General features: G+C 34.0%; 1 protein-coding gene and 1 non-coding gene across 2 annotated transcripts; both read right to left on the minus strand.

Moving 5' to 3' along the window:
* Positions 1–38,001: 38,001 nt before the first annotated feature.
* LOC139874062 (small nucleolar RNA R71) lies at positions 38,002–38,108 on the minus strand. The gene has a single exon (XR_011767764.1). It is a non-coding gene; the product is annotated as a small nucleolar RNA R71 (small nucleolar RNA).
* Positions 38,109–418,755: 380,647 nt separating this feature from the next.
* On the minus strand, positions 418,756–420,428 carry LOC139873278 (dof zinc finger protein DOF2.5-like). The gene is made up of 2 exons (XM_071861209.1): positions 420,304–420,428; positions 418,756–419,873 (listed from the first exon to the last, which is right to left on the minus strand). Exons 1-2 carry the CDS (start codon positions 420,325–420,327, stop codon positions 419,163–419,165), a joined length of 735 nt encoding a protein of 244 aa, XP_071717310.1. The 5' UTR covers positions 420,328–420,428; the 3' UTR covers positions 418,756–419,162.
* Between the last annotated feature and the right edge of the window lie 156,288 nt (positions 420,429–576,716).

The following is a 576,716-nucleotide window of genomic DNA, read 5'->3' on the forward strand; positions in this document are numbered from 1 at the left end:
CCTCATATTCAGTTGTTTCTGATTAAATATGTGTTGAAGACTTTTGTGGTCGGTATATATAATACTTTTGACCCCATATAAGTAGTGCCTCCAAGTCTTTAATGCAAAAACAACCGCGCCTAATTCCAAATCATGCGTCGTATAATTTTGTTCGTGAATCTTCAATTGTCTAGACGCATAAGCAATCACCTTCGTTCGTTGCATTAATACACAACCGAGACCTTGCTTTGATGCGTCACAATAAATCACAAAATCATCATTCCCTTCAGGCAATGACAATATAGGTGCCGTAGTTAGCTTTTTCTTCAATAACTGAAACGCTTTCTCTTGTTCATCATTCCATTCAAATTTCTTCCCTTTATGCGTTAATGCAGTCAAGGGTTTTGCTATTCTGGAAAAGTCTTGGATGAACCTTCTGTAGTAACCAGCTAGTCCTAAAAACTGGCGTATGTGTTTCGGAGTTTTCGGGGTTTCCCACTTTTCAACAGTTTCTATCTTTGCCGGATCCACCTTAATACCTTCTTTGTTCACTATGTGACCGAGGAATTGAACTTCTTCCAACCAAAATGCACACTTTGAAAACTTAGCGTACAATTCTTCCTTCCTCAATACTTCTAACACCTTTCTCAAATGTTCACCATGTTCTTGGTCATTCTTTGAGTAAATAAGTATGTCATCAATGAAAACAATGACCAACTTGTCAAGGTATGGTCCACACACTCGGTTCATAAGGTCCATGAACATAGCTGGTGCATTAGTTAAACCAAACAGCATGACCATAAACTCGTAATGACCGTAACGTGTTCTGAAAGCAGTCTTTGGAATATCATCTTCTTTCACCCGCATTTGATGATACCCGGAACGTAAGTCAATCTTTGAATAAACAGACGAGCCTTGTAGTTGATCAAATAAGTCGTCGATTCTCGGTAGTGGGTAGCGGTTCTTGATGGTAAGTTTGTTCAACTCTCGGTAGTCGATACACAACCTGAATGTACCATCTTTCTTCTTGACAAACAAAACAGGAGCTCCCCACGGTGATGTGCTTGGTCGAATGAAACCACGCTCTAAAAGTTCTTGTAATTGGCTTTGCAGTTCTTTCATCTCGCTGGGTGCGAGTCTGTAAGGAGCACGAGCTATTGGTGCAGCTCCTGGTACAAGATCTATTTGAAATTCAACGGATCGATGTGGGGGTAATCCCGGTAATTCTTTCGGAAATACATCGGGAAATTCTTTTGCGACGGGAACATCATTGATGCTCTTTTCTTCAGTTTCTACTTTCTCGACGTGTGCTAGAACAGCATAACAACCTTTTCTTATTAGTTTTTGTGCCTTCAAATTACTAATAAGATGTAGCTTCGTGTTGCCTTTTTCTCCGTACACCATTAAGGGTTTTCCTTTTTCTCGTATAATGCGAATTGCATTTTTGTAACAAACTATCTCTGCTTTCACTTCTTTCAACCAGTCCATACCGATTATCACATCAAAACTCCCTAACTCTACTGGTATCAAGTCAATCTTAAATGTTTCGCTAACCAGTTTAATTTCTCGATTCCGACATATATTATCTGCTGAAATTAATTTACCATTTGCTAATTTGAGTAAAAATTTACTATCCAAAGGCGTCAATGGACAACTTAATTTAGCACAAAAATCTCTACTCATATAGCTTCTATCCGCACCCGAATCAAATAAAACGTAAGCAGATTTATTGTCAATAAGAAACGTACCCGTAACAAGCTCCGGGTCTTCCTGTGCCTCTGCCGCATTAATATTGAAAACTCTTCCGCGGCCTTGTCCATTCGTGTTCTCCTGGTTCGGGCAATTTCTAATAATGTGGCCCGATTTTCCACATTTATAACAAACTACATTGGCATAACTTGCTCCGACACTACTTGCTCCGCCATTACTCGTTCCGACACCATTTGTTCCTTTCGTTCTATTAACCCCTGGTCCGTAGACTTCACACTTCGCCGCGCTATGACCATTTCTTTTACACTTGTTGCAAAATTTGGTGCAGAACCCCGAGTGATACTTTTCACACCTTTGGCATAGCTGCTTCTGATTGTTGTTGTTGTTGCGGTTATTATTGTTGTTGGGATGATTGTTGTAGTTGCTGTTGTTGTTTTTGTTGTTGTTGTTGGGCCGTTTGTTGTAATTGCGATTGATGTTACGATTGTTGGGATAATTGTTGCGATTATTGTTGTAATTGCTGTTGTTGTTGTATTGGTGATTCTTATCACCGTTTTCCTCCCACTTTCTTTTGACTTGCTTCACATTGGCCTCTTCAGCAGTCTGTTCTTTAATTCTTTCTTCAATCTGGTTCACTAGTTTGTGAGCCATTCTACATGCCTGTTGTATGGAGGCGGGCTCGTGTGAACTTATATCTTCTTGGATTCTTTCCGGTAATCCTTTCACAAACGCGTCAATCTTCTCTTCCTCATCTTCGAATGCTCCCGGACAAAATAGGCACAATTCTGTGAATCGTCTTTCGTACGTGGTAATATCAAATCCTTGGGTTCGTAACCCTCTAAGTTCTGTCTTGAGCTTATTGACCTCGGTTCTGGGACGGTACTTCTCGTTCATCAAGTGCTTGAATGCTGACCACGATAGTGCGTACGCATCGTCTTGTCCCACTTGCTCTAGATAGGTATTCCACCATGTTAACGCAGAACCTGTGAAGGTATGCGTAGCGTACTTCACTTTGTCCTCTTCAGTACACTTACTTATGGCAAACACCGATTTGACCTTCTCGGTCCACCGTTTCAATCCGATCGGTCCTTCAGTTCCATCAAATTCCAAAGGTTTGCAGGCAGTGAATTCTTTGTAGGTGCATCCTACACGATTTCCTGTACTGCTAGATCCAAGGTTATTGTTGGTATGTAGCGCAGCCTGTACTGCGGCTATGTTTGAAGCTAGAAAAGTACGGAATTCCTCTTCATTCATATTCACGGTGTGTCGAGTAGTCGGTGCCATTTCCTTCAAAATAGTCAAATGGAACAAGTTAATCATACAGAATATTAAGAGTAGTTAATAGTATTTCGTAGCATACTATGAACTCATTTATAAAAGCTTTTTCTTCATATTAGCGTTTTATAAGTTTAAATTCGGGTAGTACCTACCCGTTAAGTTCATACTTAGTAGCTAATATACAATTCAACTACTACAATTGTATATGAAAAACTGATTGTAATAATATTTCGCGTTCAAACTTTTATACAATATTTTACAAACTTACAATACCGCTTATTTTACATAAAGCATGAAATATAGCACACAATAACTTTGATACAAGATAGTTGTGAAGATAATTCTAGCTAGTACACAAGTCGTTCAGCAAAGGCAATAAAGACACGTAATTCATACATCCAGAAACAAGTCATGCATTCTGGTTTTACTAGGACTACTTCCCATCCTTGGTCTTGTGGAACATAACCGTTATGGCCGTTGATAAGACAGCGTGTTGTAACATCATCAAAGGGACGAGGGTTACGTAATGTCTAATAGTCCCGTAACAATCTAAAAACCTCATTTCTTACCCCAATTACCGACTCCGTCACTTGTGGAAACGTTTTGTTTAATAGTTGTAGCCCGATGTTCTTGTTCTCACTTTGGTGAGAAGCTAACATTACTAATCCGTAAGCATAACATGCTTCTTTATGTTGCATGTTAGCCGCTTTTTCTAAATCACGAAGTCCAATATTCGGATATATTGAGTCAAAATAATTTCTTAACCCGTTGCGTAAAATAGCATTTGGGTTCCCTGCAATATATGCGTCAAAGTAAACACATCGTAACTTATGGGTTTCCCAATGTGATATCCCCCATCTTTCAAACGAAAGTCTCTTATAAACCAAGACATTCTTGGAACGTTCTTCGAATGTCTTACAAACTGATCTCGCCTTAAATAGTTGTGCCGAGGAATTCTGACCGACTCTAGACAAGATTTCATCAATCATGTCTCCGGGTAGGTCTCTTAAAATATTGGGTTGTCTATCCATTTTGTGTTTTTATACTGTAAAATAGACAAGAGTTAGATTCATAAAAAAAAATACTTATTAAAACAAGCAATTTTTACATATATCATAAAGCATAAGCACACTATATTACATATATTACACCACACGAATACAACTATCTTATTCCAACTCGCTTGTTTCTTCTTCTTCGGTTTTGGTTCGTTTTGCCAAGTTTCTAGGGATATATGATGTTCCCCTAATACGAGCCGTCGTTTTCCACATTGGTTTAGAAAAACCTGGTGGTTTAGAGGTTCCCGGGTCATTGTTACAACTTAAGGACTTCGGGGGTTGACGATACATATAAAGTTCATCGGGGTTGGAATTAGATTTCTCTATTTTTATGCCCTTTCCCTTATTATTTTCTTTTGACTCTTTAAATTCAGTTGGGGTAATTTCTATAACATCATCGGAATTCTCGTCGGAATCCGATTCATCGGAGAATTGGTAATCCTCCCAATATTTTGCTTCCTTGGCGGAAACACCATTGACCATAATTAACCTTGGTCGGTTGGTTGAGGATTTTCTTTTACTTAACCGTTTTATTATTTCCCCCCACCGGTTCTATTTCTTCATCCAGTTCCGATTCTTCTTCCGGTTCCGATTCTTCTTCCGGTTCCGACTCTTCTTCCGGTTCCTCTTCGGGAACTTGTGAATCAGTCCACGAATCATTCCAATTTACATTTGACTCTTCATTATTATTAGGTGAGTCAATGGGACTTGTTCTAGAGGTAGACATCTATCACATAATATCAAACGCGTTAAGAGATTAATATATCACATAATATTCACATGTTAAAAATATATAGTTTCCAACAAAATTTGTTAAGCAATCATTTTTCAAGTAAACACGGTCGAAGTCCAGACTCACTAATGCATCCTAACAAACTCTATAAGACACACTAATGCAAAATTCTAGTTCTCTAAGACCAACGCTTGGATACCAAATGAAATGTCCCGTTCTTATTGATTAAAAACGTTCCATATTAATTGATTTCGTTGCGAGGTTTTGACCTCTATATGAGACGTTTTTCAAAGACTGCATTCATTTTTAAAACAAACCATAACCTTTATTTCATAAATAAAGGTTTAAAAAGCTTTACGTAGATTATCAAATAATGATAATCTAAAATATCCTGTTTACACACGACCATTACATAATGGTTTACAATACAAATATGTTACATCGAAATCTTGAATGCAGTTTTTACACAATATCAATCAAACATGGACTCCAAATCTTGTCCTTATTTTAGTATGCAACAGCGGAAGCTCTTAGCATTCACCTGATAATAAACATGCTTTAAACGTCAACAAAAATGTTGGTGAGTTATAGGTTTAACCTATATGTATCAAATCGTAACAATAGACCACAAGATTTCATATTTCAATACACATCCCATACATAGAGATAAAAATTATTCATATGGTGAACACCTGGTAACCGACATTAACAAAATGCATATATAAGAATATCCCCATCATTCCGGGACACCCTTCGGATATGATATAAATTTTGAAGTACTAAAGCATCCGGTACTTTGGATGGGGTTTGTTAGGCCCAATAGATCTATCTTTAGGATTCGCGTCAATTAGGGTGTCTGTTCCCTAATTCTTAGATTACCAGACTTAATAAAAAGGGGCATATTCGATTTCGATAATTCAACCATAGAATGTAGTTTCACGTACTTGTGTCTATTTTGTAAATCATTTATAAAACCTGCATGTATTCTCATCCCAAAAATATTAGATTTTAAAAGTGGGACTATAACTCACTTTCACAGATTTTTACTTCGTCGGGAAGTAAGACTTGGCCACTGGTTGATTCACGAACCTATAACAATATATACATATATATCAAAGTATGTTCAAAATATATTTACAACACTTTTAATATATTTTGATGTTTTAAGTTTATTAAGTCAGCTGTCTTCGTTAGTAACCTACAACTAGTTGTCCACAGTTAGATGTACAGAAATAAATCGATAAATATTATCTTGAATCAATCCACGACCCAGTGTATACGTATCTCAGTATTGATCACAACTCAAACTATATATATTTTGGAATCAACCTCAACCCTGTATAGCTAACTCCAACATTCACATATAGAGTGTCTATGGTTGTTCCGAAATATATATAGATGTGTCGACATGATAGGTCGAAACATTGTATACGTGTCTATGGTATCTCAAGATTACATAATATACAATACAAGTTGATTAAGTTATGGTTGGAATAGATTTGTTACCAATTTTCACGTAACTAAAATGAGAAAAATTATCCAATCTTGTTTTACCCATAACTTCTTCATTTTAAATCCGTTTTGAGTGAATCAAATTGCTATGGTTTCATATTGAACTCTATTTTATGAATCTAAACAGAAAAAGTATAGGTTTATAGTCGGAAAAATAAGTTACAAGTCATTTTTGTAAAGGTAGTCATTTCAGTCGAAAGAACGACGTCTAGATGGCCATTTTAGAAAACATACTTCCACTTTGAGTTTAACCATAATTTTTGGATATAGTTTCATGTTCATAATAAAAATCATTTTCTCAGAATAACAACTTTTAAATCAAAGTTTATCATAGTTTTTAATTAACTAACCCAAAACAGCCCGCGGTGTTACTACGACGGCGTAAATCCGGTTTTACGGTGTTTTTCGTGTTTCCAGGTTTTAAATCATTAAGTTAGCATATCATATAGATATAGAACATGTGTTTAGTTGATTTTAAAAGTCAAGTTAGAAGGATTAACTTTTGTTTGCGAACAAGTTTAGAATTAACTAAACTATGTTCTAGTGATTACAAGTTTAAACCTTCGAATAAGATAGCTTTATATATATGAATCGAATGATTTTATGAACATCATTACTACCTTAAGTTCCTTGGATAAACCTACTGAAAAAGAGAAAAATGGATCTAGCTTCAACGGATCCTTGGATGGCTCGAAGTTCTTGAAGCAGAATCATGACACGAAAACAAGTTCAAGTAAGATCATCACTTGAAATAAGATTGTTATAGTTATAGAAATTGAACCAAAGTTTGAATATGATTATTACCTTGTATTAGAATGATAACCTACTGTAAGAAACAAAGATTTCTTAAGGTTGGATGATCACCTTACAAGATTGGAAGTGAGCTAGCAAACTTGAAAGTATTCTTGATTTTATGTAACTAGAACTTGTAGAATATATGAAGAACACTTAGAACTTGAAGATAGAACTTGAGAGAGATCAATTAGATGAAGAAAATTGAAGAATGAAAGTGTTTGTAGGTGTTTTTGGTCGTTGGTGTATGGATTAGATATAAAGGATATGTAATTTTGTTTTCATGTAAATAAGTCATGAATGATTACTCATATTTTTGTAATTTTATGAGATATTTCATGCTAGTTGCCAAATGATGGTTCCCACATGTGTTAGGTGACTCACAAGGGCTGCTAAGAGCTGATCATTGGAGTGTATATACCAATAGTACATACATCTAAAAGCTGTGTATTGTACGAGTACGAATACGGGTGCATACGAGTAGAATTGTTGATGAAACTGAACGAGGATGTAATTGTAAGCATTTTTGTTAAGTAGAAGTATTTTTATAAGTGTATTGAAGTCTTTCAAAAGTGTATAAATACATATTAAAACACTACATGTATATACATTTTAACTGAGTCGTTAAGTCATCGTTAGTCGTTACATGTAAGTGTTATTTTGAAACCTTTAGGTTAACGATCTTGTTAAATGTTGTTAACCCAATGTTTATAATATCAAATGAGATTTTAAATTGTTATATTATCATGATATTATCATGTATGAATATCTCTTAATATGATATATATACATTAAATGTCTTTACAACGATAATCGTTACATATATGTCTCGTTTAAAAATCATTAAGTTAGTAGTCTTGTTTTTACATATGTAGTTCATTGTTAATATACTTAATGATATGTTTACTTATCATAGTATCATGTTAACTATATATATATCCATATATATGTCATCATATATTTTTTTACATGTTTTAACGTTCGTGAATCACCGGTCAACTTGGGTGGTCAATTGTCTATATGAAACATATTTCAATTAATCAAGTCTTAACAAGTTTGATTGCTTAACATGTTGGAAACATTTAATCATGTAAATATCAATCTCAATTAATATATATAAACATGGAAAAGTTCGGGTCACTACATAAACCACCAGGTTTTTCTAAACCAATGTGAAAAACGACGGCTCGTATTAGGGAAACATCATATATCCCTAGAAACTTGGCAAAATGAACCAAAACCGAAGAAGAAGAAACGAGCGAGTCGGAATAAGATAGTTGTATTCGTGTGGTGTAATATATGTAATATAGTGTGCTTATGCTTTATGATATATGTAAAAATTGCTTGTATTAATAAGTATTTTTTTTTATGAATCTAACTCTTGTCTATTTTACAGTATAAAAACACAAAATGGATAGACAACCCAATATTTTAAGAGACCTACCCGGAGACATGATTGATCAAATCTTTTCTAGAGTCGGTCAGAATTCTTCGGCACAACTATTTACGGCAAAATCAGTTTGTAAGACATTCGAAGAACGTTCCAAGAATGTCTTGGTTTATAAGAGACTTTCGTTTGAAAGATGGGGGATATCACATTGGGAAACCCATAAGTTACGATGTGTTTACTTTGACGCATATATTGCGGGGAACCCAAATGCTATTTTACGCAACGGGTTAAGAAATTATTTTGACTCAATGTATCCGAATATAGGACTTCATGATTTAGAAAAAGCGGCTAACATGTAACATAAAGAAGCATGCTATGCTTACGGGTTAGTAATGTTCGCTTCTCACCAAAGTGAGAAAAAGAACATTGGGCTACAATTACTAAACAAAACGTTCCCACAAGTGACGGAGTCGGTAATTGGAGTAAGAAATGAGGTTTTTAGGTTATTACGAGACTGTTGGTCATTACGTAACCCTTGTCCCTTTGACGACGTTACAACACGCTGTCTTATCAACGGCTATAACGGTTATGTTCCACAAGACCAAGGATGGGAAGTAGTCCTAGTAAAACCAGAATGCACAACTTGTTTCTGGACGTATGAATTACGTGTCTTTATTGCCTTTGCTGAACGACTTGTGTACTAGCTAGAATTATCTTTACAACTATCTTGTATCAAAGTTATTGTGTGCTATATTTCATGCTTTATGTAAAATAAGCGGTATTGTAAGTTTGTAAAATATTGTATAAAAGTTTGAACGCGAAATATTATTATAATCAATTTTTCATATAGAATTGTAGTAGTTGAATTGTATATTAGCTACTAAGTATGAACTTAACGGGTAGGTACTACCCGAATTTAAACTTATAAAACGCTAATATGAAGAAAAAGCTTTTATAAATGAGTTCATATTATGCTACGAAATACTATTAACTACTCATAATATTCTGTATGATTAACTTGTTCCATTTGACTATTTTGAAGGAAATGGCACCGACTACTCGACACACCGTGAATATGAAAGAAGAGGAATTCCGTACTTTTCTAGCTTCAAACATTGCCGCAGTACAGGCTGTGCTACATACCAACAATAACCTTGGATCTAGCAGTATAGGAAATCCTGTAGGATGCACCTACAAAGAATTTACTGCCTGCAAACCTTTGGAATTTGATGGAACAGAAGGACCGATCGGATTGAAATGGTAGACCGAGAAGGTCGAATCGGTGTTTGCCATAAGTAAGTGTACTGAAGAGGACAAAGTGAAGTACGCTACGCATACCTTCACAGGTTCTGCTTTAACATGGTGGAATACCTATCTAGAGCAAGTGTGACAAGATGATGCGTACGCACTACCGTGGTCAGCATTCAAGCACTTGATGAACGAGAAGTACCATCCCAGATCCGAGGTCAATAAGCTCAAGAAAGAACTTAGAGGGTTACGAACTCAAGGATTTGATATTACCACGTACGAAAGACGATTCACAAAATTGTGCCTATTGTGTCCGGGAGCGTTCGAAGATGAGGAAGAGAAGATCGACGCGTTTGTGAAAGGATTACCGGAAAGAATCCAAGAAGATATAAGTTCACACGAGCCCGCCTCCATACAATAGGCATGTAGAATGGCTCACAAACTAGTGAACCAGATTGAGGAAAGAATTAAAGAACAGACTACTGAAGAGGCCAATGTGAAGCAAGTCAAAAGAAAGTGGGAGGAAAACGGTGATAAGAATCACCAATGCAACAATAACAGCAATTACAATAATAATCGCAACAATTATCCCAACAATCGCAACATCAATCGCAACTACAACAAACGGCCCAACAACAACAACAACAAAAACAACAACAACAACAACAACAACAACAGCAACTACAACAATCATCCCAACAACAATAACAACCGCAACAACAACAACAATCAGAAGCAGCTATGCCAAAGGTGTGAAAAGTATCACTTGGGGTTCTGCACCAAATTTTGCAACAAGTGTAAAAGAAATGGTCATAGCGCGGTGAAGTGTGAGTTCTACGGACCAGGGGTTAACATAACGAAAGGAACAAATGGTGTCAGAACGATTAATGGCGGAGCAAGTAGTGTCGGAGAAAGTTATGCCAATGTAGTTTGTTATAAATGTGGAAAATCGGGCCACATTATTAGAAATTGCCCGAACCAGGAGAACACGAATGGACAAGGCCGCGGAAGATTTTTCAATATTAATGCGGCAGAGGCACATGAAGACCCGGAGCTTGTTACGGGTACGTTTCTTATTGACAATAAATCTGCTTACGTTTTACTTGATTCGGGTGCAGATAGAAGCTATATGAGTAGAGATTTTTGGGCTAAATTAAGTTGTCCATTGAAGCCGTTGGATAGTAAATTTTTACTCGAATTAGCAAACGGTAAATTAATTTCAGCAGATAATATATGCCGGAATCGAGAAATTAAACTGGGTAGCGAAATATTTAAGATTGATTTGATACCAGTAGAGTTAGGGAGTTTTGATGTAATTGTTGGCATGGACTGGCTGAAGAAGGTGAAAGCAGAGATCGTATGTTATAAAAATACAATTCACATTGTACGAGAAAAAGGAGAACCCTTAATGGTGTACGGAGAAAAGGGCAACATGAAGCTACAACTTATTAGTAATTTGAAGGCACAAAAACTAATAAGAAAAGGTTGCTATGCTGTTCTGGCACACGTCGAGAAAGTACAAACTGAAGAAAAGAGCATCAATGATGTTCCCGTCGCAAAAGAATTTCCCGATGTATTTCCGAATGAATTACCGGGACTACCTCCACATCGATCTGTTGAATTTCAAATAGATCTTGTACCAGGAGCTGCACCAATAGCTCGTGCTCCTTATAGACTCGCACCCAGCGAGATGAAAGAACGACAAATCCAACTGCAAGAACTATTAGAACGTGGTTTCATTCGACCAAGCACATCACCATGGGGAGCTCCTGTTTTGTTTGTCAAGAAGAAGGATGGTACATTTAGGTTGTGTATTGACTACAGAGAGTTGAACAAACTTACCATCAAAAACCGTTATCCACTGTCGAGAATTGATGACTTATTTGATCAACTACAAGGCTCGTCGGTTTATTCGAAGATCGATTTACATTCTGGATATCATCAAATGCTAGTAAAGGAGGATGATATTCCAAAAACTTCTTTTAGGACGCGTTATGGTCATTACGAGTTTATGGTTATGCCGTTTGGATTGACTAACGCACCAGCTGTGTTCATGGACCTTATGAACCGAGTGTGTGGGCCATATCTTGACAAGTTTGTCATTGTTTTCATCAATGACATAATTATTTACTCAAAGAATGATCAAGAGCATGAAGAACATTTGAGAAAAGTGCTAGAAGTATTGAGGAAAGAAAAATTGTACGCTAAGTTTTCAAAGTGTGCATTTTGGTTGAAAGAAGTTCAATTCCTCGGTCACATAGTGAACAAAGAAGGTATCCAGGTAGACCCGGCAAAGATCGAAACCGTTGAAAAGTGGGAAACCCCAAAAACTCCGAAGCATATACGTCAATTTTTAGGATTGGCTGGTTACTACAGAAGATTCATCTAAGATTTCTCCAAAATAGCAAAACCCTTGACTGCATTAACGCATAAAGGGAAGAAATTTGAATGGAAGGATGAACAAGAGAAGGCATTTCAATTATTGAAGAAAAAGCTAACTACGGCACCTATATTGTCATTGCCTGAAGGGAATGATGATTTTGTGATTTATTGTGACGCATCAAAGCAAGGTCTCGGTTGTGTATTAATGCAACGGACGAAGGTGATTGCTTATGCGTCTAGACAATTGAAGATTCACGAGCAAAATTATACGACGCATGATTTGGAATTAGGCGCGGTTGTTTTTGCATTAAAGACTTGGAGGCACCACTTATATGGGGTCAAAAGTATTATATATACCGACCACAAAAGTCTTCAACACATATTTAATCAGAAACAACTGAATATGAGGTAGCGTAGGTGGATTGAATTGTTGAATGATTACGACTTTGAGATTCGTTACCACCCGGGGAAGGCAAATGTGGTAGCCGATGCCTTGAGCAGAAAGGACAGAGAACCCATTCGAGTAAAATCTATGAATATAATGATTCACACTAACCTTACTACTCAAATAAAGGAGGCGCAACAAGGAGTTTTAAAATAGGGAAATTTAAAGGATGAAATACCCAAAGGATCGGAGAAGCATCTTAATATCCGGGAAGACGGAACCCGGTATAGGGCTGAAAGAATTTGGGTACCAAAATTTGGAGATATGAGAGAAATGGTACTTAGAGAAGCTCATAAAACCAGATACTCAATACATCCTGGAACGGGGAAGATGTACGAGGATCTTAAGAAACATTTTTGGTGGCCAGGTATGAAAGCCGATATTGCTAAATATGTAGGAGAATGTTTGACGTGTTCTAAGGTCAAAGCTGAACATCAGAAACCATCAGGTCTACTACAACAACCTGAAATCTCGGAACGGAAATGGGAAAACATTACCATGGATTTCATTACTAAATTGCCAAGGACTGCAAGTGGTTATGATACTATTTGGGTAATAGTTGATCGTCTCACCAAGTCAGCACACTTCCTGCCAATAAGAGAAGATGACAAGATGGAGAAGCTAGCATGACTGTATTTGAAGGAAGTCATCTCCAGACATGGAATACCAATCTCTATTATCTCTGATAGGGATGGCAGATTTATTTCAAGATTCTGGCAGACATTACAGCAAGCATCGGGAACTCGTCTAGACATGAGTACTGCCTATCATCTACAAACTGATGGGCAGAGCGAAAGGACGATACAAACGCTTGAAGACATGCTACGAGCTTATGTTATTGATTTCGGAAACAGTTGGGATCGACATCTACCGTTAGCAGAATTTTCCTACAACAACAGCTACCATTCAAGCATTGAGATGGCACCGTTTGAAGCAATTTATGGTAGAAAGTGCAGGTCTCCGATTTATTGGAGTGAAGTGGGGGATAGACAAATTACAGGTCTGGAGATAATACAAGAAACTACCGAGAAAATCATCCAAATTCAACAAAGATTGAAAACCGCCCAGAGTCGACAAAAGAGCTACGTGGACAGTAAAAGAAAAGATATAGAGTTTGAAATTAGAGAAATGGTCATGCTTAAGGTTTCACTTTGGAAAGGCGTTGTTCGATTTGGTAAACGGGGGAAACTAAATCCAAGGTACATTGGACCATTCAAGATTATAGATCGTGTCGGACCAGTAGCTTACCAACTGGAGCTACCTCAACAACTCGCGGCTGTACATAACACTTTCCACGTCTCAAATTTGAAGAAATGTTTTGCTAAAGAAGATCTCACTATTCCGTTGGACGAAATCCAAATCAATGAAAAACTTCAATTCATTGAAGAACCCGTCGAAATAATGGATCGTGAGGTTAAGAGACTTAAACAAAAGAAGATACCGATTGTTAAGGTTCGATGGAATGCTCGTAGAGGACACGAGTTCACCTGGGAGCGTGAAGATCAGATGAAGAAGAAATACCCGCATTTATTTCCAGAAGATACGTCAACACCTCCAACTGCTTAAAATTTCGGGACGAAATTTATTTAACGGGTAGGTACTGTAGTGACCCAAACTTTTCCATGTTTATATATATATTAAATGAAATTTTTATTTACATGATTAAGTGTTTCCAACATGTTAAGCAATCAAACTTGTTAAGACTTGATTAATTGAAATATGTTTCATATAGACAATTGACCACCCATGTTGACCGGTGATTCACGAACGTTAAAACTTGTAAAAACTATACGATGACATATATATGGTTATATATATAGTTAACATGATTTTATTATAAGTATGTATCTCATTAGATATTTTAACAATGAGTTATATACATAAAAATGAGACTATTAATTTAAGAAACTCGAAAACGATATATATAACGATTATCGTTATAACAACGTCTTAATAGGTACATATGAATCATATTAAGATATTGATACACTTGGTTAATTATGTTAAATGATAAGTAAATATATTATTAAGTGTATTAACAATGAAATACATATGTAAAAATAAGACTACTAACTTAATGATTTCGAAACGAGACATATATGTAACGATTATCGTTGTAACGACATTTAACTGTATATATATCATACTAAGATATATTATATATCATAATATCATGATAATATAACAATTTAACATCTCATTTGTTATAATAAACAATGGGTTAACAACATTCAACAAGATCGTTAACCTAAAGGTTTCAAAACAACATTTACATGTAACGACTAACGATGACTTAACGACTCAGTTAAAATGTATATACATGTAGTGTTTTAATATATATTCATACACTTTTGAAAGACTTCAAGACACTTATCAAAATACTTCTACTTAACAAAAATTCTTACAATTACATCCTCGTTCAGTTTCATCAACAATTCTACTAGTATGCACCCGTATTCGTACTCATACAATACACAGCTTTTAGATGTATGTACTATTGGTATATACACTCCAATGATCAGCTCTTAGCAACCCATGTGATTCACCTAACACATGTGGGAACCAACATTTGGCAACTAGCATGAAATATCTCATAAAATTACAAAAATATGAGTAATCATTCATGACTTATTTACATGAAAACAAAATTACATATCCTTTATATCTAATCCATACACCAACAACCAAAAACACCTATAAACACTTTCATTCTTCAATTTTCTTCATCTAATTGATCTCTCTCAAGTTCTATCTTCAAGTTCTAAGTGTTCTTCATAAATTCCAAAAGTTCTAGTTTCATAAAATCAAGAATACTTCCAAGATTGCAAGTTTACTTCCAAGTTTTCTAAATCCATTCCAAGTAATCATCCAAGATCAAGAAACCTTTGTTACTTACAGTAGGTTATCTTTCTAATGCAAGGTAATAATCATATTCAAACTTTAATTCAATTTCTATAACTATAACAATCTTATTTCGAGTGGAAATCTTACTTGAAATTGTTTTCGTGTCATGATTCTGCTTCAAGAACTTTCAAGCCATCCAAGGATCCTTTGAAGCTAGATCTATTTTTCTCATTTCCAGTAGGTTTATCCAAGGAACTTGAGGTAGTAATGATGTTCATAACTGTAAGACCCAAATATTTATTGTACATAATGTATTTATGGTGTACGATGCGTGTATGAAGTGTACGTGTTGCTTGCTCGAACGTCGAAGGAAACTGGATGTTGTCCGAAGTGACAAGGTGTGTATGTATCTTTTCAACCCCAAATAAAATTTGAGTTGATGTTTCAAAGCCTTACTATTGGATAGAAAATCTTATTACGTTTCCAACGATATTTGATTCATCAAAAATGGAGCTACGGTCAAAAAGTTATGGCCAAAACAAGTTTCTGAAATCTGACCTGCATGTTGGAGCGGCGCCCCACCATTTGGCGCGGCGCGCCGAAAGTGTCTGATGCGTTTTTTTAGCATTTTTAAGTGCTTAAATGAGGGGTACTTTGGTCTTTTCACTTGGGGTCGGTTTGGGGTCATCAAAACTGATCCAAAACCTTATCCTAACTCATTTCTCCTTCACCCACACACTTCAAACCCTTGAGAGAGAAAAAGTTCTAGTGGGATAAAGCTCCAATTGAAGAGGAAGAAGAAGAATTCGGGTCAAGGCATAGGAAGCAAAGTTGTTCACCTCGTTCACGGCTACGAGTAGATACTAGTGGTAAGTCTTAACTCCAAAATTCGTTTTCAAGTTTATGTTCATAATTAGGGCTTTTGATTGTATGTTCTTGAACAAAACCCACTAGTTGTTAAATGGAAGATTTAAACTAGTAATTGATAAGGAAGACCATTTTGGTTGGTTTAGGGTTAGATGATGAAATTGGTTAGTTCATGAGCATGTTCAAGTGTTTAAATCACTAGCTAACTTAGGTTATAAGTGATTAGAAGTGTAAGTTCACAAATTTGGTGTTTTGACTAGTTTTTAGGTCAAAATGGGTTTTGTGTAAATGTTAATCTAAAATGCGTTTAAAGCCTAAAAGAGGTGTATTTAGGTATTTCGGGAACGTGGGAAGTGGTCTCGTTAGTTTTGGATTTTCGAGTATCGTTTTATGCATAAAATGGTGTAAAACACACTTAGGGACCAAATGGGCGGGTCGTGTGTTTAAACGAGTGATCGATTGACCAAGCCATGTTTAAATGATGTTGTTGAGGCATAATCACAAGTCATATGTGATTATGAAGGTTTTCGAGCGAAAAATGGTCATTGGTCAAAGTTGGTCAAAGTTGGTCAAGTTGGATGTCCTTGAAGAACATAAGTGTTGTTTAGGTCAAATAAGCATAGCGAGTAGCTTATTTGCATTTATACTTTGCGTAGGTGATTTGCGTGAAGTCGGCGGAGGAAGTTAAGATCGCGGAATACGTTCTTCAAGTATTCGAGGTGAGTGGAATAATTATATGTGTATGTATATAATGTATCTATTTGTTGTAGAGTGAAAGGTGTAGTATCGAGGTGTTAAGACACCACGTTTCACGTGAAGAGTGTAGCATCGAGGTGTTAAGATGCCACTCGGGTGTAGCATCGAGGTGTTAAGATGCCGCCTAGGAGTGTAGTGTCGAGGTATTAAGACACCACTCCTTAAAATAATGAGTGATGCATCGAGGTGTTAAGATGCCACTCGGGGTGATGTGCCGAGGTGTTAAGGTGCCACCCTAGGGGTTAGTGGTGCGAGGTGTTAAGTGCCCTAACGGATGTTGTGAACACCGATGGCGTTTTCGTGAGCGCCGTTCCCTTGTACTATTGGTTAACCATGGTTATTTGTGTTGTAAGCGTATTGTATTATTCGAGTTATATTCATATGCGGTTGTTATGCTAGCTTATGGTATTGGAGATTTATAGCTTGTTATTGTGACGATAAGCTAAATGTGTATGCTAGCGTGTTTGCGGTTTGGTGTGTAAGTGTATGCAAGTAGGTATAATTATATATGTATTCGTATAATTATTGCATTCACTAAGCTTTGCTTACCCTCTCGTTGTTTACTATTTTTATAGGGTCGGTTTTGGACAAGGGTAAGGGCATCGTTTTGGACTAGAGATCTCGCTTGATGCTAGGGGACGCTTTTGGCTTTAGTAGCTCTTGGATTTTGACCAATAGTTGGGTAATTTAATCCCAAACGCCATGCTCATTGTGTAGTTTGGAACTTAAACTTTTTGGTGGTCGAAACTCGTAAATTGTATTAAACTCGTAAAACGGCCGATGTGGGCCCCGCTTGTAAAACATTGATTTTATATTTGAAACAGGTTAGTTTTACATATTTGGATGTATGGTAAAAAGCGTTTCGTCTAAAAGTGTCGGGAACTAGTCAATCTTTTTCGCATTTTGAGACTTTCCGGACAGACCCAAATGGCGCGCCGCGCTGCCATCCTGGCGCGCCGCGCCAGTTCACAGTGCAGCAAATTTTTTTTTTATTTTGTATTTTCACGTGGTTTGTTCGCGGGTTGGTTTGGGTTGTTACAAGTGGTATCAGAGCATGGTCTAAGGGATTTAGGTGACTTGAGATAGGCGCCTAGACTTAGACTTATTGTGTGCGCGTTATGCGGGACTTGTAGGACTTTGAGTCGGAACGGGATTGGTTAGTGCATAGGTTTATGTGAACTAATCATGTACTAATTGTTTGTGTTGTGTTTAGCAATCATCAAGCGAGATAGACGTTGTACTAGCGAGTTAACGCGACGTGCTCGCGTAACAACGACTAGCTACCGTTGTTACGGGTGCAAATCATGTCAAACAAGCAATGTACACCGATTGTTGAGCAAGATGGGGTAGTGTGGTATATGTATATATATATATATATATATATATATATATATATATATATATATATATATATATATATATATATATATACATACGTGTTATATCTTTTCGTTCCATTGGTTAATCTATTTCATTTCTTAAGAATGAAGACGGAAGATGAATACGGAACGGAAGGGCCTACTCATGAAAGGAAGGGCGAGTTAGCGGTAATGGTTGAAGCCGCGATTGAGCAATGCGTCTCGGGTTTCGCCAACGGAGTTGGTCAAGTAGTTAAAGAGTCAATCGAAGGACGAGTAACCGAAATGGTCCGAGACCAAGTGACTAAGGTTGTAAGGGAAGAGTTTGAGAAGAGGTTTTCTAAACCTCGAGGTAGTAGTAATGAGGATGTACTTGCAAGATTGGAGCTAAGTGCTCCTGGTAAGAGGACAAGAAGTGCGCCTGAAGGCGTCGGAAACGTGAAGAAGAGGAGTAAGGGAGGTCATGTACCTACGTGTTATAATTGTGCTGAAAAGGGTCACCTGTCGCGTGATTGCACGCTTGCGCCTCCTAAAGACGACATATGCTTCAAGTGTCGAAGAAAGGGACATCGGAGGTCGGAGTGTCCCGAGTTGTTTAATAATCAAAGTAGAGGTGTAATTGAGGCGGCTAGTAGCATGAAGAAGGGAGCGTCGGGCCCCGGTGGGTTGAAGTGTTACAAATGTGGGCAAAGGGGACATAAGGCTCGCGATTGCCCTTCGGGCAAGAAGTTATGTTTTTACTGTTGGAAGGAAGGGCACCAAAAGCCAAAGTGTCCTAAATTGATTGCTAAAAGAGATTGTAAGTTGGGGGATTTTGCGCCTACCGGTTATGATCATCTACAACGAGGTTATATGACACGCGATTGTGCAAATATGCCTTCAAGTACGATCATGTGCTTTAATTGCCGGAAGGAGGGACACAAAAGGTCAGAGTGTTCCGAATCGTTCGTCGATCTAGTTAAGAGGTTAGAGCGCGAGTATTCGATGGATAGTGAAGCACAGAAGTCCAACGATGATGTTTCAGGTATTTTCGTCTTTGGTACAAATATGCCTTATTATTGTTTATTGTGTGTCGATGGATTTGTGTATGTATTAGAGACTTAAACTTTGTTTCGAGATCCAATTAGTCTCAAGTGAACGTAATTTTTTTTTCAAAGGTACTCATAAGGGTGCGGGGTTAGTGAGCTCGGTGAAGATTCGGTTTGTTGGTGGTTTTGATGATAGTGCGCCGGGGTGGCGCTTGAGTCTTTGACTCGTTGAAACGCGCCCTGGGGACGAATGCATGGAGGTAACACGTAGTATTGACACGGGTGACGTTCCTAATGGAAGTACCCTATAGTGACGTTTGGTTGTCGGGCGAAGGGCGTAAGACTTGGTGCAACCAAGCATTCTTTAGTGTTAGGAAATGTTTCTACCAAGCCATAGGTATGTGCATTGGTGTTCGATTATTAGAGCATTTTGCTTTCGTGTTGAAGTTGTTGAACCCTGAGGTTCGACGGGTGGATAGAACCCTTGAGATCGAGTGTTTTGGGTCTCGATGTATGTTGGAAATGGAGTCTACGGGATGCAACGTTAGGTGCCTCTTTCATACCTACTAGCGTGGTATTCGACTCTGATGGTGTTACGGTTACATTGTACCTAGGGTACTGGATATAAACCCTTAGGTACATGAGTGACTAGGTGGAAATTTGACAAACTATAGCAATTGGATTATTGCAAGTGTAAGGTTTGTGTAAATTGTGGTAGACTCTTCGTTCAAGAGTTTAAGGATAGGTTAAATTCCTTCGTATGCTCAAGGTTGGAGCAAGATTATGGTAACGTGCGTATTAAGAGATGCAAGACGGGTGAACCTCGTCTCTCTCATAGGAGTTACGGTAATGCGATTTGGCGCATTAGTTGTTAGGTTAGTGGTCACTCTTTCTGCAAAAGTGAGCATGTGTTTATCGTCGGAATTTATTGTTAAGGACGAATTCGCGAGAATTCAAGGACTATGACCAATGAGGATATTGGTTGTGTATGTTGATAAGTGGTCATTCCACGGGATGCTATTATTCGATGATGTGGTTACGAAGCGGAGTCCTAAGTGGAGGAGTTTGTACTCTTGCACGAAGGTGTTCTATTGCAGTGATATTTGGACGATGCTCGTAGGGATTCGAAGCTAGTGTTGAGACCTGCATTGGTCGATTGTGGTAAAAGTACGATTTGGAATAAATTATACTTATGGTTTTTGGATTTAAATTATCACCGCGGTGGTAAGGTGGTAAATCTCATTGGGAGATAATTTACGTGTTCGACGAGCAAGGTAAGATCCCTCGGTAAAGGGATGTGTATGCCGGATTCTCTTCTAGGGAATTATTGTTGTGTCTACGAGTAATGTGGGTGGTTCTTGGCTCGATTGTGATAGCCGTGTGGTTACCTTTGGGAATAGAGTAATGGGACTTTGAGAAAGGTTACGATGCCTCATTATCGTATACTTTGGGTGGTAGTTACACAATAGCCATTTTGTGAACTACAAGGTGATTATGTGGTGTTTATTTGGGGTTATCTCTATGTTGACCGCGTTTGACTTAAGATAGGTGACGAGGGATATCCGGAAGGATTAGCTCTTCGTTAACCACTCGTGCTTGTGAGTGATAGTCGATTTTTACTCACACGTTGGTAAATAGTGATGCGATAGCCGTGTTTCGCTCACATATGGTTGGTAGTGTTGCAATAGCCGTTTTTGTACACCATGGGTTTCGTGTGAACTAACCTTCGCGTTGTTGGACTTGAGAACCACTGGTTGTTTTAAGCTCTGATGCTTCGGTCGTAAGGACCATGTTGTGTGATTAGTGATGTAATAGCTGTATTTTGCTCACGTAATTGGGTAGGTGCGTATTAGCTATGTTTGCGCACTACTAAGGGTGTTAGATGGTAAGTGTTATCCGTAAGGATTCGTCTTTACTTGGTCTTCATCGTTTGGGTTGTTGACCTTAGGTCGATATTTGGTTATTTTTAGCATTGTACTTGGAAAGGGTACACTATAGGGTTGATATCTCGGTACGAGATCGGTTGAGTTTTCCTGATGTATGGGGGATTGAGCAGCTTTTAGTGCTCGGATTTTAGTTTCGATAAAATCGCGGGTGACGATTTTAGTTGTTAAAGGCGATTCATTTGGAAGAATTGCTTAGAAAAGTCGGATTGGGACTTATAATTGAGGACCGTTGAGTAGTTCCGAATTGGTTAAGTGGAGAAGATCACGAGGACGTGATCGAGTTTAAGTGGGGGAGAGTTGTAAGACCCAAATATTTATTGTACATAATGTATTTATGGTGTACGATGCGTGTATGAAGTGTACGTGTTGCTTGCTCGAACGTCGAAGGAAACTGGACGTTGTCCGAAGTGACAAGGTGTGTACGTATCTTTTCAACCCCAAATAAAGTTTGAGTTGATGTTTCAAAGCCTTACCATTGGATATAATATCTTATTACGTTTCCAACGATATTTGATTCATCGAAAACGGAGCTACGATCAAAAAGTTATGGCCAAAACAAGTTTCTGAAATCTGACCTGCATGTTGGAGCGGCGCCCCACCATTTGGCGCGGCGCGCCGAAAGTGTCTGATGCGTTTTTTAGCATTTTTAAGTGCTTAAATTAGGGGTACTTTGGTCTTTTCACTTGGGGTCGGTTTGGGGTCATCAAAACTGATCCAAAACCTTATCCTAACTCATTTCTCCTTCACCCACACACTTCAAACCCTTGAGAGAGAAAAAGTTCTAGTGGGATAAAGCTCCAATTGAAGAGGAAGAAGAAGAATTCGGGTCAAGGCATAGGAAGCAAAGTTGTTCACCTCGTTCACGGCTACGAGTAGATAGTAGTGGTAAGTCTTAACTCCGAAATTCGTTTTCAAGTTTATGTTCATAATTAGGGCTTTTGATTGTATGTTCTTGAACAAAACCTACTAGTTGTTAAATGGAAGATTTAAACTAGTAATTGATAAGGAAGACCATTTTGGTGGGTTTAGGGTTGGATGATGAAATTGGTTAGTTCATGAGCATGTTCAAGTGTTTAAATCACTAGCTAACTTAGGTTATAAGTGATTAGAAGTGTAACTTCACAAATTTGGTGTTTTGACTAGTTTTTAGGTCAAAATGGGTTTTGTGTAAATGTTAATCTAAAATGCGTTTAAAGCCTAAAAGAGGTGTATTTAGGTATTTCGGGAACGTGGGAAGTGGTCTCGTTAGTTTTGGATTTTCGAGTATCGTTTTATGCATAAAATGGTGTAAAACACACTTAGGGACCAAATGGGCGGGTCATGTGTTTAAACGAGTGATCGATTGACCAAGCCATGTTTAAATGATGTTGTTGAGGCATAATCACAAGTCATATGTGATTATGAAGGTTTTCGAGCGAAAAATGGTCATTGGTCAAAGTTGGTCAAAGTTGGTCAAGTAGGATGTCCTTGAAGAACATAAGTGTTGTTTAGGTCAAATAAGCATAGCGAGTAGTTTATTTGCATTTATACTTTGCGTAGGTGATTTGAGTGAAGTCGGCGGAGGAAGTTAAGATCGCGGAATACGTTCTTCAAGTATTCGAGGTGAGTGGAATAATTATATGTGTATGTATATAATGTATCTATTTGTTGTAGCGTGAAAGGTGTAGTGTCGAGGTGTTAAGACACCACGTTTCATGTGAAGAGTGTAGCATCGAGGTGTTAAGATGCCACTTGGGTGTAGCATCGAGGTGTTAAGATGCCGCCTAGGAGTGTAGTGTCGAGGTGTTAAGACACCACTCCGTAAAATAATGAGTGATGCATCGAGGTGTTAAGATGCCACTCGGGGTGATGTGCCGAGGTGTTAAGGTGCCACCCTAGGGGTTAGTGGTGCGATGTGTTAAGTGCCCTAACGGATGTTGTGAACACCGATGGCGTTTTCGCTAGCGCCGTTCCCCTGTACTATTGGTTAACCATGGTTATTTGTGTTGTAAGCGTATTGTATTATTCGAGTTATATTCATATGCGGTTGTTATGCTAGCTTGTGGTATTGGAGATTTATAGCTTGTTATTGTGACGATAAGCTAAATGTGTATGCTAGCGTGTTTGCGGTTTGGTGTGTAAGTGTATGCAAGTAGGTATAATTATAAATGTATTCGTATAATTATTGCATTCACTAAGCTTTGCTTACCCTCTCGTTGTTTACTATTTTTATAGGTTCGGTTTAGGACAAGGGTAAGGGCATCCTTTTGGACTAGAGATCCCGCTTGATGCTAGGGGACGCTTTTGGCTTTAGTAGCTCTTGGAGTTTGACCGATAGTTGGGTAGTTTAATCCCAAACGCCATTCTCATTGTGTAGTTTGGAACTTAAACTTTTTGGTGGTCGAAACTCGTAAATTGTATTAAACTCGTAAAACGGCCGATGTGGGCCCTGCTTGTAAAACATTGATTTTATATTTGAAACAGGTTAGTTTTACATATTTGGATGTATGGTAAAAAGCGTTTCGTCTAAAAGTGTCGGGAACTAGTCAATCTTTTTCGCATTTTGAGACTTTCCGGACAGACCCGAATGGCGCGCCGCGCGGCCATCCTGGCGCGCCGCGCCAGTTCACTGTGCAGCAATTTTTTTTTTATTTTGTATTTTCACGTGGTTTGTTTGCGGGTTGGTTTGGGTTGTTACAATAACATCATTCGATTCATACATATAAAGCTATCTTATTCGAAGGTTTAAACTTGTAATCACTAGAACATAGTTTAGTTATTTCTAAACTTGTTCGCAAATAAAAGTTAATCCTTCTAACTTGACTTTTAAAATCAACTAAAAACATGTTCTATATCTATATGATATGCTAACTTAATGATTTAAAACCTGGAAACACGAAAAACACCGTAAAACCGGATTTACGCCGTCGTAGTAACACCACGGGCTGTTTTGGGTTAGTTAATTAAAAACTATGATAAACTTTGATTTAAAAGTTGTTATTCTAGGAAAATGATTTTTATTATGAACATGAAACTATATCCAAAAATTATGATTAAACTCAAAGTGGAAGTATGTTTTCTAAAATGGTCATCTAGACGTCGTTCTTTCGACTGAAATGACTACCTTTACAAAAATGACTTGTAACATATTTTTCCGACTATAAACCTATACTTTTTCTATTTAGATTCATAAAATAGAGTTCAATATGAAACCATAGCAATTTGATTCACTCAAAACGGATTTAAAATGAAGAAGTTATGGGTAAAACAAGATTGGATAATTTTTCTCATTTTAGCTACGTGAAAATTGGTAACAAATATATTCCAACCATAACTTAATCAACTTGTATTATATATTATGTAATCTTGAGATACCATAGACACGTATACAATGTTTCGACCTATCATGTCGACACATCTATATATATTTCGGAACAACCATAGACACTCTATATGTGAATGTTGGAGTTAGCTATACAGGGTTGAGGTTGATTCCAAAATATATATAGTTTGAGTTGTGATCAATACTTAGATACGTATACACTGGGTCGTGGATTGATTCAAGATAATATTTATCGATTTATTTCTGTACATCTAACTGTGGACAACTAGTTGTAGGTTACTAACGAGGACAGCTGACTTAATAAACTTAAAACATCAAAATATATTAAAAGTGTTGTAAATATATTTTGAACATACTTTGATATATATGTATATATTGTTATAGGTTCGTTAATCAACCAGTGGCCAAGTCTTACTTCCCGACGAAGTAAAAATCTGTGAAAGTGAGTTATAGTCCCACTTTTAAAATCTAATATTTTGGGATGAGAATACAAGCAGGTTTTATAAATGATTTACAAAATAGACACAAGTACGTAAGACTACATTCTATGGTTGAATTATCGAAATCGAATATGCCCCTTTTTATTAAGTCTGGTAATCTAAGAATTAGGGAACAGACACCCTAATTGACGCGAATCCTAAAGATAGATCTATTGGGCCTAACAAACCCCATCCAAAGTACCGGATGCTTTAGTACTTCGAAATTTATATCATATCCGAAGGGTGTCCCGGAATGATGGGGATATTCTTATATATGCATCTTGTTAATGTCGGTTACCAGGTGTTCACCATATGAATGATTTTTATCTCTATGTATGGGATGTGTATTGAAATATGAAATCTTGTGGTCTATTGTTACGATTTGATATATATAGGTTAAACCTATAACTCACCAACATTTTTGTTGACGTTTAAAGCATGTTTATTCTCAGGTGAATACTAAGAGCTTCCGCTGTTGCATACTAAAATAAGGACAAGATTTGGAGTCCATGTTTGTATGATATTGTGTAAAAACTGCATTCAAGAAACTAATTTCGATGTAACTTATTTGTATTGTAAACCATTATGTAATGGTCGTGTGTAAACAGGATATTTTAGATTATAATTATTTGATAATCTACGTAAAGCTTTTTAAACCTTTATTTATGAAATAAAGGTTATGGTTTGTTTTAAAAATGAATGCAGTCTTTGAAAAACGTCTCATATAGAGGTCAAAACCTCGCAACGAAATCAATTAATATGGAACGTTTTTAATCAATAAGAACGGGACATTTCAGTAATCAAGAAACGAGAAGTATAATCGCGTAGAGAACGAAACGAGGAACAAGTTGATGTATAACAATCCTTGATCCAAGCTATGAAAATTGATGAAGATGATGGTGTTATGGTGGTGGTAGGCGATGGCTAGGGGACAAGGGAAGAGGAGAAGAGAGCAAAATAGAATTTAGGTTTAGATAAATGAGGAAGTGATAAAATAAATTGCCAAAAAAAAAGAAATATGGGGAGTATTCTCCCTCCACCCCTTGGTTTCGGCCGAAATTGGGATGGTGTGGGCCCCATGGTGGGCCAAGTTGATAAATGGAAGAAACCTTGTGGCCCGAATGCCCGAACGAAACCCGAAACGCGAAAACGCACTTACGCGATTAAAAATTCGGAAAGATAACAAACGCGCGACGAAAAATAAATATAAATACACTATATAATTATATGACCTTAAAATATCATATTTAAAATAAATAGGATTTAAATATCCCAAAAACGCGACCGTTGGTTTATAAACCGAAAAGATTCGCCGGATAGAAATCCGCGATTCGTATAAACGTACGATTTAAAATATGAATACATATATTCACATAACACATAATAATTAATATATTATTACTAAAATAATAATATAGGTCATGAAATGACGTAACACAATTAACAGTTAACGGTCGTTAAATAATTAACGGTAAAAGATAACGGAAAAAGTAGGGTCGTGACGGTGCCTTCCCGTTACGGAAATTTCGTCCCGAAATTTAAGCAGGTGCAGGGGTTGACTCAGCATCTGGGAACAAATGCGAGTACTTCTGCTTCATCTAATCTTCACGCTCCCAAGCGAACTCGGGACTGCGTCTGGCGTTCCAACTAACCCGGACGATAGGAATTCGGCTCTGCTTAAGAGTCTTAACTTCTCGATCCATAATTTCAACAGGTTCCTCAATAAAATGAAGTTGCTTATCAACATGAAGTTCCTCCAGAGGAATAGTCTTATCGGCCTCGGCCAAACACTTCTTTAGATTCGATACATGAAAAACATCGTGAACAGCACTGAGTTCTTGTGGCAACTTCAAACGATAAGCCGCCGGTCCAACTCTCTCAACAATCTCAAACGGTCCAACAAAACGAGGACTTAGCTTTCCCCTTTTACCAAAACGGATCACACCCTTCCAAGGTGAAACCTTTAACATAACACGATCACCAACTTGAAATTCCACATCTTTCCTTCCCCTATCGGCGTAACTCTTTTGCCGACTTCTAGCAGTTCTCAATCTTTCCTTAATCTGTACAATCTTCTCGGTAGTCTCGTGAATAATTTCTGGACCTGTGAGTTGAGCATCCCCAACCTCATTCCAATAGACAGGAGACCTACACTTCCTACCGTACAGAGCTTCAAACGGTGCGGCTTGAATACTTGCGTGATAACTGTTGTTATAAGAAAATTCAGCTAGCGGCAAATATTTATCCCACCCATTACCAAAATCGATAACACACGCTCGCAACATATCTTCTAATGTCTGAATGGTCCTTTTACTCTGACCATCCGTTTGAGGATGATAAGCGGGGCTCATATCTAATCTAGTTCCCAAGGCTTCCTGTAAAGATCGCCAAAACCTCGATACAAACGACTGTCTCGGTCCGATATAATGGATACAGGAACACCATGCCTAGAAACAATCTCCTTCAAGTACAAACGAGTAAGCTTCTCCATTGAATCTGTTTCCCTAATCGGCAAAAAGTGAGCCGATTTAGTGAGTCGATCAACAATCACCCAAATAGTGTCATAGTCACCCGCAACTCTCGGTATCTTAGTAATAAAATCCATTGTAATTCCTTCCCACTTCCACTCGGAAATCTCGGGTTGTACCAACAGTCCAGACGGTTTTTGATGTTCAGCTTTTACCTTAGCACAGGTCAAACACTTAGCCACATACGTAGCCACATCACCTTTCAAATTTGGCCACCAATACAGCTCCTTAAGATCATGATACATCTTTCCTGAACCAGGATGAATAGAGTACCTAGACTTATGAGCCTCATCCAAAACAAGTTGTCGCAGTTCACCAAACTTCGGAACCCAAAGACGTCCTGCAAAGTACCTAGTACCATCTGCTCGAATCTCAAATTTCTTAGCCATACCTCTTATGTTCTCTTTCACAAAATTCTCTTCCTTTAAGGCTTCTTGTTGTGCCTCAAGAATCTGCCTTGCGAGGTTTGTTCTAATTGTCATATTCAAGGCCCTAAACCTGCGAGGTTCAGCCCTTTCTTTACGACTCAACACATCAGCCACAACATTGGCCTTACCTGGATGATACAAAAGTTCACAATCGTAATCATTCAACGTCTCAATCCACCTTCGTTGTCTCATGTTCAACTGTTTCTGATTGAGGATATGTTGAAGACTTTTGTGATCTGTGTACACAGTACTCTTGACCCCATACAAATAATGTCTCCAAATCTTAAGTGCAAAAACAACGGCCCCCAACTCTAAATCATGATTTGTATAGTTCTGCTCGTGAATCTTCAACTGACGTGATGTGTACACAATAACTTTCTTTCGTTGCATCAAAACACAACCAAAACCTTGACGCGAAGCATCACAATAAACAACAAAATCATCATTACCCTCAGGTAGTGACAATATCGGAGCGGTAGTCAACTTCTTCTTTAAAATCTGAAAAGCAGTCTCTTGTTCATCCTTCCACTCGTACTTCTTCCCTTTATGCGTTAAAGCAGTCAGAGGTTTCGCGATACGAGAGAAATCTTGAATGAACCTTCGATAGTAAACTGCCAATCCTAGGAACTGACGAATCTAGGTAGGAGTTTTTGAAGTTTCCCACTTTTCAATCACCTCAACCTTAGCAGGATCAACTTGTATCCCTTGTTTACTAACAATGTGTCCAAAGAATTGAACTTCTCGTAACCAGAATGCACACTTAGAGAACTTAGAGTATAACTCTTCTTTTCTCAACAGATCAAGCACTAACCTCAAATGTTCCTCGTGCTCTTCATCACTCTTCGAATAAATAAGGATGTCGTCTATAAACACAATAACGAACTTGTCCAGATAGGGTCTACACACACGGTTCATGAGGTCCATGAACACAGCAGGTGCATTTGTCAATCCGAACGGCATAACAAGAAACTCAAAGTGACCGTAACGGGTGCGAAAAGCAGTTTTCGAAACATCAGATTCTTTAACACGCAACTGATGATAGCCGGAACGAAAATCGATTTTTGAATAAACAGATGAACCCTAAAGTTGATCGAATAGATCATCAATTCTCGAAAGAGGATAACGGTTTTTAATAGTAAGCTTGTTCAACTCACGATAAGCAATGCACAAACGAAAATAACCATCCTTCTTCTTAACAAACAGAACAGGAGCTCCCCAAGGAGATGAACTAGGATGAATAAAACCTTTATCTAACAACTCACGGAGTTGACTTGACAATTCTTGAAGTTCAGAAGGCGCAAGACGATTAGGAGCACGTGCTACGGGAGCAGCACCGGGAACAAGATCAATTTGAAATTCTACCGCGCGCTGCGGCGGAAGGCCAGGTAAATCTTCGGGAAATACCTCGGGAAAATCTCTAACAACATGAACATCTCCAACACTCTTCGTTTCTCTTTCGGAATCAACAACATGGGCTAGAATAGCATGACAGCCTTTGCGAAGATGTTTAAGAACTTTCAAACAGCTAATAAGATTTAACTGTCGGCATTTCTTATCTCCAAAAACCATCAGCGGCTCTCCAACCACATTAGTAATACGAATAGCTTTATCATAACACACAATCTCAGCACGATTCGCAGATAACCAATCCATCCCAATAACAACATCAAAACTACCAAGTTCAATCGGTACCAAATCTATCTCAAAATCTCTACCAGCTAAACTTATGTTACACTTACGATGAACAGTATTAGCAGTGAGTACCTTACCATTAGCTATTTCAACAACATAAGTATTGTCTAAAGGAGTTAATGATGTTTTGATTTTTGGACTTAATTTACTCGACACAAAACTCAAATCAGCCCCTGAATCAAATAGTACATAAACTGATAAATCGTTAACTGAGAACGTACCCGTAACAAGTTTAGCATCTTCCTCAGCATCCCTGGTGTTAATGTTGAACGCTCTACCACGCGCAGTCTCTGCAGTCTTCTTGTTGGGACAGGCATCACGGAAATGCCCCGGCTTCCCACACTCGTAACAAACTCTCGGATTACCACCATTATTCGGCTTTCCATTACCATTACCATTACCACCTCTATCACCAGCATTATTACCACCTACGGTAGGAGTAGCAGATTCCGGCAGAAGCACTGTACAATCCTTAGCAATGTGTCCCTGTTTGGAACACCTCTTGCAAGTCACGGTACAGAAACCATCATGAGCCTTGTAACAACGTGGACACACACGCTGATTGCGGTTATTCGAACAAGAAGTATCCTACTTTTTCTGCTGATTCTGGTTTTGATTGCGGTTACTATCCCACTTTCTCTTCCCATTATCAGCTTTCTTAACAGCCTCTTCACTGGGTTCGGTTACAGCAGCCTTGCTTCTTCTCAAGATCTTATCATTCAACTTATGAGCCATTGACATCGCGGTCTCAATAGTCCGGGGCTCACTAGATTCAACTCCATGTTCAATTTTCTCAGATAACCCGTCAATGTAAGCTTAGATCTTAAGATTCTCATCGGCATAAACATTAGGGCACAACAAAGTCAACTCAATGAATCTCTGCTCGTAGGCATCTAATTCGGTGCCCTTTATTTTCAAGTTTTTAAGTTCAACCTCTAACTTCTTAAGCTCACCCCATGGTCGGTAGCGGGTGATCATTATTTCCTTGAAATTATTCCAAGTTAAACCATAAGCCACATCATTTCCCAAACTGTTAACCAAGTTGTTCCACCAGGTCAATGCACTATCCTTCAAAGTGCAGCTAGCAAAACTAACCTTGTCCTCCTCTCGGACTCGACTAACCCTGAAAATAGACTCGATTTTCTCGAACCAGCGGGTAAGTCCTATGGGTCCTTCTGTACCACTGAATTCCTATGGGCGACTAGCCATGAACGTTTTGTGGGAGCATCCCACCTGATTGTTGTTCGCATTAGCATTTGCATTAGCATTTCCTGCCATAGCAGCAGCTATCCCTTTGGTAACAAGACGTTGGATACGGGCTTCGTTGGACTCTCTAGGAGGCATGATCTTCAAAACAGAATAACACAATCGTTAGTACTAAGAATAATACCAGTGTTATAAAGGAATTGATCGAACACGAAAAGATTAACCATTAAAATAATAGTCAGTAACCACTATGAGTAATAACATGACAGTTATGATTGTTATAGAAATAACCACCACATGCATACATATTTTATGATAACATCATACAACATGCATAGCACCTAACATACATGATCTACATTACGCATAATATAACATGCCAAGAGTCACAACATCAGAAATAAAATGTGATAATGATAATAGATGTCATAAAAATAACCATCCATACATAATGAAAAACATCCCATAACAAAATCTTAATAAAATCCTCGGCAAAACGCCGTACATAACCCAAAAATGTATGTATGAAAGGACATTAAGTCTTATGAAATAAATTATCAATCATGAATCATCATATAACATATGCTTAGAGCGGGTGTGATAAGCTGGGCCAGCATGAGTCTCAGCAGGTGGCTCATACTTCCGCAACTTTCCTTTCACTTCTTCTAACTCTTCCTTCAAAACACGAACTGTGCTCTCGAGAGCCTCGAACCTAGCATCAACTTCACGGTTACGCTTACGACTCTCGATCCCGACATTGTTCTTGAACCTAACAAACGAATCCATACTAGCTCGAATCTGGTCCATCATCTCGTTGTGTGGCAAAGTACGCATACAATCACTGAGAGCATTAATACGCGTCACTTCATTGTAAGCCCTGTTCATATGAGTAAGGGTGGAAAAGTAGTAGTGAACGGGATCATCGATCTCCGGTTGATCAGCACGGCGTCTGGCAGCAGCCGAAGGAGCAGGAGCAGCAACTGAGTTATCGCTCGAAGTCGACATCTGCAAATAGTATAACCGAAAACCACATACCAAAAGATATAAATGCTAATGATATAACACATCCGAAATGAAATGCATAATAATGCTATAGCAAAAGGGTCGGGCTGTAGACTAGACTCTGATGCACCCTAAGAACCACGGGTTGACCACATTAAGACCGCCTAGTTCCCTACAACCAGCGCTCTGATACCAACTGTGATGGCCTCGTCAAAACACTTAACGGCTCCGTCACTTGGTCCCACAGCTTGATCGAACTTAAATGAATTTAACAAACGACATTGCATTCTTTTATTTCAAAAGTTTCCCAAAATGGAAAGCATACCAAAATATGTAGTTTAAAAGTAACCCAACATATTAATAATCCAAAGTTGACACAAAAACATTGTCAACAACCCACAAGTATTAATTATTCAAAAACCGAATGCAAGCCAAAGTTTCATAAATTGTTTCATAAAAATCTGCCCAAATACATGCAGACTCTTCTAAACATAGCGAAGCATCACATAAACTCAAGTACCTGTGAAAACATGCGAGTAAACTATCAACACAAAGGTTGAGTGAATTATAGGTTTAAATAATTAAATAAACTTTAGACCACAAGATTTAAAAATGTTAGAAAACATTAAACATTATTCCATTATCAATGAGCCACCTGGTAACCACTTAACCCTTTATTTACCCTTGCCAAACACAATAAAAAAAAATATACACTAGACAGTGTATCTACAATAAAATACGAAGTACTAAACATTCCGATTATAAATTGCTAGCGCGACTAGCTCGAAATGGGGTTGTCAAACCTGATAGATCTATCCGTAGGATTCGCGTTCACCGGTAGAAACCAATGATTACAGTTACCAGACTAGGGAATATTTTTGTCCAACTCAAAATGAATAATTTAAATTTAATTGTCACTTGTGTCTAAACGTGAAATAAAATGCATGTAATCACATCCCAAAAATATACTTTGAAAAGTATGTAAAAACGGGACTATAACTCACCTTAATAGTAATGAAGTAACCAACACAATTAAGCGAACAACAAATGTAGTACAGTGATCAGGAATGATCACAACGCCGACCTATAAATAAAGTAGGTCGATATAAATAACTAACTTAGGTCAAGTCTTAGTATGATAGCTATTGTACATGTTGCAAGTAGTCATAGAACAATACTCAATATGCATCAGTTTGATCAGAACAACTTACGGACACACACTTTCTATTTTTAGAAAGTTTCTATTTTTAGCAGGTTTTCATTTTTGAAAAGTTTCTATTTTTGGAAAGTTTCCATTTTTGGAAAGTTTCTATTTTTGGAAAGTTTCTATTTTAGGAAAGTTTATAAGTTAGGAAAGTTTCCTTAATTAAAAAGTCAACAATAGTCAACTAAAAGTCAAAGTCAACCGAAAGTCAACTCAAAAGTCAACCTTGGTCAAACATAGTCAACGTTAATTTTAAAAGTGTAAGTTATAATAATAATATAAGTTATAACGTTTATTAAAGTTAAATATGTCTAATTATGTCATAACATAAGTTTAATTAAATTAAAATGAATTGTTAAAGTTAATATAAGTTTAAATGATATAATTAATATAACATAAGTATTTAATTAATTAATTAAATATTAGTCATAATGTAAGTATTATTAATTAATAATAATTTTTAAATCATATCATAAGTATTATTAATTAATAATGAATTATTAATCATATCATAAGTTTCTAATTATAATTATTAAATCATAAGTATTTAATAATTAAATTATAATTAAATAATAACTAAGTCTTATAATAATTAAATAATTATTTAATCCTTATTATAAGTCTTATTATAATAATCTCATAATATAAGTTTAATACTTATCATAAGTATTTTTTCATTAATAATGAAGTATTATTAATCATATGTTTAATTAAAAAGTTAATTAAATCATAAATATTAATTAAATGATATAATAAATATATATATCATAAGTTGTAAATAATAATAATTACTTTTTTTATCATAAGTAATTAAATTATAATGAAATCCATTATTTATATCCTAAGTTTAATAATTAGTCAAAAGTTTTAAATCAAAAGTTCATCGGGTCGTATCCTGAGCCCCTGGTGTCAGTTTTCGGCGAGCCTTACATATATTTCCGCCTAAGCAAACCACCCGACACTTTGGTACACTCAAGAACACCCCAAGAACAGTCCACAAGTCATGATGTACAGCCAACACACTACTTGCAACTTCAATTCAATCAAAAACGTGTTTTGGACGTAACGGGTGATTCGTGGCTCGGATTGAGATGACCCGAACAAGAAAGTTCGTCCTACCATCAGTCCTAACACACTAACACACCCTAAAGTCACCAAATATGGTCACAAAGTCGGACCAAACCTGGTTCATACCAAAATCACATTCAATCTTAACAAAATACCACTTTGATCATAACTAGGGTTTCGGGAATCGAAACGACATGAATCCGGTGTCTAAAATTAATGTCTTGATGAGAGGAACTCATTTATATACTTTATTTTTAACTTTTCTATCAGTTACAAAGTCAGAAACACACGAAAAAGCTGCTGTCCAAATTATATCAAACCGAAAACATATGTAAACGAGCAATTCTACGCATACAATCAATATTACAACAACTAATAATCATCATACTATTAATAGATCATCAAAATACAGAAAAGTAAGGAAAAATTAAAAGTTCTAGGGTTTGGGTTTATACCCTAATCAAGAAACGAGAAGTATAATCGCGTAGAGAACGGAACGAGGAACGCGTTGATGTATAACAATCCTTGATCCAAGCTATGAAAATTGATGAAGATGATGGTGTTATGGTGGTGGTAGGCGACGGCTAGGGGACAAGGGAAGAGGATAAGAGAGCAAAATAGAATTTAGGTTTAGATAAATGAGGAAGTGATAAAATAAATTGCCATAAAAAAAAAAAGAAATATGGGGAGTATTCTCCCTCCCCCCTTGGTTTCGGCCGAAATTGGGATGGGGTGGGCCCCATGGTGGGCCAAGTTGATAAATGGAAGAAACATTGTGGCCCGAATGCCCGAACGAAACCCGAAACGCGAAAACGCACTTACGCGATTAAAAATTCGGAAAGATAACAAACGCGCGACGAAAAATAAATATAAATACACTATATAATTATATGACCTTAAAATATCATATTTAAAATAAATAGGATTTAAATATCCCAAAAACGCGACCGTTGGTTTAAAAACCGAAGAGATTCGCCGGATAGAAATCCGCGATTCGTATAAACGTACGATTTAAAATATGAATACATATATTCACATAACACCTAATAATTAATATATTATTACTAAAATAATAATATAGGTCATGAAATGACGTAACACAATTAATAGTTAACGGTCGTTAAATAATTAACGGTAAAAGATAACTGAAAAAGTAGGGTCGTGACAACCTGCCAGGAGTTTTTCAGAAAATATCACCCTGCCATACCACTTGCCAGGCGTTTTTCAGCCAAAAATTACAATTTTGCCCCCAAGCTTTGCTTATAAAAGGAGGTCTTCACTTCTCATTTCAACACACCAAAAACACACCAATTCCTCATTTCTCTCTCTAAATATCTCTCTATAGTCGCTCTCTAGTGATCTATAGGAGATTAGTTCTCTCTCTACTTTCTCTCTCTAGTTTTTAGAGAGAGAAAAGTACAGAGATTAGGAAATGTAATTATCTTTCTATTGTCGCTCTCTAGTGATCAATAGGAGATTAGTATGTAGTTAGTAGTAGAAGCTATTAAACATTGTAACGCTATGGATATTATGAAGTAATACAAGTGTTATTCTGCTGACATTATCCGGTACTATCTATCCTTTCTTTTATCAGTTTATTATAATATTCTTGTTCGATGTTTATGATTTACTGATGTTATAAATGCTTGTTGCCATGATGTGTGAGTAATTGCTTGATTGTTTGCCATGATTTAATAATGTTAGTTAGGGATAATTATCATCTCGTACTCGCTTTCTGTCTATGATATTAAACCTCGTTATTATCGTCCTTCCACCAATAAACGTGATTAAAACCTTTTGTAAAGTCGACATTATAAAGGTAGTTAGTTATCTATGTTTATACATTGGTCAAGGTATGAACCCATTGAAAATACTATAAAGTACATGGGGAATTACCATAGGACCAGATCAAGACATTGGTCAAGAGTATAAGACTCGAGGAAATACTGTTACAACAGTAGAGTACAGTGTTGATGTACTATAGGACCACTTGAGCATGGTCAAGGTTAGAAGCTATGGAACTACTATAAGTCTAGTACATGGTGGATAACTAAGGGATTTATTGGGTAGATTTAAGTAAGGGCTGGTTTAAGTCATAAATGGGAATTTAACGCACTACAATACAAACTAAGCTTATAAATCTTTAAGGATGACAGAGAACTATCTGATGTTCTAATTTGTCTACAAACCCTTAGATTTTACCAAACCATTGACAGAAAGGGATTCGAAACACAATCATAACCACTCACTTGGGTGATACACTAAGGTGTTAAGAAAGGTTGGATATCATCTACATAAGGCTATGCTACTTTATTCGTGCGCTCAAGGTATGCACTGCATCCAAGATGGGCCGCTTATATCCTTAAACCAGATAAAGCGTCGGGAGTTGAGCATAGTCCATCCGATCAAAATCTTCAAAGCCTAGTTCCTCGTGACATGCTAACCGGGAAACCGCTTAGTAGGGAATCTAGTGTTCACACCAAGGTATATCTATCCAAGGAGTTCCTCATAATCATCCCAACACTACGTTATCTTAAATCATGGTGAACCACGTCTTCTCTGTCCTTAGTTGTTGCATGCTAGCTAGCTTATTTTAATTATATTGCTTTAATATTTTAATTAAAATCATATAAACTATTCAACCCAACTATTGCCTTTACACAATTTGTTATTCCGGATAAAGTGGTGTCTAGAATAAACTGGTTGGACTTGGTTGTTGGATTTTCGGAACAGTCGCCAATTTATTGGGACCAAAAGGATCCTGCCTCTCTACACAAGGTGTACCTGGCCACTAATCTTGGATACTAAATTGTGTATAAACCCAATCTTAATTACTAAATTACCTAGATAAGCTCCGTTTCAAATTCGACCGCTCAAGGAACGATCCTAGGTCATATTTTCCCTTGCTAACCCATAGGAAGGAATAATAGATTTAGGCCCAACACATATAAATTAAACAATCAACTTCTCCCGTTGGTATCCTGAACTGACATTTTGCGACCGAACGACACCGCATAAATAAACCATCCGATTCGGGCATATCACGGGGAGAGTTAAATTTTTGGCGCCACTGCCGGGGAGCGGTTGTACGATTTGGAGACTGTTTAGGTTAGTTAGTTTTTAAGAGAACCTTTTGACTGAGACTAGCTTTGTCAGAAGTTACTAGTTTACCGTAGTTAGGTTAGATAATATTAGCTTAATTTAGATTAATTAGAAAATTTAAAATGGACTTCCTTATTAGTGAACCTTTAGGATGGTTTAACCTACTTAGACCGCTAAGAATTCTTCCGACACATCCTTTCTTCTATCCAATATCATACATTGTACCCATCCAACGAGATCCACACTTACATGAAGATAGTTCAATAATGGCCGCACGCATCACTCTCACTGACATCACCAAACCCTCGTTAGAAGGAAGAGGAGGACCAATACTCTATCCAGAGGTTAACAGAGCGTCTTTTGTGCTTAAGCATAGCATCATACAACTCATTCAGAATCACTGTCTATTCCATGGCTTACCAATTGACGATCCCAACTCTCACTTAGATAAATTCCTCTCATTATCCAACTCATATAAGCAAAACGGGGTTGAACAAGATGTAGTTCGTCTGTATCTATTCTCCTATTCCTTAACTCTTCATGCACAAACCTGGTTCGAGGGGTTAGAACCAAATTCTATCACCTCATGGGAGGAAATGGCAACAACTTTCTTAATCAAGTACTTTCCCCCATCAAAACAAATCAGACTTAGGAATGATATCGTAAACTTTCAACAAGCTTTCGATGAATCACTCTACACTGCATGGGAAAGATTCAAACATTTGCTTGGAAGATGCCCGAATCACCGTCTTGAGAGCTCTGATAAGATTTTGACCTTCTACAAAGGTCTGAATCAGAACAACAAGTCTACTCTTGATGCTGTTTCTCGAGGTAACTTCATGAACTTCACTGCTGACGAGGCCTGGAGATTGATCAAGGAGATGACTATGCACCATCACGATTGGAACACGAAAGAGCACATTTCATCCGCAACATCGCTTTCCGCCTCCGATCCTATCAAAACCATAAGATATCTCTCGGAACAAATAGAAAACCTCACCAAAGAAGTTGGAGAGCTAAAGAAACTCCCGCAACATGTGTCTCAAGTTCAATTATGCCGGAATTGTACTGAACCACATTTGACCAAAGTATACGAGGCCGAATGTGAGGACACTGTTGTCTACTCCAATAAGATCCTAGCTCATCCACACAACCCACCCACTAAACCCACTACCCCACCAGAGATAAGTCCAGACGATGTCCTACTGCGAATCATCAACATGATCACAGCAAGACAAGACGCAACTGACTTAGTCATGACTAATCACCTGAGTAGTCTTGAAAACCAAATAAGCCAGCTAAATCAACGTCTCAATTCTCTTGGTTGTCCTAAAAATGACTCAAAGGTGGCACATAGCCAACCTTCAGTTTCTTTTAAGGAGAAGAAACTAACTAATACCCATTCGGTAGTAGTCATTGAGTCATCACCTAAAACACCTATTCCATTCCCAAACCATCTCAAGCAAAGACATAACAAGATGAAATATTTCAAGCTTGACGGTAAATTTTTGGACACTGTGTCTAAAAATCCTCATAGTAAGAAGTATTTTAGGAAACTGCTATCAACAAAGGATAAGGTACCTGAAGTACCCAATGTCCTACTGAACGCGGATTGTTCAGCCATTCTCTTAAATACTCTTCCTGAAAAACTAGGGGATACCGAACGATTTACCCTTCCTTGTTCTATCTACCAATCTGGTACTATCTTTTCTTTCGCTGACCTTGGTGCCAGCATCAATCTCATGCCCTACTCACTATTCCAGAGACTCGAAATTGGAAACCTTAACCCTATCAAAATGAGCATCCAGCTAGTTGACCAATCTACTAGATATCCTAAGGGAATAGCTGAGAACGTCATGGTTAAGGTTGACAAATTCCTCTTTCCAACCGACTTTGTGGTTATGGACTATAAAGAAGACATGAAAACCCCTATCATCTTAGGAAGGACTTTCATGAATACAGCCAAAGCGATCATTGACGTTTATTCACGGACTATCACCTTGAGAGCCCGTGGAGAAGAAGTCACTTTCACGATTGACGAGTCTGTATGTCCTTCTGATGGGAACGTCGAAGTAAATACCATCTCGACTAGGAAAGTCACCATCTGTTCTGAGAATGAAGAGAAGAAGATAGAAGTAGAAGACAAGAAAAATAACCACTCTAAACCCACCCAATCTTCACTCCCACCTTATTTTGATCTTTTAATGACTGGAAAGGATTTCGTTCTAGAAGAACTCTCTGAACCAATTATTCTTGAAACTCCCGACCAGAGTGACGAGGAGGTAGATGAAGAAATTGAAATGGAGAGCCCGGAGAAGAAGAAAGAGATGGAGGATTCTAGCACCGAAGTAGTTATTAATGTTGTAACCATATTGGAGACGTCAATAGACATCGTCCCACCTCCATCCTTAGAGTACAACATTACCACTAACCTGAAGTCACAAAGAAGAAAGACGGGTTTTGCGTCAGGGCTACCCTATAAACCATCACTCAAATACATAATGACATACACATCATGGAGTGATGAGGACCCCTTTGACCAACCCGCACCAATCAAGGAGGTAAAAAAAAGTTGATAGCTCTGTTATACCTCATGTTAAACAAAGCAGTCACTTCAAACCACTTTCTCCTCTCATTGGACATACCTTATTCTATGTTCGCTTCAATCTCATCGGTATGTTCCAATATTACCTCTTGTGTCTACTGATGGATGCAAGGGAGCCGCTTAGATTTCCTGAGAAATAAGGCTAGAGTCAGGCTCGTGACTCGAACAAAAACAAGCGTTTCTCGGGAGGCAACCCGTGTGTTTATTTTTTCTATAGCTTTAGTAGTAGTTAGATTAGGATAATTAGCTTAATTGAATAAATGAGAAAGTGAAACTTAAAATGATATTTTCAAAGTTTCTTACTTGTCATGAACTTAATTGCAATATTTCAAAAGTCTTAAAATTAAAGGCAGTCAACACTTTAAGTGTGGGATTAAGCTTTTTTAAGTCATACACTGATTTGTTGAATTTTCAAAACCCCAAGTTTTCAAATAACTTTTTCATCAAAACGCAAATCAGTGAGTCTATGGGCTAAAGCTTAATCACCTGTCTAGGATTAATGTTTTCTATCTTTACAACTAATAGACAGTTATTCATGCCTGTGATGGAGACTCGTTGAATAATGATGAAACAACAAGGAAACGCGTTGATTATTTCATTGCAAGTTATTGGTGGATGTTGAATGGAGGATGAGAATACCCTAATGAGCTCGAATACACTTCAAGAAGACCGATTCGAATCCAGCCAAAGATGGTTCCGACTCAGTCTATCTTCAGATCCTCAGCTCACACCTAAGGGGAGTAATTCATTTCTTTCTCTTTGTTTGTTTATTTTGCTTCGTTATATCCTTAAACTATACCATATCCTAAGCTTATCACTAAGTGTGGGATTACAACCCAATATTGAGCTTAGATACATTTTCCGACATGTTCAAACTCTAAGTGTGGGATTTTAGTCCCTAAAATCTAAGAATGAACATTAGGGACAATGTTCCTCTAAGTGTGGGATAGCGGTGTAGTACATCGTAATTAGTTAGGGGATGCTCGAAAAATGTTCTTAACTTAAAAATTTTACTAAGCTTTTCGAGTATACCTACTATTTAGATTCTTTGTCTTCAACGTGAATTTTTCAAAATTTTTGACTAAATGACACTTTCTGAAAAAGTACTTTCGAAAATCAAGCGCGTTTGTTCTAAAATTAAGACAAATGAGGACATAAATCTTCTTAAGGATGAACCGATTCTCTAAAAGAGCATTGCATGACTAGGCATTATCAACCCAATATAATTGCTGTGGGGCACCCCAAAAATGGCCCAATAAGCATTCATTTTTAATGCTTCACTATCTTTTCCGTTGAGAATGCCGATGCTAGCATTTAGAGTTAGAACTTTACCTTGACATACATTTCGAGGCCAATGGCTAGTAAGCGCCATACGTGGTGTAGGTGTGATACTCCTTCCAAAATCATTCTGAATAGAGAAGACAAAAACCATCCATTTCCATTTCCACTCCACGCATTTAAACCGACTAACTCACACCAAAGAGTTGATGAATCAGAAAATTCTCACCCCCAAATTCACTATCAAATACGTTACCCTTTCCACCCTTTTTTCTTTCTCATTTCCAAAATCTAGAAATTCAAAAGAGATAGATCGACCAAGTTTACTTCAAACACTTGTCGAAAAATTCCGAAATTCCAGACTGTTTTTGATAGGTCAAAAAGACCTATTTCTGGTGAAATACCTTTCCCTCTAGTCACAAGAAGAAATAGACAAAGTTATGAAGATGGGATATGCCGAATATATATATATATATATATATATATATATATATATATATATATATATATATATATAGTTGAGCAAAGTCTCAAAAATAAAGAAGAGAAAAGTCTTCAAATAAAACCATATATCCCCAAGAAATGAAGATTGTGACCCAGGAGGGTTGCAGAAAAGAAGCAAAGTCTTCGCTGAAAATCAGCACCCTCTAAAGAAACTCTTCAACAAAAATAGAGTACCATCTTTCCTAGAAAAAGTATATCATCATGAAACCGAAATCTATTGAATCTCTCTAAATTTCAAAGATTCGAAAAATCACCCTTTTTCGCCATATCAAAACCTTCGCTTTTCTCCGCAAATGAGCCTTCAAACCCGCTCTTCCTCTTGAAAGAATGATTAGGGAGAAGATCAGTGCCGTCCTTATCTAACCGGTAGAGATTTGATTCTTGGTCAAGCCTATGATAATACTTGCAAAATGACTGGCGATGAGAGAATTCGTTTCATAGATTGATAGGGAACTCCAAATACTTGAGTGATTTGAGTGACTCATGTAAGGAAGCCAATGTCATGTAACCTCCTCTCATGCTTGCAGAGATAGTTTCTACCCCTTTTAGAAGACGGTTTGTGTGATCTTGATCTTATAAGAAATAACAAGCCACTTGAATAATAGAACGAAAACCTCATAAGCATTCTTGAACTCAAAATAAAAGAGAGGTTTGCTTGAGGACAAGCAAAGTCTAAGTGTGGGATATTTGATATCGGCAAAAAAGTCACGTTTTTACCCCCGATATTGAGCCCTAAAACCATAAAGTTCCAAACTTTATCGCCAAAATAATCACTTTATTGGTTAATTTAGTAGATTTAGTCATTACAAAGGCTATGTTTCAAGAATCACTAAAAACGAATGAGAAACGAGGAAAAACGAGCAAAACCGCCTAAGACGATTAACTCGCGTTTAAATAACTTATTTTATAATTTTTGTAAAAGTTTAATTACTTAACCTCATGTTGTGGGATATTCAATTACGAACACGTGGGCGCAAGAATCGGAAAAAACGGAGCTAAAACGAAGATTCTAGAGCGAAAACGGTGAATCAAGTTACGATCCAGTGAATCAAGGCTGACCAGCACAAAATCCGACTTGCCATACCCCTTGCCATATGCCCTGCCAGTACCCCTTGCCATACACCCTACCATACCACCTGCCAGGCATTTTTCAGAAAATATCACCCTGCCATACCACTTGCCATACCACCTGCCAGGCGTTTTTCAGCCAAAAATTACAATTTTGCCCCCAAGCTTTGCTTATAAAAGGAAGGCTTCACTTCTCATTTCAATACACCAAAAACACACCAATTCCTCACTTATCTCTCTAAATATCTCTCTATAGTCGCTCTCTAGTGATCTATAGGAGATTAGTTCTCTCTACTTTCTCTCTCTAGTTTTTAGAGAGAGAAAAGTACAGAGATTAGGAAATGTAATTATCTCTCTATTGTCCTATCTAGTGATCAATAGGAGATTAGTTGTAGTTAGTAGTAGAAGCTATCAAGCATTGTAACGCTATGGATATTATGAAGTAATACAAGTGTTATTCTGCCGACATTATCCGGTACTATCTATCCTTTCTTTTATCAGTTTATTATAATATTCTTGTTCGATGTTTATGATTTACTGATGTTAGAAATGCTTGTTGCCATGATGTGTGAGTAATTTCTTGATTGTTTGCCATGATTTAATAATGTTAGTTAAGGATAATTATCGTCTCGTACTCGCTTTCTGTCTATGATATTAAACCTCGTTATTATCGTCCTTCCACCAATAAACGTGATTAAAACCTTTTATAAAGTCAACATTATAAAGGTAGTTAGTTATCTATGTTTATACATTGGTCAAGGTATGAACCCATCGGAAATACTATAAAGTACATGGGAAATTACCATAGGACCAGATCAAGACATTGGTCAAGAGTATAAGACTCAAGGAAATACTGTTACAATAGTAGAGTACAGTGTTGATGTACTATAGGACCACTTGAGCATGGTCAAGGTCAGAAGCTATGGAACCACTATAAGTCTAGTACATGGTGGCTAACTAAGGGATTTATTGAGTAGATTTAAGTTAGGGCTGGTTTAAGTCATAAATGGGAATTTAACGCACTACAATACAAACTAAGCTTATAAATCTTTATGGATGACTGAAAACTATCTGATGTTCTAATTTGTCTACAAACCCTTAGATTTTACCAAACCATTGACAGAAAGGGATTCGAAACACAATCATAACCACTCACTTGGGTGATACACTAAGGTGTTAAGAAAGGTTGGATATCATCTACATAAGGCTATGCTACTTTATTCGTGCGCTCAAGGTATGTACTGCATCCAAGATGGGCCGCTTATATCCTTAAACCAGATAAAGCGTCAGGAGTTGAGCATAGTCCATCCGATCAAAATCTTCAAAGCCTAGTTCCTAGTGACATGCTAACCGGGAAATCGCTTAGTAGGGAATCTAGTGTTCACACCAAGGTATATCTATCCAAGGAGTGCCTCATAATCATCCCGACACTACGTTATCTTAAATCATGGTGAACCACGTCTTCTTTGTCCTTAGTTGTTGCATGCTAGCTAGCTTATTTTAATTATATTGCTTTAATATTTTAATTAAAATCATGTAAACTATTCAACCCAACTATTGCCTTTACACAATTTGTAATTCCGGATAAAGTGGTGTATAGAATAAACCGGTTGGACTTGGTTGTTGGATTTTCCGAACAGTCGCTAATTTATTGGGACCAAAAATATCCTGCCTCTCCATACAAGGTGTACCTGGCCACTAATCTTGGATACTAAATTGTGTATAAACCCAATCTTAATTACTAAATTACCTAGATAAGCTCCATTTCAAATTCGATCGCTCAAGGAATGACCCTAGGTCATATTTTCCCTTGCTAACCCATAGGAAGGAATAATAGATTTAGGCCCAGAACATATAAATTAAACAATCAACTTCTCCTGTTGGTATCCTGAACTGACGTTTTGCAACCTAACGACACCGCATAAATAAACCGTCAGATTCAGGCATATCAATTACTTGGAATAGATTTGAAAGCTTGGAAATAATCTTGCAAATTTAAAAGATTTCTTGAAGTGTTCTTGAATGGTTATTTTTTTGATGATTAAAGCTTGTAATTGAAGCTAAAAGATGGCGAAAATGCTTGGAGATGATCAAGTATGAAGTTAGGAGTATTTTGAGAGAGAATTTGGAGTGTAAGTATGAGAAAATGGTGTGCATGCATAAAAATGTTTTTACTTGTTATAAAGAAAGAAAAGATTCTTAAGTTTGTTTTTTTGCTAAATAATTCATGCTAGTTGACAAATGGTTGGTTCCACATGTTTATTAATCATTTAGGGCTGCTAAGGAGCATATTTTTATTGGTATATACCAATAGTATATACATCTAGAAGCTGGGTATTATACGGGTACAAATATCAAACGAATACGAATAGAATTCTTGATGAAAACGAATGAGAATACAATTATAACTATCTTTGTTAAGTAATAGTATTTTTATATATGTTCTTAAGTCTTTCAAATATGTATTAATACATCATTGTACGATACATATGTATTCATTTTGATTTAGGGTTTATTTCGTCGTTAATCGATACGTTTATGTATTGTTTCGAACCTTTAAGTTAGTAGTCTTGTTTTATGTATATAGTTTATTATTACTATACTACACTTAATGATATACTTAATTATCATTTTATCATGTTTAACATAGTGTATTGATATTTCTTAATACAATACATATGTATTTATTTTAATTAATGGGTTACTACGTCGATAATCGTTACATATATTTATCGTTTCGAAAAACATAATTTAGTAGTCTCATTTTATGTATCTAACCCATTGTTAATATACATAATGAGATACTTACATATCATTATAACATGTTAACATATATCTATATATATATATATATATATATATATATATATATATATATATATATATATATATATATATATATATATATATATATATATATATATATATATATATATTATCATGTCGTTTACAAGTTATAACGTTCGTGAATCGTTGGACAAACTGGGTGGTCAAACGTTTACATAAAATTTGTTTCAATTAATCAAGTCGTAACAAGTTTGATTGCTTAACATGTTGGAAACATTTAATCATGTAAATATTAATCTCATATAATATATAATCATGGAATCGTCCAGGTTATTACAGTACCTACCCGTTAAATAAATTTCGTCCCGAAATTTTAAGCTGTTGTAGGTGTTGTCGCATCTTCTGGAAATAAGTGCGGGTATTTCTGCTTAACCTGATCTTCACGCTCCCAGGTGAACTCGGGTCCTCTACGAGCATTCCATCGAACCTTAACGATTGGTATTTTGTGTGACGACCCGGGAATTTCCGACTAAATTTAAACTTGATCTTTATACGTTTTTCGACACGATAAGCAAAATCTGTAATGTTAAGTCTCGAAAGTTTTGAAATCTATATTCATGTAATCAATTACCCTTTGACCATGCCTGTCGATTCACGAACATTTGTTTATAAATAAATATGATATATGGGTATAATTATTATATGAATATTATATATATATATACATAATATTAAATATTCTATAGATGTAATTAGATATTATAAATATTATATAATTATTAAATATTACAAAATTGATAATATATAATATCAATATAATTAAATGAAATTACAAGCTAAAATAAAATTTATTGTATTAACACTAATATCATTACTACTTTCATTATTATTAATATTTATATTATTATTATTATTGATGTAGTATAAATACTATTATAAGAATAATTAAAAGTTATAATGTAGTTATAATGTAAATATTATTAATTGTTATTATTAGAATAGTATTCATCATTATTATTATTATCATTTATAATATTATTGTCATTATTAGTAGTTAAAAATTATCATTATTAGTATTAATAATATCATATGATTATTTGTCATTTATTATTAGTAGTATTATTAAGTAATATTATTATTAAAATATTACTATTAAAAATATTATTAGTATTATTAATATTAGTATTATTATTATTAATATATTAGTTAATTATCACAAGTAAGAATTAGATATATATATACATATATATAATTAATAAATATAAATACCTAAACATATATTGAATGTTGATAATCTATATAAATAAATACAAATACAGATACAAAGATATATAAAATACAGATATAAAGATAAAGATATAATGATAGAAAGATATATACAGATTTATACACGTACAGATATATACGTAAACATAAATACAGAAATTTTGGTATTCTGTTTTCCATCATTTTCCAAAAACTGTAGGAGATTGATCTTTGTTATTTGGTCGTACAAATCAAGTCTAATATCTGCAGAAGAAGCCAAAATCAGTTGCAGGTCTAAATCAAACTTTAACGTTTTCTTTTTTTGTTCATTCTTAAGGGAATAAATTATGTCGACATACTCTTGCTTTAAAACAAACGATGTACTCGGTGTTTTGAATAACAACATTCAAATTATTATTACCATTATCAACCACAATCCCTAACCTTCTATGTTATTTTACCAACACAAGAACACCCATTCGAATTCAATCACCACAACTCGCAATCCATCACAAACTTCACCATTACATCACCCCCGGTTACTTGGCCGCCACCATATCAACCACCCTCCTTCTTCGAAAAACCAAATCACCACTCCACTTTCAACAACCACCATCGAAGACCTGCTATTGCTGTTCTTCTGTTTCATTCAAACGTCACGAACAAACCACCATGAAACCATTTAAATCGAACCCATCGAAACATGTACACTATTACTGTTTCGATTACTTTTGTTATTCCTGAAATGACTACGATGATGATGATCATTGTATGATGATGACAAGGATTGTTATAGATGAAAAGTGAATTATGTAAAGATATTGAGAACTGAGTATTATACCTGTTAATGTTCCGTCTTGAGACTATCACAAACCACCATCAAAACCGATGCTATTACCTTCTGTTTTCTTTCTGTTTCTATTGGATTGCCGAGATCAAAAGCCAAAGCCAACCTTCATCAAATTAGTAACTATTATCGAGTGAGTAGTGAACTGAATAATTGAAATGTCCCGTTCATATTGATTATAAACGTTTCATATTAATTGATTTCGTCGCGAGGTTTTGACCTCTATATTAGACGTTTTTCAAAGACTGCATTCATTTTTAAAACAACCATAACCTTTATTTTATCTATAAAGGTTTAAAAAGCATTACGTAGATTATCAAATAATGATAATCTAAAATACACCGTTTACACACGACCATTACATAATGGTTTACAATAAGAATATATTACATCAAAAATAAGTTTCTTGAATGCAGTTTTTACATAATATCATACAAGCATGGACTCCAAATCTTGTCCTTATTTTAGTATGCAATAGCGGAAGCTCTTAATAATCACCTGAGAATAAACATGCTTAAAACGTCAACAAAAATGTTGGTGAGTTATAGGTTTAACCTATATATTATCAAATCATAATAATAGACCACAAGATTTCATATTTCAATATACATCCCATACATAGAGATAAAATTCATTCATATGGTGAACACCAGGTAACCGATATTAACAAGATGTATATATAAGAATATCCCAATCATTCCGGGACACCCTTCGGATATGATATAAATTTCGAAGTACTAAAGCATCCGGTACTTTGGATGGGGTTTGTTAGGCCCAATAGATCTATCTTTAGGATTCGCGTCAATTAAGGTGTCTGTTCCCTAATTCTTAGATTACCAGACTTAATAAAAAGGGGCATATTCGATTACGATAATTCAATCATAGAATGTAGTTTCACGTACTTGTGTCTATTTTGTAAATCATTTATAAAACCTGCATGTATTCTCATCCCAAAAATATTAGATTTTAAAAGTGGGACTATAACTCACTTTCACAGATTTTTTACTTCGTCGGGAAGTAAGACTTGGCCACTGGTCTATTCACGAACCTATAACAAATATGTACATATATATCAAAGTATGTTCAAAATATATTTACAACACTTTTAATACATTTTGATGTTTTAAGTTTATTAAGTCAGCTGTCCTCGTTAGTAACTTACAACTAGTTGTCCACAGTTATATGTACAGAAATAAATCGATATATATTATCTTGAATCAATCCACGACCCAGTGTATACCTATCTCAGTATTGATCACAACTCAAACTATATATATTTTGGAATCAACCTCAACCCTGTATAGCTAACTCCAACATTCACATATAGAGTGTCTATGGTTGTTCCGAAATATATATAGATGTGTCGACATGATAGGTCGAAACATTGTATACGTGTCTATGGTATATCAAGATTACATAATATACAATACAAGTTGATTAAGTTATGGTTGGAATAGATTTGTTACCAATTTTCACGTAGCTAAAATGAGTAGTTTTTACCAATTTTGTTTTGCTCGCCATTTCTTCATTTCTAATCCGTTTTGAGTGATTTAAGCGGCCACGGTTTCGTATTGAACTTGACTTTATGAAACTAAACAGAAAAGGTATAGGTTTATAGTGGGAAATACAAGTTACAAGTCGTTTTTGAAAGAGGTAATCATTTCTGTCGAAAGAACGACATCTTGATGACTGTTTTGAAAAACATACTTTCACTTTGAGTTTAACCATGATTTTTGGATATGGTTTCATGTTCATAAGAAAAATTATTTTCCCATAATTATAGCTTTTAAATCAAAGTTTTTCATAGTTTTTAATTATCCAAACCAAAACAGCCCCCGGTTGTAACTACAACGGCGTAAATCCGGTTTTATGGTGTTTATCGTGTTTCCGGGTTTTATATCATTAAGTTAGCATATCATATAGATATAGATCATGTGTATATTTGATTTTAAAAGTGTAGTTAGAAGGATTAACTTTATTTGCGAACAAGTTTAGAATTAACTAAACTATGTTCTAGTGATTACTAGTTTACCACTTCGAATATGATAGCTTTTTATGTATGAATCGAATGATGTTATGAACTTCATTACTACCTTAAGTTCCTTGGATAACCCTACTGGAAAATATAAAAATGGATCTAGCTTCAACGGATCCTTGGATGGCTCGAAGTTCTTGAAGCAGAATCATGACACGAAAACAAGTTCAAGTAAGATCATCACTTGAAATAAGATTGTTATAGTTATAGAAATTGAACCAAAGTTTGAATATGATTATTACCTTGTATTAGAATGATAACTTACTTTAAGAAACAAAGATTTCTTGAGGTTAGATGATCACCTTACAAGATTGGAAGTGAGCTAGCAAACTTGAAAGTATTCTTGATTTTATGAAACTAGAACTTGTAGAAGTTATGAAGAACACTTAGAACTTGAAGATAGAACTTGAGAGAGATCAATTAGATGAAGAAAATTGAAGAATAAAAGTGTTTGTAGGTATTTTTGGTCGTTGGTGTATGGATTAGATATAAAGGATATGTAATTTTGTTTTCATGTAAATAAGTCATGAATGATTACTCATATTTTTGTAATTTTATGAGATATTTCATGCTAGTTGCCAAATGATGGTTCTCACATGTGTTAGGTTACTTACATGGGCTGCTAAGAGCTGATCATTGGAGTGTATATACCAATAGTACATACATCTAAAAGCTGTGTATTGTACGAGTACGAATACGGGTGCATACTAGTAGAATTGTTGATGAAACTGAACGAGGATGTAATTGTAAGCATTTTTGTTAAGTAGAAGTATTTTGATAAGTGTCTTGAAGTCTTTCAAAAGTGTATGAATACATATTAAAACACTACATGTATATACATTTTAACTGAGTCGTTAAGTCTTCGTTAGTCGTTACATGTAAGTGTTGTTTTGAAACCTTTAGGTTAACGATCTTGTTAAATGTTGTTAACCCAATGTTTATAATATCAAATGATATTTTAAATTATTATATTATCATGATATTATGATATATTAATATATCTTAATATGATATATACATTTAAATGTCGTTACAACGATAATCGTTACATATATGTCTTGTTTCGAAATCCTTAAGTTAGTAGTCTTGTTTTTACTTATGTAGTTCATTGTTAATACAATTAATGATATATTTAATTATCATGTTATCATGTTATATATAATATAACAATGTATTATTATGCTTCATATATATTTAGTAAGACGTGGTTATAACGATAATCGTTATATGTATCGTTTCGAGTTTCATACGTCAATAGTATCCTTTTTAAGTATATAACTTATTGTTACTATTTTTAATGAGGTACTTGATGATCATTATATCATGTTAAACATATATATTTATTCATTTATGTATCATCATGTCATATACAACTTATAGCGTTCGTGAATCATTGGTCAAAATGGGTAATCAGACGTTTACAAAATTTCCGTTTCAATTAACCAAGTTTTAACAAGTTTGATTGCTTAACATGTTGGAAATATTTAATCATGTAAATATAGTTTTCATTAAACATATAATCATAGAAAGGTTCGGAAAAGTTCGGGTCACTACAGTACCTACCCGTTAAATAAATTTCGTCCCGAAATTTTAAGCGATTGGAGGTGTTGGCTCATCTTCTGGAAATAAGTGCGGGTACTTCTTCTTCATCTGATCTTCTCATTCCCAGGTGAACTCGGGTCCTCTACGAGCATTCCATCGAACCTTAACAATCGGTATCTTGTTTTGTTTAAGTCTCTTAACCTCACGATCCATTATTTCAACGGGTTCTTCAATGAATTGAAGTTTTTCATTGATTTGGATTTCGTCCAACGGAATAGTGAGATCTTCTTTAGCAAAACATTTCTTCAAATTTGAGACGTGGAAAGTGTTATGTACAGCCGCGAGTTGTTGAGGTAACTCAAGTCGGTAAGCTACTGGTCCGACACGATCAATAATCTTGAATGGTCCAATATACCTTGGATTTAATTTCCCTCGTTTACCAAATCGAACAACACCTTTCCAAGGTGCAACCTTAAGCATGACCATCTCTCCAATTTCAAATTCTATATCTTTTCTTTTAATGTCGGCGTAGCTCTTTTGTCGACTTTGGGCAGTTTTCAACCGTTGTTGAATTTGGATGATCTTCTCAGTAGTTTCTTGTATTATCTCCGGACCCGTAATCTGTCTATCCCCCACTTCACTCCAACAAATTGGATGAAATGTCCCGTTCTTATTGATTAAAAACGTTCCATATTAATTGATTTCGTTGCGAGGTTTTAACCTCTATATGAGACGTTTTTCAAAGACTGCATTCATTTTTAAAACAAACCATAACCTTTATTTCATAAATAAAGGTTTAAAAAGCTTTACGTAGATTATCAAATAATGATAATCTAAAATATCCTGTTTACACACGACCATTACATAATTGTTTACAATACAAATATGTTACATTGAAATCAGTTTCTTGAATGCAGTTTTTACACAATATCACACAAACATGGACTCCAAATCTTGTCCTTATTTTAGTATGCAACAGTGGAAGCTCTTAGTATTCACCTGAGAATAAACATGCTTTAAACATCAACAAAAATGTTGGTGAGTTATAGGTTTAACCTATATATATCAAATCGTAACAATAGACCACAAGATTTCATATTTCAATACACATCCCATACATAGAGATAAAAATCATTCATATGGTGAACACCTGGTAACCGACATTAACAAGATGCATATATAAGAATATCCCCATCATTCCGGGACACCCTTCGGATATGATATAAATTTCGAAGTACTAAAGCATCTGGTACTTTGGATGGGTTTTGTTAGGCCCAATAGATCTATCTTTAGGATTCGCGTCAATTAGGGTGTATGTTCCCTAATTCTTAGATTACCAGACTTAATAAAAAGGGGCATATTCAATTTTGATAATTCAACCATAGAATGTAGTTTCACGTACTTGTGTCTATTTTGTAAATCATTTATAAAACCTGCATGTATTCTCATCCCAAAAATATTAGATTTTAAAAGTGGGACTATAACTCACTTTCACAGATTTTTACTTCGTTGGGAAGTAAGACTTGGCCACTGGTTGATTCACGAACCTCAAGTTCCTTGGATAAACCTACTGGAAATGAGAAAAATAGATCTAGCTTCAAAGGATCCTTGGATGGCTTGAAAGTTCTTGTATTAGAAAGATAACCTACTATAAGTAACAAAGGTTTCTTGATCTTGGATGATTACTTGGAATGGATTTAGAAAACTTGGAAGTAAACTTGCAATCTTGGAAGTATTCTTGATTTTATGAAACTAGAACTTTTGGAATTTATGAAGAACACTTAGAACTTGAAGATAGAACTTGAGAGAGATCAATTAGATGAAGAAAATTGAAGAATGAAAGTGTTTGTAGGTGTTTTTGGTCGTTGGTGTATGGATTAGATATAAAGGATATGTAATTTTGTTTTCATGTAAATAAGTCATGAATGATTACTCATATTTTTGTAATTTTATGAGATATTTCATGCTAGTTGCCAAATGATGGATCCCACATGTGTTAGGTGACTCACATGGGCTGCTAAGAGCTGATCATTGGAGTGTATATACCAATAGTACATACATCTAAAAGCTGTGTACTGTACGAGTACGAATACGGGTGCATACGAGTAGAATTGTTGATGAAACTGAACGAGGATGTAATTGTAAGCATTTTTGTTAAGTAGAAGTATTTTGTTAAGTGTCTTGAAGTCTTTCAAAAGTGTATGAATACATATTAAAACACTACATGTATATACATTTTAACTGAGTCGTTAAGTCATCGTTAGTCGTTACATGTAAATGTTGTTTTGAAACCTTTAGGTTAACGATCTTGTTGAATGTTGTTAACCCATTGTTTATTATAACAAATGAGATGTTAAATTGTTATATTATCATGATATTATGATATATAATATATCTTAGTATGATATATATACAGTTAAATGCCGTTACAACGATAATCGTTACATATATGTCTCGTTTCGAAATCATTAAGTTAGTAGTCTTATTTTTACATATGTATTTCATTATTAATACACTTAATAATATATTTACTTATCATTTAACATAATTAACCAAGTGTATCAATATCTTAATATGATTCATATGTACCTAGTAAGGCGTTGTTATAACGATAATCGTTATATATATTGTTTTCGAGTTTCTTAAATTAATAGTCTCATTTTTATGTATATAACTCATTGTTAAAATATCTAATGAGATACATACTTATAATAAAATCATTTTAACTATATATATAACAATATATATGTCATCGTATAGTTTTTACAAGTTTTAACATTCGTGAATCACCGGTCAACTTGGGTGGTCAATTGTCTATATGAAACCTATTTCAATTAATCAAGTCTTAACAAGTTTGATTGCTTAACATGTTGGAAACACTTAATCATGTAAATAACAATTTCATTTAATATATATATAAACATAGAAAAGTTCGGGTCACTACAGTACCTACCCGTTAAATAAATTTCGTCCCGAAATTTTAAGCTGTTGGAGGTGTTGACGTATCTTCTGGAAATAAATGCGGGTATTTCTTCTTCATCTGATCTTCACGCTCCCAGGTGAACTCGGGTCCTCTACGAGCATTCCATCGAACCTTAACAATCGGTATCTTGTTTTGTTTAAGTCTCTTTACCTCACGATCCATTATTTCGACGGGTTCTTCAATGAATTGAAGTTTTTTGTTGATTTGGATTTCGTCCAATGGAATAGTGAGATCTTCTTTAGCAAAACATTTCTTCAAATTTGAGACGTGGAAAGTGTTATGTACAGCCGCGAGTTGTTGAGGTAGCTCCAGTTGGTAAGCTACTGGTCCAACACGATCTATAATCTTGAATGGTCCAATGTACCTTGGATTTAGTTTCCCCCGTTTACCAAATCGAACAACGCCTTTCCAAGGTGAAAACTTAAGCATGACCATTTCTCCAATTTCAATCTTTGTTGAATTTGGATGATTTTCTCGGTAGTTTCTTGTATTATCTCCGGACCCGTAATCTGTCTATCTCCCACTTCATTTCAACAAATTGGAGACCTGCACTTTCTACCATAAAGTGCTTCAAACGGCGCCATCTCAATGCTTGAATGGTAGCTGTTGTTGTAGGAAAATTCTGCTAACGGTAGATGTCGATCCCAACTGTTTCCGAAATCAATAACACATGCTCGTAGCATGTCTTCAAGCGTTTGTATCGTCCTTTCGCTCTGTCCATCAGTTTGTGGATGATAGGCAGTACTCATGTCTAGACGAGTTCCTAATGCTTGCTGTAATGTCTGCCAGAATCTTGAAATAAATCTGCCATCCCTATCAGAGATAATAGAGATTGGTATTCCATGTCTGGAGATGACTTCCTTCAAATACAGTCGTGCTAACTTCTCCATCTTGTCATCTTCTCTTATTGGCAGGAAGTGTGCTGATTTGGTGAGACGATCAACTATTACCCAAATAGTATCAAAACCACTTGCAGTCCTTGGCAATTTAGTGATGAAATCCATGGTAATATTTTCCCATTTCCATTCCGGGATTTCGGGTTGTTGAAGTAGACCTGATGGTTTCTGATGCTCAGCTTTGACCTTAGAACACGTCAAACATTCTCCTACGTATTTAGCAACATCGACTTTCATACCCGGCCACCAAAAATGTTTCTTGAGATCCTTGTACATCTTCCCCGTTCCAGGATGTATTGAGTATCTGGTTTTATGAGCTTCTCTAAGTATCATTTCTCTCATATCTCCAAATTTTGGTACCCAAATTCTTTCAGCCCTATACCGGGTTCCGTCTTCCCGAATATTAAGATGCTTCTCCGATCCTTTGGGTATTTCATCCTTTAAATTTCCCTCTTTTAAAACTCCTTGTTGCGCCTCCTTTATTTGAGTAGTAAGGTTAGTGTGAATCATTATAATCATAGATTTTACTCGAATGAATTCTCTGTCCTTTCTACTCAAGGCGTCGGCTACCACATTTGCCTTCCCCGGGTGGTAACGAATATCAAAGTCATAATCATTCAACAATTCAATCCACCTATGCTGCCTCATATTCAGTTGTTTCTGATTAAATATGTGTTGAAGACTTTTGTGGTCGGTATATATAATACTTTTGACCCCATATAAGTAGTGCCTCCAAGTCTTTAATGCAAAAACAACCGCGCCTAATTCCAAATCATGCGTCGTATAATTTTGCTCGTGAATCTTCAATTCTCTAGATGCATAAGCAATCACCTTCGTCCGTTGCATTAATACACAACCGAGACCTTGCTTTGATGTGTCACAATAAATCACAAAATCATCATTCCCTTCAGGCAATGACAATATAGGTGTCGTAGTTAGCTTTTTCTTCTATAATTGAAACGCCTTTTCTTGTTCATCCTTCCATTCAAATTTCTTCCCTTTATGCATTAATGCAGTCAAGGGTTTTGCTATTTTGGAGAAATCTTGGATGAATCTTCTGTAGTAACCAGCCAATCCTAAAAATTGACGTATATGCTTCGGAGTTTTTGGGGTTTCCCACTTTTCAACGGTTTCGATCTTTGCCGGGTCTACCTGGATACCTTCTTTGTTCACTATGTGACCGAGGAATTGAACTTCTTCCAACCAAAATGCACACTTTGAAAACTTAGCGTACAGTTTTTATTTCCTCAATACTTCTAGCACTTTTCTCAAATGTTCTTCGTGCTCTTGATCATTCTTTGAGTAAATAAGTATGTCATCGATTAAAACAATGACAAACTTGTCAAGATATGGCCCACACACTCGGTTCATAAGGTCCATGAACACAGCTGGTGCGTTAGTCAATCCAAACGGCATAACCAAAAACTCGTAATGACCATAATGCGTCCTAAAAGCAGTTTTTGGAATATCATCCTCCTTTACTCGCATTTGATGATATCCAGAACGTAAATCGATCTTTGAATAAACCGACGAGCCATGTAGTTGATCAAATAAGTCATCAATTCTCGACAGTGGATAACGGTTTTTGATGCTAAGTTTGTTCAACTCTCTGTAGTCAATACACAACCTAAATGTACCATCCTTTTTTTTTTGACAAACAAAACAGGAGCTCCCCATGGTGATGTGCTTGGTCGAATGAAACCACGTTCTAATAGTTCTTGCAGTTGGCTTTGCAGTTCTTTCATCTCGCTGGGTGCGAGTCTATAAGGAGCACGAGCTATTGGTGCAGCTCCTGGTACACGTTCTATTTGAAATTCAACAGATCGATGTGGAGGTAGTCTCGGTAATTCTTTCGGAAATACATCGGGAAATTCTTTTGCGACGGGAACATCATTGATGCTCTTTTCTTCAGTTTGTACTTTCTCGACGTGTGCTAGAACAGCATAGCAACCTTTTCTTATTAGTTTTTATGCCTTCAAATTACTAATAAGATGTAGCTTCATGTTGCCCTTTTCTCCGTACACCATTAAGGGTTCTCCTTCTTCTCGTACAATGCGAATTGCATTTTTATAACATACAATCTCTGCTTTCACCTTCTTCAGCCAGTCCATGCCAACTATTACATCAAAACTCCCTAACTCTACTGGTATCAAATCAATCTTAAATATTTCGCTACCCAGTTTAATTTCTCGATTCCGGCATATATTATCTGCTGAAATTAATTTACCGTTTGCTAATTCGAGTAAAAATTTACTATCCAACGACGTCAATGGACAACTTAATTTAGCACAAAAATCTCTACTCATATAGCTTATATCCGCACTCGAATCAAATAAAACGTAAGCAGATTTATTGTCAATAAGAAACGTACCAGTAACAAGCTCCGGGTCTTCCTGTGCCTCTGCTGCATTAATATTGAAAACTCTTCCGCGGCCTTGTCCATTCGTGCTCTCCTGGTTCGGGCAATTTCTAATAATGTGGCCCGATTTTCCACATTTATAACAGACTACATTGGCATAACATGCTCCGACACTACTTGCTCCGCCATTACTCGTTCTGACACCATTTGTTCCTTTCGTTCTGTTAACCCCTGGTTCGTAGACCTCACACTTCGCCGCGCTATGACCATTTCTTTTACACTTGTTGCAAAATTTGGTGCAGAACCCCGAGTGATACTTTTCACACCTTTGGCATAGCTGCTTCTGATTGTTGTTGTTGTTGCGGTTGTTATTGTTGTTGGGATGATTGTTGTAGTTGCTGTTGTTGTTGTTGTTGTTGTTGTTGTTGTTGTTGTTGTTGGGCCGTTTGTTGTAGTTGCGATTGATGTTGCGATTGTTGGGATAATTGTTGCGATTATTATTGTAATTGCTGTTGCTGTTGTATTGGTGATTCTTATCACCGTTTTCCTCCCATTTTCTTTTGACTTGCTTCACATTGGCCTCTTTAGCCATCTGTTCTTTAATTCTTTCCTCAATCTGGTTCACTAGTTTGTGAGCCATTCTACAAGCCTGTTGTATGGAGGCGGGCTCGTGTGAACTTATATCTTCTTGGATTCTTTCCGGTAATCCTTTCACAAATGCGTCGATCTTCTCTTCCTCATCTTCGAACGCTCCCGGACACAATAGGCACAATTCTGTGAATCGTCTTTCGTACGTGGTAATATCAAATCCTTGGGTTCGTAACCCTCTAAGTTCTGTCTTGAGCTTATTGACCTCGGTTCTGGGACGGTACTTCTCGTTCATTAAGTGCTTGAATGCTGACCACGGTAGTGCGTACGCATCATCTTGTCCCACTTGCTCTAGATAGGTATTCCACCATGTTAACGCAGAACCTATGAAGGTATGCGTAGCGTACTTCACTTTGTCCTCTTCAGTACACTTACTTATGGCAAACACCGATTCGACCTTCTCGGTCCACCGTTTCAATCCGATCGGTCCTTCGGTTCCATCAAATTCCAAAGGTTTGCAGGCAGTGAATTCTTTGTAGGTGCATCCTACACGATTTCCTGTACTGCTAGATCCAAGGTTATTGTTGGTATGTAGCGCAGCCTGTACTGCGGCTATGTTTGAAGCTAGAAAAGTACGGAATTCCTCTTCATTCATATTCACGGTGTGTGGAGTAGTCGGTGCCATTTCCTACAAAATATTCAAATGGAACAAGTTAATCATACAGAATATTAAGAGTAGTTAATAGTATTTCGTAGCATAATATGAACTCATTTATAAAAGCTTTTTATTCATATTAGCGTTTTATAAGTTTAAATTCGGGTAGTACCTACCCGTTAAGTTCATACTTAGTAGCTAATATACAATTCAACTACTACCATTCTATATGAAAAACTGATTATAATAATACTTCGCGTTCAAACTTTTACACAATATTTTACAAACTTACAATACCGCTTATTTTACATATAGCATGAAATATAGCACACAATAAATTTGATACAAGATGGTTGTGAAGATAATTCTAGCTAGTACACAAGTCGTTCAGCAAAGGCAATAAAGACACGTAATTCATACGTCCAGAAACAAGTCATGCATTCTGGTTTTACTAGGACTACTTCCCATCCTTGGTCTTGTGGAACATAACCGTTATGGCCGTTGATAAGACAGCGTGTTGTAACGTCGTCAAAGGGACGAGGGTTACGTAATGACCAACAGTCCCGTAACAATCTAAAAACCTTGTTTCTCACCCCAACTACTGAGTCCGTCACTTGTGGGAACGTTTTGTTTAATAGTTGTAGCCCGATGTTCTTTTTCTCACTTTGGTGAGAAGCGAACATTACTAACCCGTAAGCATAGCATGCTTCTTTATGTTGCATGTTAGTCGCTTTTTCTAAATCACGAAGTCCTATATTCGGATACATTGAGTCAAAATAATTTCTTAACCCGTTGCGTAAAATAGCATTTAGGTTCCCCGCAATATATGCGTCAAAGTAAACACATCGTAACTTATGGGTTTCCCAATGTGATATCCCGCATCTTTCAAATGAAAGTCTCTTATAAACCAAGACATTCTTGGAACGTTCTTCGAATGTCTTACAAACTGATTTTGCCGTAAATAGTTGTGCCGAAGAATTCTGACCGACTCTAGACAAGATTTCATCAATCATGTCTCCGGGTAGGTCTCTTAAAATATTGGGTTGTCTATCAATTTTGTGTTTTTATACTGTAAAATAGACAAGAGTTAGATTCATAAAAAAAATACTTATTAATACAAGCAATTTTTACATATATCATAAAGCATAAGCACACTATATTACATATATTACACCACACGAATACAACTATCTTATTCCGACTCGCTCGTTTCTTCTTCTTCGGTTTTGGTTCGTTTTGCCAAGTTTCTAGGGATATATGATGTTCCCCTAATACGAGCCGTCGTTTTCCACATTGGTTTAGAAAAACCTGGTGGTTTAGAGGTTCCCGGGTCATTGTTACAACTTAAGAAGTACGGGTGTTGACGATACATATAAAGTTCATCGGGTTTGGAATCAAATTTCTCTATTTTTATGCCCTTTCCCTTATTGTTCTCTTTTGCCTTATTAAATTGTATTGGGGTAATTTCTATAACATCATCGGAATCCTTGTCGGGATCCGATTCATCGGAGAATTGGTAATCCTCCCAATACTTTGCTTCCTTGGCGGAAACACCATTGACCATAAATAACTTTGGTCGGTTGGTTGAGGATTTTCTTCTACTTAACCATTTTATTATTTCCCCCACTGGTTCTATTTCTTCTTCCGGTTCCAATTCTTCTTCCTGTTCCGATTCTTCTTCCGGTTCCGACTCTTCTTCCGGTTCCTCTTCGGGAACTTGTGAATCAGTCCACGAATTATTCCAATTTATATTTGACTCTTCATTATTATTAGGTGAGTCAATGGGACTTGTTCTAGAGGTAGACATCTATCACAAAATATCAAACAGGTTAAGAGATTAATATATCACATAATATTCACATGTTAAAAATATATAGTTTCCAACAAAATTTGTTAAGCAATCATTTTTCAAGTAAACACGGTCGAAGTCCAGACTCACTAATGCATCCTAACAAACTCGATAAGACACACTAATGCAAAATTCTGGTTCTCTAAGACCAACGCTCTGATACCAACTGAAATGTCCCGTTCATATTGATTATAAACGTTCCATATTAATTGATTTCGTCGCGAGGTTTTGACCTCTATATGAGACGTTTTTCAAAGACTGCATTCATTTTTAAAACAACCATAACCTTTATTTTATCTATAAAGGTTTAAAAAGTATTACGTAGATTATCAAATAATGATAATCTAAAATATACCGTTTACACACGACCATTACATAATGGTTTACAATAAGAATATATTACATCAAAAATAAGTTTCTTGAATGCAGTTTTTACATAATATCATGCAAGCATGGACTCCAAATCTTGTCCTTATTTTAGTATGCAATAGCGGAAGCTCTTAATAATCACCTGAGAATAAACATGCTTAAAACGTCAACAAAAATGTTGGTGAGTTATAGGTTTAACCTATATATTATCAAATCATAATAATAGACCACAAGATTTCATATTTCAATATACATCCCATACATAGAGATAAAATTCATTCATATGGTGAACACCTGGTAACCGACATTAACAAGATGCATATATAAGAATATCCCCATCATTCCAGGACACCCTTCGGATATGATATAAATTTCGAAGTACTAAAGCATCCGACACTTTGGATGGGGTTTGTTAGGCCCAATAGATCTATCTTTAGGATTCGCGTCAATTAGGGTGTCTGTTCCCTAATTCTTAGATTACCAGACTTAATAAAAAGGGGCATATTCGATTTCGATAATTCAACCATAGAATGTAGTTTCACGTACTTGTGTCTATTTTGTAAATCATTTATAAAACCTGCATGTATTCTCATCCCAAAAATATTAGATTTTAAAAGTGGGACTATAACTCACTTTCACAGATTTTTTACTTCGTCAGGAAGTAAGACTTGGCCACTGGTCGATTCACGAACCTATAACAAATATGTATATATATATCAAAGTATGTTCAAAATATATTTACAACACTTTTAATACATTTTGATGTTTTAAGTTTATTAAGTCAGTTGTCCTCGTTAGTAACCTACAACTAGTTGTCCACAGTTAGATGTACAGAAATAAATCGATATATATTATCTTGAATCAATCCACGACCCAATGTATACATATCTCAGTATTGATCACAACTCAAACTATATATATTTTGGAATCAACCTCAACCCTGTATAGCTAACTCCAACATTCACATATAGAGTGTCTATGGTTGTTCCGAAATATATATAGATGTGTCGACATGATAGGTCGAAACATTGTATACTTGTCTATGGTATCTTAAGATTACATAATATACAATACAAGTTGATTAAGTTATGGTTGGAATAGATTTGTTACCAATTTTCACGTAGCTAAAATGAGTAGTTTTTACCAATTTTGTTTTGCTCTCCATTTCTTCGTTTCTAATCCGTTTTGAGTGATTTAAGCGGCCACGGTTTCGTATTGAACTTGACTTTATGAAAATAAACAGAAAAGGTATAGGTTTATAGTCGTAAATACAAGTTACAAGTCGTTTTTGAAAGAGGTAGTCATTTTCGTCGAAAGAACGACATCTTGATGACTGTTTTGAAAAACATACTTTCACTTTGAGTGTAACCATGATTTTTGGATATGGTTTCATATTCATAAGAAAAATCATTTTCCCAGAAGTTTAGCTTTTAAATCAAAGTTTTTCATAGTTTTTAATTATCCAAACCAAAACAGCCCCCGGTTGTAACTACAACGGCGTAAATCCGGTTTTATGGTGTTTATCATGTTTCCGGATTTTAAATCATTAAGTTAGCATATCATATAGATATAGATCATGTGTATAGTTGATTTTAAAAGAGTAGTTAGAAGGATCAACTTTATTTGTGAACAAGTTTAGAATTAACTAAACTATGTTCTAGTGATTACTAGTTTACCACTTCGAATATGATAGCTTTTTATGTATGAATCGAATGATGTTATGATCATCATTACTATCTTAAGTTCCTTGGATAAACCTACTGGAAAAGAGAAAAATGGATCTAGCTTCAATAGATCCTTGGATGGCTCGAAGTTCTTGAAGCAGAATCATGACACGAAAACAAGTTCAAGTAAGATCATCACTTGAAATAAGATTGTTATAGTTATAGAAATTGAACAAAAGTTTGAATATGATTATTACCTTGTATTAGAATGATAACTTACTGTAAGAAACAAAGATTTCTTGAGGTTGGATGATGAAATGTCCCGTTCTTATTGATTAAAAACGTTCCATATTAATTGATTTCGTTGCGAGGTTTTGACCTCTATATGAGACGTTTTTCAAAGACTGCATTCATTTTAAAACAAACCATAACCTTTATTTCATCAATAAAGGTTTAAAAAGCTTTACGTAGATTATCAAATAATGATAATCTAAAATATCCTGTTTACACACGACCATTACATAATGGTTTACAATACAAATATGTTACAACAAAATAAGTTTATTGAATACAGTTTTTACACAATATCATACAAGCATGGACTCCAAATCTCGTCCTTATTTAAGTATGCGACAGCGGAAGCTCTTAATAATCACCTGAGAATAAACATGCTTAAAACGTCAACAAAAATGTTGGTGAGTTATAGGTTTAACCTATATATATCAAATCATAATAATAGACCACAAGATTTCATATTTCAATACACATCCCATACATAGAGATAAAAATCATTCATATGATGAACACCTGGTAACCGACATTAACAAGATGCATATATTAGAATATCCCCATCATTCCGGGACACCCTTCGGATATGATATAAATTTCGAAGTACTAAAGCATCCGGTACTTTGGATGGGGTTTGTTAGGCACAATAGATCTATCTTTAGGATTCGCGTCAATTAGGGTGTCTGTTCCCTAATTCTTAGATTACCAGACTTAATAAAAAGGGGCATATTCGATTTCAATAATTCAACCATAGAATGTAGTTTCACGTACTTTTGTCTATTTTGTAAATCATTTATAAAACCTGCATGTATTCTCATCCCAAAAATATTAGATTTTAAAAGTGGGACTATAACTCACTTTCACAGATTTTTACTTCGTCGAGAAGTAAGACTTGGCCACTGGTTGATTCACGAACCTATAACAATATATACATATATATCAAAGTATGTTCAAAATATATTTACAACACTTTTAATATATTTTGATGTTTTAAGTTTATTAAGTCAGCTGTCCTCGTTAGTAACCTACAACTAGTTGTCCACAGTTAGATGTACAGAAATAAATCGATAAATATTATCTTGAATCAATCCACGACCCAGTGTATACGTATCTCAGTATTGATCACAACTCAAACTATATATATTTTGGAATCAACCTCAACCCTGTATAGCTAACTCCAACATTCACATATAGAGTGTCTATGGTTGTTCCGAAATATATATAGATGTGTCGACATGATAGGTCGAAACATTGTATACGTGTCTATGGTATCTCAAGATTACATAATATACAATACAAGTTGATTAAGTTATGGTTGGAATAGATTTGTTACCAATTTTCACGTAGCTAAAATGAGAAAAATTATCCAATCTTGTTTTACCCATAACTTCTTCATTTTAAATCCGTTTTGAGTGAATCAAATTGATATGGTTTCATATTGAACTCTATTTTATGAATCTAAACAGAAAAAGTATAGCTTTATAGTCGGAAAAATAAGTTACAAGTCATTTTTGTAAAGGTAGTCATTTCAGTCGAAAGAATGACGTCTAGATGACCATTTTAGAATACATACTTTCACTTTGAGTTTAACCATAATTTTTGGATATAGTTTCATGTTCATAATAAAAATCATTTTCTCAGAATAACAACTTTTAAATCATAGTTTATCATAGTTTTTAATTAACTAACCCAAAACAGCCCGCGGTGTTACTACGACGGCGTAAATCCGGTTTTACGGTGTTTTTCGTGTTTCCAGGTTTTAAATCATTAAGTTAGCATATCATATAGATATAGAACATGTTTTTAGTTGATTTTAAAAGTCAAGTTAGAAGGATTAACTTTTGTTTGCAAACAAGTTTAGAATTAACTAAACTATGTTCTAGTGATTACAAGTTTAAACCTTCGAATAAGATAGCTTTATATATATGAATCGAATGATGTTATGAACATCATTACTACCTTAAGTTCCTTGGATAAACCTACTGGAAAAGAGAAAAATGGATCTAGCTTCAACGGATCCTTGGATGGCTCAAAGTTCTTGAAGCAGAATCATGACACGAAAACAAGTTCAAGTAAGATCATCACTTGAAATAAGATTGTTATAGTTATAGAAATTGAACCAAAGTTTGAATATGATTATTACCTTGTATTAGAATGATAACCTACTGTAAGAAACAAAGATTTCTTAAGGTTGGATGATCACCTTACAAGATTGGAAGTGAGCTAGCAAACTTGAAAGTATTCTTGATTTTATGTAACTAGAACTTGTAGAATATATGAAGAACACTTAGAACTTGAAGATAGAACTTGAGAGAGATCAATTAGATGAAGAAAATTGAAGAATGAAAGTGTTTGTAGGTGTTTTTGGTCGTTGGTGTATGGATTAGATATAAAGGATATGTAATTTTGTTTTCATGTAAATAAGTCATGAATGATTACTCATATTTTTGTAATTTTATGAGATATTTCATGCTAGTTGCCAAATGATGGTTCCCACATGTGTTAGGTGACTCACATGGGCTGCTAAGAGCTGATCATTGGAGTGTATATACCAATAGTATATACATCTAAAAGCTGTGTATTGTACGAGTACGAATACGGGTGCATACGAGTAGAATTGTTGATGAAACTGAACGAGGATGTAATTGTAAGCATTTTTGTTAAGTAGAAGTATTTTGATAAGTGTATTAAAGTCTTTCAAAAGTGTATAAATACATATTAAAACACTACATGTATATTAATTTTAACTGAGTCGTTAAGTCATCGTTAGTCGTTACATGTAAGTGTTGTTTTGAAACCTTTAGGTTAACGATCTTGTTAAATTTTGTTAACCCAATGTTTATAATATCAAATGAGATTTTAAATTATTATATTATCATGATATTATCATGTATGAATATCTCTTAATATGATATATATATACATTAAATGTCTTTACAACGATAATCGTTACATATATGTCTCGTTTAAAAATCATTAAGTTAGTAGTCTTGTTTTTACATATGTAGTTCATTGTTAATATACTTAATGATATGTTTACTTATCATAGTATCATGTTAACTATATATATATATCCATATATATGTCATCATATAGTTTTTACAAGTTTTAAGGTTCGTGAATCACCGGTCAACTTGGGTGGTCAATTGTCTATATGAAACATATTTCAATTAATCAAGTCTTAACAAGTTTGATTGCTTAACATGTTGGAAACATTTAATCATGTAAATATCAAACTCAATTAATATATATAAATATGGAAAAGTTTGGGTCATTACAGATGATCACCTTACAAGATTGGAAGTGAGCTAGCAAACTTGAAAGTATTCTTGATTTTATGAAACTAGAACTTGTAGAATTTATGAAGAACACTTAGAACTTGAAGATAGAACTTGAGGGAGATCAATTAGATGAAGAAAATTGAAGAATAAAAGTGTTTGTAGGTATTTTTGGTCGTTGGTGTATGGATTAGATATAAAGGATATGTAATTTTGTTTTCATGTAAATAAGTCATGAATGATTACTCATATTTTTGTAATTTTATGAGATATTTCATGCTAGTTTCCAAATGATGGTTCCCACATGTGTTAGGTGACTCACATGGGCTGCTAAGAGCTGATCATTGGAGTGTATATACCAATAGTACATACATCTAAAAGCTGTGTATTGTACGAGTACAACTACGGGTGCATACGAGTAGAATTGTTGATGAAACTGAACGAGGATGTAATTGTAAGCATTTTTGTTAAGTAGAAGTATTTTGATAAGTGTATTGAAGTCTTTCAAAAGTGTATGAATACATATTAAAACACTACATGTATATACATTTTAACTAAGTCGTTAAGTCATCGTTAGTCGTTACATGTAAGTGTTGTTTTGAAACCTTTAGGTTAACGATCTTGTTAAATGTTGTTAACCCAATGTTTATAATATCAAATGAGATTTTAAATTATTATATTATCATGATATTATGATATATTAATATATCTTAATATGATATATACATTTAAATGTCGTTACAACGATAATCGTTACATATATGTCTCGTTTCGAAATCCTTAAGTTAGTAGTCTTGTTTTTACTTATGTAGTTCATTGTTAATACAATTAATGATATATTTAATTATCATATTATCATGTTATATATAATATAACAATGTATTAATATGCTTCATATATATTTAGTAAGACGTGGTTATAACGATAATCGTTATATGTATCGTTTCGAGTTTCATATGTCAATAGTCTCCTTTTTAAGTATATAACTTATTGTTACTATTTTTAATGAGATACTTGATGATCATTATATCATGTTAAACATATATATTTATTCATTTATGTATCATCATGTCATATACAACTTATAGCGTTCGTGAATCATTGGTCAAACTGGGTAATCAGACGTTTACAAAATTTCCGTTTCAATTAACCAAGTCTTAACAAGTTTGATTGCTTAACATGTTGGAAACATTTAATCATGTAAATATAGTTTTTATTAAACATATAATCATAGAAAGGTTCGAAAAAGTTCGGGTCACTACAATAATGAGATCCAGTTCGATACTTTTTATTTAATTTTCTTCTCGCTGGCCGACAGGCTTTAAATAAAATAATCCCACTTGTTTCATATGCGTGCTATACACTCTGATACAATTCCTGCATCGATTAACCCTACTGATTGAGAGGCTGTTGGATTTCTTTTATTTTGGGCTCCGGTTCTTAATGAATCGGATTACAACTTGTTTTAGGAATGTGCAGCCCATTAAACGTTGTTAGCAGGCTTGGATTTTTGGGTTGGGCCGTGTAAATTAATAAAGGAGAAACAAAGAAAAATAATAATACGGGTGATATATTTATGGGACGGGATTATAACAGAAAAATTCGAATGGATCAGATGGTTAGGAAATCTTTGTGAGAAACTGGAGGTCGTGGGTTCGAGCCCCTGGATGGGCAATCTTTTTGTTACTGAATTCTTAAAGGTAGCAAACTAATTATCTTTATTATTATTATTATTATTTATTATTATTATCATTTATTATTATTATTATTATTATTATTATTATTATTATTATTATTATTATTATTATTATTTTCACTAGTAATATTATTCAGTGTTATCATTTTTCTAATTATTATTAAGATTAAAGCTATGATAACTATAAATATAATAAGTATTATTATTAGGATTACCAATCGTAATAAGGTTGTTATAATTATTATTATTATCAGATATTAAGTATTAATATCAAAAATTATTATTTTTATCACCTTTATTATTAAATCCTTCATTATATTAAAAACTACTAATATTATCATTATTAGTATTGTTATTATTAAGAACTATTATTTTTGCAACTATATTATTATTTAAAGAATCATTATTAGAAAAACTATCATGTTTCATTGTTATATCTAAGTATTAGTATAATCATTTTTACTTTAACAGTATTATAATTATTAATCTTACAACCCAAAAGAGATTTATATATATAAAAGTATAATACATACTATATTTTATTATGAAGCATTATTAATTATAATAATAACTAAATTACATTTAGTACTTAAAATATTATAAGATGTTATAAATAATAATATTAACACATATAGAAATATAAATATTAATTTTAAAATATTATATATATAAAACAATAAGTTACAATTTAATAATATATTATAATAAGTAAAATATACAATTTTGTTCGATTACAATTATATGTGTTAATATACATACAAATGATATAGGTTCGTGAATCCGAGGCCAACCCTACATTGTTCAATATAGTCATATGTATTTTTACTACAAAATACATTAGGTGAGTTTCATTTTCCTTTTTACCCTTTATTTTTTGGACTAAGAATACATGCGCTGCTTTTATAACTTTTTTACGAAATAGACACGAGTAAATGAAACTACATTCTATGGTTGGATTATTAAACTGAATATGCCCGTTTTTAGTCTGGTAATCTAAGAATTAGGGAACAGACACCCTAATTGACGCGAATCCTAAAGATAGATCTATCGGGCCCAACAAGCCCCATCCAAAGTACCGGATGCTTTACTACTTCAAAATTTATATCATGTCCGAAGGAGGATCCCAGAATGATGGGGATATTCTTATATGCATATTGTGAATGTCGGTTACCAGATGTTCAATCCATATGAATGATATTTTTGTCTCTATGCATGGGACGTATGTTTATGAGAAATGGAAATATAAAATCTTGTGGTCTATTAAAAATATGAAATGATTATTTATGTTAAACTAATGAACTCACCAACCTTTTGGTTGACACTTTAAAGCATGTTTATTCTCAGGTATGAAAGAAATCTTCCGCTGTGCATTAGCTCATATTAGAGATATTACTTGGAGTCATTCATGGCATATTTCAAAAGACGTTGCATTCGAGTCGTTGAGTTCATCAAGATTATTATTAACTCAATAATAGTTAGATGTATTATGAAATGGTATGCATGCCGTCAACTTTCAATGTAATGAAAGATTGTCTTTTCAAAAACGAATGCAATGTTTGTAAATGTATCATATAGAGGTCAAGTACCTCGCGATGTAATCAACTGTTGTGAATCGTTTATAATCGATAAGGACTTCGTCCGGATGGATTAGGATGGGTCTTCACAGTTGGTATCAGAGCGGTGGTCTTAGAGAACCATGTCTGCATTAGTGTGTATAACTGATAAGTTGTTAGGATGCATTAGTGAGTCTGGACTTTGACCGTGTCTGCATGTCAAAAGTTTTTCTTATCATTTCGTGTCGAAAATTACTTTTTTATCATCTTTAAAGTCTAGACACGTCTTACTGCCGCTATTGCATAGACAGTGTAGAGATAAATTCATATCTTAGCATATCTGTTGTTGTTACTTTGCGTGACAGCTTTCGTAGATTCCTCCGTAACTTATGGGATTTTAGTATGATATATGCATATGTAAATTATGTATTGCAAGGTACTAAACTACATCCTATAATCTATTTCTTATCAAAAATTCTTCATCTGATTGTACGGGATGAATCCTTCAACCAGTTCGAGTCCCTCGAATTCCGATAGCTATTCCGATAGTTATTCCGACAGCTATTCCGACATGGACGTTCACCTAAGCTCCGAAAGCAGCGTCACCAGAATGAATCAACCAACCAACCATCCCCAATTCATATGATGAGTTCGTAGTCGACTTAATTAATGGAGACGAGAAGAAGGCAATCCTTTCCATCAACCAAATTCACCTCTTGGTGAAGAACCTGAAGCACTTACCGACGAACCACACCGAAACACCATTTTCACCCTCATTTCCCGAATATCTCACCACGATTATATTCTATCTAAAATTCTAAACCTTATTCATCCATTCGTTCTGACTGACAATCATCCCGGAGTAATACAAGAAGTCAGCGAACTTCGCGCCCGAGTTATAGTCTTGGAAAAATATGGTGCAAAATTTACCAGCTTCACCAACATCACTGGCACCAACAGTACCACCAACATCAATACCAGTACCACCAACAACCCAAGTTTCAACATCACACGCCTCAACATCTCATTATGTACCCCGAGCATAACCATCATTCTATGTATCATTTTACATCATTTATCTTCGTTCGACATGGCAATTATGAAATCTCTAATGTTTTAGAGATTATATATTCTAGTTCTAACGGTAAACCAAATGAGTTTAATATCATATTAACTCAATGAATCCATGATTACATCTGAAGAAAATATATATGTATATATGTTTTCATAAAGATTGTAATTAAAAAATCTTTCGTACAAAGTGTTAATCGTGAAAATATTTTAACTGGTAGGTAATACCCGAGGAATATTCAGATTTCACATTAATAAATTACACTGTACTTTATTCGAAGCTGATTCAACAGTCGTTTACTATCCTACTTACATCCACCAATATGTGTATCTGTTCACCGCAGAATAACCATTTTTATTCAAATTCATATTTGGATTTTGATTTATCATAATCCAACAAGTGGCATAATGAAGAAAATATGGGACAAAATAAAATTTGTTAGAAACAAACAAATTAACTATGAGAAATTTTGTTAAGAATCCACGCTAACTGTTTTCAGCTAACTGTTCCTAGCTAACTGATTACATTTTATTTATCGCAGTTTATTTATCGCAATTTAATTATCGCAATTTTATTTATCGTCATTTAATTTTGGTTATTTACTTTACGCACTTTATTTATCGTCATTTAAATTCTGTTATTTATTTTACGCACTTTAAATGTCGGGACACGTATACAAGATTTTGTTATTTATTTTACGCACTTTAAATGTCGGGACACGTATACAAGATTTTGACATATCATATCGACCCATCTATATATATTATTTGGAATAACCATAGACACTCTATATGCAGTAATGCGGGAGTTAGCTATACATGGTTGAGGTTGATTCTACAATAATATATATAGTTTGAGTTATGATCGAGTCTGAGACATGTACACGGGTCACGATACATATTAATTAATTCGAACATTATATAGTAAACTATATATGAATTATTATTTGTACACTGCTAAATGTGGACTATCAACTGAGGACTATCAACATTGGACAATTAAAATGAATTAAAATATTGATTATAACATATGAAACTAAACAATTCTTCAAGTTTGCCACTTGATTTCATTCTAAACTTCATTAGTATCTTGACGATTACAATCTGCGTTCAAACCTTTCATGATTCTTGAAAACACCTCAATCGATAGGATGAATCAACCGCACTTTATCTGCGGAAGAAAAGATTTATGCATATAGTTATGCACCTAAGAAACTCTCGGCAATTGAGTAAAAGTTTAACACGTAGCCGCGTCAGATCCTTTGGCATTTATTAGCAAAAATAACTTTGCGATCTCTTTTCAAAGTAGCCAATTTTGTCACAGCTCCAGCAGGTCAACTTTGACTTTTCATTCGAAGTAGCCTTACTATAAATCCTGATATATACGATTACCCTTTTGATACCGGAGAATTCTTTTATATTCCACCATATTACCAGCAGACGTACCAGCAACCTCGTTGCTTCGTGGCTTAAATCTCTCTGACAAATCATTATATTTATTCATTGAAACCCTATCATATACTCATCCGCATCTTGTAACGAGAACTGCCATACCAATTACCGGGAATCAGCAATCAGTACTTTGAAAACTCACAGCATATCTACATCAACAGTTATATGTATGACATTTATCTCTTAGAATTATGATCTCTCATTCTGAAATTCTAAAAAGCATTCAGTCTACAAATCAATACCACAAATTATGAAAAAGCTGAATACAGCAGCAAAAATTGTACACGACCTTAACCGTTGAAAGTTTGACGATAAAGAATGGAGTATTAGAAACACTCAATAGAAAATTTAGTACCGAAAATCGGATTATTCGAAACTATGAAGGAAGCCGTGACAAATCACAAAGAATAAGTTTGACTTCAAAGAATCCAAATAATTCAGTGCCTGCTGAAGTCTTTAGCGAATATCTTGCTCCTTACTCTAAACCCTTGTGGACGATATTCTTCACCATCCTTCGATATTAGAAATTCTAAGATATCATCATATCTTTCATTATAAATATCCTCCATATTTCTGAAGATATTTTTATAACTATTCTTATTTGAAATCATTAATCTCTTCGTGCTATCAGTGTTACATCTTATAGAAACTGTTAGTTTCTATATTCTGTAAACTTTCGAGCTTAAAATACGAATGTTGTTGAAGTAATGTTGGGAACTGATGCATGAGTTAGTATAATATAATGACACTTGATGATTATATTACAGTAAGTCATGCTGAGTTTCTAATGGGAGGTGATGATTCACAGATCCTAACGTCATCACGTGCCATGTTACATAACTCTTTCATTCTACTTAACTTCTAAACATATCAAGAAAATATATTCTGGATAGTTCTATTCTCAGTGATTCTGGAAATTTGACAAATCAAATCGTGCTAACACGTTCTTTCTTGTTTAGAACATGATGTTCATTCGAATCTCCATACTTATGAATTCTGGACCGTTACTTGCTTTACTAGAGGTCGAGAAAATAATAAAAAAAAAGGCAAAGAGCTCCAAAATATAAGAGAAAATATAAAGCCCAATAACAACACGGAGGTTTCAAACCGTGGATATTAATATGGATAGCAATATAAAGACATGGTAGAATTAAGAATAGTATCCCACCAAGGTAATAGTAGAAGTAAACAGATTTTCTGGTGGAAGATTGAAAAGAAGGATGATGGAAATGATAATTGGGAAAATATTAGGGATTAGAACTGGACTAAATATTTTCACAATCTTTTGGATGTATGAACTAAGAAAGAAGGTATAGGAATGGTGAGAATAATGGAACGAAGGAGTTTAATTTATAATGGAAATATCAGACAGAGTAATCGAGGCAGATCACCGTATTTAATTATAGAGATCTTAATCTCCTTATTCGCCGAAGAATCAAATCTCTCAGACTTTGAAGATTTATTTAAATCCCTTGAATTCCGGAATTCAACCCTCTACGTCAAAAGCTAAGACACACCTTATTTTCTAAATTCAACCCTGACTCTGTCAAAAGTTAAGATGCACCTTAAATTCTAAAATCAACCGTGACTACGTCACCGGTTAAGACGAATCTCATTTACTCATTTCATTCTTTTGTGATAGTTTCACTCGTACTCTTCGAATAATCGAATTATCTTATCCATATTATTCAACAGTAATAAAACTCTATTTATCAGCTCATATTTGTCATGAACACATTTTTATTGTTAGCCATGACCACCTCACTCAAATTTCGGGACGAAATTTCTTTAACGGGTAGGTACTGTGACGACCCGGGAATTTCCGACTAAATTTAAACTTGATCTTTATACGTTTTCCGACACGATAAGCAAAATCTGTAATGTTGAGTCTCGAAAGTTTTGAAATATATATTCATGTAATCAATTACCCTTTGACCATGCCTGTCGATTCACGAACATTTGTTTATAAATAAATATGATATATGGGTATAATTATTATATGAATATTTTATATATATACATAATATTAAATATTCTATAGATGTAATTAGATATTATAAATATTATATAATTATTAAATATTACAAAATTGATAATATATAATATCAATATAATTAAATGAAATTACAAGCTAAAATAAAATTTATTGTATTAACACTAATATCATTACTACTTTCATTATTATTAATATTTATATTATTATTATTATTGATGTAGTATAAATACTATTATAAGAATAATTAAAAGTTTTAATGTAGTTATAATGTAAATATTATTAATTGTTATTATTAGAATAGTATTCATCATTATTATTATTATCATTTATAATATTATTGTCATTATTAGTAATTAAAAATTATCATTATTAGTATTAATAATATCATATGATTATTTGTCATTTATTATTAGTAGTATTATTAAGTAATATTATTATTAAAATATTACTATTAAAAATATTATTAGTATTATTAATATTAGTATTATTATTATTAATATATTAGTTAATTATCACAAGTAAGAATTAGATATATATATACATATATATAATTAATAAATATAAATACCTAAACATATATTGAATGTTGATAATCTATATAAATAAATACAAATACAGATACAAAGATATATAAAATACAGATATAAAGATAAAGATATAATGATAGAAAGATATATACAGATTTATACACGTACAGATATATACGTAAACATAAATACAGAAATTTTGGTATTCTGTTTTCCATCGTTTTCCAAAAACTGTAGGAGATTGATCTTTGTTATTTGGTCGTACAAATCAAGTCTAATATCTGCAGAAGAAGCCAAAATCAGTTGCAGGTCTAAATCAAACTTTAACGTTTTCTTTTTTTGTTCATTCTTAAGGGAATAAATTATGTCGACATACTCTTGCTTTAAAACAAACGATGTACTCGGTGTTTTGAATAACAGCATTCAAATTATTATTACCATTATCAACCACAATCCCTAACCTTCTATGTTATTTTACCAACACAAGAACACCCATTCGAATTCAATCACCACAACTCGCAATCCATCACAAACTTCACCATTACATCACCCCCGGTCACTTGGCCGCCACCATATCAACCACCCTCCTTCTTCGAAAAACCAAATCACCACTCCACTTTCAACAACCACCATCCAAGACCTGCTATTGCTGTTCTTCTATTTCATTCAAACGTCACGAACAAACCACCATGAAACCATTTAAACTGAACCCATCGAAACATGTACACTATTACTGTTTCGATTACTTCTGTTATTCCTGAAACGACTACGATGATGATGATCATTGTATGATGACGACAAGGATTGTTATAGATGAAAAGTGAATTATGTAAAGATATTGAGAACTGAGTATTATACCTGTTTCTGTTCCGTCTTGAGACTATCACAAACCACCATCAAAACCGATGCTATTACCTTCTGTTTTCTTTCTGTTTCTGTTGGATTGTCGAGATCAAAAGCCAAATCCAACCTTCATCAAATCAATAACTATTATCGAGTGAGTAGTGAACTGAATAATGAGATCCAGTTCGATACTTTTTATTTAATTTTCTTCTCGCTGGCCGACAGGCTTTAAATAAAATAATCCCACTTATTTCATACGCGCGCTATACACTCTGATACAATTCCTGCATCGATTAACCCTACCGATTGAGAGGCTATTGGATTTCTTTTATTTTGGGCTCCGGTTCTTAATGAATTGGATTACAACTTGTTTGAGGAATGTGCAGCCCATTAAACGTTGTTAGCAGGCTTGGATTTTTGGGTTGGGCCTTGTAAATTAATAAATGAGAAACAAAGAAAAATAATAATACGGGTGATATATTTATGGGACGGGATTATAACAGAAAAATTCGAATGGATCAGATGGTTAGGAAGTCAATGTGAGATACGGGAGGTCGTGGGTTCGAGCCCCTGGATGGGCAATCTTTTTGTTACTGAATTCTTAAAGGTAGCAAACTAATTATCTTTATTATTATTATTATTTATTATTATTATTATTATTATTATTATTATTATTATTATTATTATTATTATTATTATTATTTCGCTAGTAATATTATTCAATGTTATCATTATTCTAATTATTATTAAGATTAAAGCTATGATAACTATAAATATAATAAGTATTATTATTAGGATTACCAATCGTAATAAGGTTGTTATAATTATTATTATTATCAGATATTAAGTATTAATATCAAAAATTATTATTTTTATCACCTTTATTATTAAATCCTTCATTATATTAAAAACTACTAATATTATCATTATTAGTATTGTTATTATTAAGAACTATTATTCTTGCAACTATATTAGTATTTAAAGAATCATTATTAGAAAAAGTATCATGTTTCATTGTTATATCTAAGTATTATTATAATCATTTTTACTTTAACAGTATTATAATTATTAATCTTACAACCCAAAAGAGATTAATATATATAAAAGTATAATACATACTATATTTTATTATGAAGCATTATTAATTATAATAATAACTAAATTACATTTAGTACATAAAATATTATAAGATGTTATAAATAATAATACTAACACATATTGAAATATAAATATTAATTTTAAAATATTATATATATAAAACAATAAGTTACAATTTAATAATATATTATAATACGTAAAATATACAATTTTGTTCGATTACAATTATATGTGTTAATATACATACAAATGATATAGGTTCGTGAAACCGAGGCCAACCCTACATTGTTCAATATAGTCATATGTATTTTTACTACAAAATACATTAGGTGAGTTTCATTTGCCTTTTTACCCTTTATATTTTTGGGCTGAGAATACATGCGCTGCTTTTATAACTGTTTTACGAAATAGACACGAGTAAATAAAACTACATTTTATGGTTGGATTATTAAACCGAATATGCCCCTTTTTAGTTTGGTAATCTAAGAATTAGGGAACAGACACCCTAATTGACGCGAATCCTAAAGATAGATCTATCGGGCCCAACAAGCCCCATCCAAAGTACCGGATGCTTTAGTACTTCGAAATTTATATCATGTCCGAAGGAGGATCCTGGAATGATGGGGATATTCTTATATGCATATTATGAATGTCGGTTACCAGGTGTTCAATCCATATGAATGATATTTTTGTCTCTATGCATGGGACGTATGTTTATGAGAAATGGAAATATGAAATCTTGTGGTCTATTAAAATTATGAAATGATTATTTATGTTAAACTAATGAACTCACCAACCTTTTGGTTGACACTTTAAAGCATGTTTATTCTCAGGTATGAAAGAAATCTTCCGCTGTGCATTAGCTCATATTAGAGACATTACTTGGAGTCATTCATGGCATATTTCAAAAGACGTTGCATTCGATTCGTTGAGTTCATCAAGATTAGTATTAAGTCAATTATAGTTAGATGTATTATGAAATGGTATGCATGCCGTCAAATTTCGATGTAATGAAAGATTGTCTTTTCAAAAACGAATGCAATGTTTGTGAATGTATCATATAGAGGTCAAGTACCTCGCGATGTAATCAACTGTTGTGAATCATTTATAATCGATATGGACTTCGTTCGGATGGATTAGGACGGGTCTTCACATTTTGTTTTGCTTGAGTCCTTTAACCTCACGATCCATTATTTCGACGGGTTCTTCAATGAATTGTAATTTTTCATTAATCTTAATTTCGTCTAAAGGGATAGTGAGATCTTCTTTAGCTAAGCATTTCTTTAAATTCGAGACGTAGAAGGTATTATGTACGCTGGCGAGTTGTTGAGGTAATTCAAGTCGATAAGCCACTGGTCCAACACGATCAATAATTTTGAATGGACCAATGTACCTCGGGTTCAGTTTCCCCCATTTACCAAAGCGAACGACGCCTTTCCAAGGTGATACCTTAAGCATGACCATGTCACCAATCTCAAATTTTAAATCTTTTCTTCTAACGTCTGCGTAGCTCTTATGTCGACTCTGGGCGGTTTTCGACCGTTGTTGAATTTGAATGATTTTCTCGGTAGTTTCTTGGATAATTTCCGAACCCGTAATCTATTTATCCCCCACTTCGCTCCAACAAATCGAAGACCTGCACTTTCTACCATAAAGTTCCTCAAACGGTGCAGCATCAATACTCGAGTGGTAACTGTTATTGTAAGAAAACTCTGCTAATGGTAGATGTCGATCCCAACCATTTCCAAAATCGATAACACATGCTCATAGCATGTCTTCAAGCGTCTGTATCATCCTTTCACTCTGCCCATCAGTTTGTGGATGATAGGCAGTACTCATGTCTAGACGAGTCCCCAATGCTTGGTGTAACGACTGCCAAAATCTTGAAACGAATCGGCCATGCCTATCAGAGATAATAGAGATTGGTATTCCATATCTGGAGACGACTTCCTTCAAGTATAGTCGTGCCAACTTCTCCATTTTATCATCTTCTTTCATTGGTAAAAAGTGTGCTGACTTGGTAAGACGATCAACTATTACCCAAATAGTATCATAACCACTTGCAGTCCCTTGGAAATTTAGTAATGGAATCTATGGTAATGTTTTCCCATTTCCATTCCAGGATTTCAGGTTGTTGAAGTAGACATGATGGTTTCTGATGTTCTGCTTTGACTTTAGAACAAGTCAAACATTCTCCTATGTATGTAGCAATATCGGCTTTCATACTTAGCCACCAAAAATGTTTCTTGAGATCTTGGTACATTTTCCCCGCTCCGGGATGTATTGAATATCTGGTTTTATGTGCTTCCCGAAGTATCATTTCTCTGGCATCTCCAAACTTTGGTACCCAAATTCTTTCAGCCAAATACCGGGTTTCGTATTCCTGAATATTAAGTTGTTTCTCCGATCCTTTGGGTATTTCATTCTTCAAATTTCCTTCTTTTAAAACCCCCTGTTGTGCCTCTCTTATTCGAGTAGTAAGGTTAGTATGAATAATTATATTCATAGCTTTTACTCGAATAGGTTCCCTGTCCTTTCTACTTAAGGCGTCGGCTACCACATTTGCCTTTCCCGGGTGGTAACGAATCTAAAAGTCGTAATCATTTAATAGCTCAATCCACCTACGCTGCCTCATGTTCAATTATTTTTGATCAAATATATGTTGAAGACTTTTGTGTTCGGTATATATGATACATTTGACCCCATATAAGTAGTGCCTCCACATTTTTAATGCAAAAACAACAGCGCCCAATTCCAAATCGTGAGTCATATAATTTTGCTCGTGAATCTTCAATTGTCTAGACGCATAAGCAATTACCTTTTTTCGTTGCATTAATACACAACCAAAACCTTGCTTTGAAGCGTCACAATAAATCACAAAATCATCATTCCCTTCAGGTAATGACAATATAGGTGTCGTAGTTAACTTTTTCTTCAACAATTGAAACGCTTTCTCTTGCTCATCCTTCCATTCAAATTTCTTCCCTTTATGCGTTAATGCAGTTAAGGGTTTTGCTATTTTGGACTTGGATGAATCTTCTGTAGTAACCAGCCAATCCTAAAAATTGACGTATGTGCATTGAAGTTTTCGGGGTTTCCCATTTTTTAACGGTTTCAATCTTTGCCGGATCAACCTGAATACCTTCTTTGTTCACTACGTGACCAAGGAATTGAACTTCTTTTAACCAAAAGGCACACTTAGAAAACTTAGCGTACAGTTATTACTTTCTCAACAATTCTAACACCCTTCTCAAATGTTCTCCGTGCTCTTGGTCATTCTTAGAGTAAATAAGTATGTCATCGATGAAAACAATGACAAACTTGTCAAGATATGGTCCACATACTCGGTTCATGAGGTCTATGAACACGGCTGGTGTGTTAGTCAAACCCAATGGCATAACCATAAATTCATAATGACTGTAGCGCATTCTAAAAGCAGTCTTTGGAATATCATCCTCCTTCACCCCCATTTGATTAAAACTGGAACGTAAATCAATCTTCGAATAAACCGACGAACCTTGCAGTTGGTCAAATAAATCGTCGATTCTAGGTAGTGGATAACGGTTCTTGATGGTAAGCTTGTTTAACTCTCGATAGTTAATACACAATCTGAACGTACCATCCTTCTTTTTGACAAACAAAACAGGAGCTCCCCACGGTGATGTGCTCAGTCGAATGAAATCACGCTCCAAAAGTTCTTGTAATTGGCTTTGTAATTGGCTTTGTAATGCCTTCATTTCGCTGGGTGTGAGTCTCTAAGGAGCACGAGCTATCGGTGCAGCTCTGGGTACAAGATCTATTTGAAATTCAACGGATCGATGTGGAGGTAGTCCCGGTAATTCTTTCGAAAATACATCGGGAAATTCTTTTGCGACCGGAACATCACTGATGTTCTTTTCTTCAGGTTTTACTTCGACGTGTGCTAGAACGGCATAACAACCTTTTCTTATTAGTTTTTGCACCTTCAAGCTACTAATAAGATTTAACTTCGCGTTGCTATTTTCTCCGTACACCATTAAAGGTTTTCCCTTTTCACGCAGAATGCAAATCGATTCTTGTAACAAACGACCTCTGCTCTCACCTTTTTCAACCACTCCATGCCAATTATCACATCAAAACTCCTAACTCTACAGGTATCAGGTTAATCTTAAACGTTTCGCCAACCAGTTTAATTTTTCGGTTTCAGCATATATTATTGGCTTTAATTAATTTACCGTTTGCTAATTCGAGTAAAAACTTATTATTCAAAGGCGTTGATATCGGCTAAAAAGTCATGTTTTTACCCCCGGTATTGAGTCCCAAAAAGCATAAAGTTCAAAACTTTGTCAGTAAAATAATCGTTTTTCCTGTTAGATTTGTAGGTAAAGCAATTACGAAGACGATGCAAGAAGAATTGAGAAAATCGGAGCTAAAACGAAGATTCTAGAGCGAAAACGGTAAAAGACAAGAAATCAAGTTACGATCCAAGGAATCAGCAAGCCAAACGGCTTGCCAAACGGGTTGCTAAACGGCCTGCCAATTAGGCAAACGGCCTGCCAAACACCCAGATCAAACGGCCCCTGCAAACGGGCTGGCTTGGCAAACGGCCTGTGCAAACGGCCTGCCAAACGGCCTGCCAGCCGTTTGTAGGAAAAATTCAATTCTATTTAAAGGCTTTTTGTCATCCAATTTTAACACACTTCTCTTCACTCTCTCACTACAATACACTTTCTCTCACTAGAGCTTTCAAGGCCTTCTCACCTCCGAGCGGGAAATTAAGTACCCCGAGGCGAATGCCGAAGATTGTAATAGGAGCGGTCTAGAGGATGTCAGCACTTGTAATGGTCTGGATCTCGTCTGTAAACGGTGAACGCTTTCCTTAATTTAATAAAGTTATATTGTTATCTTACGTTGCTTTCATCTTGCATGACTATCTATCTGTTACAAATGTTTATTATATGTTGAATACGTTATCTGAAACTTATGCTATTGTTATGCTGGAACCTTGATGGTTTAGAAGTTTAATTTATGGATCACCCTTTCCGCTTATTCACGTGGCTATAACCTAGTATTAGGACCTGATCAACCCTAGGATACGGGTAAGTAGTTATGTGTGCTTAACGTCACAATAGGAATATAGTACCTACATACGGATAATCATTTATTCGTTAAAGAAGAGCTGCCCATTTAGGTTGTGGTTAGAGTAGATAACATAGAGTTCAGTGAACACTGGTCTGGTTAGAAGCATGATTCGCGTCAGAAGCAACGTTCTTGAGATGTTGTAAGATGATCCGGGGTTGAATAAGTGATCGCAAAAGGAGAGACCTCTAATCCAATTAGCAGTACCTTAGAATATCTAAGATTGCACATCTGTTAATGTTAAGGCATAGCATAGTATTAAGTGATGGAATATTACTTTAGTTAAACCAACTAGGATTAAGAAAAGCTGAGACTTTCCTTTAGGGATATACCACTTTGTTCATGTACCTAGGATTCTATCCATAAGGACGTTTAAACCCTCCAGGTTAACGTTGGGAGTAGAGATATCCGTCTTAGCCAGAATCTTCAAAGCCTAAACTCTTAGTGACAAATTAGTTAGGTTCAGAGCCCAACTGATTGAGGTTTAGTGTTTATTCTAGGAAGTTAACGCTTGTGATAATTCCCCATCAGAACCTTATTCTTCATACCTATCTACCCTTACCTTTATAGTTATACTAATATATTCATAGTTAATCTTAATCTATCACCGCTTGTCACTAGGGTTAGCTATATAGGCACTTTGGTCCCACGTTACTGAGCAAACAAGCAAAAATACAAACCTGAGTTATATTTACCACTTACTCGTTAAAAGGAAGACAAGTAGGTGAGTTATAGCTAGGAAACCCCAGCTAAATATAAATGATAAAACCATTACTTCCTTGTGGTAGCTAATTCTGACGTGTTGTGACCTAATGACACCGCACAAATAAAATCGTCCGTTTTGGCCATATCATGAGGGTAGTAAGTTTTTGGAGCCGCTGCCGGGGACTTAATTTTATGTCTGTTAAGGTAATCGTTGATTCTGTCAAGATATTCGAAATTCTTGAGTGGTGTCTAAGAAAGACAATTATACACGGACTTGGTTGTTGGATTTTCGGAACAGTCTCCAATTATATTGAAACCAAAAGGATCCTGCCTCTCCGTTGTCAGCCTGGCTACTTGTTTCAAAGATAAATTGACTGGAACCACACATGCTTAACAAACAGGGAGTTTGTCAGTATAGGATTTAAAGTCGCCATTACAGTAAACCCTTTTCAAAACTATAAAAACAAAATATTAATTATGGTCTTAATTTCTATAGATTTCAACTTAACTGACTACGAAGAAAGTGCGAATGGCAGTTACTCTCCCACAACTTCAGAAACTGGAGAAGTTTTCCTTTATAAAACAAAAACAAATCTAAACCCTAATGAATCTCATCAAGAATTAGTTCTTGATCCTTGTAGTCCAAGAAGCCGGATAATTTCATCTGACTTTGAGATTTCATTACTTTTGGATAAGTTTTACTCAAATGAATCAGGATTGGACCCTCTTCACGATCCAAAAGGGAAACTCAGCCTTAATGAACTCCTGATTATGGAAGATGAAATACGAGAAGAATATCCAACTATTTTCAAATATCCAGACTTTTTTGAATATGTCCCAAAAGAGAAACGAAACACTGATAAAACAAAATCTTCGTTTACTGGAAATCTGTTAAACCCTAGTAGAAGGTTAGACGTCTATAGAGAATTCATTAGGCACCTCTATTCCTCAGACTTCCCGTTCTCAACATTTCAAATCAATCTGTTAAAAGAGATGTGTTCTCAAGTTCGTTCTCTTCACAAACTATTAAAAGAATGTGGGGATGATATTTTCGTCAAGTATCGGGTTGCAGAAATTGATTTCAAATTTGATTTAGAGTCATTCGTCAGTTTTCTCCCTCACTTCACCAATAAGGAAGTTTCTCCAATTCATATAAACCGTTACGTCGCCGCAATGATCTCTAAATTAGAATTTTGGGTTGAAAACAAGAAACCTAACCCTATTTCAAAATACGGAAATTGAGATTACTTTTACTTTGATCCAGCCTCATTTCTTATCAAAAGATTAATTGAAGTTTTTCCGGATTCCACCGAGGAAAGAATACATCAGAATTTCTTCGCTAAAAGAAAGGAAATATATTCTGAACTCGTACAAATCCTCACTATGTCAAAATTTCCATTTACAACTCCGCAAAGGAACATCATTCGGGAAATATCTACAAATTTTAAATTTACTATCGGTGATCCTGACTGCGCAGAAGATCTTTTATTTCAAGACACAGTGTCAAAACTTCTTTTTGAACTTAATTATCGAGATACTGGACCAAGGGACGGAATTTCAAATGTTAAAAAAGTTAGAAGGGCTTTAGTTATACTTATGGACGATATTGGGGATTTACAAAAGCGCGAGCGTAAAATGCTAAGTGATTTTGAAATATTTTCAGTACACTCCGCTGATCTACTCTGGATGGTCAAAGAAGCTTTAAACTTGTCTTTCTTTCCGCGTCATTTCTGGAACTTAGTTGTGGAACCTGTGTAATTTGAGTTATTAATAAAATAAAATATTTTAATTTTACTCCTTCTATTTGTCTTTTAAATTATAGTTTAATTAATATAAATAATCGGATTAAGATTCATATAAAACCTTTACCTTTTTATTAACCGAGTTAAAATTTTAAAATTTTAAAAATATAAAATTCGCGAGTCGGGTCGGGAAAATAAGCCCGTGAGCCGCACGAGCACAATTTTCTTCTTCTTTTCTTCTCCTCCTCTCCTTTTCCCCTTTCTTTTTTCTTTACTTTTTTCTCTTCTTCTTCTCCTTCTGTGTTCTTCGGCTGACGAGTACACACCACCACCCTACCATCAATTCTTGATCAATTTAAACAAATCGAAGCTCAAATCCGACTCTCTCATGACTCCTAAACACGTTTCCATCATCAATTTGGTGTAAAAGATGGCTAATCGCATACCAGCAGAATATGAGTTGCCCCATTACCTTCACGGTCAAGATGATCCAGCAGATAATGAGACATTTATGAGAACCTGGATTAATCGGCTGAAAGGGGCTAACAAATATATTAACTGAACGATTACGGAACAGTGTGGATGGGCCGAGGAGCTTAGGGAAATCCTGAACTTTAGAGTAATCGGGAGAACACACAGAGTCTGGAAAAACTTGTTTGAAATAAATGAGAAAACGTACAATGAGCCATGATTCAGACGTTGATCAAGAGGATTACGGTGATCAAGAGTGTATCCACTTTCGCCACCAAAATCAGATGTACCACCTATCTCTTGCACGGTTTGCAAGGTATTTGGAACTGTACAAACCATCACATCTCAACAGTTCTTTATTCAAGAGGGGTTACACCACCTTGAACAACATAGACTACCAAGCTTTCTAGCACGAATACACCTCCGATGATGAGCCGTGGAGATCAAGTAAAAAGGCCTCAAAATTCATCAACCCCGTACACCGCATCCTTCACCACCTTATCACTAAAACCCTTCACCCAAAAGCCCAACATGGTGGTGCTGTTACCATTAACGATATGCGCCTAATGCACACCATGATACACAACCAGAATATGCAAGTTGCGCACCTCCTGGCCCACTACTAATGAAAAGAATTCAACAAGGATAGTTATTCCAGTTTTGGGAGCAGTTGTTACTAAACTCCTTCGTCAGATGCATGTTTTGGGGAGTATCGAGAGGTTTGGGTATAGAATCGAGGCCGAGTCAGAAGAAATAGAGTATAAGATACTGAACACTTGGGAATACATTCGTATTGAGGTTGAACAGTTGATCATTGCAGCTAATCCGGCAATACCGAATTCTGAAGACCGGACAGTGCCAGGGGTGAGAGTAACAGGGTTTAGGCCTGATAAGGACAAGAGATGATAGGAGACAGCGAGGTTCTCAGGAACCAAGGGATGAGGATGATCCCACCACACAGGAACGACCCACTGACACCCGCCGATACTCATCAATAGGAGAAGGGGATAGGCCGCGCTTTCCGCCGTACCACTATTACATGGGAGACTTGCCTGGGCATGAGAGTTGGTTTGCCCAGCATGCTATCTTTCAGAACCTAGACCACTTCACACATTACGCAGGCAGACATCTCAATGTTCTGCCATACCCTCACGAATATCTAGTGATGTATGCCCACAGGGACCCCAGAGGTGCAGGCCCGAGCCGTCAGAACACAGGACCTCCATCTCCACCTCGGCATCACTACACACAACACACAGTCATCCCACCTTCGCCTCCTCTTAGAAATCAGAGCACAGGGGCTACAGGTTTTGTCGACAACTTGTTCGACACTTCCCATTTGAACATTAACAGAGATACATCCACCAATGCTCAGGAATCGGTATGGGATCAGGTTGCGCACCGGTATATGACTGAGGGGATTATGCAGGGTATAAATGGTATGGATGTTAACCCCCAGTGGGGAAGGGATTTTCAGGAAGGTATGGGTTGGCGTACAGGGGCTATGGTTTACACAAGCACCTCATCGCTTACAGGGATGATCGCACAATCGGACGAGATACAGTTCAGGATATCCTCAGGTGTGATCACGACAGAATTGGCACAACAATTAGCCACAGATGAGGAGATGACCGACGAGGGTCAATCCGCATTGAGAAACCCGGCGAGGCCGCGCACCAGTGTAATCTACTCCCCTTCGTACCCGCCACCTCAGCCATGACCGTATTTATTTTTTGGATAATTACTTATGATACTCTATTACTTTATGTTTGTACGCCTGACTTCGGGCATAACTATTTTATGTTTTTAGTATGTATGGTATTTAGAATAACAATTGCATGAATAAAACGTCACAAACAAACGACGATCGAGACCATACGAGATGGAAGCACGACTTGGAGCAAGGACAAATCGAATGAGGATGACGCCAGCACAAGGATTGAAGACCTCATAGTTGGCACGCCATCCGACTGCACGCCTTGCGACCATAGGGGAGTACTACGTCTTCACCACTTTTTCAATAGAATATATGCAAACTACTATACCACTTTAAAAAACTAAGTGTGGGATTAGCAACCCCACCAACGTAAACTTTTAATAACAAAAACGCCTCTTTCAAAACCTAAAGTGTGGGATACGCCGTATCCCTAACTTTGAGGACAATGTTATTTTAAAGTGTGAGATAGCAAATGTTGCACATAACGATTCTTGTAAAATCCTCAAGTGTTAGAAAAAACTAAATTTTTCCTAAAAATTTAAAACTTTTCGAACTATAAAAACACCAAGGATTATAAAATTCTATAAAAGATCAAAAGTTTTTGCTACAAAATAGACCAGAGAGTAAAACGAGGTTAAAACTTTTTGCGAAAATCAAACCAAGTATTCCAAAATAGCATTGCATAACAAAAGGCGCTATTCGACTCATTATAATTGTTGTGAGGCACCCCCAAATAAGGCTTTATAAGCACTCATTTTTAGTGCTTCACTATATTTCCGTTGAGCGCGCCGATGTTAACATCTCGGAATCAGAACTTGCTCTTGATCTACATTTTGGAATCACACATTTTGACGAGGATTAAGTTAAAACCTCAGCTACTCGTGAAGACAAAAACACCCCCGTTTCACACATCCATCTCCATCTCCACTCTACAATTCCATTCACCACTACCCATCCATTTGAGCCACCTCATAAATAAAGAAATAAATCCTGATAAAAATCATTTCTTTTCGAAAAACCTCTATAAAACCGCTTTAGAAAACGCGAGCACCCAAGCCAAACTATCAAAGAGACCGCCAAAAGGAGACCTCGAAGAAAGAAGCAAAAGATGCTTGCCAAAAAATATATATATATTTGAGTTCTAATAAAAGCAGAACCAAAGAAAGATTCGAGAAAAAGAACTCCTGACAGTCAAAAAGAGGGATGCTCGATCCTGAAATTCCTGATAAAAAGCTTAAAGGGATCATCGAAAATTCGATCTTTCAAAGAAACTCCTATCTACCAAAACCCTTCACATCCTAGAAAACCTCCAAACCACTATCTCTTCACGGTACAAGCTGAGTTCATAACCAAAAGTTCTCTCAAATAAGTGATGGAGATTTGAGTCTCGATCAAGCCTATGACAAAGAATGTTAGCATGACTGGCTATGAGCGATTTCATTTCTTAGAACTATAGGACACCCAAAACACTTTAGTGAGTTGAGTGACCCGAGTGAGATAGCCTCAGTTATATAACCTCTTCTCATGCTTGCGGGAAAAAGGTTTGGGAATAATAAAAGGAAATAAACCAAGTTTTCGCTCCTCCGTCTTGCGAAACAAAAATCACTTGATCTCTACAAATAAAATTCCTCGGTGTCTAAGGTTCGAAAGTTTGCTTGAGGACAAGCAAAGTCTAAGTGTAGGATATTTGATATCGGCTAAAAAGTCATGTTTTTACCCCCGGTATTGAGTCCCAAAAAGCATAAAGTTCAAAACTTTGTCGGCAAAATAATCGTTTTTTCGGTAATTTTTGTAGGTAAAGCAATTACCAAGATGATTCAAGAAGAATCGAGAAAATCGGAGCTAAAACAAAGATTCTAGAGCGAAAATGGTAAAAGACAAGAAATCAAGTTACGATCCAAGGAATCAGCAAGCCAAACGGGTTGCCAAACGGCCTGCCAGTTAGGCAAACAGCCTGCCAAACGCCCAGATCAAACGGCCCTGCAAATGGGCTGGCTTAGCAAACGGCCTGTGCAAACGGCCTGCCAAACGGCCAGCCAGCCGTTTGCAGGCAAAATTCAATTCTATTTAAAGGCTTTTTTTCATCCAATTTCAACACACTTCTCTTCACTCTCTCACTACAATACACTTTCTCTTACTAGTGCTTTCAAGGCCTTCTCACCTCTGAGCGGGAAATTAAGTACCCGGAGGCGAACGCCGAAGATTGTAATAGGAGCGGCCTAGAGGATGTCAGCACTTGTAATGGTCCGGATCTCGTCTGTAAATGGTGAACGCTTTCCTTAATTTAATAAAATTATCTTGTTATCTTAAGTTGCTTTCATCTTTCATGACTATCTATCTGTTGCAAATGTTTATTATATGTTGAATACGTTATCTGAAACTTATGCTATAGTTATGCTGGAACCTTGACGGTTTAGAAGTTTAATTTATGGATCAACCTTTCCGCTTATTCACGTGGCTATAACCTAATATTAGGACCTGATCAACCCTAGGATACGGGTAAGTAGTTATGTGTGCTTAAGTCACAATAAGGATATAGTACCTACGTACGGATAATCATTTATTCGTCAAAGAAGAGCTGCCCATTTAGGTTGTGGTTAGAGTAGACAACATAGAGTTCAGTGAACACTTGTAACACCCTGAATTTTTTTTTTTAATTCACAGTGGAAGACTTATGTTACATAAATACCCTTAGTTAATTACAAACATGATTATCACAAATGATTAGTTAGTTACTTACTTACAAACCACCGGTGTTACGTTAAACAACTAGTTATATATTTATAAAAGTTAAGACATCAGAGTTCGTCTTGTCAAACATATCTTCAACCCGACCCCCGACCCTACTAGCACTAAGATCCAAAACTTGCAAGGGAGGAGGTGAGGGGGGTTAGCACAAGGCTAAGTGAATGGAATCATCTAACAGATCTAGCATACAGTACCAACTTGTACAACTACAACAGCTACAACAATCAATAACAGGCAACCGACAACTAACAACTAATCATCTGGCAACAAACAACTAGCAACTAACAACTAACAACTAGCAACTATCAACTGGCAACTGGCATCTACAACTAGCAACTATGCTCCAACTAGAGACTCGGCGGCTTGTACGGGCACACGACCACTAGCTGATCAGTCTAGCGTCTACCGAAAGTCCTTACTAATGAACAACAATCAGTAGCCAACTGGACCCAACCTCAAATAGGTTGACCTCTCTGAGCTGAGCCTAACAACTATAGGTCCCAACTATCAACTACAACTTGTGCACACAACTGTTAAGCAACTACCACTACGGATAACTGTCACTACGACTAGCATGGCAACTCTACAGTGATCATTATTACAATATATCTACTAAGCATAACAACTATAACAGTATAACATAGTAGCACAGCTTGCTACTTTATACTACACCCGGAGATAATCCCACTCACCGATTACTAGTAACAGAAGGAACTCAGTATTCTAATCTTACTGAGCCTTCTTGAAACGACCCGTCCAGATTACTATAAATGCAGTACGTTCTCATTGGTCCCATAGCGAGGTATTTGACCTCTATATGATACATTTTAGAAAATATTGCATTCGTTTCATAAAAAACACATCATTATTATACATAGTGCATGTTTTAAACAAGTGGGCGATTATTTAAGAAATAATCCCCAAAATACACCAGTTTCTAAATACTACACACGTGACGTAACAGTCGAATATAATACATGACAAAGGTTTTATTGAATGCAACACTTTATTTAAATAAAAGTATGAGACTCCATGCACAGCTTGCTCAGATAATGCAACAGTGGAAGACTTTCTTAAGGACCTGAGAATAAACATGCGTAAATAGTCAACACAAAGGTTGGTGAGATATATAGGTTTATCATCGATATAAATATAGATCACAAGATTTCATAGTTATAAATATATGTACACTCGCAAGTGTATAAAAGTATTCTATAAGTTGTTGAGCGCTTCGGTAACCATACTTAACCATTAATGTAGCATATTCCCTTTATTATGAAATCTCCCTACTATGTACCAAGTGTAGTAAAAACGAAGTAATATGCAACCGTTTACGATACTAGAGTGACTAGCCCGGTTGGGGTTGTCAAACTCGATAGATCTATCAATAGGATTCGCGCTTACATGTTCTTACAACATGTAAATATTTGTTACCAAGCTATTAGGGAAGATATGCAAGGTGGTACAACTCAACGTAGAATATATTTTAAGTACTTGTGTCCATGGCGTAAAACATAAAATGCATGTATTCTCATCCCAAAATATTTTAGAGTTTAAAAATGGGACTATATACTCACGGTTATATTGATAATAAGTTTTCAGCTTATTAAAAATATGGTCGTCATCCTTGGATTCACGAACCTATAACAATAATAATGATTCAGATAATAATACGACATGTGAATAAAATGAAACAAGTTCATAGAATAATTATATATTAATTTTTAACATTTTTATGTTAGTAGTCCTTTGTTAGTAGTCCAAAATAGTCCAAAATGTCCAACAGTCCAATAATCGGTATATATATAATCTTAGAATTACCCCCACGACGTATTGTATACGTATTGTCTTTTCATCAACCCAGAGACGTATTGTATACGTATTGTCTTAGAATTAACTAAGATGTATTGTGTACGTATTGTCTTAGGATTTATCAAAATGTATTGTATACTTATAGTCATGGAATGTACCAAGATTATATATATATATATATATATATATATATATATATATATATATATATATATATATATATATATATATACAATCTTGAAATTAACTAAGATTATAATATTTTGTTATACTAATGAAAACATGTCCAAATATATATAGGATATAGGAAAATTTAGCAAAGAAAACACTGGTCTGCTTAGAAGCATGATTCACATCAGAAGCAACGTTCTTGAGATGTTGTAAGATGATCCGGGGTTGAATAAGTGATCGCAAAAGGAGAGACCTCTTATCCAATTAGCAGTACCTTGGAATATCTAAGATTGCACATCTGTTAATGTTAAGGCATAGCATAGTATTAAGTGGTGGAATATTACTTTAGTTAAACCAACTAGGATAAAGAAAAGCTGAGACTTTCCTTTAGGGATATACCACTTTGTTCATGTACCTAGGATTCTATCCATAAGGTCGTTTAAACCCTCCAGGTTAATGTTGGGAGTAGGGATATCCGTCTTAGCCAGAATCTTCAAAGCCTAAACTCTTAGTGAAAAATCAGTTAGGTTCATAGCCCAACTGATTGAGGTTTAGTGTTTATTTTAGGAAGTTAACTCTTGTGATAATTCCCCATCAGAACCCTATTCTTCATACCTATCTACCCTTACCTTTATAGTTATACTAATATATTCATAGTTAATCCTAATCTATCACCACTTGTCACTAAGGTTAGCTATATAGGCACTTTGGTCCCACGTTACTGAGCAAACATTCAAAAATACGAACCTGAGTTATATTTACCACTTACTTGTTAAAAGGAAGACAATTAGGTGAGTTATAGCTAGGAAACCCCAGCTAAATATAAATGATAAAACCATTACTTCCTTGTGGTAGCTAATTCTGACGTGTTGCGACCTGACGACACCGCACAAATAAAACCATCCGTTTTGGCCATATCAAGCGTTAAAGGACAACTTAACTTGGCACAAAAATCTCTACTCCTATAACTTCTATCCGCACCCGAATCAAATAAAACGTAAGCAAGTTTTTCATCAATAAGAAAAGTACCCGTAACAAGCTCCGGGTCTTCCTGCGCTTCTGTTGTGTTGATATTGAAGACTCTTCCATGGCCTTGTCCATTAGCATTCTCTTGGTTCGGGCACTGACTCCTAATATGGCCTGCTTTTCCACAACCATAACAGATAACGGCTACATTATTCGTTCCTACATTATTCGCTCCTGCATTCTTGTTAGCCGTTGATCCATAGATTTCACACTTCGCCGCACTATGACCATTTCTATTACACTTGGTACATATTGTCGTATAGAACCAATTCGGATGGTGCCCTCCACACCTTTGGCACGGAATTTTCTGCCTCTTGTTATCATTGTTGCTGTTGTTGCGGTTGTTATTGTTGTTGGAACGGTTGATGTAATTGTTGTTGGGGTTGCGATTATTGTTGTTGCGATTTTTGTTGCGATTAGTGTTGTGATTGTTATTGTGATTGTTGAAGCGATTGTTGTTGTTGTTGTATTGGTGACCCTTGTCACTATTTTCCTTCCACTTTCTTTTGACTTGCTTCATTTTGGCCTCTTTAATTCTTTAATTCTTCCCTCAATCTGGCCTATGAGTTTGTGAGCCATTTGACTTGCCTTTTTCATTGAGGTGGGTGCGTATGAACTCACATCCTCCTAATTAATCCTTTCTCGTAACCCTTTCACAAATGCGTCAATCTGTTCTTCATCATCTTCGAACACTCCTGGACACAATAGAGACAATTCTGTGAATCGTCGCTCGTATCTGGTGATATCGAATCCTTGCATTCGTAATTCTCTAAGCTCTGTCTTGAGCTTATTGACCTCATTCCTGGGACGGTACTACTCATTCATCATGTGTTTTAATTCTGACCACGGTAGTGCGTAAGCAGCATCTTATCCCCCTGCTCGAGATAGGTGTTCCACCATGTTAACGCGGTACCTATGAAAGTATGCGTGGCGTACTTCACCCTATCTTCTTCAGCACATTTACTTATAGCAAACACAGATTCGACCTTCTCGGTCCACCGTTTTAGTCCGACTGGTCCTTTGGTTCCATCGAACTCAAGAGGTTTACAGGCAGTGAAAGCCTTGTAGGAGCATCCTACACGGTTTCCTGTGGAGTTAGTTCTACTGCTAGACCCTGAGTGATTGTTGTTGTTTTGCATTGCAGCTTGCACTGCGGCTATGTTTGCAGCAAGGAAAGCACAGAAATCTTCCTCGCTCATATTCAAGTTCTGCCTGGTAGTCGGTGCCATTTCCTTCAAAAATAGCCAAAAGAGTTACGTTAATCATATAGAATATTAAGAGTAGTATTTTGTAGCATAATATGAACTTATTATAAAAGTCTTTTCTTCATATTAGCATTTTATAATTGTAATTCGGGTAGTACCTACCCGTTAAAGTTCTTACTTAATAGCTAGTACAAAAATTAACTACTGCTATATAGATAATATTCTACCATGAAAAACTTAATGCATTAATACTTCACGCTTCTTCTTTTGGTACAATATTTTACAATCATACAATACCACTATTTTACATAAAACATAGGTAAAATGAAATATAGCACACGACAGCTATTATACAAGGCGTGAAGTATGGTAGCTGCTGAGATAGATTAGAAGTGACGAGACTTCTTGTTGTTTGGGTACAAGTCTGGGTAATCTTCGGGATCTGGGAAACCAAAGAGTTTTCGCGTCTCAGATACTGACGTCGTTCGCATTCTAGCGGTACATTTGTATCTTGGTCGGGAGGATGCCTCACTAGTGTTAACAACAGGAGGAAGACTAGGGGTAGGAGTGTCAGGTTCACTTTTTAAAATAAATCTTTTATTATACTCCGGATCGGGGAATTCTATTGGGCGGACCACAAGTTCCTTTTCCTTATTGAACTGTTCCTCTGTGATTTCTAACACTTCCTCCTTCGGATCTTCTTCTTCCGGTTCTTCTTCAGGTTCTTCCGGAAATTGAGACTCATCCCAGAATATTTGTTCTTCCGTAGTGGCATCGTCAGTTAGGTCGACAATTGGTACCATAGTTGTAGATTTTGACTCAACATCTGAGTCGCTAGAAAGGATAATGTAATTGGGAGAAGCCATCTATCACATAATAGCAAGCACGTTAAGAGATAAATATATCATATAATATTTACATGTTAAAAATATATAGTTTCTAACAAAAATATTAAGCAATCGTTTTTAAACCAGACACGGTCGAAGTCCAGACTCACTAATGCATCCTAATAAAATCGATTAGACACACTAATGCAAATTTTCTAGTTCTCTAAGACTAACGCTCTGATACCAAATGAAATGCCTTTTTCATATCGATTATGAACGTTTCATATTAATTGGTTTTATTGCGAGGTTTTGACCTCTATATGAGACATTTTTCAAAGCTTGCATTTGTTTTTAAAAAAAACAACCATAAACTTTATTTTATCGACAAAGGTTTAAAAGACATAGCCTAGATTATCAATCAATGATAATCTAAAATATAACGTTTTCACACCAACCATTACATAATGGTTTACAAAATATATTACAAATCATGAATCCCGAATGCAAGTTTTAATATAATACAATCATGCTGACTTCAAAATGCTGACCAAGATAGCATGCAAACATCGGAAGTCTTTTAATAATCACCTGAGAATAAGACATGCTAAAAACTACAACAAAAATGTTGGTGAGTTATAGGTTTAATCTATATCATAAATCATATTAATAATAGGCCACAAGATTTCTTTCGTAAGCGTATAGGAATAACCATCTGTAAAAATCATTCATATGATAAGTTGTCTGGTAACCGACATTAACAAAAATGCATATAGAATATCCCCAAACGTATAGGAATTACCATCTGTATATACAAATATCATCTGTATAAAAATTGAAGTACTAAAGCATTCCATTTTCCAGAATGGGGGGTGTTGATGCCCATAGATCTATCTTTAGGATTCGCGTTAATTAGTGCGAACACTAATTATTAAGTTACCAAGCAAAAACAGGGATATTCGGCATAACAAATCCATCATAGAATGTAGTTTCATTACTTGTGCCTATTTTGTAAAACATTTATAAACTGCATGTATTCCCAGAAGAATAACTTTTAAATCAAGATTATGATAGTTTTTAATTATCCAACCTAAAAGAGTCTCCGGTTTTACTACGACGGCGTATGTCCAGTTTTACGGTGTTCTTCGTATTTTCAAGTTTTAAATCATTAAGTTAGCATATCATATAGATATAAAACATGTGTTAAGTTGTTTTTAAAAGTCAAGTTAGAAGGATTAACTTTGTTTGCAAACAATTTTAGAATTAACTAAACTATGTTCTAGTGATTATAAATTATATTTTTCGAATAAGATAGTTATATAAGTATGAATCGAATGATGTTATGAACATCATTACTACCTCAAGTATAGTAGGTAAACCTACTAGAAATGATGAGAAATAAACTTGAGCTTCAAAGGATTTTGATGGCTTGGAAGTTCTTGAAGTAGAATCATGACACGAAAACAAGTTCAAGTAAGATTACTACTTGAATTAAGATAGTTATGTTTATAAAAATCGAATCAAAGTTTGAATATGAAAATTACATTGAATTAGAAAGATAACCTACTATAAATAACAAAGGTTTCTTAATATTGGATGATTACTTGGAATAGATTTGAAAGCTTGGAAGTAATCTTGCAAATTTGAAAGATTTCTTGAAGTGTTCTTGAATGGTTGTTTTTATGATGATTAAAGCTTGTAATTGAAGCTAAAAGATGGAAAAAATGCTTGGAGATTATCAGGTATGAAGTTAGGAGTATTTTGAGAGAGAATTTGAAGTGTAAGTATGAGAAAATGGAATGAAGAAATGGTGTGCATGCATAAAAACGTTTTTACTTGTTATAAAGAAAGAAAAGATTCTTAAGTTTGTTTTCTTCTAAATAATTCATGCTAGTTGACAAATGGTTGGTTCCACATGTTTGTTAATCATTTAGGGCTGCTAAGGAGCAGATTTTTATTGGTATATACCAATAGTATATACATCTAGAAGCTGGGTATTATACGGGTACAAATACCGAACGAATACGAGTAGAATTCTTGATGAAAACGAATGGGAATACAATTATAACTATCTTTGTTAAGTAATAGTATTTTGATATATGTTCTTAAGTCTTTCAAATATGTATTAATACATCATTGTACGATACATATGTATTCATTATGATTTAGGGTTTATTTCGTCGTTAATCGATATGTTTATGTATTGTTTCGAACCTTTAAGTTAGTAGTCTTGTTTTATGTATATAGTTTATAGTTACTACACTTAATGATATACTTAATTATCATTTAATCATGTTAAACATAGTGTATTGATATATCTTAATACAATATGAAATGTCCCGTTCTTATTGATTAAAAACGTTCCATATTAATTGATTTCGTTGCGAGGTTTTGACCTCTATATGAGACGTTTTTCAAAGACTGCATTCATTTTAAAACAAACCATAACCTTTATTTCATCAATAAAGGTTTAAAAAGCTTTACGTAGATTATCAAATAATGATAATCTAAAATATCCTGTTTACACACGACTATTACATAATGATTTACAATACAAATATGTTACAATGAAATAAGTTTCTTGAATGCAGTTTTTACACAATATCATACAAGCATGGACTCCAAATCTTATCCTTATTTAAGTTTGCGACAGCGGAAGCTCTTAATAATCACCTGAGAATAAACATGCTTAAAACGTCAACAAAAATGTTGGTGAGTTATAAGTTTAACCTATATATATCAAATCATAAAAATAGACCACAAGATTTCATATTTCAATATACATCCCATACATAGAGATAAAAATCATTCATATGGTGAACACCTGGTAACCGACATTAACAAGATGCATATTTAAGAATATCCCCATCATTCCGGGACACCCTTCGGATATGATATAAATTTCGAAGTACAAAAGCATCCGGTACTTTGGATGGGGTTTGTTAGGCCCAATAGATCTATCTTTAGGATTCACGTCAATTAGGGTGTCTGTTCCCTAATTCTTAGATTACCAGACTTAATAAAAAGGGGCATATTCAATTTCGATAATTCAACCATAGAATGTAGTTTCACGTACTTGTGTCTATTTTGTAAATCATTTATAAAACCTGTATGTATTCTCATCCCAAAAATATTAGATTTTAAAAGTGGGACTATAACTCACTTTCACAGATTTTTACTTCGTCGGGAAGTAAGACTTGGCCACTGGTCAATTCACGAACCTATAACAAATATGTACATATATATCAAAGTATGTTCAAAATATATTTACAACACTTTTAATACATTTTGATGTTTTAAGTTCATTAAGTCAGCTGTCCTCGTTAGTAACCTACAACTAGTTGTCCAAAGTTAGATGTACAGAAAAAAAAATTGATATATATTATCTTGAATCAATCCACAACCCGGTGTATACACGTCTCAGGCTAGATCACAACTCAAAGTATATATATTTTTGGAATCAACCTCAACCGTGTATAGCTAACTCCCACATTACTGCATATAGAGTGTCTATGGTTGTTCCAAATAATATATACACATGGGTCGATATGATATGTCAAAACATTTGCATACGTGTCTATGGTATCCCAAGATTACATAATATATTAGAATACATGTATAATACAATATAAGTTAGCTAGGATATGATTAATATAGATTTGTTACCAATTTTCACGTTGCTACAACAAGAAAAATTATCCAATCTTGTTTTACCCATAATTTCTTCATTTTAAATCCGTTTTGAGTGAATCAAATTGCTATGGTTTCATATTGAACTCTATTTTATGAATCTAAACAGAAAAAGTATAGGTTTATAGTCAGAAATATAAGTTACAAGTTATTTTTGTAAAGGTAGTAATTTCAGTCGAAAGAACGACGTCTAGATGACCATTTTAGAAAACATACTTCCACTTTGAGTTTAACCATGATTTTTGGATATAGTTTCATGTTTAAAAGAAAAATCATTTTCTCAGAAGAACAACTTTTAAATCAAAGTTTATCATAGTTTTTAATTAACTAACCCAAAACAGCCCGCGGTGTTACTACGACGGCGTAAATCCGGTTTTACGGTGTTTTTCGTGTTTCCAGGTTTTAAATCATTAAGTTAGCATATCATATAGATATAGAACATGTATTTAGTTGATTTTAAAAGTCAATTTAGAAGGATTAACTTTTGTTTGCGAACAAGTTTAGAATTAACTAAACTATGTTCTAGTGATTACAGGTTTAAACCTTTGAATAAGATAGCTTTATATGTATGAATCGAATGATGTTATGAACATCATTACTAGCTCAAGTTTTCTGGATAAAGCTACTGAAAATGAGAAAAATGGATCTAGCTTCAAAGGATCCTTGGATGGCTTGAAAGTTCTTGAAGCAGAATCATGACACGAAAACAGTTCAAGTAAGATTTTCACTCAAAATAAGATTGTTATAGTTATAGAAATTGAATCAAAGTTTGAATATGAGTATTACCTTGTATTAGAAAGATATATTACTGTAAATAAGAAAGATTTCTCGAGGTTGGATGATCACTCTACAAGATTGGAAGTAAGATAGCAAACTTGGAAGTATTCTTGATTTTATGAAACTAGAACTTGTAGAATTTATGAAGAACACTTAGAACTTGAAGATAGAACTTGAGAGAGATCAATTAGATGAAGAAAATTGAAGAATGAAAGTGTTTGTAGGTGTTTTTGGTCGTTGGTGTATGGATTAGATGAAATGTCCCGTTCTTATTGATTAAAAACGTTCCATATTAATTGATTTCGTTGCGAGGTTTTGACCTCTATATGAGACGTTTTTCAAAGACTGCATTCATTTTTAAAACAAACCATGACCTTTATTTCATAAATAAAGGTTTAAAAAGCTTTACGTAGATTATCAAATAATGATAATCTAAAATATCCTGTTTACACACGACCATTACATAATGGTTTACAATACAAATATGTTACATCGAAATCAGTTTCTTGAATGCAGTTTTTACACAATATCATACAAACATGGACTCCAAATCTTGTCCTTATTTTAGTATGCAACAGCGGAAGCTCTTAATATTCACCTGAGAATAAACATGCTTTAAACGTCAACAAAAAAAGTTGGTGAGTTATAGGTTTAACCTATATATATCAAATCGTAACAATAGACCACAAGATTTCATATTTCAATACACATCCCATACATAGAGATAAAAATCATTCATATGGTGAACACCTGGTAACCGACATTAACAAGATGCATATATAAGAATATCCCCATCATTCCGGGACACCCTTCGGATATGATATAAATTTCGAAGTACTAAAGCATCCGGTACTTTGGATGGGGTTTGTTAAGCCCAATAGATCTATCTTTATGATTCGCGTCAATTAGGGTGTCTGTTCCCTAATTCTTAGATTACCAGACTTAATAAAAAGGGGCATATTCGATTTCGATAATTCAACCATAGAATGTAGTTTCACGTACTTGTGTCTATTTTGTAAATCATTTATAAAACCTGCATGTATTCTCATCCCAAAAATATTAGATTTTAAAAGTGGGACTATAACTCACTTTCACAGATTTTTACTTCGTCGAGAAGTAAGACTTGGCCACTGTTGATTCACGAACCTATAACAATATATACATGTATATTAAAGTATGTTCAAAATATATTTACAACACTTTTAATATATTTTGATGTTTTAAGTTTATTAAGTCAGCTGTCCTCGTTAGTAACCTACAACTAGTTGTCCACAGTTAGATGTACAGAAATAAATCGATAAATATTATCTTGAATCAATCCACGACCCAGTGTATACGTATCTCAGTATTGATCACAACTCAAACTATATATATTATTTTGGAATCAACCTCAACCCTGTATAGCTAACTCCCACATTACTGCATATAGAGTGTCTATGGTTGTTCCAAAATATATTATATAGATGGGTCGACATGATAGGTCGAAACATTGTATACGTGTCTATGGTATCTCAAGATTACATAATATACAATACAAGTTGATTAAGTTATGGTTGGAATAGATTTGTTATCAACTTTCACGTAGCTAAAATGAGAAAAATTATCCAATCTTGTTTTACCCATAACTTCTTCATTTTAAATCCGTTTTGAGTGAATCAAATTGCTATGATTTCATATTGAACTCTATTTTATGAATCTAAACAGAAAAAGTATAGGTTTATAGTCAGAAAAATAAGTTACAAGTCGTTTTTGTAAAGGTAGTCATTTCAGTCGAAAGAACGACGTCTAGATGACCATTTTAGAAAACATACTTCCACTTTGAGTTTAACCATAATTTTTGGATATAGTTTCATGTTCATAATAAAAATCATTTTCTCAGAATAACAACTTTTAAATCAAAGTTTATCATAGTTTTTAATTAACTAACCCAAAACAGCCCGCGGTGTTACTACGACGGCGTAAATCCGGTTTTACGGTGTTTTTCGTGTTTCTAGGTTTTAAATCATTAAGTTAGCATATCATATAGATATAGAACATGTGTTTAGTTAATTTTAAAAGTCAAGTTAGAAGGATTAACTTTTGTTTGCGAACAAGTTTAGAATTAACTAAACTATGTTCTAGTGATTATGAGTTTAAACCTTCGAATAAGATAGTTTTATATATATGAATCGAATGATGTTATGAACATCATTACTACCTCAAGTTTAGTAGGTAAACCTACTGGAAGTGACAAGAAATGATCTAGCTTCAAAGGATCTTGGATGGCTTGAAAGTTCTTGAAGTAGGATCATGACACAAAAACAAGTTCAAGTAAGATTTTTACTCGAATTAAGATAGTTTATAGTTATAGAAATTGAATCAAAGTTTGAATATGAATATTACCTTGAATAAGAAAGATAACCTACTGTATATAACAAAGGTTTCTTGATCTTAGATGATTACTTGGAATGGATTAGAAAGCTTGGAAGTAAATTAGTAAACTTGAAGGGATTTTTGAAGTATTCTTGAAGTGTTCTTCCTATGATGATTATAGCTTGATTCTTGAAGTGATTTTTGATGAAGATGATGATTAACTACTGGAAAAATACGTTCATAATAGTGTGGGTGTGTTGAGAGAGAATTAGAAAGAGATTTGGAAGTGAAATGGAGTGAATGATGAGTGTTAATTGGTGAGTGGTGAGTGGGGTTAAAAGGAGTTCTAGTTAGTTGACTAGCTCATGGTAGAAGTTAAAATTGATTAGTCATACATGACATAATCAAGAGTGGAATCCCATGCTAGTTCCTATTGGTATATACCCATAGTAAGTACGTTTTGAAGCTGTGTATAATACGGGTAAGAATACGACTAGAATTCTTGATGAAAGAAAAGAATGGGAAAGTAACTGTAACCATTTTCGTTAAGTATGAGTGTTTTGATATATGTCTTGAAGTCTTCCAAAAGTATTTTAATACATCTAAATACACTACATGTATATACATTTTAACGGAGTCGTTAAGTCATCGTTAGTCGTTACATGTAAGTGTTGTTTTGAAACCTTTAAGTTAACGATCTCAATTAATGTTGTTAACCCATTGTTTATTATATCTAATGAGATGTTAAATTATCATATTATCATGATATTATGATATATTAATATATCTTAATATGATATATATACATTTAAATGTCGTTACAACGATAATCGTTACATATATGTCTCGTTTCGAAATCCTTAAGTTAGTAGTCTTGTTTATATGTATATAACTCATTGTTATTATACTTATGGAGATACTTACTTATCATAATCTCATGTTAACCATATGTATATCCATATATATATCGTCAAGTCGTTTTTACAAGTTTTAACGTTCGTGAATCGCCGGTCAACTTGGGTGGTCAATTGTCTATATGAAACATATTTCAATTAATCAAGTCTTAACAAGTTTGATTGCTTAACATGTTGGAAACATTTAATCATGTAAATATCAATCTCAATTAATATATATAAACATGGAAAAGTTCGGGTCACTACAGTACCTACCCGTTAACTAAATTTCGTCCCGAAATTTTAAGCTGTTGAAGGTGTTGACGAATCTTCTGGAAATAGATGCGGGTATTTCTTCTTCATCTGATCTTCACGCTCCCAGGTGAACTCGGGTCCTCTACGAGCATTCCATCGAACCTTAACAATTGGTATCTTGTTTTGCTTAAGTCTTTTAACCTCACGATCCATTATTTCGACGGGTTCTTCGATGAATTGGAGTTTTTCATTGATTTGGATTTCATCTAACGGAATAGTGAGATCTTCTTTAGCAAAACATTTCTTCAAATTCGAGACGTGGAAAGTGTTATGTACAGCCGCGAGTTGTTGAGGTAACTCAAGTCGGTAAGCTACTGGTCCGACACGATCAATAATCTTGAATGGTCCAATATACCTTGGATTTAATTTCCCTCGTTTACCAAATCGAACAACGCCTTTCCAAGGTGCAACTTTAAGCATGACCATCTCTCCAATTTCAAATTCTATATCTTTTCTTTTAATGTCAGCGTAGCTCTTTTGTCGACTTTGGGCGGTTTTCAACCGTTGTTGAATTTGGATGATCTTCTCGGTAGTTTCTTGTATAATCTCCGGACCCGTAATCTGTCTATCCCCCACTTCACTCCAACAAATCGGAGACCTACACTTTCTACCATAAAGTGCTTCAAACGGCGCCATCTCAATGCTTGAATGGTAGCTGTTGTTGTAGGAAAATTCTGCTAACGGTAGATGTCGATCCCAACTGTTTCCGAAATCAATAACACATGCTCGTAGCATGTCTTCAAGCGTTTGTATCGTCCTTTCACTCTGCCCATCAGTTTGTGGATGATAGGCAGTACTCATGTCTAGACGAGTTCCTAATGCTTGCTGTAATGTCTGCCAGAATCTTGAAATAAATCTGCCATCCCTATCAGAGATAATAGAGATTGGTATTCCATGTCTGGAGATGACTTCCTTCAAATACAGTCGTGCTAACTTCTCCATCTTGTCATCTTCTCTTATTGGTAGGAAGTGTGCTGATTTGGTGAGACGATCAACTATTACCCAAATAGTATCAAAACCACTTGCAGTCCTTGGCAATTTAGTGATGAAATCCATGGTAATGTTTTCCCATTTCCATTCCGGGATTTCGGGTTGTTGAAGTAGACCTGATGGTTTCTGATGCTCAGCTTTGACCTTAGAACACGTCAAACATTCTCCTACATATTTAGCAACATCGGCTTTCATACCCGGCCACCAAAAATGTTTCTTGAGATCCTTGTACATCTTCCCCGTTCCAGGATGTATTGAGTATCTGGTTTTATGAGCTTCTCTAAGTACCATTTCTCTCATATCTCCAAATCTTGGTACCCAAATCCTTTCAGCCCTATACCGGGTTCCGTCTTCCCGAATATTAAGATGCTTCTCCGATCCTTTGGGTATTTCATCCTTTAAATTTCCTTCTTTTAAAACTCCTTGTTGCGCCTCCTTTATTTGAGTAGTAAGGTTATTATGAATCATTATATTCATAGATTTTACTCGAATGGGTTCTCTGTCCTTCCTGCTCAAGGCATCGGCTACCACATTTGCTTTTCCCGGGTGGTAACGAATCTCAAAGTCGTAATCATTCAATAATTCAATCCACCTACGCTGCCTCATATTCAGTTGTTTCTGATTAAATATGTGTTGAAGACTTTTGTGGTCGGTATATATAATACTTTTGACCCCATATAAGTAGTGCCTCCAAGTCTTTAATGCAAAAACAACCGCGCCTAATTCCAAATCATGCGTCGTATAATTTTGTTCGTGAATCTTCAATTGTCTAGACGCATAAGCAATCACCTTCGTTCGTTGCATTAATACACAACCGAGACCTTGCTTTGATGCGTCACAATAAATCACAAAATCATCATTCCCTTCAGGCAATGACAATATAGGTGCCGTAGTTAGCTTTTTCTTCAATAACTGAAACGCTTTCTCTTGTTCATCATTCCATTCAAATTTCTTCCCTTTATGCGTTAATGCAGTCAAGGGTTTTGCTATTCTGGAAAAGTCTTGGATGAACCTTCTGTAGTAACCAGCTAGTCCTAAAAACTGGCGTATGTGTTTCGGAGTTTTCGGGGTTTCCCACTTTTCAACAGTTTCTATCTTTGCCGGATCCACCTTAATACCTTCTTTGTTCACTATGTGACCGAGGAATTGAACTTCTTCCAACCAAAATGCACACTTTGAAAACTTAGCGTACAATTCTTCCTTCCTCAATACTTCTAACACCTTTCTCAAATGTTCACCGTGTTCTTGGTCATTCTTTGAGTAAATAAGTATGTCATCAATGAAAACAATGACAAACTTGTCAAGGTATGGTCCACACACTCGGTTCATAAGGTCCATGAACACAGCTGGTGCATTAGTTAAACCAAACGGCATGACCATAAACTCGTAATGACCGTAACGTGTTCTGAAAGCAGTCTTTGGAATATCATCTTCTTTCACCCGCATTTGATGATACCCGGAACGTAAGTCAATCTTTGAATAAACAGACGAGCCTTGTGGTTGATCAAATAAGTCGTCGATTCTCGGTAGTGGGTAGCGGTTCTTGATGGTAAGTTTGTTCAACTCTCGGTAGTCGATACACAACCTGAATGTACCATCTTTCTTCTTGACAAACAAAACAGGAGCTCCCCACGGTGATGTGCTTGGTCGAATGAAACCACGCTCTAAAAGTTCTTGTAATTGGCTTTGCAGTTCTTTCATCTCGCTGGGTGCGAGTCTGTAAGGAGCACGAGCTATTGGTGCAGCTCCTGGTACAAGATCTATTTGAAATTCCACGGATCGATGTGGGGGTAATCCCGGTAATTCTTTCGGAAATACATCGGGAAATTCTTTTGCAATGGGAACATCATTGATGCTCTTTTCTTCAGTTTGTACTTTCTCGACGTGTGCTAGAACAGCATAGCAACCTTTTCTTATTAGTTTTTGTGCCTTCAAATTACTAATAAGATGTAGCTTCGTGTTGCCCTTTTCTCCGTACACCATTAAGGGTTTTCCTTTTTCTCGTATAATGCGAATTGCATTTTTGTAACAAACGATCTCCGCTTTCACTTCTTTCAACCAGTCCATACCGATTATCACATCAAAACTCCCTAACTCTACTGGTATCAAATCAATCTTAAATGTTTCGCTAACCAGTTTAATTTCTCGATTCCGACATATATTATCTGCTGAAATTAATTTACCATTTGCTAATTCGAGTAAAAATTTACTATCCAAAGGCGTCAATGGACAACTTAATTTAGCACAAAAATCTCTACTCATATAGCTTCTATCCGCACCCGAATCAAATAAAACGTAAGCAGATTTATTGTCAATAAGAAACGTACCCGTAACAAGCTCCGGGTCTTCCTGTGCCTCTACCGCATTAATATTGAAAACTCTTCCACGGCCTTGTCCATTCGTGTTCTCCTGGTTCGGGCAATTTCTAATAATGTGGCCTGGTTTTCCACATTTATAACAAACTACATTGGCATAACTTGCTCCGACACTACTTGCTCCGCCATTACTCGTTCCGACACCATTTGTTCCTTTCGTTCTATTAACCCCTGGTCCGTAGACCTCACACTTCGCCGCGCTATGACCATTTCTTTTACACTTGTTGCAAAATTTGGTGCAGAACCCCGAGTGATTCTTTTCACACCTTTGGCATAGCTGCTTCTGATTGTTGTTGTTGTTGCGGTTATTATTGTTGTTGGGATGATTGTTGTAGTTGTTGTTGTTGTTGTTGTTGTTGTTGTTGTTGTTGTTGTTGGGCCGTTTGTTGTAGTTGCGATTGATGTTGCGATTGTTGGGATAATTGTTGCGATTATTGTTGTAATTGCTGTTGTTGTATTGGTGATTCTTATCACCGTTTTCCTCCCACTTTCTTTTGACTTGCTTCACATTGGCCTCTTCAGCAGTCTGTTCTTTAATTCTTTCTTCAATCTGGTTCACTAGTTTGTGAGCCATTCTACATGCCTGTTGTATGGAGGCGGGCTCGTGTGAACTTATATCTTCTTGGATTCTTTCCGGTAATCCTTTCACAAACGCGTCGATCTTCTCTTCCTCATCTTCGAATGCTCCCGGACACAATAGGCACAATTCTGTGAATCGTCTTTCGTACGTGGTAATATCAAATCCTTGGGTTCGTAACCCTCTAAGTTCTGTCTTGAGCTTATTGACCTCGGTTCTGGGACGGTATTTCTCGTTCATCAAGTGCTTGAATGCTGACCACGGTAGTGCGTACGCATCATCTTGTCCCACTTGCTCTAGATAGGTATTCCACCATGTTAACGCAGAACCTGTGAAGGTATGCGTAGCGTACTTCACTTTGTCCTCTTCAGTACACTTACTTATGGCAAACACCGATTCAACCTTCTCGGTCCACCGTTTCAATCCGATCGGTCCTTCGGTTCCATCAAATTCCAAAGGTTTGCAGGCAGTGAATTCTTTGTAGGTGCATCCTACACGATTTCCTGTACTGCCAGATCCAAGGTTATTGTTGGTATATAGCGCAGCCTGTACTGCGGCTATGTTTGAAGCTAGAAAAGTACGGAATTCCTCTTCATTCATATTCACGGTGTGTCGAGTAGTCGGTGCCATTTCCTTCAAAATAGTTAAATGGAACAAGTTAATCATACAGAATATTAAGAGTAGTTAATAGTATTTCGTAGCATAATATGAACTCATTTATAAAAGCTTTTTCTTCATATTAGCATTTTATAAGTTTAAATTCGGGTAGTACCTACCCGTTAAGTTCATACTTAGTAGCTAATATACAATTCAACTACTACAATTCTATATGAAAAACTGATTGTAATAATATTTCGCGTTCAAACTTTTATACAATATTTTACAAACTTACAATACCGTTTATTTTACATAAAGCATGAAATATAGCACACAATAACTTTGATACAACATAGTTGTGAAGACAATTCTAGCTAGTACACAAGTCGTTCAGCAAAGGCAATAAAGACACGTAATTCATACGTCCAGAAACAAGTCATGCATTCTGGTTTTACTAGGATTACTTCCCATCCTTGGTCTTGTGGAACATAACCGTTATGGCCGTTGATAAGACAGCGTGTTGTAACGTCGTCAAAGGGACGAGGGTTACGTAATGACCAACAGTCTCGTAATAACCTAAAAACCTCATTTCTTACCCCAATTACCGACTCCGTCACTTGAGGGAACGTTTTGTTTAATAGTTGTAGCCCGATGTTCTTGTTCTCACTTTGGTGAGAAGCGAACATTACTAACCCGTAAGCATAACATGCTTCTTTATGTTGCATGTTAGCCGCTTTTTCTAAATCACGAAGTCCTATATTTGGATATACTGAGTCAAAATAATTTCTTAACCCGTTGCGTAAAATAGCATTTGGGTTCCCCGCAATATATGCGTCAAAGTAAACACATCGTAACTTATGGATTTCCCAATGTGATATCCCCCATCTTCCGAACGAAAGCCTTTTATAAACCAAATCATTCTTGGAACGTTCTTCGAATGTCTTACAAACTGATCTCGCCTTAAATAGTTGTGCCGAGGAATTCTGACCGACTCTAGACAAGATTTCATCAATCATGTCTCCGGGTAGGTCTCTTAAAATATTGGGTTGTCTATCCATTTTGTGTTTTTATACTGTAAAATAGACAAGAGTTAGATTCATAAAAAAATACTTATTAATACAAACAATTTTTACATATATCATAAAGCATAAGCACACTATATTACATATATCACACCACACGAATACAACTATCTTATTCCGACTCGCTTGTTTCTTCTTCTTTGGTTTTGGTTCGTTTTCCCAAGTTTCTAGGGATATATGATGTTCCCCTAATACGAGCCGTTATTTTCCACATTGGTTTAGAAAAACCTGGTGGTTTAGAGGTTCCCGGGTCATTGTTACAACTTAAGGACTTCGGGGGTTGACGATACATATAAAGTTCATCGGGGTTGGAATTAGATTTCTCTATTTTTATGCCCTTTCCCTTATTATTTTCTTTTGCCTTTTTAAATTCAGTTGGGGTAATTTCTATAACATCATCGGAATTCTCGTCGGAATCCGATTCATCGGAGAATTGGTAGTCCTCCCAATATTTTGCTTCCTTAGCGGAAACACCATTGACCATAATTAACCTTGGTCGGTTGGTTGAGGATTTTCTTTTACTTAACCGTTTTATTATTTCCCCCACCGGTTCTATTTCTTCATCCGGTTCCGATTCTTCTTCCGGTTCCGATTCTTCTTCTGGTTCCGACTCTTCTTCCGGTTCCTCTTCGGGAACTTGTGAATCAGTCCACGAATCATTCCAATTTACATTTGACTCTTCATTATTATTAGGTGAGTCAATGGGACTTGTTCTAGAGGTAGACATCTATCACATAATATCAAACGCGTTAAGAGATTAATATATCACATAATATTCACATGTTAAAAATATATAGTTTCCAACAAAATTTGTTAAGCAATCATTTTTCAAATAAACACGGTCGAAGTCCAGACTCACTAATGCATCCTAACAAACTACATAAGACACACTAATGCAAAATTCTGGTTCTCTAAGACCAACGCTCTGATACCAACTGAAATGTCCCGTTCTTATTGATTAAAAACGTTCCATATTAATTGATTTCGTTGCGAGGTTTTGACCTCTATATGAGACGTTTTTCAAAGACTGCATTCATTTTTAAAACAAACCATGACCTTTATTTCATAAATAAAGGTTTAAAAAGCTTTACGTAGATTATCAAATAATGATAATCTAAAATATCCTGTTTACACACGACCATTACATAATGGTTTACAATACAAATATGTTACATCGAAATCAGTTTCTTGAATGCAGTTTTTACACAATATCATACAAACATGGACTCCAAATCTTGTCCTTATTTTAGTATGCAACAGCGGAAGCTCTTAATATTCACCTGAGAATAAACATGCTTTAAACGTCAACAAAAAAAGTTGGTGAGTTATAGGTTTAACCTATATATATCAAATCGTAACAATAGACCACAAGATTTCATATTTCAATACACATCCCATACATAGAGATAAAAATCATTCATATGGTGAACACCTGGTAACCGACATTAACAAGATGCATATATAAGAATATCCCCATCATTCCGGGACACCCTTCGGATATGATATAAATTTCGAAGTACTAAAGCATCCGGTACTTTGGATGGGGTTTGTTAAGCCCAATAGATCTATCTTTATGATTCGCGTCAATTAGGGTGTCTGTTCCCTAATTCTTAGATTACCAGACTTAATAAAAAGGGGCATATTCGATTTCGATAATTCAACCATAGAATGTAGTTTCACGTACTTGTGTCTATTTTGTAAATCATTTATAAAACCTGCATGTATTCTCATCCCAAAAATATTAGATTTTAAAAGTGGGACTATAACTCACTTTCACAGATTTTTACTTCGTCGAGAAGTAAGACTTGGCCACTGTTGATTCACGAACCTATAACAATATATACATGTATATTAAAGTATGTTCAAAATATATTTACAACACTTTTAATATATTTTGATGTTTTAAGTTTATTAAGTCAGCTGTCCTCGTTAGTAACCTACAACTAGTTGTCCACAGTTAGATGTACAGAAATAAATCGATAAATATTATCTTGAATCAATCCACGACCCAGTGTATACGTATCTCAGTATTGATCACAACTCAAACTATATATATTATTTTGGAATCAACCTCAACCCTGTATAGCTAACTCCCACATTACTGCATATAGAGTGTCTATGGTTGTTCCAAAATATATTATATAGATGGGTCGACATGATAGGTCGAAACATTGTATACGTGTCTATGGTATCTCAAGATTACATAATATACAATACAAGTTGATTAAGTTATGGTTGGAATAGATTTGTTATCAACTTTCACGTAGCTAAAATGAGAAAAATTATCCAATCTTGTTTTACCCATAACTTCTTCATTTTAAATCCGTTTTGAGTGAATCAAATTGCTATGATTTCATATTGAACTCTATTTTATGAATCTAAACAGAAAAAGTATAGGTTTATAGTCAGAAAAATAAGTTACAAGTCGTTTTTGTAAAGGTAGTCATTTCAGTCGAAAGAACGACGTCTAGATGACCATTTTAGAAAACATACTTCCACTTTGAGTTTAACCATAATTTTTGGATATAGTTTCATGTTCATAATAAAAATCATTTTCTCAGAATAACAACTTTTAAATCAAAGTTTATCATAGTTTTTAATTAACTAACCCAAAACAGCCCGCGGTGTTACTACGACGGCGTAAATCCGGTTTTACGGTGTTTTTCGTGTTTCTAGGTTTTAAATCATTAAGTTAGCATATCATATAGATATAGAACATGTGTTTAGTTAATTTTAAAAGTCAAGTTAGAAGGATTAACTTTTGTTTGCGAACAAGTTTAGAATTAACTAAACTATGTTCTAGTGATTATGAGTTTAAACCTTCGAATAAGATAGTTTTATATATATGAATCGAATGATGTTATGAACATCATTACTACCTCAAGTTTAGTAGGTAAACCTACTGGAAGTGACAAGAAATGATCTAGCTTCAAAGGATCTTGGATGGCTTGAAAGTTCTTGAAGTAGGATCATGACACAAAAACAAGTTCAAGTAAGATTTTTACTCGAATTAAGATAGTTTATAGTTATAGAAATTGAATCAAAGTTTGAATATGAATATTACCTTGAATAAGAAAGATAACCTACTGTATATAACAAAGGTTTCTTGATCTTAGATGATTACTTGGAATGGATTAGAAAGCTTGGAAGTAAATTAGTAAACTTGAAGGGATTTTTGAAGTATTCTTGAAGTGTTCTTCCTATGATGATTATAGCTTGATTCTTGAAGTGATTTTTGATGAAGATGATGATTAACTACTGGAAAAATACGTTCATAATAGTGTGGGTGTGTTGAGAGAGAATTAGAAAGAGATTTGGAAGTGAAATGGAGTGAATGATGAGTGTTAATTGGTGAGTGGTGAGTGGGGTTAAAAGGAGTTCTAGTTAGTTGACTAGCTCATGGTAGAAGTTAAAATTGATTAGTCATACATGACATAATCAAGAGTGGAATCCCATGCTAGTTCCTATTGGTATATACCCATAGTAAGTACGTTTTGAAGCTGTGTATAATACGGGTAAGAATACGACTAGAATTCTTGATGAAAGAAAAGAATGGGAAAGTAACTGTAACCATTTTCGTTAAGTATGAGTGTTTTGATATATGTCTTGAAGTCTTCCAAAAGTATTTTAATACATCTAAATACACTACATGTATATACATTTTAACGGAGTCGTTAAGTCATCGTTAGTCGTTACATGTAAGTGTTGTTTTGAAACCTTTAAGTTAACGATCTCAATTAATGTTGTTAACCCATTGTTTATTATATCTAATGAGATGTTAAATTATCATATTATCATGATATTATGATATATTAATATATCTTAATATGATATATATACATTTAAATGTCGTTACAACGATAATCGTTACATATATGTCTCGTTTCGAAATCCTTAAGTTAGTAGTCTTGTTTATATGTATATAACTCATTGTTATTATACTTATGGAGATACTTACTTATCATAATCTCATGTTAACCATATGTATATCCATATATATATCGTCAAGTCGTTTTTACAAGTTTTAACGTTCGTGAATCGCCGGTCAACTTGGGTGGTCAATTGTCTATATGAAACATATTTCAATTAATCAAGTCTTAACAAGTTTGATTGCTTAACATGTTGGAAACATTTAATCATGTAAATATCAATCTCAATTAATATATATAAACATGGAAAAGTTCGGGTCACTACATTAGATATAAAGGATATGTAATTTTGTTTTCATGTAAATAAGTCATGAATGATTACTCATATTTTTGTAATTTTATGAGATATTTCATGCTAGTTGCCAAATGATGGTTCCCACATGTGTTAGGTGACTCACATGGGCTGCTAAGAGCTGATCATTGGAGTGTATATACCAATAGTACATACATCTAAAAGCTGTGTATTGTACGAGTACGAATACTGGTGCATACGAGTAGAATTGTTGATGAAACTGAACGAGGATGTAATTGTAAGCATTTTTGTTAAGTAGAAGTATTTTGATAAGTGTCTTGAAGTCTTTCAAAAGTGTATGAATACATATTAAAACACTACATGTATATACATTTTAACTGAGTCGTTAAGTCATCGTTAGTCGTTACATGTAAGTGTTGTTTTGAAACCTTTAGGTTAACGATCTTGTTAAATGTTGTTAAACCAATGTTTATAATATCAAATGAGATTTTAAATTACTATATTATTATGATATTATGATGTACGAATATCTCTTAATTTGATATATATACATTAAATGTCGTTACAACGATAATCGTTACATATATGTCTCGTTTCAAAATCATTAAGTTAGTAGTCTTGTTTTTACATATGTAGTTCATTGCTAATATACTTAATGATATGTTTACTTATCATAATATCATGTTAACTATATATATATATATATCCATATATATGTCATCATATAGTTTTTACAAGTTTTAACGTTCGTGAATCGCCGGTCAACTTGGGTGGTCAATTGTCTATATGAAACCTATTTCAGTTAATCAAGTCTTAACAAGTTTGATTTCTTAACATGTTGGAAACACTTAATCATGTAAATAACAATTTCATTTAATATATATAAACATGGAAAAGTTCGGGTCACTACAGTACCTACCCGTTAAATAAATTTCGTCCCGAAATTTTAAGCAGTTGGAGGTGTTGGCGTATCGTCTGGAAATAAGTGCGGTTATTTCTTCTTCATCTGATCTTCTCGTTCTCAGGTGAACTCGGGTCCTCTACGAGCATTCCATCGAACCTTAAAAATTGGTATCTTGTTTTTTTTAAGTCTTTTAACCTCACGATCCATTATTTCGACGGGTTCTTCGATGAATTGAAGTTTTTTGTTGATTTGGATTTTATCTAACGGAATAGTGAGATCTTCTTTAGCAAAACATTTCTTCAAATTCGAGACGTGGAAAGTGTTATGTACAGCCGCGAGTTGTTGAGGTAACTCAAGTCGGTAAGCTACTGGTCCGACACGATCAATAATCTTGAATGGTCCAATATACCTTGGATTTAATTTCCCTCGTTTACCAAATCGAACCACACCTTTCCAAGGTGCAACCTTAAGCATGACCATGTCTCCAATTTCAAATTCTATATCTTTTCTTTTAATGTCGGCGTGGCTCTTTTGTCGACTTTGGGCGGTTTTCAACCGTTGTTGAATTTGGATGATCTTCTTGGTAGTTTCTTGTATTATCTCCGGACCCGTAATCTGTCTATCCCCCACTTCACTTCAAAAAATCGGAGACCTGCACTTTCTACCATAAAGTGCTTCAAACGGCGCCATCTCAATGCTTGAATGATAGCTGTTGTTGTAGGAAAATTCTGCTAACAGTAGATGTCGATCCCAACTGTTTCCGAAATCAATAACACATGCTCGTAGCATGTCTTCAAGCGTTTGTATCGTCCTTTCGCTCTGCCCATCAGTTTGTAGATGATAGGCAGTACTCATGTCTAGACGAGTTCCTAATGCTTGCTGTAATGTCTGCCAGAATCTTGAAATAAATCTGCCATCCCTATCAGAGATAATAGAGATTGGTATTCCATGTCTGGAGACGACTTCCTTCAAATACAGTCGTGCTAACTTCTCCATCTTGTCATCTTCTCTTATTGGCAGGAAGTGTGCTGATTTGGTGAGACGATCAACTATTACCCAAATAGTATCAAAACCACTTGCAGTCCTTGGCAATTTAGTGATGAAATCCATGGTAATGTTTTCCCATTTCCATTCCAGGATTTCGGGTTGTTGAAGTAGACCTGATGGTTTCTGATGCTCAGCTTTGACCTTAGAACACGTCAAACATTCTCCTACGTATTTAGCATCATCGGCTTTTATACCCGGCCACCAAAAATGTTTCTTGAGATCCTTGTACATCTTCCCCGTTCCAGGATGTATTGAGTATCTGGTTTTATGAGCTTCTCTAAGTACCATTTCTCTCATATCTCCAAATTTTGGTACCCAAATCCTTTCAGCCCTATACCGGGTTCTGTCTTCTCGAATATTAAGATGCTTCTCCGATCCTTTGGGTATTTCATCCTTTAAATTTCCCTCTTTTAAAACTCCTTGTTGTGCCTCCTTTATTTGAGTAGTTAGGTTATTTTGAATCATTATATTCATAGATTTTACTCGAATGAGTTCTCTATCCTTCCTGCTCAAGGCGTCGGCTACCACATTTGCCTTCCCCGGGTGGTAACGAATCTCAAAGTAGTAATCATTCAATAATTCAATCCACCTACGCTGCCTCATATTCAGTTGTTTCTGATTAAATATGTGTTGAAGACTTTTGTGGTCGGTATATATAATACTTTTGACCCCATATAAGTTGTGCCTCCAAGTCTTTAATGCAAAAACAACCGTGCCTAATTCCAAATCATGCGTCGTATAATTTTGTTCATGAATCTTCAATTGTCTAGACGCATAAGCAATCACCTTCGTTCGTTGCATTAATACAGAACCGAGACCTTGCTTTGATGCGTCACAATAAATCACAAAATCATCATTCCCTTCAGGCAATGATAATATAGGTGCCGTAGTTAGCTTTTTCTTCAATAACTGGAACGCTTTCTCTTGTTCATCCTTCCATTCAAATTTCTTCCCTTTATGCGTTAATGCAGTCAAGGGTTTTACAATTCTGGAAAAGTCTTGGATGAACCTTCTGTAGTAACCAGCTAGTCCAAAAAACTGGCGTATGTGTTTCGGAGTTTTCGGGGTTTCCCACTTTTCAACAGTTTCTATCTTTGCCGGATCCACCTTAATACCTTCTTTGTTCACTATGTGACCGAGGAATTGAACTTCTTCCAATCAAAATGCACACTTTGAAAACTTAGCGTACAATTCTTCCTTCCTCAATACTTCTAACACCTTTCTCAAATGTTCACCGTGTTCTTGGTCATTCTTTGAGTAAATAAGTATGTCATCAATGAAAACAATGACAAACTTGTCAAGGTATGGTCCACACACTCGGTTCATAAGGTCCATGAACACAGCTGGTGCATTAGTTAAACCAAACGGCATGACCATAAATTCGTAATGACCGTAACGTGTTCTGAAAGTAGTCTTTGGAATATCATCTTCTTTCACCCGCATTTGATGATACCCAGAACGTAAGTCAATCTTTGAATAAACAGACGAGCCTTGTAGTTGATCAAATAAGTCATCGATTCTCGGTAGTGGGTAGCGGTTCTTAATGGTAAGTTTGTTCAACTCTCGGTAGTCGATACACAACCTGAATGTACCATCTTTCTTCTTGACAAACAAAACAGGAGCTCCCCACGGTGATGTGCTTGGTCGAATGAAACCACGTTCTAAAAGTTCTTGTAATTGGCTTTGCAGTTCTTTCATCTCGCTGGGTGCGAGTCTGTAAGGAGCACAAGCTATTGGTGCAGCTCCTGGTACAAGATCTATTTGAAATTCAACGGATCGATGTAGGGGTAATCCCGGTAATTCTTTCAGAAATACATCGGGAAATTCTTTTGCGACGGGAACATCATTGATGCTCTTTTCTTCAGTTTGTACTTTCTCGATGTGTGCTAAAACAGCATAGCAACCTTTTCTTATTAGTTTGTGTGCCTTCAAATTACTAATAAGATGTAGCTTCGTGTTGCCCTTTTCTCCGTACACCATTAAGGGTTTTCCTTTTTCTCGTATAATGCGAATTGCATTTTTGTAACAAACGATCTCTGCTTTCACTTCTTTCAACCAGTCCATACCGATTATCACATCAAAATCCCTAACTCTACTGGTATCAAGTCAATCTTAAATGTTTCGCTAACCAGTTTAATTTCTCGATTCCGACATATATTATCTGCTGAAATTAATTTACCATTTGCTAATTCGAGTAAAAATTTACTATCCAAAGGCGTCAATGGACAACTTAATTTAGCACAAAAATCTCTACTCATATAGCTTCTATCCGCACCCGAATCAAATAAAACGTAAGCAGATTTATTGTCAATAAGAAACGTACCCGTAACAAGCTCCGGGTCTTCCTGTGCCTCTGCCGCATTAATATTGAAAACTCTTCCACGGCCTTGTCCATTTGTGTTCTCCTGGTTCGGGCAATTTCTAATAATGTGGCCCAGTTTTCCACATTTATAACAAACTACGTTGGCATAACTTGCTCTGACACTACTTGCTCCGTTATTACTCGTTCCGACACCATTTGTTCCTTTCGTTCTGTTAACCCCTGGTCTGTAGACCTCACACTTCACCGCGCTATGACCATTTCTTTTACACTTGTTGCAAAATTTGGTGCAGAACCCCGAGTGATACTTTTCACACCTTTGGCATAGCTGCTTCTGATTGTTGTTGTTGTTGCGGTTATTATTGTTGTTGGGATGATTGTTGTAGTTGCTGTTGTTGTTGTTGTTGTTGTTGTTGTTGTTGTTGTTGTTGTTGTTGTTGTTGGGCCGTTTGTTGTAGTTGCGATTGATGTTGCGATTGTTGGGATAATTGTTGCGATTATTGTTGTAATTGCTGTTGTTGTTGTATTGGTGATTCTTATCACCGTTTTCCTCCCACTTTCTTTTGACTTGCTTCACATTGGCCTCTTCAGCAGTCTGTTCTTTAATTCTTTCTTCAATCTGGTTCACTAGTTTGTGAGCCATTCTACATGCCTGTTGTATGGAGGCGGGCTCGTGTGAACTTATATCTTCTTGGATTCTTTCCGGTAATCCTTTCAAAAACGTGTCGATCTTCTCTTCCTCATCTTCGAACGCTCCCGGACACAATAGGCACAATTCTGCGAATCGTCTTTCGTACGTGGTAATATCAAATCCTTGGGTTCGTAACCCTCTAAGTTCTTTCTTGAGCTTATTGACCTCGGTTCTGGGACAGTACTTCTCGTTCATCAAGTGCTTGAATGCTGACCACGGTAGTGCGTAAGCATCATCTTGTCTCACTTGCTCTAGATAGGTATTCCACCATGTTAACGCAGAACCTGTGAAGGTATGCGTAGCGTACTTCACTTTGTCCTCTTCAGTACACTTACTTATGGCAAACACCGATTCGACCTTCTGGGTCCACCGTTTCAATCCGATCGGTCCTTCGGTTCCATCAAATTCCTAAGGTTTGCAGGTAGTGAATTCTTTGTAGGTGTCCTACACGATTTCCTGTACTGCTAGATCCAAGGTTATTGTTGGTATGTAGCGCAGCCTGTACTGCGGCTATGTTTGAAGCAAGAAAGGCACGAAATTCCTCTTCGCTCATATTCAAGGTTTGTCGAGTAGTCGGTGCCATTTCCTTCAAATAGTCAAATGAAACAAGTTAATCACATAGAATATTAAGAGTAGTCAATAGTATCTCGTAGCATAATATGAACTCATTTATAAAAGATTTTTCTTCATATTAGCGTTTTATAAGTTTAAATTCGGGTAGTACCTACCCGTTAAGTTCATACTTAGTAGCTGATATACAATTCAACTACTACCATTCTATATGAAAAACTGATTATAATAATATTTCGCCTTCAAACTTTTACACAATATTTTACAAACTTATAATACTGCTTATTTTACATATAGCATGAAATATAGCACACAATAACTTTGATACAAGATAGTTGTGAAGATAATTCTAGCTAGTACACAAGTCGTTCAGTAAAGGCAATAAAGACACGTAATTCATACGTCCAGAAACAAGTCATGCATTCTGGTTTTACTAGGACTACATCCCATCCTTGGTCTTGTGGAACATAACCGTTATGGTCGTTGATAAGACAGCGTGTTGTAACGTCGTCAAAGGGACGAGGGTTACGTAATATCCAACAGTCCCTTAACAATCTAAAAACCTCATTTCTTACCCCAATTACCGACTCCGTCACTTGTGGGAACGTTTTGTTTAATAGTTGTAGCCCGATGTTCTTGTTCTCACTTTGGTGAGAAGCGAACATTACTAAGCCGTAAGCATAACATGCTTCTTTATGTTGCATATTAGCCGCTTTTTCTAAATCACGAAGTCCTATATTCGGATATATTGAGTCAAAATAATTTCTTAACCCGTTGCGTAAAATAGCATTTGGGTTCCCCGCAATATATGCGTCAAAGTAAACACATCGTAACTTATGGATTTCCCAATGTGATATCCCCCATCTTTCGAACGAAAGCCTTTTATAAACCAAGGAATTCTTGGAACATTCTTCGAATGTCTTACAAACTGATCTCGCCTTAAATAGTTATGCCGAGGAATTCTGACCGACTCTAGACAAGATTTCATCAATCAAGTCTCCGGGTAGGTCTCTTAAAATATTGGGTTGTCTATCCATTTTGTCTTTTTTACTGTAAAATAGACAAGAGTTAGATTCATAAAAAAAATACTTATTAATACAAGCAATTTTTACATATATCATAAAGCATAAGCACACTATATTACATATATTACACCACACGAATACAACTATCTTATTCCGACTCGCTCGTTTCTTCTTCTTCAGTTTTGGTTTGTTTTGACAAGTTTCTAGGGATATATGATGTTCCCCTAATATGAGCCGTCGTTTTCCACATTGGTTTAGAAAAATCTGGTGGTTTAGAGGTTCCCGGGTTATTGTCACAACTTAAGAAATACGGGTGTTGACGATACATATAAAGTTCATCGGGTTTGGAATCAAATTTCTCTATTTTTATGTCCTTTCCCTTATTGTTCTCTTTTGCCTTATTAAATTGTGTTGGGGTAATTTCTATAACATCATCGGATTCCTTGTCGGGATCCGATTCATCGGAGAATTGGTAATCCTCCAAATACTTTGCTTCCTTGGCGGAAACACCATTGACTATAATTAACTTTGGTCGGTTGGTTGAGGATTTTCTTCTACTTAACCATTTTATTATTTCCCCCACTGGTTCTATTTCTTCTTCCGGTTCCGATTCTTCTTCCGGTTCCGACTCTTCTTCCGGTTCCTCTTCGGGAGCTTGTGAATCAGTCCACGAATTATTCCAATTTACATTTGACTCTTCATTATTATTAGGTGAGTCAATGGGACTTGTTCTAGAGGTAGACATCTATCACATAATATCAAACGCGTTAAGAGATTAATATATCACATAATATTCACATGTTAAAAATATATAGTTTCTAACAAAAATGTTAAGCAATCATTTTTAAAGAAAACACGGTCGAAGTCCAGACTCACTAATGCATCCTAACAAACTCGATAAGACACACTAATGCAAATTTTCTGGTTCTCTAAGACCAACGCTCGGATACCAACTGAAATGTCCCGTTCTTATTGATTAAAAACATTCCATATTAATTGATTTCGTTGCGAGGTTTTGACCTCTATATGAGACGTTTTTCAAAGACTGCATTCATTTTAAAACAAACCATAACCTTTATTTCATCAATAAAGGTTTAAAAAGCTTTACGTAGATTATCAAATAATGATAATCTAAAATATCCTGTTTACACACGACTATTACATAATGGTTTACAATACAAATATGTTACAACGAAATAAGTTTCTTGCATGCAGTTTTTACACAATATCATACAAGCATGGACTCCAAATCTTGTCCTTATTTAAGTATGCGACAGCGGAAGCTCTTAATAATCACCTGAGAATAAACATGCTTAAAACGTCAACAAAAATGTTGGTGAGTTATAGGTTTAACCTATATATATCAAATCGTAACAATAGACCACAAGATTTCATATTTCAATATACATCCCATACATAGAGATAAAAATCATTCATATGGTGAACACCTGGTAACCGACATTAACAAGATGCATATTTAAGAATATCCCCATCATTCCGGGACACCCTTCGGATATGATATAAATTTCAAACTACTAAAGCATCCGGTACTTTGGATGGGATTTGTTAGGCCCAATAGATCTATCTTTAGGATTCGCGTCAATTAGGGTGTCTGTTACCTAATTCTTAGATTACCAGACTTAATAAAAAGGGGCATATTCGATTTCGATAATTCAACCATAGAATGTAGTTTCACGTACTTGTGTCTATTTTGTAAATCATTTATAAAACCTGCATGTATTCTCATCCCAAAAATATCAGATTTTAAAAGTGGGACTATAACTCACTTTCACAGATTTTTACTTCGTCGGGAAGTAAGACTTGGCCACTGGTCGATTCACGAACCTATAACAAATATGTACATATATATCAAAGTATGTTCATATTTACAACACTTTTAATACATTTTGATGTTTTAAGTTCATTAAGTCAGCTGTCCTCGTTAGTAACCTACAACTAGTTGTCCAAAGTTAGATGTATAGAAAAAAAATGATATATATTATCTTGAATCAATCCACAACCCAGTGTATACACGTCTCAGGCTAGATCACAACTCAAAGTATATATATTTTTGGAATCAACCTCAACCCTGTATAGCTAACTCCCACATTACTGCATATAGAGTGTCTATGGTTGTTCCAAATAATATATACACATGGGTCGATATGATATGTCAAAACATTTGAATACGTATCTATGGTATTCCAAGATTACATAATATATTAGAATACATATATAATACAATATAATTTAGCTAGGATGTGATTAATATAGATTTGTTACCAATTTTCACGTTGCTACAACAAGAAAAATTATCCAATCTTGTTTTACCCATAACTTCTTCATTTTAAATCCGTTTTGAGTGAATCAAATTGCTATGGTTTCATATTGAACTCTATTTTATGAATATAAATATAAAAAGTATAGGTTTATAGTCGGAAATATAAGTTACAAGTCGTTTTTGTAAAGGTAGTCATTTCAGTCGAAAGAACGACGTCTAGATGACCATTTTAGAAAACATACTTCCACTTTGAGTTTAACCATGATTTTTGGATATAGTTTCATGTTCATAAGAAAAATCATTTTCCCAGAAGAAAAACTTTTAAATCAAAGTTTATCATAGTTTTTAATTAACTAACCCAAAACAGCCCGCGGTGTTACTACGACGGCGTAAATCCGGTCTTACAGTGTTTTTCGTGTTTCCAGGTTTTAAATCATTAAGTTAGCATATCATATAGATATAGAACATGTGTTTAGTTGATTTTAAAAGTCAAGTTAGAAGGATTAACTTTTTTTTGCGAACAAGTTTAGAATTAACTAAACTACGTTCTAGTGATTACAAGTTTAAACCTTCGAATAAGATAGCTTTATATGTATGAATCGAATGATGTTATAAACATCATTACTACCTCAAGTTTTCTAGATAAAGCTACAGGAAATGAGAAAAATGGATCTAGCTTCAAAGGATCCTTGGATGGCTTGAAAATTCTTGAAGCAGAATCATGACACGAAAACAGTTCAAGTAAGATTTTCATTCGAAATAAGATTGTTATAGTTATAGAAATTGAATCAAAGTTTGAATATGAGTATTACCTTGTATTAGAAAGATATCTTACTGTAAATAAGAAAGATTTCTTGAGGTTGGATGATCACTCTACAAGATTGGAAGTAAGATAGCAAACTTGGAAGTATTCTTGATTTTATGAAACTAGAACTTGTAGAATTTATGAAGAACACTTAGAACTTGAAGATAGAACTTGAGAGAGATCAATTAGATGAAGAAAATTGAAGAATGAAAGTGTTTGTAGGTGTTTTTGGTCGTTGGCGTATGGATTAGATATAAAGGATATGTAATTTTGTTTTCATGTAAATAAGTCATGAATGATTACTCATATTTTTGTAATTTTATGAGATATTTCATGCTAGTTGCCAAATGATGGTTCTCACATGTGTTAGGTGACTCACATGGGATGCTAAGAGCTGATCATTGGAGTGTATATACCAATAGTACATACATCTAAAAGCTGTGTATTGTACGAGTACGAATACGGGTGCATACGAGTAGAATTGTTGATGAAACTGAACGAGGATGTAATTGTAAGCATTTTTGTTAAGTAGAAGTATTTTGATAAGTGTCTTGAAGTCTTTCAAAATTGTATGAATATATATTAAAACACTACATGTATATACATTTTAACTGAGTCGTTAAGTCATCGTTAGTCGTTACATGTAAGTGTTGTTTTGAAACCTTTAGGTTAACGATCTTGTTAAATGTTGTTAACCCAATGTTTATAATATCAAATGAGATTTTAAATTATTATATTATCATGATATTATGATGTAATAATATCTCTTAATATGATATATATATATATATACATTAAATGTCGTTACAACGATAATCGTTACATATATGTCTCGTTTCAAAATCATTAAGTTAGTAGTCTTGTTTTTACATATGTAGTTCATTGCTAATATACTTAATGATATGTTTACTTACCATAATATCATGTTAACTATATATATATTCATATATATGTCATCATATAGTTTTTACAAGTTTTAACGTTCGTGAATCGCCGGTCAACTTGGGTGGTCAATTGTCTATATGAAACCTATTTCAATTAATCAAGTCTTAACAAGTTTGATTGCTTAACATGTTGGAAACACTTAATCATGTAAATAAAAATTTCATTTAATATATATATATAAACATGGAAAAGTTCGGGTCACTACACAATACATATGTATTTATTTTAATTAATACGTTACTACGTCGATAATCGTTACATATATTTATCGTTTCGAAAAACATAATTTAGTAGTCTCATTTTATGTATCTAACCCGTTGTTAATATACTTAATGAGATACTTACATATCATTATAACATGTTAACATATATATATATGTCCATATATATATTATCATGTCGTTTACAAGTTATAACGTTCGTGAATCGTCGGACAAACTGGGTGGTCAAACGTTTACATAAAATTTGTTTCAATTAATCAAGTCTTAACAAGTTTGATTGTTTAACATGTTGGAAACATTTAATCATGTAAATAGTAATCTCATATAATATATAATCATGGAAAAGTCCTGGTTATTACACTTGCGAGGTTCTTGGCTGAACCTTGCGAGGTTCTTGGCTGAACCTTGGGAGGTTCTTGGCTGAACCTTGCGAGGTTTTGGCTAAACCGTTCCCAAGTTGCTAAAGGGGAACATGATGCTCAAATTGTGAGCACGATTCAGGTTTGCAATCATTCGGATTCCTTATGCCGCAACTATGTCTTGTATTACATAGTCGATTCGTTCTATAACGTGTATTCGAACTATTTTCGGACCATTTTCTAGACTAATTTTGAACAGTTTTTTGGATTGTTCGCGGATAGCTTTGAAGACTGCTTCCGGACACTTTCCGAATTGTTTTTGGATCGTTTCCTGACAGTATTCGAGACTGATTTTGGACTATCTTCTGGACAGTATTCGAGACTGATTTTGACTTGTTTTAAACTGTTTGTTTAGCAATTGGCTTAAACATATTTTTTTGTTTAATCGTTTATGCCTAAACGGTTTAGTTTAACCATTTAATAGAAACCTTTTGGTTAACCCATTTTGTTTTAATATGTTTGGTATACCTGTTTGCAATTAAACCTACTTGGCTTAATCGTAGGGTTCAAACTGTTCGGTTCGGTTTACCTGTTTGAGTTAAAATTTAACTGTAGGGTTCAAACCTATTCGGTTTACATGTTTAAGTTGAAATGAGTTTAAGTTAAAACCTGTTTGGTTACCCGTTTGGGTTGAAACATGTTTGGTTTAACTCAGTTTGTTCATGATAAATTGGAAGCTTTATTTTGAGTTGTAAACTTAAATTAATTCAGTTAATGTGATACTTGTTGTTTTGTTAACAACAGCTGAGCCACTAAAACCTTGTGTTTGTTAAAACAATTGAGTTGAGTTCAAATTTAGAAGATCTCTAAAGTTAACTTGGTTTCTTCTAACACCAATGAATGTTAGATTTATACCATAGTTATCCGTCATGTATGTGTAATGGAAAAAAGCTCTTCATGAATAGCTCTGCTTTTGATGATATCAATGGCGAGGGGATTGTAATTCTGGAGGACTATTTGTAAGTGTATTGATTTGATTCACTCCAATAACCTCATTCTTTCTTCTTTACTTCATAAGCGGATCTCTTACTAGTTTTTGTCATGACCCTTAGGCTTAATGGGACCTCTCTTGCTTTTGGATTCCCTCGAATTTTAGACCTAGACGAGAACAAGTTTGCTATTGTAGCTTAGGGTTTTTCTGGTGGATCATGGTTATGGTTTTGGAGACATGAGCTTCGAGGTAGCATTGAATTATCCTCCAAAATCAACCTCTGTCATCTTTTGTCTTCGTTCTCAATCACAGATGATAACGATTCTTGGGTTTGGGATGGTTCTCCATCTCAAGTCTATTCGGTGGCTCAAGCTAGACAACTAATTAATTCTGAATTCCTTGCTACATCTAATCCATCCACTAATTGGTTCTTATCTAATCAAGGTCAGCGTTTTTATGTGGTGTCTTCGGTTGCACCGGCTAGCTACTAAAACTACCTGGATCGAAGGTGTATAGAGCCTCCTAACTCTCAATGTGTGTGGTGTGGTTTGCATGATGACATTGAAATCATGTCTACATATTTTGCGACAGTGATGAGATTTGGCCGAGTATTTGTACATGGCTCATCTTTGATCTCCTACCTCGAACTAGGTGGACGATTTATGGTCATGGTTGGATAGCTTTCATTACAAGGTCGGAAAATAATTCTTGTGGGAAACATTTTTACTTCGGCTCTTTGAAACATATGGCAGTTCTGGAATAGTTACATCTTCAGTGACTCTAACTTTCGAATTTCTCATGTTTTGAACAATATTATTGTTTCTTCTTCCTTCTGGTTGTTTTTTTAATATAAAAAACCTAAGATTAAGTTGTTCATATAGTTACAAAATTCATTGGAATTCTTTTAATTTTTGTCTATCTTCTTGTTAATCTTGTTTTAATATATTCTTCTGTTGTAAAAAAAAATTCTCGACTCGCTATGCTAACACCCCCATTGTTAATTACAATGAGTGCCCACAAATTATTTGTGCAACTTTATAATGTAAGTTTTTCTTTTACTTTTACATAAAGAATCTTCTTTTTGTTTTTACACTAGAATACAAAATGTTTAAATTGCCATTTTGTATATATTCCTATTCACTTTACCTTTTATTGCAAATATTTTCTTTGGCAAATACGAACAAATAAAGTAAACAGTTTACAACGTAGGAAGCAAAAGCAAAACTTCAAAAAAACAAAACAACACTAGAGGATAAAACATCTTTTTGTAAACATGAAGAGTATATATTTAAGAGTCGAATTTCAACGTGAAGTTTTCATTCTATTAAATTTATTCTATCCTCTCGCCTGCCTTGATGATTCCGCTGATATAATCCACGATCACCGTTCGATGTTGCCTTTGAACTCACCCCTCATTCGTCTTTAGAGAACAACCTTCTTTATCAACACCAGTAACATTTGTATTTTACGATCCAAATTTTGATGTGCTAATAACTCGTGACTCCAAGAATCTGATTCTTTCTTGTTTTTCATCTTTCTTTAGTTGTTTTTTAGGCTATATAAACACCATTTCAACCTCCCACAATTTGTGCATATTTTATGAAGTTTTTTAATATACACAACACTACAAATGGCTACCCAATAAGGAGGACCATCACACCCATGGTTACGCTTAGCCACCATGGCTCGCCCACCTCCACCCCCATCCGCACCAACCCCACCACCGTTTGATCAACCACCACGTCAACTTAGACCTTCATTTATTCAACCCAAATTTAGTACTCGAGTTGCACCACTAGCTCCGGCTCCGGCTCCGGCTCCAGCTCCAGCTCCAGTATCATCACCATCACCTCAACCATCCCCAAATAAGGAGCCACAGTCACGTGCCATGTCACCATCATTGACGTCAACTTTCTCTCCAAAAACAGAACAAAACTCACCTCCTCATACCATTTCTCGCCCTCCTTCTCCATTGGCTCTCCCTTCACCACAACTCAAGTCTAACCAGCCAGAATACGAGCAAAAGACCATGCTTGTACAAGAACCAAAAGAAAAAACTAAACCTTTCGACAATGGTGACCTTCATAGACACACAAAATCGTTTCTTAAAAAAACTTAAAGTGGTAACAGGCACTCGGATTCAGAGGACACTAGGATTAGGATTATAACAATTGCAGGTGAAAACAAAGGAGCCATCATGGATTTGAACCCTTTGAGAACAAATACTAATAAGCTGGGAAACACTGAGAAAAACAGCTATTATAGCGATTCAAGTGATGGTCACAAGTCAGCAAATGATTCAAATGGCAAGTCATCAAAGACGAAAAACAAGAATATGAAATCAAAGTCACAAATCATGAATGCAGTGATGAATAGTAATGTACAAGGTGTAAACAATTCGATCGTTTACAACTCGTCCACCACCCATCATGATCCTGGTGTCCATCTTTCTCTCGAGAGAAACCATAGTGGTGGGCGCCGTGGGTCTCAACTCAAGGAGCGCATAAGGTAACAAATCGGACACTAATATGAAGACTATCAACTATGATTTTCTTCATCAGAATCATCATGTGATTCATGTCGGTTGCTATCACTATGAAAGAGTGAATAATTTGACTCGTCAATATCAATTCAATATTCTACATTAAATATTTCGTAAAAGGCTATGGATCAATTCCGATTCTTTTTAGCTCGTCTCATGGAGATGACTTACAAATTCCATGTAATATTTGTATGCATATGTTTCTTATGAGCATATTTTGCAAGATGAATAATAAAGTAGCTATTGTAACGTTCTATATTTGAGACACAACAATCCTGAAACGCATGAAAGAAATTTTAACCATATAAAACGATATATTACAAATAAATGAAATATATGTTCAATGAATATTACTTCATTCGTCCCAAAAAAAAAAAAGTGTGTGATAGTTATTTGTTAAATTTAAGATATGTATGTTTAATGCCAGATTTCCCCTTATATTTAAAGTAAGTATGATTGAATTTATTAAAACTATGAATTATTGAGATTAATAAATAATGGTAAATTAGTGAATTTAATTGATATTTAATAGTAACTTTTTTTTTTTTTTTTGCAAGTAGACAGTTATTTTGAAATGAATATTAATTGTGTGCACTATAGTTTGTACATATAATACTCATTACAAACCGGAAAAGACGTTCGGAAGGCATGGAAATAGCATTAAAAAGAAAAGTTTGCAGTTATACGTCTAGCGTGCTCCGTTCTGGAAACCGTGATAAATAATAACTGAGCCACTCCGCATCTTGCGTAAGCCTTGCAGGCCGCATGAAATGCATACCTAAATATCAAAGTAATGAGCACACAAGCAGCACATATGCCACGTCAGCATAAAGATCAAAGTCGATTACGTACTTTTAGCATAAAGCAACCACTAATAAAGTGACACATGTATCTCCGAACATTTAGAGGCTCTTACACATATAAAAAGACCACTTGGGCCAACACTTTGGGGACACTTGGACTGATGACAGAGAGTACACTTTCTCTCCCAAACAGTACTTTATCACTCTATAATTTGAACACTCAGCCACAAAGCGTTAAACGAATCACTTCATAGTTTGGTTCCGGAAGATTGATTAAGCCACCCCACGGTACTCAATTTGTGACGACCCGGAAATTTCTGACCAAATTTAAACTTAATCTTATTATGATTCCGACACGATAAGGAAAGTCTGTAAAGTCGAGTCTCAAAATTTTTGAACTGTTTACATGGAATCATTTGACGTTGACTACTCCCGACGATTCACGAACAATTGTGCGTAAATACATATGTAAATATATATATATATATATATATATATATATATATATATATATATATATATACATATGTATGTATATATATATACATATGTATGTATATATATATACATATGTATGTATATATATATATATATATATATATATATATATATATATATATATATATATATATATATATATATATATATATATATATATATATATGAAATTAGATAAGTATAAATTGTTATATTATTAGTATTGTTAATATTATTATTACCAGTAAAATTAATGTTAATATAACCAATAATATTATTAGTACCATTAATAATAAAAATATTTATATTATTAAAGTCAATGTTAGATATATTAATAATATCAAGAGATAATTCATAAATATGAAAGTAGATATATATATATATATATATATATAAATTGATATATTATCATTATTATTATTATTATTATTATTATTATTATTATTATTATTATTATTATTATTATTAACATTAATATAATTACTATTATTATTATTATCATCATCATTAATAATATTATTATTATGAATTTCACTAAAATTATTATTATTGTGACATATTTTTATCACTCTTATTATTATTATTATTATTATTAATTATTAATACTATTATTATTAGTATTTATATTATTATTAATATAATCACAATTATTAATTATTATTATTATTTTTATATAAAATCATGAATACTGCTTTAGGATTCTTAATTCGTTTCACATAACTATCAACTGTATTGCAAATTGTCTGTGATCTGTACCAAACGAATCCAATTAGTCAAAAGCAAACAAAACTCGGTACAAATTAGTTAGATTTAAGAATCTGCTTTTAATTTTTTTTTATTCAATTTAATTCCTGATTGAGAATCTTGGTACTTTCTGTCTCAAGTTTGTTGCACATCCAAATCAATCCTCAATACAGACAACATCGATTACTGCTTCAATTACTGGTTTCCATCTATACATAATGTTATCCTTCATTACAATTCATAAATATTAAGATACATACACATAGACTTATATTACTTACATTCAAACAATCACAGAGAGATAATTAAGATTCATGATCAAACATGATCGCCACCATCCTTGGCTTATCACCACCATTCAAAACTAAGTAACATCACCTTTGGTTCTTTGTCATCTGTTAACCAAGACCAAACCAACAACAAACTTGCTCGATGATTGCTGTCCGAACTCACACAAACATATCCATATGTGTGTTGTTACTCGCTAGATTCTTCTTTGCTCGAACACCAACTAAGAACCCCACAATATAACCTACTATCATCTCTTCAGGTATGTTGTTCGACGCAAACCCAATAAAATTATCAATGTTTCAACTGTAATTCGTATACCTGTAAACCGTCGTTGCTTTTGTCTATGATCGATTATAACCCAAACCGAACACCATCAAATATCATCATCAAATCTTGAACACTTTGATCACCTCTTACTATTACTGATTGATCATCACCACAAAACTCTCACCTTCGGTTCACCACCTCCCTATATCTCTCCCTCTTTTCTCTCTCTCATATTCTCATCTCTCTCTTTTAAGCTTGATCATGAAAGAACCACCACTCTCACCATTATTGTTGCTGTACACGATTTCTGTTTGTAAACCTAAGATCACACGATACTTTTACAGCTTCTATTACTCCTTGTTCCAAACGAAATCATCACAAACCCGTCACCAATCTGCCGCAGAAGAAAAAAGCCAACACGATACTACTGCAGCCTTTTTTTTCTTCTCTTTTCTAATCTATTCGAACCAATCCCCACTGTACAACTATTGCTATTCAATTATTTGTTTCTTGTTTGAACTACGTATAAAAGAAAAACTATGGCTGCTTATTATTGCCATCCAAACCAAACAACCTTATGTAGTAAAAGGTGGATTAGGTGACCGACACCTTTAGTGGATGGAGCATATATATATATATATATATATATATATATATATATATATATATATATATATATATATATATATATATATATATATATATATATATAATTAACATACAGGTCATGTTTTGCTTTTAGAAAGTGAAATATCATGCTATTGTACGTTATGAAACTGCTCGATCAGACCTACCTACGGTTGTTAATGTCCTCGTTTATGTTACTAGGCCGCAAAAGGGAGTATTAGGGTAGTGATGGGCCTTAACATGAAATAAGAGAAGAGGTGAAGGAGAAGCCCATTTAATTTAAGATGTTGGGTTATGATAAGTGGGTTTTTAACAAAAATCCTTTTGTGTATTAAGGAGATTAAACGAAGGAAAGTAACGATAGTTGATGATGGAAAATGAAAATAAAAATGATAATAATAAGTAAGATAATACTTTAAAACAATAATCATGAGGTTATATTGGCGATTGATTAGATGATATATGAAATAGATTAACGATGATAAGGTTATAATCATGAAACATATGATGAAGAATGATGATGAAAACAGGATATCGTAATGTGATAATAATGAAATGATGATGCGAGTTGTTTATGATTATGATGAGACTTACGAAGAATGATGATGTTGGTGATATTATGATCATATTACAGATTCATTGTTAATAAATTAGGAGGTTTAAATGAGTTTTTGATTTGGGTTTTAATTTAAGAAGAAAAGAAAGAAGAACAGACAGATAGGAGGGTTATATAGTTTAAATCAAGGATTATTTCAGAAAATTATAAGCAGAAGAATGGTTAAGGGGGTTGTGTGTTAAACGAGTGGTCATGGGTTCGAACCCGGTCTGTGGCATTATTTTTGAGAAACGCTTTTAAGGTAGTATTTTATACTTATTATTATGATTATTATTATTATCATTATTATTATCATTATTATTATCATTATTATTATTAATATCATTATTAGTATTATCATTTTTAAAATTATTATTTTGTTTACAAAAATATTTTTATTTTAAAATTATCATTTTCATTATTATTATATGTGTTATTATCATTAAAACTATCATTATTATGATTATAAATATTACTACTAATATTATTATCATTATAAGTATTATTATTTTTAGAAGCATAATTATTAGTATTATCATTATTAGATATATTTACTAATATTATTATTATAAAATAATACAACTTATTATTTATTATTATTTTAATAAATGGATTTTAGTTATATAACACTATAGTTAATACATATAATATATCTATATTAACGTTTTATAATAAATACTAATTATTTAGTTAAAGTACATAAAATAGAAATATTTAAATTACTTATTGATGAAACATATAATCTACTAGGATAACAAATATATAACTAATTATATGTAACCTTAGTTGTTCGATTACAAGTATAAGTGTTAATATACATACTTGATATAGGTTAGTGAATCTGAGGCCAACCCTGCATTGTTCAGTTTCGTCATATGTATTTTTACTACAAAATACAGTATTGTGAGTTTCATTTGCTCCCTTTTTAAATGCTTATGCAATATATATTTTTGGGACAGAGAATACATGCGCTGCTTTTATAAATGTTTTACGAAATAGACACAAGTAATCGAAACTACATTCTATGGTTGAATTGTTATACCGGATATCGCCCTTGTTGAACTTGGTAGCCTAAGAATTGGTGTTTATTATAATTGCCACCAATTGACGCGAATCCTAAAGATAGATCTATGGGCTTTGACACGCCTCAGTCAGAGAATTTGAACTGCTTTAGTACTTCGATGTTTATATGTTTGGGGATATTCTAGATGCATTTTGTTAATGTCGGTTACCAGGTGTTCAATCCATATGAATGAATTTTAAACACTTGCGAGTGTATGATTATTGAATGAAATCTTGTGGTCTATTAAAATAATGAAAATGAATGATTATGATAAACTAATGAACTCACCAACCTTTTGGTTGACACTTGAAAGCATGTTTATTCTCAGGTATGAAAGAAATCTTCCGCTGTGCATTTGCTCAATTTAGAGATATTACTTGGAGTCATTCATGGCATATTCCAAAAGACATTGTATTTGAGTCGTTGAGTTCAACAAGATTATTAATAAATCAATTATAGATTGGATATATTATGAAATGGTATGCATGCCGTCAACTTTCGATGTAAAGAAAGTTTGTCTTTTAAAAATGAATGCAATGTTTGTAAAATGTATCATATAGAGGTCAAGTACCTCGTGATGAAATCAACTATTATGACTTCGTCCAGATGGATTAGGACGGGTCATGAATCAATTCGTGATCCAGGTCTGCAGGGATATTTGTCTCGAGGGTAAACATCAATCGGCAATCCACCTCATCACTCTAAGTTCTATAATCTGTACCGATACTTATTGACGTTAGCCGCTAGATGGAAATAGGTATCAACATATAGCGCCATCGGTGTCGAAGAACACTGGAAATAACAAAAATATGTTGGCAAGAGCAAGTAACATACCTTCAACAAGTACACCAATGAAAATAGTTGATGAACTCGTAGTTAATGGAGCACTCGTTAGTCGAATTGTTGAGGAAAACACCCTAGTAGAAGAAGACGACAACACGAGTGAAGAAGTGCCAAAAGAAATAATCATCGAAACAGTAACACGATTCAAAAAGTTAGTAGCAGGCACATCCAAACCAAATCTGCAGAACTTAGGACGGAGAGCATAGACTGAATCATTCAGAAAATCATCTTAATAAAAATCAAAGCAAGCATTTAAAAAGCAAACAATGACTACAAAACTGGCATCTAAATTGTTGAGCATTTGGAAATTTTAATAGAGGTTAAGGAACAAGAAGAGGAAGAATTATTTTTTCATAATGACAAACATATGGAAGATGAAGAATTTATTTCAGAGACAATGACAACCAAAATGCTAGAAGGAATGCTGACCAAAGTATAAACAGAAATTAGCACAACCCGCTATACGTGATGGGGTTGTTGATAATTTTTTCACACTCATAATTGGGAATAAGCAATCAAGCCTCCGACAATGACAGAATCTTCATTGTTTTGTCAGTTGCATTGCACATTATCAGTTACCACGAAATCTGGAAAATTCCATCTTCGATAGGAACATATTATGGGACAACTAATTCAAAAGATTTCTTAGCTGTATTTGAAGGAACTATACATTTACGGAATTGGGAAGATGAGGTAGCGTTTCATATCTTTCCCATGATATTACAAAAGATGGCAAGGGAGTGGTTCGCAAGCTTACCCGCAAGGAGTATTACGAGCTTTTTAGATCTCAGGGCAAAGTTTATTATGCAGTACCAGAGTTTGAGAAATTATACGTTAACACATTTGGGAGCTCATTAATCGAACTGTCTCCCTATGGTAAACACATATACAATATTTAAAAATGCGTATGATATCTAAATCTGTATATAAGACTTTGACACATCTTTCACCATTCATAACTATGTTCAAAGTTAGCACCCGAGTTAAGAATGTCATTGGGTTAGTGACGTTGACGCTTTTTGAAACCTAGGTCATCAAGTACATTACACAAACGGCTTACCAGCTACAGAAACAACAACAACAATACACAATACCGAACCTCCGAGGTATGGGGGATTCGAGATGTAGACAATCCTTCATCTACCCTTGAATAGAAGAAAATTCGTTTCTCTAACCATGAGTCGAGAAATTACGAGCTACGGAAACTTAATAACAATGGCCACAAACATATGATTGTTTCATTGTAACTTTCTTCATTTATTACGCTACAAATATTTTCAATACAATTGCTTTCAGTACAAATACTATCAATGATGAAGCATTTCCTCATCGTAATTGTATCAGTGCCAATACAAACATGTTCCATTACTATTATATTAAGCTTTCGTGCAACGCAAGAGCTCATAAGTCTAGTTCAATAAAAAAAAATTGGAATTTACTGTGTTCCGTAGGTTATTAGAACCAATCCTTTTCTAATGCTATAGTATATCATACTGTATTCTTTTATCTCCAACTATCGGTAATGTGGATTTACGTTTCCTCCGAATTTTTCCTTTTTTTGTTGCTCGTTGATGTGAGCAAATATATCACAAGCAAATCAGCTATTATATGCATTAATTGTTCTCTTATGTTTAATCAAATCCATTCGATTTACCTCAATCTTGCCTGTGATTACATGTTGTTATTTATTTTCTTTATCTTGCTCCACCAGTCTATATAAATAGAATATGGACTGGTCCAACCTAATTATATAGATGGGCTCGATCCGTTACAATTTCAGTAGGTGATTAGGGTTTTGTGTTGTACACTATACATTATTGATCAACTATATATAGAGTACAACACAAACCATAATCACATACTATATTAATTTACATAGATTAGTAGTTGTAATGTACTTATTACCATCATATCCACCAACAGTATATATGTAAATTTTTAAGTTTAAGTATGCAGTGAATGACTCTATGCATGGTCTACCCAATTTTTTTTGACTAAGATACCTATGATTTATCGATACAGATGGGTAGGACCTTCAAGGTGGCAATTTCAAATCAATTATTTTTAATTGGGTTAATCTATATCTCCACTGGATATAACCACTTATGTTTACAATCTTCTAAACTATGTTTGATGAATTGTCTATCATATCTGTCTTCTAGTAGAGCTTATAGTTTAGGTCAAAAGAAAGTAGTCTACACTTACGATTTGATGAAGCCGGAACCACCAAAGAGGATAAATATGACAGACAACTTTAGAAAAGGAGGGTACCTGAGTTGTTATCTTCGTCATCTATCGAGGCTGCTGGGGAACCAAGGAAAAAGTTGAATGCAGGATGATAACATCTTGCACCAACTAGTGGATTATCAAGAACTTAAAATATCTTCAAGAAGACCAGTTACCCTACAAACTAAAGTAGTTTATCTGTTGCCCTGAAAACTTAAGATTCAGTTGATGAGTTGTTTTAAGATCGTGAAACATTTTTTTCGCTTTAAGATCAAGAGCTTTTTTTTGTGTTTTTTGAGATTTTAAGATCAATAACGGTTTAAAAGTAAATGATTCAAAATTGGGTGATGATGGAGGCGGTGATGATGAGGGTGGTGGTGAATAGTGTGGTAATGTCGATGAACAGGGAAGTGGTGGTGGTGATCATTAGAGATTATAGGATTAATACTCATTGGGATCCTATACAATTTGAGTGGTACTTTGTTAAAAAAATTTCTTAAATAATGATAATTTACTTACATAAAAACTACCAATTTTAAAATATATGGGGTCCTATCTATATATTCAGTATTGTTCAGTATAATTTTAGTAGTATTTTACTATAAAAACTTTTTCTCAAGAGGTCCTTTGACCTCACTTGCATGTTCATGGAGTCACCACTGGTGGTGATGATGCCGTTGGTGGTGGTGACTGGTGTGGTAATGCGGATAAACAGGAACTGGTGGTGATTGGAGTGGTACATGGTGGTAGGGATGGTGATATCGAGCCAAAATCTGTATTGATGTTGTTGTTGGTGGTGGAGGGTGGTAGTAAACGTTGTGGTATTGGCAATGAACGGAAAAATGGTGGTGATTGGTGGTGGTGATGGTGGTATCGAGTCAAATCTGTATTCAGTGTCGGAACCATGAGTTTTTATCATTTGGGCGAATTTTTTTTAAAACATAGCAATTTTTGGGGCAACATATGGAGGCTATTGGACAAAATATGGAGAATTTTTTGGGCAAAATATGGAGATGTTTGGGCAAAGTGAGGAGATATTTGGGCAAAATTGGCAAAATATGAAGGTTCTGGACAAAATTAGGCAAAATATGAAGATTTTGGAAAAAATATGGAGGCTTTGGGGAAAAAAATAGAAACTTTTGTGCAAGAAAAAAATTCACTGGAGGCAAAATAAAAAAATCCAAAAAGTTTGCACTAAAAATTTCAAATTCACTGGGGCAGGTGCCACCCCTACCCCTTATTAGTTTCGCCCATGTCTGTATTGATGTTGTTGGTGGTGGTGATGTTCGTGACCTTTTAAGATCTTAAAAATCGAAAAAATCAGAAAAATGCCGGAAAATTCTATCATGAATATCCGATCTTATCATGTGCACATGCACCACGCACGAACCAACACACACTGTGCGTGGTGCACTGTGCGTGATGCATGTTGAGAGGTATGAGGGTAAAACCAACAACGATGTTCGGTGACACACATCACGCACGGGCTTGCACGCATGATGTGTGGTGCATGATATGTGGTGATAGAGCATTTTTACAATTACATTTTTCTGAGGGCATGTTATTAAATACTTTCTGAAGTAAGGGAATAAGGGTTAATTCTTTGCATCCGCAAATCATAAAAATGATAAAATGGAAAGTAAACATATTTTGACAATGGGCTTAGTAGATGAAACAAATATGAAGGTTTTGGGCTTTATATGTTACATGTAAAAATTATTTATATGTTCAAATACATAAGTAATTTAAGTGCAAGATGGTCAAGACAAGAAGCTACTAGAACTAAGATCATGGGCTAAACATATACACTTTATTACTTTATTATGGGCATTGGGGAGGCTGGCCGTCCCGTAGCCCCACTATTGACTCTGCTCCTGAAAAAAGAAAAAAAAAGGGAAATTGTACAAAATACACTTTTTTTAAGGCTTCAAACAAAATACACTTTTTTTAAAAAAATTGTCTTTTTACACCATTCGGTAGACGGGATTTCCGTCTACCACCTTTATCTGTCGTCTACTACCATTTTTACAAAGTAGTCGACGGTAAGATAAAGGTGGTAGACAGAATTTACAAAGTAGTCGACCGTCTACTGCCTTGTTGTTGCTGTCTACTGCCTTGTTGTTGCTGTCTACTGCCTTGTAGACACTAACAAGGCAGTAGACAACAACAACAAGGCAGTAGACAGTAACAACAAGGCAGTATACAGTCAACTACTTTGTAAATGTCTGTCTACTGCTTTGTTCTCGCTGTCTACTAACCCTGCCAGTAGACGGGAATTCGTCTACCACCTTTATCTCACCGTCGACTACTTTGTAAAAATGGTAGTAGACGACAGATAAAGGTGGTAGACGGAAATCCCGTCTACCGAATGGTGTAAAAAGACAATTTTTTTTAAAAAAGTGTATTTTGTTTGAAGTCTTAAAAAAAGTGTATTTTGATCAATTTTCCAAAAAAAAAGTTAATGCATGTGTAATAAAATTTGGATTCTTTAATGTTTTAATGTGGACAAGATTGAGAGAAAAATAAAGAGTCATTTATGTAAATTGTGTCAATTTTTCAGATAGTAAATTACTAAATTGTGCTCATACCTTCAGGGGCGGAGCCAGGATTTTCTAATGGGGGAGGCTCACGCGCAGTGACGGAACTATGATTTTTTTTACTGGGGCCAATTTTTTTTTTTAAAGTTTAGTAGATAAATAAAGCTCTGATTGTAACATAATAATTAACTCATTATTAAGAGTTTAGTAGATAAGAGCTCTTGGTTTTTAAATAAATTAACTAATACTAACAACTGTGTGTATATACATTATTATACCTTATTCGTTTTAGTATATTCTTAGCGTCCTAGACTAGATATATAAATTCAATATAAATGTAGAGTTAAACTAATAAAATTATATTGTACTCCGTAAATGTTTAAGGGCCTGTGTGAAAAGAATGGACTAACTATAGGAGCTTTTACTGTAAATAAAGTTATAAAAAGAGTTAAATTTAGTGTACGTTTTATCAGAAATGTGGACCCCACCCATCCTTTTTAGTCGTCTTCTTCTTTTCTCTTCTTCAACCCCATAATAAAACTCCATTAAAACAATGTAAATGAAACTTGATTTTTTCCTTATTTTAACTTGGATATGAGCTCAACCTTTACATAAAACATAATATATTCATCATGATAAGACGACTTGTAACGGGAGTGGAGCCACGCCGTGAGGGGTGATGTGGCAACCGGCCACGCGGGGAGGAAGGAGGTAGCGGGGCGTGGCAGGGGGGCGGCGGTGGTGGCGTGGGGGTGGTGCGTGGGATGGCGACGGGAGGAGGAGACGCGGGTGGGAGGATTCGATTGGGCAACATTTTTTTCTTTTCTTTTTTATTAATTTAAAATATTATTTTATACCCCTTTTTAATATTTAACCCAATTATATTTTAACACCTCATCACAATACTCACAACCCACACCAAAAACCCACACAACCACTACTCCACAAAAACAACTCACACGTCCTAGTCATCAAAAAGCAACTCACGCCCCCAACCCACGCCCCCTACCGTTACGAATGGTCTAAGGGTGGCTTATTGATTTTATGAGCTTGAATAAGGGAGGCTTGTTAATTTTATGGGCTTAAATAACAAATACTAAGTATATAGATATTGGGCTGATTAATCTTGTTGGGGGTGGCACAGCCTCCCTTGGCTACCCCACTCCCTCCGCCCACTCCCTCCGCCCCTGCATACCTTTGGTGTTTTCATCGATTTTGGAAGCTCCACATATATCCTCGTGGTTTTATTTCATTACCGTATTTCATTGGATGTGTGTTGAAATTAGTATGCACATTTATCCCAACAACTTATATTGGATATATAGGTTTGGTGAGGTCTCGGTTATTGAAGTTCAGAGTATTTTCTATGGTTGTAGTTAGTTTGAGCGTTCATATCGCAACGAGTTGTATTGATCGTATAGGATATTTTTGTTTTAGAGGTTCGATCATGCTATGTGTTACTGCTTTTATAGACTTACGCATCAGAAATGAAATTTTAGTTGGTTATTTAGTATACAGCTCACATCTTTTTTGTGGGATTCTTTTCCGTGCGTATTCTAACCGGCTAGTAGCATATTCTTCTAAGATACAATATTGTTTTTAAGATTCGTATACAAGGTCAAAGTTTAGTCAATGATGTTAAATGTAACATTTTTTTAATGAAATAATCGATTTTGATTTCTGACGAGCTTAAGTAAAAAATGTTTTACATTCGGTTCATGTTACACAAGAATTCAGTTCAAGTTGCTTATCGATGTCGTGTTAACTAATACAATTAATGTATAATACTAATTAAACAATTAAATATAATATATAATATATTATATATGTATAACAATAATACTTATATACATCCACCATTGCACCAAGCATTGTTAATACGCAAACAGCTATAATGAATAGATGCAATCACAGACCGAAAGCAAAGTATATTCAACCTCTAATGTAACCTTATTTAGTACAAAAATCGAAAAAGTAACTAGTTGAATTGAAGAAAAGAAGCCAAAAGTACCAACTTGTTTACATATAAGTCACAAGACTCTGAAAACTTCTCGATCTGAGACTTAAATATATCTCCAATCTATATGAATCAAATTAATACATTTATTTTCTATATTATTAAAGAAACAATAATCTTTGTTTGTAGAGGCGGCTCGTTGGTTTCTCTGGTGACACCGCCGCTTCATGAATCCACCGATTAACACCTCTGGTAATCTGTAATCTTCGTACTAGATCTAATTTATTTTAGTTTTCTGCACTACTCTTCTCTGTTTGTCCCACCGTCGTATCTGTTTTTCATCATGTTCAATATTCCTGTGTCCCCATTCACCCCCAAACACCAAAACCCTAAATCGCACCACATACCTGCAACTTCCAGTACTAGCCAACACATCACTTACAGACCGATCAATGAGGGTATATGGGTCGAGGTTAACCGTAACAAACAGCAATCATCCCCTAAAAACCCTAACCCTACACCTCCCAAAAACCCTAACCCTAATTCGCAAAATGTGAAGAACAACCTAAACCGAAACTCCCACAACACTAGACCTAATATCCCAAGATTCAATACCTCTTCCCATCAGATTTACAACAATTTCAAACACAAGGAATCATCCATTAACCTTATCAAACGTTTTGGAAACCCTAACCACGTTTCGGATAACCCTAGCAACCATCGCACCCCTAAAACGGATAACTCTAGCAACCATCGCACCCCTAAAACGATAAATAAGGAACGAATAACATCTTACCTTTTCCACAATTTTCCTGATGAGTGGCGTTCTATAGACTTTTGGGATATATTTAAAAAATATGGAAACATTCATGAGGTATACATCCCAAAGAAGACTCTAAAAAGCGGAAGGAAATTTGGTTTCGTTAGATTCATTGATGTGCCCGATTATCACAAAGACTCTCTTGCAAGAAGACTTAGTCTCATCGTGGTTGGCGATTATATGCTCAAGGTTTATAAGGCTCATGATCCAATCGACAAGAATCATGTTGTGAAACAAAAATCTACTAAAACAGCACCTTATACCAATTCGTCTGCAGCTTTCACTTCACAGGTTGATGACAGGAACTTTCTGGATGTGATTCTTAACAGGCAGGCCACGAAAAACAACATTCCGTCGATCAAGGTAAACTCTAACGCTGAACTTATCCAAATCCTTGGTCAAGCCGTCATCGCTAAGGTAAAAGATCTCGAATATTTAGAATACTTTAATGAAATCTGTGAAAGTGAAAACTTTGGTGGTTTTACAATTAAATATTTGGGGGGTCATGATATTATGCTCATATTTGACGAATCTGAACCGGCTCTCGACTTGATTAATAACTCGGAACACCCTCTTTGGAAATGGCTTGAGGATATTAACCCTTGGGACCCTGAAGTTTATAAATCTTCGGGGCGTTTAGCATATGTCAACATTTTCGGGGTTCCTATTACGTGTTGGTTGGAATCTACTTTTATTGATATTGCAAAGAATTGGGGTGACGTTATTGAAACGATTAATTGTTCCATCACCAACGAAAACAACCAAGATCTCTCACATGGTTCGGTTATCATCAAAACAAGTGATTTCTCCCCGATAAACGGTCAAGCTATTATCAACCCCGGGGACACCAATCAAACCACTGTTTATATCTATGAAGTACAAAATTTTTCTATGTTTAATCTTTACGGAGATTTAGACGACTCATCAAATTGGGATGATGATAGTTTATCGGATGACCAAATTTCGGACGAAGAATCTCATCTTGATTGTGATAACTTTGTTGAAGGTAAGAATAATTCGAATAATCATACATCCTATCACTTCCCCGGTCAATCACATAACGCAAATTCACCCGAAAAACACACGTCCACCAACTCCTCCAAACGAATGGATACCGTACCACTTCAACAAAAAATAGATACCCCACCAAAACAAACATCCAACCTCTCGACATCCATCAATAACGAATACATACAAGATCCCTCAACCCCCATCCATACTCCAAATTCTGGATACTTATCACATAATCACAAAACATCAAGTGAACCCGAAACACATGAACCACCCCCTATACCTATTTTTTCTGATCACGATGAATCGTGCAATCCCCATAATCTAACAGTCGACGCCGAGTCTGTTTATTCTAAAGCTGATACAGACTGTAGCGAAGCTGTTAATGTACCAGAACATGTAACCGATGCAGGTCAATCTCACCTTGGTCCATCAACCTCTAATCCTATCAATTATGGGCCATTTGATTCTCCACAGCCCAATGCTAATGAGCCCAACAACCCTGGTCAAACTTCTAACATCATCGAACATATGCAGTCTGATGTCTCGGCTGGTTTTGATCAAACTACTCCAAAAGGTTGCGAGATACAATCCTCTTCTTACCCTTTAATACATGAGAATACCGCACCAATGGATACTGTTCAAGGTTCAATCGCCCCCCTCTCAACCCTCCAACCTAACTCCCCGTTAAATTTTATGCCCGCACCAAATGACACACAACAAGCAAACTCCGATCCATTCGAGCTTGATGCATTACTTTTCTCCGACAACGTTAAAGCTAAAAAGAAAAAAAGCGTCAACATCGGAACCAATCGCACCAAAACTTCAACGCACGCGTCCACCACCTTTAAAAGGGTTAGCAGAGACGATACTTCCAAAATCCCACGAGACACCCCCCATGAAACCGAAAAAACTAGACCAAGATCCAATATGCTCTACATTAAACATCTTGCGAGAAGCGGACAAAAACTAAGAATCTCACACTTGGCTAAACGTTGTAAACCCTCATCTATGGTCGGGGGCATCTCATCACACTCTACTAGAGGGATCTCAAACGAACCATTACGCGCCAAAAACACCAGTAAAGCAGGACCCTCCAATAGTAACAGTTTGGATACGAACGAATTCGGAAAAAGTATCGGGATCCGACGCAACATCCAGTGATTTCACCATCCGCTTGCATCGTTTACTGTAAGTTTTTTCTATTTTTCTATTATGTGTACAATCTCTTTAAATATTCGGGGAATTGGACAAACGGGTAAAATAAGCTGGCTCAAACGAATCTGTAATAATGAAAGACCATCGATTTTAGGACTTCAAGAAACCAAATGCGGGCAATCTAGTGAAAACACTATTGAATCTTTCTGGGGAAATTCCGACTTTAAATTCGTCCAAAAGGATTCGGTTGGTGCATCCGGTGGTATCCTAACTATTTGGGATACCAACGTCTTTTCTTTTAAATATGCTATCGAGGGGGAATTTTTCCTTGCAATCTGTGGATCATGGGCGGGTTATGACTCAGATATTTCTCTCATTAACGTATATGGCCCTCACTCCAGTCCTAAAAAGCGAAGATTTTGGACCGAACTTACATCTCTCACCAACTCCCTCACCATCCCCCAAATTATTTTTGGTGATTTTAACGAAGTCCGAAATATATCTGAACGTATGAACACAGAATATAACCAACATTGGGCAGATAATTTCAATAATTTCATTAATAACGCGGGTTTAATTGATCTCCCTTTGGGGGGAAAAAGATTTACAAGAATATGTGAGAAAACAATGAAATTTAGTAAATTAGATCGTTTTCTTGTCTCCGATAGCATATTCACACTTTGGCCTAACACATCTTCCAAAACCCTCGATCGCGATCTCTCTGACCATTGTCCCATCGTCCTTAGAAACAACCCATTTGACTCTGGCCCTAAACCTATACGTGTATTCGACACATGGCTAAACCTTAATGATGCCGACACCGTCATAGAACGTGCTTGGTCGATTCCTCTTTCTGGTAATAGACCTGATTGCATCTTCCGTAATAAACTAAAAAATGTCAAATTTGAACTTAAAAAACATAGCATACAACTTGACAACATTGATTCACAAATTCGCGAACATCAAACCGAATGTAATAACTGGGAACACATTGCGGAAACCAGACCACTACTCGAATCGGAAAAACAAAAATGGATTGAAGAAAAAAAGCAATACCTTGATAAAGAAAAAAAGAAAACTAATATGCTTAAACAAAAATCACGAATTAAATGGACACTCGAGGGTGATGAAAACTCAAAATACTTCCACAACTGCATTAAGCGCCGAACATGTAAAAATAACATCCATGGTCTATCAATAAACGGTACATGGTCCGAAGATCCTACCATTATAAAACAGGAAACATTCTCATACTTTAACAACCTCTTTAAATCTAAACACCTTCGTGATGAATGCCCTTTCGATAACGATCCACACCTCGACTATATCACCTCTTTAGACAATCAAATATTAGAATCTAAATTCAGCGAAAAAGAAATATGGGAAGCTATTTCTAATTGTGATAGTTCAAAGGCACCTGGTCCTGACGGTTTTAATATGAAATTCTTTAAAAAACACTGGGAACTGATCAAAAACGACCTCATAAAATCTCTAGATTGGTTCTGGGATAATTCGGAAATATCCAAAGGATGCAACGCCTCTTTCTTCACCTTAATCCCGAAAAAACCTAATCCTATCGGTCTGCACGAATATCGTCCAATATGCCTAATAAGTAGCTACTATAAAATCCTCACGAAAATTCTCTCCAACCGTCTAGCCAAAGTCATTCATAAAGTCATAGGCTCCGAACAAACCGCCTTCCTCAAGGGCCGCAATATCTTAGATAGCGTACTAATTGCTAACGAAATAATCGATGAATTAAAACGTAAAAAACAAAAAGGCCTAATTTTCAAAGTTGATTTCGAAAAGGCATTTGATTGCATCGAATGGGATTTTCTCTTCAATACCATGCATTTCATGGGCTTTGGCCCTAAATGGACTAGCTTCATTCGTGCATGCCTCTCATCTTCATCCATCTCCATACTAATCAACGGCTCTCCCACAAGAGAATTCACCCCTGAACGGGGAATTCGACAAGGTGATCCCATATCGCCGTTTCTTTTTATCATCGTCGCCGAAGGTCTTAATATCCTCGTCAAAAGAGCACTTTCCAATGGTCATCTGCAAGGCTTAAAAATCGGCCATGACAACCTTGTCATCACACATCTCCAATATGCGGATGATACGATATTCTTTGGTGAGTGGAATAAAAGAAATGCCAAAAATATTTCTAAACTCTTAAAGTGCTTCGAAAACATTTCAGGACTCAAAGTCAATTTTCGCAAAAGTAAACTTTATGGTATTGGAACATCCATCACTGAAACCGAACTAATGGCTAGCTACATAAATTGCTCCGCGGGTTCTACCCCGTTCTCTTATCTCGGCCTCCCTATTGGTGTACCGACATCCCACGCATCTTCTTGGCAACCAATTGTCGAAAAATTCGACAAGAGACTCTCAGATTGGGCTGCCAAATCCATCTCCTTCGGGGGTCGCCTTACGATCATCAAATCCATCCTTAGTAGTATTCCACTATACTACTTCTCACTATTCTATGCACCTACCGATATCCTTAAGATACTTGAATCTAAAAGACGTAAATTTTTCTGGGGAGGTTCTTCAAATGATAACAAAATTAATTGGATTAAATGGGATCAGATTATCTTACCATACGAAAATGGGGGTTTGAATGTGGGGTCTCTTTTTGCTAAAAACATATCACTTCTTTGTAAATGGTGGTGGAGGTTCAAAAATGAACATAATGCTCTATGGGTAAAAATTATAAAAAGTATTTATGGGGCGGGAGGGGGGTTGGATACTAATGTTTTATGCAGGAATATTTCAGGTCGCACCATTTGGAAGGAGATTATTAAGGCCGGAAAAGCTGCGGACAAGTTAGGAACTCACTTCACAACATCAATTTCAAAGCGCATCGGTAATGGCACCTCGATTAGTTTCTGGCACGATATATGGATCGGATCCGATAACCTCAAATCTCTCTTCCATAGACTTTACATGTTGGAATCTCAAAAAGAAGCATCTGTTGCCGACAGAATATCGTATGATAATTCCAAGTCTATTGGAATCTGGGATTGGTCCCGTCCACCTAGCGGCCGGGCATTGGATGATCTGACGGAACTCAACAATTTAATATCATCCGTGTGTATCACAGATCGCCCCGATGCATGGAAATTCACCCTCGACGCCTCTGGCATATTCACTACATCATCATTATCAAATCTGATCAATGCACTCAAATACGGTATCCATTCTCGAAACATTGATATACCTCGCAACAAATTCGTCCCACAAAAAGTCTTCATTTTTACTTGGAGGGTCATACAGCTAAAGATACCTGCTAGAAGTGAACTAGATAAAAAAGGAATTGATCTACACACCATCCTATGTCCCTTATGCGAACATCATATCGAATCCATTGAACACGCGCTGATCACTTGCCCTAAGGTTTCCTCAATCTGGACACAAATACTTGACTGGTGGAATCAAAATAACTATTCAATTTCCGACATAAACGGGGCCATCATCTCCGATCAAGGTTTCCCACAAAACGCCTTTGGATCATCTTTATGGCTTGCCACCAAATGGATAGCATGCTATATTATATGGAAACATAGAAACTTAAAAGTCTTTTCAAATAAAATGTGGAACCCTGCTATGATCATCTCCGAAATTCAATCGCAAAGCTATAGCTGGATCTCAACCCGAACACGGAAGAAAAATCCTATTGAATGGCACCAATGGCTCTTAAACCCTTCGTTTTACTCGGTTCCATCTCCAAATCGCGTGGGAATTGGCTAATTCGAATCCCCAGAAATCGGGTAGTGCCGGAGTTTTTTCTTTAGCTTATGTGGGTAGATTAAATGGGTTGGTGTTTTGTCAACTTTGTCGCCGCTTGATCGGTACGGTTGCATCCTCCTTCCCCGCTTGTCTCTATCAAGTTCGTTCCCTCATTTTGCTAAGAAGGCTTCGATGCTCCCGATTCCTACTTCAATTGTTTATATTCCAATATGTCCATTCGCTCAGTTATTGTTCATACATTGTATAGGATGAATGTAGGGCCTTGTAACGATACATTCTATAAGTTATAATAATACTTTTTGCTTTTCAAAAAAAAAAAAAAAAAAAAAAAAAAAAAAATAATACTTATATACTAATTTAATATCATAAAAGAAAGTAGTTATGTATGTAATTAATAATTAAATTGTAATACATTAATGGATATAATAAAACTTATATAATAACATATATTATGACCTAAACATAAAGTGAAGGTTAATCAAAGATAAGGTATGACTTACGCGAACTTCACCGCTACTCACGGTCGTAAGTGAATGATGTCTAGGTTGTCATTTATGGGGATAGCTTGTAGATCTCGAATGCCATGACTTAGATTCTGGTCAAGAGTCCTGGGCCCCCGGTTACATCTGGTCATTCCTGACTTATTGATAGCAACGAAGTTTGGGTAAAGTTGTACAACGTCTTGTAAAAGATTAACCCGAACTTTCTATAAATGGGAAGTTACTATAAATGGAAACTTTCTATAAATAGTAACATTCCAAAAATGGAAATTCTTTTAGAAAACCATCATCATTAGTATAGTTATTATATACTTTTGTCTGTTAGGCAATATCTGATCATACGTTCTATATCTAGGTTGAGATCTCGATTATGTTCTTCCATTCAATTCTTTCATTTGTGGAATAACTCTCCACTGTGCTATTATTAAGGTGAACTTCATAGCCATGTTTTTACATATTATTGAATTTTTATAAATCTTGGGGTGAGACACATGCTTGCTTTTGAAATGATTTACAATTTAGACACAAGTGCCTAAACTTTTTGATATGCAACTTCATGAGACTATTGTTAACTTGTATTCTTACATGCAAATCTCCACCATAATATCGTTAATTGCTGGAATTAAAATGTTGCAAGTTTAATTATTGTGAGTAGGCCTATTGAGAGTGACGTCTATACCCATTGACCGATCGTCAAGGGGGTACATAATAATGATTACCGACACACGCGCAGTACCAGGGGTTTATGTTTAGCTCGATATTATAACTCATGGCATATTAATATTTTGATGTTTTGAACTAAATCTTGTGGTCTAAAACTTTGTTGATTATATAAACCTATGATGTTCACTCAACCATTGTGTTGACATTTTTAAGCATGTTTGTCTCAGGTGAAGATTAGCTTATGTGCTGCCCTATGTTTCTTTGCTAGCTGATGCATTGAAGTCCACATATCTATGTCTTAGCATTTGTTAGACAATTATTAATTACATTTGGGTTTATCATGTATAACATTATTTTGTTTTTGCTGCAATAAACTTATTATTTTTATAAAACGTCTCATTTAGAATCGTTCTCGCTTATATACTTGTGTTGTGATATTGTGAAGTCATATTTATCCCCGGCCCTATTTGGAGGTATGACAGAGTGGTATCAGAGCCAGGTTGTTATAGAGAACATGGATTGCATTTGATGTGTGCCTTATGTGCTAGTTAGGGTGCCTTAACAATCTTTAGGACTATAACCTTTCCTGACTTAGTTTAAGTGCCTTTCTTATTTGTTTATATTCTTTCTTTAGTTTTAAGTACTTTACTTAATCATATTCTTGCCTTAGTTTTAAGTACTATCCTCATTTCTATGTTTGCCTTACTATGCTCTCTTTCAATCTTGCCTTCACACCGTACTTTAGAATCTACCTAGTACTCTTTCTCCTTTTAGGATGTCATTCATGACTTCTGAATTTCGCGACATTTTCATGACATCTATTATGGTCATGATACGTACCGTGGTGCATTGGGTTGCGAACCAGAAAAGTCATTCTTAACTTGTGAAGATTTTCTCCGTGCTATCCTTAGTGCATTGAGAAAACATTTTCGGTTATGGATTTTGTAAAACGACAATTAAGTTTTAAGCCCTTAGGAAGTTTTCTAGTTTGAATCACGTGTCTTGACCTTTTAGGGTGATATTGAAGTGGAAAAATGAACTAGTGAAATATAATGACGCCTGGCAAACGTGATTATATAACAGTAATTCATATAGAAATTTCAATATCATGACATATGGAATAGAAAGTGAATCAAAGAAAGATTCCCAAGCCATTCATTCGAAAATCTCAATGATATTACATGAAGGGTAGTCATCATCTGATTTGTAGATATACAAAGAGCTCGTTTCAACCAAACTATCTATCTCATACCCATGAGTAGATTAACAATCCTCATATACCATAAAGGTTGTAAAACTTTGCATTTTTTCTTTTTTAAACAACCTATCTCTTTATCTTTGACGCTTAATATTCACGCTCCTTCACTGGAAGGAAGGATGCATATTCTTAAGTGATCTGAAGTGACACCCCCGAAATGTAGCGACCCGACCAAAACCGTTATTGACGGCGCCGTTAACTTAGGTCCCGTTGCGTGGTCGTAGTCCCTATATGAGACTCGTTTGACCAAAATTATGTCGCATTCATTTGAAAGGTACAAGACTTGCAAGTTTAGTTTACAAAACCGTTCGACAACAAGTCTAAGTTTACAAAAGTCATAAAGTATAAATGAAATAACTTGCGACATAATATAAGATGAAAAAAACACAGTTGCTATAAATAGCGTAAGTAAGTAGACAAAAGTTTGAATCCAAAAATGCTATCCCTAGCGTATGCATGCATGGTAGACTCCAATCAAGTAATCAAAGAGTGCGGAAGCGTGTAACAAATAGCCATGTGAAAACCTGAGAAAACATAGAAGAATCTGTCAACGCAAAAACGTTGGTGAAATCATAGGTTTGAGTAAGTGAGTAAAAGTAAAGTAAGTCGAACCACAAGATTTGCAAAGTTGAAATAATAGTAGTACATTCCAAAAGTTAATATTCACGAGCACCCAATTATCAAAGCTTAACGTTCCGTCCGTTGAATACCCCATCAATTAGTGCTAGAACAACACTGTTCCCGAAAATATATTTCATTCGTAAACGGTAGCGAACCGTTTGAATGAGGGTTTGTCAAACCCATATGGCCATATAACATAAGTTCTCGCTTACACCATCTGATGTAACTAATGATAATCGGATTGAGGATTTTTGTTCTAAACTCGTATGTAGAATGTTTGTTTTCCCGTTCTTGTGTTCACTTAGTTCAAAAGAATCGTTTATGTTTTCTCATCCCAAAAGTAAGTTCAAAAGAGTAAAAAGTGGGACTATGATCTCACCTCGAGTACACGAGTATAAAAGTACTTCACAAAGTAAACGTGTGCATGAAAGTTGCTTAGCCTTGACCTAAACAAGTAAGTTATATCAATTAACCGGTTACGACACAAGGTCGGGTGAAATGTGTTCAATTAGTCCTATGGCTCGTTACGACTCGAATAGTATAGCATGTGAATCACGTTGTCAAGTTTCATGCAAGAATCAAGTATAAAAGCATGTTAGAACGATTGCATAAAAGTTTGGTTAAGTTTGACTAAAAGTCAAACTTGGTCAAAGTCAACGAAAAAGTCAACACGTTCGGGTTCGGTCCCGAACTATTTTTCTGAGGTTTTTATTCATATATAAGCATATTAGAACAAGTTCCATGTGAATCGGAGGTCGATAGCTAGTCAAACATTTCGCGTGAAATGCGCCAAAGTGAGCAGAATCTGGCCAGGCGATTCTGCGCGCCGCGCGGGTATGTGGCGCGCCGCGCCACTACCTGGCCAGAGAATTCTGGTCAGTTTTCAAAGTATGCACGAACCAAAACACAAACAAACACATTTTATGATCCGCAACCAATTAGAACATGTATTTTATATCATCGGAAAGCTATTTCGACAAGGAATACAACTAACCACATATCATTAATCAAAAACATCATTTACAATAACCGAAAACTCGTCAATGATCATTTAAAAGTCCATTTTCAAAGTTTCAAGTTCATCAATTGCATTTTAAGTTTCGGGAATCCAATTCACACATATGATATGCCGTTTTGAAGGTAATGAAGCATACATTACTACTAAACACTAACAATTAACATTCCATGGCATTTAAGCATCCAAAAGTTCATGTCAAGAACTACCAAACCCTAGTCAAACATCACAAAATCATTAATCGGGTTTTTGAAGTTTTCTTAATCAACCTACGCATCAAAACGAAGCTAGTGATACTAGTAACACAATTAAAACATGCACTTTAACAATCTAACAACATTAACTCATCCAAAATCAAGGATTAAGCACACCCATTTCAAGTTCATGCTAGTTACTCCAAAAACAACAAATCGAGCAAACCAAACATATATTCATGTTAGACTTGAGCCATAGACACTAACTAACACCATTTCAAATCAAAAACACGAATTTAGAGAAATCTAGAGTTTTAGAAATGTTACCCAAACGAGATGAGGTTGGTATCAAATTGTAGAGGATGAAGAGAGGATTCCAAATATGTAATTTGTTTTGAAGTTTGCTTCCAATCCCGAATTTAGATGATGATTCTATGAAGTTGGGGTTTGTGTGTGTTCTTGCTAGAGAGAAAGAGAGAGAGATGGAGGGATTGAATGAATGAAAAATGGGTTGACTAGTTGACCTAGTCAACTAGTTTGCCCATTTGGCAACTCCGGTCCCTCGAGTTTCAAAGCGGGTGCGGGATTTAACCGATCGAATATTTTAAAAACGCTCGAGTAGACGAGTGATGTTATAATTAAATAACGAGAATATTATAAACGTTAGTCAACGGAAATTGGGAATTTAAATAGCGAAAGATATTATAAAAAAAAAGACGGTGTTAAAAATAAATTTAACGGAAAAACGCGGGATGTTACATTATCCACACCTCAAAAGAAATTTCGTCCCGAAATTTAGTTGGAAGTAGTAGTTGTTGAATCTTACTCGAGACCTTGCGTTGTAAATTCTACGAATAAGTGAAGGTACGTCCTTGAGTATTTCCACGAATTTTTGACGGTCGGGATCATATGTTGTTTTAAGGTTTGGCTTCCATGATTCATGGTTTCAATCGGTCCTCCTAGGAAGTGAGGTTTATCGTCGATAGTGAGTTCATCAAAGGAGATAACAAGTTCTCGTTTCGCAAAACACGTCTTTGAGTTGATACATCGAATGTAGGATAAACGAAGACTCAAAATGGGTCGGAAAATCTAAACGGTTAGCAACGGGTCCAAAACTCCCCAAGATTTCAAAAGGATTAAAATATCACGAATTTAGCTTCCTACGTTTTCCCGAAACGGATTTCACCTTCCCAAGGTGCGACTCTTAACGTGACGCGGTTTCCCACGTGGAATTTGAAATGTTTACGTCTAACATCGGCGTAGCTCTTGGTGATTACGAGTCGCGTAGGGTTTTACCTGAATATGAATAAATTTTCTCGGTTGTTCATGAATAACCTCGGCCCCGGTGAATTGATCATCGTTTACTTGGTTCGACAAAGGAGAATGACGTTTACGGTCACATGTGGTTTCAAAAGGAGTGACGTTAAAACTCGAATGAAAATCATTGTAGTACGAGGATTCGGTTAAAGGAAAATACTTTTTTTTTTTTTTTTTTTTTTTTTTTTTTTTTTTTTTAGTAAATTTGAAGTTGGTAATACAAACTTGTATTATGGTTTCCAAGGTTTAAATCGCATGTCTGTTTGGTCTGTCGGGTTGTGGATGGTACGCGGTACTCATGTCTAAACGCGGTCCCGAGGCTTTTTGTAAGGTACTCCAAAATCTAGAAGTGAAACGAGGATCTCGATCCGAAACGGGGTACATTTCCCTAAGGCATAGTGAACAAGTTTGCTAGGAATTGAAAACGTTAGCTAGGACAAGTTTCTCAAGAAAATTCGCGTCGCGAAAGATTTATTAGTTTCCAAAAACGTTCGTCGGGGCAAGTTCTTATCGGGTTTTGAAAACGATTGTTAGGACTATCCACCCTCGCGGCGAATACTTGTATGACGTGAAGAGTCGCTCTCCATTGAGAATTTAGAATAAGGACCTCCTGAACCGGAAGTACGAGGGTGATGCAAGAGAAGTTTCCGCCCCGATGTGAGCATAACGAGTAAATTGTACTTAGTCAATAAGACTGTGCGAGGACGAGCTAGTATACCCGTGTGACATACGGTTGAAGTCGAATGGAATCGGTAATTCATTCGGAAGCATAAATATAATTTGACAATAATTGAAGGTGTGTCCCCGGTATGGTTGTTATAAATTTCTCGGAGTTTTCGGATGTCCAACCATGAAAAGATGAAGTCATGTACATGGCACATGGTGGTGTTTAGGTTGATCGAGTCTAACCACCATCACGTGTCACTAGAACTTTGGTATGTCTTACCGTAATATAACCACTTGATCGAGTGTCGTTATATTACGCTAACTCATACCTCCATTCCCACATCACTCTATAGATTCAAGTTCGTGTCATCGCGAAAATCTAAAATGAACAAAATGTAACGACGTCTCAAACGTGACTTGTATTAAATCGAAATAGTTTCTACAACTCTAAAGAAGCGTTTCCCCGCGGGAAGGGTATAAACGATTCAAACAATAATGTATTTAGGTATGAAAAGAGTAACAAGTCATGATAACAAGTACTACGCAACTGTAGCGATAAATGGTGATGACGATACTCATCTAGAGTAGTGACAGTGACTTTACAATATTCATGGATAGTAAGATGAGACGGGGGAAATAACAACCAAGGAGTCAGAGTTCCCGAACTAAAGTGGCAGGATACGAGTTCGTATAATGAAGGTTGGGTACCATTAAAAAGTTTGCCTAAGAATGATTCAAGTATAATGCACAAGTAGTCAAGTAAGTGCTATCTATAGCAAATGTATGTCAGAATGCAATGGCTAACTATCCGGTGGTAGTCTAGACTCACTAATGCGTCCTAACGACTCTGTTAGACACACTAATGCATCCTAGTTCTCTACAACCAACGCTCTGATACCATCTGTAGCGACCCGACCAAAACCGTTATTGACGGCGCCGTTAACTTAGGTCCCGTTGCGTGGTCGTAGTCCCTATATGAGACTCGTTTGACCAAAATTATGTCGCATTCATTTGAAAGGTACAAGACTTGCAAGTTTAGTTTACAAAACCGTTCGACAACAAGTCTAAGTTTACAAAAGTCATAAAGTATAAATGAAATAACTTGCGACATAATATAAGATGAAAAAAACACAGTTGCTATAAATAGCGTAAGTAAGTAGACAAAAGTTTGAATCCAAAAATGCTATCCCTAGCGTATGCATGCATGGTAGACTCCAATCAAGTAATCAAAGAGTGCGGAAGCGTGTAACAAATAGCCATGTGAAAACCTGAGAAAACATAGAAGAATCTGTCAACGCAAAAACGTTGGTGAAATCATAGGTTTGAGTAAGTGAGTAAAAGTAAAGTAAGTCGAACCACAAGATTTGCAAAGTTGAAATAATAGTAGTACATTCTAAAAGTTAATATTCACGAGCACCCAATTATCAAAGCTTAACGTTCCGTCCGTTGAATACCCCATCAATTAGTGCTAGAACAACACTGTTCCCGAAAATATATTTCATTCGTAAACGGTAGCGAACCGTTTGAATGAGGGTTTGTCAAACCCATATGGCCATATAACATAAGTTCTCGCTTACACCATCTGATGTAACTAATGATAATCGGATTGAGGATTTTTGTTCTAAACTCGTATGTAGAATGTTTGTTTTCCCGTTCTTGTGTTCACTTAGTTCAAAAGAATCGTTTATGTTTTCTCATCCCAAAAGTAAGTTCAAAAGAGTAAAAAGTGGGACTATGATCTCACCTCGAGTGCACGAGTATAAAAGTACTTCACAAAGTAAACGTGTGCATGAAAGTTGCTTAGCCTTGACCTAAACAAGTAAGTTATATCAATTAACCGGTTACGACACAAGGTCGGGTGAAATGTGTTCAATTAGTCCTATGGCTCGTTACGACTCGAATAGTATAGCATGTGAATCACGTTGTCAAGTTTCATGCAAGAATCAAGTATAAAAGCATGTTAGAACGATTGCATAAAAGTTTGGTTAAGTTTGACTAAAAGTCAAACTTGGTCAAAGTCAACGAAAAAGTCAACACGTTCGGGTTCGGTCCCGAACTATTTTTCTGAGGTTTTTATTCATATATAAGCATATTAGAACAAGTTCCATGTGAATCGGAGGTCGATAGCTAGTCAAACATTTCGCGTGAAATGCGCCAAAGTGAGCAGAATCTGGCCAGGCGATTCTGCGCGCCGCGCGGGTATGTGGCGCGCCGCGCCACTACCTGGCCAGAGAATTCTGGTCAGTTTTCAAAGTATGCACGAACCAAAACACAAACAATCACATTTTATGATCCGCAACCAATTAGAACATGTATTTTATATCATCGGAAAGCTATTTCGACAAGGAATACAACTAACCACATATCATTAATCAAAAACATCATTTACAATAACCGAAAACTCGTCAATGATCATTTAAAAGTCCATTTTCAAAGTTTCAAGTTCATCAATTGCATTTTAAGTTTCGGGAATCCAATTCACACATATGATATGCCGTTTTGAAGGTAATGAAGCATACATTACTACTAAACACTAACAATTAACATTCCATGGCATTTAAGCATCCAAAAGTTCATGTCAAGAACTATCAAACCCTAGTCAAACATCACAAAATCATTAATCGGGTTTTTGAAGTTTTCTTAATCAACCTACGCATCAAAACGAAGCTAGTGATACTAGTAACACAATTAAAACATGCACTTTAACAATCTAACAACATTAACTCATCCAAAATCAAGGATTAAGCACACCCATTTCAAGTTCATGCTAGTTACTCCAAAAACAACAAATCGAGCAAACCAAACATATATTCATGTTAGACTTGAGCCATAGACACTAACTAACACCATTTCAAATCAAAAACACGAATTTAGAGAAATCTAGAGTTTTAGAAATGTTACCCAAACGAGATGAGGTTGGTATCAAATTGTAGAGGATGAAGAGAGGATTCCAAATATGTAATTTGTTTTGAAGTTTGCTTCCAATCCCGAATTTAGATGATGATTCTATGAAGTTGGGGTTTGTGTGTGTTCTTGCTAGAGAGAAAGAGAGAGAGATGGAGGGATTGAATGAATGAAAAATGGGTTGACTAGTTGACCTAGTCAACTAGTTTGCCCATTTGGCAACTCCGGTCCCTCGAGTTTCAAAGCGGGTGCGGGATTTAACCGATCGAATATTTTAAAAACGCTCGAGTAGACGAGTGATGTTATAATTAAATAACGAGAATATTATAAACGTTAGTCAACGGAAATTGGGAATTTAAATAGCGAAAGATATTATAAAAAAAAAGACGGTGTTAAAAATAAATTTAACGGAAAAACGCGGGATGTTACACGAAATTTCTTCGAAGCATGCCTCCTGTTATCTGTAATTAAGCTTCTGGTGTAGATCTTCATGAACCCATTAGAAAACCCGTCGAAGATAAGCGACAATCACTCGCAAGGATTTAATTTTAATTTTCAAGCGTCGATTCTTATAAACACCACATTCACCTAAGTATTCACCTACTACACCATTATATACTCCTGATACACCTCCACCATCACATGATCATGAATTTTTGACTAAAGACGCTGCTTACCATGGTAGAACTTTCCAACGGGTATCTTTTGATTACCACATAAATCAAAAGAATCCCATCATACTCTAGCGTATCCACATTTCGGGCCAGTAAAGGGCGTAGTATGTATATATTTCCCTCACAAAATTGAAAAACATGTGATCCCTCACATCCTCTATATGATCAAAGGTAGCATTGATATGATTATCATTACGTTACTTAAGGTCAAACATCGCATAATTTGTTGTACCTAAACAATAAGTCGTGACCTTTGAAGCGTTAACCGTTTACCTGAAAAATCTTACGATTTCGCCTCGGTGTTAAAAGCATGTTAGTTATATCATTAAATGATCATATAGTAATGGTTCTAACAATAAGCAAGTGACACCATGTCCTTACATCGCCCTTACTCATTGTGGGAATTCATACCATCCTGACAATAATCACAGATTTAGCGAGGACTTGATAAATTGATTTTCAATGATCATCACATAGTCGAAAGTCACTGCATTAGCGTGTCTTCATACCTGTCTATGTGAACATCGGATTTTCATGCTCAAGTTATTATGAAATCTCTGTGAATGACGGACTCAATCCATGAGTATATAATAAGGGCACTTACAGCCAGCCTTTCGACTCCAATATTAGTTATGGCCTGTTGGCATTTCAAAGTCAATGGGTGATTATTTCTCATCCTCATACTCTATCATTCATAACTCACTCGTCAGCAGCAGCTTCACACTTACACATTTTAGTCCAAAAACTTATGCCCTAATAATAGTCATCAATCACATTTGAATTCAATAGTTTTCATTACCTCGTAATATTGTTGCTTAAATATCACCCGAAATTTTCAAAAATCATTAACTTGATCGTCATCAATCTTTTTCCATCTTGTAACCTCCGAAATGTGAAAATTCTATTTACCGAAATTTTACACACACTATTTTACTGTGCGATCCTCTCGAAATTTTATAAAATAAATTTATTTACTGTCATTCGTGTAAATTTTATAATTCGTATATAATAAAGTAAATAAAATTTACCCTTACTTATTTTGACTAGTACATATCAAATTATACCTACACTTTTACAAATCGGTTCTTTTACATATGAATTCAAAAGTTATTTTTCTTAAAATAGTACACGTCGTACATAACTCCAGTTTTACTAAGAACTTCGTTTTATTATCAAAATGTCTCAAACTTTTTAAAAATTACTTTGACTTATTATATAAAAATTTTCGTATTACTCCACAATATGATTGGATCACAGTTCCTCTTATCCTCCGAGCAAGAACAAAACATACCTCTTGCGCTCATCAACTATTCATTTTAGGGATTGGATGTAGCATAAATACGGGCTGTGAAATCAGTGTCTAAGATATGCACATTGGTCACACCTATTCTTAAGGGAGGCACTGTGTGGGAATTCAACCCCAACCGTATTTCAGATTGGTATCAATCCTAACTGTTATTACACTGGTATCACAGATAGAGATTCACTAAGCTTGTCTGAGAAGTTTCTACCTCTGATATTTCACGGATAAAAACCACAACATCCTCGTAAACATCAATTCTATGATTTAATATATTTTTGGCACGAGAAAGCATCTTTCGAAGATTTCCTCACCTGTTGGAAACAATTCTTTATAGCCAATGATTTACATCTGCACTTAAACTCATAAGTGAATGATAGATCGACTCGCCATCTATGTGAGAACGTCTTTCTCATTAAGAGATCACACATTTTCGTGCAGTTTTCTATCAGAAATATAATTTAAAATCCTCGCTATCCTCTCTAAAGGAGTTACCTTAAACGTTTATGTCATTTATGTGGTTACTCTAAACATTTCTTCCTTCGTGGGTTGCAACTGGATGTTATCCTAGTCAAGTTTCGATCCCTGATTTGACATGTAACTGAAATCATGATCATAAAGTTACATTCTACAACGTGCTATCAAAAACTATTTCCAAGGATAAGTTCACATGTATTATAATACACTGAACGATATCTTTCATTAATCGCTCATACCATCCTGAGGGCATCTTAGCAATTATGGCATACTTGTATATAAGCCTGATTAGTGACTCCTCTGCTGAAATCTCCTTTCGTCGATTCACATTAGGAATTTCTTGAAAACCAAAGGTATAATGTCTATGGTTACCTTCCGGAATTTGAAGTTGGTATCATCTCTAACAAACACAAGCCATGCATCAAACTTCATGGTTGTGATCTCCACAAACTCCTATCTGTTTGTTTGCCCTAGTGTTGTGGCATAAAACGCTCAAAGTTTTAAATGAGCTTAGTAATGTTTCTGAAATTTCATGTTTCTTGAATTACTGAAATGCGTGAATAGCATTATCATCTTCTATTTTTGAGGAAATCTATTCGGATGAAACTCCTGTTATTCCTTCGGATTACTTTCGTGTTGATATTAAGATGCACTTCAAAGAAAAACCTGTATAAGTTATGGGTCATAAGATTCAAACGCTTAGAACAGGGAAATATTTCTATAGAACGGATCCGTTGGAATTCACGCGATGGCCCCGAGAGTACCAGAGAACGTGAAGACCAAATGAAACGAAAAATATCTCCATCTCTCTTTTCAAACATGATTCATCCAAGAAGTCTATCCAAAACTTCGAGACGAAGTTTCCATTTACGGGGGGATACTGTGACAACCGTCACTTTTTCCTTCCTGAAATGACTAAAATGCCCTTAGAGTTTTTCTGTGCAATAAATGATTAGGGTTTTATTTGATCATAATTAATAAATGATGACTAAATGTCTAACCCTAATAATTAATTTACGATATTAATACCATATGAATTTATATGAATATAAATATAACTTAGTATTAATAGAATAAATAAAAGTATATAACTGATAATGTACTTTTGATATATAAGTATTAAGTGTATTTAAAATATTGTGATATTTTTATAAAATACAAAAGTATAAGGGAATAATTATATAAGTAAATAAACCAAAAAATATATATATATATTTTATATATTTCGGTGTTTAAATAAATAAAAAGAGGTAAATACAAATAAATAAAATAACAAACAATATACTAGAATATTCTAATAATTGAATTAAGTAAAAAAAAATTAATATACCCATGGCTGGTAGAATTTAAAAAAAATAAATTAAAAATAGAATAAATGTATAAAAGGAAATAGAATTATATTTAAATTACAATTACTTCTTCTCCAAGATTTCCACCCTATAAATACCAAACCAATTCAAAAATTTTTTTCATAAATTCCTGGAGTCCTCTTAAACCTTAATAAATTTTGTAAGTCTTCATTCTTTTTCTTTTTAATTTTTTCGATTTATTTCTTTATTTTCTAGCCGATTTTGATTATTATTTTTAATAAATAATAAATGAATTAATTAAATTCTGAATTATACATGATAAATACTATTAAGTATTATGAGGTCTGAAAAAAAATAATTTTACAAATTTATAACTCATTTATATATATATATATATATATATATATATATATATATATATATATATATATATATATATATATATATATATATATATATATATATATATATATATATATATATATATGAATCGGTATATGTATATATGTACAAAAATTGAATTAAATAGCTATAATCTATATAAACAAATAAAAACAATTTTCCCAGAACCTACTAATGTTATAAAGATGATCTAAGTCTAAAAATATATTTTTATGATGTATTATATATTTATTTTAATTATATATATAGGCTAGGGTTTATATAAGCAAAAATCAATAAAAAAATAGCAAACGAATTCAAAAATTGAAACAAAAATTTTTGTAACTTCTTTTTGATGTGAAAAGAGTTTTAGAATCGAAAACTTAATTTATTTACTATTTTAAATAATTATCATGTATTTAGTGTGAAATCAATATACATATATATAAAATATAGTATTAATTCATATAAAATTATAAGAACAGTAGGTTATGCAAGAAAATTAGTTAGAACAGTAAAGGGATGTGTAAAAATAGTTTTTGTAAGTTTTGGTGTATTTTTAATAATTATATTCGAATTATATGGTTAAACAATGCAAAATTCGTAATAAATATTTTTAACAGAGAATAAAATATATATATAATTTTTCTGAGTTTATAAAATACATAGAAATCTGTAAAAAATATAAAACTTAATATTTGGGTCAAATTTGTATTTAATCCATGATTAAACTCTTATTACATACTTACCAAAAATAAATACAAGATAAATACTAAATAAATATAAGATGAAGATAATTAATTTTTATAAAATTTTTATAGTTATATTAACTGTAAAAGGTTTGTAAAATTTATTATCTTATTTATTTAATATTTATTTGATTAATTATGAATTTTGTGTAATATATAAGCATACACGATATATGTATAAATATTATATGTAATAAATAATTATTATATCAAAGGTATATAATTAATAATAAACATTAATATAATATATTAAATAATAATAACTTATATAATTTAGTATATAATAATTTATTAAAAAATATATATATATATATATATATATATATATATATATATATATATATATACATATATATAACTAATACAATTAATGTATAATACTGTAACAACCCTCACTTTTTGACTTCTAAATTTACTGAATTAACCCTAGGGTTATATGTCTGACTATATGTATTAAGGGTTGTTATATACAATTAAATATTGACCGAATAGTAATTTTTAGTCAACAATGTACGCTTAAATAAATAATATATTATTAATTTATATAATTTGACATAATTTAACTAAGTATATAAACTTTGTATCACTTTTATTATTTAGTTAATGTATTATATATTTAACTATATAATAAATCTAATTATATATAAATGTAATAATATTTACAAACTTACTAAAACTATAGTTTAATAATTAAAATCATAATTATTATTAAAAATACAAAATACCGAATTATTTATTATTTTTATGCAAAATTTGTATTTATTAATTAAATAAAAAAATAAAAAAATAATAAAATAAAATAAAATATTATTGACAAATATTCTTGGAAAAGCATTAAATCAATTTGTTTATTTATATAAAAAAAATCCTTAAAATAAATGAAAAAAATAAATAAATTACTTTTTAATTAAAAATTGTAATGGAAAAACTACTTTTATTATTTTATTTTGTGCATTATCTCATGAGCTAACATTTAATACTTTTTAATTTTAAAATCTCATTAAGAATTAAAATATTTCTTTTTCTTTTAATTATTTTGTTCTTTTTACCTAATTTTTTCAAGTATAACTACCCCTCATTTCTCATTCAAACTCACACCAAAATTTCTCTCATTCTCTCTTTGAAGAATTACTACTAGTAAGTACTCTTTTCTTACTTTTTATTTTTTTTACTTTTTACTTTTTACTTCGGTTATTATTTTTACCGAAACATGTAAATAATGTTATAAATTATATGCAATTAAAAATAAAATAAATAACATGTATACACTATTACTATTACTAGCACCTATAACCTACTACTTATATTGTAACATTAAATTATTTTGGGATATGTATTAGAGATGTATAGATCTTCGAACTTTCTTGACGAATGGTTTCTATGAGATTCTAGGCAGAGGGTTTGGATTTCTGATTTAAAGGGTCCTATGGCTCAAGCCCCTAGATCTAAATTAGCCATTCGAAGGGAAAGGGGTGATTGGAAGCTTATCTAATACGGCAAGTATCCTAAAATGGAAAACACTGATAAAAGTAGAAACTCTCTAGTCATAGAAACTTAGTAAAATAAGAAACTTTCTAAAAATGGAAACTTTATAAAAATAGTAACTTACTAGGAATAGAAACTTAGTAAAACAAACACATACTTAAACTTAAACATGGGCAAAACACTTAACTACTCTTAAATGTTAATAGGTTAACGTTCCTGCTCACTCGTTCAACTCTTTATTCCGAGGAATAACTCTCTCTCTACTTACTAAGGTGAATTCATAGCCCCTCTTTATTGATGGCAAACTTACTTACTTTTACTTGGGGTGAGACACATGCTGTTTTTACTTTTTACACTTTAGACACAAGTACCAAACTGTTAAACTATGCTATACCCGGCTATGTCCGACTAAGTCCCTACAGTGATATTTTTAATTGCTGCGGCATGCTTAATTATTGGGGGTAGGCCTATCTGGAGTAACGTCCCCGATACATTTGACCAAGTCATTGTATTACTTAATAATGAAATTAAACCAACAAGGACAGACACAACTTATCATGGGGAAAAACTTGAACGTTTAGTCTAAATATCACGCATTGACATAACTTTTTGATCCTGCGGGAGATCAACTTTACAAACTAAATCTTGTGGTCTAAAACAACAACAAACTTTTTGTTAAACCTATGAACTTCACTCAACCTTTTTGGTTGACACTTTAGCATGTTTTGTCTCAGGTGCTGTTTGATTCAAACTCTTATACTTACCGCTTATGTGATGCTACTTGGACATAGGATCAAGAGATATCGCATTTATTACTTCTGCATGTGAACATTTACGATATTGTTATTCATGTCATTATAACGACATTTCATTTTCCGCTACGTACTCATTAAAGTTAAATTCATCATTTAGTATTGTTCTCGTTTATTATAATATGTTGGTATGTTTTGATATTAGTGACGTTCCTTCCAGACCCTATTGGGAGGACGTTACAGATTGGTATCAGAGCATAACCAGGCTGTTATAAAGAACCAGGATTGCATTTTTATGTGTGCTTTACTTGTTAGCTAGGGTGCCTTAGCTATCTAGGAAACTATAACCTTTCTTGCCTTAGAATTAAAGCACTTAGGATTGCCCCATAATCTTAACGATTATGCTTTAATAAACTTGACTTAAAGATTCTAATCAAAATATCCTTCCTAATGTTAGGATGTCTAATTATCATCAAATGACCAAAATGAATCTTTTCAAGCCAACCGAAAAAGATACTGAAAGGTCTTCCACAGAAAGACCAGTCCAAAGTCCACCTTATGGCTTTGGTGGTCCTCCCTCACCAAATTATAGCCCAAATACTACTCTAAAGTTACATGGGTCTCCTGAATACTATCCAACCCCGAGGAATAAAGACAAGAGGAAATGTCTTGAAGAAACTGGGCCGTCAAAGAAAAGATCCCGATCTCCTTTCTACGATGAAGTTAATGCCAAGTACGAGCTCATGAATCTACGAAAAACTACCGATGACCTAATTCGCCATATTGCAAGGATCGATTTTCAAATGAAGGAAAAAGACCTAGCGATCAAGAAGCTCATGGGGGAAAATGCTGAACTAAAGAAAGAGATAAAGTTGGTGAAGTATGAAGGTGATAGAAATACCAGATGGGGGAAGCAATCTCTCTCCTACCTAAGAGAAGATGTTGACCTTAGATTGAAGATGGAGGAAAACCGCGTGAATAATCAACTTTCTATAAGGGACCACAAGTACCATGTAATCAACAATGAAGTTTCTAACCTTTATGATAATCTCGAGTTCCTGCATGAGAAACAAAAGGCGAAGAATGAGAAAGTTGAGAAGTTTATGAAGAAGGTTGAGGACGAGAAGAAGGAATATGAATCTTAATATTCTTTAGTTATCTTTCAATTTTTCATCTATGTAAAGGCTATGCCTTAAAACTATTTCTATTTCGGAATCATATATTAAAAGGCTTATTTAATGCCTAGTTCCTTAATAAAATAAAGTGTTTTATTTATATCATGTGATATTAATACTTTATCTTATTTCTACTTGTAATTGCTCAAATTTGTTAACTTATCCGACTTATGTTCACTTTTATGTAGTGACATCATGATTCGTTCAGCTGCACCTACCATTAACAATGTTGTGTTAACTACTGAGCAATTCTAACAGTTACTCGCTGTCGCCCAAGGCAACGCCCAAGCTAACCATGCTAATCCACAACCGAAACCTTGTTCTTACAAGGATTTTTCAAACTGTCATCCTCCTACATTTAAAGGGACTGAAGAAGCTATCGAACTAGTCTGTTGGTTCGAGAAGATGGAATCTATTTTCTGTATTTGCAACTGTGGTGATAACGATCGAGTAAAGTATGCCACTAGCTCATTGGGTAGCAATGCTTTAACTTGGTGGACTGCTCATGCCAAGTCCGTAGGAATTGATAATGCTAATGCAATTCTATGGGATGAACTCAAAAGCATGATGGTCAACAAATTCTGTCCTCGAAGTCAAGTTCAGAAACTTGAAGCTGAGTTCTGGGAACTCAAGGTCAAGGGTACTGACATTGAGAACTATACCAATCGTTATCTGGAGCTTTCTACTCTATGTCCTGAAATGTTTCCTACTGAAGCTAGAAGAATTGAGCGGTATATTGAAGGTCTTCCCGAGGATGTTCAAGGGAATGTTATTGCTGCTGAGAAGGTTACTTTGGATGCTGTGATTCTCATGGCACAAAATCTCATGTTGTCCAAGAGAAGAAGGGCGTCGACCAATAAGCAAGTTGAAACCAAGGGTAATGATGGTAAGAGGAAGTTTGAGCCATCTCAAGGTTTGGCTCAGAATGATAATAAGAAGCCTGTGGATGGTACAAGGTCAAATTATAAGGGTACTTATCCTTTCTGTATTCATTGTGAGAGGCATCACCCGGGGAAGTGTACTGCGGTTTGTGCGTTGTGTGAGAAAGTGGGACACGTTGCTAAGACGTGTAAGATTCCTCCGAAGGATAAGGCTATTGTTCCGGCCAAAGCTCCTCCTACATGCTATACTTGTGGAGAGAAGGGACACATTAGTCCGAATTGTCCTAAGAAGAAAGATAATCCCGCTACTGGAGCTAATGCTACTGCTACGAAGGGTCGTGCGTTTGTTATTACTGCTGCTGAAGCCCGAGATGAAGATGAAGTTATCACGGGTACGTATCTTGTCAATAATTTCTATGCAACTATTTTATTCGATACTGGTGCCGACAGAAGTTACGTGTCTATTGATTTTTGTACCCTATTTGCTGAAAAGCCTCAACCCTTAGAAACTAAAAGATTAGTAGAAGTAGCCAATGGAAAGGTCATGCAAGTCGATAAAATCTATAAAAACTGCAACCTAATCTTAGCCGATAAAGAATTTAAGATAGACCTTTTGCCGGTCAAACTCGGAAGTTTTGACGTCGTAGTTGGTATGGATTGGTTACATCCATTACATGCTGCTATCATGTGTTACGATAAAACTGTTAATGTTCCATTGGGGAATGGAGATACTCTCATCATCCAAGGTGAAAAGAGTGGTTCCAATCTCAATATCATCTCCTATATCAAAACCCGCAAATACCTTATGAAAGGTTATCCAGCCATTCTAGCCCACGTTAAGCTGATCGAATCGGAAGAGAAGCGTATTGAAGATGTACCAGTAGTTAGACACTATCCCGACGTGTTTCCCGAAGATCTTCCTGGTCTTTCACCTCCTCGACAAGTTGAATTTCAAATTGATTTAGTTCCCGGTGCTGCTCCTATTGCTAAAGCACTATACCGTTTAGCACCTTCCGAAATGAAGGAACTTTCCATCCAGCTCCAAGAACTATTGGATAAAGGTTTCATTCGTCCAAGCTCGTCCCCATGGGGAGCTCCTATTCTATTTGTTAAAAAGAAGGATGGTACGTTAAGGATGTGCATTGATTACCGCGAACTTAACAAGCTTACTATCAAGAACCGTTATCCGTTGCCACGTATTGATGATCTATTCGACCAACTTCAAGGGTCAAGTGTTTATTCAAAGATTGATTTGAGGTCCGGATATCACCAACTTAGAGTCAAGGAATCTGATATTCCTAAGACTGATTTTCGCACTCGTTATGGGCACTATGAATTCTGTGTCATGCCTTTTGGTTTGAACAATGCTCCTGCCGTTTTCATGGATCTCATGAACCGTGTCTGCAAACCTTATCTCGATAAATTCATCATTGTTTTCATTGATGACATTTTGATCTACTCCAAGAGTGAGAAGGAACATGAGCAACATCTGCGCGTGATTCTTGAACTCTTACGAAAGGAACAACTCTACGCTAAGTTTTCTAAGTGCGAGTTTTGGCTCAAAACTGTACAATTCCTCAGACACGTTGTTGATAGTAATGGAATACATGTCGATCCAGCTAAGATTACCGCTATCCAGAACTGGGAGATACCAAAGACTGCGAAGCATATTCGTCAATTTTTGGGACTTGCCGGTTATTATCGGATATTCATAAAGGATTTTTCCCTTCTTGCCAAACCTCTTACGAAGCTAACTCAAAAAGGGAAGAAGTTTGAGTGGTCCGAAGAACAGGAACCTGCTTTCAAGATTTTGAAAGAGAAGTTGACCACAGTCCCGATTCTATCTTTACCTGAAGGTACTGACGATTTTGTTGTTTACTTCGATGCCTCAAAGCAAGACTTTGGTTGTGTTTTAATGCAACGTGAAAAGGTTATTGCCTACGCATCTAGAAAGTTGAAGAAACACGAGGAGAACTATACCATACACGACCTTGAGTTAGGTGCCGTGGTATTTGCATTAAAGATATGGAGACATTATCTATATGGTACCCAGTTTACGGTGTACACTGACCATAAAAGTCTTCGACACATCTTTGATCAAAAACAGCTGAATATGAGGCAAAGCCGATGGCTCGAGTTATTGAACGATTATGACTGTAAGATGGAATATCATCCTGGCAAGGCAAACGTAGTTGCTGATGCCCTTAGTCGAAAAGACGATGTTAAACTTGTTCGTGCCTTAAACCTGAAAATCAAATCAAATCTTATATCACGAATCTGCGAAGCTCAACTGGAAGCTATTAAACCAACACTTATCGAAGGTGAAGGACCTATCGGTTTCGAGAACCAACTCCAAGTGAAAGCTAATGGTACACGGTACTTTGGCAACAGAATTTGGGTTCCTTGCTTCGGTAATCTCCGTGAACTAGTCTTGGATGAAGCGCATAAGACTAGGTATTCTATTCATCCGGGTTCCAGTAAGATGTACCACGATGTGAAGGAATTCTACTGGTGGCCTAATATGAAAGCCGGCATTGCTACTTATGTTAGTAAGTGTCTCACTTGTTTGAAAGTTAAGGCTGAACATCAAAAGCCTTCTGGTCTGTTGACACAACCCGATATTCCGCAGTGGAAGTGGGAATGTATCGCTATGGACTTTATTACTAAATTGCCCAAGACTTCTAGTGGCAATGATACTATATGGGTCATAGTAGATCGTCTTACTAAATCTGCTCATTTCTTACCGATCAAGGAGACCGACAAGATGGAGAGATTGTCACAACTGTATATCAAAGAAATTGTCTCTCGTCATGGTGTTCCTATATCAATCATATCCAATCGCGACAGTAGATTCACTTCCAGATTCTGGAAATCCTTACAAACTGCTCTTGGAATTTAACTCGACATGAGTACTGCTTATCATCCGCAAACCGATGGTCAAAGTGAACGAACCATTCAAACATTGGAAGATATGCTTCGCGCTTGTGTTATCGACTTCGGAAAAGGCTGAGATAGACATTTGCCTTTGGTTGAATTCTCTTACAATAATAGTTACCACTCAAGTATTAAGGCTGCACCTTTTGAGGCCTTATACGGACAAAAATGTAGATCCCCACTGTGCTAGGATGAATTAGAGGACAGACAGTTAACTGGTCCTGAAATCATACACGAGACAACCGAAAAGATAGTTCAGATTAAGAAACGAATAGAAACTGCCCGCAGCCGTTAGAAGAGCTATGCTAATAAAGGTCGGAAAGATTTGGAATTCCAAGTTGGTGACAAAGTCATGTTGAAAGTATCCCCTTGGAAAGGCGTCGTTCGTTTTGGTAAACGAAGCAAACTAAGTCCGCGTTTTGTTGGACCCTTCAAGATTACTGAAAGGATCGGACCCGTGGCTTATCGATTAGAATTACCTACTGAACTTAGCAGCGTACAGAACGTATTTCATGTCTCAAATCTTAAAAAGTGTCTCGCTGATGACACTCTCGTTATTCCTTTGGATGACATTCGCATTGATGATAAAATGCACTTCATAGAGGAACCTGTAGAAGTCATGGACCGATCTGCTAAACGCTTAAAACAAAGCACCATACCTATTGTTAAGATCCGTTGGAATTCACGACGTGGCCCCGAGTATACCTGGGAACGTGAAGACCAAATGAAACAGAAATATCCCCATCTCTTCTCAACCGCTGATGCATCCGAGAAGTCTACCTAAAACTTCGGGACGAAGTTTTTATTAACGGGGAGGTACTGTAACAACCCTCACTTTTCGACTTCTAAATTTACTGAATTAACCCTATGGTTATATGTCTGACTATATGTATTAAGGATTGTTATATACAATTAAATATTGACCGAATAGTAATTTTTAGTCAACAATGTACGGTTAAATAAATAATATATTATTAATTTATATAATTTGACATAATTTAACTAAGTATATAAACTTTCTATCACTTTTATTATTTAGTTAATGTATTATATATTTAACTATATAATAAATCTAATTATATATAAATGTAATAATATTTACAAACTTACTAAAACTATAGTTTAATAATTAAAATCATAATTATTATTAAAAATACAAAATACCGAATTATTTATTATTTTTATGCAAAATTTGTATTTATTAATTAAATAAAAAAAATAAAATAAAAAATAAAATAAAATATTATTGACAAATATTCTTGGAAAAGCATTAAATCAATTTGTTTATTTATATAAAAAAAATCCTTAAAATAAATGAAAAAAATAAATAAATAAATAAATAAATTACTTTTTAATTAAAAATTGTAATGAAAAAACTACTTTTATTATTTTATTTTGTGCATTATCCCATGACCTAACATTTAATACTTTTTAATTTTAAAATCTCATTAAGAATTAAAATATTTTTTTTTCTTTTAATTATTTTATTCTTTTTACCTAATTTTTTCAAGTATAAATACCCCTCATTTCTCATTCAAACTCACACCAAAATTTCTCTCATTCTCTCTTTGAAGAATTACTACTAGTAAGTATTCTTTTCTTACTTTTTATTTTTTTACTTTTTACTTTTTACTTTTTACTTCGGTTATTATTTTTACCGAAACATGTAAATAATGTTATAAATTATATGCAATTAAAAATAAAATAAATAACATGTATACACTATTACTATTACTAGCACCTATAACCTACTACTTATATTGTAACATAAAAACATTTTGGGATATGTATTAGAGATGTATAGATCTTCGAACTTTCTTGATGAATGGTTTCTATGAGATTCTAGGCAGAGGGTTTGGATTTCCGATTTAAAGGGTCCTATGGCTCAAGCCCCTAGATCTAAATTAGCCATTCGAAGGGAAAGAGGTAATTGGAAGCTTATCTAATAAGGCAAGTATCCTAAAATGGAAAACACTGATAAAAGTAGAAACTCTCGTCATAGAAACTTAGTAAAATAAGAAACTTTCTAAAAATGGAAACTTTATAAAAATAGTAACTTATTAGGAATAGAAACTTAGTAAAACAAACACATACTTAAACTTAAACATGGGCAAAACACTTAACTACTCTTAAATGTCAATAGGTTGACTTTCCTGCTCACTCGTTCAACTCTTTATTCCGAGGAATAACTCTCTCTCTACTTACTAAGGTGAATTCATAGCCCCTCTTTATTGCTGGAAAACTTACTTACTTTTACTTGGGGTGAGACACATGCTGTTTTTACTTTTTACACTTTAGACACAAGTACCAAACTGTTAAACTATGCTATACCCGGCTATGTCCGACTAAGTCCCTACAGTGATATTTTTAATTGCTGCGGCATGCTTAATTATTGAGGGTAGGCCTATCGGGAGTAACGTCCCCGATACATTTGACCAAGTCATTGTATTACTTAATAATGAAATTAAACTGACAAGGATAGACACAACTTGTCATGGGGCAAAACTTGAACGTTTAGTCTAAATATCACGCACTGGCATAACTTTTTGATCCTGCGGGAGATCAACTTTACAAACTAAATCTTGTGGTCTAAAACAACGACAAACTTTTTGTTAAACCTATGAACTTCACTCAACCTTTTTGGTTGACACTTTAGCATGTTTTGTCTCAGGTGCTGTTTGATTCAAGCTCTTATACTTACCGCTTATGTGATACTACTTGGACATAGGATCAAGAGATATCGCATTTATTACTTCTGCATGTGAACATTTACGATATTGTTATTCATGTCATTGTAACGACATTTCATTTTCCGCTGCGTACTCATTAAAGTTAAATTCATCATTTAGTATTGTTATCGTTTATTATAATATGTTGGTATGTTTTGATATTAGTGACGTTCCTTCCAGATCCTATTGGGAGGACGTTACAAATACTAATTAAATAATTAAATATAATATATTATATATTCTATATGTATAACAATAATACTTATATACTAATTTAATATCATAAAAGAAAGTAGTTATGTATGTAATTAATAATTAAATTGTAATACATTAATGAATATAATATAACTTATATAATAACATATATTATGACCTAAACCTAAAGTGAAGGTTAATCAAAGATAAGGTATGACTTATGCGAAATTCACCGCTACTCACGGTCGTAAGTGAATGATGTCTAGGTTTCCATTTATGGAGATAGCTTGTGGATCTCGAATGCCATGACTTAGATTCTGGTCAAGAGTTCTGGGCCCCCGGTTACATCTGGTCAGTCCTGACTTATTTGATAGCAACGAAGTTTGGGTAAAGTTGTACAACGTCTTGTCAAAGATTAACTCGAACTTTCTATAAATGGGAAGTTACTATAAATGGAAACTTTCCATAAATAGTAACCTTCCAAAAATGGAAATTCTTTTAGAAAACCATCATCATTAGTATAGTTATTATATAATTTTGTCTGTTAGGCAATATCTGATCATACGTGAAATGCCCCGTTCATATCAATTATAAACGATACATAATAATTGATTTCATTGCTAGGTATTTGACCTCTAAATGATACATTTTACAAACATTGCATTCGTTTTTAAAAGATAAACTTTCATCACATAGAAAGTTGACGGCATGCATACCATTTCATAATATATCCGACTATAAATGACTTAATAATATTCTTGATGAACTCAACGACTCGAATGCAACGTCTTTTGAAATATGTCATGAATGACTCCAAGTAATTTCTCTAAAATGAGAAAATGCATGGCGGAAGACTTCTTTAATACCTGAGAATAAACATGCTTAAAAGTGTCAACCAAAAGGTTGGTGAGTTCATAGGGTTATCACAAACAGTAAAATTCATTATTTTGATAGACCACAAGATTTAAATGTGCATGGTACAAATGGGCCCTAATCCTATACCCACCTGTAATGTACATGCGATATCTTTTAAATACAGTACACCTTTCTCGTGTACGAAACCATTTTTCATAAATCTTAGTAACCGTACACTTATCTCGTGTACAAAATAACATACACATAACCTGTGTATAAAATCATTCTCTCGATACATAACATTCAATTTTGATTTCATTGCTCAACATGGTAACCGACATTAACATATAATGCGCATCAATAATATCCCCAAAACAGAACATCTAGTCTGTATAATATATAAACTTCGAAGTACTAAACACAACGCCCACTAGCTCTTCCGTCTAGTGAACATTCTGGGTGGGGGTGTTAAACCTGGTAGCTACCTTTAGGATTCGCGTGAATTAGGTCCATACCCGTTTCTAATTCTTAGGTTTCCAAGCAATAATAATCAGGGGAAAATATTCACAAAAATTAGTGGCAATTATCACGTCCAACTAATTCAATAATAATCCACAGAACTTCTGTCTGCATAATAATTCATTCGAGGAATGTTTTGCTTGTGTCATATCACGTCAAACATTTATAAAAGCATCTCAGTCCAAAAATATAGATTTTAAAGGCATTTAATAAAGCAGTTGTAAAACAGTTATAAAAACAGCGCATGTATTCTCAGTCTCAAAAATGTAAAGAGTAAAAGGGAATCAAATGAACTCACGGTACTGTATGTTGTAGTAAAAATACATATGACGACATTGAACAAGTGTGGGTTGGCCTCGGATTCACGAACCTATATCATTTGTGTATTCATTAATACATATATAATCGTAATCGAATATATATATTATTATTAGTAAATTAATTGTTATTTTAGCTATGTTTTTCATTAATACTCTAATTAATTATATTTATTAATATTTATTATAAAAATAATAATATAGTTTTGTTATATGTAGTAAATATGGAATTTATATAACTAATAGTTGTTTGATAAAATAATGTTGGTAATAATAAATAAAAAGTTGTTTCGTCCTATAATAATAATAATCATAGTTATAAAATGATAATTTTTATAAAAGCTTTTAATAATAATGAATACTAATAATAATAATAATATCTAAAAATAATGATTTTATTAAGAATAATAATAATAATACTATTTATACTAATAACTATAATGATAATAATGCTAATAATAAGGTTAACGATAATAATCAAAATAACAATTTTAATCATAATTATATATTATCTTATACTTATAATTTTTATCATTATCTTTTAAATCATAATACTCATAATTTCCTAATTATCTTATTTAGTATCTTTCTTCTATCATCTTTTATATCCTAATTATAATTATATTTATAAGCATAATAATAATATCAATAATCAATAATAATAATAATAATAATAATAATAATAATACTAATAATAATAATAATAATAATAATAATGATAATAATAATAATAATAATAATAATAATAATAATAATAATAATAATAATAATAATAATAATATGAATTTTAAGATGGCTACCTCAAGGAATAAGTCTTTAAAAAAAAAATTATCGTCCCTGCCTAGGCTCGAACTTGAGACCTTTCGCTAACCCGACACCCATACAAACCATTGAGCTGCTGCCCATTTATCTGATTAAACTCTACAACTAATTCTATTTAACCCTGTTTCGATCTGTTTCTATTTCTTCCTTCTTCAACTTAACTAGTCGACCAAGAAAACTAAATAACAATTAAATTACCAAATCTAAAGTTTGAATTAATTCTTGAGTAAAACATCAATTATGGGTGTCTGCATATGGAAAAGAAATATATATATATATATATATATATATATATATATATATATATATATATATATATATATATATATATATATATATATATATATATATATATATAAATTGCTGTTCGACGATGAAGAACAAAAAAAAAATATAAGATTTTGATTTTTGAACATTTTGAGACCTTGACACCTTCACGAAATATTTTCTAAATCATCATTGGATTACAATAGAACCATCAATTTAACTGAAATATTATCAGAAAACTCAAATTTGATTGAAGAACAAATATTGACTTTTTAGTTTTAAAACTTTTACTCTCAAATTCTCACTCAATTTAAAGAATTGGAACCTCTGATTTTATAGAAAGATCGTTTATAGTAATCCTAACACAACTACATTTATAGATTTTTAAATGAAAAGTTTTTGCTTTTTCAAAGTTCAAGAACATGAACTCAAAATCAAATATCGAATTCGAGACTGTTTTTGACAAAAATTATAACATGAATTAAGTAGTAAAACATACCTAGAAACTTTCTGGATCATTGATTGATCCTAAAACATCAAAATGGGTCGAATTTTCGGATGAACAAAACAGTTGACTTTTTGAAATTAACTTTGACTTCGAAATTCGACTTCGATAAAAGGATTTGGAAGTTGAAATTTTACAGATATTTCAAGCAACCAATTCCTAACAACCCTGCATTTATGAATTTTGAAATTTGTTAAGAATTCGAGTGTTTTGATATTTCAAGTCGTGGACAGAGGAGTGAGCTGTTTATAGTTTTTTTTTATAAAACAGATAGTAACAGATACCATCGAATTTATTGAATTCAAGGATGAAGAATTTAATTGTTTTATAGTGATAATTGAGTCGACAAAGAATCACAAGCAGCACATTGTATTAGAAAAAAATAAAATGAATAAATGCTGATAATAACGCGTTTGTATCTGTATGTAATATATTATACAGATTTATTTATATTAATAAACATATTAATAAATATATTACCTTTAATATTATTAATAATAATAAAAATACTAATAACACAATAATAATAATAATAATATTAATGATAATAATAATAATACTAATACTAGTAATAATAATGATTAAAATATTGATAACTATAAAATTTATTATAATAATATTATTAATAATAACAACAACATTAACTATATTTATACTAATATTAATAATAATAATAATAATAATAATAATAATAATAATAATAATAATAGTAATAATAATACTATAATAACTTATATATATATATATATATATCAAATTTGTATCTATAGATTATATAATTAAAATAATATTAATAATACTAGTAGTGATATTAATATTGAAAGTAATAACAATATTATTAAAACAATTAAATTTAATATATTTGTATTACATATTATTGATTACGTAATATAACTATATAATATACATAATAACTTATATTGAGTATTAAAATTTTATACATTTTATATATATATTACAATATACATTTATTCATCAATTAAGTATAGATTACACACACACACACACGCACACACACACACACATATATATATACATTAATTTACACACACTTGTTCGTGAATCTTTGTAAATAGTCAAAGGTCAAATGATTTCATAAAATAGTTCAAAAATTTTGAGACTCGGTTTAATACACTTTACTTATTGTGTCGAACCTATATAAAGATTAAGTTTAAATTTGGTCGGAAATTTTCGGGTCGTTACAGTACCTACTCGTTAAAGAAATTTCGTCCTGAAATTTGAGTGAGATCATCATGGCTAATAATAAGAGTGTTTTCCTAACGAATATGAGCTGATAAATAGAGTTTTATTACTGTTGAGTAATATGGATAAGATAATTCGACTACTCTAAGAGTATGAGTGAAGCTACCACAAAATAGTGAAATGATTAAATGTAGATTCGTCATATCTTTTGACGTAGATAGTATTGATTTCCAGAGTTCAAGGGATTTGGAGAAAATCTTCTTAATAAGATTTGGTTCTTCGGTAATTAAGGAAATTAGGATTCGCTTTAAATGCGATCATCTGTTTTGATTGCTCTGTCGGATATTTTACTATAAATCCACCCCATTCATTTTCTTACAACTCACACCTTCTATTCTTCCTCCCTCAACTCATACTTTAAAGCATTCGTCAATATGCTTCATCCAGTTCTGATTCTTGATATACTCCTAACTTTCATATCTATCATTCTTCTTTTTCATTTGCCGCCGAAGGAATCTATTCACTTCTACTATACTCTTGGTTTTATAGTGTTTTTAGTTCTCCCGTGTCTTTACGTTGCAATACTTATTGATATACACGGTTTGTAATTTATGTGTTGTCGTCGGGCTTTATGTCTTTCCTTATTTTTCAGAGTCCCTGCTCTTGTCTTTCTATAATCATTGACATCCACAGTTAATGCTCTCTATTATTTGCTGCGATTTATACTCCCATTTCTATTTCGGAGCTTCATGCTCTGTTTTCTCTTCCCTACTTTAAGTCAAGCGAATAATGGTCCAGAATTTGTAGATATGAATTTCGGAATGAACATAGTTAATGTTCTAAGAAAGAAACTGTAATAGCACGATCTTGATTTGTCAATTTACCAGAATATCCGGAAAAATAAAACTATCAAGAAATACGTTATAATTAGAGATCAAGTAGAATGCAAGAGTCGTGTAACATGGCACATAATAACGGTATGGTCTGTGAATCTTCATGTTTCATTAGAAACTCAGCATGACTTATTATAATATAATCACGTTGATTAAGTGTCATTATATTATACTAACTCATGCTTCAGTTTCCAATACTACTTCAAAAACATTCAGATTTTAAATTTGAATCTTTCAGAATTTAAAAACTAAAATAGTTTCCTTTCTGATGTAACACTGATATCGCGAAAAGATAAATGATTTCAGAAAAGAATAGTTATGACAATATCTTCAGAAATATCGAGGATATTTATAATGAAAGATACGATGATATTTTAGAATTTCTAATATCGATGGATGATGATGAAGTTTTTCTGAAAAAATGTAGAGTCAGGAGCAAGGTATTCGTTAATGACTTCAGCAGATACTGGATCATTTGGATTCTTTAAAGGCAGGTTTAGTCTTTGTGATTTGTCCACAGCCTCCTTCATGGTTTGCTCAATCCGTTTTCCAGTTCCTATTTTTCTGAGCTTTGCCAATATATTATTCTTTATCATCAAACTTTCGACGGTTAAGGTCATTTGCGGTTGTCTACAGTTTCTGTTGCTTCATTCAGCTTTTTCAAAATTCAGAGTATTAATTCGCAGACTGGGTGCTTTTCAGAATTTTAGAATGCAAGATCATAATTCTAAGAGATAAATGTTATATGTATACATATATAACTGTTGATGTAGAAATGCTGCGAAATTCAAAATACTGATTGCTAATTCTCAGTAATTGGTATGTCAATTCTCGTTACAAGATGCGGATGAGTATATGATAGGGTTTCCATGAATGTAATGATTTTTCAAAAAGTCCAAGATCAATAAAGTTGCTGGTAAGTTTACTGCTAATGTGGTGGGATATAAACGGTCCCTCGGTAACGATGATGAAGGGGTAATCTTTATAATAAGGTTTATTCGAATGAAAAATTGAAGCTGATTTGCAGGAGCTGTGACAAAACTGTCTAATTTGAAAAGGAATTGAAATGTTATTTTCGATAATAACAACTCCAAAGGAGCTAGCATAGATACGTGTTAAACTTTTACTCAGATTCCGAGAGTTTTTCAGGTGCATAACTATATGCATAAATCTTTCCTTCTGTAGATGAAGTGCGGTTGGTTCATCTTCTCGATTGAAGTGTTTTTTTCAAGAATCATGAAAGGTTTAAAAGCAGATTGTAATCGTCAAGATACAAATGAGGTTTATGATGAAATCAAGTGGCAAACATGAGAAAATGTTTAGTTTCATATGTTATAATCAATATTTTAATTTATTTTAATTGTCCAATGTTAGCAGTCCACTGTTAGTAGTCCACAGTTAGTAATTCAATAATTCATATGTAGTTTAATATATAATATTCGAATTAATTAATACGTATCGTGACCCATTATATACATGTCTCAGGCTCAATCACAACTCAAAGTATATATATTATTTTAGAATCAACCTCGACCCTGTATAGCTAACTCAAGCATTACCGCATATAGAGTGTCTATGGTTATTCCAAATAATATATATAGATGACGTTGATATGATATGTCAAAACATTGTATACGTGTCCCGATTTATCAGATGATATTTAAAGTGCGTAAAATAAATGACAGAGATTAAATGACAATAACTAAAATTGAGAGAATTAAAATTGCGATAAATTACAATAAATAAAATGTAATAAGGAATTAACAGTTAGCTAGGAACAGTTAGTTAGGATTTTGTTAGCGTGGATTCTTAACAATATTTCTCATAGTTAATTTGTTTGTTTCTAACAAATTTTTTTTCCCCAATGTTTTCTTCATTATGCCACTTGTTGGATTCTGATAAGTCAAAATCCAAATATGAAATTGAATGAGAATGGTTATTCTGTGGTGAACGGATTTGTATATCTGTGGATGTAAGTAGGATAGTAAATGACTGTTGAATCAGATTCGAAGAATGTACAGTGTAACCTATTAATGTAATTCTAAATATTCCTCAGGTATTACCTACTCGTTATAATATTTTCACCATTAACAATTTGTACAAAAGAATTTTTAATTACAATCTTTATGAAAATATACATACATATATATTTTCTTCAGATGTAATCATGGATTTAATGAGTTAATATGATATTAAACTCATTTGGTTTTCGGTTGGAACTAGGATGAATAATTTCTAAAACATTAGAGATTACATAATCGCCGCTTAATATTTCTCCAATAAAGTTATAAATCAATACTTCATCGGTTATTGTTGTTGGTACTCCTTGGTATCTATGGTGTGTATGACGTTGGTGCTCGAGGTACAGATTGTGGTGTTGAGGTGTGGGATGCAGATGTTACTGTTGGTGGTGGTGATGGAACTGATGGTGTTGCTGATGGTGGTATTGTTGCTGCCGGTGCTACTGCTGGTGCTTGTAACCTTTGCACCATATTCTCCAAAGCCACTACCCGAGCGCGAAGCTCGTTGACTTCTTCTATTACACCGGGATGGTTAGCGGTTCGGACAAGCGGATGAATAAGATCTAAAATTTGAGATAGTATATAATCATGATGAGATACTCTGGAGATGAGAGAGAAAATGGTATTACAAACAGGTTCGCCGGTAAGTGCTTCAGGTTCTTCGCCTAGAGGGGAATGTGGTGGATGGAAGGGATCACCTTTTTCTTGTCTCCAATGACTAAGTAGACTACGAACCCATCCCCAATTCATCCAGAATTGATGATGGCTGATTAGTTGATCTATTTCGATTACACTACTTTCGGAGCTCAGGTGAATATCCATATCGGAATAGCTGTCGAAATAACTATCGGAATAGCTATCGGAATTTCGAGGGACTCGAACTGGTTGAAGGATCCATCTCGTACGATCAGATGGAGGATTTTCGATATGAATTATATTATAGGATGTAGATTAGTATCCTGCAATACATAATTTACATATGCATATATAATACTAAAATCCCATAAGTTACGGAGGAATCTACGGAAGCTGCCAGGAAAAGTCTATAGTAACAGATACGCTAAGATATGAATTTTTGTCTATACACTATTCATGCAATCAATGCAGTAAGATGTGTCTAGAATAAGAATGATAAGCAGATAATTTCTGACAAGAAATGATAAGCAAAACTTTTGACATGCAGACACGGTCGAAGTCCAGACTCACTAATGCATCTTAACAACTATAAGTTAGACACACTAATGCAAGACCTGGTTCGCTAAGACCACTGCTCTGATACCAACTGAAATGCCCCGTTCATATCGATTAAAAATGATACATAATAATTGATTTCATTGCGAGGTATTTGACCTCTAAATTATACATTTTACAAACATTGCATTCGTTTTTAAAAGACAAACTTTCATCACATAGAAAGTTGATGGCATGCATACCATTTCATAATATATCCAACTATAAATGACTTAATAATATTCTTATGAACTCAACGACTCTAATGCAACGTCTTTTGAAATATGTCATGAATGACTCCAAGTAATTTCTCTAAAATGAGCAAATGCACAGCGGAAGACTTCTTTAATACCTGAGAATAGACATGCTTAAAAGTGTCAACCAAAAGATTGGTGAGTTTATAGGTTTATTATAAACAGTAAAATTCATCATTTTGATAGACCACAAGATTTAAATGTGCATGGTACAAATGAGCCCGAATTCTATACCCACCTGTAATGTACATGCGATATCTTTTAAATACAGTACACCTTTCTCGTGTACGAAACCATTTTTCATAAATCTTAGTAACCGTACACATATCTCGTGTACAAAATAACATACACATAACCTGTGTATAAAATCATTTTCTCGATACATAACATTCAATTTTGATTTCATTGCTCAACATGGTAACCGAACTTAACATATAATGCGCATCAATAATATCCCCAAAACAGAACATCTCGTCTGTATAATATATAAACTTCGAAGTACTAAACACCACGCCCACTAGCTCTTCCGTCTAGTGAACATTCTGGGTGGGGGTGTTAAACCCGGTAGCTACCTTTAGGATTCCCGTGAATTAGGGCCATACCCGTTTCTAATTCTTAGTTTACCAAGTAATAATAATCAGGGGAAAATATTCACAACAATTAGTGGCAATTATCATGTCCAACTAATTCATAAATAATCCACAGAACTTCTGTCTGCATAATAATTCATTCGATGAATGTTTTACTTGTGTCATATCGCGTCAAACATTTATAAAAGCATCTCAGTCCAAAAATATAGATTTCAAAGGCATTTAATAAAGCAGTTGTAAAACAGTTATAAAAACAGCGCATGTATTCTCAGTCCCAAAAATGTAAAGAGTAAAAGGGAATCAAATGAACTCACGGTACTGTATTTGGTAGTAAAAATACATATGACGACATTGAACAAGTGTGGGTTGGCCTCGGATTCACGAACCTATATCATTTGTGTATTCATTAATACATATATAATCGTAATCGAATATATATATTATTATTAGTAAATTAATTGTTATTTGAACTATGTTTTTCATTAATAATCTAATCAATTACATTTATTAATATTTATTATAAAAATAATAATATAGTTATGTTATATGTAGTAAATATGGATTTTATATAACTAATAGTTGTTTGATAAAATAATGTTGGTAATAATAAATAAAAAGTTGTTTCGTCCTATAATAATAATAATCATAGTTATAAAATGATAATTTTTATAAAAGTGATACTTTTAATAATAATGAATACTAATAATAATAATAACTAAAAAAATAATGATTTTATTAATAATAATAATAATTATACTACCATTTATACTATTAACTATAATGATAATAATGCTAAGAATAAGGTTAACGATAATAATCAAAATAACAATTTTAATCATAATTATATATTATCTTATACTTATAATTTTTATCATTATCTTTTAAATCATAATACTCATAATTTCCTAATTATCTTATTTAGTATCTTTCTTCTATCATCTTTTATATCCTAATTATAATTATATTTATAAGCATAATAATAATATCAATAATAAATAATGGTAATAATAATAATAATAATAATAATAATAATAACAATAACAATAACAATAATAATAATAATAATAATAATAATAATAATAATAATAATAATAATAATAATAATAATAATAATAATTATTATTATTATAATAATAATATGAATTTTAAGATGGCTACCTCAAGGAATAAGTCTTTAAAAAAAAATTATCGCCCCTGCCAAGGCTCGAACTTGAGACCTTTCGCTAACCCGACACCCATACAAACCATTGAGCTGCTGCCTATTTATCTGATTAAACTCTACAACTAATTCTATTTAACCTTGTTTTAATCTGTTTCTATTTCTTCCTTCTTCAACTTAATTATCGACCAAGAAAACCAAATAACAATTAAATTACCTAATCTAAAGTTTGAATTAATTCTTGAGTAAAACATCAATAATAAATTATGGGTGTCTGCAAATGGAAAAGAAAAAAAAATTAAATATATATATATATATATATATATATATATATATATATATATATATATATATATATATATATATATATATATATATATATATATATATATATATAAAACTGCTGTTCGACGATGAAGAACAAAAAAAATATAAGATTTTGATTTTTGAACATTTTAAGACCTTGACACCTTCACGAAATATTTTCTAAATCATCATTGGATTACAATAGAACTATCAATTTAACTGAAATATTATCAGAAAACTCAAATTTGATTGAAGAACAAATATTGACTTTTTAGTTTTAAAACTTTGACTCTCAAATTCCCACCCAATTTAAAGAATTGGAACCTCTAATTTTGCAGAAAGATCGTTTATAGTAATCCTAACACAACTACATTTATAGATATTTAAATGAAATTTGAATCCGTGTTTTTGCTTTTTCAAAGTTCAAGAACATGAACTCAAAATCAAATATCGAATTCGAGACTGTTTTAGACAAATATTATAACATGAATTAGGTAGTAAAACATACCTAGAAACTTTCTGGATCATTGATTGATCCTAAAACATCAAAATGGGTTCGAATTTTTGGATGAACAAAACAGTTGACTTTTTGAAATTAACTTTGACTTCGAAATTCGACTTCGATAAAAGGATTTGAAAGTTGAAATTTTACAGATATTTCAAGTAACCAATTCCTAACAACCCTGCATTTATGAATTTTGAAATTTGTTATGAATTCGAGTGTTTTGATATTTCAAGTCGTGGACAGAGGATTGAGCTGTTTATAGTTTTTATTTTTTATTTTTTATAAAACAGATAGTAGCAGATACCATCGAATTTATTGAATTCAAGGATGAAGAATTTAATTGTTGTATAGTGATAATTGAGTCGAAAAAGAATCACAAGCAGCACATTGTATTAGAAAAAAAATAAAATGAATAGATGCTGATAATAACGCGTTTGTATCTGCATGTAATATATTATACAGATTTATTTATATTAATAAACATATTAATAAATATATTACCTTTAATATTATTAATAATAATAAAAATAATAATAACACAATAATAATGATAATATTAATGATAATAATAATAATAATACTAATACTAATACTAGTAATAATAATAATAATGATTAAAATATTGATAACTATAAAATTTATAATAATAATATTATTATTAATAATAACAACACTAACTATATTAATACTAATATTAATAATAATAATAATACTATAATAACTTATATATATCAAATTTGTATTTATAGATTATATAATTAAAATAATATTAATAATACTAGTAGTGATATTAATATTGAAAGTAATAACAATATTATTATAACAATTAAATTTAATATATTTGTATTACATATTATTGATTACGTAATATAACTATATAATATACATAATAACTTATATTGAGTATTAAATTTTTATACATTTTATATATATTACAATATACATTTATTCATCAATTAAGTATAGATTATATATATATATATATATATATATATATATATATATATATATATATATATATATATATATATATATATATATATATATATATATAGATACACACACACACACACACACACACATTAATTTACACACAATTGTTCATGAATCTTTGAAAATAGTCAAAGGTCAAATGATTTCATAAAATAGTTCAAAAATTTTGAGACTCGGTTTCATAGACTTTGCTTATTGTGTCGAAACCAAATAAAGATTAAGTTTAAATTTGGTTGGAAATTTCCGGGTCGTCACAATACGTTCTATCACTAGGTTGAGATCTCGATTACGTTCTTCCGTTTAATTCTTTCATTTTTGGAATAACTCTTTACTATGCTATTATTAAGGTGAACTTCATAGCCCCATTTTTTCATATTTATTGAATTTTATAAATCTTGGGGTGAGACACATGCTTGCTTTGAAATGATTTACAATTTAGACACAAGTGCCTAAACTTTTTGATATGCAACTTCATGAGACTATTGTTAACTTGTATTCTTACATGCAAATCCCCACCATAATATCGTTAATTGCTGGAATTAAAATGTTGCAAGCTTAATTATTATGAGTATGCCTATTGAGAGTGACGTCTCTACCCATTGACCGATCATCAATGGGGTACATAATAATGATTACCGACACACGCGCAGTGCCAGAGGTTTATGTTTAGCTCGATATTATAAATCATAGCCGATGTGTGAAATCGCATCTATTATTTATAATGGGAAAAACTGGTTTAAAGAATTACTACACACTAACGGGCAGTGTACCCGATCGTGCGATAGTATAAAGTTGGTAAATCCAAGATCGTTCCAAGGACAGTTTAGACGTGAAAATTAAGATTGTAACTAATGAATTAAACTAAGTTAAATCTAGAAAATTGAATTACGAGATAATTTGTTTGGTTGGCTATTTAACGATTAGCCAAAATCAAAGATAGCTTTAATTAATAACAAGATTGAACAATATTTTTGGTGTTTTCAGTTTTAAGCTTCAAAGCAAACAAGCGAGTAAAATAAGATAGTTGTAAACAATTAAAAAAAACGAATGCTTGTCTAGACCTTTTTCACCTAGTATTGGATGCATTAAGATTAAGCCCCAGTTATTATCTAACTTATGTGAATTATCTAGTCGGTTCACCTGGAATTCCCCAGCGCAAACACTTCAATTAAGATTACACGACACGGAATTCCCCGTAGCCTAAGACCTCCTAATTGTGACTAAACAGTTCAACTGAGATGAAGACTCAAATCACAATCACACCAACTCTCGTTACGCATAATTCACCCGACTCTTCATCTAGCCTTTTGAATTCAATTTACTCTCGTCTCCGAGTAAGCAAACAATCAATTAAGACAAACCAATTGTAAATTAATGCACTAAATTAATGAACTCTCGTCCTATCAAACAAGTACACAACCAATTGAATCGAAGAGTCTAGCTTCAATAAGAATGGTTCTTTAATCCAAACATCAAATCATCATAAATTAATCAAACAACTGATAAGTAGCATCCAATACATAGGTTATTAAATCTAGACAAACATTAAAGAACTTAGCCAATAATCATGGCAACAATAAAAATCACAAATAAAGTAATAGAGAAATTCATTGTTTATGACAAGAGATTAACCTAATCAATGATTGAATCATGAAAGATAAACGAATCGAGACTTGTTTCCGGAATGATTGATACCTTAGAATGACCTTGGAAATCCCCAAAAATCACCTAAGTTCGTCAAAAAGCTGCTGGAATTCGTCTGGATACGATAATCATAAATTAGGGTAATTTTCGGGCTTTAAATAGGTGCAATTCTGAACCCGGTTAAGACCTTGCGCGGCGCGCCCTTACTCGCGCGGCGCGCCATTTCCTCGCGCGGCGCGCCATTTTACTGGTGAGCTGAAATTTGCCTTTTAAAAACGCTCGAACTGTATTTTATGTGGAATGGCGCGGCGCGCCACGTTTTGGAGCGGCGCTCCATGTCACTTTTGCTGAAATGAGCTGAAAAAACTTAATACAAACACCAAAACTCGAATCGGACCAAATCCTTTCACTCGTTTACATCGAAAATCACCCAAAACCATCAAATAACTTCAAAATTAACCTCCTTGGTCTTGGAACTCAAACTTTTCACAACTTTCACCGAAATAATTCCAAATCGTATCCAAAAGGACCAAAATGTACCCGATATCGCTAAGGAAAATGCGTCTAAAATATGCGATATCAAACAACCCCACACTAGAGTTTTGCTTGTCCTCAAGCAAATAAACTCGATAATAATCTTCTACCATATAATAATGTCTTCAAACATGTATGTAGAACCAAACGAACAAGAAACCAAACAAGCAACTAGCGTGGGCACGATTTGGAATAAATAACAACCATAGTTCCCACTTGCATTCCCCCGATGTAACTTCCCAACCGCAAGCAATATGAATGAATATAGTAACCAAAATAATCTCGATAACGTACCGTAATGATGAAATAGAGAATCTCGAATCATAACATAAGTCTTCAATGGAATCGGGAATCAAGTGGGAACCGAGCACCAGAGATATAACAATCGAACATGTGTTCCAAGAGAACGCACGAGCTACCCCGCAATTGGTCAAGCCAAGCCTCCCACAGTACCTAACATCGCGAGATGTCGGTAGAAAATAATGTGCTTAGGAGGATACACATTACGTCCGGATATCATCGACAATTATAAGGTAATCATCTAATCCGTTAAGTCAATCATAAAGATTGAAGTTCATCAGGCTTAAAAGCTGATATCTTAACTTTCCGGAGGTTATCCACTGAGAATCTGATCAATCACTGACATTTTGTGTATCATGGTGCGCTTCCCATTTGGCTAGCAAATCTCCCTCATTGAGATAAGCTTCAACTACCAGTTTCCCTGTTTGACGTTGAGGCCTGGTAGATTTCCAGTCGATTTTAGCAATGACTTTTCAAGACTTTTCGTCACCCTACAACTGGTCTGGACTACAACTTCTGGAATGAATCAGCAAGTGTGTCGTTCGGGAGACTTGACTCCCTTAAGGATGGAATGGATACATCCTATGTGGTTATGTTAGGTAGTCGGGCGCATCATTATCCTTGTTAGGAGAAACAATGAAGACCGCCCTGTTTAAGTTTTTGATCTAGCGCATGGCCCGGTTTTGACCACACGATCCAATCACCGTTCATACGGTTGACACCCGTTTTTGTACAAGTGACCTACGTATGAACTGTTATGTTCATGTAGGATTTCACATTCAAAATAATGAACATGTTTTGAAAGTTCAAGACTTTCTCCTCTAACAGTACCTCATCGTGAAATGATGGGTAATGAAATGGCACGCTTAAGAGGTATACGTACCAAGTAGAACGGTCGGAAGACTTTACTTCCTTAATGAGTGGATCTGAGTCACTCGGAAGGGCTAATCTGTTTCAATTGACACTGGTTTTGAAACAACTTTCGGAAGACTTTACTCCCGATAAATCCCGAAAACCTTCGGGTTCCATAGCTTTTGGCTATGGGTTGTGTTGTCTAAGCAAACACAAGCACGTAGCTATTGCTCCTAAAAAGGACAGCACTGGTGAAGCTCAAGGCTCCTCTTCCCACAGTATCACATCATTAAATGATGCAATAATAAAATGATATAGTTTCGGAAGTCTGCTATACCAAGTAACCAAAATTTTTTGATCTGGCACGTGATTCGGTCACAATCACGCTATGCAATCACCGCTCTCTCACGGTTTACACCCGTTTTGGTACAGGTGACCTACTATTGAACTAGTAGGATTTCATGTTCAATGGAAATGAACATGTGGAACACTTTTGGCTTCTCCAAATTCACAAAATAAAAATACCAAGCCAAATCTTAAACAAGGGTTTTGGTCGAATTTTAACTATTTTTCTATATTTATTTTTTTCTATTTCGCTAACTAATTTTTTCATTTTTTTCCCCTAAATTTTTCAATTTTTTTACGACCAAAACCCCGTGAAACGTCAAGTCTTTTAGATATCAAAACCAAAATAATGATGATTCTATTAACAACCAACCCGAGAGATTTTACATCCCCCACCCCACACTTGAGATCAAGTAATGTCCCCATTACTTGAGATAAAAAATGGATTAAAATCGAAAGGGTAAGAAAAATAAAAACTTATCAAGCTTAACCACTAATCGTGGAATGACAGTGACAGATGGCGTTGAACTGACTGCCAGTATAAGAACATCGTCCATTCCCGATCCTCACACCAATATCATCACTCAAGTAGTTTTGCTGAACTTAATGCCAGACTTGAAAAAAAAATTGTTTCACCAACATACCTAAGAAAAGAAAAACACACGAACTACATAAATGGGACAAGGTGGCACCACCCGGTACCGAAACGCCTTGTCCCTAAATAAATCCACAGTACATAAGCAAAATAAAAAATTATCCAAGTACAAACCAACGAAACGGAAATAGTTTAAAACAAATTACAACATAATCACGCGCAACAATCAATCACTTCCTGGCCAAAAATCTCTGGTAGGGTCCCAGTTCACACTATACGTATCCTGACAAGCTTGGTACGGGTCATATGAAGGATCCGGTCTCGGAGGAGTAACAGACGTATAATCGAGAATGGTAGTTCGCGTCGGAATATACGCCTCCAGGTTATGACGTATCTGACGCTGAATTTGTCGCTGATGGATCTCCCACTGATTGTGGGCCCTAATTCCCCTAACATCGTACTCAACCCTGTCAGCACGCTCTCCCAAATGACCCAACTCTGTTCCAAACTATCCTAGTGTTGTGTTAATCGACCCATAATTTTGTTGGTGCCAAGTCATCAAATCCTCATTATGCCTACGCTGCTCTGCCAACATCCGCTGATTATGCTCCACCTGAGCATCATATGCTGACCTGCTATCCCTGTACTCTAAATGAAGACCCTCCACACTGTTCACCAAAGAATTCCAACTCTCTTAACCCATTGACCACGTACCCTGTACGTTCGCACCACTCGAGCTCCCAGCCTCATACGTGGATCGACTAGCTCCACGTCCACGTCCTCGACCTGCACCGTCACCTGGCTGTTGCTGTTGCTGTTGCTCTTCATCAGACCACAAAACCCATCCTGCTGGACCACGACGGATAAACTCAGCCTTAGAGAAAAACAGAATATTGGTGGGCATCGCCTCAACTCCAACCACATCACATCGACTCGTCGGGACCGAAAACGCCCGAGCTAACCTAGTAACAAAATGCCCACCTAACAATGGGCGTTCCGTGCGGTTGTCCATTCCAATTTCCTGCAACCATACCCCTAACATACATGGGACATCGATCGGCTCCCTCAGTTTAATTTGTTGTAGGATCCAAAGATCCCTTCGCTGAATTTTGTTTGCGTTTCTCCTTGCCATAAACATAGTAGCTATCATCTTAAAAATTATTCGATCCTCAGGAAGTCTAAGCATCGACTGAACACTTCGACTCGAACTAAACGGACCAGCACTAGCAGTTGCCACAGTCGGCCAATAATCACTTTCACTGAAAACTTGCTCCCCAAACACTCTGCAATTCATCAAATGCCACTTCAAATCATTATCAGTCAACTCAGGATATAGGTCTAATGCCCGAGCCAGCTCAATCTTAGACATACGACGCTCTAACCCGCCAAGCCTAAACGATAAGAAATCTGCCTCGGTCGGAGAGACTCGAGGTCGACAACTAACAGTTGAGAAAAACTCTATAGTTATCTGCTCATAAATATCCTCATTAATCTCAAATAACCTTTCATAAGGTCTCAACTCATTGCCCGCATAGACTACCCACAAGTAATGATGCAACTCCCGAACAATATTAGTACCCGCTGATGAAAGATGCGTCCAATCTAAATAATAAGTTCGCTCAATCGGACGAGCGCTATTTGTGGTGAACCTTTCCTCCAAATCCTCATTATTCGAGATATGAGATAACAATAATTCAGGATTATTCGGTGGTTGCCTTGGTTGTTCCTGGGATCCTCTTGATCTCTACATTCATGAAACAAGTAAAGAAAACAAAACAACAAACTCAAAAGTTAATGTTAGTCATAATAATAGACACCAAGTACCATTCACAACCAAATCACATTATCCCTTAAAACAAAACAAATCATGAACCATAATCATAAATCAACATAACCCAAAACATGAAAAACATGATTACTTATCACTCATTTAGATTCCAACAATCCAATAAACTTCATCATGTTTGCAACTTTTACCAATTCCAACAACCATTAACAAAATCTTCATCACAATTCAAAATTATATGTTTAATCCTTACTAGCATGGCATTACAGATAATTAGAACAATATAGCTCAAGTCATTCAAAACAATTTGACCCGCCCATATGGACACAACCCCACACTAGCTCAAAAAACACATGAACAATTCAAGAACTACCACACCTTCAAGCAAATATCCCCTTTCTCACTTACAAAATTCGGATTTTTAAACCTACAAACCCTAGGTTCATGTTAAACTTTCCAAAAATACAAAATTAATCATGAAATCAAAGCATACAATGATAATCTAACAAAACCCATGACTAATTGAATCTCATAACCCAAATTAAAGCAACCCCACACAAATTCATCATGATACTCAAAAATTAAACAAACAATTACACATAATAAGATGAAATTAGTTAGAAAGAAACAAATTCGGACCTTGGTGGGAGCCATTCTTGAAAGATTGAAGTTAATTGAAACAAGAAATCAAAGTTTTGAGATTTAGGGTTTTGAAAATCAAAGTGTTTGTAAGTGTTAAAGAGATGTTATGAATGAAAAGAATAAAAGGAATTGGGGTAAATACAGCTACCAACCCGTTTCTAATTGTGTGGATGTAAAAATTCGGGTTTGATTTTAATTATAAAAGAAAACAGCTGGCCGACAGGAAATGGCGCGGCGCACAGGGTATCCGCGCGGTGCTCCAAAGTGTCGCGCGGCGCTCCGATTAACTGAAAAATCATGTCGAGCTTTTTTCAATATCTGGTACATCAGGTGTCTCAAAGTGGCGCGGTGCGCCATGATCTGGAGCGGCGCTCCATGTGCTGGTACACCAGAATTTCGTATTTTTAAACCTTTAAATCCCATTTTCTCAACCTAAAACCACCAAACTAACCCCAACAAAAATCCAAGCATGATTATATTGCACATATTGTCAAACAAGCACAAAAATATACAAACTCTACAACAATGGTTTTAACCATGATTATTACGCGTTGTTAGAGGTAAAGATGAGTTTAATCTCATCGTCCACCTCTTGCGGTCTATCGACATAGTGTTTTAACCGATGACCGTTAACCTTGAACTCTTCCCCTTTCAAATTTACCAAATCAACCGCCCCATGAGAATAAACCTTTCGAACAACAAAAGGTCCCGACCATTTAGATTTTAACTTCCCGGGAAACAAACGAAACCTCGAATTGAAAAGAAGCACACGATCCCCTTCCTTAAATTCTTTAGGATCCTTCAAGCGACTATCGTGCCACTTCTTCGTTCTTTCCTTACTAATCATTGAGTTCTCATACGCATCGAGCCTTAGCTCTTCTAACTCATTCAATTGACTCAACCGAAGGCGACCCGCCTCCTTAAGATCAAGATTGCTCGTTTTTAGAGCCCAATAAGCTTTGTGTTCAATCTCCACTGGGAGATGACACGCTTTGCCATAAAGTAACCGAAAAGGAGTGGTTCCGGTTGGCGTTTTGTATGCCGTTCTAAATTCCCATAAGGCATCATCGAGCTTAAACGACCACTCCTTAGGATTAGAACCAATAGTTTTCTCAAGAATCCTCTTTAAAGCTCGGTTGGTGTTTTCGACTTGCTCATTCGTTTGAGGATGGTAGGATGTCGAAACTTTATGGGTTACCCCATACCGTTTCAACACCTTTTCGAGTTGGGCATTACAAAAGTGAGTTCCCCGATCACTAATTAAAGCTTTCGGGGAACCAAACCGAGAAAAGAGTTGCTTTAGGAACGAAACTACGACCCGTGCATCATTAGTGGGCAAAGCTTGTGCTTCAACCCATTTTGAAACATAATCGATAGCTACAAGAATGTAGAGCTTATTATTCGACTTCGGGTACGGGCCCATGAAATCAATCCCCCAAATATCAAAAACCTCACAAACTTGAATGACATTTTGAGGCATCTCGTCTCGTTAGGTGATTTGGCCCGCCCGTTGACAAGCATCGCACGATTTACAAATTCGGTGGGCATCCTTGAAGATAGTAGGCCAATAAAACCCGGCCTTAAAGACTTTTTGCCCCGTAACTTGGGGACCATAATGCCCACCTGTCAGACCATGATGACATTGGACAAGAATAAATTCGCATTCTTCTCCGGAAACACACCGGCGGATCATTCCATCGGAACACCGCCTAAAGAGATAAGGGTCCTCCCAAAAATAATACTTAAGGTCACTAAAGAACTTCTTACGTTTATGATGTGACCAACCCTTCTCTAAGAATCCACCAACTAGATAATTCGCAAAATCAACGAACCAAGGGTCTTCACACTCCTCCACCTTCATGAGATATTCATCGGGAAAATCATCATGAATAGAAGTCTCATCGAGAACCTCACGGGAGGGGTTCTCAAGACGTGAAAGGTGATCGGCCGCTAAATTCTCGGCACCCTTTTTATCCCGGATTTCTACATCAAATTCTTGCAAAAGAAATACCCAACGTATCAATCTCAGTTTAGCATCGGGTTTAGAGAGCAAATGCTTAAGGGCCGAGTGGTCCGTATACACAACCGTCTTTGCTAGTATGAGATACGCACGAAATTTGTCAAAAGAGAAAACAATTGCTAGGAGTTCCTTTTCGGTGGTGGTATAATTTAGTTGCGCTCCTTGCAATGTCTTACTAGCATAGTAAATGGGCTGGAAATGTTTACCAACACGTTGCCCCAAGACGGATCCGATTGCAAAGTCACTAGCATCACACATAAGTTCGAATGGCATAGACCAATTCGGACTAATAAGGATAGGTGAATTAGTGAGCTTTGCTTTAAGAAGATTGAAAGCTTTGTGACACTCCTCCGAGAAAACAAACGGAGCATCCTTTTTAAGAAGTTTATTTAAGGGCGTGGCAATTTTGGAAAAATCCTTGATAAACCGCCGGTAAAACCCGGCGTGCCCAAGAAAACTTCGAACACCTTTAACATCGGTAGGGGCTTTAAGCCCGGTGATAACATTGATTTTTGCCTTATCTACCTCAATTCCAACTTTAGAAATCTTGTGCCCGAGAACGATGCCCTCACGAACCATAAAGTGGCATTTCTCCCAGTTGAGCACAAGACTGGCTTTTTCGCACCGAATCAACATACGCTCAAGATTAAGAAGACATGACTCGAAGGTGTCTCTGTAGACTGAAAAGTCGTCCATAAACACCTCCATGCAGTCTTCGATCATATCATGGAAAATCGCCACCATACACCTTTGAAAGGTAGCAGGGGCGTTACATAAACCGAACGGCATATGCCGATACGAGAATGTGCCATACGGGCACGTGAACGTGGTTTTCTCTTGGTCTTCGGGTGCAATAGGGATTTGGAAATATCCCGAAAAACCATCAAGAAAACAATAGAAACTTTTTCCCGCCAACCTCTCCAACATTTGATCGATGAAGGGTAGGGGAAAATGGTCCTTTCGGGTGGCATCATTTAATTTTCGATAGTCAATGCACACCCGCCATCCCGTGACAGTCCTGGTAAAAATTAATTCATTCTTTTCATTTGTGATCACGGTCATGCCACCCTTTTTGGGCACACATTGAACCGGACTCACCCAAGGACTGTCAGAGATAGGATAAATAAGACCTGCATCAAGGAGTTTAACAATCTCCTTTTTAACCACTTCCTGCATATGTGGGTTAGTCGCCTTTGTCGTTGCACACACGGTTTGAAGTTATCTTCCATTAGGATTTTGTGTGTACAATAAGAGGGACTAATACCCTTAATATCCTGAATTTTCCATGCAATAGCCGGTTTGTGGGCTTTTAACATGGAGACAAGTTTAGACTTTTGACTTATAGAAAGATCGAAAGCAATAATCACCGGGAGTTTAGACTCCTCCCCAAGAAAAGCATACTCCAAATTATCCGGGAGTGGTTTCAACTCTAATTCAGGAGCCTCTTCAATTGAAGTTTTGCTCCTGTATGCATTTGCTTTCTCCAACTTCTCATGCTTTTCTTCGGTTGGCTCATAACATTCAGCCATTAGGGTGGTCATCAAATCCACCTCATCTAACACATCCCCTTCATCACTTGCTATTTTACATTCCCCTGTTCCCTGCAATTCTGGAAACTCCTGCAAAAACTCAACATGTGTGTCCACGGTTTGCAAAAAATAACAAGTGTCATCTAGGTAACCGGGGTATTTTAATGCCTTATCAATAGCAAAGGACACCTTTTGGTCACCTATTCTAAGGGTCAACTGTTGGCCATAACATCAATTAGACATCTAGCAGTATTCAAAAATGGCCTTCCCAAAATAAGTGGAATCCTTTCATCCACTTCCATGTCTAGAACTACAAAGTCGGCGGGGAAAACTAATGTCCCGGTCTTAACTAGCATGTTCTCTATAATCCCACGAGGGTATTTAATAGAGCGGTCCGCTAGTTGTATGGCCATACGAGTGGGTCTAAGTTCCCCAGGTGCTAGTTTAAGGTAAATAGAGTAGGGCATTAAATTAATACTAGCACCCAAATCCGCCAATGCCCGCATACAAGCAAGATCCCCCAATAAACAAGGAATAGTAAAACAACCCGGATCTTCCAACTTCTTGGGAAGTTGGTTTGTCACCACCGCTGTACATGCTGCATTTAACGTCATGGATGAAACACTTTCCATCTTTTTTCGGTTGGTAAGCAAATCCTTCATGAACCGAGCATACTTGGACATCCACGCAATAACATCAATGAAAGGTAAGTTGACATTCACTTTCTTGATCAACTCCATGAACTTTGATTTTTCCGCCTCTAACTTCTCTAACCTCTGTTTTCTCGGGTATGGGAGCGGTGGTTGATACTCCTTAGCTACCGGTTTAGCAGCAACCTTTACCGGTATATTTTCAACTTCCTCAATCACCTGTTCCGGCTCCTTATCCCCCTCCGGTTCACTATCAACTACCGGCTTACTATCTTTAACCAATGGAACTCGCAAATCATACTCAGCAGGCTTCTTTGGTGGATCATATGCTATACCACTTCGGGTGGTGATAGCATTAACGTGCCCATTTTTCGGGTTAGCATCCGTGTTACTTGGTAACTCCCCCGGTTTTCTCTCATTTCTCTGATTAGCAAGTTGACCAATCTGTTGTTCCAAATTATGAATCGCGGCTTGTTGATTCCGGAACATCTGATCATTCTTCTCATTATTCTAAGTAACAGTAGTAACAAGCTGAGTTTGAGATATCACAAGCTTTTCAATCATAGCTTCAAGATTCGACTTTTTCTCTTCGGCTTGGGGCTTTTGAAAATACCCAGGAGCTTGTTGCTGAAATCCTCCACCCGGCGAATTCTGATAATTACTGTTACTACCTCCCTGATGACCTTGAGGATTGTAGGGATTATTAAAATTGCGGTTAAACTGAGCGCGCCCTTGAAACTGATTATTATTTTGCTGACTGATGTACGCTATCTCTTCCTTTTGACCTATCGTTAACCCCGCATCACAATCTTTAGCTAAATGTAAACCCCCACAATACTCACAACCAACCTTCATACCATGAATATCCTTATTCATCTTCTCTAAATTTCTACCAAAAGAATCCAACTTAGCACTGATAGACCCAAAATCATCATACGCACCAGTGGTCTCGGTTCTCTTAACTGAAGCTGAATGGGATGACTCATGATCTTGATGCCATTCGTGAGAGTAAGCAGCTTGCTTTTCAATTATCTCTAACGCCTCTTCTTCGGTCTTATCCATTAACGTACCACCTGCTGCTTGATCAATACTCTGACGAGTTGGAATGTCACAACCTTTGTAGAAAATCTGAACCTTTTGTAAATCATTCAACCCGTGTTGCGGACACGAGCGTAGCAAAGTAGCAAAACGATCCCAAGCATCAAATAATGTCTCACTGCTCTTTTGTCTAAATTGTGAAATTTCTGCTTGAAGTCTAGCAGCTCGAGACGCAGGGAAAAACTTCGACAAAAACTTATCCTCCAAAGTCTCCCAAGAGGTAATCATGCCCTCTGGTTGCTTATCTAACCATCTCTTAGCTTCTCCCTTAAGAGTCCAAGGGAAAAGCCTTGTCTTGATTGAAGTATCGGCAACCTCATGTAGCTTAAACAAATTGCAAACATCATTAAAATTACGAAGATGCTCGTTAGCATCCTCAGTATCCTTGCCATAAAATCGGCAATCAGAAGAAATCAAATTCAGGATCGGCCCTGTAATTTGAAAAGGCTGAGTGATGTTCGGTTGAGTAATCGAATTACCTTGGCCCCCTCGTATGGCCTTCAACTTTTGTGCCATAGTCTGAGGATGAGGTGGTTGTTCTTGGTCAGCCATATCTTCAGTCTCGAAAAGATCTAAGGAAATGTAAGATTCTTCTTCTTCTCGGATTTCAGGTGGTGTATCGGGCACCACAGTTTCAGAACTACTTCCCAAATTAATTATATTAGCACTTGAAGAAAAAGATGAATCCACTGTAGACTGTTGTTCGTGCCTTAACGCTCTGAATAACTCTCTTTCGGGTTCTGCAAATGGTTGAAAAATCAGAGAATTAGAAGAACGCGTATGTGGCATGCACTACCTGTTACCTGCGAAATCACCACTAACAACCGATTAAACGCACCAATTCAACTTGAGAATAACGAAAAGAAATAATAATCTATAACTAAACTAAACTAAGAACAATTAGATAGCAATCTTAATCTTCGACACAACTGTCCCCGGCAGCGGCGCCAAACACTTGATGTGTGAAATCGCGTCTATTATTTATAATGGGAAAAACCGGTTTAAAGAATTACTACACACTAACGGGCAGTGTACCCGATCGTGCAATAGTATAAAGTTGGTAAATCCAAGATCGTTCCAAGGACAGTTTAGACGTGAAAATTAAGATTGTAACTAATGAATTAAACTAAGTTAAATCTAGAAAATTGAATTACGAGATAATTTGTTTGGTTGTCTATTTAACGATTAGCCAAAATCAAAGATAGCTTTAATTAATAACAAGATTGAACAATATTTTTGGTGTTTTCAGTTTTAAGCTTCAAAGCAAACAAGCGAGGAATAAGATAGTTGTAAACAATTAAAAAAAACGAATGCTTGTCTAGACCTTTTTCACCTAGTATTGGATGCATTTAGATTAAGCCCCAGTTATTATCTAACTTATGTGAATTATCTAGTCGGTTCACCTGGAATTTCCCAGCGCAAACACTTCAATTAAGATTACACGACACGGAATTCCCCGTAGCCTAAGACCTCCTAATTGTGACTAAATAGTTCAACTGAGATGAAGACTCAAATCACAATCACACCAACTCTCGTTGCGCATAATTCACCCCTATTTCGTCTAGCCTTTTGAATTCAATTTACTCTCGTCTCTGAGTATTCAAACAATCAATTAAGACAAACCAATTGTAAATTAATGCACTAAATTAATGAACTCTCGTCCTATCAAACAAGTACACAACCAATTGAATCGAAGAGTCTAGCTTCAATAAGAATGGTTCTTTAATCCAAACATCAAATCATCATAAATTAATCAAACAACTGATAAGTAGCATCCAATACATAGGTTATTAAATCTAGACAAACATTAAAGAACTTAGCCAATAATCATGGCAACAACAAAAATCACAAATAAAGTAATAGAGAAATTCATTGTTTATGACAAGAGATTAACCTAATCAATGATTGAATCCTGAAAGATAAACGAATCGAGACTTGTTTCCGGAATGATTGATACCTTAGAATGACCTTGGAAATCCCCAAAAATCACCTAAGTTCGTCAAAAAGCTGCTGGAATTCGTCTGGATACGATAATCATAAATTAGGGTAATTTTCGGGCTTTAAATAGGTGCAATTCTGAACCCGGTTAAGAACTTGCGCGGCGCGCCCTTACTCGCGCGGCGCGCCATTTCCTCGCGCGGCGCGCCATTTAACTGGTGAGCTGAAATCTGCCTTTTAAAAACGCTCGAACTGTATTTTATGTGGAATGGCGCGGCGCGACACGTTTTGGAGCGGCGCTCCATGTCACTTTTGCTGAAATGAGCTGAAAAAACTTAATACAAACACCAAAACTCGAATCGGACCAAACCCTTTCACTCGTTTACATCGAAAATCACCCCAAACCATCAAATAACTTCAAAATTAACCTCCTTGGTCTTGGAACTCAAACTTTTCACAACTTTCACCGAAATAATTCTAAATCGTATCCAAAAGGACCAAAATGTACCCGATATCGCAAAGGAAAATGCGTCTAAAATATGCGATATCAATAGCATATTGATATTTTGATGTTTTGAACTAAATCTTGTGGTCTAAAACTTTGTTGATTATATAAACCTATGATGTTCACTCAACCATTGTGTTGACATTTTTAAGCATGTTTATCTCAGGTGAAGATTAGTTTATGTGCTGCCCTATGTTGCTTTGCTAGCTGATGCATTGAAGTCCACATATTTATGTCTTAGCATTTGTTAGACAATTATTAATTACATTTGGGTTTATCATGTAAAACATTATTTCGTTTCCGCTGTAATAAAATTATTGTTTTTATAAAACATCTTATTTAGAGTCGTTCTCGCTTATATACTTGTGTTGTGATATTGTGAAGTCATATTTAGCCCCGGCCCTATTTAGAGTCGTTCTCGCTTATATACTTGTGTTGATTGGGTACGGTTACTGTGATTTGTAGCTCTACGGGAACTACTAAGCTATCGTTTGAAGGTATTAAGGATTTGATTCTCGGTGAAGACACTTGTAGGAGAAACTCGGGGGAATCATCATCTAGATCTTTGTTGAGTACCGACAACCATGGTAGAAAAATTGATCGTGGAGAAAAGAAGGATAGGAAGAATTCTAAGAAGAGGTATCCATCAAAGGACCAATGTGAAGCTATTTGTTGGGGTTGCAATCAAAATGTGCAACCCGGAAATTTTTGACCAAATTTAAACTTTATCTTTATATTATTCCGACACGATAAGCAAAGTTTGTTAAGTTGAATTTCAAGAATTTTAAACTGTGTTCATACATTCATTTAACCTCGACCAAATTCTGACGATTCACGAACCATTATGCAAATGGATATGATTTTGTGTGTGTGTGTATATATATATATATATATATATATATATATATTATAACTTGAAAACGTAAACAAAGTATTAGGTATAATACTTTACATGATCGTATTTACCGATAGAATTAAAAGATGATACCAAATGATTGAGTTATCAGATACATTGTGTTATGATTACGGGTCTTTGTTGAGATGCCCACTTTGATTTAGGAAACCTTTCATTTTTATCGATATTCGGAAAAATGGTAAAGTGATTTACAAGTAAGAAAAAAAGTGTCATTAACGAGAGTTAGTCAAAAGTTAGTGGAGATTTCTGTTTAATTTTCAAAAGCATACTTTACATTGATTGCCTCGTGTCCCTTGATAAATTAATTATTTAAGTTTTCATATTATTAAAAAAAATTATTTGATATAATAACTGTTATTATTTAAACGAGTTAACTTATATAAAACGCACTTTGAAATATAATTGGTTTTGAAAAATTAAATATTATATTAAGTAAATATTTCAATTATATATATATATATATATATATATATATATATATATATATATATATATATATAAATTATATTTATAAAATAAAGATATATATATATATATATATATATATATATATATATATTATACAATGTAATATTAATATAGTTATAAAACGTTTTGATTTAAGTAATATTTTATAAGCTACACTAAAACAAATGACTATATAAAACGAGAAGTTGATTTATAAAAGCAAATGACTAAAACACTTAAATGTATAAGTTACACCTTGGATAATATAGTTTATCAATGATTTTAGTCTATATTTTGACAAGGGTACGAGTCACGTAACATAAAGTACTAGTTTTCTAAGCGTACGAAAATGCGTTCGAGAAGCCGGAACCGGGACATTAGTCGAGCATCAACGTACGAGTCATCGGAACAAAAATTACAAGATAACTATGCACGTAAATATAATATAATATATAATTAATTATATAAATTAAATATATTATATATATAATAATATAAAAAAACTGTCGGCAGCCCACGTTTTTAATCATGGATGAACTGGGACAGGTACCTCCGCGATTGTGAAGCTGTGTGCTTGAAAATTACCACGATCGCGGAGCAGTGGGTTCCAGTTTCAGTCTATATAACTCGATCAATTTCTGGACGCAATTCGTTTCATCTATCTCTCGATCTTAATCTCTGAAATATATATATTTATATTTATATTATTATTATTATTATTATTATTATTATTATTATTATTATTATTATTATTATTATTATTATTATTATTATTATTATTATTATTATTGTTATTATTATTATTATTATTAATCTTATTATTATTATTGGTAGTAGTATTATTATTAGTATTATACATAAAATATTACGACGAGGTCATGAGTGAGTTATTTCAAAATGGGTTTTTCGAGCGGGATAGAGCTAAGGAAATTATGGGTTATAACTATGGAGGTTATGGGTATAGCTCATGAGGCTAATCTAGTGTTTATCATCTCCGTTGCATCTACGTACCTTCCTGCAATATTGAATCTCAATATTGATACGTGAGCACTCATATCTTATCTTTTATATATTAATAGTGTATCCCTGACTAGTGCTCGAGTATATATGATAATGCATGCTTGTATGTTTTATTTTGTCATTAAATAGTGTATGATGAATCATGAATTTAATACATATAATACTGATATAAGGTATATGATATGCATGTCATTGGAAAGCTGTCGAAAAATTATTAACTTTTCATTTAGAAGTCGTATGATTTCGATGAACGGATTTAAAGATATGGTCAACTAAATTATCATTAACTCTATTATTATTATTATTATTATTATTATTATTATTATTATTATTATTATTATTATTATTATTATTATTATTATTATTATTATTATTATTATTATTATTATTATTATTATTATTATTATTATTACTATCATCGTTATTATTATCGTCATTATTATTATTATCTATAAATTATTATTATTATTATCATTATCGTTATTATCACTAAGGTTATTATTATTATTATCACTAAGGTTATTATTATTATTATTATTATTATTATTATTATTATTATTATTATTATAATTATTAGTATTGATATTATCACTGAAATTATTGTTATTATTAAAAAGTAACATTTTTATAAAATCTATCATTTTATTATTTTTTATCATTATTATTATTATTAAAATTATCTTTAATATTAAAAATTATTACTTTTATTAAAATTATCATTTCTAATAGAAATATCATTTTTATTATAAAATATTATCATTATTATCATATTAGGATTATTATTAAAAATTATCACTTTGATAGAATTATTTTATAAAATATTATTATTACTTTTCTTATATGATAATTATTATATATAGTTAATATTATTATTAAGATAAATTATATTATATTTTTTTACTAATATTAAAGTATCGATACTATCAATTATCATTTAAAATTTATCATTATTATTAAAACTATCATTCTATTAAAAATTATTATTATTATTAAGAATTATCATTTTTATTAAGAATATAGTATTATTAAAAGTATAGAATTTAAAACTATCGTTTTATTTTATAAATTTTATTACTATTATTAATATCATTATTATTACCTTTGTTATTTATATTAAACGCTTTTAATAACATTATCTTTATTAATATTATTATTATAAAATAATACAACTTTTACTCATTATTATTATTATCAATATTATTTTATCAAATAAATATGTGATACAAATATATTTTTACCACACGTAATATAATTACATTAATAATACATACCACTATATGTTTATGATTTTGAGTGAATTATGTAAATTTTATTACTCGAGATATATAAAAGTATATTTTTTATCATATATAAATTTCTATTTATTAATATATGACTTGTATTATTTACTCTAAAAATCTGATAAATATATTTAAATATATAAAATGACTATATTTAAGGTAAATAATAAACATGTATAGATTTTGAAAGTCATTTTGGGTCAAACTAATTTTTGTTAACTTTTGCATATCGGTCTAGAGCATTAGGATTGTGGTACACTATGACTCGACCTTAACTGTTAGACAAATATTGACCATTATAAAAATATATATATACTTAATATAGGTTCATGAATCTGAGGCCAATCTTGCATTTGTTCATTGCCGTCATATGCATAATTACTACGAAATACAGTATTGTGAGTTTCATTACTCCCTTTTTATATATATTTTTGGGCTGAGAATACACGCGATGTTTTTATAAATGTTTGACGAAATAGACACAAGTACTTAAAAACATTATACGATTTGATTATTATACCGGATATCCCCCTTTTAGCTTGGTAATCTAAGAATTTGAGAACTGGCCCCAAATTGACGCGAATCCTAAAGGTAGATCTACGGACACTAACGACCCCCATCCTGAGAGTTTGGATGCTTTAGTACTTCGAAATTTGTACAGATGTGTTAATCCTGTACTTATACAGATGTGTTAATCCTGTATCTTTGGGGATATCCTATATGCATTATTGTTAATGTCGGTTACCAGGTGTTTACTTGTATGAATGAATTTGTATACAGATGTGTTAATCCTGTATGTTGTTTTTGAAAATGAAATCGTGTGGATTATTAAAAAATTATAGAATGATTGATTATGATAAACTAATGAACTCACCACCCTTTTGGTTGACACTTTTAAGCATGTTTATTCTCAGGTATTAAAGAAACCTTCCGCTGTGCATTTGCTCATTTTAAAGATATTATTTGGAGTCATTCATGGCATATTTCAAAAGACGTTGCATTCGAGTCATTGAGTTCAACAAGATTATTACTAAGTCATTTATAGTTTGGATATATTATGAAATGGTATGCATGCCTGTCAACTTTCGATGTAATGAAAGTTTGTCTTTTAAAAACGAATGCAATATTTGTAAAATGTATCATTTAGAGCTCAGATACCTCACAATGTAATCATATGTTATTGTATTCGTCCATATGGATTAGGACGGCCATCTCATGTGGTATCAGAGCGGTGGTCTTAGCGAACCATATCTTGCATTAGTGTGTCTAACTGATAGTTGTTAGGATGCATTAGTGAGTCTGGACTTCGACCTTAGCTGCATGTCAAAAAGTTTTTCTTATCATTTCTTATCGGAAATTACATGCTTATCATTCTTAGTCTAGACACATCTTACTGCATTGATTGCATGAATAGTGTATAGATAAAATTCATATCTTAGCGTATCTGCTAATTCATATTTTAGCGTATCTGTTATTATAAACTTTGCCTGACACATTCTGTAAATTCCTCCGTAATATACGAAATCTTTTGTTCTATATATATAGATATTCTAGGTAATTAGAATACCATCCGATAACTGGAAATCTGTTCATGTCGAAAAATCCTTTATTCAATCATACGAAATGGAACTCGCCACAAGTTCAAGTACCTCGGATTCCGATATGGAGTTTCACTTGAGCTCCGAAAGCAGTGTGACCGGAATGGATCAACCAATTAGCCATCATCTATTCTGGATGAATTGGGGATGGGTTCGTAGCCTACTTAATCATTGGAGACAAGAAGAAGGTGATCCCTTCCATCCACCACATTGCCCTCTTGGTGAAGAACCTGAAGCACTTACCGGCGAACCCGTTCGAAGCACCATTTTCTCTCTCATTTCCAGAGTATCTCATCACGATTATATACTATTTCAAATTCTAGATCTTATTCACCTACTCGTCCGAACCACGGATCATTCTGGTGTAATAGAAGAAGTTAACGAGCTTCGTGCTAGAGTGGTGGCTTTAGAGAATATGATGCACAACTTGCAAGCATCACAAGCACCACCAACATCAGCACCATCACCATCAGCAGCACCACCAACAACATCCACATCGCAAGCCTCAATACCACGAACATCGGCAGCATCACCAGCACCAACAATACCACCATCATCAACACCAACGGTACCATTACCTCCACCAACAACAACATCCGCATCCCACACCTCAACATCACAATGTGTACCTCAAACATCACCGTCATACGCTGATGTTAAAGTGAAGGGGTACTAAATACTATAATATTTTACTACGAAATACTATTAAATACGATACAATTTTACACGTTATTTATTTATTTATAGAGTGGATATACCTAAACCTTGCTACAACACTTATAGGCAGTGCACCTAATCGTACAGTAGTGTAGTTTTTAGTAAGTCCAGTTCGTCCACAGGGAACTCGCCAAGTTTAACGCTATATTTTTTTAAAACTATATTTGTAAATATATAAATATATAAGTAGTATTATTATTATAAAAGGGGGTTTTTACCGTTTAATGACCGGTTTGTCGATTTTAAAACTTTAGTCATAGTTAAAACCTAATGTAAAATATTAAAAATAAATATAACTTAATTTAAAGCTTAAAGTAAATAACTATAATGAAATTGCGATAATTAAAAAGTACGATAATTAAAATAACGGTAAATAAAATTACGATAATTAAAAAGTACGATAATTAAAATGACAATAAATTGAAGTGCGATAATTAAAAGTGCAATTAAATATGAAATAAAGGAAATTAAATATGAAATAAAGAAATTATGCTTATTTAAAGTTCCGTAATTATGATGTTTGACGTGTTGATTTTAGTTTATTACCATGGGTTAATTGTCCTTTGTCCTGGATTATTCAATATGTCCATACGGATTTGTCCATAATAGTCCATCAGTCATAATCATAAAATGCGGAAGTCTTCGTCAAATTATTCTTATTCCCGAAGTCAAATATTCCAACTAATTGGGGATTCGAATTGTAACAAGGTCTTAATACTTTGTTTAATGAATACACCAGGTTATCGACTGCGTGTAGTCCAAGGTTTTACTACTTTGTTAACAATTACACCAATTACCCTTGAATGTAATCCACCCCTGTTTCAACAAGTCTATTAACTATTAATCCAGTTCCGTGTCCGGTAAAATGAACAATTATTGGTATTTATAGATATCCCGCCCACCGTACCCGATTAAGTGTATGTGGTTATATATTAATATGTAAAATTATAACCTTTATATTAAATTAACGAGGTATCGTTAAGTTAATATAAAACCCATTAATAGCCTATAGTCTAATTTCCACAAGTGTCGTTCTTTTGTCCAAACCCCAATTATGGTACAAAGCCCAATTACCCAATTTTAATATTTAGCCCAACATCATGATTACTTCGGTTTAAATAAGCATGATAATAACTTAGCTACGAGACATTAATTTAAAAAGGTTGAACATAACTTACAATGATTAAAAATAGCGTAGCGTTACACGGACATAATTTCGACTTACACCCTTACAACATTCGCTAACATACCCTTATTATTAAAATTAAAATTAAAATTAAAATTAAAATTATAATTAATATATATATATATATATATATATATATATATATATATATATATATATATATATATACACGTTGATAGATAGGAAGAGAAAAAGATGTGTTTAAATTGATCACCAAACTGCGAAATTTATAGGAGTGTGACCAGATACTGTTCACCATGCGATCGCATGGTTTTATAACTGCCAGGCCATGCGATCGCATGGCCTGCTTTTCCAGCTCACATGAGCTTGTTTGCTTCTTGCCGACGGTTTTTAAATAATAATATAATATATAAATAATTTTAAGAATTAATTATATATTATATTATATTCATGTGCATAGTTGACTTGTAATTTTTAGTCCTTTGCATCGAGCGTTGAGAGTTGACTCTGGTCCTGGTTCCAGATTTTCGAACGTCCTTGCGTACAATTTAATATCTTGTACTTTGTGTTTTGCGTCTTGTACTCTTGTAATTTTGAGACGTTTCTCATCAATAATTTGAACCACTTTGATTGTACTTTGTACTTTTGAGCTTTTTGGTCGATTGCGTCTTCAAATCGTCAAATCTGTCTTTTGTCTTCACCTTTTATTATTTAAACGAATATCACTTGTAAATAGAACAATTGCAACTAAAAGCTTGTCTTTCTTGAGGGATAATGCTATGAAATATATGTTCGTTTTTAGCATTATCAAATATTCCCACACTTGAGCGTTGCTTGTCCTCAAGCAATATAGTCTTGAAATAAAAATACTAGAATCACTTCTTTATTCTTCACACTGTGTACATCAGTGATTTCTATAAGGCGGTATGAACAATGGTAGTAACGATGTGGTTTACAGTCCCACATAACTATAAAAATTTAGATCCTTAAGGAAATTGGATCTTTTTGAAAACATTTGATCTTTTGAAAATACAATCTAGCTTTTACCCTAGATAAGTTTTCCGGAATAACCCTTCACCGGTGTTTGCAAAATATTTTTGTGGGTTTGGTGGGTTTCAGATTTGAAAATTTTAGCTCAAAACTTGCGGTTTTGTGTCACCCACTTGCTAACCTTGTATTGGGAAAGCAACACGTCCAGTATACTTGCTCTGTATATTACCTTTCGGTAAACTACCGTCTGGTTGTAAAGGAAAGCGTTGAACAAGCAACTGTTAAGGCAATGTCCCCTGACATGCTTTTAATTATGGTCTATAACGTGTTGGATGCAATTACTATCCTTGTGCCATAACCCGAACTTAACCATAAGGACGAATACAATAACATATGATTTCATCGCGAGGTATTGACCTCTATATGCGACATTTTTCAAAAACTGCATTCGTTTTTACAATACAAACCATAGCTTTTATTACAAATACAAGGTTTAAACAACTTAATAATGATTATCGTTTAGCGATAATCTTAGACTTACAAACTTTACATGTGATAATAACAATACGACTTCCAACATATTTTACATTACAAATCCTCCAATATGCAGTTTTATTTTTGACACAAATATGCATACTCAAGATCTTGCTAAAATTTAACATGCTGCAGCGGAAGCTTTTAGTTATCACCTGAGAATAAACATGCTTAAAACGTCAACATAAAGTTGGTGAGATATAGGTTTAATGCCGGCAGTGTTATAAATATAGACCATAAGATTTCATATATAAACGTTTTAATAAAAATATTCTAAGTTGTTGAGCACTTGATAACCATACTTAACATTTAATCAACGTCGCATATTCCCTTTATTATGAAATCTTACTACACCGTACCAAGTGTAGTCACCGAAACGAAGTACTGTGCAACCGTTGAATACTGGTCGTCCAGTCCGGTTGGGGTTGTCAGGCCCGATAGATCTATCAACAGGATTCGCGTTTACAATACCTCATGTAAATAATAGTTACCAAGTTACAGGGAAGTATGCCAGTGGTACAACTCAACGTAGAATATATATTTTTAATCACTTGTGTCCATAACGTAAATCATAAAATGCATGTATTCTCATTCCGAAATATTTAGAGTTTAAAAGTGGGACTATATACTGACTTTTGCCTTGAAGGTATTTATCACGACTTGGTCTCCGATAGATATCACGAACCTAACCATATATATAATATATCAACATATTTTCTTTTTAAGTAATCGTTACATATATATATATATATATATATATATATATATATATATATATATATATATATATATATATATATATATATATATATATATATATATATATATATATATATATATATATATATACTTTTAATACTTTTAATATTTTCTTAGTCCGTAGTTAGCAGTCCGATGTTAGTGGTCCACAATTAGTTGCTTAAATAAAATAAATAAAGACCCCATTGTATTCGTATTGATCAGAATTAATCTCGACCCATGGTACCATGTTGTCAAGTGACGTGTTGCGTACATAAAGTACCGTGTTGTCAAATGACGTGTTGCGTACAATCATGAGGTCTTATGATTAATCTTCTTGTGTTGTTTACGGGTGGTCCTGAAATATATAAAATCAAATCATAAGTAAATATATATGAAATATCATATTAATTAGAAAATATATGATTAATTTAATTTTTCTCCAAATATTTTCGTAGCTAAACTAGCTTCGGATACCCGATCTTGTTTAGTCGTAGTTTCCTCATTACAACTCCGTTTTTGTTGGTTCAACTTGCCACTTCCTTGGATAGAATCAAATTTTAAGAATATGAACTGAAAATACCTTAGGTTGTATTCGAAATCACAGGTTATAGGTCAAACTTTGGTGAAACTTATGAAAGTGATCATTTTCCATCATAAAAACAACATTTAATGATCATTTTTCTAAAAATACTTACACTTTGAGTTAAACCATGAAATTTTTATGTGTTAAAATATTCATAAGAAATATCATTTTTCCCGAACATAAACTTCCAATTCAAAGTTCAAGATAGTTTTTAATTATCCAACCCAAAACAGTCCCCGATTGCACTCCGTCGACGTAGATTCAGTTTTTAAGATGTTCTTTATAAAACCAAATTATATCTTGTTAAGTTAGCATATCATTATGATATATTACAGGTCTTGTAGTGTTTTGAAATTTAAGTTAGAAGGATCTATTTAGTTTGCAAACAAGTTTGAAATCATTCAAACTATGTTCTTGTTGTTAAAATTTTACAACACAAAATAAGATAGCTATATAAATATGAATCGAATAAGGTTATGAATAAGGTTACTACCTCAAGTTACTTGGACAAAGTTGCTGTAAAAGATGAGTAAAATCCTAGAACCAAAAGAGTGGTGGAGTTGGATCAAAAGGTTGGAAGTAAACTTGTTTACTTGGAAGGATTATTGAAGTGTTCTTGGAAGGTTTTTCTTATCAAGATTAAGGCTTGTTTTTGAAGCTAGATCTTCATGGTAACTTGCTGAATTGTTGAAGGTGTTTAAGGGTTATGGAAGTGTGTGTTTTTAGCTAAGAAATGAAGATAAAAATTGAATCAAAATGAGGGTATTTGTAGCCATAAATGGCGTTTTCCATGGGGAGACAAAAACAAAATTTCATTTGTTATTTTGCTAGATATTTTTGATAATTGTCAAAAGCTAAATCGTCACATGTTCCTTAACTGATTAGATCTAATGATTGGTGTATTTTTATGGGTATATACTAATAGTAAATACGTATAGAAGATGGGTATGATACGGGTACATATACCCTAGGTATACGTATAGAAATCTTGAGGAAACGGAACGAGAATTCAAATATAGCTATCTTTTATGAATATACTTTTATTGTTTTATGTATTTAAGTCCTTAAAAAGTGATTAAATACATTATATATACGATACATGTATAAGAATTATAGGTTATAAGTATATATATCAAAGAATGTTATGTATAGTTATCGTTTTGAAAACTTAAGTTAGTAGTTTCAAAATATACTTATAACTCATTGTCATTAGTATACAATGAGATGTTAAACCATCCTTAGACCATGTTAAATATATATAAATACATATATATACACAAACGTATAATTATCGTATGTTATATAGTTCGTGATATCATCGGTCAAATTGGACGGTTAAACGTTGTGTAAAACTCTTTTCAAAAACACAAGTCTCAACAATTTGGATTTCTTATCATGTTGGTAAGGTTTAATTTATGTAAATATTAATCTCATAAGTATAAAATGATCGGAAAAATCCGGGTCGTTACTCCTTGGTAGGAGCAATAGTAAAGCTCACCCTATAATTTTTTGGTCTGGCACAAGGTCCTGTCTTTGACCATGCTATGCAACCACCGTTCTTACGGTTGACACCCGATTTGGTTCAGGTGACCTAATGAATTCCAGATGAATTCCTAGGATTTTACGTTCAATGGTAATGGACGCATTAAAAATGGGTTTTCAGAAAACAAATCGGTTTGTAATTTGATCAAAATATTTTCTCGTTCAAGCTCGAGTTTAGATATCATCGAATTCCATAAGTTTGTAATTCTCAATCTTTAAAAGTCAATCTCTAGGATTGAGTAATATCAGTCTTAAAAGCTGATTTTTGATCTTTAAGGAGATTATCCTTTCTGGGGATCTGATTCATTAGTCTTATCAAGCTAATTTGCACGGTGCCCTCCCCATTTTACGAGACAGACGCTCTGATGGTTAGGATAAGTCTGACCACTTGGCGACCCTGTTTGATGCTGAGATCCGTGGATTTCCAGCTGATTTTCGAGAAAACTTTTCAAGGTTTTTCGTAGACTCTACAACTGGTCTGGACGACAATTTCCTGACCTAAATCTAGAAGCGCGTGTCTTTTTCGGAAGACTTTACTTCCTTTTAATGATAGAATTGATTCATCGTGTAGATCCATCTTTTCTTTCAAATATATTATAAGAAATTGGGTAAAACTGATAAAATTGTCCAAAACAAAAGTATCCTCAGTTATTTGTACAAAAATATGTGATATATGTTTTAAATAACTTGGTAAATTTTTCCCACACTTGACTTTTATTTTCCTTTCTTTGCCTTTTTATTGTCCTCTATTCCATTTTAAATGAATTCTAACATTTTGGTTTGTTTCTCAATTTATGTCCTTTCCGAGGTAACAATAATTTCGGTATTAACACCTAGTTTTATCGTTCATAAATATGATTTTGAATTCATTTATTTGAAAAATTTTGAAAAATTTTATTAGAATTGGGTAGTCAGTATATAAGACTAGGGCTGTTCTTTATTATCAGAGAGCACTAGATTCTAATACAACTAATGCGTTACTAGTATTTTTAATGGTAACCAAGTGTATAAGTCAAAAAAAAATTAAACATTCGAAAGAATTTAACCCCTTCCCACACTTAAGATCTTGCAATGCCCTCATTTGCAAGAAATCAGTAACAATTTAAATTATTGAGGGTGATTAGCGTAGAAAAATGATTAAATTTTACCAAAGTTTCCAAACATATTGGCGTTTGTTTACTGAATGATAAATGGTGCACATCATTTGTTCATTCCGTCTTGTTGTTACATCACATTTGTTTTTCGTTTTGTCGTCAAAATTAGTAGTTTTTGCTGAACTTAATGCCAGTCTTTGAAAATGTGATGTTTTACCCTGTTGTGTACAATTGACAATATACATACATACAAATAATAACATGCATGGTAATTTGAAATGGGACTTAAAATCCCACTTTCAAATCAAATATGAAATATTAGTACAAAATAATAAAAATGTTAAACAATACATTAATGTATCACAATATCATATGTTTAAACATAACTAAATAAAAATAATAAAAAGATAAAAATCATAAAAATCACCAATAGGAACTATATCAATCTGGATAGGGGTTCCAGTTCATGTCGTCGGTCGGGTTCCATGGTTGGTGATAGGTGTACTGGTAGGCCTGGTTAGGGTCGTAGAGAGTATATGGTGGTCTCATCTCGGGCTGATGTGGAGGATAGTAAGCAGGTCGGGTCGGTATGTAGTGATCCTGAGGTGATAGCCAGCTCATGATCTGACGCTGATGATAGTCCCATCTATCATGATGTCATTGCCTGGAATGCTCGTAATCATTCTGGGCTTGCCACTGCTCGTACCGTCTATGTCTCTCCTCGTTTGTCATTTCTACCTCATCTACACGCTGGTAGATGTCATTCATAGCCTCCCTAATGACATCCCTAATGTCATCCGCTTCCTCCATTTCCTCATCCGAACCTCTCTCTACCTGAGGATGATTACCGACATAGGGTATTGCCTGATTGCGTCTGCTTTTTAATACCTTAGCACCCTGATAGACCCTCAATCCTAAAGGCTCAACCTGTTCCCTACATTCCAAAAGTGGACCCCCTTGATCCCTATCTATACCCAAATACTCTCCAATGAGAGTAACAAAAATACCTCCTCCTATTATTCCCCCTTCCTGTATTCCTTCTACCATCTTAGACAAAGAAAAACCAACACAGTAAGGGATATTAACAAAGCCTCTTGGGTCTCGAATACACTTAAGGTAAAATAAATCATGTAAGGTCATTTTCTCCTTGTTGTGACCTCTCTGTGTAATCGAGTTAGCCAGAAATCTATGAATTATATGAAGCTCGGCTCTGTGAATATGTAAGTAGGTATGTGTTCCTGCCTTCCCAAAAACATTAAAATCTGACATACGCCTCCAGATGGCGTTAGCATCAAAATTCCTATCTACCCTTTCACCATGATAAATCAAATTCATACAATCGGGTAGTAGTAATTCAGCGGGCGTATATATCTGTAAAGCCCTGGCCATATCCAGCATGGACATCCTGTACATCCTACGGCTAAGTATAAATCTAAGAAAACTTCTATCATCTAACCTATCTACATCCGCATTTAACGCTATAGTACTCATAAGCTCAATGCACCATTCCTTATATACAGGTCTACGAATGGTGAATAAACGTTCCCAATCGTGAAAAGAAGAGCTGCCATACCTTTGGATCAAATGCTGTCTAACTGAGTTAGCAAGTTGGACCCTTTCCAAAGGCTCCCAATCGATTACCCTTCGCACTTCTATATTTTTCGGTACCAGTTTGAATTTGTTACTTTGATATGTTGGGTAATCTTTCCAGCTTCGATCAAATCTTAGATTAGGATGTAACTGTTCTTCATGAATCGTTGGGTGAGCTACTATCGAATGCATCAGAAATACTACGTAAGCATCAACATATTCTTGATTCAGATCATAATAAGGTACGTGTTGATCAGGTTGTTGTTGTTGTTCCTGTTGTTGCTCCTGTTCAGGTTCATATTGCATTTTCGGTTCAGGTTCTGGAGCAGGTTGTCTAGAATATGATGATGCACCATCAGTATTAGTAAATCTCTGCAAAACACATTAAACACAAATTTTGTGCATCCAAATATGCATTAGTGTTAGCAAAAAAATAACTTGAAACAATTACAATAACATGTATAATCAAAATTAAACTTATACACATTTTCACAATTTTAATAATTCTACACTTTTTCAAATAAGCATATATGAAAATGTTTACAAAGTTCATAAGCATTCAACTCAAATAACATGTTAAAATAACCATTACTAGCAATTAAACAAGTTTCAAATGACATTTACATCAATTTAATCAAGTTCATGAATTTTATACCTAAAAAGTCCACTTTAATTCTCAAAAATCATGTTTAGGATCAAAGTTTGGATCATTTAGCTACCTAAACATGTTACACTACTTAATTTAGCAATAATTCATGACAAAAATCGGTCATAACCTGTTTATATCAAAAAGCCCCAAATTGCTCAAGAACACAAACCCTAGATTCCAAAAAATTTTAAAGTTTTTGGCTTCAAATCATGTTAAATAGCATCAATCTAGGTTATATATGCATAATATACTAACAATTTAACTCTAATTACACCAGAAATTAACAAAATCAAATTAGGAAAATTATAGCTCAAGAACACTAAAAATCAAATTTAAAGAGGTTTAGGGGTGAAATTGTTACCCTTCTTGATAAACTTCTTATCAAATTCATGATTAGAGCGGATTGTAGCAAGAAATTTGGTTGATTTTGGTGAAAAAATGAAGATTTTAGGGTGATATGTGTGTGTTTTCGTATATGTGTGTGTTTGTGGAAGGCAGTAGCAGCAGCTCGATGAGCTTATGAATCTGTCCAGATTTTCTTGGCTATGCGATCGCATGGCTTTGCTGTGCAATTCCCATGCGATCGCATGGGGGTCTATTTTTTTTTATTTTTTTATTTTATAAAACCTTTTACTTTTAACACAAAATAATTAAATTAAATTTTAAAATCTTGCTTTCCTTTTTAGGACGAGGTTGTTTCGGATCATTGTCCTAGTCCGTCCCTCGACAAAATTTTAAAATTTGTCATTTTTAAGTGCGGTTTTAAAAGCAAAGATTTTTGAGTTTTTTAATGTTTTTAGCATACTTTAATTTAATAAGATTAAAAATAATGATAATAAAAATTCTCGTCCCTTACTTGGATAAAGCAATTTCGGTTCAACGACCTAGTTTTCAATTCACGACGAATTTTAAAAATCATATTTTTAACTTAGTGAAATAAAGTAAATTTTTATTTTTTAAATTCACACCAAACTTAAATTTAAAATGCATAAAATTAAAAATTCATATAAATATCATTTTTATACATACAAACTTATATTAAAAATATTAATTTTTCAAATATTTAAAAACTTAAATATATTGATTTTAACAAGTTTACAATATTAATTTAATATATATATATATATATATATATATATATATATATATATATATATATATATATATATATATATATATATATATATATATATATATATATATATATATATATATATTAATTTTAAAAACAAAGTAAAAATAAGAAATTAAAAATCTTTTTGGTCTTTTATCCCACTTTAATCAATCAAATATTATCAAAAATATATGCCCCTCTTTTTGGTAAAGTAATTTTGGCTATATTACCTAGTTTTACTCCTGACGAATTTTTGAAATATTTTGGGTTGATTGATTAAAGATATTTATACCTTAAGAATAAACGGTAAATTTCGCAGTGATGTAATAAATTTTTGTATGATATCAATAATTTCGGTTACGCATACCTAATTTTATTAAATACTAATTTAATACTTTATAGCGAACGATTCAGCGTTTATTATCAAAAGGTTAAAAGCAATAAAAATAAAAATAAAAACTGTACATACTTACCTATGAGAAAGAATTCCCAGAGACCTGCTTTAGCCAACTCATAGGAGAGTCGTGTGATTTGGTTTTCCATAGCTACGTAAGCATAACCTCGAATCTTCAATATCTTTTCTTCTAAACATATGAACGGTCCTTCTCTGCATAGAGTAACAAATTCGGTATTTGAATATGTTTGATTATTTGAACATTTACCTTCGTGTGACCATTTTCTGCATTTGTAACATCTTTCACGGTGTCGTGCTCTTCTTTTCATTGCGGATTTTGATTTTCCTTTACCAAAATGTATCTTATGATGATCTTTTCTGAGTTCTTTTCTTACTCCATCCATTTTTTCTCTTATGAATGATAACAGTTCACTCGGAAGTGTGTCATTATTACGTTTAGTAATCATAGCATGTAGCATTAGACCATGGTTCAGATCAAAGGAATTCTTCATCTCGTAAAACCTAAAAAAAATAAAAATTCAGAATGGGGGGAGAAGACTAGTTCTTTAGGGTCTGCTAGGAAAAGACCATTCGGATTCCATTCTCGAGAACTACACGAAAACAGAATATCTAACTCTAACAGAAATACATATTACCCTAAAAAGATTTGAACCTCCCCACACTTAATTAGATGTGGTGTTGAAATTGTGATTAACGTTATTTTCAATTGGATCATCAACAACTTGTATATCTCTGACTTTTTTTCAATCCATTTGTTGATTTCCTCCGTAACTTTCACAAATTCAACTAACATTGCCTTTTCTTTTTGTAATAAATTGGATACTAATCGGTTACATAACTTAAAGTTTCCCTTAATCTTAGCATCGTGAATCCGTTTATAAAGTTTCTTCATTGAACTGTTAAAAATGGGTTTATCTAATTTCGTATCATCAACGGGGTTCTTTGTGATCGGATCATCATTAAGTGTTTTTTCATCTTCCCCACACTTATGCGCTTTTATTGGTTTAACAGTTTTGGTTGGTGGAGATCTAAACTTTCGGTTCACAAAGGTGATCGATTTATCACCATCCCTAAGTGTCATTCTACCTTCTCTTACATCAATGAATGCCTCGGTGGTTGCTAAAAATGGGCGACCTAAAATTAGAGGAATATCAAGGTTTTCCTCCATATTAATAACTATGAAGTTTGCAACAAAAGTCAAACTTCCCACGTTAATAAGTAAATTATTTGCTATTCCAACCGGGTGCTTAATGGTTAGGTTAAATGATTGAACACCTATTTTGGTTGGTTTTAATTTACCCATACCTAATCTTTTGTATAAGGAAAGAGGCATAATATTTGCACTTGCTCCTAAATCTGCAAGTCCATTATATATAGCACCATCATTAAGCAAGCAAGAAATGATATATTCGCCCGGGTCTCCTGCTTTAGTAAGTCGAGTTAGTTTGTAAACCTTTTTCGGGTGTTCTTTTCTTGGTTCTTTCACTTCTATTTGAACTTCTTGTTCACATTTTTCTTCGTTTCTTGGAATGGGAGGTTTGTATAAGAATTGTTCTTCATCACTGCAATTTTTGAATCCTCCCTATTTTCCAATTTTGATTTTTCATATGTTGTTGATAACATATTTATGTTTTCATTATGAAGGTTTTCTTGGATGGTGAAATTATGATTGACTTCATTGTCAACTTCCATCAGACCATGTATGTAATGTTTAATTCTGTGACCATTAACTTTAAATTCAATCCCATTTGAATTAATTAACTCTATTGTTCCGTATGGGAAAACTCTTTTGACTATAAATGGTCTAGACCATCTTGATTTCAATTTTCCAGGAAATAGCTTGAATCTTGAATTGAAAAGAAGAACTCTGTCTCCTTCTTTAAATTCTTTTGAACTTCTGATTCTTTTATCATACCATTTCTTCGTTCTTTCCTTATAGATTAAGGAATTTTCATGTGCCTCAAGTCTTAATTCTTCTAATTCGTTTAGTTGACTTAATTGTAGACGTCCGGCTTCATGTAAATCAAGATTTCATGTCTTCAAAGCCTAAAATGTTTTATGTTCAATTTCTACTGGAAGATGACATGCTTTTCCGTAAACGAGTCTAAAAGGTGTGGTTCCAATTGGAGTTTTGTAGGCTGTTCTAAAAGCTCAGAGTGCATCCTCCAATTTCATGGACCATTCCTTCGGATTTGATCCTACGGTTTTCCCTAGAATACGTTTTAAAGCTCGGTTGGTATTTTCAACTTGTCCACTTGTTTGTGGATGATAAGCGGTTGAGATTTTATGAGTTACTCCATATCTTTTGAGAACTTTATCAAGTTGATTGTTACAAAAATGAGTACCCCGATCACTTATTAAAGCTTTCGGTGTTCCGAACCTTGCAAAAAGACGTTTTAAAAAGTTGACTACAACTTGTGCATCGTTAGTCGGGAGAGCTTGTGCTTTCGCCCATTTAGATACATAATCAATGGCAACGAGAATGTAGGGATTATTATGAGATTTTGGAAATGGACCCATAAAGTCAATACCCTAAATGTCAAATACTTCACATACTTGAATGACATTTTGTGGCATTTCATCACGTTGACTTATTTTTCCGGCCCTTTGACAAGCATCACAGGATTTGCAAAGAAGGTGTGCGTCTTTGAAAATTGTATGCCAATAGAATCCAGCATCGTAAACTTTTCTTGCTGTGAGTTGAGGCCCATAATGCCCTCCTGTTGGTCCTGTGTGACTATGGTTTAAGATTTGACTAGCTTCATCTCTGAATACACATCGGCGTATTATTCCATCGGGACAACTTTTAAACAAATGTGGATCTTCCCAGAAATAGTGTTTTATATCACTAAAGAATTTCTTTCGTTTTTGGTACGACAACTTTTTTTCAAGGAATCCACATACTAAGTAGTTTGCATAGTCTGCAAACCATGGAATTTCATTATAATCTATCTTATATTCATCAGGAAAGTTGTCTTGTATGGCCGATTCATTTAGAACTTCTAATTCAGGATTTTCAAGGCGAGAAAGATGATCATCGGCGAGATTTTCTGCTCCCTTTTTATCTCAGATTTCAATATCGAACTCTTGTAAGATTAAGATCCAACGGATTAATCTTGGTTTAGCATCTTGTTTTGAAAATAGGTATCTAAGAGCAGAATGGTCGGTATAGACCACCGTTTTTGCTAGAACGAGATATGAACGAAATTTGTCAAAAGCAAAGACAATAGCAAAGAGTTCTTTTTCAGTAGTTGTGTAGTTTGTTTGTGCTCCTTGTAACGTCTTACTAGCATAATAAATAGGTTGAAATCGTTTTTCAATCCTTTGTCCTAAAACGTCTCCCATTGCAAAATCACTTGCATCGTACATTAGTTCAAACGGTAGATTCCAATTTGGAGTTATCATGATCGGCGCATTAGTGAGTTTTTCTTTAAGAATATTAAAAGATTTGAAGCATTCATCTGAAAAGATGAATGGAGCATCCTTTTCTAGGAGTTTATTCATAGGAGTGGCAATTTTATAAAAATCTTTTATGAAACGTCGGTAAAAACCGGCATGCCCTAGAAAACTCCTAACTCCTCTAACATTGGTGGGATGTGGAAGTTTAGCAATTACATCTACTTTAGCTCTATCCACTTCAATTCCTTCCTTTAAAATTTTATGTCCAAGAACGATGCTTTCTTTAACCATGAAATTGTAGTGACCAGAACTTTTCCATGTTTATATATATTAATTGAGATTGATATTTACATGATTAAATATTTCCAACATGTTAAGCAATCAAACTTGTTAAGACTTGATTAATTGAAATATGTTTCATATAGACAATTGACCACCCAAGTTGACCGGCGATTCACGAACGTTAAAACTTGTAAAAACGACATGACGATATATATATGGATATACATATGGTTAACATGAGATTATGATAAGTAAGTATCTCCATAAGTATATTAACAATGAGTTATATACATATAAACAAGACTACTAACTTAAGGATTTCGAAACGAGACATATATGTAACGATCATCGTTGTAACGACATTTAAATGTATATATATCATATTAAGATATATTAATATATCATAATATCATGATAATATAATAATTTAACATCTCATTAGATATAATAAACAATGGGTTAACAACATTAATTGAGATCGTTAACTTAAAGGTTTCAAAACAACACTTACATGTAACGACTAACGATGACTTAACGACTCAGTTAAAATGTATATACATGTAGTGTATTTAGATGTATTAAAATACTTTTGGAAGACTTCAAGACATATATCAAAACACTCATACTTAACGAAAATGGTTACAGTTACTTTCCCATTCTTTTCTTTCATCAAGAATTCTAGTCGTATTCTTACCAGTATTATACACAGCTTCAAAACGTACTTATTATGGGTATATACCAATAGGAACTAGAATGGAATTCCACTCTTGATTATGTCATGTATGACTAATCAATTTTAACTTCTACCATGAGCTAGTCAACTAACTAGAACTCCTTTTAACCCCACTCACCACTCACCAATTACCACTCATCATTCACTCCAATTCACTTCCAATTCTCTTTCTAATTCTCTCTCAACACACACACACTATTATGAACGTATTTTTCCAGTATTTAATCATCATCTTCATCAAAAATCACTTCAAGAATCAAGCTATAATCATCATAGGAAGAACACTTCAAGAACACTTCAAAAATCCCTTCAAGTTTACTAATTTACTTCCAAGCTTTCTAATCCATTCCAAGTAATCATCTAAGATCAAGAAACCTTTGTTATATACAGTAGGTTATCTTTCTTATTCAAGGTAATATTCATATTCAAACTTTGATTCAATTTCTATAACTATAAACTATCTTAATTCGAGTAAAAATCTTACTTGAACTTGTTTTTGTGTCATGATCCTACTTCAAGAACTTTCAAGCCATCCAAGATCCTTTGAAGCTAGATCATTTCTTGTCACTTCCAGTAGGTTTAACTACTAAACTTGAGGTAGTAATGATGTTCATAACATCATTCGATTCATATATATAAAACTATCTTATTCGAAGGTTTAAACTCGTAATCACTAGAACATAGTTTAGTTAATTCTAAACTTGTTCGCAAACAAAAGTTAATCCTTCTAACTTGACTTTTAAAATTAACTAAACACATGTTCTATATCTATATGATATGCTAACTTAATGATTTAAAACCTGGAAACACGAAAAACACCGTAAAACCGGATTTACGCCGTCGTAGTAACACCGCGGGCTGTTTTGGGTTAGTTAATTAAAAACTATGATAAACTTTGATTTAAAAGTTGTTATTCTGAGAAAATGATTTTTATTATGAACATGAAACTATATCCAAAAATTATGGTTAAACTCAAAGTGGAAGTATGTTTTCTAAAATGGTCATCTAGACGTCGTTCTTTCGATTGAAATAACTACCTTTACAAAAACGACTTGTAACTTATTTTTCTGATTATAAACCTATACTTTTTCTGTTTAGATTCATAAAATAGAGTTCAATATGAAACCATAGCAATCTGATTCACTCAAAACGGATTTAAAATGAAGAAGTTATGGGTAAAACAAGATTGGATAATTTTTCTCATTTTAGCTACGTGAAAATTGGTAACAAATCTATTCCAACCATAACTTAATCAACTTGTATTGTATATTATGTAATCTTGAGATACCATAGACATGTATACAATATTTCGACCTATCATGTCGACACATCTATATATATTTCGGAACAACCATAGACACTCTATATGTGAATGTTGGAGTTAGCTATACAGGGTTGAGGTTGATTCCAAAATATATATAGTTTGAGTTGTGATCAATACTGAGATACGTATACACTAGGTCGTGGATTGATTCAAGATAATATTTATCGATTTATTTCTGTACATCTAACTGTGGACAACTAGTTGTAGGTTACTAACGAGGACAGCTGACTTAATAAACTTAAAACATCAAAATATATTAAAAGTGTTGTAAATATATTTTGAACATACTTTAATATACATGTATATATTGTTATAGGTTCGTGAATCAACAGTGGCCAAGTCTTACTTCTCGACGAAGTAAAAATCTGTGAAAGTGAGTTATAGTCCCACTTTTAAAATCTAATATTTTTGGGATGAGAATACATACAGGTTTTATAAATGATTTACAAAATAGACACAAGTACGTGAAACTACATTCTATGGTTGAATTATCGAAATCAAATATGCCCCTTTTTATTAAGTCTGGTAATCTAAGAATTAGGGAACAGACACCCTAATTGACGCGAATCCTAAAGATAGATCTATTAGGCCTAACAAACCCCATCCAAAGTACCGGATGCTTTAGTACTTCGAAATTTATATCATATCCGAAGGGTGTCCCGGAATGATGGGGATATTCTTATATATGCATCTTGTTAATGTCGGTTACCAGGTGTTCACCATATGAATGATTTTTATCTCTATGTATGGGATGTGTATTGAAATATGAAATCTTGTGGTCTATTGTTACGATTTGATATATATAGGTTAAACCTATAACTCACCAACATTTTTGTTGACGTTTAAAGCATGTTTATTCTCAGGTGAATATTAAGAGCTTCCGCTGTTGCATACTAAAATAAGGACAAGATTTGGAGTCCATGTTTGTATGATATTGTGTAAAAACTGCATTCAAGAAACTGATTTCGATGTAACATATTTGTATTGTAAACCATTATGTAATGGTCGTGTGTAAACAGGATATTTTAGATTATCATTATTTGATAATCTACGTAAAGCTTTTTAAACCTTCATTTATAAAATAAAGGTTATGGTTTGTTTTAAAAATGAATGCAGTCTTTGAAAAACATCTCATATAGAGGTCAAAACCTCGCAACGAAATCAATTAATATGGAACGTTTTTAATCAATAAGAACGGGACATTTCAGTTGGTATAAGAGCGTTGGTCTTAGAGGACCAGAATTTTGCATTAGTGTGTCTTATCTAGTTTGTTAGGATGCATTAGTGAGTCTGGACTTCGACCGTGTTTACTTGAAAAATGATTGCTTAACAAATTTTGTTGGAAACTATATATTTTTAACATGTGAATATTATGTGATATATTTGTAGTGACCCGAACTTTTCCATGTTTATATATATTAATTGAGATTGATATTTACATGATTAAATGTTTCCAACATGTTAAGCAATCAAACTTGTTAAGACTTGATTAATTGAAATATGTTTCATATAGGCAATTGACAACCCAAGTTGACCGGTGATTCACGAACGTTAAAACTTGTAAAAACTATATGATGACATATATATATATATATATATATATATATAGTTAACATGATACTATGATAAGTAAACATATCATTAAGTATATTAACAATAAACTACATATGTAAAAACAAGACTACCAACTTAATGATTTTTTAAACGAGACATATATGTAACGATTATCGTTGTAAAGACATTTAATGTATATATATATCATATTAAGATATATTCATACATGATAATATCATGATAATATAATAATTTAAAATCTCATTTGATATTATAAACATTGGATTAACAACATTTAACAAGATCGTTAACCTAAAGGTTTCAAAACAACACTTACATGTAACGACTAACGATGACTTAACAACTCAGTTAAAATGTATATACATGTAGTGTTTTAATATGTATTTATACACTTTTGAAAGACTTCAATACACTTATCAAAATACTTCTACTTAACAAAAATGCTTACAATTACATCCTCGTTCAGTTTCATCAACAATTCTACTCGTATGCACCCGTATTCGTACTCGTACAATACACAGCTTTTAGATGTATGTACTATTGGTATATACACTCCAATGATCAGCTCTTAGCAGCCCATGTGAGTCACCTAACACATGTGGGAACCATCATTTGGAAACTAGCATGAAATATCTCATAAAATTACAAAAATATGAGTAATCATTCATGACTTATTTACATGAAAACAAAATTACATATCCTTTATATCTAATCCATACACCAACGACCAAAAACACCTACAAACACTTTCATTCTTCAATTTTCTTCATCTAATTGATCTCTCTCAAGTTCTATCTTCAAGTTCTAAGTGTTCTTCATAAATTCCAAAAGTTCTAGTTTCATAAAATCAAGAATGCTTTCAAGTTTGCTAGCTCACTTCCAATCTTGTAAGGTGATCATCCAACCTCAAGAAATCTTTATTTCTTAGAGTAGGTTATCATTCTAATACAAGGTAATAATCATATTCAAACTTTGGTTCAATTTCTATAACTATAACAATCTTATTTCAAGTGATGATCTTACTTGAACTTGTTTTCGTGTCATGATTTTGCTTCAAGAACTTCGAGCCATCCAAGAATCCATTGAAGCTAGATCCATTTTTTCTCTTTTACAGTAGGTTTATCCAAGGAACTTAAGGTAGTAATGATGTTCATAACATCATTCGATTCATACATATAAAGCTATCTTATTCGAAGGTTTAAACTTGTAATCACTAGAACATAGTTTAGTTAATTCTAAACTTGTTCGCAAACAAAAGTTAATCCTTCTAACTTGACTTTTAAAATAAACTAAACACATGTTCTATATCTATATGATATGCTAACTTAATGATTTAAAACCTGGAAACACGAAAAACACCGTAAAACCGGATTTACGCCGTCGTAGTAACACCGCGGGCTGTTTTGGGTTAGTTAATTAAAAACTATGATAAACTTTGATTTAAAAGTTGTTATACTGAGAAAATGATTTTTATTATGAACATGAAACTATATCCAAAAATTATGGTTAAACTCAAAGTGGAAGCATGTTTTCTAAAATGGTCATCTAGACGTCGTTCTTTCGACTGAAATGACTACCTTTACAAAAACGACTTGTAACTTATTTTTCCGACTATAAACCTATACTTTTCTGTTTAGATTCATAAAATAGAGTTCAATATGAAACCATAGCAATTTGATTCACTCAAAACGGATTTAAAATGAAGAAGTTATGGGTAAAACAAGATTGGATAATTTTTCTCATTTTAGCTACGTGAAAATTGGTAACAAATCTATTCCAACCATAACTTAATCAACTTGTATTGTATATTATGTGAAATGTCCCGTTCTTATTGATTAAAAACGTTCCATATTAATTGATTTCGTTGCGAGGTTTTGACCTCTATATGAGACGTTTTTCAAAGACTGCATTCATTTTAAAACAAACCATAACCTTTATTTCATAGATAGAGGTTTTAAAAAGCTTTACGTAGATTATCAAATAATGATAATCTAAAATATCCTGTTTACACACGACCATTACATAATGGTTTACAATACGAATATGTTACAACAAAATAAGTTTCTTGAATGCAGTTTTTACACAATATCATACAAGCATGGACTCCAAATCTCGTCCTTATTTAAGTATGCGACAGCGGAAGCTCTTAATAATCACCTGAGAATAAACATGCTTAAAACGTCAACAAAAAATGTTGGTGAGTTATAGGTTTAACCTATATATATCAAATCATAATAATAGACCACAAGATTTCATATTTCAATACACATCCCATACATAGAGATAAAAATCATTCATATGGTGAACACCTGGTAACCGACATTAACAAGATGCATATATAAGAATATCCCCATCATTCCGGGACACCCTTCGGATATGATATAAATTTCGAAGTACTAAAGCATCCGGTACTTTGGATGGGGTTTGTTAGGCCCAATAGATCTATCTTTAGGATTCGCGTCAATTAGGGTGTCTGTTCCCAAATTCTTAGATTACCAGACTTAATAAAAAAAGGGCATATTCGATTTCGATAATTCAACCATAGAATGTAGTTTCACGTACTTGTGTCTATTTTGTAAATCATTTATAAAACCTGCATGTATTCTCATCCCAAAAATATTAGATTTTAAAAGTGGGACTATAACTCACTTTCACAGATTTTTACTTCGTCGGGAAGTAAGACTTGGCCACTGGTTGATTCACGAACCTATAACAATATATACATATATATCAAAGTATGTTTAAAATATATTTACAACATTTTTAATATATTTTGATGTTTTAAGTTTATTAAGTCAGCTGTCCTCGTTAGTAACCTACAACTAGTTGTCCACAGTTAGATGTACAGAAATAAATTGATAAATATTATCTTGAATCAATCCACGACCCAGTGTATACGTATCTCAGTATTGATCACAACTCAAACTATATATATTTTGGAATCAACCTCAACCCTGTATAGCTAACTCCAACATTCACATATAGAGTGTCTATGGTTGTTCCGAAATATATATAGATGTGTCGACATGATAGGTCGAAACATTGTATACGTGTCTATGGTATCTCAAGATTACATAATATACAATACAAGTTGATTAAGTTATGGTTGGAATATATTTGTTACCAATTTTCACGTAGCTAAAATGAGAAAAATTATCCAATCTTGTTTTACCCATAACTTCTTCATTTTAAATCCGTTTTGAGTGAATCAAATTGCTATGGTTTCATATTGAACTCTATTTTATGAATCTAAACAGAAAAAGTATAGGTTTATAGTCGGAAAAATAAGTTACAAGTCGTTTTTGTAAAGGTAGTCATTTCAGTCGAAAGAACGACGTCTAGATGACCATTTTAGAAAACATACTTCCACTTTGAGTTTAACCATAATTTTTGGATATAGTTTCATGTTCATAATAAAAATCATTTTCTCAGAATAACAAATTTTAAATCAAAGTTTATCATAGTTTTTAATTAACTAACCCAAAACAGCCCGCGGTGTTACTACGACAGCGTAAATCCGGTTTTACGGTGTTTTTCGTGTTTCCAGGTTTTAAATCATTAAGTTAGCATATCATATAGATATAGAACATGTGTTTAGTTTATTTTAAAAGTCAAGTTAGAAGGATTAACTTTTGTTTGCGAACAAGTTTAGAATTAACTAAACTATGTTCTAGTGATTACAAGTTTAAACCTTCGAATAAGATAGCTTTATATGTATGAATCGAATGATGTTATGAACATCATTACTACCTTAAGTTCCTTGGATAAACCTACTGGAAAAGAGAAAAATGGATCTAGCTTCAATGGATCCTTGGATGGCTCGAAGTTCTTGAAGCAGAATCATGACACGAAAACAAGTTCAAGTAAGATCATCACTTAAAATATGATTGTTATAGTTATAGAAATTGAACCAAAGTTTGAATATGATTATTACCTTGTATTAGAATGATAACCTACTGTAAGAAACAAAGATTTCTTGAGGTTGGATGATCACCTTACAAGATTGGAAGTGAGCTAGCAAACTTGAAAGTATTCTTGATTTTATGAAACTAGAACTTTTGGAATTTATGAAGAACACTTAGAACTTGAAGATAGAACTTGAGAGAGATCAATTAGATGAAGAAAATTGAAGAATGAAAGTGTTTGTAGGTGTTTTTGGTCGTTGGTGTATGGATTAGATATAAAGGATATGTTATTTTGTTTTCATGTAAATAAGTCATGAATGATTACTCATATTTTTGTAATTTTATGAGATATTTCATGCTAGTTGCCAAATGATGGTTCCCACATGTGTTAGGTGACTCACATGGGCTGCTAAGAGCTGATCATTGGAGTGTATATACCAATAGTACATACATCTAAAAGCTGTGTATTGTACGAGTACGAATACGGGTGCATACGAGTAGAATTGTTGATGAAACTGAACGAGGATGTAATTGTAAGCATTTTTGTTAAGTAGAAATATTTTGATAAGTGTCTTGAAGTCTTTCAAAAGTGTATGAATACATATTAAAACACTACATGTATATACATTTTAACTGAGTCGTTAAGTCATCGTTAGTCGTTACATGTAAATGTTGTTTTGAAACCTTTAGGTTAACGATCTTGTTAAATGTTGTTAACCCAATGTTTATAATATCAAAAGAGATTTTAAATTTTTATATTATCATGATATTATGATGTACAAATATCTCTTAATATGATATATATACATTAAATGTCGTTACAACGATAATCGTTACATATATGTCTCGTTTCAAAATCATTAAGTTAGTAGTCTTGTTTTTACATATGTAGTTCATTGTTAATATAATTAATGATATGTTTACTTATCATAATATCATGTTAACTATATATATAACCATATATATGTCATCATATAGTTTTTACAAGTTTTAACGTTCGTGAATCACCGGTCAACTTGGGTGGTCAATTGTCTATATGAAACCTATTTCAATTAATCAAGTCTTAACAAGTTTGATTGCTTAACATGTTGGAAACATTTAATCATGTAAATATCAATCTCAATTAATATATATAAACATGGAAAAGTTCGGGTCACTACAGTACCTACCCGTTAAATAAATTTCGTCCCGAAATTTTAAGCTGTTGAAGGTGTTGACGAATCTTCTGGAAATAGATGCGGGTATTTCTTCTTCATCTGATCTTCACACTCCCAGGTGAACTCGGGTCCTCTACAAGCATTCCATCGAACCTTAACAATTGGTATCTTGTTTTGCTTAAGTCTTTTAACCTCACTTTCCATTATTTCGACGGGTTCTTCGATGAATTGAAGTTTTTCGTTGATTTGGATTTCATCTAACGGAATAGTGAGATCTTCTTTAGCAAAACATTTCTTCAAATTCGAGACGTGGAAAGTGTTATGTACAGCCGCGAGTTGTTGAGGTAACTCAAGTCGGTAAGCTACTGGTCCGACACGATCTATAATCTTGAATGGTCCAATATACCTTGGATTTAATTTCCCTCGTTTACCAAATCGAACAACGCCTTTCCAAGGTGCAACTTTAAGCATGACCATCTCTCCAATTTCAAATTCTATATCTTTTCTTTTAATGTCAGCGTAGCTCTTTTGTCGACTTTGGGTGGTTTTCAACCGTTGTTGAATTTGGATGATCTTCTCGGTAGTTTCTTGTATAATCTCCGGACCCGTAATCTGTCTATCCCCCACTTCACTCCAACAAATCGGAGACCTGCACTTTCTACCATAAAGTGCTTCAAACGGCGCCATCTCAATGCTTGAATGGTAGCTGTTGTTGTAGGAAAATTCTGCTAACGGTAGATGTCGATCCCAACTGTTTCCGAAATCAATAACACATGCTCGTAGCATGTCTTCAAGCGTTTGTATCATCCTTTCGCTCTGCCCATCAGTTTGTGGATGATAGGCAGTACTCATGTCTAGACGAGTTCCTAATGCTTGCTGTAATGTCTGCCAGAATCTTGAAATAAATCTGCCATCCCTATCAGAGATAATAGAGATTGGTATTCCATGTCTGGAGACGACTTCCTTCAAATACAGTCGTGCTAACTTCTCCATCTTGTCATCTTCTCTTATTGGCAGGAAGTGTGCTGATTTGGTGAGACGATCAACTATTACCCAAATAGTATCAAAACCACTTGCAGTCTTTGGCAATTTAGTGATGAAATCCATGGTAATGTTTTCCCATTTCCATTCCGGGATTTCAGGTTGTTGAAGTAGACCTGATGGTTTCTGATACTCAGCTTTGACCTTAGAACACGTTAAACATTCTCCTACGTATTTAGCAACATCGGCTTTCATACCCGGCCACCAAAAATGTTTCTTGAGATCCTTGTACATCTTCCCCGTTCCAGGATGTATTGAGTATCTGGTTTTATGAGCTTCTCTAAGTACCATTTCTCTCATATCTCCAAATTTTGGTACCCAAATCCTTTCAGCCCTATACCGGGTTCCGTCTTCCCGAATATTAAGATGCTTCTCCGATCCTTTGGGTATTTCATCCTTTAAATTTCCCTCTTTTAAAACTCCTTGTTGCGCCTCCTTTATTTGAGTAGTAATGTTATTATGAATCATTATATTCATAGATTTTACTCGAATGGGTTCTCTGTCCTTCCTGCTCAAGGCATCGGCTACCACATTTGCCTTCCCCGGGTGGTAACGAATCTCAAAGTCGTAATCATTCAATAATTCAATCCACCTACGCTGCCTCATATTCAGTTGTTTCTGATTAAATATGTGTTGAAAACTTTTATGGTCGGTATATATAATACTTTTGACCCCATATAAGTAGTGCCTTCAAGTCTTTAATGCAAAAACAACCGCGCCTAATTCCAAATCATGCGTCGTATAATTTTGTTCGTGAATCTTCAATTGTCTAGACGCATAAGCAATCACCTTCGTTCGTTGCATTAATACACAACCGAGACCTTGCTTTGATGCATCACAATAAATCACAAAATCATCATTCCCTTCAGGCAATGACAATATAGGTGCCGTAGTTAGCTTTTTCTTCAATAACTGAAACACTTTCTCTTGTTCATCATTCCATTCAAATTTCTTCCCTTTATGCGTTAATGCAGTCAAGAGTTTTGCTATTCTGGAAAAGTCTTGGATGAACCTTCTGTAGTAACCCGCTAGTCCTAAAAACTGGCGTATGTGTTTCGGAGTTTTCGGGGTTTCCCACTTTTCAACAGTTTCTATCTTTGCCGGATCCACCTTAATACCTTCTTTGTTTACTATGTGACCGAGGAATTGAACTTCTTCCAACCAAAATGCACACTTTGAAAACTTAGCGTACAATTCTTCCTTTTTCAATACTTCTAACACCTTTCTCAAATGTTCACCGTGTTCTTGGTCATTCTTTGAGTAAATAAGTATGTCATCAATGAAAACAATGACAAACTTGTCAAGGTATGGTCCACACACTCGGTTCATAAGGTCCATGAACACAGCTGGTGCATTAGTTAAACCAAACGGCATGACCATAAACTCGTAATGACCGTAACGTGTTCTGAAAGCAGTCTTTGGAATATCATCTTCTTTCACCCGCATTTGATGATACCCGGAACGTAAGTCAATCTTTGAATAAACAGACGAGCCTTGTAGTTGATCAAATAAGTCATCGATTCTCGGTAGTGGGTAGCGGTTCTTGATGGTAAGTTTGTTCAACTCTCGGTAGTCGATACACAACCTGAATGTACCATCTTTCTTCTTGACAAACAAAACAGGAGCTCCCCACGGTGATGTGCTTGGTCGAATGAAACCACGCTCTAAAAGTTCTTGTAATTGGCTTTGCAGTTCTTTCATCTCGCTGGGTGCGAGTCTGTAAGGTGCACGAGCTATTGGTGCAGCTCCTGGTACAAGATCTATTTGAAATTCAACGGATCGATGTGGGGGTAATCCCGGTAATTCTTTCGGAAATACATCGGGAAATTCTTTTGCAATGGGAACATCATTGATGCTCTTTTCTTCAGTTTGTACTTTCTCGACGTGTGCTAGAACAGCATAGCAACCTTTTCTTATTAGTTTTTGTGCCTTCAAATTACTAATAAGATGTAGCTTCGTGTTGCCCTTTTCTCCGTACACCATTAAGGGTTTTCCTTTTTCTCGTATAATGCGAATTGCATTTTTGTAACAAACGATCTCTGCTTTCACTTCTTTCAACCAGTCCATACCGATTATCACATCAAAACTCCCTAACTCTACTGGTATCAAATCAATCTTAAATGTTTCGCTAACCAGTTTAATTTCTCGATTCCGGCATATATTATCTGCTGAAATTAATTTACCATTTGCTAATTCGAGTAAAAATTTACTATCCAAAGGTGTCAATGGACAACTTAATTTAGCACAAAAATCTCTACTCATATAGCTTCTATCCGCACCCGAATCAAATAAAACGTAAGCAGATTTATTGTCAATAAGAAACGTACCCGTAACAAGCTCCGGGTCTTCCTGTGCCTCTGCCGCATTAATATTGAAAACTCTTCCGTGGCCTTGTCCATTCGTGTTCTCCTGGTTCGGGCAATTTCTAATAATGTGGCCCGGTTTTCCACATTTATAACAAACTACATTGGCATAACTTGCTCCGACACTACTTGCTCCGCCATTACTCGTTCCGACACCATTTGTTCCTTTCGTTCTATTAACCCCTGGTCCGTAGACCTCACACTTCGCCGCGCTATGACCATTTCTTTTACACTTGTTGCAAAATTTGGTGCAGAACCCCGAGTGATACTTTTCACACCTTTGGCATAGCTGCTTCTGATTGTTGTTGTTGTTGCGGTTATTATTGTTGTTGGGATGATTATTGTAGTTGTTGTTGTTGTTGTTGTTGTTGTTATTGTTGGGCCATTTGTTGTAGTTGCGATTGATGTTGCGATTGTTGGGATAATTGTTGCGATTATTGTTGTAATTGCTGTTGTTGTTGTATTGGTGATTCTTATCACCATTTTCCTCCCACTTTCTTTTGACTTGCTTCACATTGGCCTCTTCAGCAGTCTGTTCTTCAATTCTTTCTTCAATTTGGTTCACGAGTTTGTGAGCCATTCTACATGCCTGTTGTATGGAGGGGGGCTCGTGTGAACTTATATCTTCTTGGATTCTTTCCGGTAATCCTTTCACAAACGCGTCGATCTTCTCTTCCTCATCTTCGAATGCTCCCGGACACAATAGGCACAATTCTGTGAATCGTCTTTCGTACGTGGTAATATCAAATCCTTGGGTTCGTAACCCTCTAAGTTCTGTCTTGAGCTTATTGACCTCGGTTCTGGGACGGTACTTCTCGTTCATCAAGTGCTTGAATGCTGACCACGGTAGTGCGTACGCATCGTCTTGTCCCACTTGCTCTAGATAGGTATTCCACCATGTTAACGCAGAACCTGTGAAGGTATGCGTAGCGTACTTTACTTTGTCCTCTTCAGTACACTTACTTATAGCAAACACCGATTCGACCTTCTCGGTCCACCGTTTCAATCCGATCGGTCCTTCGGTTCCATCAAATTCCAAAGGTTTACAGGCAGTGAATTCTTTGTAGGTGCATCCTACACGATTACCTGTACTGCTAGATCCAAGGTTATTGTTGGTATGTAGCGCAGCCTGTACTGCGGCTATGTTTGAGGCTAGAAAAGTACGGAATTCCTGTTCATTCATATTCACGGTGTGTCGAGTAGTCGGTGCCATTTCCTTCAAAATAGTCAAATGGAACAAGTTAATCATACAGAATATCAAGAGTAGTTAATAGTATTTCGTAGCATAATATGAACTCATTTATAAAAGCTTTTTCTTCATATTAGCTTTTTATAAGTTTAAATTCGGGTAGTACCTACCCGTTAAGTTCATACTTAGTAGCTAATATACAATTCAACTACTACAATTCTATATGAAAAACTGATTATAATAATATTTCGCGTTCAAACTTTTATACAATATTTTACAAACTTACAATACCGCTTATTTTACATAAGCATGAAATATAGCACACAATAACTTTGATACAAGATAGTTGTGAAGATAATTCTAGCTAGTACACAAGTCGTTCAGCAAAGGCAATAAAGACACGTAATTCATACGTCCAGAAACAAGTCATGCATTCTGGTTTTACTAGGACTACTTCCCATCCTTGGTCTTGTGGAACATAACCGTTATGGCCGTTGATAAGACAGCGTGTTGTAACGTCGTCAGAGGGACGAGGGTTACGTAATGACCAACAGTCTCGTAATAACCTAAAAACCTCATTTCTTACCCCAATTACCGACTCCGTCACTTGTGGGAACGTTTTGTTTAATAGTTGTAGCCCGATGTTCTTGTTCTCACTTTGGTGAGAAGCGAACATTACTAACCCGTAAGCATAACATGCTTCTTTATGTTGCATGTTAGCCGCTTTTTCTAAATCACGAAGTCCTATATTCGGATATACTGAGTCAAAATAATTTCTTAACCCGTTGCGTAAAATAGCATTTGGGTTCCCCGCAATATATGCGTCAAAGTAAACACATCGTAACTTATGGGTTTCCCAATGTGACCATAAACTCGTAATGACCGTAACGTGTTCTGAAAGCAGTCTTTGGAATATCATCTTCTTTCACCCGCATTTGATGATACCCGGAACGTAAGTCAATCTTTGAATAAACAGACGAGCCTTGTAGTTGATCAAATAAGTCATCGATTCTCGGTAGTGGGTAGCGGTTCTTGATGGTAAGTTTGTTCAACTCTCGGTAGTCGATACACAACCTGAATGTACCATCTTTCTTCTTGACAAACAAAACAGGAGCTCCCCACGGTGATGTGCTTGGTCGAATGAAACCACGCTCTAAAAGTTCTTGTAATTGGCTTTGCAGTTCTTTCATCTCGCTGGGTGCGAGTCTGTAAGGAGCACGAGCTATTGGTGCAGCTCCTGGTACAAGATCTATTTGAAATTCAACGGATCGATGTGGGGGTAATCCCGGTAATTCTTTCGGAAATACATCGGGAAATTCTTTTGCAATGGGAACATCATTGATGCTCTTTTCTTCAGTTTGTACTTTCTCGACGTGTGCTAGAACAGCATAGCAACCTTTTCTTATTAGTTTTTGTGCCTTCAAATTACTAATAAGATGTAGCTTCGTGTTGCCCTTTTCTCCGTACACCATTAAGGGTTTTCCTTTTTCTCGTATAATGCGAATTGCATTTTTGTAACAAACGATCTCTGCTTTCACTTCTTTCAACCAGTCCATACCGATTATCACATCAAAACTCCCTAACTCTACTGGTATCAAATCAATCTTAAATGTTTCGCTAACCAGTTTAATTTCTCGATTCCGGCATATATTATCTGCTGAAATTAATTTACCATTTGCTAATTCGAGTAAAAATTTACTATCCAAAGGTGTCAATGGACAACTTAATTTAGCACAAAAATCTCTACTCATATAGCTTCTATCCGCACCCGAATCAAATAAAACGTAAGCAGATTTATTGTCAATAAGAAACGTACCCGTAACAAGCTCCGGGTCTTCCTGTGCCTCTGCCGCATTAATATTGAAAACTCTTCCGTGGCCTTGTCCATTCGTGTTCTCCTGGTTCGGGCAATTTCTAATAATGTGGCCCGGTTTTCCAAATTTATAACAAACTACATTGGCATAACTTGCTCCGACACTACTTGCTCCGCCATTACTCGTTCCGACACCATTTGTTCCTTTCGTTCTATTAACCCCTGGTCCGTAGACCTCACACTTCGCCGCGCTATGACCATTTCTTTTACACTTGTTGCAAAATTTGGTGCAGAACCCCGAGTGATACTTTTCACACCTTTGGCATAGCTGCTTCTGATTGTTGTTGTTGTTGCGGTTATTATTGTTGTTGGGATGATTATTGTAGTTGTTGTTGTTGTTGTTGTTATTGTTGGGCCATTTGTTGTAGTTGCGATTGATGTTGCGATTGTTGGGATAATTGTTGCGATTATTGTTGTAATTGCTGTTGTTGTTGTATTGGTGATTCTTATCACCATTTTCCTCCCACTTTCTTTTGACTTGCTTCACATTGGCCTCTTCAGCAGTCTGTTCTTTAATTCTTTCTTCAATTTGGTTCACGAGTTTGTGAGCCATTCTACATGCCTGTTGTATGGAGGGGGGCTCGTGTGAACTTATATCTTCTTGGATTCTTTCCGGTAATCCTTTCACAAACGCGTCGATCTTCTCTTCCTCATCTTCGAATGCTCCCGGACACAATAGGCACAATTCTGTGAATCGTCTTTCGTACGTGGTAATATCAAATCCTTGGGTTCGTAACCCTCTAAGTTCTGTCTTGAGCTTATTGACCTCGGTTCTGGGACGGTACTTCTCGTTCATCAAGTGCTTGAATGCTGACCACGGTAGTGCGTACGCATCGTCTTGTCCCACTTGCTCTAGATAGGTATTCCACCATGTTAACGCAGAACCTGTGAAGGTATGCGTAGCGTACTTTACTTTGTCCTCTTCAGTACACTTACTTATAGCAAACACCGATTCGACCTTCTCGGTCCACCGTTTCAATCCGATCGGTCCTTCGGTTCCATCAAATTCCAAAGGTTTACAGGCAGTGAATTCTTTGTAGGTGCATCCTACACGATTACCTGTACTGCTAGATCCAAGGTTATTGTTGGTATGTAGCGCAGCCTGTACTGCGGCTATGTTTGAGGCTAGAAAAGTACGGAATTCCTCTTCATTCATATTCACGGTGTGTCGAGTAGTCGGTGCCATTTCCTTCAAAATAGTCAAATGGAACAAGTTAATCATACAGAATATCAAGAGTAGTTAATAGTATTTCGTAGCATAATATGAACTCATTTATAAAAGCTTTTTCTTCATATTAGCTTTTTATAAGTTTAAATTCGGGTAGTACCTACCCGTTAAGTTCATACTTAGTAGCTAATATACAATTCAACTACTACAATTCTATATGAAAAACTGATTATAATAATATTTCGCGTTCAAACTTTTATACAATATTTTACAAACTTACAATACCGCTTATTTTACATAAGCATGAAATATAGCACACAATAACTTTGATACAAGATAGTTGTGAAGATAATTCTAGCTAGTACACAAGTCGTTCAGCAAAGGCAATAAAGACACGTAATTCATACGTCCAGAAACAAGTCATGCATTCTGGTTTTACTAGGACTACTTCCCATCCTTGGTCTTGTGGAACATAACCGTTATGGCCGTTGATAAGACAGCGTGTTGTAACGTCGTCAGAGGGACGAGGGTTACGTAATGACCAACAGTCTCGTAATAACCTAAAAACCTCATTTCTTACCCCAATTACCGACTCCGTCACTTGTGGGAACGTTTTGTTTAATAGTTGTAGCCCGATGTTCTTGTTCTCACTTTGGTGAGAAGCGAACATTACTAACCCGTAAGCATAACATGCTTCTTTATGTTGCATGTTAGCCGCTTTTTCTAAATCACGAAGTCCTATATTCGGATATACTGAGTCAAAATAATTTCTTAACCCGTTGCGTAAAATAGCATTTGGGTTCCCCGCAATATATGCGTCAAAGTAAACACATCGTAACTTATGGATTTCCCAATGTGATATTCCCCATCTTCCGAATGAAAGCCTTTTATAAACCAAGGCATTCTTGGAACGTTCTTCGAATGTCTTACAAACTGATCTCGCCTTAAATAGTTGTGCCGAAGAATTCTGACCGACTCTAGACAAGATTTCTTCAATCATGTCTCCGGGTAGGTCTCTTAAAATATTGGGTTGTCTATCCATTTTGTGTTTTTATACTGTAAAATAGACAAGAGTTAGATTCATAAAAAAAATACTTATTAATACAAGCAATTTTTACATATATCATAAAGCATAAGCACACTATATTACATATATTACACCACACGAATACAACTATCTTATTCCGACTCGCTTGTTTCTTCTTCTTCGGTTTTGGTTCGTTTTGCCAAGTTTCTAGGGATATATGATGTTCCCCTAATACGAGCCGTAATTTTCCACATTGGTTTAGAAAAACCTGGTGGTTTAGAGGTTCCCGGGTCATTGTTACAACTTAAGGACTTCGAGGGTTGACGATACATATAAAGTTCATCGGGGTTGGAATTAGATTTCTCTATTCTTATGCCCTTTCCCTTATTATTTTCTTTTGCCTTTTTAAATTCAGTTGGGGTAATTTCTATAACATCATCGGAATTCTCGTCGGAATCCGATTCATCGGAGAATTGGTAATCCTCCCAATATTTTGCTTCCTTGGCGGAAACACCATTGACCATAATTAACCTTGGTCGGTTGGTTGAGGATTTTCTTTTACTTAACCGTTTTATTATTTCCCCCACCGGTTCCGATTCTTCTTCCGGTTCCGATTCTTCTTCCGGTTCCGATTCTTCTTCCGGTTCCGACTCTTCTTCCGGTTCCTCTTCGGGAACTTGTGAATTAGTCCACGAATCATTCCAATTTACATTTGACTCTTCATTATTATTAGGTGAGTCAATGGGACTTGTTCTAGAGGTAGACATCTATCACATAATATCAAACGCGTTAAGAGATTAATATATCACATAATATTCACATGTTAAAAATATATAGTTTCCAACAAAATTTGTTAAGCAATCATTTTTTTCAAGTAAACACGGTCGAAGTCCAGACTCACTAATGCATCCTAACAAACTCGATAAGACACACTAATGCAAAATTCTGGTTCTCTAAGACCAATGCTCTGATACCAACTGAAATGTCCCGTTCTTATTGATTAAAAACGTTCCATATTAATTGATTTCGTTGCGAGGTTTTGACCTCTATATGAGACGTTTTTCAAAGACTGCATTCATTTTAAAACAAACCATAACCTTTATTTCATAGATAGAGGTTTTAAAAAGCTTTACGTAGATTATCAAATAATGATAATCTAAAATATCCTGTTTACACACGACCATTACATAATGGTTTACAATACGAATATGTTACAACAAAATAAGTTTCTTGAATGCAGTTTTTACACAATATCATACAAGCATGGACTCCAAATCTCGTCCTTATTTAAGTATGCGATAGCGGAAGCTCTTAATAATCACCTGAGAATAAACATGCTTAAAACGTCAACAAAAAATGTTGGTGAGTTATAGGTTTAACCTATATATATCAAATCATAATAATAGACCACAAGATTTCATATTTCAATACACATCCCATACATAGAGATAAAAATCATTCATATGGTGAACACCTGGTAACCGACATTAACAAGATGCATATATAAGAATATCCCCATCATTCCGGGACACCCTTCGGATATGATATAAATTTCGAAGTACTAAAGCATCCGGTACTTTGGATGGGGTTTGTTAGGCCCAATAGATCTATCTTTAGGATTCGCGTCAATTAGGGTGTCTGTTCCCAAATTCTTAGATTACCAGACTTAATAAAAAAAGGGCATATTCGATTTCGATAATTCAACCATAGAATGTAGTTTCACGTACTTGTGTCTATTTTGTAAATCATTTATAAAACCTGCATGTATTCTCATCCCAAAAATATTAGATTTTAAAAGTGGGACTATAACTCACTTTCACAGATTTTTACTTCGTCGGGAAGTAAGACTTGGCCACTGGTTGATTCACGAACCTATAACAATATATACATATATATCAAAGTATGTTTAAAATATATTTACAACATTTTTAATATATTTTGATGTTTTAAGTTTATTAAGTCAGCTGTCCTCGTTAGTAACCTACAACTAGTTGTCCACAGTTAGATGTAAAGAAATAAATTGATAAATATTATCTTGAATCAATCCACGACCCAGTGTATACGTATCTCAGTATTGATCACAACTCAAACTATATATATTTTGGAATCAACCTCAACCCTGTATAGCTAACTCCAACATTCACATATAGAGTGTCTATGGTTGTTCCGAAATATATATAGATGTGTCGACATGATAGGTCGAAACATTGTATACGTGTCTATGGTATCTCAAGATTACATAATATACAATACAAGTTGATTAAGTTATGGTTGGAATAGATTTGTTACCAATTTTCACGTAGCTAAAATGAGAAAAATTATCCAATCTTGTTTTACCCATAACTTCTTCATTTTAAATCCGTTTTGAGTGAATCAAATTGCTATGGTTTCATATTGAACTCTATTTTATGAATCTAAACAGAAAAAGTATAGGTTTATAGTCGGAAAAAAATAAGTTACAAGTCATTTTTGTAAAGGTAGTCATTTCAGTCGAAAGAACGACGTCTAGATGACCATTTTAGAAAACATACTTCCACTTTGAGTTTAACCATAATTTTTCGATATAGTTTCATGTTCATAATAAAAATCATTTTCTCAGAATAACAACTTTTAAATCAAAGTTTATCATAGTTTTTAATTAACTAACCCAAAACAGCCCGCGGTGTTACTACGACGGCGTAAATCCGGTTTTACGGTGTTTTTCGTGTTTCCAGGTTTTAAATCATTAAGTTAGCATATCATATAGATATAGAACATGTGTTTAGTTGATTTTAAAAGTCAAGTTAGAAGGATTAACTTTTGTTTGCGAACAAGTTTAGAATTAACTAAACTATGTTCTAGTGATTACAAGTTTAAACCTTCGAATAAGATAGCTTTATATGTATGAATCGAATGATGTTATGAACATCATTACTACCTTAAGTTCCTTGGATAAACCTACTAGAAAAGAGAAAAATGGATCTAGCTTCAATGGATCCTTGGATGGCTCGAAGTTCTTGAAGCAGAATCATGACACGAAAACAAGTTCAAGTAAGATCATCACTTGAAATAAGATTGTTATAGTTATAGAAATTGAATCAAAGTTTGAATATGATTATTACCTTGTATTAGAATGATAACCTACTGTTAGAAACAAAGATTTCTTGAGGTTGGATGATCACCTTACAAGATTGGAAGTGAGCTAGCAAACTTGAAAGTATTCTTGATTTTATGAAACTAGAACTTTTGGAATTTATGAAGAACACTTAGAACTTGAAGATAGAACTTGAGAGAGATCAATTAGATGAATAAAATTGAAGAATGAAAGTGTTTGTAGGTGTTTTTGGTCGTTGGTGTATGGATTAGATATAAAGGATATGTTATTTTGTTTTCATGTAAATAAGTCATGAATGATTACTCATATTTTTGTAATTTTATGAGATATTTCATGCTAGTTGCCAAATGATGGTTCCCACATGTGTTAGGTGACTCACATGGGCTGCTAAGAGCTGATCATTGGAGTGTATATACCAATAGTACATACATCTAAAAGCTGTGTATTGTACGAGTACGAATACGGGTGCATACGAGTAGAATTGTTGATGAAACTGAACGAGGATGTAATTGTAAGCATTTTTGTTAAGTAGAAATATTTTGATAAGTGTCTTGAAGTCTTTCAAAAGTGTATGAATACATATTAAAACACTACATGTATATACATTTTAACTGAGTCGTTAAGTCATCGTTAGTCGTTACATGTAAATGTTGTTTTGAAACCTTTAGGTTAACGATCTTGTTAAATGTTGTTAACCCAATGTTTATAATATCAAAAGAGATTTTAAATTTTTATATTATCATGATATTATGATGTACGAATATCTCTTAATATGATATATATACATTAAATGTCATTACAACGATAATCGTTACATATATGTCTCGTTTCAAAATCATTAAGTTAGTAGTCTTGTTTTTACATATGTAGTTCATTGTTAATATAATTAATGATATGTTTACTTATCATAATATCATGTTAACTATATATATAACCATATATATGTCATCATATAGTTTTTACAAGTTTTAACGTTCGTGAATCACCGGTCAACTTGGGTGGTCAATTGTCTATATGAAACCTATTTCAATTAATCAAGTCTTAACAAGTTTGATTGCTTAACATGTTGGAAACATTTAATCATGTAAATATCAATCTCAATTAATATATATAAACATGGAAAAGTTCGGGTCACTACAATATGTAATCTTGAGATACCATAGACACGTATACAATGTTTCGACCTATCATGTCGACACATCTATATATATTTCGGAACAACCATAGACACTCTATATGTGAATGTTGGAGTTAGCTATACAGGGTTAAGGTTGATTCCAAAATATATATAGTTTGAGTTGTGATCAATACTGAGATACGTATACACTGGGTCGTGGATTGGTTCAAGATAATATTTATCGATTTATTTCTGTACATCTAACTGTGGACAACTAGTTGTAGGTTACTAACGAGGACAGCTGACTTAATAAACTTAAAACATCAAAATATATTAAAAGTGTTGTAAATATATTTTGAACATACTTTGATATATATGTATATATTGTTATAGGTTCGTGAATCAACCAGTGGCCAAGTCTTACTTCCCGACGAAGTAAAAATCTGTGAAAGTGAGTTATAGTCCCACTTTTAAAATCTAATATTTTTGGGACTGAGAATACATGCGCTGTTTTATAAATGTTTTACGAAATAGACACAAGTAATCGAAGCTACATTATATGGTTGAATTATCAAAATCGAGTATGCCCCTTTTATTAAGTCTGGTAATCTAAGAATTAGGGAACAGAGACCCTAATTGACGCGAACTCTAAAGATAGATCTATTGGGCCTAACAAACCCCATCCAAAGTACCGGATGCTTTAGTACTTCGAAATTTATATCATATCCGAAGGGTGTCCCGGAATGATGGGGATATTCTTATATATGCATCTTGTTAATGTCGGTTACCAGGTGTTCACCATATGAATGATTTTTATCTCTATGTATGGGATATGTATTGAAATATGAAATCTTGTGGTCTATTATTACGATTTGATATATATAGGTTAAACCTATAACTCACCAACATTTTTGTTGACGTTTTAAGCATGTTTATTCTCAGGTGATTATTAAGAGCTTCCGCTATCGCATACTTAAATAAGGACGAGATTTGGAGTCCATGCTTGTATGATATTGTGTAAAAACTGCATTCAAGAAACTTATTTTGTTGTAACATATTTGTATTGTAAACCATTATGTAATGGTCGTGTGTAAACAGGATATTTTAGATTATTATTATTTGATAATCTACGTAAAGCTTTTTAAACCTTTATTGATGAAATAAAGGTTATGGTTTGTTTTAAAATGAATGCAGTCTTTGAAAAATGTCTCATATAGAGGTCAAAACCTCGCAACGAAATCAATTAATATGGAACGTTTTTAATCAATAAGAACGGGACATTTCAGTTGGTATCTGAGCGTTGGTCTTAGAGAACCAGAATTTTGAATTAGTGTGTCTTATCGAGTTTTTTAGGATGCATTAGTGAGTCTGGACTTCGACCGTGTTTACTTTAAAAATGATTGCTTAACAAATTTTGTTGGAAACTATATATTTTTAACATGTGAATATTACGTGATATATTAATCTCTTAACGCGTTTGATATTATGTGATAGATATCTACCTCTAGAACAAGTCCCATTGACTCACCTAATAATAATGAAGAGTCAAATGTAAATTGGAATGATTCGTGGACTGATTCACAAGTTCCCGAAGAGGAACCGGAAGAAGAGTCGGAACCGGAAGAAGAATCGGAACCGGAAGAAGAATCGGAACCGGATGAAGAAATAGAACCGGTGGGGGAAATAATAAAACGGTTAAGTAAAAGAAATCCTCAACCAACCGACCAAGGTTAATTATGGTCAATGGTGTTTCCGCCAAGGAAGCAAAATATTGGGAGGGTTACCAATTCTCCGATGAATCGGATTCCGACGAGAATTCCGATGATGTTATAGAAATTACCCCAACTGAATTTAAAAAGGCAAAAGAAAATTATAAGGGAAAGAGCATAAAAATAGAGAAATCTAATTCCAACCCCGATGAACTTTATATGTATCGTCAACCCCCGAAGTCCTTAAGTTGTAACAATGACCCGGGAACCTCTAAACCACCAGGTTTTTCTAAACCAATGTGGAAAACGACGGCTCGTATTAGGGGAACATCATATATCCCTAGAAACTTGGCAAAACGAACCAAAACCGAAGGAGAAGAAACAAGCGAGTCGGAATAAGATAGTTGTATTCGTGTGGTGTAATATATGTAATATAGTGTGCTTATGCTTTATGATATATGTAAAAATTGCTTGTATTAATAAGTGTTTTTTTTATGAATCTAACTCTTGTCTATTTTACAGTATAAAAACACAAAATGGATAGACAACCCAATATTTTAAGAGACCTACCCGGAGACATGATTGATGAAATCTTGTCTAGAGTCGGTCAGAATTCTTCGGCACAACTATTTAAGGCGAGATCAGTTTGTAAGACATTCGAAGAACGTTCCAAGAATGCCTTGGTTTATAAAAGGCTTTCGTTCAAAAGATGGGGGATATCACATTGGGAAATCCATAAGTTACGATGTGTTTACTTTGACGCATATATTGCGGGGAACTCAAATGCTATTTTACGCAATGGGTTAAGAAATTATTTTGACTCAATATATCCGAATATTGGACTTCGTGATTTAGAAAAAGCGGCTAACATGCAACATAAAGAAGCATGTTATGCTTACGGATTAGTAATGTTCGCTTCTCACCAAAGTGAGAACAAGAACATCGGGCTACAACTATTAAACAAAACGTTTCCACAAGTGACGGAGTCGGTAATTAGGGTAAGAAATGAGGTTTTTAGATTGTTACAGGACTGTTGGACATTACGTAACCCTCGTCCCTTTAACGACGTTACAACACGCTGTCTTATCAACGGCCATAACGGTTATGTTCCACAAGACCAAGGATGGGAAGTAATCCTAGTAAAACCAGAATGCATGACTTGTTTCTGGACATATGAATTACGTGTCTTTATTGCCTTTGCTGTACGACTTGTGTACTAGCTAGAATTATCTTCACAACCATCTTGTATCAAATTTATTGTGTGCTATATTTCATGCTATATGTAAAATAAGCGGTATTGTAAGTTTGTAAAATATTGTGTAAAAGTATAAACGCGAAATATTATTATAATCAGTTTTTCATATAGAATTGTAGTAGTTGAATTGTATATTAGCTACTAAGTATGAACTTAACGGGTAGGTACTACCCGAATTTAAACTTATAAAACGCTAATATGAAGAAAAAGCTTTTATAAATGAGTTCATATTATGCTACGAAATACTATTAACTACTCTTAATATTCTTTATGATTAACTTGTTCCATTTGACTATTTAGAAGGAAATGGCACCGACTACTCGACACACCGTGAATATGAATGAAGAGGAATTCCGTACTTTTCTAGCTTCAAACATAGCCACAGTACAGGCTGCGCTACATACCAATAATAACCTTGGATCTAGTAGTACAGGAAATCGTGTAGGATGCACCTATAAAGAATTCACTGCCTGCAAACCTTTGGAATTTGATGGAACCGAAGGACCGATCGGATTGAAACGGTGGACCGAGAAGGTCGAATCGGTGTTTGCCATAAGTAAGTGCACTGAAGAGGACAAAGTGAAGTACGCTACGCATACCTTCACAGGTTCTGCGTTAACATGGTGGAATACCTATCTAGAGCAAGTGGGACAAGACGATGCGTACGCACTACCGTGGTCAGCATTCAAGCACTTGATGAACGAGAAGTACCGTCCCAGAACCGAGGTCAATAAGCTCAAGACAGAACTTAGAGGGTTACGAACCCAAGGATTTGATATTACCACGTACGAAAGACGATTCACAGAATTGTGCCTATTGTGTCCGGGAGCATTCGAAGATGAGGAAGAGAAGATCGACGCGTTTGTGAAAGGATTACTGGAAAGAATCCAAGAAGATATAAGTTCACACGAGCCCGCCTCCATACAACAGGCATGTAGAATGGCTCACAAACTAGTGAACCAGATTGAAGAAAGAATTAAAGAACAGACTGCTGAAGAGGCCAATGTGAAGCAAGTCAAAAGAAAGTGGGAGGAAAACGGTGATAAGAATCACCAATACAACAACAACAGCAATTACAACAATAATCGCAACAATTATCCCAACAATCGCAACATCAATTGCAACTACAACAAACGGCCCAACAACAACAACAACAACAACAACAACAGCAACTACAACAATCATCCCAACAATAATAATAACCGCAACAACAACAACAATCAGAAGCAGCTATGCCAAAGGTGTGAAAAGTATCACTCGGGGTTCTGCACCAAATTTTGCAACAAGTGTAAAAGAAATGGTCATAGCGCGGCGAAGTGTGAGGTCTACGGACCAAGGGTTAATAGAGCGAAAGGAACAAATGGTGTCGGAATGAGTAAGGGCGGAGCAAGTAGTGTCGGAGCAAGTTATGCCAATGTAGTTTGTTATAAATGTGGAAAACTGGGCCACATTATTAGAAATTGCCCGAACCAGGAGAACACGAATGGACAAGGCCACGGAAGAGTTTTCAATATTAATGCGGCAGAGGCACAGGAAGACCCGGAGCTTGTTACGGGTACGTTTCTTATTGACAATAAATCTTCTTACGTTTTATTTGATTCGGGTGCGAATAGAAGCTATATGAGTAGAGATTTTTGTGCTAAATTAAGTTGTCCATTGACGCCTTTGGATAGTAAATTTTTATTCGAATTAGCAAATGGTAAATTAATTTCAGCAGATAATATATGTCGGAATCGAGAAATTAAACTGGTTAGCGAAACATTTAAGATTGATTTGATACCAGTAGAGTTAGGGAGTTTTGATGTGATAATCGGTATGGACTGGTTGAAAGAAGTGAAAGCAGAGATCGTTTGTTACAAAAATGCAATTCGCATTATACGAGAAAAAGGAAAACCCTTAATGGTGTACGGAGAAAAGGGCAACACGAAGCTACATCTTATTAGTAATTTGAAGGCACAAAAACTAATAAGAAAAGGTTGCTATGCTGTTCTAGCACACGTCGAAAAGTACAAACTGAAGAAAAGAGCATCAATGATGTTCCCATTGCAAAAGAATTTCCCGATGTATTTCCGAAAGAATTACCGGGATTACCCCCACATCGATCCGTTGAATTTCAAATAGATCTTGTACCAGGAGCTGCACCAATAGCTCGTGCTCCTTACAGACTCGCACCCAATGAGATGAAAGAACTGCAAAGCCAATTACAAGAACTTTTAGAGCGCGGTTTCATTCGACCAAGCACATCACCGTGGGGAGCTCCTGTTTTGTTTGTCAAGAAGAAAGATGGTACATTCAGGTTGTGTATCGACTACCAAGAGTTGAACAAACTTACCATCAAGAACCGCTACGCACTACCGAGAATCGACGACTTATTTGATCAACTACAAGGCTCGTCTGTTTATTCAAAGATTGACTTACGTTCCGGGTATCATCAAATGCGGGTGAAAGAAGATGATATTCCAAAGACTGCTTTCAGAACACGTTACGGTCATTACAAGTTAATGGTCATGCCGTTTGGTTTAACTAATGCACCAGCTGTGTTCATGGACCTTATGAACCGAGTGTGTGGACCATACCTTGACAAGTCTGTACTATTGGTATATACACTCCAATGATCAGCTCTTAGCAGCCCATGTGAGTCACCTAACACATGTGGGAACCATCATTTGGAAACTAGCATGAAATATCTCATAAAATTACAAAAATATGAGTAATCATTCATGACTTATTTACATGAAAACAAAATTACATATCCTTTATATCTAATCCATACACCAACGACCAAAAACACCTACAAACACTTTCATTCTTCAATTTTCTTCATCTAATTGATCTCTCTCAAGTTCTATCTTCAAGTTCTAAGTGTTCTTCATAAATTCCAAAAGTTCTAGTTTCATAAAATCAAGAATGCTTTCAAGTTTGCTAGCTCACTTCCAATCTTGTAAGGTGATCATCCAACCTCAAGAAATCTTTGTTTCTTACAGTAGGTTATCATTCTAATACAAGGTAATAATCATATTCAAACTTTGGTTCAATTTCTATAACTATAACAATCTTATTTCAAGTGATGATCTTACTTGAACTTGTTTTCGTGTCATGATTTTGCTTCAAGAACTTCGAGCCATCCAAGAATCCATTGAAACTAGATCCATTTTTTCTCGTTTACAGTAGGTTTATCCAAGGAACTTAAGGTAGTAATGATGTTTATAACATCATTCGATTCATACATATAAAGCTATCTTATTCGAAGGTTTAAACTTGTAATCACTAGAACATAGTTTAGTTAATTCTAAACTTGTTCGCAAACAAAAGTTAATCCTTCTAACTTGACTTTTAAAATCAACTAAACACATGTTCTATATCTATATGATATGCTAACTTAATGATTTAAAACCTGGAAACACGAAAAACACCGTAAAACCGGATTTACGCCGTCGTAGTAACACCGCGGGCTGTTTTGGGTTAGTTAATTAAAAACTATGATAAACTTTGATTTAAAAGTTGTTATACTGAGAAAATGATTTTTATTATGAACATGAAACTATATCCAAAAATTATGGTTAAACTCAAAGTGGAAGTATGTTTTCTAAAATGGTCATCTAGACGTTGTTCTTTCGACTGAAATGACTACCTTTACAAAAACGACTTGTAACTTATTTTTCCGACTATAAACCTATACTTTTCTGTTTAGATTCATAAAATAGAGTTCAATATGAAACCATAGCAATTTCATTCACTCAAAACGGATTTAAAATGAAGAAGTTATGGGTAAAACAAGATTGGATAATTTTTCTCATTTTAGCTACGTGAAAATTGGTAACAAATCTATTCCAACCATAACTTAATCAACTTGTATTGTATATTATGTAATCTTGAGATACCATAGACACATATACAATGTTTCGACCTATCATGTCGACACATCTATATATATTTCGGAACAACCATAGACACTCTATATGTGAATGATGGAGTTAGCTATACAGGGTTGAGGTTGATTCCAAAATATATATAGTTTGAGTTGTGATCAATACTGAGATACGTATACACTGGGTCGTGGATTGATTCAAGATAATATTTATCGATTTATTTCTGTACATCTAACTGTGGACAACTAGTTGTAGGTTACTAACAAGGACAGCTGACTTAATAAACTTAAAACATCAAAATATATTAAAAGTGTTGTAAATATATTTTGAACATACTTTGATATATATGTATATATTATTATAGGTTCGTGAATCAACCAGTGGCCAAGTCTTACTTCCCGACGAAGTAAAAATCTGTGAAAGTGAGTTATAGTCCCACTTTTAAAATCTAATATTTTTGGGACTGAGAATACATGCGCTGTTTTATAAATGTTTTACGAAATAGACACAAGTAATCGAAGCTACATTATATGGTTGAATTATCGAAATCGAGTATGCACCTTTTATTAAGTCTGGTAATCTAAGAATTAGGGAACAGAGACCCTAATTGACGCGAACTCTAAAGATAGATCTATTGGGCCTAACAAACCCCATCCAAAGTACCGGATGCTTTAGTACTTCGAAATTTATATCATATCCGAAGGGTGTCCCGGAATGATGGGGATATTCTTATATATGCATCTTGTTAATGTCGGTTACCAGGTGTTCACCATATGAATGATTTTTATCTCTATGTATGGGATGTGTATTGAAATATGAAATCTTGTGGTCTATTATTACGATTTGATATATATAGGTTAAACCTATAACTCACCAACATTTTTGTTGACGTTTTAAGCATGTTTATTCTCAGGTGATTATTAAGAGCTTCCGCTGTCGCATACTTAAATAAGGACGAGATTTGGAGTCCATGCTTGTATGATATTGTGTAAAAACTGCATTCAAGAAACTTATTTTGTTGTAACATATTTGTATTGTAAACCATTATGTAATGGTCGTGTGTAAACAGGATATTTTAGATTATTATTATTTGATAATCTACGTAAAGCTTTTTAAACCTTTATTGATGAAATAAAGGTTATGGTTTGTTTTAAAATGAATGCAGTCTTTGAAAAACGTCTCATATAGAGGTCAAAACCTCGCAACGAAATCAATTAATATGGAACGTTTTTAATCAATAAGAACGGGACATTTCTGAAATGACATTTCTCCCAATTAAGTACTAGATTTGATTGTTCGCATCTAATAAGCATTCGTTCAAGATTGACTAGACATGATTCAAATGTATCACCGAAGACTGAAAAATCATCCATGAAAACTTCCATGCATTCTTCTATCATATCGTGAAAAATTGCCATCATGCACCTTTGAAAGGTTGCAGGGGCGTTGCAAAGTCCAAATGGCATGCGTTTGTAAGCAAAAGTACCATAAGGGCACGTGAATGTGGTTTTCTCTTGATCTTCGGGTGCTATTGGAATTTGAAAATATCCGAAAAAATCGTCAAGAAAACAATTGTAACTATTCCCGGCTAATCTTTCTAACATTTGATCAATGAAAGGTAAGGGGAAGTGATCTTTTCTGTGAAATGTCCCGTTCTTATTGATTAAAAACGTTCCATATTAATTGATTTCGTTGCGAGGTTTTGACCTCTATATGAGACGTTTTTCAAAGACTGCATTCATTTTTAAAACAAACCATAACCTTTATTTCATAAATAAAGGTTTAAAAAGCTTTACGTAGATTATCAAATAATGATAATCTAAAATATCCTGTTTACACACGACCATTACATAATGGTTTACAATACAAATATGTTACATCGAAATCAGTTTCTTGAATGCAGTTTTTACACAATATCATACAAACATGGACTCCAAATCTTGTCCTTATTTTAGTATGCAACAGCGGAAGCTCTTAGTATTCACCTGAGAATAAACATGCTTTAAACGTCAACAAAAATGTTGGTGAGTTATAGGTTTAACCTATATATATCAAATCGTAACAATAGACCACAAGATTTCATATTTCAATACACATGCCATACATAGAGATAAAAATCATTCATATGGTGAACACCTGGTAACCGACATTAACAAGATGCATATATAAGAATATCCCCATCATTCCGGGACACCCTTCGGATATGATATAAATTTCGAAGTACTAAAGCATCCGGTACTTTGGATGGGGTTTGTTAGGCCCAATAGATCTATCTTTAGGATTCGCGTCAATTAGGGTGTCTGTTCCCTAATTCTTAGATTACCAGACTTAATAAAAAGGGGCATATTCGATTTCGATAATTCAACCATAGAATGTAGTTTCACTTACTTGTGTCTATTTTGTAAATCATTTATAAAACCTGCATGTATTCTCATCCCAAAAATATTAGATTTTAAAAGTGGGACTATAACTCACTTTCACAGATTTTTATTTCGTCGAGATGTAAGACTTGGCCACTGGTTGATTCACGAACCTATAACAATATATACATATATATCAAAGTATGTTCAAAATATATTTACAACACTTTTAATATATTTTGATGTTTTAAGTTTATTAAGTCAGTTGTCCTCGTTAGTAACCTAAAACTAGTTGTCCACAGTTAGATGTACAGAAATAAATCGATAAATATTATCTTGGATCAATCCACGACCCAGTGTATACGTATCTCAGTATTGATCACAACTCAAACTATATATATTTTGGAATCAACCTCAACCCTGTATAGCTAACTCCAACATTCACATATAGAGTGTCTATGGTTGTTCCGAAATATATATAGATGTGTCGACATGATAGGTCGAAACATTGTATACGTGTCTATGGTATTTTAAGATTACATAATATACAATACAAGTTGATTAAGTTATGGTTGGAATAGATTTGTTACCAATTTTCACGTAGCTAAAATGTGAAAAATTATCCAATCTTGTTTTACCCATAACTTCTTCATTTTAAATCCGTTTTGAGTGAATCAAATTGCTATGGTTTCACATTGAACTCTTTTTTATGAATCTAAACAGAAAAAGTATAGGTTTATAGTCGGAAAAATAAGTTACAAGTCATTTTTGTAAAGGTAGTCATTTCAGTCGAAAGAACGACGTCTAGATGACCATTTTAGAAAACATACTTCCACTTTGAGTTTAACCATAATTTTTGGATATAGTTTCATGTTCATAATAAAAATCATTTTCCTAGAATAACAACTTTTAAATCAAAGTTTATCATAGTTTTTAATTAACTAACCCAAAACAGCCCGCGGTGTTACTACGACGGCGTAAATCCGGTTTTACGGTGTTTTTCGTGTTTTCAGGTTTTAAATCATTAAGTTAGCATATCATATAGATATAGAACATGTGTTTAATTGATTTTAAAAGTCAAGTTAGAAGGATTAACTTTTATTTGCGAACAAGTTTAGAATTAACTAAACTATGTTCTAGTGATTACAAGTTTAAACCTTCGAATAAGATAGCTTTATATGTATGAATCGAATGATGTTATGAACTTCATTACTACCTCAAGTTCCTTGGATAAACCTACTGGAAATGAGAAAAATAGATCTAGCTTCAAAGGATCCTTGGATGGCTTGAAAGTTCTTGAAGCAGAATCATGACACGAAAACAATTTCAAGTAAGATTTCCACTCGAAATAAGATTGTTATAGTTATAGAAATTGAATTAAAGTTTGAATATTATTATTACCTTGTATTAGAAATATAACCTACTGTAAGTAACAAAGGTTTCTTGATCTTGGATGATTACTTGGAATGGATTTAGAAAACTTGGAAGTAAACTTGCAATCTTGGAAGTATTCTTGATTTTATGAAACTAGAACTTTTGGAATTTATGAAGAACACTTAGAACTTGAAGATAGAACTTGAGAGAGATCAATTAGATGAATAAAATTGAAGAATGAAAGTGTTTGTAGGTGTTTTTGGTCATTGGTGTATGGATTAGATATAAAGGATATGTAATTTTGTTTTCATGTAAATAAGTCATGAATGATTACTCATATTTTTGTAATTTTATGAGATATTTCATGCTAGTTGCCAAATGATGGTTCCCACATGTGTTAGGTGACTCACATGGGCTACTAAGAGCTGATCATTGGAGTGTATATACCAATAGTACATACATCTAAAATCTGTGTATTGTACGAGTACGAATACGGGTGCATACGAGTAGAATTGTTGATGAAACTGAACGAGGATGTAATTGTAAGCATTTTTGTTAAGTAGAAGTATTTTGATAAGTGTCTTGAAGGCTTTCAAAAGTGTATGAATACATATTAAAACACTACATGTATATACATTTTAACTGAGTCGTTAAGTCATCGTTAGTCGTTACATGTAAATGTTGTTTTGGAACCTTTAGGTTAACGATCTTGTTGAATGTTGTTAACCCATTGTTTATTATAACAAATGAGATGTTAAATTATTATATTATCATGATATTATGATATATAATATATCTTAGTATGATATATATACAGTTAAATGTCGTTACAACGATAATCGTTACATATATGTCTCGTTTCGAAATCATTAAGTTAGTAGTCTTATTTTTACATATGTATTTCATTGTTAATACACTTAATAATATATTTACTTATCATTTAACATAATTAACCAAGTGTATCAATATCTTAATATGATTCATATGTACCTAGTAAGACGTTGTTATAACGATAATCGTTATATATATCGTTTTAGAGTTTCTTAAATTAATAGTCTCATTTTTATGTAGATAACTCATTGTTAAAATACCTAATGAGATACATACTTATAATAAAATCATGGTAACTATATATATAACCATATATATGTCATCGTATAATTTTACAAGTTTTAACGTTAATGAATCACCGGTCAACTTGGGTGGTCAATTGTCTATATGAAACCTATTTCAATTAATCAAGTCTTAACAAGTTTGATTGCTTAACATGTTGGAAACACTTAATCATGTAAATAAAAATTTCATTTAATATATATATAAACATGGAAAAGTTCGGGTCACTACAGTACCTACCCGTTAAATAAATTTCATCTCGAAATTTTAAGCAGTTGGAGGTGTTGACGTATCTTCTGGAAATAAATGCGGGTATGTCTTCTTCATCTGATCTTCACGCTCCCAGGTCAACTCGGGTCCTCTACAAGCATTCCATCGAACCTTAACAATCGGTATCTTGTTTTGTTTAAGTCTCTTAACCTCACGATCCATTATTTCGACGGGTTCTTCATTGAATTGAAGTTTTTCATTGATTTGGATTTCGTCCAATGGAATAGTGAGATATTCTTTAGCAAAACATTTCTTCAAATTTGAGACATGGAAAGTGTTATGTACAGCCGCGAGTTGTTGAGGTAGCTCCAGTTGGTAAGCTACTGGTCCGACACGATCTATAATCTTGAATGGTCCAATGTACCTTGGATTTAGTTTCCCCCGTTTACCAAATCGAACAACGCCTTTCCAAGGTGAAACCTTAAGCATGACCATTTCTCCAATTTCAAACTCTATATTTTTTCTTTTACTATCCGCGTAGCTCTTTTGTCGACTCTGGGTGGTTTTCAATCTTTGTTGAATTTGGATGATTTTCTCGGTAGTTTCTTGTATTATCTCCGGACCCGTAATCTGTCTATCCCCCACTTCACTCCAACAAATCGAAGACCTGCACTTTCTACCATAAAGTGCTTCAAACGGCGCCATCTCAATGCTTAAATGGTAGCTGTTGTTGTAGGAAAATTCTGCTAACGATAGATGTCGATCCCAACTGTTTCCGAAATCAATAACACAAGCTAGTAGCATGTCTTTAAGCGTTTGTATCGTCCTTTCGCTCTGCCCATTAGTTTGTGGATGATAGGCAGTACTCATGTATAGACGAGTTCCTAATGCTTGCTGTAATGTCTGCCAGAATCTTGAAATAAATCTGCCATCCCTATCAGAGATAATAGAGATTGGTATTCCATGTCTGGAGACAACTTCCTTCAAATACAGTCGTGCTAACTTCTCCATCTTGTCATCTTCTCTTATTGGCAGGAAGTGTGCTGACTTGGTGAGACGATCAACTATTACCCAAATAGTATCATAACCACTTGCACTCCTTGGCAATTTAGTAATGAAATCCATGGTAATATTTTCCCATTTCCATTCCGGGATTTCAGGTTGTTGTAATAGACCTGATGGTTTCTGATGTTCAGCTTTGACCTTAGAACACGTCGAAAATTCTCCTACATATTTAGCAATATCGGCTTTCATACCTGTCCACCAAAAATGTTTCTTAAGATCCTTGTACATCTTCCCCGTTCCAGGATGTATTGAGTATCTGGTTTTATGAGCTTCTCAAAGTACCATTTCTCTCATATCTCCAAATTTTGGTACCCAAATTCTTTCAGCCCTATACCGGGTTCCATCTTCCCGAATATTAAGATGCTTCTCCGATCCTTTGGGTATTTCATCCTTTAAATTTCCCTCTTTTAAAACTCCTTGTTGCGCCTCCTTTATTTGAGTAGTAAGGTTAGTGTGAATCATTATATTCATAGATTTTACTCGAATGAGTTCTCTGTCCTTTCTGCTCAAGGCGTCGGCTACCACATTTGCCTTCCCCGGGTGGTAACGAATCTCAAAGTCGTAATCATTCAACAATTCAATCCACCTACGCTGCCTCATATTCAGTTGTTTCTGATTAAATATGTGTTGAAGACTTTTGTGGTCGGTATATATAATACTTTTGACCCTATATAAGTAGTGCCTCCAAGTCTTTAATGCAAAAACAACCGCGCCTAATTCCAAATCATGCGTCGTATAATTTTGCTCGTGAATCTTCAATTGTCTAGACGCATAAGCAATCACCTTCGTCCGTTGCATTAATACACAATCGAGACCTTGCTTTGATGCATCACAATAAATCACAAAATCATCATTCCCTTCAGGCAATGACAATATAGGTGCCGTAGTTAGCTTTTTCTTCAATAATTGAAACGCCTTCTCTTGTTCATCCTTCCATTCAAATTTCTTCCCTTTATGCGTTAATGCAGTCAAGGGTTTTGCTATTTTGGAGAAATCTTGGATGAATCTTCTGTAGTAACCAGCCAATCCTAAAAATTGACGTATATGCTTTGGAGTTTTTGGGGTTTCCCACTTTTCAACGGTTTCGATCTTTTCCGGGTCCACCTGGATACCTTCTTTGTTCACTATGTGACCGAGGAATTGAACTTCTTCCAACCAAAATGCACACTTTGAAAACTTAGCGTACAGTTTTTCTTTCCGCAATACTTCTAACACTTTTCTCAAATGTTCTTCGTGCTCTTGATCATTCTTTGAGTAAATAAGTATGTCATCGATGAAAACAATGAAAAAATTGTCAAGATATGGCCCACACACTCGGTTCATAAGGTCCATGAACACAGCTGGTGCGTTAGTCAATCCAAAGGGCATAACCATAAACTCGTAATGACCATAACGCGTCCTAAAAGCAGTTTTTGGAATATCATCCTCCTTTACTCGCATTTGATGATATCCAGAACGTAAATCAATCTTCGAATAAACCGATGAGCCTTGTAGTTGATCAAATAAGTCGTCAATTCTCGGCAGTGGATAACGGTTTTTGATGGTAAGTTTGTTCAACTCTCTGTAGTCAATACACAACCTAAATGTACCATCCTTCTTCATGACAAACAAAACAGGAGCTCCCCATGGTGATGTGCTTGGTCGAATGAAACCACGTTCTAATAGTTCTTGCAGTTGGCTTTGTAGTTCTTTCATCTCGCTGGGTGCGAGTCTATAAGGAGCACGAGCTATTGGTGCAGCTCCTGGTACAAGATCTATTTGAAATTCAACAGATCGATGTGGAGGTAGTCCCGGTAATTCTTTCGGAAATACATCAGAAAATTCTTTTGCGATGGGAACATCATTGATGCTCTTTACTTCAGTTTGTACTTTCTCGACGTGTGCTAGAACAGCATAGCAACCTTTTCTTATTAGTTTTTGTGCCTTCAAATTACTAATAAGATGTAGCTTCATGTTGCCCTTTTCTCCATACACCATTAAGGGTTCTCCTTCTTCTCGTACAATGCGAATTGCATTTTTATAACATACGATCTCTGCTTTCACCTTCTTCAGCCAGTCCATGCCAACTATTACATCAAAACTCCCTAACTCTACTGGTATCAAATCAATCTTAAATATTTCGCTACCCAGTTTAATTTCTCGATTCTGACATATATTATCTGCTGAAATTAATTTACCGTTTGCTAATTCGAGTAAAAATTTACTATCCAACGGCGTCAATGGACAACTTAATTTAGCACAAAAATCTCTAATCATATAGCTTCTATCCGCACCCGAATCAAATAAAACGTAAGCAGATTTATTGTCAATAAGAAACGTACCCGTAACAAGCTCCGGGTCTTCCTGTGCCTCTGCCGCATTAATATTGAAAACTCTTCCGTGGCCTTGTCCATTCGTGTTCTCCTGGTTCGGGAAATTTCTAATAATGTGGCCCGGTTTTCCACATTTATAACAAACTACATTGGCATAACTTGCTCCGACACTACTTGCTCCGCCATTACTCGTTCCGACACCATTTGTTCCTTTCGTTCTGTTAACCCCTGGTCCGTAGACCTCACACTTCGCCGCGCTATGACCATTTCTTTTACACTTGTTGCAAAATTTGGTGCAGAACCCCGAGTGATACTTTTCACACCTTTGGCATAGTGCTTCTGATTGTTGTTGTTGTTGCGGTTGTTATTGTTGTTGGGATGATTGTTGTAGTTGCTGTTGTTGTTGTTGTTGTTGTTGTTGTTGTTGGGCCGTTTGTTGTAGTTGCGATTGATGTTGCGATTGTTGGGATAATTGTTGCGATAATTATTGTAATTGCTGTTGTTGTTGTATTGGTGATTCTTATCACCGTTTTCCTCCCACTTTCTTTTGACTTGCTTCACATTGGCCTCTTCAGCCGTCTGTTCTTTAATTCTTTCCTCAATCTGGTTCACTAGTTTGTGAGCCATTCTACATGCCTGTTGTATGGAGGCGGGATCGTGTGAACTTATATCTTCTTGGATTCTTTCCGGTAATCCTTTCACAAACGCGTCGATCTTCTCTTCCTCATCTTCGAACGCTCCCGGACACAATAGGCACAATTCTGTGAATCGTCTTTTGTACGTGGTAATATCAAATCCTTGGGTTATTAACCCTCTAAGTTCTGTCTTGAGCTTATTGACCTCAGTTCTGGGACGGTACTTTTCGTTCATCAAGTGCTTGAATGCTGACCACAGTAGTGCGTACGCATCATCTTGTCCCACTTGCTCTAGATAGGTATTCCACCATATTAACGCAGAACCTGTGAAGGTATGCGTAGCGTACTTCACTTTGTCCTCTTTAGTACACTTACTTATGGCAAACACCGATTCGACCTTCTCGGTCCACCGTTTCAATTCGATCGGTCCTTCGATTCCATCAAATTCCAAAGGTTTGCAGGCAGTGAATTCTTTGTAGGTGCATCCTACACGATTTCCTGTACTGCTAGATCCAAGGTTATTGTTGGTATGTAGCGTAGCCTGTACTGCGGCTATGTTTGAAGCTGGAAAGTACGGAATTCCTCTTCATTCATATTCACGGTGTGTCGAGTAGTCGGTGCCATTTCCTTCATAATAGTCAAATGGAACAAGTTAATCATACAGAATATTAAGAGTAGTTAATAGTATTTCGTAGCATAATATGAACTCATTTATAAAAGCTTTTTCTTCATATTAGCGTTTTATAAGTTTAAATTCGGGTAGTACCTACCCGTTAAGTTCATACTTAGTAGCTAATATACAATTCAACTACTACAATTCTATATGAAAAACTGATTATAATAATATTTCGCGTTCAAACTTTTATACAATATTTTACAAACTTACAATACCGCTTATTTTACATAAAGCATGAAATATAGCACACAATAACTTTGATACAAGATAGTTGTGAAGGTAATTCTAGCTAGTACACAAGTCGTTCAGCAAAGGCAATAAAGACACGTAATTCATACGTCCAGAAACAAGTCATGCATTCTGGTTTTACTAGGACTACTTCCCATCCTTGGTCTTGTGGAACATAACCGTTATGGCCGTTGATAAGACAACGTGTTGTAACATCGTCAAAGGGACGAGGGTTACGTAATGACCAACAGTCTCGTAATAACCTAAAAACCTCATTTCTTACCCAAATTACCGATTCCGTCACTTGTGAGAACGTTTTGTTTCATAGTTGTAGCCTGATGTTCTTTTTCTCACTTTGCTGAGAAGCGAAAATTACTAACCCATAAGCATAGCATGCTTCTTTATGTTGCATGTTAGCCGCTTTTTCTAAATCATGAAGTCCTATATTCGGATACATTGAGTCAAAATAATTTCTTAACCCGTTGCGTAAAATAGCATTTGGGTTCCCCGCAATATATCGTCAAAGTAAACACATCGTAACTTATGGGTTTCCCAATGTGATATCCCCCATCTTTCAAACGAAAGTCTCTTATAAACCAAGACATTCTTGGAACATTCTTCGAATGTCTTACAAACTGATTTCGCCGTAAATAGTTGTGCCGAAGAATTCTGACCGACTCTAGACAAGATTTCATCAATCATGTCTCCGGGTAGGTCTCTTAAAATATTGGGTTGTCTATCCATTTTGTGTTTTTATACTATAAAATAGACAAGAGTTAGATTCATAAAAAAAATACTTATTAATACAAGCAATTTTTACATATATCATAAAGCATAAGCACACTATATTACATATATTACACCACACGAATACAACTATCTTATTCCGACTCGCTCGTTTCTTCTTCTTCGGTTTTGGTTCGTTTTGCCAAGTTTCTAGGGATATATGATGTTCCCCTAATACGAGCTGTCGTTTTCCACAACGGTTTAGAAAAACCTGGTGGTTTAGAGGTTCCCGGGTCATTGTTACAACTTAAGGGCTTTGGGGGTTGACGATACATATAAAGTTCATCGGGTTTGGAATTAGATTTCTCTATTTTTATGCCCTTTCCCTTATTATTTTCTTTTGCCCTTTTAAATTCAGTTGGGGTAATTTCTATAACATCATCGGAATTCTCGTCGGAATCCGATTCATCGGAGAATTGGTAATCCTCCCAATATTTTGCTTCCTTGGTGGAAACACCATTGACCATAATTAACCTTGGTTGGTTGGTTGAGTATTTTCTTTTACTTAACCGTTTTATTATTTCCCCCACCGGTTCTATTTCCTCCTCCGGTTCCTCCTCTTCCGGTTCTGATTCTTCTTCCGGTTCTTCTTCGGGAACTTGTGAATCAGTCCAATATATATTCGACTCTTCGTTATTATTAGGTGAGTCAATGGGATTTGTGCTAGAGGTAGACATCTATCACACAATATCAAACATGTTAAGAGATTAATATATCACATAATATATACATGTTAATAATATATAGTTTCCAACAAAAATGTTAAGCAATCATTTTTAAAGAAAACATGGTCGAAGTCCAGACTCACTAATGCATCCTAATAAACTCGATAAGACACACTAATGCAAATTTTCTGGTTCTCTAAGACCAATGCTCGGATACCAACTGAAATGTCCCGTTCTTATTGATTAAAAACGTTCCATATTAATTGATTTCGTTGCGAGGTTTTGACCTCTATATGAGACGTTTTTCAAAGACTGCATTCATTTTTAAAACAAACCATAACCTTTATTTCATAAATAAATTTTTAAAAATCTTTACGTAGATTATCAAATAATGATAATCTAAAATATCCTGTTTACACACGACCATTACATAATAGTTTACAATACAAATATGTTACATCGAAATCAGTTTCTTGAATGCAGTTTTTACACAATATCATACAAACATGTACTCCAAATCTTGTCCTAATTTTAGTATGCAACAGCGGAAGCTCTTAGTATTCACCTGAGAATAAACATGCTTTAAACGTCAACAAAAATGTTGGTGAGTTATAGGTTTAACCTATATATATCAAATCGTAACAATAGACCACAAGATTTCATATTTCAATACACATCCCATACATAGAGATAAAAATCATTCATATGGTGAACACCTGGTAACCGACATTAACAAGATGCATATATAAGAATATCCCCATCATTCCGGGACACCCTTCGGATATGATATAAATTTCGAAGTACTAAAGCATCCGGTACTTTGGATGGGGTTTGTTAGGCCCAATAGATCTATCTTTAGGATTCACATCAATTAGGGTGTCTGTTCCCTAATTCTTAGATTACCAGACTTAATAAAAAGGGGCATATTCGATTTCGATAATTCAACCATAGAATGTAGTTTCACTTACTTGTGTCTATTTTGTAAATCATTTATAAAACCTGCATGTATTCTCTTCCCAAAAATATTAGATTTTAAAAGTGGGACTATAACTCACTTTCACAGATTTTTACTTCGTCGGGAAGTAAGACTTGGCCACTAGTTGATTCACGAACCTATAACAATATATACATATATATCAAAGTATGTTCAAAATATATTTACAACACTTTTAATATATTTTGATGTTTTAAGTTTATTAAGTCAGCTGTCCTCGTTAGTAACCTACAACTAGTTGTCCACAGTTAGATGTACAGAAATAAATCGATAAATATTATCTTGAATCAATCCATGACCCAGTGTATACGTATCTCAGTATTGATCACAACTCAAACTATATATATTTTGGAATCAACCTCAACCCTGTATAGCTAACTCCAACATTCACATATAGAGTGTCTATGGTTGTTCCGAAATATATATAGATGTGTCGACATGATAGGTCGAAACATTGTATACGTGTCTATGGTATCTTAAGATTACATAATATACAATACAAATTGATTAAGTTATGGTTGGAATAGATTTGTTACCAATTTTCACGTAGCTAAAATGAGAAAAATTATCCAATCTTGTTTTACCCATAACTTCTTCATTTTAAATCCGTTTTGAGTGAATCAAATTGCTATGGTTTCATATTGAACTCTATTTTATGAATCTAAACAAAAAAAGTATAGGTTTATAGTCAGAAAAATAAGTTACAAGTCATTTTTGTAAAGGTAGTCATTTCAGTCGAAAGAACGACGTCTAGATGACCATTTTAGAAAACATACTTCCACTTTGAGTTTAATCATAATTTTTGGATATAGTTTCATGTTCATAATAAAAATCATTTTCCCAGAATAACAACTTTTAAATCAAAGTTTATCATAGTTTTTAATTAACTACCCCAAAACAGCCCGCGGTGTTACTACGACGGCGTAAATTCGGTTTTACGGTGTTTTTCGTGTTTCCAGGTTTTAAATCATTAAGTTAGCATATCATATAGATATAGAACATGTGTTTAGTTGATTTTAAAAGTCAAGTTAGAAGGATTAACTTTTATTTGCGAACAAGTTTAGAATTAACTAAACTATGTTCTAGTGATTACAAGTTTAAACCTTCGAATAAGATAGCTTTATATGTATGAATCGAATGATGTTATGAACATCATTACTACCTCAAGTTCCTTGGATAAACCTACTGGAAATGAGAAAAATAGATCTAGCTTCAAAGGATCCTTGGATGGCTTGAAAGTTCTTGAAGCAGAATCATGACACGAAAACAATTTCAAGTAAGATTTCCACTCGAAATAAGATTGTTATAGTTATAGAAATTGAATTAAAGTTTGAATATGATTATTACCTTGTATTAGAAATATAACCTACTGTAAGTAACAAAGGTTTCTTGATCTTGGATGAGTACTTGGAATGGATTTAGAAAACATGGAAGTAAACTTGCAATCTTGGAAGTATTCTTGATTTTATGAAACTAGAACTTTTGGAATTTATGAAGAACACTTAGGACTTGAAGATAGAACTTGAGAGAGATCAATTAGATGAATAAAATTGAAGAATGAAAGTGTTTGTAGGTGTTTTTGGTCGTTGGTGTATGGATTAGATATAAAGGATATGTAATTTTGTTTTCATGTAAATAAGTCATGAATGATTACTCATATTTTTGTAATTTTATGAGATATTTCATGCTAGTTGCCAAATGATGGTTCCCACATGTGTTAGGGGACTCACATGGGCTGCTAAGAGCTGATCATTGGAGTGTATATACCAATAGTACATACATCTAAAAGCTGTGTATTGTACGAGTACGAATACGGGTGCATACGAGTAGAATTGTTGATGAAACTGAACGAGGATGTAATTGTAAGCATTTTTGTTAAGTAGAAGTATTTTGATAAATGTCTTGAAGTCTTTCAAAAGTGTATGAATACATATTAAAACACTACATGTATATACATTTTAACTGAGTCGTTAAATCATCGTTAGTCGTTACATGTAAATGTTGTTTTGGAACCTTTAGGTTAACGATCTTATTGAATGTTGTTAACCCATTGTTTATTATAACAAATGAGATGTTAAATTGTTATATTATCATGATATTATGATATATAATATATCTTAGTATGGTATATATATAGTTAAATGTCATTACAACGATAATCGTTACATATATGTCTCGTTTCGAAATCATTAAGTTAGTAGTCTTATTTTCACATATGTATTTCATTGTTAATACACTTAATAATATATTTACTTATCATTTAACATAATTAACCAAGTGTATCAATATCTTAATATGATTCATATGTACCTAGTAAGACGTTGTTATAACGATAATCGTTATATATATCATTTTCGAGTTTCTTAAATTAATAGTCTCATTTTTATGTATATAACTCATTGTTAAAATACCTAATGAGATACATACTTATAATAAAATCATGTTAACTATATATATAACCATATATATGTCATGGTATAGTTTTTACAAGTTTTAACGTTCGTGAATCACCGGTCAACTTGGGTGGTCAATTGTCTATATGAAACCTATTTCAATTAATCAACTCTTAACAAGTTTGATTGCTTAACATGTTGGAAACACTTAATCATGTAAATAACAATTTCATTTAATATATATATAAACATGGAAAAGTTCGGGTCACTACGTTCTGGTGGCGTCATTTAATTTTCTATAATCAATACAGACACGCCATCATGTTATAGTCCTAGTACGAATAAGCTCATTTTTCTCATTTGTGATGATAGTCATGCCACCCTTCTTAGGTACGCATTGAACTGGGCTTACCCATGGACTATTAGAGATTGGATAAATTAAACCTGCATCTAGCAGTTTAATAATTTCTTTCTTAACAACATCTTGCATATTAGGATTTAGTCTTCTTTGGCGTTGCACATACGTTTTATGACCTTCTTCCATAAGGATTTTATGTGTGCAATACGAAGGACTTATGCCTTTAATATCATGAATTTTCCATGCAATAGCTGGTTTATGAGCTTTTAGCACAGAAATGAGTTTTTTCATTTTCAGTAAGAGAAGACGATATTATTACAGGTAATTTAGATTCACCATGTAAATAAGCATATTCCAAATGGTTTGGAAGTTGCTTTAACTCTAATGTCGGTGGTTCTTCTATCGATGATTTATATCGATATCTGTCTTCTTCTTTTAGCATTTGAATTTCTTCTGTTGTTGGTTCATATCCATTAGCCATAAGTGCGGCTAACATTTCAACTTCATCAATTGGTTCAGTTCCTTCTCCTAAAGAACATTTTCCTGTTCCTTGTAATTCTGGAAATTCTTCTAACAATTCTGCATGTGAATCTATAGTTTGAATATAATAACATGTATCATCTACAGATTGTGGTTGTTGCATGGCTCTATCAACTGAAAAGGTAACACTCTCGTCCTCTATACTTAGGGTCAGTTTCTTACCAAACACGTCTATTATTGCTTTAGCCGTGTTTAAGAATGGTCTTCCTGATATGAGAGGAACTCGAGAATCTTCTTCCATGTCCAGAATAACAAAATCTACTGGAAATACTAAAGTACCAAATTTAACTAGCATGTTTTTCATTATCCCTCTAGGATATTTTACTGATCAATCAGCTAGTTGTATGCTTATTCGTGTTTGTTTGAATTCTCCAAGGTCTAGTTAAGCGTATAGTGAATACGGCATTAAATTTATACTAGCACCTAAGTCTGCCAATGCTTCTATTGAACTAAGACTACCCAGAAAACATGGAATCGTGAAACTTCCTGGATCTGATAATTTTTCTGGTATCTTATTCAACAGTACTGCAGAACCATTAGCATTCATAGTAACAGCCGAGAGTTCTTCCATTTTCTTTCTATTTGTGATTAGATCTTTCAAGAATTTAGCATATCTAGGCATTCCTGAAATTACATCAATGAAAGGAAGATTTACATTTATTTGTTTAAACATATCTAAGAATTTGGATTGCTCGGCTTCAAGTCTTTCTTTTCTCATTTTACTCGGGTAAGGAAGTGGTAGTTGGTATGGTTTAACATAAGATTTTGCCTTAAATGTGTTATCTTCATTAACCTTTTCAACTTCCGATTCTGTTTCTTTATCTTGCTCAGATTGTGGTTCTTGTGGAGTAGGAATAGCTTCATCAGAAATTACAGGCATTTCAGGTAGTTTAAGTGTAATACCACTTCTTGTGGTAATGGCTTTAGCTGTTTCATTCCGGGGGTTAGCATTTGTATCACTAGGTAGACTTCCCAGTTTTCTTTCACCTATTAACCTTGCTAGGTTGCTTACTTCTTGTTCCAACTTTTGAATAGAAGCTTGTTGATTTCTAAATGCTTGAGCATTTTGTTCATTGGTTTGTTTCTGAGATGTGAAAAACTGCGTTTGAGATTCAACTAGCTTCGACATCATATCTTCTAAATTTGGCTTTTTATCATTGGTTTGTGGTGTTTTATTTTGAAAAATAGGTCTTTGCTGATTGTAAGAATTATTGGATACTTGTTGATTGCTAGGACCTTGTTGGTTGTTGTATGGAACATTTCGGTTATAATTCTGGTTTTGATTGTAGATTGGTCTTGGCGGTTGATAATTATTCTGATAATTATTTCCAGGCCTTTGGTTTATGTATGAAACATTCTCTCTTTGTTCCATTGTTAGTTCAATATTGAGACAATCTTTTGTCAAATGTGATCCTCCACACTGCTCACAATTAATTCGTATTGAGTGAATATCTTTAGTCATCTTTTCCATTCGTCTCTCGACAGCATCTATCTTTGCAGAAATGGAATCGAAGTCATGGCTAGAATCGGCTCTAGCTGCTTTAGATGATCTAATGATATCTTTTTCTTGGTGCCACTCATGTGAGTGGGAAGCAGTGTTATCAATAATTTTGTAAGCATCAGTTGCGGTTTTCTTCATAATGGAACCACCAGCTGCTATATCGATGTATTTTCTTATAGTGATGTCGCATCCTTGGTAGAATATTTGTACTATTTGACAATTGTCTAAACCATGTTGCGGACATCCTCTTAATAACTTTCCAAATCTTGTTCACGTTTCATATAGAGTTTCATTTGGCTTTTGCGTAAACGTAACAATTTCTCCTTGAAGTCTTACGGCTTTAGATGCCGGAAAGAATTGTTTAAGAAAATTTTCAACTAAAACATCCCATGTATCAATCGCCCCTTCATGTAATGATTCTAACCAATCTTTGGCTTCTCCCTTTAAAGTCCAGGGAAATAACATGAGATATATCTGTTCATCTTCCACTTCTCTTATTTTAAATAGAGTACAGATCCTATTAAAGGTTCGAAGATGTTCGTTTGGATCTTCCTTCGGCGCACCACTAAATTGGCATTGATTAGTTACCATGTGTAGAATTTGTCCTTTGATTTCATAATCTGGCGCTTTAATGTCAGGTTGAGTAATTGTGTGACCTTGTCCAGTGCGTTTAGCTTTCATTCGGTCTTCCATACTTAGAGGTTCCAGATTCTCCATTATTGAATTTGTTGAATCTGAATCACTAGAGGATTCTGATTTAATGGGTTATTCTTCAACAATCTCTGTTTGAATGATTGGTGGTTCCGGAGAAAATATTAGTGGTTCAGGATCTCTCAATTATCCCTGAGTATCCTCCGGATCCTCAATTGTGAGGTCGGGTTCAAAAAATGGATTATTGAAAATTTGAATTGGAGTACTTGGTCGACTGGATGACGATTCTAAAGAAAAATAACGGCGACAATATTGGCTAGATGTCTTGATCGAGTTACAGGTGGTGAACGTATAAAAGGTGGTGAACGTTTTGCTCGGTGCATTTACTGAATATCCTATTAGTTATAAAAGATAAAAATTATATAAGTTATCAAATTAATAGACTTTTCTGCTTTTGCCCACGTTTCGAATAGCCAATAGATGCAGCAGGGAGCCAGAATCCTTTAAATCGGAAGCTCACAACTCAACCACTAACAAATCCAACTATTACTACGAACCAGAAAATTTTGGATGTCTATCAATTTAACCACTTAAAATAATTTTTTCGTTGAAGTTTAAAGAAATTTTAGAGAAGAAATAGAAAATTATATGTCCTAAAAACTAGAGTGGCGAAAAATAACAAAGAAAAAGAGCGCGTCGAAAAACGTCGAAAAATAAAAGGTCGAAAATAATAAAAAGAACGTAGCGCGTTGAAACTTAAAAGTCTAAAAACTAAGAATTAAAAGTTGCGTCTAAAAAAATTAAAGCTTAAAAGGAATTCTATATTCAAAACAGTATAAACTTAAAAAGTACTAAAATTTATAAAAACGGCGTCGCAAAATTCTAAAGCACCTAAATCTTAGTCTAAAGAAAAAGTACTTAAGGGATTTTACGGCAAAGCCTAAAAATCTAGAAATAAAAATAATTACGGCAAAACTATGACTTAAAACTAAATACGAACGAAAAATACAAAAATTACGCTAAAACAAATAAAAAGATACAAAATATAAAAATAAACTTAAAGTTGTAAAAAGTACAATTTTTATAAAAATATTACTTTTATATTATTTATTTTATAAAACTATTAATTTTATATATTAATTAAAACTAGATTAAAACTAAATAATACAAAATAAATAAATAAAACTAAACTAATTAATTAAAAAACCCTAATTAGGTTTTTAATTAATAATATTAATTATAATTATTAACCCTAATCTGGTCGGCTGAGGTTACAGACCTGTCAACTCAAGCCATGCGATCGCATGGCTTCGAGGTTATATTTCCATACGGTCGCATGGAGTAGAGTTTCGGGCCAGGTGTTGGGCTGCTACAGTTCTCAGGCCAAGGCTTTATATATTTTTTTTTCTCTGTTTTTAAAATTCTGTTTTATAATTATTTAAATTATTTATATAAAATAAATAAAAACTTAAATTTTTAAAACTAAAATAAAAATACTTTATAATTTATGTATTTTAAACAACTCTTAGAAATATATACTTTATTTTTCTTTTTATATTTTTGTATTTTTAATAATTAAAACGTATTTTTACAAAAGAAAACTAAATTTTTTTTTTTTTAATATAGATAGCGTTTCGCTTCCGGCGTTTAAGCAGATCCCCGGCAGCGGCGCCAAAAAAATACTTATATTTTTACAAGGAAATACTATTAAATACGATACAATTTTACCCTAGTTATTTATTTATTTATAGAGTGGATATACCTAAACCTTGCTACAACACTTATAGGCAGTGCACCTAATCATACAGTAGTGTAGTTTTTAGTAAGTCCGGTTCGTCCACAGGGAACTCGCCAAGTTTAACGCTATATTTTTTTAAAACTATATTTGTAAATATATAAATATATAAGTAGTATTATTATTATAAAAGGGGGTTTTTACCGTTTAATGACCGGTTTGTCGATTTTAAAACTTTAGTCGCAGTTAAAACCTAATGTAAAATATTAAAAATAAATATAACTTAATTTAAAGCGTAAAGTAAATAACGATAATGAAATTGCGATAATTAAAAATAATGAAATTGCGATAATTAAAAAGTACGCTAATTAAAATAACGATAAATAAAATTGCGATAATTAAAAAGTACGATAATTAAAATGAAAATAAATTGAAGTGCGATAATTAAAAGTGCAATTAAATATGAAATAAAGGAATTATGCTTATTTAAACTTCCGTAATCATGATGTTTCACGTGTTGATTTTAGTTTATTACCATGAGTTAATTGTCCTTTGTCCTGGATTATTCAATATGTCCATACGGATTTGTCCATAATAGTCCATCAGTCATAATCATAAAATGCAGAAGTCTTCGTCAAATTATTCTTATTCCCGAAGTCAAATATTCCAACTAATTGGGGATTCGAATTGTAACAAGGTCTTAATACTTTGTTTAATGAATACACCAGGTTATCGACTGCGTGTAGTCCAAGGTTTTACTACTTTGTTAACAATTACACCAATTACCCTTGAATGTAATCCACCCCTGTTTCAACAAGTCTATTAACTATTAATCCAGTTTCGTGTCCGGTAAAATGAACAATTATTGGTATTTATAGATATCCCGCCCACCGTACCCGATTAAGCGTATGTGGTTATATATAAATATGTCAAATTATAACCTTTATATTAAATTAACGAGGTATCATTAAGTTAATACAAAACCCATTAATAGCCCATAGTCTAATTTTCACAAGTGTCGTTCTTTTATCCAAACTCCAATTATGGTACAAAGCCCAATTACCCAATTTAAATATTTAGACCAACATCACGATTACTTCGGTTTAAATAAGCATAATAATAACTTAGCTACGAGACATTAATTTAAAAAGGTTGAACATAACTTACAATGATTAAAAATAGCGTAGCGTTACACGGACAGAATTTCGACTTACACCCTTACAACATTCGCTAACATACCCTTATTATTAAAATTAAAATTAAAATTAACATATATATATATATATATGTATATATATATATGTATATATGTATATATATATATATATATATATATATATATATATATATATATATATATATATATATATACGTTGATAGATAGGAAGAGAAAAAGATGTGTTTAAATTGATCACCAAACTGCGAAATTTATAGGAGTGTGACCAGATACTATTCACCATGTGATCGCATGGTTTTATAACTACCAGGCCATGCGATCGCATGGCCTGCTTTTCCATCTCACATGAGCTTGTTTGCTTCTTGCCGACGGTTTTTAAATAATAATATAATATATAAATAATTTTAAGAATTAATTATATATTATATTATATTCATGTGCATAGTTGACTTGTAATTTTTAGTCCGTTGCGTCGAGCGTTGAGAGTTGACTCTGGTCCCGGTTCCAGATTTTCGAACGTCCTTGCGTACAATTTAATATCTTGTACTTTGCTTTTTGCGTCTTGTACTCTTGTAATTTTGAGACGTTTCTCATCAATAAATTGAACCACTTTGATTGTACTTTTGAGCTTTTTGGTCGATTGCGTCTTCAATTCGTCGAATCTGTCTTTTGTCTTCACCTTTTATTATTTAAACGAATATCACTTATAAATAGAACAATTGCAACTAAAAGCTTGTCTTTCTTGAGGGATAATGCTATGAAATATATGTTCGTTTTTAGCATTATCATACGCACCGTAGATACCAAGGAATACCAGCAACATTAACCGATGAAGTATTGATTCATAACTTCATTTGAGAAATATTCTGCGGAGATTATGTAATCTCTAAAGTCTTAGAGGTTATTTATGTAGTGACCCGAACTTTTCCATGTTTATATATATTAATTGAGATTGATATTTACATGACTAAATGTTTCCAACGTGTTAAGCAATCAAACTTGTTAAGACTTGATTAAATGAAATAAGTTTCATATAGACAATTGATCACCCAAGTTGACTGGCGATTCACGAACGTTACAAAATTGTAAAAACTACATGTTGTGGTTTATATAGACATATATATGGTTGACATAAGATTATGATGAGTAAGTGTCTCACTAAGTATATTAACAATGTGTGATATACATAAGAAATGAGATTACTAAGTTAAGAAACTCGAAATGATATATATAACGATTATCGTTATGATAACGTCTATTAAATACATATGTATCATATTAAGATATTGATACACTATATTTAACATGGTAAAATGATATTTAAATATATCATTAAGTGTGTTAACAATGAACTACATATGTAAAAACAAGACTACTAACTCAAGAATTACGAAACGAGACTTATATGTAACGATTATCGTTGTAACGATATTTTAATGTATATATCATATTAAGAGATATTCATACATCATAATATCATGATAATATAATAATTTAACATCTTATTTGATATAATAAACATTGGGTTAACAACATTAATTGAGATCGTTAACTTAAAGGTTTCAAAACAACACTTACATGTAACGACTAACGAAGACTTAACGACTCCATTAGAATGTATATACATGTTGTGTTTTGATATGCATTCTTACACTTTTTAAAGACTTCAAGACACATATCAAAGAACTTCTACTTAACAAAATACTTACAATTACATCCTCGTTCAGTTTCATCAACAATTCTACTCGTATGCACCCGTATTCGTACTCGTACAATACACATCTTTTAGATGTATGTACTATTGGTATATACACTCCAATGATCGGCTCTTAGCAGCCCATGTGAGTCATCTAACACATGTGGGAACCATCATTTGGCAACTAGCATGAAATATCTCATAAAATTACAAAAATATTAGTAATCATTCATGACTTATTTACATGAAAACAAAATTACATATCCTTTATATCTAATCCATATACCAACGACCAAAAACACCTACAAACACTTTCATTCTTCAATTTTCTTCATCTAATTAATCTCTCTCAAGTTTCATCTTCAAGTTCTTAGTGTTCTTCATAAATTCCATAAGTATAGTTTCATAAAAATCAAGAATACTTCCAAGTTTGCAAGTCTACTTCCAAGATTACTAATCCATTCCAAGTAATCATCTAAGATCAAGGAACCTTTGTTATTTATAGTATGTTATCTTTTTAATTCAAGGTAATATTCATATTCAAACTTTGATTCAATTTCTACAACTATAACAATCTTATTTTGAGTGAAAATCTTACTTGAACTGTTTTCGTGTCATGATTCTGTTTCAAGAACTTTCAAGCCATCCAAGGATCCTTTGAAGCTAGATCCATTTTTCTCATTTCCAGTAGTTTTATCCAGAAAACTTGAGGTAGTAATGATGTTCATAACATCATTCGATTCATACATATAAAGCTATCTTATTCGAAGGTTTAAACTTGTAATCACTAGAACATAGTTTAGTTAATTCTAAACTTGTTCGCAAAAAAAAGTTAATCCTTCTAACTTGACTTTTAAAATCAACTAGACACATGTTCTATATCTATATGATATTCTAACTTAATGATTTAAAACCTGAAAACACGATGAACACCAAAAAATCGGATATACGCCGTCGTAGTGAAACCGGGGGCTGTTTTGGTTTAGATAATTAAAAACTATGATAAACTTTGATTTAAAGGTTGTTCTTCTGGGAAAATGATTTTTCATATGAACATAAAACTATATCCAAAAATCTTGGTTAAACTCAAAGTGAAAGTATGTTTTTCAAAATGGTCATCAAGATGTCGTTCTTTCGACGGAAATGACTACCTCTTTAGTAATTGACATGTAACTTAAATTTCTGACTATAAACCTATACCTTTTCTGATTGGATTCTTAAATTAGAGTTCAATATGAAATCATAGCAATTTGATTCACTCAAAACGGATTTAAAATGAAGTAGTTATGGGTAAAACAAGATTGGATATTTTTGATCTTTTTAGCTACGGGAAATGTTTAACAAATCTATACAAATCATATCCTAGCTAACTTATATTGTATTATACATATATTCTAATATATTATGTAATCTTGGGATACCATAGACACGTATGCAAATGTTTTGACATATCATATCGACCCATGTATATATATTATTTGGAACAACCATAGACACTCTATATGCAGTAATGTTGGAGTTAGCTATACAGGGTTGAGGTTGATTCCAAAAATATATATACTTTGAGTTATGATCTAGCCTGAGACGTGTATACACTGGGTTGTGGATTGATTCAAGATAATATATATCGATTTATTTCTATACATCTAACTGTGGACAACTAGTTGTAGGTTACTAATGAGGACAGCTGACTTAATACACTCAAATCTTTAAAATATAATAAAAATGGTTGTAATTATATTTTGATCATACTTTGATATATATGTACATATTTGTATAGGTTCGTGAATCGATCCGTGGCCAAGTCTTATTTTCGAGGAAGGAAATATCTGTGAAAGTGAGTTATAGTCCCACTTTTAAAAATCTAATATATTTGGGATGAGAATACATGCAGATTTTATAAATGATTTACAAAATAGACACAAGTACGTGAAACTACATTCTATGGTTGAATTATCAAAATTGAATATGCCCCTTTTTATTAAGTCTGGTAATCTAAGAATTAGGGAACATACGCCCTAATTGACGCGAATCCTAAAGATAGATCTATTGGGCCTAACGAACCCCATCCAAAGTACCAGATGCTTTAGTACTTCGAAATTTATATCATATCCGAAGGGTGTCCCAGAATGATGGGGATATTCTTATATATGCATCTTGTTAATGTCGGTTACCAGGTGTTCACCATATGAATGATTTTTATCTCTATGTATGGGATGTGTATTGAAATATGAAATCTTGTGGTCTATTGTTACGATTTGATATATATAGGTTAAACCTATAACTCACCAACATTTTTGTTGACGTTTAAAGCATGTTTATTCTCAGGTGAATACTAAGAGCTTCCGCTGTTGCATACTAAAATAAGGACAAGATTTGGAGTCCATGTTTGTATGATATTGTGTAAAAACTGCATTCAAGAAACATATATCGATGTAATATATTTCTATTGTAAACCATTATGTAATGGTCGTGTGTAAACAGTATATTTTATATTATCATTATTTGATAATCTACGTAATATTTTTAAAACCTTTATTGATAAAATAAAGGTTATGCTTGTTTTAAAAATGAATGCAGTCTTTGAAAAACGTCTCATATAGAGGTCAAAACCTCGCAACGAAATCAATTAATATGGAACGTTTATAATCAATATGAACGGGACATTTCAGTTGGTATCCGAGCGTTGGTCTTAGAGAACCAGAAAATTTGCATTAGTGTGTGTTATCGAATTTGTTAGGATGCATTAGTGAGTCTGGACTTCGACCATATTTTCTTTAAAAATCATTGCTTAACATTTTTGTTGGAAACTATATATTATTAACATGTAAATATTATGTGATATATTAATCTCTTAACATGTTTGATATTGTGTGATAGATGTCTACCTCTAGCACAAATTCCATTGACTCACCTAATAATAACTAAGAGTCGAATATATATTGGCAAGATTCACAAGTTTCCGAAGAACCGGAAGAAGAGGAAACGGAACCGGAAGAAGAGGAACCGGAAGAAGAGGAACTAGAAGAAGAGGAACCGGAAGAAGAAGATGTTCCGGAGGGGGGAATAATAGGAACCACAGAAAACCGGTCAAATAAAAGAAAATCCTCAACCAATGGACCAAAGTTAATAATGGTCAATGGTGTTTCTGCTAAGGAAGCAAAATATTGGGAAAATTACCAATTTTCCGATGAATCGGATCCTGATGAGGATTCCGATGATGTTATAGAAATTACCCCGACCTAATTTAATGAGGCAAAAGAAAATAATAAGGGAAAAGGCATCAAAATAAAGAAATCTGATTCCGACCCCGATGAACTTTATATGTACCGTCAACACCCGTATTTTCAATATCGTGACAATAACCCGGGAACCTCTAAACCACCAGGTTTTTCTAAACCAATGTGGAAAACGATGACTCGTATTAGAGGAACATCATATATCCCTATAAGATTAGGAAAAAGAACCAAGTCCCAAGAAAAAGAAACCAGTGATTCAGATTAGAGGGGTGTGAGCATGTTGTGTAATAAATGTATTGTAGTGTGCTTGTACTTTTATGTTCTATGTAAAAATTGCTTGTATTGTTTGTTATTACGAATCTAATCCTTGTCTATTTTACAGTATAAAAACAAAATGGACGTTAAGGGTAGACAACTGAATATTTTAGAAGACCTACCAGAGGATATGATTGAGGAAATCTTGTCTAGAGTCGGTCAAAATTCGTCAGCACATTTAGTTATGGCGAAATTAACTTGTCAAACATTTGAAAGACTTTCTAGAAATGCCTTAGTTTATAAAAGGCTTTCCTTTGATAGGTGGGGTATATCACATTGGGGAGACTTTAAGTTACGCCGTGTTTTCTTTAAAGCGTTAAATGCGGGGAACCCAAATGCAATTTTATGCTACGGGTTAAGAACCTATTTTGACTCAACATATCCCAACATAGGATTTCGTGAATTAGAAAGAGCTTCTAACATGCAACATAAAGAAGCATGTTATGCTTACGGGTTAGTGATGTTCACTTCTTACCAAAGTGAGAAAAAGAACATCGGATTGCAGCTTTTAAATAAAACTTTCCCACAAGTGACGAATTCAGCAGTTGGGGTGAGAAACAAGGTTTTTAGATTATTACGGGGCTGTTAGACATTACGAAACCCTCGTCCTTTTGACGACATTACAATATGCTGCCTAGCTAATGGTCATAACGGTTATTTTCCACAAGACCAAAGATGGGAAGTCGTCTTAGTAAAACCAGAATGCATGACTTGTTTCTGGACTTATGAATTACGTGTCTTTATTTCCTTTGCTGAACAACTTGCGTATTAACTAGATTTATCTTCAAAACTGTCATGTATCATAGTGTACTATATTTCATGCTATATGTAATATAGCGAAGTTGTAAGTTTGAAGAATATTTATATGTGATATATTATTATAATCAGTTTTTCATATGGAATTGTAGCAGTTGAATTGTATATTAGCTACTAAGTATGAACTTAATGGGTAGGTAGTACCCGAATTTAAACTTATAAAACGCTAATATGAAGAAAAAGCTTTTATAAATGAGTTCATATTATGCTACGAGATACTATTGACTACTCTTAATATTCTGTATGATTAAATTGTTTAATTTGACTATTTTGAAGAAAATGGCACCGACTACTCGACACACCTTGAATATGAGCGAAGCAGAATTTCGTGCCTTTCTTGCTTCAAACATAGCCGCAGTACAGGCCACGCTACATACCAACAATAACTCTGAATCTAGCAATACAGCTAACGGCGCAAGAAATCGTGTAGGATGCTCCTACAAGGAATTCACTGCCTGCAAACCTTCAGAATTTGATGGGACCGAAGGACCAATCGGATTGAAACGGTGGACCGAGAAAGTTGAATCGGTGTTTGCCATAAGTAAGTGTGCTGAAGGAGACAAAGTGTAGTACGCTATGCATACCTTCATAGGTATTGCGTTAACATGGTGGAATACCTATCTAGAGCAAGTGGGACAAGATGCTGCTTACGCGCTACCGTGGTCAGCATTCAAGCACTTGATGAACGAGAAGTACCATCCCAGAACCGAGGTCAATAATCTCAAGTCAGAACTTAGAGGGTTATGAACACAGGGATTCGATATTACTTCGTACGAAAGACGATTCGTAGAATTGTGCCTATTGTGTCCGAGAGTGTTTGAAGATGAGGAAGAGAAGATCGACACGTTTGTGAAAGGGTTACCGGAGAGAATCCAAGAAGATATAAGTTCACACGAGCCTGCCTCCATACAAAAGGCATGTAGAATGGCTCACAAACTAGTGAACCAGATTGAGGGAAGAATTAAAGAACAGGCAGCCGAAGAGGCCAACGTGAAGTTAGTCAAAAGAAAGTGGGAGGAAAACGGTGATAAGAGTCACCAAAACAACAACAACTATCCCAACAATCGCAACATCAATCGCAACTACAACAAACGGCACAACAACAACAACAACAACTACAACAATCATCCCAACAACAATAATAACCACAACAACAACAACAATCAGAAGCAGCTATGCCAAAGGTGTGAAAAGTATCACTCGGGGTTCTGCACCAAATTTTGCAACAAGTGTAAAAGAAATGGTCATAGCGCGGCGAAGTGTGAGGTCTACGGACCAGGGGTTAACAGAACAAAAGGAACAAATGGTGTCGAAACAAGGTATGGCTGAGCAAGTAGTGTCTGAGCAAGTTATGCCAATGTAGTTTGTTATAAATGTGGAAAACCGGGCCACATTATTAGAAATTTCCCGAACCAGGAGAACACGAATGGACAAGGCCGCGGAAGAGTTTTCAATATTAAGGCGGCAGAGGCACAGGAAGACCCAGAGCTTGTTACGGGTACGTTTCTTATTGACAATAAATCTGCTTACATTTTATTTGATTCAGGTGTGTGGATAGAAGCTATATGAGTAGAGATTTTTGTGCTAAATTAAGTTGTCCGTTGACGCCGTTGGATAGTAAATTTTTACTCGAATTAGCAAACGGTAAATTAATTTCAGCAGATTATATATGCCGGAATCGAGAAATTAAACTGGGTAGCGAAATATTTAAGATTGATTTGATACCAGTAGAGTTAGGGAGTTTTGATGTAATAGTTGGCATGGACTGGCTGAAGGAGATGAAAGCAGAGATCGTATGTTACAAAAATGCAATTCGCATTGTACGAGAAGAAGGAGAACCCTTAATGGTGTACGGAGAAAAGGGCAACACGAAGCTACATCTTATTAGTAATTTGAAGGCACAAAAACTAATAAGAAAAGGTTGCTATGTTGTTCTAGCACACGTTGAAAAAGTACAAACTGAAGAAAAGAGCATCAATGATGTTCCCGTCACAAAAGAATTTTCTGATGTATTTCCGAAAGAATTACCGGGACTACCTCCACATCGATCTGTTGAATTTCAAATAGATCTTGTACCAGGAGCTGCACCAATAGCTCGTGCTCCTTACAGACTCGCACCCAGCGAGATGAAAGAACTGCAAAGCCAACTGTAAGAACTATTAGAACGTGGTTTCATTCGACCAAGCACATCACCATGGGGAGCTCCTGTTTTGTTTGTCAAGAAGAAGGATGGCACATTTAGGTTATGTATTAACTACAGAGAGTTGAATAAACTTACCATCAAAAACCGTTATCCACTGCCGAGAATTGACGACTTATTTGATCAACTACAAGGCTCGTTGGTTTATTCGAAAATCAATTTACGTTATGGATATCATCAAATGCGAGTAAAGGAGGATGATATTCCAAAAACTGCTTTTAGGACGCATTATAGTCATTACGAGTTTATGGTTATGCCGTTTGGATTGACTAACGCACCAGCTGTGTTCATGGACCTTATGAACCGAGTGTGTGGGACATATCTTGACAAGTTTGCCATTGTTTTCATCGATGACATACTTATTTACTCAAAGAATGATCAAGAGCATGAAGAACATTTGAGAAAAGTGCTAGAAGTATTGAGGAAATAAAAACTGTACGCTAAGTTTTCATAGTGTGCATTTTTGTCATACCCCGTCCTAATCCATCTGGACGAAGTCACCAACATCTGGTCCCATTGCGATGATCGACTTCAAATAATATCTTAAAAATGAGCAAATATACAGCGGAAGATTTCTTTCATACCTGAGAATAAACATGCTTTCAAGTGTCAACCAAAAGGTTGGTGAGTTCATTTGATTCCCTTTTACTCTTTACATTTTTGGGACTGAGAATACATTCGTTATTTTTACAACTGCTTTATTACATGCTTTTGAAATATAATTTGAACTGCAAATACATGAAATGCTTTTATAAATGTTTGACGAGATAGACACAAGCAAAACATTCCTCGAATGAATTATTATGCGGACAGAAGTTCTGTGGATTATTATTGAATTAGTTGGACGTTATAATTGCCACTAATTGTTGTGAATATTTCCCCTGATTATTATTGCTTGGTAACTTAAGAATTAGAATAGGGTATGGCCCTAATTCACGCGAATCCTAAAGGTAGCTACCAGGTTTAACACCCCCACCCAGAATGTTTACTAGACGGAAGAGCTAGTGGGCGTGGTGTTTAGTACTTCGAAGTTTATATGATTATTATACAGACGAGATGTTCTGTTTTGGGGATATTATTATGCGCTTTATATGTTAAGGTCAGTTACCAAGCCAAGATATGAAAGAAATGAAAAGTGAATGTTATGTATCTAGAGAATGATTTTATACACAGGTTATGTGTATGTTATTTTTGTGCACGAGATATGTGTACGGTTACTAAGATTTATGAAAAATGATTTCGTACAAGAGAAAGGTGTACTGTATTCAAAAGATATCGCATGTACATTACAGGTGGTTATAGGATTTAGTCTACTAATTGACGCGAATCCTAAAGATAGATCTATTGGGCCTAACAAACCCCATCCGTTGTAGCGGATGCTTTAGTACTTCGATGTTGTTTTATCATGTCCGATGGATGTCCCTGAATGATAGAGGACATTCTTATATGCATCTAGTTAATTTTGGTTACCAGGTGAATACTAAGAGCTTCCGCTGTTGCATACTAAAATAAGGACAAGATTTGGAGTTCATGTTTGTATGATATTGTGTAAAAACTGCATTCAAGAAACATATGTCGATGTAATATATTTCTATTATAAACCATTATATAATGGTCGTGTGTAAACAGTATATTTTAGATTATCATTATTTGATAATCTACGTAATGCTTTTAAAACCTTTATTGATAAAATAAAGGTTATGGTTGTTTTAAAAATGAATGCAGTCTTTGAAAAACGTCTCATATAGAGGTCAAAACCTCGCAATGAAATCAATTAATATGGAACGTTTATAATCAATATGAACGGGACATTTCAATTTTGGTTGGAAGAATTTCAATTCCTCGGTCACATAGTAAACAAAGAAGGTATCCAGGTGGACCCGGCAAAGATCGAAACCGTTGAAAAGTGGGAAACTCCAAAAACTCCGAAGCATATACGTCAATTTTTAGGATTGGCTGGTTACTATAGAAGATTCATCCAAGATTTCTCCAAAATAGCAAAACCCTTGACTGCATTAACGCATAAAGGGAAGAAATTTGAATGGAAGGATGAACAAGAGAAGGCGTTTCAGTTATAGAAGAAAAAGCTAACTACGGCACCTATATTGTCATTGCCTGAAGGGAATGATGATTTTGTGATTTATTGTGACCCATCAAAGCAAGGTCTCGGTTGTGTATTAATGCAACGAACGAAGGTGATTGCTTATGCGTCTAGACAATTGAAGATTTACGAGCAAAATTATACAACTCACGATTTGGAATTGGGTGCTGTTGTTTTTGCATTAAAGACTTGGAGGCATTATTTATATGGGGTCAAAAGTATTATATATACCGACCACAAAAGTCTCCAACATATATTTAATCAGAAGCAACTGAATATGAGACAACGCAGGTGGATTGAACTGTTGAATGATTATGATTTTGAGATTCGATACCACCCGGGGAAGGCGAATGTGGTAGCCGACGCTTTGAGTAGAAAGGACAGACAACCTATACGGGTAAAAGCTATGAATATAATTATTCGTACTAACCTTACTACTCAAATAAAGGAGGCGCAACAGGGGGTTGTAAAAGAAGGAAAGTTGAAGAATGAGATACCCAAAGGATCAGAGAAACATCTTAATATTCGGGAAGACGGAACCTGATATAGGGCCGATAGAATTTGGGTACCAAGGTTTGGAGATGTGAGAGAAATGGTACTTAAAGAAGCACATAAAACCAGATATTCAATACATCCCGGAGCGAGGAAGATGTATAAAGATCTCAAGAAACACTTTTGGTGGCCGGGTATGAAAGCCGATATTGCTAACTATGTAGGAGAATGTTTGACGTGTTCTAAGGTCAAAGCTGAACATCAGAAACCATCAGGTCTACTACAACAACCTGAAATCCCGAAATGGAAATGGAGAAGTTGGCGCGATTGTATTTGAAGGAGGTTGTCTCCAGACATGGAATACCCGTCTCTATTATCTCTGATAGGGATGGTAGATTTGTTTCAAGGTTCTGGCAGACGTTGCAACAAGCATTGGGGACTCGTCTAGACATGAGTACTACCAATCATCCACAAACTGATGGGCAGAGTGAAAGGACGATACAAACACTTGAAGACATGCTACGAGCATGTGTTATTGATTTCGGAAATAGTTGGGATCGACACCTGCCGTTAGCAGAATTTTCCTACAACAACAGTTATCATTCTAGTATTGAGATGGCGCCGTTTGAGGCACTTTATGGTAGAAAGTGCAGGTCTCCGATTTGTTGAAATGAAGTGGGGGATAGACAGATTACGAGTCCAGAGATAATACAAGAAACTACGGAGAAAATCATCCAAATTCAACAACGATTGAAAACCGCCAGGAGTCGACAAAAGAGCTACACGGACAGTAAAAGAAAAGATAGAGTTTGAAATTGGAGAAATGGTCATGCATAAGGTTTCACCTTGGAAAGGTGTTGTTCGATTTGGTAAACGGGGGAAACTAAATCCAAGGTACATTGGACCATTCAAGATTATAGATCATGTCAGACCGGTAGCTTACCAACTGGAGCTACCTCAATAACTCGCGGCTGTACATAACACTTTCCACATCTCAAATTTGAAGAAATGTTTTGCTAAAGAATATCTCACTATTCCGTTAGACGAAATCCAAATCAATGAAAAACTTCAATTCATTGAAGAACCCGTCGAAATAATGGATCGTGAGGTTAAGAGACTTAAGCAAAACAAGATACCGATTATTAAGGTTCGATGGAATGCTCGTAGAGGACCCGAGTTCACCTGGGAGTGTGAAGATGAGATGAAAAATAAATACCCGCATCTATTTCCAGAAGATTCGTCAACACCTTCAACAGCTTAAAATTTCGGGACGAAATTTATTTAACGGATAGGTACTTTAGTGACCCGAAGTTTTCCATGTTTATATATATTAATTGAGATTGATATTTACATGAATAAATGTTTCCAACATGTTAAGAAATCAAACTTGTTAAGACTTGATTAAATGAAATAAATTTCATATAGACAATTGATCACCCAAGTTGACCGGCGATTCACGAACGTTACAAAATTGTAAAAACTACATGTTGTGGTTTATATAGACATATATATATGGTTGACATAAGATTATGATGAGTAATTATCTCACTAAGTATATTAACAATGTGTGATATACATAAGAAATGAGATTACTAAGTTAAGAAACTCGAAATGATATATATAATGATTATCGTTATGATAACGTCTACTAAATACATATGTATCATATTAAGATATTGATACACTATATTTAACATGTTAAAATTATATTTAAATATATCATTAAGTATGTTAACAATGAACTACATATGTAAAAACAAGACTACAAACTCAAGAATTACGAAACGAGACTTATATGTAACGATTATCGTTGTAACGATATTTTAATGTATATATCATATTAAGAGATATTCATACATCATAATATCATGATAATATAATAATTTAACATCTCATTTGATATAATAAACATTGGGTTAACGACATTAATTGAGATCGTTAACTTAAAGGTTTCAAAACAACACTTACATGTAACGGCTAACGAAGACTTAACGACTCCATTAGAATGTATATACAAGTTGTGTTTTGATATATATTCTTACACTTTTGAAAGACTTCAAGACACATATCAAAGTACTTCTACTTAACAAAATGCTTACAATTACATCCTCGTTCAGTTTCATCAACAATTCTACTCGTATGCACCCGTATTCGTACTCGTACAATACACAGCTTTTAGATGTATGTACTATTGGTATATACAATCCAATGAACAGCTCTTAGCAGCCTATGTGAGTCACCTAACACATGTGGGAACCATCATTTGATAACTAGCATGAAATATTGTCATAACCCGTCCTTAACCATAAGAACGAGTTAGATAACGTATGATTTCATTGCGAGGTTTTGACCTCTATATGCGACATTTTTAAAAGAACAACTGCATTTATTTTACATTACAAACCATAAATCTTATGTTAATACAAGCTTTAGACAATATAAAGATGATTATCGTTTAGCGATAATCTTAGACTTACAAACTTTACATGTGATGATAACAATACGATTTCTAGCATATTTTACATTACAATTCCTCGGATATGCAGTTTTATTTTTGACACAAATATGCATACTCAAGATCTTGCTTAAATTCAACATGTTGCAGCGGAAGCTTTTAGTTATCACCTGAGAATAGACATGTTTAAAACGTCAATATAAAGTTGGTGAGATATAGGTTTAATGCCGGCAGCGATATAAATATAGACCACAAGATTTCATATGTAAACATTTTAATAAAAATATTCTAAGTGGTTGAGCACTTGGTAACCATACTTAACATTTAATCACGTCGCATATTCCCTTTATTATGAAATCTTACTACACCGTACCAAGTGTAGTCACGAAACGAAGTACTGTGTAACTGTTGAATACTGGTCGTCCAGTCCGGTTGGGGTTGTCAGGCCCGATAGATCTATCAACAGGATTCGCGTTTACAATACCGCTGTCAATAGTAGTTACCAAGCTACAGGGAAGTATGCCAGTGGTACAACTCAACGTAGAATATATTTTTCAGTTACTTGTGTCCATAACGTAAAACATAAAATACATGTATTCTCATCCCGAAATACTTAGAGTTTAAAAGTGGGACTATATACTCACTTTTGCCTTGAAGATATATATATTTTGACTTGGTCTCCAGTTGATATCACGAACCTATCCATATATAGTTTATCAATATATTTCCATTTTAAACAATCGTCACATATATATACTTATTATACTTTTAATAGTTTTAATAATTTCTTAGTCCGTAGTTAGCAGTCCGATGTTAGTAATTCAATTTTAATGGTTCATATTTAGGTGTTTAATAAATAAAACCCCCATCGAAATAAATAAAACCCCATCATATTTGTATTGGTCGGGATTAATCTTGACCCACGGTACCGGTGTTGTCAAATGACGTGTTGCGTACATAAAGTACCGGTGTTGTCAAATGACGTGTTGCGTACAATCATGGGATCTTATGATTAATCTTCTCGTATTGTTTACGGGTGGTCCTGAAATATATAAAATTAAATTATGAGTACATATATATAAAATATCATGTTATTTTAGAAAGATGTGATTCATTTAATTTTTCTCCAATTATTTTCGTGGCTAAACTAGTTTTGGATATCCGATCTTGTTTTGGTCATAGTTTCTTCGTTACAACTCCGTTTTCGTTGGTTCAACTTGCCACTTCCTTGGATCGAGTTCTTCTTTAAGACTATGAACTGTAAATACCTTAGTTTGTATTCGAAATCACAGGTCATAGGTTAAACTTTGGTGAAACTTATGAAGTTAATCATTTTCCCTTATGTAAACAACATTAAATGATTATTTTTCTAAAAATACTTATACTTTGAGTTAAATCATGAAATTTTTATGTGTTATCATATTCATAGTAAATATCATTTTTCCAGAAAATAAACCTCCAATTCAAGGTTAAAAATAGTTTTTAATTATCCAACCCAAAACCGCCCCCGGTTGCACTCCGACGTCGTAAAAACAGTTTTTAAGGTGTTCTTTGAAAAACCAAGTTATACCTTGTTAAATTAGCATATATTTATGATATATTACATGTCTTGAAGTATTTTAAAAGTTAAGTTAGAAGGATCTATTTAGTTTGCAAACAAGTTTGAAAACATTCAAACTATGTTCTTGTTGTTAAAATTTTATACCATAAAATAAGATAGCTATATATATATGAATCGTATAAGGTTATGAACAAAGTTACTACCTCAAGTTACTTGGACAAGATTGCTGTAAAAGAGGAGTAAAAACCTAGAACCAAAAGAGTGATGAAATTGGATGAAAGATTGGAAGTAAACTTGTGTTCTTGGAAGGATTCTTGAAGTGTTTTTGTAAGGGTTTTCTTATGATAATTAAGTGATGTTTTTGAAACTAGATCTTCATGGTTGTGAGCTGAGATGGTTAAGGGGTTTAAGGCTCATAAGTGTGTGTGTTTTTAGCTAGAGAATTGAAGTAAAAATGAATCAAAATGATGATCCCCCATGGCTCTTAAAAAACGTGAATGGGGGGAAACCAAGACAAGATTTTAGTTTGTAATTTTATGTATTTAGTCAAGCAATCATACAAAAGTAATTACCTTATACATAAGGCATGAACAAGGGCTGGTTGGTGGTGATTTGATGTGTATTTACCAATAGTAAATACGTATAGAAGCTAGGTATGATACGAGTACATATACTCTAGATATACGTATAGAAATCTTGTGAAAACGGAATGAGAATTCAAATATAGCTATCTTTTGTGAATATACTTATATGGTTTTATGTATTTAAGTCCTTAAAAAGTGATTAAATACATTATATATACGATATATGTATAAACATTATAGGTCATAAGTATTTATGTCAAATAACGTTACGTATGGTTATCGTTTTGAAAACTTAAGTTAGTAGTTTCAAAATATACTTATAACTTATTGTTATTAATACAAAATGAGATATTAAAACATCCATAAATCATGTTAAATATGTATATATACATATATATACACAAACGTATAATTATCATATATTATATAGTTCTTGATATCATCGGTCAAACTAGACGGTCAAACGTTGTGTAAAACTCTTTTTGAAAACATAAGTTTCAATAATTTGGATTGCTTATCATGTTGGTAAGGTTTAATTTATGTAAATATTAATCTTATAAGTATAGATTGATCGAAAAAGTCCGGGTCATTACAGTACCTACCCGTTAAATAAATTTCGTCCCGAAATTTTAAAATTGTACCTATTTTGCGTCATCGAGAAACAAGTGTGGATACTTTTGTTTCATCTGATCCTCTCGTTCCCAAGTAAACTCAGGACCTCTTCGAGCATTCCAACGAACCTTAACGATCGGTATGTTGCTCTGCTTGAGCCGTTTAACTTCACGATCCATGATTTCGATTGGTTCTTCGATGAATTGTAGTTTCTCGTCGACATGGATTTCTTCAAGAGGAATGGTGAGATCTTCCTTTGAAAGACAATTCTTAAGGTTTGAGACGTGAAATGTATTATGTACTCCAGCGAGTTGTTGTGGTAACTCGAGTCGATAAGCTACCGGTCCAATGCGTTCGATAATCTTGAACGGGCCTACGTACCTTGGGTTCAGTTTACCCCTTTTTCCGAAACGTATTACACCTTTCCATGGTGACACCTTTAACATAACCATGTCACCGATCTGAAACTCTAATGGTTTCCTTCGAACATCGGCGTAGCTCTTTTGGCGACTACGGGCTGTTTTCAATCTTTCCTTAATTTGTACTATCTTTTCTGTAGTTTCATGTATGATCTCGGGACCAGTTAATTGTCGATCTCCTACTTCATTCCAACAGATAGGAGATCTACACTTCCTTCCATACAGTGCTTCGAATGGCGCAGCTTTAATGCTCGCATGATAACTATTATTATACGAGAATTCTGCTAATGGTAGATATTTATCCCATCCGTTTCCAAAATCGATCACACATGCCCTGAGCATGTCTTCAAGAGTTTGAATCGTTCTTTCACTCTGCCCGTCGGTTTGCGGATGATATGCGGTGCTCATATCCAAACGAGTTCCTAGGGCCTCTTGTAGCGATTGCCAGAACTTTGATGTAAATCTACTATCACGATCGGATATAATGGAAATAGGTATTCCATGCCTTGAAACAATTTCCTTTATATACAATCGTAAAAGTTTCTCCATTCTATCCGTTTCCTTTATAGGCAAGAAATGTGCAGATTTGGTGAGACGATCAACAATCACCCAAATGGTGTCGTATCCCCAGGCAGTCTTTGGTAACTTCGTGATGAAATCCATGGTAATACCATCCCATTTCCATTCTGGGATTTCTGGTTGTTGAAGTAACCCTGACGGCTTCTGGTGTTCTGCTTTGACTTTGGAACAAGTTAAACACTCCCCAACATATGTTGCAACGTCTGTCTTTAAATTAGGCCACCAATAATGTGTCTTAAGATCTTGGTACATCTTTCCAACTCCAGGATGTATCGAGTATCTTGTCTTATGTGCCTCATTCAATATCAACTTCCTTAATCCACCCAACTTCGGTACCCAAATACGGTTTGCAAAATATCGAATTCCGTCTTCCCGTATAACGAGTTGCTTTTCATACTTCTTCATTATTTCATTTCTTATGTTTTCTTTAGTAAGTGCTTCTCGTTGAACTTCTTTGATTTGTGAGTTGAGATTCATGCGAATTTTTATGTTCATTGCTCGTACTCGAATTGGTTCTCGTTCCTTTATGCTTAGAGCATCGGCCACCACGTTCGCCTTCCCGGGATGATAATGAATTTCACAATCATAGTCGTTTATCAGCTCGACCCACCTACATTGCCTCATGTTCAGCTGTTTCTGATCAAAAATATGTTGAAGACTTTTATGATCAGTGAACACAGTGCATTTAACCCCATACAAGTAGTGTCTCCATATCTTCAATGCAAACATGACTGCTCCCAGTTCTAAATCATGCGTCGTATAATTCCGCTCGTGAATCTTCAATTGTCGGGATGCGTATGCAATAACTTTCTTCCATTGCATAAGAACGCAACCAAAACCTTGTCGCGAAGCGTCACAATATATTTCAAAATCATCGTTCCCTTCTGGTAACGATAAAATAGGCGCCGTAGTTAACTTCTTCTTTAGTAATTGAAATGCACTCTCCTGCTCAGATGTCCATTCATATTTCTTCCCTTTTTGCGTTAACGCTGTCAACGGCTTAGCTATTCGGGAAAAATCTTGAATAAACCTTCTATAATAACCGGCTAAACCCAAAAATTGGCGTATCTGCGTTGGTGTCTTAGGAGTCTCCCATTTTTCAATGGCTTCAATTTTTGCTGGATCAACCTGAATTCCTTTGCTACTAACAACGTGGCCAAGAAATTGCACTTCTTTTAACCAGAAAGCACATTTAGAAAATTTAGCATATAGCTGTTCTTTTCTCAACAACTCTAATATCAACCTTAAATGCTGCTCATGCTCTTGCTCACTCTTGGAATAGATAAGAATATCATCAATGAAAACGATAACAAACTTATCTAAATATGGACTACAAACTCGATTCATGAGGTCCATGAATACAGCTGGCGCATTTGTCAACCCAAACGGCATGACCAAAAATTCGTAATGACCATAACGTGTCCGAAAAGCAGTTTTCGGTATATCTTCTTCTTTGACGCGTAATTGATGATAGCCCGATCTTAGGTCAATTTTCGAGTACACACATGATCCTTGGAGTTGATCAAATAAGTCGTCAATTCTCGGTAGTGGATACCGATTCTTGATAGTTAACTTATTTAATTCACGATAATCTATACACATCCTAAAAGATCCATCTTTCTTTTTAACAAATAGAATCGGAGCTCCCCACGGTGAAGTACTTGGTCGTATGAATCCACGATCCAGTAATTCTTTTAACTGACTCTGAAGTTCTTTTAACTCGGACGGTGCAAGTCTATATGAAGCACGGGCAACTGGTGCAGCTCCTGGTACTAAATCTATTTGAAATTCTACAGATCTAAATGGAGGTAATCCCGACAACTCTTCCGGAAAAACTTCAGGAAAATCTCTTGCCACAGGCACGTCGTTGATGTACTTCTCTTTTTCTTTCTTTTCGACTTTATTAACATGTGCTAGAATAGCATAACATCCCTTTTCTAAACACTTCTTGGCTTTCAAACAGCTAATGAGTTTTAGCTTTGAGTTACCCTTCTCTCCATAAATCATCACCGGCATTTTATCCTTACAAGGAATGCGAATTGCCTTCTTGGCACACACAACTTCAGCTCCTACTTTGGACATCCAGTCCATGCCGACTATTACATCAAAACTTCCTAATTCTACGGGTATTAAGTCAATTTTAAATGTTTCTCCGGCTAAATTTATTTTACAATCACGGCAAATTTTATCGGCTTTAATTAGTTTACCATTAGCTAACTCAATCATGTACTTAGCATCTAGAGGTAATGATGAACAATTCAATTTAGCGTAAAAGCCTCTACTCACGTAACTTCTATCGGCACCAGTATCAAATATAATAGATGCGGATAAGTTATTAATGGTAAACGTACCCGTAACCAGCTCCGGGTCTTCACACGCCTCTCTAGCATTAATAACAAATGCTCTTCCACGTGCAGATCCATTATTCTTCTCTGGATTCGGACACTGGCTCTTATAGTGACCTTGTTTTCCACACCCATAACAAGTAATGGTAGCCAAAGCAGTTCTATTTGCATTGGTGGCAGGAGTCTTGGTACCATTTGTATTTGTAACGAGAGCCCTACAATCTTCAGCAAGATGACCCTTTCGATTACATTTGTTGCATACCACATTACAGTAGCCAGAGTGATGTTTGTGGCATCAGTTACATAAAGGATTTTGTCCTTTGTAACCAAAGCTTAAACCACTACCCGCACCTTGCGTGATTTCTTGTTTCTTAAAAGATTGTTGTTGGTTACCTCGATCATAATTTCCATTCCACTTTCTTTTGTTACCTGATACCTTCACATCAGTATTGGATACTTTCTTATCCATGATGACCTGATCCATTAGCTTGTTTGCCATGGTTATAGCTTCATGAATTGTCTTAGGTTTCGATGCTGTAACATTTGCCTTGACCTTTTTGGGCAAACCATCTTTGTACATTTCAATCTTCCGTTCTTCGGTTGGAACCAATTCAGGACATAGCAAAACTAATTCCATGAATCGCTGATTGTAGTTGGTAATTTCAGTACCAACAACCTTCAGGCTTCGTAATTCATCTTCCAACTTCCTAACCTCGTTCCTTGGACAATACTCGTTGATTAACATTATTTTGAATTCTTCCCATGGGGTATCATAAGCTACATCTCCTCCTACAGCCTTCACATAATTTTTCCACCACGTGAGTGCACTATCTTGTAAAGTGCACGATGCATACTTGGTCATGTCCTTTTCAACACAACCACTGATTTTAAACACAGTCTCCATCTTTTCTATCCACCGGGTTAAACCGATCGGTCCTTCCGTTCCACTGAATGATGAGGGCTTGCAAGCTTGAAAAGTCTTGTAGGTACATCCTACACGAGGATTTGGGTTAACTGCAGCAGCTCTTGCAGCTTCGACCCATAACATTCTGTTGTTCACTCGCTGGTTGATGAATTCCTCGACTTCTTGTTCCGTCATTCGATTCAATCGCGCCATTTCCTAATGAAAGAAAATAATTATTCACATGGAATATTATAGATGTAGTGTGTATTTATAGTACATTATAGCTTGTTAACAATATGAATCAGGTATTATTATAAAAGCCTTTTCTTCTTATTAGCATTTTATAATTATATCTAGGGTAGTACCTACCCGTTAATGTTCATACTTAATAGCTTAGTACAGAACCAATTACTACAATCTAAATAATACTTAACCATGGAAAATTATTGCATTTCATACTTCACTATTTTACATATGCTTATCTTACATCGAACATTAAGCAAACCACACTAATAATATTATACAAAACATTATATGATCCCATGGTTTAATACGGCAGCGCATCGTTTGGTCTATTTTCTAGGACGTTTAGGTTCAAGGAATGGCCTAACGCTTATCCTAGCTGTCTGCCTATATTTTGGCTGTGGGGCTGAAGAACTAGATGCCGGGATAGAACGAATAGGAATAGCGGGAATATGGGTGGTAGTGTCTAGTGGAGTTGGTGCCACATCATCCTTACTAAACTCAGGATTTGAATTTTCTAATTCATTAGCCTTTCGTTTCTTTCCTAGTTCGAACTTGTCTTTCGTAATTTCTTGTATTTCTTCCTCGGGTTCACTTTTCTCCTCGGGTTCACTTTCCTCCTCGGGTTCACTTTCCGGGTTCTTTATTGTTGGTTCATCCGGAATTTGTGAGTCTTCCCCAAAGATATTATTTTCGTCATCGGATAGGTTAATGACTGAAACACCATCTGAAGATTCTGATTCGGAGTCGCTGAATGTGATAATAAGTTTTGAGCCCGACATCTATCACACAACAACTAACCCATTAGTACTACATAATATTTACATATAAATTTTAACCAACAATGATAAGCAATGGTTGTTAAATCAGATCCGGTCAAAGTCCAGACTTACTAATGTATCCTAACGACTTATCAGTTAGACACACTAATGCAAACCTGGTTCGCTAAGACCACCGCTCTGATACCACATGTCATAACCCGTCCTTAACCATAAGAACGAGTTAGATAACGTATGATTTCATTGCGAGGTTTTGACCTCTATATGCGACATTTTTAAAAGAACAACTACATTTATTTTACATTACAAACCATAACTCTTATGTTAATACAAGCTTTAGACAATATAAAGATGATTATCGTTTAGCGATAATCTTAGACTTACAAACTTTACATGTGATGATAACAATACGATTTCTAGCATATTTTACATTACAATTCCTCGGATATGCAGTTTTATTTTTGACACAAATATGCATACTCAAGATCTTGCTTAAATTCAACATGTTGTAGCGGAAGCTTTTAGTTATCACCTGAGAATAGACATGTTTAAAACGTCAACATAAAGTTGGTGAGATATAGGTTTAATGCCAGCAGCGATATAAATATAGACCACAAGATTTCATATGTAAACATTTTAATAAAAATATTCTAAGTGGTTGAGCACTTGGTAACCATACTTAACATTTAATCACGTCGCATATTCCCTTTATTATGAAATCTTACTACACCGTACCAAGTGTAGTCACGAAACGAAGTACTGTGCAACCGTTGAATACTGGTCGTCCAGTCCGGTTGGGGTTGTCAGGCCTGATAGATCTATCAACAGGATTCGCGTTTACAATACCGCTGTAAATAGTAGTTACCAAGCTACAGGGAAGTATGCCAGTGGTACAACTCAACGTAGAATATATTTTTCAGTTACTTGTGTCCATAACGTAAAACATAAAATACATGTATTCTCATCCCGAAATACTTAGAGTTTAAAAGTGGGACTATATACTCACTTTTGCCTTGAAGATATATATATTTTGACTTGGTCTCCAGTTGATATCACGAACCTATCCATATATAGTTTATCAATATATTTCCATTTTAAACAATCGTCACATATATATACTTATTATACTTTTAATAGTTTTAATAATTTCTTAGTCCGTAGTTAGCAGTCCGATGTTAGTAATTCAATTTTAATGGTTCATATTTAGGTGTTTAATAAATAAAACCCCCATCGAAATAAATAAAACCCCATCATATTTGTATTGGTCGGGATTAATCTTGACCCACGGTACCGGTGTTGTCAAATGACGTGTTGCGTACATAAAGTACCGGTGTTGTCAAATGACGTGTTGCGTACAATCATGGGATCTTATGATTAATCTTCTCGTATTGTTTACGGGTGGTCCTGAAATATATAAAATTAAATTATGAGTACATATATATAAAATATCATGTTATTTTAGAAAGATGTGATTCATTTAATTTTTCTCCAATTATTTTCGTGGCTAAACTAGTTTTGGATATCCGATCTTGTTTTGGTCATAGTTTCTTCGTTACAACTCCGTTTTATTTGGTTCAACTTGCCACTTCCTTGGATCGAGTTCTTATTTAAGACTATGAACTGTAAATACCTTAGTTTGTATTCAAAATCACAGGTCATAGGTCAAACTTTGGTGAAACTTATGAAGTTAATCATTTTCCCTTATGTAAACAACATTAAATGATTATTTTTCTAAAAATACTTATACTTTGAGTTAAATCATGAAATTTTTATGTGTTATCATATTCATAGTAAATATCATTTTTCCATAAAATAAACCTCCAATTCAAGGTTAAAAATAGTTTTTAATTATCCAACCCAAAACCGCCCCCGGTTGCACTCCGACGTCGTAAAAACAGTTTTTAAGGTGTTCTTTGAAAAACCAAGTTATACCTTGTTAAATTAGCATATATTTATGATATATTACATGTCTTGAAGTATTTTAAAAGTTAAGTTAGAAGGATCTATTTAGTTTGCAAACAAGTTTGAAAACATTCAAACTATGTTCTTGTTGTTAAAATTTTATACCATAAAATAAGATAGCTATATATATATGAATCGTATAAGGTTATGAACAAAGTTACTACCTCAAGTTACTTGGACAAGATTGCTGTAAAATAGGAGTAAAAACCTAGAACCAAAAGAGTGATGGAATTGGATGAAAGATTGGAAGTAAACTTGTGTTCTTGGAAGGATTCTTGAAGTGTTTTTGTAAGGGTTTTCTTATGATAATTAAGTGATGTTTTTGAAACTAGATCTTCATGGTTGTGAGCTGAGATGGTTAAGGGGTTTAAGGCTCATAAGTGTGTGTGTTTTTAGCTAGAGAATTGAAGTAAAAATGAATCAAAATGATGATCCCCCATGGCTCTTAAAAAACGTGAATGGGGGGAAACCAAGACAAGATTTTAGTTTGTAATTTTATGTATTTAGTCAAGCAATCATACAAAAGTAATTACCTTATACATAAGGCATGAACAAGGGCTGGTTGGTGGTGATTTGATGTGTATTTACCAATAGTAAATACGTATAGAAGCTAGGTATGATACGAGTACATATACTCTAGATATACGTATAGAAATCTTGTGAAAACGGAATGAGAATTCAAATATAGCTATCTTTTGTGAATATACTTATATGGTTTTATGTATTTAAGTCCTTAAAAAGTGATTAAATACATTATATATACGATATATGTTTAAACATTATAGGTCATAAGTATTTATGTCAAATAACGTTACGTATGGTTATCGTTTTGAAAACTTAAGTTAGTAGTTTCAAAATATACTTATAACTTATTGTTATTAATACAAAATGAGATAATAAAACATCCATAAATCATGTTAAATATGTATATATACATATATATACACAAACGTATAATTATCATATATTATATAGTTCGTGATATCATCGGTCAAACTAGACGGTCAAACGTTGTGTAAAACTCTTTTCAAAAACATAAGTTTCAATAATTTGGATTGATTATCATGTTGGTAAGGTTTAATTTATGTAAATATTAATCTTATAAGTATAGATTGATCGAAAAAGTCCGGGTCATTACAAATATCTCATAAAATTACAAAAATATTAGTAATCATTCATGACTTATTTACATGAAACAAAATTACATATCCTTTATATCTAATCCATATACCAACGACCAAAAACACCTAAAAATACTTTTATTCTTCAATTTTCTTCTTCTAATTGATCTCTCTCAAGTTCCATCTTCAAGTTCTAAGTGTTCTTCATAAATTCCATAAGTATAGTTTCATAAAAATCATGAAAACTTCCAAGTTTGCAAGTCTACTTCCAAGCTTACTAATCCATTCCAAGTAATCATCTAAGATCAAGGAACCTTTGTTATTTACAGTAGGTTATCTTTCTAATTCAAGGTAATATTCATATTCAAACTTTGATTCAATTTCTACAACTATAACAATCTTATTTTGAGTGAAAATCTTACTTGAACTGTTTTCGTGTCATGATTCTATTTCAAGAACTTTCAAGCCATCCAAGGATCCTTTGAAGCTAGATCCATTTTTCTCATTTCCAGAAGTTTTATCCAGAAAAATTGAGGTAGTAATGATGTTCATAACATCATTCGATTCATACATATAAAGCTATCTTATTCGAAATTTTAAACTTGTAATCACTAGAACATAGTTTAGTTAATTCTAAACTTGTTCGCAAAAAAAAGTTAATCCTTCTAACTTGACTTTTAAAATCAACTAGACACATGTTCTATATCTATATGATATGCTAACTTAATGATTTAAAACCTGGAAACACGATGAACACCATAAAATCGGATATACGCCGTCGTAGTGAAACCTGGGGCTGTTTTGGTTTGGATAATTAAAAACTATGATAAACTTTGATTTAAAAGTTGTTCTTCTGGGAAAATGATTTTTCATATGAACATGAAACTATATCCAAAAATCTTGGTTAAACTCAAAGTGAAAGTATGTTTTTCAAAATGGTCATCAAGATGTCGTTCTTTCGACGGAAATGACTACCTCTTTAGTAATTGACATGTAACTTAAATTTCTGACTATAAACTTATACTTTTTATGTTTGTATTCTTAAATTAGAGTTCAATATGAAACCATAGCAATTTTATTCACTCAAAACGGATTTAAAATGAACAAGTTATGGGTAAAACAAGATTGAATATTTTTGATCTTTTTAGCTACGGGAAATGTTTAACAAATCTATACAAATCATATCCTAGCTAACTTATATTGTATTATACATGTATTCTAATATATTATGTAATCTTGGGATACCATAGACACGTATGCAAATATTTTGACATATCATATCGACCCATTTATATATATTATTTGGAACAACCATAGACACTCTATATGCAGTAATGTTGGAGTTAGCTATACAGGGTTGAGGTTGATGTAGTGACCCGAACTTTTCCATGTTTATATATATATATTAAATGAATTTGTTATTTACATGATTAAGTGTTTCCAACATATTAAGCAATCAAACTTGTTAAGACTTGATTAATTGAAATAGGTTTCATATAGACAATTGACCACCCAAGTTGACCGGCGATTCACGAACGTTAAAACTTGTAAAAACTATATGATGACATATATATGGTTATATATATAGTTAACATGATTTTATTATAAGTATGTATCACATTAGGTATTTTAACAATGAGTTATATACATAAAAAAGAGACTATTAATTTAAGAAACTCGAAAACGATATATATATAACGATTATCGTTATAACAACGTCTTACTAGGTACATATGAATCATATTAAGATATTGATACACTTGGTTAATTATTTTAAATGATAAGTAAATATATTATTAAGTGTATTAACAATGAAATACATATGTAAAAATAAGACTACTAACTTAATGATTTCGAAACGAGACATATATGTAACGATTATCGTTGTAACGACATTTAACTGTATATACATCATACTAAGATATATTATATATCATAATATCATGATAATATAACAATTTAACATCTCATTTGTTATAATAAACAATGGGTTAACAACATTCAACAAGATCGTTAACCTAAAGGTTTCAAAACAACATTTACATGTAACGACTAACGATGACTTAACGACTCAGTTAAAATGTATATACATGTAGTGTTTTAATATGTATTCATACACTTTTGAAAGACTTCAAGACACTTATCAAAATACTTCTACTTAACAAAAATGCTTACAATTACATCCTCGTTCGGTTTCATCAACAATTCTACTCGTATGCACCCGTATTCGTACTCGTACAATACACAGCTTTTAGATGTATGTACTATTGGTATATACACTCCAATGATTAGCTCTTAGCAGCCCATGTGAGTCACCTAAAACATGTGGGAACCATCATTTGGCAACTAGCATGAAATATCTCATAAAATTACAAAAATATGAGTAATCATTCATGACTTATTTACATGAAAACAAAATTACATATCCTTTATATCTAATCCATACACCAACGACCAAAAACACCTACAAACACTTTCATTCTTCAATTTTATTCATCTAATTGATCTCTCTCAAGTTCTATCTTCAAGTTCTAAGTGTTCTTCATATATTCTACAAGTTCTAGTTACATAAAATCAAGAATACTTTCAAGTTTGCTAGCTCACTTCCAATCTTGTAAGGTGATCATCCAACCTCAAGAAATCTTTGTTTCTTATAGTAGGTTATCATTCTAATACAAGGTAATAATCATATTAAAACTTTGGTTCAATTTCTATAACTATAACAATCTTATTTCAAGTGATGATCTTACCTGAACTTGTTTTCGTGTCATGATTCTGCTTCAAGAACTTCGAGCCATCCAAGGATCCGTTGAAGCTAGATCCATTTTTCTCTTTTCCAGTAGGTTTATCCAAGGAACTTAAGGTAGTAATGATGTTCATAACATCATTCGATTCATACATATAAAGCTATCTTATTCGAAGGTTTAAACTTGTAATCACTAGAACATAGTTTAGTTAATTCTAAACTTGTTCTCAAACAAAAGTTAATCCTTCTAACTTGACTTTTAAAATCAACTAAACACATGTTCTATATCTATATGATATGCTAACTTAATGATTTAAAACCTGAAAACACGAAAAACACCGTAAAACCGGATTTACGCCGTCGTAGTAACATCGCGGGCTGTTTTGGGTTAGTTAATTAAAAACTATGATAAACTTTGATTTAAAAGTTGTTATTCTGAGAAAATGATTTTTTATTATGAACATGAAACTATATCCAAAAATTATGGTTAAAATCAAAGTGAAAGTATGTTTTCTAAAATGGTCATCTAGACGTCGTTCTTTCGACTGAAATGACTACCTTTACAAAAACGACTTGTAACTTATTTTTCTGACTATAAACCTATACTTTTTCTGTTTAGATTCATAAAATAGAGTTCAATATGAAACCATAGCAATTTGATTCACTCAAAACGGATTTAAAATGAAGAAGTTATGGGTAAAAGAAGATTGGATAATTTTTCTCATTTTAGCTACGTGAAAATTGGTAACAAATCTATTCCAACCATAACTTAATCAACTTTTATTGTATATTATGTAATCTTGAGATACCATAGACACGTATACAATGTTTTGACCTATCATGTCGACACATCTATATATATTTCGGAACAACCATAGACACTCTATATGTGAATATTGGAGTTAGCTATACAGGGTTGAGGTTGATTCCAAAATATATATAGTTTGAGTTGTGATCAATACTGAGATACGTATACACTGGGTTGTGGATTGATTCAAGATAATATTTATCAATTTATTTCTGTACATCTAACTGTGGACAACTAGTTGTAGGTTACTAACGAGGACAGCTGACTTAATAAACTTAAAACATAAAAATATATTAAAAGTGTTGTAAATATATTTTGAACATACTTTGATATATATGTATATATTGTTATAGGTTCGTGAATCAACCAGTGGCCAAGTCTTACTTCCCGACGAAGTAAAAATCTGTGAAAGTGAGTTATAGTCCCACTTTTAAAATCTAATATTTTTGGGATGAGAATACATGCAGGTTTTATAAATGATTTACAAAATAGACACAAGTACATGAAACTACATTCTATGGTTGAATTATCGAAATCGAATATGCCCCTTTTTATTAAGTCTGGTAATCTAAGAATTAGGGAACAGACAACCTAATTGACGCGAATCCTAAAGATAGATCTATTGGGCCTAACAAACCCCATCCAAAGTACCGGATGCTTTAGTACTTCGAAATTTATATCATATCCGAAGGGTGTCCCGGAATGATGGGGATATTCTTATATATGCATCTTGTTAATGTCGGTTACCAGGTGTTCACCATATGAATGATTTTTATCTCTATGTATGGGATGTGTATTGAAATATGAAATCTTGTGGTCTATTATTATGATTTGATATATATAGGTTAAACCAATAACTCACCAACATTTTTGTTGACGTTTTAAGCATATTTATTCTCAGGTGATTATTAAGAGCTTCCGCTGTCGCATACTTAAATAAGGAAGAGATTTGGAGTCCATGCTTGTATGATATTGTGTAAAAACTGCATTCAAGAAACTTATTTTGTTGTAACATATTTGTATTGTAAACCATTATGTAATGGTCGTGTGTAAACAGGATATTTTAGATTATCATTATTTGATAATCTACGTAAAGCTTTTTAAACCTTTATTGATGAAATAAAGGTTATGGTTTGTTTTAAAATGAATGCAGTCTTTGAAAAACGTCTCATATAGAGGTCAAAACCTCGCAACGAAATCAATTAATATGGAACGTTTTTAATCAATAAGAACGGGACATTTCAGTTGGTATCAGAGCGTTGGTCTTAGAGAACAAGAATTTTGCATTAGTGTGTCTTATCGAGTTTGTTAGGATGCATTAGTGAGTCTGGACTTCGACCGTGTTTACTTGAAAAATGATTGCTTAACAAATTTTGTTGGAAACTATATATTTTTAACATGTGAATATTATGTGATATATTAATCTCTTAACGCATTTGATATTATGTGATAGATGTCTACCTCTAGAACAAGTCCCATTGACTCACCTAATAATAATGAAGAGTCAAATGTAAATTGGAATGATTCGTGGACTGATTCACAAGTTCCCGAAGAGGAATCGGAAGAAGAGTCAGAACCGGAAGAAGAATCGGAACCGGAAGAAGAATCGGAACCGGATGAAGAAATAGAACCGGTGGGGGAAATAATAAAATGGTTAAGTAAAAGAAAATCCTCAACCAACCGACCAAGGTTAATTATGGTCAATGGTGTTTCCGCCAAGGAAGCAAAATATTGGGAGGATTACCAATTCTCCGATGAATCGGATTCCGACGAGAATTCCGATGATGTTATAGAAATTACCCCAACTGAATTTAAAAAGGCAAAAGAAAATAATAAGGGAAAGGGCATAAAAATAGAGAAATCTAATTCCAACCCCGATGAACTTTATATGTATCGTCAACCCCCGAAGTCCTTAAGTTGTAACAATGACCCGGGAACCTCTAAACCACCAGGTTTTTCTAAACCAATGTGGAAAACGACGGCTCGTATTAGGGGAACATCATATATCCCTAGAAACTTGGCAAAACGAACCAAAACCGAAGAAGAAGAAACAAGCGAGTCGGAATAAGATAGTTGTATTAGTGTGGTGTAATATATGTAATATAGTGTGCTTATGCTTTATGATATATGTAAAAATTGCTTGTATTAATAAGTATTTTTTTTATGAATCTAACTCTTGTCTATTTTACAGTATAAAAACACAAAATGGATAGACAACCCAATATTTTAAGAGACCTACCAGGAGACATGATTGATGAAATCTTGTCTAGAGTCGGTCAGAATTCTTCGGCACAACTATTTAAGGCGAGATCAGTCTGTAAGACATTCGAAGAACGTTCCAAGAATGCCTTGGTTTATAAAAGGCTTTCGTTCGAAAGATGGGGGATATCACATTGGGAAATCCATAAGTTACGATGTGTTTACTTTGACGCATATATTGCGGGGAACCCAAATGCTATTTTACGCAATGGGTTAAGAAATTATTTTGACTCAATATATCCGAATATTGGACTTCGTGATTTAGAAAAAGCGGCTAACATGCAACATAAAGAAGCATGTTATGCTTACGGATTAGTAATGTTCGCTTCTCACCAAAGTGAGAACAAGAACATCGGGCTACAACTATTAAACAAAACGTTCCCACAAGTGACGGAGTCGGTAATTGGGGTAAGAAATGAGGTTTTTAGATTGTTACGGGAGTTTTGGACATTACGTAACCCTCGTCCCTTTGACGACGTTACAACACGATGTCTTATCAACGGCTATAACGGTTATGTTCCACAAGACCAAGGATGGGAAGTAATCCTAGTAAAACCAGAATGCATGACTTGTTTCTGGACATATGAATTACGTGTCTTTATTGCCTTTGCTGAACGACTTGTGTACTAGCTAGAATTATCTTCACAACCATCTTGTATCAAATTTATTGTGTGCCATATTTCATGCTATATGTAAAATAAGCGGTATTGTAAGTTTGTAAAATATTGTGTAAAAGTTTGAACGCGAAATATTATTATAATCAGTTTTTCATATAGAATTATAGTAGTTGAATTGTATATTAGCTACTAAGTATGAACTTAACGGATAGGTACTACCCGAATTTAAACTTATAAAACGCTAATATGAAGAAAAAGCTTTTATAAATAAGTTCATATTATGCTACGAAATACTATTAACTACTCTTAATATTCTGTATGATTAACTTGTTCCATTTGACTATTTTGAAGGAAATGGCACCGACTACTCGACACCCCGTGAATATGAATGAAGAGGAATTCCGTACTTTTCTAGCTTCAAACATAGCCGCAGTACAGGCTGCGCTACATACCAACAATAACCTTGGATCTAGCAGTACAGGAAATCGTGTAGGATGCACCTACAAAGAATTCACTGCCTGCAAACCTTTGGAATTTGATGGAACCGAAGGACCGATCGGATTGAAACGGTGGACCGAGAAGGTCGAATCGGTGTTTGCCATAAGTAAGTGTACTGAAGAGGACAAAGTGAAGTACGCTACGCATACCTTCACAGGTTCTGCGTTAACATGGTGGAATACCTATCTAGAGCAAGTGGGACAAGATGATGCGTACACACGACCGTGGTCAACATTCAAGCACTTGATGAACGAGAAGTACCGTCCCAGAACCGAGGTCAATAAGCTCAAGACAGAACTTAGAGGGTTATGAACCCAAGGATTTGATATTACCACGTACGAAAGACGATTCACAGAAGAGAAGATCGAAGATGAGGAAGAGAAGATCGACGTGTTTGTGAAAGGATTACCGGAAAGAATCCAAGAAGATATAAGTTCACACGAGCCCGCCTCCATACAACAGGCATGTAGAATGGCTCACAAACTAGGGAACCAGATTGAGGAAAGAATTAAAGAACAGACGGCTGAAGAGGCCAATGTGAAGCAAGTCAAAAGAAAGTGGGAGGAAAACGGTGATAAGAATCACCAATACAACAACAGCAATTACAATAATAATCGCAACAATTATCCCAACAATCGCAACATCAATCGCAACTACAACAAATGGCCCAACAACAACAACAACAACAACAGCAACAACTACAACAATCATCCCAACAACAATAACAACCGCAACAACAACAACAATCAGAAGCAGCTATGCCAAAGGTGTGAAAAGTATCACTCGGGGTTCTGCACCAAATTTTGTAACAAGTGTCAAAGAAATGGTCATAGCGCGGTGAAGTGTGAGGTCTACGGACCAGGGGTTAATAGAACGAAAGGAACAAATGGTGTCGGAACGAGTAATGGCGGAGCAAGTAATGTCGGAGCAAGTTATGCCAATGTAGTTTGTTATAAATGTGGAAAACCGGGCCACATTATTAGAAATTTCCCGAACCAGGAGAACACGAATGGACAAGGCCGCGGAAGAGTTTTCAATATTAATGCGGCAGAGGCACAGGAAGACCCAGAGCTTGTTACGGGTACGTTTCTTATTGACAATAAATCTGCTTACGTTTTATTTGATTCGGGTGCGGATAGAAGCTATATGAGTAGAGATTTTTATGCTAAATTAAGTTGTCCATTGACGCCTTTGGATAGTAAATTTTTACTCGAATTAGCAAATGGTAAATTAATTTCAGCAGATAATATATGTCGGAATCGAGAAATTAAACTGGTTAACGAAACATTTAAGATTGATTTGATACCAGTAGAGTTAGGGAGTTTTGATGTGATAATCGGTATGGACTGGTTGAAAGAAGTGAAAGCAGAGATCGTTTGTTACAATAATGCAATTTGCATTATACGAGAAAAAGGAAAACCCTTAATGGTGTACGGAGAAAAGGGCAACACGAAGCTACATCTTATTAGTAATTTGAAGGCACAAAAACTATTAGGAAAAGGTTGCTATGCTATTCTAGCACACGTCGAGAAAGTACAAACTGAAGAAAAGAGCATCAATGATGTTCCCATTGCAAAAGATTTTCCCGATGTATTTCTGAAAGAATTACCGGGATTACCCCCACATCGATCCGTTGAATTTCAAATAGATCTTGTACCAGGAGCTGCACCAATAGCTCGTGCTCCTTACAGACTCGCACCCAGCGAGATGAAAGAACTGCAAAGCCAATTACAAGAACTTTTAGAGCGTGGTTTCATTCGACCAAGCACATCATCGTGGGGAGCTCCTGTTTTGTTTGTCAAGAAGAAAGATGGTACATTCAGGTTGTGTATCGACTACCGAGAGTTGAACAAACTTACCATCAAGAACCGCTACCCACTACCGAGAATCGACGACTTATTTGATCAACTACAAGGCTCGTCTGTTTATTCAAAGATTGACTTACGTTCCGGGTATCATCAAATGCGGGTGAAAGAAGATGATATTCCAAAGACTGCTTTCAGAACACGTTACGGTCATTAAGAGTTTATGGTCATGCCGTTTGGTTTAACTAATGCACCAGCTGTGTTCATGGACCTTATGAACCGAGTGTGTGGACCATACCTTGACAAGTTTGTCATTGTTTTCATTGATGACATACTTATTTACTCAAAGAATGGCCAAGAACACGGTGAACATTTGAGAAAGGTGTTAGAAGTATTGAGGAAGGAAGAATTGTACGCTAAGTTTTCAAAGTGTGCATTTTGGTTGGAAGAAGTTCAATTCCTCGGTCACATAGTGAACAAAGAAGGTATTAAGGTGGATCCGGCAAAGATAGAAACTGTTAAAAAGTGGGAAACCCCGAAAACTCCGAAACACATACGCCAGTTTTTAGGACTAGCTGGTTACTACAGAAGGTTCATCCAAGACTTTTCCAGAATAGCAAAACCCTTGACTGCATTAACGCATAAAGGGAAGAAATTTGAATGGAATGATAAACAAGAGAAAGCGTTTCAGTTATTGAAGAAAAAGCTAACTACGACACCTATATTGTCATTGCCTGAAGGGAATGATGATTTTGTGATTTATTGTGACACATTAAAGCAAGGTCTCGGTTGTGTATTAATGCAACGAACGAAGGTGATTGCTTATGCGTCTAGACAATTGAAGATTCACGAACAAAATTATACGACGCATGATTTGGAATTAGGCGCAGTTGTTTTTGCATTAAAGACTTGGAGGCACTACTTATATGGGGTCAAAAGTATTATATATACCGACCACAAAAGTCTTCAACACATATTTAATCAAAAACAACTGAATATGAGGCAGCGTAGGTGGATTGAATTATTGAATGATTACGACTTTGAGATTCGTTACCACCCGGGGAAGGCAAATGTGGTAGCCGATGCCTTGAGTAGGAAGGACAGAGAACCCATTCGAGTAAAATCTATGAATATAATGATTCATAATAACCTTACTACTCAAATAAAGGAGGCGTAACAAGGAGTTATAAAAGAGGGAAATTTAAAGGATGAAATACCCAAAGGATCGGAGAAGCATCTTAATATTCGGGAAGATGGAACCCGGTATAGGGCTGAAAGGATTTGGGTACCAAAATTTGGAGATATGAGAGAAATGGTACTTAGAGAAGCTCATAAAACCAGATACTCAATACATCCTGGAACGGGGAAGATGTACAAGGATCTCAAGAAACATTTTTGGTGGCCGGGTATGAAAGCCGATGTTGCTAAATACGTAGGAGAATGTTTGACGTGTTCTAAGGTCAAAGCTGAGCATCAGAAACCATCAGGTCTACTTCAACAAGCCAAAATCCCGGAATGGAAATGGGAAAACAATACCATGGATTTCATCACTAAATTGCCAAGGACTGCAAGTGGTTTTGATACTATTTGGGTAATAGTTGATCGTCTCACCAAATCAGCACACTTCCTGCCAATAAGAGAAGATGACAAGATGGAGAAGTTAGCACGACTGTATTTGAAGGAAGTTGTCTCCAGACATGGAATACCAATCTCTATTATCTCTGATAGGGATGGCAGATTTATTTCAAGATTCTGGCAGACATTACAGCAAGCATTAGGAACTCGTCTAGACATGAGTACTGCCTATCATCCACAAACTGATGGGCAGAGTGAAAGGACGATACAAACGCTTGAAGACATGCTACGAGCATGTGTTATTGATTTCGGAAACAGTTGGGATCGACATCTACCGTTAGCAGAATTTTCCTACAACAACAGCTACCATTCAAGCATTGAGATGGCGCCGTTTGAAGCACTTTATGGTAGAAAGTGCAGGTCTCTGATTTGTTGGAGTGAAGTGGGGGATAGACAGATTACGGGTCCGGAGATTATACAAGAAACTACCGAGAAGATCATCCAAATTCAACAACGGTTGAAAACCGCCCAAAGTCGACAAAAGAGCTACGCTGACATTAAAAGAAAAGATATAGAATTTGAAATTGGAGAGATGGTCATGCTTAAATTTGCACCTTGGAAAGGCGTTGTTCGATTTGGTAAACGAGGGAAATTAAATCCAAGGTATATTGGACCATTCAAGATTATTGATCGTGTCGGACCAGTAGCTTACCGACTTGAGTTACCTCAACAACTCGCGGCTGTACATAACACTTTCCACGTCTCGAATTTGAAGAAATGTTTTGCTAAAGAAGATCTCACTATTCCGTTAGATGAAATCCAAATCAACGAAAAACTTCAATTCATCGAAGAACCCGTCGAAATAATGGATCGTGAGGTTAAAAGACTTAAGCAAAACAAGATACCAATTGTTAAGGTTCGATGGAATGCTCGTAGAGGACCCGAGTTCACCTGGGAGCATGAAGATCAGATGAAGAAGAAATACCCGCATTTATTTCCAGAAGATACGTCAACACCTCCAACTGCTTAAAATTTCGGGATGAAATTTATTTAACGGGTAGGTACTGTAGTGACCTGAACTTTTCCATGTTTATATATATATTAAATGAAATTGTTATTTACATGATTAAGTGTTTCCAACATGTTAAGCAATCAAACTTGTTAAGACTTGATTAATTGAAATAGGTTTCATATAGACAATTGACCACCCAAGTTGACCGGTGATTCACGAACATTAAAACTTGTAAAAACTATACGATGACATATATATGGTTATATATATAGTTAACATGATTTTATTATAAGTATGTATCTCATTAGGTATTTTAACAATGAGTTATATACATAAAAATAAGACTATTAATTTAAGAAACTCGAAAACGATATATATAACGATTATCGTTATAACAACGTCTTACTAGGTACATATGAATCATATTAAGATATTGATACACTTGGTTAATTATGTTAAATGATAAGTAAATATATTATTAAGTGTATTAACAATGAAATACATATGTAAAAATAAGACTACTAATTTAATGATTTCGAAACGAGACATATATGTAACGATTATCGTTGTAACGACATTTAACTGTATATACATCATACTAAGATATATTATATATCATAATATCATGATAATATAATAATTTAACATCTCATTTGTTATAATAAACAATGGATTAACAACATTCAACAAGATCGTTAACCTAAAGGTTTCAAAACAACATTTACATGTAACGACTAATGATGACTTAACGACTCAGTTAAAATGTATATACATGTAGTGTTTTAATATGTATTCATACACTTTTGAAAGACTTCAAGACACTTATCAAAATACTTCTACTTAACAAAAATGCTTACAATTACATCCTCGTTCAGTTTCATCAACAATTCTACTCGTATGCACCCGTATTCGTACTCGTAAAATACACAGCTTTTAGATGTATGTACCATTGGTATATACACTCCAATGATCAGCTCTTAGCAGCCCATGTGAGTCACCTAACACATGTGGGAACCATCATTTGGCAACTAGCATGAAATATCTCATAAAATTACAAAAATAGGAGTAATCATTCATGACTTATTTACTTGAAAACAAAATTACATATCCTTTATATCTAATCCATACACCAACGACCAAAAACACCTACAAACACTTTCATTCTTCAATTTTCTTCATCTAATTGATCTCTCTCAAGTTCTATCTTCAAGTTCTAAGTGTTCTTCATATATTCTACAAGTTCTAGTTACATAAAATCAAGAATACTTTCAAGTTTGCTAGCTCACTTCCAATCTTGTAAGGTGATCATCCAACCTCAAGAAATCTTTGTTTCTTACAGTAGGTTATCATTCTAATATAAGGTAATAATCATATTCAAACTTTGGTTCAATTTCTATAACTATAACAATCTTATTTCAAGTGATGATCTTACTTAAACTTGTTTTCGTGTCATGATTCTGCTTCAAGAACTTCGAGCCATCCAAGGATCCGTTGAAGCTAGATCCATTTTTCTCTTTTCCAGTAGGTTTATCCAAGGAACTTAAGGTAGTAATGATGTTCATAACATCATTCGATTCATACATATAAAGCTATCTTGTTCGAAGGTTTAAACTTGTAATCACTAGAACATAGTTTAGTTAATTCTAAACTTGTTTGCAAATAAAAGTTAATCCTTCTAACTTGACTTTTAAAATCAACTAAACACATGTTCTATATCTATATGATATGCTAACTTAATGATTTAAAACCTGGAAACACGAAAAACACCGTAAAACCGGATTTACGCCGTCGTAGTAACACCGCGGGCTGTTTTGGGTTAGTTAATTAAAAACTATGATAAAATTTGATTTAAAATTTGTTATTCTGAGAAAATGATTTTTATTATGAACATGAAACTATATCCAAAAATTTATGGTTAAACTCAAAGTGGAAGTATGTTTTCTAAAATGGTCATCTAGACGTCGTTCTTTAGACTGAAATGACTACCTTTACAAAAACGACTTGTAACTTATTTTTCCGACTATAAATCTATACTTTTTCTGTTTAGATTCATAAAATATAGTTCAATATGAAACATAGCAATTTGATTCACTCAAAACGGATTTAAAATGAAGAAGTTATGGGTAAAACAAGATTGGATAATTTTTCTCATTTTAGCTACGTGAAAATTGGTAACAAATCTATTCCAACCATAACTTAATCAACTTGTATTGTATATTATGTAATCTTGAGATACCATAGACACGTATACAATGTTTCGACCTATCATGTCGACACATCTATATATATTTCGGGACAACCATAGACACTCTATATGTGAATGTTGGAGTTAGCTATACAGGGTTGAGGTTGATTCCAAAATATATATAGTTTGAGTTGTGATCAATACTGAGATACGTATACACTGGGTCGTGGATTGATTCAAGATAATATTTATCGATTTATTTCTGTACATCTAACTGTGGACAACTAGTTGTAGGTTACTAACGAGGACAGCTGACTTAATAAACTTAAAACATCAAAATATATTAAAAGTGTTGTAAATATATTTTGAACATACTTTGATATATATGTATATATTGTTATAGGTTCGTGAATCAACCAGTGGCCAAGTCTTACTTCCCGACGAAGTAAAAATCTGTGAAAGTGAGTTATAGTCCCACTTTTTTAATCCAATATTTTTGGGATGAGAATACATGCAAGTTTTATAAATGATTTACAAAATAGACACAAGTACGTGAAACTACATTCTATGGTTGAATTATCGAAATCGAATATGCCCCTTTTTATTAAGTCTGGTAATCTAAGAATTAGGGAACAGACACCCTAATTGACGCGAATCCTAAAGATAGATCTATTGGGCCTAACAAACCCCATCCAAAGTACCGGATGCTTTAGTACTTCGAAATTTATATCATATCCGAAGGGTGTCCCGAAATGATGGGGATATTCTTATATATGCATCTTGTTAATGTCGGTTATCAGGTGTTCACCATATGAATGATTTTTATCTCTATGTATGGGATGTGTATTGAAATATGAAATCTTGTGGTCTATTATTATGATTTGATATATATAGGTTAAACCAATAACTCACCAACATTTTTGTTGACATTTTAAGCATATTTATTCTCAGGTGATTATTAAGAACTTTCGCTGTCGTATACTTAAATAAGGACGAGATTTGGAGTCCATGCTTGTATGATATTGTGTAAAAACTGCATTCAAGAAACTTATTTTGTTGTAACATATTTATATTGTAAACCATTATGTAATGATCGTGTGTAAACAAGATATTTTAGATTATCATTATTTGATAATCTACGTAAAGCTTTTTAAACCTTTATTGATGAAATAAAGGTTATGGTTTGTTTTAAAATGAATGCAGTCTTTGAAAAACGTCTCATATAGAGGTTAAAACCTCGCAACGAAATCAATTAATATGGAACGTTTTTAATCAATAAGAACGGGACATTTCAGTTGATTTCAAAAATATATATACTTTGAGTTGTGATCTAGCCTGAGACGTGTATACACTGGGTCGTGGATTGATTCAAGATAATATATATTGATGTATTTCTGTACATCTAACTGTGGACAACTAGTTGTAGGTTACTAACGAGGACAGCTGACTTAATACAATCAAATCTTTAAAACATAATAAAAATGGTTGTAATTATATTTTGATCATACTTTGATATATATGTACATATTTGTATAGGTTCGTGAATCGATCCGTGGCCAAGTCTTATTTCCGAGGAAGGAAATATCTGTGAAAGTGAGTTATAGTCCCACTTTTAAAAATCTAATATTTTTGGGATAAGAATACATGCAAATTTTTTAAATGATTTACAAAATAGACACAAGTACGTGAAACTACATTCTATGGTTGAATTATCGAAATCGAATATGCCCCTTTTTATTAAGTCTGGTAATCTAAGAATTAGGGAACAGACACCCTAATTGATGAGAATCCTAAAGATATATCTATTGGAACTAACGAACCCCATCCAAAGTACCGGATGCTTTAGTACTTCTAAATTTATATCATATCCGAAGGGTGTCCTGGAATGATGGGGATATTCTTATATATGCATCTTGTTAATGTCGGTTACCAGGTGTTCACCATATGAATTATTTTTATCTCTATGTATTGGATGTGTATTGAAATATAAAATCTTGTGGTCTATTATTACGATTTGATATATATAGGTTAAACCTATAACTCACCAATATTTTTATTGACGTTTAAAGCATGTTTATTCTCAGGTGAATACTAAGAGCTTCCGCTTTTGCATACTAAAATAAGGACAAGATTTGGAGTCCATGTTTGTATGATATTGTGTAAAAACTGCATTCAAGAAACATATGTCGATGTAATATATTTCTATTGTAAACCATTATGTAATGGTCGTGTGTAAACAGTATATTTTAGATTATCATTATTTGATAATCTACGTAATATTTTTAAAACCTTTATTGATAAAATAAAGGTTATGGTTGTTTTAAAAATGAATGCAGTCTTTGAAAAACATCTCATATAGAGGTCAAAACCTCGCAACGAAATCAATTAATATGGAATGTTTATAATCAATATGAACGGGACATTTCAATTTATTCCTGCCTTAACCTTAAATCAGATGAGTGGATCGAAATGATAGAGGGGAGAATAGAAACCCTAACAGAAATGGTGCGTGCGTTACAAAATAGATTTGTTATAAAAGTAGCACCATCAGTACCGACAACATCACCAGCACCGACAGCATCTACAACATCACAAGCATTGCCAGTTTCATAATTACCGCGGACATCATCACTTATCAACAACGAGTATATTGTATCAATGAGTTATGAAGTATTAACTCATTCCCTCTGAAGAATCTATATGTATATCTTATATATATATAAATTTTAAAACCATAACATATCTTTTCGTACTAAGCTATTATATATGAATTGAAAAAGGGTAGATATTACTTGGTTAGTTCATATTACTAATATGCAATGATGTACATCCCTCATTAACGACTTAACCATCGATAACTACAATCTCTGTTTCAAATTCAATGAATTCCGTTTCATAATAAACTAAGTGTTTTATTCAAATACATGTTTGATATTACACCTTCATTTTCGATATACTCAAAAATTTCTAAGAATCATCATTTGTGTCTTGCGAAGTTCACAAGAATTTCCACAAACACCAACATCATTCATCAAAGAAATATTAATAGATGAATAATGAAGTGGTAATTAATAATTTCATTCAAATAGAAGAAATACTCAGTGAAGATTATGTAACTTCTAAAGTTTTAGGGATTTCTCAATTATAATTCTAATCATAAATCAAATGAGTTTAATGAAAATATTAACTCATTAATTCTGTATTAAATCTGAAGAGAATATACATAAATTCTCATAAATACTGTAATGCAAACTCTCTTGTACAAAAGATTACTTGTGAAATTTTTAACGGGTAGGTAATATCTGAGAAATAATTTAAGTTCACAATTAATATGTTATATTTCTTCGATTCTGATTCAGTAAATCATCAACTCTACTCACTACTTTCACAAAAATATACATTCTTTCATAGAAATCAAAACATTCATTCTCATCCAAATTCGATTGCATATTCTGATTTTGACAAATCAAAATCCAAGTCAAGATTTAACAGAAGACATCACTCTTAGATCCCTACAACTTTCAAAGACATACTTTGAATTCAAAACTGTGCTAGAACATCATTTCTATTCATAAAACCCATAAAAATATTTGTATCATTCAAAATCCTAGAACATCATATGTATATTAATAATTACAATCTGTGTTCAAACCCCTCGAAATTCCTGAAGACACTTCAAATAATGAACAATCGAAATGATGATCCAACCACATATTACCCACAGTCATGCACCTAAAAAACTCTCGAAACCAAAGTCATAGTTTAACATGTATCCGTGTCTGATCTTTTGGCATTTATTACCAAAAAAATAACTTTTCAATCCCTTTTCAAAATAGACAGTTTTGTCACAGCTCCAACAAATCAACTTCAATTGTTCATTCGAATAAGCCTTATTATAACGATTATCCCTTCATCATTGTTACCGGGGAACCTTTTATATCTCGCCACATTAGCAGTAAACTTACCAACAACTTCATTGATCTTCAAGCCTCTTCGAAAAATCACTATACTTGTTCATTGAAACCCTATCAGGTACTCATCTGCATCTTGTAATAGTAGTTGCCATACCAAAAAGCTTGAATCATTATTCTTGAATTTCACATCAATTCTACGCCAACAGTTATATATATACATATAACGTCTATCTCCAAGATTTACATACTTCGAATGTGAAGTTTCTGAAAAACACCTTAAACTGCGAACTAGTTCTCGAAATTTTGAAAAATGCTGATGAAGCAGCAAAACTGTAACCGATCTTAACAGTCAAAAGTTTGATGATAAAGAATAGTATGTTGGCAAAGCTCGTAAAAAGAGAAGGTTTAGAAATGAAAAACGGATTGAGCAAATCATGAAGGAGGTTGTGGGCAAATCACAAAGACTAAACCTGCCTTCAAAGAATTCAAATAATTCAGTGTATGTTGAAATTATTATCGAATACCTTGCTCCTGACTCTAAACATTTACAGACAAATCTTCATCATCATCCATCGATGTTAGAAATTCTAAGATATCATCATATCTTTCATTATAAATATCTTCGATGTTCCTGAAGATATCTTCATAACTATTGTTATTCGAAATCATTTACATCTTCGAGTTATCTGTGTTACATCATAAAAGAAACTAATTTAGTATCTAAATTCTGAAACATTCGAGTTTAAAATATGAATGTTTTTGAAGTAGTGTTGGGAACTGAAGCATGAGTTAGTATATTATAATGACACTTGATCAACGTGATTATATTACAGTAAGTCATGCTGAGTTTCTAATGGAACATGACGATTCACAGACCATACCGTCATCATGTGCCATGTTACACGACTCTTGTATTCTATTTAATCTCTAAAAATATCAAGAAAATATTTTCTTGATGATTCGGCCTTTTTCGGATATTCTGGTAATTTGACAAATCAAGATCGTGCCATTAAAATTTCCTTCTTAGAACATTAACTATGTTCATTCCGAAATTCATATCTACGAATTCTGGACCATTACATACGGTGCTTAATGGCAAGAAGAGAAAACAAAAGAATGAAGCTCCGAAATAGAAATTGGAGTATAAATCGCAACAAATAGAAGAAAGCATTAACTGTGGATGTCAATGATTATAGAAAGACAGAAGCAGAGACATCGAAATATAAGGGAAGATATAAAACCCAACAATCACCCAGAAGTTATAAACTGTATATATCGATGAATATAGCAATATAAAGACACGGGAGGACTAAAAACACTATAAAACCAAGAGTATTGTAGAAGTAAATAGATTCTTCCGGTGACAGATGAAAAAGAAGAGAGACAGATATGAAAGTTAGGAGTATATCAAGAATTAGAACCGGATGGAGCATATTGATGAATGCTTCAAATTATAATTGAGGGAGAAAGAATAGAAAGAATGAGCTGTGAAAATAAGGAAACGAAGAGGGTGGATTTATAGTAAATTATCCGATAGAACAATCGAAACAGATTATTGCATTTAACCAAAGAAGATCCTAATTTCCTTAATTACCGAAGAACCAAATCTTATTACGACGATTTCCTCTAAAATCCCTTGAATTCCGGAAATCAACCGTGACTACGTCACCGGTTAAGATGAATCATTTATTCATTTCACACTTTTGTGATAGCTTCCCTCGTACTCTTCATATAAATGAATTGTTTTATCCATATTAATCTCTGATGATAAAACTCAAATTTCTAGCTCATATGCGTCATGAAAACATACTTATTGTCAACCATGACCATCTTAATCAAATTTCGTGACGAAATTTCTCTAACGGGTAGGTACTGTGACAACCCAAAAATTTACGACCAAATTTAAACTTTATCTTTATATTATTCCGACACGATAAGCAAAGTTTGTTAAGTTGAATTTCAAGAATTTTAAACTGTGTTCATACATTCATTTAACCTCGACCAAATTCTGACGATTCACGAACCATTATGCAAATGGATATGATTGTATGTATATATATATATATATATATATATATATATATATATATATATATATATATATATGTGTGTGTGTGTGTGTGTGTGTGTATATTATAACTTGAAAATGTAAACAAAGTATTAGGTATAATACTTTACATGATCGTATTTACCGATGGAATTAAAAGATGATACCAAATGATTTAGTTATCAGATACATTGTGTTACGATTATGGGTCTTTATTGAGAGGTCCACTTTGATTTAGGAAACCTTTCCTTTTTATTGATATTCAGAAAAATGGTAAAGTGATTTACAAGTAAGAACAAAAGTGTCATTCACGAGAGTTAGTCAAAAGTTAGTGGAGATTTCTGTTTAATTTTCAAAAGCATACTTTACATTGATTGCCTCGTGTCCCTTGATAAATTAATTATTTAAGTTTTCATATTATTAAAAAAAAATTATTTGATATATTTTTTAAACGAGTTAACTTATATAAAACGCACTTTGAAATATAATTGGTTTTGAAAAGTTAAATATTATATTAAGTAAATATTTCAATTATATATATAAAAATTATATTTCTAAAATAAAGATATATATATATATATATATATATATATATATATATATATATATATATATATATATATTTTACAATGTAATATTAATATAGTTATAAAACGTTTTGATTTAAGTAATATTTTATATATATTATTAAATATATTTTAATAAACAATGTGAAGTTGATTTATAGAAGCAAATGACTAAAACACTCAAATGTATAAGTTAGACCTTGGGTAATATAGTTTATCAATGATTTTAGTCTATATTTTGACAAGGGTACGAGTCACGTAACATAAAGTACCAGTTTTCTAAGCGTACGAAAATGCGTTCGAGAAGTCGGAACTGGGACATTAGTCAAGCATCAACGTACGAGTCATCGGAACAAAAATTATAAGATAACTATGCACGTAAATATAATATAATATATAATTAATTATATAAATTAAATATATTATATATATAATAATATAAAAAAATTGTCGGCAGGCCACGTTTTTAATCATGGATGAATTGAGACAGGAACCTCCGCGATTGCGGAGCTGTATGCTTGAAAAGTACCACGATCGTGGAGCAGTGGGTTCCAGTTTCATTCTATATAACTCGATCGATTTCTGGACGCAATTCATTTCATATATCTCTCGATCTCAATCTCTGAAATATATATTTATATTATTATTATTATTATTATTATTATTATTATTATTATTATTATTATTATTATTATTATTATTTATTATTATTATTATTATTATTATTATTATTATTATTATTATTATTATTATTATTATTATTATTCTTATTATTATTATTATTATTATTATTATTATTATTATTATTATTATTATTATTATTATTATAATTAATCTTATTATTATTATTGGTAGTAGTATTATTATTAGTATTATACATACAAAATTACGACGAGGTCATGAGTGAGTTATTTCAAAATGGGTTTTTGGAGCGGGATAGAGCTAAGGAAATTATGGGTTATAACTATGAAGGTTATGTGTATGGATCGGGCGTATAGCTCATGAGGCCAATCTAGTGTTTATCATCTCCGTTGCGTCTACGTACTTTCCTGCAATATTGAATCTCAATATTGATACGTGAACACTCATATCTTATCTTTTATATATTAATAGTGTATCCCTGACTATTGCTCGAGTATATATGATCATGCATGCTTGTATTTTTATTTTGTCGTTAAATAATGTATGATGAATCACGAATTTAATACATATAATACTGATATAATGTAACAACTCGGAATTTTCCAACGCTTAATTATTAATATTTATTATTAATAATTGTGCTTTAATAAATGTATTTTTGTACATTTACTTGTTACCGTATTTAACTTTCCATGGCCCGACTAGTCTTTGTGACACGCGTACTTTTCACGAATAATATTTTTGAATATTATTTACATTCATGATTATTTATTATTAATCATTTTTAATTAACTAAGGTTAGTAGTTAATTACTTGGGCTTTAATTATTTAAATTGCATACTTACTTGTACTTGGGCTTGGACTTTTATTTCATGGACTAGTAAGCCCACCCTACACATTTAATGGACTTGTGAGCCCATCTTTCATGCTAGTATTACATTAAGAATAATCATGGGTTAATTAGCTTAATGAGGAGACAAGTTACCCAAGCATGCTAGCATCTTTTTCCATACACTTTAACTTATACCTCATTCTAGCTAACACATCCTTCCCATGCTTGAAAGTTGGCTAGTTGACTTCCCTATTTAACCCATTTGAGCCATGAACTTCAAGGGGGTGGAGGGAGTTCAAATTTCTTTTATTTTGTTACTTAGTTACTTGCATTCTATCTCATTCTCACACACACACACACATATAATACTTACACTTTTCTCTCTTTTTCTCTCAAAATATTGAAGGTAACAAGCTTCAATTTCTTCTTCCTTTTCCCTCTAAAAACCGAAATATATATCTTTACATATCATCATCATTTACTTGTTCTTGTTTGTTTAATTACTTGTTACTTGTTTGTTGTTATTCAAGATCAAAACTTCCTAGTTTGCATCTTCATGTAATCTTGCTTTCTTCACTCTTTGTTTGATGAAGAACCAAGAATAAGAACCTAAACTTGTTAGTTTATGGTTCTACATTTAAATGTTTTCAAGATCTAAAGTTCATAAACTTGATGATCTTCTTTATGTTCATGTTTTGTAGACTTGAATTCTTAAGATCTAAACTTTGGTTTGAATCTTCTCAAGTATGAAGCAAAGATGAACATAATATTTGTAACTTTAATTTATTTCTTCATTTCATGTACTTTAAAGTTGTGATTGTTGTAAGCATGGTCAAGTATTACTAGTTAATCTTGATCTCATATTTCTTGAAACCAAAGTTAACTTTGTAAGTTCAAGAACATTGAAGTATACCTTTCTAGTTATAAATTCATATACTTATGAAAGATCTAAGTTTCTATAGCTTATGGTCTACTTATTTTATTGTAAATAAAAGCTTATAAGCTTATATACATGTTACAAGTTGAAAATCTAAGTTTCATAACTTATGGTTTCATTAAAGTGTAGATCCAAGTTTTGTAACTTAGGATCTAACTTAAGAACACTAGATCTTGACTTTCTATTCTAGGATCTTTAAAATCTAGCTAAGATCTAAGTCCTACAACTTAAGATCTTGATTATTTAGTTCACTTTCAAGATTGTAGCTTAATATTACTTTTATAACTCATGTATGTGTTGGATCTAAGATCTTGATGCAACTTTGGTTCATCAAACTTCATACAACTCTTAAGTGAGTTGTGCGACATGTCTTAGACTTGCACTTGTGTTATGATGGTAAAAACTTGGTTAAGATGATGAAAACCCATCAACGAGTTGTACACTTGAAGCTATACGCATCAAGGATGAGAACCGTGATGAGCATCAAGCACCAAGAACCCACCAGAACAACTCTCTTATTGTTTCTGGAACTGATCAGACTACCTAGGCAACTTGAAAGTTGATTTTCAGTTATTTCGGTTCGAGTAGATGATTTTCCCCTTAGACCTCGTCTTAATCCGAGTTACGGTTTAGGATCTATGGCCTCCCGAAAGTCACTACACCCTATTAACGTTGTGCTGAAATTTCTGACCTACTCGCACTTAAACCGTCACCACGGTAAAATGAAGACGAGTTTGGTTCTGGAAATTGGTCAGTTCCTAGGGGATTCATATACGGAACCATGGACACTGGTCTCACCTCATTTCAGTTTGTATAGATGCCGTGGTAACGGAACGAATCAGCCTTTATTTTAAACCCTAGTCTTGACTTAAAACTTACTTTACACTTTTTGTTTAATGATGAATGATGATGATACTTAAGACCTAATTTACATACTTATAAACCTATTGGGACGATTTACTGACTTAGTAACTTTTGACTTAGGTTGAGGACCTTTTCGGACAAACATACTTGCTTACCTTTCCCGTGTCAACTTTACTACTACTTAACCACTGTGAGTTATAGCATCCCTTTTTACTTTAACTATTTTGGGAACTGAGAATACATGCGCATTTTACGTTTTATATACTAAGCACAAGTACTTAAACTTTATATATGTGTGGGTTATACAACGGCATAAACTTTCCCCTTAGCTCGGCAACGTTTAGTCATTGGTCTTTAAACCGGTGAACGTGAATCTTAGACATGGATCCATAGGGTTTGACATCCCCACTCGGGCTAGTAGCGCTAGCATTTAACGGGTGTTTAATACTTCATAAACATACACATTCGCCAAGTGTACTTTTAGGGGGTGATAAACGTTAAGTTAGTTACCAAGTGCCCACGGTTATACATATACTTTTCATACTATTTTGAAACGCTGTTGAAGCACTTAAATCTCGTGGCCTACCTTACATTACTGTTATACTTAAACTATAGCTCACCAACATTTATGTTGACGTTTTTAAGCATGTTTTTCTCAGGTGCTTAAGGTTGCTTGCTTTCGTTGTTGTACTAGTCTTGCTGATTAGCCACACACTGCCTTATTAGAGATGTTACCGCATGAAACATTTTATCTTGCATTCAAACTTTATTACTTTTGAACAAGGATTTGTAACGACCTAAGGTTCACGTACTATTATTACTTGCTTCCGTCCATAGAAGCATACTTTTGGTTGTAAAACATTTGACGTTGGTTATGACGTCACCTTTTATCATGAATGCAAACTTGTTTTGAAAACGCATATAGTGTTTGACCTTGTAATGATCCTGTTGTTGATGGTCCGTACATGTTGATTTAGTACGGGGCATCACATTTGGTATCAGAGCATTGGTTGTAGGAAATTAGGTTGCATTATTGAGTCAAGACCCGACCGAGTAGGATTTACTAATAGGACTAATCTACAACTTGCTAGTTTACTTGTTTCTGCGAAACTTGCTGCATGTTGCTGCTTACTTTTACTGCTATATGCCGTATACCGTTACTTTCTTTCACTTCTGCATGCTATTAACTGTTTTTGATTGCATGATACTTGTCGTTATTGCCATGCTACTTACTGCTATACATGATCTAGACTGTCTTAGTTACTTTGCCTAATACGTGCTTGCTTTATGACTTACTGACATGGAAAAAGTTATTTTTCCTTGTTCAGATGTCGGATATTCCACCTGTTATCATTTTGGAGAGCAGTTCAGACTCGTCCGCCACCTCGCCTGCCGTCATTGCCGATCCTCAGATCCTGTCGTCGACACGCTCCAGTGACTCCGGTGATTCATCCTCCAGAGCTAGTAGCCATGCACCCGGCCCAGTGATTACCTCAGACGGAGCCGAGGACCTACAGGAGATTCCAGCTCTACTTGTCCCAGGACCCTCGGAGCCACAGCACCATTCCAGTGGTGTTGTGATTCCCGCGGAACTTGGGGAAGGTCCAGTCTGTAATGAGCATAACCATTGGTGCTGACGCCTTCCTGATGGACGTCTCGTGCTGATCGGGCCCGGCAGATATCGACAGATGATGGCCGCCCGAGGAGAGCCACCCGTACAGCCACCCCCTACCAATCTAGATGACCCATCATCCGCCGACTCTTCATCCGACTACTCATCCTCTGACAACTCTAGTGACGAGGATTCAGATGAGGACCCTGATGATGCACCTGTGCAGCCACCCTCCACCCCGGCGAAGAAGCGGTACCGTTTCGATGGTACCGTCATTCCAGGGATTAATGGAGGTCGACCATTCGTTGATGCTCATGGTCGGCGTCGTAGGATTACCTCCCGTAAGCGGCTTGTGCTGTACCCTGCTGATCATTTTGTTCATAAGCCTTACCGCTTTGCAGTCTCTACTTCTGTTGTCGGACCATCTGCACCACCTGCACCACCAGCACTGCCTGCCCCACCATCTCCCTCTGTCGAGGAACTGACGAGAGAGGTGGAGATCCTCCGTGCTCGGGCAACTGAGCTCGAGGACCAGATGTCCCACATAATGGACATCCTACACCCACCATCACCTTAGGACTTTTGTAGTAGATTTCATTATGTAATCTCATTTGTAGTTTTATGTTTCACTTATGTATTGTACGAACCTATGCGGATGTATGCAAATTATTATTAATGAATGGAACTTTGTGTTGTTTAATTCTTGCACAGTGTTCTATTTACATTACTGTGTGATGACTTTATGGTATCTGAATCTATTTGTGTTACTTAATTAGCATATGTTGTGTTGATTCCATGCTGGTTACCATATACTGTATTATTACTATTTGAATACTGGATTTTGACTTGAGTCAAAATTTTTGTTTAGAACATCAATGGCAAACGTAAGATCAACGCCAACTACGGCATAAATCGAGGAAATGATCAATGAACGAGTCACCGCAGCTTTAGTGGAAATGAACCCCCAAGCTCCACCGCCACTGGTTATCCAGCCCATTCGTAATGGGTGCACATACAAAGAGTTTCAAAGTTGCAAGCCCCACAACTTTAGCAGAACTGAGGGGCCAGTTGGTCTCACTAGGTGGTTTGAGAAATTAGAATCTGTGTTCCAAGTTAACAACTGCTCATAGGCAAACAAGACCAAGTATGCCTCATGTACGCTGTCTGACGGCGCACTAACTTGGTGGAACACATTGGCTCAAGCAAAGGGTATTGATGAGGTGTTTGCTACCCCATGGGAGCAATTCAAAGGGGCCCTGATTGAGGAATATTGCCCTAGGACAGAGATCCAAAAGATGGAGATTGAGTTTATGCAGTTGAAGGTTGTGGGAAACGATCTCTATGGTTACAACCGTAGGTATCTAGAATTAGCCCTGATGTGTCCTACCATGGTTACCCCGGATTTTAAGCGCATGGAAAGGTACTTATGGGGACTTCCTAAGTCCATTAAGGGAAATGTCACCTCATCTAAGTCACCAAACATCCCGGAAGCAATGCGCATGGCGAACACTTTAATGAACCAAATCATCATCGATGAACCGGAAAAGGCTAAGTCCGAAGCGGGTAGTAGTGATAAGCGTAAGTGGGATAACAACAATGGGAAAGCCGATGATCAAACCCCCGCTAAGAGGCACAACAACGGTGGGAATCCCAATCCTAACACCAACTCGAACCCCAACTACAAGGGTACCCTACCGCAATGCAAGAGGTGCTACAAGTACCATACCGGGTATTGTAACGTTGCTTGTGAAAAGTGTAAAAAGACCGGGCATATTGGCAGAGACTGCAAGATCACCACCATGAATGGGAAGCCAAACCCCAATGGACCGAGAAAGTGTTATGAATGCGGACAAATGGGCCACTTCAGAAATGAGTGTCCCAACAAGCGAAAGGACGGCGGACCACCGCGTGGTAGAGCATTCAATGTAAATGCAAGGGATGCTCGTGAGAACCCCAACTTGGTGACAGGTATATTCACTATTAACAATCTATTAGCTTCTGTCTTATTTAATACTGGTGCCGATAGGAGTTATGTATGTAGACACTTTTGCAATAAGATAAATTGGTCGTTAGTTTCTTTAAAAGAGAGTATGCTTGTCGAGGTAGCCAACGGTAAACTTGAGAAAGTGGAGCAAATAGGCCGAGGAGCTATTATCAACATAGCCGGTGTGGATTTCGAGATTGAATTAATACCCATTAAGTTGGGAAGTTTTGACGTGATCGTCGGTATAGATTGGTTGACCAAAGTAAGGGCCAACATTATCTGTGGAGATAAAGCTTTTCGTATACCACATGGAGATGGTGAGCCACTGATTATTTACGGAGAGAGATGTAATTCGAAACTGAATCTCATTAGTTGTATGAAAGCGCAAAAGATCATGAAGAAAGGACGTCTTACTGTTTTCGCACATGTGAAAACGTTAGAAACTGAGGAGAAGAGCGTGGATGACGTGTGAATTGTGAACGAATTTTCCGATGTCTTTTCGGAAGAATTTCCTGGATTACCGCCACCGAGAGCAGTGGAGTTTCAGATCGATTTAGTGCCAGGAGCTGCACCTGTAGCTCGCGCACCTTACCGACTCACACCTTCCGAGATGCAAGAGTTGCAGAGCCAATTACAAGAACTGCTAGATCGTGGATTTATCCAACCAAGTTTCTCGCCTTGGAGTGCACCTATTTTGTTTGTGAAGAAGAAGGACGGATCATTCCGCATGTGTATCGACTACCGTGAACTCAACAAATTGACGATCAAGAATCGGTATCCTCTTCCCCGAATTGACGATCTTTTTGATCAACTACAAGGATCGAGCATTTACTCTAAGATCGATTTGTGATCCGGTTATCACCAGTTGAGGGCGAAAGAGAGTGATGTGATGAATACTGCGTTCAGAACCCGTTATGGTCATTATGAGTTTCTCATGATGGCATTTGGATTAACCAATGCACCTGCTGTATTTATGGATCTCATGAATCATGTCTGCAAGCCATACCTGGATAAGTTCGTTATCGTCTTCATAGATGATATCCTCATCTACTCTAAGAGCGAAGAAGAACATGAACAACATCTTCGATTAGTGCTTGAACTTTTGAGACAAGAGCAACTTTATGCCAAATTCTCCAAGTGTGAATTTTGGTTGAAGGGAGTCCAATTTCTGGGTCATGTTGTGAGCGACCAGGGTATCAAAGTTGATCCCGCCAAGATTGAAGCTATCAGCAAGTGGGAGACCCCTACTACTCCAACTCACATCCGCCAATTTTTAGGTCTCGCCAGTTACTACCGAAGATTTATTGAAGGATTCTCTCTTATTGCGCGTCCTTTAACCGCACTGACTCACAAAGGGAAGAAGTTCATTTGGGAACCCGCACACGAATATTTCAAACCTTGAAGCAGAAATTGACCACCGCACCTATCTTATCTCTTCCTGAAAGCAGTGATGAGTTCGTTGTGTATTGAGATGCCTCAAAAAGTGGTTTTGGTTGCGTATTGATGCAAAGATCGAAGGTTATTGCTTATGCTTCTCGTCAACTGAAGATTCACGACCGGAACTACACTACTCATGATCTCGAACTTGGAGCTGTTGTCTTTGCATTAAAACTGTGGAGACACTACCTTTATGGAAGAAAGACCACTATTTTCACCGATCATAAAAGCCACCAACACATCTTTGATCAGAAGCAACTGAATATGAGACAGCATCGATGGATCGAGACGCTGAACGACTATGATTGTGAACTTCGTTATCACCCTGGCAAGGCCAATGTTGTAGCTGACGCTTTGAGCAGCAAGGAGAGGATGGCACCTCTTCGTGTTCGGGCACTGAACATCACCATTCATTCAAACCTCAATAGCCAGATCCGAGTAGCCCAAGATGAGGCTCTCAAGGAGGAGAATATATCTCATGAACACCTGAACATTCTCGTCTCTCAATTCGAGGTTAAGGAGACAGGACTTCGGTACTTCGCCGGAAGAATTTGGGTACCTTGTTATGGAGATCTACAAAACCTTATACTTGATGAAGCCCACAAGTCTAGATATTCGATTCATCCTGGAGCGGGCAAAATATACCACGATCTTAAGGAACAGTATTGGTGGCCGAATCTTAAGAAGTGTGATGACCCGGAGATTTCCGACCAAATTTAAACTTAATCTTTATATGTTTCCGACACGATAAGCAAAATCTGAAATGTTGAGTCTCGAAAGTTTTGAAATCTATGTTCATGTAATCAATTGACCTTTGACTGTTCCCGAGGATTCACGAACAATTATGTGTAATTAAGTATATAAATATATATATATATATATATATATATATATATATATATATATATATATATATATATATATATATATATATATAAGTTATATACAATATTTTTAAATAATAAAATACAATTTAATCAATTTAAATTAAATATGTAAACTAATGAACAGAAAAATTAAGTTGCTATGAATATATATATATATATATATATATATATATATATATATATATATATATATATATATATATAAGTAATGGTATATATATAGTAATATATATATATATATATATATATATATATATATATATATATATATATATATATATATATATAATTTATAAACATTCAATATATGATAAAAGATTTCTATTAATAACTATTGTAACATCTATAAAATATATAAAAATTAAATATTCAATAAATTTTATCATATTACGTAATTAATAAATTGTTATGTTAAATTACAAGTTTAATTTCAGTGGATATCATTATTATCATTAAAAATTATAAAATGAAATTTGTTACATGTAATTTATTATATTATCAGTATTAATATGATTTCTTTATTACCATTATTATTATTAACAGTATTATCAAATCATTATTATTATCTTTACTAGAGTAATGAAAATTAATATCATTATTTATATGTTTATATGAAAGTTTTCATTTTTAATTATTTTCATTATTACCTTTAACATTATTAATGATAATAATTGTATTTTAAATTTTTACATAATGTTAGTATTTCTATTATTATGATTACTAGTATTTCAATTATTATTTAGTATTATTAATATAAGTATTACTTATTAGTATTATAATTATCAATATCTTTATTAATTAAATTATACTAATTATATATTCCGTATAGTATGCAACAATGACAGGAAACAGAAAATTTGCTTTATTATATACCTGCTTTATTTTTTATTCGCTTGATTGAGAAATGCGTACTTATTGTCTGTAATTCATTGTGTGTCAATTTCAAAGATCAATTACAATCCAATTTTACTGTTAAATCATTTGATTACACCATAAATCACATACTGCAATCTGAAAGAAAGAGGAGAGATTTATTTATTTATTTTTTTTTAAAACCGTCGGTCCTCTGTAGTTCAGCTTTTTGGCCAAAATTAAATATCGAACCAATTAACAATCTCTGTAAATGTAGATTTGTTAGGAATTGTCTACTTAAACTTTCTTCAAAATATCATATTCAAATTCGTCATAGCAAGCCCGAATTTTGGAGTCAAAGGTTTAAGAACAAAAAGTCAAAACTGTGTTCTTCAATTAAATTAAAGATTTATGAATCGTTTCTGTTAAAATTAAGAATGGAGGAAGTTTCTATGGATCATTTAGAACACAATTCATGTTTTAACATTGGTCTAAAACTTCCTAAAAATCAAATTTTGAGTTTAGGTTTATATTTTTTTTTTTCTCGAACGAACAGTAATGTTCTTATATTTTTTTTTTGTTGAGTCTGTTAACTGAAAAATTGTAATTCGTTTTGCTTCATTTGGGAACTACTAAAACTAGTTATATATGTCGTGCTTGTTAAGATTGATCTTTGGTTCGATTGATTTGTTATTGAAGATGATGATACAGAAATAATACAGTTAAATAAAAAGGAGATAGGAAATAAAACAGATAGACTGGGTCAGCGTAATGGTTAAGAGATGGTACGTGTAAGCGGGTGGTCGCGGGTTCGAGCCCGGCTTTGGGCTGTTTTTGTTTTAATGACTTTTTAAAGGTAGTTTCTATTTTCAAAATTTATATTATCACTATTATTGTTATTATTATTATTGTTATTATTAATTGTTATTAATATTCCTATGTATTATAATTATTATAAGTATTGTAATTATTATTATTATCATTATCATAATTAAAAGTATTATAACCATTATCATAATTATTATTCTTATAAGTATTAGTATTATTATTATTATTATTATTATTATTATTATTATTATTATTATTATTATTATTATTATTATTATTATTATTATTATTATTATTATTATTATTATTATTATTATTATTATTATTATTACTATTATTAAAATTAGTGTTATCATCATATTTACAATTATTATTATTAAAATGATTATCACTATCAATATGGTTAATATTATTATTGTGGTTATCATTAGCATTATTATTATCATAATTATAGTTATAAGTATTACAATTATTGTTATCACTAGTATAAATAAGTATCATTAATATTATTAATATTATTATTAATATTGTTAATATGATTATCATTAATGGTAAATTTCATTATAAAGTATTATTATTATCATTATAATTATAATTATAATTATTATTATTATTAGTATCATCATTTAGGATATTATTAATAGTATTATTATGATGAAAACCAATATTGTTTTTATTACTATTATTATTATTATAAACATTATTGTTGCTAAAATTATTATGAAAGGTATCATTTTAGTAAAAGTACTATAGTTATTGAGATCATTAATATTATTATTACAAATAACATTTTTATAAAAATTATCAATTCAATCAATATTAAGATTATTATTATTATTATTAGTATTATTTTTAGAGACATTATTGCCATTTTTATCACTATTATTATTACTACTATAATTATTATCATCATTAATATAATTATTACCTCTATTGGTAAAATCAAATACTATAACTATTATCATTTTTAACGAAATTAATATTCTTAATGAAAATAGGAAATATATATAATATTAATATAAAAAGGATATAACTAATGAATTTACATATATATATATATATATATATATATATATATATATATATATATATATATATATATATATATATATATATATATATATATATATATATATATATATATATATATATATATATAAAGTTGTTCGAATCGAATTATGTATTTTAATATAATTACAACTAATATAGGTTCGTGAATCCGAGGCCAACTCTGCATTGTTCAGTTGTTCAATATAGTCATATGTATTTTTACTACAAAATACATTAGGTGAGTTTCATTTTCCTTTTTACCCTTTATATTTTTGGGCTGAGAATACATGCACAACTTTTATAACTGCTTTACGAAATAGAGACAAGTAATCGAAACTACATTCTATGGTTGAATTATCGAAATCGAATATGCCCCTTTTTATTAAGTCTGGTAATCTAAGAATTAGGGAACAGACACCCTAATTGGCGTGAATCCTAAAGATAGATCTATTGGGCCTAACGAACCCCATCCAAAGTACTGGATGCTTTAGTACTTCGATGTTGTTTTATATCATGTCCGAAGGGTTTCCCGAAATGATACGGGATATTCTTATATGCATCTAGTTAATGTCGGTTACCAGGTGTTCAATCCATATGAATGATATTTTTGTCTCTATGCATGGGACGTATGTTTATGAGAAATGGAAATATGAAATCTTGTGGTCTATTAAATTTATGAAATGATTATTTATGATAAACTAATGAACTCACCAACCTTTTGGTTGACACTTGAAAGCATGTTGTCATAACCCGACCTTAACCATAAGGACGAATACAATAACATATGATTTCATCGCGAGGTATTGACCTCTATATGAGACATTTTTCAAAAACTGCATTCGTTTTTACAATACAAACCATAGCTTTTATTACAAATACAAGGTTTAAACAACTTAATAATGATTATCGTTTAGCGATAATCTTAGACTTACAAACTTTACATGTGATAATAACAATACGACCTCCAACATATTTTACATTACAAATCCTCCGATAAGCAGTTTTATTTTTGACACAAATATGCATACTCAAGATCTTGCTTAAATTCAACATGTTGCAGCGGAAGCTTTTAGTTATCACCTGAGAATAAACATGCTTAAAACGTCAACATAAAGTTGGTGAGATATAGGTTTAATGCCGGCAGCGTTATAAATATAGACCACAAGATTTCATATATAAACGTTTTAATAAAAATATTCTAAGTTGTTGAGCACTTGATAACCATACTTAACATTTAATCAACGTCGCATATTCCCTTTATTATGAAATCTTACTACACCGTACCAAGTGTAGTCACCGAAATGAAGTACTGTGCAACCGTTGAATACTGGTCGTCCAGTCCGGTTGGGGTTGTCAGGCCCGATAGATCTATCAACAGGATTCGCGTTTACAATACCTCATGTAAATAATAGTTACCAAGTTACAGGGAAGTATGCCAGTGGTACAACTCAACGTAGAATATATATTTTTAATCACTTGTGTCCATAACGTAAATCATAAAATGCATGTATTCTCATCCAGAAATATTTAGAGTTTAAAAGTGGGACTATATACTCACTTTTGCCTTGAAGGTATTTATCACGACTTGGTCTCCGATTGATATCACAAACCTAACCATATATATAATATATCAACATATTTTCTTTTCAAGTAATCGTTATATATATATATATATATATATATATATATATATATATATATATATATATATATATATATATATATATATATATATATATATATATATATATATATATATATATATATATATATACTTTTAATACTTTTAATATTTTCTTAGTCCGTAGTTAGCAGTCCGATGTTAGTGGTCCACAATTAGTTGCTTAAATAAAATAAATAAAGACCCCATCGTATTCGTATTGATCAGAATTAATCTTGACCCATGGTACCATGTTGTCAAATGACGTGTTGCGTACATAAAGTACCGTGTTGTCAAATGATGTGTTGCGTACAATCATGAGGTCTTATGATTAATCTTCTCGTGTTGTTTACGGGTGGTCCTGAAATATATAAAATCAAATCATAAGTAAATATATATTAAATATTATGTTAATTAGCCAAGATATGATTAATCCAATTTTGTCATAATATGATATATTACAGGTCTTGAAGTGTTTTTAAAAATCAAATTAGAAGGATCTATTTAGTTTGCGAACAAGTTTGAAATCACTCAAACTATGTTCTTGTTGTTAAAATTTTACAACACAAAATAAGATAGCTATATAAATATGAATCGAATAAGGTTACTACCTCAAGTTACTTGGACAAAGCTACTGGAAAAGGTAAGAAAAATCTTGGAATCAAAAGAGTGGTGGAATGGGATTGAAAGATTGGAAGTAATCTCCTTGAAATCGGATGACTATATTGATACGTTCTTGAGTAGGTAAATAAAGAGAGATTAGGGAGTGAATTAACTTGAAAGAAAATTGGAAATGAAATTGTATGTGTGTGTGTGCAAAATAGCATGATTATGGGATGGATATATAGGAGATTTAGTTTGTTTTCATGCACAAAAGTCACACATGAGGTTAAATGGCTGGTTCCCACATGTAACATCATGTCTAGTGGCTGATCATTGAAGTTTATTGTTGGTATATACCAATAGTAAATACGTATAGAAGCTGGGTATGATACGGTTACATATACCCTAGATATACTTGTAGAAATTTTGAGGAATCGGAACGAGAATTCAAATTTGGACGGGTTTATAATTGTAAAAGAGGCTCAAAACTGGGCTTTTATTTTTGGGTCAAGCCGGGCCAAAATAAAATTTTAAGACATTTTATTTTTGGGTTTATAGCTTTTATTTTTGGCTCTGCCCCTTGGACCCCGCCAGGGGTTGCCACCCCTTGGACCCCGCTTATCGGGGGCGCTGCCCCCGAACCCCCGTCATAATCAAGATAAGTTCAAACAAGTGTGCACTCCACATAATCGTAAGTATATATGTCAAAGAACGTTACATATAGTTATCGTTTTGAAAACTTAAGTTAGTGGTCTCAAAGTATACTTATAACTCATTGTTGTTAGTTCACAATAAAATGTTAAACCATCCTTAAATCATGTTAAATATGTATAGATATGTACATATACATAATCGTATAATTATCGTGTGTTATATAGTTCGTGATATCATCGGTCAAATTGAACGGTCAAACGTTGTGTGAAACTCTTTTCAAAAACATAAGTCTCAGTTTGGATTGCTTATCATGTTGGTAAGGTTTATTTTATGTAAATATTAATCTCATAAGTATAAAATGATCGGAAAAATCCGGGTCGTTACAGTACCTACCCGTTAAATAAATTTCGTCCCGAAATTTTAAAGTTGTACCTATTTTGCGTTGTCGGGAAACAAATGTGGGTACTTTTGTTTCATTTGATCCTCTTATTCCCAAGTAAACTCGGGACCTCTTCGAGCATTCCAACGAACCTTAACGATTGGTATGTTGCTCTGCTTGAGCCGTTTAACTTCACGGTCCATGATTTCGACTGGTTCTTCTATGAATTGTAGTTTCTAATCGACTTGGATTTCTTCAAGAGGAATGGTGAGATCTTCCTTTACAAGACATTTCTTGAGGTTTGAGACGTGAAATGAATTATGTACTCCGGCGAGTTGTTATGGTAACTCGAGTCGATAAGCTACCGGTCCGATGCGTTCGATGATCTTGAACGGGCCTACATACCTTGGGTTCAGTTTACCCCTTTTTCCAAAACGTATTACACCTTTCCAAGGTGACACCTTTAGCATAACCATGTCACCGATCTGAAACTCTAATGGTTTCCTTCGGACATCCGCGTAGCTCTTTTGACAACTACAGGCTGTTTTCAATCTCTCCTTGATTTGCAATATCTTCTCAGTAGTTTCATGGATGATCTCGGGACCAGTTAATTGTTGATCTCCTACTTCATTCCAACAGATAGGGGATCTACACTTCCTTCCATACAGTGCTTTGAATGGTGCAGCTTTAATGCTCGCATGATAACTATTATTATACGAGAATTCTGCTAATGGTAGATATTTATCCCATCCATTTCCAAAATCGATCACACATGCCCTGAGCATGTCTTCAAGAGTCTGAATTGTTCTTTCACTCTGCCCGTCAGTTTGCGGATGGTATGCGGTGCTCATATCCAAACGGGTTCCCATGGCCTCCTGTAGTGATTGCCAAAACTTTGATGTAAATCTACTATCACGATCGGATATAATGGAAATAGGTATTCCATGTATTGAAACAATTTCCTTTATGTATAATCGTAATAGTTTCTCCATTCTATCTGTTTCCTTTATAGGCAAGAAATGTGCAGATTTGGTGAGACGATCAACTATTACCCAAATGGTGTCATAACCCCAGGCAGTCTTAGGTAACTTTGTGATGAAATCCATGGTAATACCATCCCATTTCCATTCTGGGATTTCTGGTTGTTGAATTAACCCTGACGGCTTCTGGTGTTCTGCTTTGACTTTGGAACAAGTTAAGCATTCCCCAACATATGTTGCAACATCTGTCTTTAAATTAGGCCACCAATAATGCGTCTTAAGATCTTGATACATCTTTCCAACTCCAGGATGTATCGAGTATCTTGTCTTATGTGCCTCATTCAATATCAACTTCCTTAATCCACCCAACTTCGGTACCCAAATACGGTTTGCAAAATATCGAATTCCGTCTTCCCGCATAACGAGTTGCTTCTCATACTTCTTCATTATTTCATTTCCTATGTTTTCTTTAGTAAGAGCTTCTCGTTGAGCCTCTTTGATTTGTGAGTTGAGATTCATGCGAATTTTTATGTTCATTGCTCGTACTCGAATTGGTTCCCGTTCCTTTCTGCTTAGAGCGTCGGCCACTACATTCGCTTTCCCGGGATGATAGCGAATCTCACAATCATAGTCGTTTATCAGCTCGACCCACCTACGTTGCCTCATGTTCAACTGTTTCTGATAAAAAATATGTTGAAGGCTTTTATGATCAGTAAACATAGTGCATTTAACCCCATATAAATAGTGTCTCCATATCTTCAATGCAAACACTACTGCTCCCAATTCTAAATCATGCGTCGTATAATTCCGCTCGTGAATCTTCAATTGTTGGGATGCGTATGCTATAACTTTCTTCCGTTGCATAAGGACGCAACCAAAACCTTGTCGCGAAGCATCACAATATATCTCGAAATCATCGTTCCCTTCAGGTAATGATAAAATAGGTCCTGTAGTCAACTTCTTCTTCAGAAATTGAAATGCACTCTCTTGCTCAGAAGTCCATTCGTACTTCTTCCCTTTTTGCGTTAACGCTGTTAATGGTTTAGCTATTCGGGAAAAATCTTGAATAAACCTTCTATAATAACCAGCTAAACCCAAAAATTGGCGTATCTGCGTTGGTGTCTTAGGAGTCTCCCATTTTTCAATGGCCTCAATTTTAGCTGGATCAACCTGAATTCCTTTGCTACTAACAACGTGGCCAAGAAATTGCACTTCTTTCAACCAAAATGCACACTTAGAAAATTTGGCGTATAACTGTTCTTTTCTTAACAATTCTAATACCAACCTTAAATGCTGCTCATGCTCTTGCTCACTCTTGGAATAGATAAGAATATCGTCAATGAAAACGATAACAAACTTATCTAAATACGGACTACAAACTCGATTCATGAGGTCCATGAATACAGCTGGCGCATTAGTCAATCCAAACGGCATGACCAAAAATTCATAATGACCGTAGCGTGTCCGAAAAGCAGTTTTCGGAATATCTTCTTCTTTGACACGTAATTGATGATAGCCCGATCTTAAGTCGATTTTCGAGTACACACATGATCCTTGCAATTGATCAAATAAGTCATCAATTCTCGGTAGTGGATACCGATTCTTGATAGTTAACTTATTTAATTCACGATAATCTATACACATTCGGAAAGATCCATCTTTCTTCTTGACGAATAAAATCGGAGCTCCCCACGGTGAAGTGCTCGGTCGAATGAAACCACGGTCCAGTAATTCTTGTAACTGGCTTTGTAACTCTTTCATCTCAGATGGTGCAAGTCTATATGGAGCACGAGCCACTGGTGCAGCTCCTGGTACTAGATCTATTTGAAATTCTACAGATCTAAATGGAGGTAATCCCGGCAACTCTTCCGGAAATACTTCAGGAAAATCTCTTGCCACAAGCACTTTGTTGATGCTCTTCACTTTTTCCTTCATTTCGACTTTATTAACATGTGCTAGGATAGCATAGCACCCTTTCTTCAAGCACTTTTGAGCTTTCAAACAACTAATGAGTTTTAGCTTTGAGTTACCTTCTCTCCATAAATCATTAATGGCGTTCTATCCTTACGAGGAATGCGAATTGCCTTCTTGGCGCACACAACTTCAGCTCCTATTTTGGACATCCAGTCCATGCCAACTATTACATCAAAACTTCCTAATTCTACGGGTATCAAATCAATCTTAAATGTTTCTCCGGCTAAATTTATTTTACAATCATGGCAAATTTTATCGGCTTTAATTAGTTTACCATTAGCTAACTCAATCATGTACTTAGCATCTAGAGCTAATAATGAACAATTCAATTTAGCATGAAAGTCTCTACACACGTAACTTCTATCGGCACCAGTATCAAATATAATAGATGCGGATAAGTTATTAATGGTAAACGTACCCGTAACAAGTTCCAGGTCTTCATACGCCTCTTTAGCATTAATAACAAATGCTCTTCCACGTGCAGATCCGTTATTCTTCTCTGGATTCGGGCACTGACTCTTATAATGACCCTGTTTTCCACACCCATAACAAGTAACAGTGGCCAAGGCAGTTCTATTTGCATTGGTGGCAGGAGTCTTGGTACCGTTTGTATTTGTAGCGGGAACCCTACAATCTTCAGCAAGATGACCTTTTCGATTACAGTTGTTGCACACCACATTACAATAACCAGAATGATGTTTGTGGCATGTGTTACATAAAGGATTTCGTCCCTTGTAACGTGAGTTCGAACCGCTACCCGCACCTTGCGTGGTTTCTTGTTACTTGTTGGATTGTTGATGATTACCTTCCCACTTTCTTTTGTTTCCCGATGTCTTGACATCGGTGTTCTTATCCAGAATAATCTGGTCCATCAACTCGTTCGCCATGGTGATAGCTTCATGAATAGTCTTGGGTTTGGATGCTGTAACATTTGCCTTGACCTTTTTAGGCAACCCGTCTTTGTACAGTTCAATCTTCCGTTCTTCGGTTGGTGCCAATTCGGGACATAGCAAAGCTAATTCCATGAATCGCTGATTGTAGTTCGTGAGTTCAGTACCAATAACTTTCAGGCTTCGTAATTCAGCTTCCAACTTCCTAACCTCGTTCCTTGGACAATATTCGTTGATTAGCATTGTTTTGAATTCTTCCCAAGGAGTATCATAAGCTACATCTCCTCCTACGGCCTTCACATAGTTTTTCCACCACGTGAGTGCACTATCTTGTAGGGTGCACGATGCATACTTGGTCATGTCCTTCTCAATACAACCACTGATTTTAAACACAGACTCAATCTTTTCGATCCACCGGGTTAAACCAACCGGTCCTTCTGTTCCACTGAATGATGAGGGCTTGCAACCTTGAAAAGTTTTGTAAGTGCACCCCACACGAGGATTTGGGTTAACTGCAGCACCTCTTGCAGCCTCGACCCATAACATTCTGTCGTTCACTCGCTGATTGATGAGTTCCTGGATTTCTTGTTCCGTCATTCGGTTCAATCGCGCCATAATCTTCAACAAGAATGAAAAAAAATAATTATTCACATGGAATATTATAGATGTAGTATGTATTTATAGTACATCGTAGCTTATTAATAATATGAACCAGTTATTATTATAAAAGCCTTTTCTTCTTATTACGTTTTATAATTATATCTAGGGTAGTACCTACCCGTTAAAGTTCATACTTAATAGCTTAGTACGAAAATCAATTACTACCACCCAAATAATACTTAACCATGAAAAATTATTGCATTTCACACTTCACTATTTTACATATGCTTATCTTACATCAAACATTAAGCAAACCACACTAGTAATATTATACAAAACATTATATGATCCCATGGTTTAAAACAACAGCGCATCATTTAACCCAAAGCGTTTGTGTTCAAAGAAATTGCTTAAAGGTTATCCTGGTTGTCTCCCTGCGTTTTGGCTGAGGAACCGAAGAACTGGATGTCGGGATAGAACTAATAGGAATAGCGGGAATAGGTGTGGAAGTATCTGGTGGAGTTGGTGCGACAACATTCTCTCTAGACTCGGGATTTGGATTTTCCATTTCAGTAGCCTTTCGTTTCTTTCCTCGTTCGAACTTGTCTTTCGTAATTTCCTGTATTTCTTCCTCCTCAGGATCACTTTCTGGTTCCTCTTTAATTGATTCATCCGGAACTTGTGAGTCTTCCCCAAAGGTGTCGTTTTCATCATCGGATAGGTTAATGACTGGAACACCATCTGAAGATTCTGGTTCGGAGTCGCTGAATGTGATAATAAGTTCTAAGCCAGACATCTATCACATAACAATTAGCACGTTAATACCACATAATATTTACATATTAATTTTTAACCAACAAGGATAAGCAATAGTTTTCGAAATCAAACACGGTCAAAGTCCAGACTCACTAATGCATCCTAACAAACTCGATAAGACACACTAATGCAAATTTTCTGGTTCTCTAAGACCAACGCTCTGATACCACATGTCATAACCCGACCTTAACCATAAGGACGAATACAATAACATATGATTTCATCGCGAGGTATTGACCTCTATATGCGACATTTTTCAAAAACTGCATTCGTTTTTACAATACAAACCATAGCTTTTATTACAAATACAAGGTTTAAACAACTTAATAATGATTATCATTTAGCGATAATCTTAGACTTACAAACTTTACATGTGATAATAATAATACGACCTCCAACATATTTTACATTACAAATCCTCCGATATGCAGTTTTATTTTTGACACAAATATGCATACTCAAGATCTTGCTTAAATTCAACATGTTGCAGCGGAAGCTTTTAGTTATCACCTGAGAATAAACATGCTTAAAACGTCAACATAAAGTTGGTGAGATATAGGTTTAATGCCGGCAGCATTATAAATATAGACCACAAGATTTCATATATAAACGTTTTAATAAAAATATTCTAAGTTGTTGAGCACTTGATAACCATACTTAACATTTAATCAACGTCGCATATTCCCTTTATTATGAAATCTTACTACACCGTACCAAGTGTAGTCACCGAAATGAAGTACTGTGCAACCGTTGAATACTGATCGTCCAGTCCGGTTGGGGTTGTCAGGCCCGATAGATCTATCAACAGGATTCGCGTTTACAATACCTCATGTAAATAATAGTTACCAAGTTACAGGGAAGTATGCCAGTGGTACAACTCAACGTAGAATATATATTTTTAATCACTTGTGTCCATAACGTAAATCATAAAATGCATGTATTCTCATCCCGAAATATTTAGAGTTTAAAAGTGGGACTATATACTCACTTTTGCCTTGAAGGTATTTATCACGACTTGGTCTCCGATTGATATCACAAACCTAACCATATATATAATATATCAACATATTTTCTTTTCAAGTAATCGTTATATATATATATATATATATATATATATATATATATATATATATATATATATATATATATATATATATATATATATATATATATATATATATATATATATATATATATATATATATATACTTTTAATACTTTTAATATTTTCTTAGTCTGTAGTTAGCAGTCCGATGTTAGTGGTCCACAATTAGTTGCTTAAATAAAATAAATAAAGACCCCATCGTATTCGTATTGATCAGAATTAATCTTGACCCATGGTACCATGTTGTCAAATGACGTGTTGCGTACATAAAGTACCGTGTTGTCAAATGACGTGTTGCATACAATCATGAGGTCTTATGATTAATCTTCTCGTGTTGTTTACGGGTGGTCCTGAAATATATAAAATCAAATCATAAGTAAATATATATTAAATATTATGTAAATTAGCCAAGATATGATTAATCTGATTTTGTCATAATATGATATATTACAGGTCTTGAAGTGTTTTTAAAAATCAAATTAGAAGGATCTATTTAGTTTGCGAACAAGTTTGAAATCACTCAAACTATGTTCTTGTTGTTAAAATTTTACAACACAAAATAAGATAGCTATATAAATATGAATCGAATAAGGTTATGAATAAGGTTACTACCTCAAGTTACTTGGACAAAGCTACTGGAAAAGGTAAGAAAAATCTTGGAATCAAAAGAGTGGTGGAGTGGGATTGAAAGATTGGAAGTAATCTCCTTGAAATCGGATGACTATATTGATACGTTCTTGAGTAGGTAAATGAAGAGAGATTAGGGAGTGAATTAACTTGAAAGAAAATTGGAAATGAAATTGTATGTGTGTGTGTGCAAAATAGCATGATTATGGGATGGATATATAGGAGATTTAGTTTGTTTTCTTGCACAAAAGTCACACATGAGGTTAAATGGCTGGTTCCCACATGTAACATCATGTCTAGTGGCTGATCATTGAAGTTTATTGTTGGTATATACCAATAGTAAATACGTATAGAAGCTGGGTATGATACGGTTACATATACCCTAGATATACTTGTAGAAATTTTGAGGAATCGGAACGAGAATTCAAATATGGACGGGTTTATAACTATAAAAGAGGCTCAAAACTGGGCTTTTATTTTTGGGTCAAGCCAGGGGCTCTGCCCCTTGGACCCCGCCAGGGGTTGCCACCCCTTGGACCCCGCTTATCGGGGGTGCTGCCCCCGAACCCCCGTTATAATCAAGATAAGTTCAAACAAGTGTGCACTCCACATAATCGTAAGTATATATGTCAAAGAACGTTACATATAGTTATCGTTTTGAAAACTTAAGTTAGTGGTCTCAAAGTATACTTATAACTCATTGTTGTTAGTTCACAATGAAATGTTAAACCATCCTTAAATCATGTTAAATATATATAGATATGTACATATACATAATCGTATAATTATCGTGTGTTATATAGTTCGTGATATCATCGATCAAATTGGACGGTCAAACGTTGTGTGAAACTCTTTTCAAAAACATAAGTCTCAGTTTGGATTGCTTATCATGTTGGTAAGGTTTATTTTATGTAAATATTAATCTCATAAGTATAAAATGATCGTAAAAATCCGGGTCGTTACACATGTTTATTCTCAGGTACGAAAGAAATCTTCCGCTGTGTATTTGCTCGTATTAGAGATATTACTTGGAGTCATTCATGACATATTTCAAAATACGTTGCATTCGAGTCGTCGAGTTCATCAAGTTTATTACTAAGTCAATTATAGTTGGATATATTATGAAATGTTATGCATGCCGTCAAATTTTTTTGTGAAGCAAGTTTGTCTTTTAAAAACGAATGCAATGTTTGTAAAATGTATCATATAGAGGTCAAGTACCTCGCGATGTAATCAACTATTGTGAATCATTTGTAATCGATATGGACTTCGTCCAGATGGATTAGGACTGGTCGCTACAGTTGGCATCAGAGCGGTGGTCTTAGCGAACCAAGTCTGCATTAGTGTGTCTAACTGATAAGTCGATAGGATGCATTAGTGAGTCTGAACTTCGACCGTGTCTGCATGTCAAAAGTTTTGCTTATCAATTCGTGTCGAAAATTACCTGCTTATCAATCTTAGGGAATCACTTGGTTATCATTCTTAGTCTAGACACATCATACTGCAATGATTGCATGAATAGTGTATAGACAAAATTCATATCTTAGCGTATCTGCTAATTCATATCTTACCGTATATGTTATTGTTACCTTTGCCTGACAGATTCTGTAGATTCCTCCGTAATTTATGAGATTTTAGTATTTTATATGCATATGTAAATTATATATTGCAGGATACTAATTTACATCCTATAATCCAATTCTTATCGAAAATCCTTCATCTGATCGTACGAGATGAATCCCTCAACCAGTTCGAGTGCCTCAGATTTTGATAGCTATTCCGATAGTTATTTCGACAGCTATTCCGACATGAATATTCACCTAAGCTCTGAAAGCGATGTCACCAGAATGAATCAATCAATAGCCATCTCCAATTCTTTTGATGGGTTCGTAGTCGACTTAACCGATGGACACGAGAAGAAGGTGATTCTTTTCACCCACCAACCTGCACTCTTGGCAAAGAACCTGAAGCACTTACTGGCGAACCCATTCGAAACACCATTTTCACCCTCATTTCTTGAATATCTCGCCATGATTATATTCTATTTAAAATTCTAAACCTCATTCATCCGCTCGTCCGAACAGACAATCATCCCGGCGTAATAGAAGAAGTCAATGAGATTTGCGCTCGAGTAGTGGCTCTAGAGAATATGGTGCAAAATGTACCAGCTTCAGCAACATTACCGGCACCAACAGTACCACCAGTAACAGCACCAGTACCATCAACAATCCATCCCTCAACATCTCATCCTATATCTCGAGCATAATCATCGTTCTACATGACGTTCTATATCATTTATCTTCGTTCTATATGACGATTATGTAATCCCTAATGTTTTAGAGATTATATATTCTTGTTCTAACGGTAAATCAAATGAGTTTAATATCATATTGACTCATTAAATCCATGATTACATCTGAAGAAAATATATATGTATATATTTTCATAACGATTGTAATTAAAAATTCTTTCGTACAAACTGTTAATTGTGAAAATATTTTAACGGGTAGGTAATACCCGAGGAATATTTCGATTTCACATTAATAAGTTACACTGTACAATCTTCAAATCTGATTCAACAGTCATTCACTATCCTACTTACATCCACAGATATATTAATCCGTTCACCACAGAATAATCATTTTCATTCAATTTCATATTTGGATTTTGACCTATCAAAATCCAATAAGTGGCATAATGAAGAAAACATTGGACAAAATAAAATTTGTTAGAAACAAACAAATTAACCATGAAAAAATTTTGTTAAGAATTCACGCTAACTATTCCTAGCTAATTGTTCCTAGCTAACTGATTACATTTTTTATTTATCACAATTTAATTATCGCAATTTACATTCTCGTAATTTTATTTATAGTCATTTAATTTCTGTTATTTACTTTGCGCACTTTATTTATCGTCATTTAATTTCTGTTATTTATTTTTACGCACTTTAAATATCGGGACACGTATACATGGTTTTGACATATCATATCGACGCATATATATATATTATTTGGAATAACCATAGACACTCTATATGCAGTATTGATCGAGTTCTCTATACAGGGTTGAGGTTGATTCCATAATAATATATATACTTTGAGTTGTGATAGAGTCTGAGACGAATACGGGTCACGATACGTATTAATTAATTCGAATATTATATATTAAACTATATATGAATTATTGAATTGCTAACTGTGGACTATCAACTGTGGACTATCAATATTGGACAATTAAAATGAATTAAAATATTGACTATAACATATGAAACTAAACAATTTTTCAAGTTTGCCACTTGATTTCGTCTTAAACATCATTTGTATCTTCACGATTACATTCTGCGTTCAAACCTTTCATGATTCTTGAAAACACCTCAATCGAGAGGATGAACCAATGATACTTCATCTACAGAAGGAAAGATTTATGCATATAGTTATACACCTGAAAAACTCTCGGAAACTGAGTAAACGTTTAACACGTAGATGTGCCAATTCCTTTAGTGTTATTATTACCCAAAATAACTCTGCAGTTCTTTTTCAAAATAGCCAATTTTGTCACAGCTCCAGCAATACAACTTCAACTTTTCATTCGAAACAACTTTATTATAACTTTGATATATATGCGAACTCTTTTATTGTTACCGGGGAACCTTTTATATTCGACCTTTATAACCACAGACGTATCAGTAACCTCGTCGCTCCGTGGCTTAAATCTCTTCGATAAATCACTATATTTATCCATTGAAACCCTACCATGTACTCATCTACATCATGTAACAATAATTGCCATACCAACTACTAGGAATCATCAATCATCAATCTCGAATCCCGCAGCGTTTTCACTTCAACAGTTATATATATATATATACACATATAACGTATAACTTCAGGAAATGTGATCTTCAAATCTGAAATTTTGAAACCCACCCAGCCTACGAATCAATACATTGAACTTTGAAAAAGCTGAATGAAGCAGCAGAAACTGTAGGCAACCGTAAACGACCTTAATCATCGGAAGTTTGATGATAAGGAATAGTATGTTGGAAAAGCTCAGAAAAGTTGGAACCGAAAAACAGATTGAGCTAATCACGAAGGAGACCAAGGACAAATACAAGGACCATACCCTATATTCAAAGAATCCAAGTAATTCTAAATCCAATGAAACCTTCAACGAATATCTTGCTCCGTACTCCTATTAAAATCTTGCGAAAAATCTTTCTTCATTAACCATCGAACTTAGAAATTCCAAAATATCATCATGAATATCTTCGATATTTCTGAAGATATTTTCATAAATATTCTCGTCCAAAATTATTTATTTCTTCGCGTTATCTGTATAATATCATAAACGAAACTATTTTAGTTTCTAAATTCTGAAACTTCCGAGCTTAAAATATGAATGTTATTGAAGTAATATTGGAAACTAATACATGAGTTAGTATAATATAATGACACTTGATCAACGTGATTATATTACAGTAAGTCATGCTGAGTTTCTAAATGGAACATGATGATTCACAGATTATAACGTCATCATGTGTCATGTTACATAACTCTTTCATTCTGATTAACTTCTGAATATATCAAGAAAATATATTCTTGATAGTTCTATTCTCAGTGATTCTGGTAATTTGACAAATCACATCGTGCTATTACGTTCTTTCTTGTTTAGAACATTAAGTTCATTTGAAACTCCATACTTACAAATTCTGGACCGTTACTCGCTTTACTAGAGGTCGAGAAGACAATAAAAAGGCAAAGAGATCCAAAATATAAGAGAAAATATAAAGCCCAATAACAACCCGAAGGTTACAAATCGTGGATAGTAATACGAATAGCAATATAAAGACACGGTAGAATTAAGAATAGTATCACCCCAAAGTAATAGTAGGAGTAAACAGATTTTTCTGGTGGAAGATTGAAAAGAAGAATGACAGAAACTATAATTAGGAAAATATCAAGGATTAGAACTAGATTAAGCATTTTCACAATCTTTTGGATGTATAAACAAAGAAAGAAAATAAAGGAATGGTGAGAATAATGGAACGGATAATTTAATTTATAATGAAAATATCAGTCAGAGTAATCGAGGCAGATCACCATAATTAATTATAGAGATCTTAATTTCCTTACTCGCCGAAGAATCAAATCTTTAAGATTTTGAAGATCTTCTTTAAATCCCTTGAATTCCGGAATTCAACCAAGTAAACGTCAAAAGCTAAGACTCACCTTATTTTCTAAATTCAACCCCGACTACGTCAAAAGCTAAGGCGAACTTATTTTCCTCCTTTCAATCTTTTGTGATAGCTTCATTCGTGCTTTTCGAAAAATTGAATTATTTTATCTGTATTATTCAATAATGATAAAACTCTATTTATCAGCTCATATTCGTCAGGAAAACATATTTATTGTTAGCCATGACGACCTCACTCAAATTTCTGGACGAAATTTCTTTAACGGGTAGGTACTGTGATGACCCGGAGATTTCCGACCAAATTAAAACTTAATCTTTATATGTTTCCGACACGATAAGCAAAATCTAAAATGTTTAGTCTCGAAAGTTTTGAAATCTATGTTCATGTAATCAATTGACCTTTGACTGTTCCCGAGGATTCACGAACAATTATGTGTAATTAAGTATATAAATATATGATTATATATAAGTTAGATACAATATTTTGAAATAATAAAATACAATTTAATCAATTTAAATTAAATATGTAAACTAATGAACAGAATAATTAAGTTGCTATGAATATATATATATATATATATATATATATATATATATATATATATATATATATATATATATATATATATATATATATATATATATATATATATATATATATATATATATATATATATATATATATATATATATATATATATATATATATATATATATATATATATATATATATTTATGAAACTTATATATAAGTAATGGTATATATATAGTAATATATAGTAATATATATATATATATATATATATATATATATATATATATATATATATATATATATATATATATATATATTTATGAAACTTATATATATATATAATTTATAAACATTCAATATATGATAAAAGATTTCTATTAATAACTATTGTAACATCTATAAAATATATAAAAATTAAATATTTAATAAATTTTATCATATTACATAATTAATAAATTGTTATGTTAAATTACAAGTTTAATTTAAGTGGTTATCATTATTATCATTAAAAATTATAAAATGAAATTTGTTACATGTAATTTATTATATTATCAGTATTAATATGATTTCTTTATTACCATTATTATTATTAACAGTATTATCAAATCATTATTATTATCTTTACTAGAATAATGAAAATTAATATCATTATTTATATGTTTATATGAAAATTTTCATTTTTAATTATTTTCATTATTACCTTTAACATTATTAATGATAATAATTGTATTTTAAATTTTTACATAATGTTAGTATTTCTATTATTATGATTACTAGTATTTCAATTATTATTTAGTATTATTAATATAAGTATTACTAATTAGTATTATAATTATCAATATCTTTATTAATTAAATTATACTAATTATATATTCCGTATAGTATGCAACAATGACAGGAAACAGAAAATTTGCTTTACAGAAAATTTGCTTTATTATATACCTGCTTTATTTTTTATTCGCTTGATTGAGAAATGCGTACTTATTGTCTGTAATTCGTTGTGTGTCAATTTAAAAGATCAATTACAATCCAATTTTACTGTTAAATCATTTGATTACACCATAAATCACATACTGCAATCTGAAAGAAAGAGGAGAGATTTATTTATTTATTTTTTTTTAAAACCGTCGGTCCTCTGTATTTCAGCTTTTTGGCCAAAATTAAATATCGAACCAATTAACAATCTCTGTAAATGTAGATTTGTTAGGAATTGTCTACTTAAACTTTCTTCAAAATATCATATTCCAATTCGTTATAGCAAGCCCGAATTTTGGAGTCAAAGGTTTAAGAACAAAAAGTTAAAACGGTGTTCTTCAATTAAATTGAAGATTTATGAATCATTTCTGTTAAAATTAAGAATGGAGGAAGTTTCTATGGATCATTTAGAACATAATTCATGTTTTAACCTTGGTCTAAAACATCCTAAAAATCAAATTTTGATTTTGGGTTTATATATTTTTTTTTCTCGAACGAACAGTAATATGTTCTTATATTTTTTTTTTATTGAGTCTGTTAACTGAACAATTGTAATTCGTTTTGCTTCATTTGGGAACTACTAAAACTAGTTATATATGTCGTGCTTGTTAAGATTGATCTTTGGTTCGATTGATTTGTTATTGAAGATGATGATACAGAAATAATACGGTTAAATAAAAAGGAGATAGGAAATAAAACAGATAGACTGGGTCAGCGTAATGGTTAAGAGATGGTACGTGTAAGCGGGTGGTCGCGGGTTCGAGCCCGGCTTTGGGCTATTTTGGTTTTAATGACTTTTTAAAGGTAGTTTCTATTTTCAAAATTTATATTATCATTATTATTGTTATTATTATTATTTTTATTATTAATTGTTATTAATATTCCTATGTATTATAATTATTATAAGTAATGTAATTATTATTAATATCATTATCATAATTAAAATTATTATAACCATTATCATAATTATTATTCTTATAAGTATTAGTAGTAGTAGTAGTATTATTATTATTATTATTATTATTATTATTATTATTATTATTATTATTATTATTATTATTATTATTATTATTATTATTATTAGAATTATTATTACTAGTATTAAAATTAGCGTTATCATCATATTTACAATTATTATTATTAAAATGATTATCACTATCAATATGGTTAATATTATTATTATGGTTATCTTTAGCATTATTATTATCATAATTATAGTTATAAGTATTACAATTATTGTTATCATTAGTATAAATAAGTATCATTAATATTATTAATATTATTATTAATATTGTTAATATGATTATCATTAATGGTAAATTTCATTATAAAGTATTATTATTATCATTATAATTATTATTATTATTATTAGTATCATCATTTAGGATATTATTAATAGTATTGTTATGATGAAAGCCAATATTGTTTTTATTACTATTATTATTATTATAAACATTATTGTTGCTAAAATTATTATGAAAGGTATCATGTAACGACCCGACCAAAACCGTTATTGACGGCGCCGTTAACTTAGGTCCCGTTGCGTGGTCGTAGTCCCTATATGAGACTCGTTTGACCAAAATTATGTCGCATTCATTTGAAAGGTACAAGACTTGCAAGTTTAGTTTACAAAACCGTTCGACAACAAGTCTAAGTTTACAAAAGTCATAAAGTATAAATGAAATAACTTGCGACATAATTAGTTTAAAAACACAGTTGCTATAAATAGCGTAAGTATGTAAACAAAAGTTTGAATCCAAAAGTGCTATCCCTAGCGTATACATGCATGGTTGACTCCAATCAAGTAATCAAAGAGTGCGGAAGCATGTATCAAGTAGCCAAGTATGAACCTGAGAAAACATGTAGAAAACTGTCAACGAAAAACGTTGGTGAGATCATAAATGTATTTGTAAAAGTATGTTTTTAAATCACAAGGTTTAGTATCAAAGCGTATACATCTACAAAGATGTGTTTGTATCAAAGCGTATACATCTCGAAAGATGTTGTTTGTAAACCATAAGATTTAGTATAAAGTGAATATCAAGCGTATACATCCCAAAAGATGTTGTCTGTATCACGAGCACCCAATTACCAAAACTTAACTGAATCTTTCCTCTGCATAATAGTGTTAGAACCTACACTATATCCTGAAAATACGTTTCATCCCTTAGATGAGGGTTCGTAAAACCCGCATGGCCACACAACATAAGTTCTCGCTCACACCCTACAAGTGTAACTAATGGTAATTGGACTTGAGGATTTTCGTTCTAACTCGTATGTATCTTTGCTCTTGTATTCGTATTTGTGTTCAAAGTATGAAAGTATAAACCGTATAAAATGTATATAAAGTATATGTTTCTCAGCCCACGATTTAAAAGTATAAAAGTATTTGAAAGGGTGGGACTATGATCTCACCTCGAGTGCACGAGTATAAATGTACTTCACAAAGTAAACGCGTGCATGAAAGTTGTTTAGCCTTGACCTAAACAAGTAAGTTGTGTCAATTAACCGGTTACGACACAAGGTCGGGTGAAATGTGTTCAATTAGTCCTATGGCTCGTTACGACTCGATTAAATATAGCATGTGAATCAATTTGTCAAGTTTCATACAAGAATCACGTATAAAAGCATGTTAGAACGATTGCATAAAAGTTTGGTTAAGTTTAACTAAAAGTCAAACTTGGTCAAAGTCAACGAAAAAGTCAACACGTTCGGGTCGGGTCCCGGACTATTTTTCTATGCTAGTTATTCATATACAAGTATATTAGAACAAGTTTCATGTGAATCGGAGGTCGATAGCTAGTCAAACATTTCACGTGAAAAGGGACATAATGAGCAGAATCTGGCCAGGCCAGTTCGCGCGCCGCGCGGGGATGGGGCGCGCCGCGCCACCATCTGGGCAGACCCTTTTCTGTTTTTCAAAGTATGCGCGAACCAAAACTCTTTCCAACCCAATTCTTGACCCGCAAACACCCAAAACATGTGTCTTATATCATCGGAAAGGTATTTTTACAAGGAATACAACTAAACACAATTCATCAATCACAAACATCATTTACAATAGCCGAAATCTCATTAAGTGATCAATAAAAGTCCATTTTCAAAGTTTCAAGTTCATCAATCGCATTTTAAGTTTCGGGAATCCAATTCACACATATGATATGCCGTTTTGAAGGTAATGAAGCATACATTACTACTAAACACTAACAATTAACATTTCATGGCATTCAAGCATCAAAAGTTCATGTCAAGAACTATCAAACCCTAGTCAAACATCACAAAATCCTTAATCGGGTTTTTGAAGTTTTCTTAATCAACCTACACATCAAAATGTAGCTAATGATACTAGTAACACAATTAAAACATGAACTTTAACAATTAAACAACTTTTAATCATCCAAAATCAAAGATTAAGCTAACCCACTTCAAAAGTTCAAACTAGTTACTCAAATCATCAAATCGAGCAAACAAAACATATATTCATGCTAGACACGAGCCATAGACACTAACTAACACAATTTCAAGTCAAAAACACGAATTTATAGAAATCTAGAGTTTTTAGAAAGTTACCCAAAATCAATGAAGTTAGTATCAAATCGTAGAGGATGATGAGAGGATCAAGAATATGTAGTTTGTTTTGATGTTTGCTTGCTAAATCGAAATTAGATGATGAATCTTTTGTTTGAAGGTTGAGAGAAAAGATGGAAGTAATGAAGATGGTGGAGATGAAAATGAATGGAGGAGGATGGAGTTGACTAGTTGACCTAGTCAACTAGTTTGGCTCTTTGGCGAGTTTAGTCCCTCAAGTTTGTAGTCGGGTGCGGGAATTAACCGATCGAATATTTTAAAAACGCTCGTGTAAACGGGTGACGTTAAAATTAAATAACGAGGGATATTATTTAAAAAAAAAAGACGGTGTTAAAATAAATTTAACGGAAAAACGCGGGATGTTACATTATCCACACCTCAAAAGAAATTTCGTCCCGAAATTTAGTTGGAAGTAGTAGTTGTTGAATCTTCCTCGAGATCTTGCGTTGTAAATTCTACGGATAAGTGAAGGTACGTCCTTGGGCATTTCAACGAACTTCGACGGCCGGGATTTAACGTCGTCTTAAAGTTTGGGTTCACAATTCATGGTTTCAACCGGTCCTCCTAGGAATGAAGTTTATCGTCGATAGTAAGCTTATCGAAAAGGAATGACAAGTTCTTGTTTCGCAAAACACGTCTTTAAGTTGATACATCGAATGTAGGATAAACGGAGACTCGAAATGAGCCGGAAAATCTAAACGGCTAGCAACGGGTCAAACGCCCCAAGATTTCAAAAGGATTAAAATATCACGGATTTAGCTTTCTATGTTTCCCAAAACGGATTACACCTCCTCAAAGTGCGACTTTTAACGTGACGCGGTTTCCCATGGAATTCGAAAGGTTTACGTGTAACATCGGCATAGCTCCTGGTGATTACGAGTCGCGTTGGGTCTTGCTTGAATATGAATAAATCCTCTCGATTGCTCATGAATAAGCTCGGCCGCGGTGAATTGATCATCGTTTACTTGGTTTTGACAAAAAGGAGGATGACGTTTCCGGTCACATGTGATTTCAAAAGGTGTGACGTTAAAACTCGAATGAAAATCACTGTAGTACGAGGATTAAGCTAAAGGAAAATACTTTTCTCAAGTAAATTTGAAGTTAGTAATACAACTCGTATTATGGATTCTAAGGTTTAAATCGTATGTTTGTTCGGTCCGTCGGGTTGCGGATGGTACGCGGTACTCATGTCTAAACGTGGTCCCGAGGCTTTTTGTGAGGCACTCCGAAGTCTAGAAATGAAACGAGGATCTCGGTCCGAAACGGAGTACATTCCGTAAGGTATATTTGAACAAATCCGTTAGGACTCGAAAACGTTAGTTAGAACAAGTTTCTCAAGAAATTTGCGTTGCGGAAGATTTATCGGTTTCCAAAAACGTTCGTCGGGACTATTCACCCTCGAGGCGAATACTAGCATAACGTGAAGAGTCTCTCTCCATTGAGAATTTAAAATAAAAGATTTCCTGAACCGGAATTACGAGTGTAAGGCGAGAGAAGTTTCCGCCTCGATGCGAGCATAACGAGTAAGTTGCAGTTAGTCAATAAGACTGTGCGAGGACGAGATAGTATACACGTGTAACGTATGGTCAAAGTTGGGAGAATTCATCATTCATTCGGAAGCATAAATATAGTTCGACAATAATCGAAGATGTGTCCCTGGTATGGTGGTTGTCAGTACTTTCGGAGTTTTCAGATGTCCAAACATGAAAGGATGAAGTCATGTACATTGCACATGGTGGTAATTAGGTTGATCGAGTCTAACCACCATCACGTGTCATTAGAACTTTGGCATGAATTACCGTAATATAACCACGTTGATCGAGTGTCGTTATATTACGCTAACTCATACCTCCATTCCCACATCACTCTATAGATTCAAGTTCGTGTAATCGTGAAGTTTAAAATAAACAAAGTGTAACGACGTCTCTAACGTGACTCGTATTGAATCGAAAGAATTAGTGCAACTATAAAGAAGCGTTCCCCAAGGGAAGTGTATAAATGATTGTTCACGTCAATGTGGTTCGAGTCAGACAATAAGGTATTTAGGTATGAAAAGAGTAACGAGTCATGATAACGAGTAGCACGCAACCGTAGTGATAAATGTTGATGACGATACTCACCTAGAGTAGTGATGGTAGTAACACCAAAAAGTAGATAGTAAGAAACACCAGTGGGAAACCGATAGTAAGTTGAAACGGTGGCAAATAACAATCCGGGAGACAGAGTTCTCGAACAAGTGTGACTAATGAAGTCGTCGTCATCCATACGTGTATGAATCATGAATTTACGTGTGTTACCAAAAAGTGGCGGAATACGAGTTCGTATGATGAAGGTTGGGTACCATTAAAAAGTTTGCCTAAGAATGATTCAAGTATAATGCACAAGTAGTCAAGTAAGTGCTATCTATAGCAAATGTATGTCAGAATGCAAATGCTAACTATCCGGTTGTAGTCTAGACTCACTAATGCGTCCTAACTACTCTGTTAGACACACTAATGCACGTCCTAGTTCCCTACAACCAACGCTCTGATACCACTTGTAACGACCCGACCAAAACCGCTATTGACGGCGCCGTTAACTTAGGTCCCGTTGCGTGGTCTTAGTCCCTATATGAGACTCGTTTGACCAAAATTATGTCGCATTCATTTGAAAGGTACAAGACTTGCAAGTTTAGTTTACAAAACCGTTCGACAACAAGTCTAAGTTTACAAAAGTCATAAAGTATAAATGAAATAACTTGTACATAATTAGTTTAAAAACACAGTTGCTATAAATAGCGTAAGTATGTAAACAAAAGTTTGAATCCAAAAGTGCTATCCTTAGCGTATGCATGCATGGTTGACTCCAATCAAGTAATCAAAGAGTGCGGAAGCATGTATCAAGTAGCCAAGTATGAACCTGAGAAAACATGTAGAAAACTGTCAACGAAAAACGTTGGTGAGATCATAAATGTATTTGTAAAAGTATGTTTTTAAATCACAAGGTTTAGTATCAAAGCGTATACATCTACAAAGATGTGTTTGTATCAAAGCGTATACATCTCGAAAGATGTTGTTTGTAAACCATAAGATTTAGTATAAAGTGAATATCAAGCGTATACATCCCAAAAGATGTTGTCTGTATCACGAGCACCCAATTACCAAAACTTAACTGAATCTTACCTCTGCATAATAGTGTTAGAACCTACACTATATCCTGAAAATACGTTTCATCCCTTAGATGAGGGTTCGTAAAACCCGCATGGCCACACAACATAAGTTCTCGCTCACACCCTACAAGTGTAACTAATGGTAATTGGACTTGAGGATTTTCGTTCTAACTCGTATGTATCTTTGCTCTTGTATTCGTATTTGTGTTCAAAGTATGAAAGTATAAACCGTATAAAATGTATATAAAGTATATGTTTCTCAGCCCACGATTTAAAAGTATAAAAGTATTTGAAAGGGTGGGACTATGATCTCACCTCGAGTGCACGAGTATAAATGTACTTCACAAAGTAAACGCGTGCATGAAAGTTGTTTAGCCTTGACCTAAACAAGTAAGTTGTGTCAATTAACCGGTTACGACACAAGGTCGGGTGAAATGTGTTCAATTAGTCCTATGGCTCGTTACGACTCGATTAAATATAGCATGTGAATCAATTTGTCAAGTTTCATACAAGAATCACGTATAAAAGCATGTTAGAATGATTGCATAAAAGTTTGGTTAAGTTTGACTAAAAGTCAAACTTGGTCAAAGTCAACGAAAAAGTCAACACGTTCGGGTCGGGTCCTGGACTATTTTTCTATGCTAGTTATTCATATACAAGTATATTAGAACAAGTTTCATGTGAATCGGAGGTCGATAGCTAGTCAAACATTTCACGTGAAAAGGGACATAATGAGCAGAATCTGGCCAGGCCAGTTCGCGCGCCGCGCGGGGATGGGGCGCGCCGCGCCACCATCTGGGCAGACCCTTTTCTGTTTTTCAAAGTATGCGCGAACCAAAACTCTTTCCAACCCAATTCTTGACCCGCAAACACCCAAAACATATGTCTTATATCATCGGAAAGGTATTTTTACAAGAAATATAACTAAACACAATTCATCATTCACAAACATCATTTACAATAGCCGAAATCTCATTAAGTGATCAATAAAAGTCCATTTTCAAAGTTTCAAGTTCATCAATCGCATTTTAAGTTTCGGGAATCCAATTCACACATATGATATGCCGTTTTGAAGGTAATGAAGCATACATTACTACTAAACACTAACAATTAACATTTCATGGCATTCAAGCATCAAAAGTTCATGTCAAGAACTATCAAACCCTAGTCAAACATCACAAAATCCTTAATCGGGTTTTTGAAGTTTTCTTAATCAACCTACACATCAAAATGTAGCTAATGATACTAGTAACACAATTAAAACATGAACTTTAACAATTAAACAACTTTTAATCATCCAAAATCAAAGATTAAGCTAACCCACTTCAAAAGTTCAAACTAGTTACTCAAATCAACAAATCGAGCAAACAAAACATATATTCATGCTAGACACGAGCCATAGACACTAACTAACACAATTTCAAGTCAAAAACACGAATTTATAGAAATCTAGAGTTTTTAGAAAGTTACCCAAAATCAATGAAGTTAGTATCAAATCGTAGAGGATGATGAGAGGATCAAGAATATGTAGTTTGTTTTGATGTTTGCTTGCTAAATCGAAATTAGATGATGAATCTTTTGTTTGAAGGTTGAGAGAAAAGATGGAAGTAATGAAGATGGTGGAGATGAAAATGAATGGAGGAGGATGGAGTTGACTAGTTGACCTAGTCAACTAGTTTGGCTCTTTGGCGAGTTTAGTCCCTCAAGTTTGTAGTCGGGTGCGGGAATTAACCGATCGAATATTTTAAAAACGCTCGTGTAAACGGGTGACGTTAAAATTAAATAACGAGGGATATTATTTAAAAAAAAAGACGGTGTTAAAATAAATTTAACGGAAAAACGCGGGATGTTACATATCATTTTAGTAAAAGTACTATAGTTATTGAGATCATTAATATTATTATTACAAATAACATTTTTATAAAAATTATCATTTCAATCAATATTAAGATTATTATTATTATTATTATTAGTATTATTTTTAGAGACATTATTGCCATTTTTATCACTATTATTATTACTACTATAATTATTATCATCATTAATATAATTATCACCTCTATTGGTAAAATCAAGTACTATAACTATTATCATTTTTAACGAAATTAATATTCTTAATGAAAATAGGAAATATATATAATATTAATATAAAAAGGATATAACTAATGAATTTATATATATATATATATATATATATATATATATATATATATATATATATATATATATATATATATATATATATATATATATATATATATATATATATATATAAAGTTGTTCGAATCGAATTATGTGTTTTAATATAATTACAACTAATATAGGTTCGTGAATCCGAGGCCAACTCTGCATTGTTCAGTTGTTCAATATAGTCATATGTATTTTTACTAAAAAATACATTAGGTGAGTTTCATTTGCCTTTTTATCCTTTATATTTTTGGGCTGAGAATACATGCGCAACTTTTATAATTGTTTTATGAAATAGAGACAAGTAATCGAAACTACATTCTATGGTTGAATTATCGAAATCGAATATGCCCCTTTTTATTAAGTCTGGTAATCTAAGAATTACGGAACAGACACCCTAATTGACGCGAATCCTAAAGATAGATCTATTGGGCCTAACGAACCCCATCCAAAGTACCGGATGCTTTAGTACTTCGATGTTGTTTTATATCATGTCCGAAGGGTTTCCCAGAATGATAGGGGATATTCTTATATGCATCTAGTTAATGTCGGTTACCAGGTGTTCAATCCATATGAATGATATTTTTGTCTCTATGCATGGGACGTATGTTTATGAGAAATGGAAATATGAAATCTTGTGGTCTATTAAATTTATGAAATGATTATTTATGATAAACTAATGAACTCACCAACGTTTTGGTTGACACTTGAAATCATGTTTATTCTCAGGTACGAAAGAAATATTCCGTTGTGCATTTGCTCGTATTAGAGATATTACTTGGAGTCATTCATTATATATTTCAAAAGACGTTGCATTCGAGTCATCGAGTTCATCAAGTTTATTACTAAGTCAATTATAGTTGGATATATTATGAAATGGTATGCATGCCGTCAAATTTTGTTGTAAAGCAAGTTTATCTTTTAAAAACGAATGCAATGTTTGTAAAATGTATCATATAGAGGTCAAGTACCTCGCGATGTAATCAACTATTGTGAATCATTTGTAATCAATATGGACTTCGTCCAGATGGATTAGGACGGGTCGCTACAAGAAGGACGTTGCAACTTATGTTGGTAAGTGTTTGACTTGCTCGAAAGTTAAGACCGAACATCAGAGGCCTTCTGGATTACTTCAACAACCGAAAATCCCACAATGGAAGTGGGAGAGGATAACGATAGACTTCATTACTAATCTACCAAACACGGTGGGCGGATACGATACCATCTGGGTTATCGTTGACCGTCTCACTAAATCTGCACACTTCTTAGCCATGAAGGAGACGGATACGATGGAGAGACTTGCTCAACTATACATCAAGGAGGTTGTATCTCGTCATGGTGTACCTTTATCGATCATCTCAGATCGCGATCCTCGTTTTGCTTCCAGATTTTGGCAATCTTTACAAGAAGCCATGGGAACCCGTCTTGACATGAGTACTGCATATCACCCACAGACCGACGGGCAAAGTGAACGCACGATTCAGACTTTGGAGGACATGTTGCGTACATGTGTTATCGATTTCGGAAAGGCCTGGGAAAGGCATTTGCCACTCGCAGAATTTTCTTACAACAACAGTTATCACTCGAGCATTAATGCCGCACCTTTTGAAGCGTTGTATGGCCGCAAGTGCCGATCTCCTATTTGTTGAGCCGAAGTAGGTGAAAAGCAAATCACTAGACCCGAGGTAGTCCATGAAACAACGGAGAAGATTTCTCAGATTCAAGCGAGACTTAAGACGGCCCGTGATCGTCAAAAGAGCTATACCGACCTTAAACGTAAGGATTTTGAATTCAACGTGTGTGACCGTGTAATGTTGACGGTTGCACCTTGAAAAGGTGTAATCCGTTTTGGAAAACGTGGAAAGTTAAACCCACGATACATTGGTCCTTTTGAAATCTTGGAACGTGTTGGACCCGTTGCTTACCGTTTGGATCTTCCAACTCAATTGAGCTCAGTTCATTCTACCTTCCATGTATCGAATTTGAAGAAGTGTCTTGCTGCACCAGAACTTGTCATACCACTGGAAGAACTTACAATTGCTGACAAACTCCACTTCGTGGAAGAGCCTGTTGAAATTATAGATTGCGAGGTCAAAACTTTGAAACGCAACAAGATTCCAATCGTCTGAGTACGATGGAATGCCAAATGAGGACCTGAGTTTACCTAGGAGCGAGAGGATCAAATGATGCAGAAGTATGCTCACCTTTTCCCAACTCCTCCATCTACCTCAGCTTAAACTTTCAGGACGAAATTTTCTTTAACAGGTGGGTAATGTAACAACCCAGAATTTTCCAACGTTTAATTATTAATATTTATTATTAATAATTGTGCTTTAATAAATGTATTTTTGTACATTTACTTGTTACCGTATTTAACTTTCCATGGCCCGACTAGTCTTTGTGACACGCGTACTTTTCACGAATAATATTTTTGAATATTATTTACATTCATGATTATTTATTATTAATCATTTTTAATTAACTAAGGTTAGTAGTTAATTACTTGGGCTTTAATTATTTAAATTGCATACTTACTTGTACTTGGGCTTGGACTTTTATTTAATGGACTAGTAAGCCCACCCTACACATTTAATGGACTTGTGAGCCCATCTTTCATGCTAGTATTACATTAAGAATAATCATGGGTTAATTAGCTTAATGAGGAGACAAGTTACCCAAGCATGCTAGCATCTTTTTTCATACACTTTAACTTATACCTCATTCTAGCTAACACATCCTTCCCATGCTTGAAAGTTGGATAGTTGACTTCCCTATTTAACCCATTTGAGCCGTGAACTTCAAGGGGGTGGAGGGAGTTCAAATTTCTTTTATTTTGTTACTTAGTTACTTGCATTCTATCTCATTCTCACACACACACACACATAATACTTACACTTTTCTCTCTTTTTCTCTCAAAATATTGAAGGTAACAAGCTTCAATTTCTTCTTCCTTTTCCCTCTAAAAACCGAAATATATATCTTTACATATCATCATCATTTACTTGTTCTTGTTTGTTTAATTACTTGTTACTTGTTTGTTGTTATTCAAGATCAAAACTTCCTAGTTTGCATCTTCATATAATCTTGCTTTCTTCACTCTTTGTTTGATGAAGAACCAAGAACAAGAACCTAAACTTGTTATTTTATGATTCTACATTTAAATGTTTTCAAGATCTAAAGTTCATAAACTTGATGATCTTCTTTATGTTCATGTTTTATAGACTTGAATTCTTAAGATCTAAACTTTGGTTTGAATCTTCTCAAGTATGAAGCAAATATGAACATAATACTTGTAACTTTAATTTATTTCTTCATTTCATGTACTTTAAAGTTGTGATTGTTGTAAGCATGGTCAAGTATTACTAGTTAATCTTGATCTCATATTTCTTGAAACCAAAGTTAACTTTGTAAGTTCATGAACATGGAAGTATAACTTTCTAGTTATAACTTCATATACTTATGAAAGATCTAAGTTTCTATAGCTTATGGTCTACTTATTTTGTTGTAAATAAAAGCTTATAAGCTTATATACATGTTACAAGTTGAAAATCTAAGTTTCATAACTTATGGTTTCATTAAAGTGTAGATCCAAGTTTTGTAACTTAGGATCTAACTTAAGAACACTAGATCTAGACTTTCTAGTCTAGGATCTTTAAAATGTAGCTAAGATCTAAGTCCTACAACTTAAGATCTTGATTATTTAGTTTACTTTCAAGATTGTAGCTTAATATTACTTTTATAACTCATGTATGTGTTGGATCTAAGATCTTGATGCAACTTTGGTTCATCAAACTTCGTACAACTCTTAAGTGAGTTGTGCTACATGCCTTAGACTTGCTCTTGTGTTATGATGGTCAAAACTTGGTTAAGATGATGCAAACCCATCAACGAGTTGTACACTTGAAGCTATACGCATCAAGGATGAGAACCGTGATGAGCATCAAGCACCAAGAACCCACCGGAACACCTCTCTTACTGTTTCTGGAACTGATCAGACTACCTGGGCTAATGTAAAGTTTATTTTCAGTTATTTCGGTTCTAGTAGATGATTTTCCGTTTAGACCTCGTCTTAATCCGAGTTACAGTTTAGGATTTATGGCCTCCCAAAAGTCACTACACCCTATTAACGTTGTGCTGAAATTTCTGACCTACTCGCACTTAAACCGTCACCATAGTCAAACGAAGACGATTTTGGTTCTGTAAATTGGTCAGTTCCTATGAGATTCATATATGGAGCCATGGCCACTGGTCTCACCTCATTTTAGTTTGTATAGAGGTTGTGGCGACTGAACGAAGTCAGCCTTTATTTCAAACCCTAGTCTTGACTTAAAACTTACTTTACACTTTTTGTTTAATGATGAATGATGATGATACTTAAGACCTAATTTACATACTTATAAACCTATTGGGACGATTTACTGACTTAGTAACTTTTGACTTAGGTTGAGGACCTTTTCGGACAAACATACTTGCTTACCTTTCCCGTGTCAACTTTACTACTACTTAACCACTGTGAGTTATAGCATCCCTTTTTACTTTAACTATTTTGGGAACTGAGAATACATGCGCATTTTACGTTTTACATACTAAGCATGAGTACTTAAACTTTATATATGTGTGGGTTATACAACGGCATAAACTTTTCCCTTAGCTCGGTAACGTTTAGTCATTGGTCTTTGAACCGGTGAATGCGAATCTTAGATATGGATCCATAGGGTTTGACATCCCCACTCGGGCTAGTAGCGCTAGCATTTAACGGGTGTTTAATACTTCGTAAACATACGCACTCGCCAAGTGTACTTTTAGGGGGTGATAAACGTTAAGTTAGTTACCAAGTGCCCACGATTATACATATACTTTTCATACTGTTTTGAAACGCTGTTGAAGCACTGAAATCTCGTGGCCTACCTTACATTACTGTTATACTTAAACTATAGCTCACTAACATTCGTGTTGATGTTTTTAAGTATGTTTTTCTCAGGTACTTAAGGTTGCTTGCTTCCGTTGTTGTACTAGTCTTGCTGATTAGCCACCCGCTGCCTTATTAGAGATGTTACCGCATGAAACATTTTATCTTGCATTCAAACTTTATTACTTTTGAACAAGGATTTGTAACGACCTAAGGGTCACGTACTATTATTACCTGCTTCCGTTCATAGAAGCATACTTTTGGTTGTAAATCATTTGACGTTGGTTATGACGTCACCTTTTATCATGAATGCAAACTTGTTTTGAAAATGCATATAGTGTTTGACCTTGTAATGATCCTGTTGTTGATGGTCCGTACATGTTGATTTAGTACAGGGCGTCACATATAAGGTATATGATATCATGTTGTTGGAAAGCTGTCGAAAAATTATTAACTTTTCATTTAGAAGTCGTATGATTTCGATGAACGGATTTAAAGATATTGCCAACTGAATTATCGTTAACTCTAATATTATTATTATTATTATTATTATTATTATTATTATTATTATTATTATTATTATTATTATTATTACTATCGTCGATATTATTATCGTCGTTATTATTATTATTATCAATAAATTATTATTATTATTATTATCATTATCGTTATTATCACTAAGGTTATTATTATTATTATTATAATTATTATTATTATTATTATTATTATTATTATTATTATTATTATTATTATTATAATTATTAGTATTGATATTATTACTGAAATTATCGTTATTAATTAAAAGTAAAATTTTTATAAAAACTATCATTTTATTATTTTTTTGTAACACCCCATTTTCCCCGTATATGATTTATAGGTGTATTGGGTATGTACGATAGGCGTATGAAGGGTTGGGGACATTTTCTAATGTTAAGTCTTGTGTGAGGAGAAGATAACTAAGATCGTGCCTTGTGTCGCGGCGCGACAAAGGAGGCCGCGGCGCGGCATTTAACTGGAATTCAGATCAGAAGCTTGATAAAAAAAATGATCCCAGAACTAGGAAAATGTCGCGGCGCGGCATTCTGGGCAAACTGGTGCCGGATTTTTGTAATATTACATGAGAAGCAAGGGCATTTTGGTCTTTTCACGTTTGAGCCAGATTTGAGGCTTTAACCTCATCCACTCATTCATTTTCCTAATTTCATTTTCCTTTTCTTTGCATTTTTCTCTCAAAACTCAAACACCCATTTGATTTCAAAGGGATTTTTGGAAAGGAAGAAGCGGGATTTGATCTTTGGCGTAGTTAATAAGTTTGTTCTCCTCGTTCTTAGCTACACGGTGATACTAGTGGTAAGCTCTAACTCCGAATTTCATTTTCGTGTTCATCATTCAAATTTGGGGTTTTTGATTGTATGATTCATAGGTGAAACCCATTTAGTTGTTAATTGGAGATTAACACCAATATTCGGGTTTATTGTTGTTAAAGGCGGGTTTTGGGTTGGTTAATGATTTAACCATGTTTAAGACTTGTAAATGGTGTACAATCACTAGCATTAGTGATTATTGGTGTTTTGGAGACTTTTAGGGTTTTCGTGGTTGACTAATTTTGACTAGAGTCAAAGTTAGGGTTTGTTGATGATTATGACCCGAATGTCGATTCGATGAGGTTTGTAAACTTAAAATGGATTAAGTTGAAGTATAAAACTGAGTTAAACATGTTTTGGTGTCAAAATTTGTAAATGGTGAGATTTTGACCTTATGGGTCAAAATTAGGGTTTATGGGCGATTTTGAGAACGATAAGTGTTTAACACTTGTGTTCGGGTTTAATTGGCATATTAGGACCATTATCACTTGTGTTAGTGATTGTTAGTTAGTTTGGGCGCGGTTTGTACTTGGAAGTGCATTTGGGTCGAAATTGCACTAAGTGTCGAATTGGGTTGGTTTGTAGATCCAATCTAAGTATGTTGTTGAATTTGTGATAATGGAATAGGTACTTTCCATTGACGAGTTGTGGATTACTTGGAAGCATTCATCGAGGCGACAAGGTGAGTGTTAATATCCTATATGCATATGTATGTGTAGGATGGGTGCGGGTCGGGTGAAGTGGTTCTCGGTTATAGAGCTCACTTCACATATAAGTGGTTTTGATGGACTTGTGTATAGGTCCAATTGGCACGGTTGTGCGTTTTGGTTGACCTCCTTATGGCGAGGTGTATACTTGTGTGTACGTTATCACATGTATTGTGATGTGGATTTGGATAACCCCGATGTGGTGGATTTTATAATCCCGTGACCGTGGGTTTTGTTATTAGAGAAGTGAATCGCGTGTTGTTCGGATTCACGATGACGCGTGTAGTTCGGTCATCTTATTGAGGTAGTAATCTCGTGTGGTTTTGGATTACTAAGGCTCGTGTAGTTTGGCCAACCTCGATGTTGTCTTTGAAGATGGTAATCTCGTGTGGTTTCGGATTACTAAGGCTCGTGTAGTTCGGCCAATCTTCATTGTGGTATTCGGTTTTTCGATATTGGGTTAAGGGGTTAACCTTGGGCGTTTATATATTGTTTTATATTAATGTATTGTTGTGTTGTAGCTAACCCTCCGGGCATAGCTTATTGGCGTTGTTCACATCGTTGTTGGTGAACTTACACTTTGTTGATATCTTTAGCTTGTTGCTTAGAGATAGTACGGTATGCTTAGTGTAGTTGCCTTATGCATGGATGCTTCGGTATGCGGTATTTGATATTTGTGTGGCGTGTCCATTTTATACATATATACGTATGTAGTATATTATCATTCACTAAGCGTTAGCTTACCCTCTCGTTGTTGCTATTTTTATAGGATCGCATGCTTGGTGGCTCGGGTAAGCTTGGGGATTAGAGATCTTGGCTAGGTTGCTAAGATGATCTTGCTTTTGTATTCGATTAGGATTTGGGTAGCGTAGTCCCAAATCACCATTCTCGGTTTTGGTTGGAAACTAAACTAGTCGGGTCGTGTATGTCCGTTTGGACAATTAATCAATGTATTAAATGTTTTAAGGTTTATTAAACCTTCTATTGTATTAAAGATGTTTATGGAAACACAATTGGGACCTAAAGTGTTATTTAAAGCGTATTAAAAGGAAAAAAATTTATGGGCCGGTTTTAATACGGGTTGGGTTGTTTCGAGTGGTATCAGAGCATGGTCTAAAGGATTTAGGCGACTTGAGATAGGTGTCTAGACTTAGACTTTTGTGTGTGCTTATTTGTTGCGGGACTTGTAGGTGAACGGGTCGGAACGGGTTATATTTAGTGTCTTGTTTGTAGGTGGACTAACTGGGATTTTTGGCTTGCGTTGTGATGCTATTCCCTTGCGTGTGTTTATATCGCGTGGAATCGTCGTTGTGTTAGTTATATCATCGAGCGAGGCATTCGTTGTACTAATGAGTTGAGACGACGTGTGTGCGTAATAAGGACTTGCAAACCTTATTACGAGTGCAAATCGTGTCTAACAAGTGATGTACGACGAGTGTTGAGCAAGATGGGGTGGTGTTTTGCGTGTTGTTTTATACGTTCGTGGACTAATCATTTTGCATTCTTTAGAATGACGATGCGAAACGAGATCGAGACGAATGACGAGGAGTTTAACTCTAGAGTTGCGGCCGCCGTTGCGGAGCAAATGAGTGCGTTTCGAGAAGAAATGGATAGGAGGTATTCCGAATTTCGGGGTAGTAGTGAAATGGAGCGTTGTCTTAAGAGCTTCATGAGGACTAAACCCCCGATGTATGACGGGAAACCGGATCCTTTGGTAAGCACAACTTGGATCTCGGATGTCGAAGGGTGTTTTCGTACTATTGAATGCCCTCCTGAGAAGAAGACGAGACTCACTACTAGTTTGTTGCGGGGTAGAGCAAAGGATTGGTTGGATGGTAAGATTGATCTTGTCGGTGGTGAACCGTTTATGGCATTATCATGGGACGAATTTAAGAAGGAATTCTTCGAGGAGTTCCGAACTTCAGCCGATTTGTCAGAAATGCGTAATGAGTTACGAAATTTGCAACAGGGTTCTATGGATTTGAATACTCTCAAGACGACCTTTATGGCGAAGGCTCGTTTTTGCCCTGAGTATTTGGGGAATGATAATTTATTGATGCAAGATTTCTATCGAAATTTGAATGATGACTTGAAGAATAAGATTAGCCGGGGTCACACGAAATCGTTTGCGGAACTATTCGCCGTGGCTAGAGGTTTCGAGTCGTATACGCGATCAAAGATTGGTGAACCTTCAAGTGAGAGAAGGGTTATTTCGTATGGTGCTCCGAGTAAGAGGACTAAGGGTCCGAGTGTGAGCACGGGTGGTACGCGGACGGATATACTGGATTCTAGTGCATCTGGATGTTACAATTGTGGCATGAGGGGTCACAAGTCTTGGGAATGTTCGGTACCAAAGAGTGATGGCATGGTGTGCTTCAATTGCTAAGAAGAAGGACATCGTAAGTCGGAATGTCCCAAGTTAGCGGGGACGGGTGCGGCAAGGAGACGTTAAGGTACGTTTCGTTTTAATAAATATGTCCTTTGATTATTTATTAAGTGCCATTGAATTTGAGTTTGTAAAATGACTTGTGTTGTGCATATTGTTGTTATGGGTGACGTTCCTAATGGAAGTACCCTATGGTGATGTTGTGATTAATGGGCGAAGGGCGTAAGACTTGGTGCAACCAAGCATTCCTTAGTATTGGAATATGTTTCTACCAAGCCATGTGTGTGGGCTTTGGTGTTCGGATGTTAGAGCGTGTTCGCTCTCATGTTAAAGTTAATGAACCATGAGGTTCGTCGGGTGGATTGAAACCCTTGAAATCGAGTGTTTTGGATCTCGATGTATGTTGGTGAAGGAGTCTACGTGACGCGACATTAGGTGCCTCTTTTATACCTACTAGCGTGGTGTTCGACTCCGATTGTGTTGTGGTTACATTGTACTTAGGGTACCGGAGTGAAACCCTTAGGTAAATGAGTGACTAGGTGGAAATTGACAAACTAGAGCAATTGGATGATTGCGAGGGTGTGGTTTGTGTAATCGTGGTACACTTTTCGTTCGAAGTGTTTAAGGATGGTTTGAAATCCATCGTGTGCTCAAGATTGGAGCAAGATATGGTGATGGGTCGTGTGAGCCCAATCGTTTGTAAAGTCTACCTTTGGTAGCATTGTACGGTTGTACGAGTTGTGGATATGGGACGTAGTTCCAAGTGGGGGAGTTACACTCCCGCACGAGGAAGTTTTAGTGTGAGATTTCGGATGATGCTTTTGGTAGATCCGGGAAATGTTGTCGAGACCTGGTTTTGGTCGATTTGTGGTAGATTACAATTTCGGATAAATTGTATTTATGGTTTGGATTTGAATTATCACCGAGGTGGAAATGTGGCAAATCTCGTTGAGAGATAATGGACGTGTTTGGTGTGCAAGGTTAAATCCTTCGGTTAAGGGAGGTGTGTGTCGGATTCTCTTCTAGAGAATTATTGTTTTGTGCCTATGTTTGATATAGGTGGTTCTTGCTCGAGTGTGTGAATGGTTAGTGGTATCCATTAGGATTCACTATGGCGTAGCAGAGCGCGATGTTACGCTACTCGTCGTTCGAGGCCAAAAGGGCGTTGATTGATGAAGCATGACTTTCGGAGTCCGCTGACTTCATCATGGTATTGGTGATTGATGAAGCATGACCTTAGGGTCCGCTGACTTCATCATGGGAGTATGCGATTGGTGGAGCATGACCTTCAGGGTCCGCTGACTTCATCATGAGCGAGGTGTTATATCGGTGAAGCATTGACGGGGTCCGCTGACTTCATCCGGTGTTGAGATTGGTGAAGCATGATCTTCGGGTCCGCTGACGTCATCATGGTAGTGGATCGCGTGTGGTTTCGGATTCACGCTGACGCGTGTGGTTTCGGTCATCTTATTGTGGAAGTGAGTCGCGTGTAGTTCGTATTCACAAATGACTCGTGTGGTTTCGGTCATTGTATTGAGGAGTGAGTCTCGTGTATTTCGAATTCACAAATGACTCGTGTAGTTCGGTCATTCCTCCGGGATAGTGACTCTCGTGTAGTTCGGATTCACTAAGGAGCGTGTAGTTCGGCCAGTCCCGATTGTTGTTGTGGTGAAGGTAGTGAGTCGCGTGTAGTTAGGATTCACTAAGGCGCGTGTGTTTTCGGCCAGCCTTCGTGTTGTTTGATCTATTGGTTGTTTTATACACCAATGGTGGGGTCGTAAGGACCATGTCGTGTGATCTATTGGTTGTTTGATACACCAATGATGGGGTCGTAAGGACCATGTTGTGGGAACTATCTGTTGTTTTATACACCGATGGTGGGTCGTGAGGACCATGTTGTATGATTAGTGAGGCGATAGCCGTGCTTCGCTCACGTGTTGTTACGGGTGTGACAATAGTCGATTTTGTACACCTTGAGATTTGCGTTTCCATAGTCGTTTTGGGCGCTATCGGTTTTAGCCGTTGGATTATGATATTACGGTAGTTGCGTATTGGTCGTATTGTGCACTACAAGGGATGTATAGTGATTGGTGTTATCCGTAAGGATTCGTTGGTTCGGTCTTCATCGCTTTGGGTTGTTGACCTTAGGTTGAGACTTGGTTGTTTTTAGCCTCGTACTCGGTAAGGGTATGCTAAGGAATTGATATCTCGATACGAGATTGGTTGAGTTTTCCCGATGTGAGGGATTGAGTTAGTGCTTGTGCTCGGAATTATGGAATTTGATAAATCGCGGGTGACGATTTAGCTGTTAAGGGTAACTCTTTGAGAAGAATTGTCTAAGGGATCGTTGTAGACTTCGGTTGTTGCATGTATTGTACGTCTCGGGATGCGATCAAGTGTGTAATTTGTCATTGAACTAACCATCGAGTTAGCGAATTTGTGGTAGAAGTCGGTTTGAAATGCATGTTCGACGACCATTGAGTGTGGGTCCGTTTGGGTTCGTGACTAGGATCACGAGGACGTGATCGAATCTAAGTGGGGGAGAGTTGTAACACCCCGTTTTCCCCGTATATGATTTATAGGTATATTGGGTATATATGATAGGCGTATGAAGGGTTCGGGACATTTTCTAGTGTTAAGTCTTGTGTGAGGAGAAGATGACTCAGATCGAGCCTTGTGTCGTGGTGCGACAAAGGAGGCCGCGGCGCGGCATTTAACTGGAATCCAGATCAGAAGCTTGATAAAAATGATCCCAGAACTAGGCAAATGTCGCGGCGCGACATTTAAGGCCGCGGCGCGGCATTCTGGGCAAACTGGTGCCGGATTTTTGTAATATTATATGAGAAGCAAGGGCATTTTAGTCTTTTCACGTTTGAGCCAGATTTGAGGCTTTAACCTCATCCACTCATTCATTTTCCTAATTTCATTTTCCTTTTCTTTTCATTTTTCTCTCAAAACTCAAACACCCATTTAATTTCAAAGGGATTTTTGGAAAGGAAGAAGCGGGATTTGATCTTTGGCGTAGCTAACAAGTTTGTTCTCCTCGTTCTTAGCTACACGGTGATACTAGTGGTAAGCTCTAACTCCGAATTTTATTTTCGTGTTCATCATTCAAATTTGGGGCTTTTGATTGTATGATTCATAGGTGAAACCCATTTAGTTGTTAATTGGAGATTAACACCAATATTCGGGTTTATTGTTGTTAAAGGCGGGTTTTGGGTTGGTTAATGATTTAACCATGTTTAAGACTTGTAAATGGTGTACAATCACTAGCATTAGTGATTATTGGTGTTTTGGATACTTTTAGGGTTTTCGTGGTTGACTAATTTTGACTAGAGTCAAAGTTAGGGTTTGTTGATGATTATGACCCGAATGTCGATTCGATGAGGTTTGTAAACTTAAAATGGATTAAGTTGAAGTATAAAACTGAATTAAACATGTTTTGGTGTCAAAACTTGTAAATGGTGAGATTTTGACCTTATGGGTCAAAATTAGGGTTTATGGGCGATTTTTAGAACGATAAGTGTTTAACACTTGTGTTCGGGTTTAATTGGCATATTAGGACCATTATCACTTGTGTTAGTGATTGTTGGTTAGTTTGGGCGCGGTTTGTACTTGAAAGTGCATTTGGGTTGAAATTGCACTAAGTGTCGAATTGGGTTAGTTTGTAGATCCAATCTAAGTGTGTTGTTGAATTTGTGATAATGGAATAGGTACTTTCCATTGACGAGTTGCGGATTACTTGGAAGCATTCATCGAGGCGATAAGGTGAGTGTTAATATCCTATATGCATATGTATGTGTAGGATGGGTGCAGGTCGGGTGAAGTGGTTCTCGATTATAGAGCTCACTTCACATATAAGTGGTTTTGATGGACTTGTGTATAGGTCCAATTGGCACGGTTGTGCGTTTTGGTTGACCTCCTTATGGCGAGGTGTATACTTGTGTGTACATTATCACATGTATTGTGATGTGGATTTGGATAACCCCGATGTGGTGGATTTTATAATCCCGTGACCGTGGGTTTTGTTATTAGAGAAGTGAATCGCGTGTTGTTCGGATTCACGATGACGCGTGTAGTTCGGTCATCTTATTGAGGTAGTAATCTCGTGTGGTTTCGGATTACTAAGGCTCGTGTAGTTCGGCCAACCTCGATGTTGTCTTTGAAAATGGTAATCTCGTGTGGATTCGGATTACTAAGGATCGTGTAGTTGGGCCAATCTTCATTGTGGTATTCGGTTTTTCGATATTGGGTTAAGGGGTTAACCTTGGGCGTTTATATATTGTTTTATATTAATGTATTGTTGTGTTGTAGCTAACCCTCCGGGTGTAGCTTATTGGCGTTGTTCACATCGTCGTTGGTGAACTTACACTTTGTTGATATCTTTAGCTTGTTGCTTAGAGATAGTACGGTATGCTTAGTGTAGTTGTCTTATACATGGATGCTTCGGTATACGGTATTTGATATTTGTGTGGCGTGTCCATTTTATACATATATATGTATGTAGTATATTATCATTCACTAAGCGTTAGCTTACCCTCTCGTTGTTGCTATTTTTATAGGATCGCATGCTTGGCGGCTCGGGTAAGCTTGGGGATTAGAGATCTTGGCTAGGTTGCTAAGAAGATCTTGCTTTTGTATTCGATTAGGATTTGGATAGCGTAGTCCCAAATCACCATGCTCGATTTTGGTTGGAAACTAAACTAGTCGGGTCTTGTATGTAGTGACCCGAACTTTTCCATGTTTATATATATTAATTGAGATTGATATTTACATGATTAAATGTTTCCAACATGTTAAGCAATCAAACTTGTTAATACTTGATTAATTGAAATATGTTTCATATAGACAATTGACCACCCAAGTTGACCGGTGATTCACGAACGTTAAAACTTGTAAAAACTATATAATGACATATATATGGATATATATATATAGTTAACATGATACTATGATAAGTAAACATATCATTAAGTATATTAACAATGAACTACATATGTAAAAACAAGACTACTAACTTAATGATTTTTAGACGAGACATATATGTAACGATTATCGTTGTAAAGACATTTAATGTATACATATCATATTAAGAGATATTCATACAGGATAATATCATGATAATATAATAATTTAAAATCTCATTTGATATTATAAACATTGGGTTAACAACATTTAACAAGATCGTTAACCTAAAGGTTTCAAAACAACACTTACATGTAACGACTAACGATGACTTAACGACTCAGTTAAAATGTATATACATGTAGTGTTTTAATATGTATTTATACACTTTTGAAAGACTTCAATACACTTATCAAAATACTTCTACTTAACAAAAATGCTTACAATTACATCCTCGTTCAGTTTCATCAACAATTCTACACGTATGCACCCGTATTCGTACTTGTACAATACACAACTTTTAGATGTATGTACTATTGGTATATACACTCCAATGATCAGCTCTTAGCAGCCCATGTGAGTCACCTAACACATGTGGGAACCATCATTTGGTAACTAGCATGAAATATCTCATAAAATTACAAAAATATGAGTAATCATTCATGACTTATTTACATGAAAACAAAATTACATATCCTTTATATCTAATCCATACACCAAAGACCAAAAACACCTACAAACACTTTCATTCTTCAATTTTCTTCATCTAATTGATCTCTCTCAAGTTCTATCTTCAAGTTCTAAGTGTTCTTCATAAATTTTACAAGTTCTAGTTACATAAAATCAAGAATACTTTCAAGTTTGCTAGCTCACTTCCAATCTTGTAAGGTGATCATCCAACCTCAAGAAATCCTTGTTTCTTACAGTAGGTTATCATTCTAATACAAGGTAATAATCATATTCAAACTTTGGTTCAATTTCTATAACTATAACAATCTTATTTCAAGTGATGATGTTACTTGAACTTGTTTTCGTGTCATGATTCTGCTTCAAGAACTTCGAGCCATCCAAGGATCCGTTGAAGCTAGATCCAATTTTTGTTTTTTCCAGTAGGTTTATCCAAGGATCTTAAGGTAGTAATGATGTTCATAACATCATTCGATTCATACATATAAAGCTATCTTATTCGAAGGTTTAAACTTGTAATCACTAGAACATAGTTTAGTTAATTCTAAACTTGTTCGCAAACAAAAGTAAATCCTTCTAACTTGACTTTTAAAATCAACTAAACACATGTTCTATATCTGTATGATATGCTAACTTAATGATTTAAAACCTGGAGACACGAAAAACACCGTAAAACCGGATTTACGCCGTCGTAGTAACACCGCGGGCTGTTTTGGGTTAGTTAATTAAAAACTATGATAAACTTTGATTTAAAAGTTGTTATTCTGAGAAAATTATTTTTATTATGAACATGAAACTATATCCAAAAATTATGGTTAAACTCAAATTGGAAGTATGTTTTCTAAAATGGTCATCTAGACGTCGTTCTTTTGACTGAAATGACTACCTTTACAAAAACGACTTGTAACTTATTTTTCCGACTATAAACCTATACTTTTTCTGTTGTGATTCATAAAATAGAGTTCAATATGAAACCATAGCAATTTGATTCACTCAAAACGGATTTAAAATGAAGAAGTTATGGATAAAACAAGATTGGATAATTTTTCTCATTTTAGCTACCTGAAAATTGGTAACAAATCTATTCCAACCATAACTTAATAAACTTGTATTGTATATTATGTAATCTTGAGATACCATAGACACGTATACAATGTTTCGACCTATCATGTCGACACATCTATATATATTTCGGAACAACCATAGACACTCTATATGTGAATGTTGGAGTTAACTATACAGGGTTGAGGTTGATTCTAAAATATATATAGTTTGAGTTATGATCAATACTGAGATACGTATACACTGGGTCGTGGATTGATTCAAGATAATATTTATCGATTTATTTCTGCACATCTAACTGTGGACAACTAGTTGTAGGTTACTAACGAGGACAGCTGACTTAATAAACTTAAAACATCAAAATATATTAAAAGTGTTGTAAATATATTTTGAACATACTTTGATAGATATGTATATATTGTTATAGGTTCGTGAATCAACCAGTGGCCAAGTCTTACTTCCCGACGAAGTAAAAATCTGTGAAAGTGAGTTATAGTCCCACTTTTAAAATCTAATATTTTTGGGATGAGAATACATGCAGGTTTTATAAATGATTTACAAAATACACATAAGTACGTAAAACTACATTCTATGGTTGAATTATCGAAATCGAATATGCCCCTTTTTATTAAGTCTGGTAATCTAAGAATTAGGGAACAGACACCCTAATTGACGCGAATCCTAAAGATAGATCTATTGGGCCTAACAAACCCCATCCAAAGTACCGGATGCTTTAGTACTTTGAAATTTATATCATATCCGAAGGGTGTCTCGGAATGATGGGGATATTCTTATATATGCATCTTGTTAATGTCGGTTACCAGGTGTTCACCATATGAATGATTTTTATCTCTATGTATGGGATGTGTATTGAAATATGAAATCTTGTGGTCTATTATTATGATTTGATATATATAGGTTAAACCTATAACTCACCAACATTTTTGTTGACGTTTTAAACATGTTTATTCTCAGGTGATTATTAAGAGCTTCCTGTAGTGACCCGAACTTTTCCATGTTTATATATATTAATTGAGATTGATATTTACATGATTAAATGTTTCCAACATGTTAAGCAATCAAACTTGTTAAGACATGATTAATTGAAATATGTTTCATATAGACAATTGACCACCCAAGTTGACCGGTGATTCACGAACGTTAAAACTTGTAAAAACTATACGATGACATATATATGGTTATATATATAGTTAACATGTTTTTATTATAAGTATGTATCTCATTAGGTATTTTAACAATGAGTTATATACATAAAAATGAGACTATTAATTTAAGAAACTCGAAAACGATATATATAACGATTATCGTTATAACAACGTCTTACTAGGTACATATGAATCATATTAAGATATTGATACACTTGGTTAATTATGTTAAATGATAATTAAATATATTATTAAGTGTATTAACAATGAAATACATATGTAAAAATAAGACTACTAACTTAATGATTTCGAAACGAGACATATATGTAACGATTATCGTTGTAACGACATTTAACTGTATATACATCATACTAAGATATATTATATATCATAATATCATGATAATAAAACAATTTAACATCTCATTTGTTATAATAAACAATGGGTTAACAACATTCAACAAGATCGTTAACCTAAAGGTTTCGAAACAACATTTACATGTAACGACTAACGATGACTTAACGACTCAGTTAAAATGTATATACATGTAGTGTTTTAATATGTATTCATACACTTTTGAAAGACTTCAAGACACTTATCAAAATACTTCTACTTAACAAAAATGCTTACAATTACATCCTCGTTCAGTTTCATCAACAATTCTACTCGTATGCACCCGTATTCGTACTCGTACAATACACAGCTTTTAGATGTATGTACTATTGGTATATACACTCCAATGATCAGCTCTTAGCAGCCCATGTGAGTCACCTAACACATGTGGGAACCATCATTTGGCAACTAGCATGAAATATCTCATAAAATTACAAAAATATGAGTAATCATTCATGACTTATTTACATGAAAACAAAATTACATATCCTTTATATCTAATCCATATACCAACGACCAAAAACACCTACAAACACTTTCATTCTTCAATTTTCTTCATCTAATTGATCTCTCTCAAGTTCTATCTTCAAGTTCTAAGTGTTCTTCATATATTTTACAAGTTCTAGTTACATAAAATCAAGAATACTTTCAAGTTTGCTAGCTCACTTCCAATCTTGTAAGGTGATCATCCAACCTCAAGAAATCCTTGTTTCTTATAGTAGGTTATCATTCTAATACAAGGTAATAATCATATTCAAACTTTGGTTCAATTTCTATAACTATAACAATCTTATTTCAAGTGATGATCTTACTTGAACTTGTTTTCGTGTCATGATTCTGCTTCAAGAACTTCGAGCCATCCAAGGATCCGTTGAAGCTAGATCCATTTTTCTCTTTTCCAGTAGGTTTATCCAAGGAACTTAAGGTAATAATGATGTTCATAACATCATTCGATTCATACATATAAAGCTATCTTATTCGAAGGTTTAAACTTGTAATCACTAGAACATAGTTTAGTTAATTCTAAACTTGTTCGCAAACAAAAGTTAATCCTTCTAACTTGAATTTTAAAATCAACTAAACACATGTTCTATATCTATATGATATGCTAACTTAATGATTTAAAAGTTGTTATTCTGAGAAAATGATTTTTATTATGAACATGAAACTATATCCAAAAATTATGGTTAAACTCAAAGTGGAAGTATGTTTTCTAAAATGGTCATCTAGACGTCGTTCTTTCGACTGAAATGACTACCTTTACAAAAATGACTTGTAACTTATTTTTCCGACTATAAACCTATACTTTTTCTGTTTAGATTCATAAAATAGAGTTCAATATGAAACCATAGCAATTTGATTCACTCAAAACGGATTTAAAATGAAGAAGTTATGGGTAAAACAAGATTGGATAATTTTTCTCATTTTAGCTACGTGAAAATTGGTAACAAAACTATTCCAACCATAACTTAATCAACTTGTATTGTATATTATGTAATCTTGAGATACCATAGACACGTATACAATGTTTCAACCTATCATGTCGACACATCTATATATATTTCGGAACAACCATAGACACTCTATATGTGAATGTTGGAGTTAGCTATACAGGGTTGAGGTTGATTCCAAAATATATATAGTTTGAGTTGTGATCAATACTGAGATACGTATACACTAGGTCGTGGATTGATTCAAGATAATATTTATCGATTTATTTCTGTACATCTAACTGTGGACAACTAGTTGTAGGTTACTAACGAGGACAGCTGATTTAATAAACTTAAAACATCAAAATATATTAAAAGTGTTGTAAATATATTTTGAACATACTTTGATATATATGTATATATTGTTATAGGTTCGTGAATCAACCAGTGGCCAAGTCTTACTTCCCGACAAAGTAAAAATCTGTGAAAGTGAGTTATAGTCCCACTTTTAAAATTTAATATTTTTGGGATGAGAATACATGCAGATTTTATAAATGATTTACAAAATAGACACAAGTACGTGAAACTACATTCTATGGTTGAATTATCGAAATCGAATATGCCCCTTTTTAATTAAGTCTGGTAATCTAAGAATTAGGGAACAGACACCCTAATTGACGCGAATCCTAAAGATAGATCTATTGGGCCTAACAAACCCCATCCAAAGTACCGGATGCTTTAGTAGTTTGAAATTTATATCATATCCGAAGGGTGTCCCGGAATGATGGGGATATTCTTATATATGCATCTTGTTAATGTCGGTTACCAGGTGTTCACCATATGAATGATTTTTATCTCTATGTATGGGATGTGTGTTGAAATATGAAATCTTGTGGTCTATTATTATGATTTGATATATATAGGTTAAACCTATAACTCACCAACATTTTTGTTGACGTTTTAAGCATGTTTATTCTCAGGTGATTATTAAGAGCTTCCGCTGTCGCATACTTAAATAAGGACGAGATTTGGAGTCCATGCTTGTATGATATTGTGTAAAAACTGCATTCAAGAAACTTATTTTGTTGTAACATATTTGTATTGTAAACCATTATGTAATGGTCGTGTGTAAACAGGATATTTTAGATTATCATTATTTGATAATCTACGTAAAGCTTTTTTAACCTTTATTGATGAAATAAAGGTTATGGTTTGTTTTAAAATGAATGCAGTCTTTGAAAAACGTCTCATATAGAGGTCAAAACCTCGCAACGAAATCAATTAATATGGAACGTTTTTAATCAATAAGAACGGGACATTTCAGTTGGTATCCGAGCGTTGGTCTTAGAGAACCAGAATTTTGCATTAGTGTGTCTTATCGAGTTTGTTAGGATGCATTAGTGAGTCTGGACTTCGACCGTGTTTACTTGAAAAATGATTGCTTAACAAATTTTGTTGGAAACTATATATTTTTAACATGTGAATATTATGTGATATATTAATCTCTTAACGTGTTTGATATTATGTGATAGATGTCTACCTCTAGAACAAGTCCCATTGACTCACCTAATAATAATGAAGAGTCAAATGTAAATTGAAATGATTCGTGGACTGATTCACAAGTTCCCGAAGAGGAACCGGAAGAAGAGTCGGAACCGGAAGAAGAATCGGAACCGGAAGAAGAATCGGAACCGGATGAAGAAATAGAACCGGTGGGGGAAATAATAAAACGGTTAAGTAAAAGAAAATCCTCAACCAACCGACCAAGGTTAATTATGGTCAATGGTGTTTCCGCCAAGGAAGCAAAAAATTGGGAGGATTACCAATTCTCCGATGAATCGGATTCCGACGAGAATTCCGATGATGTTATAGAAATTACCCCAACTGAATTTAAAAAGGTAAAAGAAAATAATAAAGGAAAGGGCATAAAAATAGAGAAATCTAATTCCAACCCCGATGAACTTTATATGTATCGTCAACCCCCGAAGTCCTTAAGTTGTAACAATGACCCGGGAACCTCTAAACCACCAGGTTTTTCTAAACCGTTGTGGAAAATGACAGTTAGTATTAGGGGAACATCATATATCCCTAGAAACTTGGCAAAACGAACCAAAACCGAAGAAGAAGAAACGAGCGAGTCAGAATAAGATAGTTGTATTCGTGTGGTGTAATATATGTAATATAGTGTGCTTATGCTTTATAATATATGTAAAAATTGCTTGTATTAATAAGTATTTTTTTTATGAATCTAACTCTTGTCTATTTTACAGTTTAAAAACACAAAATGGATAGACAACCCAATATTTTAAGAGACCTACCCGGAGACATGATTGATGAAATCTTGTCTAGAGTCGGTCAGAATTCCTCGGCACAACTATTTAAGGCGAGATCAGTTTGTGAGACATTCGAAGAACGTTCCAAGAATGTCTTGGTTTATAAGAGACTTTCATTTGAAAGATGGGGGATATCACATTGGGAAACCCATAAGTTACGATGTGTTTACTTTGACGCATATATTGCGGGGAACCCAAATGCTATTTTACGCAACGGGTTAAGAAATTATTTTGACTCAATATATCCGAATATTGGACTTCGTGATTTAGAAAAAGCGGCTAACATGCAACATAAAGAAGCATGTTATGCTTACGGATTAGTAATGTTCGCTTCTCACCAAAGTGAGAACAAGAACATCGGGCTACAACTATTAAACAAAACGTTTCCACAAGTGACGGAGTCGGTAATTGGGGTAAGAAATGAGGTTTTTAGATTGTTACGGGACTGTTGGACATTACGTAACCCTCGTCCCTTTGACGACGTTACAACACGCTGTCTTATAAACGGCCATAACGGTTATGTTCCACACGACCAAGGATGGGAAGTAGTCCTAGTAAAACCAGAATGCATGACTTGTTTCTGGACGTATGAATTACGTGTCTTTATTGCCTTTGCTGAACGACTTGTATACTAGCTAGAATTATCTTCACAACTATCTTGTATCAAAGTTATTGTGTGCTATATTTCATGCTTTATGTAAAATAAGCGGTATTGTAAGTTTGTAAAATATTGTATAAAAGTTTGAACGCGGAATATTATTATAATCAGTTTTTCATATAGAATTGTAGTAGTTGAATTGTATATTAGCTACTAAGTATGAACTTAACGGGTAGGTACTACCCGAATTTAAACTTATAAAACGCTAATATGAAGAAAAAGCTTTTATAAATGAGTTCATATTATGCTACGAAATACTATTAACTACTCTTAATATTCTGTATGATTAACTTGTTCCATTTGACTATTTTGAAGGAAATGGCACCGACTACTCGACACACCGTGAATATGAATGAAGAGGAATTCCGTACTTTTCTAGCTTCAAACATAGCCGCAGTACAGGCTGCGCTACATACCAACAATAACCTTGGATCTAGCAGTACAGAAAATCGTGTAGGATGCACCTACAAAGAATTCACTGCCTGCAAACCTTTGGAATTTGATGGAACCGAAGGACCGATCGGATTGAAACGGTGGACCGAGAAGGTCGAATCGGTGTTTGCCATAAGTAAGTGTACTGAAGAGGACAAAGTGAAGTACGCTACGCATACCTTCACAGGTTCTGCGTTAACATGGTGAAATACCTATCTAGAGCAAGTGGGACAAGACGATGCGTACGCACTACCGTGGTCAGCATTCAAGCACTTGATGAACGAGAAGTACCATCCCAGAACCGAGGTCAATAAGCTCAAGACAAAACTTAGAGGGTTATGAACCCAAGGATTTGATATTACCACGTACGAAAGACGATTCACAGAATTGTGCCTATTGTGTCCGGGAGCATTCGAAGATGAGGAAGAGAAGATCGACGCGTTTGTGAAAGGATTTTCGGAAAGAATCCAAGAAGATATAAGTTCACACGAGCCCGCCTCTATACAACAGGCATGTAGAATGGCTCACAAACTAGTGAACCAGATTGAAGAAAGAATTAAAGAACAGACTGCTGAAGAGGCCAATGTGAAGCAAGTCAAAAGAAAGTGGGAGGAAAACGGTGATAAGAATCACCAATACAACAACAACAGCAATTACAACAATAATCGCAACAATTATCCCAACAATCGCAACATCAATCGCAACTACAACAAACGGCCCAACAACAACAACAACAACAACAACAACAACAACAACAACAACAACAGCAACTACAACAATCATCCCAACAACAATAATAACCGCAACAACAACAACAATCAGAAGCAGCTATGCCAAAGGTGTGAAAAGTATCACTCGGGGTTCTGCACCAAATTTTGCAACAAGTGTAAAAGAAATGGTCATAGCGCGGTGAAGTGTGAGGTCTACGGACCAGGGGTTAATAGAGCGAAAGGAACAAATGGTGTCGGAACGAGTAATGGCGGAGCAAGTAGTGTCGGAGCAAGTTATGCCAATGTAGTTTGTTATAAATGTGGAAAACCGGGCCACATTATTAGAAATTGCCCGAACCAGGAGAACACGAATAGACAAGGCTGCGGAAGAGTTTTCAATATTAATGCGGCAGAGGCACAGGAAGACCCGGAGCTTGTTACGGGTACGTTTCTTATTGACAATAAATCTGCTTACGTTTTATTTGATTCGGGTGCGGATAGAAGTTATATGAGTAGAGATTTTTGTGCTAAATTAAGTTGTCCATTGACGCCTTTGGATAGTAAATTTTTACTCAAATTAGCAAATGGTAAATTAATTTCAGCAGATAATATATGTCGGAATAGAGAAATTAAACTGGTTAGCGAAACATTTAAGATTGATTTGATACCAGTAGAGTTAGGGAGTTTTGATGTGATAATCGGTATGGACTGGTTGAAAGAAGTGAAAGCAGAGATCGTCTGTTACAAAAATGCAATTCGCATTATACGAGAAAAAGGAAAACCCTTAAGGGTGTACGGAGAAAAGGGCAACACGAAGCTACATCTTATTAGTAATTTGAAGGCACAAAAACTAATACGAAAAGGTTGCTATGCTGTTCTAGCACACGTCGAGAAAATACAAACTGAAGAAAAGAGCATCAATGATGTTCCCATTGCAAAAGAATTTCCCGATGTATTTCCGAAAGAATTACCGGGATTACCCCCACATCGATCCGTTGAATTTCAAATAGATCTTGTACCAGGAGCTGCACCAATAGCTCGTGCTCCTTACAGACTCGCACCCAGCGAGATGAAAGAACTGCAAAGCCAATTACAAGAACTTTTAGAGCGTGGTTTCATTCGACCAAGCACATCACCGTGGGGAGCTCCTGTTTTGTTTGTCAAGAAGAAAGATGGTACATTCAGGTTGTGTATCGACTACCGAGAGTTGAACAAACTTACCATCAAGAACCGCTACCCACTACCGAGAATCGACGACTTATTTGATCAACTACAAGGCTCGTCTGTTTATTCAAAGATTGACTTACGTTCCGGGTATCATCAAATGCGGGTGAAAGAAGATGATATTCCAAAGACAGCTTTCAGAACACGTTACGGTCATTACGAGTTTATGGTCATGCCGTTTGGTTTAACTAATGCACCAGCTGTGTTCATGGACCTTATGAACCGAGTGTGTGGCCCATACCTTGACAAGTTTGTCATTGTTTTCATTGATGACATACTTATTTACTCAAAGAATGACCAAGAACACGGTGAACATTTGAGAAAGGTGTTAGAAGTATTGAGGAAGGAAGAATTGTACGCTAAGTTTTCAAAGTGTGCATTTTGGTTGGAAGAAGTTCAATTCCTCGGTCACATAGTGAACAAAGAAGGTATTAAGGTGGATCCGGCAAAGATAGAAACTGTTGAAAAGTGGGAAACCCCGAAAACTCCGAAACACATACGCCAGTTTTTAGGACTAGCTGGTTACTACAGAAGGTTCATCCAAGACTTTTCCAGAATAGCAAAACCCTTGACTGCATTAACGCATAAAGGGAAGAAATTTGAATGGAAGGATGAACAAGAGAAAGCGTTTCAGTTATTGAAGAAAAAGCTAACTACGGCACCTATATTGTCATTGCCTGAAGGGAATGATGATTTTGTGATTTATTGTGACGCATCAAAGCAAGGTCTCGGTTGTGTATTAATGCAACGAACGAAGGTGATTGCTTATGCCTCTAGACAATTGAAGATTCACGAGCAAAATTATACGACGCATGATTTGGAATTAGGCGCAGTTGTTTTTGCATTAAAGACTTGGAGGCACTACTTATATGGGGTCAAAAGTATTATATATACCGACCACAAAAGTCTTCAACACATATTTAATCACAAACAACTGAATATGAGGCAGCGTAGGTGGATTGAATTGTTGAATGATTACGACTTTGAGATTCGTTACCACCCGGGGAAGGCAAATGTGGTAGCCGATGCCTTGAGCAGGAAGGACAGAGAACCCATTCGAGTAAAATCTATGAATATAATGATTCATAATAACCTTACTACTCAAATAAAGGAGGCGCAACAAGGAGTTTTAAAAGAGGGAAATTTAAAGGATGAAATACTCAAAGGATCGGAGAAGCATCTTAATATTCGGGAAGACGGAACTCGGTATAGGGCTGAAAGGATTTGGGTACCAAAATTTGGAGATATGAGAGAAATGGTACTTAGAGAAGCTCATAAAACCAGATACTCAATACATCCTGGAACGGGGAAGATGTACAAAGATCTCAAGAAACATTTTTGGTGGCCGGGTATGAAAGCCGATGTTGCTAAATACGTAGGAGAATGTTTGACGTGTTCTAAGGTCAAAGCTGAGCATCAGAAACCATCAGGTCTACTTCAACAACCCGAAATCCCGGAATAGAAATGGGAAAACATTACCATGGATTTCATCACTAAATTGCCAAGGACTGCAAGTGGTTTTGATACTATTTGGGTAATAGTTGATCGTCTCACCAAATCAGCACACTTCTTGCCAATAAGAGAAGATGACAAGATGGAGAAGTTAGCACGACTGTAATTGAAGGAAGTCGTCTCCAGACATGGAATACCAATCTCTATTATCTCTGATAGGGATGTTAGATTTATTTCAAGATTCTGGCAGACATTACAGCAAGCATTAGGAACTCGTCTAGATATGAGTACTGCCTATCATCCACAAACTGATGGGCAGAGCGAAAGGACGATACAAACGCTTGAAGACATGCTACGAGCATGTGTTATTGATTTCGGAAACAGTTGGGATCGACATCTACCGTTAGCAGAATTTTCCTACAACAACAGCTACCATTCAAGCATTGAGATGGCGCCATTTGAAGCACTTTATGGTAGAAAGTGCAGGTCTCCGATTTTTTGGAGTGAAGTGGGGGATAGACAGATTACGGGTCCGGAGATTATACAAGAAACTACCGAGAAGATCATCCAAATTCAACAACGGTTGAAAACCGCCCAAAGTCGACAAAAGAGCTACGCTGACATTAAAAGAAAAGATATAGAATTTGAAATTGGAGAGATGGTCATGCTTAAAGTTGCACCTTGGAAAGGCGTTGTTCGATTTGGTAAACGAGGGAAATTAAATCCAAGGTATATTGGACCATTCAAGATTATTGATCGTGTCGGACCAGTAGCTTACCGACTTGAGTTACCTCAACAACTCGCGGCTGTACATAACACTTTCCACGTTTCGAATTTGAAGAAATGTTTTGCTAAAGAAGATCTCACTATTCCGTTAGATGAAATCCAAATCAACGAAAAACTTCAATTCATCGAAGAACCCGTCGAAATAATGGATCGTGAGGTTAAAAGACTTAAGCAAAATAAGATACCAATTGTTAAGGTTCGATGGAATGCTCGTAGAGGACCCGAGTTCACATGGGAGCGTGAAGATCAGATGAAGAAGAAATACCCGCATCTATTTCCAGCAGATTCGTCAACACCTTCAACAGCTTAAAATTTCGGGACGAAATTTATTTAACGGGTAGGTACTATAGTGACCTGAACTTTTCCATGTTTATATTTATTAATTGAGATTGATATTTACATGATTAAATGTTTCCAACATGTTAAGCAATCAAACTTGTTAAGACATGATTAATTGAAATATGTTTCATATAGACAATTGACCACCCAAGTTGACCGGTGATTCACGAACGTTAAAACTTGTAAAAACTATACGATGACATATATATGGTTATATATATAGGTAACATGTTTTTATTATAAGTATGTATCTCATTAGGTATTTTAACAATGAGTTATATACATAAAAATGAGACTATTAATTTAAGAAACTCGAAAACAATATATATAATGATTATCGTTATAACAACGTCTTACTAGGTACATATGAATCATATTAAGATATTGATACACTTGGTTAATTATGTTAAATGATAAGTAAATATATTATTAAGTGTATTAACAATGAAATACATATGTAAAAATAAGACTACTAACTTAATGATTTCGAAACGAGACATATATGTAACGATTATCGTTGTAACGACATTTAACTGTATATACATCATACTAAGATATATTATATATCATAATATCATGATAATAAAAAAATTTAACATCTCATTTGTTATAATAAACAATGGGTTAACAACATTCAACAAGATCGTTAACCTAAAGGTTTCGAAACAACATTTACATGTAACGACTAACGATGACTTAACGACTCAGTTAAAATGTATATACATGTAGTGTTTTAATATGTATTCATACACTTTTGAAAGACTTCAAGACACTTATCAAAATACTTCTACTTAACAAAAATGCTTACAATTACATCCTCGTTCAGTTTCATCAACAATTCTACTCGTATGCACCCGTATTCGTACTCGTACAATACACAGCTTTTAGATGTATGTACTATTGGTATATACACTCCAATGATCAGCTCTTAGCAGCCCATGTGAGTCACCTAACACATGTGGGAACCATCATTTGGCAACTAGTATGAAATATCTCATAAAATTACAAAAATATGAGTAATCATTCATGACTTATTTACATGAAAACAAAATTACATATCCTTTATATCTAATCCATAAACCAACGACCAAAAACACCTACAAACACTTTCATTCTTCAATTTTCTTCATCTAATTGATCTCTCTCAAGTTCTATCTTCAAGTTCTAAGTGTTCTTCATATATTTTACAAGTTCTAGTTACATAAAATCAAGAATACTTTCAAGTTTGCTAGCTCACTTCCAATCTTGTAAGGTGATCATCCAACCTCAAGAAATCTTTGTTTCTTGCAGTAGGTTATCATTCTAATACAAGGTAATAATCATATTCAAACTTTGGTTCAATTTCTATAACTATAACAATCTTATTTCAAGTGATGATCTTACTTGAACTTGTTTTCGTGTCATGATTCTGCTTCAAGAACTTCGAGCCATCCAAGGATCCGTTGAAGCTAGATCCATTTTTTCTCTTTTCCAGTAGGTTTATCCAAGGAACTTAAGGTAATAATGATGTTCATAACATCATTCGATTCATACATATAAAGCTATCTTATTCGAAGGTTTAAACTTGTAATCACTAGAACATAGTTTAGTTAATTCTAAACTTGTTCGCAAACAAAAGTTAATCCTTCTAACTTGAATTTTAAAATCAACTAAACACATGTTCTATATCTATATGATATGCTAACTTAATGATTTAAAACCTGGAAACACGAAAAACACCGTAAAACCGGATTTACGCCGTCGTAGTAACACCGCGGGCTGTTTTGGGTTAGTTAATTAAAAACTATGATAAACTTTGATTTAAAAGTTGTTATTCTGAGAAAATGATTTTTATTATGAACATGAAACTATATCCAAAAATTATGGTTAAACTCAAAGTGGAAGTATGTTTTCTAAAATGGTCATCTAGACGTCGTTCTTTCGACTGAAATGACTACCTTTACAAAAACGACTTGTAACTTATTTTTCCGACTATAAACCTATACTTTTTCTGTTTAGATTCATAAAATAGAGTTCAATATGAAACCATAGCAATTTGATTCACTCAAAACGGATTTAAAATGAAGAAGTTATGGGTAAAACAAGATTGGATAATTTTTCTCATTTTAGCAACGTGAAAATTGGTAACAAAACTATTCCAACCATAACTTAATCAACTTGTATTGTATATTATGTAATCTTGAGATACCATAGACACGTATACAATGTTTCGACCTATCATGTCGACACATCTATATATATTTCGGAACAACCATACACACTCTATATGTGAATGTTGGAGTTAGCTATACAGGGTTGAGGTTGATTCCAAAATATATATAGTTTGAGTTGTGATCAATACTGAGATACGTATACACTGGGTCGTGGATTGATTCAAGATAATATTTATCGATTTATTTTTGTACATCTAACTGTGGACAACTAGTTGTAGGTTACTAACGAGGACAGCTGACTTAATAAACTTAAAACATCAAAATATATTAAAAGTGTTGTAACTATATTTTGAACATACTTTGATATATATGTATATATTGTTATAGGTTCGTGAATCAACCAGTGGCCAAGTCTTACTTCCCGACAAAGTAAAAATCTGTGAAAGTGAGTTATAGTCCCACTTTTAAAATCTAATATTTTTGGGATGAGAATACATGCAGGTTTTATAAATGATTTACAAAATAGACACAAGTACGTGAAACTACATTCTATGGTTGAATTATCGAAATCGAATATGCCCCTTTTTAATTAAGTCTGGTAATCTAAGAATTAGGGAACAGACACCCTAATTGACGCGAATCCTAAAGATAGATCTATTGGGCCTAACAAACCCCATCCAAAGTACCGGATGCTTTAGTACTTCGAAATTTATATCATATCCGAAGGGTGTCCCGGAATGATGGGGATATTCTTATATATGCATCTTGTTAATGTCGGTTACCAGGTGTTCACCATATGAATAATTTTTATCTCTATGTATGGGATGTGTGTTGAAATATGAAATCTTGTGGTCTATTATTATGATTTGATATATATAGGTTAAACCTATAACTCACCAACATTTTTGTTGACGTTTTAATCATGTTTATTCTCAGGTGATTATTAAGAGCTTCCGCTGTCGCATACTTAAATAAGGACGAGATTTGGAGTCCATGCTTGTATGATATTGTGTAAAAACTGCATTCAAGAAACTTATTTTGTTGTAACATATTTGTATTGTAAACCATTATGTAATGGTCGTGTGTAAACATGATATTTTAGATTATCATTATTTGATAATCTACGTAAAGCTTTTTTAACCTTTATTGATGAAATAAAGGTTATGGTTTGTTTTAAAATGAATGCAGTCTTTGAAAAACGTCTCATATAGAGGTCAAAACCTCGCAACGAAATCAATTAATATGGAACGTTTTTAATCAATAAGAACGGGACATTTCACTTCCGCTGTCGCATACTTAAATACGGACGAGATTTGGAGTCCATGCTTGTATGATATTGTGTAAAAACTGCATTCAAGAAACTTATTTTGTTGTAACATATTTGTATTGTAAACCATTATGTAATGGTCGTGTGTAAACAGGATATTTTAGATTATCATTATTTGATAATCTACGTAAAGTTTTTTTTTAAACCTTTATTGATGAAATAAAGGTTATGGTTTATTTTAAAATGAATGCAGTCTTTGAAAAACGTCTCATATAGAGGTCAAAACCTCGCAACGAAATCAATTAATATGGAACGTTTTTAATCAATAAGAACGGGACATTTCAGTTGGTATCCGAGCGTTGGTCTTAGAGAACCAGAATTTTGCATTAGTGTGTCTTATCGAGTTTGTTAGGATGCATTAGTGAGTCTGGACTTCGACCGTGTTTACTTGAAAAATGATTGCTTAACAAATTTTGTTGGAAACTATATATTTTTAACATGTGAATATTATGTGATATATTAATCTCTTAACGCGTTTGATATTATGTGATAGATGTCTACCTCTAGAACAAGTCCCATTGACTCACCTAATAATAATGAAGAGTCAAATGTAAATTGGAATGATTCGTGGACTGATTCACAAGTTCCCAAAGAGGAACCGGAAGAAGAGTCGGAACCGGAAGAAGAATCGGAACCGGAAGAAGAATCGGAACCGGATGAAGAAATAGAACCGGTGGGGGAAATAATAAAACGGTTAAGTAAAAGAAAATCCTCAACCAACCGACCAAGGTTAATTATGGTCAATGGTGTTTCTGCCAAGGACGCAAAATATTGGGAGGAGTACCAATTCTCCGATGAATCGGATTCCGACGAGAATTCCGATGATGTTATAGAAATTACCCCAACTGAATTTAAAAAGGCAAAAGAAAATAATAAGGGAAAGGGCATAAAAATAAAGAAATCTAATTCCAACCTCGATGAACTTTATATGTATCGTCAACCCCCGAAGTCCTTAAGTTGTAACAATGACCCGGGAACCTCTAAACCACCAGGTTTTTCTAAACCAATGTGGAAAATGATGGCTCGTATTAGGGGAACATCATATATCCCTAGAAACTTGGCAAAACGAACCAAAACCGAAGAAGAAGAAACAAGCGAGTCGGAATAAGATAGTTGTATTCGTGTGGTGTAATATATGTAATATAGTGTGCTTATGCTTTATGATATATGTAAAAATTGCTTGTATTAATAAGTATTTTTTTTATGAATCTAACACTTGTCTATTTTACAGTATAAAAACACAAAATGGATAGACAACCCAATATTTTAAGAGACCTACCCGGAGACATGATTGATGAAATCTTGTCTAGAGTCGGTCAGAATTCTTCGGCACAACTATTTAAGGCGAGATCAGTTTGTAAGACATTCGAAGAACATTCCAAGAATGCCTTGGTTTATAAAAGGCTTTCGTTCGAAAGATGGGGGATATCACATTGGGAAATCCATAAGTTACGATGTGTTTACTTTGACGCATATATTGCGGGGAACCCAAATGCTATTTTACGCAATGGGTTAAGAAATTATTTTGACTCAATATATCCGAATATTGGACTTCGTGATTTAGAAAAAGCGGCTAACATGCAACATAAAGAAGCATGTTATGCTTACGGATTAGTAATGTTCGCTTCTCACCAAAGTGAGAACAAGAACATCGGGCTACAACTATTAAACAAAACGTTCCCACAAGTGACGGAGTCGGTAATTGGAGTAAGAAATGAGGTTTTTAGATTGTTACGGGACTGTTGGACATTACGTAACCCTCGTCCCTTTGACGACGTTACAACACGCTGTCTTATCAACGGCCATAACGATTATGTTCCACAAGACCAAGGATGGGAAGTAATCCTAGTAAAACCAGAATGCATGACTTGTTTCTGGATGTATGAATTACGTGTCTTTATTGCCTTTGCTGAACGACTTGTGTACTAGCTAGAATTATCTTCACAACCATCTTGTATCAAATTTATTGTGTGCTATATTTCATGCTATATGTAAAATAAGCGGTATTGTAAGTTTGTAAAATATTGTGTAAAAGTTTGAACGCGAAATATTATTATAATCAGTTTTTCATATAGAATTGTAGTAGTTGAATTGTATATTAGCTACTAAGTATGAACTTAATGGGTAGGTACTACCCGAATTTAAACTTATAAAACGCTAATATGAAGAAAAAGCTTTTATAAATGAGTTCATATTATGCTACGAAATACTATTAACTACTCTTAATATTCTGTATGATTAACTTGTTTCATTTGACTATTTTGAAGGAAATGGCACCGACTACTCGACACACCGTGAATATGAATGAAGAGGAATTCCGTACTTTTCTAGCTTCAAACATAGCCGCAGTACAGGCTGCGCTACATACCAACAATAACCTTGAATCTAGCAGTACAGGAAATCGTGTAGGATGCACCTACAAAGAATTCACTGCCTGCAAACCTTTGGAATTTGATGGAACCGAAGGACCGATCGGATTGAAACGGTGGACCGAGAAGGTCGAATCGGTGTTTGCCATAAGTAAGTGTACTGAAGAGGACAAAGTGAAGTACGCTACGCATACCTTCACAGGTTCTACATTAACATGGTGGAATACCTATCTAGAGCAAGTGGGACAAGATGATGCGTACGCACTACCGTGGTCAGCATTCAAGCACTTGATGAACGAGAAATACCGTCCCAGAACCGAGGTCAATAAGCTCAAGACAGAACTTAGAGGGTTACGAACCCAAGGATTTGATATTACCATGTACGAAAGACGATTCACAGAATTGTGCCTATTGTGTCCGGGAGCATTCGAAGATGAGGAAGAGAAGATCGACGCGTTTGTGAAAGGATTACCGGAAAGAATCTAAGAAGATATAAGTTCACACGAGCCCGCCTCCATACAACAGGCATGTAGAATGGCTCACAAACTAGTGAACCAGATTGAAGAAAGAATTAAAGAACAGACTGCTGAAGAGGCCAATGTGAAGCAAGTCAAAAGAAAGTGGGAGGAAAACGGTGATAAGAATCACCAATACAACAACAACAGCAATTACAACAATAATCGCAACAATTATCCCAACAATCGCAACATCAATCGCAACTACAACAAACGGCCCAACAACAACAACAACAACAACAACAACAACAACAACAACAACAACAACAACAACAACTACAACAATCATCCCAACAACAATAATAACCGCAACAACAACAACAACAACAACAACAACAACAATCAGAAGCAGCTATGCCAAAGGTGTGAAAAGTATCACTCGGGGTTCTGCACCAAATTTTGCAACAAGTGTAAAAGAAATGGTCATAGCGAGGCGAAGTGTGAGGTCTACGGACCAGGGGTTAATAGAACGAAAGGAACAAATGGTGTCGGAACGAGTAATGGCGGAGCAAGTAGTGTCGGAGCAAGTTATGCCAATGTAGTTTGTTATAAATGTGGAAAACCGGGCCACATTGTTAGAAATTGCCCGAACCAGGAGAACACGAATGGACAAGGCCGTGGAAGAGTTTTCAATATTAATGCGGCAGAGGCACAGGAAGACCCGGAGCTTGTTACGGGTACGTTTCTTATTGACAATAAATCTGCTTACGTTTTATTTGATTCGGGTGCGGATAGAAGCTATATGAGTAGAGATTTTTGTGCTAAATTAAGTTGTCCATTGACGCCTTTGGATAGTAAATTTTTACTCGAATTAGCAAATGGTAAATTAATTTCAGCAGATAATATATGTCGGAATCGAGAAATTAAACTGGTTAGCGAAACATTTAAGATTGATTTGATACCAGTAGAGTTAGGGAGTTTTGATGTGATAATTGGTATGGACTGGTTGAAAGAAGTGAAATCAGAGATCGTTTGTTACAAAAATACAATTCGCATTATACGAGAAAAAGGAAAACCCTTAATGGTGTACGGAGAAAAGGGCAACACGAAGCTACATCTTATTAGTAATTTGAAGGCACAAAAACTAATAAGAAAAGGTTGCTATGCTGTTCTAGCACACGTCGAGAAAGTACAAACTGAAGAAAAGAGCATCAATGATGTTCCCATTGCAAAAGAATTTCCCGATGTATTTCTGAAAGAATTACCGGGATTACCCCCACATCGATCCGTTGAATTTCAAATAGATCTTGTACCAGGAGCTGCACCAATAGCTCGTGCTCCTTACAGACTAGCACCCAGCGAGATGAAAGAACTGCAAAGCCAATTACAAGAACTTTTAGAGCGTGGTTTCATTCGACCAAGCACATCACCGTGGGGAGCTCCTGTTTTGTTTGTCAAGAAGAAAGATGGTACATTCAGGTTGTGTATCGACTACCGAGAGTTGAACAAACTTACCATCAAGAACCGCTACCCACTACCGAGAATCGACGACTTATTTGATCAACTACAAGGCTCGTCTATTTATTCAAAGATTGACTTACGTTCCGGGTATCATCAAATGCGGGTGAAAGAAGATGATATTCCAAAGACTGCTTTCAGAACACGTTACGGTCATTACAAGTTTATGGTCATGCCTTTTGGTTTAACTAATGCACCAGCTGTATTCATAGACCTTATGAACCGAGTGTGTGGACCATACCTTGACAAGTTTGTCATTGTTTTCATTGATGACATACTTATTTACTCAAAGAATGACCAAGAACACGGTGAACATTTGAGAAAGGTGTTAGAAGTATTGACGAAGGAAGAATTGTACGCTAAGTTTTCAAAGTGTGCATTTTGGTTGGAAGAAGTTCAATTCCTCGGTCACATAGTGAACAAAGAAGGTATTAAGGTGGATCCGGCAAAGATAGAAACTGTTGAAAAGTGGGAAACCCCGAAAACTCCGAAACACATACGCCAGTTTTTAGGACTAGCTGGTTACTACAGAAGGTTCATCCAAGACTTTTCCAGAATAGCAAAACCCTTGACTGCATTAACGCATAAAGGGAAGAAATTTGAATGGAATGATGAACAAGAGAAAGCGTTTCAGTTATTGAAGAAAAATCTAACTACGGCACCTATATTGTCATTGCCTGAAGGGAATGATGATTTTGTGATTTATTGTGGCGCATCAAAGCAAGGTCTCGGTTGTGTATTAATGCAACGAACGAAGGTGATTGCTTATGCGTCTAGAAAATTGAAGATTCACGAACAAAATTATACGACGCATGATTTGGAATTAGGCGCGGTTGTTTTTGCATTAAAGACTTGGAGGCACTACTTATATGGGGTCAAAAGTATTATATATACCGACCACAAAAGTCTTCAACACATATTTAATCAGAAACAACTGAATATGAGGCAGCGTAGGTGGATTGAATTGTTGAATGATTACTACTTTGAGATTCGTTACCACCCGGGGAAGGCAAATGTGGTAGCTGATGCCTTGAGCAGGAAGGACAGAGAACCCATTCGAGTAAAATCTATGAATATAATGATTCATAATAACCTTACTACTCAAATAAAGGAGGCGCAACAAGGAGTTTTAAAAGAGGGAAATTTAAAGGATGAAATACCCAAAGGATCGGAGAAGCATCTTAATATTCGGGAAGACGGAACCCGGTATAGGGCTGAAAGGATTTGGGTACCAAAATTTGGAGATATGAGAGAAATGGTACTTAGAGAAGCTCATAAAACCAGATACTCAATACATCTTGGAACGGGGAAGATGTACAAGGATCTCAAGAAACATTTTTGGTGGCCGGGTATGAAAGCCGATGTTGCTAAATACGTAGGAGAATGTTTGACGTGTTCTAAGGTCAAAGCTAAGCATCAGAAACCATCAGGTCTACTTCAACAACCCGAAATCCCGGAATGGAAATGGGAAAACATTACCATGGATTTCATCACTAAATTGCCAAGGACTGCAAGTGGTTTTGATACTATTTGGGTAATAGTTGATCGTCTCACCAAATCAGCACACTTCCTGCCAATAAGAGAAGATGACAAGATGGAGAAGTTAGCACGACTGTATTTGAAGGAAGTCGTCTCCAAACATGGAATACCAATCTCTATTATCTCTGATAGGGATGGCAGATTTATTTCAAGATTCTGGCAGACATTACAGCAAGCATTAGGAACTCGTCTAGACATGAGTACTGCCTATCATCCACAAACTGATGGGCAGAGCGAAAGGACGATACAAACTCTTGAAGACATGCTACGAGCATGTGTTATTGATTTCGGAAACAGTTGGGATCGACATCAACCGTTAGCAGAATTTTCCTACAACAACAGCTACCATTCAAGCATTGAGATGGCGCCGTTTGAAGCACTTTATGGTAGAAAGTGCAGGTCTCCGATTTGTTGGAGTGAAGTGGGGGATAGACAGATTACGGGTCCGGAGATTATACAAGAAACTACCGAGAAGATCATCCAAATTCAACAACGGTTGAAAACCGCCCAAAGTCGACAAAAGAGCTACGCTGACATTAAAAGAAAAGATATAGAATTTGAAATTGGAGAGATGGTCATGCTTAAAGTTGCACCTTGGAAAGGAGTTGTTCGATTTGGTAAACGAGGGAAATTAAATCCAAGGTATATTGGACCATTCAAGATTATTGATCGTGTCGGACCAGTAGCTTACCGACTTGAGTTACCTCAACAACTCGCGGCTGTACATAACACTTTCCACGTCTCGAATTTGAAGAAATGTTTTGCTAAAGAAGATCTCACTATTCCGTTAGATGAAATCCAAATCAACGAAAAACTTCAATTCATCGAAGAACCCGTCGAAATAATGGATCGTGAGGTTAAAAGACTTAAGCAAAACAAGATACCAATTGTTAAGGTTCGATGGAATGCTCGTAGAGGACCCGAGTTCACCTGGGAGCGTGAAGATTAGATGAATAAGAAATACCCGCATCTATTTCCAGAAGATTCGTCAACACCTTCAACAGCTTAAAATTTCGGGACGAAATTTATTTAACGGGTAGGTACTGTAGTGACCCGAACTTTTCCATGTTTATATATATTAATTGAGATTGATATTTACATGATTAAATGTTTTCAACATGTTAAGCAATCAAACTTGTTAAGACTTGATTAATTGAAATATGTTTCATATAGACAATTGACCACCCAAGTTGACCGGTGATTCACGAACGTTAAAACTTGTAAAAACTATATAATGACATATATATGGATATATATATATATATTTAACATGATACTATGATAAGTAAACATATCATTAAGTATATTAACAATGAACTACATATGTAAAAACAAGACTACTAACTTAATGATTTTTAGACGAGACATATATGTAACGATTATCGTTGTAAAGACATTTAATGTATACATATCATATTAAGAGATATTCATACATGATAATATCATGATAATATAATAATTTAAAATCTCATTTGATATTATAAACATTAGGTTAACAACATTTAACAAGATCGTTAACCTAAAGGTTTCAAAACAACACTTACATGTAACGACTAACGATGACTTAACGACTCAGTTAAAATGTATATACATGTAGTGTTTTAATATGTATTTATACACTTTTGAAAGTCTTCAATACACTTATCAAAATACTTCTACTTAACAAAAATGCTTACAATTACATCCTCGTTCAGTTTCATCAATAATTCTACTCGTATGTACCCGTATTCGTACTCGTACAATACACAGCTTTTAGATGTATGTACTATTGGTATATACACTCCAATGATCAGCTCTTAGCAGCCCATGTGAGTCACCTAACACATGTGGGAACCATCATTTGGCAACTAGCATGAAATATCTCATAAAATTACAAAAATATGAGTAATCATTCATGACTTATTTACATGAAAACAAAATTACATATCCTTTATATCTAATCCATACACCAACGACCAAAAACACCTACAAACACTTTCATTCTTCAATTTTCTTCATCTAATTGATCTCTCTCAAGTTCTATCTTCAAGTTCTAAGTGTTCTTCATAAATTCTACAAGTTCTAGTTACATAAAATCAAGAATACTTTCAAGTTTGCTAGCTCACTTCCAATCTTGTAAGGTGATCATCCAACCTCAAGAAATCCTTGTTTCTTATAGTAGGTTATCATTCTAATACAAGGTAATAATCATATTCAAACTTTGGTTCAATTTCAATAACTATAACAATCTTATTTCAAGTGATGATCTTACTTGAACTTGTTTTCGTGTCATGATTCTGCTTCAAGAACTTCGAGCCATCCAAGGATCCGTTGCAGCTAGATCCAATTTTTCTATTTTCCAGTAGGTTTATCCAAGGAACTTAAGGTAGTAATGATGTTCATAACATCATTCGATTCATACATATAAAGCTATCTTATTCGAAGGTTTAAACTTGTAATCACTAGAACATAGTTTAGTTAATTCTAAACTTGTTCGCAAACAAAAGTTAATCCTTCTAACTTGACTTTTAAAATCAACTAAACACATGTTCTATATCTATATGATATGCTAACTTAATGATTTAAAACCTGGAGACACGAAAAACACCGTAAAACCGGATTTACGCCGTCGTAGTAACACCGCGGGCTGTTTTGGGTTAGTTAATTAAAAACTATGATAAACTTTGATTTAAAAGTTGTTATTCTGAGAAAATTATTTTTATTATGAACATGAAACTATATCCAAAAATTATGGTTAAACTCAAAGTGGAAGTATGTTTTCTAAAATGGTCATCTAGACGTCGTTCTTTCGACTGAAATGACTACCTTTACAAAAACGACTTGTAACTTATTTTTCCGACTATAAACCTATACTTTTTCTGTTTAGATTCATAAAATAGAGTTCAATATGAAACCATAGCAATTTTATTCACTCAAAACGGATTTAAAATGAAGAAGTTATGGATAAAACAAGATTGGATAATTTTTCTCATTTTAGCTACGTGAAAATTGGTAACAAATCTATTCCAACCATAACTTAATCAACTTGTATTGTATATTATGTAATCTTGAGATACCATAGACACGTATACAATGTTTCGACCTATCATGTCGACACATCTATATATATTTCGGAACAACCATAGACACTCTATATGTGAATGTTGGAGTTAGCTATACAGGGTTGAGGTTAATTCCAAAATATATATAGTTTGAGTTATGATCAATACTGAGATATGTATACGCTGGGTCGTGGATTGATTCAAGATAATATTTATCGATTTATTTCTGTACATCTAACTGTGGACAACTAGTTGTAGGTTACTAACGAGGACAGCTGACTTAATAAACTTAAAACATCAAAATATATTAAAAATGTTGTAAATATATTTTGAACATACTTTGATATATATGTATATATTGTTATAGGTTCGTGAATCAACCAGTGGCCAAGTCTTACTTCCCGACGAAGTAAAAATCTATGAAAGTGAGTTATAGTCCCACTTTTAAAATCTAATATTTTTGGGATGAGAATACATGCAGGTTTTATAAATGATTTACAAAATAGACACAAGTACGTGAAACTACATTCTATGGTTGAATTATCGAAATCGAATATGCCCCTTTTTATTAAGTCTGGTAATCTAAGAATTAGGGAACAGACACCCTAATTGACGCGAATCCTAAAGATAGATCTATTGGGCCTAACAAACCCCATCCAAAGTACCGGATGCTTTAGTACTTCGAAATTTATATCATATCCGAAGGGTGTCCCGGAATGATGGGGATATTCTTATATATGCATCTTGTTAATGTCGGTTACCAGGTATTCACCATATGAATGATTTTTATCTCTATGTATGGGATGTGTATTGAAATATGAAATCTTGTGGTCTATTATTATGATTTGATATATATAGGTTAAACCTATAACTCACCAACATTTTTGTTGACGTTTTAAACATGTTTATTCTCAGGTGATTATTAAGAGCTTCCGCTGTCGCATACTTAAATATGGACGAGATTTGGAGTCCATGCTTGTATGATATTGTGTAAAAACTGCATTCAAGAAACTTTTTTTGTTGTAACATATTTGTATTGTAAACCATTATGTAATGGTCGTGTGTAAACAGGATATTTTAGATTATCATTATTTGATAATCTACGTAAAGTTGTTTTTTTAAACCTTTATTGATGAAATAAAGGTTATGGTTTATTTTAAAATGAATGCAGTCTTTGAAAAACGTCTCATATAGAGGTCAAAACCTCGCAACGAAATCAATTAATATGGAACGTTTTTAATCAATAAGAACGGGACATTTCAGTGTATGTCCGTTTGGACAATTAATCAATGTATTAAATGTTTTAAGGTTTATTAAACCTTCTATTGTATTAAAGATGTTTATGGAAACACAATTGGGACCTAAAGTGTTATTTAAAGCGTATTAAAAGGAAAAAAATTTATGGGCCGGTTTTAATACGGGTTGGGTTGTTTAATTTTTTTATCATTATTATTATTATTATTAAAATTATCATTAATATTAAAAAATATCACTTTTATTAAAATTATCATTTCTAATAGAAATATCATTTTTATTATAAAAGATTATCATTATTATCATATTAGGATTATTATTAAAAATTATCACTTTGATAGAATTATTTTATAAAATATTATTATTACTATTCTTATTATGATAATTATTATATATAGTAAATATTATTATTAAGATAAATTATATTATATTTTTTTTCCGAATATTAAAGTATCGATACTATCAATTATCATTTAAAATTTATCATTTTTATTAAAACTATCATTCTATTAAAAATTATTATTATTATTAAGAATTATCATTTTTATTAAGAATATAGTATTATTAAAAGTATAGAATTTAAAACTACCATTTTATTTAAATTATCGTTATGATCAATTTTATTAGTATTATTAATATCATTATTATTACCTTTGTTATTCATATTAAATGCTTTTAATAACATTATCTTTATTAATATTATTATTATTATAAAATAATACAACTTTTACTCATTATTATTATTATCAATATTATTTTATCAAATAAATATGTGATACAAAGATATTTTTACCACACATAATATAATTACATTAATAATACATACCACTATATGTTTATGATTTTGAGTGAATGATGTAAATATTATTACTCGAGATATATAAAAGTATATTTTTTTATCATATATAAATTTCTATTTATTAATATATGACTTGTATTATTTACTCTAATAAAATCTGATAAATATATATAAATATATAAAATGACTATATTTAAGGTATATAATAAACATGTATAGATTTTGAAAGTCATTTTAGGTCAAACTGATTTTTGTTAACTTTTGCAAATCGGTCTCGAGCATTAGGATTGTAGTACACTATGACTCGACCTTAACTGTTAGACAGATATTGACCATTATAAATATATATATATATATATATATATATATATATATATATATATATATATATACTTAATATAGGTTCGTGAATCCGAGGCTGATCTTGCATTTGTTCATTGCCGCCATATGCATAATTACTACGAAATACAGTATTGTGAGTTTCATTACTCCCTTTTTAAATATATTTTTGTGCTGAGAATACATGCGCTGTTTTTATAAATGTTTGACGAAATAGACACAAGTACTTCAAAACATTCTACGATTTGATTATTATACCGGATATCCCCCTTTTAGCTTGGTAATCTAAGAATTTGGGAACTGGCCCCAAATTGACGCGAATCCTAAAGGTAGATCTATGGGCACTAACAACCCCCATCCTGAGAGTTTGGATGCTTTAGTACTTTGACTTTTGTACAGATGTGTGACGACCCGACAAATTCCGACCAAATTTAAACTTAATCTTTATATGATTTTGACACGATAAGCGAAATCCGTTAGGTTAAGCCTCAAAAATTTTGAACTATGCATGTATACAATTAACCTTCGACTGTTCTCGACGATTCACGAACAACTATTTGTAAATAGATACATATATATTTTTGGAGTAGAATTTAAAATACTATATGAGTTAATTAATTATGTAAAATAAAATAAAAATATGATAGTATGATAATTATTATTTAAAACACATCTATATAAATAAAATATATAAAATATATATATTTTGTGATTTCGAATCTATTTAGTAAATGACGGTAATACTCAACTGTCATTCGATCGACATTAAACAAGTTAAATTCGAACTTATGTGATTTTAAAATAAACGGTGATCCGAAAATGAGTCATATAAATTATAGGCTTATTAAAAGTATATTTGGGATCTAATTATTAGATTTTAACATTTTTTTTTTTACTTGGGATTGGGAGTGAATAATTAATGAAATTTTTATTTAATAATTAATGACCGAAATAAATAAATATATTTAATTTAAAAATATGGGATCTTTCTGTGTACTTTTTATCCGCCTCTGATTAACAACGAAGTACTAAATAATACCCAACTACATAGTAACCGATGGCTATCCTATTTCAATTCCCGTGCTTGATTGAGTGATTGAAATTCTTTCTCATTCATACTACATTATGATTATAAATATAATAATATATATTACATTTGAGATGGCCGTGAGATTACTAGAGACTTTTGTCACACGCAATTATTAGTAGATTATTACTTCATTATTATTAACATATTATATATTATATATTATATCTATATATATAATATATATGTATGTGTATTACATATAAAACAAACACATGAAACCATGTTTCTCTTTCCCTTCTTGAATCATACGGCCATAAAACAAACACAAATTATGGACTTGTTTTTCTTTTGCTTTTGTCATGGACTCACAGTATGAAACACACCTACTCTTTGTCACTATATATTTAACTGTGTATCATGTGATTATTATTATTATTATTATTTAATATTATAATTATGATTTTATATATAAAATTCTATTTATATCTTTTTATATATATAAATTTTGAGGAATGCAAGACAAATCTATCCACAACCTATCATTAATAACCATCACTATCAAGTACCATTTTATCACCATATTTTATTAATACTATATTTATCAATGAATTCTAATGATAAAGGGAAGAAGTTAAAGTTTGTTAGAAGTGCATTATACTGTGTTTGGTTTTGTGCTTTATCTTTCACAAAGTTAAACTTATACGGGTAAAATATATATTGACAACTCATGTCCCAATTCATAACAACCACCACTTGCATATATTTTATTTATTGGTTTGTTTAATCAACTCAAACCCCACAAGTAGGTAATATTCATTTCTTTTGATTTCCATTTAACCCACCTAACTATATCTATACATCTACTCACTTTCTTCCTTTATTCAAGTGTAACCACTATCATCACCCCATTTTTCTACTTCTATCTCGATGAAACTCACTACCATTTTGCTTGAGACACCAACGAATAAACCGCCACTTTAACACCATCATCCTCTACCTCCTAACATCACCTTGATCTCCTTCTACAACCTGCATAATCTCTATTTCCTGTTCGACTTCAAAACCATCACAAGAAATTAGTCGATCAACAAACTGCCACCTGCAACAATTGTCAACTACTGCAAGCTACTGCTGCTACAAATAAGTTTCTGTTTTTGTATCATTCTACCACCCTCCACACCACAATAAACTGACACGCATTTGCCACCATTATTTTCGATGTTACTGCTGTTGCTATAAATTTTCTATTTCTACGTGAACAAGCCACTTACTAGCTGCTACTCGACACATCCTAGTTCCGGTCACAAAGATCAAACAACGTCAACTGCCACTGTTACTGTGCTACGTACCAAACATCACCTTAACTAGGATTTGATTGCTAACTGTCGCCATGAATATTTCTTCAACAAACAACCCTACAATTTCGTATACCACTACCCTGCTATTTCTGTCGAACAGCCCAAGCAAAACACCACATTTTCTACGTACTACGTTTTTATTTATTAATTTATTTCGGTTCCTGTTTTCTTATTTGAACACCATACAACCCAACATCATCGAATACATCTTTGTTTATAGTCTCAACTATTTAAACTGCTATTGATCGATGGTCTGTTCGAGTCTACTATCCAGGTTTAAATCACACAAAACCCTCACACACAAACCCAACAAATTAAATTTTTGGTCGCTACTGCAGCTGTTTCTATTTTAATACGTGAAGAAGTTGAATTATGATGATGATTTAATGTACAACGAATATGATGAAGATGATACTGTAAAAAAAAAATAAAGAGATAGGGATGAACCAAAACTTGTTGTCGGCTGCTTACCTTTTCTACCCTATTCGTGTTATAAAAGAAAAGAGAAAAAGAAACGAGATTTAATAAGTTTTCTAATGGACCGGTATATGGGCCATAATGTATATGTTTTAAAAATTGGGTCACGTACTTAATTGGTTGGGTCGAAAACTAATGATCTATTGGGCCATATAAACTCGATGTTTAAGGATACATGATATGGAAGATGGTTATATAGCGATTTAGGTGTTAAATATATATTAAAGGCGAATTTAATCAGAGATGCATGATCAGATAAATGGTTAGGGAGTTGTTTGGGGTTAAGCGAGAGGTCGCGGGTTCAAACCTGGGCAGTGACAGTTTATTTTCTTTTATTGGAAGCTTGCTTATCTCTTAAGGTAGTGTTATTATTATTATTATTATTATTATTATTATTATTATTATTATTATTATTATTATCATCATCTTTAATGTAAGTAGTATTATTATTGAAACTAATTTTTTTATAAAAATTATCATATTTATTATTAGAACTATCATTATTATTATTATTATTATAATTATCATCATTTTTATCATTATTATCTTTATCATCATTCTTATTATTTTTAACACTAATATTATTATTTTTATTATTATTAGTATTAGTAATATATCAAATAAAGATTTTATATATAAAAATATATTATCTACATAAAACATAACTATATTAATATTTTTATAATAAATATTAATTATCTATTTAATGTATATAAAAATAAATATAGTTAATTTAGTTATTAATGAAACGTACAAGTTGCTAAAATAACAATTAATAATAATACCTAAATTTGGTCGATTACCATTATATGAGTTAATAAACATATAAATGATATAGGTTCGTGAATCCGAGGCCAACCCTGCATTGTTCAGTTGTTCAATGTCGTCATATGTATTTTTACTATAAAATACAGTATGGTGAGTTTCATTATTTCCTTTTTACTCATTACATTTTTGGACTGAGAATACATGCGCTGTTTTTATAACTGTTTTACGAAATAGACATAAGTAATTGAAACTACATTATATGGTTGAATAATCGAAATTGAATATGCCCCTTTTTATTAAGTCTGGTAATCTAAGAATTAGGAAACAGACACCCTAATTGACGCGAACTCTAAAGATAGATCTATCGGGCCCAACAAGCCCCATCCAAAGTACCGGATGCTTTAGTACTTCAAAATTTATATCATGTTCGAAGGAGGATCCCGGAATGATGGGGATATTCTTAAATGCATTTTGTGAATGTCGGTTACCAGGTGTTCAATCCATATGAATGATATTTTTGTCTCTATGCATGGGACGTATGTTTATGAGAATTGGAAATATGAAATCTTGTGGTCTATTAAAATTATGAACTGATTACTTATGTTAAACTAATGAACTCACCAACCTTTTGGTTGACACTTTAAAGCATGTTTATTCTCAGGTACAAAAGAAATTTCCGCTGTGCATTTGCTCATATTAGAGACATTACTTGAAGTCATTCATGACATATTTCAAAAGACGTTGCATTCGAGTCGTTGAGTTCATTAAGATTATTTAAAGTTAATTATAGGTACATATATTATGAAATAGTATGCCTGCCGTCAACTTTCGATGTAATGAAATATTGTCTTTTTAAAAACGAATGCAATGTTTGTAAAATGTATCATATATAGGTCAAGTACCTCGCGATGTAATCAACTGTTGTGAATCATTTATAATCGATATGGACTTCGTCCGGATGGATTAGGACGGGTCCTTTCAAGATGTGTTAATCCTGTACGTATATAGATTTGTTAATCCTGTATCTTTGGAGATATCCTATATGCATTATTGTTAATGTCGGTTACCAGGTGTTTATTCGTATGAATGGATTTGTATACAGATGTGTTAATCCTGTATGTTATTTTTGAAAATGAAATCTTGTGGATTATTAAAAATTATGGAATGATTGATTATGATAAACTAATGAACTCACCACCCTTTTGGTTGACACTTTTAAGCATGTTTATTCTCAGTTATTAAAGAAACCTTCCGCTGTGCATTTGCTCATTTTAAAGATATTATTTGGAGTCATTCATGGCATATTTCAAAAGACGTTGCATTCGAGTCGTTGAGTTCAACAAGATTATTACTAAGTCATTTATAGTTTGAATATATTATGAAATGGTATGCATGCCTGTCAACTTTCGATGTAATGAAAGTTTGTCTTTTAAAAACGAATGCAATGTTTGTAAAATGTATCATTTAGAGGTCAAATACATCGCAATGTAATCATATGTTATTGTATTCATCCATATGGATTAGGACGGGTCGTCTCACAAAAGGGGCCCTTTCAAAAGAATTACAAGAATCCTCCGGCGAAAGGTTCTAACTTGTCCGCGGAAGATACGGACGGATGATGAACTTTTATGTAGTGTTGAAAATTCGGTGGAGTCTTGGATCTTGTATTCGGGAGCTACTTTTCATGCCTCACCCACTAGGAGTATGATGAATAATTTTTGATCATATCAAGGTAAGGTAAGATTGACAAACAATAAAAGGCTTGAGATTGAGGGCATTGTAGATATTGTATTAAAGATTACTCTTGGTTCTAATTAGACTTTGAAAGATGTGAGGCTCATTCCTAAATTAAAGTGGAAGCTTATCTCGATTAGTCAATTATATAAGGAAGGTAACACAGTTACTTTGGAAAACCACCAATGGAAGGTGGTTAAGGGTAGTTGTGTCGTGGCTCGTGGAAATAACAGTGGAACACTTTATATGGTTGAGGTATTTGATGAAGACATGGTGGTTGGTACGGTGAACCGATTCTACTCTATGGCACCAAAGACTCGGGCATATGAGTGAGAAAGGAATGAAGATGCTTGTTGCGAGAAGGAGAATTCCGGATTTGAAGAAAGTGGAGCTTGGGTTTTGTGAACCATGTGTTTTTGGGAAGCAAAAGAATGTGACTTTCGAGAAATCATGGAATACTCCCAAGTTGGCAAAATTGGAGCTAGTTCATACGGAGGTATTTGGTCCAACGAATGTAGAATCACACGGCGGTTCTCTCTATTATGTCACCTTCATTGATGACTCCACTCAAAAGGTATGGGTTTTTTTTAAAGCTAAATCCGATGTATTTGCTACTTTTGTGAAGTGGAAAGCTATGATAGATAAAGAAACGAACTTAAAAGTGAAGTGCTTAAAGTAGATAATGGAGGAGAATATGGTAGTCTTGAGTTTAAAGACCATGGTGTAAAGCTCGGTATTAAGATGTTAAAGACGGTACTGGAGACACCGCAACACAATGGGGTCGCTGAACGTATGAATCGTACGTAGATTGAAAGGCCTAATAGTATGAGACTACATGCCGATTTGCCTAAGATGTTTTGGGCGGATGCGGTTAATACGTCAGATTATTTGATCAATATGGGACCCTCAACACAATTGGATTTCCGAATTCTCGAGGAAGAATGCAAGGTAAAAAGGTGAGTTATGGTCATCTTAGAATATTTGGATGTAATGCATACATGAAGACCAAAGATGCGGATAGAGAAAAGCTTGAGGCTAAGTCAAAGAGGTGTGCTTTCATTGGTTACGATTCGGATGAAATGGGTTATCATTGTTGGGATAACGAGGGTAGAAAATTGATTTGTTCTCGTGATGTTCCCTTTGATGAAGATACGGTTTATGGAAAACCAGAAAAGGGGAGTCCTAAACCGAATTATGTTACTTTTGACGATGTTTCTATTGATGATCCTGCAGATTCTAGTGGGAGTTTAGGTAACATTGAATTTCTGAATAATGGTGAGGCGTCACAAAATGCTAAAGATGAAGATGGTTTGGAAAGTGATGATAATTCTGAACATAGTGAGAGTTCTAGTGATGAGGAGGTTGCTAATGAAACCGGTCCAACCATACCGGTTGCTCCTACACTAAGACGCTCGACTAGACCGCCCAAGCCTAATCCTAGGTATTCTTCATCAACAAACTACTACTTGCTCCATACCGAGGATGGTGAACCCGAGATTTACTTTAAGGCGAGATAATTGAAAGAATCTATACAATGGAAGCTTTCTATGAAAGAAGAGATGGGGTCATTTGAGAAGGATGAAAATAGGTCACTATGGAAATTATCTCATGATAAAAGGGCATTACAGAACAAATGGGTCTATCGAATCAAGAATGAGTTGGATGGAAAGAAAGGTACAAGGATCAATTAGTGGTCAAAGGCTTTCAACAAAAGGAAGGAGTTGATTACAACGAGATATTTTCACCGGTAGTCAAAATGACTACCATTCGGTTGGTACTTTCTATAGATGCGTCTGATGACTTACATCTTGAGCAACTAGATGTGAAGCCTGCATTCTTACACGGAGATCTTAATGAAGAGATCTATATGAAGCAATCCAAGGGCTTTGAGGTAAAGGGTAAAGAGAAGTGGGTTTGTAAGCTACGGAAAGGGTTGTATGGATGGAAGCAAGCACCTCGGTAATGGTACTTGAAGTTTGATGAGTTTATGAAGAAGATTGATTTCTTAAGATGTGAAGCGGATCATTGTTGCTACTTGAAGAAATTGCAGTCTTCTTATATCATCTTATTGTTGTATGTTGATGATGTGTTACTTGCAGGTTCTAACATGTCCAAAATCAACAAGTTGAAGAGGTCACTTTCCCGTGAGTTCGAGATGAAAGATCTTGGTGGTTCTAGGAAAGTACTTGGAATGAGTATTGTGCGTTATCGTGTGAAAGGTACTGTGTACTTGTTTCAATCTAAATATATTGAGAAAGTTGTAAAGAGGTTTAACATGGAGAATTCAAAGGCCCGTTGTCTGCATTTGGGTAGCACAATAACGTTATCGAAAAGTCAATCACTTAAAACGGAAGAAGACAAGGCGGAGATGAAAAAGGTTCCATAAGCATCGGCCGTAAGTAGTGTTATGTATTTCATGGTTTGTACGAGACCGAATATTGCCCATTAAGTGGGAGTTATGAGCCGTTATATCAGTGGCAGAGCCACCATATAATCTATGGTGACACGTACCACCAGTCCAATGGCTATTCAATGGTTGTCCATGGTGATCTAGTGAGTATGAAATCTGAGCTTTCAAAGTAGTGCACCCATTAAAATAAAATTGGTGCTACCAGCCTACCAGGTAACTTACTTATAAAACTGATTTTCAAACAATTTACAGTCGCAGATTATTTTTTTTTAGTATATGAATTTGTTTAGCACCACGAAAGAAAAAAAAAAGTAACTGATGTGAAAGGGGAAAGTTAGAGCGAAGAAGATGACTCTTCTCATACCCCACCTACCAATTTTAATGTTTAGGAATGTGAGAATGATATACAAAGTAACCACTTTAGAACCCGTAATATTATATGAGTATACAATTTAATCCCTTAAGTTCTAAAATTTAATATCTTTAGTCCTCCATATTTAAATATCAAAGATACTTGAGTATAAGACAATAATATAACAAAAATGAACAAGATGTTATTACGAAAATCTATAGATAATAATTAGAATCTAATTTCAAAACCAGTGTAACATTATCTATGAGCACGAAATTGTATGAGCACCGAATTTTAAGGCTTCTTTTTTGCAAAAGTATCTACGAGCAACAGATTTTAAGTGGCACACTTTGATTTTGCGATTCGAATGCCTATTTTGTTTATTTAATACAAATAAACACTTACATGAAACATTTAAATTTGAATAGAGACATCTGCTACTCTTACGGATGAAACAATTAATGGATTATTTACAACGTAAGTAATATCATAAGAAAAAACAAGAGTAAAGGTAAGTTGGTTTTTTTATATTTTCAGTGAATCATACAGTAGTTTCTTATTAAAATTGTACGACTACATATAGCTCGATATTATATTGTACCACCGCTGATTCAAAATTCTGGCTTCGCCACTTCGTTATATGTCAATCTGAGGAAAGAGCATTGGGAAGCGTTCACATGGTTGCTTCATTATTTGAAAGGTACTAATAGTATGGGATTGTGCTTCTCTAAAAACAATCTCATACTTAGGGGTTATGCGGATGCTAATTTAGGTGGATGTGATGATTCAGGGAAAAGCACTAAGGGTTATGTTTTCACAATAGGGAAGACAACAGTTAGTTGGATGTCTCGACTACAAAGGAGTGTTGCTTTATTAACCACAGAGGCCGAATACATGGCTATTGCAGAAGTTTCTAAAGATCTTGTTTGGTTGAAGAACTTCTTGGGTGAGTTGGGTAAAAGACAATACTATTGTGTTTTATATTGTGATAATCAAAGTGCGGTTCATCTTGGGAAGAATCCGGTGTTTCATAATCGTGCGAAACACATCAAGTTAAGTTATCAATTTATTTGACAACATATGAAAGATGGTACTTTAATATTGATGAAAGTCCTTGGTTTTGAAAAATCCCGCGGATATGCTTTCCAAGGTGGTGACGACGAAAAAGTTGAGGTTTTGCATTTTCTTAACCGGTCATCTCATGAATTGAAGAGAGAAGATGACCGACTAGAGAGATAGAGAGATGATGGTTCGATTCTATCAAGAAGTGGTGAAGACCTTGTATTGAAAGTCTACTCATCCGAAGAATGTGTTGAGTGTGCGTGTTCCAAATGGCATTTTGGTGGTATGAATGGTGGTTTAACGTTCTTGGTTAGTTCGTTAAATTGTTGGGTTGATGAAGATTGAGTTTTGATTAAAGTCCCCTTCAAGTGGGAGATTGTTGGAGTGAAGGATTTTAAATAAAGATAAAGAAACAGCTGCAACTCCCGACCGCGAGGTTCAGACTCGCGATCGTGAGGTTAGTGTGGTCAGGTTCGCGAGTGGAAAAAAGGAAGTCGCGACTAGAATTTCTCCTCAAACTATAACTCGCGAGTGCGAGTTAATTGCTAGGTTAAGACTCACGATCTCGAGATTCATGCTGGGCGGCTAAAAGTTTCCATGTTCAAGAAACTTGTTCGTTAAGTTGTTTCCTTGTTGGGTTTCCTCAATAAAAGGACCATATTGTAACCCATACACGTATGCACGAATTTTATCAATAAAATCTCCCTAGTTTGATTCTTGGATTAAAGTAATCAACCTTTTATTAGATATAACCACGATAAATTATCGCGTTCTAAATTTTCCTCTTATTGTCATTGTTTATCTTTGTGAGTTAAGTGATTTTTTAGAAATTACTCATATTGTTGGGTCACAAAATCTTACAATAAAAAACATGACAATTATGAAATTTTGAATCTTTGAAGACAATGTTGTTTCGAAGCCCCCAAATGTTTCATAAAGTAGATATTATATCCACCCAAACTATAATTCTTTATAGAAATACCATCCACCCATGATCAAATATCTTCAATCGAAGTCCAAGAATGGATGTCCATGTTTATCCTTCTTTTCACTTGCCTCCATAAAAGCTTTCTAGTATCGTATTTTTAAAAAATGTGTAAGTCATCTTCTTAATCATTTGCTCACATACTACAAGTCACACTATTATAATCCAACCCTAAAACAGATTTGAGAAGCGTGAGCTAGCCTACCACCCAATGATATCATATTTTCATTCCAAGATGCAAATCGTTTCTTAGCTTTATCAATGAAACATTTCCAACTCTTCATCCTACTCATAATGTTACTATTGGCATTCGCAGGTGATAGAACTAAGTAAACCTATCTGTAGGAAGCTTAACGATATTTTGTAGAACTCTAATGAGACTGATTGGGCGATAATCTTGATCATGTGCAGGCTTTTCCTTCTTCAGAATGGGAGAGTAAAACATGAGTTACATCCTTTCAAACTAATACTAGTGTCCTAAAAATCAAAATTCGAAGCAAGCAAATCGTGTTATATAATCTCCTAAAAATATTTCACGAATTTAAATGGGAGAACATAGCTTGGGGCTTTATCACTTCCGCATGACCTAACCACCTTTTTAATTTCTACCTGCGTAAAATTTGTAGAAAGAAATGAAGCTTTATATAAAGCTTCAAATATGTTTTTGAAGAATTCCAGGAACACATTCTTTACTATCGTAGGCTCAGTAATCCGAATTCCATCCTTCATATTACCTGGTATTTGTAACTTCTTTCGTTTTCTTTTACTGAATGAAAAAAATTTAAGTTATCATCTATGTGAAGTAGTTTAAAAAAAGAAGAAATTTGTAGCTGGAAGAATCTCGCGATCGCGAAAATAGGATTATGGTCGCTAAGCTGTAAAAGTAGATTTTTGGAGTTCCTGACCTGAAGGAATTACAGTGGCAAGAAAGTAATTACGATCGCGAGAATCGTTTGACGCATGAATTGGTTTTTGATTAGGAATCCTTATTCGTTTCCGTTTCGTTATTCCGTTTGCACTATAAATAATACCCTACTGTAACTTGTACCTATGTGCACTAAATTTATATTCAAAAATCTCTAGTTTGCGTCCGTGGACAAAACCCCACTTCAAGTTTGGAGTTGGGATATAACCACGTTAAATCCTTGTGTTCCTAACGTTTACATTAAAGTTTTATGCTTTATTTATTCTTTTGTTGTTGTGGGTTTGTGATTGGTGTAATCACATGTCTTGTTAGGGTCCACAATTCCTAACAATCTCCAAGAGAATGATTTTTTTTGCTTTTATTTTTTTGTGCTAAATTGTTGCGTCTAAGACCACTCCCAATGGGCGCCCATGAGGGCGCCAATTGGCATTGACATGCCCTCGGTGTGCACTCGCTTTGCCTTCTATACTTGTACATAGAGCTTTGATATGTAATTTTGTTTACTTTATTTAATGGGATGAGAAAGTATGTCATGGTTGGTAGTGGTGTGTAATGAGTATGTGATTGGAGAGGAAATGAAGAGAGAGCGTGATGGGGCGCTGATGGGTCGCTCTGTCCTTGATAGGAAGGACGTCGTAGTTGAGAGTGGTCTAATTCGTCCAATGGTCCGGAGTCTTTAATCACCGTAGCTTAATCATCTTCCAAATTACTTGATCCAATCCCTGCATCGGTTTGATTGTCAAGATCCAAAAGTCTACTGATCAATACTTTTTTTTTTTTTTGCACACCTGCGCTAGCTTGGACCTCTTTATGCCAACTATTCAATGCCATTTTTACATGTTTTCTTTAACCTTATTTACGGATTTTTTAAACGCCGATATCGACATCGAATGCTCTCATTTGTCACACACACACACACGTTGAGATGAAACCCAATTCACGATGATGTTGGCAGTACCATCGAAGGTTGGAAAAACTCTCCAGAGACATTCCCAAATTGCATTGATGTTGGCAGTACCATCAAAGGTTAGAACCTCACCCTTCTTGGAGTGAGAATTGAACCTGGGTAGTGCCCCAAATTAGATCTTACCCCCATACTGCTCAAGCCAAACTTCGGTGGTAACCTTATTTGTGAATTGAGCCATCAATCTTAAACCAAGAGTGAAATAGTTTAGATGGGATTTGATCCATAGTCCACCACTTTATTCTTTAGAAAAATAGGGAAATGATCAGACCAAATATTCAAAAGAATAGTTCCGGTAAGCGATGGAAATAAGCTCAATATACCATTGGAAACGAGAAAATATCTAGTAATGAACGTTTTGTGAATGTTTGGTCATGCCCTTTGATCGGGTCATAAACGCAGATCATTATGGATGCTAAGGGTTAAATCTTATATGTATATTTGAGGTTTAAAATGCTTTTTCATGAGGTTTTTATAATGGGTAACGATTTGAATCGAAAACGCGAAATACGAGGTTTAAACGAGAAAAAGAGTAAAAATCAGTCCCAGCCGCAATTTGCATCTGTTTTTGCGGCTGGGTTAATTCGAAGTTGGGACAGGTCTAAAAGTGGCGCATTTTTGTGGCTGTTTTTGCGATCCGGCTGCAAATTACGGCCGGTAGGTGCGATTTGTGGCTGGAATTATTTTTGGATAAAATTTGAGGCCGAATTTTAGGGATTTTCTACTTAGGAGACACTTTACTTCATCCCTATAAATAGGAAACCATTAGCTACGAATTTATCATCATTCACACTAGTTCTTAGAGCCCTAAACACACCAAATCACATCACAAAACATCATTATTCAAGATTCAGGTCAAGATTAAGGAGGTGTTCTTCATGCAACTTCAAGAAATCATCATGTTCATCACCTTCAACATGAGTGGCTAGTTTCTTTATCTTTATTCCTTCCATGAACAATTGATGCATGTGTTTTTCATTCAAGTTTATGTGGTTTGTAATGTTATAAAACTTATGTCTTTTGGATTGTGATGTTATAAACCGATTGTTTATTGATCAATGCAAGTCTTATGATTTTGATTATTGCAAGTTGAGTTATAGTGATTTAACATTGTGTTCTTGATTCAACTTAGTGTTAATTAGATTAAGGATAAAGACATAGTGTCTAGGTTGCATAGTTCAATCTCAAAATAGTTATAATTGATAGACCTAAGAAATCTTGTCTATGGGATTTAATCAATACTTGATGAGCATAAGACTTGTTTGAATGAATGCATGCTAGATTGGGATTGTGAAGGGATAAAGGCCTTTAATTTTATAGTTTACATTTTAATGTTTCAATTGTGCTCTTAGTTTAAGTATCCAAGTTTCAAATTAGTCGGTTAATCTTAGTTACTTAATAGATAAACAAACAACCAAATCCTAAAAATTGCTTGTGCTCAACCATTATTTTCCGTGGAACGAATCCTGCTTACCCTATCTAAAGTAGAGTAATTAGGTTCATTTTTGACTGACCCTTCGACACTGATCACCCTTGTAAAAGAACGACCACCCATTTGAGCATCAACAAGATTTCCATCCGTAATAAACTCATTGAATTCATCAGCTCCTGAGTCGCAAAATATGACCCCCACTCTTTCATGAGGGAAATTTATGTAGGAAAATAGTATACGAAACTGAAATAAATAAACATGTTATCACAAAATAATAACCAGATAAATAATCAAAAATAGAAAGTTAAAAACGATCTAACTGATATTAGGTTGAACCGGGCTTGTGTTTTGACACAACTCCCTTAAACAGATTCGATGTCTGTTCCTAGAGTACACCGGTCCGAAGCAGCGTACTGCCGGACTTGAACACTTGCCTGAAAGGTAACCAGAACGGGGAGACCTTGTTGCGGCTAAGAGAAAAACTCATATTGTGTGACGACCTGGAAATTTTCGACCAAATTTAAACTTAATCTTTATATGTTTCTGACACGATAAGCAAAGCCTGTAATGTTGAAATCTCAAAAACATTGAAAACTATGTTCATATGTTTAATTAACCTTTGACCATTCTCGACGATTCACGAACAATTAATTGTAAATAGGTATGTGTGTATGTATATATAATTAATAATTCGAAATATAAATTGAAGTATTATATGTTGTTCTTATAAAAAAATTAATAAAATAAAAATAGGATATTATAATAATTATTATTTAAAATATATCTCTATATATAAATAAAGTATATTAAAAATAAATATTAAGTGATTGTAATACTCGTTTAATGTTCCGATTGATATTAAGCAAGTTAAATTCAAACTTATGTGATTTTAAAATAAACGGTGATCCGAAAATGGGTTCTATAAATTTTAGGCTTATTAAAAATGTATTTAGGAGCTATTTATTAAATTTTAAAACTTTTTATATTTTACTTGGGGTTGGGAGTGAATAATTAATGTAATTTTTATTTAATAGTTAATGATCGAATTTTATATCATAATGACTAAAATAAATAAATATAATGACTGTAAAAATTTGGAATTTTTTCGAATACTTTTATCCGCTACTGAGTTACAACGGAGCACGAAATAATACCCATATTAACTGTCGGTGGAAATAGTTGAATTAGGTGGCTGTCACACGATTTTATAATTATAATTATTACTATATTATTATCATAAATTATTAGATTCAATTCAAAGTTAATTTCACGGGTAATGAATACTTTAATAATTTGCAAGTGGGAGTCTTTGTCTAACTTTGTTCTCTTATATATCTACATATACATTCATATGCAGAGGAATATGTACATAAGCATATAAATATGATTTCAATCACCCACCACCCTATTCTAAACCCATTAATTAAACTACATCCATTATTTGATATTCACCTTAAAAACACTGCGGCTAGTACTCATCTTTCGTTTGTACAGCTCAAACACCATTACAACCCCATCACTCTCTTTCCCTCCCTCTTTTCTTTGTGAACTATCAACAACAGTGAACCACCGGACTATCACTACACGAATCACCTTGGGCTCGGTTTTGATTATTTGAAACACCACCACCACTTAATCTAACTACTCCTACTATTCTTGTTATTATTCGGCAACCATCATGTACTACACACCCACTTGTTTAACCCGCTTCAACCTTAATATACCCATCACTATTTCTATTTGTTTTCATTTTGATCTGTTTTTGTTTCAATCATGGAAACCCACCTCACCACCTTCGTTAAACCATCAGCACCATCGCCAATCTACTCCACCCTAAACCAACTACAAACTAACTGATGAAAAATTGGAATGTGTTGTGTTTTATTACTGTTAAGATTCCCTTAATGTTTTCCTTTCCAGATCAAACCAACACTAACACATCTCACCTTTAAAGTACTACATCTGCTACTAATAATTGCTGTTACGGTTGCTTCTTTAATTCCTGCTGCTGCCCGAAACCCAACCTAACACCACTAACTCGTCACAAAAGCTGCTGCACATTTATATATATATATATATATATATATATATATATATATATATATATATATATATATATATATATATATATATATATATATATATATATATATATATATATATATATAATCCACGATGACAGCTGCTACAGCAGCCTTTGTTCATGTATTATGATCGAACAAGGTTATCTGTTATTGCATGATTTTATTTATGGCCGACATGTACCAACCAAATAACCCCACTTTGTTTCTAATCGATTACTACCAGCTTTCTTTTTGGGCCACCATTTATTTTGTTGTTTCTTTCTTAGGCCGAGACTTAATTGTATGTTGGCCCACTGCATATCTATTTTTCCGTTGGGTCGAAAGCCCAACATTAGCTAGAAATGATGATGATAATTACAATTGATGTTTGATGAATATTACGGGTATGATAATAGTGATGACATGTACGTGATGATGGTGAAGAACAGTGGAAATGATGATCGGTGATGAAGACGAGTTAAGATGAAAATGATGATAAATGTTAAGGAAAATGATAAACAGTTTAGTTTAATTTGAATAAATAAATGCGAGGAATATTACAAGAAGTAACAAACGGAGCCATGGTTTAGCAACGCGATGGTTAAACAGGAGGTTTGGGTATCGAACCCAGGCCACTACATTTTTTTTTATTATCAAGAAAAGCTATCAAAGTTCCTGCTATTCGAATTGGATTGCTTAATCAGATGGGCTGATATGCGATTTAAGTTGTTGGACTATTGTACTGGGCTTTTACTAGCAAAGTAGGCTTAAGAAATTTTGGACTTGTGGACTATAATAGTAAAGAGGTTATAAGGAAATTGAAACTGAATTAAGATGGCTAAATAGAATTAGGATATCTACAAATTCAGAATAGCAAATCAGAAGGAATGGTTTAGGGGCGTTTGTGGGTGGGCGAGAGGTCGCGGGATCGAGCCTTGTCTAGGACATTTTATTTTTGGGAAAAGCTTTTGAGGTAGTTAAGTTATATTTATTTATTTATTATTATTATTATTATTATTATTATTATTATTATTATTATTATTATTATTATTATTATTATTATTATTATTATTAAACTAACACTAAATATTAAAATTATGATTATTATCATCAAAAGTACTACTATCATTATTAGTATTATTATCATTATAGTTATTAATATAAATATTAGCATCATTATTATTATTATTATTAGTAAAATTATTATTTTTTATAATTATTATTATTAGTATTCACTATTATGAAAATTAACATTTTTATTAAAAAGTATCATTTTTATTGAAGTTATCATTTTTATCATCTATATTAAAAGTATCATTTTTAATTCTATTATCATTATTATTATTTATATTATTACTAATATTATTTTAGTATTACTATAATTTTAACAAACAAATGATATATATATATATATATATATATATATATATATATATATATATATATATATATATATATATATATATATATATATATATATATATAACTTTGTTCAATTACGATCATATGTTTTAATATATATATATGTATGATATAGGTTCGTGAATCCAAGGTCAACCCTACACTTGTTCAATGCCGTCATATGTATTTTTACTACAAAATACAGTATAGTGAGTTTCATTTGCTCCCTTTTTAAATGCTTTTGCAATATATTTTTGGGACTGAGAATACCTGCGTTGCTTTTATAAATGTTTTACGAAATAGACACAAGTACTTAAAATTACATTCTATGGTTGGATTATTAACCGAATATCGCCCTTCAAGTCTGGTAACCTAAGAATTTAGGGAAATGGCCCCTGATTGACGCGAATCCTAAAGATAGATCTATGGACCTTGACAAGTCCCATTCGGGGTACGAATGCTTTAGTACTTTGAGATTATTATTATACAGATGAGAGGTTCTGTTTGGGGATATTCTATGCATTAAAGTTAACGTCGGTTACCAGGTGTTCAATCCATATGAATGATATTTTTGTCTCTATGCATGGGACGTATATTTATGAGATATGAAAATGAAAATCTTGTGGTCTATTAAAATGATGGAAATGATTATTTATGTTAAATTAATGAACTCACCAACCTTTTGATTGACACTTTAAAGCATGTTTATTCTCAGGTATGAAAGAAATCTTCCGTTGTGCATTTGCTCATTTTAAAGATATTACTTGGAGTCATTCATGACATATTTCAAAAGACGTTGCATTCGAGTCGTTGAGTTCATCAAGATTATTATTAAGTCAATTATAGTTGGATATATTATGAAATGGTATGCATGCCGTCAACTTTCGATGTAATGAAAGATTGTCTTTTCAAAAACGAATGCAATATTTGTAAAATGTATCATATAGAGGTCAAGTACCTCGCGATGTAATCAACAATTGTAAATCGTTTATAATCGATATTGACTTCGTCTGGATGGATTAGGACGGGTCTCTACAGTTGGTATCATAGCGGTGGTCGTAGCGAACCAGGTCTGCATTAGTGTGTATAACTAATAAGTCGTTAGAATGCATTAGTGAGTCTGGACTTCGACCGTGTCTGCATGTCAAAAGTTTTGCTTATCATTTTTGTCGGAAATCATCTGCTTATCATCCTTAGGAAATTACCTGCTCATTATTCTTAGTCTAGACACGTTTTACTGCATTGACTGCATGAATAGTGTATAGACAAAATTCATATCTTAGCGTATATGTTACTGTAGACCTTGCCTGATATCTCACGTAAATTTCTCCGTAATTTAAGGGATCCTGGTACTATATATATCTATGCATATTATGCATTGAGAATACATCCAACTATCAATTGCTGTCACTAAACTCTTCATATCAAAAATCTTTTCTGTGATCGCGTAAGATGGCCTCTACGAATCGACCACGTTCCTCTGACTCCGAAGACAGCGTGACAGGAACACACCAACCAATCAACTACCGTGATTACTAGATAAAATGGGGATGGGTTCGCGATATACTCACCCTATGGAGAAGGGAAGAAGGTACTTCATATCATGAACCGAATCTACCACCTAACCTTGGAGTACTCGACCCGCTCACCGGCGAACCTATTCGCAACACCGTTTATACCCTTTTTGCAAGAATTTTTCGTCTTGAGGCTACCATTAACTGAACTAGAGAAGATATCCGACCCCTACCTTACACTGATAACCAACCAGGGTTAGTAGAAGAAGTTAAAGAACTCCGAGCTCGAGTATTAACTTTAGAGAGCACGGTATACAATTTGCAAGCACCAGTAGTATCACCAACACCAGTAACATCACTAGCCTCAGCACCAATGACACCAGTACCACCAACAACTCAAGTTTCAACAAAACACGCCTCAACATCTCATTCTGTACCTCGAGCATAATCATCGTTCTACGAATCATTCTACATCATTTATCTTCGTTCGACATGGCGATTATGTAATCTCTAATATTTTAGAGATTATATACTCTTGTTCTAACGGTAAACCAAATGAGATTAATATTATATTAACTCATTAAATCTGTATTACATCTGAAGAAAATATATGTGTATATATGTTTTCATAAAGATTGTAATAAAAAAAAATTCTTTCGTACAAACTGTTAATGATAAAAATATTTTAACGGGTAGGTAATACCCGAGAAATATTTAGATTTCACATTAATAAGTTAGATTATACATTCTTCAAATCTGATTCAACATTCATTTACTATCCTATTTACATCTACAAAAATACGAATCCGTTCATCGCAGAATAACCATTTTCATTCAATTTTATATTTGGATTTTGACCTATCAGAATCCAACAAGTGGCATAATGAAGAAAACATTGGACAAAATAAAATTTTTTAGAAACAAACAAATTAACTAAGAGAAATTTTGTTAAGAATCCACGCTAACTGTTCCTAGCTAATTGCTCCTAGCTAACTGATTACATTTTATTTATCGCAATTTACATTCTCGCAATTTTATTTATCGACATTTAATTTCTGCTATTTACTTTACGCACTTTAATTTTTGTTATTTATTTTTACGCACTTTACACATCGGGACACGTATACAAGGTTTTGACATATCATATTGACGCATCTATATATATTATTTGGAATAACCATAGACACTCGATATGCTGTAATGATCGAGTTCGCTATACAGGGTTGAGGTTGATTCTATAATAATATATATAATTTGAGTTGTGATCGAGTCTGAGACATGTACACGGGTCACGATACGTATTAATTAATTCGAATATTTTATATTAAACTATATATGAATTATTGAATTGCTAACTGTGGACTATCAACTGAGTACTACCAATATTGGACAATTAAAATGAATTAAAATATTGATTATAACATATGAAACTAAACAATTCTTCAAGTTTGCCACTTGATTTCATCATATTTGTATCTTGACGATTACAATCTGCGTTCAAACCTTTCATGATTCTTGAAAACACCTCAATCGAGAGGATGAACTAACCACACTTCATCTATGGAAGAAAAGATTGATGCATATAATTATGCACCTGAAAACACTCGAAACCTGAGTAAACAATTAACACGTATTTGTGCTAGCTCCTTTGGCATTATTATTATCGAAAATAACCATACAATTCTTTTCAAAATAGACAATTTTGTCACAGCTCCATCAAGTCAACTTCAACTTTTCATTCGAAACAACCTTATTATAACCTTGATATATATACGTGCTCTTTTAATGTTATCGGGGAACCTTTTATATTCCACCATATTACCAGCAGATGTACCAGCAACCTCGTTGCTCCTTAGTTTAAATCTCTCCGACAAATCACTATATTTATCTATTGAAGTCTCATCATGTACTCATTCGCATCTTGTAACAAGAATTGCCATACCAATTACCGAGAATCAGCAAATCTGTATTGTGAGCCTCGCAACGTTTCCACATCAACAGTTATATGTATCCATATAACATTTATCTCTTAGAATCATGATATTCCATTATGAAATTCTGGAAAGCACCCAGTCTACGAATCAATACTCTGAATTTTGAAAAATTGAATGAAGCAAAAAAAACTGTAAACGACCTCAACAGCCAAAAGTTGATGATAAAGAATTGTATGTTGGCAAAGCTCAGAAAAAGTTTGAAACTGAAAAACTGATTGAGCAAACTACGAAGGAGTCTCTGAACAAATCACAAGGACTAAACTTGTACATTAAGAATCCTGATGATTCTGTTTCTGATGAAATCTTTAGCGAATACCTTGCTTCTGACTCCAAACTCTTGCGGACAAATTTTCTTCACCATCCTTCGATATTAAAAATTCTAAGATATCATCGTATTTTTTATTATAAATATAAATATCCTCCATATTTCTGAAGATATTTTCATAAATATTCTTATCTGAAATCATTAATCTCTTCGTGCTATCAGTGTTACATCATATAGAAACTGTTAGTTTCTATATTCTGTAAACTTTCGAGCATTAAAATATGAATGTTATTGAAGTAATGTTGGGAACTGATGTATGAGTTAGTATAATATAATGACATTTGATCAACGTGATTATATTACAGTAAGTCATGCTGAGTTTCTAATGAAACATGATGATTCACAGACCATAACGTCATCATGTGCCATGTTACACGACTCTTACATTCTATCTAATCTATAAACATATCAAGAATATATTTTCTTGATAGTTCTATCTTTTCTCTTGAATTTTGATAATTCAACCAATCAAGATCATGCTATTACAATTTCTTTCTCAGAACATTAGCCATGTTCATTTAAAATTCTATACCTACAAATTCTGGACCATTATTCACTTGATTTAAAGTCAGGAATAGAAAACAAGAGCATGAAGCTCCGAGATATAGGGAAAAATATAAAGCCCAACAACAACACCGAAATTACAAACCGTGGATATCAGTGCGTATAGCAATATAAAGACACGGGAGGATTATAAATACAATAATCCCTAGAGCATAGTAGAAATAAACGGATTTCTCCGGTGGAAGTTGGAAAAGGATAATGATTGTTGCGATAGTCAGGATAAGGACAAGGATCAGAACTGGATTTAGCATTTAAAAATCTTTTGGAAGTTTGAATTGAGGAAGGAAGTATAGAAGTGGTGAAAATAATGGAACGGAAAAAGTTTAATTTATAATGGAAATATCTGATAGAGTAATCAAGGCAGATCATCGTATTTAATCATAGAGATCTTAATTTCCTTATTCGCCGAAGAATCAAATCTTTTAGATTTTGAAGATTTTCTTTAATCCCTTGAATTTCGGAAATTCAACCCTGACTCTATCAAAAGTTAAGACGAATCTTTACTTTTCCTATTTCAATCTTTTGCGATAGCTTCACTTATACTCTTCGAGTAATCGAATTATCTTATCCATATTACTCAATAGTAATAAAACTCTATTTATCAGCTCATATTCGTCAGGAAAACATTCTTATTGTTAGCCATGATGATCTCGATCAAATTTCGGGGACGAAATTTCTTTAACGGGTTGGTACTGTGACGACCCAGAAATTTCCGACCAAATTTAAACTTAATCTTTATATGTTTCCGACACGATAAGCAAAGCCTGTAATGTTGAAATCTCAAAAACATTGAAAACTATGTTCATATGTTTAATTAACCTTTGACCATTCTCGACGATTCACGAACAATTAATTGTAAATAGGTATGTGTGTATGTATATATAATTAACAATTCGAAATATAAATTGAAGTATTATATGTTGTTCTTATAAAAAAATTAATAAAATAAAAATAGGATATTATAATAATTATTATTTAAAATATATCTCTATATATAAATAAAGTATATTAAAAATAAATATTAAGTGATTGTAATACTCGTTTAATGTTCCGATTGATATTAAGCAAGTTAAATTCAAACTTATGTGATTTTAAAATAAACGGTGATCCGAAAATGGGTTCTATAAACTTTAGGCTTATTAAAAATGTATTTAGGAGCTATTTATTAAATTTTAAAACTTTTTATATTTTACTTGGGGTTGGGAGTGAATAATTACTGTAATTTTTATTTAATAGTTAATGATTGAATTTTATATCATAATGACTAAAATAAATAAATAAATATAATGACTGTAAAAATTTGGAATTTTTCCGAATACTTTTATCCGCTACTGAGTTACAACGGAGCACGAAATAATACCCATATTAACTGTCGGTGGAAATAGTTGAATTAGGTGGCTGTCACACGATTTTATATTTATAATTATTACTATATTATTATCATAAATTATTAGATTCAATTCAAAGTTAATTTCACGGGTAATGAATACTTTAATAATTTGCAAGTGGGAGTCTTTGTCTAACTTTGTTCTCTTATATATCTACATATACATTCATATGCAGAGGAATATGTACATAAGCATATAAATATGATTTCAATCACCCACCACCCTATTCTAAACCCATTAATTAAACTACATCCATTATTTGATATTCACCTTAAAAACACTGCGGCTAGTACTCATCTTTCGTTTGCACAGCTCAAACACCATTACAACCCCATCACTCTCTTTCCCTCCCTCTTTTCTTTGTGATCTATTAACAACAGTGAACCACCGGACTATCACTACACGAATCACCTTGGGCTCGGTTTTGATTATTTGAAACACCACCACCACTTAATCTAACTACTCCTACTATTCTTGTTATTATTCGGCAACCATCATGTACTACACACCCACTTGTTTAACCCTCTTCAACCTTAATATACCCATCACTATTTCTATTTGTTTTCATTTTGATCTGTTTTTGTTTCAATCATGGAAACCCACCTCACCACCTTAGTTAAACCATCAGCACCATCGCTAATCTACTCCACCCTAAACCAACTACAAACTAATTGATGAAAAATTGGAATGTGTTGTGTTTTATTACTGTTACGATTCCCTTAATGTTTTCCTTTCTGGATCAGACCAACACTAACACATCTCACCTTTAAAGTACTACATCTGCTACTAATAATTGCTGTTACGGTTGCTTCTTTAATTCCTGCTGCTGCCCGAAACCCAACCTAACACCACTAACTCGTCACAAAAGCTGCTGCGCGTTTATATATATATATATATTTTTATTTTTTTATCCACGATGACAGCTGCTACAGCAGCCTTTGTTCATGTATTATGATCGAACAAGGTTATCTGTTATTGCATGATTTTGTTTATGGCCGACATGTACCAACCAAATAACCCCACTTTGTTTCTAATCGATTACTACCAACTTTCTTTTTGGGCCACCATTTATTTTATTGTTTCTTTCTTGGGCCGAGACTTATTTGTATGTTGGCCCACTGCATATCTATTTTTCCGTTGGGTCGAAAGCCCAACATTAGCTAGAAATGATGATGATAATTACAATTGATGTTTGATGAATATTACGGGTATGATAATAGTGATGACATGTACGTGATGATGGGGAAGAACAGTGGAAATGATGATCGGTGATGAAGACGAGTTAAGATGAAAATGATGATAAATGTTAAGGAAAATGATAAACAGTTTAGTTTAATTTGAATAAATAAATGCGAGGAATATTACAAGAAGTAACAAAAGGAGCCATGGTTTAGCAACGTGATGGTTAAACAGGAGGTTTGGGGTTCGAACCCAGGCCACTACATTTTTTTTTATTATCAAGAAAAGCTATCAAAGTTCCTGCTATTCGAATTGGATTGCTTAATCAGATGGGCTGATATGCGATTTAAGTTGTTGGACTATTGTACTGGGCTTTTACTAGCAAAGTAGGCTCAAGAAATTTTGGACTTGTGGACTATAATAGTAAAGAGGTTATAAGGAAATTGAAACTGAATTAAGATGGCTAAATAGAATTAGGATATCTACAAATTCAGAATAGCAAATCAGAAGGAATGGTTTAGGGGCGTTTGTGGGTGGGCGAGAGGTCGCGGGATCGAGCCTTGTCTAGGACATTTTATTTTTGGGAAAAGCTTCTGAGGTAGTTAAGTTTTATTTATTTATTTATTTGTTTATTATTATTATTATTATTATTATTATTATTATTATTATTATTATCATTATTATTATCATTATCATTATCATTATCATTATTATTATTATTATTATTATTATTATTATTATTATTATTATTATTATTATTATTATTATTATTATTATTATTATTATTATTATTATTAAACTAACACTAAATATTAAAATTATGATTATTATCATCAAAAGTACTACTATCATTATTAGTATTATTATCATTATAGTTATTAATATAAATATTAGCATCATTATTATTATTATTAGTAAAATCATTATTTTTTTATAATTATTATTATTATTATTCACTATTATGAAAATTAACATTTTTATTAAAAAGTATCATTTTTATTAAAGTTATCATTTTTATCAACTATATTAAAAGTATCATTTTTAATTTTATTATCGTTATTATTATTTATATAATTACTAATATTATTTTAGTATTACTATAATTTTAACAAACAAACGATATATATATATATATATATATATATATATATATATATATATATATATATATATATACAAAAATATATTTACTACATATAACATAACAAAATTTATATTTTTATTTATTTTAAATATATAAAATGAATATATGAAACATATAGGTTAATAATATAAAAATAATATAACTAATAAATTTATATGTATATATATATATATATATATATATATATATATATATATATATATATATATATATATATATATATATATATATATAACTTTGTTCAATTACGATCATATGTTTTAATATATATACGTATGATATAGGTTCGTGAATCCAAGGTCAACCCTACACTTGTTCAATGCCGTCATATGTATTTTTACTACAAAATACAGTATAGTGAGTTTCATTTGCTCCCTTTTTAAATGCTTTTGCAATATATTTTTGGGACTGAGAATACATGCGTTGCTTTTATAAATGTTTTACGAAATAGACACAAGTACTTAAAATTACATTCTATGGTTGGATTATTAACCGAATATCGCCCTTCAATTCTGGTAACCTAAGAATTTAGGGAAATGGCCCCTGATTGACGCGAATCCTAAAGATAGATCTATGGACCTTGGCAAGTCCCATTCGGGGTACAAATGCTTTAGTACTTCGAGATTATTATTATACAGGCGAGAGGTTTTGTTTGGGGATATTCTATGCATTAAAGTTAACGTCGGTTACCAGGTGTTCAATCCATATGAATGATATTTTTGTCTCTATGCATGGGACGTATATTTATGAGAAATGAAAATGAAAATCTTGTGGTCTATTAAAATGATGGAAATGATTATTTATGTTAAACTAATGAACTCATCAACCTTTTGGTTGACACTTTAAAGCATGTTTATTCTCAGGTATGAAAGAAATCTTTCGCTGTGCATTTGCTCATTTTAAAGATATTACTTGGAGTCATTCATGACATATTTCAAAAGACGTTGCATTCGAGTCGTTGAGTTCATCAAGATTATTATTAAGTCAATTATAGTTGGATATATTATGAAATGGTATGCATGCCGTCAACTTTCGATGTAATGAAAGATTGTCTTTTCAAAAACGAATACAACATTTGTAAAATGTATCATATAGAGGTCAAGTACCTCGCGATGTAATCAACTGTTGTAAATCGTTTATAATCGATATGGACTTCGTCCAGATGGATTAGGACGAGTCTCTACATATTGTATAAGAATGCCTATACAATTTTTACTGTTTTTTTTCTTCAAAACCTAAAGCCTTAGGTTTGTTCCCACAACTGATGTGGGACAAAATACTAAAACTTTTAGATTTTTGCACCAAACTAGCAACTTCGAGATTCGATATCTCATTCACCTTCAATCCGTTTTGGACACCCTTTAACTCATTTTAAAGCCCTCGTCAAGGACTACAAAACTCACTAAATAGTTATTATTATATGTCACTTGATCATATAATTATTTGTGTCTAAAGTTTGGTGAAAACACACATTTTTCATCAAGTTTTTCCAACAATTCCCCACATGAATGGAGATCGATCTCAGAAACAACAATATTCCGATTAAGTTTCAGTGGTTGAATCTTGCATACGATAAGTAGGTGTTACCCTTTGAACCTCCGCTTGTGAAAACGCACTTAGTCTACTGGCTCTGAGTAGACGACGATGTCTTTAAACTTGTCTGCCGTTTGTGTAGGCGACAATACGCTTCACACAAGACTCTCCCTGACAACGTCAAGTCCTCATAGTTATGTTCATTATGGTCATGAACATTAGCCTGGTTCTACGAGAGCTTATCAAGTATTGTGCCCCAATAATACCCTTCGAAGCGACCCCACTTCTCTCTCACATATGTGATTCACCACCGACTGGTTACTGATTGACCACGCGTGGTTTATTTTAGTTGAATCATTAAAAGGCATAGGCTTATCCTTTTACTTGTCACTTTTAGGAATGGACTAGGAAGTCTACTCTTAATTAGTAAACTCCCTTTAAGTGATGTAGGGGTTGCTAAATTAGTAATTAACTCCCCCACAGTGACTTCGCCAGTTCATACAAGTAGGTTGTCCTATTGAACTCAGATCTTGGGATCTCCATTCAACTGAGTTAGGTTTTCCTTCATATAAACTTAGCCTTTCTTGGGCTTCAGTCCCATTCCCACGCACGACTCATATACTAACTCTCTGCTTAAGCCTTTTGTCAGCGGATCCGCAACATTATCCTTTGATTTAGTTAATAGTGATAATTCCTCTAGAGATTAGTTGTTACGTCTCATATGTTTATTCATACATATTGTAATATGAGCTCTACCAATCACTGATTGGCTATCACAATGTATACATATAGCCGACACCGGCTTAGGCCATCTGATATATCTTTAACGAATTGACGTAGCCATTCTACCTCTTCACCAGCTTTATCTAAAGCGATGAATTCTAATTCCATCGTGGATCTAGCAATAACCGTTTCGTATACTATTTTCCTACAAACTTAAACAGATTCGACATCTGTTCCCAGAGTACACCGGTCCTAAGCAGCGTACTGCCGGACTTGAACACTTGCCTGAAAGGTAACCGGATCGGGGAGACCTTGTTGCGGCTAAGAGAAAAACTCATATTGTATAAGAATGCCTATACAATTTTTAGTGTTTTTTCCTTCAAAACCTAAGGCCTTTATTTATAGTGGAGACTATAGCCTTAGGTTTGTTCCCACAACCGATGTGGGACAAAATATTAAAACTTTTAAATTTTTGCACCAAACTAGCAACTTCGAGATTCGATATCTCATTCATCTTTAATCCGTTTTGGACATTCTTTAACTCATTTTAAAGCCATCATCAAGGACTACAAAACTCACTAAATAGTTACTATTATATGTCACTCGACCATATAATTATTTGTGTCCAAAGTTTGGTGAACACACACATTTTTTATCAAGTTTTTCCAACAATCTCAAAGGATGTGTTTCTGAGCACGAGCTTGAGGGCATATATGTTCATCAAAAAACATTTGGAATCGCCCCCGCAAAAACACCCTTCAACTATGAGAATATTCTTTGAAGATTGTTATTTCAAAGCCTCCAAATATTCCATAAAGTTGAGACATTGATCACCCTTATTATACTAATAGGAACGTCATCTATTCAAGTCCACAACCCATCTAAAGAAGCCCATAAGACAAATTGATCCATTGACTTTGGACTACATTTGACGACTAATACAACAATGCCAGAACAAATGAGACTCGTCTTTCGCGTTTGCTCCACACAAGCAACAAGAACTGTTTTGAAAGGCGATACCCCCATCGAGCAAATTGACTTTAAAAGAAAGCCGAAGTGACCTTAATCACCAAATGAAAGCATTAAACTTTATTGGAATGAACTTACACCATGAGAAAGGCGCTAGGAATTGATTATCAAACAAACCTCTTGCACGTCATTTCCTTTCCTTTATTTGGTTTGTAGAGATACATTTCCTTAATTTTTCATTTTTCGAAAAATAGAAATTGTTTTCTATCTTCTGCAAGTTTTCTCATAATTTTGTGACCATATTCATTTAGTTGTATTTTTTAATTCAATCAACTAACTTTCTCTTTTTCCTTTTTGCGAGAACACGGTAATATAAACAATGGAACTAAAAATTAATAACGTACAAAATCAAATCATCGGTAATCAGAAATCCAAATCCACCCTAAAAATAAACCACAAAAAACGGAAACTAACAAGCTAAACCAAACAACTGGAGACCACACGTATGGTGATGGAAAGAAGCTAAGCTATGGCTAAACCAAACTAAACCAAACATAAGGCCTCGTGTACCCACTCACTTTTTTCTCATTCGCCTTAGGTATGGTGATGGAAAGAAGCTATGGCTAACCTTTGGCGAGTCCGTGCTTATAACACGTACCGTATCTATGGTGAGCCATGACGGACTCCCATAGGGAGTGGTCTAGAGCTAGTTATTCGAAAGATTGGTCCATAACAAATGAGAAGCAAGACAAGAAAAAAAGAAATTCAGAATTACAAATCAAATATACTTTCTGCAATCTAAATAATTAACTAAAAAAGCCTTTTTTTCTAATCAGTTTAAAAAGAATGGATCTCAATTCCTGATTTCAATTCCAGTATACAATAGAATCCCCCTGTCCCATAGTTTGATCAGTAGTTGTCTCTTGTGTTGTCGAAATCTGTTGTCGGTTGTAACCATCTTCCTGTTGAAACCCTATACCCTGCTCATGAAATGGAAAACCGCTCATCGTTGGCTTGAATTCTTGAAAGAAGTTGAATCCTGGATTCGTATTCAAAGAATTTGATCCAGCTTCAGTGCTAACCATATGTTGTTGAGGCAACACATTAGTGAGATTAGTATTACTAGCCGATGAAGATAAAAAGTTTAATATATGGTTTGTATTTCTGCTGCTACTACTATTTTCGATCTTGGGAGAGTTTTGAAACTGGTGATATTGTTGTTGGAAATCACCCAAGTTACTATATTGGACTTGAGACGAAAACAGCGTAGTAGACAGGTGGTCAATTGGTTTTGGTATTAGCGATGCAGACGAAGATGAAGATCTTTTGTTCTTTTTTGAGCCACCTCCAACAGGAACGTTTCGAAGGGACCCACCTTGAGTCCAGTACCTTCTACAAGCCTTGCAGAAATATCTGGGTTGAGTTAAGCTATAGTTGTTGTAATAACAGAACTTTGTGTTGGTTGACTTGCATCTTGGACAGTTGACCACTTCTTTATTTGGCCTTGCCACCTTCCTCTCCTCTTGTACATGATTGATTGAGCTTAAATTCTGATTCTGATTATTGTTATTTGCCTCCTGAAAAATGATATGAACAATCATGCCACGGATGATTCATAAATTATTTTCAACAAGTGATAAATGTTTGAAACTTTGTAATAATCAATATAATAACTTAAGTCGGCAAACTTTGACATATAAATGATTTTAAAAATATTTTGATCTTCACCCGATTGCACCATACTAGGTTCGCCACTATGTATGTATACTCAAGCTGCATATTGATATTGCTGAAATAATTAGTGACTTTTATAATATCTATAATAATCCACTTTAACATGAATTGAACAAATTTAGTGTTATATTGTGCAATGCTATGGTTTATTCTTTGTACCCAAATAATAACATATAAAAATAATTCACATTGGAATCATGCCTTTAAAGTTTGTTTGACATACTATACACACATAAACTTATGTGCAATATATGTATGCATGCATATTCTTACCAAAGTCCATTGAGTAGCATCCATGAATTAATTGATATGAAGGCTTGATTGTATTCTGTGTGTGTGTGTGTGTGTGTTTCAGATGCACGAAATAGTGTTAAGATGGATGGATGGATGGATTTGTGTGGGTGTTGTCTTATTTGGAGTTTCAAGAAGATACTTAGATAATGACTAGTGATATGTGGAATTTTGTTGTTGACTAATGCTTGTGAAAATGGAATTATTGTAGTGTTGTTTATTGATAGTGGAGAGTTGGTTTTTTGAATGAGTAAAAAAATAATATAAATAATTAAATAATGAAATATATGTAGTGGGGAGGAATTTTTTGATGGTGGATTTCTTCTTTTTGACCTCAGAAATAAGGTGTGCTGATATTAATGCTTTTTTATTTTTTATTCTATGTTCGAAATTTTTGGCCGCCAACTTCAATTTGTCTTTTTCCTGGAAGCTAGCCTAAAACATATATCAACACGTTTTGTGGCTAACAATAGCATGTAACTTTGTGTTTAAACAACTTTTTGTTCATCACATATTACATATTAATATTAATATTAATAAATGATACTCCATTACTCCGTAATATTTAGTGAATAAGCCACTTGTCAACGTAGGTGGATAGTTGTTAAGTTGTGTAAAGATAAAGGTTGGTGAAGAAGAATACAGGAATGTCAATAAAGTCAGACAAAAAAGAATTGTATTCAAGCTTCCACATTAGTACTACTGCGCTTATACAATTTTTATGTGATTTCTCGTGGTGATTAGCTAGTATATGATCTATAGTTACCCGTGACTAAAAGAATGTTCGATCTAAATATCTAAACTTCAAATGAATTTACATTAATCGAACCCACGCTTTAGATACTAGAAGATATCTGGAGAATTGAAGTCAGTGTGGAAAATAGTTGAAACGCAATTTGATTGAGGAAGATAATCAAAACTCCAAGTCCTTTGATCGAAAAGATACAAAATTAATCCGTTATTGTAGGTATCAGTACAGCAGTAGCTGTAGCAGTAGGTTAGAAATTTGAAGAAAATAAGTACGAAAACCGAACCCCAAATTTGGATCTTACATATTTTGGTTACTACCAGATAAAATGAAATTTTCTAAAAGATAAATCTGATTGCTTACAGAACTCTCACAACTTGATATTGGAATATAGCAAAGTATCCTATAAAGATAAATTATCTTAAGCTAGTCCTCCATACCTCGCATATGCGGGATTGGGTTTTGTTGTTATTGTATCTGAAGCTAGTTGTTGAGTGAAGCATATATGATTTCCGAGTCCAATGTGTGTTTTTTGGTGAACATCCGGTGACACTTCTTCCATTCGTATGCCTCTAATGTTGGCTAAGCAATCCTTAATGCATCTCGTCAGTAAGATCTTCCATGCGCTCCTCATTCAAGTCTATAATGGCCGTTTTAAAAAAAAAAAAAAAAAACGACCATTATAGAAGTTTCTTGTGGCACTGTGGCTCATGAAATCAGTATGGCAATGCAGTTGCCAATTAAGAACCATCTGAAATCCATGCGAGCTGGGCTCGCGTTTCCAATGAAGTGCCCTCCTCTCAAGGGCATGATATCAAACACCCACTCTGGGATAGACTTGGAAATGACATTGAACCTGTTTACCGTTGTGTGGGAATACTCCTCTGTTTTGTAATACTAGAGATTGACATATTGTTCAGTTGGGAATATTCAGTCATCAATAATTTCGTATGTGGTAGCTTAGAGCTGTAATATTGTTTTACAATTATCTCAATCAGCTTGTTAATTTCAGTATCCTCTTTTAGCATGTGTTGTGCGCACAAAATGCCTGGATCTCAATAGGGTACCCATATACTCCCTGATATTAGTTGTAAGTAATAATATGTATGAATGTTGTAGTATCAGTTAGTCATGAAGATGATATCCTTTTATATAAATAAATAAACTCGAAGATCAACGAGATACACACTGAATCAACGAAAAACATAATACAAGCCTAAAACAAGCCCATCAAGCGGAAATAAACATGCTAACCTAAACAAAACTAACCGCTAATTGCGCGAAAAAGTAAATAGGTCAGCTAAAAACGGCTTGTAAACTAAAACCCAATATATGGGAGCCCTCACCATTTCTGGCAAAACATCGAACCAATAGCCGTTGTGATGGCAAAACATCAAACCATCAAGAGAACGCCAATAGCCATTGTGACACCGAAATAAAAAAAAAACGCCGACTGCCATACTTCTCAAGACGCCACAAAAATTATCTCATCCGCAAATACCAGTCCCACCCTCGACGCATAAACCATATCTCCAATACGGAGATCGTAGTACGGTCAACCCCGAAATTGCAACTGAAAACTAGAGGACCCAACAAGAAAACCACAGCTTCAAGCAAACCAACCCGCAGCCAAAACTCACCAACTACCATGCCCCACCGCCCCCAAAAACACAATCGAAGGTAAACTCCACCATAACCAGCCGCAAACCAATAACCACCACTAATGGGGTAGTGACTGTTGAGTCCCCAAAATAATTAAGGATTTAATTATGACAAAACTCTAATTTATTTGCACTAAAATGTTATGTGCAGCCAGCACACGTTTGCTTATGTATAGACAGCAAATATTGCTGTGTCGAGTGTAGTTTGCTGCTCAGTCTACCAACACAAAGTAGACAGTGTTCTTCAATCAGCACAGGATGTGTACTCAGTAGTTCAAGAATATCGAGTGTCTCAGCAATGAAGAACCAGCACAGCTGGAATGCAGCTTACTACACAAGACAGCTATGCTCCATTATAAGCATAGTAGTTTCCCGAGTGGTCTACATCAATTGTACTATTCAACAGAAGTTAAAGACAAAGTTGAACAGAAAAGGACACGCGTCGGCGGCAGACAAGTGACCTTACAAGAACACGTGGGAATGCAGAAGTTTACGCATGTGCATACATGGGTTATACTTTGTCAACACCTAGGGAACACAACATTCTATTTGTTTAATCAAATAGTAGTGTCAAACTGAATTGGGGTGTTCCTGCAAATAGCTACCAAAGAGGAAAGAGGAGAGCATGCTCTCTGATACAGTTGTCCCCACAAGTACAGACATCCTATGTACCAGTGGACAATAGAACCATTACACGGTTAACAGGACTACTATAAATTGTTGTATCCACTATTGTAACAACTAGTGGTGTGGGTTTATTTATTTAGAGTCAAAAACGTGTAATAACTTTTAGTTTACCTCTTATCTATATTCTAGGTAATCTGTATCAGCCAACTATCATTCCGCCAAGGATAGTTGTGATTCTTTGTGATTCAATCAATAAAGAATAACCGTTGAAAATTACCTGTGACTCTATTTAATTAACATGCTTGAATACTAATCGTGTTTAACTGTTAAGTTAATTAAAAGAAATTGTATTCACCTTCCCCCCTCTACATACTCCTGTTGTTATCAAGGGACCAACAACTGGTATCAGAGCTTCAGTCTTGATAATTAATATCTTGGATCTGAATTCTCTCATGGCTGCATATTCAAATACAGCCTACCTTGAAAATGGCTCATCCAATAGACCACCCAAATTTGATGAAGATGAGTATGAAACTTGGAAGGCAAGATTCATGCTTCACCTTGAGTCTATTGACCCACTCATCCCTGGTATTGCTACAGATGGTCCATTTGTTCCCACTGAGACTATTGGTAGTGCTCCAGCTACAGCTGACACTCCTGTTGTTCCTGGCAGAGAGGTTATTCTCACTCCTTCTAGATGGGATGCTGAGGATAAACGTCGTGTTGGGCTTGACCCTAAAATCAGAACCCTGTTAGCTATAACTTTATCTAACCCACTGTTCAAACTGATTAAGAGAAAAGCAAATGCCAAGCTTATGTTGGACTATCTAGATGTCACCTATGAGGGTATGGGAGAAGTAAGGCAGAACAGAATGATTGCTTTGAAAAGAGAATATGAAATATTCTTTGCCTACAAGAATGAAACCCTTAAGCAAACCTTTATTAGGTTTAACTCCTTGATTGCAGACCTGATCACTTTGAATGTCACCTATACTGAATTTGAACAAGCAAACAAATTCATTGATTCACTGCCTACCAAAATGGAAATCTGTTACTGACCCTTTAAGAACCACTCAGACCTTAAAGAACTTTAACATGTCTGTAAGACCCGAATAATTGAAGTGTACACATGTGTATATAAGTGTATTGTGCGGTACTCGAATAGGGGTTTGGTTGTATATATTTAAAAAGGCAAAAAGAGCTGAACTGGGAGAGTTGCGCGTCGCGCGGCCTGGTGGCGCGCCGCGCCATCTGTCTGTGACAGATTCTCTCTTTCTTTTAAATTAGATATTTTGAGGGTATTTTGGTAAAATCACTTGGAGGCCGGATTTAATGCCTTAGATCAGTTTTGGGGAGTTCATTTACTCCTTCCACAACTACCAACACTTATCCAAATCAATTCTAGAGAGAGAGTGGCTTTTAGTGAGGGAAACCCCATTTTGAAGAAGAAGAAGAAGGTTTCTTGCTTAAGTCCAAGCATTAAAGTTGTTCGCCTTCCCTCTAGCTTCGTTGTGATAGTTGTGGTATGCTCTAATCTTAATTTCTTTGTTTAATTTGATTTAGGGCTAGGGTTTGGGGTGAAGATGAACATAAAACCCATTTTGTTAGTGTTTTGGGTGTTCTAGGGTAATTTGAGTCATGTAGACTCAATATTGGGTTAACTAGGGTTTGGAAGAGTTAATTGTTATTAGAGAACCCTAATTAGCTAGTAAAATTGCTAGAACACCATGATTTATGTAAATGGGTGTAAATGGGTTAGTGGTTGACCCAAAATGGGTAGGTTGACTTTGAAAGTGTCAAATGGGTCAAAATGAACCTAAGCTAATTAATATGTGTGGTTGAAGCCTAAAACTAGTGTTAAAATGTGTAATGAACCTACTTTGGTTAATGATAGGGTTTTGTGATGAGTTAACCCGATTTTAGGGTTAAGGGTGCAAATGGGTCGGATTTGCACCATGGGTCAAATTAACACTAGGAGTGAGCTTTAGAGTGTTGACCAACTCGAGTTGTGATTTTGATATTGTGATAAATGTAATAGGTGCATTACATTGAAGTGTTCAAGCTCGGTTATCTTTCACCAAGAGATTTGGAGGTGAGTGGAATAATTATGCATTCGTGTATATGGCGTGTTTATTTGTGGGTGTTATGGTATGAACCATCGAGCCGGTAGTACCATAGCATGTGTGTAAATTGGTGTGAACCACGAGCCGGTAGCATCGAGTGTGAACCACGAGCCGGTAGCACTATAAAATAATTGATGTGAACCACGAGCCGGTAGCATCGAGTGTGAACCACGAGCCGGTAGCACTATAAACAAGTGTGAACCACGAGCCGGTAGCACTATAAACGAGTGAGACTCAATGCGTATGGTGTGAACCACGAGCCGGTAGCACCATAGCGTCATGGTTAACCATATTAAGATTTGTTGATATTTAGCATGCTAAATTATTTATGGTTGTGTTGAGTATATGCTAACTCGGTTATGTTATTGTATGACTTGTTAAGTGTTTGAGGTTGATGACATGCTTTTGTGTTACACGTTTCGTACGAGGTATCTTGTGTTGTGATTGCAAATAGATGGGCGATATATATGTATGTGTAATTATTGCATTCACTAAGCTTTGCTTACCCTCTCGTTGTTTACCACTTTTATAGGTTCGGTGTTGGACAAGGGTAAGGGCATCGTTTTGGACTAGGGATCCCGCTTGTTGCTAAGGGACGCTTTTGGTTTTAGTAGCTCTCGGAGTTTGACCGATAGTTGGGTAGTTTAATCCCAAACGCCATGCTCATTGTGTAGTTTGGAACTTAAACTTTTTGGTGGTCGAAACTCCTAAATTGTACTAAACTTGTAATTTGGGTCGTGTGGGCCCGCTTGTAAAACTTTAATTTTATGTTTGAAACATGTTAGTTTTACATATTTGGTTGTATGGTAAAAAGCGTTTTGTCTAAAAGTGCCGGGAACTAGTCAATCTTTTCGCGGTTAAAAGTCCCGAGGACAGCCAGATATGGCGCGGCGCGCGGGCAATATGGCGCGGCGCGCCGATGGTCTGCAACAGAAATTTTTTTTTTATTTCGTATTTTCACAAGGCTTTGTCGGGTGTTGGTTTGGGTTGTTACAAGTGGTATCAGAGCATGGTCTAAGGGATTTAGGTGACTTGAGATATGCGCCTAGACTTAGACTTTTGTGTGCGTGATTATGCGGGACTTGTAGGACTTTGGGTCGGATCAGAATGATTAGTGCATAGGTTTATGTGAACTAATCATGCGCTATTTGTTTGTGTTGTGTTTAGCAATCATCAAGCGAGATGGACGTTGTACTAGCGAGTTAGCGCGACGTGCTCGCGTAGTAATGACTAGCTACCATTACTATGGGTGCAAATCGGGTCAAACAAGCAATGTACGACGATTGTTGAGCGAGATGGGGTAGTGAGGCGTATATGTATGCAATTGTGTATATTTGCCCTTTCGTTTCGTGGTTTAACCTAATTCGTTTTATAGAATGAAGACGAGAAACGGTCCCGATCACGATAACGGAAGTACAAGTGAAGACGCCGAGTTCTCGACCAAGGTCGAGGCCGTCTTTAAGAAGTTGAAATCGGATTTTCTTGCGGACGTTCGAAAGGTCTTCCAAGAGTCGGTCGATGGGCAAGTGACCGAAATGATAAACGAACGAATGAAGGCCACTATTGAAGAGGCCCTTGATGCTAGAAACGTTTATCCTCGAGGTGAAGGGGGTGATGGAAAGAGAGACTTCCACTACAAAAATTTTAAGGATACTCAACCTCCGACGTTTAATGGGGTGAGGGATCCGTTGAAAAGTACTTGTTGGATTTCGGACATCGAGGGGGCCTTCCGTACCGCGGAGTGTCCTCCCGAGAAGAAGACGAGGTTTGGGTCTAGCATGTTACGTGAAGAGGGCAAGTTGTGGTGGGATGATAAAATCAATTTGTATGGCGAAGAGCAATGCATGGACTTGACATGGGAGGAGTTCAAGAAAGAGTTTTTCAAGGAATACCGAACTTCATCCGATCTTGATCGAATCCGGGACGAGTTGCATCATTTGCAACAAGGTTCAATGGATTTAGTTACCCTCAAGTCTACATTCTTGGCAAAGACTCGTTTTTGCCCGGAGTATGTGGGTGATGATCATAAGCTTATGAAAGATTTTTATCGTACCTTGAATGCCGACTACAAGAGCAAGATTAGCCGGGGTATGGCTAAGACTTTTGATGAATTGTTTGAGTTGGCTCGGGGTTTTGAGCCGGAGGTGCCTAGGAAGAGTGATTTTACTTTTTCGAAAAGGAAGTTTGAAGGATCGAGCCATTCGAATTTTTCAAACAAGAAGTCCAAAAGAGGCGCCGAGAGCGTTAATAGTGCGAAGAAGGGTGGTTCCGGGAGTTTTGGACCCACTTGCTTTAATTGTAATCAAAGAGGGCACATGGCTCGCGAATGTCCTAAGGCGTCGACCAAGGTTACTTGCTTTAATTGCGGCAAAGAGGGGCATAAGAAGCCGGAGTGTCCCGACTTGCAAAATGATAATGTGAAAAGGTTGGAGAGGGCGGCGGGTACGGCTAGGGGTCGCAACTATTTGATGACTAATGATGAAGCCAAACAATTGAACGAAGTTGTCTCAGGTACTTTTATGGTTAATTCTAATCCGGCGAGAATTCTTTTTGATAGCGGTGCAAATTTGTCGTTTTTTTCTCCTAAATTTGTACCTAAACTTGATAGACCGTTAGCTAAGTTAAGTCGTCCGGTAGAAGTCGAAATAGCGGACGGCAAGACGGTGCTAGTGGTTGATGTGTGTAGGAATTGTGATGTTGTTTTTGGTGCCGAAACTTTTAAAATTAATCTCATTCCAATGACCTTGGGCGATTTTGATATTGTCGTTGGTATGGATTGGCTCGATCATTACAGAGCCGATATTGCATGCCATGACAAGTTTATTCGTGTTAAGGCCCCAAGTGGGGGAGAAATGATTATTCATGGTGATAAGAGAAGAAGAACGGTGCCGATATGCACTTTTGCACGGGCGCGTCGTTCCGTTGTTACCGGTGGCATGGCTTTCCTTGCTCATGTGGTTGATACTCGTAATGAGCCACCACCTATTCGTGAAATTCCGGTAGTTAATGAGTTTGAAGACGTTTTTCCGGATGAGTTACCGGGTGTTCCGGCGGAAAGACAAGTCGAGTTTCGCATTGAGTTGGTTCCGGGGGCTACCCCCATCGCTAAAACTCCTTATCGTTTAGCACCAACGGAAATGCAAGAGTTGTTGAATCAAATTCAAGAGTTGCTTGAGAAAGGTTTTATCCGACCGAGTGCTTCGCCGTGGGGCGCTCCGGTCTTATTCGTGAAGAAGAAAGATGGTAGTATGCGTATGTGCATCGATTACCGTGAGTTAAATAAAGTGACGATCAAGAATCGTTATCCGTTACCTAGGATTGACGATTTGTTTGATCAACTTCAAGGCGCGACGTATTTCTCTAAGATCGACCTACGGTCCGGCTATCATCAAATGCGGGTCCGTGAGGAAGACATTGAGAAAACGGCTTTCCGAACGCGTTATGGGCATTATGAGTTTGTGGTTATGCCTTTTGGTCTTACGAATGCACCGGCGGCATTCATGGATCTTATGAACCGGGTGTGCCAACCTATGTTGGACAAGTCAGTCATTGTGTTCATTGACGACATACTAGTCTACTCGAAAAGTATGCACGAACATGAACGTCACTTGCGTGAAGTTTTGAAGACATTAAGAAAGGAGAAGTTGTATGCAAAATTCTCTAAATGTGAATTTTGGCTAAGAGAGGTCCAATTTCTTGGCCATATTGTGAACGAAGGCGGTATCCAAGTGGATCCGGGGAAGATTGAGACGGTGAAGAGTTGGGGACGACCGACTACGCCTACGGAAATCCGGAGTTTTCTCGGGTTGGCCGGTTATTATCGTCAGTTTATCCAAGATTTTTCTAAGATCGCTTCTTCGTTGACGAAATTGACAAGGAAGAATGCGAAGTTTGTTTGGGAGAACGAGCAAGAAATTGCTTTTCAATTGTTAAAAAAGAAGTTATGTCAGGCTCCGGTGTTAGTGTTGCCGGAAGGTGTCGAAGATATGGTAGTTTATTGTGATGCTTCCTTAAATGGGCTCGGGTGTGTTCTTATGCAAAGGGGTAAAGTCATTGCTTATGCCTCTCGACAATTAAAGGAGCACCAGACGAGGTACCCGACTCACGATTTAGAGATGGCGGCGGTTGTGCATGCGTTGAAAATTTGGCGCCATTACTTGTATGGTGTCAAGTGTACGATATATTCGGATCATAAAAATTTGAAACATCTTTTCACTCAAAGAGATTTGAATTATCGTCAACGTAGGTGGATGGATGTGGTGAAGGACTATGATTGTGAGATACTTTATCATCCGGGTAAGGCGAATGTGGTCGCGGATGCGTTAAGTCGAAAGACTCAACATCCGGCGATACGTGTAGCATCGTTACGTTTGGTTATCACTAACGACTTTCTTGAAAAGATGGGTGAAGATCAAATAGAGGCTTATGTTCACAATAAGCATGCGGAGCGAATTGTGGGCCAATCGGAATTCATTACTATGGGCCCACGGGGTTTATTGTCGTTTCAAGGAAGGGTGTGGGTGCCTAAGATGGGTGATTACCGACGGGTGCTACTTGACGAGGCACATAAGTCAAAATATTCTATTCATCCGGGCGTGACAAAAATGTATCACGACTTGAAGAAAGACTATTGGTGGCCGGGCATGAAACTCGATGTTGTGAAATATGTTGAACGATGTGTTACTTGCTTGCAAGTTAAAGTCGAGCACCAAAAGCCGTATGGTAAGTTGCAACCGTTAGAGATCCCGAAGTGGAAATGGGAGCACATTACCATGGATTTCATCACTAAGTTACCTAAGACGGCGAGGACTCAATATGATTCGATTTGGGTTATAGTTGATCGGTTGACGAAAAGCGCTTTGTTTCTTCCCATTAAAGAAGTAATATCGTCGGAGACCTTGGCTAAGTTGTTTATCAAGGAAGTGGTCGCTCGTCATGGGGTTCCTATATCTATTATCTCGGATCGAGATACCCGTTTTACATCTCGATTTTGGGAAAAGTTTCATGAAGATATGGGTACGCAATTGAAGTTGAGCACGGCGTATCATCCTCAAACGGACGGTCAAACCGAACGTACGAACCAAACTCTAGAAGATATGTTACGGGCGTGCATTATTGATTTTGGTGGTAGTTGGGACGAGCATGTGCCTTTGGTGGAATTCTCGTACAATAATAGTTATCATACTAGTATCGGGATGCCACCGTATGAGATGCTCTATGGGCGTAGATGTCGAACTCCCGTTTGTTGGGGAAAAGTGGGTCAACGAGAGATCGGGAGTACCGATTTGGTTTTGGAGACGAACAACAAGATTGATATTATTCGGGAACATTTGAAGAAGGCTCAAGATAGGCAAAAGTCGTATGCCGACAAACGTAGGCGAACGATCGAATTTCAAGAAGGTGACATGGTGATGCTTAAAGTTTCGCCATGGAAGGGTATTATTCGATTTCAAAAACGGGGAAAGTTAGCTCCTCGGTTTATTGGGCCATTCAAGGTTTTAGCTCGTGTTGGCGAAGTTGCATATCGATTGGAATTACCCGAAGAGCTTGCGGGGATCCATAATACATTCCATGTTTCCCACCTCCGTAAGTGTCTTGCGGATGATTCCTTATGGATGCCTTTAGACGAGATCGAGCTAAACAACAAGTTGGAATATGTCGAAGAACCGGTCACCATACTCGATGAGAAAGTTAAGAGGTTGAGACATAAAGAAGTGAGGACTTTTAAAGTCCAATGGCGGCGTAGCAAGGGTTCCGAGTTCACTTGGGAACCCGAAGAGTTCGTGTTAGTGTATCTTCCCTCTTGTCATGCGGCTTGGATTGCGAGGGCGCAATCCGAATAAGTGGGGGAGAGTTGTAAGACCCGAATAATTGAAGTGTACACATGTGTATATAAGTGTATTGTGCGGTACTCGAATCGGGGTTTGGTTGTATATATTTAAAAAGGCAAAAGGAGCTGGACTGGGAGAGTTGCGCGCCGCGCGGCCTGGTGGCGCGCCGCGCCATCTGTCTGTGACAGATTCTCTCTTTCTTTTAAATTAGATATTTTGAGGGTATTTTGGTAAAATCACTTGGAGGCCGGATTTAATGCCTTAGATCAGTTTTGGGGAGTTCATTTACTCCTTCCACAACTACCAACACTTATCCAAATCAATTCTAGAGAGAGAGTGGCTTTTAGTGAGGGAAACCCCATTTTGGAGAAGAAGAAGAAGGTTTCTTGCTTAAGTCCAAGCATTAAAGTTGTTCGCCTTCCCTCTAGCTTCGTTGTGATAGTTGTGGTATGCTCTAATCTTAATTTCTTTGTTTAATTTGATTTAGGGCTAGGGTTTGGGGTGAAGATGAACATAAAACCCATTTTGTTAGTGTTTTGGGTGTTCTAGGGTAATTTGAGTCATGTAGACTCAATATTGGGTTAACTAGGGTTTGGAAGAGTTAATTGTTGTTAGAGAACCCTAATTAGCTAGTAAAATTGCTAGAACACCATGATTTATGTAAATGGGTGTAAATGGGTTAGTGGTTGACCCAAAATGGGTAGGTTGACTTTGAAAGTGTCAAATGGGTCAAAATGAACCTAAGCTAATTAATATGTGTGGTTGAAGCCTAAAACTAGTGTTAAAATGTGTAATGAACCTACTTTGGTTAATGATAGGGTTTTGTGATGAGTTAACCCGATTTTAGGGTTAAGGGTGCAAATGGGTCGGATTTGCACCATGGGTCAAATTAACACTAGGAGTGAGCTTTAGAGTGTTGACCAACTCGAGTTGTGATTTTGATATTGTGATAAATGTAATAGGTGCGTTACATTGAAGTGTTCAAGCTCGGTTATCTTTCACCAAGAGATTTGGAGGTGAGTGGAATAATTATGCATTCGTGTATATGGCGTGTTTATTTGTGGGTGTTATGGTATGAACCATTGATGTTATGCGAGGTGTATATAAAATAGCTTATATTTTACTAGGAAAAACTATTAAATACGATACAATTTTACACAAGATATTTATTTATTTATAGAATGGATATACTTAAACCTTGCTACAACACTTATAGGCAGTGTACCTAATCGTACAGTAGTGTAGTTTTTAGTAAGTCCGGTTCGTTCCACAGGGAAATCTTTAAACAAAGCTCAACGCTATATTAGTTTACTTTTATTAAAAATACAAATATATATATAAGTAATATTATTATTATAAAGGGGGGTTTTTACCGTTTAATGACCGGTTTGTCGATTTTAAAACTTTAGTCGCAGTTAAAACCTAATGTAAAATATTAAATAAATAAAAGACTTAATTTAAAGCGTAAAGTAAATAACGATAATGAAATTGCGAATAATAAAAGTGCGATAAAATAAACTTGCGATAATTAAAAAGTACGATAATTAAAATTGCAATTAAATACAATAACAATAAAAATGCGATAATTAGAAGTGCAATTAAATATAAAATAAAGGAAATTAAATATGAAATAAAAGAATTATGCTTATTTAAACTTCCGTAATCATTATGTTTGACGTGTTGATTTTAGTTTTATGCCCATGGGTTAATTGTCCTTTGTCCTGGATTATTCAATATGTCCGTCTGGTTTTTGTCCATAACAGTCCATCAGTCATAAATATAAAGTGCGAGTGTCCTCATCAAATTATTCTTATACCCGAAGTTAAATATTCCAACTAATTGGGGATTCGAATTGTAACAAGGTTTTAATACTTTGTTTAATGAATACACCAGGTTATCGACTGCGTGTAAACCAAGGTTTTACTACTTTGTTAACAATTACACCAATTACCCTTGAATGTAATTTCACCCCTGTTTTAATTATTCTAGTGGCTATTAATCCATTCCCGTATCCGGTTAAATGAACGATTATTCGTACATATAAATACCCCGCCCATCGTGTCCGATCGAGTGTATATGGTAATTTATAGGGACGCCCAATTGTAAATCTTTATATTAACATTAACAAACTTTCATTTAGTTAAACAAATATAAAGCCCATTAATAGCCCATAGTCTAATTTCCACAAGTGTCGTTCTTTTGTCCAAACCCCAATTATGGTACAAAGCCCAATTACCCAATTTTAGTAATTAGCCCAACATCATGATTACTTCGTTTTAAATAAGCATAATAATAACTTAGCTACGAGACATTAATATAAAAAGGTTGAACATAACTTACAATGATTAAAAATAGCGTAGCGTTACACGGACAGAATTTCGACTTACACCCTTACAACATTCGCTAACATACCCTTATTATTAGAATTAAATTAAAATTAAAATATAAATTATATATATATATATATATATATATGAATTTTACGTATGATAAGAGAAGAAAAAGATGATGATTTTTTGATCAGAATTCGGTTTGCTTTATAGGCAGAGTTGAAATTTGGGGCTCCGCGACTCGCGGCAAAATCCTCTTCAAACTCCGCGAGTCGCGGAGGATGTAATTACAGCTCACACCCTTGGAGTATTCTCTGCCGACGGTTTTTAATATATATATATAATATATATATAATTAATATAATTAATTATATATTATATTATATTTATATACATAGTTAACTTGTAATTTTTAGTCCGTTGCGTCGAGCGTTGAGAGTTGACTCTGGTCCCGGTTCCGGATTTTCGAACGTCCTTGCGTACAATTTTATATTTTGTACTTTGCGTTTTGAATCTTGTACTCTTGTAATTTCGAGACGTTTCTTATCAAGTGTATTTTTAATGGTAACCAAGTGTATAAAATAAAAATTTTAAAATCCGAAAGAATTTAACCCCTTCCCACACTTAAGATCTTGCAATGCCCTCATTTGCAAGAAATCAGTAACAATTTAAATTATTAAGGGTGATTTGTGTGAAAATGATTAAATTTTTACCAAAGTTTCCAAATATATTGGCGTTTGTTTACTGAATGATAAATGGTGCACATCATTTGTTCATTCCGTCTTGTTGTTATTTCACATATATTTTGCATCTTGTCGTCAAAATTAGTTGCTTTTGCTGAACTTAATGCCAGTCTTTGAAAATGCGTTGTTTTACCCTGTTGTGTACATAAGATAAACTGCAAACATATATACATATTTTTGAAGTTTGGTATATTACCCCACATTCAAAAATTATTAAAATCTAAGAATAAAAGTTAGATAATTATAAAAATGATTACAATATTAACAAAAATATTAAATGTATCAATAATTACAAATTACAAAATAAAAAAAAAAATAATAAGTAAACTAAGGATGATATTGGTACCAATAGGGGTTCCACGCATAACCATAGGTGCTATAGAATGCTTCGGCAGGGTCATACGTAGGATATGGTGGCTGCATCTCTATAGACCAAGGAGGGAAGATGGGTTTTGGTGTAGGAATATAGTTTCTACCTATATGTTGGCAATGAGCTATGATCTGGTTCTGATGAACTTGCCAATCTTCAAATGCTCTCTGTCTAGCATTTTCGTATTCCTGAGAAGCTATAAACCTATGCATTTCTTGCATCTCATTCCCCCCTCCTACATTACCTTGTTGCTGGTTTCTCTCCACCTGTGGATGTCTACCATGGTATCGAACTGCGGCGTTATTTCGCCTCTTCAAAACTTTCGCACCATGGTATACATTTAAACCTATAGTATCGCGGGGTTCCGGCTCTTCTAGTAATAATCTCCCCCGACTTATATCCACACCGAGATATTCACCAATCAAAGTAATAAAAATTCCACCTCCTATTATGCTATGTGGTCGCATCCCCTGAACCATAGCTGATAAATAATAACCCACACAATATGGTATACTTACAGCGCTTTGTGGGTCTCGAATACACATATGGTAAAACAAATCCTGTTCATTTACTTTTTCTTTGTTCTTACCCCTTTGTGTAATTGAATTAGCTAAAAACCTATGTATCACTCTTAATTCGGCTCTATCTATATCCAAATAAGAGTAATTTCCCCCTTTGAAACGGTGATGGCTTGTCATTTGACTCCACACACCGTGTGTATCAAAATTTTCATCTATCTTTCTACCGTTTAGTATCAATCCTCTACAATCGGCAGACGCTAACTCCTCAGGCGTATATATACGTAAAGCCTGAGCCATGTCCAGTAAAGACATGTGGCGCATCGAACCGCCTAACAAAAATCTAATAAAAGAACGATCGGTTAAACTAGCTACCCGATCATTCAACTCTATACTACATAACAATTCTTCACACCATACTTTATATACAGGTCTACGTATGGTGAATAAACATATCCAGTCATTAAAAGAAGAATTACCATACCTCTGTACAAGTAATTCCCTAATTGGCCCGGCCAATTCTACAGCTTCTAAGGGTCCCCATTCTATGACCCTCGGTACCTCAACAACCTTAGAATGAAGAGTATGCAAACCCCGTTGATATTTTGGATAATCTATCCAAAGTCTGTCAAATCTCAGGTTCGGGTGCAACTCTTCCAAGTGCATATCGGAAAAAGTCATGACTGGATGAGGTACATCCTGCTTGTAGTAGTTATCCACCTCCTGTTGTTCCAAATTTTCAGCAGGAGCATTGCGGGCTTGGGATGAAGATTCACCCCTTTCATTCTGTGAAATAGATTTTTTAGTTATATGATCTATCCCATTCATAAGATAGTCGGTTTAATTGATTTTCCATGGCTACATAGGCGTAACCTCGAGCATTCAGTGTCTTTTCTTCTAAACATATGAACGGTCCGTCTCTGCATAAAGTAACAAATTCGGTATTTGAATAGGTTTGATTATTTGAACATTTACCTCCATGTGACCATTTTCCGCATTTGTGACATCGTTCTAGGTGTCGTGCTCTTCTTTTCGCTGCGGATTTTGATTTTCCTTTACCAAATTGTAACTTATTATCTTCGCATCTGGATTCTTTTCTAACTCCGTCCATTCTTTCTCTGATTACTGATACTATTTCACTCGGGAGTATGTCATTATTACGTTTAGTGATCAAAGCGTGTAGCATTAGACCATGGTTTAGTTCACAGGCAGTCTTCATTTCGTAAAAACCTAAAAAAAATAAAAATTCAGAATGGGGGGAGAAGACTAGTTCTTTAGGGTCTGCTAGGGAAAGACCATACGTGTTCCATTTTCGAGAACTACACGAAAACAGACAATCTAACTCTAACAGAAATACATATTATCCTTTAAAGACTTGATTCTCCCCACACTTAGTTAGCTGTGGTATCGAAATTGTGATTAACTTCGTTGTCGACTTCCATCGGACCATGTATGTAATGTTTAACTCTGTGACCATTAACTTTAAATTCCATCCCATTTGAATTTATTAATTCTATCGTTCCGTATGGGAAAACTCTTTTGACTATGAATGGTCCAGACCATCTTGATTTCAATTTTCCAGGAAATAGCTTGAATCGTGAATTGAAAAGAAGAACTCTGTCTCCTTCTTTAAATTCTTTTGAACTTCTGATTCTTTTATCATGCCATTTCTTCGTTCTTTCTTTATAGATTAACGAATTTTCGTATGCTTCATGTCTTAATTCTTCTAATTCGTTTAGTTGACTTAATCGTAGACGTCCAGCTTCATGTAAATCAAGATTACATGTCTTCAAAGCCCAAAATGCTTTGTGTTCAATTTCTACTGGAAGATGACATGCTTTTCCATAAACAAGTCTAAAAGGTGTGGTTCCAATTGGAGTTTTGTAGGCTGTTCTAAAAGCCCAGAGTGCATCCTCCAATTTAATGGACCATTCCTTCGGATTTGATCCTACAGTTTTCTCTAGAATACGTTTTAAAGCTCGGTTGGTATTTTCAACTTGTCCACTTGTTTGTGGATGATATGCGGTGGAGATTTTATGAGTTACTCCATATCTTTTAAGAACTTTCTCAAGTTGATTATTACAGAAATGAGTACCCCGATCACTTATTAAAGCTTTCGGTGTTCCAAACCTTGCAAAAAGACGTTTTAAAAAGTTGACTACAACTCGTGCATCGTTAGTTGGGAGAGCTTGTGCTTCCGCCCATTTAGATACATAATCAATGGCTACGAGTATATATAGATTATTATGAGATTTTGGAAATGGACCCATAAAGTCAATACCCCAAATGTCAAATACTTCACATACTTGGATGACATTTTGTGGCATTTCATCACGTTGACTTAATTTTCCGGCCCTTTGACATGCATCACAAGATTTGCAAAGAAGGTGTGCGTCTTTGTAAATTGTAGGCCAATAGAATCCAGCTTCATAAACTTTTCTTGCTGTTAGTTGAGGCCCATAATGCCCTCCTGTTGGTCCTGTGTGACAATGGTTTAAAATTTTACTAGCTTCATCTCCAAATACACATCGGCGTATTATTCCATCGGGACAACTTTTAAACAGATGTGGATCTTCCCAGAAATAGTGTTTTATATCACTGAAGAATTTCTTTCGTCTTTGGTACGATAATCCTTTTTCAAGGAATCCATAAACTAAGTAGTTTGCATAGTCTGCAAACCATGGGATTTCTTTATAATCTATCTTCAATAGATATTCATCAGGAAAGTTGTCTTGTATGGCTGATTCATTTAGAACTTCTAATTCGGGATTTTCAAGACGAGAAAGATGATCAGCGGCGAGATTTTCTGCTCCTCTTTTATCTCGGATTTCAATATCAAACTCTTGTAAGAGTAAGATCCAACGGATTAATCTTGGTTTAGCATCTTGTTTTGAAAATAGGTATCTAAGAGCAGAATGGTCGGTATAGACCACCGTTTTTGCTAGAACGAGATATGATCGAAATTTGTCAAAAGCAAAGACAATAGCAAGGAGTTCTTTTTCAGTAGTTGTATAGTTCGTTTGTGCTCCTTGTAACATCTTACTAGCATAATATATAGGTTGAAATCGTTTTTCAATCCTTTGTCCTAAAACGGCTCCCATTGCAAAATCACTTGCATCGCACATTAGTTCAAATGGTAGATTCCAATTTGGTGTTATCATGATCGGTGCATTAGTGAGTTTTTCTTTAAGAATATTAAAAGATTTGATACACTCATCTGAAAAGATGAATGGAGCATCCTTTTCTAGGAGTTTATTCATAGGAGTGGCAATTTTAGAAAAATATTTTATGAAACGTCGGTAAAAACCGGCATGCCCTAGAAAACTCCTAACTCCTCTAACATTTGTGGGATGTGGAAGTTTAGCAATTACATCTACTTTAGCTCTATCCACTTCAATTCCTTCTTTTGAAATTTTATGTCCAAGAACGATGCCTTCTTTAACCATGAAATGGCATTTCTCCCAATTAAGTACTAGATTTGATTTTTCGCATCTAATTCGCATTCGTTCCAGATTAACTAGACATGATTTAAATGTATCACCGAAGACTGAAAAGTCATCCATGAAAACTTCCATGCATTCTTCTATCATGTCGTGAAAAATCGCCATCATACACCTTTGAAAGGTTGCAGGGGCGTTACAAAGTCCAAATGGCATGCGTTTGTAAGCAAAAGTACCATAAGGGCACGTGAATGTGGTTTTCTCTTGATCTTCGGGTGCTATTGGAATTTGAAAATATCCGGAAAATCCATCTAGAAAATAATAGTAACTATTTCCGGCTAATCTTTCCAACATTTGATCTATGAAAGGTAAGGGAAAGTGATCTTTTCTGGTGGCGTCATTTAATTTTCTATAATCAATACATACACGCCATCCTGTTACAGTCCTAGTAGGAATAAGCTCATTTTTCTCATTTGTGATGACAGTCATGCCACCCTTCTTAGGTGTAGTGACCCGAACTTTTCCATGTTTATATATATTAATTGAGATTGATATTTACATGATTAAATGTTTCTAACATGTTAAGCAATCAAACTTGTTAAGACTTGATTAATTGAAATATGTTTCATATAGACAATTGACCACCCAAGTTGACCGGTGATTCACGAACGTTAAAACTTGTAAAAACTATATGATGACATATATATGGATATATATATAGTTAACATGATACTATGATAAGTAAACATATCATTAAGTATATTAACAATGAACTACATATGTAAAAACAAGACTACTAACTTAATGATTTTTAAACGAGACATATATGTAACGATTATCGTTGTAAAGACATTTAATGTATATATATCATATTAAGAGATATTCATACATGATAATATCATGATAATATAATAATTTAAAATCTCATTTGATATTATAAACATTGGGTTAACAACATTTAACAAGATCGTTAACCTAAAAGTTTCAAAACAACACTTACATGTAACGACTAACGATGACTTAACGACTCAGTTAAAATGTATATACATGTAGTGTTTTAATATGTATTTATACACTTTTGAAAGACTTCAATACACTTATCAAAATACTTCTACTTAACAAAAATGCTTACAATTACATCCTCGTTCAGTTTCATCAACAATTCTACTCGCATGCACCCGTATTCGTACTCGTACAATACACAGCTTTTAGATGTATGTACTATTGGTATATACACTCCAATGATCAGCTCTTAGCAGCCCATGTGAGTCACCTAACACATGTGGGAACCATCATTTGGCAACTAGCATGAAATATCTCATAAAATTACAAAAATATGAGTAATCATTCATGACTTATTTACATGAAAACAAAATAACATATCCTTTATATCTAATCCATACACCAACGACCAAAAACACCTACAAACATTTTCATTCTTCAATTTTCTTCATCTAATTGATCTCTCTCAAGTTCTATCTTCAAGTTCTAAGTGTTCTTCATAAATTCCAAAAGTTCTAGTTTCATAAAATCAAGAATACTTTCAAGTTTGCTAGCTCACTTCCAATCTTGTAAGGTGATCATCCAACCTCAAGAAATCTTTGTTTCTTACAGTAGGTTATCATTCTAATACAAGGTAATAATCATATTCAAACTTTGGTTCAATTTCTATAACTATAACAATCATATTTTAAGTGATGATCTTACTTGAACTTGTTTTCGTGTCATGATTCTGCTTCAAGAACTTCGAGCCATCCAAGGATCCATTGAAGCTAGATCCATTTTTCTCTTTTCCAGTAGGTTTATCCAAGGAACTTAAGGTAGTAATGATGTTCATAACATCATTCGATTCATACATATAAAGCTATCTTATTCGAAGGTTTAAACTTGTAATCACTAGAACATAGTTTAGTTAATTCTAAACTTGTTCGCAAACAAAAGTTAATCCTTCTAACTTGACTTTTAAAATAAACTAAACACATGTTCTATATCTATATGATATGCTAACTTAATGATTTAAAACCTGGAAACACGAAAAACACCGTAAAACCGGATTTACGCTGTCGTAGTAACACCGCGGGCTGTTTTGGGTTAGTTAATTAAAAACTATGATAAACTTTGATTTAAAATTTGTTATTCTGAGAAAATGATTTTTATTATGAACATGAAACTATATCCAAAAATTATGGTTAAACTCAAAGTGGAAGTATGTTTTCTAAAATGGTCATCTAGACGTCGTTCTTTCGACTGAAATGACTACCTTTACAAAAACGACTTGTAACTTATTTTTCCGACTATAAACCTATACTTTTTCTGTTTAGATTCATAAAATAGAGTTCAATATGAAACCATAGCAATTTGATTCACTCAAAACGGATTTAAAATGAAGAAGTTATGGGTAAAACAAGATTGGATAATTTTTCTCATTTTAGCTACGTGAAAATTGGTAACAAATATATTCCAACCATAACTTAATCAACTTGTATTGTATATTATGTAATCTTGAGATACCATAGACACGTATACAATGTTTCGACCTATCATGTCGACACATCTATATATATTTCGGAACAACCATAGACACTCTATATGTGAATGTTGGAGTTAGCTATACAGGGTTGAGGTTGATTCCAAAATATTTATAGTTTGAGTTGTGATCAATACTGAGATACGTATACACTGGGTCGTGGATTGATTCAAGATAATATTTATCGATTTATTTCTGTATATCTAACTGTGGACAACTAGTTATAGGTTACTAACGAGGACAGCTGACTTAATAAACTTAAAACATCAAAATATATTAAAAGTGTTGTAAATATATTTTGAACATACTTTGATATATATGTATATATTGTTATAGGTTCGTGAATCAACCAGTGGCCAAGTCTTACTTCCCGACGAAGTAAAAATCTGTGAAAGTGAGTTATAGTCCCACTTTTAAAATCTAATATTTTTGGGATGAGAATACATGCAGGTTTTATAAATGATTTACAAAATAGACACAAGTACGTGAAACTACATTCTATGGTTGAATTATCGAAATCGAATATGCCCCTTTTTATTAAGTCTGGTAATCTAAGAATTAGGGAACAGACACCCTAATTGACGCGAATCCTAAAGATAGATCTATTGGGCCTAACAAACCCCATCCAAAGTACCGGATGCTTTAGTACTTCGAAATTTATATCATATCCGAAGGGTGTCCCGGAATGATGGGGATATTCTTATATATGCATCTTGTTATTGTCGGTTACCAGGTGTTCACCATATGAATGATTTTTATCTCTATGTATGGGATGTGTATTGAAATATGAAATCTTGTGGTCTATTGTTACGATTTGATATATATAGGTTAAACCTATAACTCACCAACATTTTTTTGTTGACGTTTAAAGCATGTTTATTCTCAGGTGAATATTAAGAGCTTCCGCTGTTGCATACTAAAATAAGGACAAGATTTGGAGTCCATGTTTGTATGATATTGTGTAAAAACTGCATTCAAGAAACTGATTTCGATGTAACATATTTGTATTGTAAACCATTATGTAATGGTCGTGTGTAAACAGGATATTTTAGATTATCATTATTTGATAATCTACGTAAAGCTTTTTAAACCTTTATTTATGAAATAAAGGTTATGGTTTGTTTTAAAAATGAATGCAGTCTTTTAAAAACGTCTCATATAGAGGTCAAAACCTCGCAACGAAATCAATTAATATGGAACGTTTTTAATCAATAAGAACGGGACATTTCAGTTGGTATCAGAGCGTTGGTCTTAGAGAACCAGAAAATTTACATTAGTGTGTCTTATCGAGTTTGTTAGGATGCATTAGTGAGTCTGGACTTCGACCGTGTTTTCTTTAAAAATGATTGCTTAACATTTTTGTTGGAAACTATATATTTTTAACATATGAATATTATGTGACATATTAATCTCTTAACGTGTTTGATATTATGTGATAGATGTCTACCTCTAGAACAAGTCCCATTGACTCACCTAATAATAATGAAGAGTCAAATGTAAATTGGAATGATTTGTGGACTGATTCACAAGTTCCCGAAGAGGAACCGGAAGAAGAGTCGGAACCGGAAGAAGAATCGGAACCGGAAGAAGAATCGGAACCGGATGAAGAAATAGAACCGGTGGGGGAAATAATAAAACGGTTAAGTAAAAGAAAATCCTCAACCAACCGACCAAAGTTAATTATGGTCAATGGTGTTTCCGCCAAGGAAGCAAAATATTGGGAGGATTACCAATTCTCCGATGAATCGGATTCCGACGAGAATTCCGATGATGTTATAGAAATTACCCCAACTGAATTTAAAAAGGCAAAAGAAAATAATAAGGGAAAGGGCATAAAAATAGAGAAATCTAATTCCAACCCCGATGAACTTTATATGTATCGTCAACCCCCGAAGTCCTTAAGTTGTAACAATGACCCGGGAACCTCTAAACCACCAGGTTTTTCTAAACCAATGTGGACAACGACGGCTCGTATTAGGGGAACATCATATATCCCTAGAAACTTGGCAAAACGAACCAAAATCGAAGAAGAAGAAACGAGCGAGTCGGAATAAGATAGTTGTATTCGTGTGGTGTAATATATGTAATATAGTGTTCTTATGCTTTATGATATATGTAAAAATTGCTTGTATTAATAAGTATTTTTTTTATGAAACTAACTCTTGTCTATTTTACAGTTTAAAAACACAAAATGGATAGACAACCCAATATTTTAAGAGACCTACCCGGAGACATGATTGATGAAATCTTGTCTAGAGTCGGCCAGAATTCTTCGGCACAACTATTTAAGGCGAGATCAGTTTGTAAGACATTCGAAGAACGTTCCAAGAATGTCTTGGTTTATAAGAGACTTTCGTTTGAAAGATGGGGGATATCACATTGGGAAACCCATAAGTTACGATGTGTTTACTTTGACGCATATATTGCGGGGAACCCAAATGCTATTTTACGCAACAGGTTAAGAAATTATTTTGACTCAATATATCCGAATATTGGACTTCGTGATTTAGAAAAAGCGGCTAACATGCAACATAAAGAAGCATGTTATGCTTACGGATTAGTAATGTTCGCTTCTCACCAAAGTGAGAACAAGAACATCGGGCTAAAACTATTAAACAAAACGTTTCCACAAGTGACGGAGTCGGTAATTGGGGTAAGAAATGAGGTTTTTAGATTATTACGGGACTGTTGGACATTACGTAACCCTCGTCCCTTTGATGACGTTACAACACGCTGTCTTATCAACGGCCATAACGGTTATGTTGCACAAGACCAAGGATGGGAAGTAGTCCTAGTAAAACCAGAATGCATGACTTGTTTCTGGACGTATGAATTACGTGTCTTTATTGCCTTTGCCGAACGACTTGTGTACTAGCTAGAATTGTCTTCACAACTATCTTGTATCAAAGTTATTGTGTGCTATATTTCATGCTTTATGTAAAATAAGCGGTATTGTAAGTTTGTAAAATATTGTATAAAAGTTTGAACGCGAAATATTATTACAATCAGTTTTTCATATAGAATTGTAGTAGTTGAATTGTATATTAGCTACTAAGTATGAACTTAACGGGTAGGTACTACCCGAATTTAAACTTATAAAACGCTAATATGAAGAAAAAGCTTTTATAAATGAGTTCATATTATGCTACGAAATACTATTAACTACTCTTAATATTCTGTATGATTAACTTGTTCCATTTAACTATTTTGAAGGAAATGGCACCGACTACTCGACACACCGTGAATATGAATGAAGAGGAATTCCGTACTTTTCTAGCTTCAAACATAGCCGCAGTACAGGCTGCGCTACATACCAACAATAACCTTGGATCTAGCAGTACAGGAAATCGTGTAGGATGCACCTACAAAGAATTCACTGCCTGCAAACCTTTGGAATTTGATGGAACCGAAGGACCGATCGGATTGAAACGGTGGACCGAGAAGGTTGAATCGGTGTTTGCCATAAGTAAGTGTACTGAAGAGGACAAAGTGAAGTACGCTACGCATACCTTCACAGGTTCTGCGTTAACATGGTGGAATACCTATCTAGAGCAAGTGGGACAAGATGATGCGTACGCACTACCGTGGTCAGCATTCAAGCACTTGATGAACGAGAAGTACCGTCCCAGAACCGAGGTCAATAAGCTCAAGACAGAACTTAGAGGGTTACGAACCCAAGGATTTGATATTACCACGTACGAAAGACGATTCACAGAATTGTGCCTATTGTGTCCGGGAGCATTCGAAGATGAGGAAGAGAAGATCGACGCGTTTGTGAAAGGATTACCGGAAAGAATCCAAGAAGATATAAGTTCACACGAGCCCGCCTCCATACAACAGGCATGTAGAATGGCTCACAAACTAGTGAACCAGATTGAAGAAAGAATTAAAGAACAGACTGCTGAAGAGGCCAATGTGAAGCAAGTCAAAAGAAAGTGGGAGGAAAACGGTGATAAGAATCACCAATACAACAACAACAGCAATTACAACAATAATCGCAACAATTATCCCAACAATCGCAACATCAATCGCAACTACAACAAACGGACCAACAACAACAACAACAACAACAACAACAACAGCAACTACAACAATCATCCCAACAACAATAATAACCGCAACAACAACAACAACAATCAGAAGCAGCTATGCCAAAGGTGTGAAAAGAATCACTCGGGGTTCTGCACCAAATTTTGCAACAAGTGTAAAAGAAATGGTCATAGCGCGGCGAAGTGTGAGGTCTACGGACCAGGGGTTAATAGAACGAAAGGAACAAATGGTGTCGGAACGAGTAATGGCGGAGCAAGTAGTGTCGGAGCAAGTTATGCCAATGTAGTTTGTTATAAATGTGGAAAACCAGGCCACATTATTAGAAATTGCCCGAACCAGGAGAACACGAATGGACAAGGCCGTGGAAGAGTTTTCAATATTAATGCGGTAGAGGCACAGGAAGACCCGGAGCTTGTTACGGGTACGTTTCTTATTGACAATAAATCTGCTTACGTTTTATTTGATTCGGGTGCGGATAGGAGCTATATGAGTAGAGATTTTTGTGCTAAATTAAGATGTCCATTGACGCCTTTGGATAGTAAATTTTTACTCGAATTAGCAAATGGTAAATTAATTTCAGCAGATAATATATGTCGGAATCGAGAAATTAAACTGGTTAGCGAAACATTTAAGATTGATTTGATACCAGTAGAGTTAGGGAGTTTTGATGTGATAATCGGTATGGACTGGTTGAAAGAAGTGAAAGCGGAGATCGTTTGTTACAAAAATGCAATTCGCATTATACGAGAAAAAGGAAAACCCTTAATGGTGTACGGAGAAAAGGGCAACACGAAGCTACATCTTATTAGTAATTTGAAGGCACAAAAACTAATAAGAAAAGGTTGCTATGCTGTTCTAGCATACGTCGAGAAAGTACAAACTGAAGAAAAGAGCATCAATGATGTTCCCATTGCAAAAGAATTTCCCGATGTATTTCCGAAAGAATTACCGGGATTACCCCCACATCGATCCGTTGAATTTCAAATAGATCTTGTACCAGGAGCTGCACCAATAGCTCGTACTCCTTACAGACTCGCACCCAGCGAGATGAAAGAACTGCAAAGCCAATTACAAGAACTTTTAGAGCGTGGTTTCATTCGACCAAGCACATCACCGTGGGGAGCTCCTGTTTTGTTTGTCAAGAAGAAAGATGGTACATTCAGGTTGTGTATCGACTACCGAGAGTTGAACAAACTTACCATCAAGAACCGCTACCCACTACCGAGAATCGACGACTTATTTGATCAACTACAAGGCTCGTCTATTTATTCAAAGATTGACTTACGTTCCGGGTATCATCAAATGCGGGTGAAAGAAGATGATATTCCAAAGACTGCTTTCAGAACACGTTACGGTCATTACGAGTTTATGGTCATGCCGTTTGGTTTAACTAATGCACCAGCTGTGTTCATGGACCTTATGAACCGAGTGTGTGGACCATACCTTGACAAGTTTGTCATTGTTTTCATTGATGACATACTTATTTACTCAAAGAATGACCAAGAACACGGTGAACATTTGAGAAAGGTGTTAGAAGTATTGAGGAAGGAAGAATTGTACGCTAAGTTTTCAAAGTGTGCATTTTGGTTGGAAGAAGTTCAATTCCTCGGTCACATAGTGAACAAAGAAGGTATTAAGGTGGATCCGGCAAAGATAGAAACTGTTGAAAAGTGGGAAACCCCGAAAACTCCGAAACACATACGCCAGTTTTTAGGACTAGCTGGTTACTACAGAAGGTTCATCCAAGACTTTTCCAGAATAGCAAAACCCTTGACTGCATTAACGCATAAAGGGAAGAAATTTGAATGGAATGATGAACAAGAGAAAGCGTTTCAGTTATTGAAGAAAAAGCTAACTACGGCACCTATATTGTCATTGCCTGAAGGGAATGATGATTTTGTGATTTATTGTGATGCATCAAAGCAAGGTCTCGGTTGTGTATTAATGCAACGAACGAAGGTGATTGCTTATGCGTCTAGACAATTGAAGATTCACGAACAAAATTATACGACGCATGATTTGGAATTAGGCGCGGTTGTTTTTGCATTAAAGACTTGGAGGCACTACTTATATGGGGTCAAAAGTATTATATATACCGACCACAAAAGTCTTCAACACATATTTAATCAGAAACAACTGAATATGAGGCAGCGTAGGTGGATTGAATTATTGAATGATTACGACTTTGAGATTCGTTACCACCCGGGGAAGGCAAATGTGGTAGCCGATGCCTTGAGCAGGAAGGACAGAGAACCCATTCGAGTAAAATCTATGAATATAATGATTCATAATAACATTACTACTCAAATAAAGGAGGCGCAACAAGGAGTTTTAAAAGTGGGAAATTTAAAGGATGAAATACCCAAAGGATCGGAGAAGCATCTTAATATTCGGGAAGACGGAACCCGGTATAGGGCTGAAAGGATTTGGGTACCAAAATTTGGAGATATGAGAGAAATGGTACTTAGAGAAGCTCATAAAACCAGATACTCAATACATCCTGGAACGGGGAAGATGTACAAGGATCTCAAGAAACATTTTTGGTGGCCGGGTATGAAAGCCGATGTTGCTAAATACGTAGGAGAATGTTTGACGTGTTCTAAGGTCAAAGCTGAGCATCAGAAACCATCAGGTCTACTTCAACAACCCGAAATCCCGGAATGGAAATGGGAAAACATTACCATGGATTTCATCACTAAATTGCCAAGGACTGCAAGTGGTTTTGATACTATTTGGGTAATAGTTGATCGTCTCACCAAATCAACACACTTCCTACCAATAAGAGAAGATGACAAGATGGAGAAGTTAGCACGACTGTATTTGAAGGAAGTCGTCTCCAGACATGGAATACCAATCTCTATTATCTCTGATAGGGATGGCAGATTTATTTCAAGATTCTGGCAGACATTACAGCAAGCATTAGGAACTCGTCTAGATATGAGTACTGCCTATCATCCACAAAATGATGGGCAGAGCGAAAGGATGATACAAACGCTTGAAGACATGCTACGAGCATGTGTTATTGATTTCGGAAACAGTTGGGATCGACATCTACCGTTAGCAGAATTTTCCTACAACAACAGCTACCATTCAAGCATTGAGATGGCGCCGTTTGAAGCACTTTATGGTAGAAAGTGCAGGTCTCCAATTTGTTGGAGTGAAGTGGGGGATAGACAGATTACGGGTCCGGAGATTATACAAGAAACTACCGAGAAGATCATCCAAATTCAACAACGGTTGAAAACCGCCCAAAGTCGACAAAAGAGCTACGCTGACATTAAAAGAAAAGATATAGAATTTGAAATTGGAGAGATGGTCATGCTTAAAGTTGCACCTTGGAAAGGCGTTGTTCGATTTGGTAAACGAGGGAAATTAAATCCAAGGTATATTGGACCATTCAAGATTATTGATCGTGTCGGACCAGTAGCTTACCGACTTGAGTTACCTCAACAACTCGCGGCTGTACATAACACTTTCCACGTCTCGAATTTGAAGAAATGTTTTGCTAAAGAAGATCTCACTATTCCGTTAGATGAAATCCAAATCAACGAAAAACTTCAATTCATCGAAGAACCCGTCGAAATAATGGATCGTGAGGTTAAAAGACTTAAGCAAAACAAGATACCAATTGTTAAAGTTCGATGAAATGCTCGTAGAGGACCCGAGTTCACCTGGGAGCGTGAAGATCAGATGAAGAAGAAATACCCGCATCTATTTCCAGAAGATTCATCAACACCTTCAACAGCTTAAAATTTCGGGACGAAATTTATTTAACGGGTAGGTACTGTAGTGACCCGAACTTTTCCATGTTTATATATATTAATTGAGATTGATATTTACATGATTAAATGTTTCTAACATGTTAAGCAATCAAACTTGTTAAGACTTGATTAATTGAAATATGTTTCATATAGACAATTGACCACCCAAGTTGACCGGTGATTCACGAACGTTAAAACTTGTAAAAACTATATGATAACATATATATGGATATATATATAGTTAACATGATACTATGATAAGTAAACATATCATTAAGTATATTAACAATGAACTACATATGTAAAAACAAGACTACTAACTTAATGATTTTTAAACGAGACATATATGTAACGATTATCGTTGTAAAGACATTTAATGTATATATATCATATTAAGAGATATTCATACATGATAATATCATGATAATATAATAATTTAAAATCTCATTTGATATTATAAACATTGGGTTAACAACATTTAACAAGATCGTTAACCTAAAAGTTTCAAAACAACACTTACATGTAACGACTAACGATGACTTAACGACTCAGTTAAAATGTATATACATGTAGTGTTTTAATATGTATTTATACACTTTTGAAAGACTTCAATACACTTATCAAAATACTTCTACTTAACAAAAATGCTTACAATTACATCCTCGTTCAGTTTCATCAACAATTCTACTCGTATGCACCCGTATTCGTACTCGTACAATACACAGCTTTTAGATGTATGTACTATTGGTATATACACTCCAATGATCAGCTCTTAGCAGCCCATGTGAGTCACCTATCACATGTGGGAACCATCATTTGGCAACTAGCATGAAATATCTCATAAAATTACAAAAATATGAGTAATCATTCATGACTTATTTACATGAAAACAAAATAACATATCCTTTATATCTAATCCATACACCAACGACCAAAAACACCTACAAACACTTTCATTCTTCAATTTTCTTCATCTAATTGATCTCTCTCAAGTTCTATCTTCAAGTTCTAAGTGTTCTTCATAAATTCCAAAAGTTCTAGTTTCATAAAATCAAGAATACTTTCAAGTTTGCTAGCTCACTTCCAATCTTGTAAGGTGATCATCCAACCTCAAGAAATCTTTGTTTCTTACAGTAGGTTATCATTCTAATACAAGGTAATAATCATATTCAAACTTTGGTTCAATTTCTATAACTATAACAATCATATTTTAAGTGATGATCTTACTTGAACTTGTTTTCGTGTCATGATTCTGCTTCAAGAACTTCGAGCCATCCAAGGATCCATTGAAGCTAGATCCATTTTTCTCTTTTCCAGTAGGTTTATCCAAGGAACTTAAGGTAGTAATGATGTTCATAACATCATTCGATTCATACATATAAAGCTATCTTATTCGAAGGTTTAAACTTGTAATCACTAGAACATAGTTTAGTTAATTCTAAACTTGTTCGCAAACAAAAGTTAATCCTTCTAACTTGACTTTTAAAATAAACTAAACACATGTTCTATATCTATATGATATGCTAACTTAATGATTTAAAACCTGGAAACACGAAAAACACCGTAAAACCGGATTTACGCTGTCGTAGTAACACCGCGGGCTGTTTTGGGTTAGTTAATTAAAAACTATGATAAACTTTGATTTAAAATTTGTTATTCTGAGAAAATGATTTTAATTATGAACATGAAACTATATCCAAAAATTATGGTTAAACTCAAAGTGGAAGTATGTTTTCTAAAATGGTCATCTAGACGTCGTTCTTTCGACTGAAATGACTACCTTTACAAAAACGACTTGTAACTTATTTTTCCGACTATAAACCTATACTTTTTCTGTTTAGATTCATAAAATAGAGTTCAATATGAAACCATAGCAATTTGATTCACTCAAAACGGATTTAAAATGAAGAAGTTATGGGTAAAACAAGATTGGATAATTTTTCTCATTTTAGCTACGTGAAAATTGGTAACAAATATATTCCAACCATAACTTAATCAACTTGTATTGTATATTATGTAATCTTGAGATACCATAGACACGTATACAATGTTTCGACCTATCATGTCGACACATCTATATATATTTCGGAACAACCATAGACACTCTATATGTGAATGTTGGAGTTAGCTATACAGGGTTGAGGTTGATTCCAAAATATTTATAGTTTGAGTTGTGATCAATACTGAGATACGTATACACTGGGTCGTGGATTGATTCAAGATAATATTTATCGATTTATTTCTGTATATCTAACTGTGGACAACTAGTTATAGGTTACTAACGAGGACAGCTGACTTAATAAACTTAAAACATCAAAATATATTAAAAGTGTTGTAAATATATTTTGAACATACTTTGATATATATGTATATATTGTTATAGGTTCGTGAATCAACCAGTGGCCAAGTCTTACTTCCCGACGAAGTAAAAATCTGTGAAAGTGAGTTATAGTCCCACTTTTAAAATCTAATATTTTTGGGATGAGAATACATGCAGGTTTTATAAATGATTAACAAAATAGACACAAGTACGTGAAACTACATTCTATGGTTGAATTATCGAAATCGAATATGCCCCTTTTTATTAAGTCTGGTAATCTAAGAATTAGGGAACAGACACCCTAATTGACGCGAATCCTAAAGATAGATCTATTGGGCCTAACAAACCCCATCCAAAGTACCGGATGCTTTAGTACTTCGAAATTTATATCATATCCGAAGGGTGTCCCGGAATGATGGGGATATTCTTATATATGCATCTTGTTATTGTCGGTTACCAGGTGTTCACCATATGAATGATTTTTATCTCTATGTATGGGATGTGTATTGAAATATGAAATCTTGTGGTCTATTGTTACGATTTGATATATATAGGTTAAACCTATAACTCACCAACATTTTTTTGTTGACGTTTAAAGCATGTTTATTCTCAGGTGAATATTAAGAGCTTCCGCTGTTGCATACTAAAATAAGGACAAGATTTGGAGTCCATGTTTGTATGATATTGTGTAAAAACTGCATTCAAGAAACTGATTTCGATGTAACATATTTGTATTGTAAACCATTATGTAATGGTCGTGTGTAAACAGGATATTTTAGATTATCATTATTTGATAATCTACGTAAAGCTTTTTAAACCTTTATTTATGAAATAAAGGTTATGGTTTGTTTTAAAAATGAATGCAGTCTTTTAAAAACGTCTCATATAGAGGTCAAAACCTCGCAACGAAATCAATTAATATGGAACGTTTTTAATCAATAAGAACGGGACATTTCATTAGGTACGCATTGAACTGGGCTTACCCATGGACTATCAGAGATTGGATATATCAAACCTGCATCTAGCAGTTTAATAATCTCTTTCTTAACTACATCTTGCATATTAGGATTTAGTCTTCGTTGGCGTTGCACATACGTTTTATGACCCTCTTCCATAAGGATTTTATGTGTGCAATACGAAGGACTTATTCCTTTAATATCATGAATCTTTCATGCAATGGCTGGTTTATGAGCTTTCAACACAGAAATGAGTTGTGATTTCTCATTTTCAGTAAGAGAAGACGATATTATTACAGGTAATTCAGATTCACCATGTAAATAAGCGTATTCCAAATGGTTTGGAAGTGGCTTTAACTCTAATTTCGGAGGTTCTTCTATTGATGATTTATATCGATATCTGTCTTCTTCTTTTAGCATTTGAATTTCTTCTGTTGTTGGTTCATATCCATTAGCTATAAGTGTAGCTAACATTTCAGCTTCATCAATTGGTTCATTACCTTCTCCTAAAGAACATTCTCCTGTTCCTTGTAATTCTGGAAATTCTTCTAATAATTCTGCATGTGCATCTATAGTTTGAATATAATAACATGTATCATCTGCAGATTGTGGTTGTTGCATTGCTTTATCAACTGAAAAGGTAACACTCTCATCCTCTATACTTAGGGTCAGTCTCTTACCGAACACGTCTATCATTGCTTTAGCCGTGTTTAAGAATGGTCTTCCTAATATGAGAGGAACTTGAGAATCTTCTTCCATGTCCAAAACAACAAAATCTACTGGAAATACTAAATTACCAACTTTAACTAGCATGTTCTCCATTATCCCTCTAGGATATTTTATTGATCTATCGGCTAGTTGTATGCTTATTCTGGTTGGTTTCAATTCTCCAAGGTCTAGTTTAGCGTATAGTGAATACGGCATTAGATTTATACTAGCACCTAAGTCTGCCAATGCTTCTATTGAACTAAGACTACCCAGAAAACATGGAATTGTGAAACTTCCTGGATCAGATAGTTTTTCTGGTATCTTATTCAACAGTACTGCTGAACAATTAGCATTCATAGTAACAGCCGAGAGTTCTTCCATTTTCTTTCTATTTGAGATTAGATCTTTCAAGAATTTAGCATATCTTGGCATTCCTGAAATCACATCAATGAAAGGAAGATTTACATTTATCTGTTTAAACATATCCAAGAATTTGGATTGCTCGGCTTCAAGTTTTTCTTTCTTCATTTTACTCGGGTAAGGAAGTGGTGGTTGGTATGGTTTAACATAAGGTTTATCCTTAACTGTGTTATTTTCATTAACCTTTTCAACTACCGGTTCTTTTTCCTTATCTTGATCAGGTTGTGGTTCTTGTGGAGTAGGAATAGTTTCATCAGAAGTTACAGGTATTTCAGGTGGTTTAAGTGTTGTACCACTTCTTGTGGTAATAGCTTTAGCTGTTTCATTCCGGGGGTTAGCATTTGTATCGCTAGGTAGACTTCCCGGTTTTCTTTCACCTATTAACCTTGCTAGGTTACTTACTTCTTGTTCCAGATTTTGAATAGAAGCTTGTTGATTTCTAAATGCTTGAGCATTTTGTTCATTAGTTTGTTTTTGAGATGTGAAAAACTGCGTTTGAGTTTCAACTAGCTTCGTCATCATATCTTCTAAATTTGGCTTTTTATCATCAGTTTGTTGTGGTGGTTTGTTTTGAAAATTCGGTCTTTGCTGATTATAAGTATTATTGGATACTTGTTGATTGCTAGGACCTTGTTGGTTGTTGTATGGAATATTTCGGTTATAATTCTGGTTCTGATTGTAAATCGGTCTTGGCGGTTGATAATTATTCTGATAATTATTTCCAGGCCTTTGGTTTATGTATGAAATATTCTCTCTTTGTTCCATTGTTAATTCAATACTGAGACAATCTTTTGTCAAATGTGGTCCTCCACACTGCTCACAACTAATTCGTATTGAGTGAATATCCTTAGTCATCTTTTCCATTCGTCTCTCCACAGCATCTATCTTTGCGGAAATGGAATCTAAGTCATGACTAGAATCGGCTCTAGCTGCTTTAGATGATCTAATGATATCTTTTTCTTGGTGCCACTCATGTGAGTGGGAAGCAGTATTATCAATAATTTTGTAAGAATCAGTTTCGGTTTTTTTCATAATAGAACCACCAGCTGCTATATCTATGTCTTTTCTTGTAGTGATGTCGCATCCTTGGTAGAATATTTGTACTATTTGACAGGTGTCTAAACCATGTTGCGGACATCCTCTTAATAACTTTCCATATCTTGTCCACGCCTCATATAGAGTTTCATTTGGTTTCTGTGTGAACGTAACAATTTCTGCTTGAAGTCTTACGGCTTTAGATGCAGGAAAGAATTGTTTAAGAAATTTGTCAATTAAAACGTCCCATGTATCGATCGCCCCTTCAGGTAACGATTCCAACCAATCTTTGGCTTCTCCCTTTAAAGTCCAGGGAAATAACATGAGATATATCTGTTCATCCTCCACTTCTCGGATTTTAAATAGTGTGCAGATCCTATTAAAGGTACGTAGATGTTCATTTGGATCTTCCTTCGGCGCACCACTAAATTGGCATTGATTAGTCACCATGTGTAGAATTTGTCCTTTGATTTCATAATCTGGCGCATTAATGTCTGGATGAGTAATTGCGTGACCTTGGCCAGTGCGTTTAGCTCTCATTCGATCTTCCATACTTAAAGGTTCCAGATTCTCCATAATTGAATTTGTTGAATCGGTATCACTAGATGATTCTGATTTAATGGTTCATTCCTCAACAATCTCTGTTTGAATGATTGGTGGTTCCGGAGGAAAGTTTAGTGGTTCAGGATCTACGAACCGTTCCTGAATATTTTCCGGATTCTCAATTGTGATGTTGGGTTCAAAAAATGGATTATCGGAAATTTGAACTGAAGTACTTGGTCGACTGGATGACGATTCTAAAGAAAAATCAATGGCGGTTATATTTGCTAAATGTCTTGATCTAGTTACAGGTGGTGAACGTACAAAAGGTGATGAACGTCTTGCTCGGTGCATTCACTGAATATCCTATTAGTTTTTAAAAGGAAAGAAAAATTATAATAAGTTATCCAATCAATAGACTTTTCTGATTTTGCCCACGTTTCGAATAGCCAAAAGATGCAGCAGAGGGGCAGGATTCGTTTGGTCTCAATATAATTGAGGACTGTTTGGCTCCAATAACCCGGTCCACGTACAAATCCAACTGTTACTACGAACCAGAAAATTTTGATGTCTATCAATTTAACCACTCAAAATAAATTTTCGTAATTTTGAGAAATTTAGATAAGAAGTAGAAAAAATTCTAAGTCCTAAAAACTAGAATGGCGAGAAATAAGAGAGAAAAAGAGTTCGTCGCAAAAGGTCGAAAAAGAAAAAATATGGTTGAAAAATAAAAGGTGACGGAAAAATAAAAGAAACTTATAAAAACTTAAAAATACTTGACTAACCTAACCTTATTACTACAACTAACTTAAAATTATAATCGCAAATTGATATTACTAATTGGAATGATAATTGATACATAGTAAAAAGGTGTCTAAAAATTATTAAAGCTTACAAGAAAAACTAAATCCCAAATGGAAATAACTTAAAAAGAAACTAAAACTTAAAAAGGCGTCGCAAAATTCTAAAGCACCTAAATCTTAGTTTAAAGAAAAAGCACTTAAGGAATTCTACGGCAAAGCCTAAAAATCTAGGAGTAAAAATAACTATAGCAAAAACTAAGTTTAAAATTAAATATGAGCGAAAAATACAAATATTACGCTATAATGATTAAAAAGGGACAAAATATAAAAATATACAAAAAGTTGTAAAAAGTACAATTTTTATAAAAATATTATTTTTATATTATTTATTTAATAAAACTACTAATTTTACAAATTAATTAAACTAATTAATACTAAATAAAACAAATTAAATAAAAAGTAAATCTTAAAATAAAATTAATAATAATAATAATAATAATTAGGTTTAAATAATAATAATAATTAATAATAACCCGTAATTAATGCAGGATTAGGGTTTTTTGTCGCCTGTCAGAAAGGCTCCGCGAGTCGCGGGGTTCCAGAATTCAGCTGACAGGTTTGAAATTTTACGCATTTTTATATTTTTTTTTATTTTTATTTTCTGTTTTCTGTTTTTTTTTTCTATATATAAAAGATATTTAATAAAATTTATATTATTATAAACTAAAATAAAGATAAAGAAACTTATAAAACTTAAATATTTAACAAAATCTTAAAAATACTTATATTTTTGTTTTTCTTTTTATATTTTTCGAATATTTAAAACGTATTTTTACAAAACGAATTTTAATAAAAGTAAACAAAAAATCTTTTTTTTTTATATTAGCGTTGCGCTTCCGGCTTTTAAGATAATTCTCCGGCAGCGGCGCCAAAAATACTTGATGTTATGCGAGGTGTATATAAAATAGCTTATATTTTACTAGGAAAAACTATTAAATACGATACAATTTTACACAAGATATTTATTTATTTATAGAATGGATATACTTAAACCTTGCTACAACACTTATAGGCAGTGTACCTAATCGTACAGTAGTGTAGTTTTTAGTAAGTCCGGTTCGTTCCACAGGGAAATCTTTAAACAAAGCTCAACGCTATATTAGTTTACTTTTATTAAAAATACAAATATATATATAAGTAATATTATTATTATAAAGGGGGGTTTTTACCGTTTAATGACCGGTTTCTCGATTTTAAAACTTTAGTCGCAGTTAAAACCTAATGTAAAATATTAAATAAATAAAAGACTTAATTTAAAGCGTAAAGTAAATAACGATAATGAAATTGCGAATAATAAAAGTGCGATAAAATAAACTTGCGATAATTAAAAAGTACGATAATTAAAATTGCAATTAAATACAATAACAATAAAAATGCGATAATTAGAAGTGCAATTAAATATAAAATAAAGGAAATTAAATATGAAATAAAAGAATTATGCTTATTTAAACTTCCGTAATCATTATGTTTGACGTGTTGATTTTAGTTTTATGCCCATGGGTTAATTGTCCTTTGTCCTGGATTATTCAATATGTCCGTCTGGTTTTTGTCCATAACAGTCCATCAGTCATAAATATAAAGTGCGAGTGTCCTCATCAAATTATTCTTATACCCGAAGTTAAATATTCCAACTAATTGGGGATTCGAATTGTAACAAGGTTTTAATACTTTGTTTAATGAATACACCAGGTTATCGACTGCGTGTAAACCAAGGTTTTACTACTTTGTTAACAATTACACCAATTACCCTTGAATGTAATTTCACCCCTGTTTTAATTATTCTAGTGGCTATTAATCCATTCCCGTGTCCGGTTAAATGAACGATTATTCGTACATATAAATACCCTGCCCATCGTGTCCGATCGAGTGTATATGGTAATTTATAGGGACGCCCAATTGTAAATCTTTATATTAACATTAACAAACTTTCATTTAGTTAAACAAATATAAAGCCCATTAATAGCCCATAGTCTAATTTCCACAAGTGTCGTTCTTTTGTCCAAACCCCAATTATGGTACAAAGCCCAATTACCCAATTTTAGTAATTAGCCCAACATCATGATTACTTCGTTTTAAATAAGCATAATAATAACTTAGCTACGAGACATTAATATAAAAAGGTTGAACATAACTTACAATGATTAAAAATAGCGTAGCGTTACACGGACAGAATTTCGACTTACACCCTTACAACATTCGCTAACATACCCTTATTATTAGAATTAAAATTAAAATTAAAATATAAATTATATATATATATATATGAATTTTACGTATGATAAGAGAAGAAAAAGATGATGATTTTTTGATCAGAATTCGGTTTGCTTTATAGGCAGAGTTGAAATTTGGGGCTCCGCGACTCGCGGCAAAATCCTCTTCAAACTCCGCGAGTCGCGGAGGATGTAATTACAGCTCACACCCTTGGAGTATTCTCTGCCGACGGTTTTTAATATATATATATAATATATATATAATTAATATAATTAATTATATATTATATTATATTTATATACATAGTTAACTTATAATTTTTAGTCCGTTGCGTCGAGCGTTGAGAGTTGACTCTGGTCCCGGTTCCGGATTTTCGAACGTCCTTGCGTACAATTTTATATTTTGTACTTTGCGTTTTGAATCTTGTACTCTTGTAATTTCGAGACGTTTCTTATCAATAATTGGAACCTTTTTGATTGTCTTTTGTACTTTTGAGCTTTTTGGTCGTTTGCGTCTTCAATTCGTCGAATCTGTCTTTTGTGTTCACCTTTTATTATTTAAACGAATATCTCTTGTAAATAGAACAATTGCAACTAAAAGCTTGTCTTTCTTGAGGAATAATGCTATGAAATATATGTTCGTTTTTAGCATTATCAACCATCGAGCCGGTAGTACCATAGCATGTGTGTAAATTGGTGTGAACCACGAGCCGGTAGCATCGAGTGTGAACCACGAGCCGGTAGCACTATAAAATAATTGATGTGAACCACGAGCCGGTAGCATCGAGTGTGAACCACGAGCCGGTAGCACTATAAACAAAGTGTGAACCACGAGCCGGTAGCACTATAAACGAGTGAGACTCAATGCGTATGGTGTGAACCACGAGCCGGTAGCACCATAGCGTCATGGTTAACCATATTAAGATTTGTTGATATTTAGCATGCTAAATTATTTATGGTTGTGTTGAGTATATGCTAACTCGGTTATGTTATTGTATGACTTGTTAAGTGTTTGAGGTTGATGACATGCTTTTGTGTTACACGTTTCGTACGAGGTATCTTGTGTTGTGATTGCAAAATAGATGGGCGATATATATGTATGTGTAATTATTGCATTCACTAAGCTTTGCTTACCCTCTCGTTGTTTACCACTTTTATAGGTTCGGTGTTGGACAAGGGTAAGGGCATCATTTTGGACTAGGGATCCCGCTTGTTACTAAGGGACGCTTTTGGTTTTAGTAGCTCTCGGAGTTTGACCGATAGTTGGGTAGTTTAATCCCAAATGCCATGCTCATTGTGTAGTTTGGAACTTAAACTTTTTGGTGGTCGAAACTCCTAAATTGTACTAAACTTGTAATTTGGGTCGTGTGGGCCCCGCTTGTAAAACTTTAATTTTATGTTTGAAACATGTTAGTTTTACATATTTGGTTGTATGGTAAAAAGCGTTTTGTCTAAAAGTGCCGGGAACTAGTCAATCTTTTCGCGGTTAAAAGTCCCGAGGACAGCCAGATATGGCGCGGCGCGCGGGCAATATGGTGCGGCGCGCCGATGGTCTGCAACAGAAAATTTTTTTTTATTTCGTATTTTCACAAGGCTTTGTCGGGTGTTGGTTTGGGTTGTTACAATGTCTTCTCTCTACAGTTCACTTTGGAACCATGAGAAAGCATAGGATAAATTTGAACTTAACTTGAAAGAAAACTTTAGGTCTGCCCCCACCACTTCAAAATCTTCTAAGACAGATGATACTGCTCTTATTGCTGCTGCTAAAAAGAAAGCTCAAAAGGCTTTACTGGTTCAAAAGTTATTGGCAGAAGAAGAGACAGCTGAGAGTGATGTGGATAGTGGTACTGGGTCTGAAGAAAGCAGTGATGATGAAAGTGATGTAGAAGGGTTTGCTGAAGGTATGGCTTTGCTGGCTAGGCAGTTCAAAAGGTTCAATCGTAATAGAACCAGTAAGTCATACAAAGGGAGTAAGAAACCGAGTGCTAGGTATAGCAGCAAGTCAGTCAAGGGTCCTAAATCTGAGTGTTATAATTGTGGGAAGGTTGGACATTTTGCTGCTGAATGCATGTCCAGAAAACCTTCAACCTCACATGCTAACTCTTTCTCAAAAGCTGACAAGTACAAGAACAAGTACAAAGCTATGAATGCTCAGATGAAAGAAAGTGCTAAGACTGATAAGAAGGGTAAAAAGCCAGAAAAGGTTCTAGTTGCTGAGCATCATAATTAGGATGAAACCAGCTCGTCATCATCCTCTGATAGTGATACTGATGATGATGGTGCTGGTTATGCTTCTGATAAAAAGCTGTGTATAATGGATAAGGAGGTCAAGGAGTCTGATGAGGATGATAGTGGTAGTAAGCTTTTAGCTGATATGAGGGAAGCTGATCAGAAAAGAGATTCACCTCAATGGAAAACTGAATTGATGTATAAGGTTGATAGTTTTCAAACTTATACTGATGATGAAAAAGCCTAAATTTTTGACTACCTAAGAGTTAACTTATGTAGAGGCAGCAAACGTGAAGAAGTTTTGAAAACTGACAACAAATCTTTAAATGAGAAACTTAAAAGCAAAAATGATGAAATTAAAATCTTGAAAGATGATATTTCCAAACTTAAAAAATAAAACTTTGCTTTAAAGTCTCTTCACGTTGAGGCAGCAGAAGTCAAGAACCAGATGGATAATCTTAAAAAATTTGTCACTTCGTGGTGTACATCTGCTCAACGCACAGCCAAGTGTGTTAACGAGCAGATGCCTGCCCAGGTTGAAGATTTCTTTGCTGGTGACTATGCTGTTGCTGCTGCTATTGCAGAAGTTACTTTCATGGACCCAATTCTTGAAACTGATCCTAAAGCTGTCTTGCCAAATACTTTTCCAAGATAGTTAAGGGTAAAAAGGTCTTGACAAATAAGTTTGTTAGACATGTTGTGTTCCCACCACCTGCCATGAAAGAGATTTTGGAGGATGAAGTTAGAGCAAGAGAAGCCAGTACCTCAATTGATGAGACTATTGACCCCTCAAGCATCTACTACATGAATTCCAAAGAAAGACGTATTAAAAGGGAAATCACTGAAAATAATCTAAGAAAAATTAAACCAATTGATTCCCCTTCGTGTTCGAGTTCCAATTGTGCTGAGCCAGCTGATGACAAACTTATTGGTCAACCAGTAGCTATAGACACGCCAGTCAAACGAAATACTGGCAAGTCCAAGGCAGCAGGTAAAACTTCTTCTAGCTCATCAGCTTCAGTAGACAAGCCAGTAACTTCCCACGCTGGCTCGTCAAGTGATAAAGGTAAAGCAATACACCATGACTATGGTATTGGTTCTAAGAAGAAAACTGCCCTTAAGGGAAAAGCAAAAGTGGACTCGAATGATGAGCTATCTATCACTGAGATTATGACAGTCAAGCTTGACCAGCTAATTGAGGCAGTAACCAAAAGTTGACCCGATCTTACTGCACCCATTTACTCAGTGTATGACCAGTCACCGATACCAAATGTGAGAAAATGCTACAAATGTGGCAGCAAGTTTCACTTAGCCAACCGGTGTACTCTAACCCTAACCCCATCTGCTGCTGCTTCTTCAAGCAAACCAGCAGACAGGAAGAGATCATCAAAGATGACCCTTCCAGAACCCATCCTTGGATTGTAACACCCCAGCTTAACATGACCACAATATTGTCCGCTTTGCCCGTAGGGGCACGGCTTTTTCTTGGCGACCACACACGAGAAGCTCTTTCCCAGGAGGTCACCCATCCTGGTAGTGCTCTCGCCCGAGCACGCTTAACCACAACATACTCACACTTCTACTCAGCCTGTGGTCCCAAAATGCGTTGTGTAATTTAAGCGTGAGTATTACCTTATAATCCCATGATCACTCATGTCCGTGGGCGATGTGGGATTTGCCTAGGGTGTTACATTCACCCCCCTCAGGGACTCATCGTCCTCGATGAGGTTTGCCCCACCACCCCCAACAACACATGAGTGGCTCTGATACCATTCTGTAACACCCCAGCTTAACATGACCACAATATTGTCCGCTTTGCCCGTAGGCGCACTGCTTTTTCTTGGCGACCACACACGAGAAGCACTTTCCCAGGAGGTCACCCATCCTGGTAGTGCTCTCGCCCGAGCACGCTTAACCACAACATACTCACACTTCTACTCAGCCTGTGGTCCCAAAACGCGTTGTGTCATTTAAGCGTGAGTATTACCTTATAATCCCATGATCACTCATGTCCGTGGGCGATGTGAGATTTGCCTAGGGTGTTACATGGATGGGTTCCTAAAAAGAACTAATCTCTTAGCTACTGTGCAGGGCATTCAAAACAAGCAAATCTGGTATCTCGATAGTGGTTGTTCGAGACATATGACCGGATGTAAGTCCCTGCTGATGGACTATCAAGAAAAGGATGGTCCAGTTGTTTCGTATGGAGATAATTCGTTGGGTTACACAAAGGGTTTTGGTAGTTTGACAAATGGGAATGTCACGTTCTCAAATGTTGCATATGTCGTTGGGCTTTAACATAATTTACTCAGCATAAGCCAACTGACAAGTAAGAATAAGATAGTCCAATTTAGAAGGAAAATTGGCACTATTTTTGATAAGACAGGGAAGCCACTGCTGACTACAAAACGTCATGAAAATATGTATCAAATTGACATGAACACAGCAGTCATAACAACTGATACTTGTTTCTATTCAAAGGCAGCAGACAACCTGAAGTGGTTATGGCGCAAGAGACTCTCACATCTTAACTTCAAAGACATTCACAAATTATCCAGTAGAAGTTTGGTGTCTAGGCTACCCACCATGTCTTATGTAAAGGACAGATTGTGTCCTGGCTGTGAAAAGGAAAAACATCACCATGCCTCATTCAAATCGAAGCAAATCTCATCTGTTGAGAAACCATTTCATTTACTTCATATGGATCTATTTGGTCCTGTTAATGTGGCCAGCTGTAGTGGGAAGAAGTATACACTGGTTACTGTTGATGAATATTCCTGATACACCTGGGTATTCTTTTTGAAACAAAAGAGTGAAGCTGCTGATGAAATTATCAATTTAGGTCAAGTCGTAGTGTATCACAATCCTAATGCTCGAGACCGATATGCAAAAGTCAACAAAAGTCAACTTGACTCAAAATGACTTCTAAAATCTATACATGTTTATTATATAACTTAAATATAGTCGTCTTATATATTTAAATATATTTATTAGATTATATTAATTTAAATAATACAAGTCATTTATTAATACATAAAAATTTATATTAAAAAATATATACAAAAAATATACTTTTATATATCTCAAGTAATAAAAATTATACAGTTCACTCAATATCATAAAAATATAGTGGTATTTATTATTAATGTAATTGTATCACATATTTATTTGATAAAATAATATTGATGATAATAATAATGAGTAAAAGTTGTATTATTTTGTAATAATAATAATAATAATAATAATAATAATAATAATAATAATAATAATAATAATAATAATAATAATAATAATAATAATTCTACTAATAATAATAATAACAATATTTATTTACTAATGATGATATTAATTATAATAAAGTGATAATTCTAATCATGATAATTTTAATAATAATGATACTTTTTAATATTAACTATAATAATAATAATAATATTTTATATAAAAATAATAATTTTATTCAAAATGATAATTTTTAATAATAATAATACTAAAATGATACTAAAAAAATGATATCTTATAATAACAATGATATTTCTATTAAAAATGATAATTTTAATAGAATGATAGTTTTAATATTAATGATACTTTTAATAATAATAATAATGATAAAAATAATGAAAATGATATTTTTATTTAAATCAGTATCATACAATATTTTAATTTCATCATTTATTATAATGTATTAATGATAAAAATTTATGTTAATATATAGTAAAAATATATTTTTATATAGTAAGTATTATAATTTGTATAATGTTCACATAATATCTTTTTAATGATAAAAATGTAGTGATATGTATCATAAATATATATTTGTATCAAGTATTTATTTGATTAAATAATATAATATTGATAATAATAATAATAATGAATCAAAAGTTGTATTATTTTATAATAATAATAATATTAATTATTTTAATAATAATAATAATAACAATATTAATATTTACTAATGATAATAATAATTTTGATAACAAATAATAATCTTTTGTAGTAATACAAATGTCATTATAATATTACTAATAATGATAAAAATAATGAAAACGATATTTTTATCTAAATCATAATCTTAACAATATTTTAACTGAATCATGATACATATACTCATTATTTCCTAATTGACTTGTTTAATAGCTTTTATCCTCTTTTATATCGTATTCATAATGATAATAATAGTAATCATAATAATTAGATGATACTAATATTAGTTTTAATGATAATGATACTAATACTAATAAGTATTATAATAATATTAATGATAATACTAATAATTATTGAGGCAACATCAAGCGTCGACTAAGTGGCGTCTTGACTGCCGCTTAGAGCCTAAATTGATTTTCTAGCTGGCTTTTAAACCCATGAAAATCTAATTCTACCATATTCAAGGCGTCGTTTTTTTATTTTACTATTTTTTGTATTTTATTTTACTATTTCTTATTTTTTATTAAAAAAAAGTCCTACTTTTTGGCTGGAGGTCCACTCAGAAGTAATCTCTTTATCCGTTGAATAAAGAGAGGGACGACTTTCTCTATCTTTTCTGGGTGGAGAAATGACTTGTTTTTATTCTCGGGTAGGGGAAGGATTGTCTACATTTCACCTCCCCCATACACCACACATGTGGTATTGGGTTTTATTGTTGTTGTGTACTAATAATTATAATTATAATAATAATAATAATAATAATAATAATAATAATAATAATAATAATAATATTAATAATAGTAATAATGATAATATTAATAATAACCTTAATGATAATAACAATAACAATAATAATACTTATATTAATAACGATAATGATATTAATAATAATAATTATTATTATTATTATTAAATAATAATAATAACGACGATAATAACGACGATAGTAATAATAATAATCATTTTAATAATAATAATACTAAAACTAATAATAATTCAGTTGACCATATCTTTTAATCCGTTCATCGAAACCATATACTTTCTAAATGAAAAGTTATTAATTTTTCGCCAGCTTTCCAATGACATGCATATCATATACCTTAGCCTAGTAGCATATGTATTAAATTCATGATTCATCATAAACTATCTAATGACAATATTAAACATACAAGCATGCATGATCATATATACTCGAGCACTAGTCAGGGATACACTATTAATAAATAAAAGATAAGATATGAATGCTCACGTATCAATATTGTGATTCAATATTGCAGGAAAGTACGTAGACGCAACGAAAATGATAAACGTTAGGTTGACCTCACGAACAATACCCTCGAACAATACCCATAACCTTCATAGTTATAACCCATAATTTCCTTAGCTCTATCCCGTTTGAAAACTTATTTTGAAATCTCCTGAACATAACTCCGTCGTAGTATTTTATGTATACTAATAATATCTTGAAATAATACTTAGTAAATATATATATGTAAATCGATTGAGAGAGTTTAGAGAAATATATTTTCAAGTTTCTATGAAATAATGAAACCTACTGAATTCTATTTATAATAGATTTTTGAATTATTAAAGTGAATTATTAAAGTATGAATTATTAAAGTAAATTATTAAAGTATGAATTATTAAAGTGAATTATTAAAGTATGAATTATTAAAGTGAATTATTAAAGTATGAATTATTAAAGTGAATTATTAAAGTTAAAGTAAAGTAAAAGTAAAGTAAAAGTAAAGTAAAGGTAAAGTTAAAGTTAAAGTATAGTAAAAGTATAAAACTATGTACGTATAATACGCGTATAAATATATATAATATTAATTTAAATCGTTATATATATTTAATAAAATAAAATATAAATATCGTTATCTTTGTCATACTGGTTAAGAAATGAGTTGTCAAAAGTGGTTCTAGATATTTATAAAAGTTATATACATTTTAATAATAAAGTTCTTTTTAAACTAAAAACGTTTTTGTACATTTGAAACTAAATCAAATAAATATGATAATTTTGTTTTCCAAAACTAAATATATTTAAGAATCATTTTGTTAAAAAGTTAAAATAATAGAAATCGTTATATCATAAAACGTTTTAGAAAAGTAGAATTATATATATTCATAATGGGTTTCAAGTTTTTAAATTACAGTATGTTGGTGAAGTATGTGATAAAGTCCAAAGGTTAAATAAACGTATGAAATCATCTTAATGAAAAATGTCGAGTTACTTAACTTGTTGATATCCAACATCTAAATTATTTACACTCCACGTTCTTACTTTTACATTAAATAAAATAAAAGTTAACATAGTTATCTTATCAAAGTCACGAGGAAAATATTATAAAACATGAATTGAAAATTAAACAGGAATTTCCACTAACCCTTGTCTAGTTCCCGTTAATTGACACATTTGTTCTTACTTATAAATCACTTTACCATTTTCCGAATGTTGTCAAAAAGAATAGATTTCTTAAATCACAGTGGACCTCATAACATAGACCCGTAATCATATCACAAAGTATCTGATAATTCAATCATTTAATATTATCTTTTAATTCCGTCAATAAATATATTAAACATATTTTGAAACAAATACGTTTATGTATTATACATCTAATACTTTGTTAACGTTTTCAATTAATATAACTATATTATATATACATATCTATATACACATAAATGTTCGTGAATCGTCAAGCACAGTCAAAGGGTAATTGATTACATGAACACAGTTTAAAGTTTTTGAGATTTCAACATTACAGACTTTGCTTATCGTGTCGGAAACATATAAAGATCAAGTTTAAATTTGTTCAGAAATTTCCGGGTTGTCACAGTACCTACCCGTTAAAGAAATTTCGTCCCGAAATTTAATTGGGATGGTCATGGCTGACAATAAGTATGTTTTCATGATGCATACGAGCTGAAAATTAGAGTTTTATCATCAGCGAGTAATATGGATAAAACAATTTGCTTAAGTGAAGCGTACGAGTGAAGTTATCACAAAAGAGTGAAATGAGTAAGTGTAGATTTGTCATATCTTTTGACGTAGATAGGATTGATTTCCAGAGTTCAAGGGATTTGGAGAAAATCTTCGTAATAAGATTTGATTCTTCGGTAATCAAGGAAATTAGGATCCGCTTTAAACGCGATCATCTGTTTTGATTGATCTGTCGAATATTTTACTATAAATCCACCCCCTTCATTTCCTTACAACTCACACCTTCTATTATTTCTCTCTCAACTCATATTTTAAAGCATTCATCAATATGCTCCATCCAGTACTGATTCTTGATATACTCCTAACTTTCATATCTGTCATTCTTCTCTTTCATCTACTACCGGAGGATTTTATTTACTTTTACTATTACCTTTGGGTTATAGTGCTTTTAATTCTCCCGTGCCTTTACGTGGCAATACGTATTGATATACACGGTTCGTAATTTATGTATTGTTGTCGAGCTTTATATCTTTTTTATAAGAGTTCCATACCTTTGTCTCCTCTTCCCAACTTCAAGTCAAGCGATTAATGGTCCATAATTTGTAGGTAAGGATTTTGATATGAACATAGTTAATGTTTTAAGAAGGGAATCGTAATGGCACGATCTTGATTTGGTTAAATTACCAGAATGCCTCGGAAAAGACTGAATCATCAATAAATATTTTCTTGATATTTTAAAGGTTAAATTGAATACAAGAGTCGTGTAACATGGCACATGATGATGTTATGGTCTGTGAATCATCATGTTCCATTTAGAAACTCAGCATGACTTACTGTAATATAATCACGTTGATCAAGTGTCATTATATTATACTAATTCATGCTTCAGTTCCCAACACCACTTCAAAACATTCATATTTTAAACTTGAAGGTTTCAAAATTTAGAAACTAAAATAGTTTCTTTTATGATGTAACACAGATAGTGCGAAGAGATAACTAATTTCGGATAAGAATAGTTATGAAATATCTTCAGAAATATGGAGGATATTTATAATGAAAGATACGGTGATATCTTAGAATTTTTAATATTGATGGATGATGATGAAGATTTGTCCGTAAAGGTTTAGAGTCAGGAGCAAAGTATTCGATAATAGCTTCAGTAGACACTGAATCATTTGGATTCTTTGAAGGCATGTTTAGTCTTTGTGATTTATCCACAGCCTCCTTTATACTTTGCTCAATCCGTTTTCCAGTTCCAAAGCTTCTCTTTTTCTGAGCTTTACCAACACACTATTCTTTATCATCAAACTTTTTATTGTTAAGAACGTTTACAGTTTTTGCTACTTCATCAGCCTTTTTCCAATTTCAGAGAACAAGTTCTTAGTCTGGGGTGTTTTTCAGAAACTTCACATTCGAAGTATGTAACTCTTGGAGGTAGACATTATATGTATATATAACTGCTGATGTAGACATGCAGCGAGATTTCAAAATACTGATTGCTGATTCTCAATAATTGGTATGGCAATTCTTGTTACAGGGTACGGATGAGTATATGATAGGGTTCCAATGAATATAACGATTTTTCTAAAAATCAAAGATCAGCGAAGTTGTTGGTAAGTTTATTGCTAATGTGGTGGAACATAAATGGTTCTCCGGAAATGATGGCAAAAGGGCAACGTATATATCAAGGTTATAATAAGGCTATTTCGATTGAAAAAGTCGAAGTTGACTTGCTGGAGCTGTGACAAAACTGACTACTTTGAAGAGGAATTGAAAAGTTATTTTAGCTAATAAATGCCAAAGGGTCTGACACGGATATGTGTCAAACTATGACTTTGGTTTCGAGAGTTTCTCAGGTACATAACTGTGGTTAACATGTGGTTGGATCATAATCTCGATTGTTCATTATTTGAAGTGTCTTCATGAATTTTGGAGGGTTTGAACACAGATTGAAGTCGTTAATATACATATGATGTTTTAGCACAGTTTTGAAGTCAAAGTATAGCTTTAAAAGATGTAAGAATCTAAGAGTGATGTCTTCTGTTAAATCTTGACTTGGATTTTGATTTGTCAAAATCTGAATATGTAATCAAATTTGGATGAGAATGGTTATTTTGATTTCTATAAAAGAATGTATATTGTTGTGAAAGTAGTGAGTATAGTTGGTGATATTCGAAGAATGTAACATATTAATTGTGAATTTATATATCTCTCGGGTATTACCTACCCGTTAAAAAAAAATTTCACAATTAATATTTTGTACAAAAGAATTTTTATTACAGTCTTTATGAAAAAAATATATGTGTATATTTTCTTTAGATGTAACATAGATTTAATGAGTTAATATTAAATTAAACTCATTTGATTTACGGTTAAACTAGAATTGAGTAATCCCTAAAACTTTAGAAATTACATAAGTATTTCTTCAATGATATTGAAATTATGAATCAATACTTCGTTATTTGTTGATGCATGATGTTGGTTTTCATGAAATTCTTTTGAACTTCGCAAGGTATGAATGATGTGATTTGAAAAGTTTCGAGTACATCGATGATGAAAGTGTAAAATCAAACATATACACTTGATTTATTATGAAATGGAATTTATTGAATTGAGACAGAGATTGTAGTTAAGGATGGTTAAGTTGCGGGAGAAGGACGTACATTATTGCATATTAGTAATATGAATTAACCGAGTAGTTAAGATTCACACATAATAGCTTAGTACGGAAAGATTTATTATGTTTAAAATTTATATATATAAGACATACATATAAATCCTTCAGTGGAAATGAGTTAATACTTCATAACTCATTGATATGACATACTTGTTGTTGATTTGTAATGATGTCCATGGTGATTCTTGAACTAGCAGAGTTTGTGATGTTATAGGTGCTGCTGATTCTGACGATGCTGACGGCACAGACTGTGTTGGTGATGCTAACGGTACTGTTGATGCTGCTGGTAAAACAAGTCTAGCTCATGCACCATTCTTGTCAGGGTTTCTATTCTTCCTTCTATCATTTTGGTTCATTCATCTGATTTAGGGTTAGGGCTAGAATAGATAATCTCTAAGACTTTAGAGATTACATAATCGCCGCTAATTTGTTTCTCCAATGAAGTTATGAATCAATACTTCATCGGTTATTGATGTTGGTACTCCTTGTTACCTACGGTGCGTACGACGTTGATGCTCGTGGTACAGATTATGATGTTGAAATGTGGGATGTGGATGTTGTTGTTGGTGGTGGTGATGGTACTGTTGGTGTTGCTAATGGTGGTACTGGTTATGCTGCTGGTGTGTGTAACCTTTGCACCATATTCTCCAAAGCCACTACCCGAGCGCGAAGCTCGTTGACTTCTTCTATTACACCGGGGTGATTGTCGGTTTGAACGAGCGGATAAATAAGATCTAGAATTTGATATAATATGTAATTGTGACGAGATACTCTGGAAATGAGAGAGAAAATGGTGTTTTGGACAGGTTCGCCGGTAAGTGCTTCAGGTTCTTCACCAAGAGGGCAATGTGGTGGATGGAAGGGATCACATTCCTCTTGTCTCCAATGATTGAGGAGGCTACGAACCCATTCCCAATTCATCCAGAATAGATGATGGCTGATTGGTTGATCCATTCCAGTCACACTGCTTTCGGAGCTTGAGTGGGATTCCATTTCAGAATCCGAGGGACTTGAACTAATGACAAAAAATGTAGTAATACTAATGTCATAATAATATTACTAATAATTATAAAAATAATGAAAACGATATTTTTTTCTAATTCATAATCTTAACAATATTTTAACTGAATCATGATACATATACTCATTATTTCCTAATTGACTTGTTTAATAGCTTTTAGTCCTCTTTTATATCGTATTCATAATGATAATAATAGTAATCATAATAATTAGATGATACTAATATTAGTTTTAATGATAATGATACTAATAAGTATTATAATAATATTAATGATAATACTAATAATTATTGAGGCAACACCAAGCGTCGACTAAGTGGCGTCTTGACTGCCGCTTAGAGCCTAAATTGATTTTCTGGCTGGCTTTTAAACCCATGAAAATCTGATTCTACCATTTTCATGGCGTCTTTTTTTTTATTTTACTATTTTTTGTATTTTATTTTACTATTTCTTATTGTTTATTAAAAAAAAGTCCTACTTTTTGGCTGGAGGTCCACTCGGAAGCAATCTCTTTATCCGTCGAATAAAGAGAGGGACGACTTTCTCTATCTTTTCTGAAATGTCCCGTTCATATTGATTATAAACGTTCCATATTAATTGATTTCATTGCGAGGTTTTGACCTCTATATGAGACGTTTTTCAAAGACTGCATTCATTTTTAAAACCACCATAACCTTTATTTTATCAATAAAGGTTTTAAAAACATTACGTAGATTATCAAATAATGATAATCTAAAATATACTGTTTACACACGACCATTACATAATGGTTTACAATAGAAATATATTACATCGCCATATGTTTCTTGAATGCAGTTTTTACACAATATCATACAAACATGGACTCCAAATCTTGTCCTTATTTTAGTATGCAACAGCGGAAGCTCTTAGTATTCACCTGAGAATAAACATGCTTTAAACGTCAATAAAAATGTTGGTGAGTTATAGGTTTAACCTATATATATCAAATCGTAACAATAGACCACAAGATTTCATATTTCAATGCATATCCCATACATAGAGATAAAAATCATTCATATGGTGAACACCTGGTAACCGACATTAACAAGATGCATATATAAGAATATCCCCATCATTCCAGGACACCCTTCGGATATGATATAAATTTCGAAGTACTAAAGCATCCGGTACTTTGGATGGGGTTTGTTAGGCCCAATAGATCTAGCTTTAGGATTCGCGTCAATTAGGGTGTGTGTTCCCTAATTCTTAGATTACCAGACTTAATAAAAAGGGGCATATTCGATTTCAATAATTCAACCATAGAATGTAGTTTCACGTACTTGTGTCTATTTTGTAAATCATTTATAAAATATGCATGTATTCTCATCCCAAAAATATTAGATTTTAAAAGTGGGACTATAACTCACTTTCACAGATATTTCCTTCCTCGGAAATAAGACTTGGCCACGGATCGATTCACGAACCTATACAAATATGTACATATATATCAAAGTATGATCAAAATATAATTACAACTATTTTTATTATGTTTTGAAGATTTGAGTGTATTAAGTCAGCTGTCCTCGTTAGTAACCTACAACTAGTTGTCCACAGTTAGATGTACATAAATAAATCAATATATATTATCTTGAATCAATCCACGACTCAGTATATGCACGTCTCAGGCTAAATCACAACTCAAAGTATATATATTTTTTGGAATCAACCTCAACCCTGTATAGCTAACTCCAACATTACTGCATATAGAGTGTCTATGGTTGTTCCAAATAATATATATACATGGGTCGATATGATATGTAAAAACATTTGCATACATGTCTATGGTATCCCAAGATTACATAATATATTAGAATACATGTATAATACAATATAAGTTAGCTAGGATATGATTTGTATAGATTTGTTAAACATTTCCCGTAGCTAAAAAGATCAAAAATATCCAATCTTGTTTTACCCATAACTTCTTCATTTTAAATCCGTTTTGAGTGAATCAAATTGCTATAGTTTCATATTGAACTCTAATTTAAGAATCCAAACAGAAAAAGTATAGGTTTATAGTCGGAAATTTAAGTTACATGTCAATTACTAAAGAGGTAGTCATTTCCGTCGAAAGAACGACATCTTGATGACCATTTTGAAAAACATACTTTCACTTTGAGTTTAACCAAGATTTTTGGATATAGTTTCATGATCATATGAAAAATCATTTTTATAGAAGAACAACTTTTAAATAAAAGTTTATCATAGTTTTTAATTATTCAAACCAAAACAGCCCCCGGTTTCACTACGACGGCATATATCCGATTTTATGGTGTTCATCGTGTTTCCAGGTTTTAAATCATTAAGTTAGAATATCATATAAATATAGAACATGTGTTTAGTTGATTTTAAAAGTCAAGTTAGAAGGATTAAATTTTATTTGCGAACAAGTTTAGAATTAACTAAACTATGTTCTAGTGATTACAAGTTTAAACCTTCGAATAAGATAGCTTTATATCTATGAATCGAATGATGTTATGAACATTATTACTACCTCAAGTTTTCTGGATAAAACTACTGGAAATGAGAAAAATGTATCTAGCTTCAAAGGATCCTTGGATGGCTTGAAAGTTCTTGAAGCAGAATCATGACACGAAAACAGTTCAAGTAAGATTTTCACTCGAAATAAGATTGTTATAGTTGTAGAAATTGAATCAAAGTTTGAATATGAATATTACCTTGAATTAGAAAGATAACCTAATATAAATAACAAAGGTTCCTTGATCTTAGATGATTACTTGGAATGGATTAGAAAGCTTGGAAGTAGACTTGCAAACTTGGAAGTATTCTTGATTTTTATGAAACTATACTTATGGAATTTATGAAGAACACTTAGAACTTGAAGATGGAACTTGAGAGAGATCAATTAGATGAAGAAAATTGAAGAATGAAAGTATTTGTAGGTGCTTTTGTTCGTTGTTATATGAATTAGATATAAAGGATATGTAATTTTGTTTTCATGTAAATAAGTCATGAATGATTACTAATATTTTTGTAATTTTATGAGATATTTCATGCTAGTTGCCAAATGATGGTTCCCACATGTGTTAGATGACTCACATTGGCTGCTAAGAGCTGATCATTGGAGTGTATATTGATAATGCTAAAAACGAACATATATTTCATAGCATTATTCCTCAAGAAAGACAAGCTTTTAGTTGCAATTGTTCTATTTAAAAGTGATATTCGTTTAAATAATAAAAGGTGAAGACAAAAGACAGATTCGACGAATTGAAGACACAAACGACCAAAAAGCTCAAAAGTACAAAATACAATCAAAGAGGTTCCAATTATTGATAAGAAACGTCTCGAAATTACAAGAGTACAAGATTCAAAACGCAAAGTACAAGATATTAAATTGTACGCAAGGACGTTCGAAAATCTGGAACCGGGACATGAGTCAACTCTCAACACTCGACGCAACGGACTAAAAATTACAAGTCAACTATGCACATAAATATAATATAATATTTAAATAATTCTTATAATTATTTATATATTATATAATATATTAAAATCCGTCGGCAAGAAAGACTCCAAAATGGGTGAGCTGTATTTACAAACTCCGCGACTCGCGGAGTTTGAAGGCAAAAAATGCCGCGAGTCGCGGAGCACCAAAGTTTGAAACTCCCTATAAAGCCAACCGAATTCTGATCATTTTTCATAACATATATCCATCTCTCTATCTATATACGTAAAATATATATATATATAATTTATATTTTAATTTTAATTTTAATCCTAATAATAAGGGTATGTTAGCAAATATTGTAAGGGTGTAAGTCGAAATTCTGTCCGTGTAACGCTACGCTATTTTTAATCATTGTAAGTTATGTTCAACCTTTTTAATTTAATGTCTCGTAGCTAAGTTATTATTATGCTTATTTAATCCGAAGTAATCATGATGTTGGGCTAATTACTAAAATTGGGTAATTGGGCTTTGTACCATAATTGGGGTTTGGACAAAAGAACGACACTTGTGGAAATTAGACTATGGGCTATTAATGGGCTTTATATTTGTTTAACTAAATGATAGTTTGTTAATGTTAATATAAAGATTTACAATTGGGCGTCCCTATAAATTACCATATACACTCGATCGGACACGATGGGCGGGGTATTTATATGTACGAATAATCGTTCATTTAACCGGACACGGGAATGGATTAATAGCCACTAGAATAATTAAAACAGGGGTGAAATTATGTACAAGGACACTTGGTATAATTGATAACAAAATATTAAAACTTTGGGTTACACTCAGTCGACATCCTGGTGTAATTATTAAACAAAGTATTAAAATCTTGTTACAGTTTAAGTCCCCAATTAGTTGGAATATTTAACTTCGGGTATAAGGATAATTTGACGAGGATACTCGCACTTTATATTTATGACTGATGGACTGTTATGGACAAAAACCAGACGGACATATTAAATAATCCAGGACAAAGGACAATTAACCCATGGGCATAAAACTAAAATCAACACATCAACCATCATGATTACGGAAGTTTAAATAAGCATAATTCTTTTATTTCATATTTAATTTCCTTTATTTTATATTTAATTGCACTTCTAATTATCGCATTTTTATTGTTATTTTATTTAATTGCACTTTTAATTATCGTACTTTTTAATTATCGCAAGTTTATTTTATCGCATTTTTATTAATCGCAATTTCATTATCGTTATTTACTTTACGCTTTAATTTAAGTCTTGTATTTATTTTTAATATTTTACATTTGGTTTTAACTGCGACTAAAGTTTTAAAATCGACAAACCGGTCATTAAACGGTAAAAACCCCCCTTTATAATAATAATATTACTTATATATATATTTGTATTTTTATAAAAGTAAACTAATATAGCGTTAAGCTTTGTTTAAAAGATTCCCTGTGGACGAACCGGACTTACTAAAAACTACACTACTGTACGATTAGGTACACTGCCTATAAGTGTTGTAGCAAGGTTTAAGTATATCCACTCTCTAAATAAATAAATATCTTGTGTAAAATTGTATCGTATTTAATAGTATTTTCTGCTAAAATTTAATAGCTATTTTATATACACCTCGCGAAACATCAAGTTATTTTTGGCGCCGCTGCCGGGGAAATCGCTTAAAAGCCGGAAGCGCAACGCTAATATAAAAAAAAAACAGATTTTTAGTTTACTTTTATTAAAATTCGTTTTTATAAAAATACGTTTTAAATATTCGAAAATATAAAAAGAAAAATAAAAATAAAAATATTTTTAGGAGTTTGATAAATATTTAAGTTTTATAAAGTTTCTTTAGTTTGTAAAAATATAAGTTTTATTTAATTTATTTTATAAATATATTTTATAAATATAAAACCAAAAAAAGAAAAAGAAATTTAATATATATAAATCTATTTTTAAGATATTTTTAAAATTATAAAGTAGTTCTATTTTTATTTAAGTTTTTAAATATAAATTTTTATTATACAAATATTTAGATTATAAAACAGAAAATAAAAAAAATAAAAAAAAAGTCAAATTTTGAACTGCACCCGAGTTGAATTCTGGAACCCCGCGACTCGCGGGGTTTGCTGCTTGGAATACCGCGACTCGCGGAGACACTCTGACACGGGTACACAGAACCCTAATCAGGCATTAATTACGGGAAATTATTATAATTATTATTATAAAACCCTAATTAGGTTTTAATTAAATATTTATTTTAGTTTTTATTAATATTTTGTTTAATTAGTTTAATTAAATTGTAAAATTAATAGTTTTAATAACTAAATAATATAAAAAAAATATTTTTATAAAAATTGTACTTTTTACAACTTTTTGTATATTTTTATATTTTGTGCCTTTTTAATCGTTTTAGCGTAATATTTGTATATTTAGCTCATATTTAGTTTTAAACTTAGTTTTTGCAATAGTTATTTTTACTTCTAGATTTTTAGACTTTGCCGTAGAATTCCTTAAGTGCTTTTTCTTTAGACTAAGATTTAGGTACTTTAGAATTTTGCGACGCCTTTTTAAGTTTTAGTTTCTTTTTAAGTTATTTCCATTTGGGATTTAGTTTTTCCTGTAAGCTTTCATATTTTTAGACGACTTTTTCCCATGTATCAATTATCATTCCAATTAGTAATCTCAATTTGCGATTATAATTTTAAGTTAGTTGTAGTAATAAGGTTAGGTTAGTCAAGTATTTTTAAGTTTTATAAGTTTCTTTTATTTTTCCGTCACCTTTTATTTTTCAACCATTTTTCTTTTTCGACGAACTCTTTTTCTTTCTTATTTCTCGCTATTCTAGTTTTAGGACATAGATTTTTATTCTACTTCTTATCTAAATTTCTTAAAATTACGAAAATTTATTTTAAGTGGTTAAATTGATAGACATCAAAATTTTCTGGTTCGTAGTAATAGTTGGATTTGTACGTGGACCGGGTTATTGGAGCCAAACAGTCCTCAATTATATTGAGACCAAACGAATCCTGCCCCTCTGCTGCATCTTTTGGCTATTCGAAACGTGGGCAAAATCAGAAAAGTCTATTGATTGGATAACTTATTATAATTTTTCTTTCCTTTTAAAAACTAATAGGATATTCAGTGAATGCACCGAGCAAGACGTTCACCACCTTTTGTACGTTCACCACCTGTAACTAGATCAAGACATTTAGCAAATATTACCACCGTTGATTTTTCTTTAGAATCATCATCCAGTCTACCAAGTACTCCAGTTCAAATTTCCGATAATCCATTTTTTGAACCCGACCTCACAATTGAGAATCCGGAGAATATTCAGGAACGATTCGTAGATCCTGAACCACTAAACTTTCCTCCGGAACCACCAATCATTCAAACAGAGATTTTTGAGGAACGAACCATTAAATCAGAATCCTCTAGTGATTCCGATTCAACAAATTCAATTATGGAGAATCTGGAACCTTTAAGTATGGAAGACCGAATGAGAGCTAAACGCACTGGCCAAGGTCACACAATTACTCATCCAGACATTAATGCGCCAGATTATGAAATCAAAGGACAAATTCTACACATGGTGACTAATCAATGCCAATTTAGTGGTGCACCGAAGGAAGATCCAAATGAACATCTACGTACCTTTAATAGGATCTGCACACTATTTAAAATCCGAGAAGTTGAGGATGAACAGATATATCTCATGTTATTTCCCTGGACTTTAAAGGGAGAAGCCAAAGATTGGTTGGAATCGTTACCTGAAGGGGCGATTGATACATGGGATGTTTTAGTTGAAAAATTTCTTAAACAATTCTTTCCTGCATCTAAAGCCGTAAGACTTCAAGCAGAAATTGTTACGTTCACACAGAAGCCGAATGAAACTCTATATGAGGCGTGGACTAGATTTGGAAAGTTATTAAGAGGATGTCCGCAACATGGTTTAGACACCTGTCAAATAGTACAAATATTCTACCAAGGATGTGACATCACTACAAGGAAAGACATAGATATAGCAGCTGGTGGTTCTATTATGAAGAAAACCTAAACTGATGCTTACAAAATTATTGATAACACTGCTTCCCACTCACACGAGTGGCACCAAGAAAAAGATATCGTTAGATCATCTAAAGCAGCTAGAGCCGATTCTAGCCATGACTTAGATTCTATTTCCGCAAAGATAGATGCTGTTGAGAGACGAATGGAAAAGATGACTAAGGATATTCACTCAATACGAATTAGTTGTGAGCAGTGTGGAGGACCACATTTGACAAACGATTGTCTCAGTATTGAATTAACAATGGAACAAAGAGAGAATATTTCATACATAAACCAAAGGCCTGGAAATAATTATCAGAATAATTATCAACCGCCAAGACCAATTTACAATCAAAACCAGAATTATAACAGAAATATTTCATACAACAACCAACAAGGTCCTAGCAATCAACAAGTATCCACTAATAATTACAATCAGCAAAGACCTAATTTTCAAAACAAACCACCACAACAAACCGATGATAAAAAGCCGAATTTAGAAGATATGATGATGAAGCTAGTTGAAACTCAAACGCAGTTTTTCACATTTCAGAAACAAACCAATGAACAAAATGCTCAAGCATTTAGAAATCAACAAGCTTCTATTCAAAATCTGGAACAAGAAGTAAGTAACCTGGCAAGGTTAATAGGTGAAAGAAAACCGGGAAGTCTACCTAGTGATACAAATGCTAACCCCCGGAATGAAACAGCTAAAGTCATTACCACAAGAAGTGGTACAACACTTAAACCACCTGAAATACCTGTAACTTCTGATGAAGCTATTCCTACTCCACAAGAACCACAACCTGATCAAGATAAGGAAAAAGAACCGATAGTTGAAAAGGTTAATGAAGATAACACAGTTAACGCTAAACCTTATGTTAAACCATACCAACCACCACTTCCTTACCCGAGTAAAATGAAGAAAGAGAAACTTGAAGCCGAGCAATCTAAATTCTTGGATATGTTTAAACAAATAAATGTAAATCTTCCTTTCATTGATGTGATTTCAGGAATGCCTAGATATGCTAAATTCTTGAAAGATCTAATCTCAAATAGAAAGAAAATGGAAGAACTCTCGGCTGTTACCATGAATGCTAATTGTTCAGCAGTACTGTTGAATAAGATACCAGAAAAACTATCTGATCCAGGAAGTTTCACAATTCCATGTTTTCTGGGTAGTCTTAGTTCAATAGAAGCATTGGCACACTTAGGTGCTAGTATAAATCTAATGTCGTATTCACTATACGCTAAACTAGACCTTGGAGAATTGAAACCAACCAGAATAAGCATACAACTAGCCGATAGATCAATAAAATATCCTAGAGGGATAATGGAGAACATGCTAGTTAAAGTTGGTATTTTAGTATTTCCAGTAGATTTTGTTGTTTTGGACATGGAAGAAGATTCTCAAGTTCCTCTCATATTAGGAAGACCATTCTTAAACACGGCTAAAGCAATGATAGACGTGTTCGGTAAGAAATTGACCCTAAGTATAGAGGACGAGAGTGTTACCTTTTTCAGTTGATAGAGCAATGCAACAACCGCAATCTGCAGATGATACATGTTATTATATTCAAACTATAGATGCACATGCAGAATTATTAGAAGAATTTCCAGAATTACAAGGAACAGGAGAATGTTCTTTAGGAGAAGGTAATGAACCAATTGATGAAGCTGAAATGTTAGCTACACTTATAGCTAATGGATATGAACCAACAACAGAAGAAATTCAAATGCTAAAAGAAGAAGACAGATATCGATACAAATCATCGATAAAAGAACCTCCGAAATTAGAGTTAAAGCCACTTCCAAACTATTTGGAATACGCTTATTTACATGGTGAATCTGAATTACCTGTAATAATATCGTATTCTCTTACTGAAAATGAGAAATCACAACTCATTTCTGTGTTGAAAGCTCATAAACCAGCCATTGCATGGAAGATTCATGATATTAAAGGAATAAGTCCTTCGTATTGCACACATAAAATCCTTATGGAAGAAGGTCATAAAACGTATGTGCAACGCCAACGAAGACTAAATCCTAATATGCAAGATGTAGTTAAGAAAGAGATTATTAAACTGCTAGATGCAGGTTTAATTTATCCAATTTCTGATAGTCCATGGGTAAGCTCAGTTCAATGCGTACCTAAGAAGGGTGGCATGACTGTCATTACAAATGAAAAAATGAGCTTATTCCTACTAGGACTGTAACAGGATGGCGTGTGTGTATTGATTATAGAAAATTAAATGACGCCACCAGAAAAGATCACTTTCCCTTACCTTTCATTGATCAAATGCTGGAAAGATTAGCCGGAAATAGTTACTATTGTTTTCTAGATGGATTTTCCGGATATTTTCAAATTCCAATAGCACCCGAGGACCAAGAGAAAACCACATTCACGTGCCCTTATGGTACTTTTGCTTACAAACGCATGCCATTTGGACTTTGCAACGCCCCTGCAACCTTTCAAAGGTGTATGATGGCGATTTTTCATGACATGATAGAAGAATGCATGGAAGTTTTCATGGATGACTTTTCAGTCTTCGGTGATACATTTGAAACATGTCTAGCTAATCTGGAACGAATGCTTATTAGATGCGAACAATCAAATCTAGTACTTAATTGGGAGAAATGCCATTTCATGGTTAAAGAAGGCATCGTTCTTGGTCATAAAATTTCAAAAGAAGGAATTGAAGTGGATAGAGCTAAAGTAGATGTAATTGCTAAACTTCCACATCCCACCAATGTTAGAGGAGTTAGGAGTTTTCTAGGGCATGCCGGTTTTTACCGACGTTTTATAAAAGATTTTTCTAAAATTGCCACTCCTATGAATAAACTCCTAGAAAAGGATGCTCCATTCATCTTTTCCGATGAGTGTATCAAATCTTTTAATATTCTTAAAGAGAAACTCACTAATGCGCCGATCATGATAACACCAAATTGGAATCTACCATTTGAACTAATGTGCGATGCAAGTGATTTTGTAATGGGAGCCGTTTTAGGACAAAGGATTGAAAAACGATTTCAACCTATATATTATGCTAGTAAGACGTTACAAGGAGCACAAACGAACTATACAACTACTGAAAAAGAACTCCTTGCTATTGTCTTTGCTTTTGACAAATTTCGATCATATCTCGTTCTAGCAAAAACGGTGGTCTATACCGACCATTCTGCTCTTAGATACCTATTTTCGAAACAAGATGCTAAACCAAGATTAATCCGTCGGATCTTACTCTTACAAGAGTTTGATATTGAAATCCGAGATAAAAGAGGAGCAGAAAATCTCGCCGCTGATCATCTTTCTCGTCTTGAAAATCCCGAATTAGAAGTTCTAAATGAATCGGCCATACAAGACAACTTTCCTGATGAATATCTATTGAAGATAGATTATAAAGAAATTCCATGGTTTGTAGACTATGCAAACTACTTAGTTTGTGGATTCCTTGAAAAAGGATTATCGTACCAAAGACGAAAGAAATTCTTCAATGATATAAAACACTATTTTTGGGAAGATCCACACCTGTTTAAAAGTTGTCCCGATTTAATAATACGCCGATGTGTATTTGGAGATGAAGCTAGTAAAATATTAAACCATTGTCACACAGGACTAACAGGAGGGCATTATGGGCCTCAACTAACAGCAAGAAAAGTTTATGATGCTGGATTCTATTGGCCTACAATTTACAAAGACGCACACCTTCTTTGCAAATCCTGTGATGCTTGTCAAAGGGCCGGAAAAATAAGTCAACGTGATGAAATGCCACAAAATGTCATCCAAGTATGTGAAGTATTTGACATTTGGGGTATTGACTTTATGGGTCCATTTCCAAAATCTCATAATAATCTATATATACTCGTAGCCATTGATTATGTATCTAAATGGGCGGAAGCACAAGCTCTCCCAACTAACGATGCACGAGTTGTAGTCAACTTTTTAAAACGTCTTTTTGCAAGGTTTGGAACACCGAAAGCTTTAATAAGTGATCGGGGTACTCATTTCTGTAATAATCAACTTGAGAAAGTTCTTAAAAGATATGGAGTAACTCATAAAATCTCCACCGCATATCATCCACAAACAAGTGGACAAGTTGAAAATACCAACCGAGCTTTAAAACGTATTCTAGAGAAAACCGTAGGATCAAATCCGAAGGAATGGTCCATTAAATTAGAGGATGCACTCTGGGCTTTTAGAACAGCCTACAAAACTCCAATTGGAACCACACCTTTTAGACTTGTTTATGAAAAAGCATGTCATCTTCCAGTAGAAATTGAACACAAAGCATTTTGGGCTTTGAAGACATGTAATCTTGATTTACATGAAGCCGGACGTCTACGATTAAGTCAACTAAACGAATCAGAAGAATTAAGACATGAAGCATACGAAAATTCGTTAATCTATAAAGAAAGAACGAAGAAATGGCATGATAACAGAATCAGAAGTTTAAAAGAATTTAAAGAAGGAGACAGAGTTCTTCTTTTCAATTCACGATTCAAGCTATTTCCTGTAAAATTGAAATCAAGATGTTCTGGACCATTCATAGTCAAAAGAGTTTTCCCATACGGAACGATAGAATTAATAAATTTAAATGGGATTGAATTTAAAGTTAATGGTCACAGAGTTAAACATTACATACATGGTCCGATGGAAGAAGACAATGAAGTTAATCTTAATTTCGATACCACAGCTAACTAAGTATAGGGGGTTTATGTATTTCTGTTAGAGTTAGATTGTCTGTTTTCGTGTAGTTCTCGAAAATGGAACCCGAACGGTCTTTCCCTAGTAGACCCTAAAGAACTAGTCTTCTCCCCCCATTCTAAATTTTTATTTTTTTAGGAAATGAAGACTGCCTGTGAACTAAACCATGGTCTAATGCTACACGCTTTGATCACTAAACGTAATAATGACACACTTCCGAGTGAAATAGTATCAGTAATCAGAGAAAGAATGGACGGAGTTAGAAAAGAATCCAGATGCGAAGATAATAAGTTACAATTTGGTAAAGGAAAATCAAAATCCGCAGTGAAAAGAAGAGCATGACACCTAGAAAGATGTCACAAATGCGGAAAATGGTCACATGGAGGTAAATGTTCAAATAATCAAACCTATTCAAATACCGAATTTGTTACTTTATGCAGAGACGGACCGTTCATATGTTTAGAAGAAAAGACACTGAATGCTCGAGGTTACGCCTATGTAGCCATGGAAAACCAATTAAACCGACTATCTTATAAATGGGATAGATCATATAACTAAGAAATCTATTTCACAGGTATGTTTGTACAGTTTTTTTTTTATTTTTATTTTTTTAACCTTTTGATAATAAACGCTAATTTGTTCGCTATAAAGTATTAAATTGGTATTGAATAAAATTAGGTTTGGCGACCGAAATTATTGATATCATTCAAAAATTTATCACATCACTGCGAAATTTAACGTTTATTCTTAAGGTATAAATATCTTTAATCAATCAACTCAAAATATTTCAAAAATTCGTCATGAGTTAAATTAGGTCTTGGAACCGAAATTACTTTACCAAAAAGTGGGGCGCATATTTTTGATAATATTTGATTGATTAAAGTGGGATAAAAAGCCAAAAAGATTTTTAATTTTATTTTTATCATGTTTTTAAAATTAATATTTAAATCTTAAATTAATATTGTAAACTTAATAAAAACAATATATTTAAAATTGTAAATATTTGAAAAATTAATATAAGTTTGGTGTGAATTTATAATATGAATTTTTAAAATTAAGTTTGGTGTGAATTTTTAATATTAATTTTGAATTTTATATTTAAATTGTGTGAATTTAAAAACAAAAATTTACTTTATCTCATTAAGTTAAAAATATGATTTTTAAAATTCGTCGTAAGTTGAAGACTAGGTCTTTGAACCGAAATTGCTTTACCCAAGGGAGGGACGAGAACTTTTATTATCATTATTTTTAATCTTATTGAATTAAAGTATGCCAAAAACATTAAAAAAACCCCAAAAATCTTAGCTTTTAAAACAATCGCTACAAAAAGATAAATTTTAAAATTTTGTCGAAGGACGGACTAGGACATCGATCCGAAACGACCTCGTCCTAAATAACAAGGGAAACAAAATTTTAAAATTAATTACTTAATTGTTTTAATTAATATAAGATATATAAAAAAAAAAATACAAACTCCGCGAGTCGCGGAGTTTGAAAGGTAAATCCACCGCGACTCGCGGAGGATGAAAAAAACCAGAAAAAAATATATACTGATCGAACTGATCAGTCCCAACACAGAAAAAAAAACTGCGAAATAACTGCCGAAAAAACCCGCAAAAACACCCCCAAAATCACAATTTTTAACCGTTAATCATCAAATCTTTTACTAAAATCATGTTGAGAAGGATGCTATCAAGGAATTACTCAAGAAAAACGGTAAATTTCTACACCTAAACACCATTTAATCCGAAATTAGTGTTCTTGAGCAAATTTTTTCCCCAATTTGATTTTGATGCTTTTTAGTGTAATTATGCTTAAATTGTTTATGTATTATGCTTGTATAACCTAGATTGATGCTATTTAACATGACTAGAAGCCTTAAACTTCAAATTTTGAGTAATCTAGGGTTTGTGTTCTTGAGCAAATTTGGGGCTTTTTGATATAAACAGGTTATGGCCGATTTTTGTCATGAATTGTTGTTAAATTAAGTAGTGTAACATGTTTAGGTAGTTAAATGATCCAAATTTTGAGCCTAAACATGATTTTGAGAATTAAAGTGGACTTTTTCAAGTCTAAAATTCATGAACTTGATTTTTGAGAGATAATGCCATTTGAAACTTGTTTAATTGCTAGTAATGATTATTTTGACATGTTATTTGAGTTGAATGCTTATGAACTTGGCGAACATTTTCGTATATGCTTATTTGAAAAAGTGTAGATTTGATAAAAATGTGAAAATGAGCTTAAGTTTGATATAAATTGATCATGTCATTGTAATTATTTTGATTGATGATTTTGCTGACACTAATGCATATTTGGATGCACAAAAATTGTGTTTGATGTGTTTTGCAGACTGAAAAGGGTAAATCTTCATCCCAAGCTCGCAATGCTCTTGCTGAGAATGCGGAACAACAGGAGGTGGATAACTACTACAAGCAAGATATAACTCATCCAGTCATGACATTTTCTGATATGCACTTGGAAGATTTGCATCCGAACCTGAGATTTGACAGACTTTGGATAGATTATCCAAAATACCAAAGGGGATTGCATACTCTTCATTCTAAAGTTGTTGAGGTACCTAGGGTCATAGAATGGGGACCATTAGAAGCTGTAGAATTGGCCGGGCCAATTAGGGAATTACTTGCACAGAGGTATGGTAATTCTACTTTTAATGACTGGGTACGTTTATTCACCATGCGTAGACCTGTATATAAAGTATGGTGTGAAGAATTGTTGTGTAGTATAGAATTAAATGATCGGGTAGCTAGTTTAACCGATCAATCTTTTATTAGATTTTTGTTAGGAGGTTCGATGCGCCACATGTCTTTACTAGACATGGCTCAGGCTTTACGTATATATACGCCTGAGGAGTTAGCATCTATCGATTGTAGAGGGTTGATACTAAATGGTAGAAAGATAGATGAAAATTTTGATACACATGGTGTATGGAGTCAAATGACAAGCCATCACCGATTCAAAGGGGGAAATTACTCTTATTTGGATATAGATAGAGCTGAATTAAGAGTGATTCATAAGTTTTTAGCTAATTCGATTACACAAAGAGGTAAGAACAAGGAAAAGGTAAATGAACAGGATTTGTTTTACCATATGTGTATTCGAGACCCACAAAGCGCTGTAAGTATACCTTATTGTGTGGGTTATTATTTATCAGCTATGGTTAGGGGGATGAGACCGCATAGCATAATAGGAGGTGGTATTTTTATTACTTTGATTGCTGAATATCTCGGTGTGGATATAAGTCGGGGGGGGGATTATTAGTCGAAGAACCAGAACCCCGCGATACTATAGGTTTAAATGTATACCATGGTGCGAAAGTTTTGAAGAGGCGAAATAATGCCGCAGTACAATACCATGGTAGACATCCACAGGTTGAGAGAAACTAACAGTAAGGTAATGTAGGAGGGGGAAATGAAATGCAAGAAATGCAAAGGTTTATAGCTTCACAGGAGTACGAAAATGCTAGACAGAGAGCATTTGAAGATTGGCAAGTTCATCAAAACCAAATCATAGTTCATTGCCAACATATAGGTAGAAACTATATTACTACAAAACCCATATTCCCTCCCTGGTCTATAGAGATGCAACCACCGTATCCTACGTATAACCCTGCCGAAGCATTTTATAGCACCTATGGTTATGCATGGAACCCCTATTGGTATCAGTATCATCCCTAGTCTACTTAGTTTTATTTATTTTGTAATTTGTAATGTTGATACGTTTAATACTTATGTTAATATTGTAATAGTTTTTATAATTTTCTAACTTTTATTCTTAGATTTTAATAATTTTTGAATGTGGGGTAATATACCAAACTTCAAAAATATGTATATATGTTTGCAGTTTATCTTATGTACACAACAGGGTAAAACAACGCATTTTTAAAGACTGGCATTAAGTTCAGCAAAAGCAACTAATTTTGACGACAAGATGCAAAATATATGTGAAATAACAACAAGACGGAATGAACAAATGATGTGCACCATTTATCATTCAGTAAACAAACGCCAATATATTTGGAAACTTTGGTAAAATTTAATCATTTTCACACAAATCACACTCAATAATTTAAATTGTTACTGATTTCTTGCAAATGAGGGCATTGCAAGATCTTAAGTGTGGGAAGGGGTTAAATTCTTTCGGATTTTAAAATTTTTATCTTAAACACTTGGTTACCATTAAAAATACTAGTAAAGCAGTAGTTGTATTAGAATCTAGTGCTCTTTGATAATAAAGAACAGCCCTAGTCTTATATACTGACTACCCAATTCTAGTAAAATTTTTCAAAATTTTCAATTAAATGAACTCAAAATCATGTTTATACATATTTATGAACGATAAAACTAGGTTTTAACACCGAAATTATTGTTACCTCAGAAAGGACATAAATTGAGAAACAAACCAAAATGTTAAAATTCATTTAAAATGGAATAGAGGACAATAAAAAGGAAAATAAAAGCCAAGTGTGGGAAAATTTACCAAGTTATCTTAAACATATGTCACATATATCTGTAACAAATAACTAAAAATACTTTTGCTTTGGACTAAACTAAACTGTTTTACCCGATGAAAGAAAAGAAGAGATGGATCTACACGATGAATCAATTCCATCATTAAAAGGAAGTAAAGTCTTCCAAAAAAGACACGCGCTTCTTGATTTAGGTCAAGAAGTTGTCGTCCAGACCAGCTGTAGGTTGACGAAAAATCTAGAAAAGTCATCACTAAAATCAGCAGGAAATCCACGGACCTCAGCATTAAACAGGGTCGCCAAGTGGTCAGATTTATCCTAACCATGAAAAGGATTTATCTCATAAAATGGGGGGCACCATGCAAATTAGCTGGATAAGACTAATGAATCAGATTCCCAGAAAGGATAATCTCCTTAAAGGATCAAAAATCAGCTTTTAAGCCTGATATTACTCAATCCTTGAGATTGACCTTAAAGATTGAGAATTACAAACTCATGGAATTCAATGATATCTAAACTCGAGCTTGAACGAGAAAATATTTTGATCAAAATTACAAACCGATTTGTTTTCTGAAAACCCTATTTTCAATGCGTTCATTACCATTGAACGTAAAATCCTAGGAATTCACCTGGAATTCATTAGGTCACCTGAACTAAATCGGGTATCAACCGTAAGAACGGTGGTTGCATAGCATGGTCGAAGACAGGACCTTGTGCCAGACCGAAAAATCATAAGGGTGAGCTTTACTATTGCTCCTACCAAGGATAGTAATTGCGTCCGACACGTTATAGACCATAATTAAAAGCATGTCAGGGGACATTGCCTTAACAGTTGCTTGTTCAACGCTTTCCTTTACAAACCGAACGGTAGTTTACCGAAAGGTAATATACGGGACAAGTAAACTAGACGTGTTGCTTTCCAAATACAAGGTTAGCAAGTGGGTGACACAAAACCATAAGTTTTGAACTAAAATTTTCAAATCTGAAACCCACCAAACCCACAAAAAGAATTTGCAAACACCGGTGAAGGTTTATTCCGGAAAACTTATCTAGGGTAAAAACTAGATTTAATTTTCAAAAGATCAAATGTTTTCATAAAGATCCAATTTCCTTAATGGATCTAAATTTTTATAGTCAAGTGGGACTGTAAACCATATCGTTACTACCATTGTTTATACCGCCGTATAGAAATCACTGATGTACAAAGTGTGAAGAATAAAGAAGTGATTCTAGTATTTCAAGACGATATTGCTTGAGGACAAGCAACGCTTAAGTGTGGGAATATTTGATAATGCTAAAAACGAACATATATTTCATAGCATTATTCCTCAAGAAAGACAAGCTTTTAGTTGCAATTGTTCTATTTAAAAGTGATATTCGTTTAAATAATAAAAGGTGAAGACAAAAGACAGATTCGACGAATTGAAGACATAAACGACCAAAAAGCTCAAAAGTACAAAATATAATCAAAGAGGTTCCAATTATTGATAAGAAACGTCTCGAAATTACAAGAGTACAAGATTCAAAACGCAAAGTATAAGATATTAAATTGTACGCAAGGACGTTCGAAAATCCGGAACCGGGACATGAGTCAACTCTCAACGCTCGACGCAACGGACTAAAAATTACAAGTCAACTATGCACATAAATATAATATAATATTTAAATAATTCTTATAATTATTTATATATTATATAATATATTAAAATCCGTCGGCAAGAAAGACTCCAAAATGGGTGAGCTGTATTTACAAACTCCGCGACTCGCGGAGTTTGAAGGCAAAAAATGCCGCGAGCCGCGGAGCACTAAAGTTTGAAACTCCCTATAAAGCCAACCGAATTCTGATCATTTTTCATAACATATATCCATCTCTCTATCTATATACGTAAAATATATATATATATAATTTATATTTTAATTTTAATTTTAATTTTAATCCTAATAATAAGGGTATGTTATCAAATATTGTAAGGGTGTAAGTCGAAATTCTGTCCGTGTAACGCTACGCTATTTTTAATCATTGTAAGTTATGTTCAACCTTTTTAATTTAATGTCTCGTAGCTAAGTTATTATTATGCTTATTTAATCCGAAGTAATCATGATGTTGGGCTAATTACTAAAATTGGGTAATTGGGCTTTGTACCATAATTGGGGTTTGGACAAAAGAACGACACTTGTGGAAATTAGACTATGGGCTATTAATGGGCTTTATATTTGTTTAACTAAATGATAGTTTGTTAATGTTAATATAAAGATTTACAATTGGGCGTCCCTATAAATTACCATATACACTCGATCGGACACGATGAGCGGGGTATTTATATGTACGAATAATCGTTCATTTAACCGGACACGGGAATGGATTAATAGCCACTAGAATAATTAAAACAGGGGTGAAATTATGTACAAGGACACTTGGTATAATTGATAACAAAATATTAAAACCTTGGGTTACACTCAGTCGACATCCTGGTGTAATTATTAAACAAAGTATTAAAATCTTGTTACAGTTTAAGTCCCCAATTAGTTGGAATATTTAACTTCGGGTATAAGGATAATTTGACGAGGATACTCGCACTTTATATTTATGACTGATGGACTGTTATGGACAAAAACCAGACGGACATATTAAATAATCCAGGACAAAGGACAATTAACCCATGGGCATAAAACTAAAATCAACACGTCAACCATCATGATTACGGAAGTTTAAATAAGCATAATTCTTTTATTTCATATTTAATTTCCTTTATTTTATATTTAATTGCACTTCTAATTATCGCATTTTTATTGTTATTTTATTTAATTGCACTTTTAATTATCGTACTTTTTAATTATCGCAAGTTTATTTTATCGCATTTTTATTAATCGCAATTTCATTATCGTTATTTACTTTACGCTTTAATTTAAGTCTTGTATTTATTTTTAATATTTTACATTTGGTTCTAACTGCGACTAAAGTTTTAAAATTGACAAACCGGTCATTAAACGGTAAAAACCCCCCTTTATAATAATAATATTACTTATATATATATTTGTATTTTTATAAAAGTAAACTAATATAGCGTTAAGCTTTGTTTAAAAGATTCCCTGTGGACGAACCGGACTTACTAAAAACTACACTACTGTACGATTAGGTACACTGCCTATAAGTGTTGTAGCAAGGTTTAAGTATATCCATTCTCTAAATAAATAAATATATTGTGTAAAATTTTATCGTATTTAATAGTATTTTCTGCTAAAATTTAATAGCTATTATATATACACATCGCGAAACATCATATATATCAATAGTACATACATCTAAAAGCTGTGTATTGTACGAGTACGAATACGGGTGTATACGAGTAGAATTGTTGATGAAACTGAACGAGGATGTAATTGTAAGCATTTTTGTTAAGTAGAAGTACTTTGATATGTGTCTTGAAGTCTTTCAAAAGTGTAAGAATACATATCAAAACACAACATGTATATACATTCTAATGGAGTCGTTAAGTCTTCGTTAGTCATTACATGTAAGTGTTGTTTTGAAACCTTTAAGTTAACGATCTCAATTAATGTTGTTAACCCAATGTTTATTATATCAAATGAGATGTTAAATTATTATATTATCATGATATTATGATGTATGAATATCTATTAATATGATATATACATTAAAATATCGTTACAATGATAATCGTTACATATAAGTCTATGTTCGTAATTCTTGAGTTAGTAGTCTTGTTTTTACATAAGTAGTTCAGTGTTAACACACTTAATGATATATTTAAATATCATTTTATCATGTTAAATATAGTGTATCAATATCTTAATATGATACATATATATTTAGTAGACGTTATCATAACGATAATCGTTATATATATATCATTTCGAGTTTCTTAACTTAGTAATCTCATTTTTTATGTATATCACACATTGTTAATATACTTAGTGACATACTTACTCATCATAATCTCATGTCAACCATATATATATGTCTATATATACCACAACATGTAGTTTTTACAATTTTGTAACGTTCGTGAATCGCCGGTCAACTTGGGTGATCAATTGTCTATATGAAACTTATTGCATTTAATCAAGTTTTAACAAGTTTGATTGCTTAACACGTTGGAAACATTTAGTCATGTAAATATCAATCTCAATTAATATATATGAACATGGAAAAGTTCGAGTCACTACAGTACCTACCCGTTAAATAAATTTCGTCCCGAAATTTTAAGCTGTTGAAGGTGTTGACGAATCTTCTGGAAATAGATGCGTGTATTTCTTCTTCATCTGATCTTCATGCTCCCAAGTGAACTCGGTGTAGTGACCCAAACTTTTCCATGTTTATATATATATTAAATGAAATTGTTATTTACATGATTAAGTGTTTCCAATATGTTAAGCAATCAAACTTGTTAAGACTTGATTAATTGAAATAGGTTTCATATATACAATTGACCACCCAAGTTGACCGGTGATTCACGAACGTTAAAACTTGTAAAAACTATATGATGACATATATATGGTTATATATATAGTTAACATGATATTATGATAAGTAAACATATCATTAAGTATATTAATAATGAACTACATATGTAAAAACAAGACTACTAACTTAATGATTTTGGAACGAGACATATATGTAACGATTATCGTTGTAACGACATTTAATGTATATATATCATATTAAGAGATATTCGTACATCATAATATCATGATAATATAATAATTTAAAATATCATTTGATATTATAAACATTGGGTTAACAACATTTAACAAGATCGTTAACCTAAAGGTTTCAAAACAACACTTACATGTAACGACTAACGATGACTTAACGACTCAGTTAAAATGTATATACATGTAGTGTTTTAATATGTATTCATACACTTTTGAAAGACTTCAAGACACTTATCAAAATACTTCTACTTAACAAAAATTCTTACAATTACATCCTCGTTCAGTTTCATCAACAATTCTACTCGTATGCACCCGTATTCGTACTCGTACAATACACAGCTTTTAGATGTATGTACTATTGGTATATACACTCTAATGATTAGCTCTTAGCAGCCCATGTGAGTCACCTAACACATGTGGGAACCATCATTTGGCAACTAGCATGAAATATCTCATAAAATTACAAAAATATGAGTAATCATTCATGACTTATTTACATGAAAACAAAATTACATATCCTTTATATCTAATCCATACACCAACGATCAAAAACACCTACAAACACTTTCATTCTTCAATTTTCTTCCTCTAATTGATCTCTCTCAAGTTCTATCTTCAAGTTCTAAGTGTTCTTCATAAATTCTACAAGTTCTAGTTTCATAAAATCAAGAATACTTCCAAGTTTGCTAGCTTACTTCCAATCTTGTAGAGTGATCATCCAACCTCAAGAAATCTTTCTTATTTACAGTAAGATATCTTTATAATACAAGGTAATACTCATATTCAAACTTTGATTCAATTTCTATAACTATAACAATCTTATTTCGAGTTAAAATCTTACTTGAACTGTTTTCGTGTCATGATTCTGCTTCAAGAACTTTCAAGCCATCCAAGGATCCTTTGAAGCTAGATCCATTTTTATCATTTCAAGTAGCTTTATCCAGAAAACTTGAGGTAGTAATGATGTTCATAACATCATTCGATTCATACATATAAAGCTATCTTATTCGAAGGTTTAAACTTGTAATCACTAGAACATAGTTTAGTTAATTCTAAACTTATTCGCAAACAAAAGTTAATCCTTCTAACTTGACTTTTAAAATCAACTAAACACATGTTCTATATCTATATGATATGCTTACTTAATGATTTAAAACTTGGAAACACGAAAAACACCGTAAAACTGGATTTACGCCGTCGTAGTAACACCGCGGGCTGTTTTGGGTTAGTTAGTTAAAAACTATGATAAACTTTGATTTAAAAGTTTTTCTTCTGGAAAAATGATTTTTCTTATGAACATGAAACTATATCCAAAAATCATGGTTAAACTCAAAGTGGAAGTATGTTTTTAAAAATGGTCATCAAGACGTCGTTCTTTCGACTGAAATGACTACCTCTTACAAAACCGACTTGTAACTTATATTTCTGACTATAAACCTATACTTTTTTTGTTTAGATTAATAAAATAGAGTTCAATATAAAACCATAGCAATTTGACTCACTCAAAACGGATTTAAAACGAAGAAGTTATGCGTAAAACAAGATTGGATAATTTTTCTTGTTGTAGCTACGTGAAAATTGGTAACAAATCTATATTAATCATATCCTAGCTAACTTATATTGTATTATACATGTATTCTAATATATTATGTAATCTTGGGATATCATAGACACGTATGCAAATGTTTTGACATATCATATCGACCCATGTGTATATATTATTTGGAACAACCCTAGACACTCTATATGCAGTAATGTGGGAGTTAGCTATACAGGGTTGAGGTTGATTCCAAAAATATATATACTTTGAGTTGTGATCTAGCCTGAGACGTGTATACACTGGGTCGTGGATTGATTCAAGATAATATATATCAATTTTTTTTCTGTACATCTAACTTTGGACAACTAGTTGTAGGTTACTAACGAGGACAGCTGACTTAATGAACTTAAAACATCAAAATGTATTAAAAGTGTTGTAAATATATTTTGAACATACTTTGATATATATGTACATATTTGTTATAGGTTCGTTAATCGACCAGTGGCCAAGTCTTACTTCTCGACGAAGTAAAAATCTGTGAAAGTGAGTTATAGTCCCACTTTTAAAATCTAATATTTTTGGGATGAGAATACATGCAGGTTTTATAAATGATTTACAAAATAGACACAAGTACGTGAAACTACATTCTATGGTTGAATTATCGAAATCGAATATGCCCCTTTTTATTAAGTCTGGTAATCTAAGAATTAGGGAACAGACACCCTAATTGACGCGAATCCTAAAGATAGATCTATTGGGCCTAACAAAACCCATCCAAAGTACCGGATGCTTTAGTACTTCGAAATTTATATCATATCCAAAGAGTGTCCCGGAATGATGGGGATATTCTTATATATGCATCTTGTTAATGTCGGTTACCAGGTGTTCACCATATGAATGATTTTTATCTCTATGTATGGGATGTATATTGAAATATGAAATCTTGTGGTCTATTGTTACGATTTGATATATATAGGTTAAACCTATAACTCACCAACATGTATGGGATGCATGTTTATTCTCAGGTGATAATTAAGATCTTCCGCTGTCGCATACTTAAATAAGGACAAGATTTGGAGTCCATGCCTGTATGATATTGTGTAAAAACTGCATTCAAGAAACTTATTTCGTTGTAACATATTTGTATTGTAAACCATTATGTAATAGTCGTGTGTAAACAGGATATTTTAGATTATCATTATTTGATAATCTACGTAAAGCTTTTTAAACCTTTATTGATGAAATAAAGGTTATGGTTTGTTTTAAAATGAATGCAGTCTTTGAAAAACGTCTCATATAGAGGTCAAAACCTCGCAACGAAATCAATTAATATGGAACGTTTTTAATCAATAAGAACGGGACATTTCAGTTGGTATCCGAGCGTTGGTCTTAGAGAACTAGAATTTTGCATTAGTGTGTCTTATCGAGTTTGTTAGGATGCATTAGTGAGTCTGGACTTCGACCGTGTTTACTTGAAAAATGATTGCTTAACAAATTTAGTTGGAAACTATATATTTTTAACATGTGAATATTATGTGATATATTAATCTCTTAACGCGTTTGATATTATGTGATAGATGTCTACCTCTAGAACAAGTCTCATTGACTCACCTAATAATAATGAAGAGTCAAATGTAAATTGGAATGATTCGTGGACTGATTCACAAGTTCCCGAAGAGGAACCGGAAGAAGAGTCGGAACTGGAAGAAGTATCGGAACCGGAAGAAGAATCGGAACCGGAAGAAGAAATAGAACCAGTGGGGGAAATAATAAAATGGTTAAGTAGAAGAAAATCCTCGACTAACTGACCAAAGTTAATTATGGTCAATGGTGTTTCCGCCAAGGAAGCAAAGTATTGGGAGGATTACCAATTCTCCGATGAATCGGATCCCGACAAGGATTCCGATGATGTTGTAGAAATTACCCCAACATAATTTAATAAGGCAAAAGAGAACAATAAGGGAAAGGGTATAAAAATAGAGAAATTTGATTCCAAACCCGATGAACTTTATATGTATCGTCAACACCCGTATTTCTTAAGTTGTGACAATAACCCGGGAACCTCTAAACCACCAGGTTTTTCTAAACCAATGTGGAAAACGACAGCTCGTATTAGGGGAACATCATATATCCCTAGAAACTTGGCAAAACGAACTAAAACCGAAGAAGAAGAAACGAGCGAGTCGGAATAAGATAGTTGTATTCGTGTGGTGTAATATATGTAATATAGTGTGCTTATGCTTTATGATATTTGTAAAAATTGCTTGTATTAATAAGTATTTTTTTTATGAATCTAACTCTTGTCTATTTTACAGTATAAAAACACAAAATGGATAGACAACCCAATATTTTAAGAGACCTACCCGGAGACATGATTGATGAAATCTTGTCTAGAGTCGGTCAGAATTCCTCGGCACAACTATTTAAGGAGAGATCAGTTTGTAAGACATTCGAAGAACGTTTCAAGAATGCCTTGGTTTATAAAAGGCTTTCGTTCAAAAGATGGGGGATATCACATTGGGAAATCCATAAGTTACGATGTGTTTACTTTGACGCATATATTGCGGGGAACCCAAATGCTATTTTATGCAACGGGTTAAGAAATTATTTTGACTCAATATATCCGAATATAGGACTTCGTGATTTAGAAAAAGCGGCTAACATGCAACATAAAGAAGCATGTTATGCTTACGGGTTAGTAATGTTCGCTTCTCACCAAAGTGAGAACAAGAACATCGGGCTACAACTATTAAACAAAACGTTCCCACAAGTGACGAAGTCGGTAATTGGGGTAAGAATTGAGGTCTTTAGGTTATTACGAGATTGTTGGTCATTACGTAACCTTCATCCTTTTGACGACGTTACAACACATTGTCTTACTATCGGTCACAACGGTTATGTTCCACAAAACCAAGGATGGGAAGTGGTATTAGTAAAACCAGAATGCATGACTTGCTTCTGGACGTATGAATTACGTGTCTTTATTGCCTTTGCTGAACGCCTTATTTATTAACTAGAATTATCTTCGCAACTACTTTGTATCAAAGTTTTATGTGCTATATTTCATGCTATATGTAAAATAGCGGTATTGTAAGTTTGCAAGTTATTGTATAAAGGCTTGAATATGATATATTTTTGTTTTTGTTTTTTTGTTTTTGTGATTAGTTTTTCATATAGAATTGTAGTTGTTGAAATGGTATGTTAGCTACTAAGTATGAACTTAACGGGTAGGTACTACCCGAATTAAAGAGTATAAAACGCTAATATGAAGAAAGAGCTTTTATAAATAAGTTAATATTACGCTACGGAATACTATTGACTACTCTTGATATTCTATATGATTAACTCGTTTCATTTGACTATTTTGAAGGAAATAGCACCGACTACTCGACACACCTTGAATATGAGCGAAGAGGAATTTCGTGCCTTTCTTGCTTCAAACATAGCCGCAGTACATGCTGCGCTACATACCAACAATAACCTTGGATCTAGCAGTACAGGAAATCGTGTATGATGCACCTACAAAGAATTCACTGCCTACAAACCTTTGGAATTTGATGGAACCGAAGGACCGATAGGATTGAAACGGTGGACCGAGAATGTCGAATCGGTGTTTGCCATAAGTAAGTGTACTGAAGAGGACAAAGTAAAGTACGCTACGCATACCTTCACAGGTTCTGCGTTAACATGGTGGAATACCTATCTAGAGCAAGTGGGATAAGATGATGCTTACGCACTACCGTGGTCAGCATTCAAGCACTTGATGAACGAGAAGTACCGTCCCAGAACCGAGGTCAATAAGCTCAAGACAGAACTTAGAGGGTTACGAACCCAAGGATTTGATATTACCACGTACGAAAGACGATTAACAGAATTATGCCTATTGTGTCCGGGAGCGTTCGAAGATGAGGAAGAGAAGATCGACGCGTTTGTGAAAGGATTACTGGAAAGAATCCAAGAAGATATAAGTTCACACGAGCCTGCCTCCATACAACAGGCATGTAGAATGGCTCACAAACTAGTGAACTAGATTGAAGAAAGAATTAAAGAACAGACTGCTGAAGAGGCCAATGTGAAGCAAGTCAAAAGAAAGTGGGAGGAAAACGGTGATAAGAATCACCAATACAACAACAGTAACAATTACAACAATAATCGCAACAAGTATCCCAACAATCGCAACTACAACAAACGGCCCAACAACAACAACAACAACAACAACAACAACAACAACAACAACAACAACAACAATAACAACAGCAACTACAACAATCATCCCAACAACAATAATAACCACAACAACAACAACAATCAGAAGCAGCTATGCCAAAGGTGTGAAAAGTATCACTCGGGGTTCTGCACCAAATTTTGCAACAAGTGTAAAAGAAATGGTCATATCGCGGTGAAGTGTGAGGTCTACGGACCAGGGGTTAACAGAACAAAAGGAATAAATGGTGTCAGAATGAGTAATGGCGGAGCAAGTAGTGTCGGAGCAACTTATGCCAATGTAGTTTGTTATAAATGTGGAAAACCGGGCCACATTATTAGAAATTTCCCGAACCAGGAGAACGAGAATGGACAAGGCCGTGGAAGAGTTTTCAATATTAATGCAGCAGAGGCACAGGAAGACCCGGAGCTTGTTACGGGTACGTTTCTTATTGATAATAAATCTGCCTACGTTTTATTTGATTCGGGTGAGCTATATGAGTGGAGATTTTTGTGCTAAATTAAGTTGTCTATTGACGCCTTTGGATAGTAAATTTTTACTCAAATTAGCAAATGGTAAATTAATTTCAGCAGATAATATATGTCGGAATCGAGAAATTAAACTGGTTAGCGAAACATTTAAGATTGACTTGATACCAGTAGAGTTAGGGAGTTTTGATGTGATAATTGGTATGGACTGGTTTAAAGAAGTGAAAGCAGAGATCGTTTGTTACAAAAGTGCAATTCGCATTATATGAGAAAAAGGAAAACCCTTAATGGTGTACGGAGAAAAGGGCAACACGAAGCTACATCTTATTAGTAATTTGAAGGCACAAAAACTAATAAGAAAAGGTTGCTATACTATTCTAGCACACGTCGAGAAAGTACAAACTGAAGAAAAGAGCATCAATGATGTTCCCGTCGCAAAAGAATTTCCCGATGTATTTCCGAAAGAATTACCGGGATTACCCCCACATCGATTCGTTGAATTTCAAATAGATCTTGTACCAGGAGCTGCACCAATAGCTCGTGCTCCTTATAGACTCGCACCCAGCGAGATGAAAGAACTGCAAAGCCAATTACAAGAACTTTTAGAGCGTGGTTTCATTCGACCAAGCACATCACCGTGGGGAGCTCCTGTTTTGTTTGTCAAGAAGAAAGATGGTACATTCAGGTTGTGTATCGACTACCGAGAGTTGAACAAACTTACCATCAAGAACCGCTACCCACTACCGAGAATCGATGACTTATTTGATCAACTACAAGGCTCGTCTGTTTATTCAAGGATTGACTTACGTTTCAGGTATCATCAAATGCGGGTGAAAGAAGATGATATTCCAAAGACTGCTTTCAGAACACGTTACGGTCATTACGAGTTTATGGTCATGCCGTTTGGTTTAACTAATGCACCAGCTGTGTTCATGGACCTTATGAACCGAGTGTGTGGACCATACCTTGACAAGTCTGTCATTGTTTTCATTGATGACATACTTATTTACTCAAAGAATGACCAAGAACACGGTGAACATTTGAGAAAGGTGTTAGAAGTATTGAGGAAGGAAGAATTGTACCTAAGTTTTCAAAGTGTGCATTTTGGTTGGAAGAAGTTCAATTCCTCGATCACATAGTGAACAAAGAAGGTATTAAGGTGGATCCGGCAAAGATAGAAACTGTTGAAAAGTGGGAAACCCCGAAAACTCCGAAACACATACGCCAGTTTTTAGGACTAGCTGGTTACTACAGAAGGTTCATCCAAGACTTTTCCAGAATAGCAAAACCCTTGACTGCATTAACGCATAAAGGGAAGAAATTTGAATGGAAGGATGAACAAGAGAAAGCGTTTCAGTTATTGAAGAAAAAGCTAACTACGGCACCTATATTGTCATTGCCTGAAGGGAATGATGATTTTGTGATTTATTGTGACGCATCAAAGCAAGGTCTCGGTTGTGTATTAATGCAACGAACGAAGGTGATTGCTTATGCGTCTAGAAAATTGAAGATTCACGAACAAAATTATATGACGCATGATTTGGAATTAGGTGCGGTTGTTTTTGCATTAAAGACTTGGAGGCACTACTTATATGGGTCAAAAGTATTATATATACCGACCACAAAAGTCTTCAACACATATTTAATCAGAAACAACTGAATATGAGGCAGCGTAGGTGGATTGAATTGCTGAATGATTACGACTTTGAGATTCGTTACCACCCGGGGAAGGCAAATGTGGTAGCCGATGCCTTGAGCAGGAAGGACAGAGAACCCATTCGAGTAAAATCTATGAATATAATGATTCACAATAACCTTACTACTCAAATAAAGGAGGCGCAACAAGGAGTTTTAAAAAAGGGAAATTTAAATGATGAAATACCCAAAGGATCGGAGAAGCATCTTAATATTCGGGAAGACGGAACCCGGTATAGGGCTGAAAGGATTTGGGTACCAAAATTTGGAGATATGAGAGAAATGATACTTAGAGAAGCTCATAAAACCAGATACTCAATACATCCTGGAACAGGGAAGATGTACAAAGATCTCAAGAAACATTTTTGGTGGCTGGGTATGAAAGCTGATGTTGCTAAATACGTAGGAGAATGTTTGACGTGTTCTAAGGTCAAAGCTGAGCATCAGAAACCATCAGGTCTACTTCAACAACCCGAAATCCCGGAATGGAAATGGGAAAACATTACCATGGATTTCATCACTAAATTGCCAAGGACTACAAGTGGTTTTGATACTATTTGGGTAATAGTTGATCGTCTCACCAAATCAGCACACTTCCTGCCAATAAGAGAAGATGACAAGATGGAGAAGTTAGCACGACTGTATTTGAAGGAAGTCGTCTCCAGACATGGAATACCAATCTCTATTATCTCTGATAGGGATGGCAGATTTATTTCAAGATTCTGGCAGACATTACAGCAAGCATTAGGAACTCGTCTAGACATGAGTACTGCCTATCATCCACAAACTGATAGGCAGAGCAAAAGGACGATACAAACGCTTGAAGACATGCTACGAGCATGTGTTATTGATTTCGGAAACAGTTGGGATCGACATTTACCGTTAGCAGAATTTTCCTACAACAACAGCTACCATTCAAGCATTGAGATGGCGCCGTTTGAAGCACTTTATGGTAGAAAGTGCAGGTCTCTGATTTATTGGAGTGAAGTGGGGGATAGACAGATTACGGGTCCGGAGATAATACAAGAAACTACCGAGAAGATCATTCAAATTCAACAACGGTTGAAAACCGCCCAAAGTCGACAAAAGAGCTATGCTGACATTAAAAGAAAAGATATAGAATTTGAAATTGGAGAGATGGTCATGCTTAAAGTTGCACCTTGGAAAGGTGTTGTTCAATTTGGTAAACGAGGGAAATTAAATCTAAGGTATATCGGACCATTCAAGATTATTGATTGTGTCGGACCAGTAGCTTACCGACTTGAGTTACCTCAACAACTCGTGACTGTACATAACACTTTCCACGTCTCGAATTTGAAGAAATGTTTTGCTAAAGAAGATCTCACTATTCCGTTAGATGAAATCCAAATCAACGAAAAACTTCAATTCATCGAAGAACCTGTCGAAATAATCGATCGTGAGGTTAAAAGATTTAAGCAAAACAAGATACCAATTGTTAAGGTTTGATGGAATGCTAGTAGAGGACTCGAGTTCACCTGGGAACGAGAAGATCAGATGAAGAAGAAATACCCGCATTTATTTCCAGAAGATACGTCAACACCTCCAACTGCTTAAAATTTCGGGACGAAATTTATTTAACTGATAGGTACTGTAGTGACCTGAACTTTTCCATGTTTATATATATATTAAATGAAATTGTTATTTACATGATTAAGTGTTACCAACATATTAAGCAATCAAACTTGTTAAGACTTGATTACTTGAAATTGGTTTCATATAGACAATTGACCACCCAAGTTGACCGGTGATTCACGAACGTTAAAACTTGTAAAAACTATATGATAACATATATATGGCTATATATATAGTTAACATGATATTATGATAAGTAAACATATCATTAAGTATATTAATAATGAACTACATATGTAAAAACAAGACTACTAACTTAATGATTTTGAAACGAGACATATATGTAACGATTATCGTTGTAACGACATTTAATGTATATATATCATATTAAGAGATATTCGTACATCATAATATCATGATAATATAATAATTTAAAATCTCATTTGATATTATAAACATTGGGTTAACAACATTTAACAAGATCGTTAACCTAAATGTTTCAAAACAACACTTACATGTAACGACTAACGATGACTTAACGACTCAGTTAAAATGTATATACATGTAGTGTTTTAATATGTATTCATACACTTTTGAAAGACTTCAATACACTTATCAAAATACTTCTACTTAACAAAAATGCTTACAATTACATCCTCGTTCAGTTTCATCAACAATTCTACTCGTATGCACCCGTATTCGTACTCGTACAATACACAGCTTTTAGATGTATGTACTATTGGTATATACACTCCAATGATCAGCTCTTAGTAGCCCATGTAAGTCACCTAACACATGTGGGAACCATCATTTGGCAACTAGCATGAAATATCTTATAAAATTACAAAAATATGAGTAATCATTAATGACTTATTTACATGAAAACAAAATTACATATCCTTTATATCTAATCCATACACCAACGACCAAAAACACCTAAAAACACTTTCATTCTTCAATTTTCTTCATCTAATTGATCTCTCTCAAGTTCTATCTTCAAGTTCTAAGTGTTCTTCATAAATTCTACAAGTTCTTGTTTCATAAAATCAAAAAATACTTCCAAGTTTGCTAGCTTACTTCCAATCTTGTAGAGTGATCATCCAACCTCAAGAAATCTTTCTTATTTACAGTAAGATATCTTTATAATACAATGTAATACACATATTCAAACTTTGATTCAATTTCTATAACTATAACAATCTTATTTCGAGTGAAAATCTTACTTGAACTGTTTTCGTGTCATGATTCTGCTTCAAGAACTTTCAAGCCATCCAAGGATCCTTTGAAGCTAGATCCATTTTTCTCATTTCCAGTAACTTTATCCAGAAAACTTGAGGTAGTAATGATATTCATAACATCATTCGATTCATACATATAAACCTATCTTATTCGAAGGTTTAAACTTGTAATCACTAGAACATAGTTTAGTTAATTCTAAACTTGTTCGCAAACAAAAGTTAATCCTTCTAACTTGACTTTTAAAATCAACTAAACACATGTTCTATATCTATATTATATGCTAACTTAATGATTTAAAACCTGGAAACACGAAAAACACCGTAAAACTGGATTTACGCCATCGTAGTAACACCGCGGGCTGTTTTGGGTTAGTTAGTTAAAAACTATGATAAACTTTGATTTAAAAGTTGTTCTTCTGGGAAAATGATTTTTTTTATGAACATGAAACTATATCCAAAAATCATGGTTAAACTCAAAGTGGAAGTATGTTTTTCAAAATGGTCATCAAGACGTCGTTCTTTCGACTGAAATGACTACCTCTTACAAAAACGACTTGTAACTTATATTTTTGACTATAAAAATATACTTTTTATGTTTAGATTCATAAAATAGAGTTCAATATAAAACCATAGCAATTTGATTCACTTAAAACGGATTTAAAACGAAGAAGTTATGGGTAAAACAAGATTGGATAATTTTTCTTGTTGTAGCTACGTGAAAATTGGTAACAAATCTATATTAATCATATCCTAGCTAACTTATATTGTATTATACATGTATTTTAATATATTATGTAATCTTGGGATACCATAGACACGTATGAAAATGTTTTGACATATCATATCGACCCATGTGTATATATTATTTGGAACAACCATAGACACTCTATATGCAGTAATGTGGGAGTTAGCTATACAGGGTTGAGGTTGATTCCAAAAATATATATACTTTGAGTTGTGATCTAGCCTGAGACTTGTATACACTGGGTCGTGGATTGATTCAAGATAATATATATATCAATTTTTTTCTGTACATCTAACTTTGGACAACTAGTTGTAGGTTACTAACGAGGACAGCTGACTTAATGAACTTAAAACATCAAAATGTATTAAAAGTGTTGTAAATATATTTTGAACATACTTTGATATATATATACATATTTGTTATAGGTTCGTGAATCGACCAGTGGCCAAGTCTTACTTCCCGACGAAGTAAAAATCTGTGAAAGTGAGTTATAGTCCCACTTTTAAAATCTAATATTTTTGGGATGAGAATACATGCAGGTCTTATAAATGATTTATAAAATAGATACAAGTACGTGAAACTACATTCTATGGTTGAATTATCGAAATCAAATATGCCCCTTTTTATTAAGTCTGGTAATCTAAGAATTAGGGAACAGACACCCTAATTGACACGAATCCTAAAGATAGATCTATTGGGCCTAACAAACCCCATCCAAAGTACCGGATGCTTTAGTACTTCGAAATTTATATCATATCCGAAGGGTGTCCCAGAATGATGGGGATATTCTTATATATGCATCTTGTTAATGTCGGTTACCAGGTGTTCACCATATGAATGATTTTTATCTCTATGTATGGGATGTATATTGAAATATGAAATCTTGTGGTCTATTGTTACGATTTGATATATATAAGTTAAACCTATAACTCACCAACATTTTTTGTTGACGTTTTAAGCATGTTTATTCTCAGGTGATTATTAAGAGCTTCCGCTGTCGCATACTTAAATAAGGAAAAGATTTGGAGTCCATGCATGTATGATATTGTGTAAAAACTGCATTCAAGAAACTTATTTCGTTGTAACATATTTGTATTGTAAACCATTATGTAATAGTCGTGTGTAAACAGGATATTTTAGATTATCATTATTTGATAATCTACGTAAAGCTTTTTAAACCTTTATTGATGAAATAAAGGTTATGGTTTGTTTTAAAATAAATGCAGTCTTTGAAAAACATCTCATATAGAGGTCAAAACCTCGCAACGAAATCAATTAATATGGAACGTTTTTTAATCAATAAGAACGGGACATTTCACTCGGGTCCTCTACGAACATTCCATCGAACATTAACAATCGGTATCTTATTTTGCTTAAGTCTCTTAACCTCACGATCCATTATTTCGACGGGTTCTTCAATGAATTGAAGTTTTTCATTGATTTGTATTTCGTCCACCGGAATAGTGAGATCTTCTTTAGCAAAACATTTCTTCAAATTCGAGACGTGGAAAGTGTTATGTACAGCCGCGAGTTGTTGAGGTAGCTCCAGTTGGTAACCTACTGGTCCGACACGATCTATAATCTTGAATGGTCCAATGTACCTTGGATTTAGTTTCCCCCGTTTACCAAATCGAACAACGCCTTTCCAAGGTGAAACCTTAAGCATGACCATTTCTCCAATATCAAACTCTATATCTTTTCTTTTACTGTCTGCGTAACCCTTTTGTCGACTCTGGGTGGTTTTCAATCGTTGTTGAATTTGGATGATTTTCTCGGTAGTTTCTTGTATTATCTTCGGACCCGTAATCTGTCTATCCCCCACTTCATTCCAACAAATCGGAGACCTGCACTTTCTACCATAAAGTGCCTCAAATGGCGCCATCTCAATACTAGAATGACAACTGTTGTTGTAGGAAAATTCTGCTAACGGTAGTTGTTGATCCCAACAATTTTTGAAATCAATAACACATGCTCGTAGCATGTCTTCAAGCGTTTGTATCGTCCTTTCGCTCTGCCCATCAGTTTGTGGATGATAGGCAGTACTCATGTCTAAACTGTAGTGACCTGAACTTTTCCATGTTTATATATATATTAAATGAAATTGTTATTTACATGATTAAGTGTTTCCAACATGTTAAGCAATCAAACTTGTTAAGACTTGATTAATTAAAATAGGTTTCATATAGACAATTGACCACCCAAGTTGACTGGTGATTCACGAACGTTAAAACTTGTAAAAACTATACGATGACATATATATGGTTATGTATATAGTTAACATGATTTTATTATAAGTATGTATCTCATTAGGTATTTTAACAATGAGTTATATACATAAAGATGAGACTATTAATTTAAGAAACTCGAAAACGATATATATAACGATTATCGTTATAACAACGTCTTACTAGGTACATATGAATCATATTAAGATATTGATACACTTGGTTAATTATGTTAAATGATAAGTAAATATATTATTAAGTGTATTAACAATGAAATACATATGTAAAAATAAGACTACTAACTTAATGATTTCGAAACAAGACATATATGTAACGATTATCGTTGTAACGACATTTAACTGTATATATATTTACTAAGATATATTATATATCATAATATCATGATAATATAACAATTTAACATCTCATTTATTATAATAAACAATGGGTTAATAACATTTAACAAGATCGTTAACCTAAAGGTTTCAAAACAACATTTACATGTAACGACTAACGATGACTTAACGACTCAGTTAAAATGTATATACATGTAGTGTTTTAATATGTATTCATAAACTTTTGAAAGACTTAAAGACACTTATCAAAATACTTCTACTTAACAAAAATGCTTACAATTACATCCTCGTTCAGTTTCATCATCAATTCTACTCGTATGCACCCGTATTCGTACTCGTACAATACACAGCTTTTAGATGTATGTACTATTGGTATATACACTCCAATGATCAGCTCTTAGCAGCCCATGTGAGTCACCTAACACATGTGGGAACCATCATTTGGAAACTAGCATGAAATATCTCATAAAATTACAAAAATATGAGTAATCATTCATGACTTATTTACATGAAAACAAAATTACATATCCTTTATATCTAATCCATACACCAACGACCAAAAACACCTACAAACACTTTCATTCTTCAATTTTATTCATCTAATTGATCTCTCTCAAGTTCTATCTTCAAGTTCTAAGTGTTCTTCATAAATTCCAAAAGTTCTAGTTTCATAAAATCAAGAATACTTCCAAGATTCCAAGTTTACTTCCAAGTTTTCTAAATCCATTCCAAGTAATCATCCAAGATCAAGAAACCTTTGTTACTTACAGTAGGTTATCTTTCTAATACAAGGTAATAATCATATTCAAACTTTAATTCAATTTCTATAACTATAACAATCTTATTTCGAGTGGAAATCTTACTTGAAATTGTTTTCGTGTCATGATTCTGCTTCAAGAACTTTCAAGCCATCCAAGGATCCTTTGAAGCTAGATCCATTTTTCTCATTTCCAGTAGGTTTATCCAAGGAACTTGAGGTAGTAATGATGTTCATAACATCATTCGATTCATACATATAAAGCTATCTTATTCGAATGTTTAAACTTGTAATCACTAGAACATAGTTTAGTTAATTCTAAACTTGTTCGCAAATAAAAGTTAATCCTTCTAACTTGACTTTTAAAATCAACTAAACACATGTTCTATATCTATATGATATGCTAACTTAATGATTTAAAACCTGGAAACACGAAAAACATCGTAAAACCGGATTTACGCCGTCGTAGTAACACCGCGGGCTGTTTTGGGTTAGTTAATTAAAAACTATGATAAACTTTGATTTAAAAGTTGTTATTCTGGGAAAATGATTTTTATTATGAACATGAAACTGTATCCAAAAATCATGGTTAAACTCAAAGTGGAAGTATGTTTTATAAAATGGTCATCTAGACGTCGTTCTTTCGACTGAAATGACTACCTTTACAAAAACGACTTGTAACTTATTTTTATGACGATAAACCTATACTTTTTCTATTTAGATTCATAAAATAGAGTTCAATATGAAACCATAGCAATTTGATTCACTCAAAACGGATTTAAAATGAAGAAGTTATGCGTAAAACAAGATTGGATAATTTTTCTCATTTTAGCTACGTGAAAATTGGTAACAAATCTATTCCAACCATAACTTAATCAACTTGTATTGTATATTATGTAATCTTGAGATATCATAGACACGTATACAATGTTTCGACCTATCATGTCGACACATCTATATATATTTCGGAACAACCATAGACACTCTATATGTGAATGTTGGAGTTAGCTATACAGGGTTGAGGTTGATTCCAAAATATATATAGTTTGAGTTGTGATCAATACTGAGATACGTATACACTGGGTCGTGGATTGATTCAAGATAATATTTATCGATTTATTTCTGTACATCTAACTGTGGACAACTAGTTGTAGGTTACTAACGAGGACAGCTGACTTAATAAACCTAAAACATCAAAATATATTAAAAGTGTTGTAAATATATTTTGAACATATTTTGATATATATGTATATATTGTTATAGGTTCGTGAATCAACCAGTGGCCAAGTCTTACTTCCTGACGAAGTAAAAATCTGTGAAAGTGAGTTATAGTCCCACTTTTAAAATCTAATATTTTTGGGATGAGAATACATGCAGGTTTTATAAATAATTTACAAAATAGACACAAGTACGTGAAACTACATTCTATGGTTGAATTATCGAAATCGAATATGCCCCATTTTATTATGTCTGGTAATCTAAGAATTAGGGAACAGACACCCTAATTGACGCGAATCCTAAAGATAGATCTATTGGGCCTAACAAACCCCATCCAAAGTACCGGATGCTTTAGTACTTCAAAATTTATATCATATCCGAAGGGTGTCCCGGAATGATGGGGATATTCTTATATATGCATCTTGTTAATGTCGGTTTCCAGGTGTTCACCATATGAATGATTTTTATCTCTATGTATGGGATGTGTATTGAAATATGAAATCTTGTGGTCTATTGTTACGATTTGATATATATAGGTTAAACCTATAACTCACCAACATTTTTGTTGACGTTTAAAGCATGTTTATTCTCAGGTGAATACTAAGAGCTTCCGCTGTTGCATACTAAAATAAGGACAAGATTTGGAGTCCATGTTTGTATGATATTGTGTAAAAACTGCATTCAAGAAACTGATTTCGATGTAACATATTTGTATTGTAAACCATTATGTAATGGTCGTGTGTAAACAGGATATTTTAGATTATCATTATTTGATAATCTACGTAAAGCTTTTTAAACCTTTATTTATGAAATAAAGGTTATGGTTTGTTTTAAAAATGAATGCAGTCTTTGAAAAACGTCTCATATAGAGGTCAAAACCTCGCAACGAAATCAATTAATATGGAACGTTTTTAATCAATAAGAACGGGACATTTCAGTTGGTATCAGAGCGTTGGTCTTAGAGAACCAGAAAATTTGCATTAGTGTGTCTTATCGAGTTTGTTAGGATGCATTAGTGAGTCTGAACTTCGACCGTGTTTTCTTTAAAAATGATTGCTTAACATTTTTGTTGGAAACTATATATTATTAACATGTATATATTATGTGATATATTAATCTCTTAACATGTTTGATATTGTGTGATAGATGTCTACCTCTAGCACAAATCTCATTGACTCACCTAATAATAACGAAGAGTCGAATATATATTGGACTGATTCACAAGTTCCCGAAGAAGAACCGGAAGAAGAATCAGAACCGGAAGAAGAATCAGAACCGGAAGAAGAGGAACCGGAGAAGGAAATAGAACCGGTGGGGGAAATAATAAAACGGTTAAGTAAAAGAAAATCCTCAACCAACCGACCAAGGTTAATTATGGTCAATGGTGTTTCCGCCAAGGAAGCAAAATATTGGGAGGATTACCAATTCTCCGATGAATCGAATTCCGACGAGAATTCCGATGATGTTATAGAAATTACCCCAACTGAATTTAAAAAGGCAAAAGAAAATAATAAGGGAAAGGGCATAAAAATTGAGAAATCTAATTCCAAACCCGATGAACTTTATATGTATCGTCAACCCCCGAAGCCCTTAAGTTGTAACAATGACCCGGGAACCTCTAAACCACCAGGTTTTTCTAAACCGTTGTGGAAAACGACAGCTCATATTAGGGGAACATCATATATCCCTAGAAACTTGGCAAAACGAACCAAAACCGAAGAAGAAGAAACGAGCGAGTCAGAATAAGATAGTTGTATTCGTGTGGTGTAATATATGTAATATAGTATGCTTATGCTTTATGATATATGTAAAAATTTCTTGTATTAATAAGTATTTTTTTTTATGAATCTAACTCTTGTCTATTTTACAGTATAAAAACACAAAATGGATAGACAACCCAATATTTTAAGAGACCTACCCGGAGACATGATTGTTGAAATCTTGTCTAGAGTCGGTCAGAATTCTTCGGCACAACTATTTACGGCGAAATCAGTTTGTAAGACATTCGAAGAACGTTCCAAGAATGTCTTGGTTTATAAGAGACTTTCGTTTGAAAGATGGGGGATATCACATTGGGAAACCCATAAGTTACGATGTGTTTACTTTGACGCATATATTGCGGGGAACCCAAATGCTATTTTACGCAACGGGTTAAGAAATTATTTTGACTCAATGTATCTGAATATAGGACTTCATGATTTAGATAAAGCAGCTAACATGCAACATAAAGAAGCATGCTATGCTTACGGGTTAGTAATGTTCGCCTCTCACCAAAGTGAGAAAAAGAACATCGGGCTACAACTATTAAACAAAACGTTCCCACAAGTGACGGAGTCGGTAATTGGGGTAAGAAATGAGGTTTTTAGGTTATTACGAGACTGTTGGTCATTACGTAACCCTCGTCCCTTTGACGACGTTACAACATGCTGTCTTATCAATGGCCATAACGGTTATGTTCCACAAGACCAAGGATGGGAAGTAGTCCTAGTAAAACCAGAATGCATGACTTGTTTCTGGACGTATGAATTACGTGTCTTTATTGCCTTTGCTGAACGACTTGTGTACTAGCTAGAATTATCTTCACAACTATCTTGTATCAAAGTTATTGTGTGCTATATTTCATGCTTTATGTAAAATAAGCGGTATTGTAAGTTTATAAAATATTGTATAAAAGTTTGAACGCGAAATATTATTATAATCAGTTTTTCATATAGAATTGTAGTAGTTGAATTGTATATTAGCTACTAAGTATGAACTTAACGGGTAGGTACTACCCGAATTTAAACTTATAAAACGCTAATATGAAGAAAAAGCTTTTATAAATGAGTTCATATTATGCTACGAAATACTATTAACTACTCTTAATATTCTGTATGATTAACTTGTTCCATTTGACTATTTTAAAGGAAATGGCACCGACTACTCGACACACCGTGAATATGAATGAAGAGGAATTCCGTACTTTTCTAGCTTCAAACATAGCCGCAGTACAGGCTGCGCTACATACCAACAATAACCTTGGATCTAGCAGTACAGGAAATCGTGTAGGATGCACCTACAAAGAATTCACTGCCTGCAAACCTTTGGAATTTGATGGAACCGAAGGACCGATCGGATTGAAACGGTGGAACGAGAAGGTCGAATCGGTGTTTGCCATAAGTAAGTGTACTGAAGAGGACAAAGTGAAGTACGCTACGCATACCTTCACAGGTTCTGCGTTAACATGGTGGAATACCTATCAAGAGCAAGTGGGACAAGATGATGCGTACGCACTACCGTGGTCAGGATTTAAGCACTTGATGAACGAGAAGTACCGTCCCATAACCGAGGTCAATAAGCTCAAGACAGAACTTAGAGGGTTACGAACCCAAGGATTTGATATTACCACGTACGAAAGACGATTCACAGAATTGTGCCTATTGTGTCCGGGAGCGTTCGAAGATGAGGAAGAGAAGATCGACGCATTTGTGAAAGGATTACCGAAAAGAATCCAAGAAGATATAAGTTCACACGAGCCCTCCTCCATACAACAGGCATGTAGAATGGCTCACAAACTAGTGAACTAGATTAAGGAAAGAATTAAAGAACAGACGGCTGAAGAGGCCAATGTGAAGCAAGTCAAAAGAAAGTGGGAGGAAAACGGTGATAAGAATCACCAATACAACAACAACAGCAATTACAATAATAATCGCAACAATTATCCCAACAATCGCAACATCAATCGCAACTACAACAAACGGCCCAACAACAACAACAACAACAACAACAACAACAACAACAACAACAACAACAACAACAACAACAACAACAACAACAACAACAACAACAACAACAACTACAACAATCATCCCAACAACAATAACAACCGCAACAACAACAACAATCAGAAGCAGCTATGCAAAAGGTGTGAAAAGTATCACTCGGGGTTCTGCACCAAATTTTGCAACAAGTGTAAAAGAAATGGTCATAGCGCGGCGAAGTGTGAGGTCTACGGACTAGGGGTTAACAGAACGAAAGGAACAAATGGTGTCGGAACGAGTAATGGCAGAGCAAGTAGTGTCGGAGCAAGTTATGCCAATGTAGTTTGTTATAAATGTGGAAAACCGGGGCACATTATTAGAAATTTCCCAAACCAGGAGAACACGAATGGACAAGGCCGCGGAAGAGTTTTCAATATTAATGCGGCAGAGGCACAGGAAGACCCGGAGCTTGTTACGGGTACGTTTCTTATTGACAATAAGTCTGCTTATGTTTTATTTGATTCGGGTGCAGATAGAAGCTATATGAGTAGAGATTTTTGTGCTAAATTAAGTTGTCCATTGACGCCGTTGGATTGTAAATTTTTACTCGAATTAGCAAACGGTAAATTAATTTCCGCAGATAATATATGCCGGAATCGAGAAATTAAACTGGGTAGCGAAATATTTAAGATTGATTTGATACCAGTAGAGTTAGGGAGTTTTGATGTAATAGTTGGCACGGACTGGCTGAAGAAGGTCAAAGCAGAGATCGTATGTTATAAAAATGCAATTCCCATTGTACGAGGAGAAGGAGAACCCTTAATAGTGTACGGAGAAAAGGGCAACATGAAGCTACATCTTATTAGTAATTTGAAGGCACAAAAACTAATAAGAAAAGGTTACTATGCTGTTCTAGCACACGTCGAGAAAGTACAAACTGAAGAAAAGAGCATCAATGATGTTCCCGTCGCAAAAGAATTTCCCGATGTATTTCCAAAAGAATTACCGGGACTACCTCCACATCGATCTGTTGAATTTTAAATAGATCTTGTACCAGGAGCTGTACCAATAGCTCGTGCTCCTTATAGACTCGCACCCAGCGAGATGAAAGAACTGCAAAGCCAACTGCAAGAACTATTAGAACGTGGTTTCATTCGACCAAGCACATTACCATGGGGAGCTTCTGTTTTGTTTGTCAAGAAGAAGGATGGTACATTTAGGTTGTGTATTGACTACAGAGAGTTGAACAAACTTACCATCAAAAACCGTTATCCACTACCGAGAATTGAAGACTTATTTGATCAACTACAAGGCTCGTCGGTTTATTCGAAGATTGATTTACGTTCTGGATATCATCAAATGCGAGTAAAGGAGGATGATATTCCAAAAACTGCTTTTAGGACGCGTTATGGTCATTACGAGTTTATGGTTATGTCGTTTGGATTGACTAACGCACCAGCTGTGTTCATGGACCTTATGAACCGAGTGTGTGGGCCATATCTTGACAAGTTTGTCATTGTTTTCATCGATGACATACTTATTTACTCAAAGAATGATCAAGAACACGAAGAACATTTGAGAAAAGTGCTAGAAGTATTGAGGAAAGAAAAACTGTACGCTAAGTTTTCAAAGTGTGCATTTTGGTTGGAAGAAGTTCAATTCCTCGGTCACATAGTGAACAAAGAAGGTATCCAGGTGGACCCAGCAAAGATCGAAACCGTTGAAAAGTGGGAAACCCCAAAAACTCCGAAGCATATACGTCAATTTTTAGGATTGGCTGGTTATTACAGAAGATTCGTCTAAGATTTCTCCAAAATAGCAAAACCCTTGACTGCATTAACGCATAAAGGGAAGAAATTTGAATGGAAGGATGAACAAGAGAAGGCGTTTCAATTATTGAAGAAAAAGCTAACTACGGCACCTATATTGTCATTGCCTGAAGGGAATGATGATTTTGTGATTTATTGTGACGCATCAAAGCAAGGTCTCGGTTGTGTATTAATGCAAAGGACGAAGGTGATTGCTTATGCATCTAGACAATTGAAGATTCACGAGCAAAATTATGCGACGCATGCTTTGGAATTAGGCGAGGTTGTTTTTGCATTAAAGACTTAGAGGCACTACTTATATGGGGTCAAAAGTATTATATATACCGACCACAAAAGTCTTCAACACATATTTAATCAGAAACAACTGAATATGAGGCAGCGTAGGTGGATTGAATTGTTGAATGATTACGACTTTGAGATTCGTTACCACCCGAGGAAGGCAAATGTGGTAGCCGACGCCTTGAGCAGAAAGGACAGAGAACCCATCGAGTAAAATCTATGAATATAATGATTCACACTAACCTTACTACTCAAATAAAAGAGGAGCAACAAGGAGTTTTAAAAGAGGTAAATTTAAAGAATGAAATACCCAAAGGATCGGAGAAGCATCTTAATATTCGGGAAGACAGAACCCGGTATAGGGCTGACAGAATTTGGGTACCAAAATTTGGAGATATGAGAGAAATGGTACTTAGAGAAGCTCATAAAACCAGATACTCAATACATTCTGGAACGGGGAAGATGTACAAGGATCTTAAGAAACATTTTTGGTGGCCAGGTATGAAAGCCGATATTGCTAAATATGTAGGAGAATGTTTGACGTGTTCTAAGGTCAAAGCTGAACATCAGAAACCATCAGGTCTACTACAACAACCTGAAATCCCAGAATGGAAATGGGAAAACATTACCATGGATTTCATTACTAAATTGCCAAGGACTGCAAGTGGTTATGATACTATTTGGGTAATAGTTGATCATCTCACCAAGTCAGCACACTTCCTGCCAATAAGAGAAGATGACAAGATGGAGAAGTTAGCACGATTGTATTTGAAGGAATTCGTCTCCAGACATGGAATACCAATCTCTATTATCTCTGATAGGGATGGCAGATTTATTTCAAGATTCTGGCAGACATTACAGCAAGCATTGGAAACTCGTCTAGATATGAGTACTGCCTATCATCCACAAATTGATGGGCAGAGAAAAAGGACGAAACAAACGCTTGAAGACATGCTACGAGCTTGTGTTATTGATTTCGGAAACAGTTGGGATCGACATCTACCGTTAGCAGAATTTTCCTACAACAACAGCTACCATTCAAGCATTGAGATGGCACCGTTTGAAGCACTTTATGGTAGAAAGTGCAGGTCTCCGATTTGTTGGAGTGAAGTGGGGGATAGATAGATTACGGGTCCGGAGATAATACAAGAAACTACCGAGAAAATCAACCAAATTCAACAAAGATTGAAAACCGCCCAGAGTCGACAAAAGAGCTACGCGGACAGTAAAAAAAAAGATATAGAGTTTGAAATTGGAGAAATGGTCATGCTTAAGGTTTCACCTTGGAAAGGCATTGTTTGATTTGGTAAACGGGGGAAACTAAATCCAAGGTACATTGGACCATTCAAGATTATAGATCGTGTCGGACCGGTAGCTTACCAACTGGAGCTACCTCAACAACTCGCGGCTGTACATAACACTTTCCACGTCTCAAATTTGAAGAAATGTTTTGCTAAAGAAGATCTCACTATTCCGTTGGAAGAAATCCAAATCAATGAAAAACTTCAATTCATTGAAGAACCCGTCGAAATAATGGATCGTGAGGTTAAGAGACTTAAACAAAATAAGATACCGATTGTTAAGGTTCGATGGAATGCTCGTAGAGGACCCGAGTTCACTTAGGAGCGTGAAGATCAGATGAAGAAGAAATACCCGCATTTATTTCCAGAAGATACGTCAACACCTCCAACTGCTTAAAATTCCGGGACGAAATTTATTTAACGGGTAGGTACTGTAGTGACCCGAACTTTTCCATGTTTATATATATATTAAATGAAATTGTTATTTACATGATTAAGTGTTTCCAACATGTTAAGCAATCAAACTTGTTAAGACTTGATTAATTGAAATAGGTTTCATATAGACAATTGACCACCCAAGTTGACCAGTGATTCACGAACGTTAAAACTTGTAAAAACTATACGATGACATATATATATGGTTATATATATAGTTAACATGATTTTATTATAAGTATGTATCTCATTAGGTATTTTAACAATGAGTTATATACATAAAGATGAGACTATTAATTTAAGAAACTCGAAAACGATATATATAATGATTATCGTTATAACAACATCTTACTAGGTACATATGAATCATATTAAGATATTGATACACTTGGTTAATTATGTTAAATGATAAGTAAATATATTATTAAGTGTATTAACAATGAAATACATATGTAAAAATAAGACTACTAACTTAATGATTTCGAAACAAGACATATATGTAACGATTATCGTTGTAACGACATTTAACTGTATATATATGATACTAAGATATATTATATATCATAATATCATGATAATATAATAATTTAACATCTCATTTGTTATAATAAACAATGGGTTAATAACATTTAACAAGATCGTTAACCTAAAGGTTTCAAAACAACATTTACATGTAACGACTAACGATGACTTAACGACTCAGTTAAAATGTATATACATGTAGTGTTTTAATATGTATTCATAAACTTTTGAAAGACTTCAAGACACTTATCAAAATACTTCTACTTAACAAAAATGCTTACAATTACATCCTCGTTCAGTTTCATCATCAATTCTACTCGTATGCACTCGTATTCGTACTCGTACAATACACAGATTTTAGATGTATGTACTATTGGTATATACACTACAATGATCAGCTCTTAGCAGCCCATGTGAGTCACCTAACACATTTGGGAACCATCATTTGGCAACTAGCATGAAATATCTCATAAAATTACAAAAATATGAGTAATCATTCATGACTTATTTACATGAAAACAAAATTACATATCCTTTATATCTAATCCATACACCAACGACCAAAAACACCTACAAACACTTTCATTCTTCAATTTTATTTATCTAATTGATCTCTCTCAAGTTCTATCTTCAAGTTCTAAGTGTTCTTCATAAATTCCAAAAGTTCTAGTTTCATAAAATCAAGAATACTTCCAAGATTGCAAGTTTACTTCCAAGTTTTCTAAATCCATTCCAAGTAATCATCCAAGATCAAGAAACCTTTGTTACTTACAGTAGGTTATCTTTCTAATACAAGGTAATAATCATATTCAAACTTTATTTCAATTTCTATAACTATAACAATCTTATTTCGAGTGGAAATCTTACTTGAAATTGTTTTCGTGTCATGATTCTCCTTCAAGAACTTTCAAGCCATCCAAGGATCCTTTGAAGCTAGATTCATTTTTCTCATTTCCAATAGGTTTATCCAAGGAACTTGAGGTAGTGATGATGTTCAAAACATCATTCGATTCATACATATAAAGCTATCTTATTCGAAGGTTTAAACTTGTAATCACTAGAACATAGTTTAGTTAATTCTAAACTTGTTCGCAAATAAAAGTTAATCCTTCTAACTTGATGTTTAAAATCAGCTAAACACATGTTCTATATCTATATGATATGCTAACTTAATGATTTAAAACCTGAAAACACGAAAAACACCGTAAAATCGGATTTACGCCGTCGTAGTAACACCGCGGGCTGTTTTGGGTTAGTTAATTAAAAACTATGATAAACTTTGATTTAAAATTTGTTATTCTGGGAAAATAATTTTTATTATGAACATGAAACTATATCCAAAAATCATGGTTAAACTCAAAGTGGAAGTATGTTTTCTAAAATGGTCATCTAGACGTCGTTCTTTCGACTGAAATGACTACCTTTACAAAAATGAATTGTAACTTATTTTTCTGACTATAAACCTATACTTTTTCTGTTTAGATTCATAAAATAGAGTTCAATATGAAACCATAGCGATTTGATTCACTCAAAACGGATTTAAAATGAAGAAGTTATGGGTAAAACAAGATTGGATAATTTTTCTCATTTTAGCTACGTGAAAATTGGTAACAAATCTATTCCAACCATAACTTAATTAACTTGTATTGTATATTATGTAATCTTGAGATACCATAGACAAGTATACAATGTTTCGACCTATCATGTCGACACATCTATATATATTTCGGAACAACCATAGACACTCTATATGTGAATGTTGGAGTTAGCTATACAGGGTTGAGGTTGATTCCAAAATATATATAGTTTGAGTTGTGATCAATACTGAGATACGTATACACTGGGTCGTGGATTGATTCAAGATAATATTTATCGATTTATTTCTGTACATCTTACTGTGGACAACTAGTTGTAGGTTACTAACGAGGACAGCTGACTTAATAAACTTAAAACATCAAAATATATTAAGAGTGTTGTAAATATATTTTGAACATATTTTGATATATATGTATATATTGTTATAGGTTCGTGAATCAACCAGTGGCCAAGTCTTACTTCCTGACGAAGTAAAAATCTGTGAAAGTGAGTTATAGTCCCACTTTTAAAATCTAATATTTTTGGGATGAGAATACATGCAGGTTTTATAAATAATTTACAAAATAGACACAAGTACGTGAAACTACATTCTATGGTTGAATTATCGAAATCGAATATGCCCCTTTTTATTATGTCTGGTAATCTAAGAATTAAGGAACAGACACCCTAATTGACGTGAATCCTAAAGATAGATCTATTGGGCCTAACAAACCCCATCCAAAGTACCGGATGCTTTAGTACTTCGAAATTTATATCATATCCGAAGGGTGTCCCGGAATGATGGGGATATTCTTATATATGCATCTTGTTAATGTCGGTTACCAGGTGTTCACCATATGAATGATTTTTATCTCTATGTATGGGATGTGTATTGAAATATAAAATCTTGTGGTCTATTGTTACGATTTGATATATATAGGTTAAACCTATAACTCACCAATATTTTTGTTGACGTTTAAAGCATGTTTATTCTCAGGTGAATACTAAGAGCTTCCGCTATTGCATACTAAAATAAGGACAAGATTTGGAGTCCATGTTTGTATGATATTGTGTAAAAATTGTATTCAAGAAACTGATTTCGATGTAACATATTTGTATTGTAAACCATTATGTAATGGTCGTGTGTAAACAGGATATTTTAGATTATCATTATTTGATAATCTACGTAAAGCTTTTTAAACCTTTATTTATGAAATAAAGGTTATGGTTTGTTTTAAAAATGAATGCAGTCTTTGAAAAACGTCTCATATAGAGGTCAAAACCTCGCAACGAAATCAATTAATATGGAACGTTTTTAATCAATAAGAACGGGACATTTCATAGACGAGTCCCCAATGCTTGTTGCAAAGTCTGCCAGAACCTTGAAACAAATCTACCATCCCTATCAGAGATAATAGAGACGGGTATTCCATGTCTGGAGACAACCTCCTTCAAATACAATCGCGCCAACTTCTCCATTTTGTCATCTTCTCTCATTGGCAGGAAGTGTGCTGACTTGGTGAGACGATCAACTATTACCCAAATAGTATCATAACCACTTGCAGTCCTTGGCAATTTAGTAATGAAATCCATGGTAATGTTTTCCCATTTCCATTCTGGGATTTCAGGTTGTTGTAGTAGACCTGATGGTTTCTGATGTTCAGCTTTGACCTTAGAACACGTCAAACATTCTCCTACATATTTAGCAATATCGGCTTTCATACCCGGCCTCCAAAAGTGTTTCTTGAGATCTTTATACATCTTCCCCGCTCCGGGATGTATTGAATATCTGGTTTTATGTGCTTCTTTAAGTACCATTTCTCTCACATCTCCAAACCTTGGTACCCAAATTCTATCAGCCCTATATCGAGTTCCGTCTTCCCGAATATTAAGATGTTTCTCTAATCCTTTGGGTATCTCATTCTTCAACTTTCCTTCTTTTACAACCCCCTGTTGCGCCTCCTTTATTTGAGTAGTAAGGTTAGTACGAATAATTATATTCATAGCTTTTACCCGTATAGGTTCTCTGTCCTTTCTACTCAAAGCGTCAGCTACCACATTCGCCTTCCCCGGGTGGTATCGAATCTCAAAATCATAATCACTCAACAGTTCAATCCACCTGCGTTGTCTCATAATCAGTTGCTTCTGATTAAATATATGTTGGAGACTTTTGTGGTCGGCATATATAATACTTTTGACTGCATATAAATAATGCCTCCAAGTCTTTAATGCAAAAACAACAGCACGCAATTCCAAATCGTGAGTTATATAATTTTGCTCGTGAATCTTAAATTGTCTAGACGCATAAGTAATCACCTTCGTTTATTGCATTAATACACAACCGAGACCTTGCTTTGATGCGTCACAATAAATCACAAAATCATCATTCCCTTCAGGCAATGACAATATAGGTGTCGTAGTTAGCTTTTTCTTCAATAACTGAAACGCCTTCTCTTGTTCATCCTTCCATTCAAATTTCTTCCCTTTATGCATTAATGCAGTCAAGGGTTTTGCTATTTTGGAGAAATCTTGGATGAATCTTCTGTAGTAACCAGCCAATCCTAAAAATTGACGTATATGCTTCGGAGTTTTTGGGGTTTCCCACTTTTTCAATGGTTTCGATCTTTGCCGGGTCCACCTGGATACCTTCTTTGTTCACTATCTGACCGAGGAATTGAACTTCTTCCAACCAAAATGCACACTTTGAAAACTTAGAGTACAGTTTTTCTTTCCTCAATACTTCTAGCACTTTTCTCAAATTTTCTTCGTGCTCTTGATCATTCTTTGAGTAAATAAGTATGTCATCGATGAAAACAATGACAAACTTGTCAAGATATGGCCCACACACTCGGTTCATAAGGTCCATGAACACAGCTGGTGCGTTAGTCAATTCAAACGGCATAACCATAAACTCGTAATGACCATAACGCGTCCTAAAAGCAGTTTTTGGAATATCATCCTCCTTTTCTCGCATTTGATGATATCCAGAACGTAAATCAATTTTCGAATAAACCGACGAGCCTTGTAGTTGATCAAATAAGTCGTCAATTCTCGGCAGTGGATAACGGTTTTTGATGGTAAGTTTATTCAATTCTCTGTAGTCAATACACAACCTAAAGTTGGCTTTGCAGTTCTTTCATCTCGCTGGGTGCGAGTCTGTAAGGAGCACGAGCTATTGGTGCAGCTCCTGGTACAAGATCTATTTGAAATTCAACAGATCGATGTGGAGGTAGTCCCGGTAATTCTTTCGGAAATACATCGGGAAATTCTTTTGCGACGGGAACATCATTGATGCTCTTTTCTTCAGTTTGTACTTTCTCGACATGTGCTAGAACAGCATAGCAACCTTTTCTTATTAGTTTGTGTGCCTTCAAATTACTAATAAGATGTAGCTTCGTGTTGCCCTTTTCTCCGTACACCATTAAGGGTTCTCCTTCTTCTCGTACAATGCGAATTGCATTTTTGTAACATATGAGCTCTGCTTTCATCTCCTTCAGCCAGTCTATGCCAACTATTACATCAAAACTCCCTAACTCTACTGGTATCAAATCAATCTTAAATATTTCGCTACCCAGTTTAATTTCTCGATTCCGGCATATATAATCTGCTGAAATTAATTTACTGTTTGCTAATTTGAGTAAAAATTTACTATGCAACAGCATCAATGGACAACTTAATTTAACACAAAAATCTCTACTCATATAGCTTATATCCACACCCGAATCAAATAAAACCTAAGCAGATTTATTGTCAATAAGAAACGTACCCGTAACAAGTTCCGGGTCTTCCTGTGCCTCGCCGCATTAATATTGAAAACTCTTCCGCGGCCTTGTCCATTCGTGTTCTCCTGGTTCGGGCAATTTCTAATAATGTGGCCCGGTTTTCCACATTTATAACAAACTACATTGGCATAACTTGCTCCGACACTACTTGCTCCGCCATTACTCGTTCCGACACCATTTGTTCCTTTCGTTCTGTTAACCCCTGGTCCGTAGACCTCACACTTCGCCGCGCTATGACCATTTCTTTTACACTTGTTGCAAAATTTGGTGCAAAACCCCGAGTGATACTTTTCACACCTTTGGCATAGCTGCTTCTGATTGTTGTTATTGTTGCGGTTGTTATTGTTGTTGGGATGATTGTTGTAGTTGTTGTTGTTGTTGTTGTTGTGCCATTTGTTGTAGTTGCGATTAATGTTGCGATTGTTGGGATAGTTGTTGTTGTTTTGGTGACTCTTATCACCGTTTTCCTCCCACTTTCTTTTGACTAGCTTCACGTTGGCATCTTCGGCCGCCTGTTCTTTAATTCTTTCCTCAATATGGTTCACTAGTTTGTGAGCCATTCTACATGCCTTTTGTATGGAGGCAGGCTTGTGTGAACTTATATCTTCTTGGATTCTCTCCGGTAACCCTTTCACAAACGCGTCGATCTTCTCTTCCTCATCTTCGAACGCTCTCGGACACAATAGGCACAATTCTGTCAATCGTCTTTCGTACGAAGTAATATCGAATCCCTGTGTTCGAAACCCTCTACCCTTAACGTCCATTTTGTTTTTATACTGTAAAATAGACAAGGATTAGATTCGTAATAACAAACAATACAAGCAATTTTTCCATAGAACATAAAAGTACAAGCACACTACAATACATTTATTACACAACATGCTCACACCCCTCTAATCTGAATCACTGGTTTCTTCTTCTTCGGACTTGGTTCTTTTTCCTAATCTTCTAGGGATATATGATGTTCCTCTAATACGAGTCGTCATTTTCCACATTGGTTTAGAAAAACCTGGTGGTTTAGAGGTTCCCGGGTTATTGTCACGATATTGAAAATACGGGTGTTGACGGTACATATAAAGTTCATCGGGGTCGGAATCAGATTTCTCTATTTTGATGCCTTTTCCCTTATTATTTTCTTTTGCCTCATTAAATTGGGTCGGGGTAATTTCTATAACATCATCGGAATCCTCATCAGGATCCGATTCATCGGAAAATTGGTAATTTTCCCAATATTTTGCTTCCTTAGCAGTTTGGTCCATTGGTTGAGGATTTTCTTTTATTTGACCGGTTTTGTAATGACCCGGAAATTTCCGACCAAATTTAAACCTTAATCTTTATATGTTTCCGACACGATAAGCAAAATCTGTAATGTTGAGTCTAGAAAGTTTGAAATCTATATTCGGATAATCAATTACCCTTCGACTGTTCCGACGATTCACGAACATTTACGTGTATATAGATATATAAATACATATGTAGATATATAAAAATAAATATAAGTGTATATATATAATATCTTAAATTAATAAAATATACTGCAATCAATTAGAAAATAAAATGTAAAATAGCAAACAAAATAATTAAGTTAATATTAAAATGAATATATAAATAGATATTTGATATTATCATAAAGATTTCTATTGATAATTATTATATTGTAACAGTTATAAAATATACTATTATTAAAAAGAAGTATTCATTTAATAATTGATATAATTACAAGTTTAATTATAATTATTATATTGCATTCATTATTATTATTAATATTAATATCAGTATTATTATTATCATTATTCTTACTAGTATTATTATGAAATTAATATTAATATTATCTTTATTATTAGTATTACTAGTTAAATTATTAAAACTAATGGTAATGATTAATATTAATAATATTATGTTTACTTAACATATAAAATATAGCCATAATTAGATATATATCCAGATAAACAGATATATATATATATATATAAACTACAATTATATGCAGATTTTATATAGAATATTGGTTACAGATATATATATAAAGATATAAAATAAATACACGATATATATATTATATATTATATATATATATATATATATATATATATATATATATATATATATATATATATATATATATATATAATATCTAAATACTGAAAAGAACGTAATCTGTTTACTGTAGTTAATTTTAACTTGTTTCTCTATTGGTACCAATCAATAACAGTAGGTATCATTTTCACACTGTTGGTTTATTTTGTTTTTCCTGTAATACGTCGACCATAAATCCTAATCGAGTTGTTGATTTTTTTTAATCAATCCATTTCCCATCATCTTTATCAATTACTCAATATCTGGTACTTTTTAATAAATTAAACAGATAGTGAAAATCGAAAACTTCAAGAAAATGCCCCGACGCCCTGTTCTTGTTACTTTTTCACCAAAACTCGATTTTAAATGATTTTTCAAAATGTATAAATGCCATGTGGTTAGGATTATTTCGTTTAAACTACTTTCCAAGTTTCAAATTCCAATTGTTAGTATCGAATTAGACTTTTCGAGTCAAAGTTCGTGATATTAAAAGTCAAACGATTCTTATCTGATCAAATTAGAGTTTTTGTTTATGTTTCAAGTAAAATTTATGACTTAGAAAGTTTCCAAGAGTGATTTAAAACTTATTTCATGAAGGAATCGTAAGCCAAAATAGTGTCAAATTCAAAATCGTGATCTAAGTTTTTATTTTTTACCTTCGAACCAGTTACAGCAACTTATATTTTTTTTTTTTTTTTTGTTAATCACACACACAACAAAACGTTTCTGTTTTAATTCTCGTATTAATTCAAAGTTTGAAATCTGTTAATTTGATTAATTGGAAATTCTTTGGGTCGTTTGTTTTTTTAAAGATGAAGATGATACAGAAAGATATATTAGATATATAGATATAGGATGGGGGAATATTCAGATAAACACAAATGGTGGATTGGTTGTGAGCGCGTGTTGGGTTTCGAGAGGTCTTGGGTTCAATCCTTGCCTGGTGCAATATTTTTTTTAAAAGGGGATCTAAGGTAGTTTTACATCTTAAAAATCATTTCTATTTTTATTATTATTGTTGATATTGTTATTATTAAAAACTCTAGTATTATTATTCAATATTATTATTATCATTATTATTAGTATTATTATTATTATTGGTATTAAAATTATTATTATTATCATTACTAAGATAGGTATCAATTATCATTTACTATTATTATTATTATTATTATTATTATTAGAATTATCATTATTACTTTTATTATCATTTTTATTATTTCTAACAAAAATATTATTATTTTTATCATTAATATTATTATTAATAAATCAAATAAAGACTTTATACATAAAAATATATTATTTACATAAAACATAACGATATTAATATGTTTGTAATAAATATTAATGTATATAAAAATAAATATAGTTAATTTTGTTACTAATGAAACATAAAATCACTAATAATATATAAATTTGTTCAATTATAATTATATGTGTTAATATATATATATATATATATATATATATATATATATATATATATATATATATATATATATATATATATATATATATATATATATATATATATATATATATATATATATATATATATATATATATATATATATATATAACTAATATAGGTTCGTGAATCCGAGGCCAACCTTATACGAGTTCAATGATGCTATATGTATTTTTACTACAAAATACAGTATGGTGAGTATATAGTCCCTTTTAAACTCTAAATATTTTGGGATGAGAATACATGCATTTTATGATTTACGTTATGGACACAAGTGATCAAAAATAAATTCTATGTTGAGTTGTACCATGGCATATTTCTTTATACTTGGTAGCTAATATTTACATGAGTAATGTAAACGCCAATCCTGTTGATAGATCTATCGGGCCTGACAACCCCAACCGGGTTGGACGACCAGTTTTCAACGGTTGCACAGTACTTCGTTTCTGTATACTACACTTGGTACGGTGTAGTGATTATTTAAGAATTGCTGCGATGATTTAAATGTTAAGTATGGTTACCAAGTGCTTAACTACTTTTACATACACTTGCGAGTGTATTATGTTTAAATATATGAAATCTTGTGGTCCATAGTTATAGCACAGCTAGCATCAAACCTATATCTCACCAACTTTATGTTGACATTTTAAAGCATGTTATTCTCAGGTACAAATTAAGTCTTCCGCTGTGCATTTGCTCATGTTAAGGACATTACTTGGAGTCGATCATCGCAATGGGACCAAATGTTGATGACTTTGTCCAGGAGGATTAGGACGGGTTGTCACAGATGGTATCAGAGCGTTGGTCCTAGTGAACCAGGTCTTACATTAGTGTGTCTAACTGATAAGATGATAGGATATATTAGTGAGTCTGGACTTCGACCATGTTTACATATCAAAAGTTTTGCTTATCATATCTAGTCGGAAATCATCTGTTTATTATCCTTAGAAAATTATCTGTTTATCATTCTTAAGTCTAGACACGTCTTACGGCATTTAGTGCATCGATAGTGTATAGACAAAATTCATATCTTAGCGTATCTGATAATTCATATCTTAGCATATCTGTAGACTTGCCTGACATATGTTGTAGGTTCCTTTGTAGTCTACGAAATCTTTAGTATTATATATATAGATATTCTATATAGCTAGAATATCATCCGATATCCGAAAATCATTTCACATCGAAGATCCCTTCCGTCCACCAAATTGCTCATTTGGCGATGAATCTGAAGCACTTACCGGTGAACCTGTTCGAGAAACCATTTTCTCTTTCATCTCTAGAGAATCTCGTCACGATTATATACTATCCCATATCTCAAATCTTATTCATCCGCTCGCTCCAACCGCCAATCATCCCAGTATACTAGCAGAAGTTAACGAACTACGCGCTCGGGTGACAGCTTTAGAGAACATGGTGCGAAGGTTACAAACACCAGCAGCAGCACCAGCAGCACAATCAGCATCACCATCATCAACGCCGACAGTACCCTTATCACCCTCAACCACAACTGCGTCGTAAACCTCAATATCGCAATCTGTATCTCGGATATCAACCTCACACGTCTCAATATCACCATCTGTACTTCGAGTATGATCTTCATTCTACATATCGTTCTACATCGAATATCTTCGCTTTACATATCGTTCCACCTCATTTATCTTCGTTCGACATGACGATTATGTAATCTCTAATGTTTTAGAGATCATGTAATCTAGTAATAACGATAAATCAAATGAGTTTAAAATCCTATTGACTCATTAAATTCATAATTACATCCGAAGAAAATATATATTTAAGTATATTTTTCATAAAGATTGTAATTAAAAATTCTTTTGTACAAACTATTAATGATGAAAATATTTTAACGGGTAGGTAGTACCCGAGGAATATTTAGATTTCACATTAATAAGTTACATTCTTCGAATCTGATTCAACGGTCATTTACTATCCTACCTACAACCACCGATATACGAATCCATTCACCACCAAATAACCATTTCCATTCAAATTTCATAATTGGATTTTGACCTATCAGAATCCAACAAGTGGCATAATGAAGAAAACATTGGATATGATAAAAATTTGTTAGAAACAAACGCGCTAATTAATTGAAATATTGTTAAGATTCCACGCTAACTGTTCCTAGCTAACTGTTCCCAGCTAACTGTTAATTCCGTATTACATTTTATTTATTGCAATTTACATTCTCGCAATTTTATTTATCGTCATTTAATTTCTGTTATTTACTTTTATGCACTTTATTTTACGCACTTTAAATAACGGGACACGTATACAAGGTTTCGACCTATCATATCGACCCATCTATATATATATTTCGGAACAATCATAGATACTCTATATGTGAATGTGGGAGTTGGCTATACAGGGTTGGAGTTGATTCCAAAATATATATATGGTTTGAGTTGTGATCAATACTGAGACCGGTACACGGGTCACGATACGTATTAATATTATATATTTAATTTATATATGAAATTATTGGACTATTGGACAATCAGACTATTGGACTGCTAACTTTGGACAATTAAAATGAATTAAAATGTTGATTATAACATATGAAACTAAACAATTCTTCAAGTTTGCCACTTGATTTCATCCTAAACCTCATTGGTACCTTATCTTTCATAATTCTTGAAAACACCTCCATCGAGAAATTGAACCAACCGCACCCCATCTATGGAAGAAAAGATTCTTGCATATAGTTATGCACCTGAAAACTCTCGGAAACTGAGTCAACGTTTAACATGTAGCAGTGTTAATTCCTTTAGTGTTATTATTACCCAAACTAACTTTGCAATCCCTTTCCAAATTAGCCAAATTTTGTCACAGCTCCAGCAAGTTGATTTCGACTTTTCGTTCAAAACAACCTTATTATAATCTCGGAATATATACGTGCTTATTTATTGTTACCAGAAAACCTTTTATATTCCACCATATTACCATTAGCGTTTAATCATCTAAAAACACAATTCTTCTGAAACCACTTCGGTTTGATAACCGATGACCCAGATCCGTTAACTTTGAGAATGCTGACAAAGCAGCATGTTGTAGATGGTCTTAATGGCCAAAAGTTGATGATAAAGAATGAAGTATTGAAAACACTCAATAGAAAATTTAGTACCAAAAAGCGGATTATGCGAAATTATGAAGGAAACCGTGAACAAATCACAAAGAATAAGTTTGACTTCAAAGAATCCAAATGATTCAGTGCCTGATGAAACCGTTAGTAAGAATCATACTCCTTATTCTAAACCTTTCCAGATAATATTCTTTATCATCATCTTATCTTAGATATTATAAGATATCTTCATACCTTCTGTTATACATATCCTTCATATTTCTGGAGATATTTTCACAACTATTCTTATCTGAGATCATGTATCTCTCCGTAATATCTGCGTTACAACATAAAAGAAACTGTGTTAGTTTCTAAATTCTGAAACCTTCGAGTTTAAAATATGAATGTTTTGAAGTAGTGTTGGGAACTGATGCATGAATTAGTATAATATAATGACACTTGATCAATGTCATTATATTACAGTAAGTCATGCTGAGTTTCTAATGGAATGTGATGATCCACAGTACCATCATCATGTGCCATGTTACACAGCTCTTACATTCTATTTAATTTCTAAAAATAGCAAGAAAATATTTCTTGATGATTCGGTCTTCTCCAGGGTATTCTGGTAATTTGACAAATCAAAATCATGCCATTATCATTTCTTTCTGGAAGTATTAGCCATGTTCATTCCAAATTTCATACCTACGAATTCCGGACCATTACTCGCTTGACTTGAGGAAGGGAAGAAGAAACGAAGGGACAAAACCCCGAAATAGAAATTAGGGTAAAAATCGCAGCAATTAGGAAAGAGCATTAACTATGAATGACAATGATTATAGGAGACAGAAGCAGGGACATCGAAGTATAAAGGAAGATATAAAACCCAACAACCACCCCGAAATTACAAACCGTATATATCAATACAGATAGCAATATAGATACATGGGAGAACTAGAAACACTATAAACACAAGAATATAGTAGAAGTAAATGGATTCTTCTGGTGGTAGATGAAAAAGAAGAATGATAGATATAAAAGTTAGGAGTATATCAAGAATCAGTACTGGATGAAGCATATTAACGAATGCTTTAAAGTACGAACTAAGGAGAAAGAATAGGATGTGAGATATGGAAATAAGGAAACGAAGGGGGTAGATTTATAATGAAATATCCGACAGAACAATCGAAACAGATTGTTTCATTTAATCAAAGAAGATCCTGATTTCCTAAATCGCCAAAAAAAAAAAAAAAAACCAAATCTTATTATGTAAGATTTTCTTTAAATCCCTTAAATTCCAGAAGTCAATAGTAACTACGTCATCAGTTGAAACGAATATATTTAATTACTTATTTCACTCTTTTGTGATAGCTTCACTTGTACGCTTCACATGATCGAATTGTTTTATCTATATCTCTCAATAATGATAAAACTCCATTATTACCTCATATTCGTCATAAAAACATTCTTATTTCTATCTATGATGACCTCTATCAAATTTCGAGGACGAAATTTCTTTAACGGGTAGGTACTGTAATGACCCGAAAATTTCCGACCAAATTTAAACCTTAATCTTTATATGTTTCCGACACGATAAGCAAAATCTGTAATGTTGAGTCTAGAAAGTTTGAAATCTATATTCGGATAATCAATTACCCTTCGACTGTTCCGACGATTCACGAACATTTACGTGTATATAGATATATAAATACATATGTAGATATATAAAAATAAATATAAGTGTATATATATAATATCTTAAATTAATAAAATATACTGCAATCAATTAGAAAATAAAATGTAAAATAGCAAACAAAATAATTAAGTTAATATTAAAATGAATATATAAATAGATATTTGATATTATCATAAAGATTTCTATTGATAATTATTATATTGTAACAGTTATAAAATATACTATTATTAAAAAGAAGTATTCATTTAATAATTGATATAATTACAAGTTTAATTATAATTATTATATTGCATTCATTATTATTATTAATATTAATATCAGTATTATTATTATCATTATTCTTACTAGTATTATTATGAAATTAATATTAATATTATCTTTATTATTAGTATTACTAGTTAAATTATTAAAACTAATGGTAATGATTAATATTAATAATATTATGTTTACTTAACATATAAAATATAGCCATAATTAGATATATATCCAGATAAACAGATATATATATATATATATATATATATATATATATATATATATATATATATATATATATATATATATATATATATATATATATATATATATATATATATATATATAAACTACAATTATATGCAGATTTTATATAGAATATTGGTTACAGATATATATATAAAGATATAAAATAAATACACGATATATATATATATATATATATATATATATTATATATATATATATATATATATATATATATATATATATCTAAATACTGAAAAGAACGTAATCTGTTTACTGTAGTTAATTTTAACTTGTTTCTCTATTGGTACCAATCAATAACAGTAGGTATCATTTTCACACTGTTGGTTTATTTTGTTTTTCCTGTAATACGTCGACCATAAATCCTAATCGAGCTATTGATTTTTTTAATCAATCCATTTCCCATCATCTTTATCAATTACTCAATATCTGGTACTTTTTAATAAATTAAACAGATAGTGAAAATCGAAAACTTCAAGAAAATGCCCCGACGCCCTGTTCTTGTTACTTTTTCACCAAAACTCGATTTTAAATGATTTTTCAAAATGTATAAATGCCATGTGGTTAGGATTATTTCGTTTAAACTGCTTGCCAAGTTTCAAATTCCAATTGTTAGTATCGAATTAGAATTTTCGAGTCAAAGTTCGTGATATTAAAAGTCAAACGATTCTTATCTGATCAAATTAGAGTTTGTGTTTATGTTTCAAGTAAAATTTATGATTTAAAAAGTTTCCAAGAGTGATTTAAAACTTATTTCATGAAGGAATCGTAAGCCAAAACAGTGTCAAATTCAAAATCGTGATCTAAGTTTTTATTTTTTTCCTTCGAACCAGTTACAGCAACTTATATTTTTTTTATTTTTATTTTTATTTTCTTTTGTTAATCACACACACAACAAAACGTTTCTGTTTTAATTCTCATATTAATTCAAAGTTTGAAATCTGTTAATTTGATTAATTGGAAATTCTTTGGGTCGTTTGTTTTTTTAAAGAAGAAGATGATACAGAAAGATATATTAGATATATAGATATAGGATGGGGGAATATTCAGATAAACACAAATGGAGGATTGGTTGTGAGCGCGTGTTGGGTTTCGAGAGGTCTTGGGTTCAATCCCTGCTTGGTGCAATATTTTTTTTAAAAGGGATCTAAGGTAGTTTTACATCTTAAAAATCATTTCTATTTTTATTATTATTGTTGATATTGTTATTATTAAAAACTCTAGTATTATTATTCAATATTATTATTATCATTATTATTAGTATTATTATTATTATTGGTATTACAATTATTATTATTAGCATTACTAAGATAGGTATCAATTATCATTTACTATTATTATTATTATTATTAGAATTATCATTATTACTTTTATTATCATTTTTATTATTTCTAACAAAAATATTATTATTTTTATCATTAATATTATTATTAATAAATCAAATAAAGACTTTATACATAAAAATATATTATTTACATAAAACATAACGATATTAATATGTTTGTAATAAATATTAATGTATATAAAAATAAATATAGTTAATTTAGTTACTAATGAAACATAAAATCACTAATAATATATAAACTTGTTCAATTATAATTATATGTGTTAATATATATATATATATATATATATATATATATATATATATATATATATATATATATATATATATATATATATATATATATATATATAACTAATATAGGTTCGTGAATCCGAGGCCAACCTTATACGAGTTCAATGATGTTATATGTATTTTTACTACAAAATACAGTATGGTGAGTATATAGTCCCTTTTAAACTCTAAATATTTTGGGATGAGAATACATGCATTTTATGATTTACGTTATGGACACAAGTGATCAAAAATAAATTCTATGTTGAGTTGTACCATGGCATATTTCTTTATACTTGGTAGCTAATATTTACATGAGTAATGTAAACGCGAATCCTGTTGATAGATCTATCGGGCCTGACAACCCCAACCGGGCTGGACGACCAGTTTTCAACGGTTGCACAGTACTTCGTTTCTGTATACTACACTTGGTACGGTGTAGTGATTATTTAAGAATATGCTGCGATGATTTAAATGTTAAGTATGGTTACCAAGTGCTCAACTACTTTTACATACACTTGCGAGTGTATTATGTTTAAATATATGAAATCTTGTGGTCCATAGTTATAACGTTGCTAGCATCAAACCTATATCTCACCAACTTTATGTTGACATTTTAAAGCATGTTATTCGCAGGTACAAATTAAGTCTTCCGCTGTGCATTTGCTCATGTTAAGGACATTACTTGGAGTCGATCATCGCAATGGGACCAAATGTTGATGACTTTGTCCAGGAGGATTAGGACGGGTTGTCACAGGTTTTCTGTGGTTCCTACTATTCCCCCCTCCGGAACCTCTTCTTCTTCCGGTTCCTCTTCTTCTGGTTCCTCTTCTTTCGGTTCCTCTTCTTCCGATTCCGTTTCCTCTTCTTCCGGTTCTTCGGGAACTTGTGAATCTTGCCAATATATATTCGACTCTTCGTTATTATTAGGTGAGTCAATTGGATTTGTGCTAGAGGTAGACATCTATCACACAATATCAAACATGTTAAGAGATTAATATATCACATAATATTTGCATGTTAATAATATATAGTTTCCAACAAAAATACTAAGTAATCATTTTTAAAGAAAACACGGTCGAAGTCCAGACTCACTAACACATCCTAACAAACTCAATAAGACACACTAATACAAATTTTCTGGTTCTCTAAGACCAACGCTCTGATACCAACTAAAATGTCCCGTTCATATTGATTATAAACGTTCCATATTAATTGATTTCGTTGCGAGGTTTTGACCTCTATATGAGACGTTTTTCAAAGACTGCATTCATTTTTAAAACAACCATAACCTTTATTTTATCAATAAATGTTTTAAAAACATTACGTAGATTATCAAATAATGATAATCTAAAATATACTGTTTACACACGACCATTACATAATGGTTTACCATAGAAATATATTACATCGACATATGTTTCTTGAATGCAGTTTTTACACAATATCATACAAACATGGACTACAAATCTTGTCCTTATTTTAGTATGCAACAGCGGAAGCTCTTAGTATTCACCTGAGAATAAACATGCTTTAAACATCAACAAAAATGTTAGTGAGTTATAGGTTTAACCTATATATATCAAATCGTAACAATAGACTACAAGATTTCATATTTTAATAAACATCCCATACATAGAGATAAAAATCATTCATATGGTGAACACCTGGTAACCGACATTAACAAGATGCATATATAAGAATATCCCCATCATTTCGGGACACCCTTCGGATATAATATAAATTTCGAAGTACTAAAGCATCCGGTACTTTGGATGGGGTTTGTTAGGCCCAATAGATCTATCTTTAGGATTCGCGTCAATTACGGTATCTGTTCCCTAATTCTTAGATTACCAGACTTAATAAAAAGGGGCATATTCGATTTCGATAATTCAACCATAGAATGTAGTTTCACGTACTTGTGTCTATTTTGTAAATCATTTATAAAACATGCATGTATTCTCATCCCAAAAATATTAGATTTTAAAAGTGGGACTATAACTCACTTTCATAGATATTTCCTTTCTCGAAAATAAGACTTGGCCACGGATCGATTCACGAACCTATACAAATATGTACATATATATCAAAGTATGATCAAAATATAATTACAACCATTTTTATTATGTTTTAAAGATTTGAGTGTATTAAGTCAGCTGTCCTCGTTAGTAACCTACAACTAGTTGTCCACAGTTAGATGTCCAGAAATAAATCAATATATATTATCTTGAATCAATCCATGACTCAGTGTATACACGTCTTAGGCTAAATCACAACTCAAAGTATATATATTTTTTGGAATCAACCTCAACCCTGTATGGCTAACTCCAACATTAGTGCATATAGAGTGTCTATGGTTGTTCCAAATAATATATATACATGGGTCGATATGATATGTCAAAACATTTGCATACGTGTCTATGGTATCCCAAGATTACATAATATATTAGAATACATGTATAATACAATATAAGTTAGCTAGGATATGATTTGTATAGATTTGTTAAACATTTCCCGTAGCTAAAAAGATCAAAAATATCCAATCTTGTTTTACCCATAACTTCTTCATTTTAAATCCGTTTTGATTGAATCAAATTGCTATGGTTTCATATTGAACTCTAATTTAAGAATCCAAACACAAAAAGTATAGGTTTATAGTCAGAAATTTAAGTTACATGTCAATTACTAAAGAGGTAGTCATTTCCGTCGAAAGAACGACATCTTGATGACCATTTTGAAAAACATACTTTCACTTTGACATTAACCAAGATTTTTGGATATAGTTTCATGTTCATATGAAAAATCATTTTCCCAGAAAAAAAACTTTTAAATCAAAGTTTATCATAGTTTTTAATTATTCAAACCAAAACAGCCCCCGGTTTCACTACGACGGCGTATATCCGATTTTATGGTGTTCATCGTGTTTCCAGGTTTTAAATCATTAAGTTAGCATATCATATAGATATAGAATATGTGTTTAGTTGATTTTAAAAGTCAAGTTAGAAGGATTAACTTTTGTTTGCGAACAAGTTTAGAATTAACTAAACTATGTTCTAGTGATTACAAGTTTAAACCTTCGAATAAGATAGCTTTATATGTATGAATCGAATGATGTTATGAACATCATTACTACCTCAAGTTTTCTGAATAAAACTACTGGAAATGAGAAAAATGGATCTAGCTTCAAAGGATCCTTGGATGGCTTGAAATTTCTTGAAGCAGAATCATGACACGAAAACAGTGCAAGTAAGATTTTCACTCGAAATAAGATTGTTATAGTTGTAGAAATTGAATCACAGTTTGAATATGAATATTTCCTTGAATTAGAAAGATAACCTACTATAAATAACAAAGGTTCCTTGATCTTAGATGATTACTTAGAATGGATTAGAAAGCTTGGAAGTAGACTTGCAAACTTGGAAGTATTCTTGATTTTTATGAAACTATACTTATGGAATTTATGAAGAACACTTAGAACTTGAAGATGGAACTTGAGAGAGATCAATTAGATGAAGAAAATTGAAGATTGAAATTGTTTGTAGGTGTTTTTGGTCGTTGGTATATGGATTAGATATAAAGGATATGTAATTTTGTTTTCATGTAAATAAGTCATGAATGATTACTAATATTTTTATAATTTTATGAGATATTTCATGCTAGTTGTCAAATGATAGTTCCCACATGTGTTAGGTGACTCACATGGGCTGCTAAGAGCTGATCATTAGAGTGTATATACCAATAGTACATGCATCTAAAAGCTGTGTATTGTACGAGTACGAATACGGGTGCATACGAGTAGAATTGTTGATGAAACTGAACGAGGATGTAATTGTAAGCATTTTTGTTAAGTAGAAGTACTTTGATATGTGTCTTGAAGTCTTTCAAAAGTGTAGGGATACGTATCAAAACACAACATGTATATACATTCTAATGGAGTCGTTAAGTCTTCGTTAGTCGTTACATGTAAGTGTTGTTTTGAAACCTTTAAGTTAACGATCTCAATTAATGTTGTTAACCCAATGTTTATTATATCAAATGAGATGTTAAATTATTATATTATCATGATATTATGATGTATGAATATCTCTTAATATGATATATACATTAAAATATTGTTACAACGATAATCGTTACATATAAGTCTCGTTTCGTAGTTCTTGAGTTAGTAGTCTTGTTTTTACATAAGTAGTTCATTGTTAACACACTTAATGATATATTTAAATATCATTTTATCATGTTAAATATAGTGTATCAATATCTTAATATGATACATATATATTTAGTAGACGTTATCATAACGATAATCGTTATATATATCATTTCGAGTTTCTTAACTTAGTAATCTCATTTCTTATGTATATCACACATTGTTAATATAATTAGTGAGATACTTACTCATCATAATCTCATGTAAACCATATATATATATGTCTATATATACCACAACATGTAGTTTTTACAATTTTGTAACGTTCGTGAATCGCCGATCAACTTGGGTGATCAATTGTCTATATGAAACTTATTTCATTTAATCAAGTCTTAACAAGTTTGATTGCTTAATATGTTGGAAACATTTAATCATGTAAATATCAATCTCAATTAATATATATAAACATGGAAAAGTTCGGGTCACTACATTTTCTGGGTGGAGAAATGACTTGTTTTTATTCTTGGGTAGGGGAAGGATTGTCTACATCTCACCTCCCCCATACACCACTCATGTGGTATTGGATTTTGTTGTTGTTGTGTACTAATAATTATAATAATAATAATAATAATAATAATAATGATGATAATATTAATAATAACCTTAATGATAATAACAATAACAATAATAATACTGATATTAATAACGATAATGATATTAATAATAATAATTATTATTATTATTATTATTAACGACGATAATAACGATGATAGTAATAATAATAATCATTTTAATAATAATAATAATACTAAAATTAATAATAATTCAGTTGACCATATCTTTTAATCCGTTCATCGAAACCATATGCTTTCTAAATGAAAAGTTATTAATTTTTCGCCAGCTTTCCAATGACATGCATATCATATACCTTATCCTAGTAGCATATGTATTAAATTCATGATCCATCATAAACTATCTAACGACAATATTAAACATACAAGCATGCATGATCATATATACTCGAGCACTAGTCAGGGATACACTATTAATAAATAAAAGATAAGATATGAATGCTCACGTATCAATATTGAGATTCAATATTGCAGGAAAGTACGTAGACGCAACGAAAATGATAAACGTTAGGTTGACCTCACGAATAATACCCTCGAACAATACCCATAACCTCCATAGCTATAACCCATAATTTCCTTAGCTCTATCCCGTTTGAAAACTTATTTTGAAATCGTCTGAACATAACTTCGTCGTAGTATTTTATGTATACTAATAATATCTTGAAATAATACTGAGTAAATATATATATGTAAATCGATTGAGAGAGTTTAGAGAAATATATTTTCAAGTTTCTATAAAATAATAAAACCTATTGAATTCTATTTATAATAGATTTTTGAATTATCAAAGTGAATTATTAAAGTATGAATTATTAAAATGAATTATTAAAGTATAAATTATTAAAGTGAATTATTAAAGTATGAATTATTAAAGTGAATTATTAAAGTATGAATTATTAAAGTGAATTATTAAAGTTAAAGTAAAGTAAAAGTAAAGTAAAAATAAAGTAAAGATAAAGTTAAATTATAGTAAAAGTATAAAACTATGTACGTATAATACGTGTATAAATATATATAATATTAATTTAAGTCGTTATATATATTTAATAAAATAAAATATAAATATCGTTATCTTTATCATACTGGTTAAGAAATGAGTTGTCAAAATTGGTTCTAGATATTTATAAAAGTTATATACGTTTTAATAATAAAGTTCTTTTTAAACTAAAAACGTTTTTGTATGTTTGAAACTAAATCAAATAAATATGATAATTTTTTTTCCAAAACTAAATATATTTAAAATCATTTTGTTAAAAGGTTAAAATAATGGAAATCGTTATATCATAAAACGTTTTAGAAAAGTAGAATTATATATATTCATAATGGGTTTCAAGTTTTTAAATTACAGTCTGTTGGTGAAGTATGGGATAAAGTCCAAAGGTTAAATAAACGTATGAAATCATCTTAATGAAAAATTTCGAGTTACTTAACTTGTTGATATCCAACATCTAAATTATTTACACTCCACGTTCTTACTTTCACATTAAATAAAATGAAAGTTAACATAGTTATCTTATCAAAGTCACGAGGAAAATATTATAAAACATGAATTGGAAATTAAACAGGAATTTCCACTAACCCTTGTCTGGTTTCCGTTAATTGAAACATTTGTTCTTATTTATAAATCACTTTACCATTTTCCGAATGTTGTCAAAAAGAATAGATTTCTTAAATCACAGTGGACCTCATAACATAGACCCGTAATCATATCACAATGTATCTGATAATTCAATCATTTAATATTATCATTTAATTTCGTCGATAAATATATTAAACATATTTTGAAACAAATATGTTTATGTAAAGTATTATACATCTAATACTTTGTTAACGTTTTCGATTAATATAACTATATTATATATACATATCTATATACACATAAATGTTCGTGAATCGTCAAGCACAGTCAAAGGGTAATTGAATACATGAACACAGTTCAAAGTTTTTGAGATTTCAACATTACAGACTTTGCTTATCGTGTCGGAAACATATAAAGATCAAGTTTAAATTTGTTCAGAAATTTCCGGGTTGTCACAGTTGCTAAGGTTGATGAAGGTATATTCTTGGGATATTCTAACATGTCAAAGGCATATAGGATTTTTAATAAAAAAAAAAGTGGTTGTTTTGAAGAATCAATTAATGTTACATTTGATGAAACTGCCCCAGCTTCATCTCCCAGTCAAGAAGATGAAGAGTTATTATTTAAAGAGCCTACTCAGCAAGCTCTTGATGATGATGAAGAACCAACTGCAAATCCCTCACCAATCCATGTTGCTGGGTTCTCTGATGATGAGATGGAACACTCTGTTCCATCTGCGTCTAAACCAAGTAGACCTACTGGCTCTACTGAAGTCCTACAACTTGAGCATAGGTCTACTGGTTTTGAAGGATCACAAGCTGGTACTGGTTACATTAATAATGAATAGCTGTCTCCAACTGCTGCTCATACCTTTGAACCAGCTGATGATCAAGATGTTGTGTGTTTCACGACAAGCTCACCTGTTCATAACACTAGATGGACAAAAGAACATCCAACTGAGCAAGTTATTGGTAATCTGGCTAGTGGTGTTAAAACAAGAAGACATGCAACCGGCAATTTTTGTATGCATGTAAATTTTGTGTCTACCATTGAACCTACATGTCCTGATGAAGCAATCAAAGATCCAAGCTGGGCAAGAGTTATGCAAGAAGAGATCTCTTAGTTTGATAGGAATAAGGTTTGGACATTGGTACCTAAACCTGATGATGAAACTAAGAAGATCATTGGTACCAAGTGGGTTTTCAAGAACAAGATGGATGAAGATGGGATTGTGATCAGAAACAAAGCTAGATTGGTAGTTCAAGGATTCAAATAGGAAGAAGGATTGGATTATGGAGAGACATATGCTCCAGTGGCTAGGATGGAAGCTATCAGATTGTTCTTGGCATATGCTGCTAAGATGAACTTTAGGGTATTCCAGATGAATGTTAAATCTGCATTTCTAAATGGGAAGCTGCAAGAAGAAGTTTATGTCAAACAGCCTCCTGATTTTGTAAGCAGTAAATATCCAGACCATGTCTACAAGCTAGACAAAGCTCTTTATGGCCTCAAACAGGCTCCAAGAGCATGGTATGAGACACTTCATGTGTATCTCACTGGTATAGGTTTTAAAGTTGGAACAATTGATACCACTTTGTTCTCAAAAGAGACAGATGGTGATCTCTTGCTGGTACAGATATATGTGGATGATATTATTTATGGATCTAAAAATGAGAAACATTGTTAAGATTTTTTCAAAACTTATGTCAAAGACATATGAAATGAGCTTACAAAGAGATTTGCAATACTTTTTGGGATTGCAAATTAAACAACTTGATGATGGAATTTTTATAAGTCAGCATAAATATATCAAAGATATGTTAGAGAAATTTGGTCTGACCTGTTTAAAAGATATAGGGACCCCAATGGCAGCATCTATTAAAATAGATGCTGATCCCAATGGTGAACCAGTCAATATCACTGAATATAGAGGTATGATTGGATCCCTACTTTATCTTACAGCCAGCAGACCAGATATTATGTTTGCCACATGTCTCTGCGCCAGATATCAAGCTGATCCTAAAGAGTCACACTTGCTAGCAGTTAAAAGGATATTTAGGTATCTAAAAGCTACTGCTAAACGTGGTCTTTGGTATCCCAAAGACCAGGATTTTAAGCTAATTGGGTATTCAGATGCTGACTTTGCAGGGTGTAAAATAGACAGGAAAAGTACTACTGGTGGTTGCCAGTTACTGGGTGGTAGGCTAGTCATCTGAACGAGCAAAAAGCAAAATACTATGTCCACATCTACTGCTGAGGCAGAATACCTTTCTGCTGGTAGTTGTACTGCTCAAGTACTATGGATGCAAAGCCAGCTGAAGGACTATGGTGTTCATGTTACAAAGACTCCAATCTACTATGACAACACAAGTGCAATTGCTATCACCAACAATCCTGTGATGCATTAAAGGACGAAGCACATTGACGTTCGATATCATTTCATAAGGGATCATGTTCAAAAAGGAGATGTGGAGCTACATTTTATTTCAATAGACCAGCAGTTAGCAGATCTATTCACAAAGCCCTTAGATGAGAAACGTTTTAACTATCTCATCTCTGAACTGGGTATGCTTGAACTTTAAATAAAAGACAATTTTGTTGGTGTGCTGGCTCTACAACATGTAGGGTAAACCAGTAAGTCACATTTATTAACTTACTGCCTATATGTCAAACACTCAGCACAACAAGGTCTTTTATACTTTGGTTACTCAAAATGTTTTAAATGAAATAATAAATAGCTCACAAAATTAAATGATTCATTAAAACTGAAACTCATTTACTCCCAATGATTTAAATTAAATTCATTACATATTAAATGTAAGAAAGTATTTTGTATTTAATACAAAACTTATTTTGTGGTATTTAAATCAATTTTGAATTAAAACCTGCTGCATTTAATGCTGAATGGGAGGTATGAGTGTTCAAATAGTATATACGTCATGTCAACAGTCTGTGTCCCCTCGAAAGTGTGCCAGTCTGTCACATCTGCCCACGCGCCTGCAGATGACAGTTGCCATTTTCTCTCTCCTGCACTTTTTCACCCAATCAAAACGGATAAAAGAGTGTTTTATCTTCTATAATAACCTTCGGTTATTCATTATTCAAAATCACACACTCTTTTCTCTCAAAATCTTCAAATCTTCCAACTTTTACAACTTCATATCTTCATCTTTACTTATCATCAATGGCAGACCAACCACAATCACCACATGTTGAAAACCAGCCAGAAGAACAACAACATCAACAACAACCGGTACAACAACCTGATCAACAACCACAACCGGCACCGGAGGAACAGGTTGTTCAAGGACCACTGTTCAATCTCCACCCAGCTCTGGTTAGGGCTGCTAATGCACCTGAACACACGACTATTCGCCTATCGAGAGGCAATGCTGCTCATTCGCTCTCCATTCCCAAATCAAAAGCCAATATGGGTTATGAAACGCTAATCGACTACATCCGGCAATCCCCTCTGGCTAGAGCTATCACCGGTGTACCTTCACGCTTATATGCTGCCTGCTTGGCACGATTTTGGTATACTGCCACCACTGCCATCACTCCCCAGAATGTTCCATGTATTCGTGGCATGGTAACCGAAACCCTAACTTGCTCTGCCGCCGTTGAAGCCATCCATCGTGCCCTTCAATTACCAGATGGACCGTTTGTTGATTCATCAACCAGCGATGTATTCAGAAGGGAGGTGCTAGAAATTATTGGTTTTCTCAACCAATTGCTCATACACCTTTGAGGAAGCATATGCCACCTCTTTGGTACTACTTCTTTGGGCTGCTGACCCAGTGCATCAGCCAGAAATCGGGAAGTTTTGACCAGTGCTCAGATTTTGAGCTTAAAATCGGTCATGGTTTGTTGTTCAACAGAAACATTGATTATCCCAGGGAAATTTATTTGAGGCTAAGGGAGATGGTGCAAGCACCTAAACGAACATATTTAATCCCCATTCAAAGGTTCTTAAGCCTGGTTTTTGAAAATGAACTGGGTGAAGCTTACCAGCAGATTGCTGATCAATCGTACGACCTGCCTCTAAAACAATGGGGTATGCCAAAAGATGCACCTGCTGCTCCATATACTGGTTTAACACCAGGCATGATCGAGTATCTTGCTGCTCGGGGTGGAGCTCACCAATCGACTGCCTGTGGTTCTGCACCAGCTGAGGAGGAGGGTCCTCAGCGTAAGCCAGCTACGTATAGGAAGCAGCCAGCTACCTCAACTAGAACAGCCACCGTCTCACATACTGGTAAAGCAGTAGTTGTATTAGAATCTAGTGCTCTCTGATAATAAAGAACAGCCCTAGTCTTATATACTGACTACCCAATTCTAGTATTGGAATCTGTTGCTCATCTATTTCTTGGTAACAGGCAAATCCAAATGTGCAAAGGCTGGCTCCAAGCAAACCACAGGGGATATTGCACCAGTCTCAACTGCTGCTCCTGCAAAGGATGTAGCTATGGAACCTGGTGCGTTTCTAGACCAAACAGCTAAAAATTCTAACTTAATTGAAAAAATTTTAACTACTGACTTGCAAAATGAAAGTGGAGTTAAAGGTATAACCTTGGCTCCCAAGCTGACTGGTTTTAAAACTAGTGTTAAGAAGAGTAGCAACCCATACTCTTCTAACCAGACACTTCCACATTTTTCTAAATTGAACTTAATGATATATCCTCTGCTGACAGTACAACCAGTAAAGCACATAACTGACCCCCAAAGCAGACTTAAGCTGGGTCCTCATCGTGTTGAACCAGCTCAGGATACTGCACAGCCAATATGTTACTTGGATCATGATAAGAGTCGCACTCCTACATCATTACCAGCCAGAACTCTTACACTATTTGGATCAATATGTGTTGCCAATGAGTCAACAGAGTCACAGCTGCACTTACAGACACCTAACTCTATCTCAATCAAAGGGCTGACTAAACCACCAGTCTGTCCCCAGAGACCAACAACAGATGCAATTGTTGAGTCAACTTTATTTGGTTCTATAGTTGTTAACATAAAATGTTCTTTTGTTTCAGTTCTTAGCAGGGTAGATGAACAGGCAGAGGGAGAGCATGAAAAGGATGTTAATGTTTCTACTGATGAGCTCTCTACTTTTGCTACTGGTGTTGGTGCTACTGATTTGCCTACTGGTGGTGCTGATACTAGTACTGTTGCCTCTACTGCTGCTGGCTCTACTGGAGACAATGTGGTTGCTGGTTCCACTATTCTTACTGATAAAGAAGAGTTAGCTACTACTAATATTTCTGCTACTCCTCATCCTGTCTCTGGTATTGCTACTTCAACCACTGATTCTGAAGTGGTTGATGATATGATAATGGAACCTCCTTCAGTCCTCGAAAAGGTTATTGATAACATTGTTAAGGAGGTTCTGGATGTGGATACTGCTGCTGCTACTACTGTTATTCCATCTACTGAGCAGTCATCCGATGTTGTCACTGGTTATATTAGTATTCCGGATATTTCTGATCTTCAATCGAGATAATTTATTACTGTGGATCCCGCTGGTAATCTACAGGTTTCTGATTTAACACCGTATACTTTCTTTAGAGGTGCTACAGATGCTGCTTCTTCACCTACTGCACAGTCACCTACTGCTGCTACTGGTTCTACGGAACCCATTATGGATGCTGGTACCTCTGCTACTACTACTACTGATTTGTCTCAGGCTACTGCTTCTGCTGAGCAGCAGCCATATGTGTGCCAGGTACCAGATCCTGATGAAGTTGTACCTAACTTCATCTATAGGGGAGCATCCATCACTCCCAGAGTTGCCTTGCTGGTGGATCAGCTGACTATTGATCCCAAAGTGCTCTGGTGTCCGCCAGTAAACTACCTAGGGAAGAGTTGACTGAATTGCGGTCTCATATTGATCAACCAGCAAGAGAAGAGTTATATGAGAGGCTGGCCACTTTAGAACAGATCAATGAGCAGCCATACTATCACTATTTTGGTATGGCTCCAGCTATTTCTCCATGGCCTAGTACATGGAGGCCTCTCAAGTTCATCAGAGATCCCACTACTGGTAAATTTATCATGCAACAACTTCCTGATTCGCCAGTACCTTCTGATTCATCAGCTTCTTCCTCATCATCTTCTTCATCTGATGGTGATGCTGATAAAGGTACTGGTAAGGAAGAGCCAGTCATTCATGATAATATGATTGGCTCCAAAGATAAACCAGTGGATCTCACTGATGATGCTGATAATGATGCTGACAAGGATACCAGTGGTTCTAAACCTTCGGGTGAAGGTAAAAATGATGGTGATCATGGTGACGAGTCAGACTCTGACCTTCCACCTCCACCACCCCACGGAGGTACTCCTGTGTTAGCTGCTAGTTATTGCCCCTCCACCAGCTATACTAAGTTTAATGCTGATGAAGTGGCTGTCATCTCCACTTTGGCTGTCTATAAGACATTAGCTGAAGTCACACCGGATCTACAAAACATCATTCGTTCTGCTATTGTTGATAGAGTGTCTGAAGCAGTACGCACAGCTAAGGAGGTTACTGCTTCTTATATTGAGAACAAGCTCAAACAAGTATGTGCCTTTGTAGATCTTGCGGTGGAAACCATTGTCAAACAACATGAAGAGGAGGAGGATTTAAAGAAGCGAATCATCTCTCACAATGAGTATACTGAGGATATTGCCCGTCTCCAAGCTGATTTGGATGCTGCTAATCGCAGAATTATTTTCCTTAATGAAGAAAATAGGGTGTTAGAAGAGAGATTGGATTCGCAGGAACAGCACATGGCTACTATGATTCCTACCTCAGCTTATGTTCAAATGGTGGAGGTGATGCAATGCATGGCTGATCTTAAAGCTGGTGTTAGGGCTGGTGTCCAAAATATGGCCATGGGTGTTGCTAGAAATGAAGTTCGAACTTCAAATCTCTGCCTAAGACAATATGACGTAGATCCTGGTGCCCATCTTTCTCCTGCTGATGCTGACTGGAACAACTTTTCTTTCTCTGTTCCTCAGTCAGATAGTGACCTGGATGCACAGGTGATAATGTCATACCCCGTCCAAATTCTTCTGAACGAATACAATAACATCTGGTACCATTGCGATGAACTGACTTCTATATGCCATGAACGACTCCATGTAATATCTTTAACATGAAAAAATGCACAGCGGAAGGTTTCTTTCATACCTGAGAATAAACATGCTTTAAAGTGTCAACCAAAAGGTTGGTGAGTTCATAGGTTTATCATAAATCAATAAAATTCATCATTTTGATAGACCACAAGATTTAAATGCTGCATGGTACAAATGGGCCCGAATCCTATACCCACCTGTAATGTACATGCGATATCTTTTAAATACAATACACCTTTCTCGTGGACGAAATCATCTTTCATAAAACTTAGTAACCGTACACATATCTCGTGCACAAAAATAATATACACATAACCTGTGTATAAAATCATTCTCTCGATACATAACATTCACTTCAATTGGTGGCAATTATCATGTCCATATAATTCAATGGTGGCAATTATCATGTCCACATAATTCAATGGTGGCAATTATTATGTCCACATAATTCAATGGTGGCAATTATCATGTCCACATAATTCAATAATAATCCGCAGAACTTCTGTCTGCATAATAATTCATTCGAGGAATGTTTTGCTTGTGTCTATCTCGTCAAACATTTATAAAAGTATTTCGTATATTCGCAGTTCAAAATATATTTCAAAAAGCATTTAATAAAGCAGTTGTAAAAACAGCGCATGTATTCTTAGTCCCAAAAATGTAAAGAGTAAAAAGGGAATCAAATGAACTCACACATATAAATATTGTAAAACAGTTAATAAAGCATTTGCATGTATTCTCAGCCCAAAAATGTAATGAGTAAAAAAAGGAGCAAATGAACTCACCTAATGTATTTTGTAGTAAAAATACATATATCGATATTGAACAATGCAGGGGTTGGCCTCGGATTCACGAACCTATATCAAGTATATATATTAATATACCTAGTTGTATTCGAACAAATGTACATTTATTTATTAGTTATATCGTTTTTATGTTAATAATATGTATATGTTTCATATATTCATTTTATATACAAAAATATTAATTTTGTTATGTTATATGTATTAAATATTATATATTTATATATATATCATTTGTTTGTAAAAAAAATAATAATTATAATATACTAAAATAATATTAGTAATGGTAAAAATGATAATAATAATAATACTCAATATTAGTAATAATGATAATAATAACATATTTTAATAAATATGAAAAGTTTAATAATAATGAAAATAATAATTTTCATTAATAATGATAATAATGTTAATATTAATTCTAAATAGATTAGTAATACTAATGTTTATCAAATAATACTAATGCTAATATTAATGAAGTTATTAATAACTTTTTATTATTTTCCTAATGATAATAATAATAATAACAATAATAGACCTAATCATGATAATAAAAATAATACATATATTAGTAATAATAATAATAATATTAATAATATTAATAATAATAACAATAATAATAATAATAATAATAATAATAATAATAATAATACATAAAATACCTTTAAAAGGAAAAGCTTAAAAATCAAGAAAACTGTCACCGCCTAGGTTCGAACTTGAGACCTCTCGATTTACGCAAACACCCCTATCCGTCGAGCCATTAGTTACTTTTGGAAATATATCGTACCCTAATATATTTAACCCTTCTTTCTTTCTTTTCGGCCCAATCAACCCAATTCCCACAATGGACCTCGGCCCAACAAAGAACGGATCCCAGCCCAACATATAATTAGGTTTTTGGTGTCCAGGGATTTCACGAATAGCAGAGGTCAAAAGAAAAAAAAATTAAATAAATAAAAGAAAAAAAAACTTCGTTTCTTTTCACTGTATCATCATTCATCTCGTAACTTTCACTGTCCATCATCACTTCATCATTATCCTTCGTTTCTCAATCATCACCAACCCGTTATCCTCTCATCCTGATATTCGAACAGGAATTAACAGGTTATCAAGTAATCACTATTCATCATCTCTTAAATGGGTTTCGATATTCTTGTTTTAAGAGGGACTGAAACTGAAAGTTACAGTCATAATTTAGCGAGGTTTTGCAGCATAAACAGAAGCGAAAATTTTAACAAAGTATTGGCTTGGGCTGTGAAACAGAAACACGATCATGTTGGTGGTTTTGGGTCGTTCAAAACAGAAAGCATTAAGTGGGTTTAGTTGTGAGTGAGGGTTTTGTGATCGAAGAATAGAATCATAAGCAAAACAGTTGCTTGTTTGTTTTTGTGGTTTGGACCGAGCATAAAGAAAGAAAAAGATGAAATGGTGCAGTAATTAATACATGTGTTGGCGGTCTAGTATAATTGTTGAAGTGGTGGAGGTGGTGGTTGTTCATGGTGGTAAACGTTGGAGGTGGTGGATCTCTTCGGCCAACACCATAGCGAAAACAACAACAAAAAAATATAATGAGGGTTGGTGGTGGTTGTGGTAGTTAGTGGTTATGATTCTCTGTGGAATGATGTTGGAAGGTTGAGGGTGATGGAAGGGTTCGATGGTGAGGGTGATAGCCGGTGATGATGTGATATATTCTTATCATATATTTGTATTATGTATATATAAGTGGATATATATAAATAAGAGAAATAGATAAATAATGTTGAGTTGATAATCAGACAAAAGACTATAACAAATTATTAGGTGCTAATTGTGAAAGTGGGTATTTTTTTTTCTTCAAATCCCGTACGTAATCCATATATATATTAATTAAGTAAATATCTAATGTCTTGGTGGCTAGTATGAAGAAACAGACAAACAATATTTTCATAAATTTCAAGATTTAAACAGTGCAAAACAGTATAGATTTGGTTTATATTACCGACAATTTTGATGGGTAATATTTCGTACTCCGTTATTACTCAAGAGCGAATTAAAAAGTACACCGAAAGATCTCAAATTTTTAGATTAAATAGCTTTATTTATTTTGGCCATTATGGTATAAAATTCAGTCACTAACTATTGAATAAAAATTACATTAATTATTCACTCCCAGCCCTAAGTAAAATATAAAAAGTTTTAAAATTCAACAAATAGTTTCTAAATTTATTTTTAATAAGTCTAAAAATTATATTACTCATTTTTGGAACACCATTTATTTTAAAATCACATAAGTTTGAATTTAACTTGCTTATCGTGTCGGAATTATGTAAAGATAAAGTTTAAATTTGGTCAAAAATTTCCGGGTCGTCACAGTACCTACCCGTTAAAGAAATTTCGTCCCGAAATTTGAGTGAGGTCGTCATGGTTAACCATAAAAATGTTTTCATGATTAATATGAGTTGATAAATTGAGTTTTATCATCACTTAGTAATATGGATAAAACTATTCGATTATTCAAAGAGTACGAATGAAGCTATCACAAAAGAGTGAAATTAGAAATCAAAGATTCGTCTTAACTTTTGACGTGGTAACGGTTGAATTCCGGAATTCAAGGAATCTAAAGAAAATCTTCGAAATCTAAAAGATTTGATTCTTCGGCGAACAAGGAAATTAAGATCTCTATAATTAAATACGGTGATCTATCTCGATTACTCTGTTCGATATTTTCATTATAAATTAAGCTCTTCCGTTCCATTATTCTCACCATTCCTATACTTTCTTTCTTAGTTCATACATCCAAAAGATTGTGAAAATGCTTAATCCAGTTCTGATCCTTGTTCTTATTCTGACTATTGTATCTGTCATTCTTCTTTTCCTACTCCCACCGGATGAATCTGTTAACTTCTACTATTACCTTGAGGTTATAGTGTTTTTAATTCTCCCGTGTCTTTATCTTGTTATTCGCATAGATATACACGATTTGTAACTTCTTGTTTGATGTCGCTCCTATTTTTATTTATTTTCCGAAGCACCATGTTTTTGTTTTCTCTTCCCGACTTCAAGTCAAGCGAATAATAGTCCAGAATTCGTAGATATAGAGTTTCGAATGATCATGACTATTTAAGTAGGAAGGAACGTAATAGCACGATTTGATTTGGTAATTTACCAGAATCGCGGAGGATAGAACTATCAAGAATACATTTTCTTGTTATGTTCAGAAGTTAAGTAGAATGAAAGAGTTATGTAACACGGCACATGATGATGTGATCTGTGGATCATCATGTCCCATTAGAAACTCAGCATAACTTACTGTAATATAATTACGTTGGCCAAGCGTCATTATATTATACTAACTCATGCTTCAGTTCCCAACACTTCTCCACAATTCATTCATAATTTATACTTAGATTTTACAGAAGTTTCCAATATAACAGAATACTGAAAACACGAAGAGGTAGGTAATTTCGGACAAAAATATTTATGAAAATATCCTCAGAAATATCGAAGATATTTATGATGATATTTTGGAATTTCTAAGTTCGAAGGTTGATGAAGAAAAAAAAAACTTCCGCAAGATTTTAACATGACCTCGGAGCAAGATATGCTCTAAAGATTTCATCGGATTCAGAATTACTTGGATTCTTTGAATATAGGGTTTGGTTCTTGTATTTGTCCTTGGTCTCCTTCATGGTTAGCTCAATCCGTTTTTCAGTACCAAATTTTCTATCGAGCGTTCCCAACACTCCATTCTTTATCATCAAACTCTTGGCCGTTTAGACCATCTACCATTTTTCTGTTTCCTCTGCATTTAATGCAGCCATATCTGAATCGTCGGTTATCAATCCGAGGTGGTTTCAAGAGAATTGTGTTTTTAGGTGATTAAACGCTAATGGTAATATGGTGGAATATAAAAGATTCTCCGGTAACAATAAGAGAGCACGCATATATATCAAAGTTATAATAAGGTTGTTTTGAACGAAAAGTCAAAGTTGACTTGCTGGAGCCTTGACAAAACTGGCTATCTCGAACAGGAGTTGCAAAGTTATTTTCAGTAATAATAACACCAAAGAAATTAGCATAGCTACGTGTTAAACGTTTACTCAGTTTCCGAGAGTTTTTCAGTGCATAACTATATGCATCAATCTTTTCTCTCGTAGATGAAGTGCGGTTGGTTCATTCTCTCGATTGAGGTGTTTTCAAGAATTATGAAAGGTTTGAACGCAGATTGTAATCACCAAGATACAAATGAAGTTTAAAATGAAATCAAGTGGCAAACTTGAAGAAATATTTAGTTTCATATGTTGTAATCAATATTTTAATTTATTTTAATTGTCCAATATTATTAGTCCACAGTCAATAGTCCAAAGTTGACAATCCAATAATTCATATATAGTTTAATATATAATATTTGAATTAATTAATACATATCGTGACCCGTGTACATATCTCAGACTCGATCACAACTCAAAGTATATATATTATTTGAGAATCAACCTCAACCCTGTATAGAGAACTCGATCATTACTGCATATAGAGTGTCTATGGTGATTCCAAATAATATATATAGATGCGTCGATATGATATGTCAAAACCTTGTATACGTGTCCCGATATTTAAAGTGCGTAAAATAAATAACAGAAATTAAATAACGATAAATAAAGTTGCGAGAATGTAAATTGTGATAATTAAATTGCGATAAATAAAATGTAATCAGTTAGCTAGGAACAGTTAGCTGGAACAGATAACGTGAATTCTTAACAAAATTTCTCATAGTTAATTTGTTTGTTTCTAACAAATTTTATTTTGTCCAATGTTTTCTTCATTATGCCACTTGTTGGATTATGAGAAATCAAAATCCAAATATGAAATTGGATAAATATGGTTATTCTGTGGTGAACGGATACGTGTATCGGTGGATGTAAATAGGATAGTAAATGACTGTTGAATCAGATTCGAAGAATATACAGTGTAACTTATTAATGTGAAATCTAAATATTTCTAGGGTATTACCTACTCGTTAAAATATTTTCACCATTAACAGTTTGTACGAAAGAATTTTTAATTACAATCTTTATGAAAATATACTTACATATATATTCTCTTCAGATAAAATCATGAATTTAATGAGTTAATATGATATTAATCTCATTTGCTTTTTGGTTTGAGCTAGAATAAGAAATCTCTAAAACTTTTTGAAACCACATATTCTTCGCAGAATATCAGTGAAGTTATGGATCAATACTTCATCGTTCATTATTGTTGGTACTCCTTGGTATCTATGGTGCGAATGATGTTGATTTTTGTGGGACAGATTATGATGTCGAGACGTGTGATGCGGATGTTGTTTGTTAGTGGTGATGATGGTATTGTTGATGTTATTGATGGTGGTGCTGATTATGCTGATGGTGCTGCTGGTGCTGCTGCTGGTGTTTGCAACCTTCGCACCATGTTCTCCAAAGCCGTCACGCGAGCGCGAAGTTCGTTAACTTCTGCTAGTACACCGGGATGATTGGCGGTTGGAGCGAGTAAATGAACAAGATTTGTAATATGGGATAGTATATAATCGTGACGAGATACTCTAGAAATGAGAAAGAAAATGGTGTTTCGAATAGGTTCGCCGGTAAGTGCTTCTGGTTCATCGCCAAGAGGGCAATTTGGTGGATGGAATGGATCACCTTCTTCGTGTCTCCATTGATTAAGTCGACTACGAACCCATCAGATGAATTGGGGATGGCTGATTGTTTGCTCCATTCTGGTTACACTGCTTCCGGAGCTTAGGTGAACATTCATGTCAGAATAGCTGTCGGAATAACTATCAGAATAGCTATCGGAATCTGAGGGACTCGAACTGGTTGAGGGATTCATCTCGTACGATCAGATGAAGGATTTTCGATAAGAAATAGATTATAGGATGTAGATTAGTACCTTGCAATACATAATTTACATATGCATATATAATACTAAAATCCCATAAGTTACAGAGGAATCTACGGAAGTTGTCAGGCAAAGGTAACAATAACAAATACGCTAAGATATGAACTTATCTATACACCGTCTATGCAATAGAGGCAGTAAGACGTGTATAGACTAAGAGTGATAAGCAAGTGATTCCCTAAGAATGATAAGCAGGTAATTTCCGACACAAAATGATAAGCAAAATTTTGACATACAGACACAGTCGAAGTCCAGACCCACTTATGCATCTAAACAACTATCAGTTAGACACACTAATGCAAGACCTGGTTCACTAAGACCACCGCTCTGATACCACATGTCATACCCCGTCCAAATTCTTCTGAACGAATACAATAACATCTGGTACCATTGCGATGAACTGACTTCTATATGCCATGAACGACTCCATGTAATATCTTTAACATGAAAAAATGCACAGCGGAAGGTTTCTTTCATACCTGAGAATAAACATGCTTTAAAGTGTCAACCAAAAGGTTGGTGAGTTCATAGGTTTATCATAAATCAATAAAATTCATCATTTTGATAGACCACAAGATTTAAATGATGCATGGTACAAATGGGCCCGAATCCTATACCCACCTGTAATGTACATGCGATATCTTTTAAATACAATACACCTTTCTCGTGGACGAAATCATCTTTCATAAAACTTAGTAACCGTACACATATCTCGTGCACAAAAATAATATACACATAACCTGTGTATAAAATCATTCTCTCGATACATAACATTCACTTCAATTGGTGGCAATTATCATGTCCATATAATTCAATGGTGGCAATTATCATGTCCACATAATTCAATGGTGGCAATTATCATGTCCACATAATTCAATGGTGGCAATTATCATGTCCACATAATTCAATGGTGGCAATTATCATGTCCACATAATTCAATAATAATCCGCAGAACTTCTGTCTGCATAATAATTCATTCGAGGAATGTTTTGCTTGTGTCTATCTCGTCAAACATTTATAAAAGTATTTTGTATATTCGCAGTTCAAAATATATTTCAAAAAGTATTTAATAAAGCAGTTGTAAAAACAGCGCATGTATTCTCAGTCCCAAAAATGTAAAGAGTAAAAAGGGAATCAAATGAACTCACACATATAAATATTGTAAAACAGTTAATAAAGAATTTGCATGTATTCTCAGCCCAAAAATGTAATGAGTAAAAAAAGGAGCAAATGAACTCACCTAATGTATTTTGTAGTAAAAATACATATATCGATATTGAACAATGCAGGGGTTGGCCTCGGATTCACGAACCTATATCAAGTATATATATTAATATACCTAGCTGTATTCGAACAAATGTACATTTATTTATTAGTTATATCATTTTTATGTTAATAATATGTATATGTTTCATATATTCATTTTATATACAAAAATATTAATTTTGTTATGTTATATGTATTAAATATTATATATTTATATATATATCATTTGTTTGTAAAAAAAAAATAATAATTATAATAATACTAAAATAATATTAGTAATGGTAAAAATGATAACAATAATAATAATACTCAATATTAGTAATAATGATAATAATAACAGATTTTAATAAATATGAAAAGTTTAATAATAATGAAAATAATAATTTTCATTAATAATGATAATAATGTTAATATTAATTCTAAATAGATTAGTAATACTAATGTTTATCAAATAATACTAATGCTAATATTAATGAAGTTATTAATAACTTTTTATTACTTTCCTAATGATAATAATAATAATAACAATAATAGACCTAATCATGATAATAAAAATAATACATATATTAGTAATAATAATAATATTAATAATATTAATAATAATAACAATAATAATAATAATAATACATAAAATACCTTTAAAAGGAAAAGCTTAAAAATCAAGAAAACTGTCACCGCCTAGGTTCGAACTTGAGACCTCTCGATTTACGCAAACACCCCTATCCGTCGAGCCATTAGTTACTTTTGGAAATATATCGTACCCTAATATATTTAACCCTTCTTTCTTTCTTTTCGGCCCAATCAACCCAATTGCCACAATGGACCTCGGCCCAACAGAGAACGGATCCCAGCCCAACATATAATTAGGTTTTTGGTGTCCAGGGATTTCACGAATAGCAGAGGTCAAAAGAAAAAAAAATTAAATAAATAAAAGAAAAAAAAACTTCGTTTCTTCTCACTGTATCATCATTCATCTCGTAACTTTCACTGTCCATCATCATTTCATCATTATCCTTCGTTTCTCAATCATCACCAACCCGTTATCCTCTCATCATGATATTCGAACAGGAATTAACAGGTTATCAAGTAATCACTATTCATCATCTCTTAAATGGGTTTCGATATTCTTGTTTTAAGAGGGACTGAAACTGAAAGTTACAGTCATAATTTAGCGAGGTTTTGCAGCATAAACAGAAGCGAAAATTTTAACAAAGTATTGGCTTGGGCTGTGAAACAGAAACACGATCATGTTGGTGGTTTTGGGTCGTTCAAAATAGAAAGCATTAAGTGGGTTTAGTTGTGAGTGAGGGTTTTGTGATCGAAGAATAGAATCATAAGCAAAACAGTAGCTTGTTTGTTTTTGTGGTTTGGACCGATCATAAAGAAAGAAAAAGATGAAACGGTGCAGTAATTAATACATGTGTTGGCGGTCTCGTATAATTGTTGAAGTGGTGGAGGTGGTGGTAAACGTTGGAGGTGGTGGATCTCTTCGGCCAACACCACAGCGAAAACAACAACAAAAAAAATATAATGAGGGTTGGTGGTGGTTGTGGTAGTTGGTGGTTACGATTCTCGGTGGAATGATGTTGGAAGGTTGAGGGTGATGGAAGGGTTCGATGGTGAGGGTGATAACCGGTGATGGTGTGATATATTCTTATCATATATTTGTATTATGTATATATAAGTGGATGTATATAAATAAGAGAAATAGATAAATGATGTTGAGTTGATAATCAGACAAAAGACTATAACAAATTATTAGGTGCTAATTGTGAAAGTGGGTATTTTTTTTTCTTCAAATCCTGTACGTAATCCATATATATATTAATTAAGTAAATATCTAATGTCTTGGTGGCTAGTATGAAGAAACTGACAAACAATATTTTCATAAATTTCAAGATTAAACAGTGCCAAACAGTATAGATTTGGTTTATATTACCGACAATTTTGATGGGTAATATTTCGTACTCCGTTGTTACTCAAGAGCGAATTAAAAAGTACACCGAAAGATCCCAAATTTTTAGATAAAATAGCTTTATTTATTTTGGCTATTATGGTATAAAATTCAGTCACTAACTATTGAATAAAAATTACATTAATTATTCACTCCCAGCCCTAAGTAAAATATAAAAAGTTTTAAAATTCAACAAATAGTTTCTAAATTTATTTTTAATAAGTCTAAAATTTATATTACTCATTTTTGGAACACCATTTATTTTAAAATCACATAAGTTTGAATTTAACTTGCTTATCGTGTCGGAATTATGTAAAGATAAAGTTTAAATTTGGTCAAAAATTTCAGGTCGTCACAGATAATGCTAAAAACGAACATATATTTCATAGCATTATCCTTCAAGAAAGACAAGCTTTTAGTTGCAATTGTTCTAATTTCAAGTAATTATCGTTTAAATAATTAAAGGTGAAGACAAAAGACAGATTCGACGATTTGAAGACGCAAATGACAAAAAAGCTAAAAAGTACAAAGTACAATTCAAGTGGTTCAATTTATTGATGAGAAACGTCTCAAAATTACAAAAGTACAAGCCGTAAAACGCAAAGTACAAGATATTAAATTATACGAAAAGGCGTTCGAAAATCCGGAACCGAGACATGAACCAACTTTCAACGCTCGACGCAACGGAGCTGAAAGTACAAGTCAACTATGCACAAGAATATAATATAATATTTAAATAATTCATAATAAGAATAATAATAAATAATAAAAAGTTGTTAATTGAGCATAGTTAAAGGGTCATAAGTTGTCTTATATTATGCTTTTATGATTGAAATCACAAACAGTCACCAGTTTCATTCATCCGTCTCTATGATTATTGAGATAATTATCTTATATTATAATTATTATTATATTATTATTAATTGTTAAATTAATACATATTTATATATACCTATAAATGTACATATGCAGAGAGATGGAGAGATTACCACTCTCATCCCCACCTGTTTCATTTCTTATTACTTGATCGACCTCCATAACCATTCTACACCTTATTTGATCACTCTCACCGTCCTTCATCGTAAACCACCATTTAACACACCTTAAACCGTCGCCCACAACTTCCACCACTTTCTTCAATCGTCATCCATCGCCTTCGGTTTAAAAACAAACCCACAACATCAAACCATCACCGTTATCATCGTCATCATGCAACTCCTCTATGATCATCCACCACCTTGAACCATCACCGAACACCATTATCCTACCTTCTAATCCCACAAAAAAACTATGAACCACAAAACCCGTATAACAAGTAACTAGGTACACGTTCTCTGTGATAAAATTAACAACACCAAACCACTTTCGCTTGAAACGACCACCACCACTTCTTCCTTACGGGTACAACTTTCACCATCCCATCTTTTGATCACCACGACACCATTAGCTATCACTTATAGCCACCATCACCTCCTTCACCTTGAATCACCATCAACCATGAGCTACCATTACAAACCCACTTGAAAAACCACCATCAATTTTTTTTTATCATAACCGAAAACCATAATAATTTACAACCCAGCTGCAGACTCCTGTCTTCTGTTGTAACGACCCGGATTTTTCCGATCATTTTATACTTATGAGATTAATATTTACATAAATTAAACCTTACCAACATGATAAGAAATCCAAATTGTTGAGACTTGTGTTTTTGAAAAGAGTTTTACACAACGTTTGACCGTCCAATTTGACCGATGATATCACGAACTATATAACATACGATAATTATACGTTTGTGTATATATATGTATTTATATATATTTAACATGGTCTAAGGATGGTTTAACATCTCATCGTGTACTAATGACAATGAGTTATAAGTATATTTTGAAACTACTAACTTAAGTTTTCAAAATGATAACTATACGTAACATTCTTTGATATATATACTTATAACCTATAATGCTTATACATGTATCGTATATATAATGTATTTAATCACTTTTTAAGGACTTAAATACATAAAACAATATAAGTATATTCACAAAAGATAGCTATATTTGAATTCTCGTTCCGTTTCCTCAAGATTTCTATACGTATACCTAGGGTATATGTACCCGTATCATACCCATCTTCTATACGTATTTACTATTGGTATATACCCATAAAAATACACCAATAATTAGATCTAATCAGTTAAGGAACATGTGAGGATTTAACTTTTGACAATTATCAAAAATATCTAGCAATATAACAAATGAAATTTTGTTTTTGTCTCCCCATGGAAAACGCCATTTATGGCTACAAATACCCTCATTTTGATTCAATTTTTATCTTCATTTCTTAGCTAAAAACACACACTTCCATAACCCTTAAACACCTTCAACAATTCAGCAAGTTACCATGAATATCTAGCTTCAAAAACAAGCCTTAATCTTCATAAGAAAAACCTTCACAGAACACTTCAATAATCCTTCCAAGTAAACAAGTTTACTTCCAACCTTTTGATCCAACTCCACCACTCTTTTGGTTCTAGGATTTTACTCATCTTTTACAGCAACTTTGTCCAAGTAACTTGAGGTAGTAACCTTGTTCATAACCTTATTCGATTCATATTTATATAGCTATCTTATTTTGTGTTGTAAAATTTTAACAACAAGAACATAGTTTGAATGATTTCAAACTTGTTTGCAAACTAAATAGATCCTTCTAACTTATCTTTTAAAACACTACAAGACCTGTAATATATCATAATGATATGCTAACTTAACAAGATATAACTTGGTTTTACAAAGAACATCTTAAAAACTAAATCTACGTCGACGGAGTGCAATCGGGGACTGTTTTGGGTTGGATAATTAAAAACTATCTTGAACTTTGAATTGGAAGTTTATATTCTGGAAAAATGATATTTCTTATGAATATGTTAACACATAAAAATTTAATGGTTTAACTCAAAGTGTAAGTATTTTTAGAAAAATGATCATTAAATGTTGTTTTTATGATGGAAAATGATCACTTTCATAAGTTTCACCAAAGTTTGACCTATAATCTGTGATTTCGAATACAACCTAAGGTATTTTCAGTTCATATTCTTAAAATTTGATTCGATCCAAGGAAGTGGCAAGTTGAACCAACAAAAACGGAGTTGTAATGAGGAAACTACGACTAAAACAAGATCGGGTATCCGAAGCTAGTTTAGCTACGAAAATATTTGGAGAAAAATTAAATTAATCATATATTTTCTAATTAATATGATATTTCATATATATTTACTTATGATTTGATTTTATATATTTCAGGACCACCCGTAAACAACACGAGAAGATTAATCATAAGATCTCATGATTGTACGCAACACGTCATTTGACAACACGGTACTTTATGTACGCAACACGTCACTTGACAACATGGTACCATGGGTCGAGATTAATTCTGATCAATACGAATACGATGGGGTCTTTATTTATTTTATTTAAGCAACTAATTGTGGACCACTAACATCGGACTGCTAACTACGGACTAAGAAAATATTAAAAGTATTAAAAGTATGTATATATATATATATATATATATATATGTAACGATTACTTAAAAAGAAAATATGTTGATATATTATATATATGGTTAGGTTCGTGATATCTATCGGAGACCAAGTCGTGATAAATACCTTCAAGGAAAAAGTGAGTATATAGTCCCACTTTTAAACTCTAAATATTTTGGGATGAGAATACATGCATTTTATGATTTATGTTATGGACACAAGTGATTAAAAATATATATTCTACGTTGAGTTGTACCACTGGCATACTTCCTTGTAACTTAGTAACTATTATTTACATGAGGTATTGTAAATGCGAATCCTGTTGATAGATCTATCGGGCCTGACAACCCCAACCGGACTGGACGACCAGTATTCAACGGTTGCACAGTACTTCGTTTCGGTGACTACACTTGGTACGGTGTAGTAAGATTTCATAATAAAGGGAATATGCGACGTTGATTAAATGTTAAGTATGGTTATCAAGTGCTCAACAACTTAGAATATTTTTATTAAAACGTTTATATATGAAATCTTGTGGTCTATATTTATAACGCTGCCGGCATTAAACCTATATCTCACCAACTTTATGTTGACGTTTTAAGCATGTTTATTCTCAGGTGATAACTAAAAGCTTCCGTTGCAGCATGTTAAATTTAAGCAAGATCTTGAGTATGCATATTTGTGTCAAAAATAAAACTGCATATCGGAGGATTTGTAATGTAAAATGTGTTGGAAGTTGTATTGTTATTATCACATGTAAAGTTTGTAAGTCTAAGATTATCGCTAAACGATAATCGTTATTAAGTTGTTTAAACCTTGTATTTGTAATAAAAGCTATGGTTTGTATTGTAAAAACGAATGCAGTTTTTGAAAAATGTCGCATATAAAGGTCAATACCTCACGATGAAATCATATGTTATTGTATTCGTCCTTATGGTTAAGGTCGGGTTATGACATGTGGTATCAGAGCGTTGGTCTTAGAGAACCAGAAAATTTGCATTAGTGTGTCTTATCGAGTTTGTTAGGATGCATTAGTGAGTCTGGACTTTGACCGTGTTTGATTTCGAAAAATATTGCTTATCATTGTTGGTTAAAAATTAATATGTAAATATTATGTGATACTAATTTACTAGTTGTTATGTGATAGATGTCTGGCTTAGAACTTGTTATCACATTCAGCGACTCCGAACCAGAATCTTCAGATGGTGTTCCAGTCATTAACCTATCTGATGATGAAAACGACACCTTTGGGGATGACTCACAAGTTCCGGATGAATCAATTGAAGAGGAACCAAAAGGTGATCCTGAGGAGGAAGAAATACAGGAAATTACGAAAGACAAGTTTGAACGAGGAAAGAAACGAAAGGCTACTGAATTGGAAAATCCAAATCCCGAGTTTAGAGAGGATGTTGTGGCACCAACTCTACCAGATACTTCCACACCTATTCCCGCTATTCCTATTAGTTCTATCCCGGCATCCAGTTCTTCAGTCCCTCAGCCAAAACGCAGGGAGACAACCAGGATAACCTTTAAGCGATTCCTTTGAACACGAACGCTTTGGGTTAAATGACACACTGTTGTTTTAAACCATGGGATCATATAATGTTTTGTATAATATTACTAGTGTGGTTTGCTTAATGTTTGATGTAAGATAAGCAAATGTAAAATAGTGAAGTGTGAAATGCAATAATTTTCCATGGTTGAGTATTATTTGGGTGATAGTAATTGATTTTCGTACTAAGCTATTAAGTATGAACTTTAACGGGTAGGTACTACCCTTGGTATAATTATAAAACGCTAATAAGAAGAAAAGGCTTTTATAATAATAACTGGTTCATATTATTAATAAGCTATGATGTACTGTAAATACATACTACATCTATAATATTCCATGTGAATAATTATTTTTTTTCATTCTTATTGAAGATTATGGCGCGATTGAACCGAATGACGGAACAAGAAATCCAGGAACTCATCAATCAGCGAGTGAACGACAGAATGTTATGGGTCGAGGCTGTAAGAGGTGCTGCAGTTAACCCAAATCCTCGTGTGGGATGCACTTACAAAACTTTTCAAGGTTGCAAGCCCTCATCATTCAGTGGAACAGAAGGACCGGTCGGTTTAACCCGGTGGATCGAAAAGATTGAGTCTGTGTTTAAAATCAGTGGTTGTATTGAGAAGGACATGACCAAGTATGCATCATGCACCTTACAAGATAGTGCACTCACGTGGTGAAAAAACTATGTGAAGGCCGTAGGAGGAGATGTAGCTTATGATACTCCCTGGGAAAAATTCAAAACAATGCTAATCAATGAATATTGTCCAAGGAACGAGGTTAGGAAGTTGGAAGCTGAATTACGAAGCCTGAAAGTTGTTGGTACAGAACTCACCAACTACAATCAGCGATTCATGGAATTAGCTTTGCTATGTCCCGAATTGGTACCAACCGAAGAACGAAAGATTGAACTGTACAAAGACGGTTTGCCTAAAAAGGTCAAGGCAAATGTTACATCATCCAAACCCAAGACTATTCATGAAGCTATCACCATGGCGAACGAGTTGATGGACCAGATTATTCTGGATAAGAACACCGATGTCAAGACATCGGGAAACAAAAGAAAGTGGGAAGGTAATCATCAACAATCCAACAAGAAACCACGCAAGGTGCGGGTAGCGGTTCGAACTCAGGTTACAAGGGACGAAATCCTTTATGTAACTGATGCCACAAACATCACTCTGGTTATTGTAATGTGGTGTGCAACAATTGTAATCGAAAAGGTCATCTTGCTGAAGATTGTAGGGTTCCCGCTACAAATACAAACGGTACCAAAACTCCTGCCACCAATGCAAATAGAACTGCCTTGGCCACTGTTACTTGTTATGGGTGTGGGAAACAGGGTCATTATAAGAGTCCGTGCCCAAATCCAGAGAAGAATAACGGATCTGCACGTGGAAGAGCATTTGTTATTAATGCTAGAGAGGCGTATGAAGACCCGGAGCTTGTTACGGGTACGTTTACCATTAATAACTTATCCGCATCTATTATATTTGATACTGGTGTCGATAGAAGTTACGTGTGTAGAGACTTTCACGTTAAATTGAATTGTTCATCATTACCTCTAGATGCTAAGTACATGATTGAGTTAGCTAATGGTAAATAATTAAAGCCGATAAAATTTGCCGTGATTGTAAAATAAATTTAGCCTGAGAAACATTTAAGATTGATTTGATACCCGTAGAATTAGGAAGTTTTGATGTAATAGTCGGCATGGACTGGATGTCCAAAATAGGAGCTGAAGTTGTGTGTGCCAAGAAGGCAATTTGCATTCCTCGTAAGGATAAAACGCCAGTAATGATTTATGGAGAGAAAGGTAACTCAAAGCTAAAACTCATTAGTTGTTTGAAAGCTCAAAAGTGCTTGAAGAAAGGGTGCTATGCTATCTTAGCACATATTAATAAGGTCGAAACGAAGGAAAAAGTGAAGAGCATCAATGACGTGCATGTGGCAAGAGATTTTCCTGAAGTATTTCCGGAAGAGTTGCCGGGATTACCTCCATTTAGATCTGTAGAATTTCAAATAGATCTTGTACCAGGAGCTGCACTGGTTGCCCGTGCTCCATATAGACTTGCACCGTCCGAGTTAAAAGAACTTCAGAGTCAGTTAAAAGAATTACTGGACCGTGGATTCATACGACCAAGTACTTCACCGTGGGGAGCTCCGATTTTATTCGTCAAGAAGAAAGACGGATCTTTCCGAATGTGTATAGATTATTGTGAATTAAATAAGTTAACTATCAAGAATCGGTATCCACTACTGAGAATTGATGACTTATTTGATCAATTGCAAGGATCATGTGTTTACTCGAAAATCGACCTAAGTTCGGGCTATCATCAACTACGTGTTAAGGAAGAAGACATTCCAAAAACTGCTTTTCGGACACGCTACGGTCATTTTCACACTGTTGGTTTATTTTGTTTTTCCTGTAATACGTCGACCATAAATCCTAATCGAGCTGTTGATTTTTTTTAATCAATCCATTTCCCATCATCTTTATCAATTACTCAATATCTGGTACTTTTTAATAAATTAAACAGATAGTGAAAATCGAAAACTTCAAGAAAATGCCCCGACGCCCTGTTCTTGTTACTTTTTCACCAAAACTCGATTTTAAATGATTTTTCAAAATGTATAAATGCCATGTGGTTAGGATTATTTCGTTTAAACTGCTTGCCAAGTTTCAAATTCTAATTGTTAGTATCGAATTAGAATTTTCGAGTCAAAGTTCGTGATATTAAAAGTCAAACGATTCTTATCTGATCAAATTAGAGTTTTTGTTTATGTTTCAAGTAAAATTTATGATTTAGAAAGTTTCCAAGAGTGATTTAAAACTTATTTCATGAAGGAATCGTAAGCCAAAACAGTGTCAAATTCAAAATCGTGATCTAAGTTTTTATTTTTTTCCTTCGAACCAGTTACAGCAACTTATATTTTTTTTTTTTTTTTTTTTTTTTTTTTTGTTAATCACACACATAACAAAATGTTTCTGTTTTAATTCTCGTATTAATTCAAAGTTTGAAATCTGTTAATTTGATTAATTGGAAATTCTTTGGGTCGTTTGTTTTTTTTAAAGAAAAAGATGATACAGAAAGATATATTAGATATATAGATATAGGATGGGGGAATATTCAGATAAACACAAATGGAGGATTGGTTGTGAGCGCGTGTTGGGTTTCGAGAGGTCTTGGGTTCAATCCCTGCTTGGTGCAATATTTTTTTTTAAAAGGGGATCTAAGGTAGTTTTACATCTTAAAAATCATTTCTATTTTTATTATTGTTGATATTGTTATTATTAAAAACTCTAGTATTATTATTCAATATTATTATTATCATTATTATTAGTATTATTATTATTATTGGTATTACAATTATTATTATTATCATTACTAAGATAGGTATCAATTATCATTTACTATTATTATTATTATTATTATTAGAATTATCATTATTACTTTTATTATCATTTTTATTATTTCTAACAAAAATATTATTATTTTTATCATTAATATTATTATTAATAAATCAAATAAAGACTTTATACATAAAAATATATTATTTACATAAAACATAACGATATTAATATGTTTGTAATAAATATTAATGTATATAAAAATAAATATAGTTAATTTAGTTACTAATGAAACATAAAATCACTAATAATATATAAATTTGTTCAATTATAATTATATGTGTTAATATATATATATATATATATATATATATATATATATATATATATATATATATATATATATATATATATATAACTAATATAGGTTCATGAATCCGAGGCCAACCTTATACGAGTTCAATGATGTTATATGTATTTTTACTACAAAATACAGTATGGTGAGTATATAGTCCCTTTTAAACTCTAAATATTTTGGGATGAGAATACATGCATTTTATGATTTACGTTATGGACACAAGTGATCAAAAATAAATTCTATGTTGAGTTGTACCATGGCATATTTCTTTATACTTGGTAGCTAATATTTACATGAGTAATGTAAACGTGAATCCTGTTGATAGATCTATCGGGCCTGACAACCCCAACCGGGCTGGACGACCAGTTTTCAACGGTTGCACAGTACTTCGTTTCTGTATACTACACTTGGTACGGTGTAGTGATTATTTAAGAATATGCTGCGATGATTTAAATGTTAAGTATGGTTACCAAGTGCTCAACTACTTTTACATACACTTGCGAGTGTATTATGTTTAAATATATGAAATCTTGTGGTCCATAGTTATAACGATGCTAGCATCAAACCTATATCTCACCAACTTTATGTTGACATTTTAAAGCATGTTATTCTCAGGTACAAATTAAGTCTTCCGCTGTGCATTTGCTCATGTTAAGGACATTACTTGGAGTCGATCATCGCAATGGGACCAAATGTTGATGACTTTGTCCAGGAGGATTAGGACGGGTTGTCACAGATGGTATCAGAGCGTTGGTCCTAGTGAACCAGGTCTTACATTAGTGTGTCTAACTGATAAGATGATAGGATATATTAGTGAGTCTGGACTTCGACCATGTTTACATATCAAAAGTTTTGCTTATCATATCTAGTCGGAAATCATCTGTTTATTATCCTTAGAAAATTATCTGTTTATCATTCTTAAGTCTAGACACGTCTTACGGCATTTAGTGCATCGATAGTGTATAGACAAAATTCATATCTTAGCGTATCTGATAATTCATATCTTAGCATATCTGTAGACTTGCCTGACATATGTTGTAGGTTCCTTTGTAGTCTACGAAATCTTTAGTATTATATATATAGATATTCTATATAGCTAGAATATCATCCGATATCCGAAAATCATTTCACATCGAAGATCCCTTCCGTCCACCAAATTGCTCATTTGGCGATGAATCTGAAGCACTTACCGGTGAACCTGTTCGAGAAACCATTTTCTCTTTCATCTCTAGAGTATCTCGTCACGATTATATACTATCCCATATCTCAAATCTTATTCATCCGCTCGCTCCAACCACCAATCATCCCAGTATACTAGCAGAAGTTAACGAACTACGCGCTCGGGTGACAGCTTTAGAGAACATGGTGCGAAGGTTACAAACACCGGCAGCAGCACCAGCAGCACAATCAGCATCACCATCATCAACGCCGACAGTACCCTTATCACCCTCAACCACAACTGCGTCGTAAACCTCAATATCGCAATCTGTATCTCGGATATCAACCTCACACGTCTCAATATCACCATCTGTACTTCGAGTATGATCTTCGTTCTACATATCGTTCTACATCAAATATCTTCGCTTTACATATCGTTCCACCTCATTTATCTTCGTTCGACATGACGATTATGTAATCTCTAATGTTTTAGAGATCATGTAATCTAGTAATAACGATAAATCAAATGAGTTTAAAATCCTATTGACTCATTAAATTCATAATTACAACCGAAGAAAATATATATGTAAGTATATTTTTCATAAAGATTGTAATTAAAAATTCTTTTGTACAAACTATTAATGATGAAAATATTTTAATGGGTAGGTAGTACCCGAGGAATATTTAGATTTCACATTAATAAGTTACATTCTTCGAATCTGATTCAACGGTCATTTACTATCCTACCTACAACCACCGATATACGAATCCATTCACCACCAAATAACCATTTCCATTCAAATTTCATAATTGGATTTTGACCTATCAGAATCCAACAAGTGGCATAATGAAGAAAACATTGGATATGATAAAAATTTGTTAGAAACAAACGCGCTAATTAATTGAAATATTGTTAAGATTCCACGCTAACTGTTCCTAGCTAACTGTTCCCAGCTAACTGTTAATTCCGTATTACATTTTATTTATTGCAATTTACATTCTCGCAATTTTATTTATCGTCATTTAATTTCTGTTATTTACTTTTATGCACTTTATTTTACGCACTTTAAATAACGGGACACGTATACAAGGTTTCGACCTATCATATCGACCCATCTATATATATATTTCGGAACAACCATAGACACTCTATATGTGAATGTGGGAGTTGGCTATACAGGGTTGGAGTTGATTCCAAAATATGTATATGGTTTGAGTTGTGATCAATACTGAGACCGGTACACGGGTCACGATACGTATTAATATTATATATTTAATTTATATATGAAATTATTGGACTATTGGACAATCAGACTATTGGACTGCTAACTTTGGATAATTAAAATGAATTAAAATGTTGATTATAACATATGAAACTAAACAATTCTTCAAGTTTGCCACTTGATTTCATCCTAAACCTCATTGGTACCTTATCTTTCATAATTCTTGAAAACACCTCCATCGAGAAATTGAACCAACCGCACCCCATCTATGGAAGAAAAGATTCTTGCATATAGTTATGTACCTGAAAACTCTCGGAAACTGAGTCAACGTTTAACACATAGCAGTGTTAATTCCTTTAGTGTTATTATTACCCAAACTAACTTTGCAATCCCTTTCCAAATTAGCCAAATTTTGTCACAGCTCCAGCAAGTTGATTTCGACTTTTCGTTCAAAACAACCTTATTATAATCTCGGAATATATACGTGCTTATTTATTGTTACCAGAAAACCTTTTATATTCCACCATATTACCATTAGCGTTTAATCATCTAAAAACACAATTCTTCTGAAACCACTTCGGTTTGATAACCGATGACCCAGATCCGTTAACTTTGAGAATGCTGACAAAGCAGCATGTTGTAGATGGTCTTAATGGCCAAAAGTTGATGATAAAGAATGAAGTATTGAAAACACTCAATAGAAAATTTAGTACCAAAAAGCGGATTATGCGAAATTATGAAGGAAACCGTGAACAAATCACAAAGAATAAGTTTGACTTCAAAGAATCCAAATGATTCAGTGCCTGATGAAACCGTTAGTAAGAATCATACTACTTATTCTAAACCTTTCCAGATAATATTCTTTATCATCATCTTATCTTAGATATTATAAGATATCTTCATACCTTCTGTTATACATATCCTTCATATTTCCGGAGATATTTTCACAACTATTCTTATCTGAGATCATGTATCTCTCCGTAATATCTGCGTTACAACATAAAAGAAACTGTGTTAGTTTCTAAATTCTGAAACCTTCGAGTTTAAAATATGAATGTTTTGAAGTAGTGTTGGGAACTGATGCATGAATTAGTATAATATAATGACACTTGATCAACGTCATTATATTACAGTAAGTCATGTTGAGTTTCTAATGGAATGTGATGATCCACAGTACCATCATCATGTGCCATGTTACACGGCTCTTACATTCTATTTAATTTCTAAAAATAGCAAGAAAATATTTCTTGATGATTCGGTCTTCTCCAGGGTATTCTGGTAATTTGACAAATCAAAATCATGCCATTATCATTTCTTTCTGGAAGTATTAGCCATGTTCATTCCAAATTTCATACCTACGAATTCCGGACCATTACTCGCTTGACTTGAGGAAGGGAAGAAGAAACGAAGGGACAAAACCCCGAAATAGAAATTAGGGTAAAAATCGCAGCAATTAGGAAAGAACATTAACTATGAATGACAATGATTATAGGAGACAGAAGCAGGGACATCGAAGTATAAAGGAAGATATAAAACCCAACAACCACCCCGAAATTACAAACCGTATATATCAATACAGATAGCAATATAGATACATGGGAGAACTAGAAACACTATAAACACAAGAATATAGTAGAAGTAAATGGATTCTTCTGGTGGTAGATGAAAAAGAAGAATGATAGATATAAAAGTTAGGAGTATATCAAGAATCAGTACTGGATGGAGCATATTAACGAATGCTTTAAAGTACGAACTAAGGAGAAAGAATAGGATGTGAGATATGGAAATAAGGAAACGAAGGGGGTAGATTTATAATGAAATATCCGACAGAACAATCGAAACAGATTGTTTCATTTAATCAAAGAAGATCCTGATTTCCTAAATCGCCAAAAAAAAAAAAAAAAAAACCAAATCTTATTACGTAAGATTTTCTTTAAATCCCTTAAATTCCAGAAGTCAATAGTAACTACGTCATCGGTTGAAACGAATATATTTAATTACTTATTTCACTCTTTTGTGATAGCTTCACTTGTACGCTTCACATGATCGAATCGTTTTATCTATATCTCTCAATAATGATAAAACTCCATTATTACCTCATATTCGTCATAAAAACATTCTTATTTCTATCTATGACGACCTCTATCAAATTTCGAGGACGAAATTTCTTTAACGGGTAGGTACTGTAATGACCCGGAAATTTCCGACCAAATTTAAACCTTAATCTTTATATGTTTCCGACACGATAAGCAAAATCTGTAATGTTGAGTCTAGAAAGTTTGAAATCTATATTCGGATAATCAATTACCCTTCGACTGTTCCGACGATTCACGAACATTTACGTGTATATAGATATATAAATACATATGTAGATATATAAAAATAAATATAAGTGTATATATATAATATCTTAAATTAATAAAATATACTGCAATCAATTAGAAAATAAAATGTAAAATAGCAAACAAAATAATTAAGTTAATATTAAAATGAATATATAAATAGATATTTGATATTATCATAAAGATTTCTATTGATAATTATTATATTGTAACAGTTATAAAATATACTATTATTAAAAAGAAGTATTCATTTAATAATTGATATAATTACAAGTTTAATTATAATTATTATATTGCATTCATTATTATTATTAATATTAATATCAGTATTATTATTATCATTATTCTTACTAGTATTATTATGAAATTAATATTAATATTATCTTTATTATTAGTATTACTAGTTAAATTATTAAAACTAATGGTAATGATTAATATTAATAATATTATGTTTACTTAACATATAAAATATAGCCATAATTAGATATATATCCAGATAAACATATATATATATATATATATAAACTACAATTATATGCAGATTTTATATAGAATATTGGTTACAGATATATATATAAAGATATAAAATAAATACACGATATATATATATATATATATATATATATATATATATATATATATATATATATATATATATATATATATATATATATATATATATATATATATATATATATATATATAAATATCTAAATACTGAAAAGAACGTAATCTGTTTACTGTAGTTAATTTTAACTTGTTTCTCTATTGGTACCAATCAATAACAGTAGGTATCATTTTCACACTGTTGGTTTATTTTGTTTTTCCTGTAATACGTCGACCATAAATCCTAATCGAGCTGTTGATTTTTTTTAATCAATCCATTTCCCATCATCTTTATCAATTACTCAATATCTGGTACTTTTTAATAAATTAAACAGATAGTGAAAATTGAAAACTTCAAGAAAATGCCCCGACGCCCTGTTCTTGTTACTTTTTCACCAAAACTCGATTTTAAATGATTTTTCAAAATGTATAAATGCCATGTGGCTAGGATTATTTCGTTTAAACTGCTTGCCAAGTTTCAAATTCCAATTGTTAGTATCAAATTAGAATTTTCGAGTCAAAGTTCGTGATATTAAAAGTCAAACGATTCTTATCTGATCAAATTAGAGTTTGTGTTTATGTTTCAAGTAAAATTTATGATTTAGAAAGTTTCCAAGAGTGATTTATAACTTATTTCATGAAGGAATCGTAAGCCAAAACAGTGTCAAATTCAAAATCGTGATCTAAGTTTTATTTTTTTCCTTCGAACCAGTTACAGCAACTTATATTTTTTTTATTTTTATTTTTATTTTTTTTGGTTAATCACACACACAACAAAACGTTTCTGTTTTAATTCTTGTATTAATTCAAAGTTTGAAATCTGTTAATTTGATTAATTGGAAATTCTTTGGGTCGTTTGTTTTTTTTAAAGAAGAAGATGGTACAGAAAGATATATTAGATATATAGATATAGGATGGGGGAATATTCAGATAAACACAAATGGAGGATTGGTTGTGAGCGCGTGTTGGGTTTCGAGAGGTCTTGGGTTTAATCCCTGCTTGGTGCAATATTTTTTTTAAAAGGGGATCTAAGGTAGTTTTACATCTTAAAAATCATTTCTATTTTTATTATTATTGTTGATATTGTTATTATTAAAAACTCTAGTATTATTATTCAATATTATTATTATCATTATTATTAGTATTATTATTATTATTGGTATTACAATTATTATTATTATCATTACTAAGATAGGTATCAATTATCATTTACTATTATTATTATTATTAGAATTATCATTATTACTTTTATTATCATTTTTATTATTTCTAACAAAAATATTATTATTTTTATCATTAATATTATTATTAATAAATCAAATAAAGACTTTATACATAAAATATATTATTTACATAAAACATAACGATATTAATATGTTTGTAATAAATATTAATGTATATAAAAATAAATATAGTTAATTTAGTTACTAATGAAACATAAAATCACTAATAATATATAAATTTGTTCAATTATAATTATATGTGTTAATATATATATATATAACTAATATAGGTTCGTGAATCCGAGGCCAACCTTATACGAGTTCAATGATGTTATATGTATTTTTACTACAAAATACAGTATGGTGAGTATATAGTCCCTTTTAAACTCTAAATATTTTGAGATGAGAATACATGCATTTTATGATTTACGTTATGGACACAAGTGATCAAAAATAAATTCTATGTTGAGTTGTACCATGGCATATTTCTTTATACTTTGTAGCTAATATTTACATGAGTAATGTAAACGCGAATCCTGTTGATAGATCTATCGGGCCTGACAACCCCAACCGGGCTGGACGACCAGTTTTCAACGGTTGCACAGTACTTCGTTTCTGTATACTACACTTGGTACGGTGTAGTGATTATTTAAGAATATGCTGCGATGATTTAAATGTTAAGTATGGTTACCAAGTGCTCAACTACTTTTACATACACTTGCGAGTGTATTATGTTTAAATATATGAAATCTTGTGGTCCATAGTTATAACGCTGCTAGCATCAAACCTATATCTCACCAACTTTATGTTGACATTTTAAAGCAAGTTATTCTCAGGTACAAATTAAGTCTTCCGCTGTGCATTTGCTCATGTTAAGGACATTACTTGGAGTCGATCATCGCAATGGGACCAAATGTTGATGACTTTGTCCAGGAGGATTAGGACGGGTTGTCACATCAACAACTTTCCAAATCTTGTCCATGCCTCATATAATGTTTCATTTGGCTTTTGCGCAAACGTAACAATTTCTCCTTGAAGTCTCACGGCTTTAGATGCCGGAAAGAATTGTTTAAGAAAATTCTCAACTAAAACATCCCATGTGTCAATCGCTCCTTCAGGTAATGATTCTAACCAATCTTTGGTTTCTCCCTTTAAAGTCCAGGGAAACAACATGAGATAGATCTGTTCATCCTCAATTTCTCTGATTTTAAATAGAGTAAAAATCCTATTAAAGGTTCGAAGATGTTCGTTTGGATCTTCTTTTGGCTTACCACTAAATTGGCACTGATTAGTTACCATGTGTAGGATTTGTCCTTTGATTTCGTAATCTGTCGCATTAATGTCTGGTTGAACAATGGCGTAACCTTGGCCTGTGCGTGTAACTCTCATTCGATCTTCCATACTTAGAGGTTCCTGATTTTCTATGATTGAATTTGTTGAATCTAAATCACTAGAGGATTCTGATTTAATGGTTTCTTCCTTGACAACCTCTGGTTGAATGATTGGTGGTTCAGGAGGAATAATTAGTGGTTCAGGATCTCTGAATTGTCCTTGAATATCCTCCGGGTTCTCAATTGTGAGGTCGGGTTCAAAAAATGGATTATCGAAAATTTGAATTGGAGTACTCGTTCGACTAGATGATGATTCTAAAGAAAAATCAACGGCGACAATATTGGCTAGATGTCTTGATCGAGTTACAGGAGGTGAACGTATGAAAGGTGGTGAACGTTTTGCTCGGTGCATTCACTGAATATCCTATTAGTTATAAAGATAAAAATTATTAAAGTTATCAAATTAATAGACTTTTCTGATTTTGCCCACGTTTCGAATAACCAATAGATGCAGCAGGTAGCCAGGACCCTTTAAATCGGAAGCCCACAACTCGCCACTAATGTGACGACCCGGAAATTTCTGACTAAATTTAAACTTTATCTTTATATTATTCTGACACGATAAGCAATGCTTGTTAAGTTAAATCTCAAGGATTTTAAACTATGTTTATACATTCATTTAAACCTTGACCAAATTCCAATGATTCACGAACCATTAAATGAACATATATGAATATGTATGTATATGTGTATATGTTATAAATTGAAAATGTCAACAAAGTATTTAAAAGTATAATGCTTTATATGAACGTAATTGTTTCAATATGATTATCGACGAAATTAAAAAAATATATATTAAATGATTGAATTATCAGAAACATTGAATTATGATTACAAGTCTCTGTTGAGAGGTCCACTATGATTTGAGAAATATATTCCTCTTAACGATATTCGGAATAATTTGTAAAGCTATTTATAAATAAAAATAAAAAGTGTCATTTATGAAAGTTAGACAAAAGCTAGTGGAGAATTGGTTTCCATAATATTCTATTAATCTATTTTCAAACGTACAAAAACGTTTTCAGTTTAAAAAGAACTTTATTATTAAAACGTATATAACTTTTATAAATATCTAGAATCACTTTTGACAACTCATTACTTAACCAGTATAATAAATATAACGATATTTATATTTTATTTCATTAAATATATATAACGATTTAAATTAATATTATATATATTTATACGCGTATTATACATACATAGTTTTTATACTTTTACTATACTTTAACTTTACCTTTACTTTACTTTTACTTTACTTTAACTTTAATAATTCACTTTAATAATTCATACTTTAATAATTCACTTTAATAATTCATACTTTAATAAATCACTTTAATAATTCATACTTTAATAATTCACTTTAATAATTCATACTTTAATAATTCACTTTAATAATTCATACTTTAATAATTCACTTTAATAATTCATACTTTAATAATTCACTTTAATAATTCATACTTTAATAATTCACTTTAATAATTCATACTTTAATAATTCAAAAATCTATTATAAATAGAATTCAATAGGTTTCATTATTTCATAGAAACTTGAAAATATATTTCTCTAAACTCTCTCAATCGATTTACATATATATATATATATATATATATATATATATATATATATATATATATATATATATATATATATATTGCTCTGTATTATTTTAAGATATTATTAGTATACATAAAATATTACGACGGAGTGATGTCCGAGTGATTTCAAAATAGTTTTTTGAATGAGTCGAAGCTAAGGAAATTCTGGGTTATAGCTATGGAGGTGATGGGTATGGTTCATGGGTATGCTCGTGAGGTCAATCTAGTATTTATCATCTCCGTTACGTCTACGTACTTTTCTACAATATTGAATCTCAATATTGATACGTGAGCACTCATAACTTAACTTTTATATATCAATAGTGTATCCCTGACTAGTGCTCGAGTATATAGGATTATGCATGCTTGTACATTCGATATTGTCCTTAGATAGGTTTGTTGAATCCTGAATTAGATACTTATGCTACTGAGATAGGGTATATGATATGCATGTCATTGGAAAGCTAGCGAAAAATTAAGAACTTTTCATTTAGATATCGAATGGTTTCGATGAATGGATTTGAAGTTATAGTCAACTGAATTTTAGTATTATTGTTAAAATGATTATTATTACTATCGTCGTTATTATTTTAATAGAAATATCATTGTTATTATAAAATATCATTATTACTATTATGTTAGTATTATCATTTTATCATAATAACATTTTTAGTAAATATAAATATTGTTATTTTTTTATAGAATAATAATAATTATTATTACAAAATAATACAACTTTTACTTATTATTATGATGATCAATATTATTTTATCAAATAAATAGGGGATACAAAGATATTTTTCACCACGCGTAATATAATTACATTAATAATACTTACCACTATAGTTTTAAGATATTAAGTGAACTTTATAAATTTTACTACTTAAAATATATAAAAGTATATTTTATCATATATAAACGTTAATATAAATTTTTATTAATAAATGACTTTTATTATTATAAAATCTAATAAATATATTTAAATATATAAAACGACTATAGTTAAGTTATATAATAAACACGTATAAATTTTAGAAGTCATTTTGGGTCAAGTTGACTTTTGTTGACTTTTGCATATTAGTCTCGAGCATTAGGATTGTGGTACACTATGACTTGACAAAAAAATTGTTAGACAAATATTGACCAACATATAAATATATATAATTAATATAGGTTCGTGAATCCGAGGCCAACCTTGCACTTGTTAAATGACGTTATATGTATTTTTACTACGAAATACAGTATGGTGAGTTTCATTTGCTCCCTTTTATATATATTTTTGGGACTGAGAATACATGCGCTATTTTTTATAAATGTTTTACGAAATAGGCACAAGTACTAAAACTAATTCTACGTGGGTTTAAACCAGAAATATACCCTTAGCTTGGTAACATTAAACTACTTGTCTATGTACGGTAGGCGCGAATCCTAAAGATAGATCTATTGGGCCTGACAAACCCCATCCTGACTATGGGATGCTTTAGTACTTCGAGGTTATTTTAAACACACCTGATCTGGTGTACTTCAGAGGGTAAAACATGAACGTTAAGGCTTGTTACCGGGTGCCTACAATTTATAGAATACTCTTATACACTTGCGAGTGTACATATATTTATAAACGGAAATCTTGTGGTCTATTAATATATTGAAATGATTGTTATGATAAACCTATGAACTCACCAACCTTTTGGTTGACACTTTAAAGCATGTTTATTCTCAGGTATTAAAGAAATCTTCCGCTGTGCATTAGCTCATTTTAAGGATATTACTTGGAGTCATTCATGGAGTATTTTGAAAGACGTTGCATTCGAGTCATTGAGTTCATCAAGATTATTATTATGTCAATTATAGTTGGATATATTATGAAATAGTGTGCATGCCGTCAACTTTCGTTGTAAAGAAAGTTTGTCTTTTAAAAACGAATGCAATGTTTGAAAAATGTATCATATAGAGGTCAAAATACCTCGCGATGTAATCAACTATTGTGAATCGTTTATAATGTATATGAACGGTCCTTTCAGTTGGTATCAGAGAGGTGGTCTTTGAAATGTCCCGTTCTTATTGATTAAAAACGTTCCATATTAATTGATTTCGTTGCGAGGTTTTGACCTCTATATGAGACGTTTTTCAAAGACTGCATTCATTTTAAAACAAACCATAACCTTTATTTCATCAATAAAGGTTTAAAAAGCTTTACGTAGATTATCAAATAATGATAATCTAAAATATCCTGTTTACACACGACCATTACATAATGGTTTACAATACAAATATGTTACAACAAAATAAGTTTCTTGAATGCAGTTTTTACACAATATCATACAAGCATGGACTCCAAATCTCGTCCTTATTTAAGTATGCGACAGCGGAAACTCTTAATAATCACCTGAGAATAAACATGTTTAAAACGTCAACAAAAATGTTGGTGAGTTATAGGTTTAACCTATATCTATCAAATCATAATAATAGACCACAAGATTTCATATTTCAATACACATCCCATACATAGAGATAAAAATCATTCATATGGTGAACACCTGGTAACCGACATTAACAAGATGCATATATAAGAATATCCCCATCATTCCGGGACACCCTTCGGATATGATATAAATTTCGAAGTACTAAAGCATCTGGTACTTTGGATGGGGTTTGTTAGGCCCAATAGATCTATCTTTAGGATTCGCGTCAATTAGG

This window comes from Rutidosis leptorrhynchoides, chromosome 10 (genome assembly GCF_046630445.1).
Source record: "Rutidosis leptorrhynchoides isolate AG116_Rl617_1_P2 chromosome 10, CSIRO_AGI_Rlap_v1, whole genome shotgun sequence".
Classification (NCBI taxonomy): Eukaryota; Viridiplantae; Streptophyta; class Magnoliopsida; order Asterales; family Asteraceae; genus Rutidosis; species Rutidosis leptorrhynchoides.

Coding starts and splice junctions, on each gene's coding strand:
- LOC139873278 (XM_071861209.1), bottom strand. CDS start 420,327: ATGGATGCTACTCAATGGACTTTG. Junction 419,874..420,303: donor ATGCTACTCAATGGACTTTG/GTAAGAATATGC, acceptor ATCATTTTTCAG/GAGGCAAATAACAATAATCA.